The 571323-nt window shown below is 42.8% G+C and overlaps 8 protein-coding genes across 8 annotated transcripts; 3 read left to right on the top strand and 5 right to left on the bottom strand.

Annotated features, from left to right (window-relative positions):
- Window positions 1-182167: 182167 nt before the first annotated feature.
- Window positions 182168-186122, bottom strand: TEX36 (testis expressed 36). The gene is made up of 4 exons (XM_010222079.2): window positions 186072-186122; window positions 185276-185407; window positions 183673-183753; window positions 182168-182491 (listed from the first exon to the last, which is right to left on the bottom strand). The coding sequence occupies exons 1-4, from the start codon at window positions 186120-186122 to the stop codon at window positions 182243-182245; spliced, it is 513 nt and encodes a 170-aa protein (XP_010220381.1). The 3' UTR covers window positions 182168-182242.
- Window positions 186123-189738: 3616 nt separating this feature from the next.
- EDRF1 (erythroid differentiation regulatory factor 1) lies at window positions 189739-212469 on the top strand. The gene is made up of 25 exons (XM_088520014.1): window positions 189739-189808; window positions 190501-190709; window positions 192151-192217; window positions 192846-192971; window positions 193457-193581; window positions 194064-194223; window positions 195366-195467; window positions 195749-195870; window positions 196989-197100; window positions 197786-197933; window positions 198012-198120; window positions 198512-198623; window positions 200695-200955; window positions 201788-201859; window positions 201980-202130; window positions 203877-204065; window positions 205027-205227; window positions 205593-205815; window positions 206424-206643; window positions 208035-208193; window positions 208466-208615; window positions 209222-209375; window positions 209583-209698; window positions 210296-210459; window positions 212304-212469. Exons 1-25 carry the CDS (start codon window positions 189746-189748, stop codon window positions 212467-212469), a joined length of 3681 nt encoding a protein of 1226 aa, XP_088376140.1. The 5' UTR covers window positions 189739-189745.
- A 3436-nt stretch (window positions 212470-215905) lies between these two features.
- UROS (uroporphyrinogen III synthase) lies at window positions 215906-232181 on the bottom strand. The gene is made up of 10 exons (XM_088520013.1): window positions 232119-232181; window positions 226667-226736; window positions 225779-225862; window positions 224261-224357; window positions 223942-224016; window positions 222830-222904; window positions 219939-220022; window positions 219479-219564; window positions 217943-218041; window positions 215906-216043 (listed from the first exon to the last, which is right to left on the bottom strand). Exons 2-10 carry the CDS (start codon window positions 226727-226729, stop codon window positions 215906-215908), a joined length of 801 nt encoding a protein of 266 aa, XP_088376139.1. The 5' UTR covers window positions 226730-226736; window positions 232119-232181.
- On the top strand, window positions 232150-239258 carry BCCIP (BRCA2 and CDKN1A interacting protein). The gene is made up of 7 exons (XM_010222905.2): window positions 232150-232313; window positions 233077-233151; window positions 233650-233730; window positions 234223-234324; window positions 234857-235044; window positions 235431-235608; window positions 239033-239258. Exons 1-7 carry the CDS (start codon window positions 232182-232184, stop codon window positions 239201-239203), a joined length of 927 nt encoding a protein of 308 aa, XP_010221207.2. The 5' UTR covers window positions 232150-232181; the 3' UTR covers window positions 239204-239258.
- Window positions 239259-239591: 333 nt separating this feature from the next.
- DHX32 (DEAH-box helicase 32 (putative)) lies at window positions 239592-260156 on the bottom strand. The gene is made up of 11 exons (XM_088520062.1): window positions 259887-260156; window positions 255326-255519; window positions 253619-253991; window positions 252301-252546; window positions 250965-251064; window positions 250713-250871; window positions 245378-245569; window positions 243549-243698; window positions 241646-241836; window positions 241005-241186; window positions 239592-239848 (listed from the first exon to the last, which is right to left on the bottom strand). The coding sequence occupies exons 1-11, from the start codon at window positions 260154-260156 to the stop codon at window positions 239656-239658; spliced, it is 2250 nt and encodes a 749-aa protein (XP_088376188.1). The 3' UTR covers window positions 239592-239655.
- Window positions 255857-284161, top strand: LOC148595647 (uncharacterized). The gene is made up of 4 exons (XM_088520012.1): window positions 255857-255991; window positions 270865-270987; window positions 273861-273943; window positions 284032-284161. Exons 2-4 carry the CDS (start codon window positions 270868-270870, stop codon window positions 284159-284161), a joined length of 333 nt encoding a protein of 110 aa, XP_088376138.1. The 5' UTR covers window positions 255857-255991; window positions 270865-270867.
- Window positions 284162-286321: 2160 nt separating this feature from the next.
- Window positions 286322-450360, bottom strand: ADAM12 (ADAM metallopeptidase domain 12). Its single transcript, XM_088520011.1, has 24 exons — window positions 450255-450360; window positions 444228-444449; window positions 432551-432684; window positions 405238-405311; window positions 358921-358999; window positions 355878-355954; window positions 345193-345376; window positions 340635-340700; window positions 340244-340315; window positions 338139-338308; window positions 336966-337050; window positions 332131-332279; window positions 315293-315470; window positions 309791-309880; window positions 308112-308307; window positions 300575-300683; window positions 300279-300477; window positions 297511-297588; window positions 296531-296639; window positions 294847-294982; window positions 294106-294214; window positions 293510-293677; window positions 289054-289160; window positions 286322-286382 (listed from the first exon to the last, which is right to left on the bottom strand). Exons 1-24 carry the CDS (start codon window positions 450358-450360, stop codon window positions 286322-286324), a joined length of 2958 nt encoding a protein of 985 aa, XP_088376137.1.
- A 7657-nt stretch (window positions 450361-458017) lies between these two features.
- CUNH10orf90 (chromosome unknown C10orf90 homolog) lies at window positions 458018-506980 on the bottom strand. The gene is made up of 9 exons (XM_088520010.1): window positions 506845-506980; window positions 482128-482222; window positions 479086-480103; window positions 467810-468082; window positions 465566-465753; window positions 464590-464791; window positions 460236-460299; window positions 458989-459088; window positions 458018-458663 (listed from the first exon to the last, which is right to left on the bottom strand). The coding sequence occupies exons 1-9, from the start codon at window positions 506978-506980 to the stop codon at window positions 458625-458627; spliced, it is 2115 nt and encodes a 704-aa protein (XP_088376136.1). The 3' UTR covers window positions 458018-458624.
- Window positions 506981-571323: the final 64343 nt, after the last annotated feature.

The raw sequence follows: 571323 nt of genomic DNA, 5'->3' as shown, positions 1-571323 counted from the left end.
GCCATCTCCTAAGCATTTTGGTGATACGGAGGAACCTCAGGAAGAGAGGACCACAGAGGAGAACCTAAATGGATTCTATTATCTTCATGGCTTCTGTTTCTGAAGAGGGCAAATGATTTCTTCAGTCCCTGAATGTTCAGGCCTGAACACGGGCTGCACACCCAGCAAGCGTCTTGCTGGCCATTTCACCCAACCACTTCATTATAACACTCAGATACGAGCGGCTTCTCCAGGCACGTTCCACCTGAATCATGGCATGAAAGACGAGACCTCATGCCGACACCTGAATTCAAGTAATTCTCCGCAACAAGCATTAATTTTTTACCAACTTATGTGATACTACCCAAGAGTCAACATCAAGCTATGCCTTTTTTTATGTTTTAAGATGAAGACAGATGACCCTCACAAGCGCTACACATGCCCACAGGAGTTATGACACTGCTTTCTTGGCGAGCTTGTCCCAACTGGTGGGTTGCAGAATGGAGACATGAGCAGGGATAAGTTTCACACTGCAAACGTCATCCACCCACATCCATCTCAAAGGAGGGACCAGGCAGGGCAGGAAGCAGCTATTTGCCACCCTGAGCCACGCACTCAATGTGGAGGAAGCGGGAAGCTCTGATTCCTGCAGAGCAAAGTGAAATGCCGCAGCTTTCCGGGAGGTCCTGCGGGAGGGAAGGGGAGCGCGGCACTAGCAGAGCAGGTGTGCAGGGCCCGACCCAGCACCCTGCTGCACTGCCCGGGGCTGGCAGCGAGCGCGGGCTCTGCGCTATGCGCAGCCAAAAGCTTAGCCACAACCTTAAGAAACATGAGCTTCACATCGGGTAGGAAACCTGAGAACCAGAGAGCAGCAACCAGAGAAATCCAGGCCTCCAAGTTAACCTTGGCCAACACTTATGACCTCCCCTTCCGCTTCCCTTCCTGCAGGGCAGAGACAGCAACCCTTAACGCACCGTTCCAAAACCCTCCAAGTCCTTCATATTCACACAGTCCCTTCCTGCCTCCCCTCCAGCTACACTTGCAGCTCCACAAAACATGCCAGGGAAGCAACAGCCTCGGCCGTGCTCGCTTAACAAATGCGACAGGATGAGGACGCGACAGGGAAAGGCTCTAGCAAAGCCGCCGCGGACCAAGACGACAGTTTCATGCAGATTATTGTTATTATTATAAATGGTTATCAATTATGCATCGCATTGATAGTTAATTTATGAAAGGAAAAGGGTTGTGTTGGTACAACTGAATTCTGACTAAAGGAAGATAGGTGATTTCCTGGTAGTTAATGGCCAATTTCCCAGCAGCACAACTGCAGCATAATCTCGGAGATTTATAGCAATAATTAATTGATTTTTTTCTTAAATGTAGAGATGCTAAAGAGAAGAGCATGATTCCCACTCACGTTAATAATTAATGAAACATTTTAGAAGAAGCAGAAAACTTTCGACCCAGAAGCAGAAGCCTGCTACAGCCAAAATATTTCTCACCACAAAAACGAGCTGAAGTGAGATAGCATTTCCATTACCGACAGTCAAAAGCATAAATGGGTATTTTTAGTCCTATTAAATTCCACTCCGCTTTGAGGGAGAAGTATTGGGTTATGAAGCAGGGAAAACAGAGTTTCCTGGATGGGGATGCCCCAAGTCTGGAGGCAGTAGTGGATAAAGCTGGCTGCAGCGCCGGGAAGGACATCGTGCGGGATAGCTGAAACACTCTGTAACAACAAATCCGCATTTATGGCATCACAACAGTGCCTTTTAATACAAATTTTAAAGAACGTGGATTGCAATGTGAATGAAAACTCATTCCAAGAGAAAAAAAAAAGGTTAACAGTTTGTCCTGAAAATGCACAAATAGTTCATAACGTAACTACAACTCTGCTTCTCTTTCCGCCCCCTCCAAAACAAACCAATATGCAAAGTGTATTTAATTTTGACAGAGTGCATTTCCTGGTGGATAAATGCTTCCATTAAAGTTCTTTTCTCCTGCCATCTCAATTCCTTTTATTACTCCCTGGAGGAAAACTTTCCACAAAAGAAACTAATAACAATCCCAGAAATTATTGCTCGCACTATCGGAATCCAGCACCGCTTAATATAGTGCCCTGAACGAACTCCTCCTTACTGACTTTAACCACTCCATCCTCGTTTGACTGGTGCCCTGGATGAGCTCAACCAGCCAGGAAGGCACAATTTGGAAGACTTCTTAAACCTGTGGCTGGAGCTCCAGAGCAGGATTTGGCAGCCTTAACGGGAAGCTGCAATTAAGAAATCAGCTCTTCCATCTGGGGCATGGAGGACACAAGCAGTTGCTCACCCAACTTCAGTCCATCGTCCATGATCTCTACACCCACCCCAATCTCAAAGCAATCACCCAAAAGAAAATACAATCAGGCGAGGCAGAACACAAACCATGGCCAGCAATTAAGAGACAGGAAAACCTCATTGTATAAGGAAATTTTACAGAGGGACATACACACACAAACTGAACTTCATCTTCAGGCAAGATTAGGAACAAGTGAAGTGATTTCCATACAGTAATTGCATGTCCACTCTCGTCTCCAACAGCGTCTTTCAAAATGGAAATTTCCTCACAAGCCCTCGGATTTACTTCTTTATATATTTAAAGACGAAACATGCTTAAACTCAACATTTTAAGGAAAAAAAAAAAAGCTAATTCCGATGTAACACATTTAAATGGCTTCTTAATATTGCACGTTAAATACCACAACCCGTGAGCCAGAAAACAAGAGGTGTGAAAGCTGGAGTGGGGCTTATTTTCCCTGCTTTAGATGGGGTGGGAAAAAAGAAATGAAAAGGAAAGAGAGGGTGTTTTTCCAAAATGAACTGTGCTGTTAGACAAAAACATCAGAAAGGTGCCCTGATAACCTCGTGGGAGCACAGAGCTCCAAACCTCGGCATGCAGCAGCTTGACCTTCTCCTCTATCTTGTTTACACCAACTTTCCGTAGCTCCAACCAAACAAGATTATTTGTTGCCGCCCCGGTGACTTTCCCACGAAGTCCCTTGTAAGAAGGATCCCACCTCTCCGCTGCATTGCCAGGTACGAATGAATCCAAGGATACGGGTGTTGTGAGCGAGCCGAGATCCCTTTTAAACTTCCAGTATGACTGTGTTTCTAAGCACGGTTTCTAAGCAATCAAACAAAAGTTTCCGTGCACGTCTGCAGACCTGTAGTGCTGTCGGGAACCTGCTGCTCACAATTTCCATCCAGGTTTTTCGCCCTTGACGAGGCAGGGGATCAGAAAAACGGAGATTCCCTCATTCCGAGAACTGGTAATTCTGCAAACTGCAGGAATCTCGCATGTCAGAGGAACAAAGGGAAACCCCAACCCCTCCATACACCTTGGCTACACTTCCCAAATCCCTCACTTAAGCAAGGGGGATGGAAAGCCCAGTCCACATGTTTTGATGACACAGCAGCACATTTCCCACACTGCTGGAAAAGGAGAGGTTCCCGGAGAAGCTCTGCTCTTCCTGATGAGGAATTCCTGCTCCTGCAGGATATTAGTGCTCAGGGCTGGAAGCTGCCCAAGAATGCATGGAAGTGGATTGCTAACTAGCCCGTCAGCATCCGAGCATCCCCGGGCTGCTTCTCCTGAGCTGCTGTAGATAAAGGTACAGTTTGCTAAAAGCTCTGCTGCACTTGAACCAAGGTTTTAATGAAAGATCGGAGCTGTGGATTGGAGCCCTGCTTGGGTAGTATCCTGGGGCACTAATCATGGGATGTCCTGCTCAACCCCATCAAATCATCACCCTAGAGACGTGGCATGGAAGCAGGCACGAGCCAGGGAAGAGACGGACAGCACGGAAGCCGGATTCCTTACCAGGGCAAAGAATATGAAGACAGCACTTTTTTGCAATGTTGTCCCTAACTAACTGGGTCATCTGCAGAGCCCGTCCTAGGAGCTCGGGTCAAAGAACAGGAGCACTTAGCGCGCGAGCAGCAGGATCCCCCTCGGTGAGAGCTCCGGCAGCATCCCTGCTCCGGGGCTCAGCTCACAGGGAATGAGTGTTGTATCCTGCAGTGGAGCAGGAGATGCCCCGGGGCCACGCGAGACGCCCCGAGCACAGCCCAGGAAGCCCTGCTAAAAGCAACCGCCTTTTGGGGCTGTTTTCTGTTAAACAAGCAACAACAAAACAACATGTGGGGCTCGCAGTGTCAAGATGCCATTAAGCACAACAGCCCAGCGGGAAGCAAGAGCAGATTAAACGTATATGGGTAATGAGAGCAAACACGGATTTCTACTAGGCAAGATAAGAAATAGGTCATTTTTTTAAAGAAAATGCCTGCAGGATGCAAACCCTCATACTTCAGGGAGGAATGAGACAACTTCTGTGTGGCCAAGGTTAGGACTTTCCCCGGTGCATTAAGCACTCAGTCATGCTACGGGCAATAGGATAATAGGAAAAGAAAGAAAAGAGCATCAATCTCATCTGAAGTATAAATTCCTTTGTTTCACCAACTTTCGCATGCAACTGTTTTCACCTCCTCTGTTCTATAAACCCTCTTTTTCATCCTGGGCAGTGTGTAATAGCATCCATGCAAGCTGCTCAGGATGGACAACTGATGTCTGGGGACCTGCGAACGGCCACGACTTACCACCAAACACAGCGTGTGATGCTTGAAGGTTAGTGTAAGAGCAGGGGGCACACAGGATGGCAACAGAGCACGTTCTTCAACCTCCACTGACCACCTCGGAGCGCCGATCTCACCCAAGATAATCAAATTAAGCGTTGCCTATAGCACAGCTCATGGCTGCATCCGGAGTACTTGAATCGCCAGAAGGAGCCTGGCTCTACACGGAACCTCCGTCCAGGCCTCCCAGCAGCTACATCCCGCTGTGAACCCTCAGCACCCTCAAAACCGCGAGCGAGGCTCTTGCTACAAAAGCAGCGTTAATTGGGTTGAACGCTTTTATTGGTTATTAGTAAGATTTTGCTGCCGTGGAGCGTTCAGCGCTGTTCTGCATTACGGCTGCTCCGTGGTGGCTCCGTGCGTGGTGATGCATGGGTTTGACCAAGGCATCTGGCTTGTTTTGCGCCTAGATTCCTCCTGAGCCAGGTCTTCTCCTCCACCTGCACCACTTGGTGCCCTACCTGCAGTGGCTGGGACGATGGTCCAGGGACACCGACCGCCCGGGATGCGCGTCCGGCACCGCTGCAGCCCCCAGACTCCAACCCACTTCGCTCCGCGTGCCGAGCGGCGGATGGCGGCCGGGAAGCTGCTTCCTCACGGCCCGGGGATGCGACCGGGGGGAACGCGCTCGTCACGAGGAGCAGACACTCCCACGGCAACACCTGCCGGCGGAAAATAAAGAGCTCTTCTGCTCCGCGCCGCGCCGAGGAGGAGGAAAACAGGCTGTGGGAGTCTCGCGCTGAGGAGCTGGTAACAATTTTGAGCAACTTGCTATTATATGAGTGAACAAAATGTACCGTAACGGCATATGAGCCTGCACATCTGTTGCTAAATTAAACACGCTACATAACGATGCAGACCACATCTTAAAACATTATGCAACAAGATACAGACTGTGCTAAAATAATGAGGCTTCAAGGAGGATGTGAAAGGCCTGGTGCTGGAGCCCTCCTAGTCCTGAGTGGTTGGGGAGGGGGGTCCCTCCTCAAGGCTCCTCCATCAAAGCTCCTTGTCAGCTCAGCAAAGGAATCACCACAGTTACACATATCTGCCCTTCAAAGGAAAACGCATATTGGCTTGTAGCCTTTTTCTTGCCCTCCATCTGAATGATGCATAGAGTACAAGAGAGGTTTCGTTTGGCTCTGGACCTTCTTTTTTTAAGTTTCTTTAAAAATTTGGCTTTCGGTGCCCTTCTGGCCTGCTCCAGCCCTGACCGCCCAGGAGCCTGGCGGGGGCAAAGCAGCAACCCAAATTACCCACTCAGCTTGGAGAGCGTCTAACCCATCCGCTAATTAACCAGAGCCCTCCTTCAGCCTCTCCTATCTCGTTTTCCTAAGTATCTGACACCGATCGTGGTCTCCACATTTTACCGAGGATCCTTAAATCGCCTGTGTTGTTCCCGCTGTTCTCCAAGATGGGATGAGTCGGACACGGAGCTCTCGCGGCCCTGCAGCTCTCCCCTGCTCGAGGGGTTATTTGGGCACCCAAAGCAGCACACCCGGGCGAGCACGGCGAGCTATGCGTGGCTTTGGCCATTAGAGGGCATTTCACACTGCGCAGTGAGCGGCCTGCACGATGCTGCTCCGCGCACATCCCTAACCCCCATCTGGAGCGGCCCAACCACCGTCCCTGCCTCCTCTCGTTTAGTAATCGCCACTTTTCAACCTTTCCATATGCTCGACAGGGATGAGCAAGCAAGAGCAAGGACAGGAGGGGAATCGGATGAAACAGCTATGATAAAAAGCCCCGGTTAAATAAACACGTAGGTGCAGCGCTCTTGTTGCTTCCACCGTTTGGGGCTGTTGCCTTCTTCCCCCTCAGATGCAACAAATGCCAGCCCATCGAATCTCACAAACAGCAGATTAGAGTATTTTTTAAAAAATGATTAACTGAGAAGAACTGCAAGTCGTGCCACCACGAGGTGCGCGGGGACCGGAGGGGACAGCTTATCTGTCTCCCGCGGCGAACAAAGGCGCATTCAGCTCGCCGGGCGCGCGGCGAGCGCTGGGACGCGCCCGCTCACCTTCCCACGGCTCCTTCCCCTCATCACCCCGCTCCCGGCCGCGGACTTTGCACCGTTCCAGGCTCGGCCGCGCTAGGAAGCCGCTCAAAGCCACCCGCTTCCCCGCGCCTGGTTGCCATCGGGGTGGCCACGCTTCCTGGGGCGGCTCTGCAAACCACCGCGGCCACCAGCCACATCCTCCCGCTGCCGCCACCCACGTCGGTGCCGCCGACCCTCTCCCCAAACCAACCTCTCGTAAAAATTCACCTCCGAACTCTTCCTCAGCAGAAAGTTCCAAACATCCACAGCAACAGCAAAACTGCTGGAAGAAGCCGGCATTTTTTTTCCTTCACTTGGGTGGCTCTTGCGTCCTACCTGTCCAGTTTGGATGCTAAAGGCAGGTAAGGAAAACAACGACCCCTATCTCTGTGTCTGCACCGAGTCCCTGGCACTTTATTGGTCTTAAGTAGGAGAAATAATAACAGAGACAATTAAGTGAGCACCTCCTTACAGGCAAACGCCCATGCACAATGTCAGTTTTAACAGCATGCTCCGCATTTCTGGAAACACACACGTCCTAATGGATCCAGCGTATAAAATCCCCACCCCAGGTCCTGAAGTTTAGACCCAGATTTTTAGATGTTTAGATTCAGAATCAGTGTCACCCTTCATAAGCAATAAGGGGGTCTCCCTGGACAAAAGCCCAAACTGGATTCCACAAAACAGGTTTTAGCCCTGGTGAGGACGCGTGGTTTTGGCCTACGAGCTGCAGACCAAACCCAAGACTGGCCCCGGGCATGTGTCAGACAGCAAAGAACCACCCCAAGCCTGTCATGAGCTTCTCATTCTAAATCAAATTCAAAATCGAAGTAAATTTTAAGGCAAAGGAAGGAGTTTGCTAAAACTGGTCAATAAACCAGTAAAGCAGTCGATTTACTTGCTTTGAGAATTTTGGAACTACTACAAATCTGCACTTTTATATTATACATAATCTTCTTTTTTTTCAGACTGGGAACAGAGGATCTGTCCTTCGGCAGCAAAGAGGATCTCTGCTGCTCCTATCTCCAGGAAATCTTCTGAGTTATAATTTGCTCTTATCTTAGTGCTTATATTTACAAGGCACTCTTACATAAAAAGTCCTCATCTGCATCGACTTATTTAGCAACATGAAATAAAACAGCCTGCAGCTATTCATGTTGCTTAACGTACTTCTTGTTTTTTTTTCTCTCTCTCTTTTTATGTAGATGATGCTCTGAGTAAAGGAATATTCAAAAGGGAAAACTAGGCTTGGTTTGCAACACTTATCACCGCCGCGGAGGAAAACATGTTCCAACAAGGCTCTGACGGGAGGGGGAACCCGGGTAGTCCCGTTAGCAGTTTGATTCATTGATCTTTTGCTTGGACAAGGGATGGTGAGATAGAAAATGGAAAAAAACTGCAAAACGGGCACGTGGAAATGGGGCGTTTCTTGCAGCTGGAGCCCGTCTGTGCCGTTCCCACCGCAGACCTCACGGCCACGGGATGGATCCCGCGCGTTTTGGGGCACGGAGGGGTTTTCCTGCACAAAAAGCAGCACCGGGGAGTTCAAGAGTTCAAGGCGAAGCGGCCGCGGAGGCGTCCCCTTCCTGCGCTCAATGCCCCGCTCTCCCCGCCGCCGCCGCCGCACAAAAGGGCCTAATCTGCAGGAAATAATAAATGAAGGAAGGAGCGGGCGGCCGGGGAGGGGGCTCGCGGCGGGGCACTGATGCAACGAGCTGCGACGGCCACTCCAGCACGGGGGCCCTTCCTCAAGGCCCTGGCTACCAAAGTGAGGATTTAGAACCCGAGACCGGGGTGGAAACCATCTGAATAATCCCCATTTGCAGCAGGGAAAAGAACGGCAAATACTGGGTGCTCCACGAGGACAAGAAGAAAGCGGGTGCCAGGGGATGGTGCATGACTCTGTTTCTCCCTTCTTTTCCCCTTTAAGAACAGAACTAATTGCAGAAAAGCAAAACAGAAAGAAAAATCCCTCTGCTATTCCCAAACTTCTTCCATGGTGAACTCCAATCCCTCCTCAGGAAACAGGCCTGGGGACGGCTGCGATGCGCACGGAGCCTCAGGTGGATGGAAAAATCCAGCCCCTTCACCCAGCTCAGCAAATTTACCATGGGCGTTTATACAGGATAATTAAACAGAAAAGAGGTACGAATGCAGCAGGGTGTTTGCACGGTGCTGCACTTGCATTCTCCTTGGCATGAACCGAAAGGAGGGAAAACACCACGTTATCACCCAAAAAAGCGGTCCGGAGCACAGGGCCTCAGTGAGGCCAAGCCCACACAGGCTCCCTCGCGGAGATGGAGTCTCCGCTGCTCAGCGCTTGGCCAAACAGGTTAAAACGCAGGGAAACGGCAGCGTCCCCGCCAGGGAGCGAAGCGGCCCGCGGCGCTCGTAAGAGAAAACAGCTGCCGGGGAGAAGGGGTCAGCAGGAAATGAAGGCCCGCGCGGGCCGCGCGCTCCCACGAGCCACACATGGCTCGGCTTAGCGCTAATGAGGCCACCGCGCGCCGCCGTCACCCGCGAGCGACGGCTCCGCGCCGCCGCGGGGCCCGGCCGGCGAATAAATCCGTCAACACGAAAGCAAAAGGGAAAAAAAAAACACACACAAAAACCCAAGATGCTTTCTGTGGAAAAACAGGAAGCGCTAGGTACACGGCGGCTTAAAATAGTGCCTACTCCATCCGCCGCCGCGCCGGTCTCGGGGGGCCCGGCGCAGCCATCCCCCGGCTTGTCCTGCCCACCATGCTAGAAAGCAGCAGCCTGCCTTTTTTTTTTTTTTCCTTTTTAATTAAAAATATTCCACTGCACGGTTCCCACACGATCCAACGGCGCCCGAAACGCCGCCCTGGATGGGGTCCCCCGCGCCAGCCTGCTCGCCCGGAGTCCCAGCAGATTATGGCCCAAATGGGGATTTGTGGGTTTGCTCCCGGGCGAACAATGCGCCTTTGAGAGCGGCGCTCGCCCCGCGCGCAATTAGGCCGGCATGTGGATCTTATTGCTCCGAAGGGCCCTTGTTCCGCTTCCCGCACCACCAACTGGTGAGAAGTTTTCAAGTCTAAATAGAGCGGAATTAGCTCACTCTTTGGGGTGGTCGCATCTGGGGCTGCGGGAGCAGATGGAGCGAGTTTTCCGAGCCCTTTGTAATCGGAGCGGCGCGCGGGGCTGCAAGGGAGCCCTGCGCCGGGGCGGCCGCGGCGGAGCGGGGACCGCGTCTGCCAACGCTCAGAGACACCATTTACACGCGAGCCGGGGGGAACGGGTTCTGAAAACGCCTCCTGCAAGTTAGCAGGAGCTCGCCGGCCCCTCTGGCACCAACACATGAACCCGCTGTCCCCTCGCAATTCCCAAAGCGGTGCAACCGCGCGGGACTTTTAAAAGTGAAGCAACAAGTAGAGAAATGAATAGCCTGACACGCTCCACACTTTGCAGCTCTGGAGAACATGGAAATGACTTGTTTTTATGGGAGCAGCCTGCATGCAGATGCTCACCTCGGAAATAATCCTTAAAACAACAATATAATATTAATATTATTAGCATGATAATATTATAATAATATTAATAATTTATGCTATTAATAATATATAATATCAGTAATATTATAATAAATGCAATAAATAAGGCTTTGCTGGGCTCAATCTGCGGGGAAGGTGCCCACAGCTGAGCAGGCCCTGGAGGAAAATTCCCCTTGGAAAACAACCGCAGGCAGCCGAGGCCTGTTCTGTTTTCCAGGCAGCAGGTTCCGTGCATGGAAACACGGGGATTTTGCTGCCTGGTTTAAAACACCGTGCAACCCTCCCAGGGACACAGCGAACTGATTTCAAGGCAAGCTCCAAAGCAGCAGCTCCCAAACTTTGCTGCTGCTGACGACCTCATTTTACAGCCCAGCAATCCCGGGCAAGGCCAAGCTGCGGGACAGAATTACATCTCTGCCAGGCCCGTGACCTCGCTCAGGGCCACCACCCCGTCTGGGAACTGATGAAGCCGTCACACGAATGAGCCCAGCTGCGACGCTCCCTGCGTCATCCCCAGCCGCAGGGACCGGAGCCTCCGACACGGAGGGTTTGCGCAGAGGGAAGGATGCAAACCGGTACCCACGCAGATCAGGAAGGCGCAGCAGGGTGATGCTCCCAGGAACAGACACCCTCCAAGGGCAAAAACCAAGTCCTTCGGCTCCCCATTGCGGTTAAAATTAATTGCCACACAAAGTTGCTGATTCCCACCAAATGAAGCTATACAATTTATCAACTGAAGGACAGCGCAAACGCGACGTTGGTTTAAGCGTTACCCGAGTTATTACTAAATTTTGCACCAGCAGCTTTATGGATAACATAGGTTTGGCAAATTCGTAGTAGGGGACCAACTTCCAAAGTAAACAATAGCATTAAATAAACCTCGCAATAGCACCTATCCACACCGGATAGATGTGCCTTTCCACGCCACGCTGGCTTACTCCAACGACAAAACACCAAAGAAACTCCCTATATTGCCTTATATCAATTAATTAAAGGGAGGCTGGAAGCTACCCACTTTTGTCAGGACGGTGCCTTTCCCTTTCCATGCTGATTAAAGGGTTTTGCTGCCCACGGACATGGGAAATACCAGGAACTCGCTCGCCTACATGGACACAGGGGAGAACCAGAGAAACTGGTGGCTATGGCTTGCTGCCCCCCAAAAGAAGGCACTGAAAAAAGAGGGACAACATTTTTTGCTCTTTCCTACAGCTTCTGACAAGAGAAGGCAAAAAAACAATTTCAGAGGGCACTACAGTTTTAAACCGATAGCACTTCTTTTACAAGAAATCCTATTAGGACGGGAGCAGTTTTAGGCAATCCCTGATTGGAAGAAATGACTACCATTACTGTCACCAGCAAAGGGGAAAAAAGAGATGGTAGGAAAGAAGCTGTTTGTCTCCACTTTTCCATTCGGTTTGCTCGGCGCGTTTATCAGCAGCATGTGCAGAAACTGCTCCGCCACTTCCCCCGTACAGCCAGGGAGTTAGTCACAGCTTCCCCTGTTGTGCAGCTCCTTTAGTCAGCAGCAGGGAAGTGATAAAGATGAAAAAAGCCTAAACAAAAACAGGAAAGTGTAATTGCAGAAGGCCCAGAAATTAGCAGGAGGTCCTTGTAGGGAAAGGCAATATTCAAATCGATTTAGCTTGCTTTAATTTCGGAGGTGGCACAGCGGAAAGCAGAGCCCCGAGGACATGCTCGGTGTGGGACATCTAAGTGGAAAACCCCACTGCAATGATCTGCTTGACCAAACCCTGTGAAGAGAAACCTCCCGGTCCATCTTCCTTGGGCTGCGACGCTCCCAGCTCCCGGCCTAAGGAAGGACACGCACGTGTGTTCCCAAGGGCTGAACTCCAGCACTGCCATCGGGCACCGCTGCCTCCTTCTTGGGGGTCTTCTTATTTAAAATGCATTGAAGAAATAAATCACCGCTGATTGTCCCAGCCGCCTTTCTTTTTTAAGCGAGGCTACGGCAATAAATTTTGAGAGTGACGCCTATTTTAAATAAAAATAACAAAAGCAGGAACAATGGAAGACTCCGAAACTTATCTTTTTTTCCCTTAAGTCCCGGCCTGGCGTATTTTCACAGGACGTTTTCCATTAAATTATTTGCTCAAGTAAATACGTGAAGTGGCAAGGATACCCACTCGCCTGCGTGTACCTTTATAAAATTATCACTCCAAACCATCTGGAAGCGCAGCGTGCTGGCAGCAAACAGGCCTCCAGGCCTGGGACTTATCCTTTACGGCAGCCAAATGGGTTGGTTTGGGAATGGCCAGCTACTTTGGGCAAATATTTAAAGAAAAAGGGTCTAGCAATAGGCTGGATGAGCAGTTCCGGATGAGCATCCTGTGAGCACTCCTGGCGCGGGCACGGATCTGGGCTCTGTAAGGACAGTTGCAATGGGAAGCTCAATAAAGGGGCAGGTTTTTAATTTAATCTGCTTTCAAAATAATTCTGTTGATGTTCATCGTGTGGAGTTCCATCCAGAGGAAACAACTGGAAGAAAGAACAAATACATTCCTCTATGACCCGGACAAGTGTCTCTTATCACTGCTGTTAGCTGATGCTGATAATAATATCAGTAATAATAATAATAACAATAAAAGAGCAACCACCTCATTATTAATGCCAGGTAAAATCACCTGTTCCCAGGAATGCTCTCTCTTACATGATTTTAAAAATTAACCCAATATACTTAATACTACAGAAAATCCTCAGAAGTGGTCTGGACCTACAACTGACATTTGACTCTACCCCTATCCCCCCCTCCAAAAACAAGCCCTAAAATCTCATCTGTCTGCAAAGCCAGCTGCTTCCTGCGTTTTCTATTCAAATTGTTCTCTCTCAATTTTATTGTATGCAAGCATATTTCTTTTAAAGTGCACTCAAGGTTGAATTAGGGGCCCTGCTTCCATCAGAGGGAATTCTTGTAAAATCAGCTTCATTCTCCCAGCATCTGACGTGGAAATATTATCCCGCAATTCACAGGTTTCTTAGCAGGTCTGTATTAAAAATGCCCCCTCAAAATGCCCTGGAAAACAGCACGCCAAAGGACACAGAAAAATCGCTCGGATTTAAACCTGAAATGTGAGGAATTTGGGCTCTGCTACACCAAGTCTATAGTGCAGAACACACTTCTTGCTGCCCTGCTGCATTTCTGCAAATGGGGATTAACTAAACACTGATTACAAGCTTAAATGACAACATAGTTTAAAAGGAGGGAGCAAGGCTTTGCTAACATTTTCTTTTCATTTCCAATCAAAATCATGTGCTTATTTTTAAATTTGTTATTGGCACCTCCCTTCAGCATGACAAATTTTAAAATCGTTACTGGATGACAGCAGGAAAACCAGAAAGCAAAAGTGAGTGGGATAGCTCGTCTGAAATCTAGAAAATAATTACCAGAAAACGAGGAGAACTGTGCTGACATTTTTCACACATGTTCCTCCACCCTGGTTTCCTTTTGGCTTCCCAGTTTTCCTGCATAGCATTAAATGCAAAATGCAAAAAGTTGCCAAACATTTTCCCAAGTCTGGCATTCGAGCGCCTCCGCCGAGCGCGGTTCCCACGATACTGGCGGTGGAAAATCACTCCTTACTGACCTTTGCTCCCCAATTTTCTAGTTTGACTTTTGTTTTCCGCAGAAACGCACGGGCGCCGCACACCGAACATCTGCAATCCCTCCTGAAACCTGTAAACAAGCTGGATTCCTAACGGCGCCTCCAAGAAAAGAGCGTTTTTGAACCAGGGAGCGCGTCACGGCTCAGCCCACGCATGGGCATTCACCATCTCCCCCTTCCCTGGGACAGCTGAGGCCGCTGCGCTTCAAACCACGCATGACCCCACAGCATCGGCCACAGAATGGTCTAATTCACCTTTTTTTATCAAGCTCCAGCCCTAGGCCAAAGTATTTTTACGGTCGGATCAGGAATGCTGTTGGATTCCTAGCAGTGCCTGTGTCCACGTCACCATCACGTTCCCAACCCAAAGGCTTTGTTAGCAGCTTTTGGATATTTTGTGCACACACTTTGCAGCATCTTAAGCAAACAGCATCCCTGGAAGTGTTTTCTTCCCCCTATCCAACAAGCCATCGCCTGCTACGATTCCTTAATCCCGCCTCGCCCTGCGCTGCCGATACGGGAAGCAGTGAGGATGCTCATTTTGGAAATTCCAAAGGGTGGGATACGGGGGAGCTCGGCCACCCACCTGCCAGGGGCTCCGGGAACGGGAACAGCAGGAAATCAAACGTAAAACGGTGCATGGGGAGCAAGTGGCTGGGGGAAGCAGCAGAGCCTTTAACAAATTGGTTATTTGTCTGGTTAGCTGATGCAGAAGTGGAACAGGAAATTAGTTCAGTATGTCGCAGACTTACATTCCGCTATTATTTTCTATTTTTTTCTTTTCTTTTTCCTTTTTGTTGTTTTTTTTTAAGCCAAAAAGCAAAGTATTTCTGGGCAAGCTGGTAATCGAAGCTTATGAAACTCCAATTAAAAAGATCTAATCATTATTAAAGCTAGACTACAGACAGGCTTGGAAATGAAAGTATAAAATAAGAACAGTTGAGGATAAAAGACTCTCTTCAGAAACCATTTGGCTGCCAGCAGTTCTCGATTTGCTGCAAAATGCCCCAAACCAATAGGTAAAACCACTGCACTTACACAAACCTTTCTGCACAAGCTCCCACTCTCTGCGCCTTATAGGACATGGCAGCTTGCCAGTAATTTAGCTTTAAATATGAAAATGGATATCAAATCCAACTTTCCAGATACAATAACGGTGCAGGAGATTGATGGTATCACTATGCTGCACAATGACTATTTAAAACACTTTTGGCTGCACTTACAAAGCCCCAGTGACCTCCAGAACTATAGAAACCGTACACAGTGCTAAAGGAAATAAAATTAGCAATTCACAATAAAGAACTGCAGCAATTCAGCATTTTCCAAAGAGGTCCTGAATGCAGTTAGCACTTCTGCAACGGTACTGGCACACACTTTGTGTTTAGGGAAGGAAAAAAGAAACACTCCACATTTCCATAAATGAAATGTATGCTGCCAAGGCAGCACTAATGGTACTCTGGGTACTCGGGAATTTCTCTGCACAAGCAAAATGGAAAGAGATTTGCAGCTATCAGAAAAGTCAACTTTTCTCGCGGGTTGTGGGGAACCTCTCAGCCCCGTAAGTGGCCACAGCAAGGAGGAAACGGCCCAGGACAGAAGAGAAAAGAAGGGAATGAAGAAGAAAAGGAGAGGAATGAGAAGTTGCTGCTAAAACTGAAAATACAACGGACAGATTAAGAAAAGCCAGTGAAAGCCAAGGAGGAAGAACCAGCCCCTGGGGCAGGAATCACGGGGCTGATGCCCCACAGCTTGGCTTTGGACCGGATCGTGCCCTTCAGACTCCAACATTTCATTTACTCGTGGCTTATAATGCGTCAGGAGAGCGGAGTTCTTCCCACGTTGTAGGAGGGAGCTCTGCTGAACTAATTATTTGCAAACAGAGCTCTAAATCATTGACAAAAATGTTGATTATAGCATCTGCAATCATTATTTGGCCCATTACTTAAAACGCTGGATGCAATAAGTAGGATGGGGAATAGCTGATCCCACACGATCAGAGCTGAAGAACATGGGATGTCAGAAAATGAGCACTGCCCACAACTGTCACCTTTGGGCTCTATGAGCACTTCGTAATCAGCCCAAAACAGGGCGTCCTTCAACCCTAAGCACTTCGAAAACGCCACACAGCACTAAAAGAGTGCAAAAGCTGCAGCAGTTTCTCCCATATTTTTTTCTCTGCTTAGAACTCTTTGCAATATTCATAAGCAAAAATGTTAACGTTTCCCCCTTAGATTTGTTAGATAAATATTTTAATTATTTTTTTAATGCAACTTAACACTGGGAGGATTTTTCTCCGTTTGCTTTCTACTCCTCCTGTTCTTGCCCTCTGTCCTAGGAAGCCGCTCATCTCTCCGAGGGGCTTTGGCAGCTCCTCGGACATGAGGCCACCGATCCCTGCGAGCCGTGAGGAGCTGCCGCCCTTGCTGGCAAGCGATGACACGGGCTCTGTCCCTGGCCACGCGATAGCTCCTGCGGCACACGCAGATGTGCCCCGGCACGTCCAAAAGGATAATCCGAAATTCCGGCCAAAAAACACTGGGTTTATGGCAAAAAAAAGCAAAATGAAACAAAAAAGCGAAGGTCGCATATGGTGAAGCCCAATGCCAGCCAAGAAGCCAGGACTGCGCGACTGGAGGACACCTCCGAGCTCAGGTCCTTTGGGCAGCGAAGAGCAAGAACCGTCACTCCTCAGGCACATAGAAGCTTCCTTTAAATTTCCAATCTAAATATATTAAAGGCAAATTGCTTCTCACCCTCTTCACACGCCACTCGATACCAAACTGCAAGTGAATGACATCTCCTATTCACAAACCCTTTTGCATGGAGGGAAGGGAGGTCGCTCCCGGCCCGCCGCGCTTGGCCCCTGCTCCGGAGCCGCGCGGGCTCCCCGGATGCTGCTGCCGGGGTGGCCTTTAAACGGGCTCTTCCCGCAGGGAATTGATGGGTGGCAGCTCATTAGTATCTCAGCACACCAGAACCGGCGGCTAATTAGGCACGTCCAGCCGAGAGAACATATTCCCCATTCGCCTCCGCCAAGCGGGATGCTCCCAGCTGCAGCTCCTTGGGAATGAAAATCCTGCGGGAGCCTCGCGGGGAGCCCGGCACCAGCTGCCCGCCTCGCAGCGTGGAAGCGCTTGGAACAGCTCCGGCTCAGGAGCCGCGGGAATTGCCACCAGGGCTCCGGCTCGCCCAGTGTTTTCCAGGGGAACACGAGGGCTGCAGAATGAAGGGGCAAAGGAGTTGGGAGACTCAGAGGATTTCAATAAAAAGCTTTTCCCGGATGATGCTGGCAGGGGTTTCCTCGCCCTGCCGAGCTGGGCTGGAGCAGGCACGGTTTGGGACACGTTTAGGAAGACCCACGTGGTCCTCCTAGAAGAGGACATGTACAGACAACCTGGAAAGCAAGAGCCACCACCACAACAGGAGCACTGGAAGAAATTAGAAGCAGGGCCCTCTATCCCGAGGCTCTCCAGAAACCGGCCCAGCGCTGGGATGCCCATTGGATGCCTCCTGCTGCATCCTTCCACTTTGCAAACCGCCCCCATTTTTCCATTTTGCAACGGTCTCATTTGCAAAAGCTACTCCAGTCTTAGCAATGTTGGTCCAGAGATTGAAAGATGGAAATGTAAAAAAAAATCTGGACCAAGGTGAAGCCTCTGGCAAAACCCTAATGGGAGGGAAGCCTCAACTCGGCCTCATCCTTGCTGGACTCCCTGACATCAGAATGTTTATCCACTCTTCAGCCGGAAGCTTTTTTTGCAACACAAATATACAACCTCTGCCAAGTACAAAATTTAATGTGGGAAAAATGTGCCCAAAATTCTAGGAGGAAAAGCAAAACAAAACAAAGCGTTTACTTTGGGGCCGGTTCAGTCCCAGTTGGAATTTCCGCTTGATGCCCAGGCCTTGGCGCGAGGGAGCCGGTGCTGCCTGGCTCGTGTCGCATCCCTCCTGCGGAGCATCAGCTGAGAGCTCGAGGGAAGTCGGAGCCGGGAAGCGCTCCGGCCCCTTCCCAGGAACAGCCGCTGCTTTCAAAGGAGCAGAGCCCAAACGGGCAGCTGAAGACGTGCCAGGTCTTGCAAAGCCGCGAGCAAACCCGCGTCCTCCCGCCGGCCAAGCACCACGCTCAGGGCGCACCGGGTTCAGTGCCCGATAACAAAATATACACCTATGCGTAAGCTCCGAAACACAGCGCGGCCCAGGGAGCTCTGTGGGTTAACATTCCTCAGCCGTGCTACGGCCACGCTCTGCTCCGGCGCCCGAGCGAGGGATTAGCTGCTGGCAGAGCCGCGGCCGCAGGAAACGGCACCATCCGAGCTCCTTCCTGGCACGGCAGCGCCTTGGCCAGGGCTGCTCCTGATCCTTTGGAGGCCTCCGCTTATTCAACCGCTTCTAAGTGCGTGTGTTGGGTTTGGAGCTGGGGCACAGCTCAGAGCTCCTCGCCGGGCACCGAACCGGCAGTGCAGAGACCACGTCAGGCTCGGGGCTACCAGCTGCGTGCAGAGGCTACGACGCAGCGAGCGGCAATGGGACACAGATCCTTCCTTGGACCCTTCGGCCAAACATACATTTGCCAAAGGAGACAGCAGTAAAGATCCGAGCGTATCTGTCCAGCTGCAAGTTCCGGTTATTCCAAGTGGAATAACCCCTGGCAAAGCTGGGCTGTGTCTGAACCCAGCGAAGACCTTGTTCCATCCCCAGCATCCAGGCTGCTGGAGACTTCTTTTCCACAGGTTGGATATGGATTAGGTAAGTAGTATTTCACTGATTAAGGCTCAGAGGTAATTCTATAGCCCAAATATCAACCTCTGCCCTCTCTCCACATCTCCCCCACGAGCTCTGCTGATGCAAAGGGAGTCGCACTGGGCAAGGATCCAGCAGCTCCACTGAGCGCTCACGCTGTGATGCTCCTTGTCAAATCTTTGCATCCTATTTGAAAATACAAAATACAGACCAGTTTCTAAGACATATAGGCAAAATGCGGGTACCAAAGGCATTTCTCCAGAGAAGGCCCCTCTGGACCACGCATGATCCATGCAGAGCCACTTTCTGCACCAGTCACACCGACTTGGGGCAGCTCCACCAGAGCTTTAAATCGAGCAGGCGTTCCTCTCCAGCTTCGCTTTCAACAATATTATGCAGCTCCAATATTGCACTTGCAAACTTGCACTGACCCTGTCAAATAAATATTTTTCCCAAGGTTAACACTGTTTTAAATTTATCCATTTAATATCCTTCTCTGGAAAACAGTGGACAAATTAAATGACTGTAAAATCTGACTGTTTTTCCAATATCTTGCATCCAGATAAACTTCTGTAGCACCCTCTATCTTTCATGGCAGCCAACCCATATTTCAAAGCAACTAAAATTTAAAACGCTGACTACACGTTTCAGTATCTGTGCATTAATCACCTCTCTGGATTCAGGGGCTCTACCTACCTCCAGCAGACAGGCACAAAGGAGCAAGTGGGAGGAAGAAGACGTCTGCAACATATTCCCCTCCAAAAAAGCCATAGACACGGACCTGCACAGTCACACCAAAACCAGTGCATTAAGGCTGCTCCTCCCGACACGGGGTATTATGATGAATAATCTACGGCTTGCATTGAGATTGGACTCAAAGAAGCATTTCTAAATGCCAAACTGAAGCAATTAAGCTGGTGCAAACAAACACTGCAGAGCAAAGTCCAGTGATCCAGAAGAAGTCAGATTAATCGAATGTGACTTAAAAATATTTGAGATTCTCAGCAAGAATTTGGTAGCAGAGGAGGAACATGCTGCGACGGGTCATATTTCCGAAACGGTCGAGGAAAGCGCTGCAGTACATGCCGTCATAAAGTATCAAGTGGCCTGAAATCTGCTTGTCACTAGCAAGATGAGCAGGGGACACTTGCTGATGCCGTTGAGCACGATCAGCGAGGAGGTCGGGAAGGGCCAGCCCCGACGATGCTGCAGAAGGGCTGAGGCTTCTCAGCAAGCACCGTGCTAAAAACACGACCTTGCAGAGTGTTAAACACATGCTTTGGGGTTTATGGGATTTTCCTTTACTCTAGTATTTTGAGAAAGGTTAAATATGTCAAGCATTAGTTTATAAAACCTCTCCGATGAATCCTCTTATTCACATGATCTTTCTAAACAGTCCCAATCTTTTCAATTTCTCCTTGCACAGAAGTTGCTCTATTAACTTCCCCCCTTTCAGCCGCCTGCCTCTCCAAGCCCTGGGGATTTCTGCTCCCTGCGGAGAAGAGGGGCCAGGCTCAGCACAATATCCAGACCAGGACACTACGGACACTGGCGTAAGAGCATTACACACTTCCCGTGTTTTCTCATCCGCTCCTCCTCTGTCCTAACATCTCGTTTGATCTTTTGTGACCGCTGCCGCACACTGAGCAGATGTCTTCATCGAGCTGTCCAGAATGACCCCGGGTCTTTTTCCCAAGTGGTTACAGTTCATTTAAAACCCAGCAATGTGTGCGAGGAGCTCGAATCCCTCCTTGCCGAGTTCCTAACCTTGCTGCGTCAATGACGACTTTCATCTGCCCGTGCGGTCCTCATCCACTTACCTTCCATCCCAGCACGTTCTCCATAGGGCTGCTCCCACCCGCAAGGCTGTGCCAGCATCAACGGCCACCACGGCACTGTCCAGATTACTCATGAAATTACTCGTAACTTGAAGAGGTCTCCAAGTTCTCCTGCAGTTAAATTAGGGTGAGAAACAGCCTTAGACCAATCATTTTGTGTATCGCAGGAGTTATTCTTCAATATTTGGATTGCAGATGATCCAAGAGCAGCAAAAGATGTTTCTCAGGGTCCAAGCTCCCTGCAATAAGGCAGCCGCGAGCGAAGCAAGGCCGGCATGGGATCTACTTAATAAGTTGTCAGCCGGGTTCTGCCCATCCATTCTGCTGGGCATAAAGATCTTTGTCAGGAGTCAAAACATGGATTTACACTTCCAGCAGCATTTAAAGATTTCTAACTACCATCCTTTTGTCCCACGGCATTAAGCACCGATCCAATGTCACCATGTGACACATGAATGCCCAACACAAGGGAGGTTTGACAGGCAGCAACATTGTAATATGATAATTCCTCTTTGTCCCTTAATCGCCTCTGTTTTTTACAGACTCGATTCACTTACCAACATGTGATCAATCACTGCCTTTTTCAGGGAGATAATTTTTTGCCCTCTATCTAAACGGCTCCTGTCACAGGGAATCCAGGACTAAATTAAAGCTGATATGCTTGTCTCTGCCCTTTTGTTTGTTGACTTCTCCTCACATGCAATTGATTTTAAATAGATTTTTTATGGGTTCCATCACCATTTAAGTATATGTATTTTTAAAAATCCATCTCCTTAAAATTGACATCAGCTACGTACGCATTTAAAAATAGTTGCTCTCATATCACTAAACGGAGAGGAGGGGAATGCAAGAGGACGCGCTGCTAAGTGCCTGTTTGGGGCTTCTCCTCGGATGCAAAGCTGGGAGGTGACGCGAGCTGCACCGTGGTTTGTGAACGGGACCAACAAGGATGGGTGAAATAGCTGCGTGTTGCTCCGCCGGAGAAACGCAGTGAAGTCAGTGCTGTCGGGAGGAGGAGGCATTGCCAACGTCTGCAGAATCCTGGGAACGGAATGGGTTTGGAAAGGCGGATAATGGGCGGTGAGCAAGGGGCGACACAGGGAGGAAAAAACTCTATCTGTGTTAGAGCAGGCAAAATTTGTACTAACAAAAATACCAGGTACCCGACTCCTTCCAGCACCAGTGGAAGCAGCACTTTTCCTTCCTGCTCTGTGGGATCACGGGATTTAGATGGAGGCCAGCGTGGACCTATTCCGCACTCAGAGGCTCATCTCAATTCCCACAGCTCGGTGCCACCGCGGAGCTGAGGAGCTCGCAGGGTCCCCAGGTGCCACCGCGGTCACCTCCTCGCGATCCCCATGCGAGACGGGACAACGCCCAAGTCGATTCCTTGATTGAACAACAGCAGATTTTTGGCTGGACTCTATGCTGCAAATTATTCTAAATGGTTTCAGCACTCGCCCTGCTTGTGCACTTAAAACTTGGCCAGGATCGTCTTGTAGGCACATCACAGGCAGCCATAGAGAATAAAGAATCATCTCTTCTAATAACATTCTCTTTTGTTGTTGTCGTTGATGAAAACACCAACAAAATGCTGACCTGATGCCTCTTTCTAATGCAGGCAGTTTCCTTGAAGAAGAAAAATGCGTTTTCATCCTGTGGCTGTAGCCAGTTTCCACTAAGCAGAGAGAAAAGAGGAAGGGACCAATTCCATACTGGAGCCGCCGCTCCTTCTCCAAGGACAAACCCACTCACGGGAGCCAACATGACACAAATGTACTGGGGAATGGGAAAGGGGAAGGACCACTTAAAAAAAATTAAAAATATTTTTTCAAAACACATTCTGTAACACAAAACGGATTTCAGTGCATTTTCAGGAAGATGTCAGATATCCCCCGTGGCTGCTTTGTGTCTCCTGGCAGGTCGGGAATGCCAGCTCGCTCCGTCCGGAGGGTACCAGATCCAATCTGTTGCCAAGAGACACACAGCCGCTCTCGCGGATGGAGAGAGCAGCCTTCAGAAAGGCACGAAACGGGGACGACCTCGTGGCCAGGGTCTGACTGAGTCAGCAGGACGTCAAGGGAGAAAAATTAACCTTTTGTTGCAAGGCTCCGCGCGGAGCCCTCGCTCCCTTTGCAGGAGCAATGCGCTCCTCAAAGTGCCTTTCCCAGCCAGAATCCGCCTGGTTTTGAACATTTGCTTTTGCTAGGGAAAGGACACCTTTCTGGGGCTGAACCATGAGCAAACTCCGAGATGCTGCAGCATCAGTACCACCTGGCACATGTAATCCTTGGGGGTCCCTTGCAGCTCTCACCTGCAAACGGGATGCAAACCACCCCCCTGCATTTCCCAGACACATCCCCGGGTAGCTGTGGCCGGAGTTTGACGGGCTCCGGCACCATGGACATGGATGCTCCAGGTAAACAACAACAGGCAACACAAGGGTTGCTTTGCAAGAGGTTTTCTGCGCTTCCTCTTGGTTTATTTCCCTGCAGCTAAACACTCAGAAATTAAGACTGCAATTAAGAAATGCAATAATTAGCTACAATTAAGAATTACAGAAAGATTTCGGGATATTTTTTTTCCTAACCTGGAACACAAAACTTTTACACCAGGAGCGCAATAAAAGCATCTTGAAAGACAGCGAAGATATCACAAGTTCAGGTGAGAGGACATGAGGTCTCAGCTGGTGTCACAGGACACGGGTGACAAACCTTCCTCGGCCTCGCGGGGTGCCCGGGCAGGCGGACGTGGTGGGGGAAGGCAAGAGTTAATAAAACCAGCAGAAAGGAGGAAAATAAGAGGAGACATTTTGGCCACGAGGCTGGAGATGGCCTCAAAGCCACAGTGTCTCTTCTAATCCCGTTTTCTGTTTCCGGAGTGCATTTTAATAACCCCTCTGTGCACGGCACAGCGACTTGGACCAAATCTTCTTTTAAGCACATTTTCCACCCCGGGAAGCAAAACGGGTTAAAAGCAGCGCGGTGGCCACGTCGCGCGGGCGCCACGTCCCTGCCGGGACCGCTGATCTGATGGCACCGGGCAGAGGATTCCTCGGCCTTGGGGCGAATCTGTCCAATACTCTGGCACCTGCCACCTCCGATGAGCATCTGGCGGTCGGGCTAAGGGTTCCAAGCCAGCGGCTCCTTGGAAAACACGGGAAGTTTGACTTTGCGGTGGGTAATTCCCATTTTCGCAAGCACCAGGGTGCGGCCGACACTTTCTTAACCTTATCTCCCTAATATGAACATTGCAAATAAATACAACATAAATACAGAACAGCCGCTAGCAGCAGCTCCAGTGCCCCAGCCCCTCGGCTCAGCCACGCGGCCGCTTCACATCCCTCTGTGTCAATGGGGCTGTAAAAAAGGGCAACAAATTTCAGGCTGAAAATTAGATCCTTAAATCCAGGCAATAAAAATAGTCTAATTTTAATAGCTGCCAACCCCCTGCAGTTCCCACACGGGATTTGGCAGAGCAAGGAAAGGCTTTCCCAATGCTTTGGTCCAAAGAGCTGCCGCTTCCAACACCGCGGCTTCCTTGGAGTGGCAGCCGGCACGAACGCGGCAAGGCAATAAGTATCAAAATACCAACTGTAGGGACCAAAAGCCTGTAATCCCACAGAGAAGGAGAGATGGGGCTGGATTTTGCCAACTGAGTTGCAGAATATCATATCATATCACACCTACATATATACACATATATATTTTTAAGTATTATTACAATGGCTGCTTAAGTATGACAGAAGTTTTCTACATCTCAGGGGCATCCTGGAGTCACCCACATTCATAACTGCTGAAGTAAAATAAAGCAGGTGAGAAATACAGAAATCTGTGTAGCATGAAATATCTCTAAGAGACTTGTTTAGTGGAATTAACTAGTAGTTTAATAGAAAAAAAAGCTTGATGTATGAGAGTGCTCCAATTTCTTCATAGAAATTAACATTTCAATCCTGTTTTTATCTAGAAGTCATTAAACTGTGCAACATGAATTATTGGAACTGTAGCAGAGAATTAACTCTATTCATCAAGTAAGTCCAAACAGTTTAGAGTGCATCTGTAATGAAAAAATAGCTCCACATTTCTATCTCTTCTCATTAAAGTAAACCAGTTTTCCCTCTCTCAGTATATAAAACTGTCTTCTCCTCACGTAATTTATATTACCATAAGCCGGCTCACATTCTAAACTATTACACGCCTCCAATTAATTTTTGCAGCTTTTGCCTGAAAATTTAATGAGATAGTAGTGTATGAACCTGCTGACTCCAGATTACGTGTGTGCTTCCAATATTAATGTTGGCATAATAAAATAATCCGATACATACTTGATGAGGGCTGTTCACTATTGTGAGGGTAGTTAAGACGATACGGAAGCCAATGCCACCGGTCCCCCCTGTCCCCTAAGTGTTTGGCTCCCGACGGTGTCCCAGGATTGCTCAGTTTGAGCCATGCAGGACCCATGGGATCGCAGGAGAAGTGGTGGTGGAAGGAATTGGGACTAATTTCATCCAAAGTGGAAGAGCATCTTGAAGACATCTCCCCATGCCTCTTGGCTAGGTCAAGAAGGGACCGTGCAAGCCAGAGCATCCTCCATGGTGCATCAATGCACAAGGGTAGTGCTTGCACATTCACAACCACCTTGCAAAAATCCTACCACTCTTCTAATGCTCGCAAAGATTCAGAAATGGAGTGTTTACATTTGTGCATCTCGGAAGCGAAGACGGATTTCAAGTCCCAAGAGTTTTCGTGGCTTTCTTTCTCCTTGCAGCTCATCTTACAGGAATAATTCTTACCTACTTCTGCAAACTGCTCTCCCAACATATTAGACAAATAACCGGCGCTTTGAAAGGATACACTCTTTGAGACCAAAATTAAAGGAAAAAAATATAATATTGCTTTCCATTGTGACTTCAATTTTGCTACTGCATATTGTGCAGAACATGATTTTAATATCTACGTGCCCAAGAGAAAAATTGGTAAATGTGATGCTCTCAGAGATGATTAGACATAGACTTTAAAATACACATTTGGAACGATTTAATACAGGCCTGAGCTTGTATTTCCACAGAGTTTTAGGAAACTGTAAATTGTTCGCAGTGAATCACATATCCCCTGAAAAGGTTAATTTTGCATCAAATTCCAACTAGTGGAGTAGCAGTGTCCAAGTGCTCCAGATAGCTGTAAAAGCCAGTCCTACCGAACAGCCTGGCTACCCACAGGACCACAGAAATAACCATCCTTACCGATGCCAATTAAACTATGCCCTTAATCAAGAGAATAACCTCACTAGGCACATGCTACAGACATGGGAAAGGAACGCGGGTGGACACAAGGCGAGAGAAATTCAGGCTCTAGATTTGGATCTGCGACTTGTCCCTACCACATCTCTGATGAAATCAAAATTGCAAAGTTCTTCTGGGGAGAGGAGGCAGGATCCCTGGTGCAACACACATTACACCCCACTCTGATACGCGCAGAGCCCTGAAATTCAGGTTTCTTTCAGATAAAATGAGTAAACTGATCTGATAAAAGGATGGAAGAATGGACTGACAAAGGCAGCGGTGAGAGAAATAATATATTGCAAGTATGAAGGCCAAATATTGCACAGTGTAACAGCTCCCAGTGGTTTCAAATCAATTTAAATTTAAAATAAATGAATTAAATTTGATAATCTCTGATACCACTCAACCTACTTGCTCCAGGGCACTGAAATTCAAATATTCTTGAGTTCTGTCTTTAACTAGAACTACACACAAATGGAGAAAAAGAGTACCATAACTAAAAGCAACTTATCTGGCTTGGGGAACCTCAAATGGCAAAATCACATCCTCAGTGTTCAAAGCTTTTTGCTGCTTCAACTTTTGCCCTTTGAACTCCATCCTTTTCCCGAGTATTTATGGAACAAACTGTTTTGTTTTTCATTCGAGAAACCCACAGATAACAGCTAATCCACAAATAACACACAGGTGCATATGCACATGCGTACATGTCTGTGTATGCACACATACATTCATAAGACATAAATAGACTCTTTGGAATGCAAGATCATTTTTCTTTTAAAGTTCACTTTTAGAAAATCAATCTTATGCTTTTTTTAAACATGTATCCATGCATACCCTTCCACCTCACAACTCCTGCTTGCACTTTTACATGTCAAAAGAAACATATAATTAAATTAAGAGATACATATATATTTTCTTTTTCTCCTGTCTATTCTCCTTGAACGTTAGACCAAAAAGCAAATCAAAATCTGCATTTAAATAGAATATTTTTAATGTATGAAAGTGGGCAGCCTGAGGGTAAAGAGGTATTACATTCACTCACCATATGCACAAAAATGCATTTAAAATGTGATACTACATTTTAAAAATTTATTGAATATTTATGTCATTCTAGTACTTTTGCTTTATTATAACGAAATCTTTAGCTCTTTAGCTCCTCAGAGATTTCTGTATCAAAGCACGCTAATAAAAATAATGTGATATTACATCATTTTATCAGTTTCATCTTGAGAAAAAAAGATTATATTCAATCAGCTCTCGTAAGTCACTATCTTTAATAATTCCGGCCATTATTCAGTGCAAAATTCAAGCCGTCTGAATTCATTACCAGAGGCTGCTACAAATCTGCATTTTCTGACTTTGTCGGGAAAGGCAGCAGTCCAAACTCAGTGACCTGGATCTAACGGCCTTTCAGAGGAGCCGGCCCCGCTCGGCACTGCTCCCCAGCCCTCACTTCTTCCATGAGAGCGGATAAAGTCCCGTGGACGCTGCCCAGGTCACGACGAGACAACGCGAGCTGCTCAAGAGGGTTGGCCAACCTTGGGTTGGCTTTGGCCAACGCCAGCGAGGAGGCTGGTGGGCTCCGCACGCCAAGGGCCTGCTCTGGACGCGGCACCTGCAGATGGTCTCGGTGACAGCCCCGGCCCTGATGGCAGTCGGATGCTCACGCAACGCCGCTCTTCGCCGTGGGCCGGCGGAGGAGGCCTCCAGCGACCAGCCGAAGAGTGAGACAACGCGAGCGCGGAGTGACATATGTTACGGGAGAAGCGTCACATTGCATCGGACAGGCCGCATAGCGACATGCGCAAACCTGCTCTGACGCCCCGTTATCGGGTCAGCACCTTCGGGACATGAGAAAAAAGAGCTGCTGACTGCAAAATAATCAAAATGAGAAGGTTTTAAAACCTTACAAAACCTCTCTGGCTTAACAAGGGCTAACGTCACACAGGACGCCAGCCTGGGTGGAGGTGGGACCATTACGTGACTCACGAGCTGCTGAGTATATCACTCCGTTGGGGGCATCCTTATCCTGGGCACCCCACAGAGCTCTTCCTCCCCACACTGAGCTCCTTCCTCTTCAGCCTTCGTCACGGTGCATCCTTGGGCCGGCCACCCAACGAGCTTTCTTGCTCAGCGAGAAGTACGCTTGGTTCGAAAGCCTCTGAGTGCACGACCACGAGAGCTCCTGAGCAGGAACGTGCATCACAGAGCACGAAGCATCTCCCAGAGATCTTATCTGGGAAAGCTGGACCAAAATAGCACCTTATTTTAAATTAAAGCATATTTTGTTGCACGACGAACTGAACTTCTTCCTGAAAGGTTCCTTCCAGCGACACACACTCCATGGCCCCTGTGTGATCTGTTTTAAGCGCCCTGGCTACTAGTTCTGCAGAAATCACAGTGCCCTTGCCCAGTGGACAAACCTGGTCCAACCTTGAACAAGCTAGTTAATACATCTGTAATTAATCTGCAGTTATACTGGCATCTCTGATCCTATTCGCTCTGAAGCCTCTAGCAAGTACGTTGGTTGAGCAAATCCATGCTAGCTTCCCAACACCAATAACATGTTTTAGCATAACTGTATCTCCTCTGGAGTTTCTGCTAATGAAAAAAGGCCTAAGTGAAATACAGATTAATTGCACCCCAAGGAATACTGATGATGATGACATCATCCTCTCATTTTCTTGCTCTTTTAGCAGATACCAGTAGAACATCCACCAAACACCAGCCACGCGATGTCACCTGAGCCAGCAACCATAAAATTCCTCGGCTAGTCCAAGAAACAGGTCAACTAAAGAGCCTCCCATATCTGGGACCCGATGGCAACCATCCCTGCTCGTCTCGACCAGTAAATCCATGTCGACATCCACCACTAACAGACTCCAGGGTTTTTCTGGGGAAATATTATAGTCCATTCATATTGATATACTCATGAAAGTGCAAAAGCAAGCTCAGGCTAGCAAGGTGGAATCTAATATTTGAGCTAGCAGATGACGCTGTTGCAACGCCAAACCAAAATGGAAATGAGCTGTTGGCAGCAAGCAATACATTGTTTTAACGCGTTATGATATTTATAAATATATGAAGTTTAAGTAATCAGATGACAGAGAGTTGCTTTTCATCTACTGAATGTTTATTATTCTTTGCACATTAGCACTTTTTCCCTCAAATGTTGTCTCTTCTGCCATTTATAATTAATTTTAACAGCTTCTGCAACTTATCCCACAGGTTGTTGCTGTTTCTTTTAAACAGTGTGCTGCTGAGAAATTGATTTGTTTGCTCCGTATGCCTACAGAAATCACATTATGAAATATGCATAAATGTCACTGCTTGGGCTGCTTCGGCGCAGAACACCAGCTCGCTCGAGAGGGGAGGAGGAGGAGGCAAACGCTCCGAGATGGCCCGGCTGGCAAGAAAGGATTTAGGATTTGGAAAAAGGGGGTCACAACCTGCTACAGCGGATGATACACCATGGTCCATGGGGACCTTTGGGGAGAGGAGCCCTCCCGACCCCCGCGCATCCGTGTGAGCATCCCGCGCGCCCGCGTGATGGACGCGGGGGCAGCCGGCGACGGACGGCGTCTTCCCCATGCGATCTCCTACCGCACAACATGTTGAATGACAAGTTCTGAAATGCAAACCAGATATTTTTCTCGAAGACTTCGTTAGACGCATCGCTCTCCTGTATCTCCTGTATCATTACAGAGAGCTGTCACAACAGCCTGGTGGCAAAGCTCTTCCCTAGGCTTGCAGAAGTACAAATTGTCATAGGATAAAGTAAATTCCATTAACAGCTACACAGTCATTATTTTGCATAATAAAAGTAAAGGCTCTTTACTTGTGATCTATGTATTTACAACCGTCTAACCAACAAGCACTTTCTCTTTGCTGTTGCCTTTGTTAAAATTACAAGATAATTGGTTGCTGTTGCAGATATTAATGTCTGATAACAAAGTGCCGAAGGCAGGAAATTTGAAGTCGCAGTGAAGCAGCATCACTGACAAAGCAGTAACTCCCGTTCCTTGAGGATTAAGCAAAACCAAAGAAAATAGTAATTTGTCATTTGTATCAACACAGACATTATTTAAATGAATCATATTGGGAATTGTGTGCAACATATCATTTTCAAACATATTTCTCTTCACTCTGGACATCATAAAAAGTAGTGGAGAAATCAGGCTTTTCCTGTGCAAGGTCCCGAGGAAGAGCAAGGGATTGCAGTGACAACCCCTAGGACAGCCCCGGTACCTTCTCTGCTCCAGAATAAATGTATTCCTAGCCACAAGGCTTCAAACAAGAGAGGAGTGATCTTGAAATAACTTGAGCTCCTCAATAATGAGTGTCCATACATTCAAAAAAAAAAAAAAAAAAAAGGTCCACATTCACATTTAAAGAATATATCAATTTTAGTTGGAAGTACGGCCAATTATATACACAAATACTCTGCTCTCGCCTAGTTTGCACACAGTCCTGCTAATGAACAAAATTGCAGCTTAAAGTCTCAACCATGATGAGCAATTCGGAAACTTGCTATTCATAAATATCATGCCAATTGAAGCAGGCTGTTCTAAGGGTATTATATATTATTTATTATAATTCAGTCTGTCATGAAATTAAGTAAATTGAGCCAATTTCTGTATGAGCACTGAGGGAAGGCAAGATTACATTCAAATTAATAAAGCCGCTTTTCCCATAAAACAACGTCATATGCTACAGATTGTGTAAAAACTAGACTATTAATGGGAAAAAAACTCCATTTTCCATCCCTTCGTCTTCCCTTTCGTGCCATGCTGCCTTATCCAAGCAGGGAGAAGGTCCGAGCTGGGACCTCCAGGTAGTTCCATCAGTAGCAGAAGAAACCAGCCCCTTAAGCAACCAGAGTTGAAGGTTTCTCCCTCTTGGAAAGAAAAGAGAAGAACGGAAGATGGGAACCCTCTTTGGCGAATGCTCCCCAAAAGTGAACTTAAAAAAAGAAAAAGCCAGCAAATGTTGCTCTTAAATTTGATGCCAACCGCTCAAAGCCCCAAGAAGGGTACGGCCTCGATGCATGGACCAAAGACCCAAACACACACAAACATCTGTGCACCTGCCTTTATAAAAGAACCCTCTCCGCTCATTCACTTTTTAAGTTTTTTAATTATTATTCTGTGATGGACACGATACCATTAATTTAATTTCAACCTGCATTTCCTATTAGTATAATCTACTGAGTTATCTCTATAGCAGGAGTAAAATCACTTTACTGTGAGCTATATCACTTCAGAGTTAATTACATGTATTTTGGTTTTGATAAATGAAAATACGGGGCATGATTAATTGAAGGACAATCAATACGATCCAGCCATTAGACAGCTTGATGAGGTATCCAAAGTACACGTATAATCTATAGTAATCAGCTAATTGAAGACTGTGGACTAAAAAGATTTTAGGAAAACCCAGCCTCAGAGTGAAAAAATATTCTATTAAAACTGATGAGGAAAAAATAGTCACAAAAAGCATGAAGGTCTCGTAGTTTAAGGCTGACTTTTGTTTGGCTTATTTTGAGCAAAATGTTTGCTTTAGTGGTTTACAACCACTGCCTGTGATAAAGCATTGAAAGCAAAACGAGTATGGTCAGTCAATTCTGAAGCGTGTTTCTTATTTACATCCACCAAACTCCTTTAATTGTATTTTTCTAATGCTTTCCTATTTCTGGAGCTGTGGAGATTGTTAAATAGTTTCATTAAAAACACTCTATTTGTCTTGGTTTAGTCACATACCAGATCAAATTAAATAGTCAAATAGGAGAACAAATGAACCCTTTCCATCTCTTTTGACATGAAACCAAGGGTGCAAAAAGGCCACAGAGCAACGTTGTGTCGATGCTGTGAAAACGCCAGGTAGCTCTGGGTTCCCAAAGACACGTGCAGGGATGGAGAACACAGAAGGAGCCAAGCAAAAGTATTGCCCGTGTTTAGGAAAATATAAAACTGCAGAATGCAATTCATAAGCCCCTGGTATGTAAGTACTATTAGCATAAATGCTGACAACTGTTAATCTACTGTAACCCTGATTAATGGTTGCAGTTGTCCATTAATACTAGGCATTTTAACTTACTACTAAAATTGATTAGTCAGTTAAGAATTCAATCCTAATGTTCAATAAAACTGCACTTTCTCCGCAAATGCAATATGAAATGAGGTGATGCATTTAACAGCACTCACATATATTACACGGTGTGCAGTACAAAGAGGGAAAGTGCAGTGTAATCTGCATTATTTGGACTATTTTGAGCAAGCTCACAGCTGTAATGGGTGGTGGGCAGTGCTTCTGTGCCACTTCTTGTTGGAAGTCTCCTGAATTTATGTGACACGTGGAAATTCAAAGTAAAATTGTGATTCTGAAAGCAGAGCAGCAGGTAGCACCAACACTGAGGCCCAGGCAGGAGGGAACGTGCAAACACAAAGCTGCACCTGGACCAAAGGCTTCTTTCAGCAGGTTGGTCTCGTGTCACCTTAAAAAACTACCTGTCACCCCCCTGAACGCCAGCCTGCACTTATCCCCCTCTCCCAATCAATGACTCGGGTTATTATTGCTTTTCCCAAGCTGCTTCCTTTGGCAGTCCTAACTATAGTCCTTGCATCCACAGGCAGGAACAGGCAAGCAAGCAAGGCGGGAAGTGTCAGCTTGTTGCAACACCTTTCTTTCCTTAAAATGTAATCCAAAGGTACAATATTTCACACAACGTCATATTGGCACATAGCAGCCTACAAGCCACCGATGGCTCGTAGTGCCGCAGCCACGGATCTAGCCGGGTTTCTGCTGCAAGCCGTTCTTTCCAGGGGGAATTTTGCCATGGATCCTTCCAAGACTTGGAGCTGGCATTTTGCACCCAGGTATCAGCACGTGACCTGCGCTGGCCTGGAAGAGAGGATCATGCAGTGACCGAATGGGAGCTGAGCAGCTCCCGCCGGCTTGACTGGCACATGGAGCCAGGACAACCCAAGGATGCTCCTGCTCTGCAAAATTCTGGGGGAGGGGGTTAAATGAGACGTAGAAAACAGGATAAAATAAAAAGTGATTTGTCCTAAGAACTTTAAAACCCTCTTTAATTAATCTTAGATAAAGGAGCTGTTTTCTAAACAGGTGATGCCAGTGAAGTAATTTCTAGGCACTCTTTGCCAGGTTTTCTTGAGTTGTGGAGTTAATTCTAGGCAGGTAGTGATAGCACAAAGTTTGTATTGAAGTGGATTTGGGATTTCTGCCCATGGGGACTCTCAAGAATGCTGAAGTCCCTTAAGTGCCATACAGAGAGGATGACGGCCACCGTATTCTTGATGAAGAGCATCAAAACTCCAGCTTGAAGCTCGTGCCTTGTCATTGCACTATCCACAGACCTGTTGTAATTCCCCCAGGGCAACGCACAAGCTGCCATTGCAGGATCTACAGGAGACCCAAAACACCAGCTCAGGCCTGCATCCAAATTCCCATGGAGATTCATCACTCATTTTTTAAAGAACGGGCGATCTACACAAGGAATGCCAGAATTTATACATGTATGGCCTTATACACATGAGCCTATAAACTACTAGTATTTTCAGTCCCTGCTACACTCTCCATAAATCCCTTATGCTTATCTCCACGTAACAAGTGCGAGTAGTGGAAAAAAGTTTCATACTCAAAGGTCACCTTGGTGGGATGCTCACATCAGCCTCCCTTCTCTTTCTTTTCCATCTTTCATCACAGAACACAAAACTCCTCCTATAAACCTCTTCATATTTGAAATATCACGTATTTTGTGCTACAACAGGGACCAGGCAATAGTTGGAGACATGTGACTTTCCATGCACAGGTTAATGACACCCCAGCAGTAGAACCAATCAGCCCTTTCTTGCTGATGGACATTAGCTCATCCTTCATTATCTTGGCCTTGCTCCTGACATTCACGTCATGCCAACAAGGACAGCTAACCATGGCAGATCAACCATGCTGGAGCAATCACATTGGGCCAACCATGGTGGGTCAACCATGGTGAGTCAATCGTGGTGGGTCAACTGTGGTAGGTCAATCGTGGTGGGTCAACTGTGGTGGGTCAACTGTGGTAGGTCAACTGTGGCTACAAGAGCGCACAGAAAGCTGCCCCCATTCACAAGCTGCATATTCCACTCGTGTTGTAATTCCATCAATTCCCAGCAATATCGTGACGCCCTTCTCTGCTCTCTTTAAGAGCAGTCATGTCCATCAGGTTACCCTTTAAATACTAACACATGGGGGAAAAACGCCTAACAGCTTAATATTATTGCGTGTGCGTCTGAAATATCACTCCACAAGGCCTCTCCTATAAAACATTAAACCTGGTTAATAGAAGACATTTGAGCAGAATCAATTAGGTTGTAATAAGTCTTCATACTGAAAGGAGTATTTCAAAACTGAAAAGTCTATGTTGTCACAACATAACTATTTACATATTCAAGAGCACATTTTGTGTAAAAATACATTACAGAAACAATACGTATGAATGTAAAATTAGCATTTATTCAACAAAACACTTGAGAACTAATTCTTACCATGCCTGTAGATAGCCAGACTCACAGCATTAGACTAAAGGTCCTATCAAAACTTCATTATAAACGTCTCCCTTTATATTCAGGGAATTAGAAAAATCTTTGCCTAGAGGGGATTGTTTTCATAAACTCGATGCATTGGGGTCTCAGTGCAGCAGGAATGTTTATGGAAAATCTGAGATTAGAACATTTCCAAGCCGCCAGTTTCAAGTTGCACACATGGAAAGCCATAAATAGAGAGGCAAATATGTGCATAAAAACCTGAAGAAATAACGCATTGTGCAAAAAACAAAGCTGTCACTTACAATGGAAAACATTTTTTTTTTGATTTGACTTAAAATGCTCCTTTACTACGAAGCCACTCCGCTTTGCTGCTAGACTGCTGCGTGCTACAACCTTCCACAAGGCTCCACGACACAGGCTGCAGTGTGGACACCCATGCACACCTTGAAAAACGCTTGAAAACCAGAAAGACTCGGCTCCATCGGCACGATCCGACTGCATTTCTGCTCCAGCAACCACAGCCCGGGCAGAAATGGCCCATTTAGTGGCCTTGTAGCTGCTAAAATCAACGGAAAGAGAATGGGCTTTGCTGGGTGCTCCTGGAGCCGCAGGGAGCTGCCCAAGGAATGTCCTGGAGCTGTTGGATGCTCAGGGGCCACCTTGTGAACACAACGATGCAGGGACGGCCACCCCAGCCTGTGCAGCCGCTCCAGCAGCCAGTCCAGGTGAGACCATCACTATCAGCTAGGAAGGTCATTTTGCTTCAAAAATGAAGTTCTCAGGACATTAATATTCCAGGGCAAGCCCTGTTTTCGCAGCTCAGAGTGCAGGGAAACAGAGGCAGACGACTGCGTTTCTCCGAAAATCCTGCTGACACAGCTCCCTCTTCACCTCGTCTCACGCTGGGCTCGGAGTTGATGAGTTATTTCAATAGCATGACAACGACTGTGCAGAACGTCAAAGAGGTCCCTTTTACCGGGAGCTTTATTTCCGCAGTATATTCTGCGGGAAATATGCAACTTAACGCTGCAACATATTTCATACTGAAATGGGTAATAAAAAAAATGAAAAAACTATAGACTACGCATTTCCCCTAAAATGTAGAGGAGGAAAACACTGAAAATCTGCATTGTTTACTACTTTGTCTTTCACAGAGTCTCTATAAATCTGCTACTTTTGAAGCATAAATACTGCTGGATCAATAAAGAAAAATCTCATTTTTTTTCTTTAATATAAATATAACATATACTCCTATTCCAGGCTGTTCTCACCAGCCCAACTTACAGTTGGCTGTAGACCTACATGCAGCCACTGCTCCAACGTATCTTAATCCAGACACATTTCCTCTCTACGGAAACAGCAAACCAGGAAAAAAATATTCTCTGTTCAGTGCCCACTTCAGATGGTCAATCACATATGTTATTGCTTGATTATAGCTACTAGATCACTCACTAAACCTCTCTGCCTTTAGCAGAAAAATCATAAAGCTGAAACACCCAAACTCTTCCAGATCTCCAGGTTCACCCAAAAGTGTCTTCCTCTTGATGGGATCCTCTTACTACCTGCAAAAGTCTCTTGGACTATCACACAGCAACAAGGGTATCAGAACCATGCTTGAGTTGCTTTGGGCTTGGCCATTCCCAGCATGGATGCATACACATATACAGCAGAGGCAGAAGGAGTGGGAACATGAAAAGAAATGAGAAGGTCTAGAGGAGCATCAGAACCTGAACTAGCTTATGTGAAGGATTTGGGATCCTTCCTCCTGCCACAGGATGGATGTAGCTGAGCACTGTCCACCTTTCAGCTCTCCATCACTCCAGGCCCTCCTGTGTATTCATACCTAGGCAGAGATGACCTAATATTTTTGGCCTTTTTCCGGTGTTTGGTCAGCCCAAACTCATGGAGTTCGCAGACATCAAAACAGAAACAAGGTAAAATTGCTCAATCCCCTGGCTTTGCTTTTCAGAGGCTGATTCCTCCCCTTCCTCTCTAGACATTGACTGACCTCGAACCAAGTGACTCAAGAGCTCGCCCATGAGTACTGCAGACCCTTCTCTCTTGACAAGCAGCCCATCCTTGAAGCCAGTCCTCATAGACTGCTGGTCAACCCCACTCATGTTGCCCACGCCGCATCCCCGGGAATCCTACCAGGATGGACCATCCAAGGGTCCTCCACCACCTCGCACCCAGGAGGTGAGTCCTGGCCCCACCGCTCCGAGAGGCCTTCTTGCACAGGGCACGATGGGCTGAGGTGGCAGATGGCAGATGCAGCAGTGAAGCTGCTCCTACAAGAGACACGGGGAGCTGGGCGAGTCAACAAGAAACCAGCAACAACGTCTGCAAACAAAACCTGAGAAACGGCTGAGCAGCGGCTTAGCCAAGAGATTCGGCAGTTCCCCAACTTTGTTAAGCTTTGGAGACAGAAGAATGTAACAATTGAGCCTCTTCCATGAATAAAAAATTACATTTTACATAAATTAAATATATAATTTGATTAAACATGTTTATGCCTTTTCAGTGACATTTAGAATAGGAAGTATTCATTTTCTGTTTTGAAAGGAAAAAAACTCTTTCAAATGTAATTTGAAGCTGTCAAACCAATCTTCTTTACAGATCTTTTAAATGTCACATACCTTGGAAAGGGGATGGCAGATTCCTTTTAAACATGCAATTGCAAACAGTCCAAGCAAAATCAAGAATTTATTAAAATATGCTACTGACATTTATACTGATTAAGTATAGCCCTTTCCCTACTCCCTCTCGATAGAGTCCCTTACAAAAGATGTGTCACAACATCTCATATTAATGCTGTACTCGCTATAATTCCCTAACACACAACCACTCTTTACTGGGTGCCACGCGCATAACGAACTAGCAAAACCCAGCTGCACGAAAAGAAGCTGCCTCTTGTTTTGTGCGGAGGCTAATAGGAAACTGCGGTTGCTTTACATGAAGAATTGTGCTTTTTAATGATTTCTTACCAGCAGGCCTGAAATTTATAACCAAAAATATTAACTGCACTTACTTTAAATCAAGTCTAGCACTATACCTAATGGCTTTAAATGGAGGAGTGTATTAATCATAAGCATAAAGAAAACCTACTGCAACTCATTTCAGACAACTTTGCATTAGCAACTGGCATGTTTTTGTTTTATAATCACAATATCTACTCTTTGACTATTTATTATTATTCCCAATTAGAGCACATTTCTTCCCTTTTTGAAGGAACAGAGAAGAGGGATAAAGGAAAAATATTTCTACCAGTGAACATTCAAGAGCTCCTGATCTCAAGCATTTCCCCCTGGAACATTTTAGGGTCACTTTATTTTTCCAGAAGACAAAGAATTGAATTATTATTTACTCTCCCTCTGTCACCAGCCCAGTGACCTGCATGGCATAACTCTCATTAGCATTAATGGAAATCCCCACTGCAAATTCTCTCCCATGAAGCAACATTAAGAGCAAGGCCATGGGGAGCAAGCGCGCTCGAAATGGAAAATAAAATATACCTCCCACTTCTCGCTACCATTGAGGGGAAAACGTAGTGAAGTGCAGGGATTAAACCACATTTCCTGCATCGGCTCTTCTCTGCCCTCGATACTCAGTCGGAGGAGGTGTGCGACGAGTGTTGCTTGACGATGAGTTGTTGTTGCCCTTGGCCCATGCAGACTTCACCCTAACGCCCTCCGCTTTCTGCCGCCCGGCCCGGCAAACTGCAGCCGCCTCAGCATAAATCACCATCGCCGCCGAGCCGGGCTTACTCACAGCTTACGCTCGGTATTTAAAAGCAGAAGATTACTGCAGAAAACATGCCAGTGCCAGGCAACGGGGACACAAAACAGCCGGCTGGCAGCAGGCCCCGCTGGCCTCCGAACGAGGCCGGAACGACTTGCCCTAAAATAGCCCGCACTACAAATCAGTGTCTTCTGCCGGATTCGTGCCCGGCACTTGAGCTGCCACCATCGCGCCACGGACGATTTAATGCAGCTGACGCTGGACAACGGGAAGGAGCGATGCGGAAGCGCTGCCGCGAGCACCAGGAGCAACGCGGGCCTTTTCCTTCCAGCTAAGTCCATGGTTTGGCATTTTGGCAATCCATCAGATCAGGAAGGCTGGTCCTGCTCGCGTGGTCGAACAACTCTTGCAATAGAGATATCCAAGAGGCCTGAAGTCCAAACAGACGTTTTCTTTAAAATGGTTCTTCTAAAGAATCTAGGTGCTGTTGTTGGGACTAAATTTGCTAATCTGCAATTGCAGTATTGCTGCCATTTTCATTTTGAGAGCCTTTTGATAGCCCAGGATGTTCACGTGTAGGGGAGGTGACACCCAAATCAGCCTACAGCTGTGAAGAGAGTGTTTTTGTAGTCACATCATTTCTAAAGCATTTGTCTCACTCAAATTGTCTCAAATTCAGTCTCAAATTCAAAACTGCCAATACATCTGAGCCAAAATAAAGTAAATAAATAGGAAGAAAAAGACTTAGCTTTTCAAACACTTCAAAAAAATCCCAATGAGCAACTGAGATTTTGACAGATGGGATAAAGATGTGCTACTGTGAAATAAAACGTTGCTGGTGCAAATCAGCATCTCCCGCTGCCTGCAACGGAGCAGCCGCAGGCTGAAACGGCCGAGCGAGGCCCTGGCGGCAGAATTACAACATTTAATAGCGAAGAGGTAACGGGTATTTGGGGCGAAAAGGCCGCTCCTGCGAGGCAGTTGTGCGGGAACTCAACTTTGTGGGGTCAGTCTCAGTGACCCGAGGACATGAGTCAAGGACACTCGCGCTATCCTCGGATCTGCTTCTCGGTGAAGTTTCTGCAAACTTTCCGCACGCAGGTTTTCCAAGGAGCACCAAGGAGGTCCCCTTGGAAGAGCCAGATTCACTCACAAGCACCCCCTTAACCTCTCCAACATATTTTCTTCCCCATGCCCAGCTGTCCCACCTCCGTGCCCACCTCCATCTCCTACAGTGCCATCATCCCAAGCAATGCTGGCAACTCCCAGCCCTGCATTCCCAGCAGAGACCCTATTTTCCTTCCCTGATCATGGTACTTGCTCTATTTGTGGAAGAGTGGGAGGGAAAGCCAAGGAAAGAATAATATGTGGAGTCAGTTATTTAAAAAACGGGCATTATGTAAACACGACACACACAAAACTAGAGCGTCTGATTACGTAAGCAGTTCTCCTGCCATAACATAACACAATTAATGTTAAAAACACTGGGATCGTGTTCTTTTTCTAACGCAAAGCAAGCCGTGCTTTTATCTGTTTGCTTGGCTTTTGGATCGCCGCCGTTTCCTGCATTCCACTGCTGAAACTTAACACCAGCAAATCCTAGCACCGGTCCTTTTTATTCTTCCTATGTGTTTGCTCTATTTATTTATGTAGCTAACCTGCATGAAAGGCCATAAATCGCTCTGCTACTTAAGTCACAGGGGGAATTCCTTTAAGCATATAAATAAAAACCTGTAAATAACTTGCTGTGGTCTGTAACACGTTCACTTTCATCCCTGCTTTTAGATTGATCTTCCAGGTGACAAATCAAATCAAGTACCCCAAATGCAATTACTCTTTTGTGGTAATCAGCTTCTTACAATGCACCTTCATTTCTTCCTTCTCAAACCTAAACTCAAACCTAAGTCACGGAGGCTTAAGTGGATGGGGAGGGAGAGGAGGAAAGATGATAAAACACTGGTAAACTCAAGGAAATACATGGAAATGCTTCATATTTGAAAATGATTTTTCCAGTACACTTTCACCTGGTCCAGAGAAGCCAAAAGAGCCAAGAAGCAAATCTGGCCACATCCACGCAGTCCTGCATGACTTGGTCCCCCATCGCCACCTTCCACATGCAAGCACCCGTGGAGAGTCTCCAAAGCGTGCAAATCTACAACACCGCGATAACACACCATGCCATGACACCTAGACATCAACAGCTAAAAAGATCAACCATTTAGAGCATAATAAGAACAATTCAGACCATAGTGAGAAACCTCCAGTATAATAAAAAACCTGCGCAATTTCTGCCAGCATCTTAAACTGAATTTGTTCGAAAAAGAGAATGAATCTGGTGTCTAACTGGTACTTCTCCAGTGTATTAATCTCAGTTCTGTAACTGTTTGTGATTTTGGAGATCCCCTCCGCAATCCCCAGCTGGGCCGTGCCTGGGGAAGCCCGTGTTTCTGACACCCTTCAGCAACGTGAAGGTACCTGCCCACTGCCAGTCCTGAAAGAGCCATAGGACACAGCAGCATGAGGCCTTCTGCCAAAAAACCTCACCGAGATACAGCAGGAAATTTCAAAATTTCAGCTTCATGCACCAGGCGCTCTATTACATGCATATTTTGTTTGATTTACTGCTCTGCAATACTTTTCTTCAATCTCTCGAAAGTAATTTTTCTCCAAAGCATAACTGCCTAATTGGCAAGTGTACAAAATATAATTACACCGCACACAAGTGACAATATTGCTTATGGGAATATCACTGTTGATGCATTCTGCTTTATTTTGTGTTTAATCTCTATTAAGAGATCTGCATGAAAATAGCGAGGTACTCCTGATTTTATAAACACGACGTGTCATTCAGTCATTCCTCCTCCCAACCACAGACCAAGTGCAATAGCAAGGAAAGAGAAAATCCTTCTCCTAGCCCAGCACTTCAATGCTGGTGGCAAATCTCTGCTGCACCCGTGCCCTGTCCTCACCATAGCGAGCCCTAAGTGTGCCAGCGTTTGCACACGCAAGCTGATGTGCAGTCAGAAACGGGTCTCACTAACCACTGTTGACGTGTTTTAAGTGCCTTAACGGTTTATTTCGTTTGCTGGAGTAATGAGATTAATGTGATGTTTGTTTAAGCTCAACCATATACCACCAAACATTTAAATGTCCTTAATTCAGGGCATTAGCCCAAGCTTTGTTGCCATGTGAACTTGTTTCACCATGGTGTTTTTAATTCCACTAACTCCTTCATATTTTGCAAATGACCCACCAAACCACCTGCTATCCAACCCTTTCATGTAGTTACAGCTTTCTTTGCAGCAAGTCTTTTTTGCTATGTTCACTCATAGTACTGTTTCTTCTTTGCTCGTGGTGGTAGTTTTTCCAGATAAAACTGCACAGAAGATGCAATTGCTTCCAACAACAACACGAGCAACACACACAGTGAAGTTCACAACCTGGGTTTGACCTCTTCTTTCAGTTGTGTGCGTTCTGGTCTAGGATCTTCTTGGGAGTTCCCCGTCAAGGCTGAAGTTCTTCTGAAGTACAAGGGCAGCTAAGAGGGGATTTAGAGTCTGAGTAAACTCTGCACAACTGCTGAAGCTTGCAACTATCAAGAAAAAAGACATTCCTCCTTCGGCTTCCTCCTGCAGTCTAATTAAAACACATATTGCTATAACAAGGAACGTGGCTCTTGCTTATTTCTTAGTAAGTACCTGGAATTATCCCTAGAGGCAACTACTTGCTCGTGTGGATACAAGGCATTTTTTTAAGGTTTTCACTGACTGAGGGGGAATGATAAGAAATTAAAACCCTATCGTCTTTCTTAAGCACCATAATCTGCCAGTCACATTCTGCAAACTCCACCTGCAGATACAGGTGGCCTCTGTGCCAGCCACTGTCCCAAAGGGTATCTGCAGGGCAGGTGCTTGGGATCTGCAGATGTTGGGACACTTTGACTAAATGACAGACTTAGACCGACACAGCAGCTTACTAAATTAATCCTGCCATAAGCAACTGTTCTTCCTTCGAGTGACTTTCAGAGACGGAGAAGCCACCGGCACCCCCGGAGGCTGCTCCAGCATTAATTACCACCAGCGCCGAAGCCGCGCACCTTCATTCCAGCCTTTCTCCAGCTTCATCTTCCAGCTACTCGCTCTTGCTAAAGCTCTTTCTCCTAGACCCAAGAGCTCCTTATTATTCAATTTATTTTCCCCATGACAGCGCTAATTGCCTTAATCAATTTACCTTCTAACGCTCTCCTGGATAAGTTAAACAGATCTCCCATCAGAAAGCCGCTTTCCTGGCTCATTCCTTCTCCAACAGCTCTTTGGGGACCCCCTTGGAAACTCTTCTCCCCTGGCCAGCCCCAAGCCGCGGTGCCGATGCCGGACACATGGGCCAAGGCCAGCGAGGATGGCCCAGACCTTTGGCCACGGGGCGCTCCGGACGCGCGGCCGCGGCTCCCGGGCTCTCCGGCAGCACCGCCCCGCGCTATTTGCTCTTCAATAAGAGAAATTTATGGCAGCCGTATGACAAACACCACCCGCCCGCGTCCGCAGGACGAAGGGCCTTTATCAGCGCTCGCTCCGTCCCATTACTCACCGCCCTCCCGGCCGCGGTGACACCGCGGGCGCTCGCGCCGGCGCCTTATCGCAGCCCAACAACAAGCACGGTAAACAGCACGAGGACAGGAGCAAATACCCCAGGAGACGGGCAGCGACGGCGGCCTCCGGTTTCCTCCTGCTTTCCCGCTGTGTTTTGAGACCTGACAACCAGACGGGCTCAACTGGGCCGCGCTCTCGTGCATCCCGGGCCAAAACGGTTGAGCGGCACCAAGCTGAACTTGCACCAAGTGGCACCCAGCTGGACGTAGTGCATGATTTCAGGTGGATAAAACCCACACAACTACCTTGAGCAAGCACAAAGCGTTAAATGAAAACAGTTTTTAAAATCTGCCAGGGATCTGGTGTCCATAAACGCACGCTGGTGGAGATTAAGTGCATCGCCGTCCTTCACTTCTTCATTAAACGAGTCTCATAAGAACTAATCGAGTCGTTTACCCAGCACTTACATTAAGCTGGCAGATCCGCGCTGCTCAGTGCGTGCCGCTTGCTGCTTTTCTATACTAATTCAGCCTGAGCATTGCCACCGTCTTCAGGGAATCCTCCCACACTCCGAGACGCAGAAAGGAGCTTTAGTGGCTCACGGAGCTCCGCAATGAAGGACATGGATTCGAGGAGCTACAAGGGTCTGAGCGATGCATGTGTTATCTGAGCACACTGCCATTCTTATCGAAAAATAAAACAACACAACAGCAAAACCTCCGAAGTATTTAATATTTTTGCCTGTTCTGCCACTCTCGTCTAGTAACATAGTTTTACTTTTAATGCATTAGAGAAACTGCTTGTTGTTCTTACAACTGCTGGCCACAGTTCCTCTTTGCATTCCTCTGCTTCTTTTAGCAGGCTTTAATTTCTATTCATTACTGTTTCCACTCAGATTTGCAAGCTCTGACTATGCTGGGTGGGCCAGGCACTACATTTCCCTGCATTCCCAACATTTTAAAGGAGAGTCCAAAACGCAGACGGGATTGGTGATGCCTGCAGGCGAAGTGCACGAAGAGGAGCCTCGACGACAGCTTCGGATCGTGGTGCAACAAGTCCCCAGCGCTCTTCCACACACGCAGCCCAACACGAGGAACCACCCACCTTCTTATAGATAAGCAAGGGGCACAACATGCAAGCACGGCGCTCTGATTCAGCAGAGAAGCAGCTTTCAGCATTTCCCTGTGTTTCACTAAGATGCTCCAGGAACAACCTCGACAAATCTGCAATTGCACTGCTGAGGGCTCGACACCTAATACTGGAACAAGGCCGGAGCCAGGACCCAGCGCGCTTGGGTCATCTCCAAGATAGCATCAGCTCTCCAGAAATACGTTGTGCTGCCGGCCAGACAAAAACTCCATTCGCATTTTATCTCCCAAGGAAACTTTTCCCCTGCGTCTCCCGTTTCTGGCACTCGACCTTCAGTTATTTGGATGGATATAGACGCATGGGTTTTTTTGCTCTTCAAACAATGCAGAGGAGAAAAACACATCATGATAAAACACATGGACTTCCCGGAGAATGTAGGAGCTGCCACCCTCCTCCCCGAGCACGGCCAAGTCCTAACCGAGCAACGGGCACAGAAATGATTTATAACGCACAAAAGCACCCGCCTGAAAAGCGCAGAATGGGGCTTTCACACACCCCGACAATGAGCGACTCGGCCACAAAAGGGCCCGCGAGGGGGAAAGCTCAGGCTGGCCCGGGCGCTCCCGCACCGACCCCCTGCGAGCCCCGGCCCGGGCCCCGACGGCCACGACGCGCCGCGGCCGCGCACGGAGCGCCCGCGCGCTCCGGCTGCTGCTGCTGCTGCTGCGGGACCCACGGGAAGGGTTTTCCGTAATTTCCATGCTGAAATTAGCTTTATCCAAACTGATCGCGTGGAAGCTTAAGCCTCTTAAGTGCAATTTCTGGTATCTAGCGTAGTTATTTTGATCAAATTGCTGATTTCTTCCAAAATTCCCTCTCAGAACTACTTCTTCAGCATAAAAATAATGTAACGGGTAGATACTTCTTAATATTGTTATCTTTTATTATATCACTGCGTCATACCCCTCTCACTATACCATTGGCACCTCCTGTGTGCTTTTTTAAGGCAAAAATCACAGGGTTTTCCCTCCAACTAACCCAAATAAACGTAATTCCCCCCCAAAACACATACCATCGTGCACCCAAAGGGTCAGCTGCTAGAAGAGGAGGAGGAGGGTCTGCCAGCGGCTCCATCTCCTGCTCCCGCCAGGCAGGACATCTCCAAGGCTCCTATAATTTTGCACCAACCTCAGCAGAGAAACCACCTCCTCTTTCAAAAGTAAACCAATCTCCAAAAAATATAATAATAACAACAACAATAACAGCATCCATTACATATTTGTGATATTAGCGAGAGTGAATCCAGCTGCATTATTCCCAGTCTCATTAAGGACCCGGCTCCTTGTAAATATTATGTCTCCAAGGCGCACGGTCTCTCCACGCCTTGCTTCAGGGGTCTATTTAAGTAGTAATTGCTCGGCGCGGGCGCAAATAAGCGCTAAGCGAGTGTTTGACAACACTGCGCACGCGAAGGCGCGCGGGAGGCGCGGGGATGCCTGTGGCAAAACTGGGAGGCACCAAAAAGGAGGGGAAAAAGGGAAAAAAGAGCAAAATGAAGACAGAGACAACAAGTCAAGTGCATCTCTTCCCCTCAGTCCCTAATGTGTCTGTGTGACCTTCCCATCGCGTCAACCTCCCCACCAACCTCTGTGCGTGTCATCGCTCCCGGATTATCATCTTGGAGAAGAGAGGGAAAAATAATGAAAAAGTAGAAGTTTAATTAAATAGTGAGAGCTTCTCTCGTCTGCTAACACCGCAAACTTCTGCTGACTTCAGAGCAAATTTTATCTGGGGCCTTTCTGGCACTCAGTGAAGCATCCGGGGATCACCAGGATCTCCACACGGAGGTGGGGATGCACCGCGGCAGTGCAGAAATGTCTAATTTCTGCCTAAAATGTTTGTGCTGTGTCCGTCAGGAGCAAAAGCAGCCAGGATGTCACCTCTGAGGTGTCGGTATCGCCGTGAGAGGAAGAGGGGGTTAAACTCTGGCCTATGGACACTGCACATGGAGAGCACTCGGCCTCCCTGCAGCTCATGCAGCGCAGGGGAACCAGCCCTGGTGCATTTTCTCCCTTTGGGAGGGACTATTCCAAATGCAGGAATAATTTGGATTTTAAGAGCCACGCAGATCACGCCAAGGAAACCAAAATATCCCGGGGCTTTACCCTTGGTTTTGCAATGCTGCACAAAAACTGCTGAGCCCCGCATCACGTGCGCTTGCTCCGCACCGTACCGGGCGCCCGGATCCCGGCAGCACCGCTCGGAAGCGCCGGGCGGCCTCCCCGGTGAAAGTCACCGGTTTTTACACAGTCGTAGTCACCTCTGCTTAAAACAGCTTAACCCCCCCGGCCGTTTGCTCGTCCAGCCTCGCACCACTGGGACACGCGGCAACGCAGGAAGAGCTGCAGGGCTCTCTGCGAAGCGTAAACACGACACCTACCAGGATCTCCACGACATATCAGGCACCAGGTTTCAACAACACCGGCGAATTGTCACCAGGGCTGTGTTCCGAGGAGCTTTTCCCTCCCTCTGCTCGCTCTCGAAGCCACTTTCAATTTTCCCGGCACCCAAAAGCAGTCGCACACTCACACTCCACCTCCTGCAATACGCCGGGTGAGCCCAGATTTGATTTTTTTCTCACCAAAGCGTCGTGTCCGCACGCTGGCAAAGAGCCGCCCGCGAAGCCGAGGCAGCGTCACCCGTCCCGGGGCACGCGGGGGGTCCGCACGCCCGGGACCCCACGTTTGCAGGCCGGCGCGCTCAGCGCAACCCCGCGACAACGCTGAAACGAGAGCGCCGAGGCCGGCGGCGCCGGGCAGCGCTCCGGAGCATCTTCCCCTTCGGCAGAGCCGCAGCGCGATGCTGGATGCCTTCCCTATCCGCGATGCTCCGCGCGGAGCCGCTCGGGGCTGCCCCTCCGGCAGAAAGTTTTGCAAGAGGAGGAACACGGATCTTGGGCGCAGGTCGGAGCGCCGCCGGCAAACCCGCTCCCTCAGCCGGCCGCGGAGCCGAGCAGCTCTGCGCTACTGCCACCTTACACACCACAGCACCACAAATAATACACACATATATATATTTTTTTACATGATGGGCTGCATAATCGAGACACCCGGGGTCCAAGAGGCTCTCGGAGGTGCCAAGCGTCCCAGCACGCTCGCCCTAACCGTCAATCTACCATGGAAAAGGACCCGTAAGAGGGCGAGCGTGGCCGGGGGACAAAAGCGCCCTGCGCCCGAGCGGCGTCTCCTCCGCGGCGCCTCAACGCACTCAAAAGTACGTGGGTTTTTCCTCTGTTCCTCCCCGGCTGAGCGCGGGCAGCGCAGCCGCGCTGGGGAACCCACCATCTGCAGCACAACAACTGCTCATTGTGCCCGGCCATCGCTGCCCGCCGGCGGCCCCGCTTCTGGGGTGCGGGATGGGGATGTCACCGTGGGGGTCACTCGTGCGAGGGGGGGACCAAGGCGCTTCCATGGAGCCCGCTCGCTCGCAGGGGGATGCGGCGGCGGGAATCACTTCTGCACTCGGGGACCGGCCCCCACGGTGGCCCTGGGGGTCCCCGCAGGACAAAAGGCTCCTCGTCCCCTCCGAGGGCCGCGCAAGTTCGGGGGCGGAGGAGCCGCCACGCGCGGGTGCTTTGCAGAAAAATAAAACCAAAAAAAAAAAGGCAAAAAAAAAAGGCAAGAAAAGAAAAATAACCCCAAAGCCACGTTAAAGTGCGGGCGGATGGGGAGCCCCCGCGGGCGCTGTGCGGGGCGCGGCGCTGCCTCCCGGCACAGGCGTCCCGCGGAGTTGCCGAGTGACGGAGCCGCGCTCGCAAAAATTAAATAAAAATAGATAAAAATAAAATAAAATAAAAAATAAAGCGAATAAATTAAAAGAGCGGCCCCGGGGCGCGGGGGCTCCACCGCGCCGCCGTGTCCCCCCCCCAAGCCGCGCCGCCCCCGCGCGGCCGCGCTCCCCCGCGCGCAAACTTTCCGCCGGGGCCCGCGCAAGCCCCGCGGAGGCGCCGCGGCCGGCGCGGCGTAAACAATGCGCGGCCGCCACAACAAAAGGCTCCTCCGCGCCGCGCTCCGCTCCGCACCGCGCGGCCCCCCGCGCCCGCGCAGCGCCCCGCTTACCTGCCCGCGGCGCGGCCCGGCGCGGCCCGCAGCCGCGCAGCGCAGCCTCAGCGCCGCATCCCGCCCGAACTTAATCCTCCCCCCGCGCCGCTCCGCGCCGCTCCGCGCTCCTCCGCCGCGCCGGGAGCGGCCGGGGGCAGCGGCGGCCCCGCGCGGCGCCGCGCAGCAGCGGAGCGGGGATGCGCCCGGGGGGAGGGTCGCCGCGGGGCCGGGCTTCCTCCTGCCTCGCGTCTCTTTTTTTTTTTTTTGCTTTTTTTCCCCCCTTTTTTTTTTCCTTTTTTTTTTTTCCTTGCTTTTCGGCAGCGGAAAGTGGGGGCGGAGCGGCGCGCTCCTCCCGCGCTGCCCTCCCCTGCGCGCCGCGCCCAGGCCGAGCCGCGGGCTGCTCTCACTCCCCCCTTCTTTTTTTTTTTTTTCCCTTAATTATTATTATTTTTTTCCCTTTTTTTTTTTTTTTTTTTGGCTGGAGGCGGGGTCTGGCCGCGCAGGCCAATGGCGCGCACCCACATGGAGCCGCCTCGCCCCCGCCGGCCGCTCCCGTGCAAATGGGATCCGCCGGGATTAGCGCCCGCGGGCGGGCGCGCAGGGCCCGCGCTCGGCCCCGCCGCGGATCAAGCGCGAGCGGCCGCGGCCCGATGCGCACACGGGGCCGAACGCAGCGCCGCGGAGCCGCCGGTCCCGCATCCCGCGCGGGTGGTAAAGCCCGAAATGTTCGGCCGTGTTTGACACGAGCTAGTTCTAGGTGGAGACACCCACGCCCCTAGTTTGGGTTTAACAGTGTGTAAGTGCACGGGCAATAACGCAGGGCTGTGAGTGAACGAAGGAACTTTCCCTTAGGGAAAACCCTGCGCTTGTAAATTTGGAGCCTTGGGGAATGAGTTTATACAACTCCATGCGCCGCTTCCAATATTAACACTCTGCTTTTACTTTAAAATTTGCCTTCCTGGCAAACTTCTTCCCAAAGGAGGCAGATGCGGATGCTGCCATCCCTGGAGCTGAGTCTGCGACGGGGCTCGGCAGGTCGCGTCGCTGCAGCCGCTGCCATCGCCAGGCCGGTCCCTTTTGCAAACGCGAGCAAAAGGACGCAACGTTTTTTTTTATGTATGTGTAATAACGATGCAGAAACGTTTGCTTGGGATTTCTTTTTCATTGGATTTTTTTCCTCACGTTTTATTTGTTTTAAGCCCTTCAGCGAGGCCCTCTCCCCCTTCCCCGGGTCAATCTGCTGTGTTTGAAGTGTGAAGGGCGCTTGGACGCGCTGACCCAAGGCCGGGTGTTCCCAAGCCAGGCCGCAGCTCCCTCCGCTCTCCCACGCCCTTATCCCAGCTTTTCCTTGGATCCCATCGCCTCTGCTCACCGACCCCTCGTGTCCTCGGGCCCCCGGAGCCACCACGTGCTCCCGCACATCTTGCCCACCCGCCTGCAGCTCTCCCGCTGGCAGCAACACAGGGGTTTTGCAACCGAAGCCGCTACGCTCGCGACGTCCTGCCGAGATATAATTATACCGGTGTAAACAGGCCCCGTGCCATCTTGCTTAGTTTGCTTTCCAGATTGGAACAAGCTGCGCTGGTGTACGCTTGCTTTTTATTTCTTCTTCTTCTTTTACCGGCTGAGTTGTGTCCCCACAAGATGTTTCGCTGCTTTAACAGGAGCAGCGTTAAAGCAGGAGACGTCTGCAGCGAGGAAAAACATTCGCACGGAAAAACGTCTCCTCTTCCGTCCCTATATCCCAATTCAACGTCAGAAAAAGAGAGTCAGAGACCTATGACCAGATCCAAAACTCCGCGTGGTCCTTGTCCTGGTGGCCTCCAGAAAAGCCCCCTTGCAATGGTGCCACCATGGTAGGCAAAGAAAAACAAGAAGAGCAACCTCACCCCAACCCCAGGGAGCAGATCCCACCCCATGAAGGTGACCATGAAGAAGACCCAAATGAATATGGAGAGCAGATACGAGGGCCACCAGAAAGGAGGGAAGGTAGGAGACCGCATGCAGTGGTGCTGGCACGTGAGGCTCAAGGCCAAGGCCCCAGTCGTGCGTCACGTTAGTCGGGTGAAAAATCCTTCCGAGCATCCCAAGGCCGCCTGCAACCTGAGCCCATTAATATGCTGCTAGATTTGCTGGAATTGGTCTCCAGCACATTAGGCTCCTGCTCAAGCAGCACGAAAGCAGGACCTCTAAATGAGCAGAGCGCAGGGCAGGGTAGCTCCGTACGGGCAGCGGGGCCTTGGCGTCCGCTCCCGCTCGGGGAAATCGGGAGCGGACGCGCTTATTGTGCCAATAAGAAGCTCCACGCTTCTTTCCGGGCCCATCGGACCTACAAACTGCAAATTCCAACCCAATATCTGCTGTTTCCTTAATTGCACACACAGGGACGTGCCGAGCCGCGTGCGGCGCGCCCGGAGGAGCCGGGGCTTCGGCGCAACGGGGAAGGGGTCCTGGGATGGGGTTTGGGACAGAGCCTAGTTCCTGTTTAAGGAAATAAATAGAAAGGATGAAGAGAAAACAGCTTTGTTGAGTCAACTCCCCAAGTCACGTGTTACGCCATGCAGAGCATTTTTGTTCACTTTCAGGAGTTTTTTTTGGGTTCGATTTAGGTGAATTTCTAAATACACTTATTTCCCAAACCAAAAGAAGTATTTAATTTAGCAAGCCCAAAACTGTAAAACTTACTCCTTTTTTTTTTCCCCCTACATGAGACTATTTCCTGAAATCATGAAGGATTTGCAAATAGTTTCAGCTGTCCCCAAATTACGCTTTTCAGCTAGCAGCTACTTGTCTGATGAAAATCACTCAGCTGTTACCCAAGTCTTGGCTAGCTCCGGCTGCCGCATTTCCAAGGGGATTTTTCTGCAACTGTGGAGCAGGAGCGGCCTGCGAGACTTGAAATATGGGCAATTCCCTTCCCAACACGCAGAACAACGTATAGAAACGTATAGCAAGTGCTCTGCGTGGCTGCTGGATTGTTAAAGGAAGAGATAAACTGGAAGTGCATGGGATAAAGTAGGAATGAGATATAAAGATGGAAAGGAAGGGCTGGATGGAGGGTTGGTCGGGACCTGGAAGAGGAGATGGAGGCAGCAAGGGTGGCCTGATGTAAGAGCAGCATCAGGGCAGCTCCTTTCTGGGTGACACCAAAGCTGCCCACAGCCACGTAAACGTTACCTAGAGAAGAGGATTTGGGGGAAAAGAAAAGGTTTTCAAATCCGGTGGCACCCACATTGTGTTTTGAGTAAATATTATTTTAGCTCTCTATCTAAAGTATTCAAACTAATCGTGGTGCTTTCCTTTAATGCCTGCCATTCCAGACACAAGGTTTATTTACTGTAATGTAATACATCTTGAGGGAATGTTGTATGCAGATATTAGCAATTAACTCATTAATCTAAAAATCACAATTCTTGCAATTAATAGAGCACCGCACAGTCACTCTAATTACAAACTCTGCACAAAAGGCCAGTCTCACAGGGAACGTGTAGCCTCCTAATTAGCCAAGATTTCAAAGGCAGACAGAAAATTGAGATGTTGAGGGTCAGGCGGGGGAAGCGCCCGGCCCTGCGAGCGCCGCTGGCAGCGGGAGCGACGGGCGCTGCGTACGCGAGCGGCAGGGCCGGGGCTGCGCTGAGGCCACCGGCATGGGGGTGGCCGGGTTTTGGGGAGCCACCCGTGGCGCTCGGTTTGGTCCCCCCTGAGACCCGCGAGATGCCAGCGCGCCTGGCTCCCGGCCAGGGAAGCACTTAGGCCTGTGTTGAGTGAAGTGTGTGCGTAACGCGGCTGGTTTCGTTTTGGTTTGGGCGGCTCGCAGGGTCCCCCGTTTGTCCACCCGCGCGGTGGCACAAGAGCAGACACAAGCAGGAGGCGAGGTTGGCCTGTTTTGCCATCTCGGACGCGGTTAAGGAGGCGCAGCAGCCCTTTAGGTCACCAAAGCTTTAACTAGACATTCTGGAGACCTGTCGCGTGGCGCTTGCTGCGCTCAGCTCTTTTCCGAGCTCACATCTCTCCTATGTTTCTTTCTCTAGAGTTTCTTTCTCGAGCCGAAGAGCACGTGCCCCTCTGGAGGAAGCAAACAGTCCCTCCCTGCAGGTCAGAAGATGGTCAATGTCGGGCAAGTCCAAAAGGGATCTCCACTCCCTTCTCCTGGGACCTTCTGGAGGCTCTTGCAGAGTGCAGGAGGAGTTGGGGCTTTGCTCCTCCCAGCGTGATTTTTGCAGGGGGCCTCCCTGTCGTGTCCACAGCACTGAGCTGTCCCTCACGACGGTGTTGGCACAAACCGTCACCATAAGCTGACACAGGGTGGAGAAAGGCTGTGTGAGACGGTGCCTGCTTGACTCCTGAAGCAGAAATACACTCATAATGTTGAGCGCTCTTCCCTGCTTTGATGAGCCTCCCACGTGGGGTCAAGTCTTCTGGGTGATGGGGAAGATGGTCCTCTTTGTGCTGACCTTCTTGCAGCCAAACCTACTCAGAGGACAAAGGCTGGCGGTGTCTACCTGAGAATGGAGCAGATGTTTTGTTCCTCCATCCCTGTAGGGTCTTAATTAAAACTCATAGCAGCTATGTAAAATAAGTACCTCTTGTACCATTTACCATAGCAATAAATGAAGACAGATGGGTTAAGCAGCCTGCACAAATAACTAGACCACGTCGTGAATCCACGGCAGCACCAGCCACGGGGGTCTCCTTTCTGTTTATGTTGGTGCCCATTAGCCCCACAGCTTGGGCTCAACCCGGCCCGTGGGGGCTGCAAAGAGACGGTCGTTGGCTTTGACCCAGCAAGAGGGTGATAATATTCTTGAAGGACACTGGAAGACCCAAACCCCCAAAGTCTGAGGCCTTTCGAGACTATTTAATGGGTGTTTGGGATAAAACTGAGACAGGTGAAAATGCTAAAGGAAATGATCCTAAGGGAAAAAATATGTCTTCCTAGCAAGGATAGGAGGGGACTGCACAAAGTGGTGGGATTTTGGAGAAAGAGCGTTGGGTCCCCAGGCCCACGGAGAAGGAGGAGGCTGCAGGTTATGCTGGCTTCGTGCTGTGTCTCAGTGGGAATCGGATGAAATGCTTAAGGAGGAAAACACAACCCGTGCAAACCTCATTTACCGAGCGCGCGCAGCCCACGCAGGCGAGAAGACACCGCTTCGTGCGGGTGTTTAATTGCTGCTGCTCTCTCAGAAAGGTGCTTGCTTTGATTCACAGTTATTCCTCGCTCGGTAAGGTGGGGGATAACTTTAAACATAACATTGTCCAGGCAGAATTCTCAAAAGACTTGGTAGAAGATATTGAGAATTAATTAGGAAAAGAGTTGAGAGTAAGAGCTGAGAAATAACAGCTTCAGTAGCATCCCTGGAAGCGGCGCAGGTGAATCTCATGTATTTTTTAATAGCAAGGGTTGTCGGACATGGTAATAAGCAGGAGTTAGTGCTGCACAGCTCCTGTCCTGTCCTCGCCCCTAGCTGAGCGGTGCCCCCCGTCCTGGCAGGGCCCTGCAGAAACTTTGATTAATTAATGGTTGTAAACCCCTGGCAGCTCTTTGCAGGACTGATATATGCAGTGCTGGGAAAGAACCGAAGTGATGCTATGCTTATGCGGAGAGAAGCTAAAATCCACCTCTTCTTTCTTAAAAATATCCCTTTTGCCTCTCATGCATGAAATTGTCCCTGTTGCAACCTAGGGACACTCACTCAAAGGGCAGGGAAATCAGTGTAAATCTTAAACCATCTCCATTACTGTCACGTAATTAACTCCATGCACACGCTGGGTTTTACCAAGATTATCTCCACCAATGAATTATGAGAATAATAAGGTTTCAATATTGTTCATTCAGTAATTAATCTTTGCAAGCAAGAAACTTCATTTCAAGCACCAGTAAAGTATATGTAAAACATTAATCAGCATGTTGAACAACAGACCACTGGATGCCATTCAGTGCCGATGAAACACCAGCACTTCTTTGCATGCGTTTCTCAAAAACAGGATTTCTGTCCAATCATTTAAAAACTCCTAGAAAAGCCAGCAAGTTATAGATATGCTGAGGGAAATCATGCTCAGATTTAAGAATACGGCAGCGCGCTGCACATTAGAGGAAAGAAATGAAGAAGAATAAAAAGTAAAATATTGCTTAAAGTTCAAATGGAGCAGTCTGTCTTGGGAGACAGAAAAAGATGATAAAAAAAGAATTGATAAGTCCAAGCTGGCAGTTATTAGAATAGCAAAAACATAGTGTTTATGTACATAATGGCTTAAGTTAGATTAAAAACCATAACTTATCTGAAAACACTCCGCTTAGTACATCGGAGGTTAAATATGGTTCATAGCAGCGCTCTCAATTAAATTGTTTTTCCCTTGCTTCAATAAAGTATATTAAAAATCATTTCCTGAAAAGTAACAAAAGATCATTATTCTGGCTGCAAACTGATCCCGCATTCTTTCTTTAAAGGGGAAACACGTGCGGCGGCGCTCGCGGCGCGGTCAGCCCGGCAGCAGCGTGGGTGCAAGGAGGGATGCAGGAGCAAGGAGGGATGCAGGCGCAAGGAGGGATGCAGGAGCAAGGAGGGATGCAGGAGCAAGGAGGGATGCAGGAGCAGGGCACATCGGCCACATCCACCCGGAGCGGGTGGGGATGGAGGTAAAGCCTGAGCTGCGTGGGTTTCCTTAGAGCACCTTGTGTCTCTGAAAGCCAAGAGAGTCCCAGCTGTGTTCATGTCCTTTGCTGGTGCCCTCGCGAGCGGTCTCAGGGTGGTAAGTCCCCACCACAAGGACAGAGATGTCCTTCATACCGTGGGTGGCACTGAGGGGTGGTGAGGTGTCTTTTGGCCTCCCCAGAGGCCGTGTGGCAGGACTTAGAGCATCACACGCGATGCTGCCCTGGAGCACAAGCAGGGTGTCACGGTGAACCGAAGCCCAAAGGCAGTAAAGAAACACAGATCTTGAGAGCCCCGCTGCCAAACCTTGGAAGGTTTGGAAGAGGAATGCCAAAAACACCTGTATTTTACTGGCGCGAATGCTTGGGGATGCCTCCAGGTACCTGCACGGATCCCATAGTGAGGGGTGCTGTGGACCACTTGAGTTCTTTCTTTCCCAAAAGGAGCACAGCAATGCAGCAGCATCACAGGTCCAGCCCGCGGTGACAGATTCCTTCGGCTGGCATGAAACCCTCTGGGAAGCTTCTCTAGGAAGCCCTCTGGGAAGAACAGGCTCCTCCTGTATGGCAGGACTAGGTCATCCCACTCCTTAATTGAGCCTTTTCCATGGAGGGAGGCAGTGAGGAGGCTCCAGCTTCGTGTTTCATTCTCCCAGGCAGGGAGCTGGGCTCTATTATGGAACTGGTGAGGTTAAAAAAGATGGGGAGAAACAGGAAGATTCCTCCAGATTTCGTCATGGATGCAAAGGGCCCTCAAGGGATTAAAATATTAAGATGGAAACTGTCATCTATTTTTGGAAATGTTTTCCTCTCCGGGACTCACTCCAAGGCTATTAATCAGCGTAACAAGAAGAGGAAGAGACTCTCAGAGATCAATTGCTCGTCGCTGAAGAAGGAGCTCAAAATAATTGTGTATGTGTTGGGGACTCTTTTTGGTGTAATTGAATGGTACCAAAGGAGTCAAGTATATTTAAGGGATAATCTCTCCTGCGCTGTCATGAACAAAGCAATAAATGTCTATTGAGATTGATTAATCACTGAGGAGGTGCCGAGGGGTTTAATCCATCCCAGAAGTCTTTCACTACAAGTATCCTGCAAGGCAGGGGGGATTACTGTTCTCTAACGATGCAATGGGAAATACCAACCCGCGAAGCAGATGGATGGGTGGCCAGCAATCTCCTGGGAAAACTCCCTGCACACAGGGAAGGTTCATGCAGCGTGATGGCCTCCTGCCTTGTTTGTCCCAGCGACATGAGGAGGGGGAAACTATGGAAAAAGGTGGTTTTTGTAGGAGGGTGCAGCTGTGTCCTACCCAGTTCTACCCATTTTGGAGCTACAAACTCAAATGCAAGACAAACCTTATGGCCCCAGCTCAGGAAAGTGTCTGGCACCAGGAATGCCCTTTAGGATGTGTGTGAGGGGTTTCTTTCCTGGATCAGGGGCTGGAGTTGCAGCAGAGGGACCACTGGTTTGACACTTACATGCTGCCTGAAAGCAAAATCCTTCTCTTTACACCCTAGAGGATTCTAAGTAAACCGTTTTCCACAGTCTTTCTTCTCGCTATTTATGGTATTTTTACTATTTTATGTTATTTTCATAATCTGGACCTTGAAAAAAAAAAGAAATGCTATTGATTTTTCCTGTCTTATTTCCAGGTCCTTCTCACTCCAGTGCTGGAATGTGTCAGGCTGCAGCAAAACGGCCTCTTGCCTAAACTCAACTGTTTACCCTGACATTTTTCAAGCTATAGGAAGTTATGTAAAGCTGCTTTTGTTAAAGTTATATTTTTTGACAGTATTTTTAGATGAAAGTAAGAACTTGCATTATTTTTCTGCCTGTTCCCATGTGCCCGGGCATCCCTAGACCCCAGCCTGTGCCTGGCTTTGCATCCCGTCATTCTCCTGCACACGATGCTGGGAACGTTACCGCCTGCACAGTGCAGTACAAGCATCCTGGATGGGTCCACCTGGTCGATGGTGACCTCTTTCAAAGGAAAAACTCTGTGCTCTGTCACCAAGTGCGTTCCCGAGCAGTAAGTCCAGCAGCTGCAGAGCTCCGTGCTGGAGCACGGCGAGCACAAACTCCTGCAGCACCGGGAGAAGTTTCCCGGCTCTCCCTCCCTGCAACTCAATCACATACCACCCAGTGGCACAGCCAGGAACTGTATTTTCCCATTAGTTTGGGAGTACATTGTGGATGCAGCGATGTGTCCCTAGACTACATTTTGGGGGGATTTCTTTCTGATTTCCAGTTTCTGCTTGAAGTTCCATTAATGCCTGCTGTGCACGACACAACCAGAAACTCAAGGGAAGTCTGTAGGGCTTGCCATAAGTTGCCAAATATGGAAACATAATGTGCCATTTATTGCAGTATTATTTTTCCGTGCAAAACTACCCCAACAAGGCACAAAAAGGCACGGCCATGCACATGGGGATGTCCTTCACCAGGTTCACAGCCGTGAAGAGCTCCGTGCCACCAATGCATGTTCATTGCCATCATGCAAAATTAAGTGGAAGGCACCATTAGCATGGGAAGCACCTCAGGGCAGGACTCCCGGCCACTCGGTGCAGGGACACGTTTGCCACCAGCTTGGCAAAGAGAGAGCAAGAGCCCAAAGGAGCCCGCAGAGTATGAGCAATAAATATTAGTATGAGAAAAGGCTGAAAATGCCCTTTATTATTACTTGTACGTAACAGTTTAAAAATAAAATTCATATTCTCTTCACCTTCTGTTGAACAGCAGCTCGTATTCAGTATCAAGAGATTTCTCCTATTAAATTAATCAGGAGTCGTCAAGTTCTAGGTAACATCTGGGCGTTTTGGGGGGCTAACTTCAGAATGCATTCCGGTGAGTTTGAAAAGGGTATACATTTTTCATTATGTCAGATGAAAAGAACATCCATCCTATTTGTATGATAGTGCAATAAAAGACATCACCGGTGACTTCGGCTTCTGGGTAATTTTTACTTGTCTGTCTCGCTCACTTTTCTTTGATCAAACAAAGACTAAAAGTACTGTGGTATTTTACTATTTCGAAACTCAAACATACGCGGACTTTATCTTTCAGAGGGAGTATTGGAAACGAATGAATATTTGAGTGGCCTGAATGCTACGTTTTTTGGGTAAGGAGCCAATGTCGCCTTGCAGAAGATAAGTGTTCCCTGCAAAGCTACCCCAGGGTCAGCCGGCAGCAAAGTGGGGTTGAAGCAACAGTGCTGAGATGGGGGTAGTTACAACGCTCCGGTTTCGTTGCTCTGTTTGTGGAGATGCTTTTGTCCCTGCTGCCGCCGCGGATATGTGGGGCCGTGATCCTGATGGGAGCCGGCCGCGAGGGCCGTGGGTTCCGATGGGGCCCTGGGCTTGGTCCCCCTGCAAGGACTGTGTGGAAATAAGGTGACGTGGACACTAAGGAGAGACACAGTGACCCCAGCAGCAGCAGCCCGAGTTGGAGCTCAGCCTGCCTGTGTTTGGTATTGGGCAGCTGTCCCCAGGGCGCCTGCTCCGTCACCTTCCCCAGCCTCACCATTCGCAAGAGCGAAACTGCAGGAAGGATTTTTCCACCTCCCCGTTCCACCTGTCTGCCTTTCTCAACACAGGTTTTTGATTCTCACTTTTGTTGCTCGGTCTCTTCCTTCCATAAGAAAAAAAAAAAAAAACAAGATTCTTGCACCTCCTGTTGCTCAACCTGCTTAACTAATGCTTCCCAGTGCCCCGACCTCCTTTGCCACCTCTGTTTCACCTTCTCGCCTCGCTTATCTTGAAGCACTTCCTCTGCATCCCACTCACTTCTCCATCCTTATTTACTTTCCTCCTTTGTCTCCAAAATCAATGGCAAAGTTCTTAACTCTGCTGCCGTGGCTTCCTCTCCTTTGTGCCGCTTCCTCTCGTTCCTGCAGCTCTGCCGTTCCCTCAGCACCGCGGTCTCTGCCCCTTCCCCTTGGCTTGCCACTTCCCCGTTTCACATGGTGTTGGCTCTCCCAGGTCGGGACACGTCCCCAAGTGCTTTCATTTCACCGCATCCTCCTTTCCCTCTGCCCCTTGAGGACCTCTCGTCTGGGCCTCTTCTCCAGATCGAAGGGTCGCTCCCTCCTCTCTGAAGGCCTACGTGTTGGCTCACAGGTGGACCCTCATCACTACCTGCCTCTTCAAAACAGTGTCCGCCTCAATCTTCCCTTCCACTTTCCTCATGCGTCCCTCAGGACAACCTTTCCCATCCCACAAAACCTTCCTCGCGGCCCGTCTTCTATGCTTCACATCATGAGGAATCCCCCATCTCCACCACTCTCTGCCTCTTGCCTTTTTTAGGCTCTAAGTGCTTTGGAACAGGCAACATGCATCATCCATGTTTATAAAATCACTGGTAGATTTTACAGCGCTGTATAAATATTTCCTTTATTAATCGCAGTCTCCAGCACGAGGCTCTTCTTCGACAAGGTTCACGGGGAGGAAATGCATGTTTTGGCAGCATCCCTTTGGCCGTGGTGACCTTGCGTTGCGGCTGCCCGCCCGGCACAGGAAGGCGCACGCCGCGGCGATCGCTATCGCTGCAGCAAACGTCCGCGCTTCCCTCCGCATGCCGAGGAGAAAGACCTCTCCGTTAGCTCCCCGCTTGTCTCCACACCGTCGTGGGCCGATTACGTGGTAACGTTTTAAGCTGGGATGACATTTCCTGCGTTGCAGCTCCTACAATTAGATGCGCGTGTCAGAGAACATCATGTTGCTGCAGGGAGGGAGGAGGATGGCATTAATCTTCCGCAGCGGCGCCCGCGCCGGCTGTTTGTCAGCGCCTCAACCGATGGCAAACAAAGTGGTCGGGACGAAGCCCAGAGATCGTGTATGGGAGAAAAGAGGAAAATGAGGAAATGAGAGGAAATCGCTGCCTAGCCAGAACTCCTACAGCCTTCGTCTTGGTTTTTTTACACTTTCTGGCTCTTTTTTATGGCCTTGTCTAGAAATCCAGGTTCTGCCGCGATAGCCAAACTGATATGGTTCAAGCCACGGTGTGGAGGCAGATAAATGTGTATTAATGTGTTTATACTCACACGTATTATTCCTGTAGGGAAGCAAAGTGATTTTGTCAACCCAAGAGACCTTCCCATAATTGCAAGTGTTCCTACATTAGAAATTGTCTCAGTCTTAACTGTATCTGTGTATATTTGAAAAAATCAAGTGAGATGATACACACCTAGCATGTCCAGGCCTTACTATAGTGCTCTGGCTGTTCTCTCATAAATGAGTCTTGATGAAATATTGACTTAGCGCTGGCATCTTTTCAAGACATGGCTTGCACCTTACCCACACCAGTGTAATATCCAATGCCTAATCAAAGCCTAAATCATCGCAAACAAACAAACAAGCAAGCAAACATGTTTGACTGCTCTGCAAGGCAAGAGTGTAACACAGCCTTCCCAACTGGGATGCCACGGGCTTGGTTAGCCCAACTCGAGAGCTGCTCAGCTGGAAACGGCAACGATTAGGACTTGGAATGAAAGAAGTACGCACGAACTGCGCTCCGAAGAGCTGCCGATGCCGCAGTAAAAACCCTCGTGTTGGAGTGATTGTTCACTCTGAATGGCTATTGAACCCCTCAATACCTGTGTGTTAGTTCAGAAGAAATTCATATTCTAATTTGACCCTTGTATTTGATTCACCCTCTTTAACAAATTTCCCACAAAAACCAAATAATGAAACACCAAAAAAACAATGCAAGAGAGGCAAACACAAAGGTGTCAGAGGACAGCGGCAGAGGGTCTCACAAAGCCAAATGACTCGACGGAAAAGCAGCCGATCGAATTCCATTCTGATAAACTCAAAGCGGGGGAAAAAAGCAGCCTTCACTCTGTACACTCGTTGATGAGCTCCTCTTCAGCTATTACCACCTAGGAGAAAGATCTGAGAGCCATCGCTGATAGTGTGAAGAAACATCACTTAAAACTCATAGGCAGGCAAAAAGGCAAATATAGAATATTATAGGCATGTGCGCCTGAATACTCATCTAATTTTTCCAGCTTTATAAGTTGGTCTAATATAAGGTATTACATCTACCTATGAGCTGTGTACCATCTACATCCTTAGACCATCACAGCTCCAGCAAAGCACCACAGAACCAGACAACATCGTTACTACGCTCTATAAATTCATGCACATTCACCTCTAATATTGTGTGTAATTCCCCTATATCCCTCTCAGTTTAGAGAAAGATGTGGCTGAAGGGAGGATGTGCTAAAAATTTGTACTGGGCTGAGTGTCACAGAAGGGTGTCATGGGCGTCACCACACAATACTCAATTTAAGAATAAAAGAATACCAAATTTAACTTTTGAGCAGTAGGTAAAGCAAATCACAGGACCCACTTTTTTCACATAACGTTTGCTTAAGTTGTGGACTTCATTTTCTTTGGATGTGGCAATGCTAAAAATATTTAAATAGCTTTTAAAGGGATTAGGCACTTCGATGGAGAAAAGGTCCAATGGTGGCTATTAAACACAGTAGTCCAGATGCATCTTCCAGGTTATGTCTGTAAAGTATCGATTTCTGGAAGCTGGAAAGGCATTTTATGGAAAGTGAAACCCTACACTTACCCTGTTCCTCATACCCTCTCATATGCATTCTACTGCCTCATTCAATTTGAAGACCCAAATAATTAAATTTTCCATGCAGGGAGGGGAGAGGGAGACACAGACACTTAAAGGAAGAACCGTCTGCTAGCTCAACCCTTCATCCCATTAGTGCCTTTGGCCCCTTCCCAGCCTTTAAGATAATGGTTTAGCAACTGCGGATCCATATAATGATTGATTCATTGGCGACTCCATTTTGCCGCTTCCTTCAAAGACGTCACGTGGAATTCATCTGTCCCGGGAAAGCAGGTGTTTTCAGTGTGGTGATTTGCATGGCATTAAATGCAGTTGGACTCAAAAATTACTTGAAGAAGACATGGGAAGGTCTTGCAGACTTTCATTCTCCTACTCCCTGAAACAACCTGGCTTAAATTTGTTTTCTCTTGCTTTGTTCCTGTTTCCACCTCCTTCTTCCTCTTTTTACTCAACTCTTAGTGGCTTTTATCCAGTAATGATGCAATTTGAGTGACTCCTGTCTAGTTATACTACATTTAGCTGGAATTACTCATATCTCCTTTAATGGACTCATACCTTCTTTAATGTCCACATGGACAATTACTCTCTATAATTTAGTTAGTTTAAATAACTAGTGTTGCTTCTGGTTTGTGTAGTTTCCTGCTGGTCAGTGGAAGAACCTGATACAATTTGAAGTAGGTATCAAAATATGTCCTTCACGTGTCCCAAACTTCTCACAGAGACCAGGCATAATGAATGGAAAGTGTAGATGATGACCCATGTGGTGTCACAATGCTTTTCCAAATCATCTTCTCCTGCCAGGGAATCCTGGTGTCACAGATCACACTTTGGCCATCAGAATTAGGCTTCCCTGCTATCCTTGCCTTCTTTAAACCTATTTTTCCCACTTCCCTATCAGCAAAACAATATTTATCTATTTGTATCTGCTGACTACCCCCACAGCTTTGCCCTGTTTGTTAGTCTCATCCATCTGTTAGGTCGTGATTGACTGGAAGCAAGTTGTAGCTCGAAGTCCTGGAGACAGGGACATCACGGTGTAAATGCTCTCTGGTTAGCAACGCTGTGTGTTAGAGCAAATTCCCTGCTTGTGCAGCTGTTGTAATTTTAGCCCAGACAGAGCTACCCAGAACATGGGAAGCACAGCCCCTGCCTCCAGCCCCTCTACAGCTGCTGCCCTTATCAGCACAATTATATTTAAAGTTTTGCACGGTGTGGGATAAGCAGCTTTCAGCCATCTGCATGCAACCACAAACAGGGCGTGTTAAAATCAGGATTAGGCCTGGGGTCTTCTTGGCTTCGCTCCTGTGCTTACTTAGCCCATAGGTCATTAGCAGAGAGGAAAAGAAGTACCAGTTTTGACCTAAGATTTGGTCCAGTGTCCTGAAAATCAATTCCAAAACTATTTCTCATTAGCCATAAAAGTCATCTTGAATATTTTTATATCTACAAGTCTTTCTTGATATCCAATTTAATGGGCATACACATAACACACATTGGCTCTTCTTTCCTCTCTGTAAAAGATTTTCCTCATTTGGGGCTACTCTGCAAAATTCCTGTTCATGCTCGTGGGAGTGATGTATGCATCTAAGAAGAGAATTTGGCTGCAGAACAGTATTTTAACTACTATATTTAACATATTGTATTATGACATTTACAATATTTCCCCCAAAGCTCTTCTCAGATTGAAGAAAAGCTACTATCTGCAGTACGCTGGCCCTTTTTCCTTGTTGATTGACAGCAAAATTAAATCAGTTCATTGCTTGTATGTTGTATGCAACTAATTCTGCTCAGCATGGTTGAGCAATGACTTATTCTACTAGACACCCCATTGACTTCCCTAGAGCCTGTTACTGAGTAAGGGACAGTTCATCTTGACTGAGGCTAGGGAACACATCTCTGCATTCGAATGAGGATTTTTGTCATCAGAGAAGTTAGGGATTTGGGGGTTGAGGCAGGGGGGTGTTGTTTGGCTTTTTTTTTTTTCTGGGTGCATTCATTCATTTGAATATTTCTGTAATGCTTGAATGTAGTAACATTTACAGCAAAATCTGTTTCACTTGATGTTAATTATTTGATACAAATGCAGTTATTATACCGTGCCCCAGTAGCACACAAACTGTTCAGCCATAAACAGATGAAAGACTACTTCAGGGGCAAACCACTGGCGTCTGGAGACATGATTCAGATGCTGGAGTCTTGGGGAGGAGAAAGAGAAATCTCTATCCAGCGAGCATCTTTTAATCTAGAAATAGGACTATAAATTTCAGGAGATAAATGATCTTTCAGAAATGCTGGGTTCTGCGGGCCTCAGTAGAACAAAGCAGTGTGCGAAAATTTGTAGCAAAGAAATGGTTTGGTGATACAAAAAATGTTAAACTTCAAGAACAATGGCATAGTAGTGCATTAATTTCCCTTGAGTTCCTTGGAGCCGTTTGGATTGTTTTAATGTTATTCACCAGCCTTTTAGAGTAAACTGTTACAGCAGGAAGCTTCCCTAGACCCAAATACTCCAAAGCCCAGGCTGTGTCTTAAGTGTACAACCAGAGACAGATCAGAATTGTGCAAATGGCTCTCCACTGTCTTTAAAATGGGCACACAGTGGTCAAAAGCATTGCATTTGAATATCTGAAAGCCTTTTGTATTGAAAACTTGGATTCTAAATCAGTGTAATCCTCCCTAAACTCGTCAGGATTCTGCTGGATTTGAGGATCACATCTGCTTCACTGAGGCATGCTGCTTAGGACCTGGAGCACTGGCCATGCTATGGGTTGCATGACCTGAGAGAATCCATGCATTTTCCCATGCCTGTGCTGTAATTGCCCCAGATGCTGTGGAAAATTACTGTTCATTTCGGAAGAAAAGAGAGGTATGATCCCCTGATACAACATTTATAATGATATGGTCCCTTGAGATCATATCAAGTTACTCTGGGATCCACCTCTGAGGATCCTTGGGCCCAGCATCCCCAGACCAGGCACAAGTCTGCTCTTAAGTGCCTCTACACAAAGCTTTGACTGATACATCCACATAGTGCAGTGTGGATATATATTCAAAGCCAATCTTCCAAAAGTAGCTAGGTGATTTAGGAAACTGTCATTCTAAAATGTAATTTAGGCACTTCAGAGTGTAAACCTGATTGAAAGTCAGTGACATTTAAGGTGCAATTCATCTTGTCTACCTTAGCTGCCTGTAAGTTACACTAGGTTTTTTAGGATTCTTCTGCAGTCAGTGAAGAGCTACGATCTTAAGCCCAGTGTCTTACGTGGCATGATCTGCCCTTTGAAGATGTTGAGCTCTCTCCATCAGCATAGGCCGAAGTGAGGCATCTAGCTAAAAAAGGATATCTAAATCCTAGGTGACTGGAGTCACATAAATGGATTCTTCAATATTCTGCAATTTGCAATATAGAAAAACAAGTCAGACCATACGTAACTCCATGCTCAGGTGACCTCAAAGTTTTCAGGAAAGCTCATTCATAGGTTGCTCCTGTGCCTAAAGCTCAAATTCCAATGATATTTGATGGCAGGGCTATGCTAATAGCAGGAGGTTAAGCATAGACTGTTACGATCTTTTACAACATGAGAAATCCAAGTAAGTGCCAGAATTTAGCTCCCAAATCACATCTCAAAATGGGACAGAATGGACTTAGCATTGGATTTTTGAAGAGTTCCCCCTTTGTGTCTCTGTCCCACCTGCAGAATGTCCTGTTTGACAGAGCTTTTTTAATGATGGTGCAGGGTAGTCAGCAGCACCTGGAGGCTTCGTTGTGGTTATGGAGGCCAGAGAAGTGATCTCGATCTAGATCTAGATCTAGATCAGCCTCAACAAACTCAACTCATCCCCCAAAAGACAGCACGCAGGCACCCACAGAGCTTCAGGGACACATTTAATGCCTGTCCCTAGCACGTTAAAGTCTGTCACTACAGCATGCGAGACAACGAATCAATAGCAGTGGAACCAAATAGGCAAATAAAAATAAAATCTATTAAGATGGTAGAGGTATTTACTTGTTGTATTTACACCATGGAGAGCTGCACTGTCAGTCAGGGCTTCCTCTTCACAAGATAGAAGCAATTTGTGCAGACTGATCCCAGTTTTCTCATTAATATGTAAATGAGGCATGCCAGTTGTTAGGTTAGAAGAAAGCTGTCATGTTTATTGTGACAGATTTAATGGATGTGTTTGGATTGTGCATTCAATGTGTTTTCAAGAGCATGTCTTATCTTTGTTTAGGCAGTAAATCAAACATGTAAACAACAATTCATTAGCATCTGTCAGAAGCTCAAAGCTACATTGTTTTAGTTGAAAATCTCCCCAGAGGTGAAAAAAAAAGTATATCTGACTTATTCCAGATTAGTTTGAATATTTCCCTTCTGTTTGCCAACTTGTAACTAATAATTGAACCACAGAATAGGTACATTTGGGTAGCACTAGGGGTCAGGCATAAACCAACAAAATGCCAGGGAATTCTAAACTCATCCGGAAACCGCTGGCCACATGCGGGACTGCAGCTCCGTGCGTGCTCACCGTGGTCATGAACACGGCGCCCGGCCTGCTGCAATGCTCATTTTGTGACTGGCAGCTCTCAAATGCAGCTTAGCACCTAGCAATTAGAAGCCTCCACCTAGGCTGCTGCAGCTGCACCTCTTGGCTCCCCACCAGCGGTTCAAAGCCTGAGGTTGCAACGTGCCCAGAAGAGGAAATTCTGGTGTGAAATAGCATGTGTGCAGCAGGTTCATGGCGATAAACCCTTGCGTTTATAGAGATCTGGCTACAGGTGGTCTCCGAGAGGGTCAAGATCGGGTTTGCTAACGTAGAAGAACCTCGAGACACCCGGGTGGTCCATGTTCCTGTGCCACCTCTAGCTGCCAAGCTCAGGGCCCTGTTGTCCCTGCCCTGCTCCTCTTGACTGCTTCAGGATGAGCATGCTTCCCTATGATGTCTCCTGTCAGAGAGCCCAGTGTGCTTTACACTGAGCAAACCTTAGTGCAGACCGTGAAGTAGGAATTATTTGTCTTTGATGAACAGGTTAAATCATTTGCACAAAGACGACACAGTTGTTGGGAGGGCAAGAAGGGAGCACAAAGTCATAACAGGGCTTCCAGCTCGTATACTCATGGGTTACTTCTGAGTTACTTCTGGCTTTAACTTCTATTAGTTGATGACCAATGATATTCTTAAAAGCTCTTTGTGCTTTGATGAGCTTGGTGCTCTGGAGGCTGAAATATCAGCCAGAGCTGGGAATCATGCAAGCAGAAACTGTATAAATTATATCACACAGCCCATGACTTCTGTCCCACGAATTTTGGCATCACCTGAGCCCTGGCTCCAATTCTTGCAGTAGATTGTGATTCAGATAGGTGGAAAGAAACAAAAGCCAATTTCATTTATGACCTGCCACAGATCCAGGTCTCCAGTGATGAAATGTTAGTGCATTAACTCGCTGTTCCATCCCAAGTTTCTGTGCATTTAATAGAAATAATAATAATTTAGAAAATGATACTTAAGAACCAGTAATTATAGCACATCAAATATTTATGATTTGCAATCAACCTGAAAATGTTCCCTTAACTACACGCCAAAGCGTGATTTCTTCCAGGGAAGTCATAAAGCATCTTTCTAAATGAGCTGAGTCAGGTGCTCCTGCCACCTTCTAGCCAGACGACCTGCGAAAATCTTCTCATGTCGCAGCCATGGGAGGTTTTATTATTGCCCTGAACAGGGTCTGGATTTGCATCCAGGTGCTCTGAGCAGAAGGAAGATGGTTTCAGTTGGATGAAGGGATGGAAATTCCAAGGCAGCTGGGTGAGGTGTCTGTTGCCAGCATTTTCCTTTCTCCTGTACAGGACGAGGATGAGGCCGGCTGGATGGTGAGGAAAGGGGGAGCCTCTTGGCCTATGCACGGTGCAACACGGGCCCAACCACTGGTGCTGCTGCGATCTGCTCTCACTGGGCCACCACATCACCTTTCTAAACCCACTGCCAAGGAGCTAGTAAGCACAGAGGCCTTCCTGACCTTCTGCCCTCCTGCATCACATTCCTGATGGATCTGATCTTCTGAGGCCTCAGGTCAAGGAGGGGAGAGGGAATCGGGCAGTCGCAGTTGAACCCTGGCCTTCTGCGAGGCCATTGAGTCTCACTGGGCCCACTCCAGACCTTCATTTGTTTCACTTCCTTTCTTCAGAGGAACTTACAATTTAATCAGAACTTCTTAATAGTACATGAATTCTAAATTGCAGTAATTTGTTGCAACTAGCCGCAGGCTTTTCTGTCTGTTAGAAATATCTATGTTATTTCTTTCTTTTAGAGTTTACGTAAATAAAATAGAATAAACTTTTACAAGTAATGTTTGCCACTTAATGTTCTCAGCCAAATATCTATCTGAGAAAATAGAAATCCTTCCTTACAATTCATCTTAAAGATGCAGTTTCAGTTTCTTATAAAGTAATAATGAATGCACCACAGATAATGTTCCAATAGTGCAAATGAGAGGCGCATGTAATCAAAATGATAATGGTGAGCGTTGTACGGCTGGTATAATAAAATCCATCCCACGATGAAAAGCATATCTCAGGGCAACATTCTTTCTGATTTTTGTAATGACTGTACAAGTGAGAGCAGGGGAGCAGGTAGGGAGAGAAAGAGAAGGCCCATTTGGTTCAGCAGCCAGGTTCTGCCCCGACAGCACATTTTGTTGGATCCAGGATCTCTGGATTTTAGGAGAGGAACCAGGCCTTAAACACAGGAGGCTGGTCAAGGGCTGGAGCATCTTGGGGTGATGAAGCCTGACTATAAATGTGCTCATTTATGGAGGTCACCAGACTGTCTGGGTCAGAATGGGTCCAACTTGCCCAGTGCTGTGCAGTCATCACACTGCGTCCAGCCAAAGGGGGCAACTTGCTAGATGTACCTCATGGAGTCGCTGAACCTCCTGTTACATATAGTTCGCTTCACAAAGCACCATGATTTGACCCTTTTTTAAATCATTTTTTCCCTAATAAACCATGTAATGAATGGATTAAGCCAGTTTCCTAAGCCGGAGATCATCAGGGTAATGTTATTAATTATGTTCTTGGAAAACAAGCCTCCTTGGTGTCTCGCTGTGGTGTTGCATTTATTCTGTGCAAGCCCCTGCGCTCAGACGTTCAAAGCACCAGCTCCTGCTGGAGCCTGGGCTTTGCTCTTCTGCTGCAGCCCAACCTCTTGCAATGACCTTGCTCGCGGCTCGCCGTGCGACCACGGTTCTTCCCAGCTTCGTGGTTTCTCCTCCAGAGGCTTCTCAGCGCCCAGGTGGGCCTCACTTTCCTTGTTAGTTTATTTAATGTTAATATTTCCCACTTTTGCTACACGGCGCTTAGGTATGGTGGCCCGCGTTACTAACTGGGGCCCATTAGGAGCATTTGTGTACATACATAATTACTGAATTTTAAAACACAAATGACTGCCTTTGGGGCCAACAGACACAGCAGATACAATCTGTCATGTCAACTCTCATTCACTTCACAGCATTTTTTTTTCTTAAAGGAAATTACCATGCAAAAACTGTGCTTGGAGTAGTAACAGCACCGAGCTGTCTCTCCAGACAGCTAAAACAGTTCAACTGGGGAGGCAATGCTTGAGGTTAAATGTCTCCAGCCTGTTTTTTGTTTTTTTTGTGTGTTTTACTTTGTCTACTTTGTTTTTTGCTCCTAGCCATCCCTGCTGCTTGCATGCTTTCCGTGGGCCCCACGTCTTGCAGCGCCGAGCGCCGCGAGCGTCCCCGTGAGCTCCGCGCTCCGTGTCCGCATCCGCCGCGGGACGGGCAGGACACCCCGCGGGGCATCACGTGCGTGTAGGATGTCAGCAGCCTGGGGTTCTTTGCAAGATTAGGGGCTTAATCCGGAGAGTACATCCAGTCTCAACTGCTGTATTCCTCTCACTGGGGGCTGCCATGCCCTGTGTCACAGAGCAGCCAGGTGACATATCCATGTATGTGCCCCGAAGTGAAAAATCATTTTCATTCTGTTCTATGTGTGTTTTTATACCCTGGTGAATGCATATTCCTGTTGTCATTACACTCCAACGCCTGACACGTGAACTGCGCTAAGCACCATTGCAATATGTCCCCGGCTTTGACAGGGAGCATCATCCAGGCTAAATCTGTTGGAAATGAGAGTTTTGTCACAAAAAACAGTTTTTAAGTGAGGATCGCTCAAGTACGTTTCCCATGGTAGGAATAGTTTGGGTTAAAAGGAATAAAAAATGTTCTGAGGGTAAGAGGACATATACAACCACTACAGCAGTCTGACAAGTGTAAAACAGAAACTAAAGTTAGAAGTAAAACAACATAGATTTCTAAGAATGGTATTTACCTAAGGCAAACATTTACCTGTTTGAAGGTAAACTGTATTTCAGTGTATGCTATTCACAGTGCAGTTGTCAGTAACAATGCAGGGAGTAGGAAGCTTTGAATAAATGTTTTGTGCCCCTACTTAAGGGAATAAGCAGATGATGTGGTCATAAGGTGGCAGCTTGATGAAGCTTTTCTTTCCACAAGCACTTCAGAAAAATGCTAAACACTAAAGCTAGACAGTTTAACACCAGCAAATTCAGAGACACCCTAAGCTTTGCTGATTCTCCGACAGATCTTAGCACCAAGCCTGTCCTGCTGCAGAGCCCCAGGCACAATGTTGGAGTTCCTAAATGCTCTAGAGCTCCCTCCCAGCCCTCTCCTGCCGTGGCATTTATTTTGGAGATTGCACATGAGCCAGGCTCATGATTCCTGTGCTCAGATCCGCCTTGCTGACCCGGAGCCGGGAGCTCCTGCCTGGCTCTTCTCCATGGCACGTGCAGACCTCACGGTCCTCCAGGACCCTTCAGAAGGGCTGTTAGGAAAATCCCTTGGTTTCACTATGTCACTTAATGAAAAGCATAACATGGCTCCAAGTGTGGCAGTGCTACCTGCCTTTAAATCAACCCCGGCACAGCCCAGGGCGGTCTCCCTTCCTTTGCTCTCCCTCCGTTCATCGCGTTCCCGTACGGAGCCTGTCCGCACTCTCACACCTTGCAACCCTCCTGCCTCCCTAGCTGCTTCAGATGGGTTCAAAAACAAAAGCTACATTAGACCTGGTAAAGAGATGGCAAACAAATGCTTGCCATGAAAGCCACCAAATCAGAAATATAAAAGAAAAATTAAGTCGTTGATCAGGTTGAATCGTTTCAAAAAGAGGAGCAAGAATTTGCAATGAAAACGATGACTCCAGCATATAAATTAATCTTTTGTATAGGAAGAAATGAAACTCATTAAATATCATTGTCTTATTTTAAAAGCAGCAATATCCTGTCTGATTGCAAGTACTTAAAGTGGGATGATTAAACAGAAACCTTATCTTCACTGTTCCAAGGAGAAAATTGGAGAGAAGTTATCCAATTATGGATAATAAAGAACAGGGAGAAAGCTGAGAACAGAGGAACCCGGTTAGGTAAGTTGGACGGGAACGCTCTGCAATTAATCCCGTGCAACGCACCAAACAAAAGCCATCTCCCCTGCCTTGCACGACATTTCACAGCTCCGAGGAGCCTTTGAACTGCACTCTTGTTTGCGATTTTACATGTTTGTAAGCCCTCTTCAGACCTTTATAAAACAATAGCCCCGGGCGCTTGCACGTACTAATATTCTGCTCAACATCTGGTTACTGTAAAATGGGATTGTCTTTATTTTCAAACAGGAGTTTACAAGCGGATTATCAGCTGCTGGCTGGCGGGTTTGCTGCGCCGCCGGGCTCTCCGCCACACGCGGGGACACTGCTGTGCCCCAGCGGCGTTCCCCAAATCCCCAGGAAATCGGGATAGTTCAGCTCTGCACTACGGAACTATCCAAGCTCAGCTATGAGAATGACCCATAGCAGGAAAACACCACTTGGGAAGTTCTGAATCCTGGGTGTTTTTAAGTCAAGGGTTAGTGATGAAACATGAATTGTAGATGCTGTTCTACAAGGATGGGTAGAGTACCATAAACAGGGAAAATATAAAACAACCTTCTGCAATGTAGCGCAAACACTGTTCGGCCAAGAACAGAGTTTTGCATTCCTCTAGTAAGAAGAAACACGTTTTCATCGTTTTTACCAAGGGAAAGGGAGCTGTTGGCTATGGCCTCCTGCTGCTCGCGACAGAAGTGGAAAGGAAGAGAGAATTCTTGTGGCTATGGAAACAACTCTGACATATTTGCAAGCAGAGGATAGAAAACTGTCACAAGTTAAAATTCCAGTTACTGCATTATCAGGTGGGCTTGGGAACACGGCCAGGGCGGGTGGACTGGTGCCTACAGCATGTCTGGCATTGGAGCCTCTTCAGTGAGGGCTGGTTATGGAGAGCAAACACCAAACACATCTTCACACCTTTACACGGACAAACTTGCCATGATGCTCTTTCAGGTTCTGCTTTCTATCTGTGCGGCTGTTCCCCGGCGCAATGGCTGATGCGTTTGGCAAGTAAATAAGTAGATCTGCAAGTTAAACAATGTACCTGTCAGGGAGGTTGGCTCCTGCTGCAAACCTGGCTTTTCGTCTTAAAAGGGAAAATTACTCTTAATGAACTCAAAGATGCTCCAAAACAATTGCCTAAAAAAAGAAATGTGCCTTTAAAGCGCGCTTAGTTACGTGTAATCAGTATCATTAACAGGATCGTTTGCAGACTTATTATTTATGGTAATTACTAGGCCTAGGACCCTGTGTTTGAGGCAGAGCTCAGGTGAAAAGTGCCTTCAAAATGTAAATGCACATTCAGAGACAGCCTGAGGCTGAGCTCGGAAGGGTTGGCCTGGCCATATTCTGCCTGAATGGAGACAGTAACGGTTTAAATCTGCTGTGATGAAAAGCTCCTCTGTGCCAAGTAAGACAGTAAAAGGAGGAAATCAGATCAGGTTTCAGGGGGAGTTATCACACTCCTCTGTACAAATTTGTATCTAAAGCTGCAAGCTGAGGAGCACATTCAAACCCTCCCAAGCACACAGGATAACCAGAAAGGTACCTCTGCCATCCGTGCCTCATCACCAGCTCCATCTTGCTTCAGTTTTATCTTCAGAAACTCCTTAAAAACCAGCTCCCCCATAAAACTTTTTCATCTGGGTAAAAGACATCCATAAGGGATGTTCTTCAGGTCCCAGGGCAGCTGTTCTTCACCTCTTCTTTTAGGCTTAGGATGATGAAAATGTTTCCATGTTCATTTACTGGCTGTCATGCCGTGAAGGGGTGGAGGATTTTGCCAGGAGAACCACCTTGTGTTTTACGGTCAAGCAGAACTGTGCTACAGGAGCATGGGTGAGTTTCTTCCTAAATAGCCAAAGTGCAAACTTCCATCTTCAGCAGTCCTTTTCCTCCTCTCAACCCTCATCTGAGAGTCCCTGTTCAGCTCAAGAACAAGCAGATATTTTTCTTTATACCCAGTGTGATGTTTAATCCCACAACGGGCAACAATTTGAAAAATCCCCATGCAACTGTCACCTTGTGAAGGTATTTATTCCCCTGGATGTGTAAGGAAAGGCAGCTGATATTAACATTAAGTTTTACAGCAGTTCTAGCCTAGTGATCTTCAGGGCTGGATTCTCCAATGTAACATGGGAAAAGAAATGGGTGGAAATGGGTCCAAATTTTAGACACATAGCTCAAAAGATGAGTGTCTGCTATCAGATCATGGTTTCGGATGTGGAAGTCATCCAGTATTTTCCTTCAGTTATGTGTGCAGAGACCTGCTGTGCTTTGCACAGCTAATCATTCAGGATCAGCTCAGGAGCTTCAAGGCCCACATGACCTTAATGAAATCTGCAGACAACTGGCTTCTGGTTAAGACTGGGCTGAAAATGCAGCTCTCCTGATTTTGCCTGGTACACACTATTGAAAGCCATCGTGTGCATTCTTGCATTGCCTGAGGAAGAGATGCTGCCCATGGCTGTCTTAAGGCACGATCAACCTTGGAGACCATGGGGGCCCTTCTCATCGCAGGACTTTGCAATCCCATCCTGCTGCTGGGAACGACTTATGGTTGAACTTGATGATCTTGAAGGTGTTTTCTAACCATAATAATTCTGTGGCTGTCACTTGTTCCCACTCCCAGACCTGGAGGAGATGCAGCGTTGCAGGTTTGGCTAAACACCCTGTCGTCAAAATAGTTTGCTTTTCCATGGATTTGACACAGCAAATTGCCAAGAATAACAAACGCAGAGCATCCTCCTTCCTGCCAGCTCGCTACATGGTAGACCATGGCCAAGAATCGGCTCTCCTAGCAGCAGTGGCAACGTCACACAAGCTGTTACCAGTACCCCTCCACGCTGGGCCCACTAAAATCCATTTATTGCCTGAACTATTTGGCTCATAAAAGGACAGTTTCCTCTTTTTCTTTTACCTTCGTAACCAAGTTTATGAAGGCTCAAGAATGTACAAAGTAAATGAGGTTGTTTGGCTTATGGATACAAATAGATCTCGCTTTTTTGACTTGCAAAATGAATTCCACTGTGACTTCGATAAAACTTAAGTATGCTAATGTTCAGTCAACCAGTTGTCTATTTATTTCTGTTTATGCCAGCATACCCATTAGCAACTTTTTCTTGTTTTCTTTGAGAATATTAAACGGTTCAAACATATTCTAAAAATTAGTTGATTAGCTTGTTAGGGCACATTTCCACTGCTAGCTCCTTCTGTAGCAAAAGAGAAAATGAAGGTAATTTTGTTTGCAAGGAACGTATGATTGGAAGCTGACTGTTGAAAGATGTGCCATGTCAATGTAATGAGGGAGTGTAATATCTTAGTTTGCATCAATATGGAAATAACTGTGCAGTTTGACAGACCTGATGCTAAAGGCAGCACCAGAGCACTCATTATGCATTCAGCCTCTGATTATGAAAAATAGTGTGTTTTCTTTTAAAGAGGAATACACATTATCAATCAAAACTGCGCCAATTATTTCCAAAAGGGATCACAGCTAAACAGGCGTGGGGTCTCTTCAAATATAACTGCACCTGAGAAAACAGACACATATCAAAGTATATGATAGTTTAATTTCATGACAGTTGAATTAATTAGGGAATATAAAGCCTGGCTTCCTGATTGGCCTGGGGCCCCAGATGTTGTGCTAGGCGGGTGCCACAAGCTGGAACTTTTCTGTCCCGAGTCACGTCATGAGCAATGAGTCTGGGCTCACGAGGGCTCCTGCTCCTCCATGCTGTGTCAGGAGGTCCTGCTAAGCTGGACCACAGAGTCCTCCCATGGCCAAGTCACTGCTTCGAAAGGCCGGCGGCCACCACGGGTGCCCACAGCTCCAGATCACTGTTCCCACCCTGCCCACCTTCTGCAGGCCAAGCGGGAGCTGCACAAGAGCAGCGTTGCCCTCGCTGGTGGGGCAGCTCCACGGGCAAGGCCCGGTTCAGCCCGTGTTACCAGCGCGACTATCGCGACGCTGCTGCCAGACAAGACCAGGGGACCTTTGCTCGGTGTGGCAAGACCGACCCTCTCCCCAAGGGCAAGCGATGGGAGCCAGCGGGCTCCTCGCTGCGGCACCTCAACCCGTCGCCGGGGGAACGACGCTCCCCGGCCTGCGGCGGAGCCTCGTGCTGGCCCCATGGGCGTTCCTCGGTCAGCACCGAAACGGCCCTGAGCGCAGGGACCGGCCCTTTCCCTCGGTCCGCACCGAAACGACCCCGCGCGCAGGGACCGGCCCTTTCCCTCGGTCCGCACCGAAATGGCCCCGCGCGCAGGGACCGGCCCTTTCCCTCGGTCAGCACCGAAATGGCCCCGCACGCAGGGACCGGCCCTTTCCCTCAGTCAGCACCAAAACGGCCCCACGCAGGGACCGGCCCTTTCCCTCGGTCAGCACCGAAACGACCCCGCGCGCAGGGACCGGCCCTTTCCCTCGGTCAGCACCAAAATGGCCCCGCGCAGGGACCGGCTCCTTCCATTCCCACACACGCAGGGGATCTCCCCTTTGAAGGCAGCCAGCAGCTGTAATTGGGAGCAGGTTAAAAAAACACTAACTGGGAGACATCTCAGAATGGGCAGCGCGGCCATGAGCGTGTTTGCTGCCTTTTTTGTTTGGTCTTCATTTGTCAGCAGGAATTGAGGTCATGGAATCACAGTTTGGGGCAAGAGCACACTTTATCTGTCCTGGCATATTTCTTTCTTTATATATATATATATAAATGTTTTTTTCTCTTGTGCTGCTTACAGTAATGTTTGTGCGGTCTCTTGATCTTCCCAAGCTTCAGCTCGGAGCAGGTCACAATATCTCCACTTGACAGGCAGTTAAGGCCCTTGCTCCAGCCCTTTTACTATCCACCCAAGTCTCAGCAATACCTTGGCACAATGCACACAGCACAACACCCTGTTACTGCCGTCTCTAATTCTCCTATGGTGCCCAACACACTGTGTTTACCCTTGGCATGCAGTAGTTCTAGCAGGACTATGATAAAGAAGGCAATTCTCTTGTACTTTCGGTAAATACCTTCCTTAAAATGCAGGCTCAAGCTGCATTTAACCATGCTAACAGGAAGATCATCATGCTATTATTGCATGTAGAAAGCAAGATAAGAGGATAATGGCAAAGTCAATGGACAACATATATGAACGCAGGTATTTATCTGAAATAAACAGCAAGAGCAGGGGCTGGAAATACTGCTAATATCTTTCCTTTTTAAAATGGTGTGGCTCTCTGCTTTTTGCAAGTGGGAGTCAGAGAGTAAAGGCTGAACATTAGTGCTCTAAGGATGTGCCTGTAGCATTTACATGCAATATCTTGTGAAGGAAAATCAGAGCCGTTTTTCAGGGGTTTAAGCATGGAGCAGGCAGTAGCATTTGAATCAGAAACTTTGCTAGCTTTCTCTCCATTCCCTTTCCATTCCATCATTTTGTCCCCAAAGAGATGTATAAATGAAAGCTGTGTTTTTGTAAATAGGAAAAGTCAGTTGATCATGTAGGATTTCAGTCTGCTTTTGCATTCTGAGGTCTCTAATGTCAAGTTGTCTGTAATTTGTACTGAACCAGAAGCAAAATACTGCTGTGCTGTCACTGGAGTGTCAATGACTTCTCTGCAGAACTGAATCTCTGTGACATTTACACATCCTAAGGACCTGTCTGAGCTTTGCATTCCACTGAGATGATGCAGGAATAACAGTTTCTTGAGGCTTCAAATTGAAGCTCTTCTGGCATTTTGCAGCTACGGCAAGGAATAGAAACGATAACTTGTAACTGACCTTCTGTTCTGTTTCTTGGGAAAATACATGCTTCTGATATACGTATAGGGTTTAAAGGACTGCAGGCTTCCTAGAATTACATACGTTATTGTAGAATTAAAATAGATTCATTTTTGGTGAGTGCATTTTCGCTAGCTATTTGAAGAAAATAAGGGTGTATAATTTCTAAAGAGGCAACTCTGAGGTCCAGTTTTCTATGAGAAGAACCATGAGAAACCACCCGAACACATCACTTCTTTGTTAGCAATAAACACAATCTTTAAAAAAACAGAATGCAAAGCAAGTCAGCCACAACTTTCACCAAGAAATTCTCCTAAGAAATCCTGGTAAAATTCACTGAGAATGGAACTGCATGGATTTGTTGAATGAAAACAAAAGACCCTTCTAGGTTGCTTATCTCGTGGAAAAGAATGCCCCCAAATAAACAAAAGCTTCAATAAATACCTTTTTATTTTATTGTTAGCATAGAAATACATGCTGTCCACATGGCATTGCTGAGGTGGTGAAGACTTCTTCTCACCACCAATTCTTATAGTTATACCTGCTCAAAGTGCTCCCCCATCACAGTCCATCTTGATCCCTCGCCATTCAATGAAGTTGCAGTCATTTACAGTACTTATGTATTGCAATAGTTTCTATGACAACAGATGATGATGTTAAGAATTTTGAGTTGGGTCTGTGAATAGGGAGATAAAGGCACTGAATTGCAGGGGGAAAGCTTTTCTTCTGAGCATTTCACTTAAATATCTGAGCTATTAATATTTACCAGCAAATGATTACAATTGTATGAAAAGCAAATATTGTCAAACTTAGTTTTATAGAAGCAAACGTTGTCCCCCAAATCTTTTCTGCACCAAATTTGATTAGTTTCTGGGCTTCCCGTCTGAAGAGACAGGGTTCTGCTGTCACTTTGCTTTGACTTGTGCAGATTTGAGCTGATTTTTCTTTGCTTGACTTGAGCTGATTCCTACCAGGTGAATGACTGGCCCTTTCCAGCTCTTTTAGAGAAAGGTATGAATGCTAAAAGCCTCAGAAGCCTCACTTTATATGTGATTGAGATCAACTTAATATTGCTTCCAAAACCTCTCAGACACAAAAACACTAAGCAGCTTAGGGATGATAGCCTAAAAACCTTGGGATTAGAACTCCTTCATCTGCAGAAAAACTTCCTACAGAGAGCTGGGAAAACCACTCTTCTTTTCCAATTCCAGCCTGGTCTCCCCTCTGCAAGACATTCCTAACAGGAGACCCCCTCCAGTCTCCCCTTTCCTACCATTAGTTCACTTCCACTCCTGCCTGCTTTATCTCAACATAAAACTGCCTTGCAGCTTGTCAGGGTTGGGATTGTCCTGTTGCCTTCAGGCAGTGCCTAAAACAAAGGCACTGGACCTTCAGCAAGTGCCCAGTATCTGATACTATGATATAAATAACCCATACCAGAAAACGTCTTCCCGAGGGGTGCCTAAATGCAGGGATTGCAATCGGATATCTGCTGCTCAAGCCTAGGCTGTGTAATTAATTCACTGTTATTTGGACATGGAGAATGAAAGCTGCATACCTAGCGTGATCCAAAAAGGCCATTAGAAGCCCATACTTAAGAAAATTTAAGGTTCCTGCCAATACCAAAGGCAGCGGCACATAGGGAGTGAGGAGAGCACTGTGGTTGGATTTACGGTTTGGACTCGTTGATCTCAAAGATCTTTTCCAACCATAATGGTTCTATGATTCTATGGTTTCGTGGCCAGATTTTTGGCAGTCAGGAACCAATAACGCTATTGCCTGCCAGGGCTAGTGGCAACCTCCGAGGTGCTCCGCTCCTGCATTCCCCCTCGTAGTCAACCCCCTTGGAAGCAGATATGCAGAAAAAAATGCCCTGCTCTGGCCCGGAAAAGAGCAGAGCAACTCAGGTACAAGGGGATGGAGGTAGAAGAAAGCAGGGACAACGCTGGGGACTATATATAATTCTTGGGAGGGGACCACGTGATTCCTTGCATCAGACCCCCCTTTTCTGAAGGCAGAAATCCCAGGCCCTTATTTTCTTCAGCTCCGCAGTCACATTGCTTCTCTGGCCTTCTGCTCTGCTTAGGCGTAGGACAAAACTTACTGACAGCAGAATTTTTATGAAAGCAAATCTAGACAAGTCCAATTTTGTTATGGGCTAATCGAAGCTAAAGCATGTGCCAGTTTTGGTAACCTTCTCAAGCCTGCACTTTGTTTTCCACTAAATGTCAGCTCTGATGGACTAGCCTGCTCATCTGAAAGGGCAGGTTTTTGCTTCAATAAAAACAAACCTAGCTAAAAAGATAAACAGTACCTCAAGAAAAAAAAAAGAGTAAAAAAAAAAGTAAAAAAAAAAAAAAAAGCAAACCCTACCATGAGCATGTGAAATGTTCAGTCTTAATTGGTAGGGCTACACAGCACAGTTTTCTCGATGGCATATGCTTGCGGAGAATATTTGTTGTCAGGGGATTTTCAAGGTTATAAAGCATCTTAAAGGTGTTGGAGAGTGTGTAAATTAAGCTGCTACAGGTAGGTAATGTTCCCACGATGTGAGGACTAAATGTGCTGGTGCTTTCAGGTAAAATTTTACCACGGCATGAACGGCAAACAGTGTGGGGCAATCCTGCATTACTGTAAATCCAGTTGGCTCTGTTGGCTTCACTACTTTGATTTGCACTCTCTGAAGTGTGGGTGCAGAAGCCCAGCCTTGAAACGAAATGTTCAGAAAGGTCTAAAGAATAAGGGGGTAGCATGGTTTTCAGAAGAGAAGTCAGTATTTTAGCCTTCCAGCTGCATGTTTCCCCCTCCAAAGAATGTGGCATCTCACTGGGTACCAGCTTGCTTCCACGGGACACCAAACTGAGGACTTCTGGCAGGATGATGAACACACATTGGCCCAGCACGATCACACCTGGACACCAGGCAGCCAAATTCACAGTGCTTCTGCCACAATAAATTGTGATGGAGGAACATTTAAGTGGCACATTGCCTACTGGCCTGAGGCAACGGGGAAGCTGGAGGAAAGAACCTGATTCTCTTGTGTTGCTGGGATGAGGGAAATGGCAGGAGCCTACAGTATTTTTCACTGGAGACAGAGCATAAAGGACAGCAAGAAAATGCTGTGCTGTGACTCGTATCCTCCTTCTCCACGGTGGTGGCACACGCCCTGGCTCTTGGTCTCGATGCTGCAACCTGCAACATTCATCTGCTCGCCAAGACGCTCTCCACTGCGTGAGCCGACCTGTCACTGTCCCTTCGCATCAGCCCGTGGCACGGGATGCCAGCTCTTCTCTTAAGGCACCCGAGTGAGCCCGCAGTGAGGTGGGAAGTGCCATGGGGCTCGCTGAGCATGTGGGAGGTCCGGCCTGGCCCCGGTGGCACCAGTGTCATGGGCAAGGATGTGCGTGGAGGAAAGTGCGACGAGCTCCTGCTCGCTTATTCCCTCTGGACTCTCTTCATAGAAAAGCTGATGGAAAAAAAAAAGGTATTTAGGGAAATCTTGCAAGCATTAGCAGTGTGATGGAGCTCTGCAGTCTTCACGTAAATGTTATTCTGGGTTAAAAGCTCCTGATGAGTAGGTTATAAACATGAGTGTGTCTGGGGGGATTGTTAACGCTTCCTGTGCCGAAGTAGAGAGTCCCTCATTACAGAGAAGGGGACACTTGGCAAAATGCTATCTTGATATGTTGGTGCATGGTACCTGCTGCATTTTTGGGTACTGCAGTGTAATTTAAACAACAGCGGTAGGTTATAGGATTGGTGATGAGGCAAAATATGTCGGCCTGTCCTAATGAAGAGCTCTCTGAAGAGCAGCTCTAGTGACAACCCCAGCATCGGGTCCATTGCCTTTAGGTGGCATCAAATCACTCTAACGGGCACATTGTCACTGCAAGGCTTGAGGGGACTGCCTGCCTAGGTCCTTGCCTGAAGGAATCAGCTCAAGGAGTGCATCCCTCAGGAACGAAAACAGAGGGAGAAGTGGAAATGCCTCCAATCCCTCTGAGGGCCTGCGGGCTTGTACTGCCTCACTCGCTGTTCCCTGAGGTCTTGTGAGACACGGGGACGCACGGACATGAGGCTCTGTCCCCACTGGCCTTGCTCGGGCCAGGGCTGCTGGACCCATCCGTGGAGGAGGCGGCCAGGGAGGGCGCGATCCAGGCCGGAGCCGCTCCGTTGCTAGGATCCGCGCATTGCCTGGCAACTGGCCGCGCAGGGAGCCCGGCGGCCATCCCGGCCCGCATCCACCCTACCCTGGTCCTGCTGGGCCAACGCTGCGCCCTGCTGCTTCTCAGCCATCTCCATCGACGATTACCTCAGGAAAGCCCCACTCCACCTCTTCACCGCCTTTGTAGCGCCATGCAATGGAGGCTGGGGGAATGGTGAAGATTCGTGACCATCATGGTCATAACAAGAAGACAGGACTGTGTAGTTGGGGCATGTTGGAAAACACAAAATGGTTGTCGCTTCTCAAATGTCCTCGCAGCGTTCTCTCACCTGCCACTTCTTATTCTCCATCCAAGATGCTACTGCTCTGTCAGCCCGGGGACAATTGGTGAAATCCTCAACCTGCCACATCTTGTTGCCGCGTGCAACAGGTTTCCAGGGATGTATATTTTTAGTAATGCTGTAATATTGATTCCACACGTGTCTGTGAATCCGCTCAATCTTCTCTTAAAATCCCCAGTGACTAAAAAGCCTTGGAACTGCCCTTGTCCATGCTGATGAGGAGCAGGGAATTGTGAGGCTCTTGAAGCACCACTTGGACAGGACCCTGGAGTGCCATATGTGCATCAAAACACTTCACCAATATCTGGTTTTATGGCAACCGAATTAGAAATATTCAGCTGGAGTGAATGGTAGAAGAGGGAACGGTTCCCAAATTGCTACATACTTTTTTTTTTTTTTTTTTCCTCTTTTAAACCAGATCAGAATCCTTCCTTCTGCCATTTCTTTTTTGTGGGGATGGAGGAACACAAGGAAGGATTAGAATTATTTTTATGACAAGGAAGGATCAGACTCAACAACCATATATATATTTTTTAACTTAGGAAATTACATTAACACATTTATTCATAGACCAAAGAGAGACAAGACAGGGCTTGTCTCTCTTTTTCCCCACAAACCAATTCTATGGAGTTTACTTGTGTCGATACTAATGAGGCAACTTCAGTACTGATTTCAGATTGTTAGTGCTCTCTCTAGTGCAAGCTGACAATGTCTGGCCACTGTAAAACATTATTCCCAGGCCAGGTGTTGGGCTTTCGGCCAAAATGTTGTGTTTTTCCCAACACTGCACTACAAAGGGCCTCAATGATGATAGGAAAGATATACTTCCTTTAGGGATCAGAGATAATTAACTCTTTATAGTTGCTCTTTTATTATTACTGAATCTTTGCCAAACTTTTGCATTGCTTTACCTAAGAAAGGTACCTCATGCCCTACTGCTAATATACAAATTACTTTTTTCATTCATTAACTGTCAGGGCTTTTACTGGGTTTTGAACTACTTTGTTGCAAAAAAATGCTCAAAATTGGTAATTCCTGGGCATTTACTCTGCATGCCTCTCTTTAGTTTCCAAACTTTGTGACATAATTGCTCTACCAAAAGGGAGGAATTTAGAAAACAATATACCAAAAGTCAAAGCAAGTAAGGCATGTATTTCATATAATTGCCTAAGAAGCAGATTTTAAGTAGCGCATGCTATTATATTCCCACAGCAATTAAAAGATTTACAAGTTCATTAATAATAACGGTAACACCCCTGCTCATCTGTAAGTCTCCAAGAACACTATGAGGAGGGGAGCATCACTATCTCAGCATTGCAGAGGAGGACATCAGGTCACCAGGAGAGAAGATGACTTGCCCTGTCAACGCTGGGACAAGAGCAGTTGTTTAATTTTCCAAAGAATTAACCTGCTCCGTTATATTCACAAACAGAACTGACGGATCCAAAGTGCCTTAGAGAGAACGTGCCAGACCTACATGTTCACTGGCAGTCTAGCTTTCTGATGGGGTTTTACTGTATGGTCGTGTGCGTTAGCTGCTTGTCACCATTTCATATGCTCAACCATTGAATAAACTTACAGAGGCAAGTGGTGTTTTCTCAGAGGCCATTTTTAACATTTGCCTTTTGAAAGCTAGTGAAAAGCTACAGGAACTACTGTAGGGGAAAAAAAAACAACATAGGAACAAGCCCATGAAATGTTTATTTTCCTCAGCTCTGTGACCTTCTCTCTGAGAGGCACCAAGGGCCCTGCCTGGGTGTCATGCAGGAACATTAGTGTCCCCGTAGCACTGAATTTGCTCATCCCCAGGAACAGGATTGTGCCTTAAAGCCAACCCTGCTGCCAAGACCTGCCCAATCCACTTGCACAGCACTGCTGCGGACACTTACACAGCTGCCACCTCTTCTCTACGTGCCTTCCTAGGACGGGGACATCTCAGAAGTTATGTACAGGGGAGACGTGTGCATGAAATGGGAATTAGTGCATGAGGTTCCTGGGCCCCCTTGCACCCATGCACACTGTAATAGCACCCAGGCTTGAGAGCTGGGCTTGCTCCCAGCCCCACAAGGACAGAGTGTGTCCCCGGTCTTGCTCAATGTCCCTCCTGGAGCACCTCCCACAAGCAAATGATTCCTGCTCTCCCAAAGACTTCCTTCTCCAGAATAATGCAATGTATTCTGAGCAACAAGACGTGTTGCACCAATATCCATTTTTGTTCTTCAACTTGGTGTTTTCAGGGGTTCATTTATCTAAAGCTTCAGAGTTTTGAACTGAAGAGCAGATTGCTCAGTTCATACTATGCAACCAGGTGGAAAGATCTGCAGATTTGCCACTCAATCCAAACACACAAGGAAATGGGGAAAAAATAGAAAAGATAAGTAGCATGCACAGCATTGGGGATTTGCTTTTCTTTTGAAGCTACATCTGAACACAGACAAAACCCCATAATCTTCCCAGATCCAGGCTACAGGATTTTAATCGGGATTTCTGGCTGATAGCAATTAAAAGCTGACAGCACAGAAGTATTTTATTAAAGGAATGATTGCTTTAATGAAATTCAACTGAAGCATGGCCTCCAGATTGGAGCTGGTCACGTGTGTAAAGTGCAGGGACTAGCTTAGTTACACAAGATCACAAAGGAAGTTAATAGAACTGGGAAACACATTCAGTGTCTTTTTCATTCTCGGCTCTTTGTTCTACCCATTAGTATACACTGACTCCCTTTGGTAAGATCCTTTGTATTTCCAACTTATCAGGGTCTCATAAATGAAAGTCATGTGCTTTTATCTACTCATTCCCTTTAATAAGTGTCACAAACATTCAGTGTGATTGATTAACCGGTAACAAGAAAGAGACAAAGTAGGAATATGCGTATTAGCATATTTTTCCTTGCTCAAAGAAATGCTTTTTATACGTACGCAGCACTTATAATATATTACGCTGCCAAAAGTGTTAAACAAAGGAGAAAGTGAATTACAGTACAAAACACAGTGACAAGGCCAAATTTATCCTTGGTGTCACTCAGTGATGGCAGCAGAGTAAAACCAGAGATGAAATAGGCTCCCTACGTGTACATGCAACACACCAGTAAGCACGGAGGGAGAGTCATTGATTTCGCAGCCAGAAGGGACCGTTATGATCCTATCATCTGACTTCCTGCATAAACACAGGCTAGAAAATGTTTCCCATTCCCCCATCATGCACACAGACCCGAAACTGAAGGATTTTGTTCCTTTTGCAGTAGCAGGAGAGTTGCTTTGGTACCACTATGGAAGGATGTTGAGTGCCTTTAGATTGTGCTGAGCATCCTCTGCTCCCTCCCAACAGTGGTGAGGAATTTATTCTGCATCTATCACTGTAGGGTCTGCAGGTAGATCATGAAAGGTCTTGTCGAAAACAGTCTGTGAGAGTTTCCACTTCAAGGTTTTTGCCCATAACACAAGTATTCTGGTCTGCCAGATGTTGAGTCTTGAGGGTAACTTTGGTTGAGATATGATATATTCAGAGTCATGCTAGGTGGATCTGGAGGATGAGTTCCCTATATCTTACATGTCTTAGGCAGGAACGACTCTTTCAGGAAGAGGTAAGTAACGAAGCGAGCAGCAATTAGCATGGCCACAGGAAAAACTAGTTGAACCCAAGGAATATTGTGCATATGGCAGTCAAGGCAAAAGCACGTATTACTTAATATATCATTAACTGTATATAACAACAACAAAACCAAAACAGTCTTTCAGAGGGCCATGCACATTTGCAGGATTATCTGTTGGCTTCTGGTAGCAGAAATCAGGAACAGATTATTTGAAATGAGGAGTGTCTACCATTTCAGCTCCAGGCCAGGTGGACATGGATGACCTAAAAATATATATTTAGCAATGAACACTTCAGTTTGCAGTGCATTATGTGTATCCAGTTACTAGCTGTTAATCATGTCTCCTTCCCCCACACTGGCCAACCAAAAGGACACCTGGCAATTCTGGAACATTCCTATTAGATTACTAATATCAATATTAAGTGAAAGAGCTTGAAGAATGTCACATTAGTTTCTGATGGCTCCCTTCCGCCATACTTCTGGCCAGCAAGCTTTGGCAGATGTGACTCCATTCTGTCCAAATGTAATTCAGTGTTTAAGAATGTGCTCACTTTCCTGGGACCATCTGTTTACTTTTCTGCTGAAGGAACTCCAGCCTCTTTGGCAACCTCATTGTATTGTACTCAATAAATTCTGACATGTAGCAAATTTTTTTTTGGCAGATCTTGAATCTGAATGCCATCCAAATTGTTCATTATTGATATTAAAACCGATTTGTGCATCACCAACCATTAAAGGAATGTACTAAATATCTCCATGAATGAGAAACCGAGTAGTCCATCAGAACACATTTATCAACACTAACGTTACAGTGAAAAAACAGTTGTATGGCTTCTCCTGCTGTGGTAAAACCTCACCTTGGAGCAGTTATTCCTTTTCTTTTTGCAGGACCATGTCCCAGGGGCTGATGTACAAATTCAAAAGGCAAAAGAAAGGCTTCTGTTCCAGAGGGTGACTTGGGCCAAAGGGCTAGCTGGAGAGTTAGCACGGTCCAACGCAGGCAGCGTGGAGCAGGGCTGCAGGACCCCGGGCTCGGCCACAAACCCACTGTCTGACCAGGGCTTAGTCCCATTTTTTCTGCATGTGTTTGACTTCTTCCTAAAGTGTTTGTCTGGACAGTAGGATCTTCCAGGCATCCCTAAGCTTGTAAAATAGCTAACGTGTGTTTCCATTCCTTTAGCTACTGCACCTAATATCCTAAAGTATAGGAAGCTTTCAAATTATGCAGGAGTGTCTACGCAGAGCAGGTAGCACAGAGTGCTTTAGCTCACAGGGCCTAGGATCCAGCTGAGCTTTCTAGGCTTTACTATATTTAAAAATAACAATGTATACTTTCTATATTTGTGGAATGTATACACATGCCATCTTTAATTAAAATTGAATAACTTTCTAAATAAGAGAAATGGTGTAAAATTGAGTTCACTAAACTCATTTGTAAGGATCCATTTTCACTGGAGCTTTGCATACGCACCGTAGGCCTATTGGGCTTCCACTGCTGCTGGCACAGCAAAAGGCAGCATTCCAATGTCCATCATTGGTTTCACATGGCATTTCTCAGCAACGTGCAGAAGGTTTGGGGAAACCCAATCACTGGATCTTTCTTAAGGAACAGAGCTCATTTTTTATAAGAAAAAGAAGTCTATAATTAGCCCGGTACACCATGTTGACAGGAAGGATTCTGCTGAAATTTCTTCATCTTTCCTTATTCCTTTCAATTCCAGTAACTATCGAAAATTCAGACCTGTAGTATTTGCCCTATACGATACCTTAGACATTCACTGTACTTATATTGTAAGTCCTGCATAAATAGTTGTTTTCAAAACCAGTTGCCCTCAGGAAGAGCATCACCCCTGTGATCTCAGGTGACCCGCGGGGCTGGTGTTTCCATGCAAGGCCTCTCCTCCTCCTGGAAGGAGACGCTTGCTCAGCGGTTTGCTAAACTTTTGAACTTCTCCTCTATACTCTCCAGACACACTTGCAGCTTCCTCCCCGGCCAATTTAATGCTGGTGAAAGAGTGCAGACTGAGAGCTCTGGACGCTGCTGTCTGTTTTCATACACAGGTGATTTATCCAGTGGGATGGATGCTCCAGCTCCAAGCACGGCCAGGCTTGGTCGGGACGGGAGCTCTGCCTTGGCACCAGCTCTCCCTGGCCACAGCGGTGCCAGGTGGAACACGGCTGTGGATTGGAGCGTGTAGACACCTCCCCACTGGAAAATGGACCGTTGGTGCCAACATTTATAGATCTCTCTCCTAACACCCCGGCTGTGCTATGCTGCCGTTTCAGCGAGGAGCCTTCCCGTTGCAAGTCAATGCACAGAGGCATCAAGGAAATGTGGGCTACGACGTGTGACGAGGGAGCTGGTCTCTTAATCATCCCTCTTCTTTCAAAGGAGCCCTCTCCCTCCCGCAACAGGGCGGCGAGGCAGCGGTGTATGGGAAAGCACTTAGCTGGTTTGTGTTCCCTTCTGTTCCTTATCCACACCGGCACTTTCTATCGTTGCTGGTCTTCTGGTTTGTCTCAATTTCATCAGACTGCTGGGCTTGCTAAAGGAATACATGATCTCTATTTTAGCTGGGATTAATTTAAAAAATCTGATATCCTGCTCTTTTCCCTTGAAGTCTCTTCTGACCGTGTCATGCCTGTAGAGGTGGACAAGCCATTTATTCAACCTTTTCCCCTTCCCGTGGCACGGGAGCCCAAAAGCTCCTTCTGGTGCCTGCTTGTACTTTGGTTCAAGTGTGAATTCACACAAATCAGTGCAATATTTATCAGTTAATAACTAATGACATAAGCCTAGTAGCTAAGTGTACCTCATTAAGGTCAGATTCTGCTCCTGATCATTCCTTACAGCACGGAGCCTCACGGGCCCTCACAGGACAAGGTGTCACACAGGGTCTTTACATATGAGCTTGGTTCTGTTCTGCAAATTTATGGGAATCCTCTAACATAAACTGACGACTTTTATAACCAACTTCTGCTGTTGCTGTCTCCATTAATATGCTTATAATGTAGGATTGCGTAATTGGCCAAGAGGACAACCTTGTGGAAGTGAGGAAATCTGTATTTTATTTTCCACATGATGTTGGATGATGTTTGGATTTCCATGTGTAAATCTAGCAAATTCCTAACCTGTTCCTGGAATTTGTGAAGCTTAATGGATGGGAAGTTTCACCTAATTAAGCAGAAGTGATTTGGATGGAAGAAGATAAGAGGCTCCCTTTGATTTGCACTCTGGTATTTAAACACAATCTTTTCCCGAACTGTTTCTGCTAAAAAGCGTAAGATTCCAGCACGGTCGGGAACATCCACGGTCCCAGGTATAATATCTTTGCAAGTCACTACATAATGCTGCGGTAGATAATTCTGACAGCTCGCTCCCGCAGGAAATAACAGCAATCGCAGACCCGAACACCTTCCGCTAGCAGTACAAGATGTACTTCTGAACCTGCCTTCTCAGGCAGAAGGGCAGCGTGTGTATTAGAAACAGAAACAAAACCTTTCCAAATAAAACACCTCGCCGCTCACACAGGGGAGGACAGCAGAGGGAAAGCAGCTGAAAGATGTTAGTCATCTCTTTTAGCGCACTGCTATTGAGTACATAAATACCACGGCGGTGTGAACGGTGCAAGCAATGACACGGGCTCGGAAGGCCCTGCAGGGCTTGGGGCAGACGCCCGTGGCTCGCTGTGCCGCACGTCTTCGTACAAACGGAGCCAGGCAGCGCTTGCCCTGCTGCAGAGCGCGCGGAGATCTGCTCTTTGGAGCAAAGCTGCAGCTGCAACGCGCGCCAGATGGTACGGAAAGCACTGCAGTTCAATAGCACCTTCTATCTGCAAGATATCATTATTCAGTTGCTTCACTTTCTCTAGTGAAACATAACAACAAAATGGAACACAGATGATTTTTTTTTTTTTTGCTGCAGGACATGAAAATAATTGATTTAGGACTATCATCTCTAATGGCAGTGTTATGGAAGCCTCTAAACTCCTGATCCCAGGAAGCTGGGAGCATTTTCCAAGCAACAGATGGATGCTTGCTCTGCTACTTATTCTTTGTCTCTAAACATCCTCTGCTGGTCACTATTGGAGAGAAGATATTGGGCTACATGAATCTTTGGTCTGAAGTAATATGCCAAGTCTTAGAGCCTTTCAGGTGTGACTCACATTTCCTTTACGGGGAGACTTACGTGCTGCACAGCAGCCTTGCGCTCTAAATCTCTACCAACAAAGCAATCAAATATAAATGATAGTTGGCAGCATCTTCTGAAAGGCCTCTCTCTTCTATGAACACTATTTTTAATGTATCAGATGAAAGCACTTCTGAGGGTAAAAATATCATTGTCAGGACCTACTCCCTGTCTCCCTGTTCTTTTATTTCAAGGATTTGGAGTGTTTTTTCTTTTTTCTTTTTTTTTCTTTTTTTTTTTTCCTCCAAACGTATTTCATTTACAAATATTTACAGCAGCTCAGACGCTGAAGTGGAATATGAAATAATCCTTGCAAAATAATTGTCACTATACGTCAACAACACAGGAACTTTTGATGGCTGTGATAACTCCCTAGGCTATTTAAAGGGTATGTTTTGTGAATACTCATTGGGAATTCAGGCTGAAGGCACCTCTTAAAAAAAAAAATTCACCTATCCCAAAAGCAGTTTTAGGTGAGCAAGTCTCATACGGTCAAATTTTGACCCTAATAAACTGTTTAGCTATAGATCTCCTGCAACTAGAAGATTATTTGACCAACGAAACCTGAAATAGGTTTTAATTAATTCAGCAAATATTGAATCCTAGAACTCCTGTTGTTTAGAAAGTAAATTTCATGGGGCAGGGATTACCTTCATTCGTGTTAGACATCACCCAAAATACACTGACTGCTTCAGCAGCAAGGAGGGCTCCAGACTGCCAATTACTGAACGTAGGTGGAATTCAGCCATTTCTTATCTGAGGACCTGGTCCAATTACATATTGTGGATATACTGGTAAATATAATTAAGCTTGATTTTAGTGTCATACAACACGATTACGGATTGTGTTAAAGGGCCTGAAGCGGCCCCACGTTGCAGTTTTTATTATTGACCCCATCTTGTTCTGCTGGAGTGTGTGGAGCCATCGGGCCTTTAGCAGGGCACAGTTTGGTGCAGGCAGAGCAGCTTTCACCACCAGCAATGGAGCGATTGCCCTCTGCAGTGCAATGCTTTTCAATGCCCACGTAGAGCCCAATTCCAGGTGCCTCATTCCAGGTGGGACGTATAGGATGGTCTTGGGCACCATGTGGGAGCCTGTTTTGTGCTTCTGGAGCCACTCTTCTTCTTATCATTGTAATTGGTATTAGGTGGCATGCGAAGGTCCATCCATATGCCAAGAGGGTGGTCAGTGGGCAGGAAAGTAGATGCAGGTCAGACCCAGAGACACCACAGTGAAACCAAGAGACAGCCCCTCCTCTGCTGGGGCCACCTCTCAGCTTGAAATAGAACCATGAACTCAGCTCGCAGCATGCCAGACCACCAGCAGAACTACTCACTGACTGAAACTGCACGTTGGATCAGAGCGTCTGGAAATAAATTTGGAGAGAGCTGCCAGAGAGGTCTGGAAACTGCAAGACAACTGAGAGATACCACTCATGTGGTCCACATAGACTTGCATCACAAAAATTTAATAGTTTTCAAGGTGGTTCTGTAATGTGATTGCAAGACAGGAACAGGATTTGACTGTGGCATGAACTAGCAGTGATAGATTTTGATATCCAAAGTGTTGGGTAAATGCAAGGTACTAGTAAAATTCATGTGCGTTAATTTTATCCCATGAGTAGTGTCAAGGTGAACATAAAGTTGAAGGCACAGGGGAGGAACACCTTTTGAGGGTCAGAATAGGAACATCAGCTGATGTCCCATCGTTTCTTCCTTTTATATTTGTATTAATCCTGAAAACTGATTACTGAAAATTACTTAATTAGGCCAAAGAGCAGAATCAGATGATAAAGACATACATCATAGACTTTGTTTTACAAGTTATATGAAATCGTGATACAGAAGCCCACAGTAATATGTCTCCTATTAATACTCGAAGTAGAAATTACAGTCAGATTGCCTTAGTTATTTTTCATCTATCAAAAAATAATATAATTCTCAGACTTTGTCATACTGGAATGGTGAGCCATATGTATAATGCTATCAAAAAATAAAACATCACACAATATTGACATCTTGGGAGCAAAGATGGAACAGGGATTTCAACATTTCAATATGAATCACATCCTTCATTTCTGAGGAGGAAGTCCAATTCTTGCTAGCGGCACCGGGAAGCTGCTTCTCCACCTCCCGCAGGCCAAGCTCAGCTCGAGGGGTCTCGCTGCTTCTATCGGTACATGAAGCCGCCTCGGCCAGGGCCAGCACTTCTGCCCAGTCCCAAAGTGCAGGTGCATCCACATTTCTTCTCCCAGACAGGAAATTATATGACTTATCTTTCTTTAAAACAGTTAGCGGGGAATAAGGTGAGGTCAGGAAATACGGTCAAGGGAATTTCCATTATAGAGCCGGCCACTTTGTATGTTCCTGAGTGATTTTTGCAACAGCGTAGGAAAACTAAGGGTCTATTTGAAGATCAAATTGTCTGTTACTGCTTTAGGCACACAGTTTGGTGATGGACTGACACCAGGAGCGAGATCACAGAATCACAGAATGGCTGAGGTTGGAAGGGACCTCTAGAGATCATCCAGTCCAACCCCCTGCACACACAGGGACACCCAGAGCACATGGCACAGGGTGGCATCCAGGTCGGTTTGGAAGATCTCCAGAGAAGGAGACTCCACAACCTCTCTGGGCAGCCTGTTCCAGGGCTCTGTCACCCTCACAGCAAAGAAGTTCTTCCTCACATGGAGATGGAACTTCCTGTGTTTCAACCTGTACCCATTACCCCTTGTCCTGTCACTGGCCACCACCGAGAAGAGTTCAGCCCCATCCTCCCTACGTTCCCTCAGATGCTGTAAAGTCTGTTGGGTTGGTGGGAAAAGGAGCCTGCAAGATGGAGGTTTTCACACCGCTCTGTGCTGCAGGGTATCTCTGAGGTCGATGCCTGCACCCAGGGGCTCTCGCAGCGAATTTGGCAGCGTGCAGGGGGAACAACATCCTACGAGAGCACTGCCTTGTGCTGGCTGAGCACAGCGGCCTGGAGAGGGGCTTGAGAGGGCTCCAGCGCTGCCTCTGCGCAGGAAAGGCCTTAACGCCCTCACGCCCGCCCTGCAATTTTCTGTATTTTGATATATATTCTTCCAAGTATACAATTTTATTTGAAAAGGAGTTTAATTCAGGCTCAGATGTGTCAAATTTTATTTTGAGAGCTTTTATCGTAGAGAAAAGCCTCTTTTTTAGCGAGACAGAATTATAGTTCAAAACCAACTCTGGGTTTCCGCTCTATGAATTAAACTGTTTCTAAGGCAGACACAGATCAAGAATTGACATTTATTCCCCCACTATTACCTACATTAAATTTTCAAATGTTTGTTATTCACAATACCAGCCAACATCCAAATGTTACATTTGGAAAGATCATTCCTGGGGGGAATCTGCACGGCGGGAGCGCAGCTTTCGGGTCTGCCCGTGTGAGTGTTGAGTGGGGTCCCCGCACTGTCATTTTCAGATGAGAAAGTTGTGCTGGAAAAAAATCGAAGGCTTCTGTTAGTAGAACCAAAGTTAAGGGTGGCTGTGTGCCAAAAAAGATGAGGTTCATGAGTACAATACTCTAGTCCACACGAGACATTATATCAGTGGTGAGAAATTTATCGCAATCATCTCCCTATTTCCATTTCTGCCTTCTTTTTGGTGACATAATAGCGTAAAGAGGAAAGGTCACACCTTAATGCCAAGATGATTCATAACTTTAATACCAGAAGGAACAATTGACCTAAACAATCTTTGGCTAAACTTTATTTCCAGCAGTGCTTTCAGCCTGGATCTGAAGTCAAACAAATAGAGAAATATCCACCGCAGGCTTATGGGGATGCATTCGGTCTCCTCTACCTGAGCAGGGAGGTTGAGCTCTAGCTGAAGCATAGAATCATAGAATCATAGAATCACAGAATGCTGAAGGTTGGAAGGGACCTCTCGAGGTCATCTAGTCCAACCCCTGCACACGCAGGGTCACCTAGAGCACGTGGCACAGGGCTGCGTCCAAGCGGGTTTGAAGATCTCCAGAGAAGGAGACTCCACAACCTCTCTGGGCAGCCTGTTCCAGGCTCTGGCACCTTCACTGTCAAGACATTTTTCCTTAAGTTGCTGTGGAACTTTTGGTGCTTCAGTTTCCGGCCATTTCCTCTAGTTCTGTGAGTGGCCACCACTGAAAAGAGGCCAGCACCATCCTCCTCACTGCCTCCCTTGAGGTACTTCTAGACACTGCTCAGGTCCCCTCTCAGCCTTCTCTTCTCCAGGCTGAACAGGCCCAGCTCCCTCAGCCTCTCCTCATAGGGCAGATGTTCCAGGCCCCTGATCATCCTTGTAGCCCAGCGCTGGACTCTCTCCAGCAGCTCCACATCCCTCTTGTCTTGTGGGGCCCAGAACTGGACACAATACTCCAGATGTGGCCTCACCAGGGCTGAGTAGAGGGGCAGGATCCCCTCCCTGGACCTGCTGGAGACGCTCCTCTTAACGCAGCCCAGGATTGACTCTGGAGAGCCAAGACAGGGCTATCAAAAACCTGGACACGAGTTGCCCTTCAGCCGCAGGCCATGGAGATGGCTCCCGGCAGGCCGGGCTCCCCGCGGACAAGCCCGGTGCAGCCATCGCTGCATGCACAGGGATGAGTCTGGAAGTGAGGCGAAGATATCATGGTTTTCCTAAAGTGCAGCACTGACAAAGCCTTGGATGCACAGAAGGAATGAAAGGAAGATTGAGGACAACGCGACAGCACTTGCTGTTTTCAGGAAACCAGCTCTGCAGCCTTCTTGATGACTAAAGTGAATGCTCTTAAGCAATTCCTTTGCCTGCCCTTTTTTGTTGCCTCCAGAAGAAGACACAGAGGAAGCGAACAACAGAGCAGAAACAACGTGGGCCCTGATAGATCTGGGCCACCGTCAGTGTCCTAGAGCCAGAACGGGCTCAGAGAAGGGGCCTGGGTGTAGGCGTGCGCTAACACACAGACCTAGCAGCGATGGATGGATCAGGGCTGACTCGGCTGAGAAGCATTAGGCTCGGTACTAAGTCTCTCCACAGCATATTGGTGTCATCCAGAGGAGACCGAGCCAAGTTGTCACAGAAACTACTGCTTTAAAAAACCAGTTGCTGTGTCACAGCACGATAAACATATGCAGAGATTGATTTTGGCTCCGGACCAGTAAATATGCACAGCCAATGAGCACCGCTTTCGGTTGTAACGGTTACAATTACGGCAGGCTCCACTTCTCCAGAGCCCAGCGCAACGCGGGATGGCAGGGACAACCTAATGGCTCTTGAAATACTCCGCTTAAAGAAAGTTTCGGTACAACATATGAAAAGAGAAGTGAAAAGGGAGAGAAAAAACAAGCAAATGGGCAAGTGAGTTGTCCTGGTGCATATGCTGTAAGAGAGAAATGGGTGGAAATATCTCAGAGTGAGAAAGCCCAAAGAAAACCAGGAATCTTGAGACTGGAAAGGAGCTTGACAACAGGCTGGAACAAGGGTCAGAAGTTGTTATTGTGTCCAGCAGCTCACGTTTGAAGAGGCAGCTTGTCCCGTACTCCTGTACTCCTACCCCTTAATTCCAACTACAGCTGGCAGCAGCAAAAGCTGACGGATGCAGCAGGCGTGATCCAGCCATAGACCATCCCCGGCACCCAAACGGGCACCCTTGGCAAACACCAAAGCGCCCAGCCTGTCTGCACATTGGCTTTGAAGGCGCTTTTCTAGCACCAAACAGAGGGGTTTGCTGTGGCCGACGGGGTAGGCAGCCAGGTATTTCTTGCTGAGCCCCAGTGCTCCCAGAGCGAGTGGCTCTGGCACCCTGGAAAGCCACTTTGTGCTGTTTCCCCAGGAGCTCCTCCAGTTTGTCTGGCTCTTCCTGAGCCCTTCCTCTCCTTTCCTCCTCATGCAGAAGCTGAATAAAGTCCTGCGTGAGTTCTGAAAGGACAGAATGAGGGACAACATCTGTGTTTACCTTACAGTGAATAAAGGGATCGAAGGGATGGATATTCTTCCTTCAGGACATAAACAACCAAAACAGACTTGGACTCCAAAGTCCTAAATTTTCCTGGAAGAAAATTTAGCTTGGATAGAGCTGGCTGTAAATGACCTACGTGGATGTCCGTGTACGCTCGTTGGAGGATCCTTGGTGCTTAATAGCAACCTCTGCTCCAGTTTTGCACCGTGTCCATCCCTGCCCATGTGTCTGCACTGCTTGTGTGCCACAACCTTCCTCCGCTTTGCAGCGTGAATGAGAATATAGCAGATGGGGCAATAACACATGCAGAAATCAGCAGCTTAACCCAGGTCCCGGGGGAAGCCTGGGGCAGAGCAAGGAAGCAAAGTTTCGAAGGCCGAGTCCTAACTCTGGAACCGGCCTCTTTTCCTCTCCCGAAGTTATTAAGCCCAGGGAACATCCTGACCTCTCTCGCAATGGCGTTTGCAAAGGAGGATTTTAATGTTTAAACAGTACTTGAGTTAAAAATACATTGAACAGTCCATTTACATTTTGGACAAAGTATATTGAATTTTCCATGAAAATACTCCTATAGAGGCAAGATAAAATAAATGAAAAGACAGCTCTCCATGTATTTCATATTTTTTTCTGTAGAACTAATATAGGATTAAAGGGGAAGCTGGTAGCTGGTAGCTGCAGGAACAAGTTTGAGCAATCACTTGTCACTTGCAGTTAGCACAGAAATGTATTATAACAAGATATTACTTGTAGAATTTCCGCTATAAATCTTTTATTCATTCCAAGGAATCCCAGTCCAGGCATTTGCCATACTACATTGTCAAAAATAATGCCCAGCATAAATGGTGTTCGAGAGACCATGAACATCAGAGATAACAAGAGCACTAACACCTTATGGGCCCAAAAACCCAGTGGTGGTATTTCTGGTCTCTCATTAAAAGTGAAATAAAAATATTGTTTAAGAATGACTTTTATGTTTAACTATTAAATGCAAGCATTGATTCTTTGCTTATGGGTTTTCCCACTTCTTAAAAATTGCTGAGTGGATGTAAACAAGCAAGTAAATTTTTACGGCTCCATTCTGTGGCTGGGCAGGGGAATAAATGAAAGCCGAAACAACCTGGCATCCTAAATGATCAAGAAGGAACCCTTAAAACACCAAGCAGCATGAGGAGAAAGAGGAAAATGGTGGGTTGAAGGGACAGATGATGTTTCCATAGAGGTCAGGAGGCGGTGGCATCTCCAGAGGGGCCCACAGACAGTTTTGGGGAGCTTTGGGGTTTATTATTAACTGGGGAATTACGATGCTGGGGTTTGTGCCAAAGCAGCAACCACCTGTTGGGGAAGCAGCTTCTGCTGAAACGTCCTATTTCCCAAACGGGCCAGTCCTGAGGCCACCGTTTGGAGACGGTCTCCTCCTCCATCTCCACCTTGTCTTTAACCTTCCCAGCTCTTTCTTCCACGGTATCTCTCGGCTTTGGGGTTTTATTCATTTGCTCATTCTCTCTTTCCCTGCCTTCCAAAGACCCTGTGGGTAAAGAATGCATTTTTTTTCTATCTATCTCACCAGAATTTGATGAGAACAGAGAGTTTCCCAGGCTAGTTTCTCTTCCACATCCCTCAGCAGAAGCAGGGGACACATTTCCTTCAGTGGTAGGAAATGGAGAACAAACTGGAGGGGGGAAATGGAAGAGGACCTCAATGCTGGAGCTAGGAGAAGCAGAAGGAACCAGGCGCTCCTCCTGCAAACCACAGCTCTGCACAGAGCCGGGGGAGCTGAGGATACGACCGTGCGCTCGGTTTCATCGGATCTTTAAAGGAATCGGCATTTTATCCACACAAAATCTGCACTTGCTGCATGAGCTTGCGCACAGCGAATGAGTTACGCAGGTTCAAACCCTCGTGAGCCGCTTCACATGCCCCTATTTCCTATGTGCATCAAAAAAAATTATTTTGCAAATGTTTGAAATAATATTTTTAATTAGGGCTATATTTCACGTGCCCCACATAGAAAGCTTGCTGCCACGTTTCCAAGAGTTATTGCGTTCACTACAGAGCTCATTTGAAAGGGAAAATTATAACCGAAAAGGGAAAATTATAACTGATCAAATTTTAAAGAAACCTCTAAAAATAGCTTATCTAAAGCCATAATGTCACAATGAAAAAGTCCAAGCTCTCAGGTTCTCCAGAGCTAAGAGCAAGACTGTGCCCCATTAGGAAGTTTGGGCTTTTCCCATTAATTTTCCAGCGGGATAAAAGCCTCATTTCTGACTAGAGAGGCTTGCAGGGGAACCGAGGCGAAGCATTTCTCTGATCCAGAGCAAAACACGGTTAAACTCAATCAATATATTGGTGTTTGGGGAACAAGGTTTAGCACTAAGCAGCAGATGTTGATCAACAAGGAAGGATTCACCAACATTTTGGTAGGAATTTGGGCTGTGGGAAGGATGGAGAACCCTGGCACAGATGGATTTGCAGATACAACACAGGGGATTTGGTTAAAAGTGTGACAGAATTACACTTTATTATACTGCACTCCAGTTGTTTATTATATGGACACTATACTGCCTATTTAAGAGTCTGTTTTGGTGGAAGAAGGCCTCCACTATTAGGCAGACATTACGGATCCTCACTTTCTTTGCAGTCAGTGGAATAGAACACCCGTGCTAAAGAGTGACTTTGTGCCTTGGAATCGGGTTTACAGTGTTCACCAAAACAAGTAAATCTCCTGATAGCCAGTGGAAACTTTGCTTGAGCACTTTTTTTTTCCTAGATACAAGGTATTTATCAGCAGCAGAAACACAATTTGTATTATACAGTCTATGCACACTGCTAAAATTTGTATCAATCAGCAGAGTCATTAAATCCTACATTGTCCTTCCCCTAATCCACTGCTAGATTAAATGGCTCAATTAATAATAAATATTAGCAGTTTATTAGATTAATAGTTACCCCATTACATTAGTGTATGTGGTTGCACAGACAGAAATGAAGCGATAGTTTCCTGCTACATCATCTCCAGCCGTGCGGGTGCCATATGTTGTTGTTCATCTCTGCCTTGCAAAAAGCAAAGCCAAACCCTTCAGCTTCACCTGCCACTTCTAGTTATTCAGCACTGGCCCCAGGACCTCGAGTGAAACCGGGGACCAGTCAGTGCTCTGAGCAAAGCTGCTGAGCTCGGTGGGGATGCAGGAGAGGAGCCAGCACAGACTTTGACCCATTTATTTGAGAAAATTACCCCTGGACCATGAGCTAATCCTCTCCAATAAGCCTGGCAATGGGCAGGAGGAAGCACCGGATTAGTGAAGCGGGTCCTGCTGAAGGGATTGATACGTAGCAGCTGGAGGAGCTCTGTTATCCCACGCTCAAAACGCGGGTGTGATAACATGCCAAATCGTCGCATCTGTACATGATCTGTTTTCATCTATAAAAGGGATTGCAAAATGTTCTAATTTTAGAAGGCAGGGAAAGAATCAGCTAAGGGAAAAGGCAGTTACACTGTCCAGCAAACTACTGCTCATGTTAATCTGTTATTTGTCAAGCAGCCATCCGTGCTGTAAACGTGTACCATTTTGCAGGGACGTGGCCTCGCTGGTAGGCGAATGGGGACGTGGTGGCCAAAGGACTGGACTCTGCTCCCAGCTCCATCGGTAGCTGGACACTTTCTCACTCCCTCATCCTCTCCAGACCTGATCTTTCCTTACAATTCTCTACTTTTTCTGCCTCTCACCTAAGGAAATCTCATCCTGCTTTCTGCCTCAGTTTCCCTCTATAAAAGCATCCATACATTTTTCCATCTATAAAAGCAGGATAAGGATTCCCTTTGTAAAATGATTTTGGATGGAAAGCACTGCCCAAGAGTCAGGGATTGCTGAAGACATTATCAGGGAGTAACGAATGCATTGGCCAACACTCATCATTCAGGCTGAGTCTGTTCTCGCAGTCTTTGCAATCTGGATTCGTAGCCTCTGCTCTTAGCTGATAGCAGCAAAACTGCAAGGATGTCTGCAAAGCCACGTGCAGACCCTGCTGGAGCCCGGCTGGCTACTGAAGCTGCCCTTCCCCACGGGGCGAAGCCTTTGCCCTCTCCTGACATCTGAGACATTTGATTTCCAAGATGGGAGCGGGGCAGAAGGCCACAGCATGGCCTGGGCGCAACAGGGGGTGGGAAGAACAAGTTTTCCCATCTCTTTGGAATTCAGAGAGACACCATAAAAATGATTTTCCTTATGAAATATCCAGTGATGGGTATATTCTTACCTGCCCTGGATGAGAATAGCCGGGGGTGCACGACTCAAGTCCCACGCACTACGGTGAGATAATTACAGTTGTACAGTAGCGGAGGCATTGCCAATATCCCATAATTAATTTACAGACAGAGTATTTCCTCCTCCTTTCCTCCCCATTAAGTGTAGAGAAAATAAATGTTCTTAGGAGTTGGCAATTTCTCTTTAGTTTGCATATTCCTCCTAAATATGAACATTATGTTGTTTACTCATCTGTTAATGACAGCTGATTATCAAACCATAAATATACATGTATCTAATGGTTTGTGAACGTTAAACATCAGAATGCAATATATGTGGGTGTGCGCAGGAACCCAGCACGAAACAATTGCCATTCAGCACCCCCGTGCCCGCAGCGGGGCCTGAATCTGTCAACTTGCTGGGTGTAAGAAGGAGAGAAGGGATTTTCCCAGGTGCTGCTGTTCATTTGCTGCCATCAGTAAATAGATTATTTCTGAATTGGCTGGAGGTGGCTCTTCTGCACAAGCCAGTGGGGCTGCTGCCTTTCGCTGGCTTCTGGAGGGCTGAAAAGTTATTGGGAACAGAGCAGCTCTCCTTTTAGTTTTAACCTTATCTCTCTTCCTGTCTGTGCTCCTGGTCACCAGGTAAAATAGAAATAAAAGGAGGCAGTCACTAATTTGGAGTGATCTTCCCAAAGCCAGGCCTTTAACACTAACGTTTCCAAGGCCAATTTCTGTGCTGCCAATTTATTCCTTCTTTCCTCCACCCTCTCCAGCTCTCTTTTCCTCTTAAATGTCTTGCTGCTATCTCAGGTGGGTTTTCTCTGGCACAAAGCTGTTTTCCCTCCTCCTAACCCACTTTCTTTGTAGGAGCCGGTGACTTTCCTAACCTTAGCCCTGACTCCTAGGTCTTCTACTTCCCCTGCACTTAGGTTCTCCCAGCTGGCTCCTTTATTTCCTCTTTCTAGTGCTAAATCCTCCTTTTTCCCTTTACCTTTGAAGCCACAGCCTGTGAATCGCGTGCTTCTCCTCTCTGCTTTCCTTCCGCCCCTCCTCTCCAATCTTGCCTGAATTCTCATGTTCAAGCGCACTTCTGTTATTCTGACCCTGGGAACCTCCAGGGCGCTGAAATCCTCCCTGCTTTCTGTCTCTTCTTGCAGCAGTGACTTCTTTTCCATCCGGCAGCCATCCCATGAAGCCGACTCCTGCAAATGCTGCACAGCACCAGGGCTGAGGACCCGCAGCTTCCTCGGGCTTCTCTTGGAGGCAGGACAGGCCCGCAGCTTCCCACGTCCAACCCCATCCACAGCAGTGCTTAATACCCCGTGCACCTGAGGATAAACGGGTAGGAACTGATAAGCCTGTGCTGTGCCGTGTTAACGTGTTCTGATGGTCTCTTTACTCTGCACGAGGCTGTTTAGATTTGGAATCTCATCTAAGGAGGTTTCTTTTTTTTCTTTTAAAGGATGTATTGTCCTTACGTTCCATTTCATTACAGCGGCAAGGTCTCAGGTGCACTGCCAATTTTGTCTTTGCTTTTGAAGGAATGAGAATATTGGAATAGGTTAATCCCCTTTTTGGACGACTCATGAGGAACGCAGAGAGCAGGCCTTGTCTCATGGGCAGCCTTTGGGATTACCCGAGGTGGGATGAGCATTTTTCCTAAGTGTCATTTTTATGTCCGTCCAGGTTACAGGAAACATTTAACCACATTGATCAAACCAAGCATTGCTGTGATGTAATTCCCCCTCAAAATAAATAAAAAAATCACTTCTCTTTTTAGCGATTGCGGATGAAGGGGATATATAGGCAGGTGAAGACGCAGGGGTGGCTCTTGGCATTCCTGCACTTCCAGCATGCCGGCTGGGACAGCAAGCCCGGCGCTTTGGCAGCCGGCTCCTTCGGACACGGCGGATCGGGGTGTGCAGGGCTCGGGCTGGGCTAGCAAACAGCCTCCCGCTTGCACCGTGGTGCTTCCCGACCCAGAAGGAACCAGGAGAGCTTATCCGGGCGACACGGGCACCGAATCCCGGGAGAACGTCCGCCGTCCTCCCCAGCCTGGTTTTATCGCACAGGGCCTCAGAGCTGTAGCTGGATGGTTTAAAAGGGCCGTATAGTTTTACGAGCAGTTAATAACAGAGGTGTATATCGGTGTTAAGAACAGCCATAGCTCGTGATTAATGCTGCTGGCAGGGGCAGGAGGGAGTCGCTGCGCGGTGGCAACGCAGCGGAGCTGCCCGGCTCCTCCAAGCCTCCTGGCCCAGGTTTCCATGCCCTGCATTAGCCTCGTAGCAAAGTACAAACCTGGCTTTACTTTGGAGGAGTTCATGCTCTCAACTGCTTTCAAAAGCTTCCTCTGAACGCAGAATTATTGCATCTTTCCCTAGCTCAGGCCAGCAGAACTAACGCAGAGCTTTCACTGTTTTGCCTGGAAATGGCTTCATTTTGGCAGGCCTAGTTCTGCATTTAAAACATAAAGCAAATCCCAGAAAGTCTTGACAAACGCAAACCGTTTTGTTTTTGGAATTTTCTCTCTGAAAGAAGCCTGGAAGTTTTCTGACTTTGTCCAGAAAAAAGCAAAAAGACAAACACGGAAATCTTCCAGCAGAATTTCCACCGTCCACACAGGTCTAGGGGAGATTACATTTCATTTGGCTTCAGGTAGAGGCCAGGCTACTAATTAAACAGCAAATCTGCTTTAGTGGAGATAAAAATAAGCAAGCGCTAGTGAGGAAAGGGGAATGGGGACCAAACAAAAGGGAAGGATGGGAAAGGGAGGAAGTCAATAACAGATAAATCCCAGTCCCAACACAAGTGCTAGAAAGACAATACTCAGCTGTGCACAGAGAAGCTGGGGTTTATTAGCTGTTGATTAAGTCTTGCGAGCAGCAGAAAGATAGTTGAGGAGAATGAATCAAAATACAAACCATCTCTCCTGTTTTCTTGGCAATTTTGATCTTCTCCATTAGGATTATCGGAGAGCTGATTCCCTGGATGCGGGCAGCGAGGCAGCCTTCCAACGCCTTTCAATCGCCTTTCTGGCTGCCTCTTCTAACGCAACGTGACGGGGAGCCACAAACACAATCCTCAGCACCCAGTGGTCCTCGAGCAGGGCTGCTGCTCGCGGCGTCCAAGGAGAAGATGCTCCAGCTTTGCTCAAACTGGGATGCTCCCGGCGCTGGGTTAGACTTGGTGCCATGGCTAAAAGCTTCGTGTTGCTGCAGCCTGGACTTTGGCTACAGGTGGGATATTCACACATTTGAAAAACAATCTGTTTCCAAATTGGAAGAGATTACATATTCTTTTTCCTCAGCTGATTTTACTTTTCAGTGGAGGGATTTAGGAATGCCCATATTAGATCAGACCCTCGGATAATCTAATCTGATATACCTATTCCGGTGCGCTAATAGATGATGCTTCGGAGGAAGAAGGCAGAAAGAAAACAAAACCACCACAATATATCTAGTTAATTGAACAGTTCTGTACATGGGGAGAAAAATTCCTTCCTGACATCCACAGGTGATGAGCGTATGCCCTGAAGCATGAGATACGATTACCCTTATCATTATCTTAGCTTGCATAGCAACAAATGTAATTAGTGGTCATAAAATTATCCTGCTGTTTGGGATTATCTATTTTTTTAAAGCAACAGAGCCAAGCATGTCTCTGAGGTAACTTCATTTGAATAGGATGAATTTGGCCCATAAAGTCTACAATGTATCCTCAAGTATAAACAATAGAAAATAGAAAAGGCAAGAATTGAAAATACTTGGCTGTGGCCTCCTAAGGCTGCTATTTATCACATCCTTGGGCTGCTTCTTAAGAGGTTTTATTCAAACATCACAGTAGCACGATAAGCGGTGAAACAAACTGCTGGAAGTAATGAAAATAAGCAAAGGAAGAAGATTTCAGGACGAAGCTAAATACGTTCCACTAAGCAACGTGTCGCAGCAATTGAGAGGCAAGTTCCTTCTCAGCTCTCAGCACATCTCAGGAGACCCCGGTGGGTGCCCCGTCACAGCAAGGGCATTGGCAAGAGAGATGTGCAGCAAGAGAACCACTGTGTCAAGCCAAAATGTGGCCCATTAGACAAAAGCTGGGCTAACGAGGTGAGTCGCCTCCAAGTCCGCTCCGTAGGCTGGGCTTCCTCTGCGGGGCCAAGAGAGGACCTGGGAGAAGCTAAAGGGCTCGTTCGGCCTGGGAGGAACCGACCCGTGAAGCAGCTCAGATAGCTAAAACCTGTCCTACAAAGCTGGGCTACAGAGTGGGGCTCTCCCCTTGTCTATAAAGTCACACTACCCGTGTCCCCAGCGTGTTATGCCATGTCATAGCCACTTTGCCTGGCATTATTGCTTTTAGGTGTCCCCCGCATTGCTGCAGTATCTGGACGTGCCAGCTGCCACCCAGGACTCTGCACACCAGGCATTTTCCAAAGTCACACTGCACCCTTTTACTTCAAAAAAACCTGGAATAATTCCTACGGGCATTGTGACCACGCTAAAGTAGAGCTGCCACCAGAGAGGAGTCACTCCATTCCCTAATAACCCTGGGAAGCAGCCTGGCCTTGGAGGAACACGGTTCTCTGCCTCCTTCCGCAGACCGGTGGCAGCACCGACGGTCTCTCTGCTGGTTCACATGTCCCAGTGCCCCCGTTCCTGTCTGTGGTGCAATCGCAGCTGCTGCAATTGCCATTCCCGGGGGCATCTCCCGAGCCCCGCTCCGATGGGGTGCGTTGGCTGCCGTACGGGACGTTGACCGGGCTGTTGTGTGAAGGGTCTTTGAGAGCCCTCTCAGAGCTCTGCCACTTCCATTATGGATATTTATGCCTGTGTATTTTCCGTATTTCTAAAAGAAATGAATTGGAAAGGATCAAATTAGCGCTAAGGAAGGCCAGCTGCACGTCGGGTGGGTTATTCCAGGGGTGCTCATTTCTGTCACTGCCTGCAAGGCCTCTGTAGTCATAGTCATCTGTGCAGGTGGGATAAGGAGCTCAGCTTGTGAAACAACGTTATTGCAGCACCAAGGCAGCATGTAAAACTTTATAAGCCGCTTGGCCTCACCATGGGGAATACGGCAAGAGGTGACGGTGTGTGCGGCTGCTCTGAGCGGCAGAGCCATGGGCATAGCACAGGGAGCACTTTATGGCCCCTTGGAGGCTCCATGCTGCCCTGCCAGGGTTCACAGCCTCTTTGAGGGGAGTCATTCTGTGCTGTCCTTAGGTATCTTCCGCTGCGGTGTCCGGCTTCTTCACGAAGATGTGGTCTGGAGATGGGAGGTGAGGGGTGCCGCACGCTGCTCCCGCGTTCCCAGCCGAGAATGTGAGCGTGGAGCAGCTCCGCTTTCACCTTACCCCAAAGAAAGGAAGTGGTTGGTCATCGTGGTAAGGGTGAGAGCAGGAAGATGTGACCTCGGTGCACACTACGTGGCAGCAAGCCCCAGGAGCAGGTATTCACTCGCTTCTCCTTATTTTTAGGCCAGGTTTGGGAGAAGTGATTTAAGACATTGGAGCACGTAGGCTGTCCCGTCCTGGAGATAAAGCTGCCAAGTGCAGCGAATTCATGGGTGACAAGAGGACCTTTGCACCCAAGGGAGCCCTCCAACAAGTCATGCCCACCAGAACTATGGATCAGCTCTTCGGACCGATGTGGTCTGGAGCTGCTGGGTGGTCCTGCTGCTCCCCTCCATCCCCTCGCGATGGGTGAGACCTCCAGGCACTCGCTCTGGCACCTCAGGAACCTGCCCAAAGGTGACGCGTGTTGGGTTGGACTGGGGCTCTTCCACCTTCCTGCCCTTCCGTGCGAGCCGGTGGCACCGCTGCTGGATCTCACCAGGGAACACGTTTTAATGTCACCTGATCCCGCGCGACCCGGGCTGGAGAACGTCACGTTCCCGAGCGACAGCCCTCTCGTCGAGCAGCAAACGAGCGTGGCGCAAACTCTGCTGACAACTCTTGATGGATAGAAAATACAATATTTAGTCAGACTGCTGTAAGTTAAAACACAGCAGACAGTAAAAGGATGAAATTATACCCCAACAGACTTTTAAATGAGAAAATAGTCTGTGTTAGGGAACATTATTCATTTAAATAGCAGAAAGCTTATAATTTCAACGAGGCCACAATTTCCATAAAAAGCCTACATTTGGGATATTTTTCCCCCCTTTTCCCTCCTGCAGATCGCAGCGAAAATGAATGAACCTTCCTGCTTACAGAGAAATTCATTTTTATTTTACTTTGCCTTTTTCATGTCAATTATGGAACACTTTGTTAAAATGATTACATAATTTTCGCGGAAGCTTGGTATTGCAGGCTGGAGGAGATAAACCCACTTAAATGTGACTAATGTACTCTCAAATTCCTGCCCAGAGCAGTTTCTCATCTCGACATCACTCACACCATCTTCCAAAACCCCTGCACAGAATCAGCGCAAATGTCAGGGACAAAAAAGCATCTTTCTCTGCAGAGGGAGGTACCACGTGAACTCTGTTTTTAGGCAGGGAGTCAGAGGTCACTCGCTGCTAAAAAACCCTGTATCCTCAGCCCTCATCTCGTCACTCGGTTCCTGTCTCGTGATAAGGTTACACTGAATGGTGCTGGCATCCTTCAAGGTTACTGTTCCAGAAAATATTTGCAAATAATTTGACGTGCTGTCAGCTAGCAGGCAGCAGTGAACTCATATAATTCAACATACTAATGTGGGTTTTCACGCCTAAAGCTATAAATAAGCTTGATATTCAAAAGTTTCTGTAATGTTTATTTAATAGCAATATTTTATAAATAAATCTTGATTATTCCATTGCACTCCAGTGGAGATCTTCTTCCAATATAACAGTTATTTCTAACCTCAGGCCTCTTTCTCTGACCCCTCCCTGCCACCCACATCTCTGCTATAGAAATAAAAACACTCCCTTCTCCAGCCCTCTCTTGGGCACTGGGAATTGTGGCCATGGCAGCTCCTGCTTAGTGGCTCTCACTCTCTCTACCCCTTTATTTTGGCTGGATTGCTGGCGATTTTGCCTGAGTTATGGCTGCACAGGGGCACCCACAGAAGCTTTTAAAAATCCAGCTCCCCCAGTTAAGCATCCTGGTTAAAATCGCAGGTTGCAGGTGCAGGAATTTGTAAGGAAATGTCGCTTTGGCTCCGGCCTGGGCCGGGTTGGGACTGGGCCGGCTGCGGTTCCGGGTGCCCTCCCTTCCCTTTGGCCATCGGAGCAGCACGAGGGTGACGGTGCCGGGATTCAGGTGGTGCTCAGAGATTCCTGCCTCACTTTGCTCGGCGTTAGTTGCTGTCTTCCACCTTCTGGGCTATGGGAGCAATGCAAACCCACGGAAGCCAGTGGAAAGGAATCCAAGGCGCCGTGTTCGGCATTGGCCGAGCGTTTTAGGAAGCTGGAGATGACCTTTTCCTGCGGCAGAGCAGCTGCCGGCAACTTTTTTTGCTCATCTTTCCATCAGAAAACAATTCATGAGGAGCTTTCCAATTCAAATGAAGCCTTTAATTGAAGGAGTGCCTTCCTGGATCCGCGCGGGCTCCGTCGTGGCACTGCTGGGACATTCTGACTTCTGAAATGGCCACAGTTTTCAGCTCCTTGCTCCCAGTTCAGAATACTGCTCAACTGGTGAAAAGCAGCAGCGTTTGATGACAAATCAGCATCCTCAAGCAGGACCAGGCACACAGGTGCAATTTATGTCCTCTGCATATGTGAGTGGGCTTGCAAGGCTGCAACCTCGTGAATCCCTGGTCCTCTGCACAGGCATCGCAGCGGCGAGTGGGGCAGGAAGAATTTCCCTGCTCCGTGTCGCTAAATGGAAACTCCAAGAGTGCACAGTTGAAGACACAAGGATCTAAGGACATTCCCACATCTGGGCTCGGCTCTTGGAGAGAAGGCAGGAATAGGCACAGCTGGAGGTTGGTCTGTGCAGGATCATGGAGCTCCCCCCAGATCCGGCTCGCCGGTCAGGACAGAGGGAAGTTGGCTGTAATTGTGCCATGTTTTGTGCCAAAAAGTGCCATGGAAATCAGTGGCAGAAGGTCTGCAGAGGCGGGATACCAGCCCAGCACCCGGAGCCTCCTGCACCCCAAAGAACCACCCCCAAATGAGCAAACTCCGTTCTCGCCCAACAGGGCCAAAAGGAAGCGCGAAGCCTCGTCAATGAAGCAACTTCTCCGTGCTGCTCGCTGTGCAAATATTTGGATTACTGAAACGAATTTATGAAGCAATTACTTTTAACGCTATATGAGGAAATTAAGTGCTCGTTGATTCGTGATTTATAATCTAAAGCTAAAAGATCATGAAAAAGCAAATATAACTTAATTAAATGCCCTTGCTACTATTGCAGGCCTCACTCATAAAGTAAGTGAAACAAACCATTTTTAGAACATAAATGAGTGCTGGTCCTTCTAGTGCAGAACACTAATAATTTACTGGTTAAATATATACAGGAAAGTTTAGCCACGTGAAAGATTTTTTTAGGGGCCTCTGGGTCTTGAAGGAAGGATAAAAACTGAAACTGGTGCATTTTCAAGGAATACATTGTGCTGGGAATGATAGAAGCATTTGCTGTGAAAAGGGGAAAACAAAAGGCTATTTCTGTTCTTTTTTACACAGTAAAAAATATTAATATATTCATGGAGTAGAATATATTGTGAAAGGAGTGTGCCTTTATGGTCTCTCCATTGGCAACACACTTGTGATAATTCATTCCTGACACTGAGCCCATTAACCTGGGGAAATTTAATCTAATGCTATAGTAATGTTGCTATTTTTCCACTCTGAAGTGTAAATAATTTGAAAAAAAACAACAACAGTTTTTTTGAACGTAACATTGCAAGTGATGTATTTAGTCAGGTAAGTAGTCAGTTTGACTCTTCCTTTGTATTGCAGAAACAAGCAGGTTGAGGTAGGAAAAAAAAGGAGTGAAGAATAAAATCTTTTTAGATAAATCACAGATGACCGCCCTCTATAGCAAAGTATTTCAGGAAGGGAAACTGTGTGTGCACTCGTGAGGGCATCTCATCCTTTGGATCCGTGAAAGGCTGAAGAGAACTTCTAGGACAGCTCTGATGCCCCTTGGACATCCCGTGTTTCATAGCTACGGATGAAGACGAGGTGTTTGCAGAGCTCTCACTTGCCTGGGGAGCTGCTTTGTGTCCCCTTCAAAGCGCTCCCAGGCTCAGGGCCCTGCAGGACGCGGCGTTGCCGTTGCTGTCCCCAGTGCTGCCGTCACCCTCCATCCACCTCAGCAGCACGCGGGCGGCCTCCGACCCCCAAAGCCAACGGATCTGCCTCGTCCCAACCAGCGGCGTGGCCGATATCGGGATGGGGCTCCTAAGGGTCCAGAGACCCCATAAGGGTCCAAAGAGGCACCAGCAATCAGGCCTGTTGTGCAGAGAGGATGGCCAGCAGCCACCTAATGTCTGTGCAGGTTTTGTACCAGCTGAACGCGCGCGAGACGGCACCAACCCAACGCTCAGACTCATTCAAACACTCACATTGCTGAGAACTGGCTTTCTCCCCCCACATACATCAAAGTCCTTCACAGATAGAGGTGCGAATGGCACACGGAGGCCAAACACGGCCGAGTATATCTGAGACCTGGACAGCAGCTGCGATAACTTGTTGGAAAACACAGGCCCGGCTGCGAAAAGAGACATCAGAAACACACAGCGTTCCCCCGAGACCCTGGGGGCAGAGGAAGCATCCATCTTTTTAAAACCTCATTACTGTAGACTACAAGGGCTCGGGCACACGAACAACAAATTACATCAGGTGAGTAAGTTACCATAGATCAGCCGCTCCGCGCGCACGCTCCGAGTCCGCAGCAAATGCACCGTAAATCGAGTTAGCTCAGCCCTCTCCGGCTTCAAACTTACCCACAGCAACACGTTGCCTTGCAGAGGACATAGCTCCAGAGTGCCTAGGAGGACGGACGGATACCCCGGCCGAGTGGATGTGCAGGAACGTGGTGGCCAGAGTCACTTTGCTGCCATTCGGAGCCAGGCTCGGGCCCCACTGTGGGCACCTCAGGGATGGACCCAAGTGAGGAGCCCACAGCACCGCAGGTCCTCTCCGTTTTCCACGGAAAAAGACAGGACTTTCCAGGGAATTCTGAATTTAAGCATCTCCAGGGGAGATGCTAGACAGCGAGGGCATCCACTGCATTTTAAAATACAATATAAATTATAAAATACAGGACAATCACTCTATTCTCCAATTCAGAGGGAACATGAAAAGCTGGATATTTCAAGCAATTTCTTTTTTAAACGTGCATGGTTTTAAAACAGCAATTTGGTTTCCAACTTAAAAAGCAAAACTACAAGGTACTCCATAAAGTATTTTTTCAAATAAACCTTAATATATCAAGCCTCTAACACACATGAAAATGATCTAGCTGCAACAATAACTGTGAAGTCAATAGTAAATGGTTCTGCTCTCAGTGACTCCGCATGTAGGTGACATATAACACAAGTCAAATCCGAACAGCTTTTTTGTTGCCCTTCGATATCCATCGCAACAACTGAATTCACACCCAATTCTGAGGTGCAGACCTCTGATGTGGAAGGATATGAAGCCCTACAGGTTCAGAAAGACAAAACGAAAGGTGCTGGTGCTCGGGTTTAGGAAAGCACTTGTGCCTGAAGGCTGCACGTAGCAGGAAGGAGTCAGCCCTGCTGCTATGGGCTGGCTGTATATCAGCATGTAGCAACTCCCCAAGAGCCACATCAAAGGGAATGGGAGGTGCTCAGAGCCTTCTCGTAGACTTTAGTGTCAATAAGCACCCATGGTGGCAGCCCTAATGTGGATGGGCAAGCAGCAAATCCCCGTGTTGCTATCAGGAGGGAAACCTGGGCTGCCATGTAAGCCTGTGGCCCATATTCCACATTTTAATCTACCTTGCTTGGCCTCACTGAGTTCCTAACAGTCTTTAAAGCTCTGTTTCTACCTAGGCAGAAGAATGACACCGTGTCTGGTGCAGCAGGAGGTCTGTTAAACTTCACTTGCATTCAGTTTGGAAAATATATAATCTCTTCCATATTTCTTACCCAAAACATTTGGTTAATCTGAACTACTATTTTTTTTCTGTTTGTTCTCATTTTGATGGATACCTAATATTAACTTACTTGGTGATGAACTACAACAATTGAGTGCTTCCTGCACTTGGCCAGCGAGCCAGAAAACTCCCTTATTTACAGGCTCTGCCCAAGCTTGTTTTTCTCTCAGCTCAGGGCCGTCATCCATGAGCCTCGCACCTATCGAATCCGAGCAGCCTCTCCTCGCCTATTGTCTCTACCTCACACCTTCTTATTGCAATATTTCCATCACAACAACTACTTAACTTTGTGCGAGTGGCGCGGGGATGATGCAGTACAACATTCATTTGCATTATGTTCCATGAAAAGTGGTTGCTATGAAAATTATCATGTCATAAACAGGAAGAGCATGGCTCAAGGTGAACAATATGCAGCAGAAGTGGATGTGTTCTTGAAACCTCTCTCTTTATCACTGCTGAAAGGTCAGGCACAAAAGCGTGTAATGTGCAGAACATAAAGGTGAAGTGCATTGTATCTTAAAATGACCCTAAACAATGGGAAGATAATGCTATATGTATAATAAAACAATAATCGTATCTTGCAGGACTCTAGAGACAAATGTTACCTATTTTCCTTTATCTGACAGCTACACACACACACACACACAAAGTAATAACAAAGATGTATGATAAGGCAGATTGACAACCTATTGTTAGGGGTATTGAGAGAGAACCACAAATGGGACTGAACAAAGGTATCTAAGACAAAGAGAAACAAATTACACCAAATTAGTAGAGAGAGGGAGGGCAGAAAGATTCATGGTATGGATATTCCAGGATGCCACCAACTTCCTTAGACACACAAGGACTCATATGGGGCTCTCCAGAACTGGCTCATTCCTTGCTCCAAGCCATGGGCCAGCTGGCTATGACACTGCACGGATCCTACCAAGAGCCACAGGAGAAGTTCAGTTCCAGAACTTGCCTTCATTCTTAAGAATGAAGCACAACACAACTGCATCTGGCCCTCATCATTTAGCCCGTTCCAGGATATACGAAAGGCTTAAATGTGTCCTTTGAAAACAAAACTCTAGATGCTCTTCAAAGAAAGATAAATTCTCTGGAAGTGGATTGGTTGATCCACAGACATTCAAATGTTATGACAAAAGGAGCACAACACTGATGGATAGTGGTATCACTAGCAACTTGTAGGATGCAGGTGGAGCTGCGAGCACCAACCTGTCAATAGTCCAGATCCCCCAGCTACAAAATTCTCCCTGAAGGAGTGATAAGGTTCCAAAGTCTACATTAACTCTTGCAACTTAGGCAGAAGATGGATCGGTTCCTGTTTTAGAAGTGAAACGTGGTGCATTCGTAGGAAGGGCTGCACGCAGTGGCACATGCCGAATGCTTGGTCTGTTTGCCTGTTTCCAGAGGCTGAGTCAAGTGTCTGAATTCCGCAGTTCCTGAGTTCTGGACGTGCTCCCTGCAGGGATATCTCAGCGCTCCACAGGAACCTGCAGACGAGGCCTTTAATCAGCTGCTGCCTGTTCGCAGCAACATCCTCCACCAAAGCACCAGTGCCAAAGCTGAGCGGGCTTTAATTCCACGACAAGATCAGGTTGAAAGTGAGTGTGTGACAGAGCACGCAGCCATCCTAAGGAAGCTATTAGGACCTGCGACCTTGAGATCAATGTAGAGGTTCTTAGTGTGACCAGTTTGCCTGAGGGCAGCACGAGAACGTGCTCAGAAAGCTGGCGTGCAGAGGGGCCTGTGACACACCAATCAGTGCTGCAGAGATTGACTGCAAGTGAAACAGCAGCAAAGGACACTCGTGTGCTAATAAAGCAAGGCTGGAAGTGCAGGAAGACCTCACGTGCTGCACAGGATGGTCTCCCTCATTGTGAAAGTTTCAGGCAGTCTTTCATCTATGTCCAGAACACAAAATTGGCCATAGATCTGCACAGACATATATAGACGCCACTTTGGGACTCAAAGAGAGAGAGGAGAGTCTATGGAAAAGAGTCTACGGAAGTGGTGCTGCTTGGAATAACGGGGAAGTGCATTTCACTGTGAATGGGCTGTCCATGGGCAGGAAAACTGAGCATCGCTGGAGTAAACAGAGGTGGAAAATGCTCAAAGGTGTCATGTAATTTCACATCAGGAGAAGTGATGAAAAAGGTTTGCAGAATTAACTGCTGGGTGCAAAAGGCCATTGACCCACTTTTTTTTTGAGGCAACAGCTGCAAACCAACCAAATCACCAGTGCAGAACCCAGGCTACTGCTCAGCAGCACAAGTGCACGCTCAGCTGCGGCTCCACTGAGAAAAAATGATGAACTGCAAAGCATGGGAATTACTAAGGAGACCCTGAGAAGTGGGAAGGGACATTGCCGTAACCCTATTTGATACCACTTGCTTCACGTGGAGCTATAAAAGAACGTATGGTCCATAGCTAAGCTTTGTCCAACGTTGGCCATGGCACCTCAAGTAGCTCCACCACGTCCCATTTCTCTGCTGTGACAGGATTCATTTTAGGCTGTGGTTCTGCTGCCACTAATCCCTGCCTAGTCCTGGACTGTCCAGATCTGCCATAGGAGTGGGCACATGATGGCGTTTCTGTGGAAAGAGCCAAAGCAGATGATGTGAAGTTCATGCTGGTTTTATGCTTTTTATGCCAACTTTATTGCAGCAGTGGGAATACAGGCAATACCTTATTCAGCAGAAAACCTTATGCTACAATTTATCAAAAATTTTTCAGATAAATTTCAACCATGAGAGTCAGTTTGTATTGAATCAGCACTCTGCATCATTTGCCTGTGGCATTTTGGATCCAATACCAGGACTCTTAATGCCAGATTTACTGTATTGATGAACCACATCCTCAGCTGCTGTCAAACAGGACAAAAGCAAGAGGCGAAGCCTTTATTTCAAGCATTTACAGAATATATAGAGACCAAAAAAAAGAGCATTTGGATAGGAGAGAAGAAGCAAGGAAGCTGATGGCCTCTTCTGAAACAGAAGAGTATTACCAAAGAGGGGATCTCTGAATAATTCAGTGCTGCAGTGATTGGCAGCAGTGCTCTAGCTCTGAAGCCAAAACAACAAGATTTCATTACATCCCAATAACATACAGTCTTTAGGCTGCAATATTCATCAGATCAATACTTTTATTTCTATCAGGACACAGCACATTTGTTTTGTTACCCCTCGAGTATCTCCCGAGAGTCTGCTGTTTTACACAAATAGAGTCAGCCTGCTCACTCTGTTGTTATAATGAATTCTTCTCAAAGACACATAAAGCACTCGGGAAATTGCAAACTCCACTTTTCACCAGCCCATTTTCTAGCAGTTTTAATAAATGTTTTTTTTTAAAAAGCAAAAAACAAACCACCCTGACAGCAAACAATTGTGTTTATCCCCTGGACTGTAAGGATCTGCATGCTCTTCAGATAATCGTTGTCTTTGAATTACTAATAACGGTCTTAAGAGCAGCAAGGCTCCCAGTCATGGCAATTCAACAGTTGGGAATAAGTTGAAACTAAAGCCAGTCATTCCCTATAACTTGGGTGCTGCAAAGAAAGACACACTGAGTGCCTGCATGTATGGTGCAGGGCTCTTGGGGTACACAGCACCCTGGTTAAAGTGTGTAGGGACCTTCTCCATGAAGCTGGATTTTGGAGGGGTTTATAGCGACTCAACTTAACGTAGCAAAAACATTCCCAGCCCAGCAGCAAAGACACTATGTGCAAATCGCCCCTGCTGCGTAGGAGATACATGTGGAGGCCCTAAACTGCACCAGGGGAAACTCCTGCTATTTATGTCACCCTGTGTCACCGACGGGTCCTGCGGCAGGTCTTTGTGCTGAGGAGGAAGCCGGGGTCTCCACCACGGAAGCGCTGGTGCCGGTGGAGCTGATGCCGAACGTTGCACAAGGGCCTCGGCATCCTTCGGAAATGGCAAAGCAAACAAGGCTTCTCCTTAGGGAGGGCTGTGGTTCCTCTTGGCTCCGGCCCTGCGGTACCAGGCAGCAGAAGACTCCACCGGAGCAACTGGGTGAACTCTTCAGGCCTAGGCACAGCTCCTGTGGTCTTTGATTTATGGCATATATATCCATTTATGAGGCAGCTGAAGAAAAAATGGTCTCTTTACACTTTTTCATCAAATAGCTTAGAACACTTTGATATTTTAAAGTTTTTATTTTAAAACAAAACACACTTTAATAAGCTATTTAGGTCCAAAATGTATTCTTTAACTCTTTCCATTTGATGCAATGGACAGTGGCCTCTCAAGTGGTCATTCAATTCAGTGGTCATCCAAATATCTTTTTGTGTCTGATGAAATTTAACCAAAATCCAAACATTGCTTATTTATTCCAGGAGAAGACAGGATGGAAACCCCTCTCTTCTTTGCTCTCTTACAGCAGCAATTCAACCAACAAAACATTGGTGGCATCTCCTATGGGGCAAAAGCCCCACCAAGGCTGTTGAAATGAGCAGCCCCAGTAATCTGAGCTACATTTCAGCTGCTGATTAACAGCAAGATGGCAAGACCACGACAGCTGAGCACATAGCAGAGAGGTGTGATGCGCTCTCAGATCAGCGTGTGGGCAGCAGGATCCCATCTAGTATCCAACGGCAGAAGATAATTTTTAACGGGAACAGGAGAGCATTCCAGCATTTTTAGCAGCTTTTCCCACTTGAGGACCTGGAATGTAACCTTCAAGGCACTGCAAGTTACCACTGAAAATGCAGCAGCAACATCTGGTCCCTACACTGCCTAAATCTCTTCTCCCAAATTGTTATGTTATTCTAGAGGAATAACATCATTCTAAGCCTTTCTGCAACATTATTATTCATACTATGCAATAACTGCCATCCATGGATGTCCCTCAGAAAACTGGAAGTACCAAATTATTCATAAAGACACATTTAATAGGGTTATCATTGGACTATGGCAGAGTAGCTCATGGGAGAAAGTACTAGCTGTTATTTGCATGTAGGTGACCCATCCGATGCTCCTTAACAGTCTTACCATTTTAAGCTATTATGTCTGATAGCTGCCGTTTCTAATTTTCCCTCAAGCTTACCAAATCTTACTAAAAAAAGAGTCAATATGAGTCCCTGGCAGAGGAGGACCTGTCACTGGGCCTGTATCTGGCATCATTTGGCATGTGATGGGGCCAATGTTACCCCACCACTCACTTCCCCGGCCTTGCCTACGGGACCAGAAGGCCCAAAGACTCATGAGAAACGAGTTCTCTTACCAAGGACCTTGGGGGATGAACACGCACCTGCTTTCAGGTCATCATTAACATTACTCTGCCAATCACTTGCAATGATTAGTGCTGCCCCATGCAAACGCTTTGGACGGGAGGGCACTGATGTAAATCAAACAGGCTCATTCAGCGCCCTTATCGTCAACAGGAATCGTTCCCTGATATTGGTGCTCTTAGGACAGAATCCTCCTCTGTGTGTAGATGTACATATTTTATTATTTAAAACTAGGAACAGTTAAATGTTTATTTAAGGCACAAAGGAGATATTGTTAGCACTCTGTTTTACAACACAGCATCTATTATGTTTCCCTTTATGGCTCATTCCCTAGAATGAACTGGTTTCCAAATGAGAAACAGGCATTCAGGGTTTTGTGGCATAAATGATGATTCTGACTCATTTATTCTCAACAGTTCACAAGCACTTCTGTGTGCTTTATGTAGATGTGCAGAACTAGATTGAAACCTTATTTTTTTTAGAGAAAATGTGCTGTTTGCAATCACTTTGACGTTAGCTGCCAAAAGGTCACCATGCCATTTGGGTATGTGGGTATTTAGAAACATCCCTAGTCCCATTATGTACAAAACCAGGTACTTTTCATGGCTGCAGTACAGCAAAAATTAGGGTCCTTGCTATCCGGGTAGGGGATGCTGCTTCTGATATTCATTATTTCATTTTATAGCAAAAATAAAGCTTCTAGAACCTTTACCTTTTTGCAAAGCTATTGACACTACTAAATCTGACACCTTCATGCTACTAAAGCCTACTGTTTCCAGTTTAAGTGTAAAACCTCGTAAATTTTATATTTGCTAATTTATTTATACTAGATGTGTGTGCACTAAATCTGCAATGAGACTATTAGCAGCACCCTATCTTTATTTTGAATGCTTAAATATTCAACTCCCAATGATGCTCAAAGATTTAAAGCTGGAAACATATTACTTTCTTTTCATCATAAAACTCTTTTGCACTGATGATTTTACAGAGCTTTGCTTGTATGCAGGCACTTAGTGGAAGACCAATTGCATAACCTTTTTCCCCTTACAAGCATTCCTGAGGCTAAATAAGACTTTACCAGCAACAACAACACCCATCAGTTATCTGTGCTGTAGTGTAAACAATGAAATTCTTATTATGTACTCAGAATTCACAGAGCCATTTCCATGGTAACTCTGTTTTCATGTCATATCTTTAATGAATAGGTAATGAAAGAAATGCTGCATTTACAACTTCATTACTAGTAAAAAAAATACAGCAGTAAATTTGAATTATAGTAGCTGTCATTTTTCGAACATGCCGAAGATCATGCAGGAATTTCAAGGCTGTCATTTTGAAGTGACAAAGTAAATACAAGCAGAAAAACACACCAGACACTCTTGGTTTTAATCCCCCTCTTCAGTTTGTTATGCTTTTCATAATTTTCTGATATAGAGTAAAAGATAGGAAGTAATAGGAAAAGGTCACCTCGGCATGATAGGGCAGACACAGTTGGAGACAAGTTGTGTACTCATGAACACGTACACCAACGCTAGTGAATCCTAATGACTTGATCCATCATATTTTAATTACATAAATCACTGAAGTGCTGACTTCTATAGGTATTACTTTCTGGGGAGATATAAAATGCATCACGGATCGGGGATGATGTTTACCTGTGGGAAAGGACTAGAAAGAGATTCTGACTGGCACGAGACAGGCACGAGGAGATAATCGCAGGCAGCCAGGTGAGTCCGTTATGGGAAGATCGCAGTGCAAAACCCAAAGATATTGTAGCCACTCCACTGAATTACAACATGAAGTAAATCAATGAGCCGCTCCGAGCGGAGCTGCCGGCTGACAGGCTCGTGGAGCAGCGCGGGCTCGGGGGAGCCGGCAGCGATTTGCATGCACGTCAGGGCCAAGTTTCCTCGGTTAAATTCCTGCAGGTTCCCAGTCGAAATGTCCCCCTTGGCCCTGCTCCCCACCAGCGGAGTCGGGCCTCGCAGTCATGGCTCTTGTCATGGCCAGGGAGCACCACGCCATGCCATGAGCAACGTGCTGGTCTCTGCTCACGGACCGCCTGCTCCTCTCCCTCACCAGGATGAGGAGAGTGACCAAGAGTCGTGACTTTACCACAGATCCCCAGTGTACGGTTTACTGAATCCCCCATTTCTCCCTTCCTGTGCGAATCTGCTGCCATTAAAAGAATCGCTTTGTCTGGCAGTGTTGGTGTACGTGGCATCAGCAGAGGGGACACCGAGGTTCAAAGACCACAGAGCAAGCAAAAAGGACCCAGAAAGAGCTTCCTTATGAAGTATCGCAACTCCTTAGCACCACAGTGACTTTGAGTCACTTCACCAAGGACTGAAGTTGTCCAGGACACATCAGTGTTTCATTCCCAAGGAAAGGCCCAGGTCGGCCTGTCTGCCACCGCGTGGGGAGGCCCTTGGCTCCTCCCTGGTGAGGATGGAGCTTTGCAGTCATCTTAGGGAGCTTCGATGCCACCGCAGAGACCTTCCAGCAAGATTTGTTAGCTCTCAAAAGCAGTGGTTTGGGGAAAAATAACAGCAGTGCAAAGTCATTACAGATGGAGGCCAGAGATGCTGCGGAGATTGAACTTGTTACAGGAATATTTTATACCTGACCAAAACTGAACGACTGGACTGTGAAATGATTGAGCAAATAAAAAAAAGTAGTAAAAATGCTGGAGTGATAGTAATAGAAGATTTTTAACTACCAGAGCATAGGCTGGAGTCCATTAAGTGGGTGAAATAAGGCCTGAGGTATGTGGCTCACAGTGTGGTGGGTTTTTTTTTTTTTTTTGGTTAAAGAACTCATTAAAAAAACTACTGCCCCAGCAGTAGTTACCTGGGTATTAAATAACACAGAGAATAAATATAGCTGCCCAAACCAGTAGTAAACTGGGTATTATTATTAAGAAGGGCAGGAATTATATTGATGAATTTGCACAATGTTTTAAGCAAAACCACTCAAATATCCTAGGTCAAACACTGCAAGGATCTGAGGGCAACCTTAGAGACACTGTCAAGGACACTGAGCGATACTGGCTCCAGTGTCATCTCTCCCTCAAGTCCTACCACTTCACCTTGACTCTTGGATTTGCTTTCTCTAGAGGGACAGAAGTTGGATGTAGGGTAGTTGTCCTGGCACAAGGACAATTGATGGCTTCCCAAGTCCAGGTGGATACTGCCACTCAAATTTTGGGGTAACAGAATGGTAAAGAGGGACTTTAGAAGGACTTGGGACCTGTTCCAGCAAGACTGAAGCTGACAAACTTTTTTTGTTTTCTGGTTTTCAGTCTTTCCTCTCATCTCCTCTCCTCCTCAGGAAAATCTTTCTCAGCTTAATTTTCAGTTCTGTCTCAAGCATGAGTCTTCTAAAATGTCTCAATTCCCAGTGATTCACTGTCATACCTTTGGGAATTTGGGAAAATTGATGATGCTTCACTTTTAGAAAACTATTCTACTTTTTTTTTTGGTCCATTTGTAACTAAAATTTACTTGATGTAAAACGTCAATCTCATTCTATCCCCTAAGGCCTACTGAGATCTAAGGAATGGAGCTATTGAGCTATTTTCACCTAGAAGGTCGGGAAACAGTTTGAGTTATTAGAGGTGGAATTATTTTAAACATCTGTGAGATATACAAGGCTCTCAGCATGTGTTACCGCTTCCATACAATGTCTGGCAAATGTTATAGGCACCACTCCTCCTAACCTAAGCCTTCATTAAAAAAAAAAAAAAAGGAAGGAAAAAAAAAACAAACTGAGAACTCAACAGTTTCTCTGCTAGTTTTTGTAACGGTAAAAAATACATAACGCTTTATGTTTTTAATGGCAATGCCAGGGGCAATTCCAGATGATTTTCCCCTTTGTCAGAAGGGAGGGAGTATTGCAGTCAGTCCCCAGCTGTATAATTTGCTTTCCTCAGCCCGGAACGGCAGAGTTTCTGGTTCAAACTCTTTCTCTTGGCAGCTGGTATTTTCACAGCCCGCTTGACTCTGCGGGAAGTGTTTGTCCTTTTCCCTCTCAGCATCTTGCTTTTAGCTTCAGCACCTCAGGGACATGCTGGTCATTTCCCTGGACAACAGTAACTTGACTCTGTTTCTCCTGCTTTGAGAACCTCCCAAAAAGCCAGCAGGATCATGGGGCTCGTGTGGGATCCGCCCGATCCAGCCATCATACCTTGGTTGGTTTTGAGGGCAAACTCCACACCATGTTCGTGCCTTGCCTAGAGACATGTGGCTTCCCACCACTTCAGCAGTTACTGCACCTCCAGCTGGAAAGTCCCTGCAATGGTCTGGAAGCGCGAGACATGTTTGGGCATCCAGGGAAAGAGCTTGGGCTGCCTTCTCCATGCTTTTGGATTGAATGCCCAGTCCTGTAATCAGTTGCCTCTTGGTAGTCACCACGTCTAGATGTCCCCGAGACCCGGGGAAGACAAGTGTTTATTTTCCTATGCACTCTGTAGCACTGACACTAAGCGATGTACTTTGCTACCATAGGAAGGCTGTGAAAGAGGTTGAAACCTATCACTCAAAGACTAAAGGGATGTTTAGGTGAGAAGAGGCAAGTCCAATCCTCTACTTTTCAGGTACTGATCTAATACAGCACCATCTCACCACCGGTTACATTTCTCTCTCCAGTTTCTCCTGTTGAGAGACACACCAGGTCCCGGAGAGCCAGGAATGTGCCCCAAGCTCAGTTTATCGCAGAAATTGTTACCTTTGTGTAGCCAGCTTTCTTCCTATTACTCCAGTCCCAATTTTTTCATATGTAACAGCAAATTTTGTATTGATGTTGCTTTTCGTACTGTGCTTTCTGCAAGCTCCAGGTTCTCAGCCACCCTCCTCAAGGTCATGCTTGGAAATAGGAAGATCCAGCTTTGGGGAATTCTTCTGGCAACCTTTCTCTAACTTGATGTCTTCCTTTTTTAATGCTCTCTGTTTACATTGCTACCTGTTGCTCATTCCTTTTCCACCTTTCAGCTTTTTCTACTAATCTCTGCTGCCTCCATTCTAACTGATGATTTCCCATGTGGGGCTATATCAAATGCTTCACTGAAGTCTGAAAAGATGAGGCCCACTGCATTTTCTTTACCAAGAAAATCAGTTATTCTATCAGAGAAAGATATTGAGTTAGTGTGGCATGCGGTACTGTTGGAAAAAAATGTATTTTCTTCCATTTTTCATTTATTTCCTCTTGTACAAATAAATAAAAATAAAGATTATAATCACTATTTTCCCTCCAAATAACATCTAAATTCTGGCATACTGCTGAGATCAGATGATCAGTCCAGAACACTTTGCATCCCCTTGTCCCCACGTCCTTAAGTATAAGTGTTGTATTTGCTATTCTCCAGACAGCATCGTCTTCCATTAGGCCACTGCATTAATCCGACCCAATTTGCGCATACTGAGCATCTTGAACACTGCTTCTATTTTAGAAGAGGTAATTTTCATAGCTAGGTCTCTGTCGCCATTCAGTCTCTCTGCCCCTGTCACATATTATGACCCCTCTTGAAAACCAAGATAGAGACCGCATCGATTTTTGGGGTCATGCTTAGTTTGCCTCCACCCAGCCCGCTCTGCATAGACTTCCCTTCTCGTTCTTTTTAGCCCTAAAAAACCTCAAGGATCTCTCTTATTTATCGTTGCTTGCACACGACAGGAGCTTGTCAGATGGGGCAGGCAGTGGCAGAGGAACGGGCAGAGCCGCTGCATAGATGGGAGCAGATGCACAGGCACAGGCTGAATATATTTTTTCATGGATTATTAGGTCCTAAAGACACAGTTTGGTGCTTAAAGGAATTCAAGAAATGTAAGGATAAAGCGAGCTGACAAAACCTCATACAAAACAGACAGGAGAGCTCAGCAGCAACGGGCGCTGCGATGATACAACTTAACTGCAGAAACGACACCCTAAGAGGACCCAGCTCCTAGCACGGGAGTGAATATGTGCAGTTTTTGCAGCTTGCTCGACATACCATGGACTTTGCCTACCATTTCAAGAGCGTTTTAGCACTGTTTCTAGGGGGACCTGCAGGTCAACCAGCACTTTATTTCAGTTTTATTGAGTTCCCCCTGAAATCCATCATATTGATGAAACGCACAGTACTGGTTAGTGAAAAGCAGGGTTTGCACTCCGAGTTTCAGTAATGGGCTGAAGTAGCATTAGGAAAAGGAGAAAAAAATGAGACCGTCCACCCAGACGACTGAGTTATTGTAATAAATACTGATCTTTCATTGCTGAGAACAGAATAATGAGGGGGAGCCAGGACTGCACAACTACAAAAGCTTTCATTCTCTAATTGTCAAAAAGCATTAGACATCAACTATTTATTGTGTAGGAGAGGAAGAGGGAACAGACTTCAGTGCATCCCTTCACCAGAGGTTGTCCCTAATTGTCATGCATAGATTGCAACCAGAGGTTACTGAGCAAAATTTGTTTGCATTTATTAATCAAAAGGAGTCAAAGGCACACAAAGATATCATCAAGGCTCCCTTGTGCTTGGGGAGGCTGACAACTAAAATTCTTGATGAAGTGTTTGCAGAATGTTTGCAATCTGTTCACAGCCTTTTTACTTTGCAGGTGCAAACCTTTCTATCTGCTACATCAAAGAAACAATTGAAAATTAAACATAGTAAACATCACTGCACAGGTTTTAATCTCTCATTTCTCCAGCACAAAAGGAGTGGTATAATTAATTTCAAAGCAATGTTTGAGTTCTTTCAATATTCATTTGTGCACATTAGCATGTCATTAGCTATGTTTTAAACACTGATCCTTATTTCCTTCTCCCACTCACCTTTCTTTTAGCGGCTTTGTTTAAAATCAAAATAAATAAATAAACCAGAAAGTTTTACTTCCTAGGAGATGCCTTTCCTGCTAAAGCACCCGTGCATAGGTAATTATGGCACTCAATGAAATAGATTGGGGGAATAATGCCTGGCTTTGGAGGTAAAGCCATGCAGCAGAAAATAGATGAAGAGAGATAATTCTTTTCAGAGATGTTAGGAACTTACAGGGGCAGAGACACTCTCACTGAGTTTTGCTATCATGCCTTGTGAATAATGTATTTTATTATATCCATTGTGGTTATCTTTTAACATGTTAATAACACTTCTAACACTCCCCCCCCCCCCAGCCCTTGTTCTTTTATGTAGTTTTAAAATGCTTTCTTTTATTAAGATGTAACAAATGGAGATACGATCAATAGATACTTATTTTGTTGATGACTAACCAGTCAAAGGATTTTCTCGTAAGTTTAATTTTAAACACAGCTCTGTTTGAACCATGTCTACGGGGTAATTTCAGCCATCTATCTCCAGCATTTCCTGTAGCATTTCCGAGCTAACTCCTAATAACATCCTCCCCCTTAGGTATATTAATTTTATACATCCTGAACAGGAGATTGAACAGTTCTCAAGCAGCCACGCAAGGTCACCGACACCAGCAAAAATAGACCCTTTCACGGTGCTTTTATCGAGTCACTCTGGCGCTTGGAGCCGTCTGTGTGGGCCCGAACAGCGTGTGGACTTCCTGGAGTTTAATATACAATTGTTTTCAAGAACCATTCAGCTCAATTTGTATTGAAAATATTACTTGGGAAACAATGAGCCTTTCAGACGTTTTGGCTGTCTTTCAGCTAAGGGGTATAATTTCAGCGTTTGCAGCGAGGTAAGAAATGTGCCGCGAACGTAGGCTGGGTCTCGGTGGGGAGGGAAGGGCAGCAAGGCCAAGCGGCCTCATCTCTGCCCTGTCGTCACCCAGGGCCTTGCGTTTACATGAAAATATGGTGCTTACCCCAGCAGAGACCTTCTCGCAGGGCAAATTGTGGGATAACTGCCGTGGCCGTGCTTGGCATCGTGGCTGCCACGGCCCGCGGCCTGGTGACAGGGGCGGATCTTTCCAGGGCAGCCAAAGGAAGCGGTGGGTAGTTCATAATTACTTCGTTACCTGAATGTCTTCGCTCCCATCTTGGACTCTTCAGCGAGAGCAAGGAAAGGTGCACACAAACGCCAGTTAACGCTGGGTGGAAGGAAAGGGAGTATCCAGCTCTTACAGAACCCACAGGAATATCTAGCCCAGCATCTGCCTGGGCTGCTCTGAGGAGGCTGCTCACCCCAAAACGTGGCCTCTCCACGTGTGCATGCCTGTGTGTACACAAACCAAAATATACAAATACCTATGCTTGTACATATGCATATATAGAGAAGAACTGTTTTTTTTCGACTCAGGGTCACTGCACGTTTCACAGGCATATTTGTTTCTCCTGATGCTAGAGAACTTAATTACAAAAATTCAATTTTCATACATTCAATTCATTTTCATACAGAGCGGAAGCAAATGAAATTGCCTTTTTTCTTTTTTCTTTTTTTTTTTTTTTGCACTCAACGGGGTGTCGCCGTGATGAAATGAAATTAAATATGACATAGTTCTTATAGGAACGCTTAGTTCCTTTAAAACAAAAGGACTGGTTTAACTTAGAGCTTTTAATTATGCACAAGTATATTCAAAGACATCTTAACAAGTGTTTTACACATCTATACAATTCTATTATTCAAACTAAAAAAAAAGAAATCGCCCTTCAGCTGAACAGGACTCATTTCTCACTGTTGCTGCTCTCCCAGATCATTGCTATTTATTTCAGCTGCTCTTTCCGACCCCTTGCTACAATTCCCCACACTGATGAGGGAAAATGTATTAACCATTTGTCTACTCAGATACGTAGTCAGCTTTGGCACCGCTTGTGGTGCCCCATAACCCGGGGTACGACACTCCACCTGCCTGCACCTTCTTGCTCTTGCCCAGTCTTGCCTGTAATCCTATGTAGATGGTAATATGTAGAATATAAGATAATAAGGTATAGCTGGGACCACTTGCCAAAATAAGGCTGTTTTGCATCGGGGAGCTCCAGTCCCATTCGAGGCCTTTATGCACCACTAAAACCCTCTGCTATTAGTTGCTTTCTTGCTTTTTTTGCATTTTATGGCAGTGCTGAATACATGAGGTGTCCAAAACCCCTTTCTGAAATAATCGGTATAACCTGGACTGAAGGTTTCTGTCATCTGATTGTTAAACAGCAGCTAAGAACCTCTGCTTGAGTACAGGGAATTTTAGGAGTTTCATTTTCTTTTCCTTCAATTCATTGCAAAGAGCAGGTTTATGCCATGATTGCAGGGTCACGTTCCTTCCTTCCTTGGGTGTTTTCCTGGTTTCCCACTAAATGCACCATGCAACAGGCTGTCCATGTGCTAGCTGACCCCACCATCGTGGTTGCACACCGGGCACCTTGCTGAGCCCCACGTGCCTGGCAGCCACTCCAAGCAAACAGGCAAATTCAGATAATCCAACCAATTCCCGGCTGCTTTGTTCCTCCAAAGGGCTCCATCTCAGGGAGTTATTTCCTTCTGCTTCCCCAAGAGCTTCAGATGACTTTGATTACTCACCTGAAGAGTAATAAAAAAGCTTCTTATGAAGACTTTAAAAAATAATATGTCTTGACACAGTTATTTTAGATTGGAAAGTTGAAGGGAAAATAATTATTTCCAAAAGGAACAGAGTAGAGTCTCTTACTACACAGATGCCAGAGAAACACAAGCTACTGCAGAAAGAAAGCATCATTGAGCCCGAGTTTATAGAAGCCACAGGTTCACAACTAAAATTAAAATGCAAAAAACATTTGATAATAAATAAACTCAAAGACATTGCGCAGCAATTAAAACCAATCTACCGAGAGGAGAATCTATGGAAGTGCAATAAAACGTAACAAAAGCTTATAAGATGGGACATAAATCTAATTAACCTAAGCAGTGGTGATAACAGAGCCTGATTACAAAGCATTCTTACTTGCTAGCCCTCTGTCTTGGTTGTATTCCCAATGCCCAAGAAGGGTGGAAAAGAAACTCCTTGGGTGCTCTGGCACCTCTACAACAGCAGAAAGGGAAAACACCTCTACAACAGCAGAAAGGGAAAAGTCAGGGAGCTTGGAGGAAATTTGTTTCTCATATCGACATAAAGCAGCTCTGAAGGCCCTGGGACATAAATCCATTAGTGGGCACAGAGTTTGGTCACGGACATTTGTGTCCTCACTTCCAAGTTCCTGCGTGTTTTTATTCCAAAATTCTTCTGCATCTCCAAGGTACATTCAGAGCACACGGGGTCCACACACTAAAGTCACTCGTTTGAACTCTGTATCGAAAGTGCATCCTCATTTGTACACACTTGTACAAGGATATATGCTTATTAATGAGAGTTACTTCATTAATGAAGCAACTTCAGCTTCGTAGCAGCAAAACTAAGGTCACAGGGAAGCTCCTTCCAGTACCTCACTTGAAATAAAGTCAACTGAGAAGACAGTCTAGGAGAATCTTGGTGGAGGGGAAAAAACAAAACAGGCAAATGTTTGGAAATAATCCAGTTGCTTAATTGATTGAAAAACAAAGAAATGCCATAGTCCAGTTAAAGCAGTTAAATTTCTAGACGCCAGCACCAGAGGAAGCCTGTTACCTCTTACTCACTACTGAGTGTCGAGAGGACTGTTCTTCAGAGGAGCTGCTACACTAAGGGGCAGCTTACGAGGCTCTGTTATTTACAGCACTGTAGCTGCTGCATAAATCCCCCCTGGAAGCGCATTGTTTGTGGCTTTGTTAAGTGCTCTGACATGCAGCGTAAGGAAGGACATGAATAAATGACAATACGGTGCATATGGAAAGAGAGCACAACATAAGCACTTCATAGTTTATTTCTTGAAGTCGATAACTATTCTTTTAGCTGTAATTTTTAGTCTTTATTATTACCAGATAGAGTTATTTGTAAGTGGGCGAACGAGGAAGGCCTTCATGTACTGTAATATAATGATGCTGTCACACTCTCGGCCATTAATCAGTGGATCTAATTTTATGTGCAGTTCAAACATCAACAAATCTTTTTTAAAGGTATTGACTGCATTGATTTTTAAGACATATTGTAGCTCTTGGGACAAAGCAAGGAAAAGTTCTACAGAGCCACTGTGCAGCACACAAACAAATGCAATCACCACCACCCTGTGTTTCTAATAAACTTGGGCTGTTCCTGAGCTCCACATGAAGTCAGGAGTTTTGCCATGATCTCCCCACTGCAGTTAGAGCTGGTTATAGATAGCGTTGGATAAATATTTGTTCTATCTGTTAGAGAAAGAAATGAACAAGTTGGGAGCACAATGCACTATTTTAGCAAGAGTCAAAACTAAACTCAAGCTCAAGACTCAAAGTGATGGCTCTAGAACTTGAGCCCACCATGGGGTCTGGGTGTTATTCAACTTGGATCTAAATTCCCACTTGCAAACATGTGGGATATACAGCATTCTTCATTTTTGATCACTAACTTCAGGCAGGGACTTCCTCTTATTACTTGATTGCGTGTTGCCACACTCAGAGGCTTCAGCCTTATCTGGAGTGTCCAGGCATTACTGCTAACAACAGCAGAAAGCAAGTTATCAATCTTCACCCAAAGCCTGATTTAAGAAGCTCCTCCTAAATGCATACAAAAATTATTTACGTCTTTAAATGAGTAGGCTAGAACAAAGCTAGACACTACATTTTTCTACAGAATGTGGAGTGAATTCAAAGAGTTCTAGAATTATTTCATGAAGTTTGTAAGTTAGGGCACAGTAAAAAAGCTGAAACTCTGTTCTCTATCCCATAAATGTTAGGAAGACACTGTGGAAATACTAGTAAGGACAAGAATGCAGTGAACTTCAGAAGGAACATGGTATTACAGACAGAAATCTCCTTAACTTTATTAAAGGAAATCACTTGTAATACATTTTAAGTATAATCCTCCTTGGTGATTTCTAATACTGGTAGGAACCACTGAATGGATCTCTTAGGTTTCTGAGGAGGCTTTCGTGAGACTTCCTTTGTCTATAATGTCCTTAGATGTTTCTATAGCTCCGTGGTGTCTCCAAACACTGCTCCACCTCTGCCTGTTACTACAGGGCTCATGGCAAATCCCATGAGCGGCTCTTCTGTTACTTAAAAGTGCCTGAGGATTAAGAACCACACGGATCCAAGAGCGGTCAGAAGTCAAAGCAGCACACGACTTACTAGAAATCACCACGTATCTTGGGGTGTTTCCAGGAACTCCAAGTCACAGCTCTAGCTATGCGGGATGCTGGTAACTTTTGCATCTCCTTGTACATCTTATAGACTATTAAGGCTTTCAAGACTCATTCCACTCTTACCTCTACCTACACTGATCTCATTTCCTTAATACATCATGGTTTTCTCAGTGTTCCCTCTTATCTCCTCATGCCAAAGACAAAGAGGTGTGTGGAGGTGGAGGGGGAAGTTCACGAAGCCTTATCTTCCATGCTGACTTGCTTTACCCTTTCTCCTTATCAGCTAAGACACTCCATGGGCTTTTCTGAGCTCTACACCACCTTTGGTAGACGTGCCTGTGCTGCCTGGGACTGCCTTGCTGCAAAGGAGTTTCTGCAGCATCATCCGTGGTACGTTTGTGTAAATGGCTCACTCTGGGCTATGCACCAATAGGATGAAAAGCAGCTACAGAATCACAGAGGCAAACACTGTGTATAACCCGGCTGGCAGAGAAATAGAACAACTGGGGTATAATAAGATTATTACAGTGCAAACTTATTCTCTTGCCATAAGGATGCATTTTAATGGCTTTTGTAGAAGGTGTCGAGCAATCTGCCTGACTTTCTGAGACGGCTGATTTTGCATGTGTGGGATAGCTCTGCTTGGAGGATCCTGGACAGCTCCATGATACTATGCGACCGAAAGGGGAGATCACTCTCTCAGTCTCTCTTCTAATTTCCGTACAATTGCCTTATTGCAGTTTTATGCTGGGAATAGGCACGGCACTTCCCAAGGGTTTTGCTTTCCCCGGCAGCAAAGGTCTCACTCGCTGTTTGGGCAGAACGGATCTTTTTGGTAAATCGTTCACAGCACAGGCTATTACACATCACAGTACCCTGTGGGTATGATTGAAATTTATATGCAAGGAACAATCAAGAATGCCAAGTGCTCTGGATAAACGGTAGGTAAGTGGCAGAAGGCAGATAAGCAGCCTAGGAGGTTTAAGTTACAGGATCTTAAGCCGTAGAAAGATTCGTTCTGTCATTTACATCACAACCGGTTTCATTTGTAGGATGAATAATGGAAAGCTCGTTCAGATAAGGTTTTGGGTGCAGTCCTGGGGGTGCCGAGCTCTGCCAGCTCCCACCCCAGGCAGGGCTGCACTCAGGATCCTGCTGCAAACGGCTGCTGCCGACCGGGCCCAAGGAGCAGCCAAGAACTGACCCCTGGAGCTATAAATCACCTAAGAATTACAGAGCTGCTGATTTATTTATCCTAAAAGCACAAACACCTAAATGTCGCTGGAGGGAATTCTATCTGTTCTCCTTTTTAAGCTTGATAAAAGTCAGGCAAAGGTTTTGGCATGTTCTTATTTACACTGCAGCCTTCCCTCCCTGCATGGGGACAGTGACACCAACACAAAAAACTGGTGTTTGCAGGCAGCGTCGAGCTGTGTCCTCAAGCCAGGAACATGATATCAGGTCTTATCTCCAGTTATTGTGATTTGCAGCATCTTTTCACCACAGGAAACCAACAAACCCTTTTCTTGGTATCACTTTGATATTTTTCCAATGACTTGGTTTAATCATCCCCAAAGCATCGCAAAGGAAGCATCCAATGCGATGCAGCTGTTAAGGATGAAGGAAGAAGGTGAGCGCTGAGCTGCAGGAGCCCCTCAAGGAGGCAATCGTTTTATTCAGGGCTGAGTTCTCTTTCCTGCCAGCTGCCCGAGTTTGGAAGAAAAGCACATAAAAAGCTTGGGTTTGGCCCACACCTCCATATTATTTTAACAAAATGAGGAATATTTGTGAATAAGCTATGAAGAATTTACTGCGTTTTTAACAAATATACCATTAATTTAATTATAGCATTGGACTGAAACACTGCAATTTCCTTCAACTTTCTGCTAGCACAATAAAAACACCTGAAAGGTGCCAAAACTCCTTAAGCATAATGTAATTTTGCCTAGAATTTGGCGTTTAACTTGTACCTCCTTGGAAGAGCCGGCAGTATTTGGGAAGAAAGAAGACGTTTGGTTGTGCTGGAATCATTCCCTGCTGGCATCACCCTCGCCCACGGGGGAAGTGCAGCAGCTTCCCGGGAATGGGGCATCCCAGGCCTTGCAGGGAGCAGGATGCGGGAGGAAGGAGGGAAAAATCCTGTGGGAATCCCCGGCGCCATGGGAACAAAGGCAGCGCCATGGGTGGCGGGGAGGCTCGCGGCGACGGCGCGGTCCGTAAAGCCGCACTGAATGGTAACGACAGGCAATAAAATACCCTCAAAAACCCGGGGAAGGACAAACCTCCAGACGGCGGCCCGCGCTGGCAACGCGGTGGCTGCAAAACACGGGCATAAAGCACGGCCAGGAAGAGCAAATAAAGATCATCCAGTCGTACCAAATGCTTGCAGGGGATCTCGGCCAAGCGAGCAGTCACAATCAAACAGGGACAAGGTGTATGCAATCCCACTGCAAAAAATACGGAGAAACAGTACATTGCCAAGACATTTTAATACTCCTTTAGCCCACAGTTTTTTGAAAATCATTAATAGAGCTATAAAAAGTGAGGAAAGCCGCACAGCGCAGTTCCGACCAACACCGGGGTGTAATTCCACACCAGCTTAGCGCCAGCGCTGCTATTATTTCTCTCATGTTACACAAGAAGCCCAGCAAGAGCATCATAAAACAGAGTAAGTATTTTCCCTACTAGCTGAAGTGTCTTTTAGCATAATTATTCCTGATGCTTCGGCTATGGAAAGGAGAGCTAACAATCTAAGCAGCAAGGAGATATTTATTTGCCCGTGAGGTGCAATTACGCTCTGGAAAATGGCTCTTTTTTAATTCAGTGATCTACTTTTGCATCTACTTTTAAGGGCCATGCACTGCTAAGACCATAGTCCTTGGGATGATGCATTTTCTCCTTAAAATCTGAGGCCCTGGAATGCTACATTTTGGTTGTTTCCCTCTTCTGCTTTTTTCTTTTCCAGTCTTGTGCAACTCAGGCAGTTCAAGGAAAACAAGCAATATCTATTTTGGCACATATAAAACCCATCAAATCATCATTTAAATTTCCAAATGCAAAATCCACACGCTGAGGATGCTGAAGGCAAAGAGGCCACGGAGTGGTTTTCTTTGTTGAATGCACAAAGTTACCAGTTAGGGGGAAAAAAAAACAAATCCTGCCTTTTATTTAATTTTTAATTTCTGCAAATGTGAAGGCGAGCTAGCCCGTCGCAAGGAGCCTCTCAGAGGAGAAGCAAACGGGGGCTCCCTGGGACACACTGGCTCTCTGCCGCCTGCCCGGGGCTTCTCCTGCTCCTGCCAGGGGAAAAATCACCATTTTTGATGGCTGTCTTTGAAGATGCCATTGATTGTCGCCTTAGAAGAGAAACCCCAGCATTAACAGGCAGGAGAAGGGAAGGATCTTCTTCTTTACCCTTATTGAGACCCATCAGGGCTGACCTGCCTTGGAGGGGGCGTCCTGAGGAGCTCTTAAGGTTTCTCAAACCCCCATCTCTCAAGGGCACGAACCTCTACTACTACTGCAGGGTTGAGCTTAACAGAAACCAGCACTTTTAGGCTTCAGGAGAAAAAAAAATATCTGAGCAAATGACATTATTGCTTCGCAAATCTCAGTTCACAGAAACCACTAATCACCAAAATTGCCAAGTATGAAACCAGTTCCCGAAGCCACGCTCGAAGGGAAGAGCAGTTCACGTAGCAGAGTCAAAGCAGCCAAACGGCAGCGGTCAGGACTGGGAACCGAACTCTCTGTGCATGTGTCTCCGTGGGTGCGTGCGGGAAGCCAAGGCTGGAGTGTTTGCTACGGGAGGCAAATTTGAAGTTACTGGGCAAAGGAAGATACCTGCAGAAAAAGCACCACAGATGTTGTCTGGGGAGGAATAACCCCAGACACCAGTACAGGCTGGGGACCGACCTTATGGAGAGCAGCTCTGCAGAGAGGGACGTGGGCGTCGTGGTGGACGACAAGGTGACCATGAGGCAGCAGTTGCCCTCGTGGCCAAGAAGGCCAATGGGATCCTGGGGTGCATTAAGAAGAGCATCTCCAGCAGGTCGAGGGAGGGGATCCAGCCCCTCTGCTCAGCCCTGGTGAGGCCGCATCTGGAGTACTGTGTCCAGTTCTGGGCTCCACAGGACAAGAGGGATGTGGAGCTGCTGGAGAGAGGCCAGCGCAGGGCTACAAGGATGATCAGGGGCCTGGAACATTTGCCCTATGAGGAGAGGCTGAGGGAGCTGGGCCTGTTCAGCTGGAGAAGAGAAGGCTGAGAGGGATCTGATCAGTGTCTAGAAGTACCTCAAGGGAGGCAGTGAGGAGGATGGGGCGGCCTCTTTTCACTGGTGGCCACCGACAGAACTAGAGGAAATGGCCACAAACTGAAGCACCAAAAGTTCCACAGGAACTTAAGGAAGAATTTCTTACCAGTGAGGGTGCCAGAGCACTGGAACAGGCTGCCCAGAGAGGTTGTGGAGTCTCCTTCTCTGGAGATCTTCAAACCCGCTTGGACGCAGCCCTGTGCCACGTGCTCTAGGTGACCCTGCGTGTGCAGGGGTTGGACTAGATGACCTGGAGAGGTCCCTGCCAACCTTCAGCATTCTGTGATTCTATGATTCTATGCTGGGGTTGCTTGACTATGCAAGTCATTTCCATGACGGGATGGATGTGTGTGGAAGAACTTGCAGTACTGCCACTGGGTATCCAAACACGTGGATGTGACATCACACATTGCTCCTGGACATCCCATTTTCCAAATGTTGTTTCCATCAAAACACAAAAGGGGCACAGCAAGCCCGGCTCAGGCTCCTGCAAGTCGCTCAGCACTGTCTTCCAAGAGATGACAAAGCAGCTACTTTTTTTCCCAAACTGCGGGTAACAGGCAACTATATCCTAGCAAATTGAGGACTAAGCATGGCCAGAAGTCGATGGTGCCATGAGGAAGCCCCAGCACTTGTGCAGCACTTCAGCCAAGCATTTAGGCTCCCATTTTACCCAAAACAGCTGCATTTCAGCCGTAGAGGAAAGCTGTCCTTGCTTTCACGCTCCTGCTGGGTCGCTGGGCACAAGTGCAGTCTTTTAAATGGCAATCACTGCAAGTGAGAAATGTTATTTCTGTACGGAAAGCCTTTCTACAGAACAGGCCACTGGTGAGGGAAGAACAGAGAATCTTCTGGCTCTTACCCCTTGCAATATGGACACGTAACTGTGCCTAGAAATTAAATCTGGGAGAAGGGGGTTCAGCAGCAGGACGAAGTTTTGAGTAATATGAGCCCTAGGCACAAGTTAAAAACTCGTAACTTGGCTGTTTTTTGCATGCACATGGTGCCGTGGCCATGGTTATGAACACATTTACACAATATCCAAGAAAACAAAAGAGTTGGGCACTGAAAAAAGAGCCCACTTCTTTTTGCCATTCAAGGTCTATGAATGAAGTCGGGAATTGCGCTCTACCTTATTCATTAAAACAGAAACTGCCATCACTTTAATGAGGAGCCTGAGGGTGGACAAAGTGCCTTGAATAGCTATGTACCATAGAGAACTTGGCATCCTCCCTGAAACATAATGTGGATTGCAATTGTGGGATTTTTCCAGTGAATACGAAGTGATCAAAGATAACACTGCACCAAAAAGAATTAAAACAGTGCAACATTGCATCAAGTTACAGCCAATGTCAATCATTACATGCCCGAGTGCACCAGATCTTTTAAATAACGTTATAGACATGCTGTGGCATTCAAAATATTCACTGAATTTCAAATTAAAATGCAAAAGCATGTTCCCCACTCATCTGACCAGAATAGTGAACTCTCGGCACATCTTTCTGACTACAGCTCTAATGCCACATCGTTTGCTGTCAGCTGTAGGACATGCTAATTTTATGCAGAGCTGGATGATGAAAGGACAGATATATTAAATGGATGCCAAAAAAGCTACCGTTAGGTTTGGTCCTGAGAGAGGCGAAACTAGGAAAGAAGGAGTTAAAAGAGACATGGGAGGAAGGGAAGGAGAGGACTAATTGCAGACTGATCACCTTTCCTACAGTGAAAGGGGGAAAAAACCTTCACACAGCGCAGAACTTGAACTCATCATTGTGCAGAGGAGAGTTCCTGGTGTTTAATGCCAGGCTGAGCTGCTTGCTGGAGAAATGTTGCTTTATTTGCATGCTAAAGAGAGCCACCTCCTAGCCTTGGTGTGCTGATAAGCAGCTGCCGTGGGGAAGGGAAGGAAAAGGAGCAGAATGATGGTCGGGAAGAGGAAAGGATGGGAGGGAACCCGATAAGGACACCCAGGAAAGGAAACGCGTCCAATGCGTCGCTGCAGTGGAGCAGCACACAGAAACCTCTTGCAAACGTAACAGGCAGCTCCAAGTCACTTCTGTTTTTAAAAAGGTAAAGGAACAGCAGAGAAAAACTTTACTCCAGGCCCAGAAACAGCAAGGGGAGTATAGGAGCATTTAACCTTAGAAGCTTCCCAAAGTCTGCAGCAAGCAAACAAAAGCAGGATAATGCACTAGTGAACTGCACAGGGACTAAGTGAAGGGAGGAGCGAGCAGATTGTGATCCAGGGAAAGCATCGGCAGTGGAACTGAAGGAAAAAAGGGAGCTTCATTCCCTGCCACACTAATTCTGCATAAATTGATCCAATTCTGCACTGATTTCCAGTGAAACAAGCTGGTGGATTTGCACAAGGCACAGGTTAGCCCAGGATCTGGCTCAGGAGCTGATATAAACTATCTAAATCTTGAATAATCTCATGATTGTTAAACACAAATTTTGGGAGGCTTCTGTCAAACTTTGAAAGTCGGAGCCCTCCTGATGCTCTTGCCAGGGCCACTCTCCTCCAGACCCAGAAAACCTCCTGCCTTCTACCGAAAGGGGGGTCCTCATCCAACACTCATATCACTTTCAAATCCAAGACTAATATCTGCCTAATTTTCCCAAATGAACTGAAATTACAGTAATTCATGCCTATGCCTGGTACGTATTTATAGGAGGTCTCCTCTGTTAAATGCATTGTGTCATCTTCTCTGTAGTTCTTAAATAAAGATGAGGAATCAGAGGAGCAAAAAGGGTATAAAAGAGTATGTCACTATTGGAAGTGGACACAGAGCCAGAAACCCTTGAGATCTATTCCTGATTAGACCATGGCTCATGCTGTTGTCTCAAGCAAGCAACCAAAATCATCCCAGGATGTCTAGCTTCCTGCCTGAGGATGTTTCCCTAAACCTTAGAGAGGAAAAGTCAAATTGTGAGGGCACAAGAGAGCTTTTGGGTGCCCACAGCTCTTCCCTTCACAGTACAGGGAGAGAGCAAACACATACATGCAGACTCAGACTTATTTCTAAACTTTCTTCATCTGTTTTCAGAATTAAAAACCGAGCTCCCTTTGAGTTCTTATTCCCAATAAACAATGGTTTTATATTTAAGTGCTTAGTACATCTTTACTATACCTCTAGTCACAATTTAATCTTTTTTTAACCTTAATTTAATGCCCAATTTAATCTCAATATGACAGCTAACAATTAAGAGAATGCGTGTGGAGCTGCTTACTGTTTGATTGCGTCGGTCATATATACACGTCAGATGCTGTTTTGCTGGAGATCATAAACCTTAAGTGCAGAAGCTTGTGCACTTCACAGAAATGTCTGCCGTTTTCACCCGCTTCCAGCGTTTCGTCCTTAATGAGCCACGACATGTGGCACATGCACGTGTGTGGCGCCAAAACACGGCTGTTTTAACAACATCCTGCTGTAAAAACACATTATAATGTTTTATATTGAACGGTTGCTAAGTGCAATGACTTCAGGTATGACAGCCTTGGTGCTTCCTTCCCAGATGGAAATTCCTGCGCAAAGAGCAGAGTCTCCAGGAATACTTTTATACAAACTGAGCCACCACGGACTTGGACAGCCTCTAAACATGCGAACTGACCAAGGGCCACAGGCCCCCCCATCACTCCCACCTTGGATGGTCCCACCTGAGGTCCATCCTGCCAGGGTATCCCTGATGTTCCGGAGGAAGAGGTGGGAACTCCTGCAGCGTGTAATGGTGAGACCTGATTTATCCTGCTTCGTGCACCCAGCGAGTGCAGTCCAACATTTAGATCTCCTCATTTCCATGGGGATAAACGAGGAAGAATGGCACCCAGGTTACGCAGGGAGGATCTAGGAGGCCTGGGCACTGCTCTTTGCTGGCCACATGTGCAGATGTCCCTCGGTTTAGGCGTTGTGTGGAGCTAAACCCATGCATGTGCTCCATACAACCCAGCTGGGCAGCATTGCTTCTAATGCACAACTTTGCCCAGCGCTTATTAGCTTCCCGAATTACTCGGTACAAACCTTAAAACTAAAATGAAATTACATTGCATTTTAAAAATCACACCCTGACTGATTTCTATAGTAAACTATTTATTTTAAAACAAGATTAAATATTGCACCTCACTGAAAAATTTTCTCTTAGTAGAGAGCACTCAGATGGAAAATTTCATACATTTCAACTGATTTTTTGCCTGAATGGTTTTCACATATTTCTCTAAAACCTAGTTGTGTCAAATGATTTATTCTGGTCTAACAATACGGTACAAGTAGCTAGGAAGATGCAAGTGCTGAATTGGTTGACGGCAGTTGGCCAATTAAGTGCTCGACAGTATTCTGATTTTTTTGTGTGTGTGCTCGCACATACTAATCCTTTTTTTAATGCATTGAGCTTCTCTCCAGCAGAAAGAATGAGCGCCCTGCAAGGCGAGGAGGTTGGGAAGGCGCAGCGGCGCGCTCGTATCCAGGGGAGCTTTAGCCAAGTGTGAAGTGGAAAACGTATGTGAGGAGCAGCCGAGGAGGAGGAGGCCGGGCGGGAAGCGGAGCCCGGGGTGGGATGAGGAGCACCCGGCCCCGCCGCAGCGGCTCCGGTGGTTCGGGTGGCTGCAGGAGCAGGGAGCAGCCCCAGATCCGCACGGAGCCTCCGCGCTGCCCTCCGGGGCTCCCGCCTTGTCCGTGAGCGTCGCTGGCTCACGGGCTGCTGGCTGCGCAGCAGTCGCCTTCCAAACTGCAACGTTGATTTCGTTGAAAAAGGCTTAAAATTTGCAACGAAGCATTTGCAGCACACTGTGCTTTCCCTGAAACGATTTTTCAACATTGCTGCTTACCACGTAACCCCAAACTTACTCACTCAAGTAACTACCCCTTGGTAGCCTTCTGGGAAGTAAGAATAAAAACTGGAGTATCAGTTCTAAACCCCAAACCTGAATTTCAGGGCACCTCCCTGGTGCACTGCATAAATTGCCCCCTAAGGAAGAGAGGACCTTGGGTACCACGAGGGCAGCCAGACCTCTGCAGGCTGGTGAGGTAGAGAAAATCCTGTGCAAAACATTGAACCAAAGTCATCAACAACCCAGAGCACATCTATTTATTGCAGATTATTTTACCTAATTCCTCTCCTGGTGAAATTATCGCTGCCTTCACCACTGGGTGTCAAAGACAGTGGTATCAGCATGAGCTACATATCAAAACACTGCTATAATTTCTCACGCAGGTCTATATTAGTCACAACAGGTTGCTGTGATTTTTCCAGATGAAAACCTGCAAGAAAACTGCGTTCTTCTTGTTAGCCAGCTGGAGTAAAGACAAGTGACAGTCGGAATTAACAGACACTCTCAGCAATTTCAGTGAGAGGCTCTTAATTACGAGTCACCAGAGTCGGGGTTGTCTCCTTTGAGGCTAGTGCATTTAAATGCCTCCATTTGAGTAACATCAGCTCAAGAAAATGTGTTTGTTTATTTAGGACTTAGGAAGAAACACAATCAGCAGACAGTGTCCTCGAGACTTTTTAAGGTATAAATTTTTGCAAGTTTCATTTGGAGCTTTAATTCTACCCGTTTTAGCAAAAGTCTGGATTCTAGCTAGTACATGCAAAAAGGAATGGCTATTTGCTGGCATTTAGGGACTCACTGTGAAAAGCTCTGTATAAAATAATCTAATTTCATCACTCCATTGTGGACGTAAGCAATGACGCTCCTGAAAGGAAAGGGGTCCAAGTTCCTAATGCCGAATTCTCACGCCAAGTGGATTTGGCACAGGTTCACTAGCTGAAGTGCAGCAGATTCCCTTCGTCTCCAGGTGGGCCAAAGGAAATTCATGGTTTTCTCCCAAAAGAGCCACAAGATGATGACCTGACAATAACCTATTAGTTACTTGAAGGATCACTGGCTGCAGTAAGAGCATGGTTCTTCTGTTTAAACATTTATTAGGATTACAAGTTTGTCTGAATTACCTGATATACATTACTAAATAAAGCAGAAATTAGAAATAAAGGATCTACACATCAAATAACACACAAAAAATCCAGTTTCCCCCTGTTTTCTGAACATTATTCACCCAGAATTATGTATATGGAAAAAACGCAGTTGCTAAAGATGATTTATTAATTGTATGTAACATGCCTGAAGGCCGATTGGGAGCTGAATTCAGATGGATGGACACAGCGGAGGATTACACTGATAATAGCAATGTGCAATGTAACTTCTCATTAGTCACAAACACTCTCATCACATTAAATTATTTTTCACAGATGATATTCATCCAATACTAGGAACTGTCCTATAGTTTAGCCCTTAAGCATTACAGAAACTGAAGTGCTGGTGTGATAAAACTTTTACGCTTACCAGAGGCCTTCTGCAAAATTCTTTCATATCAAAATTTGACAACTGAGGGCTCTATTCCCAAGCATCTGGTAACACAGATTCTCAAGTAATTTAATTAGGAAAGTTGTTCTTTGCTTAAGATGTGCAAAACGCAAAATCAGGGCTAGACCAGACCTTTTTCCTAGTTAAAAAAAAAAAAAAAGAGATATCGGAGTTAAGGAAAACTTCACAAGAGATCGTTCTTCTGTTACCTTTTTTCTTTCTCTAGTTCTAAGTTTATGATAGATTTGCTTGCATCGCAGTGTATGAAGTTTATTCAGTCAGGGCTCATGCATGTGTCTCTACAGGTGCCTCTACTTTTGCTTCCAAAAATGACCAAGAATTGGCAGCAGAACAAGGAATGCCTTGCAAAATATTTGTTCTGTGTAAACAGCAGGAAACAGCTATTTTTATAAAGAGACGGTCCCGGCTACTGCTGAAGATGGTCAAAGCAGAATCCTCTTTCTCTTTGCTGTATCATTTAGGCAATGTTGCCAAACCCACATCAGCTTCGCAGTCAAACATTTCATTTCTCAGCAGCATGTGCAAAGTTTGAACGCAACAGTATGTTCTGCCAGCATCCTCCACAAAGCTGCTTTGCATTGTTTTGCTAGGAAAATGCTGTCAAGTAGACACTGTCAACTGCAGCTTTGGTGTTTTTCTTTTCTTTTTTTTTCACTTTTAAAATGAAAAAGAAAAAAAAAACTCTTGGAGCTGAACAAACTGATTTCTACTTGTTTTTATCAGTCCTTTTTTACAGTCTTTTGGCAGGCTTGGGACTTTGCCCTCTGCTTTTCAATATACTTGCATATTCAGCATTGAATAGACCTTGTTGACAGCTTTGAACCTGTTCCACAAGACTCTAAAAGCGTTGATTCACGGCGACTTGCAAAGTTCCTACAAAATAAAAAATGTTCTTCTTGCCTTGAGAACTCTTTAGCATCAAGATAATTTAAAAATTCTGGCCCTTCAACAGCACTTAGGTCCCAAGTAGTTTGTCTAGATTACTCACAGGGATGGATACAACAGTAAAACAGTCTATATTTAAAAGTTAATAAAATACAATTAATATGCAGTACTACACAGGTTCTTCTTCTGCCTTTGGATTGAAATTGGGGTAAAACTTTAGTCTCTGGAAAAATGAAGTTTCCCTAATTCTCATATTTTAAGGAATATCAGTAAGGATCCGGCATTAAACACACATTCAGACCTGAGCACAGCTTTGCAGTACTACAGTTGCAGATTTTTTTTAGTTACAAACTCTATCATATTCTGAGTTTCCCAGAAGCCTGAGGATGTTCCCAGAGTCCCCTAACTCTCCCCTAATGCTGCTTCGCTGGAAACCAACACTCCAGCAATAATACTACGAATGACCTAAAACTGCTCCTGTTTTCAGAGTTCAGAGGTTAACTCCAGTCAGGTCTTCACTTTGGGAAAGGCAGATGTGAACCTGTGTAAATAAACAGATGACAGTGGTGATGATCATAGTAATGTTAGAAGCCTAGATGTGGAGGCAGCTCTTCGTAGCCCCTTGCAAACCCAGCGAGCGCTGGTTACATTTTCTGTTCCACGGATGGTGAAAGAAGTAAAGGAAAAAAACAAAGCAGCAGCTCCCAAAGTGTTGTTTGCAGATCCACCAGAGTCTGCAGACTTCTAATTCATGTAAAAAGCAATTAAGTCTACGGTCAGTAGGCTTAAATTCAATACACAAGAGCCCACATGTTCTAATGGAAAATTTTTTAGGCAGTACACAAACAAAAAAGGATGAAAACTACTAAATACTAAAGCACATACAACTGGAACATTAGATCTCTCACATATACCCTCCCGGAAAAAATCCCACCGAAAGCACTGGGAATTGCATCTATAGAAATGTAATACAGCTCTATGGAATTGTCTCTAAAGGCCTATAGAATTGAGGGCAGCAGGGAGCCCTTTTCATAGAGGGTTTTTTCTTTTTTTTCCAGATGGCTTACAGAAGGATATAATTCTAATGAATGCATTTTTTAAAAAATCATAGAATGACAATAATCTTCTGTTCAATTATTTTCCACAGGAGTATTGACAATAGCTATTAGCATTATTTTATAAAACCAGAGACAGATATCGATAGTTGATCCTTCTGCCCTTCTGACACAGAAAACTGAGACGATTTATGTTGCCATTCATTTTCCAGAAGAGTGTTCTTTCTTTCTTTCTTTTTCTTGAAAAACATCTGGAGTCCCATGAATAATTACTTTAATTAAAATAAGAGACCCATTTTATATGCTCTCCTTGGCAAGAACTTTATCTTTATCTGGCAATTCCACTGTTGCTGCAGCATAAATACAGCAACCGTTATTAGTTATGTGATATTTTGCATCTCTGTTTTACCACTTTAGGTGTAATCTCCCTCGGGGATTCCCATCCCCTGGGATTTGTCTGAGGCTCCCCAGCGTGTAGCAGAAGGAGCATCCCTCCCATAGCAGGGCTGGGAGGATTCCTCTTGGTGTGATGAACGAGTGCATCACTCCAGGGATCGCCCTGCAGAGAATCGATGGCGTCGGCAACAAGTCTGCGAAGATAACAAGAGATCAGCCCATCTCGTCACCACCAAAATCAAACGGAAGCAAAGGGATTTCAAACTAAAAACCCCAACAAGGTCAGGTGAAGGTGTGGGAAGGTCTACGCGGGCCTGAGGTGAATTAAACCTGAGTGTCCCATTCTGGAAGCTGAGCAGAGCTCCAGGGCAGGCTGCCAGGACACGCTCACCGGAGGTGGACCCTGTGCTCCAGCAAGCTGAATGGCCTTCAGGCTTTCCTTCCAAGGCCTCGTTTTCTTATCTTAATAAAGTCTGTCTCCACCTTCTCGTCATTCCTTTTCAAGGATCCAATTTCTGTAATTCTTTCTACCTTTAATTTCTGGGATGTGATTCTGTCACTTTCCAAAGGACTGTACCGCTCAGGTGGCATGGGAGGATATCTGCACTAAGGAGCTGGTGATGAAGCATAAGGGTGGGCAGGGAGAGAGAACATGGGCTCCAAATTACAGTCAAAGTAAACTCAAGAACTCAAAAATAGATTCAGAAAATGCAGTGAGAAATAAGAGTTCTAAGTCGGACCTTTTGGGAAAAGTTACACAAACTCATGTGCTTATGAAATAAATCTATATATATATTAGTTCCATATTTACAGCCTTGAATACTTTATGTATTTATCCTAATTTTCTATCATATAAAAATAAAAGTGTTTTTAAAGAGCCAATGCATGTGTTCAAGGAATAACAAACCCATAGTCCATACATTCTGGTCCTCAGTTAAGCTAATGGAGAGACATGGAAAACTGAAAAAAGCTGTATTATTTTTCATGAATGCTGTGTGTAAATCCGTGCTTGTGTTTATGAGGACTTACTGACATAGAATTAGATCAAAAGGGATTGATAAAAGCTGCAGCAGGAAGGTAAGACAATATTGTAGAGGAGCCTCCTTCGAAGGGGGAAAGCCACGTCATAGAGGGACTAGGATCAGCTCCAAAGCAGCAGGTGCTGATGACAAGGGTGTTTGCCAAAACCTTGAGATCAAGAGGCCCTGATTTGTTAAAAGACTGATTTGACACCCAGGGAAGGAAGAACACGCGTGGCTGGCGCCGGCTTGCACAGCTCTTACTAACAGAGCAATAACAGGGTTTAACGTTGAAGAAGCAGTAATGGGGTTTAACGTTGCAGAACAGCCATTGTGCCCTTGACTCTCCTCGGGGACTTGCCCGTTCTGCTTGGAAGACACCTGGGCATGAGGTTGGGCCAGGTCCTCCAGCGCGCAGCCTTATCACGCCGCGAGCGCTCCCGGGACGGGAGGCGTCGCAAAGGGATCTTCTGCTTGAAATTCCGGCCCTCGTTCCATCATGATTTTCCCATGGAATCAAGATCAAAGAGACAGAGAACAGGGACCTACAATGAACAGGCTGTTGCTTCATCCCCGAGAGAGAGAAGGAAGGAAGGAGCTCAAGGCTACGTTAGGGCATGAAGAAGCTCCGGCACAAGTGAGGTCACCTCTGCCTGGTGAAGGTGGAGGAGATGAAGAGGTGGAGAGAGGTTTCCAGTCCCAGAGACTCCTCTGCTCCCCGTTCAGTTGAGAAGCACTGGGGAAAAAAAATGTAATGAAAAGTGTGTACCTTCTAGTGGGGATTTTCTGACTGAAAATCATATGGAAAATCTTAAGTCTGTTTGGCTTAGACTAATTTTTCTAGATCCTCATGAGTTTTATCCATATCATCATCTCTATGGTTTTTGCATAGTGAGGTGGAAGAATTGATTAGATAAAAAAGAAAAAAATGAGGAAGGAAAAGGTGTCTCTGCCCATGAAGATGTAAATATGGAAAGAGATTTTTTTTAATCTTTTATTTTATTTTATTTTTCTTCTCAAGTGTCCCACATCCTGTCTTCCCCTCCTATTGTTGTCTAACTATTGGCTTAGCGCAGTGAAGAAAACTGTTAAACGCCATAAAATCCGGGGAATCAAACAACCATTAGCAGACTGGAACTTGATTCAGATTTTTCAAAATATTTTCTTTCCATGCTCTACATGCGACACCCTTGCCCCGCTGAAGCCAGTGGCAACGTTCCCAAAGACTTCCCTCCCTGGGAGGAGGATTTGGCCTGATAGGAATGGACAGTAACTAAGCCTGCCACCTCCGATCCCTGGGGATCTTCCCAGGGCAGCAGTAATCAAAATAATTCATTTGCAGTTCTAAGCCTTTGATGCATGACTGCTGAGAAAGAAGATTTGCAAAAGCTGTGACAAACTTACACCTCAGCTTTCAGAGGAGAAGGAAAAAAAATCTGTTACTGGAAAATTTGCCAATTTTTTCCCTCTAGCCCTTAATGCACAGCAATCCATTTGACCATATAATTGTTACTTAGAGAAAAAGGATTGGTAAAAGAATAATTTATGGGGATGAACAAGGAAACAAATGAGAAACACAGCAGAAATATTAGAAGCAAAATACAAATAACACAACAACACTGCCATATTTGGCTGTCAAACCTAAATCAAAGTTATAAAGGAAAAATTAGATGTTCGTGTACACAGATTATGCCACCATCAGCTTCTGTGGGAGCAGAAAGAATCTTGGCAATCAAGATTATCTGATAATTACCTTTCCTAATGTATTAAATTCACTCAGCTTCACCTTCAGGCATTTTGCTGAGGAAAATAGCGACATACATCCTCATGTTTAATGGTTAAACTCGATTTCAAAGAAATCCATTACATGCGGTGTCAACTAGAAGCCCACACAATAAAGCATTTTTTTAAAAGATGCCCTGGTAGAAAAAAACGATATTTGGAAACATGAATAGCAGTTGTTTGCCTCAAAATGCTTTAACTCGCAGGCTTTATTAATACTAATGCAGGTTTGATTGTCTTGGCTAATTGCCTCCCTGCCCTCCATGGTCAGGATGGGCTGCACAGCAAAACTTCTCAGGGCAAACTCATGATGCGTGAGCCCTCCTTAGCCATCATCGTTAAATGAACCTGCCATTTAAAAGAGATTAATTTTTAAAACAGTGCTAATGCTTGAAAATGAATCTCTAAAACTCTACAGTTGCTGAAGAACACATTCACCTCCTGATTTCCTAGTATTTATATACATAGATAGCTCCAAGCAATGCTGCAAAGAGGTTTGGATGGACAGTCTTGGTTCACAAGGGTCTTTGCCAAGTGGCAAACTCCTTTCCCATAGGATGAGCAACTGGATAAGGATTAGCCTTAGGGCATAGAGAAATGAAGGTGAAACATCTTCCCCAAAACACAAGTTCTGCAAAGGGTAAATTTAACCCGAATCATCTTTAAAATCTTCTCTGCCACTGCATGTGCTACAGACAGGTGTGTGACACCCAACGGGCAGCACCTCCAAGACAAGATCTTGCAGCACGACCCGATCTCATGAGGGCAGGAGCTCAAATCAGCGCATTTGACCACCCTGAGACCTCCACAGCGCAGCCGCCTCCCAGTTGCCCATTTCAAAGGACTTAGGGAGTTTCACCTTAAATCCTGTTGTTGGAGCTGGAATATGTGAATTAGACCTCTCAGGAAGGAACCTGGTTTCTTAAGACCTGGCTTACCTGACCATAATTATCAGTGACAGATCATTGTTATTTTGTAAAAGCAGAATGAAAAGCTTTGTTCTACCAAAGTTTGGGTTGGCTTTGTGAAAAAAATAGACCTTTTTTTTTTTTAAGTGAATAATAATTTGACAAGAATATAATTTAGAAGAAAACGTCATCATTCCTACTGAAGAGCAAGTGAGGTTTCTGCCTTTAGCAAGCACAAACTCAAGCACATCAGGAAGAATTTGAGAAGCTGGTTCTTCTCACCTGGAAGCCCTTTATGCTATTTTAGGTTTCCGCTATAGAACAAATCAGACCTCTCTGAGACTAAAGGATCAAGAAATGCCAGGTAATTCTTTGCAAATGAATGGACTGTGGATGCTATCACATCTCCAGCTGATGCTGAAATACAGAGATTGAAATCTATCAGTCATATCAGGATGAATAGCTGGTTTAATAGCACTTAATGAAGTGGAATTTGTTATAGGAGTTAGGAAAAGAAATTAAAGGCTATGAGGACAGCTTGTTTTCTCCTGTGCCAATGTAACTCTGCTGAGTCCCACAGGACTGCAGTTTGTTATGAGCCCTAATTTAAACCAACATTTCAATGAAGTGCTGGAGCATGTACTGATATTTTGCAATTTTGCTGCACTCTCACGGATCTTGATGAGATTTTAGGCATTATCTTTGTGCACAACAGATGCAAAAGTGTTTGCTGAACTGGTACACCAGTACAAGAATAAGACAGGGGAATCAGACCAGTTATAAACTCACTTGTTATCCCTTTAAAGTGTTCTTCTGGTTTGTTTGTTGGTAATGTGGACTGCTTAATTAGAAACATAGGTGCATTCACTGTGCTACATTTTGCTTCTCAATTTAAAAAGCCAATTTAAAACTACTGATACAAAGTAAAACAATTACTTGTTTAATTGGTTTTACTAAGAGTCATTTTAAATTAATACATGCTTTTGGGGAACTCATTAATTCATTTTAATTACACAATACAAATATTTATATGTTAAGCAAGAACCCCAAAATGAATATAGGAAACAAATAATGAAATTATCAGTTATTAAACACCACTACAAGTTACTTGCAGAATGGGCAGTCTCCATCACTACTGTAATCATATCAGTTACTAAAGTTTGGCAATTATAAATAAGATTTCTCCTTTTTTAGGTGATGTTATTTCAGATATCTGTTGTAAAGGCTAACAGTGAAAATACTTTATTTGTGATTTGGAGCTTGATTCTGCCCTGCCAAAGTCAAGGCTCCTCTGTGTTTGTTTGTTTTGTCCCTAGTCTACACCTCCATGATTACAAATTACCTCCACGGGGGAGGCGAGCAGTCCTGACGAGCGTGTGTCAGAAACACTTTGTGTTCCACTTGGAAAAGCAAAATTCAGCCCCAGAGAGACTGTTTATCAGTAACGCTATGCAGCACGTTGGCTATTGAGGTGTCCAAATAGCTTTTCTTGTGCTCTTAAGGGTTGTGTTGGCAACTAAAAGTCGTTTTCATCACCCAGTTCCTTCCAGTTTACGATCACATATTATCTGCATACGCAGGGACATTATCTCTCTCCCGTGCAGGATTCACAGAGTGCCACTAAGCCAATCCTTTGGTGCTCTCAGGCAAAATGCTGCATTTAAAGCCAGATCCTGGGCATGTTAGTTACTTAAGCAGGTTCCCCTGAGTTTCCTACAGCAGAAAGGCAGCTCGGATTTGGTCATTAAATTTAGACTGCTCTTGCTCATTTTCTTCGCACAGTCAGGAAAGGTATTGGTATCATTTCTCTTTCCAATGGATGGAGTAAAATTAGCTGTGTAACATGTGCCCTCTATCGCAAACTATATAAAACTATGTGTTTATTTTGAATTCCAGATACACAGAAGAGGACGTGGATTAGAAAATTAATCTGTCAAATAAAAAGAGAGGTTCTGTTTTCTGGACATTCCTAACAGATCACATTCCTAAAAGGGCTGGAAAAGTCTGAAAATCCTATTCTAAAGGGGGAGATCCTGTCAACCCCACTGATCTACCTATGCTGGCATTGCCTGACTGAGATTTCAGGTACCTGCACTGATGGGCAATGAGCAGGGGTGGCCAGATTTATCTCACGAGTGCTTAATTTTTCATGCAGTTAATGGAAAACCTGAAGAATCACAGTGAGTAATCCAATCTGCTTAATGCATGCATCTCCTCCTTCCCAGCGGCTATATGCAGAATTTAAGAGCCTCTAGACAGCAATCCAATCCACTGAAGTTTAATGTAGGAATGGCCATAGCTGTGGTGAGACCTCAGGTCCACCTCGGCGCGGTCCTGTCTGGCAGAAGGTGAATGTCTACGTGTCTGCATCCCGCTCCTCTCTGCTCACTATTTGCAGGCGGAGGGTTTTTTGGCAAGAGGTGTTTTTAATCAGTCTGCTAACCCCTCGGTGGGTTTCTTTTCCACGAGAAGGTGAATGTCTGCCTCTCTGAGCTGGCAGGAAGCAATAGCAAGTGCTAGGTACCATTCTGCGCAGTGGATCGATGCCTTCAAGATCTCCTCATGCCCCAGTGTGCTCATAAAACAGAACAGCATCAGTGGGGCTCTGCTTTCCATCACAGCCTCAGGGTGAAAGAACACACTCAAGAAGTGGGAGACCCTAAGTCTTGGGCAGTGAGGGCCATGAATTGACCACCCAAGCCAAAATCCAGCTCCAGAAGCCATCAAAGAGCAGGGCAGGATGCCACTCGCTCACACCTAGCGCTGAGCACCCACTGGGCAGCAGAGCCCCTGCACTCTGGTCCATGTGTCCACCAGCACGTGCCCATTTTGTAGGACACCATCACTGCCTTCAAAAAACCCCACAAAGATAAAGCAAAGAAGCTCGTCCAGAACCAAGGACCAGAGCAGTTTCAGATGATGTAGGGAGTTATCACACCATGCAGGTGCCCACCAGGTGAGACAGCCCTGGGAAGCCAACGGGACCGGACTGCTGCCCGAGGCCTCGCACAGGACGGATGCCAGCCAATATTAATAATTGCTTTGCTAGCGGTTAATTGGGGTTCTTCATTTAATAGCTACAGATTATAATACAGGGTCTGAGACATCTGTCATTTCATTTCCTGGCAAAAACAAAGCACCTGGATGACAGTAGTGCTGCTTTTCAGCTCTCACTGAAACGTATCGGGTTTGAGATCTCCAGGTCTGTAACACGGTTATTACATGTATTTTAGGGGTTTCTTTGCTTTCTTTGGCCCTCCTGAAACTAGCAGAACCACAAATACATGCCAGGTGACTACCTTTCATGAGGGGAAACACCCGTCGGTGACACAACTGATGTTATTTATAACTGATGATATAAATAACTGAAGTTGTTTATATTTAGAAAGGAGAATGAGAACTATATGCCACATTTTTCCCACTTTTAATGCAACAATGCAAAAAAATCTTTTTTTTTGTGAAATACTAGGACATAAAGCATCCAATCACATCTTGACTTCACTGCTACGTAGCATTCTACATCAAAACAGGTGAACTATGGAGAACATGGAGTAATTGCAAGTGTTAGCACATAAAATGCGCTGTGCGTTATTTGTAATTGGTTTGGGGCTGAATCCATATATAGCTTAGACCCATGCTGGGAAGAAGGCGAGGTGGCTGTGTTTGCCATTCCTATGAGGCATGAGAAACCCCTCTGCCCAAAAGCAGCTACTGTTCAGGTGGTGCCACCTCCAACAGGACCTGGTAGAAGGCAAAAGATACCAGCGTGGGCTCTGCTTTGCTGAATTTTAATCACTCTCTATCAAGGCAAGCAAACTTTAATTACCTACCCCCTTGCAACGCTTTACAATATCTACTACATCCCTTAAGTCCTATCCATTTGCTTTTAAAATCAGCTGCTTAAATCAATTTTTTAAAAACACCTCCAGCTCAGCTGTACTCTTTTATCCTTTATTTAAGCTTTGTTTAAAATTTCCAGAGTTGGTAGGAGCGGCTGCGGTGGGTTTGCACCTTCCAGGCGATGTGTGCACATTAAACACATTGGCAATATTTACTTATGCCGCCATCTGTGCCACTATCCCCACGTTTTCAACAGTTTGGCCTAGAGAGGGCCCAAAATCACCTGAGCGTCATCCGCGGCGTCCCCGGCTGTCAGCGTAACACATTGAGACCACAGCTGCTGTCCTGCTGCCTGATTTAATGAGGTTCCTAAAGTACCGGCACCGGGATTCGGGCTCCGGGTAGCTATGGCAACCGGAGAGGGAGCTCCGAGCAGGTGTCGGCAGCATCGCAGCCAGCGCGAAGCAGCTCACAGGCCGCCGGCACCGGCGGCCACGCTCAGCTCCACGAGGGGGTTATCCGGAAAGGGGCTCCCTACGGCTCTCGGAGGGAGCGTGGAGACATCTCCGAGTTTCTCATCATGTCCCATGGTGTTGTTCCTGGATGGAGTAACGGGAGCGTTCACATTTCCAAGGCCCAATGCAGACGCGAGGCGCCTGCTTCCTCCAGGCAAGTTCTCCACATGAGCTCCGCTCCACGCAGGCCTTTCCGAGCCTACCTGAGAGTGGAAAAGCAGAGCAGCGACACGGGGACAGGCACAACAGGCCGCTCCAAATGATTCCAGCAGGATTCCCACACATTCCCACTAGAGTAGACAGGGAGAGCATTTTTTCCCATATTTGAAAACTCCAAACTTGAAGCGTATTTTTTATCCTAGGCAGAAATAACGACAAGGATAATTTAGGTGTTTAAGAATACCTACAACACTGCATGCTGAATGAAAAGCTGTCCGAGTCCCTCTTCTAAAAACTGTTAGGCCCATTTTTGTTCAAATCTTGGTTTCCCCTTCGCTGGCCTGGCGAGGCCAGCCCCCAGCTCCGAGGGGGACGCTTGCTGCCCCTTTCCCAGCCTGTTCCTGACAGGCACATCCACACATTATCTTGCAGCCCAGAATATTAAAGACAAAGCTGCGCCACATAACGAGGATTAGTCACACATGTTTACATTGCACTGCCTATTCAACCCCGCTTGTCCTCAGATGGGTCTTAACAATAAAGCAAACAGTTGCACCGTGTAGCACCCGGAGTGGGTAATCAAGACGGCTGCACAAAGACAGAGAGCAGATTTAAGTGTTTCGTGTTCAAGCAGCCCAAGGTTTTGTTGCATGTGGACACCAATCACATCTGAGAAAGGATCGGAGCAGGTCTCAAAAACTGAAGTATTTTGTCAGGGTAGGTAGAAAGAAACAATGAGCAGGAGTTGTCACCGCCTCAGAAAATAGGATCCACATCTCAAGTAAAAAAAATCCTCAAATAAGCCACTCCATGGGAAAAAATATCAATATTGGACGTGTTATTGACATGGTATTTTATCACTCATTAATCCTCTGCATCCTAAGAGGGGAAAAAATTCCAGAAGAATTCACATGGATGGCAGGAATTTCCTTCTGTATAAACTAATAACATCATTTTTGCCACAGTTCTGGGCAGATGTTATAGCTTAAGATGTTCACCAAAGCGAAGCTTTCAGCGCTAGCCCTTAGGAACTGTGTTGCACAGCATGGTACATGTCACTTCGTGACGCGTCACTCATGGAAGTTGTGTGACAGTGCAAACAAAGTGGGCAAAGCCTAAGCACTTTTATTTACAGCTAGTGATTTATTTTATGCAGTTTACCAAGGCATTGGGTATCTTTAAGGATTTCTTACAGGCTGGCTTTTTCTCGTCAAAATGTTAATGTCACTAATGATCAATCATTATTTCATACAATTTCAGGTCGGATTTTCCTGTGGCACTTAGGATGGCCAACAGGCATCTAAAACTTGAAGGTTTGCTTCAGTTAAAGGAATTCGTGACTTGGAGTCAATCCCAAACATGGTGGTCTACAGAGCTAAACCCCCTGCTCTGCTGCTGCTGACAGACCTCCTTATCACAGTCAGAGGTGATATGTCAATGACAGTCATGTATAAGAGGAGATAAAAGGCAAGGGCATAAAGGCACATTCCAGTTTTGAGGGAAGGTGTTCAGATATGCACTGCAATGATGCATCTTATATGGGCAATCGTCTTCTGTGGCAAAGCTACTTCTGGCACTGCAATTCATTTAGGACTTCTCCATCAAACAGGGCTTTATAACATCTTCAGCTTCACTAGAGTCCTTGGATTATGTTGGAAAAAGAGAATCTGCAATTTGCTTGGAAACTGCGCTGAGGGCTGGTCACATCTTCTTACATTACTGTCACACTGACTCCAATGGGAGGTCATGAAGTGCTGCACTCTATAGGGGACATCAGCTCCCTGTGCCCGTATATATTTGTAATCCAAGTGCAGAATGTGCCCCACTTCCAAAGCCGAAAACGGAAATCAGTTAACCCAGTTTGTCCAGTCCGCAAGACCCCTCAGACTGCCCAGCACATCAAAACTGCGTGTGCTCTCCTTGAGAACCTGTACAGCATTTTTATGGTGGCTGGTCCTCATTTAAACAAGAAATAACCTTGTTATTTCTTGTTGACCTTCTTGTCACCGCAAAGGAAAAAAATGTCTAGTTTATTGAACTCAGGGGAGCGTTGCTCGAGGTTCTGACTAGGCCTGAAGGAAAAGGCACCATATTCCTAACAAAAACTGCCTTTGTTGCCCAAGGGCAGCCCAGTGAATACAGCACTCTTGCACAAGGCAGTTGGCATGCCACAGGAGCAGACACATGGGTAGAAAAATGCTACCAATTGATGTGCTCACTGCATTCCATATTCCACCGAGATTCCTTGACACCACAGGATAGCCATCTTAGAACTTGATGGTATTATAATAATACTCAGTTATTCCTCCAGTAGTAATTTCTATACAAAGCATTTCTCTATAGCTGAATTGACTAGAAGACTCCTGGCTTGTTTTCATCTAATTCGTGGAATGCAGTATACAGTCATTTGTAAAAAAGTTTTTGAGGTTTTTCTTGCAATACCCAGATTCTAGCTTTGTTACACTAAATGAGAGCTCTGCTCCATCTTCTGCACCCAGACATAATACTGACTTAACTCCCAGTTAGGATATTAAAAGTTAACTTCAAATCCCTTCATGAAGAGGGTGTTTATTCTCGAGGCTTTTATTTGGAAATTTTGGCATAGTGTGACTTAGTTTGTATTTACTTTTCCCCACCATAGCTATAATCTCCTCTTTCAGGATAGTAAAGTGCTGTCTAATTTGCTTTTATTCTGGCTCATACACTTGTTATACCTCATAACAGAGCTTCGAAGAGCTCCCATTCTACCTAAAAAGCTCCTACGGAGGCCGTACTTGCCATAAAACATGATGAAATTACTTAAGCGATACGATTCCCCAAACACACATCATTGACATCAGTCTCCATGACTCTATATTAAAGGAAAGCATCAGTCCATAATAAGACCAGGTACAACAGGGAGTGATGTGATCAGAGCATGTCCTACTGAAATGCTTGTTCTTATAAAGTCCATGAATATTGCTTTTAAGGGTAAAAAAAGTAATCTATTCTAGAAAGGGACTTATGAAGAGAAAGTGGGAAAAGAATACTCTGCTCTCTTGAGCTGGGCTCTCAAGACATCAGTGCTAAGCACTCCTTTATAATCTCCACTAATTTACTGGCTGCCCTAGAGACACACTTTGATCTTTGAGAAGATCTCCTCTATCCATCCGCTTGCAACAGGCTGTAAAAGTGGATGCCTCTATACTAAAGTGGTCCAAAGAGTACAGCCATAATACACAGCCCCTAACTGATCAAGGAAGGCACCACCTTCCACTCTGTGTCCATGGCATAAGTATCCATGGCCAGCATGGAGGTTCTTGGTTGTCTTACAGAGAGGTTCTTGGCTATCTATCTCCAACAGCCTTAGAGCAGACAGCCTTTCTCCACGAGCACATGTGTTGGATGGGGCTCTGCTCACCTCCCAGGCAGAAGCACTGCCCCACGCTGAGCTTGTGGTGGGATATGGACAGCGCTGGCTTCACGGAGCTGCCGGGAGAGGCAGTTGGGCTGTAGCTGCACCTTCGTTCATGCTGTAGGTGCATCCTCTGCTTCACAGGAGGAAAAAACTCACAACTACAACACCATGGTTCAGGAAGGGAGTTTTGTTGAATGCTGTGTCCTACTGAATTTGCTGGGGAGTTGAGATAAATCGAATATAATTTATCAGGAAAGAATTTGGCGAGGGTAATTTAGCTAACTTGCATTATTTTATGTCTCTGAAGTGGAGCTCAGTGTCTCTTCCAGTAACAAGAGATCCTTTCATGTTTCCCATAAAAAAGACCTATCTTGCAGCTTGCCATAGTGCAGCACAGAGAGCTCCTCGGCTCTATCGGTTAGGAAAATGTCTCCGAAGTTTCTGCTAGGAGCAGAAGGATGATCTGCACTGCTAAGCAAAACGAGTCCAAAAAGCTCAGATGAAACTTGCAAAAAAGCAAGGCCCCAGAAGTAACAGGTTTTTTGTTTTTTGGGTTTTTTTTTTCTGTTTGTTTTTTTTTGTTTTGTTTTTTTTAGTATTTTGGCCTAAATAATCAGTTAGTCGCCCCCAAAACACTCTTAGGATTAGCCAAGATTATGAATGTTACAAGGCTGCAAAACAATAAGCGTCAAAGACAAACTTAGCAGCACTACTTGGCATATGGTACAGATAGAGGAAGGCTAAAAAAAGTAATTCAAAGAGCTAGAAGTCCCCATTATACTTCTGAATCTGTAGATCCTTCCTGGAATTTAAGCATACCATATAGAAAAGAAGCAAGAAAGAAATCTAGTTATCGGGGCAGTAGTAAATCCCACGGAGGGCATTGTTTTTTTCTTAAGGGTGCATCTAAATTTCAACTTACTGGAAGAAAATGGATCAAATGCAGTTTTCAGGATGAGGCGTAAAGCCCCACCAAGAACCACCAAGCACCCTCTGCATTCCCTTCCCTAACCCAAGGCCGTTTCTCCGGAAGAGCAGCCCAGCACGGATCAGGATTAAGGACAACCATTTCCGTAGGCTTGCGTTTGTCACGCCGGGATTGGCATTGGCTCCTGGCGTACCTGTCTGGGACTCCTGTGCTGTGCAAGGAGCACAGTGCGTGGACACAGGCTCTGGGCACGATGCTCTCAGCCATACCCATGACTGAAGCGGGTAGAAAATTCCCCCTTGCAAGCCAGCTGATCCCAAAGCAAAGGGCAGAATTGCCCTGGCTTTGGACAGGCCTTCTTTATAACGCTGCAGGTGTGGCTGCTGCCTTTCTTTTTCTCTAGAAAGCCCCTTTTTGGTGCCAGCAGTGAAACACCAGCACCCCAGGCCTCTGCACTTGTGCACACTTGCTGATGCACCGCAGGGGAAATGCACTCACCTGGAGGCCAAAAAAACATTTATGGCAGCAGCTGTCCTGGGAACTGTCCTTCTTACTGAACAGCCAGATGCCCAAACCAGGGAATATTACCACAGAGCAGGCAGTTCCAGGAGCAGATTAAAAACTCATATGCCGAGTCCATCCATGGTAGGGTAGGGAGAAACAGCCTGGCCACCACAGCCACGAGGAACTGGAAGAAGAAGCTTCTTTTCCGGTGTAAAAGGTAGATGCAAAAGCCTGGCGTGATTTCCATGCAGGCTTTCTGCTTTCTTGAAAGTTTTTGTGACCAAAATTAATGACCAAGCAGCCAAAGCTAATGATTCACACCTTTTTCAACAAGTAAGCTATTCATACTCATTATAGATTATATCTCGCTTTCATTCTGAACCTTTCATCCTAAGAATATAACAGTGTTCTTTATAAAACCGCCACACAGAAGTGAGACAGACGCCACAAGCATCACTAGAATTCATGATTAATATTACCTAGAAGTCAGCTGCAGACCAAACTCCAATGTATACAGCCATTTCCTTAGATAGAAACAGAGATACTCCATAATGTCTGTTCTCTGCAACAAAGGCAGCAGGGATATTTTGATTTTTCTAAGTTGTCACTGTCTTAGGGAAAAAAAAAAAAAAAAGAAAACCAGAGCGAAGGTAAACCCATGTGCATTCAAAAGTGCAGGAGCTTCCTGCTGCTTCTGTGGCTCCAGCGCCAGCCTGACCTTGTCTTTCTGCCCCAGGCTTGCTTTCTCCTAAGCAGCTATTTCCATGCTGGTAAAATCTCTTCTTCAACTTTGCAACTCCAACCTTTTTGGAATACAAAAAATAAGATTAGCCCTTGTCGCATCTATGCCATTTCTTCTTTCTAAGCCTCCCCTGCTACCAGATTAGAGCATTTAGATGTAAGAAAGAAAACTGCCATGGCCTCTGCATCAGACACTGAGCGCAAGCTCTTGTCTATGCAATGCTTAAAGGTAGCCTCAAATCTCACAGAGGAAATATTGGATGGAGAAACCCAAGACAGGAGCATTTTCAAAGTGTCTCAGCTTTTCCTTTTCATTGTATTAAATATGCATATTTTCCACGTTAAAAGTTTTCTATTTCTGTCCTGCTGCACTACACCCTTTTTTTTTTGAAATTTCAAACACCTCCGGTCTGAAAATTAAATCTCCCCTTTAAAGCTGGGAGAGAAGAATTATATGCCATTTGCTGAAACAGGTTTCACACCAAAATGGGAGTGCGGAACATGCTTTTTTCTCATAATTACTGTGGAATTTATACAGAACGAATCTGACAAAAGTCAACAAAAATATGACTGAAAAGAAATGTGTGTTAATGAAATACCATGTACTTGGAATGGATACAGAGACGAAGACAAGTGAAAGGGAAGAACTAACATTACTGGGAATAGGAAAATCCAGCTGTAGTGATGCTGTAAGTCAGCAGAAATGACACTATCACTGAGCAAAATGTCATGATATACAGTGATAATATATTGAATTAAGAAAACTTTTGGAAAATGATTCTAACAGCTCTTATCCTAAATGGATAGTCATGTTTAATTAGGTTTAAGAGAAAATATGGCAGGGGATCCTCACACAATAGAGCGGAGCGCTGTTAACTTTGGCTGCCTCCTGAATTTTCAATGAGATTTCTATCATAAAAACTGTTTTGCCATTGAAAACACAAAGGGAAAATTGCCTTACTGATCAAAGAATGCCCCCTTTTGGAGTGTCCTGATCAAATAGACCATAGATACCTTAGCACTGAACACCATATTCATGGATTAAGTTTTTTTTTAACTGATTGGAGCATGTGCATTAAAAATGGAGTTCAGTCATGCTCATAATTCATGAGCATATTATATATGCAGACTAATGCTAACTAGTACTATGGAGCATCTGTCACCCTAAAATCGGTGCACAAAGCCAGTTATTTGTGTCATTTGCTTTTCCGGACCGATTTTATAATTCATTTCTAACTATATTGACTTTTCACTATGGCATCGAGCTTCATTTCCAAAGCAGCAGCTAGTAAAAGTTAATGATCCAAAGACGTTACTATTTTAAGCTCCTGCCGGACTAACCAATCATTTCTAACCACGGCGCTAATGGTTTTGTTTTATAGCGCGGCAAGAACGCGGGGGCCGAGGCTGCCGCGGCGGCTGCGCGTTCCCGCTCCTTCCAGCCGCCGTCCTCGGCGCTGGCACCGCAACCTGTAGGTATTTCCACTCGACACGTCGCCACTTGCACACGAAACACGGGCTCTTTCACTCCTCGCTCAGTAGCGCCTGCCCTTCCGCAAGGTCCACGGCGAAGGATTTGCATGGAATCGGTGTGCACCGTTTCTTGCAGCCCTGTGTTTGAAGGCAAAAGCACACGGGTGCTTCGGAGAAGCCTCTGCAGAAGCTCTGCAACCTCCCAACTGTCTTTGGCTGCATCCTGCAACTGCTGCAGCAGGAGGAGGGCAGAGGAAGAAGCTCTTCCCTTTCCAGGATATTCTGAGCCAGGCGGCATTCCCGCTTTTGCTTCTCTCTCTCGTTCTCCTGTAGGGAAGAGATGGGAACGCATTTCTTCCACTCTAGGACAAGGTATTTCACAGAGCAGAATTGCGTGGTGGGGCAGCCAGGCAGCCCTGGCACTTGGCCCTGGCCAACGAGAGGGTGAGAATGACTGAGGGCCCAGGCCAGGGCTGCGGAGCCTCTGAGGAGACACCGGGGCTTTGACTTTAAACATTGTGAAACGCCCCAGAAAAGCGTAAATTCAGGTCTTGAGCTTATGAGGAGTTCCTCACACCATTTCACATCCTGGGGTCTAATTTTGTAGCATTCTTTTTTAATGCTATTTTACTTCTGCTGCCAAGGAAGGAAGGAAGGAAGGGAGAGAAAGAGAGAGAAAGAAAGAGAGAAAGAGAGAAAGGGAGAGAAAGAGAGAAGGGGAGAGAAAGGGAGAGAAAGGGAGAGAAAGGGAGAAAGAGAGAAAGAGAGAAAGAGAGAAAGAAAGAGAGAGAGAGAGCGAAAGAGCGAAAGAGCGAGAGAGAGAAAGAGAGAAAGAGAGAAAGAGAGAGAGAAAGAGAGAAAGAGAGAGAGAGAAAGAAAGAAAGAAAGAGAGAAAGAGAGAAAGAGAGAAAGAGAGAAAGAGAGAGAGAGAAAGAGAGAAAGAGAGAAAGAGAGAAAGAGAGAAAGAGAGAAAGAAAGAAAGAAAGAAAGAAAGAAAGAAAGAAAGAAAGAAAGAAAGAAAGAAAGAAAGAAAGAAAGAAAGAAAGAAAGAAAGAAAGAAAGAAAGAAAGAAAGAAAGAAAGAAAGAAAGAAAGAAAGAAAGAAAGAAAAGGAAAATCCAGGTTCCACTTTTAGGCATGGAGTAAAGAATAGAAAACAATATGAGCACATTTTAGCAGCTGGAAAAATTATGCTCAGAATTAAACAATAAAAGTGGACAACATAAAGCATGGGCTGTTCTTTTCAATTTGCCTCATTTTTTTTTAAATGCCACAGAGAGCGCCTTTATTCCAGAACCACATTCCACCTCCAGCAATGCATGTCCATTTGCATCTTTTAAGAAATATTACAGCAATACATTAACACTGGGATTAAGTAACTGGCACAATTTGTTGCCCTTAATTTTTGATTTCTCATTGGCTTTCATCGTTTTCTCTCCCTCCTCTCGACAGAACAAGATAATTAGACAGAAGCAAATAAGATGTACAGAGCTAGCAAACAGAAGAGCCTGACATGTGTAGTACATGCTGTCAGCCATATGGCATTCTATATATATTGTTACAGATGAAAATCGTACCACACACTGCGCTGTACATTAACACTGGAATGGTATACAGTAATTCATGTGCATAAACTCATACTATCCGCTGTGTTGGCTAATAGATTTTTGAAGTTTTCTACATAGCATTTTATTTTAAATGACAGTGTTTTCTATTAATGGGTGGGCACTGGCAGTTTCTTGACCCCATGCAGGAAGGATGTCTTTTTGTTCAAATGGCAGCCATCATTTCTGTGAAGTGATGCATGTAAAAAAGCCCGTAAATGCAATTCACCTCACACGCGGCTGTCACTCAAGCTGACATCTACATGTTGGAGTATTTTCTCAAAGTTTTCTCCGTGTGACCTGCAAGTTAAAGATCAGGGAGGTTACCTTCATCCAGCCCATCCACGTGTCAATCATCCCCACCTAAAACTGGAAGTTACAAATAAACTGCAGCTACTATTTATACTCGGCTGCCTGTCCCATCGTTTTCGTGTCAATCTTGCCGTTTCTCATTACAGCGGCGTCGCGCTTCCCCCCTGCCTCTTTGTGTGTCGCAGATTAAGTTTCTTTGTTTTCCCACTGCCTTCCTTTTGAGTGTGTAAAATCCCCGAAGCCCGGCTCGCTTTTCTGCCTTGCTGGTAGCTCTGAAAGGAAACTTGGAAAGATGTTAGCAGGAGGCTTTTAGGAAATGCATGGCCACAAGTCAAATCCAAACTCCCTGTTCCACTGGATGCACAAGGTGCCCGGGAAGGAAAGGCAGCTCTGCTCCTCGTGGGAGCCATCCTTCCAGGAGCTGCTCGTGGATGGCAGTACTGAGCTTTGCCACCTCCCGTGCCAGTTTTGCAAGGAGACCAGGAAAGGCCACGAGGCTCCTGGGTCTCCCGAGTTAGCAATCCAGCATCAGCACCTGAAGTTGGGTGGAGAGATGCATCTCCAGCTGGAACAGAGGGACATTTCTGAAGTGTGTGTGGACAGATCCAACTAAGGAACGGAATTTCTATCTCTGTAGTGCAAAAATAAAAAACATCCTTTCTCCAAATAAATTTTTAGTCACATGTCGAAACATCTGAAATACTTGGTTAGAAAAAGGGTAAGGCCATTGCTGCATAGGTTAATACCATAAAATCTACAGCAGAGAACAACTGAAAAAAACAGCAGTTTCTAATTCCACCATTGCCAGCAGGGCAGTGCTTGCCTCTCCCCCACCTCACAAAAGACCTTCCATCAACAGCATTTCAACCATTCCAAGTGTAGCCCGTTAAGAACAGTGAAAAGAATCCACCACAAATAGAGCTACATAAACACATATACTGGAAAATTACCAGTTTTCTTTTTTTAAAAATATGGGTTTGGTAATCCAGAACCTCCTCATGAATTCCTGAATCATTCCAGCTAGAATAAAAACTGACAGAAGGACAACGCTCCTCATCACCCGATGACTTGGGATCAAGTTCCTTATGATACCTGAGGAGACCAATTCATCCAAAACATCCCCAAAGCTGAAACTAGGAGCTAAGAAAGTATCTCCCAGCCAGTTACAGAGTAGGGCAACATATTTGTTTTGTCTGCCAGATGAAGGTCCTCCACTAAGGACCTTCATTCCCTATATCAGGATTTACCCTGGAGCTGTATATGAGCCAAGTGCCGCTTCAACTAATAATCCAGAGAAACTCCTCATCCTTTATGCACCTTACAGAGGTTCTTCCAGCTCGCAGAGCAGGACACGGAGCTCAGGCTTCCTCTACACCATCCAAGGGGTGGCAGTTTCCTCACAGATTTCCATGCCGTGCTCCAGCCCCACGGAATGCAGGAATGCATTCCAGAATGCAGCCCGGTTAGCCCACAGTAGTCCACATTCAACTAGTCCCATGAATCCACATCCACACAGCTGCTCTGCAGCAATAAACTGATATTTTTTCCCTTTGTTTGAGCAAGAGCACCCAGGGGACACCCACCTCTGCTCAGCTCCCCTCTTACCTGCCCCGTTACCACCACAATTTCTGTGGGGAGGTGAGAAGAGCTGCCCAGCTTCAGCTTGCCAATGTTAAAGGCAAATCTCATTCTCAGCTGGGCTACAAAATTTGAGGAATTTCTTGTGTTTTCTGACTGACACAGTTTATGAAGTTGTTTGTAGAAACTGTGACTACCTTAAATGACACAATATATTACAGGCCTTTTTAGTTCATTGCCGCTTACATTTAAGTCTTACAAACCTACAGGAAATGGGTTAAATTTATCAGCTAATTATTGATGGAGCTTGGAAACTTTCTACCCCAAAATCTGAGCTTCCATTTGCAGCCTACGCTCACTGACCGTTGGGTCTCTGGTGGCCTCCATCCACAGGAGGGTTTAAGCTCATAACTCACACTCGCTGCCTTCATCATTTTCTTGTGCCTCAGCCAGAGCACAGAGGAAGGGACAGAAAAACAAGAGGAGTAAAATACTGCAGTGAACTTTTAAACTAAAATAGCAATAGAGAGTTAGATAATTAAATGGGAAACCAGACCCAAATGCCAAATAAGGAGGGAGACATCAAAGAGAAACGGCAATCTCTGATAAAGATCAAGAGAGAAAACTAAAATTTTTATGGCATCTGCTGACAAATGGCTGAAGTAAAATATAACAAAGTAACTTGGTTTAGCAATTTTCCTACAGATTGTCTGAACTACACGGCTGCAGACATCAAAGCACAGAGTTAGAAACAAAATACCACAAGAAATGACACACTCCCCTTTTCCCTCCCCCTCTTTATAAAATTCATATTTCAAACCTAAGACTCAGGGGCTGCAAATTTGTAAAAGTTTCTAGAAAGGTCAGTTGAACAAGTAGGAACTTTTTATTGGAAATTATTCTTTCGTATCTTTTTTTCTCCCTGAGAAAGGTGCTCAGCAGGCAGGTCCAGCCCGTACCCAGCTCAGAGCTCCTCTCAGCTGAACACCAGATTCCTTTCCAGGATGCTCCGTTCTTTGGATTTTTGTGTGTGACTCATTCAAGTCGGCAGCAGATGGATTTTCTGTGTTTTCCCCAAGAATGTCCCCATTGTTGTTACTGAAACTTTTCTCCTGCATTGAACATAGTCCTCATTATCTGATAGTTTTGATGACTGTCTCCTCTATCAACAGTTGTGATTCATGTGGATCTTCTACAAAGAGAATAATCTCTTATTTATGGTCTCCCTTGCTTTGTAGACTCATCACTTTATCTATCCTCTAGATGAATATCTTTGTCAAGCAAGGCATTTCAATCATTTTATTAATAAAAATCCATTTATAATTTATTTTAAATTTATTTGCAATGGTTATAAATACATGACTCCCTCCAATTATTTTTGTTCACTTTTCCAATTATCTAAAAATTAAAAATGAGATTTCATAAAGAAAGAGACCTTACTTTGTTCCCTTTTAGTTGAAATGCAGCCCTCAAGATAGCTTTCTGAAAAGCAGCTAAGAGAGAAAGATTATCTGTGATCTTATTTTCCTCCTTCATGAGAACAAAGACTATTTTAATAAATGCAACTCGGGCTCTTCCTCCTAAATGAAAAAGGATAAAGATCGCACTCAAAAGAAAGAACATAGCCAGGTGAAGTCCAGGAATATGTGTTACATGGAGGACTAAACTGGATGTAATGACCGTTTCTGGCTTAAGCGAAGTGACAGATTTTCAGCAGGCAGCATATGGGCCATCTACTTTCTGCAAACGTATGACAGTTAAAAGGAAATTGCATACACATTGGAGGGCAAGGTTTAGCTATTTGAGAGGAGGCACAACTGTTGACAGATAGAGTGGTTTAGCCAGTTTAAAACGTCTACTTAGTTTAAATATAAAATTATTCTTCGGAGAGTTCTCCAAAGCTGGAATATAATAGAAGAACATTCTGCACCACGAATTCTGTGCAAAATCCTGCAAAGTCTCTGGTGCATTCTTTCTCATTTTCTGATGGACCGGTGGATCATTCCGAGTGTCGCGTATTAGTAAATATCACTTCCTAGCACAAACTACCCAAGAAGGAGACAAGTTGAAGGCAGATAATGAGGTCAAACTCTTGAGCGCAGGAAGATGATATTTATCCTTTCTTCACAAAGGGGCTGCATTGTATGCAACTCACTTAAAGATGAAAAAAAAAAGTCTATTCCCATAAGGGGGCTGGTCAAAGCCACGTATTTTAACTGCTGCAGTTTGGAGACGCAGGTGCCGTGGAAATGGAGGCAACAAATTGCACTGCTGCAGACTGGCCACAGTGGCTGCAATTCCCCTTTAGTATCAAAGGCTGACAATGAAGAAGTGCATCCCACCTCCTTCTCTTCTTTAGCTTCCATGAATACGGTTTAGCAAAATATACTGATGGTTTTAAAAGCTGTTTGTCTTCTACAGAGAATACATTCTCTTCCTTCTGATTTAGCATCTCTATAATAAGATCAGTGTTTTTAAATATCAGGCTGTTTCTGAGCCTAGTTATGTTGTTGAAGCATCCTGGTGTAAATCCCTCTTTTCCCACTTGACTAGTATGAACCTCAGTTTATACAAGATAAGATCACACTTTGGCAATGTACTACTTAATCACAAAATAATAGAAGTTAGAGGATCCTTTTGAGGTCATTTATTTCATTTCAAAACTACAAATGCAAAATCTACACCGCAACCTTTTTGTAAAACCTATGCCAATGCCCAGCACACCTCTCTTCTTGTACAGCCCCTCTGCATTTAGAAATGATAATAAAAATAAAAAAACTCCTCTATCCATTCATGGTTATCTACTGGCAGTCTAAGAGTTTACTAACAGTCTAAGTCTACTGTTGTCTACTTCAAAGTCTAAGAGTGTGAAAAAAATCTATCCATCGATTAAAAAATCACCATTCATCAACACTGTAGTCTCACCTCAGCTTTAGCCATTTTTTATTTCAGGCAGAAAAAAAAAGCTTTTAAAGTAGCTTTGTTTCACACACTGGCCACATTTTGTCTAGATGTGGGCTTGTGGTTTCATGTTAGCGTCCTTCAACAACCCAGAGTAGGCTTGCATGAATTGTACAAGTTTTAAAAAGAAAAATACCTAAAAATGAGAACTGTAAAGCATAGAAGGGAGAAAGGAAGAGAGGAGAGAAAATAAATAAACTGATTTTAGGAGACTTCAGGAGGTCTTATCGACGGTTTGAATGATTTCTAGATCTTTGCTCCATCTGTCCTTACCAGTTCCAAAGTTTACCTGGGAGCTTCCAACGCAACCTGTCTGGCTCCAGGGGTACAGCAGCTGTGAGAAGTCGCATTGAGGGTCCACTGCCTTCACCAAATGCAATATATTAGTCTCAAAGACTATCTGGAGGCAGCGATTCTGCCCCCTGCGCTGAGGTTCCTTTCTGGGGATCATGCCCCTGCCTGAAGATGAGGCACCAGGGCAGGAGCTTGGCGAGGAGCATCCGCGCTGCAACCTGTGGGTTGAGTTTATGGGCCAGCAAGGCCAGAGAGGCTGAGTCACAGCAAACACACACGTGCACAGAGGTAACCCTGGCTGTTGCCAGCCAGCAGTTGATTCTAGAGGTTGGTTTGCACCACTTTAGGGTAGGATATCCAGTACTAGTTGTGCCACCCCACCAGGGATGCGTGGGTGCCTCGGAGAGGAGTTTTCCCACACGCCAAGCACAGAACTGGTGAAGTTTATCAGCTCCAGCAACTCCCATCAGAAGCACCAGCCAACAAGCAGTTCTGAGCACTTATACTCACTTCCTAGACAGGACAAAGGAGGAAAAGCCTTTGCAAAGTGCATACGTGTGCATGTGCGCACACTCCGTGCCCCTTTTATCCACAATCCTTTGTAAGAAAATAAGCCTAAATCAGGTCCACAAAACCATATGACAGAATTTGAAGTCCTTTTATTTTCCCACAGTCCCGTGGAAGAAAATTCCCCCAAATATCAATACAAATTTTAGGCTGAGAACTTCACCTGAAAGTATAGAAAGCAGTTCACAATTAGCAACAAAATAAAAAATCAATAAAGCACGTGAGTAAGAGAGCAATGTATCCTACAGCAGGATTACAGGCTTTTGACTCTGATTCTTACCGTGGGTAAAGATTAACTTTGATTACACAATGGCTCCGTTACCATTAGCAACTTGCTCACTTGCCAGTCGCAATAAAAACAATGCAAAAAATATTAAGTTAATTTTGACACCCAAAACGCAGCCACGGGGCAGATATTTAACAACAACCATAGGAAAAGAGTCTCATTTTTTATTATCTTCCAGAGGTCGATGCAGAGCTCAGCTTGTGCTAAAATCAACATCATTATGCACATACCACCCTCTCTAACAGGTTTTAGGCTGCCGTTAGGTTCCCTCGCCTCTGTATGTCAAGCAAAACAGACATGGGATTAAAGACAACCCATTCAGCACTTTCCCTTTCCAACCGAGTGCCTCTATATCCAGCTACAGTCTCCCACTTCTACTACTGCTCACTGGATTAATGAAACTTCAGCAGGAAACATGACTAATGCTCCTGTCCCGTTCCTTCATAACTCAATCCATCTGGGAGATGATATTTATATTTCCATTTTCAAAGGAAGAAATACAACCTACATCTCTCTGTTTATGTAACACTTCACATTTATTGCATAAGCACCCTGACCATAGCTATTTGCAAGACATTTTTGCATTCAGATCTTTTCCCTTCTTTTGATGCCTTCCATCTACCCTTCCCTGACCACATCTCTGAATCCTCCAGAGAGATGAGGTGAGTTACACTACGTTTACGTAGCCATGTCCAAACGGCTACTCAAAGAGAAATTTCCTGCAGTTAGCAAACTAAAATAAGAAACAGAAGCATCTAAAGATTTGGGTATCTTCAGGTCTAGAGATCTAGAAAGTTCTTGGGAATGCCATTTTGGAGGCAGCCAATCAATTTCACTGACAGCAATTTTTAGGTGCCTAAGTGTGGAGTGTGACAGCCAAATGAAGCCAAACTAAAACTACATTCGCTCTGCAAGGGGTGGTCCCAACCTTCTTTCCATCCTGAGCACACATTCCTGGCACTTCTTTTGTTTCAGCTCTAGTGATCCATGCAAAAAACGAATCTTTCCTTTTTCTTTTTCAGAATGTGTTGTCAACAGAACAGCTTGCTGATCCGAGCGTCTGCGTAACCATCAGTGGAGCTGTCGCTGCTAGGAGCAGACAGGAGCACGAGGCTGAGGAACAGGAGAAGGGATGGACCACCCCACGGCACCACCATGGGCTTAGAGTGTTCTAATTCAATCATGAAACGCCGCCCAATTAATTCTAGAATAAAGTCCCAGTTTCATCAAAGATGTGCAGACAGACACGGTTTCCAAAGTCTTTATTTGGAAGACTGGCTGTGCAAGTTTAAAGGAGTAAAAGTGCTAGGGGTTATTCACCATGGGCAGCCTCTGCTCTGAGGATCCAAGTGCCATTGAGCCCCAGTGCGAACATCTGCCCAAGGCGGCGGGTATCACCTCAGACCTTAACCTCGCTCGTCATATGGGCCGTGCTCCTTTGCAGAACTTGGTATTTGTCATCAAAAGCAATGAAATCAATTTCTGAATAATAGCCCAGATTTCAGATTTAAGAGTCTTTTCCCAGCAGGACAGTTTTTCTGAAGGGCTTGGCCAGTGTAAATGGAAGGACTGATTCCAGAATGTCTTTGCAAGGCAGATCCTGCTGGGGTTTTGCTGGAATTAAAAGTATGGGAATACTTCCCTCAAAATGGCAGAAAATGGCAGAAATCTAATTGAGGAAAAAGGAGGTGAAAAATGTCATTGCGCTTTGTCTCCTCACTTGATTGGCCTCACTGGAAAGGGCACCACAAAAGAGATGAGAGTCCATCTCTGTTTCAGATAGGAACTTAGTTAAAACTGGGCTTAGCAGGATTTACTTAAAATCTGAGCATCATGCTACCTTTATGACAACCGTGAAAGTCTGAATCAGGAGACACTCCAGTCTCTCCTAACTCTCCATTGGCTAGCGGAGTAACTTTCTGCATTATTTTATTAATTAATGGCAATAGGTAGCTGTGATTATGGTGCCCATTGCACATTTTGCTATGCCAAGTAAAGGAAGATGATATTTTCTCTGGGAAGTCTCCAGGTTGAAATCTTGTTGGAAATTTTTGATGTACATCCATGTCCTAAGACGGTGTATCGTGCGTAGGCACCAACGGCCCTTGGTCCCTACCAAGGGATCAAGTTTACAGCAGCACCATCTACCGGGGAAGTCATTAAACCGGTTGAACTGGATTTCTTTGGCATACTAAAAAGGCAAAGAAAAGTTGGGATGAGAATGGTAAACACATGCTCCGTGGTTGTGAGTGACACTCGGAGTGCTCCTCGTGAAGCCAGGGACATGCGAGAACCTCCTCTCTTGATCTGCCACATGGCATTGGCCTCCCTTTGGTCTTTGTTACTAAAAATGAGAAAGTTGGGAATGGTGACACTGTCCTCCCAGCAAGCAGGGTATGAGGGAGAATCCTTGCTTTGACTACAGATAAGTGCAGGCTGAGGTAGAAATAGTCTCAGTCTATATATTAGCGGGAAGGAGAAAGTGGGGCTGCGGTACATGACGCGGGAACATCTAAGCCAGCTCCTGGTATCGGCACCTTGCAGATGTAGTTCACCAAGAGTCCTCATACTATGGACTACCTTCTGCTAAACTCATCCAATATCTGTTTTTTTCTGAAAGTTGTGCTTGTAAAATAGTATGAGACCTCAGATTTAAAGACTCTATGCAGACACCCTGAGAACAAGTGACAGACTTGGGTTCTATTCTGGTTTCACCAAACACTCTTACTTTGATTTCAGAACAATCATTGATGCTCCGTGCCTAAAAATTTAACTAGTGTAAGAGGGCAAAGACAGTAGGATGTACACCCTGAAACACTAAAATCTCATAGCTGACCTAGAGAAAACAGGCTATTAATAGTCTTTTCTTCCGAAGTATCAATCTAAGAATGAGAGGGACTAAGGAATTTGGGATGTAGCTGTATAGCTGAAAAATAAGTTGTATTCCTCTAGGACAAACTGTCTTCCTCTCTATCTAAAACTCTACTACCACTAAGTGCAAAGGCAGGAAGGCTGCTCTTTAGTCACAGATTAATCTATCCATTTCTCTGCTCTTAAATCAGTGTTGAAATCTTTTTTTTTTTCTGTGTTAATAAGAGCACTCTGTAGAATGTTTGTAACTTCGTGCAAGCAATAGCATGCCTCATTTTGTTACATGCTTTCTGAAAGCGTTGTCTTTTCTGGTGAGATTACTAGGATTAATTTAAGGACTATTAAAGGACAAAGTCCTCCTTAAAAATGCAGCCAGGCCAATTTATCTTTTAGCTGACAAGAAATACATTTAGGAAAAATCAGCTACTTTGCATTTAGAACATGAGATAATTTAGTAACGTCAACACACAGCAAAATGGGCTGAAGTGCTAAAGTGACTACTGCCATTGTATAATTAAGACTCTAGTCTTAAAGGTTATAAAACAGATATACCTGTATTCCACAGAGGTTGATTCCCCTACACTGTCTAATTATTTCTTAAGAACAACGGCAAACCATGTCAGACATCTTGCTGCTGATTTAATAACATTAAGCTTCCAGGAGATAACCTCTATCTTTCAGTTAAATCTGAAATGGCAAACAGGGCATTTAAAGAAAGTGAAGAAAAAATTGCAGCTATTTCCCTTTCCTCACACAAATATCTCAAAGCACATAATGCAATCTACAAAACGTCAAAGAATCAATTTGAAGGAGTTTAAATATATATACACTCACGCACAGAAATGTCATGAAAACTGCATGCTTCTTTTACTAAATTTACTCCTTTCTTGCTTGAATTAAAGGATTTTTGTTACTTGAATTTGTTATTTATTTTTACATGTTAGATCTTCTGTTTCTACTAAACCTGAAACTCTGAAGCCATTTCAAATTCAAGTAAAGCCATTCAGGTACTGCCATGCATGGAACCTACATATGGACAACTTAACAGGTCCGTCTTAATTTTACGGCTCTATGTTTAATTGATGCTGCATATTTCCAAAAAGGTTGTCCATTACTCTTCTTGCAGTGCCTTTTCTTGAGGGTCTGGAATTAATTTAGAAATTATCTATGTGTTTCATTAGTTCTAATGACCCTTTAAAATCATTTCAACAAAATTATGTCAACAATCACATTTTTTTTAAGATGTTGAAACACCAATATATTTCCTTCCGCCCCAAATTTCATCCACTTCTCTACTCTTCAGTAATTTGCAAATTGTTTTATCTGCAATTTTCAAAGAAGAGGACCTGCCAATTCTACTGGGGAGCCTAATAAAACCTGACTTGTTTCAGTGGACAGTGTACTGCTTCTGCATATGTGCATGCAGAATTTCCTTAAAAAAATGTTTTGGAGTTTTCATGAAAAGAAAAGTTTGCATCACTCCTACTTATCATTTCAACTGATATTCCTGTATCAAGGCTAGACAGAATTCTTACTGATCTCCTCTTTTTGGTACCTGCTGACTAGGAAAGGCTATTTTTTAGACAGCTCAAAAATTTAAGTCTTAAATTCCATCCAGTCCTGCATATCTGTTGCTTTTCAGTTTTTTGGTTTATTTCAGGACTGTCATTTTTTTTTTTAATGTCCAGCACCATTTTTGCCTTTTACACCCTGCTGCTCTTATCGCTGGTATATTTGAATTCATATGTTTATCTATCTCTAGTTATTCGCTCTTCAATTTCCCTCTTAGTCTAGCTTGACATTTTTCCCAGAATAGTCTGTTCTTTCTATGGGATCCATTTGGGCAGAATTTCCGTTTTCTCTATTTGGCTTGAATAACCTCTTACACTTTACTGGCTGAGGAAAAATCTACTATTCTGATTGAGCAATTAAGATTCTTTAGGCATGTTAATGAAAGGACACTGACAAGTGACTGAGCTATATATAATCATGGCCTTTTAGAGAGTGTCACCAGAAATCCAGTAAAATAAATTCACTAATTCTAGGTCTTTTAAACCCCATTAGAGAGTAAGCTCTGTGAGACAGTCTGAACATCTCACCAGGTCGTCCAGGTTCTTTTCTGGTTTTATCTTCATGATGAGCTTCTCATTGCCATATGTGAACTTTCCACATGAGATTCACTCATCCGATTACTTCCCCAAGGGATGGGAAGAGCAGAGTCCTAATTAGCACTCTACTTTGATTTGAAATAAATATTAATTGCCTTTTTTAATCTGAAGGTGTCTACAGCCCTTGCCTTATAATATTAACAAGAACTGCATTCCTCCTCTTTATTTTTGAAATCACTAGTTTGCTTTTACTATTAAATATGCCTTAAACTCGACCAGAGTTAGAGGTTTGCAGGGTGCTACTATTGAGAATGCCCTGTGGATTGTTATTTTTTTGTTCTTTTTAGTTCCTTTCTAGACAGTTTCAATGTGGCTGTGCAATACTCTGTGCCAGATTATGTCACCGGGCATTCTAATGTCATATCTTCCTTATCCATTGCGCTTGCTGCATTCCCACTGAAAAGATTATATGAGTTTATATAGTGATGATCCGTGGTTTGGTGAGAAACAGGTGCAAAGAGTAGGAAGTGTCTGGACTTGAGACATCCCTCAGTCTGCTCTTCTGATCACCTGCAATTTGAGAACCAAAAATTCATCGGCATGGAGCTTATTTGCCTGGTGACTACGAACCCAGTGAAGAAAACACCATGCAATGAGTGAAGTGCATGCACAAACCTCCAGAATAGACACAAGACTTATGACTTATGTCAGTCATTTCACCTAAAGTGTGACTCAGAAACACTCAGTGTGGTTATGAGGATACGAAGTCAGCAATAAATAGAAAATAAAATGGTATCTTCTACATTGTTCAACTAATTTTTAAACTATACTTGGTGGCAAGTATCTGTTGTTTATTATTAAACAGGAAAAAAAATCTAGAATCTGTCTAAAGATGAGATTCTCCCCCCTCTTTTTTGTGATTTGCTACAAGCTTAACACAAAATTATATTTACCTCATATTTTTCAATTTCTGATCTCCAGAATTATCTGTAGGATCTATTTCTAAAATAATAACCAAATATAAATATTCACTTTAATTATTTAGAGAGAGATGAACAATGGTAGATATTAGATAAATACGTATTTTTGACAGATACTTCTGAAAATGCTTAAGACCTTTGGCTTATCCCTGTAGAATACCTATCTGGCATTAATCTAACTGGTGGCTGTCGCTACTGCTCAACATTTCATTGGAAAGGCACCACTCAGCAGCATCAGAAAGTGGCTTTGTAAGGAGGCAGGTAAAGACATCAGTGCAGGGGAATGACTGATACTGAATTTAGGAAATGGGCTGTGGGACTTTGCCTTGGGGTGGGGATTATACAGAAAATGAAACTTCTCAAGTCCAGTCTAGTGCTGTTTCTTCTGAAGTGGCTCTGTTTTCTGTGCCAAGCTTTTCTTTCAAGAACAGTAAGGAAGCTTCCTTATACAACTTCCCTGGAAACCGTCTTCCTGTAAGAAACCGCAGGAATACAGCACTGGCCCCACTTGCCTTCTTCAATACAAGGGGTAACGGCAGCCCGCCTGAAATAAGAGGCAGGCACGAAGTTCAGGAGAGGATTTCTTTTGTTATTATCACACCTTCACATCTGAAATAATTCCAGGACTCAAGCCAAGATCTTTGACACAAGCAGTTTCAATACTGAGTCAGAATACCAAACCAAAATGCAGTCAAGCTCTGTTTGCTAAGCGAGAAACCCTCCTGCAGAGTCTCTAGATATATCTGTCTTTAGAAGAAGAGAGAAAAAAGAAACATGTGAGTGTTTCTGGACTGATTTTCTTTTAGGATTGAGTTTGATCTGTAGATAGACTGTTTTGCAGGGCTTTTATTTAGGATATCTTGGCTATTTCAGCCACGAAAACCATTTCGCTTGAACAGTCTATTTATATAACCACATGGGATTTTAAAGTTTGCTAAAACAACCAAACACATTCTTCAAAACAATACAATGGGTCTTTCTTGTGAAAGCAGAGCTAATCAAACCCAGCATCCTGCGCTAGTGCTGGGAGCCAGCAGCCAGTCGCCATCTCCGAGATACTCCCTCTGCTTTTGGGCCAACAGGAGTATCATGGGCTGCTTGCTCCATCTGCTCTCCAAACAAATGCCAAGATGGTCAAGGTGTCGGAACATCCCACTGAAAACAGGATCAAAAACTGGCCTGAGCTGCAGTGCCAGAAGTGGAGTCTTTGCAGACACCAAATTTGTAGGTATAAAACACAACAAATCCAGAAAACATTTGGAAGATATTTTGATAGGGAAATTTCTAAGTAGACTTAGTGGATTTGCAATGCAAATGCATCAATGAAAGCAAAAAAGAACTAGCCTTTTGCAAGCAAATTTAAAGCAGAAACAATATGTTTACCCGTGCTGATAAGAAAACTAGAGTTCTAAAAAACAGATCTTCTGGTTTTGTTGTTAGTTTTCTGCAGATGTTGGGAAAATGAGGACAAAAATTAAATGTTGCATTGAAAACAGCACAGGACAAACACCATTGACACTGCCCCATCCAAACACCCAAGGACTCCAAAGCCCCTGCCCCTCCACCAAAAAAGACACGTGGCTAAGGAAGTTTACACAGCCAAGACCACTAGTTATTTCTCCGATCAACTTGTTAACTTTCCACATGGCTACTGTTGGCTCTTCCTAATCTGCCATTAAAGATTTTCTCATTATGGAAAGGAATGAGAAAGCTGGAAGGGGAAATGCAGCCAGGATGGCGAATGAGGTGGCACAGGCCCTGGGAGGAGGCAAGAGCTGAGGAGGATGGGCTGGCTGGAGGAGGACGTGACTGGAGTATGGAAAGGAAGGAGGGGTTGGGCAAAGAGCATCCCCTCGTAGAACCAAACCCACCCTCGAGAAGATCAGCAAGGGACATTCGTTAAAACCTTTCTAGAGCAGCATGATTTCTCAAAGGCTGCAGCAAGTTATACCTGGAGTAAGAACAGGTACCTGGAGGTGAGAGCCAGGAAGGAATCTTCACTCCTCAGACACCTATGGGGATGCTGCACTCACACCTTCTCCTTGCATTTGCACATGTGGGGTAGAGGCTGTTTCTTAGCTGTGGGATGCTCTCTAGCATCTCATTAGAGGTGGTGAAATTAAATTTTAGTAATGCTGCAGCAGAAGGTGGATGAGGTCTGGACTACAGCACTCAAAAAAAAAGAGTTTAAACAGCTTGTGAGTCTAGATATTCCAGGTGAACATTTAAGTCTTCAGCAATTTTTCTTCTGCAGTGATAGTCAGTAAATGCCTGTGGATTCAAAGCTTCCATTTAAATGTAAAGCATCATATTTCCCTGACTGACCAGAACAGGCTATTATGATTTGTGTATTAAAGCCTTGTGTTTTCCACCTATCGAGTGCATAAACAACAGTTTAACCTTTATCCCAAGGCATGTACACCCTGCTCCTCCTAGAAAAATGAATTCCCGTTAAGCAGTCAAATCAGTATCAACCTGACCTTTAAACACATCAGTGTTTCTTGGAAAAATATTATGGCTGAGATGCCGACTGCGGTAAACAATATTCGCTGCTGCAGCCCGTCGGTGAGTCACGCTGCGCAGAGGCTGAGCAAAATAAGGGGCTGGAAACCAGCGGGGACCGCAGATCTTCTGACAAACTCCACAGGATATGAAGAACAATGTAAATGCAACAGTTCTGGCAGATATATTTCTATATTACTGTTCCAGAGATAACAGCTAAGGTGAATCATTTCCCACCACCTACAGTACTGAATTATTTCAAATTCTGAAGGGACCGTATTTATTTCATTGGTAGGTAGCAATTTACTTAGCTGAAGATCATTATATTTATGTGTCTGTGAAATCCTCACAATAATTATATATTTGAGCTGTCTCAGAAGTGCTATATATATTCTCATTAGTCATGTACTTTCAAGGATATTATCATTTTTTTTCCTTCAACAACCTTTACAATGTGAGTGCAAAGGACTGTACTGTATATGAACCCAGATTCTCATAGTTTTCTTAAACTCTAGTTTAATCAAACAGCAGGGTGGCCTATATTCAAATGCAAATGTTAAGCGTGCTATGAAATATCTTCATTTCCCTAAATGACTGCACTGTGGAGCTTATTTAAAACAAACCATACTGTGCACAAGAACAGAGGAGGGCATGGATAAAAAGGCCTCTGTTCTGCATGACTTTTGCAAAAGTTCTTCAGAAAAAGGTCACGAAAATGTTTAGGTAAGGAGACAAAGGCAAGGGAAGTCCTTGGTTCCAGCTTACCTTTGCCAGGCAGCTAATTGTATCTCTCCAGGGTATAGAGAGGTCGACTTACTCTTTTCAAAGGCACTTTGGAAATCTCACACGAAAAACATTTTAAAAGCACAAAATATTGTTGCACTAGTCTGAATGTAACTGGTAGTCCCTGTGACTAGAGATTAATAAACCCAATTAGCGCAATTCCTTGGAGCTGCAGCACAGATGAATGGTGGCATTTACAGTCCTCCTCCCTGGGTAGAAGACCATGCTTGCCTTTACCCCTCAGCTTGCAACCTCTGTAGTGCTCCTTGGTCTCCCAAGATCACCAGGTAATTTTCTTATTTTATCCTTTTTAATGTAGTGATGAGAAAAGGTGCTGGGCTGATGGCCGTGGAGACTAGAGACTCTTGCTTGTTATTTAAACTAATATGCCATACTTATTCAGAAAGATTTGTCCAACAAAGAGGTTTAAAAATATGTCACTTAAATCACTTTCTTCACTCTGTCTACTTTCTTATTTATTTGGATACCTTCCACAAGCAACAAGAAAATGACCTCAGTTGTATTTTCCTCTATCATCCTTGCCAAAAACAGACAGGCTTTGTAATCTGTTTCTCCTGGTTTGGCTCACAGATTTTTCTTTCCCTTTTTGAAGATACTTCAGTACAGAAAGATGTAGTACAGAAAGGGTGTGCAAAGCACATCAGGTCATGACAATTACTCATTAACCTTAGGTCAAGCGAAATGCTGAATTATAGCTAAAGTAAACGACAAACGTACACAGAAGACAAGCTTATATCTCACCTATATAATGTAGCAAGTGACCTGAGCAAAGCAGACACAGCCCATTGCAAGCCCAGCAGCAATGCCCTCCTACTACCGAAACCAGGGAGGAAAAGGTTACAGGTTAAATTTGACCTCAGAGTATAGAGGAAAAGGTTGAACCAAAGATAAGCTGTTCTCTCTCTTTTTGCTGCCTTGGGAAGAAGGAAATGCATTCCCATGCTCTGAGGAGTTTTCAGGGAGTTTTCCTTGAATCATCCTCGCATCTTTATCAAACCTAGCTCAAGAAGCATCTCACTTTCTGAGTAGCATCAGCCTCTATCCCTCGTGCTGCTGACTTTGGTGGGGCCACAGTCTCTAAGGAGGAAGCAGCTGGATGTATGATGTGTCATCTCCTTCGTGGTGGACATCTGTTCCCACCAAAGGCACGGGGCTTTCTTTGCACTGCCCTCCCTGGCTGCAGAACAAGCAGCGAGCGCACGCAGACAGGCACCGCTCGGCAAGTGGGGAGCTCCTCGGAGCAAGCCAGCAAATTAATAAGCCTAAAAAGCTCTCACAGTTGGAGACGCCGCTTCCTAATCTACGAGAGCTACCACATTTATTTTATTACGATATAAAATAAACATCACACCTTTAAACTTTTCGCACCGTTAATAAATCAGCTCCGAGGGGATGGCTCTCACGAGGGGACCGTGTCAGCGGCTACCGGAGTCACACGGATACACAAGAGATGCAATTATGCTGGAATAGCCAATTCCACTGCTCTGACAGGACTTTTTATTTGACTAGCAAACAAGGAGAGGTCTCATTGGCTACAGCAGGAGTTTATTCAACTTAATTGCAGCCTGGCTTTTCTGCCACTGATCTTTTTCTTCCTTTTCCTTCAACTTTGGCCTTCACAAATATTTTTTCTTATCTCCTTTGGTAGCTGATGTCGTCCTGTTTCTTGGTCTGGGTGTTACACTTGGTATGGACATGCACATTTTCAGAGCTAGATAAGCTCTACTTCCTGAAAAGACTTACCCCACCCCAGCTCACATGTTAAAGTTTGTGATTCAGATTAAAGGAATTTGCAGCCTTAAATTGAGCCACCTATTGAGACAGCTTCATAATCTGCTGAAATTACTGAATCTTTTGTTTAATGTTAGCTATATATTTAGACAGTGATTTTTCCCTGCATCACAGCATACATACATCTGATCAGTGATTTTAGATGATATCAGGCACCACTAGATACATTACAATAATCATTTGTGTGATCTGTGAAACAAACCGAACTTCAGTGTGTGTAGAAGTGATCCGTGGCTCACGTGAATACCGTCCCGTCCGGTAACACTGGGTGTTTCCACGATCAGGCTACGAACCCATCCTGTCTGCGGGTCACTCGTGCCCCGCTGCAGCCCAACACTTGAGTTGACACTTCTGCAAAGAGCCACCACTGCCCTGCACATGGCCCTGGCTGAGGATCCCGCTGCCCGCCCCGGCGCCAGGGAGATGGGCAGGGTCGAGCAATGGCTTTTGCCAAGGGCACGATTGAGCCTTTAAATCTCAAGGAGTTACTGGCCTTTCCGCAGCAAATGTCTTCCAAGCCACTAAAGTAAACAAAAACTGTTCGGAGATTCATCCAATGTTTATCTTTTTAAGTCGTTACCTGACATATGAACTCACACTGTTTTTATAGCAATGCATAAAATATTAAAACTAAAAAGCTCAGGGACTTTTGAGAGGAAAGAAAAAGAATGAAACTATTTCAGATTCAGAAACATTTCCTCAGTATATAGTGGATCTGCATACTGCAATCAGAGACTCCTGATGCTGCATGTTTACTGTTTTGGGCTTTTTAGTTAATGCTAAAACTATGACATACCTTGAGAGGTAGCAAAGCTTGGAAGGACTTTACAAAATAATAAAGACTTGTATTTTTAAAGTCTAAGTTACGCAAAAATGCATACTTTCACATGCCTTTCACCCAACCATGGTTGTAACAAAGCCCTGACAAAATTCTCTTTTATGCTCAGGATATTTTGGGGGGCATGCTTAACATCAAAATGCTGTGTAGCAATTACTTTTTTTTTCTTTTTTTTCATTTCCTTATACCACCCTGGACACAAGAACAAGTTTGAATTCCCACAGCTTCCCATTTGTTATTACTCCCGAAGATACTGCGCCGTGCCAGACTGCAGACAGTATTCCTAGAAATAGATTACAAAATACCTATTGGGGCTCCAGTGAGGAGTGGAAAGACGTAAGAAACAAACAGAAAAATAAATGTGGCTGTAAAAATTTTTCTCATCTTTGTAAAGAGGACTCTTAATCAGAAATGCCATTCAGAAAATCTGAGCGTTTTCATTATGCAAAATACTCCAGCTACTCTATATTATGATGCAAAGAAAATGTGAAGACAGGCTGCCTATATGTAACATACTACAGAAATCAACAGTTGTGACAGATTTTGTTCATCTCCTAGTTGCTAACATTTAGATCATACACAGAGTTGTCTGAGATTGCTGTGAATATATCCAGAGACACAGGCTCACCAACATAAATAAAATTATCAAAGAAATGATCATGGGTTCTGATGCAGACGTTTTTCTTGCAGATTTCAGTGGGATCTTTCCTCCCACGACAGCTGCCCTGTTGGTTTCTAGCCTCTGCATTGGCAGTAAGATCAGAATCTACGTATTTCAACTAGAGCAGCAACCAGAGGATAAGGGAGAGGATGCAGGTGAGGGGCATCTCTGTTATGGTTGAAAGCACGGCATATTTTTAGGAGAACTCGACAGCCTGAAGCTGCGCTGTGACACAAGGATGTAGAATAAAAGTGTCTGCTCCGCAGACAAGGGCTGACCATCTATAGCTTCAATTTACAACATTTTTTTGATTTTTTTACAAATTTTTTCATTTTTTAATATTTTTGTCACTCCTAAATTTACTGCTAAAAAAAATTTTCCCCAAAGTGGGAAGAGAGGGAAGTGCTCCGGTGCCTCCAGGACCAGGCCAATGGCACGGAGGGGTCAGGCCGCTGCACAGTCAGCCCTGGCTCTGAGTGATTGGATTTCTCTTAGAAAATGAGCCTCTTAATGTCTTTACTGCTTAACAAGCCCTCTTCTGCTTCAGGGACTTCATTATACAAGATAGATGAAACGTTCACCTGACTTTTCCAGCCCAGGCTGTGGGAAATTTTGCCCCTGTTTTAGCAGAAACGTTAATACCCATTGACAACTGTAGTCCTGCAGTCATTAAGTGGGAACACTAAGGGAAGCAGGACTTTGCATTTCAGGACAGTGGTGGTTAAGAAGCCAGTTGCATTCTGCCTTTTGGTTCTGTGGGGCTGGGAACAACAGAGCCAAATGGACTCAGAGAGAAATCATTCCATCTAGCCCATGAGTCTACACACGCTTTTTCCTCTAAATAAAACACATTTCATGCATTTTTTCACTCACTTGAGAAGCCAAATGTGGATTGAAAAGAGTTTCAAAATTCAGATTGCATTTAGTTAACCCAGAAGCTAAAGTTTTCTCTTGATATTTATGCCCGAATTTACCTTGAAGCATAAAGAAAGAGTTGCACAAACTACCACACACTGAAAACTTGAAGTCAGAAACATAATAACATGTTGAACTAAACCTTAAGTAACATTGATCTAAACCTTAAGTACAAAAGAACTAAATTTATTAATCTACTGGATATTGCAAATTCTGATTAAAGTACTTGTGCCCAGATTACAGACTCTCAAATGCAAAACAAAGTAACTGTACACTGAAAAGCCTTTGAACCTGTAGCATCAAAATGAGCAACCGCAAAAAGATGTTTATACCCGTAAAGATATGAGACTTACAGATCCCAGTTTATGTCTGAATTACGTCAGATTATTGCATTTCTCTCATGATTCTGATATATTGAAGTCCAGTATAAATCAGGTATAATTCTACTCACTACAAAAGCTTTTAGGCCTGCATAAATCTTAACATACCTAAATAAAGGCATTCCATACATCTGCCCTCCTACGGTTCCTGACTGTATTACAGTTGCAAATATTTTAAAGATGAAATGTTATTCCAAAAGATAGCAACCTTATTTTAGAACGAAAATTGACACCATGACAGAGAAAACCTTCATGGTAGTCCCTAATGGAAAGTGCAGTGTTTAAAGGCACTAAGACTAGACATTTTTGATTAAAAAAGTTTCCTATCAACAGTCTTTTTTCCTCTGCCTCCCTTTTAAAGTCTTTAAACCTGATACTTAACTCCATCCATGAAATATTATGCAATATGTTGATCATGCTGGTTTTTAATTTCAACTCAACTGACGAAGCATTGTTAAAAAGAACCACTATATCCCAGGGGAATCAGGAAATTAAACTTTATTTATTGGGTTTTGACTTTCCCCTAAGTAGATAGAGCCATATACCATCTGATTGCCATCTGAGGGGAGGCACAGCTTGAAAAGGAGCACTGCCAATGTGCCACTGGGCCACTGATTAATTAAGCAATAAGAAGAGAAGGTCTGTCATGTAGGGTCATTAATGCATGCCTAAAATGCCATTTTAGGCATGAATGTCTGGTTAGTACCATAGAGCCTGATCCCACAAGGATTTACTTCTGAGCACAGTATTTGCTACTTCTGTTGGTCTGCATGCATAGCAGGCACTGCCATTTGTAGGTATTAGAATACGCTGGGCCATATAAATTATATGTTTATTTTTGCAGAGATGGGAGAGAGAAAAGGAGCATTAATTTTAATTTGAAATAGTGGAAATAGGATGCTTCCAGTTCTAAAAGTTGTCTCTCATTCCACAGAGTTTTGAAAATGATCATATGAACAGCCATTAGTTTCTTAAAATAATACACTTACAGGCAATAAAATCCAAAATCTAGTTGTAGTAGATAGCAAATCTATCTAACAGGAACTAAGGAAGTGGTGGTTACAGCAAAAGTCCATTTTACAGCCATGGCTCTTGCCACTGACTCTGAGTCACTATCACTGCAGCAGGCCACAATTAAGTCATCTGTAACACGAGTAGTACTACTTAAGTACTTCGTGGGGCTAATGTAAAGATTAATTCGTTGCTATTACTTTATGATCATCATTTTACTATTTCTTGACATCCCACAGGAAAAAAATATTCCTAAGATTATTCTGATTTTCTGAGCTTTTTTTAAAGTAGTCTGGAGAAGAGACCGTTCTGTATGCATTTTGTCCAAGCTGCTGCATTTTGTATGAAATGGTTAAATATTGATTGGGCTTCAAAGAAAGCAGGGGCTTTCTCCAGCTCCGTGGTTTGGGCACTCATCTGCAAGGAGGCCGTGCTTCAGTTAAGGTTTATTTTAAATTTAAGTCAGCTGTACAAGGACCTAGGGCTAGAGGAGCATGCTCACCTATGTAGGTATGTGCACTTCCCCTTGCTGATCTAACAAACAGCTCAATATTCTGTGGAACAGCTTCAGTGTGAGGAAAGAGTAAATGAGGAAAGAAAAATTGTGCCATCATGTCATAATCTATAACTTCTCCCTGAAATAAGACTAGAAGAAAGAACAGCAGCTATTTTAAATGGGCAGCGTGTGAGGGCTTGAAGCACCATCATAAATAGGATGCAGCTAAACTCTTCTTGATACTGCCAGATGTTTTCTGTACTCAAGAGTTAAGGAGGATAATACGAAATATTTCACTTTTAGGTCAGTATTACTAAGTACAACAAACTGGCATCGGAGGAGAGGCTAAGCTAACAACATGTTTTTCATAAATACTACACAGCTGCCTGATCATAAACTGCGTACTTTTAATAGTCACTCACACCCACTACTGCTAGACTTCCAAATTAAGGTCAGTTAGGACTACTTCCCTGCAGAATATATTTCCCTTTAGTAAACATTCTAGAGATAATGTGTAACAGCTCATTATTTTAATACTTTGTGAGGGTGGAAGGCATAACACAGGAAATTTGGGGCAAGGCAGACTCGTATGGTCCCTTCTCATTCCAGAGCCAAACAGTTCTCTAGTTCATGTCAGCTCGTGCTCATTTGTGACCCAACTCAAACAGGGAGAAACTAAGAACCAGAAAGGAAGTCCACAAGAACCTCCATTTAAAGACAAGTCTAATCCAGGTTTCTACTTATATTAGAAATTCTATTTCTCTCAGCCAGCAAAGCCACTGTAACAGTATAAGCATTAATATTAAAGCCTATACTTACGGTTCAACATTAGCATCATTAGAGTTATACCAATATTTTGATTGATTAGGGAAAAGCTAAACCAATATAGGAACATTTATAGGAGTTTAATATTATCCACTCTAAAAAGACAGTACTTCTTGCACCGTGTCACTGTACAGAAATCAGCACAAGCTTGGGGTTTAGTCTGCTCTCCAACAGGAGTCCATTGCCTCACATTGTAGCAAAAACAAACTCATCTTCCATTATATTATATCAATAGTTTGTCCAAATGGGTCAAATGGCTGTTAAAAACATTTCCTAGGTTGCAATATTTTGAACTGTGAAACTGCTAGGAAAGGAGGACTGACATTTAGCTCACCAGGAAGGCATCTGGTCCAGGAGGGAGCAGCCTGAGATCTTCCCAGATGCAGCGCTCAGCAGCTAAGGCAGGGAAGAAGAAAGAAAAGTGGACACAACTTTACAGATCCAAGCACAGGGTTGGGTTCCAGTTTAAACAAAAGCTTTAAAGCAGGGCATGGAGTGGTGACAAAGATGCCACTCTTTAGCTCTGCCCTATTAATTGATCACTCTTAAATTACGACCATGCTCAGCGTTAGGTTACTAAACCAAAGGAACTTGTAGCCGTCTGTCCATAGCCTTGGTTTAAGTTTCTTTAATCAATTTTGCTTTAATTCTCTAAATTTAGCTAACCCTGCTGAAGCTGCCTTCAAATTAACATGAAATAAGTTAAGAATTGCACAGGGTAGCAAAGTTAAAGCTGTAAGGACAGTCCCTAAATCAACGAAGGCTCAAGACCAAAAATAGAGGGCTGAGACAGCTGCTTGTTTGGAAAAACAACAGTACGAAGCCTGCTGTTCCTGCAAAGAGGTTCTGCTTCTTCTAGGCTTTCCTCTACTGACTAAGAAACCTTTATAGCAGGTGCTAGCTCTCCTCCACTCTATCCCAACCCATAAAAAGAGAAAGAAATTGCAAAAAAAAATGCAAACAAGCCAACAAGAAAAGGTTTAATTCAATAGGGCTTTCTCCTAAGAAACATTATTATAAAATAATACTAATGGTTTCTATCCAAAGTATGCAAGGCTAGGAGTTTCTGCAACGTGTTTTTTTGTCATTCATTTCAAAAATCAGTACATTAACAGTGTTATTTACCAAAAAGGAAAAACAGCTGGAGTTTGTGATATGTGGGAATTGCTTTTCCTGTTCATCCTAGAATAGTGCATAGTATGTACATGCACTAAAAATAGTGTGTAAAGATATATAGTATATACAGTTTATATGTACACTCTAGTGCACAGTCAGTATAGACATTTCATATCTCTTCAGTTTCTTCTCTAGAATCTTCATTGCAATATTGTGGAGAACTACAACTAATTAATCCACAAATACTTTTAAAAAAAAATCCACATCTGAGTCAAAATGTGAGAAAAAGAAAGAAGCGGAGAAGGCACAAAAATATCTGGTATCTTTCTCTTGCTGTTTTAAAGCGTAACAAACCAGAGCAATTTATTTCACTACATCCAGTTGTAATGTTAAACCCCAGATAAACATTACCAATGTAGGAAGAATGTGCTTCTTCCTTCTGATGGAGGTCCAAGATAGCCCTCTTGAGTATGCCAAACAGCACGGGGTACTGCATTTGCCATGTGATTGGCACACGCTTTAGCTTTGATTCAGTGTGGAGATGAAATTGTTGGCGAAAGCTTTGGAAATTCTGATTCTAGAGCTCCCAAGGCAGGCTGCCTTTACTTTGAAAAAAGAATTTTTTTAATAACACTACGTTACTTGGCTCTGTCTGTTTTTAACATGGCTTAATGATGTTTTGCATTTCTGCATATTGTGCAACACGCCCAAGAATTTTAGTAGGGGGAACTTCATAAAAATTGTTTATTATTCCAGTATGTGCTAATAGAATTGCTACATGTTCGGTGAAGCATTTTAATACAGTCTTTTTTGATGGCATGCAAAAAGGTCACCTATGGCATGCTGATACAGAAAGATATATATGTTCATTGAAAGACAGAAGCCATTTTTAACACAGCTCATTTTCATGGCACCTCTGGTAATGCAGTGAATTCAGCAGGGTTAGCGATTTATGTTCAACTTATCTTGTAAACAAGGTAAACCATCCCTTAAACTTATGCTTTACATTCTGTAGTCAACATTATTTTGCACAGCAACAAGCTTATTTATAGTATACTTCAAGATACAGAGTTTGGTTTATTATTTATATGAATGGAAATGATGTAGAAGTGGAAAACATTATTTTAAGGCCTGACTTTAATACCTCCTAAACCCTAAGGACAGTAAATGTTCTGAGTAGAGGGCTGGGAGGACTGGTCCTGAATTCACTTTCCCAGTGACATGTAACTATAAATCATTACTTTTTTGCAAATCCAATCCACCTTAAACTCAGACTTCATAAAACCTTCTGTTTTCAACTTAAGCTTCTTCTTGCCTTATGCCTATGCATGAATGATGCATACAAAAATACACACACGCATGTACACAATTCAAAAATTCTTGTACAGGCACATAATGACTGCATGCATCAGCCTTTCTTTACTTACACAACTGCTATGTTATACCCCAACATTACAGCTATTTTGCACATCAATTTACTGCCAGCTGCTTTGTTATCTAGTTTCCCTAACTGCTAGTCGCCTGCCTGCATATCCATAAAACCTTTCGGGAAGGTTCATCCCATACCTGAATATGGAGTTTTGGCTCCTTGTGGTGAATCTTGGAGGATCCAGTTGAGGAAATACATCTGTCAAAACTGACACTGTCAGCTCCTTGAGAACACAGCCAGGCCCTCGATTCTGAAGTTGAAGCTTTCTTAGCAAGATGAAGATCAACTAGGATCAACACGAGTATAATCACTACCTCTATTCTTCTAATAAGGCTGTTTCTAAAAATATATAGAGGATACTTTTTCTCATAATTCTCATTAGTTTTCGTTATTGTAATGCGTGTCTTCAGAGAAATCAACATGATTGCTAGTTTCAAATGAACTCTCAACTGCACTACCAAAGTCACATTGCACAAATGTTTATTTCATCATGTGTTTGAATGATGGGTTCAGATTCACAGAAGAGGGATTTTGTAATTAACGTGGCTTGTTTGGCTGCAGGTTTCTTTCATCCTCAGGGATGGGTTTGTCAGCATAACACTTTTCTAAGTGGTGTTTTGGATATCGCCTACAGAATGGGTGCTCAGTATTTTGATTTTTCATGAATGATGTTTGATAAATGCTGAAGCCATCCTCACGGCTAGGAACAGATTCATGTGCCCACAGGCAGAAGTTTTGTGAGTTCTGTTGCCTTCTCTCAGGTTCAACCTTCTTCCGTCCAAAACCCTACAAAAAGAAAAAAGAAAAAGAAAGAAAAAATCCTGTAAGCATGAGACTTGAGATGACAGATTCACAGATGAAGCTTGCAACAGTCACTAATCCTTTGGGAAGTTAATGAAGCTGTTATCACAGTGATTTCAAGAAGTCATGGCATGTCTAAGCTAAAAATAATACTGCCTGCTTGCCTGTGCATTGCTGGCTCCATACGTACAGAGAAATACATTGATTTTCCATCTATTATTACTAATGAATCACTTACACTTTGCATTTCTGTAGCATACTTTACACTCAAACTAACAGCTAGATTGATCTTCAGTGTAACAAAGAATGAAGTTAATGTTATATTTGGACTGTAGAAGAGACTCAGATAATAAAACTGGAATGTGTAATACTCGTGTCTCCAATAACAGGAAGATGGAATCTGATTTGCTCACTATGTAGGTTTCAGAAAATTTAGTTGGAATTATAGTTTATCAGTACCTCTAAAGGTATGAAACACGGAGTGTCACACAAAGTGCACAGAAATTGAGGTATTTAATAGAAATGAAAATCAAATACCTAAAATCTTATGTCTAAGAGAATTCACAGACAGACAAACATTCATTATAACAATTTCCTTCCTCCTCCTCTTTTCATAATCTCCTAAACTGAGCTATTTCTTTTGCTGCCTAGAAAGATGTCAACCATCTAAGGAGAACTGAAAAACATTAAACTGTTGCATGTACAGAAAAGTCAAACACAATTTAAATTGTGGCTTCTAGAATATAGGTATGCAAAGATATGAATTGGAAAATAATACATTCAGAAAATATATCTGGGATGCCCTATGGCGTTTGGTTAGTTTTTTTAATAAAGGTTAGTGAACCACTATGTGCAACTGCCTCAAGAGTGGTTGACAAAAGCTCAAAACAAGGCAATTGCTTTTAGCAAAGAGGGCATGTGACTCAGTGCAAAATCTTAAGTCTTTCCAAAAAGGAGCTTCTAAAAGCTTTTCAAAAGCACTGAGAGATGTTTATTGGACACCCAAGTAACACCTAATAAACGTTATGTTTTCTGCTGTTTTTATTTTTCCCTTCTCACAGTTCTGAGCATTTTGATTTTTGCAAGGGAGAGAAAGGATGCTGTGTGCAATCTCTGGCAGACTAGGACACATGCACATTCTGATTTTCTCAATGCTGGGTACTTACAAAATCAAAATATTCTCCTACATTCTGTAAACAATGTCTGTTGTCATGAGAGGAAAATGGGAAGTTGTTGTTCACTGCTTTCTGAAAAAAAAAGATGGAAAAAAATTCATATACTTTATCTTGCACACATACACACTGCTTTTAGGTCTTATATTCTGACAGATACCAAAGTACAGTTGCGTATCTTCTAACATCGATGTCATTTTATTGCAGCAAAATAGGCTTTAAAGAAAACATCAGGAAGATGTGTGTTCCCTTGGATTACTGAACATATACATGATTAATACTAAAAAAGTGAAAGTGTGAATTTTCAAATAAGAAACGCTACATTCCGTCTACAACCGGCAAAATATTAGACATATGTCAGGATTGCATTGTTTGATTGACCAGTAAGCCCAAAGCTAATTAATATGAACTACAAAAGGGACCTCAAAACCAAATTAATCTATGCTTTATGTACTGTGTGTCATGTACACTGCTTGTTGCAGGGGAAGTGGAGGAGGTATTAATCACATAAGTAATTTATAATCTCATTTTTTAGCATAGTGTTCTTCCAGTCTTTAAAATGAAATTACAGTTTTAGGAGAAAAGGGCATCTGTAGCTGCAAAAAAACCCTAATTGTTCAAAAAGTAATTAACATTTCATTTTTTAAGCTGAAATGTGAAACACTGAAAACACTTCTGTGCGATTAGATTGCCTTGATTTTTTGTCATGTATTTTTTTTTTTTTTGCTTCATTTTGGAAACTTTTTTTTTTGTAACTGATCTAGTGCTTTTTACTTTCAATATTGTGGAATAAAGTTTTCATTTTCCAGCTATGATATTCACTTCTATACAGAGGGATGAGTTTTAATGTAAGCCAGTTTTTAAAATGGTTTCAAGATTAAGTAGCTTTTATGAGATATAGTCTGAATCAGTTCTAAAGATAGATATCACTAGAAGTCTGATCCAACCAAAATAATCAAAAAATTAAAATTTGCCTGCATGCAGTCAGCTGCAATTGCTTCATTTTTGGAAGGTGCTGCATGTTCACATGCATGTTCATGGGCACACTGTTGCCCACCAAGTGCAATGGACACTTTCTCATAGATGGGCTTAAATTAAGCACCTTCTATGTCACAAAAAGTATGACCTTTTTTTCACTACTCATGAGCTTCTTCTTTTAGCATTCTTTCCCAACCCATTTCTGCTCTTGATAAAACCAAAAATCATGAAATGAACTCAGTATAAAGTTATATGCCTATCAGTAATGAAAACAGAAAATATTTTGTGCACAAAGGGCTTGGGTAAAGCAAAGCTCAGCATGATCATTAAATTAGGACATAAAGACATGCCGATAAAATTGATACATTATAAATACTCATGACTTAGAAGTACCATGTTTCCAAAGTTGGCCCAATATTCTCATTTTTAAGAAAGTTTTAAAGACGTTTCCAACATGAAATTTCTAACTTTGCAGTCATAAGAAAATGGTCATTTTCCTAAAGGCACAGAGTGTTTGATGCTCAGTTCAAAAGAGCAGATCATCATTTCACTGAATGCTCTCCCTGGGCTGTTGTAGGCTGCAGCAGACCCCAGCGCACTGGGACACCCTCCAACTCACCCGCTCCCGCGCGCGGTAGCCCGGCGGCAACCTCTGCGCAAGGTACTGCACTTCTCCTGCATCTTGCCCCTGTTTGAGAGCAGAACCAGTGCTTGACTCGGGCTGGCTCTGGCATAGTCCCAAATGCACAAACTAGAAAACAAGCAAATAAACCCAATCAGAAACGTGGAGAAAACTGTAGTTTGTCAGTTATTCCCATTTTTGGTGCTACACCACCACCCAGTGACCTTGCGAAGAACGGCGCTCCCACTGTATAACACTCAAACCCTACCTTAAAAACACGATGTATGTGAGTAAAATAGGAAAAAAGAGCACAGAATATTATTTCCCCAGGAAGTTTCTGAAAGCTGTTCATATAATGGTAATTAATCTGTTAAAAGCACTTACGCTGTAATGTCTTTTTCCACATGAAATGAGTGCAATGCTACTGCGCTTTTTTGTGCAGCACTTGATGGGACCTTCACTGTGGTGGCCCTGTGGTGCTGGGGTGACACCACTGACAGCTGCAGCGGTTCCTGACTTGCTCCCCTTTGTCCCCTTATGTCTCCTTTTCCCTCAGATATGGGTCAAGAAGTTTTCCTTCAAAAATGCAGCCAATTCCATACTGCAGCCAGTCTCCTTGGCTAAAGCAGACTCTTCCCCCACCATCAGATCCCTTGAGGAAAGGGACCTCAGAAAAGGTGACAGCCGTTGGCCAAGCTTTGCGGGATTTTCCCTGGAGGGCTGACATTTAAAAACAGCCTATTTGGGGATGGCTCCCAGGTTCTTCAGCCTGGTGGTGGCCGCCGTCCCTTACCCAGGCGCCGTCACGCTCGGTGCAGGGGTTGGCCAGCCTGCCCTTGCCCATGGCTCCGTGCTCGCCGTGCTGAGGGCACCGCGGTTGCCATGGTGGCTGCCTTGTGCACCCACAGAGACCGCAGCGGGACCCCAACGCTAAGGGGTTTGCATGAAGGTGAAAAGGAGGTGCCGCCATTTCGTGCTGGGGCGAGCACCGTGGCTGGTGCCAGACCTCCCCGAGGAGAGAAAATGCCCATCTGTGCGGCGAGACCCTCACTTTAGGGATGAAAAACATCCCTCTGGAAGAGCAGAGCTTCTCCCTCCTCCAGGGCAGGGGAGGCCTCCTCACAGCCCACAGCAACTGTGTCTTTGCGAGGGAGGACAAAATGGAGGGGTGGCAGCATGCAGGGCGATGGGACCAGGCCCCACCAAGACCGTCCTGGAGTGCCACTCCTGACCTGGGACCAAACACTTTTCCCTTGGGAAGGATATTCTTAAATAGGGACGTCAATAGAAAAGGGCACTGGTGGGACTGCTTTGCCCCGTTCGAGTTTGACTGTGGCAAGTGCTCCCACGCGTAGCAGCGACACTCAAGTGGTTGTGTCCACCCAAAGGACCTTGCTGAAGCCCAGCAAAGTCCAAATCGGAGCCTTTCACCCCGTGCTTAGCAAGACGCAGTCAATAAATCGTCAATAAATCATTTCGGCCTACATGCTCCATTCAAGTGGTAGCGTCGTGTACGTTTTGGTTCACGGGAAAAAATACTTAGCATCTACCACTTTGTTTTTAAATAATTATTGTAAAAGCACTCAATTAAGACAATAATTACCCTTCGTGTTTATATGAACAAATATGGGGGTTTTGTTTGTTTGCTTTTCACATGTAGTTAAATCTAGGCAAACAAATATTTACATTTCTGTGCTATGAGAATGACATTAGCAAATTTAATGGTTGGTGATAGCTATTATCATGTATTGAGAGTGATTACAGCCTCTTTGATGTTAAAACACAGCAATTCTCTTAGTGTGAGTGTGGAATGTTTAATTCATGCTTTAACTGTTGAAAATATTACTTTAAACATTTCCCATTTCTTTCTAATTTAAGAATGTTGCCCCCTGTAAGTTGAATTTTCATTCACCTAATTCTTCATTTTTAGGAATGCAAATATATTTCCAGTATATGAATAACATAAACACAAATCTTAAGCTGTCCTTGTGATTTTGATAGAATTAATCTTTTATTTTTTTTTCTATGGATGGAGTGCAGAAGTACATTTTCTATTTCACAGAATGAAAATATGAGGCATGGAGAGACAAAGCCATTGCTTAAAACTTAACGAGCTGAAGGCAAGACTGAACTTGCCCCTAATTCAAACAGAAACAAAGACTTTGACTTTGCCTCCTGAGCCTTGATAGACGTCAGGAGAACGATGCTTCTGTGGTAAATGGCACAGGCCTGTTTTGCACTATAGAAATATTCAAGGCTAACTTAAGTGGGAATCAGACACCGCAGCTGGCAAATGAAACAAGCAAAAAAAAAAAACGGTGCTTGTATTAGTTAAATATCAATGATTCAGACAACTGCCCATTTGTTTTAAAGGAAATTTCAAAGCTCCAGTGTGAAAACAAACTCTAGTTCTCCATCTTACTAACTATCAGGCATAGGTAATGATATTTCAGAGTACAAGCTGCCATCGGGCAGTTTTTCAAGGCTCTCTTCTAAACAACCTACTTTGTTTCTATCTGTTAGGAATTTTGATATACATACAAGATAATACATATAAGAGCAATGGTTTGGGTGCTGTTGATTTTAATGATGCCATATGGTAAATTACCAAGTACAACAACAGGTAAATGACTTGGGTGAACTACTTTTATGATGATTTACAAAGGCTAATATAAAACCTGCATGTGAAAAATAAGCTGTTCAAGATAATGAGGTTTGATTAAGAGAAGAAAAAACTGTAAGCAAGCTGCATGTTTTGAAAGTTTTGGGACTGGATCGTCATTTTAGCCTTGAATTTGATGAACTGCACTGTGTAAATGTGCCAGGATTAGATCAGAAGGCTATGAAGACAGCTCATGTTATTTTTAAGTCAGGCGAAGACAGTGACAGAAAGAACTAGAGGAGAATAAAAACAACATGACAGGCAGGAGGAACTTTTGATTTGCTTTTATTCCATTCTACCTATTCTTGGATTCTAGAACCCAGGATCTATTCTTGCAAACTCAGATAACACCACTTTGGCTTTAAAAGTGTAACTTTTCTAAAATTTTCCTTTTTTTTTTTTTTTCGGAAGGTGTGCAAACTCTTTTGTATTTACTGTTGTCTTGCAGTGGGATAAAGCTGAAAAAGAAAAGTCTATGGATCACTTAGAAAGGTCCATTCCTAACACCATAAAAGAATTCCAAAGGAAGGCAAGCAATAAATAACTGCATTTATTTAAGAGTTCAGCCAAAGTCTGCAGTGGCAGTAGGCATAGGTCCAATATAACAGACATTGGACTAAAACTGCTTTGAGGTAGTATCCTAATGTTTTTTCTTAGATTGCATACATCCATCTTCATACCAATATGCATTTCTATATTTGCAATACTGTTATTGCTAAAATATATGCTTTATGTTAGTAAAAATAGGCAAGATTAGAATATTTTTGCTTCGTTTACAAGGGCAGCGAGGCTTGTGCAACTGCACTTTGTGTCTGTCTTTCTGTAAGGCCACCTAATGATTTTCAAACCTAGAAGCCACTTCCAGTTGTGAAAGAAGCAGGTGACTGAAGGCATTTATGATCATTTAGGCCCAACGGGTATCGGGATACGAAGCAGCCCCGCGAAGGAGGACAGACGGTGCTTGGTGGCTGTATATTGCGCTCGGGAGCACCATGCCAGCCAGCCAGGGTTTGTATAATTTTCTGCCTAGCCACAAATTGCACGGTGTCTCTTGGCATGGAGGCGTCACGAGGGAAACTTGTGGTTTGGAGCAAAGGACGCCACGTTAGCAGGGAAGAATGAAAGGGCAAACATTAAAATCCACTCAGTAGCTATGTGTGGCCCAATTTGTTTGCTGCAAACACCACAGCTAAGTTTTTCACCAAACTCTGTGTGCCACAGGAGGCAGAAGTCACTCATCATGCTGTACTTTTTTTATATTTTTATTTTCACTTTACTCTGAAATTACTGTTTTCACTTTGCGGTTTGCAGTCTGTCAGTACGCATCGCACTCGCGCTGGTAGTGCCTACTGCCTGCTCTGGTCGCTGATCTAAGGCCCCGGGAGGGGAAAGGGGCGCCCCTGGAGCTGCTGCGGGTCCCCACACCGCGCGCGCAGCCACGGAGCGGCGGGAGGCCCCACGCTCCCCTCAGCGCGTCCCGCCGCGCCGCCACAGCACCGCCCCCACCCCACGCCCCGCCCACCGCCTCTCCTATTGGCCAGTGCCCGCCGAGGCCCCGCCCCTCCCTCCAATTCCCACCCGCTTCCCCTCTCCTATTGGCCAGCGCCTCATGAAGTCCCGCCCCGTGCGCCTCCTGGGACTTCCCGGGAAAGCGCGCGAGAGGTGGCCGTGCTCCCCCCCCCCCCCCTTCCTGCCCCCCCACCCGCGGGCGCTGACAGCGGCTGCCGCCCCGCGCGGGCCCGGCCGCGCCACGGAGCCTCCTGCCCGCGCGGCTCCGGCCGCCGCTCGCGGCAGGCGGGCGGAAAATGGAGGATCCCTACGCGGCCGGCGCCGACGCGCCCAGAGGAGACGCAGAGGAGCCCAAGCAGGTAGCGGGAGGTGCGGGGGCGGCCGGGTAGACCAGGCCGCCCCTCAGCGCGGGGCGGCCGCGGAGGAAGCGCCGCCCGCAGCGATGTTCGCCCGGGGCTGCGAGCGAGGCGAGGCACGGCAGGGCACCTACTAATTACGGCGGAGCCCTAATTGCAAATCGTGCTTTTATTTTATTGTTGAGCGGCTTAAACGGCGAGCAGCGGCGTGGCTGCTAAGTGCTGTCCTGTGGAGCCGTTTCCTCTTAATCCACCTCAGTGCGGAGTGCGCAGGCAGCTCTGCAGCACGCGGGTGCCCGTGGGCTGAGGTTCTTCCCTCAGGAAGAAGTGCCATTATTCTTAGCATGGGTAAACACTTCCCCACATACTTGTTTTCAGGCCCGGGCGCTAATTCACAGTCTGTGAGGGGCTCTGTGGGCCTTAAACCACCTTTGTTCAGTGCTGTCGCCCCTCGCGTTGAGCCTGGGCGTGATGTAATGGGAGTTAATGGCACTCGGTATCTGCACGAACACGTCCAACTTCGGGAGGCTGAAAGCGGATGAGCAGAGTTGAAAGTAAATGCAGAACTCTGGGCATTTGCTTCCCTCTCAAAAACGGCACGTCTTTCTCGGACTGAATAGGCACAAAACAAAGTCTGGCGCCTTTAGCTTGTATTTTTATAAAGCAAATACTTCTTTCTTTCCCTTCAAAACCAGGGCTCGCTCTTGTTTCTCGGAGGCAACGAAGTAAAGAGCAGTGCTGTGGTGAAATACTCCTCTGCGCCCCCGCAGGCCGCCTTCGCCCGCCTGCAGGAGAAGACAGACTTGAAACTTCCACCCGCAAACTGGTTACGGGAAAGTGCCAAGCTGGGACCAGCCGGGACAACCATTCTTGGCAACAGCAAGAAAAGTAAACCCTTTTCAAGGTAAATGCATCATTTCCTTCTTTTCCCCCAGTCATTTAAGACTAAGTTTAACAGTGACCCCATGTATTTCAAAGTATTCTCCAGCAAGTACGCATTACATTTTCTTTACCATACTCCCTGCTTTTATTCTTCCTTGGTTCGTGCTTGTATACTATAGTCTTATCTCTCTCACAGATAATTAAGGTTGTTGGTGGTGTTTGTTTGTCAAATGCATGTTGGCATCTTGCCTGGGATGGTCAAGCTAATGCCACGTTGGTCTGTGATTGGCTCTTGTCGTTTGGTCAAAATCAAACCGGCTTTTGGTTTTTGATGCTATAGGAGATTGGAGCAAATATAGGTCTTCCCTGGCAGTTGAGCAGCCACCTTGGCTAATTTTAATTGTTAGGAATCAGAACTGTCTGATGGGAAAGTAAGCTTCATAGCCCTATCAAGAATATGCATGGCAGTTAAGTGACAAAAATAAAAAGCAATAATATCGTTCTGTGTGGATGTTTGTTAAATAGTTGTATGAAGTGAATACAGAGAGCTTCTAAATAGGGGATTTAGCTCCTGTGCTGAGCTGGCAAAAATCATGCTTTGCTGCTTAGTGAAATTTAGCAGGGTGCAGGAGGTCTCTGTTTATGTCCTCATAATTGGTATTAGGTGACATATGTTTATTTTTGAGTGGGCTGACATGTTTCTCCCCAGACTTTATTAATTTTTAAGTATTACTTTTGCTTGTCAAATAAAGGTTGTCAGATTGTACTCTCTGTCTCTACTTGCAGTATTAAAAATTAATAGTAGAACTATGAATTCAGACTTTATATGTCATATATTTGATTGTTATGTCAATATGTGGTTTAATTCAAAATAATTATCTACATTTTGAAATACTATAATTTAAATAGCTTGTAATTTAGAGAGGCCTTTGTAAGGGCTGATTAAGATATAAGGAGGTGCTTGTTAAAGGAATTGAGCCAGTTTTATGTTTTGAAAACAGAAGAAAAATCATTTTTATACAGAAGCAAAATAATGACAGCAGCTAAAATTAAAAAATAAAACATGGTTAATTCTTTAAAGAGAGAAACTTTTTGAAAAAAAATGTTCTTTTGTTTGTTTGTTTTTTTGTTTTGTTTTGTTTTTGTTTACTGGGGAGGAAGGTATTTCATAGAACCCAGCTCTTTTATTGTGTGTGTTATGACAGTTTTATTTATTTCTAAACTGTTCTTTTTTTCCAAAAGTCTTGAACTTGGATCTAAGTATTTCCCATGATATCAGTGGAAAACTGATGGAACTTCAAAATGATTTTAATTAGATCTTATGATGATTAAGAGTGTTTGGCTTGGTTCTGTTTTTTCAATGAGGGAAATGTTCTCCAAAGCATGCTGAGCTTCTGGAAGCAAGTAGCTGTGTCTTTCATGTCACACTGCATTTGTTTTAATTTGTAATATTTTCTAAACAGCTTTGGAATGGCATATGACTTCATTGACTCAGTTGGGAATGATGTGGATGTTGTGTCTGATTCAGAGGTATGTATGGCTTTGAGTTTCATGATTCAAACGTTTATGATGTATAAATCTTATCTTAAGACACTGTCGAAGAATGATCTTTGTGTCCTTTGACTAAAAGAAAATGTTCCCTAATGAATTGCAAACAAATTATCTAATTTCCGCTCTGTTGTGCAAGGGATTTGTGATCATGGAATAAAAAAAATAGATAAAAATCTTATTTCCAATGCAGTTTTACAAATAATGTTTTGCTAACATATGCAGGTAAGTCAATATGATGCATCAATATATAATGTAGATCAGCCTTATGTGTTCATAAAGTCCGTCATTTGGTGACAGCTGTGCTGGAAAATAGTGTCACTTCCAGTTTGACAGAAATGGCTTTTGTCACTGATTGACATGAAGAAATAGTATCTGAACCAACAGCTTTTTGCAGGTGTGCTTAGGGAGTTGATTGCATGTATGAACCCCCCATCCCAGAAGTTGGAATGGCCTTCTCAAAAGGTCTGGCTCTTTAAGGTTTTATTTGGTTGCCTGTGTCTCTTCAATGTTAGTGCCATGTTCTTGACTTGAAGTTTCTAAAGAACTGCATCTTACAATGCAGTGTGGTTAAATGGAATATAATCTCTGTTTTCTTTTCTCCTATAAGAATATTAAAAAACTGCTCAAGATACCCTATAGCAAGTCACATGTGAGCATGGCAGTACATCGCATTGGGCGGACCCTCCTGCTGGATGAGCTAGATATTCAAGAACTCTTCATGAGATCATCTCAGGTTAACCAATTGTTTTCGCTACTTATGCCCTACGGTCACAATGCAATATTTCAAGAATGATGTACAGATCTCGTTTGGATACATATACGCTTGTTTGCCACAAGTACAGGAGGTCTGTGTGAAGCAAATGTTGTCATTCTGCAGCAATCTGTTTATCCACGAGCTGCAATAGAGAATTTGATGTTCTTCTACTTAAAATAATGTAGGATTAAAATTCCATGTCTCACTTTCCTATAATTGCTTATATATTGTTGTACTATTTCATAAATTTTAGTATTAATAAAATCTGTGGTATTAATCTCTTACCATGTATCTGACTTTCTCACATAAAAGTTGATTTCATTCTAATATAACTTTGTCACTAAACTTCCTAAAACTTTTTTTCTGCCATTCTTTGGGAATGAGTATTCATAAGTTAAATTAGATACTTCGTTTACTTTGTCATTGTTTCTTCACATTAATTTCATGATCGTGCTATTGCCTAGACAGGAGACTGGACGTGGCTAAAAGAGTTTTATCAAAGGCTGATTGATCAGAAGTGGCAACGAAAAAAGAAGAGTAAAGAGCACTGGTACCAGAAGGCTATACTTTCCAAATTTTTGTATTACAGGTAACTTCATGTTTTTATCAGTCATGAATTCTGTGCTGCACTACTTCTTCCTCACTCTTTGTCTAGAGGTGAAATGTTAGAATTGTGTTGTGGTCTGTGTCTTACTGCTTTACCCTTTTACAGAGGAGATACAGGGTGTTGATTGGGAAATAACTAGTTTATCAATGTTTTAATAGAAATTAAAGTATTAAGTAAACAGCATGAGTTAAATATTTCAATATTCAGTATTGAGATTTCAATCTCAATATTTCTCTCCAGAACTGGATCTGAGGGAAGATTCCTCAGATATCTGAAAACATTCATGATTCAGTAATATGACAGATGCCATTATCTAAGACCTTGAACATTGGACAGCTTGTCAATATACCAGTCTTTTAAAGTGTTAGCCAAGCTGTTCTTTGTGAATAAAGTGCATTAAATAATTCTGAAGCATGTTGTGATTGTATATATTGTTGACTGAACTTACGATGTTGCTTTATCAGTATTAATGGTGATGGAGCTGCTCAGCCTGTTCCTTCCGCTTCAGAACAGCACCAAGATAGTCCTGTTTCAGGTGACAGTGATGAAGCAGGACAGGCCTCCTGGCCAGCTCCCTTTGAAATGCCTTCTTCAATATCTGAAGATCCAGGTGCCTCAAATCAGGTTAGTTCCTTTCATTTTTAAAGGAGACCTTACTTTTGTGTAGAGAACATAAGTAGTGAAAGATTTGCAGAGGTGCTATTGAAGGAGTCCTCCATGCTTGGGGTGGGAAAAAGTACAGCTTCGTGGTATGTTTATTTTAGCTCAGGCCAGTGTTTCAGAGACAAATCAATGATTTCACCTGAAAGAACAGGACAATTTAGTATTCATTCGAATGGTGTGAAAAGACGCTTAAGACTTTAAGCTTTGCTTTTTAAATATGTTATTGAAATTAGGTGAAAATAGAACTAAGGATCTATTAAAATGTTTGATGCAAAACAGTTGGGTAACATGTACAGATACTTGCCTTGAGATTACACAAGTGGAAACGAGAAATGTTACTGTAATTATGCAACAAATTATGATAGTATTAGACTATAACCCAGGATTTTAGTCTGTGGCTAAGATCATGTAATACAGGAATCATTTAAATCTTTGAGAGATTGAAAAACAGGTTATTTTCTTTCTATGTTAAGATGATAACGATAATCTTAGTTAGACGGTAGTACCAGATTTCTTGGGTAGTTGATTTATGAAGAGTCTAATTTGCATCAGCCATAACATTGCAGCTTTGTGGTATAGTAGTATTCTGAAGTGGAGAAATAGTTGTGCTCTAGTACTTGAAAGTTTTTAGGAAAAAGCCGGTTTCTGTGGCAATTGGTGAAGTATTGCGAAGTTAGGCAGACACTTTATCGTAATGTATCGTGCATTTATATAGGGTAACTTTTATAAATAAACAAGACTTCATAAGAGAGGATTTATGGGAGATGGATAATCTGGTGCTCTGTCTGGGCTAATAAATGGTGCTGATTTTCAGATAATAAATGGTTTCTCTAAAAAGCTTCATATTTCTTTCCAAAGCTTAAGAGGATATAAAGTACAAGATTTATATTCTAATCACAAAAAGACGCATCCTAATTGCTGACTAGAGGCTTTTAATCATTTTATAAATTCATTTAAGGATAGTAGAGATGAAGGTTTCAGCTTTATATGGTGTTTTTTGTTTTTGTTTTTTCAGAATAATATTTTCTGTACATATATATTTTTTTAATGGCCTAGCTTTACCTCAGCAGCAGAATCACTCCTTATCCATGTGCTTTTCACAGGGAAGTGTGCCTCTTGAACCCTCATATATAGTGGGGCATGTGGCCTCAGCCCCCAAAGAACAAAACCTGACTACTTTGTTCAATGACGGGGAAAACAGTCAGGTATGCTACACGTGAAGTCTGAGCTCAAACACATAACCCCCAATCCAATATGTTACAATTCAGTATTAATTGGAGTCAAGAGAAAAACTCAGTCCCTTGTAGAGGTAGCTTTTGGCATGTTATCTCAATCTTTTACGTTAATGTGATTGCATAGCATAGTTCATTATGTGCTGTCTTTAATTTGCTACTTTTGCATCTTGCTTTCTCATAACTATGGATTGTCACCAAAAACTTGTTTTTACAATAATGATTTATAGACCATTTTTTTTCTCTTGATGAAGGGACTTAAAAATGACTTTGTTCGTAACATCTTGTGGACCTTTGAAGATATCCACATGTTAGTAGGATCAAATATGCCTATATTTGGAGGTGGGAGATACCCTGCTGTGAGCCTGCGTCTCAGGTGAATTTTGAAGTTACTGGGTTATGTATGTCTGTGCTGCTCTTGCCTGACTTGTTGCCTTGCTTTTCTATTTAGCTAGCTCCATTTTTTTCTTGACTCTTACTTTTTATGTGCATTTTAAAGAGAAAAAAATAATAATTCTCTAAAATTAAATGGCAACAGCATTATAAAGTAGTGAAAATCAGAAACAATCCCAGGGCCTTGTGACTCCTCGGCAACTTGAGAAGCTTTGCTGCTGCTTCTGGCTCCGTGATTAGTTCCTGGTTTGAAGTACTAGTTAACAATCCTGGCTGACTTTAATGGAAGTTTTTAGGGTTAAGGATCGGATAAACAGGTTTTCTAATTACCCTGTACCTTACTACTATTTTTATAAAGAAAGGAAACAATATTTTTTACTGGCCTTCTGAATATCAGTAGCTGCTAGCTGGGCACTTCACAAATACTTACACTCTGTGACTCTTAATAGTTCTACCTTCTGCCTGTCTTACTGTTCTCTAATATTTTGTGTTGATTCCTTGGTTACTGGTCCGTCTGTCTCTGCCTGTGTGTAGGCAAAGAATGAACAGATAATTGGAGCTTGTGTAATTGGTGTAATTATGTCATCTTTTAAGACACATGTGGTAATTAATAGCACCCTGCTTTGTAAGGAGTTTTGGAGGGTGTACAAGCAGCCTTGTACTGCCCTTAGCTGCAGCTAAGTCTACCATTCCTTCACCTTCCTAAGTGCTTGTTATCTTGGTAGTACCATGAGAAGAAGCTTGTTAGAGTTTCTCTTAAATGAGGGCAAAAGTTCAGTTAAATGAGGGCAAAAATTCTAGTTTGCTGAGGGAATGGGAGTGTATTTCATTGTAGCCGGAGATATCAGTACATCTGTTTGATATAGCTCCTTGGTTTGCCTCTTTAAAGCATAACAAAAATTATTGTTTTGGAATCCATCTGAGTGTGTGTGTATGTATATGTATGTGTGTGTGTGTGTGTATATATATATATATATATATATATATATATATGTATAAAGGCACTCAGGTGCCTTAATCTAATCTCAGGAGTAAACATTTCTAATTTTTTATGAAGAGTAAATGAAGACTTTAAATAACACTAAAAACATTTGCTTTTAGGGATAACAACAAACCAATAAACGTGTTAACAGGAATTGACTATTGGCTAGATAACTTAATCTGCAATGTCCCAGAGCTTGTGATGTGCTTTCACGTTAATGGAATTGTTCAGGTGAGCCTGCCTCTTTGCATTACACCTACTTTACCCGTTCTTTAGTTTCTGAAATCTCTCCAGTTTTAACAGATCTCCTTCTAACCTTGCCTGTTCTGACTGAAAGATTACAAGAATTCTTTATTGTAGAATGTGAAGCAGATCCACAACTCGCACCAGTCTTCCAAAAATACTGGGATCTCTCTCTCTCCCTTTCCAATACCCGCTTCTACTGATGGGGATGTGTAGTTGAGACAACATTAAAAAAAATATATGTACCAGTAGAAATATTTCCTGAACTTTAAGATCTGTAGTATTTACTTGCCAAGACAGAGGTGGTGGTTTGCGTGCTGTTTTTTTTTTTTTGTTTATTTGTTTGTTTCTTTTGTTTTAGTTTTGGTGTGTGCGTGTGTCCTTGTTTGTTTGTTTTTTACCCCTCCTACCATTTACTTTATCTTAAGCTGCTATCCCAGTGAGTCCCTTTTAAAACTTTCCAGTGATGTAATTAAGACGCACCGCTTTCAAAATAATTAAACCATAGAAATTAACCTCATCTGTTCTGATGCAGTTGTGTTATAATAGTAGGCTCTTTCTCCTGTGTGACAGAAGCTGCTTGTCTGATGAAAGTGGGGAAGTTGGGAAGTGGGAAAGACAAAACAAAAAAGAAAAATTTCTAAACTTGGGTTTTAAAATATGTTCCCCACAGAAATATGAAATGATCAAGACTGAAGATATTCCCAATTTGGAAAACTCAAATTTCTCTACCAAAGTGATAAAGGATATTGCTCAAAATATCTTATCTTTTCTGAAATCCAATTGTACCAAAGAAGGACATACTTATTGGTTATTTAAGGGTAAGTAAAGCTAGATCAGATTTAAAAAAAAATTCTATGTTAATGTCATGCTGATTAATTAAAGATCTTACCTTTCAGCAAGTGGGAGTGATATAGTAAAACTATACGACCTAACCACTCTTTGTGAAGAAACAGAAGACAAATACCAAAACCCTTTTACAATGCCTGTGGCAATTCTTCTGTACAAGTGAGTTTTTATCACTTTTGTCATAACGCTTATTTCTTGGGTACAGTTGCAAATTTTGCAATTCCAGAATTGGCAGTTACAAATTTGCAAGTGCAAAATTAAAAGAATGTATTTTCATTTCATAATTATGCAGAAGGCTGGTGAACTTCAATCTCATGGAATCAGCGATTCACTTTTCACTGCTTTTCACTATTTTTCCATGTAAACTATGCTCTTATTTGTCAAGGCTTGTAGACCTTTTTAAAAGTTTAGGAAGGCTTTTTTGGTGGCAAACTTGCTTAAAGCTTCTTCTTTTTTTTTTTTTTTTCTTTTTTTTTTCTTTTTTCTTTTTTTCTTTTCCTCCTTCTAACCAGAAGAAATTATACAGGAATTTTGTTCAACTTTCTTTTAGAGTTGCTTGCAATATGATGCTGAAGAAAAACCAGAATAAGAAACACTATGGCACTATCAGAACTTTGCTCCTTAATTGTCTGAAGTTGCTGGACAATGGCAGACATCCTCAAGTAAGAATTGCATTTTCCTGTAGCTTAATGTAAATATAATGGGAATGTTCTCATCTCATGATCTCTGGTAAGGTTTTGTGCAGTACTTTCTCCCTTTGCACAGCTGGCACTAAATATCAAAATAACATGTTTTTAGGAATATTAGGTTGACTTTTGTGGTTTTTATCTGCAGTAACAGATGTGCTCCTTAGGTATTGAGAATTTATATTTTTTCTTTCTTTTAGCAGTAACCTTCACTGAGTCTGTGTTGCCCAAGTCATCTGCTCTAAGAAGAATTTTGTCATTAGATATGTGCCTAACTGCTGCTGCCACTAGCTTCCCTTTTAGTAACAGAAGATAACTAGGTCTGTCTTGCTGCCTTTTGGATTTTGACTGTTAGGCCTATTTGCAGTCTGTAAAGTCATCTTAAATTGAGAAATCTGTGTTCAGAATAATATAAGAAAATATCACCACACTTAACCCAAAAAGTTGACTGGCATAGTGCAGCAGATGTGGAAGCTGACTGGATGGTACCTGCTTTAGGCAGACTATGATAGAACAACATGGAAACTTAACATTTTAATTTTTTATAGCCACATATGCCCTCCCTATGAAAAGGGCTTCAACTTCCAGCTGTGATGCACACAGTGATATCTTTCTTGAGCCACCAAAACAAAGAGTGGAAAATGGAAAGAAAGGATTGTGAGCACAGGTGGTTGTTTTTGGTTTTTTGTTGACCGGCATCTTGCAGCTTACCCTCTTGCTGTGCTTTAGAAGTTAATTAAAATTTAGAAGTCTCTCCGTCTAAAATTATTTAGAAAGTTCAGGAAGTCAAATGCAGGAGTTAATATCCCCAAAATGAAATCATCTCCCTTGGGACTTGAGTCTTTTACTTGATACTCAGTATTAGTGAAAAGTACAGCCTCAAATCAAGAGATCTTTCTGTGAGAATAACTTATTCTAGAAATTATGCCCTGTTGTAATTGCTTTGTGTGTGTTGAGCAATAATGAAAGTCTTTTTGGCAGTCAGATCCCACTTTAAGTGCTGAAATCCCAAACTTCCAGCCTGAAAGCTATTGCTTAGTGTATGTCTAATCCTTGAGGGACAAAGGATTTAGTAATTTAAGGTGGAGTCAAATCACCTAAAGTTAAATGGTGCATTCCATTTGGAGACTGGGTGCCTAAGAGCAGGTCACTTCAAGAGTTCCTGTTGCCTTTTTTCTAGTCTGAATTTCCCTTGGCGAGTCTGATGGATCCCTTGGTGTCAAAAGTCCTCTTGGGATAGGAACGGAGAGCTTTCTGAGGAAGAGTTCAGAGAGAAAGAGAAAAAGTCATAATTTTTTTTTTCTAAATAGTCTGAACTGCCTTGCACTTCAAGTACAAACTGCATTGTGACAGCAGGCCTGCTGGTAGGGATCAATTCATATGAGGAAAAGAAATAACGCAAGCTATTTTTTATTCTTTTTTCCTTCAGTCTGAGCAGAGTGGAATCATACACAGACTCCAAAATGCTCAGCCCTAGCCAAACATAGCATTAGCATTGAGTACTTCCCAATTTTTCTCTGTGCAACAACAGTCCAGGGAAGATAGAGATATCTCCTTAGTTAGACTGAGAAGATGCTGCAGTTACTTTGTCTTTTCTTGGGACGTGCACCTTGGGGCAGATTCCCTAGTTTGCACCTATATGCCCTCATTTGCAAAACAAGAGGTTAAAGACCTGATGGGTCTTCTGCATATCCAGGTAACTCCAGAAGATCCAAAAGGCAGTCTGTGCTCTAGGTTTGGGGGTGTTTGGCCTTTCATTTCCATCTGTAAGATGGGAGGGTTAAAACGGATGTGAACGGGTCTAACTGTAGGGAATGTGTGTGCACAAATTGTTAACAATCTGCAGCATTTTTTTTTTAGTTATTTTTTTAAAGCTTTTGCTCAAGTCCAGAATTCTTAGCCCAAATCAATGTGTACCTGTAGGTATTTATAGACTATCAAATACCTGTACATGTGTACTGTTTGCTGCTTGTCCTAAGAAAATAAATGATATGTTGTTCCTCAAAAGAAAAGTTTAACTTGAAAAAAAATCTATTTTTTTTTCAAGATTATTGCTTCAGCCAACTACATGTTATCTGAGCTTTTTCAATTAGATGAACCTAAAAAAGAAGATGGTGCAGACTTCCCTATAAATGTTAATTCTGATGAGAGTTACAGTGAAGAAGAGGAGGAAATGCCGGACAGTGATGAAAATGGCTCTTACAGCAACAGCTCTGACCCCCCAGATGACAATAAAGCAGTGGCTATAATTAAATCTGTAGGGGAGTTATCAGTACCAGAGAAGTACAAGTCTGTTCATCGAATACGAGTAAGTGAAGCAGTGGATTTGGAGGGGGTGCGAGGGGTTGTTTTTCAAATGTTCAGTTAAGGGCTAAGGCTTATTATCAAAATTCAATTCTACGTTGTTCTGTTTAAGTGTTTTGTGTGTTTGTACCGGGTTAATTAAAGCATGAAGGTCAGGGAACTTGAGCAGTTAATACAATTTCAGCTCTTTGAATTTTACAGTATAGGAGATTTAAACTAATGTTGCTCTTCTCCCCTACTCTCTTGCCCTTGTGCTTTTTATGGCATGACTCTTTATAGCTATTTACATAAAAATAATTCCTGTAGCAGCAATGGAGAAAGGATTGATCATGGCCATGCTGAATGGCTGTAGATGATCAAAAGACTGTGGGATCACACAGGTTCTTTTAATTGTTTTTATTATTATTATTTTATTTGATATTGATTGATTTGATAATATTGCTTAAAGAAACAAGTACTTTGGTTTAGGACATCTTTCAAATTCATAGACTTGGTCTGTGGTTTCCCTGTATGTATCCCCTCCAAATAGCTGGTCTGCATTGCAGAGCACCTGTGGATTCTTTTGCAATTACTGTTATGGAGTAGGTGCTGCTATCGCTTTTGCTTTGTATTTTGATTCACCATAAACTACTAAGAATAATTGTTAAAATGTAGAACGTGGATGGAAAATAAATTAATCCGTTAGATAAGAGAAAGAAATACTATGGATTTTCTCAGTGTAGAGTTCAAATGTTTCATTAATGACTTGCTATAACAAACTCATGTTTGATTTTTCTAGGTGCTTGCGTTGAAATTCTGCATTTTGAATTCTTTATTTTTTCTTCTCTCCATTCCAGCCTAGTTGTGCCTTTCCTGTCTGCCATGGCACTGAGGAACGCTGTAGGTTAGTGCTGAGTTATGTCCTGGAGGTGAGTCTATCAGCTTTCTAATGGTAATTCCCCTTGCTTAAAGCACACAGTTTTTGGTGTGTTCTGTGATTTGCTGAATAACTTTTTCAAGGTGAATTCATGTCATTTATCTTCTTCTAGGGTTTGAAATCTGTTGACAGCAGCATTAAAAAAGAAGGTGACCTTCCTGCAGCTGACCCCAGCACCCCAATCCCTTTGAAATACGAAGATGAGTCCAGCAGTGGTGGTCCCGAATGTCTGGAAAAACAGATGGCCTTATTTTTAGACAAAAGTAAGTTGTATTGTTGTGCAAATAAGACCTTCTCCATTCTGCAGCAAACTGCTCTTGCTTTATTTTGATTGTCAACTCACTAATTACGCTGGCTATTGAAAAAGCAAAAATCATAGAGCAAACAAAATAGGAAAACAGTGTTTGCCTTTTGAAATATGAGAAGAATTGCACAGGATCTTTGATATGCAAAATACTCCAGCTTTTATTGGTAAATATTGAATGTTACTGCATCTTATTTAGATGTGGCTTGCAAATGACTTACATAATGATTTAATATTTGGGGTGTTGATAGACTTGTTCTATGATTCCATGAACTTGTCAGGCGGGTTTTTTTTGTTTTATTTTTAGCCAGTCTTCATTCTTGTCACCTGAAACTTTCAAAAGTTCTTCTTACAGTCTCTTCCTAAAAGAACAGAAACAGAGGTCCTGAAAGAAACAAAGTTCCCTGCAGAGTGATTAACCCTATAGGCATAATCAAGAGAAGAAAAAATAAGAAAAAATGTGTATTTCCAGGATTCCTTATTCTTCCTTGTCTTCCCCTTTGAAAAATCACTAGCTAATAAACAAATCTGACTTTGAGTTGGTCGTTGAAGTGTTGTTAGGTTCCTTTTCCAGTTTTATGGCTGTCACTTGAGGGCCAACGACCTGCAGATGTGCAGTGATCATAGGATGTCACAACATCCCTGTTGGAAAGCTGCAGTGGTTCCGGGTAGTTCTGCTCATACAGGCTGTGTGATTAATTTGTGCTGAGATGTGCTGAGACTCTCCACTGAGGCCAGCCCAGCGAGAGCAGAGTGCTGAGTTCAGCTTTCCTGGCGCCAGGCTCTGCCTTCTGCCCTCACAGCCTGGAAGAGATGACACATTTCAGCTGCTTGCCAGCTGGCACGTGCCATGTGCATTTACTAACTCTTCCTATTTAGAAACAAAAATTTTCTTAGGAGTGTGGGCGAGGAGTGTTTTTGTGACATCTGTGCAGTGTTTGCTTGATTTCTAGTTCTGTGCTTAGCTCTTTCCTTGAAGCAGCCATATACTACTGCTTTGGGTCATAAAGATTGAGTTCAGCACAGTGGGAAAAATAAATTAAAGATAATGGAGGAACTTCTGCTTTTCCAGAAGTTGTTTTATTTAAATTTTGTAGTTTCAGTAGGGGGGAGTGAAGGAAGTATAAAGAAACACTGCTATTTTTTGCTGAATTTCTAATATAAAGAGAATTTTTGACCTTTGGCATCAGGATTTCTAAGTGTAAAGCCAGAGGCCTTCTCTTTTTGCTTCCAAAACCACTCTAGCATCAAAGAAGCAACCTCCTTCATCTTCTGCTGAAGATATCTTATGACCAGTGTGAGAAAGCCAGACAGATGGACAGATATGGGCAGAGGACAGATTCTATGGATTTGGTTGAAGGCAAAACTGTGTTAATGGCTCTATCTTCCTTTTTCCAACTGCCACTTAACAGCAAAGTCTTGGCCATGGCCCCAGTGTTCCGGAGGTGCTTGGAACACGAGAGGTGGCTGCACTGATGTTGGCTGTGCTTGCTTTATTCGGGCACCCTGCTGTGAGGTGAAGCGTGTGGAGCAGTTGCAGGTGTTTACTGCAGGTGCAAAATGCAGCAGCGGGCAGGCAGGCACCGCTGCTGTGCAGGGCTGCGCTGGGGATTTGACCACGGCCTGCGATGCAGCGAGGAGGAGCCAGGCCCCTGCCCTGGCGTATGGAAAGGGGGTTACTGAGGGGCTCCTCTTTGCCTTCCAGTGGGCTCGTTTCCGAAGGGGCAGCACTGCAGTCTCTCAGGGATGATTCCGGGGTCCTGGCAGTATAAAATGAAGCTTCAGCTCATTCTGAAGTCGTGCAAGGCGTATTACGTCCTCTCTGATGCTGCCATGAGCCTGCAGAAATACGGGAGAGCTCTGCGATACATCAAGCTGGCGTTGCAGTGCCATGGTGAGTTACCAGAACCCATTTCTCCTCTGTGCAGTCACTTGTATATCCCTTTTGCGATGCCAAGTGCTTCTTCTATGTCTGATTTACCCTAGTGGCTTGCAGTGACAAGTCTGACAAGCCCACATTTAGTTAGGCTAAATGTCTAGCTGGTTTTCCACAAGAGAAGTCCCTAGGAAGAGTAAGTCTGTAGGGGTCTTTATCTCCTGGTGGTGCAAAGGGATTTGGGGTTTGATAGGCAGAACAAAAGATCTAGAGTGCAGTTTTGGCACTTCAGAGCACTAAAGCTCGGAGAGGTTTGTCTCAGTGTCAAGTCATCTGTATCTGGTAATCTCTGCTCTTGGCACCATCCCTGCAAACAGAGTGTTTTCTCCTTGGAAATGCCTTCTGGTTCCCATTTCATCTCAATCTGACTTTCAGAAACACTGAATTTGTTCACCAACTTAATTGGAAGATTGGGAACTGTTTGCTCTGTGAAATGAGAAGCATCTCCAAGTATTACTGGATACCATTTAAAGCACTGAAACCAGGCTGTTTCTCTTATAACAGTAAGAGACTAACAATAGAATTCCATTAATTTAGTGTTGTAGTACTGCAGTTTTGCTTTCACAAAGCATTTTTCAGCTTTCAGTCCTCTAAAGGCTTGAGAATTAAGTTTAAATTGTAACTTCTAGGATTTTTTTTTCAGGACATATCTGGCTTCAGTAGATCTGTACAAATCCAGTTGTTTTTAGAGTCAGCTCTAAGATCCAGATGTGACCTGTTTCATTTCTGATATATCAGATTTACTGCTTACAATAAACAAAAAAAACAGTTGCTCTAAACAACTAAGAGTTTCAGAAGAGGATTTTGTTTAAGTTTCTCTTAGAAAGCATGCCTCAGTCTTTATGCAGAGGATAAGTGTGGCAAGTTTTAAATCTCTTTCTCTTCTCTCTCTCATCTATGGGCTTTTTGTTTCTGATAGATACCTACTGCTGCCTCTGTGCCAGCATGCTCCCTGAAGCACTGGTGTTTCTTTGTCAGTGCTTAACCCTCTGTGGAGATACCCAGTTAATGCTTGCCCAAAATGCAAACAACAGAGCAGCATATCTGGAAGAATTTAACTACCAGACGAAAGAAGATCAGGAAATATTACACAGTCTCCACAGAGAGTCCAGCTGCCAAGGTATGACACTCATGTGAGAGCAGACAGTCCTCGTTCAGTTGTAATGGGCATAAATAATCTGACTGTTTCCTCAAAACAAGGCATTAGTATCATTTATGGAGGAGGGCTTGTCATGGTTCGTTTCTATTTCTCTTAGAAAAAACTTGGAGTACATATAAGGAGATCTTCAAAATACATTCTGTAATGTGCCTAAAGTCGTAAATAACTAAAAATAATCATTTAAATAATGGGTAAATGCTGTCTGCCAAGAAGGATTGGGGGGAATTTCTGATGTAGGGCATCTTGTTAGGCATTTTCCTCTAGATTACTGTAGACTGCTCTTTTGGAAATACTTTCCAATTTGAGGTCTGCATTTTATTTTCTAGTGTTTGCATGGGCTACAGACTTGTCTACAGACTTGGAGTGCCAACTTTCAGTCAGCTGTAAATGTTATGAGGCAGCCTATGAAATCTTACTGTTCAGTAATTTGAAAAATCAAAATCCAGAGCAGCACGTGCAGGTACTAAAGAGGATGGGCAATATCAGGAATGAAATTGGAGTGTTCTACATGAACCAAGCTGCTGCAGTGCAGACAGAGAGAATGGGCAAGTATTCTTTATGGACTTTTTTATTAAGAATGTGGGTATGCTATTTCACTGAGACAGAATAATGATTATAGTCACTAATAATGCATGGGACCCACTTGAGCCTTTCTGATTCAGGGGCACAGAGGGAACATTTAAGGAAGAAGTATCTGTGTTGATATTGGAAGAATTTGGGGTTTGAGTTTGTATAGTCTTTGAACGTTGTATTTTAAGAAAACTGCTGTTCAGCTGATGTCAAATTCTTAGTCTTGAACATAAACTGTCTATGAAAGTCACTTGTTTCATACCATATGCAGAACTGTAATATCTTAAATATTGCTGTGGAATGTGTTTGAATTCCCTTTTATCATATATTATCGCTCATGTCTTCTTTTGCATCACAATTCTTATGAAAGTGTGATGAACATCAATTTTCATTCTCTTTTTTTGTCAAGTCACAAACTAAGTGGCAATTTTTAAATTCATTTTCCATGAATCAGCTCTGCAAAATTCCTAAATATTCCAAAGGGTCTTCTGTACAAAGTTATGTGAAAAATAACATAATAGAAATGCTTGCTCAGTATCTTTTAAGAATTTGCGATGAGATAAAGCTTGTGTTTTGCTCCTAGTGAGTAAAAACGTATCGACAGCTGAACAGCAACTCTGGAAGAAGAGTTTCTCTTGTTTTGAAAAAGGAATTCAGAATTTTGAGTCAATTGACGATGCAACCAATGCAGCTCTCCTGCTGTGCAACACGGGAAGACTCATGCGGATTTGTGCTCAAGCCCACTGTGCAGCTGAAGGCGACTTCAAAAGAGAGTTCTCCCCAGAAGAGGCCCTTTATTACAATAAGGTAACTTTTTGAACTTGTTTTTTAACTAGGGTCTATGCCCTAGTGTGTCTTTTATTGCATAACTTCTGTTAATATCCTCAGGTGCTTTAAATAACGATGGTCTTGCAGTGGAGATGCTTGTAACTTACCTAAATAGCAACTACAAAATTATAGGAGGTTCAAAAAGTTTGTGTTGGTTGAAACATAAAGGAAAATTATCAGCCTACTGGAAATGTTACTTCTAAGAGTCAAGAGCAAATTAATACTATGGACTTCTGTCCAATAACAGATGGTCCCCAAAACATTGTTAGAATAAAAAGCAAATGCATCTCTAGAGGGTCACTTTGATTTTGCACAAGAAAACCAGGTGATCAAAAGTGCGGTTTTCAGAGTAATTTCACTTTTAAAGATAAGTCATAATAACTTGTGCTGTGTCTTTCCCGTTATCCTAATCCTAACTAAGTAGGCTGGAGGCTGAGCCGAAAAAGTAACTGTTTAGCTTTTAAAATATAGATACTTCCTTTTAAAGTGGCAATTTATTATCATGTAGGGTTCATCTCTGCACTTACACATATTGTTATTGTAATTATTCAAAAAGCACTACACAGGTGTTTTCCTTTCTTCTCCCACTCTGCCTCCCCCACATGACAGTGTGTCTGAGCTAAAACCATGTAAGTTAATAAAGAAGACTCGTTTTAAAGACCATTCTACCATTTGAATAATGGCTTTAAAGCTTTCAACAACTTTTAATAGTCCTTGATGGCTTAACATCTTAGAAGCAAAAATTTGTGTACCTGGAAAAGAGAATTAATAACAGCATTTAAAGTTGATTGGTTCTTAACAAAACATCAGTATTTCTGGTATTTTCTCCCCTTGTCCAGTAACTACCTACAATTACTTTATCTTTTAATTAGGCAAATTGAACTTTGCAAGTACATATACAAACCCTGAGGTAGGCAGTGGTAGAAACTTGGCCTCATTCTTTAAAATAATGAGAGCGAAGGAGTGCTTTAATAAAGCCCTGAAGCAAAAGGAGGAGAAAAATAAAAAGGAGCTTATGAGGACAGAGGGAAACTATCTGAAATATTCTTGTCAGTTGCTGCGTGTAGCTATTTCTGGTTTCACAAATGCAGCTTTTTTGTGGTTTCTAAGATTACAAAGATTCTGTTCGTGCTGTTTCAGCTTGATTCCCTTCCTCTGAGTGCTGTGATTTCTGGTCCTGCTGGTATTGCCAGATAGGTAAATGCAGGAGATAAAAGTGTGTGGCCATGATTAGCAGTATGAATGGATGTAAGGAAAAACTGAAGGAGGCTCACTTATGGTTTGAATTTACTCTTAAGAAAACGCAGAGAAGAGTGGATTTCTAGTGGGTATAAATATATGCAGTAACAATATTGTTATGTAATCTGTAGGCCATTGACTACTATCTGAAGGCACTAAGATCTCTAGCTAAGAGGGAGAGGCATCCAGCTGTTTGGGATTCTGTAAACTGGGAGCTCTCTACGACGTATTTCACGATGGCAACTCTTCAGCAGGATTATGCTCCGTTATCTAGAAAGGCTCAGGAACAGGTAAGGGAAGTTTTGTGACAGCAACTGATAAAATAAGCTATTGTCTTCATTAAAAATACTGAATAGTAAGCAAAAATGATGTTTTGGTTCATGATATTGGATATCTTGTAAAGATTTATTGGGTAAAAACTTCTTGGAGGTAGTTCTTGTCAACTTGTTGTGTGTGTGTGTTTAGCTGTTGCTTAATGAAAGGATGATGCCACTTAACCCTTTAACTTAGGGGTGTTCTTGTTTCAAAGTGATCACACTGTGTCATTTTCCCTCCCTTACAGATAGAAAAGGAAGTTAGTGAAGCCATGATGAAGTCCTTGAAGTACTGTGATGTTGACACAGTGTCTCCCAGGCAGCCTCTCTGCCAGTACCGGGCTGCAACCATCCACCACAGGCTGGCCTCCATGTATCACAGCTGCCTGAGGAACCAGGTATGGGGACAAACAGCTTCGTTCTGTCTCTGTAGCTAGCATATAAAAGGTTTATGATGTGGGACAGTTGATTTTCTCTCTAGAGCTGGGATTTAAATTAGTTAACTTTTTAAAAATTGTGGTTTATTTGCAAGCTATTGTACAGTATACACTAGGTTGAGAGAGCAGAGTATCTTTGTAAAGTATATTAAAGTTTATGGTTCCATGTCTTCTAGGTACTTCCATCTTCCCATAGTGGAAGTGGTTGATGACAAATATTTAAAATGTTGTTTGGCTTGCATGCTGTGCTTTTCAGACTTGCTCATTTTCTAGCAGGAGGCTGTTTGCATATGATTTAATAAATCTTAGAAAACAAAATACAACTGTATGCTGACTTTTTAATTGTTCTTTCTGATTAGCTTAACTGCACTTGTGAAATTGTTAGCAATAGCTGTGGAAAATACAATAACTTGGGCAATTTGGTGATATGTGCCAGCATTTAGATAAACCATTTTCACATGAGCTGGGGAGTGATTGCTGGCATCTGTAAACAGATTTTCTTTATTTTAATGGTTCTTATGTACCTATGAATTATCTGGAGACTTATGTGCCCTGTTTCAAATGCAGGTTGGTGATGAACATTTGAGGAAGCAACACCGTGTCCTTGCTGATCTTCATTACAGCAAAGCAGTAAGACTCTTCCAGCTCTTGAAGGATGCACCCTGCGAGTTCCTTCGTGTGCAGCTGGAACGAGTGGCCTTTGCAGAGTTCCAGATGGCGAGTGAGTCCAACTCAGGCCTCCTACAACAGTTGCCTAAAATATCTTTAAGCACATTATTCTGTTTATAGATAGTCCTGTTTATGAAGGCAGGAATTGCCTCTCAAAAACACCTTTCTCTGAAAGACAACTGTTTCATCTTACAGGTTTTCAATGTGCAACCTGGAATGTAAGCTTTTTTTAATTTTATTTTTACTTTTTTCCCTTTAGGTCAGAACAGCAATGCTGGGAAATTAAAGACTTTATTTGGAGCTCTAGATATAGTGGTGAAAACCAAGTGTGCATTTCAGCTCATCAGAAAAGAGCTTGCAGCAGAGTGTGAACAGGTAAACAGGAGATGAGGGAGGAAATAGTCAGATCATTTACCATGTGCCTTCGCATAGAACTGGCTCATTGGGAGGTTGCTCGGTTGTTTTTCAGTAAAACCAGTTGCTTCAACAGTATGAATGGGTTTTGAACCCATTACAGTAAATGAAACTGGATTGAATTTTTTTTTTTTATTGTGCTGGATATAAAGCTTTTTTTCTTTATTTAATGCAATCTTAGTAACAAAATGTAAGACACTTTTTACTAAAGCTGACGTTTTTAGTGTTTGAAGTTCTGAATTGCCCTGTACTACAGAGACTGACCGCAGCATGTTTATTTGTGGAGATGTATTGACTCTCTCTTTGAGCAATGTGGATTACATGGAACTGTATCCCTGAAAAGTCCTTTTAAAGAACTAAAGGGCGTGTCTACAACATAAATGGGGATTCTCTATGTGTAGTTCATCTAATACTAAGTATTACAGTGTGGAAGGCAGTCTGTAGTCAGTGTTAACATATGCTTGATGCATAAATAAAAAAAATTCCCCGTTCTACTTGCTGCTGCGTGTTCATCCTTTATCTACTCAAGTCCGGGTTTTCTTTCTTTTTTCCTTGTAGCTAAGGAAGGATGAAGGTAATGCTGAGAATGCGACATCTAATGATTCTTACCCTGGCCTTAACAAGGAAGAGGTGTTGAAACTGCTCGGTATCTTTGAGTCCAGGATGTCATTCCTTCTGCTACAGTCTGTCAAATTGTTAACTTCGACAAAAAAGAAAATGGGGTAGGTTGAATCTTGATAAGCATTGAAAAACAGCATTGCTTAGATGCAATTCCTGATTATCATAAGTCTGCAAGCATGTACTGGGGCATATTGCAAGAAAAAGTGATGTTCACATCTGCTCTTTTCTGGCATGAACCCTCCTGTACTCGGGAAGAGCAGAGTTCTGCCTTGACCACCCAAAGCCTGAGTGTTGCATGGATTTTGTGAGAAATGGAGGCAATGCCCCAAGAGGAATGTCTGTTGTGTGCAACTGGGCAGCTTTTTTTATCTGTTCTTTTCTGGCAGTTGCTGAGGAAAGAGATGAGACAAGAAATACCCTTTGCATAGTACTCATCTTTTGATAGATGTTGATAATAAAATATTCCAGTGACAGCGTATTTTAGCATGCAAAGTATTGCAGAATCAGTGCAGGAACATCCCTAGTGCTAAGGGCAGAGGAGGATGCACGTGGGGAAAAGACTCCTGGAATTTTCTGGTGTCTAAGGGAGTGTCATGAAGGAATCTGCTGCTGGCGGCTCGGAGCAGGCCCAGCTGAAGTGGAGGAACATGAGACCAGGCGAGAGCCTGGGTGCCTTTTGAGTGGTGGTTTGGGTGCCTTGTAGGCTTAAAGCAGCTTTAAAGAACAGCTTCCACAAGGTGGCAATGTGAATGTGTGAAATGCAGAGCACTGACAAAGGGTAATTCATTTCTAACCAAGTAGATGTCCCAGGTAATTGGATAGCATTAGCAACCGTTTCAGTTTTATTGTCTCATAACCTGGGTATGAGACACAACAAATATAACAAATCTTTGTGGCTTTGTGTGTATTTTTTACTAGACACACTTTCTCATCATAGTATCTCTCTTGAATATGGTTTTGTAATGAAAATTTCATATGCAGCGAATACATTTCAGTGTTAATACAGATATTGATAAGCAGGAATTACAGGGATAGGTGTTTTTGGCTAGGCTTAAACCTGTTTTTGTTTCCAGTGCCCTCCTGCACGTGTCTCATTGATGTTTCCTCAGTTCTGCTTTGTGGAAAATCATCCCTGCCCATGGTTTTATTAATGGCAGGCTGAAAAGAGAGGAAAAAAAGAACTTGCAAATCCTGTCCCAGGGTCTTGGATGCACTTGGGCAGAGAGCAGGAGAACATGTGAAGTGAATGTGCAGTGGTGAAACTTGCATATTAGCAACAAAACTGGGTGATATGCCATTAACTTTCAGATGGAAAAACTGTGATAAGTATAACTGAATTTGGCTACGTAAATTGGAGGAAAGCAGTAATTGGAAGTAATACTTAGTTATGGGAATTCTTGTAATTTATCCTGGAAATAACCTTACATTTCACTGGCTCTTTATTGACTGCCTGTTCTGTCTAATAAATAAACCTGTCTCTGATTTCTGCCAAGTGGTTTAGAGGGCAGAACTAACAGCAGGCAATTGCACATGAGCAAATAAAACCTTTTGAATTTCCCTCTGGCATCTCATGGATGTTCAGCTCTCTGTTTGCATTAGCCATGATCAAGATAGACACCAACTTGGACAAAAGTACAGAGATTTGTCATGGAGATACTGATTGGGGATGTGCTTTGGGGTTAGGAGTTAATGATTTGGCCCGTCTGGAGCTGAGGAGAGATTGGAACTTATCCCTCCTGCAGCATCAACGGAAACTCTGGCTGCAAGTGCTGTAAAATGGCAGGAAACAGGAATCAAGGAAGCAACAGGCTCAGAAATGCAAGCACCAACCACGTTGTTTCACGGAAATAGTGATTAATGTTATTGTTGCAGAGTCGCTTTGATAGTTTGCAAAATAAAACCCGCTGGCACAGTTTAATAGCTCTGCTATCTCTGTTGGTTTTAGGGTGGTTAACGAAGAAGAGGAAGTGCTGCAAACCAACAAGAGGGTTTACTCGCTGCTGCTGCGCGCGACGGCCAACCGCAGCGCGACGCCGCTGCAGCGCGTGGAGCTTGTGCTGGCGCTGCTGGAGCAGCTCGCGCAGGGCGGCGCCGGCGCCGGGGCGCGCTGAGTGGGGCGGCTGCAGCGCGTGGAGCTCGTCCTGGCGCGGCTGCAGCGCGTGGAGCTCTGAGCCGGGCTGCTGCAGCGCGTGGAGCTCGTCCTGGCGCCGCTGCAGCGCGTGGAGCTCTGAGCCGGGCCGCTGCAGCGCGTGGAGCTTGTCCTGGCGCTGCTGGAGCAGCTTGCGTAGGGCAGCGCCGGCGCCGGGGCGCACTGAGCGGGGCGGCTGCAGCGCGTGGAGCTCATCCTGGCGCCGCTGCAGCGCGTGTTGCTCGTCCTGGCGCCGCTGCAGCGTGTGGAGCTCTGAGCCGGGCTGCTGCAGCGCGTGGAGCTCGTGCTGGCGCCGCTGCAGCAGCTCGTGCAGGGCAGCACCGCGGCACACTGAGCCAGGCCGCTGCAGCGCAGCACCCACGGCGCCTCGCTCCGCACCAGGTCCCTGCGCTCTGCTCTGTCTTTGTTCCCCTCCACGTGATATTTAGACTTACTGAAGGTGAGAAGGTACCGCCTGCGTTGTCACCCTCTCCGTGTGGGGAACAACAGGAATTGCTTCTCTTTCTGGGGTCACTCTGCAATACTTTGGTTACTAGCATTTCTTTGTTTGAAATGCTGAACGGGGGTTCAGGATGTAAACTTTTTTTTTTTTTTTTTTTTTTTTTTTTTTGTTATGGTGGGAGAAATCACAATTTTCCTCTCAAAGGCAATGGCCTTTTTTTGCAGTGATAAAAGTGTAATCTCTCAGTTGCTCCGGTTTGATATTTAATGAAATATACTTTGTAAGCAAAGCTTCACTGGAACACTTTAACCAGTAGCGGGAACTGAAGTTGTACAAGAAGATTCCTCTCCAATATGTGGACAAGCTGCTTCTACCGTTACTACCCTGCACAGAAGGACGTGCCTTTCCAGCGAATAGTACCCATCCCTGGGCCTTTAATTTACACCAGAAAGTGATTGGTTATAGCTGTGTTTGGTTGTTTGAATTGATCAAGAATAGTATTTTTGAGACTTGAAACTGTGAATAAATGAGAGCATATTTTTAAATAAAAATTTATTTATTAAATATAAATCCATGAATCAGGTTGTGTTGTTTTTATTGGCTGTGACCCTTATGCCTTCATCAGAGAAGCAAACTGCTCTGGAGAGTGAAAACCTTTAAAGGGCAGTGAGGGCGCCCTGCAGGGGTTCTGCTCTTGGTTGTAATTACCCTAATTAACATTTCAAGCACCCCTGGGCCAGGCAAGCTGCCTCTGGCTCTCAGCCTTGAGAATGTTCAGAGAAGAGCCAGTGCTAGGGCCAGAGTTGGTGCCCAGGTACCATTTTCCTTTTGCCCATTTTATTTTACACTTTTTCGCTAAAGCTGTTGCATCCTCTCCTGCTAGTTCTTTTTTTTTTTTTTTTTTTTTTTTAGGATTTGCTCTTTACTCTCAACATGCAAAGGCACCTCCCTGCGGAACAGTTCAGCCTGGCTCTGATTTTAAGGGATAAGCTGTAGTAATTCTGCTGCTCCTAGTGCCCATTCCGAGGTCCTCAAATATAAAACTGTGTCTGGAGCCCACAGGAACTTTCCTTTTTGTTTTTCTTGAGTTTAGAGGAGGTACAGGTACATACATGTGTGTGGGGAGGATGTATGTACACACACACCTATATACACCTATGAAACCCCTGTGTTCTCTTTCTCTCAAGGAAGAGGCTGAAGTAGAAAACTTTCTTGCTTTAGTTTCTGCCTTGAGTTGCCAACACACGTGGAACCAGTTTGCGTTGTTGATAAACTGCTGTTCACTGCAGGGCCTCGAGCAGGACTCATGCAAAACCCCCGCCTGCTGTCATGAGGGTCATTGCCGAGTTAGTTAAATATATATATTTATATATATTTAAGCCTAAACAGGTTTCTGTGTCTTCCCTTCCCGGCGGTGGGGCTGCATAGGGGCTGTCCTAACCCCTGCTGAGGGCAGAGGTGCAGGACGTTGCCCAGGAGGGTTCTGAAGGGCGATGACTACAGGGCCCAGGCCTGCAATTGGTGCCATGAGGAAACCTAGCAAGGGTCGGGGGCAGAAAAACCGCGTTTGTGATAAAGCTGTGTCTCGAGAGCGAGGGAGGTGAGAGGGAACTGCGCGAGCCCGCTGCAGACGAGCAGATCTGCTGGGCAGCCATTCGAAAGGTGAGAGGACAAACCTTTAAGTCTATGCAGCCATTAAGAGTAGTAGGTAAGTGTTTTTTTTTTTTAAATTATGATGCCTGCTGTAGCATCTTAAAGCAGCGGGGCAGCGCAGCTCCCACCTCACCGGGAAGGGCTCAAGGCCCGTTCCAAAGCGCCGTGCGGGAGCAGCGCGTGCTCCGCCGCGGCCTGGGCCCCTCCCGCAGGCGAATCCCCCAGCACCGACACAAAACCTCTATGAAATGCCTAAAACCCCCCCGGCCTGTCCCGGGAGGCGCCCAGGCCCCGCGGGGCAGCCTGTGGCGGCCCCAGCCGCTCTCCTGCAGCTGCAGAGGCTGCTGCTCTGCCAGGCAGAGGGGCCCGTCCGGCCCGCGCAGCCACGTACCCAACTGCAAATTACGTTAACAGAATTCACTTCTGATTAACTAACTCTTGTTCTAGGTGCGAAGCTTCCTGATTAAGTGGAAATTCAAGTCATGTACTTGGAGTAGAGCAAATTTTTTTTTTTTAATTCTAGGAACCTCAGTACTTTACTAACAACATGAATGACTTTTGTGAGGATTATTAATGGAGTATATTACAATCCGAATCTTCTATGAACTTCTTAGCATCAGCTGAAGGTAGCACTAGTGCTAAATTGGATTACTTCATCTCCTTTCACAGACAACCAGTTAGAAAAGCTACATCTAAAATAAACAATTCCACCACTACTATTAACAAGGACAAGTCAGTTTATTTCTCTGTTAATAAATCCTCTTTTTACAGGAACAGAAACCAAATCTTATTTTTAGGACCCTGCACTCTAAACATACCTAGTGGCAATAACTGACCTGCAAGTTGAGTGCTCCAAGAATTGTCCTATTCCACCGAGAATCTACAATCATCACTACAATATAAATACCTGAAAAACGTAACAACCGAACAATCAGGTTTGCAACCAGGAATATTTTATTGTACATGTGCTATTCTTCCACACAAACCAGAAGAGCTTCACGTTTAAGGGGCTACAGAGAGAAAGGAGCAGCTGGCGGTGCGCTGGGTACGTGACTTGCGCGCACGGGACGGATTTCATCGTTGTGCCCGGACACACAGCAGCTTTCCACAGGAACACCCGCACACACGGGGTACTTACAGCAGCAGCAGGAGGCAGGACCCGGCTGCCTCGAGGCGCGCGGTCCCCAACGCTGCTCCCGGCGCTCACCCGCCGAGGCCGACGCGCGGAAACCCCTTCCCAGCGGGAGAGCCGCAGGCGCCGGGAGCTCCTGCCGTCCCGCGGCGTGTCCGGAGGCGCCGGGCGCTACGCGGAGGCGCCGAGGCCGAGCGCCCCGCGCAGCCCCGCGGCCAGGGCGCGCGGCGCCGGCGTCTCCGCCGTGCAGCTCACGCGCAGCCCGGCCGCCCGCAGCGCCGCCGCCGTCGTGGGGCCTAGGGCAGCAAACTGAGGGCGCCGCGGTCATGGGCGGCCGCAGAGCGACGGCACCGCGCGGCAGCAAACTGAGGGTGCCGCGGTCCCCACGAGGGCACCGCGGTACCGCGCGGCAGCAAACTGAGGGTGCCACGGTCCCCACGAGGGCACCGCGGTACCGGGCGGCAGCAAACTGAGGGTGCCACGGTCCCCACGAGGGGCTCCCTGCTGCCCTCGTGCCCTTGGGGGCACTGCCAGAGCGCCAGCTCTGCGCTGGGCTGCAGAACTTCCAGGGTGAGGGTTTGCAGCATTAAAACACCCTATTAACTTAGCTACATAGCAGCTACTAAGGAAAGGTTATTACTTATCCCACCATTGCAAACACTTGAAACTCGTATTTCCACAGAACAGGGAAAGGGAGAGGAATTTTAAGATGCCTCAGGTGGGTAATGGCCAACCCAAGCAAGACCATTTTTGACTTCACATCATCAAGAGGCAACGGATCTTGTACACAAAAGGCCAGAGCAGGATAGCTGGGGAAAAATGCAGCCCAAAACAGTTGCTTAAAAAAGAAGATTCCCGGGTAAAAGCTCCCGATCCCTTTAACCTGCCTAACCGCTGCACATCTGTCTCTCCGTGCCGGTTAACAGCACGCTAGTGCACGTGCAGACTTATTTTCATGGAAACAAAAGCCAAGTGAATGTTGGTATTTCAGTTTTCAATGCACTGCTTTCCCAGGCTCACCTAAAGCTTCTTAGAAATGAGCTGTTCTCGGCACAGGAGTTCTGTTCAGACTGTTCTGTGCCGTTGGAGAGGGTCGTGCCTCCTCCACTTCAGGGGTGGGGAACAGATTTGAAAATGACTCTCTGACCTCCCAAGGTTTTCAGATTATTTTATGTACTTATTTTACAGTATCTGTCTTTGCATGGTGAAGAAGGATGCAATAGAGCATGGTTCTCTTCACTCTGAACACAAAACAAGACCACTTTCAAACCATTTCCAAGTTTTGTGTTCTTCAGCCTTACCTAGGTTCCAGAAAACTGTTTCCTTAGGGATAAACTCCATTCCTACCAGACACCTCTTTGCACCTGATGAGATTTGCTAGACACTCTCTGATCTAGAGCCCTCGGACTTCATTCTGTCTGATTTTTCTGTCTAAGATAAAGGGCAGAGCATTCCACGACTAGGCAGATTTAAAAGAAGTAGATTCACTAAACAGTTAGGATTTTTGCCTTCTTTTTTAAAGCTATTTTTTTAAAGAGATCAAAATAGCCCCCTTCCTTCAAATCAGAATTCTGCACAGAATTCTTTTCAGAAAAAGTCCTATTTTGATCTGATCCTTTAAATCATGGCAGAGATGTTCTTGTTCTGCAAGTTCCCTTATGGATATTCCCACAGTGGAGAATACATCGGACCAAAAAGATCTCTTAAAAATACTGATCTCTCTAATATAAAGTGCAATTTATACTTGAAAAACTTTGGTAGTTTTTAGGTTAATTTTAGTTTATAAAGGGATCTTAAAGTGCATGGAATGCACGCTAATGCTTGGAGAATACCACTGTACTCATAACAAGTCCTGTAACAAGTAATTCTCACTTGAGTATGTAAAAATGTAGAACTTGATTATTAAATTAATCATTTTGATTGCCTCTAAATACTAATTTCATTATGGATGCAAACTACTGGAGTAGACAGTAAATAAGCAAAAAAAAAAAAAAAAAAAAAGTCTTTGAATAGCTACTGCTCCTCAAACCAAGATTTCAGCATTTTACAACAGTTGGAGTATGGGATAACCTGTTTTTTCTGAGAAATAAACACAAAGAGCTACCATTTCCTATATAAACTGAAAGTCTGTAAGGGGTATAATGGTCTTTTTATCCCTCTGCTGCCTAAGGTGAACTGTAAATTCACCATTTTTGAAAAACAACGTACCTTCACCTGGTTGATAAAATCCCCAGAAAGCTTCTGAATGTGCTCGAGGGAAAACTTGACCCCGGAAGGGCTGAAGAACACGATGCTTGCTGGAATTCCCTGCGTGGAAACAATCACAGGTCAAACGGGGACTCTCTCCATCCCTGCAGTGTATCAGCACCCTTTCACGTCCATCTTTGCAGCTGTGTCTCTATGGAAATGCAATGTTTTTCCCAGATAAGAAGCAGCTACAAAGCCAACCAAAAGGGTTTCCTGGGGTCTGCCAAACACTGTGAAATGCAGAAATTCAGATGCCTTTAATCAAATACTTCAGTACAGCAGCACATTTTGGTGATAAATGCATTGTGTTTTGGAGCTGTCCTCAGTTTTCTGTTTGGCAAGGAACGTGTACAAGTTATTTTCCTAAATCAATAACATCAGTTAAGAAATAAAAAGCTCAAGACAAACTTGGTATTTTATTAAGTGTTATGCTGAAATTAACAGCCCTAAATACTAAAAGCAGCAAATAAGAGGGGCTCACAAAGTCACACAATGCCTACGTGCTACTGACTACATGCTATAACTGCTGTAGACCAAATTCTGCAGTGACTGGAATTGTAAAATCCAGCCAGGAATACCAGGATACCATAATGTATAAGTTGACAGGCCTTGTCATAGCCTTTCGGGACCTCTTGAACAAGCAGAACTTTGAAATCAGAATGTAGCTCAAGGGGAAGTTAATGCACGTATTTTAGAGATAGAAGCAGTATGTTTAGGCAGGCCACGTGTCTAAGAAGTAAAAGCTGCATTTTGAATAAATCCTAGGTATAACACAGACACTTGCCAATAGGAAATTCATTAAGCTTTAAGAAATAAGATCAGTAGCTGCAAATCTTTACTATGAACTTTATCGAGCTGAATGCCATGTAATAGATGGTTTTAAAGAAGGAGAAACATTAATAACAATTCTAGTGAATACATCTGAGCTCATTTGTTACTAGGATCACTTAAAATGAGCTAATCACTATATTCATAAATGGGGATATCAGAGAGGAATACGTACAGCTGATTAGTGAATTCTGATTCATAAGATATGGAAATATGTCCAGTGATAATACAGTGACAGTAATAATTTTTAGTAATTAAGCTATTCAATGAATATTTCTCCTTAAATGTATTTTCTAATAAGGTATGATCTAAAAAGCAGTCTTTTCAAGACTCGTTGAGCTCAAAGGAATAAACCAATCACTCCGAAACACAGATGTACTGTGAACACTAGATAAAATGTGAAATGTTTTGTCCTCTTTGAACGGAGACGTCGTGTATTTTAGACTCTGTAAGTGCCACAACGAATAACTGAGGGACTCATTCTCTATGGCTAAAGCTTTTGCTACAGGATTTTCTTGGTAGTCATCAGAAGGAGAAAACAGGCAGCCTACACAACAAACTGTTGCAGCAGCACAACTATATCAAACAGACACCTGAAGAGGAGTGTCTTTTTTTACTAGCTTTTACCAGGCAGCTCAAAAAACGCCCCCTTCTATCAGTGCCCGATACCTGCTGTGAGAAGTGGCTGCTCAGCGATTCCTGGAGCCGAGGGTGCTGGGTGGTTTGATACACGGTGAGACTTTCCAGAGGGATACCTGGAACCAGGATGCACAGGCATGGCTGAATGGAATTTCAGTAAGACACTCAATGTAATAATGGTACCTGAGTTATTTCAGGTTAAAAAGATTAAGAAGACAGAAAATAACTTCTGTGAAGGATTCCTAGCTATTCCTAGAGCTTCAAGATAAGAGTAAAGCATCTGTAACCAGAGAACTTCAAAACTTCATGTTACGGCTCAGTACCTGAGCTGTGGACACTACATTATTACGCCAGTTTTTATTTCTATCCTCTTACTTCTGGCCAGTATAATAGCAAATATAATTTTTACTATTCACATTTGGTTTACAATCTTTAGATACAGCTGCTTTCACAACAGACAATTAAAATGAGGCTCTAAGGGAAGTTCAACCTTTTTCTTTTAGTGTTGTAGGAAGCACTTCTCTTTTGAGGGCTCCACAAGGGAAAAGAAGAGATGATGAATTAGGGTTCTCTCCTGTAAATACAAAAGCAAAAGCTTGTAATTAATTCATGTTTCTAATAAAGGACACACAAGATTTTAAAGGTTTCAAGTGTTGAACACAGCTGCAAATGCTGCCTCCTTCACCATAGACCCAGCCATAACATAACAGAAAACATTTGCAGTAAAGCTGCATCTGCAATTCAGAGGATAGAGGCTACTTAGCATGTAAATTAAAAAATATTCCATAACTGTAATACGAACACATTGGCTAAATAGATCTGAAAGAAGATAATCCACATTCCTATTCCCCATGCCATTGTACAAGGGAAAGCCCCAGGCGGGTGGTTCCTCCCTTTGCAGAAACGTGTTTTCCTCAGGTTGGTTTGTGGAAACCTGAATCTCCCTGGGAGCATCTGCAATAATGGCTAAAAGGATTTTAGTCAACTTAAAAAAAAAAAAAAAAGTGGTACTTTTTTCTCTACAGTATTGCAAACTAAGCTATTACACACATGTAAAGAACACACACAATACAACAAAATATCTTAAACATTAGTGATAACTGGTTTTATGCATTTTTGCAGTTGTTTCTATTAGTGGAATTAGCTGTCCATATAATATTTATTGGTTTTAATGTATTGTTTAAGGCTTATTAGAGTTTTTAAATTGTTTTTGTGAAGACAGTCCTGATGACAAACAGAACCAAAGAAATAGTTTTCCATATGAAAACTAAATTCATATTATCAGTAATCATTTATTTTTATATATGTATCTCCTTTTAAATATAGCTACAAACTGCTAAGGATAGGAACACAACATCAGACATCTTATTGCACACGGTTTGCCTTTTCTATAAACAAAAGAAATACAGAGAAAGCTCCAAAATAAAATACTGTACAGCCTTCCCTCCACTTTGCATTCATATTTCAAAATAAATGGAAGTTCCTCACCACCTACTACTTTACTGCTAATTCAGATATATTAATGAATATTTTGAAAATAAATGTCTTTTTAGGCACTTTTTAAACCAGGTAGATTTTGGTTTATAAGCATAAGCATCAGAGATGCCTCTGAGAAAAACTGAATTGCATAGTGAAAATCAAATGGAAAAATCTTATTAGAAGCCCACAGGGATATACCGGGATATCCAAACAGTACATTGCAGTTTTGTTAGGAATCGAAGCTAATATTTCTAATAAATTACAGGAAGGAAGAATGAACTCAGGACAGAATACAAGATATTTTTAAATCATAAGATAAAGGAAGAACATTTTAACATTAATCCTCTTTCAACTCGCGGCAGTTAATTGAAATGTCAGTGTGATATCCAAAAAGAAACACTAATCCCTTAGACTCGTGTTTACCAAGCACAGAACAGCTCGAGAGCTTGGAACAGTCCAACAGACCCTGGCCCCAGCTGCATCCCCTGCTTCTGTAACCAACGCACATGGTATGTCCTAACAGAACTAGAAAATATTTATCTGGAAAAGAAACTATTTAGTTAAGGAGTCAATACGTGCATGCTTCCAATCACTTAATTTGATGCCATGAAGATAAAGAAAATAAAGAGCAAAAGAAATATAATTGCTTCAGATTTTATGTTTATTCTGACAATAAATTGCAATGACGTAAAAATTCTTCTCTGCTCAGAACTAGTATTTTCATTTACTTCTTATCCTTTTATGAATAAACACAGATAAACACATACAGCAGGGAGAACACAAATTTAATTTAATCTGCATTTTAGAGATTGTTACTCCCAATTTGATAAATTGAGCATAAACATGCCCAATCCACTCAATCATGGAGTTTGATGGAGCAGTCTCCAGTGAGTGGAGCTCCCGGTTGTCCCGAAGGGTGTCCCAGGGCAGCCAGTTGTGCAGGGACAGGGGGATCCCTGGAGCTCCGTGTTTCCCTGAGGAGCCCCCTGCTCCGCACACTCTGTTAAAGATCCCGAGCTCCCTCCTTCCCCCTGGACTCTGGGAAGCTGCTGCCAGCCCGCACTGACCCGGGAAGTGCCCTTCCCCAATTCCCACCTCCATAGGAGCGGGCTGGGAAGCAGCGATGGAGCAGACGTGGTCGGAAGCACAAAGCAGGTGTGGGCACCGGAGAGAGGCAGAGGCCACGATGGCAGCAAGTCACACACTCCCCTCCAAGGGCCTGGAATGTTCTTAAAAACTCATTTTCTAAACTCACTCTGATGCCTGGTTTCCACTCAGCCCTCTCCATGCCTCTTTTAACTTCTGACCTTGGCAGTATTTTTCCCAGAGGTAGTACTCCAGTTAATGCAACAGCACACACCTCCCTCTCTGTTAACACCTCTCTCTCTGTAACGCACCCTTTTTAGGGACAATCAATACAGCTCTTAAAGGACATTTTTCTTTAGGCTAGGAAATGTGGTAATAAGAAGAGACTTCAAGGTATCCAGCTCATTTCTGGTCCAGCCCCTGGTACTACATGTGTCTTTATTCTTTAACTTTGACCCTCTTTCTTTTTACTTTAGCACAATAGATGAGATAGTATTTTTCTTCCCTTCATTTTCCCCCAGCAAAGTGACAAGGCGTAACCAGCAGCTTTTAAATCAGCAGATACAATAATTCATCCAACACCCTGAATAACTCCACTTTCATCTGGTTCTCTGGAAGCTGGACTGTTTTCCTCTGACGAGTCCAAAAGCACTCCAAAAAGCTCAATTCAGCAATTCTGCATATAAGATGTATATCATATATGCAGTATATATACTGCTTTAGTGTACACACTAACAAAAATTCTATTTATATGGAATTCTGAAAAAAACGTTAAGATATATGATCTTAATTCAAGTCAAAGATTTTGGTACTTACTTGAGCAAATAAATTCAGCTAATTTTTCAGCATTTCCAGATTCTTCTCCTTGTGGAATAAGGCCAATTTCTTCCACTATAATCAAAAGCAGCAAAGAAAAATTTCGTTTGAATTTAATAAAAGCAACTCAGGTTTACTGTCACAGAAACACATGATTTAAAAAAAGGAAATCCAACTTCTTCCTAGCATAAAATGTTTCTTTAAAGAGCAAAAAATCACAGCACTTAAAAGTAATAATCTGCTACACAAGATTTGATTTTGGTTCTACACAGAAAAACAAGAGAAAAGTATAAAGGAAGAATTCTGGGAATAGCTAGGCTTGTCTTGGATAATTTGAAATTCTCCTTTATACCTAATGGAGAGTGCATCAGTGCATCACACTTCTTGAAATCAGATAGCCATTGTTGGGGCCTTAGCACTTTTACAGGAATACGAGGAGCTGAAGTGATGAGAACTGAGGAGCTGAAGTGATGAGAACCGAGGAGCTGAGGCGGTGAGAACCGGGAACTGAAGCGATGGGAACCAAGGCCACCCGGAGAAGATAACGCTCGTTAGCAACTTTTTAATGAACTAGGCCGGCCATAGCCAGATAAGCATCCGGGAGGACCAGCAATAGAGCATCGGAAAGGAATGTCAGCCAGCTGCAAGCTAGTTATGCATGGACACTATAGCTTAACCAATGAGAATGCTGTTGCTTAGCGCGTGTGTACGCTTACAGGTGATAGAATTGTATAAAGCTACACCGTAGAGAATAGTAAACGAATTGAACCTGCTTCACATTGAAGTGTCGTTCATTCCGTCTCGCGGGGTGGGCCTCGGCAAGCCATATTATAATCTTTTTCATCCAATTTCATTTCCAAGGTAAGTTTTTTTTTTTTTTTAGCCAATTAAGAACTTTTTTTTTTTCGTTTTTGGCTTAAATTTTTAAATGAAAGCAGTTGCTATCACATTACAATAAAATTAATGAAAAGCAACAGCCAGATCCCCAGCTGAAGTAAACACATATAGTTCTAGTACTAATTTTTTTAGCATCCTTGAATAGCAACTGAGACTACAGAAATTATAACAAAAAGACAAACTCATCTAAGACTTTTTTTAAGAGCCCAGCTTACCTAGAGAAGCTGTAGCATTTCCTACCACATATGCTGGTTTGTTGCTCCATCTTTGTTTCAGAGATTCGGACCAGGCTGTAAAACATTTAAATTTAAGCATGTGATAATAAAATATGAATACTAAATGAGTATCTGAGCTTGTTTAAATCTGAAAATACAGATAAAAATAGTAAGGACTAATACTTCAGTATGTACATTAGCAAATCTAGATGTATAAATTCAATATTTATTGCATTGTGTAAACAGTGGTCTACAACATATTATCAAACTTCCTGAAATTCTGAAATAGAAAGACCAAGGAATGTAAATCTGCACTTACCTTCACTTTTACTCTTCTCTTTTAAACATATCTTGATGGCTTCTAATGCTCTTGGGCTGGTAAAAACTAGGCCTCCATAACGTTCAGGATGAGAGAGCTGCTCATTAATAGTAGATACAAGCAGAAAATTTACAAGTGAGTACAAAAATAAATTGGTTCAATTCTTTAAAATCAAAAAATTGTTCTTATAAGAACAAAGGTCTTTCAATAAATATCTAATAAAGAAACAGGCAAATATTTAAATTGATCAATATCGGTAGCAAGGCTGTTTATAAGATAAATGCATAACAAATACTGAATTCAGAACACAACCTGCACACATCATATTAATTCTGAAAATCTGTGGAATGGGGATGGATTTGTATCACTGAAGGGTGGGAGGAAAATATAGGAGATACTTCCAATTCATACTAGGGAAATCAACTGTTATTCCGAGCAGTAACTCACAAGCACAAGTGCACATGAGACAGGGCAGCTAACATTGTTAATTGAGCTGCCCATTCCCAGGAATACTCAGAATACACACTGTGTAAGCAACAGTGAGCACCTGGAAGCAGATTGCTTCAGCTTAATATCTTCTTTAAGGGACTAAAATCTCTTCCTTGAACTTGCAGGAGCCTCACATTGATGGGAATAAGAGTAAACTTCTTTGTTCTAAAAGTATTTTAATTTGAAAAAAAAAAATACCCTCTTGCTTGTGGCCTATGGCAGAAGGAACACTCTTGTCAAGATTGACAGATGAATAATGAAAATCTATCCTGAGTCTCCCTTCCACACTTTACTCTTAACACCAACATGTCTCAGTCCATTCATTAAGCTACAGTAACACAATGTGTATAGAAACAACAGGATTCTTCCACATGATTTTTTTCATCTTTTTCAAGCCTGCAAGTAGGCTGAAACTATCCACTCTACATATAACAGATCTGCACGTTATAGAGGTAAATGTACATATTCTGATAACACAGAAATCTAAATACAGCACCCAGGTTAAGAAATACAAAATAGCATAATGCTCCTAAATTATATAACCTGTATTTTAAGAGATTTCCCCTCTATGAAAGAATTACATGCAAAATGCACTTTTTGAATGCATGCCTAGGTTTTTGTTTCTTTTCCAACCATACTTTTATTCATTCTTAGTTGAGGACTTGCACTTTGAAAGCTTGGCTTCGCATTCAGACACATCCGATAGCATCTGGCCGATTTTTTTGTTCCAACTTCTGAAGCAATTTTGAGCTAAAGGGACCTTAAAAACGATTTTTTAAAAAAAGCCAAACAAAATCCCAACAAGGGCTCCACATGACTACTGTTTTAATTAAGAGGTTTGTATCTGTTTTAGGTTCATTGAGGACCTGATGACTGGCAACTGATCAACATAAAAGATTTGTAAAAAAATACAGAAAGAGGTACCATAAAGGGCAGCAGCAATGTTAAATCCATATACAACATTGTACCTTGGCAATCCTGGCCTAATCTCTGTTAGAAATATGACAACTGAAATAATATGAATCTTACCTTTTCAAATAAGCTGTCAAGTGAAACAAACTCAAATGACAGAACTGGAATCAAAGTTGCTTCTAATCCATGTAAACTTAATTCCTAGAGAAAAAGTTTAGAGATTTGCTGAATACCTTTCAAACAATACTTTTTTCTTTTTAAAGTAAGGATCTGTAAGAATATTTCTTTTCCCTAAATCAAAACTGAAAAGCATCTAATTTTAATAGTGAAACTAGGGTTTTTTGTATGTTAATTTAGCATTTCTGCATAATGCTGAACAACCACCAGTGGAACTGAGGTCTTTTGTGTGTAGCTACTGAGTAGTTACAGTAGAAACCAGCACAGAAATCTAAGTGACAAATGATCTTCTGGTCCTGCAAATATTTTTGTGCATCTTTTTAAGTCTTTAAATCCAATATAACCACCTCTACAAGTAAGAAATACCCACATGAATAAACTAAATAGCAGAAAGCACCTCAGCAACATGTAAACTGTTTTTCACATTGAATTCCTAACAAAACCATTACAAATTTTTGTAATCATAATTTTATCTACATGAACATAACCAATGTTAATTCAAATGAACTTCTGTCTCAGTATCAGTACTTTGCTGAGAACTTTAATGCTGAATCACTCTCATACAAATGTCCCAAAACTAAAAGAACTAAAATCATTCTAATATACAAAAGAATGTCCCATAACCAAAATAATTTTTTCAGTAACAGCCAATTTCCAGGATATTTTTTTCTTAGAAGATATAATTTCAGATACGCACTCCTACTTTATATAATTCTTTAATTTGAAACAGGTATAATGATCTATCTTCCTGAACTGTGTAACACTATTATTTAATATTGAAATGACACAAATATTTACTTTTTTTTTTTTAATGAAACATTTACTCACTGTAATATATGGATCTGGTCCTGAATCCTTGTCTTTGGGGTCCTTCAATAACAGAACTTTCATTGTTTACCTAAGAATTGCAAAAGAGCTCTGAAATACAATAAATGAATCTATCTAAATTACATCTAGAGGACTTTCTGCTGAACAGTGGCTTTAACAGCCCAGCTTCCAAAGCAGCTGGGTTCTGAGCAGAGGCCCCGCTCCCTATACCCTATGCAATGAGTAAGCAGTTAATGTACGTTCTCTGGGAACGAATGTCCAGCCTGATAAGGCCAACAAACATCATGCTGGGTCTGGATGATACTGCCTGGAAACAACACACAGTGAAAGTCATCCAGGAGAACACATTTTAAAGGAAAATGTTGTGTAAAAAAGTTAACAACCTCTGCAATATTCTCACACAAAGCAACAGACTAAGCCACTATTTATAACTCTTCTGTTCTGTTCCATTCTGTGCTAGTTTATACCCTAGTGTCATCATTACAGAAAGCAAGAGTTTATGTATGAAGTGGTACAATTTGATGCATTTTGGTCTCACCCTTTTTATAAGCATGTGCAAGGCAGTGTTCCAAAATTACTACTTTTTAAATACAGACATATGTATGTGCACATTTATGCATTTAGGTATAACACACATAATACTCACTTACCTTGACTGATATATTTACAGTATACAGGCAAGATTGAAATAATATCATCTGCCATTAAAATAGAAGACAATAAGAAAAACTAAGGTAGCACGCTGTTCTTCAAAAGTTGACTCTGGTACTGAATTTGAAGACATTTTACAACACTTAAGCAAATATAACAAATATAAAAGCAAATGGAATAAACAAAACTAAGTCTGCTACTTTTCTGCACATTTATTTTAGTTGTGTGTTGTTTCCCTTACACATTATATGCCAGTAAACTCAGTTAAAAGTAAGCAGCTGTGACTATTCAAATGTACAGAACATCTTAAATTTGATCCATCTGGATGAAATGCTTTACAATCTTCAAAACTTCATCCAAGATGGCACAAAGTTTGGGTAAAAATATTTTCTTAGAAAAAGTTGTCAACAACTTTCATATAGGAAAGGCCGCCTTAAATGTACTGGACAAAACAGGATTTGGTGCAAGTCAGTACAGGTGACAGGAGCTCTGTATCTTGTATTCTTCTATAGCCAGCACTGCCAAAAGCAGGGGGCGAAAAGGGCACCCCAAGGAAACCATCTCCAGGACCTTGCGCTCCAGCTGTAAATACCATTCTCGCATGATTTTAAACTTCATTTTCGTAACCTAGGCTTTAGAGTGGTGGTTTCACAGTTGAGGATAGGTTTCACAGTTGAGGATAGGTTTCACAGTTGAGGATAGGTGTAGGTGGTTTCATAGCTGAGGATAATTTTTTGAGCTCTTACCATTAGACTCTGAAGTACTGATTCTTGGTACACAAAACTCACACAAACGGGAGCTTGTAGGGCTTTGCAGTTCTGAAAAATCAAGGGACCTGTAAAAGTCAAAACAAACGTTTTGTCTCAGACCATACAGACCCCAAAAAAAGAAGAAAAAAATTTCACAGTACAGAATTCACCAAATCCTATTGCTTTCAAGAGCTACACTGCCAAACCTAATGTAAAGAATTGCATTATACAACTTACTTTGATATTACTTTGATTTTTTTGGATATTCTTATTATTTTAATATTTCAGGTTTTCACAGAGTAAAAATATTCCTAGAGACATTTTTGTGATTAATAGAAACAGAGAGCACACGTTTGTAACTTAGAGAAATACATTTTTCCTGATAAGAAACATCATTACGATTTCTCAGTCACTTTAACATTGTAACAGTCTTTACTTTAAAAATCCAATATTCTTGTAAAAATACTTTGGCACACACGCTTTCATAATCCATCACTCCTTCCTGCTTCCAAAACACATAAGTATATAGTTTATGTAGCTGATGGAACATTTATGACAGTAGGTAAATGGCAGGTTTTTAGATGGGACTATAATGGTTAGCAACATTATGCCAGAAAAACAAATCTTCTGCACTGTATAACACCAGATAATAATTCTTCTTAGCAAGAGCAATTTCCCAAAGCATTGTAATAAACCCTCCAAATAACATGACAGTGTTAATTCAAGTACACTGGGGGAAATGGGAATTATAATTAATTTATTTAGGTAGTTAGAACTGAACTAAGTTCCTATCTATCGCCTTATTACTGTGTCAAGCAATGAACAATAATAAGGAATGGGTAAACATCCATGCTTAACAAGGTGACTTATACCAAATTAATTCTTTTGTTTAGATCTTGCGTGAAAAATACATCCTGAAACCAGACATAATTACAGGTAGTCATAAAATATCATGAACTACTGCAAGATGCAATTATCTACACGTCTCTTTTAGAAGGAAATCACACAGGCTGTATTTTGGACTTAGCTATCTGGCTTCCTCGAGTAAGTCTGCACATCCCCGGCACTCTCAGAAGACACCAGTTTATTTTCAAGTTTACCAGAAGAAATCCCATTTATTGACTTCCAAAAGACACCACAAGTGTCCAAAAGAAAATGCAATTTGAGCTAGGGAATCCGTAAGCTTGTACATTCGTGAGTGCCATTTATTTTGTGCTGCAGGTATCCTTCAGCTTTTGGTATTACTGCTGTTCCAAAAACAGTGTCCTTTACAGCAGCTCTCAGTCTCTGACCGCTGAGTCCATTTTCTCCACAAAGTTCAGACAGGTTTATGTAGCAGAGCTGGCGACAAGCAGGACCGCACGGAAGCTGGAAGGATGCTGTCCTTTCCACAAGCCTGGTTGTCATGGAAAAACATCCACACCAGGTTTTATGATTTGCTGCAATGATGTTAGGATCCCACCACACTGGGCATGTTAAGAGAAACAACAGTATTTTTAACAGTTTGCTTGTGTCGCTGAGACTTTACTTAGAAATTCCTGCAAATGGCTAAAACGCATCTTCCAGAAAGCTGGATTACAACCAAGAACCCTGACAAACACTGCTCTTGAATCAAACAGCATTAAGAAGAAAGTGCATCAAACTACACATGCAGCATCTTCGATTATATCTGACATTCTCTCCTGTACATACTAAGATCTCTATATATTTTCTCAAGAGGGGTATTCACAAGCTTCTTAAAAGCCCATAAAAATAGTGTCTATGTAGAACAATCAATGGACTTAGCAGTCCAGCAGCACTGCCCAAGCTACACATGGAAACGGAGCTGTACATGAATAACCTCAGTGAGAAGCTTCTCGCTGCCAAGCTTTTATTCACAGGACAACGTGGCCTCCTGCTTTTGCCCCATTGAACAAGCCTCTTGTTTACCTGTGTTCTAAAATAACAATGCTACAATATTTGCTATCCCAACATTAGGAAAATACCATTTAAAATCAAATTTGCTTGGAAACAGCTACTATGAGAACGTCAGATTTTCTACCTTGAATAGACACACAGATTAAAAAATGCTTGAGAAAATACTTATACTAGTTGCTCTGTAGGGTTATGGAAAAATCCAGATAGTTCTGAACAACAAGCTGCGAGGAAGCTTCTGAGGCATCACATTGTGACCACCAAAGGATAAACTTAGTCTAGGACTATTTTTCGGAGACTGTATGACTTAATTTAGGAGATGGGTAAATGTGGGTCACATTATATGTTCAGAAGAATATTGCACATACAGATAAAATTTAACATCCTTACGTCTTCAATTAAAATATAAAGCCAGTTATTGTGTGATCTCTAGGTCCCTGATATTATAAATGAGCAATAATGTCTCATATTAAAAGCAGCTTAGTAAAATTCGTATATGTCATTGCACAGAAAGTAAATCTCTGCAGGTGACTTGGCTTTCAAGTGAAAGCCTGTTCCCAAATTCATTTTGAACTATCTTTAAACAGGATAGCTTCTAAAAAGAATTAAATGGGCCATTTCATTTCTTGCTCCTAAGTCATGCTGACAGCTGTTAAATATATTAACCATTTCTAATATTACTTTGATTATAAGCAATTGTATATGGGTCACAATAACATTTGATCACTAAGTCTAAAGAAACCTAAACGGAGATGAATTACTAGACAGTGTGGGTGAGTTTTTTTAAAAGAAAAACTCTTAAAAATCCTTGGGCTAGGGCTTGTGATACTAAGGATTTCTTATCAATATTCTCCTACTATGATTAGTTGAGTTTAATACCCAAAAAAGAAAGAAAAAAAACACTATATGCTGTTATAAGTTTCAAAAATCCACCAGATTCACGGGACATATAGTATATATGTCACCAAATAACAATGTTTTGTGAAAAATTCCTGCTAGTCAGTGCCTATGTCAGAAGAAGCAAAGGACTCATGTAAAATCAACTTGATGTATTTTTATCAGAAACCATGTTAGTAAGAAGAGTGATTCCTGACTGATATAGCTGCAACTAAAAAATGGAAAACTGTTCTACTGGTTCCGGTTTACATGCCCAAGGGAGCAGTTTTACTATAGCAGGAACAGACTTGGTCTTTCTGCATTGAGCATTTTCCTTGTGTATCGGCATTATTTAGACCTAAGCTCTTCCAGAGCAGACACCGTTCTCAAAAATAAAACAAAAAACGACAGCAGCAAACAAAACAAAAACAAAAACCATGGACACATTCAGTACTTTAAAGGGATATACAAATTCAAAGTACTAAACTCTTTGGATTGTATTTATAAAGCTCAAATTATATCTAAGACCCCACGCCCAGAATTTCTCCTGCTTGCTAACAGTGAAAGCTCAATTCTCCTCTCTTAATGCCTTCAGAAGTACCTTTTTTTCCACTTTTTTTTTTCCCTTTTCCCTCCACTAATTAGGCAAGGAGATTTACATGGCAAGCAGTCTGCACCAGTAAGGCTTTAGCATGAACGGTCACCCCTCCTGTTTTTACTGCTTACGACCTTTCAGCAAATTTTCCTGCATTACGAGTATTTTTGCTTAAAATAAATAACAATTCCCAGAGGAAAGGTGACGTTATTGGCTCGACGTGGGAATTATATTTTATCTTTTTTAATGAAAGATGCTTCGGCACAGGCAGGAGAGCCTCCACACGCTGCAGGACACGCACACACACTTCCCTATGTCCTTTAAAGCGCACTTTAAGCCACGGCAGACCCCTCTGGGGAAGCTCGATTTCTTTTAAGACAAACTGTGCCTGCAGCACGAGGAGGGATACACTTTTTTTTTTGTTTTTAACCCCTTTTGTGCCTTTTCCTCAAGGAAAGGGGGAAGGACGCGCAGCCCCCGCGGTGGAGGAAAATGGCGGCCGCGGCGCCTCCCCACACGCCGGCGGCAGCGCGGGCCGCCCGCGCTCGCCCGCGCGTTGCCGCTTAGGAGCGGCCCCGAGGCGCCGGGCACCCCCGGAGCCCCCGGCCCGGCCCCGCGGCCCCTCCGGGCCCTTCCCCGAGCCGCTGCGCTCGCCGCCGCCGCTCACCTGCGCGCAGGGCCCGTGCTGGGGCCGGCGCGGCCGCGGGGCGCCTGCGCGCCGCCACACAACATGGCCACGCGGCCCAAGCGGCGCCCGCCGCCGCCGCCCGCCGACGAGCCCGGCTCGGAGTCGGGCTCCGAATCGGGCTCCGGGTCGGAGCCGACCTCGAGCGACTCGGACTCGGACGAGAGGATCGATGAGGTGACCGGGGAGGGGACCACGCTCGCGGTGCGGCCCGGCCGGCTCCAATCCTCCCTCCCCGGGGCCTCCAATCTTTAATTCTTTTATATTTTGCTATAGCATAAAATGGTTTTAGTAACCTTGAAGGTGTTATTCCCTTGGGGCAGGGTTTATTCCCTTAAAAGGAGGCATGAGCAGGGGTGCTGCTGGTTGGAGGCCCACGGTGCAGGGCCTGCCCAGAGGCCAGAGGTCTCTGTTCTGTATTAAAGCTATGTGGTATATTAAAACATATTGATGATCTGTAAGGTGATACACGTTCAGCTAACTCTTGTCAAGAATCTTTTTAAAATTATTCTATTTCGTACTGGTATTTCTGGAAAGTGCCGTCATTTTTAGACTTGTATGTAAAGTGTAGGGTGCACACGTGGATTTCTCTATGGGGCTAGAGGCAATCGCTTAAATATTGCTGTCAACACCAAATAGTCTATTTAATTTTCCTTAATAATATGGAAAAGATCAAAAAGAAAAACCCTCTCAAGTCTCAGGAAAATGAAATACTAGCTTGTGCAGCTGCATGGAAATGAAGACAGGCAACACTATGAAACTTGCTGCTCCTCTAGGGTGTGAGGAGGGATCAATGATAAAAACTGTAACTGCTGGTGTAACTGAGGGATGGAGATGAGTCTCAGAGCATTATTTGTCGTTATTACATTTCATATAGTTCAATTTCATTTTGGTTTCTGCCAAGCATGTGTTTGATATTCTGTATTTTGCTTGTATGCAGGAAGTGAATGTTGAATTTGAAGCACATTCAATATCAGACAATGATCACAATGGGATAAAGAAGTTACTTCAACAGGTACTCTGACTTTTTGTGGACTTGGTTGAGGTTTGTTTTGAGCAATGCCATTCGGAAAGTTATGCAAAGTCATCAGTTCACACTATCTGTCTTATTGTTTATAGTTTTGTAGGGTGTAAGCTTGTAAAGAGCATTTGAGTAAATGTGCCATGGTTTTGGAAACTCTAACCCTAAACTGCAGGGTTGTTCTTCCATAGTATGTTGTCATTTTCTGTCTCCCTTGTGCTGGTTTCTGCCTAGAAATCTTTGTTTTGCCTCAAAATGCACAATGTCAGCTTGGGGAGGGTTATGTAGCAAGCCCTTCAACTGCTTATTTTAACTGTTTAGAGTATTATATTGAAGGATGTTAAGTAAATACTAAATTGAAATTAAAAATGATACAGGATATTAAATAGCAATTTAGAGAAATTGATGATATCTTAGTTCTCCTAAGTGGTCCACAATATAAAGAAGGTTTAGACCTATATTATTGTGTAATATTTATTGTTTATTTTCCAGTTGTTTCTAAAAGCTCCTGTTAACATTGCTGAATTAACTGATATATTGATACAACAGAATCATATTGGAAGTACTATCAAGGTAGGAAAACTAAATCTCCTTTGAACACTACAATATGTTTTATGTTGAAATAGCAGACTTGTGGCAGAAGTAGATCGTTGCTGGGCTTTCCTTGAGCTTTTCCTTTCTGCCAAAACTCTATTGCTGTCTGTATTTTAAGACTTCTCAGGTATACTTCCCTACATTAGAAACTGAAGAAAATGGATTTTTACTTAAGATATGGCCATTCCCTGTACTAAGTGGCTCCTTTCTAAATGTGAGCTATCCAGTTTTAGGGTGTTACTGTAGATTCTGATGTAGAAACTAATGACATGGCTCTAAATGCATGAAGACATTCAGTGATGTGGCACTTACGTAACCTTACCTAGAAGTTAAGGTTGTATTAAGGTTGTGAAGTTAAGGTTGTATGTACAGATTTAGATGCCTGTCATGTTCTGCAGAGAAATATCCTTTGCTTAGGGGAAGAGAAGCAGAATGTCAATGTGAGTTGTTGATTTTTCTTTTATTAAATAGCAAGCCGAAGTCCAAGAAGACAGTGGTGGCGATGACGATGATGATGACGATTTAGATGAAGTCTTTGGTTTTATCAGCCTCATCAACTTGACTGAAAGGAAGGTTGGTATTTCTCTAACTTGTAGCAGTAGCAAGTTGGTATTCCTCTAAGAGGAGCAAGTGAGACAGAGTTCTGCTCTTCTACCTTGTATAACCAGTCTTAGCATCAGAACCAGGAGCCTGAATTCCACCATTGAGGACTGTGATTTTAAAAGTTCACAATCACTTATACTTTACTTGGATCTAGTCCTGTGCAACTTAGGTCAAACAAAAAGCTAACAATGGAATAGAAAGTTAAAACTAGATAATTCTAGTATCTTGTATTTCTTTACTTCTTTCACAGCTTTTGAATTCTGCTGTTAAGCATATTGGAGTTGTAGTTCATAGCTGCATTCCTGACAGTTAATAACCTTTATTTGCCCTCAGTTGCAGGGTGGGTAAATAATAATTTCAGCGAAATTACACGGTGCTTTAGAGAAAACTTAAGGAAAGTACCCACAGAGTTGTTGAATATTCCCTTGAAGTTCACTTTTGAAGTTTTTCTTGTGTAAATAATTGCTCTGTGATGTAAAGAAAATATATCCTCTGGTTCCAGGGTACACAATGTGCTGAGCAAATCAAAGAGCTGATTATGAGTCGGTGTGAGAAGAACTGTGAACAACGTGTAGTTGAACAACTGGATAAAATCCTAAATGATAATGCCAAGCCTGTGGGTCTCCTACTGAGTGAGAGATTCATTAATGTACCGCCCCAGATAGCGCTGCCCATGCACCAGCAGCTTCAGTAAGTCGTTGTGACATGAACCGTGTTTTTTTTTTCTTCATATTTCTTCAGAAATTTTATTTCAGTAAAACTGCATGAAGAGAGTGTTACTGTAGATTGAAGACATGAATAGTTCGTCCTCATTCTGGAAGGAGCAATAGTAACAGTGCACTGGGGCATAAGGCAATATTTGTGCTTTTAATGTTGGTTTAAAGTATAATTATAATGTTTAAATACTAGAAATGTTTATTGCCAATTTTTTTTTCCTGAGATACTAGTAAAAGAATAGGATGCAGTACAATTATCCTTTTATATATCTCCTTTATGCGATGTTATGCATGATGAGGTTTACTTTTACATTTGAGGAAGGTTTGAAATTGTGTATGTAATCATTTATTTGCCTCTAGGAAGGAGCTGACTGATGCACAGAAAAAAAACAAACCTTGTGGAAAGTGCCACTACTATCTTCTTATCAGCAAGACCTTTACAGAAGCCACAAAGAGCAATTCTAAGAGGAGAGAAGGAGGAAATAAGCAGAAGGAGGAATTAATGTTTGCAAATGCAGAAGAAGAATTCTTCTATGAGGTAACACACCGAGAAGTCAAAATACTTTCTGATGATACTGTAAAGGAGGGAAAAATATCCCCTTAGCCTCAAGGGAAACTCTTAAAAGCTGGTTACATGTCATGACGCTTAAATCCCAATAGTAGTACGTATTGAGCAAGCAAACTATTTTTGTTTATTGAAGATAATGCTTTGTTTTTAGAGAACTGCTGAAAGGTGTTCTCAGTAAGCACAAATTATTAGATCAACCCTCTGTTTTGCCATTAATTACCAGTATGCTATTTTTATAAGGTCACAACTGGTGGAACTGTGAGAGTACTGTTGCCTAGGCCCTGCTGTGGCAGCATTTCTACCTGCACGATTCCCCAGTCCTATGAGAATAACAGGAAACTTCATGAGAGACTGGAAATAGGCAAAGACTGCAAAGGGAAGATCCAGTGCCATTTTCAATGTCTCAGCCTCAAAGAATTAACAGAATTCCATCTCTTTTGTTTGTTCATATGGCATCCATAGGAATGGAAAAGCTCTCAGTCTTACTGAAATTCTGTGAATGAAACTTTGACACTTTTACGATGAATAGATGAGGAAAAATGTGGTTATTTAGCAGCATGTCCAAGCACTTCTGAATGTTTCTATATAAAGCTTTCAGATTCTTATTTAGTTGGGAAATGGAGCAGTAGTCATCTTTAATCTGAATAATAAGATGTGAAAGACTTGTTAAATTGCTGTGTCAATTGCTGAAAAAGAAGACCGTCGGCATGTGAAATCCAGGTATCATATATTAGCTTAAATATCTTTCAGGAGCATTCAAGTTGAAATGATTCACACCACAAGCGGGGTTAAAGAATAGCAGCTCAGACGATAGATAGTAGCTTGTAAGGCTGCTCTCACTTAATCGAAAAATTATGTAAAAAATTGCAGATGAATCTTTGTTTTGGACGTCTCGATCACAATCTGCCATGCATGTCAATACTTAAATGAACATATCTCTGTCCCTTCCCCCTGCATAGTTGGATTGCTGTCATAAAAACAGATGTTGAGGCTTCATTCAGAATTTGGTGATGCAATGGAGTGTATTGCTCTGGGAATTCTTCCCAAGAAACTTACCAGATGCAAAGCTCTACATCTGTGCTGCTGTTAGTATTGGGTGGAAATCTGTCTAAACCATTTCATTTTTGTAAACCTGTTGTTTTTTTTAAAACTACTCAGACTGCATCTCAGATGCATTTATTTTTCAAGACCCAAACAAGCAGATATCACCACCTCACTTGTTTGTTTTTGAACAAGTATATCAATAAGAAGTGCTGAAATACTGAGATGAAAATACTGCTTCTAATTTCCTAAGGGAACTTATATGCACAACTAGACAGGTTCCAAGCCAAATTGAGAAGGAAGGATGCAGGAAATTAAATTTAAAATGTAATATGAAATGCACAGAATTTTAGCGTTCTTTATTTTTTTCAGAGCTTTAAAAATATTATTCCATAATATTATTGCTATGTCAAGAGCCCATTATTTTTCATTTCTGGAACTGCCTCCAAGATAAAGTATTTGCACATGTATCATATGGTTAATGGCAAGGGTTCCCCTGTGTAATCATTTGTGACAGTCTTTGTTAGAGGCTACAATAAGGCTGTGATTTTATTTCTTAAGAAGAAGAAAAATTTAAGTGGGCACGTTCATTTTTAGCTGTAGGGAATTCTGTATTAGCCTTTATTCACGAACGAGTTTAGGATTTTCTTGTTTCTGCCACAGCAGCCTAAGCACCTGAGTTTGAATTCTGTGTAAGCATGTTCTGGAAAAATGGGACGACAGGAGCTTTTGGTGACCATGTGTCTATGGAGATGACATACTAGAAGACCTATTTTTTATTTACCTCTGCTTGTTGTTTTGATTGGTGTTTTAAGGACTCTGTCATCTTTTATCTAAAATGTAATAACTTTCAACTCAAGTGGGTAGATTCAAACTGAATCTAATATCCTCCATAGTGTTTAAAATGCATTTGTTAAAAATACTAGAAAGATTGCTAAAAAGAAAACCATATTAAGTGGGTCTCTGCACTGAATGTATATGTGCAAAATGAATTAGAAGTAGAGTGTATATCCTTCCCTGCTCACGCATAATGTTGATTAGAATGCTATAAAATGCAGTGAGGCAGACACTTAGAGTCAAATAAAAGAGAAGAATGTCAGCTCACTGTGTTTTACTGTGCTCCTTAAAATATTAGAGTGAGCAGAAGAAAAGCCATGTTATAACCAGACTTGGAATTGATTAAAGGTTTAGGGGCACCATTCCTCAAATTGTTTGTTCTTGGGCAAAGCCACTCCATTAATTTGGTTCTTCCAAAATTCAATTTATGGCCTTGAGATACTGTCAGTAAGTAGCAAACCTATAGGGAGACTGGAACTTAACTTTCCTTGCAAAGAGGTTGGATTAATTTTTCCACTTAATTGTTCAGTTCATACTTCTTAAATCAACTGGTGGGAAAACTAGTAAAAAGACTATCTATATGCAATACATTTCACAGAAAAGATGAATAGTAAACATAGAAACCAACTTGAAGAATCGTCCTTTGTAAATATACCTTTCAGTGGCTCTGCAGTTCGGATGCTTTCAAGGACTTTTTGAAAATCTGCTCAAGATTCTCATTAGTGCACATCCCTTTGCTTTATCCCGACTGCTAATATTTAAAATTCCTAGTGGCAATTTGAGAGAAGAAATTACTACATATTCTTACAGATACGTTAATTTTTGGAACTCTGAGCTGTTTTAGAGCAGACCGTGACAGCAGCAGGACATACTCTGTCTTCTGCAGACCTCCCATACAGTGCCCACACCAAAACCACCAGGTTTATTGCAGGCCCTGTTCTAGCTGCAGACTCCTGCTGCTCCTCTTACCACGTTTAGGTTGACGTACTAAATCTCACATTTAGAGCTAGTGGTTTACTCTTGAGTAAGACTGATATTCCTGGTCCTGTCCAAGATTTCCTGCTGCTTGGCACAATAGCTTCTAAGGGCCTGGACTTAATTTCAGGAAATCAGGAAAAAAGACAAGGAACAAAAATCAATGGCCCCTTTACTTGTTTATCACACATGATTTTAGGTGTTTTGGAACAGACTCTCACTCCCTGCTACCACAGTAATAAGTCCAGGCCCTTAGAAGCTATTGTGCTAAGCAGCAGGAAACCTTGGACAGGACCAGGAAGATCATATGTCAGGATGATAATGCCATTTTAGAATAAATGTATATAAATTCTGCAAAAAAAAAAAAAAAAACTAGTGACTTCTGTTTTAGGTAGTTTTGGTGGACTTATTGAAAGGGGAGAAAAGAGGCTTTATTTCATAATATGCATGTGCATGACAGGATCGTCATTTTACTCTGCTGGAATGATATACTATCGTGCAGTTTCAATTAATATTAATTTTAATGCATTTCTTTTCTTAGAAAGCTCTTCTGAAGTTCAGCTATTCTGTGCAAGAGGAGAGTGACACGTGTTTGGGCGGCAGATGGTCCTTTGACGATGTTCCGATGAAACCTTTGCGGACGGTTATGATCATCCCAGCTGATGGGATTCATGCCATTATGGATAAACTCAAAGACTATCTCTCACTCTAGACTTTCCTGTGAATACTGTTTTTATAAAGCAGTGATGCAGAACTAGGACTTTCCAGTCGTTTCAGGAGACTGCTCTTGAGTTCGGTTTTGTGCTGCTCACATGTTTCTTCTATACACTTAGAAGAAAAGTAGCTGACACAACAACTATCAATACCAGTCAAATCAATATTTAAAAATATACCATTAAGTGTTCGATAAGAATCCGGTGTTACAAGGAAACTTCAAGAACTTCTGTTTTTAATAGGTCTTTTAATAAAATCTACATCAGATGTTGTCATTTTAGCAAACAAGTCTTATAACTCTTCTCCTTAAGAAAAGTACTTTTTAATGTGAATTCCTTCTGTTAAATGCCTTTATGCCAAAAGTTCAAAATAATAACATGGGTTGAAATTGGGATGTATATTGTATATCCTATTTTTATTCATTCAATATATGATACTTGATTTTGAAAGTCATTGAATAATACATCTTTGTTCAGTGGGACTTTGGGGATATTTTCCACCTTCTTCCTTGTTGTAGTTAGCCTTCTGTTCCTCCTTCATGGTTGAAACGGGTGACACATGATTGATCACTTCCTGCAGCATATCCTTGCTTTCGCTAGGAGGAAGATTGGTAAAATAGTACTGAGGTGCCAGCTCCACGAATCTGGTGAGGAAATAAAACATTATGACATTATGTTAATACAAAACATTATTTAATTGTATTTTAGAATGTGCAATAGCTGTTTCCAGGCTTGTGTGAAGGAGAGCCAGCAAAATGTTGATAAATAAATCTACAAGTTGGCACTTAAAAATGAAACACCCTGCAAGATGTACACTGGATTTGTGCTTTCAGTAGCCTTGCAGTTAATGTCCTCAGCCTGTATTTTAGGTGATTGTAATTCAGTTCTCAACACTGAACATTGTTTTGTTTTTTCTATATTGAATGTAGCATCTTGTTGTCTTAGTAAAGCATGTTATGAGAAGGGAGTTCGTACAGCTATTGGAAATAGAAATGACAGGACAGATTTGCCCGTGGAATGTCTATTCACAGAGCCAAGAGATGCAGGCAGAGGGAAGACTACAAGTTGTTTTCTTGAATCCTTAAACAGTTGTGTGGGGTGATTTATCTCATTGGACATGTAAAACATTGGGAAAAAGACAGCTGGAAGATGGCTTTTCAGGTCATTGAAGACTCTTCAACTATTCTAACTTTTTCTTGAGTTTTGCTTTATAATGCCTATTCCCCTTTAAAAATAATTTTTTACAATTTGGTAATGTGTTTTTTAAAATGGATGAATTGAATAAGCTACAGTGACAGACATTGACTATGGAAAAAGATAGGCACAGTTTGGGAAATATGAAAGGTTGACTTCAGTGACATTTCTGCTTTGCACTAAAAGAAACAGTAATGGACCAAAGATAGACGCAGTGACAGAACAATACGGTAACAAGAAAAAAATACATTTTGTATGTATTCACTGTATTTAAGTGTGCAAAAAAACTTTCTCCACCATTGCAGTGATGCCGGCTGTATCATCCCGTTTGATAAGATAGAAAGTTTCTTCTCTGCTGCTTTGAATATTTTACTGATTTCTGTCCAGCCCCCCTTACCCAGAGTGAATCAGTTAGGTTTGCAGCTATTTCTCAACAGAGCCAGAAGACAGCTACTTTTGTGACAAAGAAAAAGGAAGAGAAGGTAATAGGAGGTGACTTCTGCAAGCGTTGCTGTTGATGCACGTACACATCCTTACTCCATTTGTGACTTCAATTATGCTTCGGTTATAGAGGCCGCGCTGAAAGAAGCTTCAGTGTTCACTTACAGATCAGGTGATATCTCGGAGACGACTCTGATGGAATTGTCTTCTGATATACTAAACTCATGGAACAGAACCCACTCGGGAATCCTTCTGGTGTTATAATACGATGAGAAAGGATGAAGCTGAGCTACTTGTCTGTGTGTTAGCATTAAGTAGTTTCCTGAGCCATCTACATCACGAGCAATCTAAAAAAGGGAGAGAGTTACCCATTATTTATCTGAATATATTAGATGCATGGATCAGATTTTGCCCATTAAAACTAAATTTAAACTTAGACTTTCTGAGAGAAAGTATCTATCTCATAGATACTCAACTGATCACTTTCCTTCTTTCAGAATATTTTCACATAAGCATCTTCAAAGAGGTCATAAAATAATACCTGAGAGAATAGTGTAAGAGTTTTCTTAAGAGTTATTTGAGTGAGAGGCATCTTGACAAGAGCTATCCTCTTGCAGGTAGGTAGATTTCAGGTTGTGATAGGTGAACCCTGGAGAGAAGGCCAGAACTGGCATAAATGTTTTTCTGATTCATCGCAGAAGGTCTTTTATCTTTTGTGAGGATCAAAAGATTGCAGTGCTTAAGTTCTCTGAAAGTTTTCTATGTAAGCTAACAATGCATCAAGATAATACAACAACTTCACTTACATGCATAAAGTAACCAGATATGAGAGATTTCTTTATGCTGAGTATATTTTCTTCAGATCCAAAATCTGGTTCTGAAATGGGAAGTTCAATCCGCCTCATAATCTCTACTAGTTCAGCTTTAATAGTTTCTGCCATCCTCAGTGCAGAACAGCTTAGAAAATAATCACGACACCATTTCTCGTTACTGTAGTCTGTGGAGGGGAAAAAAACAATTTTGGCTTAAAGTACAATCATACAGATAGGTACCACTCAGTGATGCAGCTCTGTAAAATGTTGTTTGGCTGGTACAATAGATTCAAATCATTCTGGAGTGAGTGATTCTCAGAGCTATCCAAGTTTTGGTGACAGGTGCCATATGGACAGCTTAGGCTTGCTGATCTTGCTGGTAAAGTGAATAGTTGTGGGCTAAACTTTACATCCTTAATTAATTTTACTGATTCGTTCTTTATTCAGAAGGATACAGTTAAAATTCTAAATCCCTTTAAATATGGTTGCTAGCGGCTCTGTTTCCAGGCGATCTGGATCCAGGCCAGGATATGGAACTGCACTCACTTTCATCGTGCTGGTAATCATATGTTAGAGGGAAAGAACAGATTCTCTCAGACCCCTTTGCTGCGTTCTGCACTGCTGGACGTGGAGCTGTTCTGCTTTGGGCAGGGAGCTGGTGCTCAGGACTAGCTCCCGCAGGCAGCAATGCTGCACTTGGTTCATTTAAAATACCCTTAATAGATTGTTTTTTCTTTTTTAGCACTTTTAATACCCAAAGCTAATCATAATGTAAGCTGGTGTAACAGTTAAGGAGGTGCGGGAAGAGCTCCTGTGTGCTCTGTGGCCTTGTTTGGGTGAAGGCAAACGCGTTACTCGCCATACGAGCCGCTCTGGAATTCTTCACGGATGCAGATCAGTACCGAGGTGGGACCTTCTGTCCTCCATGCGTGGCTGGGACGTCCTGACGGGACAACCGTCCCGATGCTGATGTGCCTGCTGGGTGGTTCTGCACCAGAGAAGTCTGGCACAGATGCAGAGCCTTTGGTGCTTAGGAAACTCTGCCCAGCACCGGTACTGGGTGCCAGTCTATTAGTGCCAGGGCAGCAGTCTGTCTTGTGCCTCTGCATGAAACCTTAGATCAAGATTTAACAACTTACATCCAAAACGTTGCATGGTCTGAATCCTGAATGACTTAACTTCTCTTTAAATGGTAGGGTGAAGCAGCAGCTGACAAGTTTTAACCTACTGACATTATGGCATATGTTACAACAAAAGTAAAGCCTGTCTTCAGCTAATGAACTTCACTGAGAGCTGATCTTAAGTTGCTGAGCAATTATGAATGCTCTGCAAAGACCATTCTCCTATTCCATACTGTACTTCTGCAAATGCTCCCATATCCCTTTGTCCATTTGTTGATTTTTCAAATCTGTGCCTGTTGGCTTTCTCCTTTCATTTGGTTTTCTGTAAGTATTGTGAGAGTTGTTTCCTGTCTTCCAAACTTTTCCTTAAAACTTTCCGCTTACTCTGAAACCTATCAAACAAACCTGAATGACTATAGGTTTATAATATATATCCTAACAATTATATGCTGTGTAATCAAATGCCTCTGCAATTGTGGATCTTGTGTGGTCTATTACAGGAGGAATCATTTTTCTGTTTTTGTTCAGTGTCACTTCAAATGACAGCTGTAACAGTGCTTGCGTATCCTGCTTGGATGAGATGGTTTGGAAACTAAAATTGCCGTGTCGGTTTGCAGTGGCTGCTGTCTTAGGTTTTTCTTCCTAAAAAAGAATTAGTGATTCTAGAAAGAATCAGCCCCAGGCAATTCATGAAACAAATGTGAACAACTGATGTTCCTTTTGTAAAAAAGCTTGTAACCAGCGTGCTTTATTTTGTCTGTTCAGAGGGTACTTACACGGGTTTGTGGAACTTCCCCTGGCTTCCTTGAAAGCGTTGAAGACGTTGATGAGGGTGCAGTGATCTCCTGCAGGGTGTGAGAATTTTCGCCAGCAAGTGAGAGCAATCTCCTCTGTTCCAGGAGGTGCAGGTGAGAAGCAGCTGGGGGCTTAAGAAAGAATCAAGCCAGCAATTAATAAGATACTCGGTGCATGATCCAAACAAGGCACTGTGGTCAGTAACCACCAGGCTTTTTTTTCTTGGTTCCCTTTAATCTTCAGTGTTGGATAAATACTGAATAACTAAATTGGTTTTATTTACTAAGCTTTTTACTAATATGGGTGTTCCTTCTATATTTTATTTTACTTTATTTGTGCTATAATCACAAAAGAAGGTGCGTGGCCTTCTAGAGAGATGCCAAGATGCTTCTTAACAGCATTGTCCCATTTATCCAGAATCTAAGCATGTAGGGGTTTTTTTTTGTTTGTTTGTTTGTTTTTTGTTTTTTTTTTTTTAATGTAGAAAAAGACCCTGAATCTGGGAACCCTGGGATTAAATGCCCAAAGAGATAATTTATCTTTGTTAAAGTTTGGGCCCTTTCCAGTACACTTTCCTCTTGTGGTGGTACTGTGCTACGTAGTTGTGTCTTTTGAGACATTTGAGCTTTTTAAAAATTGAAATGCTCGATCCTTCATATTTATGGCCTTAATTTTTTTATCATAAATACAGGCCAAATGCTACACCTAAAAGCAAGTTGTCCTATAAGCAGGAGAGCTAATGAAGCTGGGTTTCCTGTGGCTTCATGGAGCCCAAGGCCCCTCCGCACTTTCTGGGCCGGGCTGTTCTGGGCCTGGGCAGCAGGCAGGGAGGCAGGATTGGATTTTCCACAGGGGAAGCGGGAGCTGTCGCTGGCTCTCGGCTTTGGATTGCCTTTGGAGATCAGGCCCATGCAGCACTGCATGGGATAGTACTGCTGGAGACGGCCAAATGTTATTGGAGCCGATATTACTATGCAGCACAGAGCCAAAATCTCAGTATAGGCCTGTCCTGTGGTACCTGGTGGCATCCTGAGAAGCCCTTGACACCATTTGCTGTTTGAACTTTTGCTGGAATCACTTTCCCCTGAATTATGCTTGATTTTGTGCCTCTCCGACGTACGAAGACTTCAACAGCAGCTTCGTGTTTTGGAAACTGCAGCCTACTGTCTTACAGAATTAATGGGCTTTAAATATCTGTTTTTTCATGTGTTGACTTGAAAGTTCTGTCAAATCAAAGCAATTCTGTGGTTAATAACCTTTAATATAAATGTTCTGTCTCCAGATGCCACATGTTCGAGGCTTGGAGCCAGCTAGTTCGTGTCACATTGCCATGCAGGAGCAGTGTAATCCATCAGAACAGGATGGTCTGAACAATTTATTTATTTATTTTAATTATTGTATTCAAAGTGGAGCGGTAAGATCATAAAGTAATTCTTTGTAGGTCAAGAGTTCAATACTGTTTATAAATTCCCACTAATTTCCTGCTCTACTCCAAATTAGCTCATTTTAATGAGATGTTCAATGTATGCTTTTTGACAAAAGTTGAGCTAATGGGGTCTCTGATGCGTGGAACTGGAGCCCAGGCACTGCTGTCTATGATCTTCACTGAAGTTGCACATTACTTGTGCTCATTGCATTTCCGAAGTCAAACAATTCAAAGTTAAACAGCCAAAGATACTCATTTACTTCAGGTAAAAAGAACTGGAATAACTAAAGTTTTGGTGTTGACTTGTCCACATGAGTAGACTTTGAAAGAGCCGCTGTGGATTTGGGTAGGTGGCACAAACACTACGACATTATTTAGGAGTACCTGTTACCATGGCTGCGATGGTGAGCATTTCATCAACACATTCAAATTCACATGAAGCCAATATCGACTTGGACAACTGGGGATCCAGAGGAAATTCTGACATGATAATTCCAAATTCTGAAAGGTTTCCATCATTATCCAGGGCTGCTAGATAATCAAGATCTTCCAAAGCCTGCATCAGGCTTTCAGGAGCTAATAAGAAAGAAAGATAATGCATAAGTCTTAGGAATGGTTCGATATAAATAAATGCCTGAATTCTCATTATAGTATTTCAGTTTTGTATTTCCTGTGTTCCTAGTAAAAGAAAATGAAGAAAATATCTCCCTAGCAAATGGCAGCACTTTCTTACTGTTTAGACTGTGAACACCTATTTCAGGCTAGAATTTTGTTTTACTATTTTTTATATATATATACTTTTTTTTTCCTGATTGATAGGTGATGCCAGCAGAATGTGAGGAGTTCCTCTAACAGGTTTCTAGAAAATCCACTGTTGATGAAAGCAGTTCCCTTAGGCTGAGCAGGAATGGAAGAGCCAGGCTGTAGCTCCAGGGCTAGGGAGTGAGCATGAAAGCTGAGCTGAAGCAGCCAGGCCTGCGGTCTGAAAACTTAGTTGCTGGAGCATCAAAGACACCGGTAGAAAGCATTATTTTTCTAAAGGTACCTGTGACTTAATCTTTGCAGTATTACTCCTAAATGACTGAAATGATAAACTTTGCTATTTGATAAAATAAACACCTAGGTGTTGTTCTTGTTCCATAAGAAAGCAGATGGTTTAGTGGTGTACCCAATAATACATAATAAATGAATATGAGAGAGAGAAATGAAATAGATTTTCCAGTTAGGCTTAGTAGTATGAAGAACTGCCAAGGTCTTTACTGCAAGGAGACTAGTTATAGAGTAAGATGTTTTCTGTTGTCATTATTTTTTAGCTTTACTGCTTGGATAAGGAACTGAAGATCATGGGAGAAATCTAGTGCCAAATTCTCTTCAAATTATGCAAAAAATCTTCCCCATAGCCTGTTTGTGTCGCAGTAATTAACTGTCTCCTAATGCTCCTTATTGTGCCTTTGTGCCCCCAGGCACTGGCAGCACAGAGTGCTTCCCCTGCAAACATGCAGCCATACAGAAAGGGAACTTCACTATTGCTGTGTGTCATGCTCAAAGCATGCACATGACTTTGCAGTATGCAGTATATCTAAAAGGAATGTATAATTTATTGAGTTTTACAGCTTTGGACTCCTTCATTACTCTCTAGTAATTAAGGTAAGAGTAGCCCATCTTTAGGAGGATGGGCTGCACCTTCTCATTTGCTGGATGTTTTTATGGGGCAGTTAGAGCATATGGCCAGAGCTTAAGAGCTGCAAAGTGTCAGGTGTGTGCATTTTCATTATGACATATATATAAAGCTATTTATTCGGATTCAAAAATTAAAACATTAACACAGGGAATCTACTTTGAAGATGTATCTGTCGAGCAGACCTTCTAAAGGAGTGTCTTTGGCAGAGGTTGCTTCTAATAACAAAGAAAAAATGGGAGGGGGAACAAACTTTGACTCTGTTTGAAATGATACTGTGGATATTCTAGAAATTCATTCCTAGTGTACAGGGAGTTATAGTACAGCTCTCAAATGTCATGGCATCCGTGACCACAAGGAGAGATTTTAATCTGAAAATTGTTTGTGATAGCTCTGCATGAATGCAGAATGTGCCATCTGCTTTCACCTTGACTGTTTTCTCATGGAAATTTTGTATGGCTTAGTTTTTATACTGATTTACATAGTTTAAATAAAGAGCTTTCCCAGTGATTTACAAACTGATACATAATGTGACTGCATTTTATGGGAAAGGAGTTCTTTTGTCTCATTATATAACACGATAAAGATGTAGTTGATTAACTGATAAAAATGTAAAGACCGCACTATTATAATGGCACAGGAATTCAAATAATGCACTTCAGAATTGCAGTGCCAAATCCATTTTCATATGGCTCATGAATTCTGAAAAGGGTAACAAGTCTGCTGCATGCGCTCATTTCGATTACGGCATGACTTAAACACAGCAGCTGGAAGCCTGACATGTTTGTTGCTTTCATAACGCTGTAATGAGTCAGAGTTAATCCACACTTTTATTTTTCCTCAAAGAACAGCAGGGAAAAAGCTTGTGCATATTGTTCCTGAGCAGAAATAAAATGCTTTAGTGATATAATTTCTGCTGCTTATCTGCTGTGTATTCTTTACTGTCATGTATAGGAAATGGACTGCAAAGTACCTCTCTGAATTCTTACTATATTATGCACCTTGCTCTCTCTTTTATGAATTTCAGTGTACCTCTGATTTTTCTGTTCCCTACACTGTTCATACACTGCTCTGACACTGCAGTGAAAATATTTTGTTTAGAAAAAAAATCACCTTTGATTAAAAAAAAAAAAACACTAAAAGCATACTTCCATCTGTGGTGATTGCAAGGACAACTTCACAATGGCACCTGAGCAGAATGATTCATAGCAAAGCCTGTAGCATTTTGCTTTGGTGTGAGTGGCATATAGGAGATGCTGCAATGTATGTGCTGCTTTTAGTTAAAAGGAAATCAGGTCCAAGGAGCAGAAGAGACATGGAATAATCAAGTACAGGACAAACTATGCTGGGGAGAAACATAGCTGCAAGGCTGGTTGTTTTAGTAGCTGTTCATTCTGAACAGAAACTTATTTGGGGCAAGTCAAATGAATAGAGCCTGTAGAGCTGAATTTATAGCGCTTCTGCTGGAGGATGGGCAGATTGGCCTTGCATACATTGGTAGTAAATAAGACCTTTTCTCCAGAGAAGTCTCCTTAGGGTCAGAGAAGCCTCATTAGCCTCATTACTCATTTCAGGAGCTTGTTGCTTGTCTTTTCCACTTAGGCCTATATATCATCTTGGATATTCCCTCTTCCTTAAGCTCCTTCCTCGCTTCAGGTTGCAGAAGGGTTATGTAACTAAAGCGAAGGTGACGCAGCCGCCTTGGGCAGCTCCCTCGGTGCGCCAGGCCTTGCGGCCTCTCTCTTTGCCTCCCTTGCAACCTCCTGCTAATCCAGGAGGGTTTTGGCCTTAGGGCTCGTGATGAATTAGCCAGGGCTTCCTGTCAGCTGGGTATCAGCAGTATTTGGAGCTGGGCAGCCAGGGGGATGTGACTTGAACGTCGCTTCAGGTGACCATGACTGAGCTGTGTGGAGCTGAGTGTGCAGCACGTCAGGGCTCAGTGCAGAGAGAGGAAACATGGACTTTCCAGGGCCAGATCATCGATCCCGTTGTCAGCAGGGAGATGATTCTGTTTGCTCCAACACTTGGCACGTGTTTGGAGTTCTGTCAGCTCGCCTGATACAGTATCTGTCTCCCTTTGCAAATGTGCTCACTGCAGTAGTTCTGCCTCTGTCAGCGGAAGTATTTTGCACCAGGTATTTCAAGCTGTCCATGGTCAGATAGTTCAAATGTTATAATTGGCTCCGGAGAATTGCGGAAGGGGTATTTTTAAAGGTTTAGATGGAATGTGGTTGGTTGCCCGCTCAGAACTGAGAATAAGAAAGCCCAAGCTGTGTGATCTGTCCTAAAGATGGAAAGAGCTGTAATAGAAAGTTAAAACAATGTCTAAAAAGTTTTATTATGTAGGGCCTTAGGACAGGAAGGTGGGCAGGGAATTCTACAGACCTCTTCACCTCCTCTCAGTTAACTCCATAGTGCTTGTTTTCTTTATTCCAATAATTTGTCCAACATTCCTCACACTCTTAAATAAAGCCTGAGACTCTTCAATTCCTTTCACTTGCACTTGCTCTCTAGTTACCAGCAACTTTTTCATATTTGATGCCAGTCCAGGTAAAAGTGATGCATTCATCAGATGCCTTTACTGTTTTGTACACATCAGCACTATCCCTTCTTCAGTTGCATTATCTCATAAATACAGACAAAACTTCCTACATCAGTGCAATCCTCAAATGCTTCTAATTTTTATGCTGAATACCGTGTCTTTATTGCCTTTAAATCCACAAATAATGTTTTTCCTAAAGTACATTTACTAATTCATTCTAGTGCAAAAGAATAACTTTTCTTAAAAATATTATTTATTTATGCATATATGGGTGTTTTTATATATATATGTATATATATGTTTATATACATAAACATATAAAAACAGATTTTAGTGCAACACTTTCTAGATTTGAATGGAAGCCAACTGTAATCCATAACCAGTTTCCATGAAAGTTTCCTGGAGTCAGGAGTGCAGTAACACCTGATCGTCATCTATCTTGCATTGGTTACCAGTCATATTGATTTTTTTTTCAAAAATTGATTTTTTCACACTTCTGCTAGACATGATTCCGCAGGTCACCTGCACAGGGGCAAATTGCACTTAAGAATTACACTTAGAATCTATCACAGCACCCAGCAGTGGGAACTAAGCTCTTCATTACTGATTGATTATGATGCCCAACATGATAAGGACTAGTGATCTAGTCATCACATGAGGAAAGGGAAGGACATTTAAGAATTTATCCTCTTTGCACTGGAAAACTATCACAAATAAAGCTAGCAAGAAATCCCCAAACCCATGATTCCCAAACCACTGAAGGCAGTGATATTGTTTCTCTGATTTTTATCTGGCTTCAAATCCACAGCAGAATTTGCAGCATTACATGGATTTTGTGGTAGGTTAGAACAAAAATGTATATTCTTTCAGTGAAATAAAACAAAATCTGAAGTCAGTAAAATAAAAAGCAATCACTTTCTTTGCACTCTACCTCAAAGTTAGAGTATTCGCAGACTAGCGTTGAAAGTTATTTCCATTTATTTTTACAAATCATATCCTTGGGCAATGGCTTATTTTAAATTTGAGAAATGAGATGCTGGGGGCTCAGAACAAAGCTGTGCTTCTCTAAATGAATCTCCTAGGTAACACTAGCAGTTTATTTGGAATGTACACTTTTGATTAAAGGAGCGTATTTTGTTAGATATCTGTACAATGCCTTGTACAATGGGACCCAAGTGTTCTTTGTAGCCTCCAGGAAAATAATATGAAAACTAGATGAGAAGATACTCTAAATATTATTTTTTTCTTCATTCAATTCTATTCAGATACCTTGTGAAGGATTTTTCAGAGCAACAGCTTTCAGAGCAACACTGCAATTTTTCCAAGTGCTACTACTGCACTCAGAAGCATCAGTTCTAACAGGTAAGTTGTAAAAGCAGGAGCAGTAATAGTGTGAGCACGTCCTATTTGTTAAAATCAGCACTGTGAATAACAGCAAAATTAATCTTTAAATAACAGCAAAGCATAAAACACATGGAGAATAGCTGCATTATCATTACCTGGTCTACTTAAGAAGTCACAGTGTCCTAAGCCTGCTATATCCATCCTCTTAAGGAAGAGAACCATGCTAGTTAAGTTTGATTCTTGTATTTTGGCTGGTAGATGTGGTTTCATTTCCTTGTATGTAAATTCTTCAGGGTACAAGCAGAAGAGTTTTCCTGGAAGACATTTTATGGAAAAAAAAAAAAGTATTTTTAAAATTGTTTTGTTGATTTTTGTTATTACTTTGAACAAATGAATTTGAATTCTACCTGATGAAGACATTCCCAGAATTTGATTGTGCATCTCTGCTCGACTTTTGCTGATAGGCTGCATTATAACAGAGTCTGCTCTGATTCTAGGATTGTATACCTTTAAATGAGAGAGTTATTAAGCATCAGACAACACAAATATAAATGGTCCATGCAGAATTTTTGTCTAAGTTATTCTACAGAATGTATAATAACAGTTCCATTTCTTTCTCTGGTAACGTATTTAGGTGGCTCTGAAATGAGAGCAGTCAGCACTTCACTAAATTGTCAGAAACTTAAGTTTTTCAATAGCTGCTAAGTGTATTCCAAGATGAATGTTTCTTTCTAAATAAATGCACCTTGCTGAAACATAGCACATATATCCATATATCAAGAAATGCATCCGGAAAGATCATTTGTTCCTTCCTGTGACAAAGTCCTGACACTGTCTGATAACATTCTGTTCCATAGTATCTTCAGATTTTTTCTGTTAATACCAAAATCTGTCAATCCAGCCTAAGAAACAGGGACTGTAACAAAGAGGTAAAGGGATACAGAACCATGTTGTAATTTTCCTTAATTCAGCCTTTATTTTGATTAAATTAAGAAGCCATTGGAGTTATTTTTATGGCCAGCAGAGGATGTCCATAAGCTTCTGTGGAGTGCGGGGAGACATACAAAATCTAGATAAGGCAACTTTTTAGTCATTGTATCTGAGTCAGCCTTGTAATTCTACTTTAAGCAGAATTTTGCTCAAAGAGATAAAATGTGCTGCAATGCAGGGGATAGATGAAACCTCTTCCCCGCTGTGTAAATTCAGCACATGTCCCAGCTACAGCACTTACCTGAGATTGCCTTCTGCATGTATTTCATCTGTTCCCTCTGCACTGAATTGACATTCAATCCATATGGCTGAAAGTCAATTTGAATCACTGAGGAATGAATATTATATAACTAATTTTCAATGGCTATGACAAAGTAATTGAATTAAAGGGTACAAATTGTGTTATTGACAGAGGCAATCTGAAGGCCATCAGGACTGTATTGAAACAAATTAATTTCCATCACTTCATGTTTTGATTCAGAGGTCTGTGAACACTAAATTTTGAGCTACAAGTAAACGTGGAAGTGAGATTCTATGATTTCTTACTTTGTTTTCACATAAAATGTCTCCAAAATAGTTATATTTTGGTAATATGAATGTGGAAAAATCCTGTGGAATCTCACTTAAGAATGGAAAAATACTTGATCTCTTAGAAACCATCCACAGCAATTTATTACCTGCCCCTGTCCCCTGCCCTGAAATAATCCGCACGTAGTTCTTTGTTGGCTTATTGATTGTGGTTATTTTACTAACCTTCCTTCTTTCAACTCCGACATCAATGACAAATGTTAAATTTTTTATCCAAACTAAAGATTCTCCAAAACTTGTAGTTAGTAGCACTTTTCTTCTGTACTTTCTGCAGCATTTCTGTTTGTCTTGCTTTGGTTTGGGAATGAAGTCTTTTCTTGTGGGGTATAAAGGAATTGGGATGAGTTCTCCAAGGTCAGGATTTAAGTTAGTCTCTTCTCGTTTGATAATTTGATAGGCTTTCTCAACTTCCTGTAATTGGGAGAAAAATTCTTATGAGTATTAAAAATATCAATCTGTAATTTCAAACCCATTTATTTATCCTAAAGTGAACTTTATGTATCAAATCATAGCAACAACTAAATCCGACATGAATCATCTAAATTAAAGGGAAAAATGAAATGGAATGGATTTATGTGCAAGAACCCAGCAACTCTATTATATATGTGTATATATAGACCAAGGAATGGCTGTACTGTTTTTTGAAATGTTGTCTTTTGTGCCATTTTCTAAACATTTTTCTCTAGTTTTAACCATGGCTAAGCCAAATTCTGGGGAAGACAAATGTCCATAAGGAGTGTACAGCAACAGCAAGGATCAAACTTTACATATGTAGGATTCACATTAGTGAATAAGTGCTAAAGGGGAGTTATTTTACTGCATGTCTGTCGTGTGAAGACCTGAGAGTGCTGCACGACACACAGTGGTGCCCTCAAAATGCTTTTTGGGGAGCTGAAGCAAGGGGAGCCCTGGGTGGCAGCAGTTAGCTCTGTGCATGCACGGTGCACACCTGGCACTGGCAACTGCTGTGAACTGTGTTAACAAGTTCTGTGAAGATGAAAAAAGTCAAGAAAATGTCCTTAAGCTGTGTTAACGAAACACTAGCTTTAAAAACTTTAGGTTTAAGCTTAAAAAAATGGGACTTTTATGCAGACTGGACATGTGTCTGTTACTGCAGAAGAGGGATAACATTGTGATATAGTCAATGCTAGAATAGTTTGCAGTGTCTTAACTCCCTGAATCAATGGCCCTCATCATGAATGCCACCTTTGCTACTTTTCGTATTCCATATCAGAGTGATGGCCTTTTTCTAAGCCTACAGAAAATGTGGTAATTCCTTGCATTAGGCTATGTCACATCTGTAGTAAAGCAGTATGCACGTCACAGAGTCTGTGAAGAGTAGTATGGAGAACCTGAAGTGATAAAAATTATTATGATGTCCAGCATCTTAGATATCGGCAACAAGATATTTACATTTGAATTTTCGTATGGTCGGTAAGCTATTTCTTGATTAAAATCAGAACTATTAGAATCAGAAACTTACTTGTTCACATGCGAGGAAGATCACAATATCACCCTTCTCTTTTGCATGGTGTATCTCAAAGAGCAGTCTTAGCGCGGACAGAAAATGGTCTTTCTGAATGCCACAGGTGTATACAACCTCTGTGCGGTGTTTGCTTTCCACTCTTATGACGGGGACACTACCATAATAACTCTGCAGTGTGCTGGACATATGAGGAGCAGTGAGTATCACCAGCCTCAGTTCTGGTCGTGATAGCAAGACCACTTTGAGAAGGGCAAGGAGTGCATCGGTTGGAACAGTTCTTTCATGCACATCATCCAAGATGATGACTCCATAGTAGTTCAGAAGAGGAACAGACATCATTTCCCTTTGTAGCATATCGTCTGTACAGTATCTGCAATATAAAAGCAGAAAACTGCCAAATGTGTCGCTGGAATATTCAGATTTGATTCCACAGTATTAATTCAGTGTATTGAGGACAGAAAAGACTTTGTTCCTTATGTTCTAACAATAAAGTTTTGATAAGAAAAATACAGCCTCTTTTATAGTTTTATTTCAAATACAATCTCAAAAGAACTATGCTTTTAAAGCTATTTTTAAATGGCTAAAAACAAAAGTCAGTGACAGTAAGTAGCAATATGCTTTAAAGGATGCTGTAGCCAAAAGAAGAAATACTTGTACTTTTAGAGAGTGACTTATATTGCTTTTCATCTTCTAAACTATCTATGCATGTTGCATGACTCATCCTTGAGCTAGGAGCTAGTACTTCTAGGTAGGTCAAAGAGTACACACGTACTGAGGAGTGCTGGAATCAGCATGAGAGATTAATTCATATTGTAATGTCCTCTCCTCTGTTATTTGTAACGTTCTTATTACACAAACTCTTTTAAAAGGGTATTATTTTTTATTGTGTTACTCAGCAGGACTTTGAACCATCTTGACGCCTGCTTTGACATCCAAGAGAGGGTAGGATTCGTCTCCCTCCTACCTCATGTGCAGCTGCAGGAAGGGTATTACCCAGTTCTCCATGAAAGAGAAGGGACAAGTGAAGTGCAGAGCTGTTGAACTGGATTTTGAGAAGCGGTGAGTGCCCTCAGCTTCCCTGCAGATCAATGCGAGCGCATGTGGTTGGGAACAAGGCTCGTGATATAATTTTTATTTTTTTTTGTTTCTGTCGTGCTAAGGAGCCGAAGAAAGTAATTTGATAGAACTCCACTAACTGTTGGAGTGGCTGAAAGTTAGAATCCCTGTGTTTTTGCTGTCAGCCCACATTCAACGTGTTACACGTGTTTTTCTTTTTTTTTAATCCCTTAAAAATCCTCCTAAATGATTTCTCTTTTGTTACTGAATATATCGTTTTCTAGCCATGACTTTTTCCATCTCAAGCAGACAATACTTTGATTGCATTTACATTCCAGCTTTTGTCTGTGATGGATTTTCTCACTTTCTCTTATGGTTATGAACACTCTGTACCAGAGGGAGAAAGAAAAACCAGAGCAATAGTGCAGATGCTAAGGTGCCTAATCAAGTCTTATACTGGCTGTAACATTATCCTTTTTAAGTCTTTACTGTGATTGGGCACATAATGTCTTTCATGCCTTGTTCAGTTTATTGCAGTCGTGTAATAAAGAGCTAAGGACTCGAGCACTGTCAGCTATCGACTTTTGCAGCTTGTAAAAAGTGGTAACATACTTATTAAGCTAGAGGGATTAAAAAACAAATGCACACCTCAGGATGGTTTCTGCTGTGCAGCAGCTTTCAAAGGGGACAAAATACCCGACTTCGTGGCCGACGTTGACATCCATTTCATCAGCCACACGTAACGCCAGCCACACCGCTGTCTGCTTGTGCACCTGGGTGCACACCACCACGCCGTGCCGGTACCGGGCCGAGAGGCAGTGCTCAGCACACCACTGAGGAACCTTGGAGGAAGCGAGAAAACAGATACGTTCAGTATTTAACACATTGAGCAGAGACTGCAGTGCAAAAGAAGTAGCCGGTTTGGAATTTACGGGGAGGAACTCCATCAAGCCGAGCACCTGGTGCCTACCATCTGCTGGCAGAGGAGCTGCACCTGACACACATTATCTGCCTGCATAAATGTCAGGACCCTGAGTCTCTTAAACAGTCAGGAGAGCTAAAAGGTTGATTTAGGAGTTTCTCAGCTGATCTTGGATGAGTTTGGATATACTGCAGAAGGGACAGAATTGGCCTCTGGGGAGCAGGTAATGCTGGCAGTGTCATCTTTAAGTATCTGCTGCTCCATCCAGCACTGTTAGTGCGGTTGCTGGCAAGGGCTTCTCAGCTGGCTCTGCAGTAAACCTGTCCTTGCTAAATCATAGTGAGGTACTTGACAAAAGGACCGTGTTCCAGGGAGAGGACAATTCCAAACTGGTAAATACCAGAATAAATACGTATAATTGCAGATTAATTAAGTCTGTAAGCAAAGCTAGCTGAAAAGGAGCTGCTGTGAAAAGTTAAGCAGTAGGGCTGTAATTCCTGTGTTTACAGTAGGAAATCAATTTTGGATAATATTAAATCAGTGTATGTATTGGAGAATGTAAAATACAATTGTCAATGTTACTTTAGTGAAAATATTAAGTTTCCAATCACCCTATTTTAATCATCATATGTAAGCTAATACTTTTACATTTCCTTGTTATTTATGTTTTAAAAATGTCTTAAAAGGAGCCAGCAAAGTGTTAAATCTTGTTTATTTTAGAACAACTAAAAGAGCTGGCTGTCCTTAGCCAGTAGTTTATTATCAGGCAACATTTACTTTGTGTAAGTTACAGTCAGCAAGAGTAAGGCAGTAAGGACCTGCCTCTTTAAAGATTCCCAGCCCTAGGCGGTGTGTATCCAGCGTGTGTATAACAATTCTTTTGTAGGAACCCGGGAATTGTCAATTACAAGAATGATTCCTTGTGTTCAATATGTGATCTCTGGCTGTGGCCAGCATCAGAGACTGGGAAAGATAATGAGAAGACCTCTGCAACCGTAAGTTGTCCTCCAGCTTTACCTACAGGGAAGTTTTCTCCTAATTCCCAGTCATGAACACTTATATTTCAGCTAATGATATATGTCAAAATTCTTCCCTGCTTACTGAGGTAATAGATTTTGGTTGTTGTATGTATTATACCAGCAGAGTTTGACAGTGCTATTGGGTCTTTGTGTTTTGAGTCAAAGTGAGATTTGGCTTCAGTGATATCCTTTTGACAGGAGTTCTAAAAATTAATCATGTGTTGTGCAGAAGAGGCATTTGTTCTTAGCTGAAATGAGAGAATAACTATTGCTCTTCTCTAAGAAACAACCATCCTTATTCCCTTAGAGGTTTTTTGCTTAATGTTGTCACTGGTTTGAAAATCCACTGTATTTCTTTCCTGATGCAGCAGTAATCAGAACCAGACCGCAGTTTCCCAAGAATATGCTTGGAGTTCCACATAGGCATTGTAGAATGTAACCATTTATTTCCTTATTATCCTAATGGTTTTCTTGCATTTTATATTGCCGCTAAACATTGCCTGTTATTGGCTTTAAATATAAGTTCTGTCTGTTTCTGTCAGACTCTTTCTAGCAGAATAGAGTATTAATTTGAGATGGGGAGGCCTAGGTGGAAATCATTGCTTGGCTCCACCACTAGGCTTTCTGTGTGATGATGGACAAAATATTCAGGGAAAGATTGAGAAAGAGAGGTGGGTGGGTGGTTTTTTTTTTTTTTTTTTTTTTTTTTTTTTTTTTTTTTTTTTTTTAAATAAAAAGGAGGGGGAGGGGGAGTTGGAGAAGCCGAAGCCTAAATCTGCAGTTGAAATCCTGAAACTGTCTCTGTTTTGTCTTGCTGTAACTAAATTGCATGTGTTTCTCTTTGTTTGGCATCAGAAATTGTGTCTTCATGCCTTGAACTTTCCACAGCCAAAAATATTGAGAATAGCAGTGCCTAGTGCATACCTAAGTCTGTTACAGATCAAAAAGTAGCTTTTCCAAGACCATGCCTAACGCATATTCTGAAGATCAAATTCCCATAAAAATGTCGTCTTAGACATTATTTTTGAAATACATTTGGAAGAGGAGAGCTATTACTCTCAACTTTGCATGCAAGTGGAGGTAGAACATCTGTACTGTTTCTCCTCTGCTTGAAGGAGTCGCTTCTCCCTCAGAGAGGAATACCAGATTTCCAAGACTAAATGTAGGCCACCTTCCTGCTCAAGTTCTGTAGCTTTGCAGAAAAAGATCAAGGATTGATTAAAGCAAATAGCAAGAACACAAGTGACAGCATTAGCTGGTGAAGAAAGAACACATGGGAAGTAGTAGTTTTGGCTTCTGCTTCCTGTACCAAAAATGTTGTATTCCATGAAACTGTGATAGCTGAGAGCTGTGTTTGGCAGAGTGAAGATGGTGGCTAGAAGACAAGCAGTTAGGCCAGAGGTCTAATCAAATACTGGAAGAAAGAACTGAGGGAAAGAGGAAATTAAGGAAAACTGGATAAATGCAAAGTGGGAGATACTGAGATACAGCAGACAAGGAGTCAGGTAAGAATGTGAGGAGCACCTGGGACTTGGAGATCATAGACTAAGACCACAAGAAAAAGCTAAAATTGTGGGAGTTGCATATGGACCAAAACAAGCTGAAGGAAATAGCAGGAAGGAATGAGCCTGGTTAGAAAAAGAAGCACTGCAAGATCGTGGGGAGCAAAAATGTCTGTTTTCTTTATTCCTCAAGCCTCCATGTAACTATATGGCAGGGATGGGCTATCCTGCAGGACTGTATCTGTGGGATGGGAGTACAGAGCCTGGTGGAGAGTGAGAGCCACTAATTTCCAGTAACTTTCTGCTGTGCTGCCTGGTGCATTTGTCATGAAAGTGGAAAAGGCTGCAGTGTGGTGCGGAAAAATGGGAAATTGGCAGTAATCAAAGGGGATCCAGAGAGAGCAACCAATTCAGTGCATGTCATTTTCAGTATATAACATTTCATGTGTGTTTTTGCTGAGAACCCTAAAGATAGAGGATGCAAGAATCAGGGTTCTTGTGCATCTTTGTTTCCTTGCTTCCTTTCTTAATATGTTGCCAGGTTAGAGTGAGGCTAAAATTCAAAATAAAACAGGAAAAAAGCACCAATAAATGTGTAGGCCCCTATATGGAAAAACATTATTGTTTGGGATATTAAAGTAATAATAAAAGAGTGCTTACAGCTTAGAATAAGGATGAACTGAGTGAGAACAATGTGTATGACACAAAGATGTAATGACAAGGTTGGCTATGACTGTAGAAGAGCCAATAAAACTGCAGTTGAACAAAAGAGTTGCCAAAAAAATATAAAGGGGATGATATGTTGATAAAGTAGTAAAGTCACTTATAATGCTTTATAATGTGCTTAGATTAAGCCCTGGTTTCTCTAAAGTCAGTGGAAGTGCACCCAGATCTTTGGTAGGCGAGGATTATAGCTGATATGTTCTGTAAGTTTGAAAAATATCTAGTTGACAGAAAAGTTTTTCAGTTGAGATATGATATTGTGACATACAAACAAAACAAAAATTTACAGCACACATGCGGCTAAGTACAAGAATATTTTGTAGTTTTTAAGTTTATGTGTATATTTGGTTCTGAATTTTAAAATATACTAATTATTCATGAATATGTTCTTCAGTCAGAGCTGAGAAGCTTGACACTTATGAGTTTAGTACATAAAATCTCAAAACTGCTTCGTGTTTGTTGCTTGTTGATAACCTGTATCAGACAATTGCAGGTTGAAATGTGACATTCTCAACTCGTCCAAAAGCCTGAAGGGATTTACCTAAGTAATAACAGCTTGTAATTAACACATGTGAAATGGGTCAACTGCTTATAAGTATTTGAGGGAAGTAATTTAAATGCGTAGGCATATATATATAAAGTATATATATTAAATCTATGATTGACTGAATATTCTGCCACATTTTGTACTTTGCCCTCCTTCTCTGGCCTTAATACATGGCTGCACATCTGTGCCTGCTCAGAGAACTGTTAAACATCAGTGAACAGATGTGATACCCTGTAGCTCAATCTTGAGAACTGGAAATTATTACGGTGCAGTACGGTACAGCATAAAAACTGCTGCTACTCACTGGAACCAGATACTAGATACTATCTGGATATTAATGTTCCTAATATAAATAAAGGGCAACAGTGGTGAACAGTAAATTTAAATGCAATTTTTCTGTTTTAAAAAGTCTGTGATAGTAGTGAAATGGAGACATTCTGAAAAGTATATGATAGTAAATGTTCTATTAAATTAAAAAGTTTTCCCTGATACTCACCTGGGAGCTCTTGCCAGTCTTAGCATCTCCTGCCACAATCACAACTTGATTATGAAGCAAACTCTCCATAAACGTGTATTTCACTTGCCACACTGGCAGCTCCTCCCTTTCCTTCGTGAGTTTATAGTACCGAGAAGAATAAGGCAGGCCATCAAAAGGATTAACCTCTAAATCCTCTTCGCATACGAGTGTTTCTTCTTCATCGCCATCACTGGAGTCGAGTAACTCTGTAAAGCAGCAAATATCCGGAGGAAGGGCTAAAACCTCCATGCTCTTTGGCACGTTATTCCCAGCGATAGCCCATGGATGAGGGAATGCTACGGAAGGTGTCCTTTGTACCCATGGGTTATTCAGGCCCCACAAATGCGAGGAGCGCTCTTGCTGCTTGCCTTGGGAGCAGGGATTCCAGGATTCCCTGGTTCAAAAGTTCAGCCGACCTTGAGGCGCAGGGCCCGGGCGCCGGCTTTGTTATCCGCCTGTCGCGCGCCGCGTTGCCCAACGATCCAAAGGAGCCTGGAGGAAAGTACTTGAAAAATAGCCCCCAAACCAAAAACTCTGCAGAAGAAGTGATTTAAGTCAAAAACTATTCAGCAGGATTGTTTTGGGCATCCTAATTGCCGCCTGCTTTTTGTGGTAGCGGCTTGCTCGCGCTCGGCTAGCGGGAGCGTGGCGGGGCGGGAGCTCCCGGCTGTCCCGGCGGCTCCGCGCGGTCATTGTGCTGCCGGGGGTGGTCACGGGGCCGGCTAATCCCCCTACAATGGGGCTGGCGGTGGGAAAAGCCGAGCGCTCGCTTCCCGCGCGCTCCCGGCTGCGTCCGTCGGGAACGGGGCTCTGGGCTGCCCGCTGGTCGTGTTGGTTTGTTTTACTGCAGGGTGCTAGTGAGCCGGAGCGGGAAAGGGCCGCTCTTGTGTATGCGCTGCCTTCGTGCAGCTTTGGCCTCCACGGGTTAATTTTTACTCTGGTTCTGGAGGCAGCTCAGCAATGAGCCCGATAAAGCCTTGGTGGAGAGGTTGCAAGCATATGTGCCCTTCCTGCACTATGCTTTTTCTGGATCATGTAGTCTGATAAAAATCGCCTCTTCCTACAGAGTTTGCTGGTTTCATTGCTTTGGACCATCCTGACTATGACAGCAGGGATGTGTCCTTTCTCCACAGCAGCACAGAAAGCCAAAACCCCCAAATAAATAGGAGCAAATCTTTTGTTCAGCAGCCTGAATGTCTCAATCCAAATGCGATAAGTTTAATTATATGCTGCTCACAAAGCAGGCTGATTATTGGCACTTAGGGTGGCTGGCAGCGAAGCTGGACAAACTGCCCAGCTGGAGGCCAGAACCAAGCGTGAGCTTCGCTAGGAGCTGCTCCGCAAGGCCGAAGGGTCTGCAAATACCTCTCTGAGCAGCAGAACCTGCGTTTCCTGGGGCCCTGCCTTAATGAAGGAAGTTCATTCTTGTTCGATGTCCTCTCCCTGCTCTCGGTCACAAAATCTTTGGGAACTCGTTGTTGTTGAGATCTCTGCTTCTGTGAAATGTGGCTGAAATTGGTCAATAAGCATAAATGTCATGAGGGGACTGAAAGAGCACAATCTCACAGATGTTTCTTTATGAAATGGAGGTAAAAGTGCCATGAAGTAAACAGATGAATTACAACTGCCTTGGATTTTGCTCATTTTTCATACCAGCAGCAGTATGTACTTTCTACTTTCCTCATTTTTTGTATAGATTTACTCTCTTCAGTGCATAAAAATTGGGGCAACAGTGTGGTCTGGTTCACTGAACCAACTTGAATTTCTGATTGTACCTCAAGAAACTTGCTGTTTTTACTTTTTTTTTTTTTTTTTTTTCTACCTTTAGAAGCAGGGAGCAAATTTAAATAAGTTACCAAATTAAGAACGTTTACTCTTTGAACACCAAATATTACGAGTCTAATATTCCTCTTGCGATGAAGACTGTTTCAACAGAGCAGGCTGCGAACCGGTTTGTGCTCTGTATCTCTGCTAAAACGGGGCGTATAAAAGCATATCATGGTCTGCAGCCAGGTATCTGATTGATTACTCTGAGCCTCTTCCTGCAGCATCCGTCCAAATGCTGCCGGCTGCAGTCAGCTCCTCTGGCAACCCCGGAGTCTCAGAAACGTAGCCAGAGAAGGGCTGGCTTAGGAGCAAGGGAAGGTTGTCTTTGCAAACGAGGACATCCAAGCAGCGCTCGCTGCTGCCCAGCACGCCTCATTTGCTCCAGCTCTGCTGTTTTTCTGCAGTGTATTGGTTTCTGATCTTGCATCTTTGATTTTTTTTTTCCTCCATCTCCATCTGTTCCGTTTGGAGACCCGTTGCTGCAGCCCTGGTCACTGCTCTTGGCCAGTCTCTTGATGCTACTGGCCACCCACCCTGGCGTGTTCTTGGCTTTGGCCTTGCCACTGAGCAGGAGCATCTTCCCCTTGCACTGCTGCACCTTCCTGATAAGGCTCCTTGATCGTCACATCCAATCTGCTCTCTTTAGAGCAGGCCCTTAAGGGTTTACACGATATACTTTTTAGCATTCTGCGATGCAATTTAATTAATTTTAATAAATGCCAGAAACACCCTGTGTAGTTGAGGGTTTCTAGTAAATTTGAGTATAAGCTACTTCCAAAGGATATTAATAAGAACTTTGCTATTGATTTAAATTTCATGTTATTGTGCAAGTGCTTATGATAATGTACTGTAGCAAAGCAGTAAATAGCGCATAATATATTCCTTATCTTAATATATAGGTACTCTTTGCAGCTTTGCTATTAAATCCTTGAGAGAGTGAGATTTTTTTGAGCATAAATTACAGAGAATGTGAATTTGTAATATCAAAATATTAGTTCCTTTTTTTCTTCCATTTTCTTCCATTTGGAGTGCAGTAGTTTGAAAAGCAATGGAAATTTAAGGGTGTCACTTCTTTTTACCCCAAGAATGTTTGTTGAACAAAGGCTTTTGGATTAAATTTGTTTAAAATGCAGTAAACAAAGCCTATGAAACATGGATGTTGAGAATATCACATTTCTTAAAAGGCAATATTGTAGTTTATTCCTGTTAGATGAGTACTAGAACATGGTATGAAGAACAGTTCCTCTTTCCATCGTGCTTTCCAGCACAAAATCTTTTTGATGCCAAAACCCTCCAGTGCTGCTGTGTGTCAGTACTGAGATGAGGAACTGCCTCTCTGCAGCCAGAGCCCCTGAGACTGGGGAGCCCTTCCTAATCTTGATTTACATTAGTCCTGAAGACCTTGCTAATTATGCATTTTAACATGAAAAGATTTATGCCTGGTAACATATTTCTGCCTGTGTGCCTGGTATAAAGCCCACTGGCTTGCCTGTGCTTTGGATGAGGGTCCAAATGAGCTGTCATCTGTCTGAACCCCAAACACTAGTATGTCCTGGAGATGGAGCTTCCCAGGCTCAGAAGAACAACAACGCTGTGATTTATGGAGTCCTGTTACTAAAAAATGGCAGTTTAATAGTCTCTGCAGGAATGGGTTTAGTTGCTTTTTCATACTTGTATGAATATGGAAGTTTGGGGTCTGGCCAAGAGACAGCAAGCAAACATTGAAAAAATCCTTTTCATTTGCAGACTGTGTTAGCTTCTACTGGCCCAGTGACAACAACATTTAACTTGGGTTATTCTGTAACTATATTACTCTTTATTGAGTAAACTATAATACTAAAACAGAATTTCCTTCATATAAATACCCTTCTGTGCTGTTGTAGAGAAGTGTTGCATTTTTGGGGTGTAATTTCCACTTAGGGTTTAGTTGGCTGATAAAATATTATTAGTGCTGTGTTACTGCTCTTAAAAGTACTGACAAATAGGGATAGATTGGTGTAGAACAAAGTGGTTTAACTTAAAAAAAAAAAAAAAAAAAAAAAAAAAAAAAATCTCGATTTAAGTCATTGGTTCCTCAGTACCACATGAGGATGTGAGGCTCAGCGCGGTGCCTACAGACATCAGTGCTGCTGGATTTGTCCCGATGGGCCTGCTGAGATGTCCATGGAACATCCTGCCACGTGTCGTAGCAATGACCATAGTGCAGAGACCCTGGCTGACACTGCATGAGCATTTGCACCCATCCCACGACGACGAGGAGTGCGCGCTCGTTCGGAGAGGTCATCGTTATCTTCCTAGCTGATGCTTGTGTGTTCCTTGCAGAGTTACTAAGAAAAGGAAGTTTGGCATTCTAGTAGTGACTTTAGAGGATGGTTTCAGGTTAGTACATCCTCCAGGATTTTAAGGGTATTGTGTTTTGGCTTCTACCAAACTATGAAAAACATAGAAAACTGTTTTCTTCATAGGATTCTTTTGGTAAGGCTTTCCCTGTTCTCCAGCAAGTGGCATTTGTTTTTTTGGTCATTCCTCCAACATTGAATGAGATATTTGTTATTCTGAGTTAGATTCCAATCAAGAAAGTATTCTCTTTGCAGGTTTAATGGTCAAAGCTTGTTTTACCATTTCAGCAGGCTCTGGGTATAACGCAGTGACTTTGCTCTGTTCAGTAGTGGCAACAAATACAAACTGCATTTTACCAATGAATTATAGTGAATTTAGGACTTTATAAAGACTACGATAAATTCACATGAATTTTAAGCACGTTTTGTTTTAAAAAGGAGAAAAAATATATTAACTATACAGATTTCATTTTAGTTCAGTTTTGATAATTTTTCTCCCAGTCAGTAGCCTGTAGCCCATCAAGGAAGATATGGTTCTGTGCCATTTAATCCTAAATGGTACTTCTGGCAATAATTGGCATTTTGTCCAAATGCAGTAATCGGCGTTTGGTTCCCAGAAGTGCCGAGGTTATCGCACCTGCTCGTGCTCAGGCTCTGAAACACGCTTGGTTCCTGGGCTGGGAGGTGGCCAAAGCAGAAAAGGGGAGAAAAAGGTTTGGGAGAAAAGAATTGTTTACCCTTTATTGAAATTATGATATGAGAAGCAAAATAGTAGCTCTACCTATCTTTCACAAATATTTTCTTTTTTTTCCCCCCCAAGCTGTTTTAGGGAACAGCTTAAAGTATTATTTAAACATAAAGGCATCTAAAGAAGAAAGATGACAGAAGATCTAAACAGAATTTTATTCTAATTTATTGGTGGTTTGTTACGTTTTATGCAGTGAGGTATCTTCATCTGCTTCCTATTCATCTTGAAAAAGCAAGACCAGCTTTTTCTTTTGAAGTCATTAATATAATACTCGTGCATACTGCAGCCTTAACACTTTCCAGCTCAAGAACAGCAGGAGGAGGAGGAAGAAATTAAGATAACTCTCAGGGAAGAGAGTGAAGGGTTTTTTGAACTTGGATTTGAAATGAGATGAAGAGTCAGCTAGACGGTATTAACACGGTTTGTTCCAAATGACAGGAACTAGAGACGAGGAGCTTGGGCAGGGGCCAGATTGTCTGATGGGGCTTGTGGTAGACGGTGCAAGGACTAGAGAAACATCCGTCCGCTTGGCAGAGTGGGGCTTTTCTGCTTTATAAACAGATCAAAACTTTTCTCTGGAAAATATCTTAGAACAAATTGGGAATTTGTTTGTCCAAATGTTAGTAACAGAGTGTATTTTACCTTGAATGAGAAAGTAAAAATACATTTAAGCCCCAAAATAGGGATTTCTAGATGTTGAGGAGCCCAATTAAAGGTGTGGAAGGGAAATAGAGCAAAGAAAGTGAAAAATCCACAGTGTAACAGCAATGAACAGGTGAATCACTTGCATCACAGGTAGTGGTCGATAGTGGTCAGGATAGATTTACAGGCAGAGGACAAGATCAAGTGGAAACCAGACCTTCAGTCACATGGAAGTCAGCAAGATTTTGCTGAAGAGAAGCCAGAATTTAACCCAAATTGTTTAAGAAACAAGAGAGGCTCTGCTTTTACTGGTACTGGTGGAATAGATTGGAAAAATAGTCAAGGCAAAGTGGTGCCGTAGTGGGAATTGTACAGGTTCTTCAAACTGCATAAGCCAAAACCAAAAATGTGTTAAAGCCTAGAGGAGGTTACTGAAGAGACAAGCAGACCTGCTGTTTCAGCAGAGGCTGAATCTGCCTGACTGGCCAGTTGTTTTGTTAATCCATCACTGCAGTTTTCTTTGCAATTTTTGGCTGCAAACGTGCAGCTTTTGGAGTGGTCATTGTTGCTGTGATGGATTATTGAAATAAATAGTATTTGTCTCTTTAGTCCAAAATTAATTTTCTGTATTGCAAGTTGAATATTCTAACATTCTCTTGAGAATTTAATTAAAGATGGTATTTTTTATCTTTTTTTCTGATTAAGAAAAATCAGGTTCCAAAAAAACCCTCTGATATCTTTCTCTACATAGAGATTTATTTGTGTTTTTTTCTTCTTTTTTTTTTTTAGATAAAGGTTTTCTCATGTCTTAGTTCATGCAGAATAGTAAAAACATATATAAAATTAATCTAGTTAGTCTAAATAAATCTAAAGTTAATATGAAAGGAAAAATTATTTCATAGTTATTTTTCAATAACCATAAATTTTATTGATCTATTATAGATCAATACTCTAAAAAAAGTGGCATTTATAGGTACTTATTTACCCTTGCAAATTTTTACGCAATTTGCAGCTTATTTTACATAATTTGTAACTTATTTAGTGAAGCATGAGATGTGAAAATGTGAGTGTGTTATACATATAGGGCACCTAGTGATAAACAAATATTGCCTTGCTGCAGAAGGCAATAGTGAGGGACTGCAAAGTGGAGGGCAGAGAGCTCTGCCATGAAGGAGGATGGACTTTTGCCTGCCGAGGTTGGATGCTTTTGTCCATGCAGCTGACCTGGAGCTGGCACGGCTGGGTTTGTATGCTCATGCTGAGGCTGGCAAGGGCTGGTTTGCTCTGGAAAGAAAAATCTGCTCTGTTTTCACAGGAAGAGACTGTTGTGATGTGCCACTGTTGTAGCTCGGTGCCTTCCAGCTCCATTTGGTTGCTGCTGCATTTCGTGACCGAGCTCTTGCAATGATGTCAATGTCTGTCTAGTCCCAGAAAATCCTATTTGATTAGTTTGGCCACCAGTTGGATTAATTTTGCCCAAGATGTTAAAAAGTGTTTGCCCTCATCAAGTCAATAGGAGTTTTGCTACGAACTTCAACCAGGTCAATTTTCACATGTTGGCTTTAACTCTGCAGGTCTTCTGCAAGCCAAGGTGCTGTGAGGTTCGTGTGAATTGGAATGGCTCTTATCAGCCGAATCAGGGCCTTCTTGTCCTTGTATAAACAGCTGAGATTTGGTCTGAACATCCGTTTGGTTACAGACGTGCAACTAAATCTTTAGCCTTTGAGCTTAGTGAGAGTTTCCCTATCGATACAAATCAAGCCATATTTTCTTTCAGAAAACATTATTAATGTATTGAGATATCTGAGATCTATCTGATATATAGCCATAGCACAGTATTTGCTATTGCTATGACCTTTCGGTCAACAGATTTAGCTAATTCAACTGTTAAACATTGCCAACAAATGCAATATTTTCTCTCCACTGAAAGATACCGAGAATAAAGTGAGAGCAAATTATGAAGTGGAAGATGATGAGGACTTAGCTGGAGGACCTCCTAATAAAAGAGTGTTCCTTTTCAGGTGTTCAGGATTTCTGAAAGCAGTAGTAGGTGTTGAAATGCTGTATTTGCTAACATGCTTTTCTCCACTGTATGCATCTGAAAACTATGCAAGTTGTAGTGCACAGTGCATAAAAGTATAATGGAATATAAAATTCCAAGTACTCTTCTTCAAATTAGATGCTGCTTTGTTGTTTTTCAACAAGAGATAATTTTCCTAGTGGGAAATGAAACTATTTTATTACAAAAGAGCAGGCACTTACCAGTGCCAAAAGAAGTCTTATGGCCGAAGTAGACTACTTATGTAGGATTGAAATATTTTGGTACAGACTCAATGTATTTTCCTCAGAGTTATGATAATGCAAAACTCTGAGTTTGTGTGCACAAAATGCATAAAAATACATGTATCTTAGGTCAGTAGGGAGAGGGGAAGTACTTCCTCATGCCCAAATGTATGTGCTGAAGACATACTTTCAGGAAAGGTGTGAAAGATAAGAAAGGTTTTTCGGTGAGCAAAGTGCAACATTTTGAAATCCCTCACAGTTAAAAAGCCCTTACTATCGGTGCTGATCCTAGCTCCTTTTTATCGAAGCCTACCTCTTTTGGTAATTACCATGTTGTACGAAAGTGATACAAGTTTTACAAGCAAGGGATATAATTAACTAATACCAGGTTTAGAATATCTGTGTAAGATATTTTTCTAATACAAGAAGTAATCTAGTTGACATTTAAGTTAAATAGGCTTATAGAGAAAGAATGCACAATAGTATGAATCATAGGCAGAATAGTTGGCGAGTGAGTATTGTTAAATGCAACAGGAGTCACACTGGCTCACTAGCTTAAAAATAAAAGGATTTGTTTCATTATGGTACGGGCAGGACGCTATAGCTCTCAGAAAAGTCTGTTGTTTTCTGGTGGTTAATCCAACCTTACAGCATGTTAAAACATAACTGAAAATCAGTTTTCATTTTAATACTTGTATATGACTGATAACGTGGATCAATCACACACATGCCTGTCTCTTGGAGTGTCATATTGACCAAGGAGGAAATGTTTCACTGTTCTGTAAAAGCAAACTTCAGAAGGAAACTGTTACAGGCACAAGTATTAAATCAAAGGATAATGTAATTTTGCTATTAAATGTCCCGAATCCATTTTATGACATGTGAAAATATTTATACATACTATATTAAAAAAACAATCTGTTCAAATGGTCATTTTTAGGAGAAAGGATCGACAATAAACCATGTCCTTCAGCTGCAGGAGAAATGACTCTGCAGTATTGAGATGCTTTGGAGCCCTGAGAGAAGAATAGGAATCCAATGGTTAAAATAACAGCAAAGGTTTAAAATATGCAGATGAAGCAAACTCCCAAAATAACATACTTAGTGTCATGTGTATGTAGGTGCATTGCTATCTTACAATTTGTTAAGCATTTTAAAATTGAGAGTGATTTAAATGCTCAGTATGTGCTGTAAAGACAGTTAAGTCTCTTTTGCAAGAGTAAAAAGTAAAAGTAGACTGTTTTGCAATATATTATTAAGATCTAAAGTAATTATTAATAAACATTTTGAATAACTACTAATTTTAACTGCAAGTATTATCAAGGAATATTTTCTACCTTGATGTTTAGTATTTTTTTATTAAGGGGGCATTCCAAGTTGTGAATAATTTCAGGATTTCCTGAAATGACTTGTTCAGAATCTGCCCCTGTTCCATTTCTTTTATACAGAGAGTCAGTATGTGGCCAGAAAATGAGCAAAATTCTGTCAGCCTCCCTGGAGCTGCTGTTTATTCCCTACCTGTGTGTTGGGCACCTCTGACTGACAGGTTAGAGAGCTCATGGAAAGCTCAGAGCTTTACAATTCAATTTACAAGTATTTCAGTCACTTGGAACAAACCAATACTTGCCGTGAGAATATACACTTGGATACCATATCCACTTTTTAGATATTATCACAAAATGAGTGGAGAGTCTCCCAGTTTCCTTTATTGAAATAAATATGGAGTGAATAGTATTCATGAAGTTGAGAGACTGCTTGTTTGTGTATTAAGAAACATAAAGAAAATGGAAAACCATTTAGGATGATGAGTATAGATATTAATGCTTTAACATTTCCTCTATTTCTTTCCCCCGTTTTACTGTCTTGTGATTTTGTATGTTGATCTGCAGCTGTGTTTGCAACCAAGCAGCTTGTTCAGGAAGCATTTCGTGGTGGATAGGGGTTTACTTCCACACTGCATAATTTGGCTTTCCTCAGGCTCCCGGGAGAGGAACCTTCTGGAGATCTCTGAAGCCTTTTGCATTGTATGGTTGCATGGCTATGCATTTTGATCCTTTTCTTCCACATGATTTTTTTCCTTTCCTTTTTTTTTTTTTTTTTTTTTTTCCCCCTTTTTTTGTGATACACAAAGTGATGTCTTTGGGAAATTTATATTAACTTTCACTAGGTGGCAGAATTGGACTGTATTAGTACTAACCTTTTTATGCTTTGTCAAGTTGGCTTCCTTTATAGTCCATAAATACGTCTTTAACTACATCCAGCTTTCAAAATTATCTAAGTATAAAAACAATTTGTAATAAACGGTTCTTCCAAGGAAGTGTTCTTGTTAAATAGCAGGTAGTATATGCTGGACTTCAGAGACTGTGTAAATATTTGATTAATATTTCACTTAAGAGTTATTCTATAAAATAAAACAATAAAATCTGCTCTTCTCCTGAAATATTTCCTCCTGCAAAAAGTATTTTATAGTTTAAATTTGTAGATACTCTGTAAATGAAAGCATATTTGTACCTCTTTGGTTTTTTTTTTTTTGAACGTACTGTAGTCAGCTATTGATTTAACTACATGTGGTGATGAGGTATTTAGAGGCAGAGATGCCTTTTCTTGTCTATAGTTGGCATTTTTCATGAGAGAATAGCTGATACACAGGCAATGTTAAGATTACTTGCAAGTGAGTTTTTTCCTGTATGGGACAGTTTTAAAAGTTGTGCTTAGCATAACTTCTAAAACAGTCACTGCTACTCCAAGGCAAGGAGGTTTTCCCTCGGGTTTAGCTGAAAATCCCCACGGACCGGAGCAGAACTTGAAAAAAGGCCCTACTCTAACTGCACTAGCAGTGTTTGTACCATTTGCATCCTGCCCTTGATTTATAACTTAGCTTACACTGAAAAAGTCATTATGTTCCAATATGGATTGTACCCTGCTGCCCTGATTTGGTGGATGGGTCAGTATGGGAGCAGTGATATAAAATGTAAGGACATTTTATTTTGAGGAATAGTGTTAATGTTTTGAAAACACTCTAGAAGTATTTGTGATCACTTAGTATATGTTGAAATGTTTGGAAAATGTTTGCAGTGTTTGAATATCATATGAGACTGTTTATTTCCTTTCTCTTTAGAGGATGTGCTGCACAGAATTTGTAGCTGCCCTTGAGCTAAGAATGTCCTACGGATTTCAGTTAAAGGTCCTCGTCCTAAAGGAATTTGTGCTCATGGACCAGTTATGTCTGTGTCCGCTACTAGTAAGTAGTACAGAATTGTAAAGTGGCTAATTTGAGAGATCTTTACACAGATTAAAAAAAAAATGATAAAAATGGCGATGTTCAAAAGCGTAATATGTTTTCTGAGCAAATACTAGGAGCATCACATAATTTTAAATTAATAGTCAGTGGAGGAATAATTTATTTTCGAGTTACAATTTCTCAAGTGTTCTCTCAAATATTTTTAAAACAAAATTATATGTATTCTTTGACATAGCTGTGTGCTTGTTTTCTTTATTTAGGATGAATATGATTATGATACCAAAAATATATCTGCCAGTGAAAGATGTTGGCATGCCCACTCTTTCTGTGGCTTCCCTAGAAACCATTCTTTGGAAAATATCAGTTGCGCTTCTCTTCAGGAGTCCCAGTTTCTAGTCAGTGAATTGCTTGCCTAGAAAAACTTGTATTTCTGAAGTTATTAAAAATTGCAGTTGAAGTGTGAAAGAACCGGCTATAGAAATGGAGTTCTTAAACTAGCAGAGGGAGGAGTAACTTCTGTGAATGGCAGATGTTCAAGTATCATGAGGAATATAAAAAATCATTACAGAAGAAAATAATAAATAGGTTTTTTTTTTCTGAAAAAAAATTGGTGACCTGAATAATATATGCTTGGAATCAAGGAACTGCATATTTTAAAATGATACCTGAAAGGACGTAGGGAATTAGAATTTTATCATGAACCTTTTTTTTTTTTTTTTTTTTTTTTTTTTAAATTAAAACTTCTAGTTGCATACTCCATACATACTTTTCACAGCAAAGGAAAGAGAGTTTTCCTAAAATATACAATTAAGTCATGATAGATGCTGTTGGTGTTTAAAAAACATCAGTAATTAAAGAACTGATGTATGGAATATTTCAAAGACTTAGTACATAAAATAATCTTGAGCAAGTTCATTTGACTGCAGGTAGATCTTCTGAAGTTGAGACTATTTTTTCATGCATTTATAATAAACCTTGAGCTTTTCAAGTAACCCAAGTTTGCTTAAAATAGTTCTATTCTTGCAAAATATTACTGTACAAGTTATATAATCTCCATGTCCAGATCATTATGGCTAGCACCCAACCTCTGGCATAGCATAAGACATAGGATTTTCTTCATAAATTTTTGTTCACGGCTAAATGAAAATAACTGTGGAGAATCCACTACAGCTGTAGGTAAGTTGTTCCAGAGAGTAATTACCCATGCAGTTTAAAAGCTACGCCTTTTTTCTTGTGTATACTTCATTAGTTTCAATTTCCAGTCAGTGTGTCTTATTGTGCCTTATCATCAATTTTTATTCCCTGTGTAGATATTTTTGAACTGTATTAAGCTTTTATATTTCATAATGGCACAAAGCAGAAATCTCTTTAAGTAGTTTTAGGTTGATTGCATTGCAGATTAGACCATGCTGGGTCATAGCAATCCTATGCTTGATCTAACATCTAGAAAATCTTCAGAGTAAAATAACATTTTCAATTCTCTAATATACATATATATGGCATGCATGCGTATATATAGTGTGTTTGAGTATATGTCTAGTCATACATGGACACACACAGAACCACTAAGTGGCAAAGGGTATATAGTTTAAGCCTGTATAACTTGTTGTAACAACTGTTTTTGTTGCAGTTTATTTTTTCTTAAAATACGAAATATTTTTTAAACTCTAATTTTTTAAACAGTGTTTGCTGGTTGTACACACTAAAGCAGAATAGGTTTCTAATTTGTATTCAGTTGGAAAGAGGTTTAATAAATCAGAAAAGCAACTACTCTATTTGGAAGAAGTTTGCTCTTCCTCTTTGGTAAAGTACAAGAAAATTCTGCTTAAATGAAGCATGCAATTTTAATCAATTGTACCCTAAAAAAGAAGAGAAACAGCTGCTGCTTGTTAATTGGTGACTGTCTTCACCAGTGATCTCATCATTTACTTACTGCTTTCACTGAAGCCTTAAATTCTGTAAATAAAGGTATTATCACCATGCAATATGACTGCCTGAACGTTTGCAACTAAACAGCTCTAATAAAACGTGAAGAATTTATTTCAAAAGATAAATATATGATCTTCACCCTCACAGATTTGTGTTTTTCATCTAATAACCACATTTGCTGTGAAAGGTCAGTTCTCCTGCTGGAAATCATAGGGAAGGCTGATTTAATCTGCCTAGGTGAAAAAATAATTTCTTATTAAAATTTATTGCAAATAGTGAAGATTTTTCACTCTAGGGAAACAAAGGTCTATTTTCTCTCTAAATAAAATATTTTAAAATAATTTAAAATTCATTAGCAACTCAAAGGATACAAGCCTAAGTTGGTCATATTTTTGGTTTTTTGTTGTTGTTGTTGTTTGTTTTCTTTTTTGGAAGGTATTTTTAAGGCGCATTTTGAAGCCAAGTCTCCAAGGAAGGAAGTTATCTGACATATTCTGTTCTATTAATGATATCCGTTCTTATAACAACTTTGAATAATATATCGCATGAAACATATCTAATGCAAAATCATGGTATAGTTTCTGTTTCTAAAGCAGAAGATACAAAATACATTGCTTTGTGAAATATGAAAACTGATCATTTGCCAGTAGTAGGTTAATACTATGCTACTAAAATTAATTTGTCCACTTTGTACTACAAATAACATCCAATTGTGCTCTTTCAAAATTCAATTATCAGTGTCTTCTGAGACACTCTGCATACTTTTATATCAGACTTAGCTGTTATATTTGCAAATTTTATCTAAAATGTAATCCGTAATCATTTTGTCTCACACCACTGACAAATTTAATGAATGATGAGAGCATTTTTAAATCATTATACAAGGAGTTGGTCCTCTGCCAATATTTGTTTGGTAAAATTTCTTTTCCTTTTTTTCCCTTTAGCTTGTAAGACCTGGGAAGGTAGATGTACCTGATAAATTGGACTTTACTGCTCTGATGATTGCTTCTCAGAAAGGACATGACAGGTATTACTGCCTTCCTTTATCTCATCCAACAGGATTTGATTCTTTTTTTTTTTTCTTTCCTCCCTGTGTTTGGATCAAATAATAGATCTAGGTACACTGGGGAAAAATATGTACTGTATAATTTTAATCTAAAAAATTCATTATTAAAGATTACAATCACAGTAATCTTTTTACTTCTGCATTCATTTTTAATGAAGAAAAATCCTTAAATAATATTGCTTTTAAACATTCTAAAAAGCTATCAAGAATATGATCCATACGCAGATGTAGTATAAACATTTTTTTCAATATCCATTTTAGTGAAAACGTATCAAAAGATTGTTTAAACGCTCTGTGTTTTGTGCAAATATTCATATGAAAGGGAACAGATGTACACCAGAAGAATGGAAGTGCAAAAATGTATAGTGTGAATATAATTGTGTAGAGGCTGTATAACATTAATATTGCAACATGTATCTATACTTACAGTGATATAGTATATTAAAACATATGTTATATTTTGGCATGTCATTATGCTTTCATAATCAGACTGTTTATAGTCTGACACAGTTTCAAAATATCTTAATTTTTGACTTAGGACATAGAATATTTTCCAGATTTGGTTACTACCATTCTTTTAGCCCTTGCAGGGGATTGTGCAAGTTCTCATCTGCTTTAGTGTAAGGAGAGCTCTTAGTTAAACCTTGGGTGACTGTAGTTTGAGCTGCTTGAACTTGCATCAACGTAGGATAGAGTTTGCTTGCAGACTGTCCTGAGGGGTGGCAAATTTCAGCAAAAAAAGTGGGTTCAAGCAGCTGAGGAATAATCATATAAAATCCTGCAGCAATTTATAGCAGAAATGTGTGTCTGGAGCTTCAAATCCATGCTACTGGAAAGAGGGAGTCTTTGTTAATCCACTTTTGTCTCAATTCTGAGCGCTGAACATTAGCTCAGTAGTGGTGCCCTCCTGAAGAGGGAATCCTTATCCCATTTCCTATGTCTTCTAAATGCCTGTATGTACTTGGTGTTTCCCCTCCTTCACTAATTTATGTATTAACAGGTGGATACAGGATGTTATAAAACAGGATAACTGCTCTTGCTAGCTAAAATAAAACTTTTAGACTAATTATCTGAGTTCTGAATCAGATTTACCCATCTTGTTTAAGCAGGGTGCGTGAGGCATCACTGTGAAACAGTTGCTTACCAGGCAGGTTTGATGCTTCTGCCTGTTGTCCACTCTCTTACTGTTCTTTGAAGTGGGGTGACGCTTTAAAGAGTTTCAGAAAGCTCTTAGGAGCTCATCAAACTTGAAAAATATAGTTGCAATCTTATTCCTTGTCAGTAAAAGGCCAACTATTTTCAGCTTGGACACCCGTTATAGGGTTAGATTTCTGATAGATTTTTACTCTTCCTTGTCAGACACTTAGATAGTAGTGAACATCCTTAAAACTTGGAACAATTATAGCCATGTCCCATCTTCACGGCGTTTCTTCTTAATTTTTTAATAATACAGTTTTGATGGTCACCTGGGTATGGTTACATATCTCGAATTCCAAGGCACTTGTTGAAAAGCCAGAGATCTGGGAGATCTCTGCATCTCTACAGCTTTGCATTGGGATGTGGATGGGAGGACGTGGTTATGTTATTGCAAGTGTGATTAATGATACTGTAAGGTCAGTATTTTATCTATACATTTCACTGAGAAGACCCCATAGTCCTAAATCTGTAGAGGCTGCTCTTCCAGACCCCTGCTAGTCTGGTGCTAGCCAGAACATTGCCATGAGAACACCAAAGTCTTTTTGTTGTTCAGCCTTTCCTTTTTAGCAATATTTCATTTATGGATAAATAATAGTTCCTCAGTAAGGCATGGGGAGTAAGGAAAATTCTCTTAGTAGGAGAGAGAGGATATGATAGGAAATCTCCCTGATCTGAAATGGAAGGTCTTTGCAGCTTTAGTAAAAATAAAGCATTTTGTTTTATTTACAGCTTCCATAAAACTGGAGATAGCCAGGTTTGCCCACGTTTTGTTTCACACCACAGGGGGACACAACTTTGCATTAGCAAATAAAATGGGGGGTATTTATGGATGGCTCAGTAAATACCAGCAAGTGGGTGATATTGCTTAATCAACGAGGTTGCAGTTGATAAGGTGCTCAGAAGCTCCGATTTAAGAAAGCTGGCAGGCAGAATGAAAAGTTGGAGATTCAAAAATAAGGACTGATGGATATAATGTTATTCTAATTGAGAATAGTAGGGAATGTAAAGCACTGAGAAATTAAATTGATGATCTGTAAAACAAGTCTAGATTGGGGGAAAAGTCAGATTGATAGAGGCTCCTTCAGGAGTGCAGACAGAGCAAGGGGCAGGAAAAAGAGGAGATAAGCTTAAACTTACCAAATGGTTGTCTTAAGTTAGTCAGGATAATATGGATTTAATTAATGTTACTAAAAACTGGTATACTATGTTATGGAGTTTATTCTGTTTTTAGAATAGAGATTTTTTTCATTAATTGCCAGATATTACTGCATTTGTTATGAGTTTATCAGGATTCCTGTCTTCACAGTTTTAATGTTGCTGGATATTTGTTCTCATGGTAAGTTTTATGACTGGACACACAAAACTACCTATTTTTTGCTACTTAATGAATTTAAAGTGCTGTGCAGTTTAACATGCTTTTCATTCTTATGGTCTGATACTTCCAGATGAACAGAAAAGGAAAGTTTCTTCCCAGGAATTGCATTTCTTTGAGGTGCATTGCCAATGGGTATATTCTGCTGTGAGTGAATATGTCTTGAGGGTTAGAGCTTGGAAAAATATCCATTTAGCAGTAGCTGCTATGAAGTATTTGTCTTTTTTCATGCTTTGTTTCCAGAGGATAAAAGACAGTAGTTATATATATAAATTTTCCCTAAAAGGACCAAATTTTGGAGAGATGAATGGCTAGTAGTTATCATTGGCTGAAGTGGTGAGAAAAGAACTGATTAAGGTTAAGTTAAAGTTCCCATAGCAATCAGATCTCTTGCTGGAAAAAGTATTTTAGATTTAGGGTTTTTTTTCAACTTTGGAAACTTCAGGACATTGTAGGTGGGGGAAATAAACACGGAAAGAGCTGAAAGTTTCAGTGCAGCTTGACAGAGAGAAGAAACAACATCCCAAGCCGTGTTAATAGTTCAGGAAAGGCAAGGCTGTCAGGGAAGATAAATCTGAAATGTGAGCTTCTTGAAAGTGCAATTCACCTACTTGGATCACTCTGTTTAATTATCTTTCCTGTTATTCATGCCAGTGTTTGTGGAGTTTGCTAGGATGCATTTAAGTTGCAAATTTTGTGACAGATGTTAAAAACAAAGAAAGAAGGAAGAAAAGAGACTCTGTAAAGATACTTGTATGGGGCTTTAACTACCTCTAGGTTTGGGATTTGCCAGAATTCCTGAGAAAAATGGTCTGGCCAGAGACCTGTGTGCTGGCAAAAGCTGAAGAATTTTCATAAAATCGGCTAAGTCTGTCAGATAGCAGAGCTCAAAGGGGATACAGGGAAAAGGAGGAGGGAATGACAGAAAAAGACCCAAGTGTGATAAAGAGGGAAGAAGTGAGGAAAGGATCCTGGATTTGGAAGGGCTGAGACGGTCCCTGCTGCCCCTGTGACGCTGGGAAGCAGGAGTCGTCATGGAAGCCCTTCCCATGATCTTTGCAAGGGTTTAGTTACTGCCCAAATAAAACTGGTGCTCCCTGCACTGATCTCATGGTTCTGCCCTGCGTGCTCGCGTGGGCTCCATGTGGCAGCAGGGATACCGGGATGGGAGCCTGGATATACCGGGATGGGAGCCTGGATATACCGGAATGGGAGCCTGGATGTACCGGGATGGGAGCCCGGGGGCTTTCTGCTTTGCTAAGGCCTCAGTGTGTGACTTCAGCTCCAGCCACCGTCCCCCTGTGCTAGATTAATATAAAACACTTCCCAGTCTGAGCCTCAAAACAGGGCTTTAGTTTCCATGTCTGCTCCACCGAGGGCTCTGGGAGGGAATTCCAGAACTGCAGCCCAACACGAAGCTTTTGGGATCGTGTTTCCAGGTGCCTCAGGAACCAGGGGATGGATCTTGCTTCTCACATCTGCAGTTCTGCAAAGTAGTGATTGTCCTGGTGCTCCTTCAGCAATGTGCAGAGATACGGGCTTCACGTATACAACCATGTAACTTATGGTGATATTTGATTCAGGGTATTAACAATATCATCGCTTAATCTGATTTGCGTCAGATCAACAAATGCAAACAGAGATTTAGCTCCAGATTTAATAAATATTTGTCTTTTGTAACAGGTAAAAATTAAAGCACTTGGGTGGACACCACTGAAGAGAATTTCTGCAGTGAAACTTGTTCAGTTGTTGCTGGAGAAGGAAGCACATGGTAATGTTAAATATCAGGTTGCTGAAGTAAGCACAGGTTCCTCCTTTAATTTTTTCAAATATTAAATTGGATGTGCTGTTGTTTTTGTCTGGAAATTTAGAGGTTTTCACAGGTAGGCATGAATAACTTCTATATCTTGATTTCCCAGCTTTAGGTTTATTTTTTAAACATATTTCTATCTCCATTTTTTCTGATGTTTGTTTGTTTAGAAGTTGGTTATCTTGTTAGAAAACAAGAAGAAAAAGCTGGGGAAAAAACTGCTGTTTCCCTACGTTACAACTCAGAGATGGGTAACAATAAAAGCAAGGGAGGATTTTTGCACCATGGAGTAGAAGAAGAAAATTGGACGTTCAAAGAGTGCTGTAACTTTTTTTTTTTTTTTTTTTCTTTCCAGTTGCATTTAGTTTTCCAGGTATTTGGCATTCATGTGGAGCTCGGCTTCTGTTTCAGAATGTTCTGTTTTTAAGCATATCTATAGTTTTAGAATCGTTTTGTCCTGGCATTGAAAACAAAAACCTTTTGCATCGAGAGTTAGATGTAAAGGAAATATTCACTTAAACATGCTTGCTGATATTCCCTTGAGAATATTGCAAGTCATCTGTAAATGAAATGCTGGAATTTCTTTTCTTCTTTAATGCTTTTCTTTCTTCTTTAAAACATTTCTGTCTTCATGAGTGTCCCTCTAGTAAACAAAATTAGCAATTCTTACTGAAGCTTGTTAATACTCATCTTTAAATTTTCCAAGGAGATGCTGCTTTGCCTTCAATCACGAGCCCAGTGCTGTGCAGACACTGAGCTTCTGCTCTAGGAATAAAGGATACAGGTAACGTGTTCAGATAGCCAACATGCCATCAGGAAAGCTTGTTAGGAAACTATTAAGCTGATCTGTCTTTGTAAATATAAATATACACTTGATCTTTTGGATTTCAGTTATTTGCAACCTTAATAGAAGAATAATTGGGTGTAATGAATCTGGGACTTTTCAGACAGATCTTCCCCATAGCCCTGTGTGGCAGTGACACTGGTTGGGAGGTACCAAGGAGTTGTCACCATCAAATTCAAACCACCAAAGTTACTCTTCCTTTTAAAGATGTAAAAATCCTTATTTTAAACTTTGATTTAGCCTGGCATTAAATAGCAGCTGAATTTACTTAAAAATACTGCATTCTTGTATATAGCATCCTACATACTGTGCTCCGAAATGGACAGTTGAACTAAGCTTTAATAGAAGAAGGTTATTTTTAAATCAATACAGCTTTAGTAGCAGGCTATATCTATCACATAGTAAGTGAAAAAGCTGATTTACTGTTACAGATAAATGAGGAATAGTTGTGTGTTAATTCAAATTGAAGAAGGTAACAGCTTGTTTGGGGGATCAAGTTATATAAAAGTTAAATAAAGTATAACTATATGTTTGATGGTCTTCTACATAGTATACTATGGGAATGTGTTGACTACCATTTATAAACATTTTTGTTTAATGCATTGCAATTCTTCCCTGTTAGTAAAATGAAATCTGTAGTGCTTTCAGGTGTGTTCTTGTGCTTTGAAATGATCATACCACCAGGTACCTAAGGAATAATTTGTAAAAGCTTCTGAGGTGATTATGTTAAAACACAAAGTTTCCTCCAACAATAAGTAGTTTTTATTTTCTGGTAAGTCTAATTAATGTTTATTGCCTTTCATGACAATGAAAAATCCAATGTGGCTTTCTTTTTACTTTTTGTTTATTATGTTTTTCCAAGAGATGTCTTTATCACCAATCTTTGATGCATCTTTGTTTTAAGCTGTGATGAAGGCAGGTTGCCAGAGCAACAGATACATTTGTAGAAACAATCTTCTGAGAGTTAAGAATTGAGTCAGAGTAAATAAATAAAAAAATAAAAATCCAGAAGTTACTTGAATATTTTGCAAGAAAAAAAAGTGCTCAGGTTATTTCAGGAACATTTTACTTTACTGAAGGATATAGTCAAATATCCCTGTGATATTACTTTGCTCTCTGCTTTTTATATATAGATAAGTTTAGAAAATTACCAGAGGAAAATGTACTGTAATTCTAAAATTTTTCTATCAGAAAATATTTCTGTTCCTTCCATTTCAAGGTAGTATCTGCAAAGAAATTAATATCCTGGTATTCTGTCAACTCAGTATTTCAAAATCAGGAGAAGCCACAACAAATTGTGGAACCGTTTTCTATTTATTCTCTTCTGCGTAATGCGGGCTTCGAAATCGGGAAGTTTTCATGGAATTTGAGACAGGGAGCAGGGGCTGCAATTTGACACGGGACAGTGATCCAAGAGCAGGAAAAGGAGATGAAATAGGTGAGGAGAATGAGAGCGAGGTCAGGAATGTGAGGCCTGGGAATAGGGATTTTTTAAGTCTTTTTAGGGCCTTCAAGACGTAGGTGTATTTACATGAGGTAACATCAAGTTTCAAGTTAAAAATTTAGAATTCAAGTAGTTTTTTTAATTTAGTGCTTTCTTCCAAATAAAACATTAGCCAGTTTATTACATTATCCTCTGCTTATTTTTCCCTGCAATTATCCATAAATAATTCAAAGTAGCAATAGGAATGCGTATCCATTGCTTACATTTTCTACAGCGAAAACGCTCTGCAGGTAACGATTCCTCTGCAAACACTAAGTGTCCAGAAGCTGCAGGGCAGAGTTGGGAGCTTTCTAAAACTGCTGGCATGGTCACACACAGCTGGAAAGCAGAACCTGCAGGGCCATTTAATTGTATAGACTTAAAATACTTGGAGTGACCTGTCTAGTCTGCCTGCCCAAAGCCAGTTCTGGTCCGTGGCAAACAGGTAAGCTGCTCCTGCAGGATTAAATTCCTGCTCTGTAATCAGCTGCACAAGGGCTACTCTATTAGACATTCTACTTAATGGCACTCACTTGTTATTCTGTCTCTCTACTACATGCTTTTCTCTGCCTGTGTTTTCAGTTTGCAGAACAGCCAATGCATCTACTTGATTTATTATTATTTTTTTTATAGGGTATTATTCCTGGCTTAACTTTTATTATTATTTTTATTTAGCAAATTATCTCCTTTTTTAACAGAAGGAAATTTCAAACGCGTCCTGGGAAAATCTGCATGCAGAAACTGCAGTGACGTGGCAATGAAGCATACATGCCAGAAAAAAGGTGTTTGTTCCGTATTATCCTTTTATTTCATATGTCTATTAAGAGCAATGAGAACTTGCACAAGGAAGAATACTCTTATCTCTTAGCATTTTATATTTTATGTTGAGGAAATGTGTGCATTTTATTAACAATCTGTGTAATTACAATGTAGGTAATTACATAGACAAAACCAAACACACCACATTTATTGAGTAATAGTACTTAGCAATAAGCAAGTTTTTCAGCTACTGAATTTCGAGATTGTCTTTGCTTGAAGCATCTTTGCATGGAGGATTCTATATGAAACTCATACATAAGTAAAAACCTGTTACATTGATAAAACCTGTTACATAGACTGAAAAGTTTAGCAAGTTGAAGCATTAAGTATTATAAATGAATGGTTCATAAAAACAGTATGCTGGTTTATATAACTCTGGTCTGTTTGTATTGAGCCAAGCAGTCAGTTCACACTAAAGAGTTAAAATTACCACAGCTACATGATTTTTTTTTTTTTTTAACAATAGCACTTTTTCAAAGGAAAATGTTTTGTATTTTTAGATATCCTGTTTTAACATGTTTCTAAAATACTTCTGTGTCTTCTTTTACTTTGACTGTTCACAGTCATGAGTCTCTTCTAAATATTTCATTTAAAAATATTCCATTTTTTCTTATGCTAATGCTTCTCTTGTGCACAGGTGACTTTTTATGTAGGAAAGTTGTGTCGTACTCAGAGGATTTAAATTCAGCAATGTAAAAGTAGGACATGTAGTAAAGAGAGGAGAATTCATTTGTCTTTTTGTCCAGACACATCTGCATATTGCTTTCCTTTCAAAGCCCCAAAAGCAACCAGTGTGCATGGGTAAACCAGAACACCACCTTATTTGCAAAAAGTAAAAAACAAGAGAGGGAAATGGCAGGGAAACATTTATCTTTGACATCATGATGCTGCTGCGGATCCCACCTCTGCATTAACTGAATTCCATGCTTTTAAAATGCTTATCTCGGTATCTAAATTTTAATGCTTCTCTTTAACATTGTTTTTTGAAAAGGGATGCTGGTGTCTGGGGGCAGCTTTATCTGCTGGCAGGATAGTTGTCTGGACGGATGGTCTGTGTAGAATCAGTTTTAGCATTACTGAGTTTATAGAGTTATAGTGCAGAGAGTGAATTTGTTTCCTGCTACATTGCAGTTTGAAGTACTATAATTAGAAGTTAGTAAAAGAAAATGTTACATGCTCAAATGATCAGAAAAAAAATCAGAACTTAAACCCGGAAAAAATATATACCTTTGAAAAGGGGCAGCATGGACTTAAAAGCCGCTCTCTGATAAATGACAGAAAAAAACAAGCAACAACAACAAAAATAAACCCAGGGAAATTAACATTGAGAGATTTGATGGAGGAAAAGGACGATAAATATGCCTTTTTTTTTTTTTTTTGGAATATTTATTCATTTCTCGTTATGAGGATTAGTAATTGTGGGTCTATTAGCATAATAGCGTTTTTATGCCCTGCTCTGTGCCCTTTCCTCCCCTCTGAAAGGGGCAGTTCTCCAGCCAAGGAGCTGCATTAGCTGCACGAGCAGGGAGGAGGGCAGCAGGAGCAGCCCTTGGCACGTGTAGGGATGGGCTCACAAAGAGACGATCCACAGACGATTATTTAAAGGATTAAGCGTCTTATTTGTTCAAGGTAATTTAAAAGTTGAAGTATTGAGCACAGAGGTAGCTGCATTTGTTATGGCAGCCCTTAAAGCCTCTGTTGAAGGCACTTTGTGGAAGCCAGATACCAGGTATGTGCAATGAGCAGCTACTGCCGAGGAGCAAACGTGGAAATTTGGCATCCTGATGTGTCCCGTGGCAATTCGCTTGCTAAGAGTGTCCTTAAGATTGCAAAATGATTCCTCTAGTCTTCACAATTAAATTGTGCATGAAATCTGCATGTCTAATCACTAAGTTTGCATATATATTAAAAAAAAAAAAATACAACAACAACAACCACCTCTGACACCACCATCTATTACTCTCATGCTGGGGGGAAAAAAAAAACAAACAAAAAAATGAACTGTGTGGGTGGTTTTTGTTCTTGGTCTCTAAAAGCTACAGATCTTTTCTGCCTGTAGAATTTTACATCTTAGTATGTATAAATGAATTAGCATATCTGCTAATTGCAAGGACGCCAGATTATGGCTCTGCCATACATCATACCTCCTCCTCCGTTTTGCTTTAAAAATAAAATTCAGCTTGTAGTGTGTCAGTAATCACCATCTGTTCATTTCAAGTAATAGTAGTCATTTCTCAGCATGTTTGAAGTTTGTGTTTTCTTTCAGGTAGAGAATTAGAATTTTTTTTTCCCCAAAAGGTTTAAAAAAAAAAAAAAAAAAGAAAAAAAAATCAGCTCCATTAGCTAATATAGACATGTAATCTCACACTTGTAACTATAAAACCACCTTCCAAGTCATTGCATAATATGCTGCAGCTGTTTAATTTAGAAAAGCGTTAATAGTTAATAAATTTGACATACACTTTCCTGCTTATTGAGCAGTTTTTTGTAGTTAGTTCACAGCTTGCTTGAATGTATTTTTCAGATCTTTCCCTGGGAAGAGAGATGACTTAAGACAGCAAAAGGGTATTTTGTTAATGATGCCGTGTTGCCTCAGGGCTTCTATGGGCCAGCTGGAGAAGCCACCATCAACTCCTCTTGCTGACACCATATAGGTGGTTTAATCCAAAAATGCCCCTTTTGCTGGGACTGGGGACACTTAGTAAAAGACTAAGTGCAGATCAAGGACATGACTGTCTTTCTCTATAGGAGAAGTTTTTTGGTGTTTCTTTGTTTCTTCTTTTGGCAGTGGAGAACAGGCACTGGTCTGTAGCACAACAGGGTCTTGGCAGCATCTGTGTGCTTGGTTCCCAGACTGCATGTTCTGTGCAATATTGGTTAGGGGCTCCTTGTAATTATAGGGATTTTAGTGCCATATTTGGATACTGCTATATCATAAAATATACATCCGAATAAAAGTCATGCTCCACTTTTCTGCTTCCTACCCTAAAACACTTGTGCTAAGTCTTACTCGGGGAATTTAACAGCACTAGCTTTAGATGCGTCTCATTTCACATTCTTCTTTTACTAACAATTTCATGTAAGAATCTTACAGGCCCTTTCAGAGATAGGGGGATGCAGTGTTAATTAGCTGTTATTCTCAAAGTGGCCTCTTCAAACACAAGAAATGAGATCATTTTTTTCTGCTGTTTATTGAGATGGCTCCCCTCCTTTTACATGTAAAGTTAACTGTTGACAGAAGCTAAAATCTTTTAAATGCAAATATCTCACATACTTAAAAAGCATCACATAAATGTTCTCATAGCACCTGGAAAGTTTGGTTTCAACTGCATTGCCAAGCCAAGGATGAATCAACATCCTACTATTGTAATAACTATCCATACAGTACAAAACACGCTGGTGTTTCTGTTATGGTTGCTTTGTGAAACAAGTTTCAATTTTGTTTTATTTTGCTATTAAGTAACAAACTAAAGTATGGTTTATTTTGGTTTATTCACTTTATCCATAAAAACATGACTGCTATATTCGTAGGAAAACTAAATACAATTACACTTACTGAAAAGAGATCCAAGTTTCTATCAATGCTTTTATTTTTGCTTAAAGAAAAAACTACAAACAATTAGGAAACTAACCTATGTAAGGCCATAGTTCCTGATCCTTCTATTTCAATGGATATTTGAAAATTGTTTTTATTACAGCATATATGAAATGACTTTATTCAGCAGTGCTACAGAGAAGGAACAGAAGAAACAGGATGTAGAATATATAGTAAAAAGTGATGGAGATTTTCCTCCTGCATCTTAAAATATCCATCTACTAAAGTATGTATTTTGATCGAAAATGTAAAAATCCCAGAACAATATTTGAGAAGTTAAATACACAACAGTAGTAACTATGCAGAATACAGTTGACAAGCAGAGCGATGAGGCAAAAGAAATAAGAGTTGATTTTTAAGGTGTAATTCTTTGTAACCCTTGGCTATACATGTTGTATAGCTGTCCAGCATAGTGAGATGGTACAACCTGATACAGTATAGACTGCTTGTAATTCCCAATGCATCCAAAATGGAATGGCACTTGCAGGCCCCATATCTGCATTAATACGTATTAACCGTGGTGTGTTTGAGGAAAATGAGGTTACAAAACACTTCTTATGATATACAGTACTTCTTCAGTAAGAGAACTTGCCAGAAATGAACAATAAAAAATGAATCTTTCAGCACATATTTCATGACCATTTCAAACAGTAACATGAAAATGGAAACTACAGTCTGAGTGCTGGTGCCACGTGTCACTGTGGTTAATACATGTGCAGATATTGGGCATTTCACTACGTTCCCAAAAATATGTTTTACCTGATGCACTTATCCAGAAGTTTTCTATAAACTACTGAGATGGTGTTTCTACATTTGATTTATCCATGAGTATCAGTACTTCATAAAGAATAGGTCAAAACTATACACTCTACATAGGACCAATAGAGTATAATTATTCAAGTTCACTAAAATATTAGAGAAAAAAAAAAAAAGGCTTCCTTCTTAGGAAAGCTCAGCTATGGTAAAAATATCTACTACAGTGCACTGCACTGTAATAAATATTCAACATAAATTAATAATTTACAAGTACCTGAGCAAGTATACAGAGCACCATAGCACAGCACAGCACCAAAGGCAGTAGCTCAGAATTCTTAAAAATTATGCTGTTTTAAACATTAAAAATTCTAAGTATTGTCATAAAAGTGAACTCCAGCTGGAGTTTAAAGATAGTGCAAACTTCTGTCTTCACTTTTTAAAATAAAGGTGTCAGGTTTTCGAGTCATTTCACATCAGCAGTGTTGCTGGGCCTGGGTACCTGGGGGGGATGTTTAGGAGCAGGTCTGTTGGAAAGAAAGAAAACAGCAAATTGTTATTTAAACGTTTCAAGCGGTAGCAAAGGCTGCCTTTGCTGCTCTCAGATGTGTCAGGTCCTCTGTTAATTGCTGTCTGGCCAGCAGAATGACACGCTCAGTGTTTCAGCTCTCTAAACTCTGCACTTTGACAGGTGCTCATCAGGTTTGCAGCCCTTCAAAAATGCTGCTTAATCTTTCAGAGCAGCAGTCAGTTTAAAGCAGTTTAAAGCCAGCTTGCTACCACATGGCATACGCAATTTGAGCTTATATAATTCATAGTAAGGCACTTGTTCAAAGGTTCACGCTTGTGGTTGTTTTTACTAAAAGCATTAAAAAAAATTAACTCACTTTTTTACTTTCAATTTTTTTCTGAAGTGCCTCAGTAGTGGAATTCCTGGAGCCTGAAATACTACTCCTGTCTTCCTTGGAGCTCATTTGGTTTTCAAGGGAAACTGAAGACCATTGGATAAGAAAATAAGAATGCCTTCCCAATCTTGGTGTTTTAAAACAATTGGAATCGCAGTGTAAACAACAGCTAACAGTACTGCAGTTGAGCCAACAGCAAAGTCCAAACTTCAGATACACCCAGAAATGCATGGAATCATACGAGGAACTCTTCAAAGATTAGATATTTGTTTGCAGTGTAATTGGAAATGAGGTAGTTCAATAAGAATGAGCTTCTTACTGGTAGTGTCCTGGAAAAATGAATTTTACCAAGTCTCAGCATATGAAATACCCAGTTAAAGGAAGTGGGGAATGATAATCAGCTACTAAAGAGAGTCAGCAGATAATCGTCTAACTTGGTATCAGCCGTTTCTCAATAAAGTGGCAGTTCTTCACGATTCAAGATTGTTGTACAACAACATGACTATATGTTATTGTTCAGTCAGCTGGGTATCCAAAGAGGTATCACAAAAGAAGTTGCAAAAGGAATATTAGACCATTTTGTGCTCCTGAGAACTGCAGTCTGCACCATGATCAATAGCTAACTAAATGTTTGTCTCGTGTGTGTATTTATTGAGGGACTGTACACAACTTCATATGACAAAAATTATATGACAAGTTGATTTTTAAAGCATCTGGATTACACTGATTGACAGCATTTCTCTTTAGTGGTCATATTTTGTATTAAAAAAGCCACAAATTCTTCAAAGATTCTTGCATATATTTTGGAACTACTTTAGTGAAAGTCTATGTTATTACTATTTAAATTTATTTACCTCGCTTCCTTAGTTCCCTATCCATTTTATTAACTATGCATTCTGCTATATATGTATCCATATATAGACACACATACATATGCACATACATTATTTTTAATATAATAAGATTTCTACATTCCTCATACTCTTTAGTATGCTACATTTGTGTGTGATGCTATTTTCTGTAATCCATTACCAAATGGATTGTTTTCTGATAACACTGAAACATAATGGAATGGCAAAAAATCTTTCTAAGCAATGCCTGTCATTAAAACATTTTTGATTTGGTGAAATAATCCATGTATAGACAGAGACTAGAGAGTCTTGCCTGCATTGTGGAGAGAACCTGAGCCTGTAGATCCATCTTGATTATGTTTTTATAGTCTTCTCCTCCAGTGGGGAATTGTTACTCCACTTCAAGATTGACTTTTTAATCATCTCTTTTTGAACGTGTCCAGCTTGTGCGTTCTGAATACTGTGGGTTATGTTTTCAGATGTTATAAATTGATGTTCTTCCATGGTGAAGTGTGTGGAAAGAAAACAGCTTTTATTGGTGGTTGATTTTCAGACACTCGAATTCTGTGGATCCCCTGAGTAACGGAGCCTTTTTCTCAAAGACTTTTGTTTCTCTTGAAAAATGGTGCTTATTAACTCCTTTCTTTTGCAAGGAATTGTATTTATTGAGCACTTTGTGTAAACATAAAGCCAGTTAGTTGCTTAGAGCCAAAGTTTTGTATCTAGCATAAATCCTCATAGTTTTGTGGAAGGTAGTGCAATTATGCTGATATACTCTCACTGAGAATCGATCCAATACTGCGTATTTTTTAGGAGTAAACAGAAAATGTTTGCTGTGTAGCTCTCAGCAGTAGTTACAGCCTAATCTCTTTATGTACATGGAATTAGAATAAAGCTCATTATTTTTAATCTGTTTTGCTAAAGAAATAAGGCTAATATAGCTCTACCTGCCTGCCCCTACCCATGTGTCAGTTTTGGTTCAGTGGTTTGTTGATTTTGATTTTTTTTTTTTTTTTTTAAAAAAAACTAAATTTGACAAAAGGATAGCTAGCTGCCTAATCAATATTATGCCCCCCTAAGCTTCAGGGAATATGTGGGCTGGAAAAAGCAGAGAAACTCTCCCTCCATTGTACCGTAAGCTCAGCCTTTGTAAGACATCAGAGAATTTGCACATAATCAAATTGATGACAGAAACCTGAAAACCAAGCTGTGGTTTCCCTGGCTGCAAAAGCATTTGGTACCTACTGGCTGACAACAGCATGGGAATATGGCTATGTAAGTGAAGGAGAGAACCTAAATTCTAGCTTGAATTCCTAAAATTTTCAAGTTTAAAGGATGCTGCTTTTTCCCCAAATATAGCTGATCTGCTGGCAGACATTTAAGGCCTCTCCTCGAAGAACCTGCTTCAAATCAAGGCGCAGGTTTTGCTTAGGAGAACTCACCTCACGGGAGCGAGCGGAGGCGCCCGGGGCCGCGCGCTGCTGCGACGGCCCCTGCTCAGGGGGTCTGCGGGTAGAGGCTTCCGCGGAGGGCTGGGCTTGTGGCTTTCCTGCCAGGGACATAAGGTCACATTTATAACTGAAATAACACATTTATCACATTTATTAACGGAAATAACACATTTATCATTTATCACACTGAGCTATGTCAAAGAAGTTCCCTGTAGTTGTGGCCGGACACCTTTAAAAAGAGTAAACCTTAATGTATTTTTTAATAAGGGCCTATTTTAGGGATGTTGATTCTTTTCTTTATTTCGGAAATATTGGGTGCATCTCTGTTACTGGTTATTTGGTGGTAAATGAAGAAAAGCACAAACTGAGTATATAAAATTGCTTTTGCAATTTTATAGAAACTTGGAAATCCAAACTTGGAAACCTGAAAATGCAAACACAGATGACCATTAAACCAAACTGCTTGAGCCTGGTTTGCACTGAGAGTATTTGTGAAATTTTTTTAGAGATGCAGCTGCGCTTTCATTCTGTGGAATGAAGTGATTCATTAATAAAGAACAGAAGTCATCTGCTGTCGGGCATGAGCTGATGTCTGATCTGTGTGGCCCTTGAAACATTGCAAACTGTTAACAAAGTTCTACTGATCTTAGAAAAGACAGCGACAAGTAGGAAGAAAGACGTGTCTATGCCAGCTAATACAAAAGAAGCTACTGTTTGGAAAAGGAGCAAGAATCCAATTTTCAAAAGATATTCTAGAAAGAGAAAGACTAAGTATATTTTCATTAAACCTGAGTTTTATCTAACTACATGGTTGATTCGAGTAGGATATTTTGCCCCAGAAAATCAGCTTCTGTATTAAAAATTTCTGTATGGAGATAATTAAGCTGCCTTCTAACTCCCTGCTGTAATATTTGATCACTATGCCAATACTGTGGAAAAAAATTCATTACGAAGAACTGGGAACAATTTGGTGACTTGCTCAAGTCTTGTAGACTACCTGATTTATCCAGAAACTTCCGATCTCTCTGCCGTTTGAACTCTAAAAATAGAAAAAGACTAACTTTCTTTTTCCTAATAATGTTATGGCAGGCTAATAGTCAAGTTGACTAAAGACAAACAAGAGGTGAATAATTTAGCTGAGGAAGCCCTGGATGCCCTAGTGAAGCCAGCAGCCCATTCTCTGGATTCCTCCTGAAGACAGCAGACCCTTTCGGAACACATTCCTCCTTTTGAGCGCTCCTGTTTCCTTCCTTCTCATGGCCAACAGCTGCTCTTGCAATAAGGAAATGCAGACTGACTATCAAGGTATTTTGATGAAGGCTTCCATACAAGAAGCTTCTAGATTTCAAACTACCTCTTCCCCCCCACCATCTCTCCAGATGTCATTGCCCAAATTTGTATCAGTAACTTTGCATTCAGTGCACCCAGACTCTGTATTCAGACAAGTAGCCTTTTCATTGTTGGCCTTTAGCTCTTCTTACAGCTGTGCTGGAGAAAAAAGCATAATTCTCTTAATATGGAGCTGCTGCAAAAACATCAGGTATATCATGATTTAGTTTGCTTCACAGGGATGTTTTGTGTAGGCACCTCAAAAAGGTTCTTGCCTGAAATGCACTGGGCAAGAAGGGGCATCTCCCTCACTACCAGGAGAGGGATTGAACAGGGTTCCTTGTGCCAGCCCTTTGTGAGGGATGCCAGTCTGAGGGGATGTAGCACCCCTCAAAGGACAGCAATTAACAGGAATTACTGTGGCAGAAGGAGCAGAAGGTGAACACAGCTCAACTGCACTAGGGAAAAGTGAAAAATATCAAGCGCTTTTTCCCCATGATGAAGAGAACCTGTAAAATACGAGATATATTTTAGTGATAAGATGACGGGAGGCTGCAGTTGAATATAAACAGTAAAAGTAAAGCAAGTAAAAGTGATTAAATCAGACTGCACAGGCAGAAACCCTGCTCAGTATAAACTTGCAGCGCTCCACTGATTTCAGTGGTGCTGATTTATATTGACTGTGAATCAGCCCTTACTATCCGTTTGCTTTGGAAGCACAGCTGAAAGAAGAAGCTGTTTGTCAGTCAAAAGATTGTTTAATATTAAACTTGACAACACTTTATTTGCTACCTCTAACTGTTTGACTTGCATCTGAAAGGGCAATATATAGTAAACCAATAATCCCTTCATCACTGTCTCAACAGCCACTAGAAGGGAAAAGAAAGATGAGTTTTTATGTCTGCAATGCCAGTGGTGTCTTAGTTACCTGGGGATGGAACGACATTCATTCTGCAAGGGATTTGCATGTGCTTAGCTATTATTTCAGAATATCAGTACAAGGATTGCAGCCTGCACTATGGAAGTGCCCATGGGTGAGTAGGTTGGGTTTAAACAGCCCTCTCTGACCGGGGAAGCTGCAAGAGGCAGACGTGGGACTCGCAGCAGTGCAGGGTTCAGACACTTGCTCAGCACTGTTCTGCAGTATCCAGCATCTGGATGACATTAAGAGTGTAGCAATGATTTTTAAAGTGCTTTCTGTAGATGACCTAGTGAATTTAGATCCAAGAGATTAGAGTTGAGGCAATACTTTAAGCAGTATCCGTATAAATTAGACCAAAACTATTCTAAAAGTAATTTACCAAGCTTTTTGAGAGGGGGGGTGAGGTTGAGGTGGTGGGGTAAAATAGCTAAGTTGTGAAGAAGAGTTTTTCTGCCAATACAGTATTTTTTTGTGTTCCTACAGTATAAAAAGTAGCTATTTCTCACCATCTTGAACTGACATTATGGGCATAATTTCAAAAGCAGCTACTGCTGCTTATTCACTAACAGCAGCTCACTAGAGTGGATCCCCTGTTTGCCCTGCTTCTGTTGAAACCTGGAAATACCAGACTTTTGCTTGACTATATAACAGCCACAATTAAGTTGACCTGTTAGGCTGGAAGGCTTTTTGGCAGTTTCAGCTCTGTCCCTCTCTGGCAGTGACAGTACTGGGGGTCTGGTACTCCAATTGCCACTTTATGTGGGCCTGGAAGGGGCAGGCACTTTGGGCTAGGACTTGCAGCAGAGCATCGGGCTGCTGTCGCATGCAGGGACAGGCCGGGCAGATACAGAGGCACCAGAGTGAAAAACAGAATCGTGTTCTTGAAAAACCTTTTCTTCATCTACCTTCTGCTAGCGGGAGGTGGTATCAGCTGGTACGTTCCTGGGGGGGAAGAATACTTTTCCCTTTTTTCTTCTTCTCTTTAAGAACCATTTAATAGTAGTATAATAGTAATTAAGCAACCATTAAAGTTGCTTGGAATATGCAGTGTGGAATACGCAAAATGTTTTAAGGAAAGCAAGAAAAAAAAATAATGAAACCAGTTAAAGGCAAAGGTAACAGATTTCCTATAAAACTCATTTTGGAAAGAATCAGTATTTCCAATTTCCCTAAAATGGAAAATTAATAACTGGCAAGATGGAAAAGGGAAAAAGGCAAAGTTTAAATAATTTGAATGCAGATAGTAAACTCTCCACACTTACAAAAGTTGATCTCACCTACGTGATGCAATGTTCAGACTTAGTTTTGACTAAAACTAGACATCCTTCCTCTGCTGTCATAATACGTACGCTCACTGTCAGGGCAGCTCAGCACCATCTCTGCCTTTTTTGTTTTTGTGTTTTGCTGTGTTTTCACAGGCACCTTTCAAAGCGCCGCATTTCAGCAACATTCCTCACAGTCATATCCTCCTATCAACCCCTGGGAGTGTGTCAGGCACAAGACTGCTGGGTGAAGGTGGCACTCTGCCCTGAGATGTCCTAGCCCTGTGGATGGCCACAGCCCCTTGGGGTGCAGCTCTTTGTGGCATGTGCAAGCAAACCAATATGCTGCTCATTTAAGACAGTAGTGATAATGACATGCCCTTATTTATAATCTTGCGTTATATCTAAAATAGTCCAATGTCTATAAAACAGAAATAGATGGATGCGTGACCCACTGCTGCTTTACTAAAACATGGTCAAGCTACAAATGCAAACAAAAACAAGAGAAGAGAAGATTTAGTAAAGACAACTGCCTCTACACAGAATATCTCATTATGAAAATGTCCCGTGCTCAATTTAAACTTTGCAACCAGAGGCATGTCTGCGTGGACTCGTGTGGGCACGTGCACGTTTGCTCTTCAGATCTATACTCTAAAATGAAGAAATAAATGTATACACTGAGCAGAACAGAGCCAGATCAAGGCAGTGAACCTCTTCATCTTGGGCAAAGCACCTGCAAAGGGGAACTTAGGTCATCTTTGTTAAATTACCTACATTACATTGCTGATATCATTCCAGGCTCACAGGAAATACTATGGAGAAAGGCCAGTACGACAGACAAGAACAAACTTAGTTCCTAGTCACCAAACGCACATGTTCAAACACCAAATGTTCAACAGAGGAGAAGAGGAGCTAGAAGGAAAGCAGTGGGTACCTGGGCAAACCGAGGAGACGGGTGGGCTGGCAAGGGCCTCTCGGGCACCGTGGGGGGCTGCGGAAGGGGCGGCAGGACTCGCTGCGGCGTCTGCGGCAGATCCTGCGTCTTCACGGGGCTGCTGATGTCCACGACCTGGTACGGGAGCAGCCGCCTGGGACCGTCTCTCTGGAAAAAGCACCCGGCCCCAAAGAAGAGTGAAAAATTTCAACATTATTGCTTTAATAGATGCTTTTTTCACTCCCTTTCTTTTCTGCTCTGCTTTAATCCACTTTCAACACCTCCTCTTTCAAGACGAAAGCAATTAACAGCTTGCAGAGTCCTACTGAAGCACAATCCACCCCTGTTTAGATGCAGTTGTCTAGTGTAAGCTGCCTGCTGTAGCTCAAGGTAAACTCTCTTTTCTGTGCATGACATCTCCACCTATCCCAAACTTGGAAATCATTAATGGATTTTAAATCCGACACCTTCTCCCATTTTACACATTTGCAATTCTATTTGATATTGAGATCATGTAATAATTGTATTACAATAAATTACTTTATTGATACTGAAAATATGTAATGGGCTCTTTTTATATGAATTTAGGGACTCACCTTCTGCATGTTTGTGTTTTGAGGCTTCCAGATCAGATTTTTACCGAGAGATGTGGAGTGAATGTGATTAGGCTCAGATGAATTGGAAGGTCTTGCTGGAGTCACAGACCTGCAGTACAGTATACATTTATTGAATGCAACATTCTGCTTTATAATATTGTTTTAAACAGTAGCCTCTCTTCAGAATGAGATTCTGCAAGGGCTTTCTGACTTTCTATAGTAAACAAGCAAAGTAAAAATTGTCTAGCACTCTGCCAGAAAAAAAATAAATATTGATTTTTTTGAAACCACTAGTCTGTAAAATTAGCTTTTGCAATCTGTGGAAATGCAGCTTCGTAACACCCAAGAGACTATTCTAATGAATCTAACATTTAAACAGTAATGACCTCAAATATGGAAGTTTCAGTTCACTCGACTGAGTTTAGATAAAAGGCCATACCATATAATGAAACTATTCCAAGCAAAGGGGATACAGGCAATACTTCCTTTACTTTTTAATTTCTTATCAGAAAAGGAAAGAGCTACATTGTCAAAAAGTGCATTATTTATTGACAATCAATGAAATTAATCTAAATCAGAAATCCATTGCTGCTAAAATTCAGTGACTGCTTTCATTAAGACTCCCTCTTTGTAACTCATCATATCTGCACAGCTCTGTGATGCATGACTGAGGTGAGAGCTGTCTTCTTTACAGCTTTCTAGTCATCTATGTTAGAATATAATTAAAGAAAATGATCGTACCTTAGTTTCTCTATTGTTGTCTTTTTACTTGTAAACAGCAATCTCATGAAAGTCTTCCTTTTCAGGTACATGATGGACCCAGCAAAAACAAGGCACAGGATCGTTATCAGCACCCCTATCGTTACACTCTTGTTATCTGAAAAAAAAAAAAATAATAATAATAAAAGTTAGAAGTTGCAGTTAGAAACCCAGGCAAGTGAGTAAACCACATATTAGAGACCAATAAACTAGTATTTCTTTACCACAAGTCTTCAATTCTTCAGCCACCTGGCACTCCTCGTCCAGCCTGATGCTGGCGCACAGCAGCAAATAGTAACTAGTAAATCCCCCACCATCCTAAATGATTAGCACAATTATTTAACTAAGATTATGCCACTGAGATTAATTTGTCTTTACCTAACAATTAAATATTTAGGCTTCTTATTAAGAAAGATGTAGAGTGTCAAACAGAGCTGCTGGAAATCAGCTGGGTGAAATCAGTCACTAAATACGAATGCAGCCATGTGCCATGTGTGACTGAGGCAAGTGTGTTTTATTGAGCTAATCCTTCTGCAGTTTCATGTGCAGAATAGGGATGTGCAAAATAGATCATAATCCAAACACCACAAGTAGTCATATTTAAATCCATAAGGCAGGGAAAATTAGCTACTGAAGCTGCTAATTTCTGTATTTATTTCCAGTATTATCGAATGTGGCACTGTCTGTTTAGATAGCTGGTAAAGCTACCACGCTGTTTTAAAAATAGCTTAGAAAAAGTGTTCTGTAATATTGAAGTGTGAGCTTGCAAAACACATTATTTATTATTACCTAGACAATTCCAGCTGGAGAAGACCAATGTGGCACATTTTAATGCTATGCTCTGCAGTTCCCTAGCACATGGGTACAAGGTAAACTGAGAAAGGGCTCTAGTGCTTTAGAGCAACTCCTAAAATAAAACATTTAACGTGCATGCACTCACCCTTGCTCAATTCCTGAGCAGCTTTTTGCTTTCCTACCAGCTGGTAAATAGCTATTTATAAAAGGTCTTTCACCAGTGCCACCTAAAGCAAGTGTCGCTGTGGACACGATGGTGATACAGGAGGTTCAGCATTGCAGTTCACTGCACTGCTACTCTCATACAGAGGGAAGCTTTGGGAAAGTGTGTAAAAACTATCTATGCAATACAGTTTTAATCTGGTATGGTCAGAAATCGGGTATGGTGATACAGGATGGAAGAAGACAGCACACTATCAAATATAGTCCTGGTTTTCAAAGTAACAGTAGGGCACGTGTATGCCAAGCTCTGGCATTTGTAGTCATTGCATGGTGTGATTTTCAGTGGGCACACAACTGTAGGAAACAGGCTGTGTGTACAGGAGATAATGCCATTAAGAGGTGCTCAGCGTAGAATACTTGGGATAACGCTCTAGATTTACCTAATGTTATGACACATACCTGCCAGGACAATAAAATATAACAACTATGGGTGTTAACTCCTCGTCCTCTATTTAGATCAAGACTATTTCCTACATAATTCAGGCCTACTAAACTCATATATCTAAGAGAGGAAAAAAAAAAGGTTTTCAAGTTGGTGTCAGTGCATTTGAAAGAAGCCACCAGATTTGCTGGCTTACTTCCACGCTCCTTACTGAGCCCCTTTGTGTTTTCCCTTTTTGTCACGGTGGAAGCACGGGTTGCCGCTCACCTGCCTGCCTGACGGGCCCGCTGTCCAGGCTGCCCCCAAACCCTGGCTTGTCGCAGTGCGGCGGGGCCCAGTCAGCCTCACAGTGACAGTTCTTCTTGTTGTTGCAGACCTTCGAGAACAAACACACGAGAAATATCTTCAACTGATGTATATTTTATTTAAAGGAAGGTTTAGGGCTCACAGCTGGTTGTGAATGCGGTCCCCTTTAGGCTGTGCTGCCACCGACCATCACTGCTCACTTTACCATGGCCATGGTAAAACTGCACAGGATGATTGCACAGGATTAATTAAAACACCTTTTGCTTAGCTTAGTCTTGGTCTAGTTGTGCAAGATGAAAAATGGATCAGTAAAAAGCCCTTCCCAGGAGAAGACCGAGTTTCATATGTACCTTTCATTATGGCTGGCACAGCCTTTGACCAAAGCAAATGGGTCATCAGAAAAACTAAGGTTAATAAGGCATAGTTTTAAATAATTAACACTTCCAAAATATAAGGTTTCAACCTATATATTTCAAAATATATAGGTTTCATCCCATTTTTCATCCCATGGGACTTTCATACCACAGAACTATGGAATATCCTTTTACTTTCATACTTTTGGAAATGCTTGTTTGAACTTTCTCAATTCATGTGCATATTTTAACTCTGCTGGGCCCATACAAAATGGTCCTGTATGAAATGTTAATGAAAGTTCTTCATGAAGGTTAGACTTTAAATAACAAAATTCTTTTTTATCACATATTGTTAATTAAAAAAAGATAATTACTACCTGATAAATATTCCTTTGTTAAATAACTTCGCTTCTTGCGATTCATACAAAGGGACACTGAAAATTAAAATATGCGAGGAAAGAAGTATTGCAATGACTGCCACTGATCTATGACAGAGAAGAACAGATCCCAAAGCCATCGCACGCGGTTTCTTGTCCTGACCAAGGGTTTCTGACCAGCTGGAAAGGCAAGGCGATGCTGCACACTTACCCCGCGCCCGTGGCACTTCGTCACACATTTATGCACACCAAAAACACTCGTGTTCTGGCATCGGCGATTAAGACAAATCTGCAAAACAGGGCACAGAGAAGAGTTTTAACGGGCGCTGGAGCTGCTGCTGCTCCCACGGAGCCCCAGCCCTTCCCAGCACGCTTTCCTATTTTATTTTATAGGCAATTAAAAATTCCCGGTGTTTTTTTTCTAGCTCTGGCTGCATTTGTGTCCTCACAAGGAGCAGGTGGCTCCTGGACAGGCTCGGGTCTGTAAGTCAGCACCGTTCTGGCTTTAGCAAGAGCCCAGCAGTGATTTACACTAGTACAGCCCCTGAACCCGGGACAACCTGAGTGTTTTCCAGAGGTCATCAGGACATACGGGCTCGTTTGTGTCCTTCGGGAAAGGCGAGACCACTCCAACAGGCAGCCTTCCCAGGCTAAATTATTTTTTGATGTCAAATATAAGCCAGCCTTACATAACGGTACAGTCTTACAGGAAATAAGCAAATACTATGTGCAAAGTAATCAAAAGCTAAGGATCTTTTTTCTGTTGTTTTCCAGTCATTACTTTACTCTGCCAATGTGACTGAAATCTGGGCTAACACAAGATAAGTGCCAGCTAGTAGAGCTATCAAACTGACTGATGACATCAAAATGACTGATGAGGCTATCAGTGATGAGAAGTTACCCTACTAAAATTTGACAAAAAAAAAAAATAGGTCTAAAATGACAATTACTAGCCTTTGCTGACCAAAAAAAAAAATCAGCTACCCCACACAAAGGTAAAAACAGTGCAAAATTTGCTCCCATTTAACTGCAGCTCAGTTCAGTAATACTAAGTGTCAGTCACAATAATTAGCATTAAGCTGGAAAAAGTGTTGAAGGAGAGGACAGGGATGCTTAATCAGGGCACTTATCCCCTGGGGAGAAGGAAAAATGGGAGGAAATTGGAGTGAATTGGCATCAACATGCATGCACGGAGAGAATACGGGCTGATTGCAGCCGCATTCACCATTCAGAGCGTCAGCACGCAGGATCCTGATCACATTGAAATGGCTGCATTGCAAATGGGGTATCTGCGGCTTAGAAAACTCAAGAATATTTAAATTCATATTCTTAATCCATAATACAAATGCACTAATGTCCTCCAAGTAAAACATACAATTTCCTAAGTATTAGCCTGCATATTCTATAGTGGGTATGTGTATGATTAGATAGATTAGAAAGATTAAATACTCATTAGTAAAACATAATGGGGTGCTTCTCCAGTGTTGAAGTTTCTTTGAAAAGACATTTCATAGACTCTTTTATAATAGATTGCTTTAGAAATGTTATAAGGGTTGTTTTCTTGTAACAGGATTGCCACTGCATTAGGAACATGTTTTCAACCTGTTCTCAATGCAGTGTACTAATCCAACATAATTCAAAAGCATTCAGGAAAATCAGAGGCTTAATGAATTTACCACAAATTATCACAGCACTATTTTTTCCTTGCTTTGCCAGCAAGACATGGAGGGTTTGGAAAGAAACCTTCTTCCCTGGGGCAGCTTGTGGCCTCCCATCCGTTCCTGCCTCCTGCAAACCCATCTCTCTGCTCCAAATAAAAATCCCAGGACACCCATACGCAATTTGGGTTATTCTCAAACCAGACATTTTACAATGCTTGCAAAAATAGGACAGCACTAAGATCAGTTTTGATGGCTGAACATCAATCCGCTGGACACTATATTTTCTCATAGTTCTTACCCTGATAGCTCTTCCTGCAATTGGAAGTGGTGGGGGCGGATCATAATCAGTTCCCAAATCTAGAGCAAAGCTGGGGAGAAGTTTGCAAATCTACCAAGAAACGCCATAAACACTTGCATGAAAATGCCCCCAAAATCTCAAATTTTGCATTTCCTATTATAACAAGAAGCCAGTTGAGACTAAGCCACCAGCCAGTCATGAGTGCAGAAGCAGCTGCATGAAAACATAAGAAGTGCAGGGCAAGCTGCAGCCCAAGGATCTGCTGAGCCTCAGCCCACAGCTCTTGCAGGGTTTCCCCTTGTGAAACTTTCCCCTTCCTTTTGAACACGCTCAAACTTTTGACATCAGCAACATTTTGTGGCAATAAGTTGCTCAGTTTTCACAGCATGAAAGAGTAATTGCTGAAAATTGCTATTTCCCTTCTGTTTGCTCCAATCTCCTCACCTGATTTCATCTCCAGCTACTCCAAATTTTAAGTACCTGGATTATCTTTTCAAACTGCAAGATCTCGTCGCTGATCTGAAACCCTGAGAGCAGCACTCACTACAAGTGGTGCAAAGGGCAGTTAGAGGGTTCAGGGGAAATCATATGGGGAAATTTAAATGTTGAACCCTGAAACCTCAGCATATGGGCCGATTCAGTGCTAATCCCTAGGTCTCACTTCCACCATGGAAAATGCTGAACTCGTTCCAGTTTCGTTAATTACCCTGCAATGTATTCTGCTGTACTCATTTGGCAGAAAGCCTCTATCCAACACGGATGGATGATGTGGGGCTGTCCCATCAAATCACATATAAACACAAGCGACTTGTCTTGCACCAGCAAGACCACTTCAAAACAGCAGCCAAAGGAAGGCAGTAAAGACCTGACTCCGCAAGCACAAGGAACAACAACCACCCTCTAATTCTCTAAAAAACCAGAAATCCCAAAGCAAAACTACGTTCCGTTTTGCCACTGCAAAGCACTTTGCAGCAGCAGGCTGGGGATGCTCGCACGGCTGGGCACATTTTGCAGCCTTACTTTTCCATCTGCGCACTTGGTTCCTGACAGCACGAGCCCGGGATCCGGCATATCATCCCCTAGGTACACGTGGGTACCGCGGCACAGGATCTTTCCACCTTCCTGAAGCGGGATATTAGTTTCTATGGAAACAGCATTGGTACCAATTACAGGTCGGTTTGCTCCCCCTTGACACTGAATTTTTCCACATTTAGCATCTCTGAAGGAAATAAGCAAAACCAGAAATTAGTTCAATAACCGCAGATGCTGCCAGCCCCCTCTCCCCGCTCTCCCGGGTCTGTGGAGAAGGGCCCTACCTGGGCTCGCACTTGGCAAAGGAGCCCTTGGAGTCCTTGCCGCAGTTGCCGTAGGGATCTCCCGCCGAGTTGACCCTCTCAAAGCAGATCCCGGGAGCCGGTTTCGCACCTGGAACAAGAACACATCAGAACTTTCACCTCCTACAAGGTGTTCTTAATAATTGCCGCTGTTTTAGGGGGAGGTGTGCCCTGCATGTTGATGAGGGACAGCAGAACAGATGTGCTTGATCAGCATGCTAATTGGAGGGCCCCGGCATGTGCGTTTTCCACAGATATTTGTCTTTCTTGGCATTGCTGAGTAATAAACAACAGACAACTCCTCCTTTTGGGGCAATTTCTAGATTATGTCCCTCTTGAGAAGCCTCCTAGGACACAGAAACTTGCAGAAAATGCCAGATCTATTAAGAAAGATGCAGGCCAGCTGGGGAGCTTTTCTTACAGGAGCCCACATGATTTTAGTGAAAGCCCAAGAGCTGGAGCCAAAGAAAACACTTTTGAAGAAAGCCCTTTTAAAGTCTAGTTCAGCACAATGCGAAACCAGAATAAATCCTGTTGCAAAAGGCAGTGCTATGTGGCCATAAAAACACATGACACAGCAAAGGGAAAATGCTGCAATTAGCTCAAGGAGAGGAGAGGAAACTATCCCCACCTTGAGCCTGATTAAACCCATGCCTGAGAGGAAGAGATAGCTTGAAAGGGGGTTATTCCTACCCTGGCAGCAGAACTAGGGGTCTGGGAGCACCTGGTTCCTGCCATTGCCTTTCCTAAAGCAGACACATTCTGATACCATGTAACTTCTGTGATGGGAGAAATCTTGGAAATCTTTGTGTGGTCAGATTGCTCATCCCTACACATTTTATATGTTAGAAGATAAGGTCCAGTCTAATCTCTTATCCAGAAAAACTCTTGTCCACTATTTTCCAGTTTATGACCCACTATAAAGTGCCTATCTCATAGAGAAGCCTCCAAGGTACTTAGATTTGAAATACCCAAGAGGAGGAGCATCTACCTCACTGATTTGACTGTTCCAAAAATTAATCAGTCCCCCTAGTAGAATTTAATCTCTTCTTTCTAATTTGAAGTCCCAGCTTTTATTTTCACTCAATAATTGTTGCAAAAATACTATTTTTAAAGGGTCTTTTGCTCGGGCTCCTTAGTCCCTATGTTTGTTTCCCAGGAGGATATTTCACAACACATTCGGGTCGCTGCCAACATTTCAAGCACTCCAACAGGCCATTTCAAGCACTCCAACAAAACAAGACTGGAGCTGGAGATGGGATGGGAAGGAGACCCACTGGCTACGGCTCCGAGCAGACACCTGCAGGGCTGTCTCCATTAGCCACGGATAAAGCTGTGCTGGGAGGCCGTTTTTCAGAACAAATCCTCTCACACTGAACGTGAAGCAGAAGTGTTCTGCTTTTGATAGATCAGCGCAAGTCAAACAGAATTGACAATAAATGATGTGATAGCCTAGAGGCTGAGAACATACCATTTTTCACAACATCCCCTGATTTTAGCAGAGACAGAATATGAGTTAACATTAGTTTTCAGATGTTGTGAGCTGCTTCCAAGTGTGTAAGCATATAGCTGTGAGCAAAACATGTATCATTTATTTAAACCATCCTGAAGATTTCTTCTAAAAGTCTTCAAAGAGGAAGAAGGTTAAAGAAGGGCTGAAATTCCTAGTGAACAAAACACAAATATGATCATAAAACCTGCAGTTAGTATGTCTCCTTTCCCTAATAACTCAGAGATTAAAGCCTCAATTAATTATCTGCATTTCACAGTCAGACGCTTGACTAATAGTATATACTGCTGAACAGCAGTCTAATGCTCTTAAGGACAAAATACTAAAACTTGGAGAGGTTTAGGAGGGCACCTTCTCTTCCTCCTAACACTTTTTACATGCAGACCGGAGAACTCGGAAAGCAGGGCACAGGAGGAGCAGAATATGAGCTGCTGCTTCCCCGGAGAGAAGGACAAGAGCCTGAAATTCTTTGGAAGATTACCATCAAGCTTGCTGAACTCAGGATATTTCTCAAGTCTGGGAGTATTAAAAGGGACTCACACAGGATCCTTTCACTTCTTTTCATTAAACCGCAAGCAATAATCATAAATCAACAAAAGCATCTAGACAAGGCACTGTGCAAAAAGCAAAAATATGAATTCCATTTTCAGCATGTAGTTTCCTCCTCATCTTTCCAGGGCAGCGACATTAACTATTCAGCATGATACAAACATTAAAATGTGCATATACTATGCCAGCTTTAGAACAGGGAGAGAAGGAAAAAAAGGCAATATAAGTAAAAGGCCAAGGAAAACTAACTGCTTCTTCGCCAACACCTGCAGAGAACGACTTGCTCAGACCTACTTTCCCAAAGCAATAAGGACCTGTATCCACCACAACCCTCTGCAAGGGCCTTCCCGGCTGGGAATCTTGTGCCAAGAGGTTCAAGCAAAGCAGTGTCACTGCAGTGACTGGTGGCTTCCTTGCAGGACACGGTGGCAGCAGACCAGAGCACAGACTGGCCTTGCCGGCATGGTGGGGAGCTCCAGGGACTGCCAAGAGCTAAAAAACCACCTGTAGGTGACCTGACAAAGGTCTTGGAAGGATATGGGATTCCTGAAAAACTTGAATTTTAGGGTATATATAATCTCTTTTAATCTGGGGATTTATTTTTGGTCTTTTTTTGCGTGTTTGTTTTGAATGTAGAAGTCGAGCACGCTACACACGATGAAAGCCAGCATTTGGGAAGGGCACCACATCTGTAGCATCGTTCCAGGGCTCAGGCAGTGAGTTTTACCTCCATCCAACTCTTGGCAAGAGCACAGATCTCCTGGACGACAACAAAATGCTCCCCACCATGCTCCGAGCACCCTGTGTATGAAAACACCTGGTACCAGGGATCTTCGCGAGCTTGGAGACCAAAATGTAGCTCCATTTTCTCCTTCCTAAAGGGAAGTATAGCATGCTGTGGCTCCGGATTCAAATGGTTGTTCCTTCTCCTGGCTAATTTCTGTCAAGATTAGGACTTCATTATGGCTGAAAACTTGTAAGACCATGCAAAACTGAACAGATGGAGCTACCGAGTTAAAAGGAAATTTTCAGAGGATGCTAAAGGAAGAGAATCGTAACAGCGTGTTTCTGGAGGAAGCCCATTTATCATGATTGCACCACAAAATCTGAAGCAGAAAGTGCCGCCTTTCTCTATTCTGCTACCTCAACGGGCAATGACAAAATGATTTGTGAAGGATACCCAGCGGTTATTAAGTGCTTTGAACTGGATGAGCAGAGTTTATTTCACTTTGCTATTGATAATTACGGTATCGCGACCCTGTAATTAAGGTCCTGTCAGCCGTACCGGGCCAAGGAATTAAATCAGACATTTAAAACTGCAGCAGGTCAGAGCTCAGCGTGGAGCTGTCAGCCTGGAGACACTTCCCCAGCGCCCGACACGTGTATTGATGAACTCGCTCCAAGGTCACCGCGCAGAGCAGCGCTGTGGATCCAGGAGCCATGCGGAGGTGCCGGGTCCTCCCGCATCGCCCCGGAGCTGCCTCCACGGGCAAACACCTCCACGCAGCCAGGAAGAGAGGAATTCCTGACCGTGGTGCTGATTGCATCAGAGCAGAACACCAGTTAGCGGATTGAGGGTGGAAACGAGGATAGTTAGCCTCAGTTCCCAATAGTATCTCAGACTTACGTTATAAAGTGTATACTGTACCTATACAGCTGTGGGAAAGGAAAAAAGGCACAAGCTGGTACTCAGAATACTAACAAGCACCATAAAAGACTGTATAAGTAAAGAAAAGCATAAAAATGCAGTGCTAGGTGACACATGGTTTGTATCTGCATTTCAGATCTCATTGGGTCTGTTTTACTGCACTGAGGATGCAGCCCACGATCTTCCCTTGGCCTCTCTCTTCATCTGGGTGATCCCTGCTGTTAAGTCTGAAAGAGTGGGATGGAGACGAGCTGCTCTTTCTGCATTTAAGGAGTGTGCATACATATAGCTTAACGTCTGTCGCATCCCCAACCCAAAATGGCCTGGCCATACATGTGCAATTATCAAGATAGTTTGGATTTCCTGGTTGTGCTAAATATTATTTTCAATTTTTACAGTGCTCAGATAAATCAGTATTCTCCCACGAGCAGTTTGATCAGCTGATCCAGATGGGGCAACCCTGTATTATTTCATCTTTACTTTGCCTATAGGGCCATATTTGGGAAACAAATCCAAAGCTCTTACATCAGTGTAACAAATATTGACATTAAAATTACGATTGCTCCTGTGTAAACAAATTTATCTATTGGATGAATTTAAGTGTGTTCTAATTACTAAGTCAATGTCTGCCACTAGCTCCCCAACTCATTGCATTTTCTCCTCTTGGGGAAAACATACTGACAAACATTTCCTTTCCAGCCCTAAAAGATCACTTTCTAGTCAATGTAGAAAATGGCAGCAGCCTAAAACTGAGATCTTCTCTTCCAAGGTAGTCAATAATCGCTCTTAAGTAGTTTTATCTGTGTATCTAGTTGCTCCCTGAAAATGCCAATGTAGTACTAGACATTATACCAGGTGCTGCTATTGCTGCATCTTTCAGTCACGCTGGTATCAATAGGTCAAATCAGTGCAATTTGACATTTTGGAATATGAAATAAAAAGGTTTCAAGTACTTCACACATGTTGCTCTTTAAAGATAAAAATGACAGGAATTAAGGAGAGGAGAGACAAATCTCTGTGTTCTGAGAGCAGAGCGGAATGACCTGGGTCTTCGACAGGAGTTTATGGCTCCTTGGAGACCGCCCAGGTGCTCCCTTCTCTTGGCATCCCGCCGTGGATGGCGAGGGCTGGCGGGAGCGCAGGGATGTGGTGTGGGAAGTCTCAACCTGGAGAGCAGCAAGGAAGACCAAGCACAAACGCAGCGTGACGCGGATTTGTCCAAACGGGCTTGCAGGGAAAGGAAAAGCCTGTTTTAGTGTGTGCCACCTTCTTGTTTTCACTGGAGTCTGCTGGAGGGAGGCACGGGGACGGCTGCTCTCCAGCCCCGGGCCGCATCCTCTGGGTAAAGAAAGGTGGGAGTCCTCCTCCCTAGACACACTGAACCTATGTGAGGGGTGAGATTGGCTCGAGGAAGGCAGATCTCACAGAAACGCAGGGAAAATAACAGTTTGGTATAATTACTATTCAGCTCCAAATCCCCATTTTTATTAGATAGATAGGAAATAATAGAAAGTATTTCTCCAATTGAACTGAACTTATCTGTTGAACATAACAAAGAAACCCAATGTAATGCAAGCATTTCTTTCTGGGAACAGACTCTTGTTGCTCAGCCTAATATAAACAAGCTCTGATAATGCTCATCACTTTTCTTTAACCAGATAGATATAAAAAAAATTAGGATCAACATTTATCATTGGGTTACTGGACATCTGCGACCTTGTGAATAAAGAAAGATATAGAAAAGAATACCCTGATAAGGAATTCAATATGCATCAAATACATTTTAAATAAAAGTTATTATATTTTGTTCTGTGTGGATTTATTCTGCTGGGAAAAAAAGAATTAATGTAAATGAACTATGACCTGTTTCCGCTCTGGTACAGTTTGGATAAAAATGAGCCAACAACCCACACAATTACCCTCCACCTACGTTTTAAAAAACATTTTTAAACAATGACAGTAATCTGGTAAAAGGTTCAAATGTATCTTTTTGATACAAAGCCCAGAGAAAATACCCTGGAATGTTCTAGTCTCCCTTTTCTTCTGCAAATCAAAGGTGGGGCTTTGTTTTGTTTTGCTGGTTTTCCATTGCTGTTGGCTTTCCGATTAAACACGAGTTTAAAACCTCTGGGCCACTGGCACCAACAGGCAACACCCTTCTCTGGGCATCCCTTTGCACGCTGTTAAACATGGGGAGAGCATCCAGGAACCCACCTTGCGCCCTCGACCCGGCTGCTCCCTCGCTCAGCAACTCCATTTTTCCATTTGGAGAAAGCATCTGTTGCTGTCACACCATTCTCATTAAAAACAGAGAGACAGTTCTGGTCCCCCCTGTGGAGTCTGGCTCCATTAGCTCCACTAGCAATATTTCTAGTTTATCCTTGCACCAGTGAGAGCAGAACTAAGCCTTGCCATTGAGGTTTGGAGGCAGCTCGTTCTTAGGAAACGGACCTGGCACTGGAGCTGCGGCAGTTCGGCTCCCTGACCTTCAGCCGAAATTTCTCAGCAACAGAAATTACTAACAGTCCAGCTGAGTAAGTTTCCATGGCATGGGAAACTCTTTCATAAGGAGATTTTGTTTTGTACAAGAGAAAATAGCTCTGTATCCAGGGGATGAAAAATCCCAGTATGACTAAGACTGGAGGCTATAACCGTACATGCCTCCATGAGCTCATGTTCAGTCTATGACACGAGTGGGATTCACAAGGGTGTTTCAGATGCATGATTTGCACCATTTGGGGACTTTAATTATGAACTGGAACTCCTCTCACACATTACACATCACCAAGAGAGCTTTTCCCATCTATCTCCATTAGCGGAGATCATTATTTCTTGAGCTGCTTTAATGCTCTTTAAAAAAGATTTGCAAATGGTCCAACCTCCTATGAAGAGAGCATATAAACACTTTAATAGACTTCTGATGAGGGCTCTGACCAAGAGAATGATATGCGTCATTATATTTATATATATGTTTTAAAATGGAGTCAAAAGCACAGAGATACTGAATTGAAAGGAACTAAGAGAGTGGAAGAAGTGAAAGAAAGAGTAAAATCTAGCTCTAATATAGTGCAGCAGCATTCAAAGTGTTTTTCCAATTTGAGAGAGAGGGAACTGAGATGCTGAAGGAGACGTGACTTGTCCAAGGTGACTCAGCAAGCAAAAGAATCCAAGTTTCCTGAGTTATCACTGGTATTTCAGTTGAAAAGCCAGAGGACATAACAGGGAGGCAAACTGCCTTCCTGGAAAATCATTTATTTAAGATAACCCAAGAGATCATGCTATTAGATTTTTGCAAAAAGTCAATGAATTCCCAAGGGGGAATAAAATCTCTTTGCGCTTCAGTGCATACGTGGCTGAGGGTGTTATTAGGAGCTGGGTTTATAGGGGAACACCAATTAATAGATGCACACACCAACACAGCAGCCTCATGCTAATACCAAATGCTGAACCCTGGTTTGGGATGCAGGCAGACATCTTTTATGCATTGTAGATGGGCAGTTTAGAGCATGGCCAGGGGTCTGCAAATCCCTCTGGAAAGGGAGGAGATTGTAACGTGACTCAGCAGCATCCAGCCCTCTGCACAAGGCCGTATCAAAGGTAACACCAAACGGTTTGCCCGGGTTCTTCCAGCCAGTCACTGCAGCGCTGCAGAACGAGCAACCCTCTCCCCAGCACTGCCAGCACCGAGCAGCACTTCAAATCAAGAAGAAAACAAACCCCAGAACGATCCCCTCCTCCTCCAGCTCTCCATTTCAGCAGGAAGAGGAGCAGATGGGCACCCAGTCCCCCCAGGCGCCCCAGCAAGCGCTCACCTGGGCCCCACAGCGTGATGCACTGCTGCTCGTGGGTCTGGCAGATGCCGTTGTAGCAGTAGCCGTCCACGCGCTGGCACGCGTGGCCGTCGTGCAGGTAGACGTTGGCCGGGCAATGGGGGCTGGCGCCCGTGCAGAACTCGGGCAGGTCGCAGGAATTGCTTGACTCTCTGCAAGAAATCCCCGCTGGTTTTAACTGAAAAACAAACAAACCCCTTGAACCGCTGCAATTCCACTCGCTAAGAGGCATGCAGTGGCAGAAGCCATGCAGCACACAAACAGCTTTTTTATTTTTTTATTTTTTTCGGTGGCTCTGCACCAAATGACCACAGCAAACAGCTTAAAGATTATGCACATTTATTCAAGATGTGTTGCAAAGAATCTGGCACATTTTTGGAACAAGGGCCAAACTGGGCTTGTGGTTGCAAACATGCCCCATGCAGCTCAGGTCAGAGGAGAATGCAGCCTGTTGTTAGTCTGCAAGTATGGGTCAATTTTTTAGATTCTTGTAATTCTGCCTTTTTTTTTTTTTAAGAATCTAAAAACACAGTCATAAAAACGTTCTGGGCTCAACAGCAAAGCACTCACTGTAGCTCTAGGCAAAGGTCAGATCAGAAACATTTTCCTATATCCAGCCTCAATCCTGGGTGCATGTTCTGCTCTCTGGGTGACTTTAATAATGCAGGATCAAGGCAGACAGCTGGTCACATAGCCTTAATATCCCACAGGGAAGCTCTATCCCTCAAAGCCACTGTCCCATCTGAATACGGACTCAACTTCCTGAGATGAAATCTCTCTTCTTTCCAAAAATCTCTTTTTGCCACAAGCTTCAAGACCTTCTTTGACTTAACTGACAGCCCAGCTAGTCCAATTATCCCTCTCCCCTCCTGATTTATGAGGGCAGCTACATAGTTGAGGGGTGAAGGCGACGTGCAGGTACCGTGGAGCGTGCCAGTCTGAACACCTACTCATCAACACGAAAAGAAAAATAGCAGTCCGGGAGCAGTACTAATTTTTTAACTGCGTCGCCACAATGTTTTTGGTAAAAAGCAAAATGACAGTGAGATTGATTCTGCTTAAAAGCCCTTGCTAGGAAGCACGGAAACAGCTTGCTGTTGTTTCCATAGCACTGCTGCTGCCGAGCAGTTAGGCAGATGGTGGCCACAGACACAGCGGAAACTCACTGAATGCTTTATCAGCCCATATGCAAAAGTTGGTCTGAGAATTCAAGAAGGTAAACGCCTGTGGCAAGCTGGCTTTTTATAGTACACTAGGAGTCCACCAGAGCTGATGATCTGCTATTAAAAATATATACGCTGTTGACAGAATTAATGTTTTAAGAGTCTTCCCTTAAAAAGACAGCTCAGTATTTAATGACTGCACAAAAACCAGATCAGCATAAAAAAGAGCAGAGTATACAAGTCCATAAAAAAGAAGAGGTTTAGTATGCACAAAAGTGGCTAGAAACAGTGCAGACACCACTAAAGAAGTCTATTGATCTGGCCCTTCGATAGCTGTTACAGTTTGATTTTTTTTTAATTGCTTACACCAAACCCAAGTGTCTTAGTGTTTAACGATACCTTTTTATTTGCTCTGCACCCTTGCTCACTGGCCTGCAGTTGAGCAGAGGCTGCAATTCTGCCCACCCCACGCAAACAAGAGACGTTTTGAAGGTTCACCTGGCAATCTTCACAGCAAAGGCCATGGGCACACACTGCTCCGGGCTTCAGCGCGCACGTAGTTGCATTACAGCACTGGTTGGTGCATTCCTAGATGGGGGACAGGTTTAAAACAGGCAACTTTCAGTCATACTGAGCTGTAAATCAGGTAAAGCTCTCTTTCTCAAAGATGTGCTACAGCTCTGCCAAGAAAAGCTATGCAGGAATTGCTGAATTATGCATGAAATTCTACAGCTTGATCCAGCAATGTTGTCTGTCCTTAGAAACTACAACTAGAATAATTGTACTGAAACCAGAGAAGCCATGGAGGAATGTTATAGATCTTGTCCCAGTAGATTGATCCCGATCCTGATTGTCATAAATTATCATGCTCTTCTAGTTCTACAAGAATCAATGAAATGACATCGATTAAAATTTTAGAAATCTGGTTCAAATTCTCCGCATCAAATTCTGCCCACAGTTGCTATTGGGAATCCCAGAGAAATCCAGGGGAAAATTATTGTATGATAAAAAAACCCACAAGTCTAAATTTTGAATATGTTTGATATTATAAAAAGTATAAACCTAAAGAGTATCTTATTTCTAGATTAAATACCAAGAAAGTATTTTAATCAAAACACAAAGCAGAACACAGAAAGCACTGAGAGGACAAACTCCATCACCTTCAGTTGAATTAACCCAGCTGAGGATCTAGACTTCAGATCCTCTAGACAGGGTTGCTCAACATCACTGCTACGGCTCTCTATTTTGTGATAGCTGCTCACTAGAATTCTGGATTGCCTGGAGACAGGTGGCTGCTGCAAAGAAAAAAGAGGCTGACACCATTCAACGTGGCTGACAATCCACAGGCTGTAATCTTTTATCAGGGTATTCCAATAACCGAGCTTTAAGAAAAGTATGAATCGCATTATCACTAACTGATACATCCCAATTTCACACTTGTGGATTAGATGGTGGCACATGTGTGGTTTTAAAACCCTTTTTTCTCACTAAGAGAGTCAGAAGGTTCAGAAAATAATGGATTTGATTTTCCAAGATTTTACTCATAAGCTGCAAGTTCAATGAGCTGCACTGGAAACTCAGTTCTCTAACAAAAATAGCAGCAAATGAATTTGCTTTTCAGCCATGTTAAGTCAGTTTGGCTTAATAAGGGATCACTAACACTATACTGAACACGGGAAAAATAAGTGGGCTAGAAGGATGTTCACAGCCTCTTGTTACTTTATTGGCTTTGTAAAGCTTTCCAACTGGAAGATTAGGCTACCTGACTGTGCCATGGCAATCACAAGCAATGAGCAAAATGATTCCCAGCATTTCACTGTTTTCTTAAATAATATCTGCCTGTATACACAAAGCTACATCTTTGCTTGCTCCGACGTAGCACAATGACTTCCCTGTACCTATTTTTGGGCACGCTGGAAGGCAGCAGGCTACTCAAATACTTCTGTGCAGCTGCTGTATTTATAAAATAACATTCCTCTGCACAAAAGCACATTTTATACGTTTGCCTCAACAGCAATCTGGGAAAAGCAGAGTCAGGGAGGGCAAAGTCAGTCCAATTAGGGTTCTTCTGGAACAGTCATCTCCTATATGCCATCATCTGGCCATGCACAAAGCAGCCCATGGAACCTCCCCAGACAAGTGGACATAGATACACATCCCCCAGCGCCATCACTGCTGCCCTGCAGATTTCCAGTGCTCCTCACCCCCTTGTACTCACTGCATGGAACCAGCTTAGTAATTAGGTCCTGTGCCTGGGCTAGTAGTGTCTCAGTTTAAACATAAACAAGCAGGAAAGGAAACCAAAAAGGCTCCCATGGGTTCTGGAGGCTGGAGGCAAGGTGGGAGGTCATCACTCGAAGCTGCTGCTCCGTTGTTCATGAGGACAAGCCTCCAGGACTCTTTAGAGCATCTCGAACAAACTAACCTAACCCAACGAACATCTCAAACAGCAAGCACCATCCCCTGCTACCATGTGCCTGGTGTCAGTTGCTGTAGGACACGTTTTCGCCACCACTCTCCTAAGAGCAAAGAAAGACTGTGCTGGGTGAGTCTACAACCCATGCAGGCTTGTGCCCTCTCAACAGAAAACGCTTAAGGACAAGAGCATGAATACATCTATTGTGATACTTGGCATTTCTAACTCCAGTAGGATGCAGCACCAAGGAACTCAAAACTCATCTGCGCGGGCTGCACTCCCTCCTCCTTTCAGAAAAGCTGCCGTTTGCTTCATTTGCACAGTTCTTGCAGGGGACAATCGTTCTGAATCACTCACGGTTCTACCAGCTCCTGTCAGGTATTCCTTCATTTTCTTCTTTTCCAGGGAGAGCTCTTACAAAATGTTGATCGTTCTTGTTGCCTTTCTTTCAAGCTTTTTCATTCTACTTTATCCTTCTTGAGACCAGGGAGGGTTAGGAAGAAAACTGCACACAGTTTCAGATGCTGCTCACTGCTGATTTATAGTGGCCTACTGGTGCTCTGTTTAGTTTTCCTATTTCTTCCCTGGTAATTTCTAACAGCCTATTTACCTTTTAGACAACTCTTGAGCACTGAGCTGACATTTTCATGAGACTATTTATTACAATATGAAGTCTTGTTCCTCTATAGTAAGAGTCAGCTCAGAGTCCATCATGTTATATGTGATGTTCAGGTTGTGCATTACTCTATGCACTGAATTTCATTTGTCATCTTAATGCGCAGTCAAGCTTTCTCATAAGGTTCATCTGCAGTTCTTCACAGTCAGCTTTCATCTCTACAGTCCTAAGTAGTATCACCAGCAAATTCAAGACTATTCCTCTTCCCAGGTTGCCTATGAGTATGTTGAATGGTGTAACGTCCAGGATACATCTCCCAGAAACATCACTGCTGATCTCCTTCCTCTGGGAAAATTCATCACTTATGCCTGTATTGCCTATCTTTTAACCCCACTTTCGTCCATGCAAGAATATTCTCTCATCCTATGACTGCTCAGTTTTATAAAAAGATCTTGGTGAAGGGTGCTGGTCTAAAGCTCCTTTGGACTCCAAGTATGCTCTAATAACTTGATCTTCCCTTTCCATCTGCCTGTAAGTCCTTCAGAGAGCTAGGGCAGGTTTATAAGACAGGTGTTCCTGTCACAAAAGTTATGCTGACTCTTCCCTGGCATGTCACAGCTATTCAGACAACTAGCTCCTTAGTATATTAGCTAGTAATTTGTTTGATCTCTGACTGACTAGTTTCTAGTTCTCTGATGTGCTCGTAACCACTTATAAAATCAGTCACATTTGTCACCTTCCAGTCCTCGGGACCATGGGGAGGTTGCAGACCATGATTAGTAGGTCAGCTACTCCAGCCCTGAGTTCTCTACAGGCCTTGGGTGAATTCCGCTGGCTGTTGCCAATTTATCCATGTTCATCTTGTCCATCCTCCATCACTTTAATTTAAACGGATCCTCTCATGAATCCTCCAAAGAAAGAATTCTGTTGTACAAACCTCCCCTAGTTCTGCCATTGTAATTTTGAAGCACAAACTATACTTTTTTTCCTACTGTAACCTTGTCTTTTTCTCTGAATGCTCCCACATAACCCTCATAACTTGTAGGTCCTGCAGAATCCCTCATAGAGTTGTTGCTCCTAGCTGTGTTCCAAAGGCTACAGTTAGTAATCTCAGACCCCTTTTGCCTTCTGTTCTTTTTGTGTGTGTAATCTGCACCCACTCCCATTCCAGGGACACTGGAGTACTTTAAACATTTTTGGTAATCTCTTGCAAAATTAGTTTGGAGCTTGGCTGGTAACCCTTGACCTGGTGGTGGGCGTGCAGGCATCCGTTATGCTCAAAAAGGAGACCTGAGCATATGACATATGACCCCGTGGCGTGGATGGAGATGGCTGTCCCTACCGTGTCAGTGTGAACGGGGGTGTCGGAGGTGACACGCTACAGTCACAGTCTCTACTCTTAGGAATCCATGGCTGCCTTACTGTCAAGGAATGCTGCCGAGCCCACGTTGCAACAAGAGACTAATGTTTTAGTCAAAAGACACACTCAAATCTGTGGTTTGCTTAGCAAGTAGTGCAAATATTTCTGAAATCCCTCATCACATTCCTGAGGGTAAACAGTTTCTCGAGTAAAGGAGAAATATCCCTAGTAACCATCTACATCTGCATATTCAAATTGATATTTAGTTCTGATCAGCAATAAAAACAACCCGCAGACATAGTATTCTCTAGCCTTATTGTAATGTTCCCATGTCACAAAATACTGCACCAGAACCGACATAACTCAACTTGTCTAAGTGACTGGGCAATGAATTATTAACCAACCTAATGGGTTTTCTGGTACCACTTAGACTACAGCAGTAAATTCCAAATTAATTTAATTGGGCTCAAGGTGTAGTTTTCCAACATAATTAAAAAAGAAAAAAAAATAGAGGTAAATATAGTTACTGCTTATGGATGTTAAGTCGCTTTGACTTGAAAAGATATAGCTAGCATTCAAAAGTGAAAATGAGAAAGATAACTGGGTTAGAAAGACATTTTCTAGCTGCTTGCATTCTATTGACTTTAAAGAAGAACATAAGCCTGCTTTCTCCAACCTTGTTACCCTGAAGAGTGAGTGAACTGTCAGGAAATCCTTATGGCTTGTATAAATCCAATAGACCGTATAGACAAAATCCAGCAATTTCTGTTTTAACTGCCCCAGTCCATTTTGTCTGCAGAACCATATTTATCATAGGAAGCAAATCCCTCATCTGCTAATATATTTAATTCAGATAATCTGGGAGAAGTTCAATATAGCCAATGAACATGGAAAGCCAAAGGGATAAGAATATCTGTTCAGATATTATTTGATTCCTAGGCTTTGCCTATCTCCTCCTGATCTCAGCAGTCCTCTAACACATTCACTAAACTGAACAGAATGATCTTTGAAGCAATAGTAATCTTTTGGGGAGGCAGCAAAAGCCATTTCAGCTGTAAGGTAACTGGCTAGCAGCAAAGAAAAAATCTCCTAGTAAAAGAGGCAAAGGTACTGGACCTGAAACCTGCAGCAGGCTCCAAGTGAAAAACACCTAACCAATTTTAAATTTTAATTCAGTGTCTTCTCAAATTTGGAAATAAATCTTCAGTTAATGCACAGTATCTTGATAAATCTGAGTAATGTTAAAATTTTGTTTTGGGTTTGGACTACTAGCTAGTACTCAAAGGAATTTCTGTGTTGTGAATCTTGTTAGGACCATGACAGAAGCTCTGTTAGTTCAAAAGAGAGTTTGTCCTCTAAAGGCAAACGGAGCATATTCTTAACTAAAGCCCAACTTTAGTAACTTCAGCAATGCAAGTTAAGCAGAGATTCCCCCATTTGAGGGGTCTTTAACTGAGCCGTAGGACCAAAAGATAGAAACAGAGAAGAGAATCTTTTTTTAAACACCAAACAGCTTTAAACCAATTCTGCCAAACCAGTTCTGATTCTTTTTCTACTAAAACTTTGTAGAGAGGAGTTAGGTAGCAATTCTCAAGAAGAGCATCTTACGTCAGGCTCTCCACAGTCACATTCCTCTCCATCTTCCACATAGCCATTCCCACACTTCTGTCCACCAAATGACTCCTTGACTTCGGGCAAGTTGAACAGACACATTCCCACTCCTTTTTCCAGGCTGTTTTCCAGGTCCTTTCTACTGCAGCTACTGAATACCATGGGAAATGGATAACTAGAAGAGAAATACATATAAAAAAAGAGATGAAGTACCATCAGATGACAACTTCCATCTCCTGTCAGGCTGGTGACCTTTTACCCTACCTGTGCACAAAAAAAAAGTGAGTTCATGCTTTTGATTCTTTAACATATGATTGAGATTTCGCTGTGAACTGTGAAAGAACAGTGCCAGAAACCTTTATAATAATTCCTGACTATGAGTAAGGGAATTTCCATGATTTGCATTTAAATTTATGGCTGCTGTTCAGGATGGGAACTGTTTGCACTTGGAAGTACACATGTAAAAATGGGAGAAGCAGTTAGAAAGCAAATCTGATCATGATCCTAAAGAAATACTGGGATTGTGTAGAGGTTTCTGGCATTTACAGGACTGAAAACCACTCAAAGCCACCCTGGCAAACTTAGCCTGAAATGGCAAATTCACTCATCTTGCTCTGCAGTATGGCAAACATTCTGCTCTCCATAGGGGAGAAAAAAGACAAAAACACCAAGTTACTTGATAAAAGTTTGCTTCTGCAGTTTAGCAAAGTTGAGCTTGGGAAGTGCATGATTAAAGCAAATACGGTTCTTATCTTAAACCATGGTGAAAGGACCAATATTCTGAATTCACATTCCTGAGAGCAGAATCTGGCCCTCTCTGAAGGTTCATCTCTGATTTCTCCTGGGAAACACACAGAGAACATTAGCAAAATAATACAATATAGTACCAATGTTTCCAGATAATCTGTGTTTTTCTTCTGGAGGATTTAATTCCAGCCTCAGTAATGAACCTTTGCCATTTGATTCAAAGACACGACATAAAGTGGCACTTGGATATTGCCATCAGTATCATTCCAGAGATGGCTGTGCCCTCTCTGCACTGAGATGTGCACATGATTACATCCGATCTGGATCACAACCAAGTGGTAAAATAACATTCCAGCTGCCTTATTTCCCCTAAGACCTAGGTCCTTACTCATTGCTGATCCACAGGCAAGCTGTAATTCAACATAATGGCAGCACAGGGAGCCATCCTGATAGTATCTGGATTTTATTCACTATATGCCTTGCATCAGTCACGTATTATTAAGAACAGGGCATAATGTTTATAGACAAACAACATGTTTTCTTTGTAGATGATGCCTACAGATATCAGAAATTAATGTTTTCTATTAACAAAGAAGTGTTTGACAATTATTAATGTAACAGAGGTTTACATTCCTATCCTGATATAGGAGAGTTAATTAGAATCATGCAGAAAGGCTAGGGGTATCTTACAGAACAGAATTAATTTTGTGCCTACTTAAAATCACCTCTTTATGGATTCATTGCATTGCAACAACTAGCTCATTGGTAAAGGACATAAACATGGCTCTGAAGAATAAAAATTTCATTTATCACTATAGGACTTACCTAGTTAAACTAAACAGCTCTGTGGTTCATTGACATATGACTTCAGAAAGTTAGCAGGCATCTTCACTTAAGAAACTTGTTTCTGAGAAGTGTCAATGCTTGGGCATAATGAGACTCCAAGAAAAATAACCAAATTGCAGAAGAGCATGAGGCAGGAGTCAGGCTGCTAGGAAGAGCTCTGGGCTCCAAGAGAAAACAGGGAAGGTATTGAGGATAACAGCACAGAAAGTAAAGGCACTTGAGAAACCTTCTATTGACCTTTTAAAATTGAGTAACTGGAGGTGGTCTTCACCCAGTATCATAAACTGGGGACTGCTGTCCACTCTGATTGAAAAAAGCACACAAAGCTTTGTGTATGTGACGAGGAAAAGAAGATGGACTATTACTGCTGCTATCACATACTGGCAAACCTCAAGAATCGCAGGTATGTCTGCCTGATAAATCCTGCACAAAGTATGTGACTGCTTGATCAGATATGATCACTTGGTGATCAAAGTGTGAACAAATGAATATGGCCTCATCCAAGTAAGATCCCTCACATCAGCAAGACAGACTTACTTTGATGTCCACTAAGATGGACACAGGGAGACACTCATACCTCACAGCATCTGAAACGGCCTCAGGAATACAAATAATGCATTTTCCCTGTGCCGGATGTCTCTGCCACGTACAGGTCATCCAAACAGCTCGCTAGTCAAAACAAGGCATGATTCAGCCCTGTTCCTTTGTACCCATGAACGCTCACCATCGTGTGCATGAATGTGAGATGGGTATGTCCATCGGGGGGGAACAGACTCCTTGCTCTGTATGAGGGCTGAAATAATGTCATTGCTAATGAATGAGGCTTCTGTTTCCCCCCAAAGGAACTTCAAGCTGTTTCCTATTTTTGAAGTAAGACATCCATTCATCTTCTGGCTTTTCCTGCTCTTGACACTGATTTCCTCAACTGACATCAGTGCAGCACATGTTATTTGATGGAACTTTCTGAAAACATCTTTTCCTTCACCAAATAATGCCCAAATAAAGTAATACAAGCACTGGGATGAACCCAACAACTGGATACTGAAGAGTGATTACACTCATGCCAGAGAAAATCCCACATCAATTGATATGGCTTGGTATTCCCATTGGAAACTTAATTGATCTTTAATACAACCATTCTTCATTTCTTTGATATAAACAAACAAAAAATCCCACGGAACAGCTACAGCATTTGATCACTGTGACCGTAAACTACATTTTGGCTGCCTTTGTAACTTTTAAGCAGTTTCATCAGAAGTGCAAAATCCCTGGCAGATGGGAAGGGAGGCTGTCGCGATGAGATGTCAGCAGCATTCGGCATGTTGCTTAAGTGACTCTGGAGCTTGTGACAAATGCTGGAGTAGCAGCCACGGGAGAACCCCGAACAACCGCTACAAGGTCCCTGTGCTGTCCTGCCGTGAGGCTCAAACACCACCCGTAGGCCTCCTTTTGGTGTGAAAAGGTAGCCCAGCCTCAGCCTTTCTGGGTTGCCCCGGGCACTTATCCTCTTACAATGACCTTCTGCTACTCTCTTCCACAGGACAGTCACGAATCTTCCAGAGGTAACAACTTCTTTAGCAGTCAGTATATACCACTGCTCCTCACTACAGTCATCTCCTTTTACACATTTTTATTCTGATTGCAGAAGGGACAGAATGGAAACTTTAGCACCAGTTTAGACTAACTCCTATTCTAAAATGCTGAGCAATACACTCATTTTCTGTATCCCTGGAATCTTTTAATGCACAATGGATTGCTTTACTGAACCATCTAGGGTGTGGGTACAACTCTACAGGACCTAAACCATGTTTAGTACTCCTGTCTCCAGTGGGTGTGCAACAAGGAAAGCCATTGTAGGTCCTTCTGCAGCACTTCCCAGTGTATCCTTGGTGCCTAAAGGATGTGTATAATCTGGAGCAAGGCAAATAATAGTCTGCTTCCCCCAGCAGCAAACTGCCTTTGTCTGCTGCTACAAATGAGAGATTCACAGCAGTAAGATGATGCCTGCTAATTAGCGCCTTTAGAAACAGAATCTGGTTTTGTCCCATTCATTTACATTTCAAGCACTGAAGCCATTCAAATGCCAGTTTCCGATATCTACTTTTCCATTTAGCCCGTATTAGATGGCTCCTTTCATTAACTAAGTGAAGTGGTGTCCTCAAGGGAAGTGTCAAGCCCTTTTAAAGAGAGAGAATCCTTTGTCTGTGCTAACATGGCACTGCCCAGCATCGCCTCATTTCTGCCTGAACTGTGCGAGTTGTTCTCCATCATCTCCATTTTAGAGGTATTTTCTCTCCTAATGGGCTGAAGAGCAGGGCGTACAAACACGGAAAAAGAACTGCCTCCTCAGAAAATTATGGTCTAACGAGGTAAGATGGAGAAACCATCGGATGTAGGGAAAACACAGCAGGGCAGCGACCGCTCCCGGAGCAGATCCTGCCTCCGAGACAGGAGTGTGATGGGTCCGTCGGGCAAGGTACCTCAGAAGAACTTGGGAGTTCTTCAACCTACCAAGTATCCAGCTATATCCTTAGATGCCCAAGCATTTAGGACCTCCATCTCTCTCTGCCACGTGCCTCAGATCCCTTCCCCACACGGCACAAGGCTCCCTTTGTAAAATACTTGGCGCTTTCTCAGGAAGCACCACTGAATCCTCGCCAAGGCTCCGGGCACTTCACCCAATACTGCGCAGAAGACGAATCCCAACTTCCCAGCATCTTGAAAACAAATATTTGATTGTTAGAATTATCGCTATCAAATCTCAGATTTTTTTCTTTCAAGAACTATAGAATACATATAAAATATATGCTTTGTTCTATCTAAAAGATTGGTATATACACAGACACACATTATATGTGTATATATACATTGCATGTCTACTTATAGGGTTCATTTATTCCGGTTCATATAGCAACCAGATTATTCAGTGTTATAGCAATGTTTATACAGAGCCTTTTACCCAAGGCCCTGAAGTGTTTTACAATTATTCACTCAATTAAAATGCATGACAGCCCCTAAGAGCTCTTTTAAGTACCACCAGGCCTTTTTCCCTGAGGTAATAAGATAATTGGAGATTATATTAATTTTAAAAAGGCATTTTGATTTTCTGGAGCATTATTGAAACAACTGCTGACTCTCTAATTTCCAAAGGAGTGGAAAACTGGGACCTGTTTTTGTCCAGAATGTTTGAAAAATTGAAGCCTGAGAGGCCATATCTGGAAGTGGTTCAGGTGTCAGCACTGCATTTGAAGAGAATGAAGGTGCTCCAAAAGGCCAATTTCATTTTAGCCAATTAAATTTCAATGAGAAAATTTGCCAGTTGTATCTGAAGAAGAGAAAAAAACTGGGAATCTCCTTACTTAAGCATGCTATAGCCATACTTGCTTTTACTTGTTCTCATTATCCCCATAAAGCCCCTATTTTTGGCTGCACAGTGATCAACAGGAGAGCAAGAGAGTGAACCAGCTCCCTTTATGGAGATGGGAGATGGAGCTCCAGGTCTCCCTTGTTCAGACCCTACAGAATGGCTGGAGCATGAATGGGTGGGTTCCCTATAAAAACGGAGATATGGCTGTTTTTGTTAATTCTGGTATAAGCAATTGTCCTATGGACAAAACATCACTTAGCAGTAGCAATAACAACATAACTTACTCCAGAAGGTAGATGTTCAGGTGAAATGAATGTTTTTAGCCCCACTGAGGTGCGGATATCAAGGAGCTAGGATAATTTATCTGCCCCATTGACATCATTCCTTCCCATTAAAAAACAATTTCTTTGCTTTTAACCTTCCAAATATTATTACTGCTTTCCATCTCTTCAAAACAACTCTGTATGGTCTCACAGGAGATAGACAGGAGCTTTGTAGAATTAAACTGAATTTGCTAGTAGCTATCAGCTGCTCTATACAATATCTTATGTTAATGAATTCATTAAGCATAGAGAACCTCACATATATTAGATATTAAACAGGAGATAAAACACAGCTTTCTTTGATATTTAAATAGGTGTTTGAATACTACAGACCTCTTAGCATATAAAGTTATGTCATTATACATTATTTTATATGTGTCATGTTTTAATAGCAGCTATTTAAAATTAGACAAGCAGCATAATATGGAGGGTTTTTTGATCTATTATTTAAATGATGGCTTCATTTGTAAGTACTTTTGAGACAGAGAAAGGCACATGCACACACACAGTTTTAAGGCAGATTCCACAAACATGATAAGGTAAGGGCAGATCCTAAAGACAGAAGAGGTCTCCGTCCAACTGCAGCTCCTCTCCCATCCCAAAATTCTCACCATGGCAAATGCCCAGGAGAGTCGGGAAGATGGGACAAACTGGAGGACTCCTTGGTCTCCATGCTTGCACGATGTGCAGACCCTTGCAGGCCAAACACAGGCAGCACATAAAAGGACATTATATAGGTGATCAGTCCCAGGATTGGAGGGCACGGCCTTTTTTAGCAGTATTGAAAGGATTTAGCTAAAAAGGTAGAGGCTACTTCCACTACACAGTATGGAAATGGGAAGTTTGCTTCGAAAGGAACTAGATGTCTGACAACTCATACTTATTTTTTTTTAGCCTATTTTTCACTCTCTCGCTCCTCTTTTATAGTTTTAATCCCTAGAGCATCAGTAAAGTAGAGCACGGAACTGGGCCACGTAGCTATACATGACATCAAAGCTCTTGCTGTCTGAGTTCATGGTCAGTGATTTAAAAACAAGCCCAGATTTTGCCTATAGTTTTTGGCACGTTCTTTACAAGGTAGCTTTTACACTACCAATAAATAACTCTGAATGTCACAGTAGTGATTAATTTAATTGATGTGCAGCAGCAATGGTTTGTTGTGCTACAACAGAATTTCCAGGATTATTGAAAAGAAAGTCTTACTAACTAAATGCTTAAGCCTCACACACAAATGCCATAGGTTTATTTTAATTTGGCCCTGGGGATAATGCAAATTCGCAGAATGCAGTCAGGTAACATTACTTCAGGTGCCTACACTGGATTGCCATAGCCCCAGCTGAGACTTGACCTCTCCTATTAAACTCAAGGTGAGAATTTAACTACTAGATATATTCAAAAAGGCAGATTTATAATACTGAACGTGGGACTTCAGGGCAGAACGCAGTGATGAAACGAATGGTTGGATGGTTCTGAAAAATACTTTCTGCAAAGGAACAACATGTAATGGCTTGATACAGTATATGCTGTCATGGCTTGATATTTTTGCAGTCACAAAACTGCCAAATAAAACATTATTAGCAGTTACTTCTACTTTGACAAATGTACAGTCGGAGAAGTTTTCTCTTAGTGAGAGGTCTATTGTGACTTTCATTTCCATGTTCAGGGGGTGAAGCAATACTAAACCAATTTATCAGTCTTGACAGTATTCTAACTAAACGCTGGAGTTATCTGCATTGCAAAAAGTTCTATGGGAATTGTGCTCAGATGATTGTTTTTCCTGTTGGAAACCAGGCAGCCAAGGAAAGTAGCTGTAATCACTTTCAATTTGCCTCTGGCTCATCTTTTGCTCTGTTTCCTTTTAGACCACTACCTCATTAATAAAAATTTGCTGGACTGCTGAGAGTTTAGGTTTTGCAAGCAACTACTTAGAATTTGAGGTTAATCCAATGCTGACTATGGGAAAAGTGAAAAAGAAGCAAAGAGCAGCAAGAGGGATGCAAAGACCAGGTCAGGTCTGGTCCCAGGCTAACGACAACCAGAGCAGCAGCCATCAGCCCTGAGCTCAAGAAAGCTGGAGATAAGAAGCCCAACCAGAATGATCTGTGCTTAAAACTGTCACACAAAACATAACATCCTCAGCAAGCGATAAGCAAATACAGATAAATGGCCCTGCTGCCCAGAATACCTTGCTCAAGGTCAGGTTCCTACCAGTTTCTGGTTAAGTAAAAGGCACCGTCCGACCTTGCTCGAGACGCCAGGATGGTCCTGCATCATGGTGAGGCTTCTCGTAGTTCCCAATGTGATTTTACAACCCACTTTCAAGCCGTTACATTCTGATTTTCTCTTCTAAAAATCCTTTGGATTATTTTTAGGCAGATCAGGAGCAGTTTGGGCTTTTGAGCAGGCTGCTTTACAGAGAGCAGGATTACTTTGTGGACAGCATATTTTGGGTGAGGCAGCAAAAGATTTTTCAAAAAATAAAACAAAACAAACAACAGGGAATTTCAAACCCCCGATGGCTCAGAGGAGGACAGAATCCCCACAGGGAAGAAGTTTGGTGACCAGGATTTGGGAAGCCGTTTTCCGAACAAGGTGGATGAAGAAGCTGCCCACTGTGAGGAGCAATTGCAGAAGCATTAAGAAGTGGCAGCTTATGGAAATATCAGGCTGCAGGACCTGGGATCTACAGGAAAACCACCAGCCCTGCAAAAACTGCAAAGGATATACAGCCAGGGGAAGGTTCTGATTGATTTAACTTAACGTCTGTACTACCTGGCCTCTTAATAAATCAGGACGCCAAGACAGGAGTATCTGATTTGCAAGCAGCATAGCTCCTTTTTTTTTTTTTTTTTCCCCCTCCTACAAGATCCAGAGGAAAAAACAACTAAGGCATTAACAGTGCTAGAAATCAGACCACATTCCCACGGCATTCCTGCCTTCCTGGGGTGTGTTGATACAGTGTATGCTAGTATGCTAGAAGATAAGCACTAAGGAATAAAAAGAGCTTTTTCCCCATGTCATCTAAATCATTTCAGACAAATGGAAGTGGAATTCTGTCAAAAATTTTCCTAAATAACAAATGTATCATTTATTGAAGCTTCTTCTTCCTTCTTTGCAGCTTGGACAAAGAAAATAAGCTTATTAGCTTCAACACTGCATGTAATCATTATTTCAAGCTATGAGAAAGGAAAGGATCCGGCCAAGATCCATCTCTTATAGGGCAAAGGAAAGCTTTTGCTCACAGGAATGAAAGGTTCCTAACAAATCTGAAGAAATCCATAGGTATTCTCACGAAATCCCAGCCTTATTGAAATCAATGGGAGCTTTCCTATTGACTTTAGTGGAGGCTGGGTTTCACATCTAATGTTGTTCTGTTGCCAAGAGAACGTCGATGCTGAGCACAACTTCCATGCTATGTTAAAGAAACCAGAAAGGCTCCGTAGGACACCAAAGTTATTTCACCTCTTTATTTTCAGTGATTTTACACTAAAATACGTGGTCGCTTATCTTCATCTCAGCAATGCTGTGCCATACAGTTTCCAAAAGCTGAAATAGAACCTAGTTATGATGCTGCCAGGAGGATGCTGCAGAAAATGCACGCGGGCTTCTATAATACCCTATGGCATCAGGAGGCAAAAACACTCACTCTGCAAGAATCAGTTGCTGGGGTAAAAGGGACATGTCTCCTCGCAGAATTTTAAGCATTTTGCACATCTACCCCAGACACAAAAGACTCTGTGATTCCCAGGACAACTGTGGCAAATGCAGCTGTAGGCATCATTTAATTACAATGATTCAGGCTTCCGAGTCAACATCAGTTCCTTAAGGGCTTCAGGGCATACAACACATGTCCAAAAAGAAGCATTCATGTGACTGTAAGAATATGCCCTTTAAGGTATGTTTCCATTTATACCCTAGGATTTTGGAATTTATTAGCACCAATTAAAAATGGACATTATGTGCTTAAGTCTCCATGCACTGCATTACAGGTTTGTCCCTGCAGGTTGAAATGTTTTTCTGATGAAACAGAAAGCTAAGACAAAGGGAAATGTCCTTATATGAGTGGTTCTCATGGGTCACAGCAGTGGCAGCACTGTAGGAGAAAAATGTCCCTTACAGAGCTGTATTTTGTGTGGATATTACACCGAGAAGACAAAATGCAGCTGGACTTGCACATACCAGCATCCAAGCCAGTAAAACTGTACTCATTCTGGATACATCATATAGTAGAAAACATGACTTGTCCTTAAGTATCTGCTGTAAATAATCAGAAGTAAAATGTGTTTTCATTTGAGAAGTAACCTCTCTCCTTGTCAGCTTCACTTACAGAGAATGCAGGCTATAAATCTGCATGAGTTCTGCTGTGGAATATACCAAAAAGAGCAAAATAATTTCATTTCTAGCAGCACATCTATTGAAATGTGAAATATGAAACTAAAATAGAAAAAAAGAAAATATTTTTAAATGTCTGCCCCATTGCCGTGGGTGTTGTTAGCAGTGATCCACTCCCGCAAAGGGCTGAGAAATGTGCAGCTTACTTTAACCAATGCTACTACCTCTTGAATGCTGATCTTGCTTGCTACAATAATTAAATATATCTATAATGTATAGAGAATATTAATAAAAAGGGATGCCAGACACCCTAGAGATATGGGGCTACTTGGAGTTAACTGAGAGCCTGACATAATTCTATATTCTCGTGGCTGTTTCCTACTAAAGGAAGGACCAGAACGCTGTGTGCTAAATTACTAGGGCGTAGGGAAATGCTGCTCAAGTGTTTTTTTATAAAAGCAGTTGCACTGCTGGCACAACAGACCTAGCTCTGTCACAGGCAATTTATTACATCAGTATATCAAGTTTATTAAAAAAAAAAAAAAAAAAGACAACAAAGAAATCTGTCTGTGCAGAGCTCGACTCAGACTGGTTTGGAAACATAAACAGCTTCAGAGTTTAATTACAAACTGTTTACATCTTAAAGATAATTTCATTTTCTTCAAATTGTAACAGAGGTAATTCCAGATAGTTCTGCTGACTCCGCAGTTTAATGTCTCTAAGCTGCCAGACTGACAAAAGCACCAGAAGGTCTGAAGAAAACAAGCGGAGAGGGGTCAGGAAATGCAGCGCTAACTAATAACGCTTTGATTATCTCATGTTTAGCAGCTCTGGAGCTACAGGGACTGAGAGATGTCTGCTAAGGAGAAAGGAGAACCAGTCAGAGTAAATTAAAAAGTCTTTTCCCACGTTGTTCCTCCTCTCTAGGCCACTCCGAGCACGACCTTTTGACTTTTGGGGTTCTTTTTTAACCTTGTGCTGTGTTGAATAAGTGTTTTTCACTTCAAGCTGAGCTCGGTGCCAAAGCCAAGACGCTGCTTTCCCAGCACATCTGGCGGCTCCCGAACGCGGCCTGCGGCAAATCCCGGAGGGATGCCGAGTTCAGAAGGGATCCTTGGGATCCCTTTGCAAAAACAGGGGATTCTCACTGACACTAATATTTAATAAGGCGATTTATACAAATGACTTGTAATTTCCTAACTTGCCTTTCATAAGCTTTCATTTTTTAATTGTTTAGCTGCATGCTTATCATGTAGTTAAATATATTTGTGTGTTTAAAGACAAAAGTCAAACGAGAACAGACAAAATAACAAGGTTTCCCATGAAAGCCATTGAGGGTTGACCCTACTGAGCAGGATGCTTCTCCAAAAGACATAGCTGCCCATCTATCCTGCAAATATCTACTAATGCATTATAAAATCAGCATTTCTATTACTAGCCTTCTTTTGATGTGCAGGGAGATCTCATTAATGGTAATGGGTGATACATGAGGGAAGAGCAGATCCTCAGCACTATCAAAGGACAAAAATTGCATAACTGTATAACACATGAATGTCAGGGTGCAGCTCCTCCAACGCCAGCCTTGTTGGATGGAGAAGGTGCTGAGTGTCTCCTCATTCTGCCCCAATCCTGCCCTTCTCCCACTTCCCCGCTGCATCAGGATAACCATTTGTGAGCCCAAATTGCAAAACAGGTCACTAAATCCTCGTTAAAAATAATCTTCTGCCTCTACAAGTCTTATTCTTAACTCGAACGTGATCTGGGTTGTCACGTAGTCACACAAGATGCTGTTCCGACTCACCGGGGGAGGACGTAAACTGCAACATGGCTAAGGACAGTTTGGGATTCACATCTCAGGCCAATTTCTCAACCAAAACCAGTATTTCACAGAGTAGGTCGTGGGTGTAATTTGCTAATTAAAATATTTGATGGCTTTTACATAGAGAGCAGGTGCACCGGCACCTAATTCAATGACTGTGACCTACCATTTAGCTTTACTTTAGCAGAGAGAACAAACAGCTGGTCCAAACAGTGACACTTGCAGTAGCTCTGGGCAGAATTTTCAGGTTCAACCCTGGGCCTCAGCAGCTTGGGGCATTTAAAGGAGAAAAATTAGAACACAAAAGTACAGCTTTCAACAACATGAAACAGCATGAGGAACTGGGTAACCACGAGGAGAAGGCCAATATAGCTGATTTATATGGCTCTGATAATATACTTGCTACCACAGAGGGCTGTCAATAGAGGGTAGTCAATGCAACCAATTTGTCTTTACCAGCAGAAACAGATGCTATAAATGACATGAACTGAAGAGTAATGCACTTCCCAGCGCCTACTGAAGCTAAAACAGGGGAAGACAGCATCACTGCTACTGTTTCTTAGGCACTGGAAAGTTGCCCTTCAAACACGGCTGCTTCTCCCAAATCACAGAGCTACGTTTTTGGAACACCAGAACTTTCTGTTGAGACCTGGTTTATGGCATAGACCTGGTTTATTGCATGCAACAAGGAACGAATGGTTCCTTGCACAACCTTGGGTGCTTGGGCAGCTAATGGAAGGAAAGCAAGGGCAAATGTATCACCAGTGGGACAAATCGGAATGTTCACATTTCAAACACCTTTCCTGTGATTGACAGTCTTGCTTGATGTCACATTTTAGCCACTCACGAAGAAAAGTTATAAACATCTGGCATTACTACTAGGGAAAAGACTTCACATTCCCATCTAAATATTTCATTTAGCCTTAATTGTAACTAATGTCCAGTGCAAGATATCTAAGTCTTTCTAAAGAGAATGAAAATATAGTATATACTAATGCCTTCTTTTTCAGTTCAACTAACAGAAGCCCTCCTGGTGCCTCTTCCCATATTTGCTTTTCCTCCCTTTTCCCCAAGAGTGCTTAGATTGAGTCAGTTAGTTAAATTTTTGACTGAATCCGTTAAATTTGTGGCTGCCATTAAACTGATTCTTTACAGATTTATTTTCTTTTTGCTCTCTCACCACAAATCTGCTCTTTTTGTTTCTTTTTTAATTCTAATCATAAGAGTTCCATTTTTATATAAAAACATACTGATAACAGCAGATACTTTTCAGATTTGTTTATAAAAATCTCCAAATTTCAATAGTAAATAAACAAGTATTTTGCTGTGTAAGTTATACAATTATGTGTGTAAACTCTCTGTGTTCTTAATTGTCCTCCTTCTCCAACTCCTGCCTCCAAAAATTTAGTAATTAAAGTGAGATTGTGTATTGAAGGGCAATTACTCAAAATTAGCCATTATTTTATTTTGAGGGGCATAAAATCCTCTCAAATCATGATCAATAAGTGAGAGGTTAAAGAATTTATTCCATTTCTCCGTTTTTTCCCCTTGCTTATGATCACTGCACTGGCAGGTCTCCAGATATGCCAGAGCCCCAAGCTCTCCTGCAGCACAAATGACACACGGGTATTTCCATCAGGGTGAAGCCAGAGTCTGAACCTCCTGGTCACATATGCAGTCATACTCTTTTGGGAAACAGAACTTAAAACCTGACCCGATCAAAAAGACTCCAAATTCTAGCTGTGAAAATGGAAATGATAGCACCAGATTCATGGAACAAAAAGAAAATACTGCCAGGTGAATTCAAAAGACTCAGGCAAATAGCTGCAACCCAGCCCTCTCTCAACAAGGCATTTTGCTGTTCACAAAGGGCACAGATTTATACCAGCTACATCCAAGTCTTGAAACAATAGTTCTTAGAGTACTTTTCATGAGGATTTATTATTTTCAATACTTTTGCATTTATTTCATCTCTTCTTTATTTCATGGTCTTTGAAGAGAACAAACCAATGTAGAAGTAAGAGGGCAAGTGGACTCGTCATGTAAGAACATGACCTGCCTGGGTTACAGGAGAGGAGAAAGGAAACTGAAGAAGTTTTGCTCCCCTTAAGGCTAGCTAGAAGTTTCAAGAACATATGAAGCTTAGAAGCTTCCACTGACTTTGACAAAGTCACCTGATTTCAAACACCATGGAGATAGGGGTGCACAGTTTTGATGAAGGACCACGATAAAAGTACATTTCCAAAATTATTTAATAGACAAGCACTGTCAATCAGCAAAATTTTGCTCTGTAGGTTGTCCTAAACTTTTAGTTACAGTAAATGTAAATTTAGAGTAATGCCTCGGGTTTCACTAGAATTATTTGGGATTTATCTAGCTGTTGGGAAGCTCCTAGTAGTAGGACTTTAGGGAGGTACTTAGAAGAATACTGAAATGGCCTTGCTGACTCTCGACTTCATCTCTTTGTTTTCAGATACTGCAATCTCAGCAGAAGATCTATACATTTCTCTAAAGACTCCTTATACTCTTCTTCACTTGAAAGAGTTTGTGGTCAAAACAACTAAAGTGAAATAATATCATTAAAACATATGCATAAGAAGGTAAATGATGCTTTAGTAGCAAATACTTCCTTGTTGATGATATTTTTATAACAAAAACCTAAACTTCTACAGCGGTTTTTGTGTGATTTCCCTAGCAGATATTTGAATCTCACAAAAGTGAAGTGCCACCAATTCTCTTTTGGGTTTCATATGGATAACTCTGTGTTAAACAGAATATATTTTGCTAAAGCATTGGATCTTTTAAGCCCTCATTGCTCAAATAAAAGTGGTACACATCTTGCTGGTATCTTTTTAGAGAAAAAGCTATAGGAAGCTCATTAAAGGAGAGATCCAAGAGAGTTTAAATCCCACTGATCCCAGGAGATTGTTTCCACCGAGAAGTAATTTCCAAGACAAGTTTTTAATGCTAACCCCTTCAAAGATGAAACGTAAGAAGGAGGAAAGATGGCAATAATTAATGAAATCACTTCTAAGCAAAAAAAAAAAAAAAAAAAAAAAAAAAAAACAAACCCGTTCAAACATTCTCCTTTGCTGCAGAATCACACAAGCGACTCCAAAGTTAAAGGCAAAGGCCTTTCTGTTATAATTTAGGCATTTCTCAGTCTTCTCAAACTCATACATTTTACACCAGCTTCAACATAAAAATGTTTTTTCTGATTCTTGCACTTGTTAAATATTGCTTAAACCAACAGAAATTTGAAGGGCACAGTGTGGATGCCAATGAGCACACTGAGAGAAGAGGCTGCCTCTCCACACCAACTGCACTTAACTTCCCCAAGATATTGTTTTTTTCTGATTTTAAGAATGTTTCCCAGGTATAGAATATTCCTTTATCCAGACACTTCCAGAGCTGAAATCATTTTGGTGTTCTTTGAATTGTTACTTAAAGAAATGTGCATTTGTCAGATGCTGAGTAAATACTCAAACCATTAATTTTCAATTGGTAAAATGCAGTCTGGCTTAAGGCATAAAGTATTCTCCTGGAATACTTATTACAGATTGACAACACAGTATGAAGGTAAAGCCTAAGGCTACAAGCCTGATGTTAAGATTTCCATCTACAAATCAATAGTCACTGCAAACCAGACTCCTCTGTTCCGTGAATGCCACAACACTTCCTCGGGCATAAGTCGCATATGAACTTTGCTGAGGTCTGAAGAGCATTATGAAGCTCAAGTACACCTGATAGGCACTTCTCAAACCATCACCCCCATGGAGTGCTGGTGCTGGGCACAGCATTGCTAAGAAAGCCACCCTTGAATCCATAACATGCTGCAGAAACCCTGGAATCCAGTGAGCTGAGGAATACATGAGGCAGGTGTAGCCGTTCCCAGCCCATGCTCAGAGCCAAACAACAGGCAAGATGATGGCTCAAGATAAACCCAAAGGACTACGGTGCAGAAGGTAGAACCACGGAAGAGCCACCTACCCCCACACTAGAGATATCCTCACAGGATGAACTCATAAAGCGTCTCCAAAAGGGGAGTACCTGAACAGCCCAACAGTAATTCAGCTGAGGTGCCCGAGGGCTGCCTGCATCCTTCAGGAGCTCAGATCTGACCACTGCACTGAAGACACCACATCGCCTCTCAGAGCTGTTTCCAATTTCAGTTTGTTTTCACAGGGTACATAATAACCCCGATGTGCTGCAGCACGCAGTTCCATAGGGATATTTATTACCTATTGTTTTAGAAAAGCTAAGCTATTTTTCTTCTCCAAAGTATAGAAATCACTCTCTCTCTCTCTCTCCTCTTTTCACCGTTTGTCCCTTCCCTTGCTGTGCTTGGCCTTTGGCCAGCATCCCTTTTTTCTGCCTGGAAGGAGGGTGACAGGAGGCCTTTGAAGAGCAGCCAGGGCTGCTGTTGGGTGACCAGCAGGGAGCTCTCCAGCACAACGCTCCGTGGCCTTTCCCAGTCTGCTCTCCTTTCCCAGGAACGTGCAGTCCTGGAGCTAGCAGAGACAGAGCTGAGCACGAATCCCCGAAGAAGAGATTCCTAAGCAATGGATAAAGTTGAAGCACACACAGAGAATGCTAGACCTGGAAGGGATATCAGAAGATCATCTAAGCCCATCTGTTTTCTCCAAGGAGAACCAGCTGTACCTACAAGATATTTGTTCTGCTGACAGATATTTGTCAATCCATTCCAAAACACCACTTACCATCAGAAAGCTTTGCTAAACCTAATTTCTCCTCCTCTAATTTAACCCATTGCTCCTTGTCTGAATCCTGCCCGTAACTAGTTATCCTGGGCATGACACATGCTAAAAAAGTGACTGTGCTTTTCATGTCTACGAACACCAAGCCTCTCCATTGACATAGGGCCTTTATTTTCAAAAAACTAACCACTCACCATTGACACACAGTCAATGAACAGTCCTCAGGCCTGGTGGTTTGCAGACTTGATTTGATCACATGCCAGTATCACCCTTGTAATGAGCAGTGCAATGCAGAAATTGGTGCAAACCTGAAAACACTCCCCGCACAAGACAAGGGCTTTACAGAGAATCTAATAATGGATTTCCTCCATCACTTTATTTCCTACATATTCATTTTAGACTTGGCCTTAGGACCTCACTCATTCGTATTATGCCTATGATATTCAGTTGGCAAGATGAGAAAAGATGAAATTCTCATTCAACACCGGATTAAAAAAAATTAACAACCAGTTGCTTGCAGCATTTTTGTCTCTCTCACTAATAACATAAAAAAGTGCAGTGGTACATGTTTTGCTCTGGCAGGTCTTGGAAAGGTTTTTCTCCTTTAAATCTTCCTGAGATGCAATGCAAAATCAAAGAATTCTCCACCATCTACAACCTGCCAGCCTTTACCTTGCACTTACCCAGTAGAGGGGTTCATGATGCAGCCCCCTTTCTCCGTAGACGCTTTGCAGTTACAGCCCCTCTCCAACGTATCGTGATTCATTCCAAAATTGTGACCCAGTTCGTGAGCCAGGGTAACTGCTGCACCTAGAGGGTTTTCTGAATGATCCTTAAAAAAACAAAAACAAAAGAAATCAGTCAAATATATACACTGCTCCCCTGAGGTGCCACTGCCTATCCTTCAAAGTGCTTTATAAACTGACCAGCTGTGCTTTAATTGTTGTTAAATGAAGAAAGTTTAAAACTCGTTAAGTTATATTATTTTAAAATTCATGTATACCAAGTACAGACTGGGAATTTTAAAGCAGCCTATAGCTCCTTGCTGCCTTATTCCCTGTGACATTTGACACCATTGGGCACCTGTGACGTGGTCATCCTATTTAGAGATGGCCTATCCTGGTCATCTCTATTTAGAGCCTGAATCTGTTCCAGCTACTACTTTTCCCCTGCCCAGGGACACCCCAAAATTCAGGGGCAGAAAATGGTACCCCAAGTGTGGAGTGCTGGGAGGGGGATACTCTGTGGAAGGGCACGAGGGAGATGCAGAATAAATGTGTGAGGAGACCCTTCGTGGTAGGAGCAGAAAATGAAGCATAAAACTTCTCTTGAGAAGAGTAACCAAAGCAAGACGAAATCCTAGATGGTCTCTCATTAACTCCTGTGTTTACATTAATCCTTCTTGAAATGCTGGGTTTTGGACAAATATTTCTGAGAAACTCACTGCACGGTCTGATTACTGACTACTGATGGGACCAATAGTTTGGACTGACCACAAATAAGAGGCCTTTCCACATCACTCACTTTCCTTAAGGGAAAAAAAACCCACTGCATTCATATAAGAGCTTCCCCATAAGGCAGCATCATGAAATATAAATGCATGATCCTCTATTTATCAGTCAGTAGATGGAATTACTGTGTACAGCTGCCTACTCTAAAAGCATATATGAATATATTCAGCTTCAATAACTCCTCTAGTATCATCTACACCAATCTTCACAGTGAATATACGAGAAAGGTAAAAATGTCTAAAGCATTAGCCACATATAAATTAAACCCTTCATACATGCTTTGGCTTAGATTTAAGAGTTTTTTCTCTCAGCCAGAGGTGCTAAATTTTTTAGTAAATCAATTCCCAGGTAGAAAACAAAAATCAGAAAGGAAACAGTCAAATTCTTAAAACAAGAAACTATTCTTTCTGTATCTGGAATGAACCCAAAAGAATTTTATCTTTTAACAAAGGGTTTTGCATTTACATGAATTTAAAAAAGGTGTGACTAATACAACAGCTATTTTGTTTCTGTGCAGTTATATCTTAAGATGCTTGTTTGATAAAAGGAGCAGTACAACTTGTAAGTTTTTTTGTAAAAAAGCCTAACAGAGAAACACATGCAGCAAAATAATCTGTAATAATCAAGAAAATATATATTCCTGCATGACACCTACATATTGAGATGTCTCATCTAGATATTAGACTAGTACAGGTTGATTTATCCTTCTGCTTATGGTAATTTACTAAATACTTAGAGAATTCAGTGCGATTGAACCCGATATCATCAAAAGACGACCTCTTGTTGAACAGACCATATAACCTCGTGTTAAACTGGAAAACAAACCAGGAATGAGTACTAGGAAAACAATGATATAATGTCCATCTAATTTATCTGAGAATCACAGCGATGCCTTTAAATTATGGCTCTGTGGTAAAGAAATTCCTCTACAACTTGAACCATCTAAACAGACAATAGATTTCTGTTTTTCTTGATCTAGCCAGTCACTTCCTTCCTTACTGCATAGCAATTCGACTTGAACATCTCCAAAGCTGGCATTTAAAAATGGGAAAGAGACTTCACCCAGTCCACTCTAGAATTAGAGCAGTAAATGCTCTGAAATGTAATTTGTAATAATTGTTTGCCTATTCAAGATACAACACACACGGTCTCATTACTTGCTCAGATCTGCTTGGAATGCTATTTTATCAGTTTCCAGAGTGGGTTCTTAAAACAAGGAATGTGATGTCTCAGCAAAAGGGGTTATTTGAAGGCAGTATAAATGAAGACTATCAAAACAAACAGTAACATGTCCCATTTGATATTGAAACCACTTAAGTACGGCAAGTACTAAAGAAATGAATAGCAATGCGACTTTGATTTCACCAAGGTCTCTCAAAGTTAACTTGAGTAGTAAAAGTCATTAACAAACAGTTTCACAACAGTTTCAACAGTTGAACAGGCAGCCAGCGACTATTAGGACATCCTAAACTCTTGCACATAACATGCAGATGCCTTGATTCAGCTCCTACCTTAGAAATAAAATACTATCACGTGCAGCTAGAAGGGTCTCATGTCCCATGCTGCAATTCCCAAGCAGGTTCACTCAGTTGTAGAGACCCAATGTTTCTCAAAGCCACCTCTATGCAACTTAAACAATTCCCTGCAACGTTCATCAGTCCCAGTCCTTGTCATTTAACCCAGCATCTCACTAACCTCAATGGAGATTTGCATGGCTGAGAACACTGCGCTACCTCGCAGCAAATCAGCAACATTTTACATCTAAATCTGTGAATCTTTAGAAAGAGGAGATTGAAGGCTGAAGCCTATTTCAAAGGCTTGTTTCAACACTGTCATTTGGTTGCGTCCCTACAACAACAGAACTATCCCTGGAAGTGAGGGAGTTCTTGTGGAATGAGTGCTCAGCATGGGACAGGTAAAATGTAGGCCAAATTATAACAAAGGCTAAATGTTAGATTGCCCATTGCTGAGATGTCTGAGCACCACAACCTCCCAGATTAAAACACATTCACTATTTCATTCACATATATTCCAGCTTTAGAGCTTTATCCTTCTGCACGTACAGATGTGGACCAAGACTCTTTTCCATACACATCAATTAGCCTTGAGTTAAAAGGTTGAAGTTAAATTGCACCTCTAAAGTTTCAGTGCACTGAGGCGGCAGTGTGAGAAACAACACGCTTCCCTGCAAGGCTGCAGTCTGGCCCACATATCTTACACACTCACTGGATTTCTCATGGACATATAAATCAATTTCTCCTCCATCAGAGCCCTGAAAACAAGTTAAAGAAATGCTGATCCTTGTTTTCTTGTTATTGAGATGAAATAGCTCTTGTTTATTCAAAGCAACAGCTTCCAGAGTGAAGAGGACTAACTTTGCCGTAAAATAGTGTGACACATTTTAAAGGTTATAGTCTAAATTAAAAGGACAAAAAAAATCATAATTAAGAGCATCCCTGACTGCCAAAGCAGAGACTGATGATCTGATGGAGAAATGAATAAAATAGGGGCTGTCTGCCTGATACACGCCTTGGTCAACTTTCAGAACTGCTGCAGGAGACTCCCAAAACTGTTTCCTTCCTTCCTTTCTTTTCACACCTATCCCCCAGGAACCTAGCAACAAAAAAAGAAAAAAAACCTAAGGGTAAGAAATTCAGCTTGCCTAAAGCTACTAAGAGGTGAGCTCCTGTCTTTTCCATTTTGGTGTGATTTTCTCCATCGTACGCACTTTGGTTGTTTGTTCTAACTCTTTCCCACATTTCCCCAGCTCACCTGGTACGCTCTGCTAGTCTGGACTACTTTCCACACATGTACCCCCCGATCCCAGCTTGGCTTCTTGCCACCTTCACTGAGAGCCCCTGGGGCAGCCCGGTCCTGTGGAACAACCTCAGCACTGCGAGCTGGGAAGGGAAGGAACAGCAGGGCCGCAAGCGGCTGCAGCTCTGGAATGAGCCTGTTACGAGGGTTGTCTTGGGGCAAAACTCTTATTGACCTGGGCTCCATGTTAGCACCATGAAGCTTTGAAACCAGAGAGCGTGCGACCTCCAAGAGCATTGTGCATTCCTGACACTGAACCTTGCCTGTCACGGGATCTGCTGCAGAAGTGTCCTGCAGAGCTGGAGAAAGTCTAGACAGAACTGTGGGAAACACAGAAGTGCTGGAAGCCAGATGCCATCCCATGAATTCAGAGAGAGAAAATCTGAGGGGTTCTGAGGGCTTCCTAGCTTTGAGCTCTGAAGCTGAGCCATGGCTAGCAAGCCCTGAGGTCAGCAGCTTAGCAGCCTAACAGCTCTGAGAGTCCACACTTAATTTCATGTAAAATATCTGAACTGAAAAGCCTAGCTAATTCAAACCTTCTCCTCCACCCTTTACTGCCCAAAACACTGCTCAAAATTCAGAAATTCTATACATTTTTGCAGAAATAAGGTATTTCAGAACTACTAAAAAACACTGGCTGAGATGTTTACTTGTATGTTCATTGTGTCTAGAATCTAACGGTAATACTCTCCAAGAGAGAGATGTAGTTAGAACAAATGCTTCCCCTGTTTGTGCTTGCTTTTTGGAAACAGAATGAAACAACTCTGCTGCAAAGACAGCAAATAAGGCCTTATGCAGGAAACCATATATGCAGAACGAAATGCATGGAATAAGAGATTCAGAACAGACTGATGTTGCTTGTTACACTAGGATACTCAGGTGCATAACAAATACACGGTTCTCACCTTTCACAGTACATCTGCACCTGATTTATTGATAACCAGGAGTAGTGCCTATTCACTTTCAGGATTCTTGCAAACGGGTCGTATATTTTAATACAAGACTTTGCTTTCTTCACTATGGAAACTATGATTTAAAACATGTACAAGAAAGCATGTAGACACAGCTAAAACGGAGATTGGAAGCGGGATGGAAGAAGTGGATGTTCTGGTATGGAATTCAGTATCACAGCCCTTGAGAACACGGTGCATCCGTTGGGCAGGTTCTGCTGTTGTGCTCCTGTCACTTACCATGACCACCCCGCCGGACTGCTCTGCAGTGCACATGCTCATGATGGGCGCCATGCCAATGGTTGTCCCTTGGAAGTAGACCCCGCTGCAGGAGGGCAGGAAAGGAAAAGAACCACAGAATCACCATTTAATGTCAAGAAAGAGCCCTGCGATTTTCAGTCTTGTACTTCTGCCAATCTCGAAGAAAGATCCCATTTCAAATGTGTCAGCTTTGGACATTTGCAGGTTGAAAACAATGAAAAGCATGGATTAGTCATGCAGACTTGCCAAAGTGACAATGACAACACCCCTGCTACTTGAAAGATGCATTTGATCATCATCTTTGAGATTTACTGCAGCAATAGGGTTCTTTTTTTTCCCCTCTTTCTTTTTTCCTTGACTGAAGTTGGGAATACAAATATAAACATAAAAAATGTCTCTAGCTCGAGGAAGAGTTATTTTTATGCAGGGGCAAGTCTATACGTTATTTATAATAATACTTGGTGGCAATAAAATTACTCTAAACAAAACATTATTAGACATACATAATAATCAAATATCTTATGATAGATGATGTGAAAGGACTCACTAGTTTCACACAGATAATGTAGTATCTGCGCAGTAGGAAAGACAGCACCTTTCACTTACTGATACACAAAGTATGCTTATTGGTATGGTATAAAGATTGGTTCACTGACATAATGATAGTTGGTTCAAGAAAGAAGTTCTCTTATTCGGGTTTTTTTTTTTTTAAACTCTTGAGCACATTTACTCAACCATTTTAATCCAAAAAAGGCAAAAGGATGAAAGACATGTAAAGCTTAAACCTGAAATTACAAATACAAATGAATTGTCCAATTTAGACCCCATTTCCTCTTTCAGTAAAAGTTTAAATTTAGACTAGCTTAAACTGGTTGAAAATTCCTACCCAAAGTATTTATCACGTTATAACCCATCCACAATTCTGTGTGACTTGTATACAGGAAAGACCTGCAAGTAACAGAGCTATTGCAGAGCTATTGCTATTCATCTCTACCATCCACCCACACTGCCGAAGGGCCCTACCAAGTATCCTTAAGGCCCTCAACCCTCATGACACAGATGTTCACAACAGCTGAACAACTGACCAAGAATTCAGTACAACTACTGAATCACCGAAATCCGTGCCAATATTAAATATACGGTCAACTCTACCTTATTAGCTGTGCATTGTCGTGGGGTTTACGAGGTAGTAGTTTTAGCTTTCTCCAGTCCAGAAACTCATGGAGACTGGTGAAAGGGTCTTGAGAGATAGAGCACTTATCCATGTCGTTCCACACTTCCACGCCAACCAAGGCTACTCGAATATTTAGTGGCCTGTAGAACTAGGGAGGGGAAACAAACAAACAAACCAAAAAAACCCACATGCTAAGACCTGTTTTAGAACTGATTAGATAAGAAAATGTCAACGGGGCCTAACGTGCATATAAGCCCCTTTTGCAGAGATTTAACAATCCCTTTCAAGGGTCTTCTAGGGCAAAAATGAGCACCTTATAGGACTGGACTCAGATAATCTATGATGTGGAGAAAACATTGGTCCAGTTCTGACCTAACTAAATATTATAAGGCACTCAAAGATATCCATAGACGTGTGGATATCTATGTCTATTTTAGGTTTGATATCTTTCTTCAAGACGAAGTGTTGCAACTACCTTAGCACACCCCCTGCTTTCTGAATAAGCTTTTTTCTACCTCAGATGACTCACTCCACAATTTCCCTCTATTACCACCACCAATGTAAGTCAAAAGGGAGAAACAACAGTATTACTGGGGTGTGCTACAGTTGTGGTTCCGAATACTTTATGAAAATTGAATCAGAGTCACTAGGATTTGCTCAAAGCAGATTTAAAACAAGTAATCATAGGACTGTTGTCCACACCACTCCATCATCACCTCAGTAAATGCCATAGCTGCTACAAGATGGGACCTGGGGCAGTGTTAACAATTTTAAGCTAAGACTAATGTGAAGAAGGACTCAAGTACTCAATCAAGTACCAATTTGGTTGATAGTCCGAGAAAAGTATATATTAGATCTTTGTCTTGCCTATACACATCACAGTCATTTGGATAGTACTGCCATTTACTGAGCATAAATTGAGCGTAAAACATAAATATATTATAACATGCAAAATTAATTTTGAATAGGTAACATATAAACACCCTTCCTGCAGTAATAAGTCAGCAAGACAATTACAGAAGAAGTGGAGGTCTATTCAGCATCCTGTTTTTAATCAAGAATGCTTCTCCTTGAGCTACTGTCCTTGAAGCATCAATGGGTAAGTTCCCCATTAAATTAGACTCTCTCAGTTATAATTTCATTACTGGAGTCCTCGTTTTCCTGGCCATATAGCACGACAAAAGTAAATCTGTTCAAAAAACACTGCAGTGCCTTTTACCCAGAGGACTCAAGAGTTTACTGTATATTACCAAGAAATTACTTCACATACAAAAATCCAGGGCATGTCTCTTCTTGTCTCCACAGGCAAAACACTGCTGCTCTTACCTAGCCATAAACCCTTGCTTCCTAAGTACAGCATGGTTTTCATTCTGCCGTGTTCCTTGTACTATATAGCTTATTGACCATGTCTTTATACCCTTCTCCTTTGCTGGCTTAATGGATACTGCAAGAGGCTTTATTTCCCACATCACCTGTGCTGCCTTCAACCCCATACGATGAGGCACTGAGCAAGTAATCGCAGGAAACCACATATATCTCAATTTTTTTGCAAGCAGCTTTGTGTCCATGGGGTGCTACAAAAATGATGGGCCTGCAGTGGTGCTGGGTAGCCTAAAAATACTGTCGTAAAGTCAAAGCTGCCTAAGAAAGCAAACTGTCTTAGCAGGCACAATAACAGGATGCTTGGCTCAATCTTCAGTAAGTTCCTTTGCCTAAATTAATTCTTTGGCAGTTCTTTTGTCTTTTTTTCAGGATTTTTTTTCAGGACTAAGCTAAAGTATGTTTTCAGCTATAGAACTATTGCTTCTCCTTGGTATTGCTCTCTTTAGGTTGGGCTCTGCCACAGAGCATCTGAGCTGATTCATAGCTGATCTGGTAAACAAAAAAATTACTGGAAATGTAGGACTTATTTTTACCAGCAAATCTCAGTGATGAGCTCTTTTTCTCTCCATGAAAACGTAATTTTTACATTTTAGAATCTGTTTTGAGTTACTAGTGATAGTGACTCAGATGACAGAGGAATATCCACTGGGAAGTACAGTAAGGCTTGAAAAAGTGAAATAATTTTAATGTTCTTTCTTACCTTATCAACATAGTTTGCAATTTCTATCAGCCTCTGCTTGATTTTTTCTACATCCTTGCCTTGTCTCTGAAACTTAGAACGTAAAAGATCAATATGCTAGCAGCACCGAGGCAGCAATATTTCTCCCCAGCACCTACTTTGCCAGCAGTCACTGCTGTTTGAGGACCACAATGGGCAACCAAAGGCCAACAGCAAACTCCTGTTGCCTATCATGGGACTATTCACGGCTTTATGCTTGTCTAATTAGTGCTCCCCACTGCTTGACCCTCATCAGGCAAGAAGCATCACTACTAGGATGTTATATATGAAATACATTATTTGCAACACCACAAAACCTAAACGGAGCTACTCATTTCCCACCTGTACTTCCCATACCTTTTAAGTTTCTTACCTCCCGATTATCTGCCACAATAACAAGCTCCACATACTTTGTCGTCTTCAGAGTCTCCCTCTTGTACTGACCAAAAAAAAAAAAAAAAAAAAAAAAAAGATGAAAACAGTATTTTGTTTCTGCAGTAAGTCCTCTTTAGGATCAGCTTGGTCTCACTCCAAGACAGTGTTTTCAAAAGGAGATACACATCATTTCAGATTTCCAAAGGTTTCACTACATACATACATTTTATTGTTTTCCTTTTCCTCATGGAAGTCATTCTTTTATCTTCCAGAAGATAAATAGAGAACGCGCTGCTCGCACAACAACATGGGTTTGATCAGAGCAGGGAAGTGATGCAGAGTCCCCCACAACCCGCTCCCTGCAGTTGAAGTCTTTTCCTTGTAGGAGGAGATCGTCTGTGGTAGAAGGGCCCTTGCTCTTCTCTGGCTACATTTAGACAAACAACAATGCCACTTTTAGGAAACTTCCCGCAAAATAGACCAAGTGGCTGCCCAGAAAAATGAAGGATAAAGGTATACTGAGGGAAGTAGGAGGAGAGCAATTGGGCATCGGATAAATTATACACAATTAAAAAGCGGAGGGGAAAAAAAAAAAGAACAACTGCAAGGAAGAAAAAACCCCAACAACAACAAAAAAACACCCAAAGAACTGTGAGTGTCTGGGGAAGGAAACCACAAAACTTTCAAAACAAAAGGTACATATTTAATCCTGCAACTGCATCTTCATATACAGTAGCACATCATGATATTTTCACTCCTAAATGCAGATATAATCCTAATGCTTATCTGCAAAAAGATCACTAAAGATAATTAAATGATTTTGTCACGGTACTAACAACACGGCTGCTCCTGTGCTGTTCTGAATTGCAGTGATCTATTGCTGTTTGCAAAGTTTCTCTGATTGATGCCAGCTGAGCATCTCTGCCATCGCTTCTCCCCGGTTCCTGGAATGAGGCAGTTGGAGGATGGAGCTCCCAGCGCCTTGTCTGACCTTCTGGCCAGAACTTAAGGGTTTTAAGTAGAATGACTTAAGGGGAGTGACTTACAAAGTATCTGTGATGCCTTGAACTAACGCTCTATAACCTCAACCATGACCAGAGCTTTCCAGTGCAAACTCTGTGTTCCAAGGCAAATTGCACAATCCCCGAGGCATTTTCCTAAGGACCTAAGTCAGTCCAGGACACCACGGCCAGACCTTCCAGACAGACTGCAGCAGGTTTCGCTCCCATCATCGCTGCCTTCCTCCGTCACCGCGATTCGCGGCTCAGAGCATTTCGCATAGAGGGGAGTGACAAACCCACTTTCTGCACCTTAAACGTCCAAACACTACAAATCTCCCATTTAGGAGTGCTAATCTGCTTTGAAACTGAAAAATAAACTCGGTTTGGACAGTATTTCTGTGCTGAGAAAGCAATAGAGGATATCATCAGGAAACTAAACATTGATGGCATAACCTGTTGTTGGATTACACTCATTCTGAGGCCTGGCAAAGGAGCTGGGGTGGAGAGTCTCACAGTTTCTTCCAGCATTAGGATACTGTTCTTCCAGTATGTGGATTTTGCTTGTGGCAGAACTGGTTTTTCAGGCACCGCAGCTCTAAAATATACTGGAATTTTCGTGTGTGGTCCAGATCGGGGAAGCACCTCAGAGTCTTCTTCCAGCTGAAGAGTAGAAAATCAGGCATAGCAACCCAGCTGTGCAGATGTGAGAAGAGCTCCACTGCAGCACTCCGTTTACACCCTCCACTTCCCAGCCAAAGCAAATCTGTCCAGGCTGCAGAGATTTAGCCCGAGAGAAACTGGCTGGTGTGGTAAAATCATCTGATATGGTGATACCTCTGGTGGCTGATCAGCCTAACAAATCCCTTCCTGCCACTGGCCCAAAGCCACGTGTGCTCCTTGAATACAGTTTTTTATTTATAAAATGTACCTAATTATCACTTCTTTCAGATTGCTTTCTGCAGACAGTTGCATCACTGCACAATCCATTTCCTCGATTAATCACTCAGAATTAAAACGGAGAGTTAAGATAACAGACACAAGCCAGAATGGAAGACAACACACTTGGCTCCAATCACTGCTGATGCCACCACCACCAAAATGGCTATTTTATGTGACTCCAGAATGACACAGTGGAAGAGACAGCCCATGTGCAACTTGAGAACCCTCCAAGTCACAAAACCATCCAGGGTTTATGGACATGCTTCTAACAGCACAAAAAGTTCCTGCACGCATCTGCCTTGGCCAATTATACCTTGTGTTTGGCTCTGGGAAGATGAGAGAGTATCTGCTGTTGTTCCATTGTCTATCCACCCTTAAATCTAAACCTAAGTCTAGCCTAACTTTGTGATATACTGATCTAATGCTTTAGCTCAGCTCAATAAGCATTTGGTGCAGCTGAGCAAAGAGTCAGAGAAAAATGAAAAGGCCCCCCAAAACTCTCCATGAAACCCAAAATATTCCTAGTGCACTAGAGCTGAGCCTGGATTTCTGCTTACTTCTGTGACCCACTGTAATTTGGGACAGGCTTGTCCTTCCATGTTTGCAGGTCATCTATATACTCAATGCCTCCTGACAGTCTATTTAGCTGATGAAAACATTGACATGTGAAAATGCACTCCCCAGATTACATTTGACAAGTTGCGAAATTCATATATTAGAAATCTATCCAACATACTCATTATATATATTTTACCTATCTGTATGATAATTATAAAACCTGTCAAAATAAATATGTCCACTGAGCCACAGTAAAAAGTGTTAGACAGATATTTAAGGTGAATTCTGACATGGAGTTGAAGTCATGGAGGGGAAAAAAAAAAAAAAAAAAAAAAAACACACACACACACACACACAAGAAACTTGAGGGCAATAGTAAAATTACTTTGATTGTATCAGTTAGTTATATGTATATTCTTTATTTCCATTGCTTACTCTTAAACCAATTATGTCAGCAAACTTTAGTTAAAAGTTGCTAAATATTTTGAGACAGCCTTAATAAATTTGCAGAAAGTATTTTAATATTAACATTAATAGGCCCCCCTCTCTCTGAAAATAGAATTTTCTAAGCTTTGGCGTGGTCTGCAGAAACACTGCAGCATAGTGGAGAAACCTCCACAGGTATCTGAAGTTTCATTGTAAGGAAGCACATTCTGGCGAGTTGTGGTTGGTTATTGTTGTGTTTATAGAAGGACAGGCTGAAAGGCTATGGCTTTATTCTGGTATTCCATATATTTCTCAAAGAATAGAAAGTTCATGTCATTTATATAAAATATGAGGACAAGTTAATAAGGAATTTTTAATCAGAACACATAAATAAATTTCTTTTCAGATATGCCAGCACTTTCAACCTATAGACTTCAGGCACTTTCAGAAATAAGCTTACCCCATAAAACAGTATATATAACAACGAATGAAAAAATTTATGGGGCAAAAAGAAATTTGGAGATGTATTGTTTAATAGTCCCCCATTGTACAATAATTTATCCCACTACATAAATAATACCTAGGGATGCCATTTAGTTTGTTTTCCTTAACAATTAACTTGATGCAAAGGCTTAGTAGAATATGTGACTATAAATACTAACATGCCACATTTATTAAATTCAGAGGGCAAATTTGTGCCATTGTATAATTTTTGAATGCCTAAACTAGTCTTTTCTACACTCTCCATCCAATATGCACATGAATTTGTGCATATTTGTGTATTTCTTCTTCCTGCTTTGGAACTCTTTTTCACTTTCTCCAGTTTCCATTAGCTAGATGCATTCTAAATTAGGAGTATTTCTTCCTACATAAAAACAATTACAATATACATCTGGAGAATAAAATGGTGAGAATGTTTTGTCTGCATAAAATACTTTCCTATTGGAATTAAAGGATCATTTAAGTTTGAAAACATATTATTAGCAAAGCATCACAGCTATCATGTTCTTTCCATCTTGGGTGGGCAAGAGCTATTCTAGAACTATTCTACTCACTATCCTTATGGAGTCTTAAATGATTGCTATAATTATAAGTGGAACATGAATCAAAATATATTACCATAATATGAGACCACACACTCTTCGGTGCCATCTCACTACCAGAAAGAGAATTTTAAAAACGCTATGTAAGCAAGACCAGGAAAAAGCATTTTAGTAAATCATGTTTGCCTAACTCTAAGCATGCACTCAAGTAGCTGACTTCAACAGAAGTGGCTAAATGGTTTAATGGTTTGCTCCATAGGGATATAAGAAGCTCAAGGATTAATTCATAGAGAAAGCCAATGCGGCAGGACTGAAACACGCAGGGAGCAGCCGATCCGACCTCTGGGCAGATCATGACTGGCCTCTACATGCAGGACAGCAGCACAAGCCTCTGCCCTTCTCCGAGGCGGAACTCTTCCTTGGAAACCTGTAATCCAGACTCATGTAGTAGAGAAGGAATGATGACTAAAGATTTACGGACACAAACAGTTTTTAAAGTGTGGCTCTTGAGGTTGGGTCAAAGTCACAGTGGACAGTAATACAGACATGCTACCAGGCAGATATTCAGCAAACTGCATCAACCACCTACCCTGCCAGCAAATGCTTGAGAACCATGTAGGGAGTCATCAGTCCTCGTGGCAGAAAGGTCCAGAGTGTGGCCACAAGATCCTGGGGCAATTTTCAAGTTTGCTGATCGGTAGATCTTGTGTTCACTTGCAGCACCTTCTAATGGCTCCAGAATGTAGCTTTTGTTTTCAAATACAATAATTCCCCTGTTAAGAGAGCAGAGTAAGACGCATAGATTTCAGGTGCTAATATATGTTTGCTTTCAACAAAGTTACAACAGGTTTTAATAATGACAGAGCGTGAAAAAAGCAAAACGTGGATTTACAGTGTCACAGCTGGGTGGAACAGGAGATATCAGAGCTGTATATTCGTCAGAGCAGCACACTGTGCTTTACAGCAGCAATGGCTCAAAGAAAATTCTCCTCTTCTGAAGTGCTGTGCTGTAGAGTAAAATTACATTTGTGTTTTATGTGTTTTCTGTTCTCCTGGTGATGCATTGCCACTGCGGAGTGGAGTCACAGAGCATGTGTTTCTGAGGACCCGTGGAAAACACTACAGAACAGAAAGGTGGTAAAATGCTTTTACAAGAGAAGGTACAGAGGAAAGTATGTATTAGGATCTGCAGTGTGCATTACACCTTTTAAACCTAATGCTGATGCAAGCAACAAATCTGCCAGGTGAGAGATGCAGAGTATCTAAATGGATTATTAACTAAAATGAAGCTCAGATGCATTAACCAAGGGATTCCTGTTTAACCCATTTTGCTCCCAAGAGCAATTGCTTTTATGCAAGGCCATGTGAGGACCTCGGGATGCTCCTGCAGCCCAGCACAAGGCAGGTGAGCAGCCACGCGCCGCTGTGCGTTACACCAGGACTAACGCCTTTAGAAGCCAGGAGTTAGACTCAATGCCAGGCCTTAGGTAGGCGTTATAGTAAGAGGAAGAGATTTAATATTCGGTGTCTAACTTCAAGGGTCTAATGTGCATCCTGAGCACACGGAGATGACCAAGCAGGAGGCTGCCAGACGGCTGCTCCATGGCACAGGAGATCAGCATTTGCTGGCTAACGGCATAATCAAAGCTAAACAGCCTTTACAACCCATCTCTCTTCTGTAAACTAGGGATGAAAAATTACTTACAGTGGTGCTGCAAGTATTGGTCAATTCAAACTGCACCACATTACTGATTTCTTACATATCTTTAAATTATGTGGGCATGAATCCCTAAGGACCGGCAAAGGTTCAGCAGTAATAGTGGGATCCTGCCTAAAATCCCTATGGATCTTGCTACTGGCCAAGACAGACATACTACCCCAATTCCTCCTTTAATCTCCTCTACGCTGTCTGTATATGCTATTAACAGCTATCATTTTTGGGCAAAAAAGTTACATTTCATTAGTGGGTCTTTTTAGCATATAGGAAGTGTTTGTTGTTTATATTTCTAGTCTGAACTACAGTAAAAATGAGATACTATAACCCCAGTGAGACCAGTATGTATCTCATGTGTTTCTACACATTCTTGTAGCTTGAAAAAAAAAAAAAACAAAAAAAAACAAAAAAAAACAAAAAAAAACCAGAAAACAAAAACAACAACAGCAGAGACCCAGCAGCAGGTTAATGAGACCATAAATGCTGATTCAAAAATATATATACATATATTATGGAAAAACTGGCTGAGAGAGAACAGAAAGTTATGAAGATATGAACAAGACACTTAGGTCTTTGGCCCCCAAACCAATTAAGAGAAGTTTTGAATTCGAGCCAATCGACAGCACAGCCTTGCTACAAAACATCAGTAGCTTCAATTCAGCCAAGCCAATAAACAACCATTTTTTCTGTTAACTGTCTCTAGAACATACTAAAAAGGCCCTGCAATAGCATCCACAGGCCCACACAAGCACAAGGAGCATAATTCACCGATCTGAACAAAGACTTGGAGTCTGACAAGCCTCCCCTGCACCCCAGCTAGTCAGATGAGATTTACTATTTACCCACTACACAGGAATGTTTGTAAATTAAGTGTTTCAAAAAACTCTTTACACATTAAATATTTCATAGATGCAAAAGCAGAACTAACCTTTCAGCTGGAGCTACGAGGCCACAGCCTGAAGGACACAGCAGGGCCCTCCAAGCTGCCCCACAACCTGAGCTTTATGCAGCTCCAAGAAATTAGGTTACATCTACTTCATTCCTTTAAGAATTTAGGAAACTAGGACAACATATTCCCTTTACTCCAATAACCAGCAACTCCCTAATCAGCATAATTAAATAAAGGTTGTTGTCTTTCCCATGTGCAATTAATCATTTAATATTGGAGGCTGCTGGAGCCAGCAGTGGAGGCAGAGCCCTGTTAGTCACTGTTTGAAATGGGCTAGCCCTGACCCTCTCCCTGTTAGTGACAACAGCATAAAACTGTTTAAAAAGCTATATAGCTTTTAAAAAATATATTTAATTTTAACTTTAGACTGCTTAGAATGCTGCTCATTTTAAGTATCTATACTTGTTTCATTTACTGTAATTATTTGCACTAAGAAGGGAAGGGCTTAACAGTATCCTATTGCTGGGTGAAGCTTCCTTTTTTTTTTAATCCAGCATTTTGGAGCCAAGAATTCCCAGCAGAAACACGCACCAGCAGTGCCAGGTTTCCAGGTGCCCCCCTTGTGCCCCCATCCACTGCCTCAGATCCCTAACCAGTTCTCATCCCTTCATTTGGGGGGTAAGAACAAATGAGCAGGTACCAAGGGGATTCATTTCATTTTCCACTGAGTATCTGAGAACCAGTTGATTCAACTCGTCACCGAAATTCCCATCTCCCTAGGGACAGCACGAGCCTCTAAGTGCAGTTCCACCTCTGCGCAGGAAACAATCTCAAGGTCAAAAATTCTGCACGTTCGACATAAGGAAAATATACATTTCATTTAATGCACCCTTATCCTTTGCATCCAGCTGACAGGATATCAGCACCTGCCTTGTGACCCTCTGTAATAAGATAATGAATATTATCAAATATGAATTATCTTGGCCCACCTTCTGTTTTTGATCAGTTTTCTTTTCCTACTATTGCATTTTCCCCCATTGAATAAGAGCCAAACATGTGACCATAAAAATAGAGCTAGTCAAAAATGATGGTTTCTTTTTTTCTTTTGGTGTGGCAGGATAAAATTAACCATACCTACCAGTCTTTCAGTACTCTGAATTTGATGCAAATAAAATAAATCCATAATGACTATTTTTTTTTTCCTTCTGCATTTCTGACAGGCTTTTCCAAGCAGGCTCTGTTATTCCGACACTGCTCCTGGTCTCTCACGTGCTCCAGAAGATGGTCCGTATTTTCCAGCAGTTCCTGGCTCCTGCAGGGCCCTGCTGCCCAGACCCTGCCCTTAATGCAGGTAGTGGGAGCTGACTGTCACCCTGTTCCCAGAGCAGCTCCATATATATAATTTCACTTCCACCCTCTTCAGGAACAAGACGAGACAATTCAAACCCTATCTAAAACAGGCAGTTTTAGTAGCAGAGAGGGAGAAAATAAAATGACACCATCTGGGATGTCCAGACATCATCTCACAGGCTCGGTGCCAGCTGGAAGCTCTCTTAGACTGCTCTTGAGCTAGTATTTTACTGGGTCTCACAAGGTTTGAACCCTGCTCCTGCCTGGTGCTCAGTACCACATAAACCACATTGCTCCTAATGAGCCCTAAGCACAAGCCGTGGCTCCCTGATCTTTGCCTACTGCAGGACATATGGACACACAGGGAAGCTGCCCATGGGATGGGTTGTGGTGGGGGCTCTGCCTCCATCTCAAAGAAAATGCACTTAAAATTTAACTTAAAATAATTAATTTGTTGCTAAGTGCTGCTTAACTTGCCAGGAATCTCTCAACTGGGGAAACACAATTACATGGAATAACTCTACTGCTTAAGCAGTTGATAAAGTCAAATAGGGTATTTTTTGCTTTCAAAAGAAAAGAAGGGGAAGAAACAAAATAAAGCACAACCTAATGCAAGGCCAGTTGAATTTCATAAATCAACAGGCTTTAGGAAATCTCAAAATATAAATGGGATTTTTCTTTTCCAACTTGTCAGCAGAAGCAAAGGCCCTGCCAACATAAACCGTCAATGCATACTTGTCTGAGAAACTGTGACGCTGAAGCAAAACTTGGCTAGGACAGCAGTATATGAAACCGTGATATATTATTCTGCTGTACCGTACAGGGGAAGCTAAGTAAATCAATAAAACTGATATCCATGAATGCAATTAAACATTTGGTTTTAATGAAGCTCAAAGTTATACTTATTTCTAAATAATAATAATAAAAAGCCCTATTGCCGTGGGAAGACGAATGTAGATGTCTTTGGTTTGTATTAGGTTAATTAGAGCATGCTGCATGCTCACGTTGAGCCTGTCTCTGTCCAGAGCCACAGCCGGGTCCACGCAGCGCTCGAGTGGCGGTAAAACCCAACGGGGTCCTCAATACCCGGCCCTTGTGCCACGATGCAAAGTGTGGACATGTATTTGTCAAGGCTCACATGAGTGGGCCAGTGTGGAAGAGGACTCAAACGATGAGCACGCAGTGCAGGCTGTCTGCAATGGCAAAGACAAGCAGCACTGGCGAAATGCTTTAATCTACGGTGCTGGGATCAGTTCTCCAAAGACAAGGTCTGATCTCACAGCTCTACCACCCATTTCCACGAGGGTTCCAGCTGAACAGGTAACAGCACTTGAGCAATGTGGCCTCGGAGCACCGGTCTCATGATGTCTTTAACGGAGCTACAGCAGCTTCTCAGTGTTTCTAAACATTTCTGATATTAGAAGGTGACCTGTAAAATGGTAAGCATTTTTATTTATTTATTTTTCTTAGAAAACCTGCATTCCCAGGACTCTATACAACAGATTCTCAGATTTGTAAGCAGGCAAATGAGCAAATAGGAGGAAAACTGAAAAAAGGAATGAGAGCCCAGTTTTGGACTGTTTGTAGTTAGCTGCAAGCAAATACTTACTATTGGGATAACCGAACTAGATGATCTCTCTACTCTTTTCCTAATCTATTTATCTGACTTTAGCTATTTCCAGAAGGCTTCAACTTGAAAAGACTGAGAAACACAGACAACGGGACCTGGATTCCAGAGACAGAGGTTCTCCTGTCTCCACCACTGCCCAGACAGCCCTGAATTGGCAATTCCTCTCTCGTGCATCAGCTTCCCATCTGCTAAACAGGGTAAATTCTACTGACTGCATATAATGATGATTTATTGGTGAAGAGCATCACAGAAGACCAAGTATCGCTATTATCCTTCTATACTACCCACCAGAATTCTATTAAAATAACAAAACCGATCCAAATCATCGCAGGCCAAAATCACAAAAGGAAGCTAAAGCAGCAGCATTATTGGTTTTACATATTGCAATAGTGGCAGAGGTATTCTCACTCAGACACATCATTAATCAAATAAACATGTTATTCTAGCGAATGCCTTACACTAATCTGAAAAATCTATTCCACAGTACAGCGTGCAAAATGCAGTCATACCTAGAGACTACTGCAACACACAGGTAGGTGTGTTAATCCTTCCTCTGTGCAAGACAGGTTTGTCCAGAGTGCATAAAGGTCTGCAATTTTGATGCCTGGAATTTAAGCAGGGAGTTGCTTGAATTGAAAGTGATAATGCAATCCCATGTCCAGCATTTGGGAGGCGAGAAACACTAATTGTGTTATCAGCAGAGGTGTTGTATGTGAACCCAGTCTGCAGGGTGGCAAGGCAGAATAGAGGAAAATGAAGGAGGAAAGAGATTCTGGCATCAATGCCAATTTAGTGAGTATATTTTATAGCAGTAAATGGCATAACGGTGAAAGAAACCTTGATTCTAAATTGCATATCATATTATGGCTTGTAAAAAGCTTTTTCAAGCTGCAAAATGTACGGAAAAAAAATGTCACTTTTCATTGTTAGTAAGTGCTGACAGGACCCTGACCTGTCGGGAAAGGGGCAGGCTCAAAGAGCCGCGTAAGGACCGGTTCTGACCTCGGGTTGCACCAAACAAAGCCCGGCCACAGATCAAAGTGATGCAGGAGCTGCTGACGGGGGGAACGAGGAGCACAGAGGAGCCGGGCAACCCCAGGGGCCAAATCTCACTGCCATGAAACCCAAGAACCCCGGGCAGTTCACAAACCGTGCGAGCTATTTGCATGAACTAAAAGCTCTTCGGAAAGTATGGAGAAAAAGCACATATCCAAACCCTTGCTATTCTCAGCTGGGATTTTCACATAACCTCTTTTTGGATAGAATCAGCCCTTCTGTGAGGAAGCCACGCTTGAGGAGTTATGAGGAATTTCATTTTATTCTCACTGGTTTCCTACTTCCATTTCTTTTTTTAAACAGTTGATGTCTGAACTGTCATAATTAAATCCCTGCTTCAGCAGTCGAGGACGCGGCGAGTTCAGCCAAGCCATTTGACAAATGGGTGGTTCAAACGTTGTCAGCCTTGTGCAGCACAGCCACGTAATGCCTTAAAAATCACAGTTCTCAGTTCTGTGGCCTTCCAGCCTTCACTCTCTTCTTGGACTCAGCTCCTTTCAGTTGCAGATGCAGTTGGGCAGGACTGGGTAGTTTTTGCACGTGTGACTGTGCTGATTAGCTGGCAATTAGGTAACTCACAGAGATCTTATGATTTTCTGGAGCATTTAGGAATTTTGGTAAGAAATGGCTTCCTGGCAGGCCTCTGTCCTTAATCCACCATGGATCTTCTGAGAACCTCTCACCACCTGGGAGGTCCCTGCTACCTGCCAACCCTGGAGCTACAGCAACAGAGTTTGTGCTCTTCCTTAGGCTGTAATTGGTATGTATATGTTACCCTGTGTGTGTGCAGAGAAAGAAACAGGGCAAAAAGCACTCAGGTGAATACAAATTTATGACCGAAGAAGCGTATGGGATGGCCAGAGGCCAAAATTATATATGGAAGATGCACCTATGCACTAATAAACCTGAAGAGCCTCTGAGCTAGATAAACAGAAGGGTATTTGCACAGAACAGGAAGGAAATGACTTTGTTGTATTTTCACCTTCCTATGCATTTTGACATCCTAATTGGCTTCCTTACCCAGATGGAAGTGCTGGAAATCCTGATTATCCATTGTTCCCATCTTGTGCATTCGGCATATATTGTGTCCTCCCCGGTGCGCAGCTCTGCCTCCTCCAGGGCAGCAGATTACAGCATGATTACCCTCTCTAACCTGCATTTTAGGCAGCTATCAGTGGCAATCCAACTATTTATGCCATCGTAATCCTGTATGAAGTGAGACATTCTGCTGTTATGTCTGAGAGGATGTGTCACAGCTGGAGTACGTGAGCCTCTGTGTAGAAGAGAAGGGAGTCTGCTTCTCAGTTATCTTTGCATCTCGCCATCTCTATCTGCCTAAAAACCATAAACTAGTCAAACCTGTCTGGGTTTGCATACTTCACACTTTATTCTTCCCTGTAGCTTATGGCAGGCAGACTAATCATGTCATATGCACAAGCTAATAATGCATCTCTAATGCTCAGCCACGTGGCTGGCCTGTCTGTGATCACAGAATCATAGGATCATTACGGTTGGGAAAGACCTTCAGGATCATCAAGGCCATCCCTACCACCACACTGAGGCTCATTCTGGCCAGCAGCGGGTACCTAGGGCAACAGTGCAGGGCCAGAGCAAGCACATGCCTGTCTGGATCCCAGCTCCAACACTGGAGAGTCGGGGGTTTCCCTGCGTTTGAGAGTCTGGGAGAGGCCTCTTCCTACTGCAAACTGCCCTGAATCTACTGATACTTTTGACACTGGCAGCCACCTCTGACAGTGACTTCTACCACTTCAAAAAGTATCCTATGATGCCTCCTCATTCTGGGATTATGGAAAGTACTCAGCAATTGTCCCCCACTTTGCATGACATTAAGTCTAGCTTCGTCATAAGCCCCTATTCCATCGTCTCTTCAAAACTAACAAATCCTAGTCCATTTCCTTTGCTTGGATAAAAGCTGCTCCTATCTTTGATCACCATTTTTGCCTTTCTCTATACCTTTTCTACACACAGTGTTTCCTTTTTGGAGATGGGGATGAGAAAGCAAGAACAGAGTGCAAGATGTGAGTGCAGTATGTATTTATTAAGTGCTAATGGTGTTTTTGTTCTATTCTCTGCTTCTGGCTCAGTAATTCTATGATCCTTTTTGCTTTCTGACCACTGCTGAGCACTCAGGCTTCAGAGCGCTCTGAAACGCGCAGCCCACCTATTCTTTATGAGCAGCTTCATGTGTTTTAATGCTCTCTCCTACCCGGGGGAAGGCTTCCTACCCTCCACACATGGAGCGGTGCCCGAGACGCCCGTCTGCAGGGAGTGGGAGGACACGAGTGCTCCGAGGTTTCAGGGCTTCTTTTCATCAGACGTTTTCAAGGCACTTGAACTCCAGCCTCCCTCAAGCGCCACCCGAGGTAGGTAAGATTCACTGAACGAATTCACAGATGGAGAAACTGAGCCTGAACAAGGCGGAGGGATTCGTCCAGTCAGCTTGGAAGTTGTCCCAAAGCCAGGAACAGAGCGAGACCTAGACGGGTGTCTCCTTCCACAGGCAGCTCCCCTGGGGCTGCCCTCCCTGCGGCTCCTGCCCTCACTCCTTTTGATTTCCCCCTGCATATCAGGTGCCTACAGTTACTCTCCAGACACAGAACGTCGCAGTGTGACTGTTCTATTTTCAAGTCTGTTTTGCACCCTCACAAAGTTTTCTTACACGTAACTACTCTTTCAAGCTCTATGACCAGAAAGTTGCCAGAAAAGCGAGCTGTGAACTAGTCTGCACTGTCCTATTTCTTCTCATATTATTTCAGCCTCAATCACGTGCAGTGATTGCAGATCTTTCCACCAAATTCTCACAGGACATACGGCTACAATAGCATATTGTCAGAAATGTTTTGATGGACGAGCTACACTGTCACCTCTGGGCCTGACTCCGAAAGGTGCTTAGAGCTCTCAGGACTTTATTGTGGGTGCTCAGGGTTTCACTCCACCTGCCCTTTCATTCCTAATCACTTTAATGAGAGGGTCTGGACAGCTAGAGGAGCTGACAGGACATTATGTAGCCTTTGAACCGGACATCCCTGGCTCAAATCAAGCACAGATGATGATTGGAAGTTATTACTATTGGCTACCAGGCTGTGAAATGAGTTTTGCAGAGTTAGTCAACAGGCACCTTTATCACAAAACTATTATCACTCGTGGGCACTCGGTGGGGCAGCCTGAGCTGTGTGTGCTGCAGCTAAATGGGCAAGGATACTGAGATGTATCCCCATCCTCCAGGGCTTTCCTCGTGCAAGGAAAACCTGCGCTGGTAGGGAAGCTTGTGAAAGCTTGTACTGACAAAGATGCTGCTGCACTTATTCTGCAGGGAAAGAGACTAGTTGTCAGCTTGTACTTTGGGAATTTATTTGCAATAGTGCCACATGAGAGAAAAATGTCACTGCCAACGTATGTTGCCTTCCATATTCGACTAGCTAATACAGAGAAACAACTCCATGAGCGTAACTCCGGGAGCATAAGGGAACAAGCAAATTCAAAAAGAAAATGCATTAAATGCTGACAAGAGTCTTTTTTGTTGAGAGTTCTTCGTTTTCTATATTGTTCTGGAACAAAACATTGGTTTTGAAACATCAGATGCTGTTTCAGGCAGGGAAAATTCTCCCTGCCTCTGTGGACCTTGCAGCGATGCAATCGCTTTAGTGGTGGTTCAGATACAGACAGCACTGCATAATTTTGGGTTTTTTTGCACACTGTGAGAACGACTGGCTAATGCTGACCATGACAGACCATGTGATGGATTAGTTAGTGGAAGCCTGTGGAAGATGCCAGAGCCATTCCCAAGCACCCACAAAAGCCTCCTCCTTGCTGGACAGCACTACAGCGAGCAGGTCCTGCTGGCTGGTAAAACTGTTCTCTCCCTGCTGCTCTTCGTCCCAGAGCACCCGTTTGAAGGCCTCCATAATGCTCCTAGGCACAAAATGCAAAATCGAGGAAAAAAGGCTCCAGCTACTCATGCTGTTGGCAGATAAATGAAACAAACTCAGAAAAGGTTGAGACAGCTGGAAATCTGACAGGAAAACTGGGTTTTTGAGACAGAACACCCGAGCCAATTTACAGTTAATTACTATGATTTGGAAGAGCTCTGCGAGTAAATACCAGCCTCGGATTGTCCCAGTAAGGAAGATAATTGTTTCCTGAACGGTGTTAGAACGCCACCAGCCCGTTCCTTCCTCAAATGCAGAAGAGATTTTGTCTTCAGCAACGCGAATCTGTTACTGTTCTGCTAGCAAGTAGCTACGATACTAATGTGAAGCATCTTCCCTGTCATGAACACAATTTATTGAGCTCCAAGGGTGCCTTTTGGAAGTAATTTTTCTAATGACAGGTGGAGCAGCAACGAGGACAGGAGAGCCCCGACACACAGCAAGCACCACACTGCCCCAAAGGCATATAGGAACACACGGAGAATCACGGACAGCTCCCACATTGCATCCTCTTTTATGTTATCCTCTTTGAGCTACTACAGGGAGGAATTTTTTTTACACAGATTGCAGCAACACGTGAAAAAATAAACCCATGTTGGTAGACTTTTAAAAGGGCAACCAAAAATGCAACCAGCGCTAGGATGGTTTCTTGAGAAGCTCAAGTATTACTGAAGGACGCACTCACCTGAGTCCAGAGCAGGTGCTGAGACTGACAGAAGAATCAGGGTACCCCTGCACACTGCCGTGGTAATAGCAGTGACCCTAATTAAAAAAGAGAGAAGACATTTCAGCAGGTGAAACCACTCTTAATACCTCATCTTACCATGATTTTCCATAGTTTTTAAAAATATTTTAAAGCAGATTTTTATCTAGGCTACAGTATTCAGAATTAAACCGACAGCATCTTTCCCACCTCCACTAATATTAACCATCCTTAACTGCCCAAAGGATCCTCAGGTGCAAAACCTCAGGGGGATTTTTTTTAAGAGGGTCCATAGTATTTAAAAAGCATGACTGTGATAGCTTTAAATAAAATAATACAGCAAAATGGGTTAAGCTATGGGATATTTTAAAGTCAATAATCAGTACAAATCAAGGGACATGCTTTACTGCTTCCCATAGACTTGTATATTTTTATTAAAGGTAGTTTACATGTGTGCATATCTATAAGAGGTAGCTATGTAAAAAAGGAAGTATAATAAAGCGAGTCCCAATCCTACAGTTTGAATAGACCTCCCAGAGCAAATGAAGGGGAAGAGAAGCACGTTGGAAAGGAAACCTTTTATTGAATTACCCAACTGAATGGCTGCACATTATTAAGAACCAAGAATAAGAGGGTCTTCTATTTTAAGAGGCAACAATCCAATTTCATTTTGTGGCTAGGTTATTGTATTTCCTTAATAATCCACAACGTGCAAAAGGCAGCCACAACAGAGATACTTGCGCAGCACATACACATATCTGTCTGGAATCAAGGTTAATTTTATTGTTGACTAAAGGTTATATTACATTCCCAATTATGGGACTGGCTGGAAAGTAATGACTGTGTCACGTCCAGCGTTTCTTCTCTCGTGGCTCCTCTGAATGCCACCTGGAAACTGAAAACACTGTTGTAAAAGGTTGCTATCTTATTAGTGCAAAGGCAAGTTATCACTCAGGCTTCAGCCTGACAGCCATCTCACCATGCCTTTTTACCACTCGGTTCATTCACACCCATCTAGCTGCATTAATTAACCTTTTCAGTCTTGGGCCATGGTTTTCAGTTACAAAGCCTCACCTGGTGGACTTTGAAAGACCACCTCGGTTTTGTTAAAGAAAGCAATAATCGTGAGAGCGCTGGGGCAAGGGGGAATAATGCAGATACGAATTTTCTGAAAATTAGATTGTACCATGAAAAATACTTCTTTGAAGCATTTCCTATTTTCCAGCATGAGCAACTAAACACAGAACAGCAGCGAGTGATATTCTAAATACAGGTGTCAATGGCTTTTCTCAGTGAATGGACAGTCAGAAACAGGGTAACAGTGGTTACTTTGGGGGATGTTTATGAGCTGTGCTCATAAAGACCCAGTAATACATTATCAAGGACAAAGCTCCCAAAAAAGGGAGGAAATCGTAGCCTGAGCTTTCTTGGGATGAGTGCTTCGGTCACAATTGCTATGGACATCCAAGTTTCCAGCATGAGTACTCTACTTCATTTTATTATCAGTTACAGTCATGCAGTTGGTAACAGAGGAAAAACACCCCCCTGCCCTGAAGTGAACACACACTGATTCTCCTACAGTGACACTGATGCAGCCTGAAAGCATAAATAAAGTAACTTTATTTCTGCCTCTTGAAGTAGGAGTATGGCAGAAAGGCAGTTCAGAGGTTTCCAGAAACCAGTCTGTGCAGTTTCCTACTTAGGCTGTTAAGAACAGCACTGTTTTCTACCATTCCTATTCTGAACAAGACAGGAGCATCCAGCAATGAGAAAACACTGAAAACTCACAAATGCAGAGATATAACAGAGCTTCCTCTTCTGAGTTAAGATGTTATGCATAGAAATACTGCCTTTCACTGACATCAGCACAGCCCATTTTGGATGGGAATGTGGAGCACGATGCTGCTACTGATACAGTCAGTAAATAAATAACATAACAAATACTCCATAGGAGCTGGAACTTCTTAGACAGATAAAAAATAAACTTTGTAATTGAAATCACTTGCTGCATTGTTTTTAATTAAGGCATTCATACTGTCAGAGGACAAAGACTTTACTGCCTTAAAGTGCTTTTATTGTTAAAAAGCAGCTTAAATTATTTATGATAAAAAACATTTTGTGCTGATTTTAACAAGGAGCAGACTACCAAGGGAGATATATCTCTATATAAATACGTATATACTCATATGTGTGGGTTTACATATATGTATGCATGTGTATGAAACAGTCTTTAGATCTATTTAAAAACAATAAACCCAAACACCCTCCTCCTCTAAACCTCAACCATGGCTTCTGCACCTGGAACATCTGCCCTATGAGGAGAGGCTGAGGGAGCTGGGCCTGTTCAGCCTGGAGAAGAGAAGGCTGAGAGGGGACCTGAGCAGTGTCTAGAAGTACCTCAAGGGAGGCAGTGAGGAGGATGGGGCTGGCCTCTTTTCACTGGTGGCCACCGACACAACTAGAGGTAATGGCCACAAACTGAAGCACCAAAAGTTCCACAGGGAATTTTTTAACAGTGAGGGTGCCAGAGCCCTGGAACAGGCTGCCCAGGGAGGTTGTGGAGTCTCCTTCTCTGGAGATCTTCAAACCCGCTTGGACGCAGTCCTGTGCCACGTGCTCTAGGTGACCCTGCGTGTGCAGGGGTTGGACTAGATGACCTCGAGAGGTCCCTTCCAACCTTAAGCATTCTATGATTCTGTGATTCTATGATCTCCACTACAAAAAGCAGATATTCCTTTCTATGGGAACCACGACTTTCGTCCTTAACTGCTCACCAACGGCTGCTTGCAACGTCTTATGAAAATTTAACGGGCATGTTTCTGAGAAGCTGAATAAATCCTACACTTTTTATCAGTCACCTTGTTAAAAGCACCGCAGCTTCCCTTTAAAGTCTCTCCCTAAAAATTCCTGCATGGGATCGCAGCAGCCAGGAAGGCCCCAAAGGCAGCAGAGGCCACGCGGGAGCCGTCCGTCCCGCGGCCCCGGGCCCGGTTGGACGAGGCGGCGCCAGCGCCACAGGCCTTACCGTGCGATTGCGCGCGACGACCACGTCGGTGCCGTCCCCCAGGTAGTGCGTTTCTGTGAAGGTGCTGGCTAACAGGCCCCTAGAAGGCAAACACAGCACCACAGGAGTGTTAGTTCCTTTGCTTTGTCCCTTGGTGCTCCCATGCGAGGTGACAATGGCAGTTTGGCGTTAACGAGGCGGTGACCGCCAGAACTGAGCGTGACATAATGACAAATACAACTTCAAATACTGAAGTGCTAGCACACAAGCTCTACCTGTGTTAATTATAAAAAGACTACACGCTTTCAGACAGTTTTCTCTTCCAAATGAGCGCTGAATGTCAGCACATCTCAGCACTGAAGCTTCCAGGTAATTTTCAACACGTTTCATATTAAATCTGAAGCCTAGACATCAGTAAGGAATGATGGTTTTGGAAAAGGGAAATGCTTTCCCTGTGTTACTCATTTTGCTCTATAAAATGCTGGACTCATCAGCAAGTGACCACCCAAAGACGCGTTTACCTCAAGTGAGTGTAAAGAAGCCCCTTCCACTGACATTCAAGGGAAAACAGGGAGCAAAACCAGGGAGATATTTTCTTCCCATTCACTCCACACTTCCCCTCCCGGCTTGGCAACGACACCAAGAATTTTGACTTGCTATTCCAGGTTTCCGGAAACATCCGGGGAAGGTTTATGTGTGGTAATTACCTGAAGTTTCCCCACGTAGTAAACTCATGGAATGGGGAAAGCAGCCCCTGCTCAGCCCTGTTGAAGCCCTGTTATGCATTTCTTTCTCAGTTACTTCTCTAAAGGGCATTTCTAACAAGGTCAGAAGGAAGAATAAATCCCTACACTGACTCTTAACATGGGAGTTCAGTGACAGCCCTCAGCACAAACATGCTTGATTTTGACAAACACCTTAGTGAAATGGAAAAGCACTGTTTGAAGAAATCAAATCCTAATGTCACTTATTGGAGAGAGAACCTGTCTCTGAAAGCCCGTATTTTAAGGTAGAAGAGAAACAAGGTTAGTGAAACAAGGCAATAAATTAATAAATAAAATGATAAAGACAGACAACCCAACACCATGGATATTCCAGCATAGACTCTCATTTGCCATTTTTCAGACTGTAGGAACTATTAGCTTATTAACAGATACCAGATATCAAAACACAGTGATGTTTGGTGAGTTGTACAACTGGTTCTGGATCTTGGCCATCCACCAAATTGAGAGCAGGGTTTGGTTGCCTAAATCAACCAAACCAAAACAACCCCACAGGCATCTGCTGTCAATGTAATGCCCTAGATATTTCACCAGCCCGCTCTATAGCGATGCCCTGAGCACCTGAGGGTATCTTGGGCAGCACTTGACACCTGTGTTCATCTCACCCCTGGAAAGCCGCCCTGAGATCCATCACGCTCTGTCCACATTCCCAGCCTGCCATTCCCATGCTCAGAAAGAGCAGCTGCTGCCTTAGCTATAACCATTATTTATAGAGCAGCGCGGCTAAGTTCAGTGCTTAGCAGGGGTTCCTTGGCTTTGTAAAGGCAGAAGGCAGGATCCCATTGCTGCTAAAGTTGGTAGAAATTTGCTGTGCACTTATCTGGAGATGGGATTTCACTTCGGATACCAGAGCAATTCTTATTTAATGGGACAAAAGACAGGCGAAGGGAGAGGGTAACAGATGTAGCATAAGGGCAAAGCGATTGAGCAATAAATTTGGTTTGTGCTCTGCTATTTGCCGAGTGTTTGACAGCAGTGATGATAAAGGTGACCTTTCTGCTTCTCTTGGCTCTACCCTCGGGCACAAGTCTAGAAAATATTCCATAGATTCATGGATTTTAACACCAGAAGGGAGCGCTGTGACCAGCAATTTGATATCCCATGTCACATAGGTCATTTGCCTTGATTAATCTCTGCTTCTAGTACAATAACTGTGATGGAATGAGACTGTGTTTTCTTAGTTTATACAGTTCTTGTCTTGATTTCCCATGATGAAGAAACTACCGCAATCTTGCTGAGTTTTTACCAGCCAACTACGCCCACTGCACTTATCCAGCTTGAATTTGTCAATGCCCAGTTTCCAGCTGCTGGTTCTCGGTCCCTGCCATTGAGGCTTCACTTTCTTTTGTGTATTTTCAAGGATATTTCTAGATACTAAATAGGAAATACAGCAGCGAAACAAAGCCCTGGTGTTGCTATCATCAGTTCCTCTCTCCAGGACGAAGGGTTGCTCTCTAGTGTGATGGAAATACCAGTTAAATGAAAGAATCCTAGTGAGGCAAAGCGGGGGCTGGCAAGACTGCCAAGATGATGGAGTGCCACTCTTGGACCACTAAATGAAGCAAAAATGCCTTCATGTGGCAGCCAGAGCTGGTTTGGAATCATGGAAACTTCACATACAGCTGAAGGGCTTCTAGGTCACGAGAAGGTTTTTCAGGAATATATATTAACGCTATTGAGCTTTAATAACTAAGACGTTCTTGCAATGGCTTCTGTCTGCTTTTGTGCCACTGGGTGCTAGTGCTAGTTTGGGAGCAAGCCAGAAGAAAGGTTTTCTCTGCATTGTAGGGGTTGGGGACCTATACGAGACAGGCCACCAGGGACTCAACAAACAATTTCTGGCAGGAAAAGAAGCTGTTATCCCACTTTCAAAATGTCTAATATCTTAAAAGCTATGTAGCAGAATAAGCATGTAGCACTAGTGCCTGGGGACGGCAAGTCATGTAAAGACATTGCTTGAAAGGTTACCAAAGTAAGTGCAGCAAGCACTCAGATTCCACCACTAAGAGGGATGCTCTTCAGCTCCAAATTACGGTAATAATGTTTAACATTTTGAACAACAAATTCACCATATGTATCTGTTAGGTAATTTAATTTCCTCCCTCAAAAAGATGTGTAACATATTAAATTGATTTACATTTCTGTTTCTGACTCACAGTAAAGGAGATTAATAGATGAAAGTAAATTAATTTAGATGGCAAGCTACTTAACCTAATTGGATCAATGTAATTTTTAAAGAGCAGGGATCAAAATAACATTAATATATCATACTGCAATTCATCACCACGTCTGGAGTTGTCAGCTAGAGCTCAGCAGTGTCAGACCATTATCCTCTTTTTGCACTGCTTGAAGCAGTGGAAACAAATGCCCCCAGGAACTGCACCAACTGCTGGATAAGAGTTTAAAAAATCAGTTAAAGGAATACCACAATTTTCTATTTAATTCTTTCAAGACGCAAAAGTGGGATTCTTGAGTTCAACTAACTTAGGTATTTAGACACTACGTTGGCCAGTATCATAGATCAGTCTGTGTTTCCAAGAGTGGAATAACAGGGAGAAGCTTCTAAGGCCCCGGATACAAGTTTTACCGGCACTGATCTCTGACAGGTAGAGCACAGGCTTCCTCCTCTGCCATAAATCAGCCCCGGGCTTTCCTGTCAAACTGCCTCCACTCGCCCAAGCCCCAGGGAACACGATGAGCAGTGTTTAAACTTCCAACCCTTCCCGGCCTCTCCATGCTGTGGAGTCTTGGGTGGTTTGCTCAGGAGGAGGGAAATATCCTGCTTTAATACATCAGGCTCTTTACTCAATCCACTTAATACCAGGAATGGTAATTTAACACACTGCCTCTTACTTACAAATGAGAAAATCACTCTGCGTTCTCCAAGTGCCAATATATTATTTCAAAAGGTTATAATGATACTTCATCACCCAGGGAGTGTCAGAAAGATGGAGTCACAGGAGCTGGAGATGGGAAAAATCCAGTGGATCATGCAGGCTGCCTCCCTGAAAGCCAAGTGTGCTGGAGATCAAATTAGTTTTCGTCTCGTCTACTTTCAAACATCAAAGGCGGCGCTGAGTCCACCACTTTCCAAGGGAGATTACTTTGCATTCTAACAGATGTTGCTGTCACGACGCATTTCCCGAAACTCAGCCTTTCTTTAATTTCTCCTAGTTGCACTTCTTTTACTAGCTGAAACACTTACTTTTTCCCCTTGGTACATGGATCATTCAAATGGGTGCAGATTATTATCAAATTCTCCCTTCACCGACCATTGCCAAGTACAGCATATCAGGCCGTAAAAATGACAAGATCCCGGTTCATGCTGGTGCTACTCGGGAAAAGCAGGGCCGTTATCGCAGCAGGACGTGGGAGCAGTCACTCGGTGAAGGCTGCGGAGGGCACATCTCTTCCTGGGAGCACCAGAGCCCATGGGGCTGCTTCTTGCTCTGTGAGGGTGAAGCTGGTTTTGGCTGCCCACCTTGCAATAGAGGGATAAGGAAAACGGCTGTTTTTTGTGGAGCCAAAAGGAAATACACGCAGTGGGATCTGCCTCGTGTGATGGAGTCACGCACAGCCATGGGCATCCAAACGTGTTGCCTTACAGCTGGACACGATGATGTCTGCACGGGGTCCGCGCTGCAGCGTGTCCCACCGCGATACAGCGCCCAAGGAGCATGCAGCAACAGCCTGGCCTCTGCCTCGGCGAGGATGGAGAAACCCAGTCTCTCAATGCTCTGAGGGCACCGTCCAGCTGCCCGCGAGTGGCCTAGGGCCTGGGCTGCTCCCGTGCAGGGCCCCGAGCCCTGATGCACCCACTGGAGGCAGCCCCGGCGCCGCCGCCACGGAGCGTCAGCCGGGAGGGCTCTGACACACGGTGAAGCCAAGCGGGAACTGCACAGCTAGCCAGAGCCCGTGTCCCGAAATGGAAACACTCTGAGCCATCTCTGGAAAAAGCTCTACGTTTTCTTTGAAGCCTGGGGTAAGGAGAAAGCAGCGCCGACTCTGAGATGAAGCTTTACAGACATGTGGCATTTTGCTTTTGACATCTGACGTGCCCAGGGACGCTGGGTGCTCTGCATCGGCGCTGAAGGACTGGCAGCGCTGAGATGTGCGCTCAGGTCTGGCTTCTTCAACCCCAAATCCTCATCCTAAAGTTCGGAGATGCAGCCCCCAGCGTTCACTTTAATTCTAGTTTCAAACGCGGTCACATATGCACATCTCTGTTCTAGGGTCCAACATCACAGCGATGCACGCTTTGGTTATAGTATTTCAGAGTAGCTTTTAATGATAGAGAGAAGGTGCTGCAAACCATCTACTGAACTATGGAGAGAAACATTTGCTTTTACACCTCTGGGGTTCGTGCTCTTTATCTGTTCTTTTTGGCTAACCTTTTAGTTTTGACTGAAATTTTCCTGTAGTGACATTACTCCAAGAGCTGCTGCTTTAAGAAGAATATTAAATCTTATGACACAGTGACTATCAACTGCTCTACATACTCTATTAGAGTGTTAATTTCACTAAGAAATGGGTAGAGCAAGGCCTGCCTAGGGGGCTTCCTTTCTCTTCCATGCGTGCCCTGAAGTTCAGGCAGACAACTGACCTTTATTCCTATTTGTTTCTCCTCCTGAATGATCAAGTGTCTGTTTTCTTCCTGCCCGAGTGCTGTCTCTCTCTGTTAAACAAATTCTTATTAAAAGCCCTTTTGCAACCCATTTTAAACCTTGCCTAGGAGTGAGGGAAGAGAGTGGAACGGGATGGCAAACAGGAAAGTCATAAGAAATGTCACTGAAATCTCTGCCTACTGACACCACCACAACCCATTAATTCTCCAGCATCTCCACTCAGGTCATCTTGACCTTTATGCTGGAATTAGTTGCTAGTTCTTCAATTGCTGTATTTCTGCAAAAAATGTATTCAGAGAAATAAACAAGTCTATTAAGCTTGCTGCCTCCGCGGGGCTGGGTTCGGTGCCAGGATCACCCGGAAAAGCTACCCGGCCGGTGGCATTTTCCAGTTTCTCATTACAATGTAAGGAATGAGAGAAGCACGGGTAATGAGTTTTCCATGCACAGGCGCCTGACATCATCTCCCTCACCAAACCACCCCATCTCCTTCAAACGCGCCACATCCTTTCCCCTTGTTTAATTATCTTAAGTGATTTGAAATGCTTTTGGACATGTTCCCGTTGAATGTCTCCACTTCATAAATATCCTAGCTGCTACACTCCAGCGTGTGCCACGGAGGGACGGCAGCGCCATAACTGGAAAACCTGCAAGACTGGAATTTGCAGAGCTTAATTAGCGCCACAGTTTGGAGAAAAAGAGGGGAGCAAAATACAACTATAATAGCTGGGAAATCAGCCAAGCATCCCAAGCATCAATATTAAGGAGATGAAAGTAGCCTGCGGCCTATTTCACATGGACAATTTGAGTTCATCATTCGCTACCTTGCAGCATCCTCCCCAATCGTTTGGACGTGGGAACTCACAAACCCTGTGGCTACGGGAGCCCGGCCTCCCCGCCACGGCCCGGGGATTCTGCCTGGCACAAGCAGAGTGAATGTGCATAAATGCAAACTACGACTGTGTGAGGTATCTGAATATAGAAAATCCCAAGTAACAGCGTGTGCAAATGATTCTGAACAGGGAAAAAGCCACCTCCCTACCCTTGGGTGGGGAGCAAGGGTGGTTACTTGCCAAAACTCTAGCATTTGTTTTTCCTTCTAATACCAAAACATTAATGAAGAGACTACTTGTTAACCAGCATTGCCGTGCAAACACATTCTTCCTTCGAAGAAGATACACCACACGTTTCCTAAGAAAACAGATGGGGAACAAGAAGTTCCCTATCTGAAATGGCGTAGGCTTGGCCAAAATCTTCAGTGTAGCTTTCATGGCATAGTGTTACTTCGCTTGCACTCAGATGGCCATTGAGAGAAGAAGCAAGGAAACCCGTAAGGCACATGTGAAGGAATGAGAGGAAGACACTTCTCTCCGTCTTATACACAATTGGAGAATGCCTAATGAATTATAATCAGGTTGTTTCTGCACCCTGAAAAGGCTACTATCAGCTAAAAAAAGCAATTAATTTGTTAAGTACATGATAATGGTAGGTTAGGTACATGATAAGGTTAGGTTAATCCAGGGTAATGCCTGGAGATGTGTCCACTTTACATGATTGGGACAGCAGGAAATGTTTGAAGACACCGAAGTCTTCATGATGGAGCATGAGCTATTGCTCAGTGTGAACTTTTAAAAAAAACTTATTTGAATCTATAAAAGCATAAGTAGCACAGCTAGAAAGAGTTGGAAACCCTAGGAAAGAAGATTTTTATATGAAAAAGGAGTCCCTGAATGAATTTCTAAAAGGGTTTAATCGAACTGTTTGATTGCCAATAGGCATTTGAACTGAAGAAATGTTTCACCTGGATGTACCTAATTCCTGTCTGGAAAACTCCTGTACAAAAATCTCCAGTGTCTTCAAAAGAAATCTCGGTTACAGTGAGCTCCTCCAGCAGGAGCAGGGACGGCCGCGCTCCCGTCTCCCATCTGGCCCGGACCCACTCGTCTCACACGAGCAGGAAGCGGAGGCGGGAGCGGATTCCCACCGGCGAGCTCGTGTCAACGGCACCAGCTCAGCTACTCCGGAGTTGAGAACAGGATTATCAATTTTCAGCATATCTCAGAATTACCCATGAGAATCCCTCCCTGGGAGTATTTTATACTACCCCTTAGAGCTTCCTAGTAGAGCAGCATAGAAGTTAGCACTGTCCAACAGCAGAAATGATGTTATCAGTTGAGCCCGGCAGTATGCCAAGAAAAGCAGACACCTCCAAATCTGTCGTGTCAGCTAAAGAGGCATCGCAGGGGTTATTGGCTACTCGATATTTGATGGAAACCACAATCTGGTCCATTTGGGCAACACAGGCAGTCTGAGTACTTCAAAATTATTTTTCTGTGTTAGCCACATTAAGTAGTTTTAACTTAGAATAATGGCAGGGGCTGTAAAGCTCTGAATCCACGTGCCAAAAATTAAACATTATGCTGGAAACCACCACTCGACTATTACATCTCCGAAGTATCCATGGCAAAGATCAAAAGTAAAGAGCACTGCTACTCTGCAGGCTGAACCCAGACAAATTTATACAACCCGAGTGCTCGGAATTGGCTTTGGCTAGACTAAAGACTAACACAGCTCCCAAACTTCTGGCTCCCCTTGCATGGATCTGTTCCTCAGCTGACAATACTGTGGTTTCTTATGAAATGCATACTTCCCTTTATAAAACTTCCACTAAAACTTGCACAAGATAATTTACGGGCTTTGTTTAACAAACTTATCTTGCACGCAGAATGCAGATCAGAACTAAATATGCATGCAACACATGTAAAATCCGTAAAATCATGCCTTAAAAGATTCACTAGAAAGCACTGAGATGTTTCAGAAGCTGAGAGGCACGTATCGCAGGCGGCAGACATAATATTTTAATGCATTCTTTCCTAACATCATAGTGCTGTCTTTCACAAAACAAATTCTTTATATTCCCTGTGACACTTCTAGGATGGCATATTTTCATTAAATAGCAAGCTTGGAGATACTGGGCTGGAAAGCTGTCAGAGCCTATTTGAAATGTTTCATTCAATTAAATATGTCATTTGTAGCCAAGTAAAACTATGCTGCTGAACAGATGTCATTGGGCAAATTGTCTGACTATAGTTTCATCTGAACATTTCCAGAGCAGCACAAACCTCCATTCAAAGTGTCCAGGAAAACCAGTGTAACACAGAAAATTTATAAACACAAAAAGTTAAGCCAGTCCAATGAAAAAATCAGAAATTATTAAAAAATAACTAACAAAATATAACTAGTACTGTGGGGTTACAAAAGGCTACATGCAAGCATAAGGTTTTTAGAAAGGTAGATTCTAATATGAATGAAAAATCATTGCGAACCCGGCATTTTTAGACACTTATTGAAAGTTACTTTCTCCCTGTGACCGTTCCTTGCTTTTGCACATGTACCTGCATGTACATTTGCATTTGTACATTTAATTTAAGTGGAGATGTCGGGTGGGATGAGGAGCGCAGAGGTGTGGAGGGAAAGCTCTGCATAGAACACAGGTTTATGTCTCGAGCCTACAAATCCCCCGATTCCCATGCCCGTTTAACACCAAGTAGATAGGAAAGCCATAGGATTGGCCACACAGAGCCAGAGCAGAGGTCCACCTAGTCCTATAGACTGTGTCCAAAAGCAACCAATGGTGGATGCTAGGGAAATAATACAAAAACAGAGCACAAGGCTACACAAGAGGCTACATTTCACCCAAATACTGTCCTTCTCCGGGGTGAGGGACAAGGGAGTTCGCAGGGTGAAGGGATGTGTGGAAGGGATGGGGGTGAAACTTGCCTCTTTATCCCCTTTCTCCTCCTTAGCCCCTTGGCCAGCTCCCTGCTCGCATTCTCCAGGAAGGAAAGGAAGGACGGCCAGGGAAAGCAGGACCCTGAACCAGAAGAGGAAGGGACCAAGGCCAGGGAAGACACGTAGCGATCCCCCTTGGTCTGCACACAGAACCCCGGGGGGAAACCTCACAGCATCAGTGCGCTGAGTTTCCACTTGTTTAGGAAACAGATTTAATGTCAGAAACTCAAGTTTTGCTTTCTTGAACTGCCTCTGCAGGCCCTGGGGTCCACGCTTTCTTCTCACCCACTTCGAGCAAATCCCATTGCACTGAAGTTGCTTAAAATGCACTGCCAGAAAGCGTGGGTGAGATGAGGAGTAGACACCAGACACCATCTTTTAGCAGTTAAAATACAAAACTATAATTTTCTTTACAATTCAAGGAAGTAATTAGCTTATAACAACATTTAACATTTAGTTGCTGACAGAGATATGACACTTATCTTACATAAGTCATTTTAATTATTCCTGCTAACCAAGACCTCAGAAATATTGTGTCGTCGAAGCTAACAATGCCTTTCCAGACATTTTCGCATCTACTGCCATTTGAAAAATTGATGCCTACAGCATCAGCATTTATCAAGCTCATTACAGATTTCATCCAAATGACTACAGATAATTAAAAGTATGCCTCATTTTTATTGTAATGTTTTTCCCCCTAACACTGCAAAGTAATTTTGTTGTTGCTCTGGGTTTTAGGAATTAATGTAAACTCATCTGCTGGAAAATGAAGTTTCAGAATTGTATACACACTATTTATATATACACACACACACACACACACACATATATATAGAAAAGACACAAATGGTATATGCATGCATAACACAAACATATACATTCATACCTACTTGGGGCACTTTCTATGCATTTGAATAGACATTTGAGGTTTTGACTGAGTTTACAATAACTAATGCAATGCCGAGTTTGGCTTGTGTAAGTCATATATTACACATGGAAATCTGCTTCATTCTGGGATCCTTAACAGTACTTCAATTAAGAAATATCCTGTGTGATGAATTTCCCTTGGCACAGCTTTATCTTCAACAGTTTTATATTTTGAAATCACTTTCCAGGTTACTTTGAAACTAAAATTACCCATAAATAGCAATGACATTAAAAACCAATTATAGACACATGCCTTTTTAATGTCTCTATTATAATCCTCATTCTGGTAAATCAGAGAGAGATTATTTAATGACGGAGGGCACACAGAAAATTCTCAGGATTTAATGCTAATATCCACATGAAATACTGCTAGCAAGGGTTCAATGAGGTGCTTCCAGAATGAGGTAGCAAAGTCAAAAACAAAATTATAATGAGTGGAATCTGATACAAATATTAGGAAAAAGACCCATATTTTATAAAAGCCATTTTGCCTGAGCCATTTGGGAGGAAGCAAAGGCTTCCTCCTATTTGCAGAATGAATTCACAGTGAATTCACACTTGAACTCATGTGAATCTTTCACACGTGGATTTGGATTTTACGTGGATTATTTAAGTAATAAATACATTTTAGAGAGTTCCCGCAGCAATGAAAAATGCTCCTCTGGCTGTGTGCATCCGTCAAAGCAGCAGCACCAGCACTAAGGAAGTCAAGCAGGAGAAAAGTTCAGTCTCTCAACAGAGTTAAGACCAGGCTGTGGCACTTGCAGCTCAGTCAGAGAAGATGAGACTATATTTCACTGTCCTTCACATTTTCCTTCTCCCAGCAACGGGATGAGGAGGTGGTGCCTTAGCAGAGGCTTTGTCAGGAGCACAAAGCCACCAGCCAGAACAAGGTTGTGCAGAGCGGAGGAGACCAGCCGGGAGCACGTGAAGACGTAACATTCATGAGGCAGGTTCAACAGCCACAAGAAACATCTTGCAGCCTTAACATGAGGGATATCAAAAGAACGATTAATTAATCATACAAAAGGATGTTCTCTTCATTCTTCTCGTTGCTTCCAAGCCCTTCAGAATGATGCTTCTTTTATCTGAGTTACAGTCAAGTCAGCACATGTTACTCCAAGTGTTGGAGTACTAGCACTATCGGCTAAGGCAAGAAATAGCTTCTAACAACAAATAAGTAAAAGAGCAAAACCCAAAGATTGGCACCTTTCAAAAAAGAGACACCTTTGTGCCACTTTTGAGAACAACCGAGACACAAGATATTGGAGGTGCTTAGTCAATCCATCAATCCAGTGCTCCATCAATCGCACTGGAAACATGAAAATTCTGTGTTTGCTTCCTTGCATACTGCTGAAGGCCTTAAACTTGTTTCTCACTCTTCACCCTTATTTATGCAGTGGATAATACAGAGGATATTTTATTCTTAATCGTCCTACTCAGAATAAAGGGCATTTTTTTCTGTGTAATCGAGGCTCTGCTCTGAGGCCTGCTCTGACACAGGAATCATGAATCTTTTTGCTCAGAGAGGTTGGACCGCGCTGCACGATAGGAACGAGCCACTCCGTGGCAGAAAGCAGCAGACAGCATTACCAGCGTTATCATCAATGTTATCATCGTTATCATCATCGTTATCATCGTTATCATCGACGTTACCATCAGAGACTCAAGGTGTGTGGGAGCCGCTTGGCCGCGACCCGCGGCCTGGCGCGTCCACGGCACCACGTTGCCAAGGAGATCGGGAGAGCGGGACGTATGGAGCAACCGCCGCCACACGGAACACTTTAAGGCAGTGCACGTGGGGAAAGGAACTGAAGACACAATCAGAGCGACAAAAAAAATGAAAGAAAAAAGCCAGGAATTCAACAATTTGGGAAGCATGTAATGGGATACAGAGCCCTCTACACTTCTGGTTTTAATTAGGCCCTTGCCTGAAATAATGGAAAGCCTTTTAGCAACTCATGGCTCATGTATAGAAAAAATGATCTGGTCTCAGATTAGAGAGTGATATCATGGCGCAACACACCTCGAACCAGCCACATTCCCCTTTCTCTCCTCAGTTCTGCCAACTGGTTTGTTATCCGCTGGAGCAGGAGGGATATATCAAATAAATTCCCAACTATTCTCTCCCTATGAGGAGGCAGAGTGGGACTGTAGAGGTAGAGGGGGACAGGGATGCACCAGCTGACTTAGGCATTCCTGCTTTTGCAGCAGGAAAAGCTCTTCAGTTTCCAGGGCTGTTAGCCCAGCATTTCAGACAGCAAATAAATGCAACAAAATGGAACAAAGAAAACACGAAATAGAAATAAAAGCCAAAGCGACGAACACCAAATAAGTACATAAGGTTTTTTCCCTTAATATTTCTAGGCATTTTTCAGATCTCTGTCATGCTTTAAGGTATCCTTCTACTACCTTAAATGTTTTTCTTCCCCACCTCTCAATTTATTTTTAATGCGAAGTATTTTTTTTTTCTTAAGATACTTCTCACTGCAGGCAAATGAACCCGCTCACCTCCATTTTATTCCCATTTTGGCTTGATTTTGCATGTGGGAGTCAGGTCCTTCGGTTCACTAATAAACCAAATGTACTCTGCCACAGCTTTTAAGTAAGGTAGAAGTATCTATGACAACCACTGTTATTATAGCTTTACCATTTCTAGATGCCATTAGTGAAATTCTCCCTACTTCAGCCTACCCTTAAAGGCAACTCTGCTTGGTCCTGAATTTCCCCTTAGTCTACTCCAATTTGTCATGCTCCGGGGAGGATGGATATTGCAGCTGAGCAGTCTTCCGAAGAGCAATGGCTTTGCCATTCACATGACATTCTAAGACAAGCTCTTTCCCCAGACTGTGTCTTGCCCAGAGAGATCAGCTTTGGTCGGCAGCCTCAAAGTACTTGTTTTGCAGCATCTACAACTATGAGGAAGCTTTCCTTGGAAAATGGTCCTCAGTCCAACCTTGATCCAGAAGAGTCTTTTGCTCTTAAAACAGACAGCAAAGCTCAGCTTTCCATCAGACTTTCCTTGTGGTAATACTAACAGACACACTGAGCTGGAGAGTAAGTGTATGTGTGTTTCTAGACGTAAGGGTTAAAATGACACAGTGAAAATACAAAATTGGTTTCATGAGCACAGTTTTGACACACCTAGAAAGTGCATTGGAGGCAATATTTCAAAAATACTGGTGCAAATCAGCAGAACTTCATTATCTCCTACTGAACTATGGTGATTCATATCAGCTGAAAAAGATATGAAAGAATAAAAAATTAGAATGCAAAAGAGATCTGCTCTGTGGATTAAATACAGGCAGCAAAGACAGGAAGCTGAGTTTTGAACTCAATGCAAGTCGTAGCATATGAGAAAAAAAAATCAGAGCACTGTGGAAGTTCAGAAATCTGCTCTACTCAGAGGAAGTTTTTCTTATCCCCTCTGATGGAGGAGAGGTACAGTATCTCTGAAACAGGAAAGTAAGTGCATCTACAGAGACCCCAAACTGCAAAAGATACAAAGAATGCTGCCAGAAAGGCATTTCCAACTTTAACAAGACCTGACCAGAGGCTACTGGGCTTGTTTCAGCTTCCTGATTGTTACAAGCTGGAAAGGTATCAGCGGAATCTGAGCAAAAGTACTTGAGAGCCTAGATAGCAGAAAAATAGCCAGGAGTATGTCTGGAAGGGGCAGGACTCAACTAAGCTTATTTTTGCTTATGTATCTTCATATATTTTTGGTTTTGAAGGTCTAAGAAGCAAGGAAGTCTAAAAGCAAGAAGTCTTAAGAGTCGGCACGTGGTTCCAGAATGACCAAACACTCTCTGAAAGGGTCAGCAAGAAAATGCTGAAGTTTTGTATGTTTGTCTGCATCTGAAGAATCCACGTTGCCAATTACCGTTGGCTGCTGTCAGGGAGCATTACCTCCAACAAGATGTCTAGAAGCACCCAACGAACATGATCTCGGAGTTCCTAATACTCCAGAAGATCAATGGAATGCATGAGCACCGTGATATCACGCTGCCAACAGCTGTCACAAGTGGTATGGTTTCATCTTGTTGTTGGCCTAACAACTGTCTTTTCCTTTTCTATTTCTTGCCTCAGCATATCTTCAGCTGTCATAACAGATATGTCAAGCAATATTCCCCTCCCAACAATATCAGTTCAAATTACTTCCCCGAATGTTCCTCTTCTGGCCTCTCAAAGGCAGGAGTCTATTTCCTCAAATGCAGTCAGTGCAACAGTAGAACCAATTCACTCTCTATCAGTGTATCTTTTCCACATAGTGCCAAATTTGAGATGTCAAGGATTAATATGAAAGGCAAATTAATGTAAAATTGCAAAATCACAGTGCTTATTGCTGAGTTGCTATGGAAAACTCACCTGCTAAAGGAAGAAAATCTTCTGCTTACAGCCTCAAAGGCAAGGTAAGAGCAGACACGCTCTGCAGTGCACCCCACAGATGACCTGCATGCTCGTGCGCTCCAGCAAGATCAAGAATGTGCAGTGCTTGTTAAAGCTTTACTACTTCCTAATAATAGTCTGATCACAAATGTGAAGAACATTGTCTTGTACACAGGAATCTTCAAGAAAGCAACATCTCTCCAGAGATACAGCTGTAAAAATATCCGCAGAAAAAGCACCTTAAAGTGGGTGCGGAAGGGAAGGTGGTGTTCTAGGGACTGCAAAATCAGAAGGTGCCTCATGTAACAAATACGTTAGAGGTCAGCCTGCATTTACTCCCAATGGGATTTTGGGGATTTTTCCCCCATTCCCCTAAATATCAGCGTTTAGGATTGCAGTTCTGTGCAGACCAAAAGGGTCTCCCTGTAGCAGAGCCTGCACCCACCCCACGGTTACCGCAGTGTCCCAGGTGTGAGCAGCGGCAGGAGAAAGGCCGACAGAGCCGCTTTCTCCCTGTACATCTACACTAAAATGCAGGCGTGCCAGGGCAGGAATATCTTCTTTCCACTGCGAAACGCCTTCCCTTGATCCCAAGCTGCTCCGGCACAGCTGCTTTGACGGCTGCTCATGCTGCAGGTCACACAGTCGCTTTCTGACACACGAGATGCCATCCTGGCAGCTGGAGTCAACAGCAAAACGTTAACTGTCTTCACGGCTGTCAGGATTTCACCCAAAGCTTTACAGAAATACAGTTCATCTACAGGTAGAAGAGAAGGTGTAAGCCAGAAGGTAGCAGTCAATTTATGACAGACGTCCCAACGCGCATCCCATCGGATAAGGCAGATAAGGCAGAGCTGAGCGTCTGCGTGGGGGTAGGATGCCTCGGGTCTCCCAGGAGTGAACCGAGGCCAAGCAGACCAAGTGCGGCCAGTTTCAACTGCAGTGAGGAGCATTTTCAAGCTTTCTCTTTTTCCTTTTTTCTCCTGCCAATTGTGTGCATGGGGGGAAGGGGTACAATTTCATTTTCCTGTTTTGAAAAACATCCCTCCCCTTCCCAATGGGTAAAGCCTACCAAAACTAAGTAGGAAACTGCAGAATTATGGCTTGGGTCCAGCTGAGATTTCAGCACCCATTTAAGTAGAAACACATGCATTTCCAGCTCTCTTCACAGCAGGCTGAAAGCACATGGCTGGAGCTTTTTAAGTGCTTTTTTCTCTTTTTGAAATGGGTTGTGAGAGTGTATGTTTAAGTAACCTCTAGAAGGGGCAGCGCTCAACCGTGTGTCTTACTGGGACATATACAGCATATAAGCCTAGGTATAAGGGATGTATAAGCCTAGGATTGCTCAGGACACTTTCTGACAAAAAAAAAAAAAAAAAAAAGGAAAAAAAAAAATTGTACTACATCTCCTTCACACATAGTAACCGCTGAAAACACTCAGACAAAAGTTCGGCTCTGACCCATGGCCCGTTTAACAAGCAAAGAAATCCTGCCCAAAACGAGAAGTGCAGCTGTGGAGCACCGATGTTCAGCTGCATACAAGGAGGGAGAGCATGGTCTGGATGTAGAGGCTGTTGCCTCTGTGCAGAGCAAATGACAGACGTTGGCTCCTCTGACGACCTTGGAGAGAAGGGTATGAAGGAAGAACGTCAAGAGAACAGACTACGCTGAGACCCAGCCTATCCTGGCACGGGGGGAACATGGGTGATAGAACAAAGCCAGTCCAGGGGCATAGGCAAGGGAAAAGCTTCCTCATTGAAAGAACAAAGAAAAATAACCTGGTTTTTCCATTACACCATTTACACTAGTAAAGTCTGCATTAAAATATAAGAAGTGATAACCATAGAGAAGAGTTTGAAACCTCCATCATGCTCTTTATACTTCCAACACCAGCAACTTCTAAACACCGGACAGAAATAAACCCAGTGAAATTCACTGGAAAAAGTATGATGAATGTAGGGGAAGTAGAAGATACAGGAAATATGGCTCTTAACAATCAGCATATACAACTTTTGCAGGTTATTTATATCAGTTAAGTGTGCAGAGATTGCAAAGTGTCTGGAGCCTGCAGGCAGGACCTGGGGGTGTTTCTGCAGGTTTCCCTCATCCATCTCCTCCCCGGCACGGGCAGAGATGTCCAAGCCGGCCGTGTCCCACAGGAACCAGCAGCTCAAGCCGAGCAGGGCAGAGCAGCAGGAGGTTGTGGCCTGGTGCACTGCAAGAGGGGAGCTTTATCCTCCAGCGGCAGTTTGATTTTCGCTAATATTGCACCAGTGGACACTCAGTGCTGTTTGTTGGGCAGCCAAAAGGCACTCTGAGGAGCGAGCACGCTACACAGCTTCCAGCCCCAAAGGATCTTTTACGTGTGGCCCCTTAAATGTTCATAGCCAGTTGGAGCCAACCATCATGACTTATTAAACACGCAGCTGCAGCTAGTTCTTGATTTCTTATTGCTGTGCCATATAACTGAAACCTTCAGCTACCAAAATACCACGATGCTGTGCTTAGACTTGTGCGTGGGTTTCTAAAATGCTGCATAGCTATAAATTGATTTAAAACGTCACCGGGTAACAGCACAGAGCTTTCAACATACGCATGGGGGAGAGAAAGAAGAAGAGTGGCAAGACAGGCTGTTTGTCTCGCTATGAGAGAGTGCGGGAGCATTCCTGCTCCGCAAAGGCTTTGGTAAAGGTATCACGCCATTTTATGGAACACAACTAGCGGAAGGAGATGGAAAATCCCTGTGCTCGATATTCCTGGAAGTGCAAGGATGGGCTTAGCCCTTGCGAGGGCAACACACCAGCCCCGAAACGGGCACTGAAGCTCCCTCAATATGATCAACAGCAAGGAAGAAAACAGCAATACCCCTGATACTTGAAGGCCCACTAAAGGAGAAACACCTGGAGTAACACTTGAGAATATGCAGTAATGAGGGAGATAAAAAGAGAAAAATGAGCCCAACACCTTGGGTCTGTTGCAAACTGCCCTGCACCTTCAGACACTCAGTTCACTGGCCCAGTTCCCCACTTTCTTTGCCTGCGAAATGCTGTTATGCTCCTGTGCCCCAGTTCTGCACCTTAGACAGTGACGCCTGCCAATCTTTGCCATTTATAGCTATAATCCTATGGAGTCCTGTGCTATAAAATATACATGTTTTCCTGGTTAGACAACGTTAACAGTTTCATAGCTAGAGTTTTATCAAGCTTTTAAGGCAAGATCCAAAAGAGATCTAAAAATTCCTAATCAAAACAAGCATAGCTTGAACATGTGACTTCAAGAGAGGAATAAAAATAATAATAATAATGAGCAAAACATCTTGCCTGTTCTGCACAGCCACTTGGGGCTGGGGCAGGGATCTCCTCCCCACCACGTTCACCTGCCTGCACACACAGGGGCTGCAGGGGCTGAGTCAGCACCAGGTGATGCTCTACAGCTGCACCCACATCCCTCCATCTACCCCTAATATACAATGCACACACTAACGTATGCATTTACCAAGTAATTAATTAGCATACTGAAAATACACCTGCTGATATCTATAGCAAAACATACCTCTTGTGCTGCTGGTTGATTTTAGGATTGCATCGATACCTCCGTATTTCACTTTTCAGCAAAACTCTATTATAACCCTGTTAGGCTTCTGTCTTCAAGCAATACGTGTTGGGATGTCCTGCTGCCAGGTGTTCGTGCTGAAGTCGCTTTAGACAACCTCTAACAGCTACGACATCCTGTTATAATACTTAGCCATCATTACCTTTTTAAAATGTTATTTAGCCAGTGAGAAGCAACGTGAGCACAGATGGGAGAGCTGGCAGCGAACGACCTCTGTTTTGTTCTCAGACACAGAATGTTTCTAAGCCCTCATCTAAAAAGGTTATTGTTACATGCACATTCCTGCCCATGAAAAGACAAAGATCTGATTCATAGCATGAGTTACAAGTAAGTAGAACTACAATTTCTCTTAAATATAAAAATAATTCTTAAAGAATTCAAAGAAAGAAGATCTTTCAAAGACACTGTATTTTTCAAAGACATGACCCACAAATTACTTGTAAGTTTTAACATGAGTTAGTTGAAGGAGAACCTGGAGAGGAATTCAGCATTACCAGCTAAAATATATTAAAGTTATAACTCACTTTGCCTATTTTAGGATTTGAGTGCACATTTTTAATACATGTAAAAAATCATACCCTGTCCTGCAGGAAGACAAGGCTTTAAAGAGGTGTGCAAGGCGTAGACATGTGCAAAAAACTGTAATTCAAAGCAGTTCGACTTGGATTCTGCCATCTTTTAACAGCTAATTCTCCAGCTCTGAATGTTGCAGTGATTCTACAGAAAGTGACTTTGCCTGTTCTTGCATTCATAGCCCTTCTGGTCGTATCGTCTTGGCTGCATCTTACTCAGGAGATCTCTCCAGCTCCCCGTGGTGCTGGCTGTCTCGTGACTGCAGCCTTTCATTCTCTGCAGCTCTATTCCAGCCTTTCTTCCTCACACAGACTCACTATTTCATCTACCTAAATGGCACCTACTCACTTCATATATTCTGAATTTTAAGAGGGAAGATGTGATGGAATCCCAACACTGACACCAGTGGGCTCCAAGCGCTGAGAGCATCTGAAAACCCCAAACTTGGCCGGTGTGACACTGGGCAGCAGGCTGAAAGCTATGGGTAAATAATAGTGGTAATAAAACAGCTGCACTTCAGATCAAAACCAGAATGTGCATGTTAATGGTTTAAACCAAGAGAAAAAAAAATTAAAAAAGGAATTTAGATGGGGAAATATTAAAGCCAAGCTGTTTAATGTCTTTCATATCATCAGCTTAACAAATTTTGCTTCCTAAAGCAGCACCACAGGGGCTTGCATGTGTTTTATTTTTGTAACAGGCCATCCTTCCCATCTCTAGTGCAGCTCTGGAGCTGCCCTTCCCTTTCCCCCTTCACCAGGTGGCTGCGGAAGGCCCCGAATCCTGAGGGACTTCCAGCTCCCGCAGCCCCTCACCTGGGGACACTGTCATTCTGCCAGCGGGGTTTTCCCGACGAGCTCCTCTCCCTGTTCCAAATGGAGGAGCTTACCCTGGATGCAGGAGGCAAGCCACGGATCGGGCTTTTTAAAAGGCCTGATAACTCCATTATAAGCAAAAGAGAGTTTTGTAGCTGAATCTTTGTCAGTCAGTTTTGTTTGAGGAAAATAGGTCGTGTCAAACAAGCCAGATTTTACTCTTTGATAAGGTTACACGTTTGTTTTTATAAAGATGATTACAAGCCTTAAACTGTTGGAAAGTGACCTTGTATTGTGCAGTGTGCTGACTAAAAATCCCCACAGAAGGTGAATTAAATGGAATAGGACTTAGTGGAGCAAGAGGATTCAACAAACTGGTGAAGCGTGGGCTTTTTTGGCTCCAGGAGAGTTTCCACAGGCTCTGCAGCAGGTACCTTGTTACTCTTCACTGTCATAAACAACCCTCAAGATAAAACGTGCAGCTTATTCAAACTTGGGAGAAATTCATCCAACGAGAAGGAAATGACTGCTCTGTTAATTGGGCCTGTTCTAGGAAGATGAATATGAGAATGTGCATTCCTCCTGTCGTGGGGGTTCCTAATGGATCGGCGTCTTTGTGCTTTGCTGTGCTGAAAATACAAGTGCTGAGAGTGGCTACAGAGAGGGAGGAGAGGGAGCCCAGCCTGGCCAAGTGGTGCCTGCACAAGGATCATAGAATCATGGAATGGTTGAGGTTGGAAGGGACCTCTCCAGGTCATCCAGTCCAGCCCCCTGCACACGCAGGGTCACCTAGAGCACGTGGCACAGGGCTGCGTCCAAGCGGGTTTGAAGATCTCCAGAGAAGGAGACTCCACAACCTCTCTGGGCAGCCTGTTCCAGGGCTCTGGCACCCTCATTGTAAAGAAATTTCTCCTTAAGTTCCTACAAGGGGGTAGGTGCCGCCATGTGTCGTGGGCTCTCTGGGTGTGAGAAAAAGTGGCCAAGTGAGAGGAGAACCCAAAACTGTGCAAGGGCTCTGGCCAGGAGCCTGGAGGTGAGCTGGGGAGACCCTGCAAGGAGGAAAAGGCTGCTGGGAACCACGTCCCACTGCAACGCGGCAGGAACAGGGCACGTAGGACACTTTGGACCTTGTTTCCATTCCCTTGGAGCAGCCAGGAAGCAGCCCAGGAAGTGGCTGGGAGAATACCATAAATTCTTGAATCATTTAAGCTTTGTCATAAGAATTTCACGTGCTCTTTAAAACACACCCACCCCTCCTCCAAAGACTGCTAGAAAGCATGATTTATTACCTCACTCCTCATTTTATCAGCTGGTAATCAATATGATTCATTTTAATACGATAATATTAACATCCAGGAGATTTCACAGGAAGAAATATGAAAACAATTTCCATACGCTCCATCCTTCCGCTTCCTTGACTTTTCCCAGCTAACAGACAGCAGAAGAAACCAAAGCACCTGAGGGCGACGCGCACTGCTCGGTTCACCGGCCTGCGATCGTGATGCAAACACCACCAAAAAAGTAATCCCCCTGATACTGCAATTATGCATTAACTATGAACCCTGAAGTGCTGCCCCCCAGAATGCCCCCTCAAGCTGAGATCCCAGATATAAGGGTTTTGGGGCTGTGTTTTAACCCCCTGCTCACAAGAGAAGTCACTTTCTTGAAACGCTTCTGAGCAAGTAACCCACAGTGGTTGGAGACACAGTTGCTCGCTGCTGGCAGATGCCACATGAGATGTGGGGCCAATAAATGCAGTCCATTCCCTGCTACAAATCCGAATAAATCAAATTTACCTGTAGTTTGGTTCAAGCAAGTATCAGAATGCAAAATTGGGAAAACTAAAAATGTAGCTGGCAGTGTGTAAACGAAGACCCCAACTTATATATTTTCCCCTTTTCTGGCAAGAAAAATATTAGGGTGGGCAGAGGTAGCCACTGTTTTCACTGGCTTTCAGTGAAATATTTGCCATCTGGTTTGCTGAGGTAAAGAGAATTAATAGAGAAATCCAAGGCCCGCTTTGAATGTTAAAAGAGTAGTTTCTGTTGGAGAGCAGGTCTTAAACCAGACTTACCTTGGTAGAGGGTTTTCCTGCTCCTTTTACAGCTGTTCAATTGTTAGCACACTGTTTGGTTATAAGAAATGTAGTATACATAAGAAAATCTAATGCTGCTATAACATTTATAAGTTAAATGCCAAGGCTTCATGTGCTGACAATGAATCACAAGTTTTATCTCAAAGTATCTATGTTTACCGTTTCCAATGCTCACGTTCAATTCGGTAAAGTGTTTTTTTTCACATTTCATGTATATTTATGAATATTCTATTACTGCCAAATTCCTAGCTTAGCTATCTTTGCAGTGCTTAATACATATTCAAAAGTCACAGCTGTGACTAGGAGGAGATGAGTATTTTCATGGAAACCAATTTTTCTCACATATCAAAATGTGTTTCCGTAATTTATTGTCACATGCTTGTTAAATCATATTTTAGATTTCTTTTCTAATGTATACTTATGCGGAAAATATATTTGCAGTTTAGAGGACTCCTACAATTGCAGTCCATACTTATTTAAAGAAAGATTTCCTTCAATTATGGAATACTGTGGGCAAAACAGTGGCAACAGCATTTGACGCTTAACAGGAGTGCCTGCAAACTACCAAAACTCTTAAAATGTTATTAACATGCAGAGTGTTGATGACTCTCCTATAATATCAGTGATGGTTACTACCATTACGGGCTGTTCTCAGAAATTACTAATGAAGTAACTCAGTAATAAAGGATGAGAACTGAAAGAGATGGAATTCGTGATAAAAAATCCTGTGTACTGCAGAGTTTGCTTGTGTTTTACAAATTTGAGGAAAAGCTGACCCCGAAAGAGGAAACCAAGAAGGTTACTGCTTGGCATATAGTCTGAACTGAACAGATGACTTCTTAAATCTTGATTTCACTAAAAATGTCACTGTTGGGATAGCTGTAAATGCCTGAGCTATGTGATGCTGCCCAAGGAAGGGGATCCCCTGCAATGATCCCCCGGAGAGGAGAGGAATGAGGAGTCTAGAAGACCGAGCAGCACTATGGACTCAGCACATCCTAATGTTCTCTGGAAGTTCATCTACATGCTATATATATATATATGTGTTATTTAGTCATGCTGAATGAGCAGGAGAGCGCTGGTGGATAGCCCAAGCAGCTGTGACTTACTGAAACCTCCTCTGGCTGCACTAGAGCAGCATTTAGCTAGTGCATTGGAAATACATGTTGCTTGCTTTAGTCTGGACAAACTCAAAGTGCAGTAATTGTTAGGCTCTAACAAGAGATGCAAGGAAGCGGACATCTGGCATTAAAATACATCAAGTTCTGGAAAACAATATAGATGCAATGTTTCTGCATAGTTTGTACATTTATAATGGAATGGCACTATCTCTAGAGCATGGATTTCCCTGTATCATTTTCATCTGCTTAGTGAGCCAGAGTTTGTTAACCATCTGCATATGTGCAGTATAGAATTTAAAAGTAATTATTTTTATAGCATTCCAAATTGCTGTTGCATAAAATTGCATATATTTTTCAGATAAACAGCCTGAGGTTATCCAAGTCATAAAATACGTTAGACCATTTTGCATTCATTTTAGTTTAGCTGTTGTGCAACTACAAGATTGTGTATATATATGTTGTCTCAAAGAAATGTAAATATTTCCAATGAACTTTTAAGGTTCCTTCCTAGCAAAAACAGATGAAGGAAAAGCTTTGGGTGTTTTATTTTCATGCTTTTGGGGATATAGGTGGGGCTGTGGCTATTGCAACTATAGTTCACATAGTTTGCAAACTCAGATGGAAATTATTCAGGTGAGGCTTTGCAGGAGGTGAGGCTTCATTCAGATACACAGCCCTTTTTTTCCTCTCTGATTGCTCCTCCTGAATAATTTACAGTGGAAAAATATATCTACAACACACATCTGAGGCTGAGATTGTTCGACCAATGCTGAGTTGTTTTCTTCACTGTTCAAGTCTGCTTGGAGGATCTGTGGAGGAAGCAGGAAGGTCTGGAGCCATCTGCCCTATAATCTGTAAATTAACTCTATCGGAAATACCCTCAGTTTCTGAAACCCTGACAAACCATCACAACTGAGTCAAAATGACTGACTTTAAAATGACAGCTTTCCATAGCCACATTTGTGAAGACACACAATGCAAAGCTGTAGTTAAAATCTCCATAGCACAACCTCAATTGAAAACTAAGCTAAGTTTCACATGCATTTATTTTTTTCATGTAGCCAAAGCCCAAACAATTTCCCTACAAGGTGGCCATTATACCAGAAATAACTGCTCCATATTCAAGTGGTTTCGAAGCAGTGCATAGCCCCAGACTGGCAAAGTTTTGCATTCGCTAGCGCATACCTCTCTGAAAACATCTCTGTAATTATTTGGAAGGTCAAAATAAGACAGAATACCTCAAAACCACTGAAAAGAAGACATATTTTACCACAGGCTCTCGTTTTATTTTTATTTTGTTTTCTCTCAGAGAAAAGCATCGTTGGCAGGTAAATCCACAGAAAAAAATCGGGCAAGGTTAGCATAAGCTTTTGATAAGCGAGTCTTGCCAAATGCTACATTTCTTTTGCCTAAGGCAAACAGTTTTTTCCTGGTGGATAAACAACAATATCATCCTACTGACATATGTAAATTCAATTCCTTCATGCACAAATTCCGTAATTATTTTTCAGGCTTTGATAAATAGCATGAACTCTGTATTATGCATGGTCCTCCCCTGTAATGAATATATTTCCTTTTTAGAGTCTGCAGGTCTAAAAACATAAATAAGAAGCAAACAAGAAAAATAAAAAGAGAAGCTATTTCAACATGTTGATTGTAAATAAGGTCAAAAGGAAGCAAAACCCCCAGCATGTACTCAAGGTTTGCTAATGCTTTCACAATGAAAGTCTCTAAATGTAACACCTTCAGACAGCTGTAAATTTGATCTACAACAGTAATAATTGCAGCAGTGATTTCTAATCAGGAATTACTGGCCCTATCATGTCTGGTACATTTTTTATTCATAGTTTTATGCTTTTCCGTAGCATCCGTTTAAACAGAATTGCATAGTTTGGGAAATTAAATGAGAAAACTGTACGGCAGCTCAATCATTGCTAATTTAAAGCAAATACTCAAATTAACATTTTGACTCAGGAAATGCCACTGCAATGTAATTCCTCCACAGAATGTATTCATTGGTGCCATGGAAGTTTTTGGATTCTTTTTGTTGCAGGTGCATGTAAAGGCACCCGCTTCCATGCCCTCTGCCCTCCCAGCGCAGTGCGACAGCAGCGCGTGCAGAGGCACCTCTGCAATTCAGGATCCCGAAATTAGGAGTCTGGTTTAACAATTCTCTCGGCCACGAGGGCCACCGGGGGCAAGTCTGGCAGCATCAGGACAACCTGCTCAACACATCCTGGGGTTTATTCCAAATGGCTCTTTTTGTGGAAGAGGAGACGGGTTATGTCTCTGTAAGCTATGGTCCCTTTCTAAGCTTTGCCCTTAAAACAGTAACACATGAAAGAAGTCATAGAATCATAGAACCGTTAAGGCTGGAAGGCACCTCTTGAGATCATCTAATCCAACACCCTGCACACACAGGGTCACCTAGAGCACGTGGCACAGGGCTGCGTCCAAGCGGGTTGGAAGATCTCCAGAGAAGGAGACTCCACAACCTCTCTGGGCAGCCTGTTCCAGGCTCTGGCACCTTCACTGTCAACACATTTTTCCTTAAGTTCCTGTGGAGCTTTTGGTGTTTCAGTTTGTGGCCGTTTCCTCTAGTCCTGTCGGTGGCCACCAGTGAAAAGAGGCCGGCCCCATCCTCCTCACTGCCTCCCTTGAGGTACTTCTAGACACTGCTCAGGTCCCCTCTCAGCCTTCTCTTCTCCAGGCTGAACAGGCCCAGCTCCCTCAGCCTCTCCTCATAGGGCAGATGTTCCAGGCTCAGGAAATAACACTTAGAAGGCAGCCGATCCCCACCTGGCAGCTCCTCTGAGTGACACTCCGAAATGGCAAGTGCTCGAGTTAAAGCAGGATCCGCTTAAATCTCAGCTGTTCTCCGCGTGATCCCTTCCCTTCGCCAGAGAGAGGGTTTCCCTGCCGGCATCATGACCCAGAGGGGCGTCCAGCAGGACCCCGGCTCGCAGTGCGGAGCGGCAACGCGGCGCTCCAGGGCCCCAGCGGCACCGGCCTCTCCCGGCGCCTCTCCTCAGCGCTTCCCGCTCGCACAGCCATGGAGGCTCCATCCTTGGCCACTGGAGTTTGTGCTGCGAGCCACAAGCGGTCTGGCGGGGCCTGGCGGTGCGGCGCTCATGGCGAACGCGCCTCACGTGTGAGCGGGAGCGCCTGGGCAGGCAGCGCGCGGGCCGGCGGCGCGGCCGCCTCTCCGGCATTCCCGTGGCCTCCTGGAATACTGCGCGGGATCCGCCTGGGCTCCCCGACACGGACACGGACACGGCCCAGCGCGGCGGCGGCTGCGGCGGCGGCTCCCGTCACTGGAGGGCACAAGACTGCTGCTTTCCCCGGCTCTCGCCGGCCGCCTCTTCCACCAAAGTTTGGGAAAACCACCCTTTTGGGGATATGTCTTTACCTCTCAAAAAATTACATTTTCTCCCTCAAATTACCTGGATGCTCATGAGCTCCTTTGTCAGTCCTCATTGACTGCTATTGTGAAAAACATATACATGCATACATATACGCATACATACATACATATATATGTTTCCTGTGAAGCTTTCCAGACAGGGTTACTACTCTTTAACTCTAAAGCATACATTTTGCAATCCTGTTTTTTTTTTGCTCTCAGCTTTACATCCTGGAGTTCATTAGCACCAAAACCAAATCCCTGGCTCTGCCCTCTGCTTAATTTAGGCAAATTGGGCTTCCATCCCTTCAGGCTGTTGTGCTTATTCAGCATTTCCGCTAGAAACCTGAGGAAAAAGCTGTTCCAAGGAAAGCTGTGGCTTTTCTAAGGCCAGGCACTTGACCCTGAACATGTTTTCCTGGCTTCTGTGTCCCTCTGGCAGAGCTTTCACCACCGGGTCCGTACAGGGGGAATACTGAGCTATGGCGCAGATTACAAAGGAGTTAACAGGAAATACGGTGCAGATTACAAAGGAGTTAACAGCAAATGTTCTTCAGCGCTCGCAGGTTGCGTGGCAGGAGGTTTATTTGTCTGCTCGAGCCCCGGGGCAATGGCCGGAGCTGCCCCTCCGCAGGGCCCTGCCTGGCTCCTCCTGCAGCTCCGTGCACAGAGACGGGAGAGGCGAATGCACGAGCAGGTTCTGAAATCCGATTTTGACACATAGGTTGGAATGGTTGGACACGACTACTGGAGAAGCTTTTTGGAACGCAGTTTCATTAGCACACAACATTTGGCCCGGCTCTGCTCGAAAAGTCAGGGCTAAAACTCAAAATGATTTTAATGAGAGAAGAAGTAGGTCAGTACTGGAAAATCTCACGCAGAGCCTTTACAGCCTCTCACCGATTCCTTGAGATCCCCGCAGGAAGAGGAGCAATGCGGAACGAGCAAACCGGGAGGTCGCTCTTACCGCCCCAGCCAGGAGGAGGCTCGTGTCCCCCCGCAGCAAAGCGCTTTTCTACTTGTGCCGCGTCCTCGGAGGTGCCCGGACGCCGGGCGCGTGGCCCCTCCGCCTGGCACCGCGTCCCGTGCCGGCCAAACTCCTTCACACGGGACCGGCAGAGCAGCCCCAGCCGCCCAAAGCCTCCGGGGACGCTTCTCCTCCCGGCCCGGCGCGTCACCGCACGGCTCCGCGTGACGCTCCCGTCCGCACGGCCTTTCAGGACGTTTGAAACAACAACATGTAAAAACTAAAGCGGTTTAAAGCACCTCTTATAGGCAATTTATACTTGATTTTAAACTTTAAAATAGTAACATTTTCTAATCAATAGATGCTGTCTACTCCTTACTGAAAAAGCTATAACTGTACTTACCAACGATCACAAAAGGTTATTTGGTAACCTGGTCCCGGAACAAATCATAAATTTTCATCTTCAAGTGACAAAACTATGTTTTTGTTTGGTAAACAATGTATGACATAATGGCTTGCAGAAGAATCACAGGAATGCAGGACTGGAAGGAATCACCTGGTAATAAACACTCACTTCACAAGGGTGTATAAAGCCATCAGCTCCGTTCCTTTCAAGTTGAGAAATTCCCAGAATATTATAGTAAAAAAAAAGGAAAGCCTTCCGAATCAAAGCCCCAAAGCCATAAAACTGCTGTGCCACAGGAGCACAGCAGGAGACATCAAAGGAATTGCCCCTATCTAGATCCTCCCAACAGCAACAGATCTGCTAACTAAAAACACCCAGATAATTCAGATTATCTGGATATTTATGCTTGCTCACCTACCTCCATACTACAGAGGAAAGCCTGTGTTATCAATATGAAATTCAACATAAAAATATATATATATACATGCAAACAATCTCTCTACAGATTACCATTGTCCAAAGAAAATACAAACATTCCCCATAAATGAAGCACTGTTGCATGCAGATAAGTCCCACTTGTATTTCATTATCCATATGCATCCAGATGTTTTGGAAATCCCTCCACAAGGTTGTCGTTACATTCAGCAAACATTGTACGAGTTACATGTCTTTATTTGCTTTAAAAGTGATATTTGATGCCTAGAACCCACTTTACTAACATTATCATGATGCAAGATCGTCAAGTTTGATCAGATTAGTAACTGTATGCAGCATTTTAAATATATATATATTTATTTATATATAAAAAGCAGTTACAGCCTGATGGCTCCATCAGGAGGAGACTGCTCCTCATGGCTATGGACCACAATATTATGGACATCCTTGGCGATCATGATTATGCATCTATTTTCCAAAGGTGACCATCAGATCAATTAATCATTAATCTGAGGATGAATGCTATGTCATTACAGCTATTTGCTCTAAAATGCTTGTTTTAATGTATGTGGTATGAGATGACTAGTTAGTGAAAATCAGCATCGCTCAGGTGTAGGGCCATTGATTTTACATCAACCCAGGATCTACTCAGCTGCCTTCTTTGCTCCTGTTTTTCAGCATTTGCCTAACTTGTGCTACTAAATTTGCATGCTACCGCCACGCTATCCAACACTCAGTGTCATTCTGGCACACTGAAGTACACATTAAACGGAGGAGGAGCGAGAAGCTGGAATTTGTTAGAAAGGTGTTGGCAGCCGCACAGATGTCAGCTGTTTTTGTAACAATAAAGTGTTCTTTTGGGGACAGCACAAAAACACCATTTTCAATAATTAACACAAAAAAAACAAGCTAAGTCAGTAATGCCAGCCAAGAGTGATAACACAAACCTTTTTTTTTTAGGAGAGCATCATCCATTTATTTTTTTCTGGCTTTCTTTCACGGCCTCTGAATTCGGTATTATGGTCCGAGATGCTACTCCGCCCTGGGAGCAAAGAGCATCTCTGAACATCATTACATGATGCCTGTTCTGTGGCCACAGCAAGCGCAGGCCCTGCGGAGAGGAACCCTTTTTTCCGACACCGAGTTCACTTTGGGGAATGCTCACCTGCAAAGTGCCCTTTGGAGAAGCCCTTCAGTGACACAAGCAGTGACAGATGCTAAAACAGCACGTTCCCCTCCCTGCCATAATCCTGCCCAGCTCCTGATTGCTCCAGACTGCTCCAGGAAAAAAAAATATCTTGTAAAAGATAAAGCAAACTGAGATTTCATATTAATATCAGCAGACTTTGATCTAGTAATAGATCTGCCAAATGCTATTCCAGTATCACGTTCTAAATCTTTGTCTCTGAAATGATGTGGATTGTCAGAACTTCATACATAAATTTATAAGAGAACATCTTTAATTTCATGCAAATGTCAGTCCTAAATGGCTCTAGTAAAATACTCATTGTCTTCTACTATCATAAATTTCAAACTTCTTCCAGTTTTCCATGAAATCTGAAGATGAATTATGTTCTAAGTGTTCTCATTACACATTCCCATGGCCTTGGTCTTGCAATGTGTTGCTGTGTTGAAACATTAAGTTCCAGCTAAGAGCTAGTATCGAAGTCAAGCTTCAGCAGTTCTGGAAGAAAATTCTCTAAAAAAATCATGAAATAAAACACACTAATGTGTTCAAAATGGCCCTCTTTTTTTCTAGATAAAAATGCCTGTTTCATTGAATCCAAACTCATTATTTTGGAGTGTCATAAACTGTTCTTTGAATTATTAGGTCATTCGAAGTTTTGGCCCAGCTATCCTACTTTTGTCACACTAATGACAAAATCTACTTTTCCTTCTCCATGGCAAAACCTTCTGTTTCAGAGTGTTTTATCAGGAGAAAAAGAAGTTCGCCACAAAAGGTCTTTTTTTCCAGAAATGCCTGGCTGGTCCAGCAGACGCTTCCAAGCAGAGGGAGGAAGGTGACAGGTGGCACAACCGCCACTTCCTCAAAGCAGGGGACAAAATGCTCTACCAGCCAAGAAGAAAATGAAGAATTTCATCGTCCACTGCAGGAAGATTAATAGACAACACTGAGATGTGAAGAGAAAAGAGAGAAAAAGGACTACCAGCAGCAGACAAACGAAGTGCAACTAGAATATGGATAATGTGTTTGTTTTTTTCCCTGCTGTTTTACATTATTGAGAACTAATGCGATAGTTCAATTAATGGTACAGTGTTCATTTACTATAGCTATGGAAAACAGTCCTTCCTCCAAGCCCCTGCAGAGCTTCTGTGCACTTCTGGGACATGAATCAAATATGCCAAGGATATTACAAATCTTATTCTACGTTGTTATAGAGATTTTACTAAAATCTTCCAGGGATAAGAGAATTGGAAATGTGTTCAGTGTAACTGATACAGGCATTGACTCTTTTACGCCACTGAAAACCAAAACCTCAAATCTTCCCAGAATAACTTTGCGTAAGTTTGCCTTGGAAGCCACCCTTATATAATTAGTACATAGGATAATACATAATATGATTAATACATGTATAATTCGGAGCCTGTATAAGCACATACACACACAGTGAATTCCCTTATGTCACGATCATGCCAGGAAGAGAAATTCCAAAGGCATCCTGCGAGGGAATGCATAAACAACGGAGTTTGAGGCTGTTCTTAAAAATAAATCATTGCTTTTCAAAAGGAGAAAATAAATCAGGGGCAGAAATGAATGGTACTCAGATACCGTTCATACAAATATAAAAGTAATAAATTCACTAGAGAATATGAGAATGTAGAATATGATAAGCAAAGCATGACTAAGGAATCAGAGGAAGTGAGAACAAGGTTAGAATATGCTCCTCTCTCCTATTTACCCATGGTAAGACTCAAAAAGTAGCCCTTCAAAACAAGGGTGACTCAGGCCCTCTGCATTTTGGATACTCCCACTCAAAATATTTATGTGAGCGCAAATATAAGAATCAATCCTCAAAACCTGACTTTTGCATTGATGATAAATTACCAAACGAAGCAGCTGTGTCCTAGCAACAACATACTCTCGCTAAACTCGGGCAATTGAAAAATCAATCAAATCCAGACGAAATTAAGATTAAATGTCACAAATGCTAAGATATGAAAAATACCAGGCCTTTTCAATTTAACCCTTTTTAAATTCTCATCTCCATATCTTTTGCAAATTTTCATGTGATGCCATTAGTAATACAGAGAAATAAAATATCTGAATAGTCCAGTAGTTCTTCTCTAAGTATATCAGAATGGAGTTCCTATTTTCCTCAAATGAAAATGTGCACTGTTGATATACAGTACAAACACACCCAAGCTCCAAATTTGGCCACTTTAGTGCTTGATTTTGTCATCATAAGTTTCTTTCTAAGCCAGAAGTGTCCTAATATTTCTTTGATGAACCTCAACTCAAAACCATCTCCAATCTTCCTTCATTTGCTAATGCACACGAAGAGAACAAAAACTGCTCCATCTGAGAAAAATCCTGCATCTGCATCCTGTCTAGGTGTTGGGCATTTTCCACATAGGAAACAGAATTGCTTCCTCTTTCACACAAGCTTCAACAGCCAAAATCCATCAGCCAATTTTAGTATCAATAAAATTGTTTCTTCAAGATTCCAGGGACAATCAAAAATGACCCATTATAACAGAATCAGCCTATTTGAAAGTCTCTTAAGTTGCTAGGTTCTGTTTTACTTTTCTGTTAGGACATACTTCCCAGCAGTTTACTCTGGAAATAAAACAGGCTTTGTAAAACAAACGAGTCTATCCTGTTACGATTCTGCACCATTATCTGAGCTATTCCCCTCTATCTCTTCTCTTCTTTAAAGGCATCTTTTTATTTAGGCGACTGAAAACAATGGCAAGTAGAACACGAAGGGGTTGGACTGGCTGACATTACTCCTGCTTTACAGACTGAGATGACCTTAAATGAGTAATGCCTCCCTTTAAGCTAACCTACTCTTCCTGTACAAGTTCTAATTGGGATTTATCATGTCATATTGGTTTAACTGTATCTCATCTTTGACATAATTTCCTAAGGGGACAAGACAGTTTCCTGATGTCCTTTTTGAGTGCCAGCTGGGCACTCTATCTCAATGTTAAAGTCGTTTGCATATTTTAGTCCTATCAAAAGTTCCACTTTCAATCACATATTTGACAGTCTTCGTTTGCTTAGACTGAGATATTATCCTAATTTTTATGTTGCCTGATCCTCCTTAGTCCAGCTGGCTGGGACTTAACATGGGCCTTGTTCTTCACTGTCTATGGCTGAAAAGCTAGAAGTAGCTTCCAGAATTAAGTGAAATATAAGTAAAATATAACATATATTCTGTGCTGTATAACACGAGCTCCAGCCATAGGGTTCTCCCCTTTCTTGGAGGGCTATCCAGCCACCTCATTAAATCACTTCATGACCACGTGAAAGCTGAATGCGCTCACACCATCACTTGCAGCGTTGACAAACCCGTCCATACCCTCCTAGTGCCAGCACTGCCTCTTGGAGCTGGCATGCTAACTACAACTTCTCAGCCAGCTACAGCTCTCACGCACACACTTTTCCTTAAGTCAATTATGTCAATAGTATCAAGATTTTTTCCTTAGGATCCGTTTAATTTTCAGTGCTAAATCTTTACCAAATGGGCAAATATCTCCCCTTCATATCAGTGATGGCAAAAACCCTCCACCTTCTCTAGCCTTCTTCCACAATGGACTTTTCCCTATGAATTTCCTAATTACATAGAGTTTCTACCTCAGATTCTTTTGTACTATTCCACCAAGTTCCTTTGCCTCATTCCTTCAAGGGAAAACGTTGAAGAGCCTAACAGTCTTTTTCAATGAGTTTCTGCCCAGCATCTTCTGTTCACACTTGCTTAGTTTTTGACAAATACTCTTCTGCTAATAATGCTCTAGAAAAAATTAATTGGATTCTGACCCAGCCCATCTCTAATGGGAATTATTGACTTCCATCCAAACGGAAAATCATTTCTGTTCAGTTATTTCCTGGGTGCTTTACATTCCCCAAAGTGAAAGTGGAGATATCCCAAAATTCCAGTAACTGAAACCCAAATGTTAACATGTCTCTCTCATCATGAGGACAGTTTATCCATGGGTATAACCACCATAAAGACAACTTTTTGGCATTATGTTGCACCTCTGGCAACACGTGCACGTGAGCCGGAGATCATTCCCAGTAAGTGACTGTAAGTGAAGAGCCTCAGCCCCGGTGGTGGTGATTTCATTGCAGTGAGGACACGAAGTCACAACCCCAGCAGTGGCAGCCAAGAGGCTTCCAGTGTCCCCCATTCCCCTCTTACGTTTGCGTAAGGTCTCAGGCTCCCGTGACGTGCACCTGCACACAAGTCCTTTCTCACATTCCTCCTCCAACATTCCTAAAAATTGCCAAGTGCCATTACAACGTTTTCTGCAGTCCTACAGCAGTGTTCAAGCACAGCTCAGGGCTTCTGGCATAAGCAGTAACAGGCTTTTAGATGATGCCTTTAGATAAAGGGAGGAGAAGGGACTTAATCTGGCTGAAGTCTCAGTTCTGTTGCATTTTTAGGGTAAAAAAGAGTTCAGGTTGTAGATCACAATCACCAAAAATCTGTTATATTACAGAAGACTGCATTAGGCTAAAACTCTTGAAAAAATGTGGACTCTGCAGTTCTTAGAGGCTTCAACTGCCATGTGCTGAGTTCTCACAGACATATCTGCCCCGACTTCCATGGAAATGTGCCTCCAACAAGGCCAAATCGATAGATTTTCACTCTCATCTCAGAATCTGTGAGTCTCACAAACTATGATGTAGTGCTGCAGCTTGAATGCTCTGCCTACGGTTTACAGCCTACCTGTACAGAAAATCCATGGATTTTTTAAAAAGAGGATTATGGGAAGTCCAACAAAAGAGAGATTTTCTTCTTTCAGTTCTACTACCAAAAATGAGACCACTTCCCTGTTGAAATGAAAATAGGCAAAGCCACAACATGCCCTGTTTGAGCTCTCAAAACCATTTAAAAGCTTCCTGGTAAGACTACTCAAGCCCACAAGGATATTATAGTTTCATTTAAATGTGTGTATGAATACTAAGCATGGCAAAACTAGCTTAATAAAACTGCTGACTTCTAACTGTCAGGCCCAAAGCTCAGTAATCATTAGGAGAATGTGCACAGCTCACCCCAGCACAGAAGGCCCGTGCAGAAACTGTGCTGCAAACCCCCTGGAGAGGCGGTTTCAGGTCCCCACATGTTCTTCCACGGTCCCTCCGCTCTCGAGGTGAGTTTCACCTCGCTTAAACTTTGGAAAAGGTGGGTATAAGCAAGTACACAGGAATCTGAGATGGGTAAAGTAACCACGTCATGATTAAATATTAAAGGACAAAACAGCCACCTGCCTGCAGACTTCCAATATTGTGAGTCCCGTTTCCAAGGAGGAAGCTAATATCACCATAGTGCTTAGTTTTTCCAGTAACATATATATGCTGTGCAGAAGGATTTACTTCTGAGGCTGCACCAACAAGTAAATTATTCAATTATTCATAAGAGATGAGATAAAAGATGGAGTGAAATATTGAGACTCCCTAGCTCTGTGAGCGTGATCACAGACATGCTAGCAGGGCATATTGGGAATCACAATGTACTTAATTTAAGTTGTACAAATTATGCATATAAAATCCCGAACGTTGATCAAAAAAGAGCCCTCCTGTACCTACATTTTATCTTTCATGTAAACATAGTTCAAATAGAATTAAGCAAATATGCAATTAATGAACACTCTTAAATTGTTCTGCTTATCAACACCATAAAACAGGATGCTTAGAGGACTGCTCTATCAATATTCAATTAAACAATTTTAATAAAGCCATTTAACGAGAATTAACAAAGGTTTGAATATGAAGTATCCCTGCCACACATTAGGTGGCTCTTTAAACATTTTCTAAAGAAATACAGTAAAGAGTATTAAAATATTGATGCAATGTTTGCATTAGTTCTATTTAACGGGCACAGCAGCAATATCGGCGGTATAAAACGCTTTGTTTCTCAGAGCTGCACGCTTATCCACCAGTTCTATGAGATAAATGTGGGCCCTGCTTTGGAATTAAGACCCTTAATGCCTTGTGTGATAAAGAGAAGATGGTTAAATCCGTCATTTAGGCTCCGGCTTTGCCAGGAGCGGGCCCTGCACTTATTCACTGCAGGAGATTGTGCTGGGGCAGCAGTTCTGGGCCGCGAGGCTCCTCCTCTGCTCCTGCATAACAAAAAGCCTCCCAGGACTTGTTAAATTAACCAGTGCAATGAAGTCCAATTCTGTGTTATTTGCACAGGGACTGGAAAAGATTTCACGTTTCCATGTGCATAAACAAAACCTGGCTCAGCACACCAGGGACTTTGGAGGTTTAGAGAAGACATTCGCATTAATCTGCTAAACAATTCATTCTACCCTGCCCTTTCCTCCTAAGCGAATTCATTACTTATTAAAAATGCACATTTTGCTGCTGGCCCGCTTGCTCCCGGTGAGTCATTTCTGGACCTCAACATGCACACGTTGAGCTCGCGCCCGGGGCAGCGGTGCCCTCCGTGGCTCCTGGCCGGCTGCAGGGAAAGGACAACGCGGGGCCACCTCGGCACGGCCGGCACACGGAGACAGGGACAAGTTCCATGGGAACCTAGGGAAAAAGTTCTTGGCAGAGGGTGACAGAGCACTGGAACGGGCTGCCCAGAGGGGTCGTGGAGGCTCCTTCTCTGGAGACCTTCCGAACGCGCTTGGATCCCACCCTGCGCCACGTGCTCTGGGTGTCCCTGTGTGTGGACTACGTGATCTCTAGAGGCCCCTTCCAATCTTAACAATTCGATGATTCTATGATTGTAAGTGTCTCTCCTGCTCTTTCTCCAAGGATTTGGATCCACAAGAGCATCAGTCTTTGCAGCAAGGAGTTACAAGCTCTGCTTGCCTTTGGGACGGCACCATGGAGCAGAACGACGTTATTGGGAGCTGTGGAAATGCAACAAATCAGCTCACCCCATGGAAGGGAGCAGATGAAGCAGCCCCGACCATGCTGCATTTTGCCTCCAGTAACTGCCAAGTGAAGAGAAAAACTTTGCTTCTTGCCAGACTGTTTGGGTGAAGATTGCTAAATATGAGCCCGTTTTTACATTCAGGTTTTATGGAGCTCTCTTGTCTCAAGGAACTGTTGCTTGCAGCATAGGGGAGATTGCTCCAAATGTGTATAAAGGCCCACATTTCTTGTCTGAAATTAACAGCACTTATTCTTTAAAAAGGTCAAAGAGGAGCGACCAGATAAAAATTTCTTAATGAGAATTGTCATGGATTAAAAAATTATACCAAACCACTACACCTGTGAGTTTGAAGAAACTGAACTGCATGTTCAGCTTGAGCATTGTTTTTTATAAAAGTTGAGAGAGACGCTTTTTTGCCACAATTCCCGCACAGGAAATAAAACGATGAAGACTTTTAAAGATGATGTGACTGCTTTATGAGCAAGGGTTGCACTAGCGTCCAAACCAAAGCAGAAGGGAAAAGAGCAGCTGCTCGCTTTTGGTTATTTTCCTGAGACACTAAGAGCCACCTATTTGTTAAACAACCAAAACTAAACGCTACTAAGCTCCCCCCAAATCCTCCTGTAACCTTCCCTCCTTGCCTTAGTTTCAGAAACATTCATGTTCCAATCAATGACAGCTTTTATGTTGCCCCAACAATATTAAATTTTGGGGGTTTTGTAATTTATGTAGGGATAAAAGACAAATTCTATTTTTCATTTCTTTCTTAGCACTCAAAATCCCTGCTGTTTCATAAATTAAATTTTTATTTGTCCAACTCAAATTGCGTAAGTTCTCCATTGGGTGTGTGGAGCTAGTTAAACTGTTGCAGCTTCCACTAATCCAGTCCAATATCCAACTAGATTAGCTTCAAATCTAATCAAACTACGATACACCTTACCGGCACTGCCCTGTTAAGATAATGGGAGATTTGCCCGTTTTCCAGCCAAATGCACTGGGTCTGAACACTCTTATTTTCATTCTGAAGCCCCTGCCAAGTTATCTGCCAGTAATCTTTCATCCAGTGATTTTAAGTGTCTTTTTGAAAGCCTGGATGCAGCCAGGGGACACATCTCCTGCAGGAAATGGTGTTGCACCGGACCTGACACGTACTGCGAAGAAACAAATGTGTACGTTGAATTTATGAGTCACCCCAATACATTTATTAAGCATTAAGTTGTGCTTTTACAACTGGTCTTCATCAAAGATATTTCATCTGTTAGCCAAAGCGTCATCTTTTCTAATGACTCATAATGAAGACTCATTCCATTTAGCTTGATTTTACTGGCTCATCAGCCTCTTGTTCTCGAGGGGCTAAGCTGTTCTTTTCAGCATGTTCAACCCACATATAAGTGGCCATTAACTATACTTTTTCATTATGTAAGAATCAGCTAATCAAGACTGACCAAGAAATAACTGATGCTGTGATTAAAGATGGAGAGACATCTGCTTAGAATTATCCAGACCGCTGTTTCAAAACTGATAAGGCATTTACTGCCTCAGTATTAAAATATAACAAGAATAAATTATGCTCAGGGAGAGGGGGAGATTGTAGAGTTTGCATTACCTAACTCTTGAGAGGGAAACATCATATAGAACATCATATAAACTAGGTTCAACATCGAGAAGAAGGAGGGGATCTGTCTGTACAAGATACCTGACTGTATCAATGCAGGCTACAGAGGGAAGCAGGCAAAAAATATGCAGCATGCAGGACAGGCTGCATGCAATGGGAAGAAAATTATTATTTCTGTGGTTTTCAGAGACGTGGTAAAGGCTAGGATGCAGAAATATCTCCACCTCCATTGCCTAATTCTTCTTCACAAACATGTTATTCATTTGATAATATCCAGAATAAAAACAACATTGATGTCTATTAAATTCTTCTCGCATGTAAATCCACAGCCACTCTCCTGCAGTCAGGGAGCTGCAATTATGTATTTCAGACTAAGCTGGACTTAGGAGCTTGCTTTAACATACCCATAAGTGTCACATACTACTTTTGGGAAGACAAGACTACTCTTATTTTTAATGAGTCAGAAGAGAGGAAATTTCCCCCTATTTCTTCTTTTTACAGAACAACTTTGGTAACATACGAACATTTTATAGGCAAACTTAAGTAAAACACATGGATTTCAAATACTAGTCAGATAAAGTATGTAACGTGACAGATATTACCTCCAAACTGGACCATAATTGGAGATGTAACCTACCCTAACTCTTCTCATCCTTAGGGAAAGGAGCATTGGCTGGGAAGAGCACCCTGGGCATCTGCTGGACTGTGCAGCACTGGGCAATTGCAAATACATGGGGCAGATGAAGAAAGGGGTCAGCTGGGCTCGAATCCGTAGGGCCTCGGAGAGCAGGAATCCCTTAGCACGGTCCCATCAGGGCACTCAAATTACCTTCTTCACACAAAAACCATACTTCTCCATACCGCTAAGTACTCACATTTTTTTATAGTTACTTCAAATGAACAAGTAGCAGGTAGTAAGATAAAAGCACAGAAATAAATTGGAGCAATTTCTTGAAGAAATCTGTCTGGATTACCGAGGCCAGACATCAAAGAGGGGGAAAAAAGCGCGTCCTCCTGCCAAGCTTATGTTTCCATATATGTATTTCCTCCGCGCTCAGCTCTTCGTATAGACTCTGCTTTTTGAATCATCCACCTTGGCTGATACCGCAATACTTAGCACTCGTGTGCTGCTTTCATCTTCAAAACGCCAACAAATTAATCCTCAAGGCCCTGCTAGGAGGAAATGAAATAAAGAAACCTTCTGTTGCAGGTGGAGAGGAGGAGCAGCCGGGGCTGCGCGGGGCTCCCGCTCCTCCGCCGCGCGCTGCCGTCACCGGGACACGTGCTGGAAACAGCCTCCACTTCAGCGTCCAGGAAAGGATCTCGTTCGCCCCTGCACAGAAGAGTCTTGTCCTCAAGTGCCTTGTGCCTGGCTGCTTCTTTCTTCCTCCTTTTTTTTTTTTCTCCTATTTTTCTATACATATATATGTATTTAAGAGGCAATCCTTCCCTAGGCAGCTGCGGAGGGGCAGTGGCTGCAGCAGCAGCGCAGCGCGCCGGGAGATCCCCAGACACGAACGTGCAGAATACTAAAAGTGACCTCGAATCGCTAAATTTCATCGACTGGTCAGGTATTTTTCCAGTGTGTGCTGACATTTCTGCCAGGCCGCCCCTGGCCTTCGTCCTGCTGTTACCTCAACCTGCTTCCCCCTCCAGGCAGCTAAAAACACTGAAGGAGACTCACAGGCAACTCGTTTACCCGAGTGGGCAGCAATACAAACTGGTGCTACACAACAACAGCGAGTTGACATATATATCAATATATTTATATATCAAGCTGACATATTTATCTTAATCGAATATAGGCCCTTTGGGGAAGCCGTAGGGTTCCCTCCCTCCTCACAGCTGTGCTGCCGGGGCCAGGCAGGAGCTGCGTGGATGCTCCTCCACGCACAAAAGAATAAATCGGGTTTTACATAACGTCAGGCATCCATAAGCACTGCTGAACTGCAGAATGCGACTGCATTACTCCATGCACATGAGGAAGCATCAGTGAAAGCTGGGAAGAACAACGCGGCTTGGAAGGACAAGCGTGGTCAGTCGTTCCTCTTTGAGCCGTATATCCCAAAGAAATCCCTTTGAGCCGTATATCCCAAAGAAATACCCCACCGGACAGCGTGGGGAGCCCTGCGCCTCGGCGGGCAGATCAGAAACATTAAATGTTCCCCGAATTACCCCGAGCAGGTCTGCAGCGAGGACAGGGACAGCGTGTGCGGGAAGCCAGGCTGGTCCCACGCGTCCCCTGCCCTGAGAGAGGCTGTGAGCCCGACCTGTTCCCTTGGATTCCTTCACTTCCAAGGGTAACATAAAATTACAGGGAATTAATTACTGTACTTCAGTGTATTCTGTCTTTTCTCACCGTAAATAAAAAAAAAAAAAAGAAAAAGAAACAGAACTGCAAAAACTAAAGCAAAGTAAATAGCTGGCATCCTTCCCTGTAAAATTTGCAAGGCGACACCATTCAGTTCGTTCTGCAAAGCCTTCTGAAGAGGCTGAAGTCCCTAGGAACTGAGCGTGTGCCAGGGAAATGCCACTAGATGCAGAAAGATGAGAAATTCTAGAGATGCTGGACGTACTGTAATGTATGTGCTCCTACTCCAAGATATAGGGCCCCTGGGACTGAGCATCAAAATGAAAATATCTAATAGAAAATTCATTAAAAGCAAGTTCGGCCTCAATTTTGAATTGAAAACTCATTTACAGTCCTCTCTGCCTGTCTGAAGCCAGAAAGCAATATCCACAAATGGATGAAAGCAGGATGGAAAAGCAGGAGAAGCCTCCTGGTTTTGGCCTGGCATCTTTACACGTGTTTTGAAAAGGAGAGCAAACATCGTGGGCAGTTACAGAGCACGGGACGCTGCAGAGAACAACATGAGTGTTTCACCTTGGTTGTGGCTGAACTCGCCCTGGTTGCAAACAAACAAAAAACCCCAGCAAGAAAAGCGAAAAACCTGCCTGAGCAAGTGGTCCACAGCAAGGGACGGGGCACATGGCAATCATGGCAGATGACAAGGTTTACAAAAAGAGGCTTTTCTCTCTGCTCTCTTTCCTAATTATTTATTTTACAGTCATAGATGGTTGCATTTTGCTTGCTTTTATTATCCTCACAATCAACACTGACTCCAGACAGCCCACAGGAGAGAGGGAGTATATACATATATACATATATACATTCCTGTTGTCTTCTCATAGCCAGCTTTCCTCCCCGACCTCTCTGCTGAGCACAGTTACAGTGAAATGCTGAAAACCTCACGTTCTGCAGTGCAAAGTGAGGTTAAAATATAGTTCTGAAAATATAATATTCCACTCCTGCAATATAAGTAGGGATCAAAAGCTGGAGCAGACAATTCTTTATTAAATTTATTGCACCAACAAACATATTTTAAAAAATATTTTTATGTATTTAATGGGATGGACTATCAGAGATGGACTCCTAGGGTAGTATTTTCCCTCGGACGGCACTGAGAACTCACAGAGCTCCACACCACCATGATAAATGCTGCCACGTGCAACCAGAAAGGCAGCCCTGGGCACCTGGCCCGGCCTCGCGCTGCCGCTGTCGACCCGAGCTGCTCCTCACTCCGGTGCACAGCAAGGAGCTGTGCAGCCTCCTCCACTGCCAGGAGCCCCACGCCGCTCCGTGCACCTCAATAGCCACCCACAGGCTGGCTACAGGTGTCTGGAGACTAGAGGCCACGGGAGGAGGATGTGGCAACTTCTTTCTTACGGAAATCCTGCCGCATGGAAAAGCATCATTTTGTAAAATCTAGCCGCTGCTGAATTACAGGTATTGGAAAGTCTTAAAACTGCAAGCAGGGATATCATTTTGATTCCCCATTAAAAAAAAAAAAAAAAAACTCTTTGAAATATCTTTTCAAACTTTCCTAAAATACAATGTTTAGATTAAGTGCAAGCATGCACTTAATTTCAGCCAAACCCCAAAATGCTTAAAAAAGAAAAGCTAAATAATGAATAGTAACAATTTAGTCAAAGTTAAGTTTTTGAACCATCTACTGGAGAGAGTTGCTTATCACCTAATGCAATATATTCATGTGCTTTACTGAAAAAGTTGGTGATGGGTTGAATTTGCAGTAGCGTCTCCAACCAGCGAGACCTCCCCCGTGTTATTCCCCTTGTCCAGTAGCTGAATCTTCCCACATCCAGTGTGGTACCAAATGGCAGTTGCCAGGATGGAAGGGAAGAGACTCCTACTGCCATGAAAATGAGGCTTTTACTGCAATAAAACCACCAGGGTCAGCGATTTTTGGCTGTGTTACTGCTCAGAATTATAGCAGCAAGTACATTCGGAGAGGTCCTTTTTCTCTACTTAGTATTTGTTTGTTTAGACTTGTTTCCTTTATCTTTATTTCAAGCCACTGATTGTATATAATGTTGATTCATAACAAATTGTACCAGCTACTTTCTTTGGCAGGGGAAATGGGCTGTTTCCCTGCTAAATTAAGGCAGCCAGGATGTCACTGGCAGGCCAGGCGGCCCTCCACGAAGCAAAGGTCACGCTGAGAAGAGGAGAGAACTTTTCTTGTTCTTTTTTTACCAAAAGAGAACACCAAAGGTTCCTGAACGCTAATAGAAACAGGTCACATCAGCCCTCCAAACGAAGATGGACCAAGTTAGGAGAGCTTGTTCCTAGGTCAGTTTGTCCCCTGACTCGAGTGAAAGCTGCATCACACCCCAAAATTCATATGTAGATAGAAATGCTTTGGGTTTCAGAGGGCCAGGTCTCCAAAGCTCCCACACTGTATGGGACCCTTTGACCAATACATCTTGACATGAGGCCTCCTACATCTGCAGAAAACGGCCTCGCACGTACGTGTTCTCCTTGGTGAAGTATCAGCCCCTACATCCCTGTGGGATTGAACAGTCCTTGTGCTGGTTCCAGTTCTGGAAGGGTAGGAAGTCTGGGATGGGTACCATGGCCTGGGATGGATTTTCTCTCCTGATAAAGCAGAATAGACTAGACTAGAATCGAACCGAACCGAAATTCAAATATTCCCTTTTTCATCATGTTTTGTTACATGCTGTGTTATAAACATATCTAGAAAGAGCACAGAGCTACAGGGGAATGAACAGTGCCCTGGGCTGCTCTTAAATAATCCTGCTTTCTTTCCATTCACGCCTGTATCCTGAGTCACCGTGGCCAGCCCGTCGGTCAGAAACGCGCAGGCTGCACCCTGAAAATGAGCAATTCCCCCTGAAAGGAGCAATTGCTCCCATCAGAAGGAAGCAGCCAACTGGTGTCCTCAGGACGAGGCCACCCTGCCTCCTTAGTGTCCCTTGCGTGCCCTCTATTGAGCTCCAGCCTTGGTCTTTATGAGCCGTGCGCTCAGACGCAGAGGAATCGGGAACCGGGACGGATCTCTAACATCTGCTCCAAGTGAGATTTCTTTGTCATTCATAACCATGACCTTTGTCAACAAATCACCTAAGCGTGAAATTTACTTCGAAAATAAGTAATTCCGCTGCCTTTACCTGGATTACTCACATGCTTAAAGTTAAAAGAATACTTAAGAGCTGTGCTGGGTACGGACCTCTTTCTGACAGAATGTGAAATGTTTCCAGTTGCAGAAAAGCAGCCGGTAGTCACGGGCCATTCTGCTCTCAAATGCAGATTTCATCCTAGCAGGGTTCTGTTTTGGTCACGCTGTCTTACACCCGTTTCTTCTAGACCCACATGCTACAGTCAGCTTTAAAGGGGGTTACACAACAGAAACCTCGTCAGAGTTATTAATGTCATGCAGAATAGTAAAATCAGCTGCTCTGAAGGGTGGTTTATTTTGCAGTTGATAGATGATTTGCTGATTCTGGAAAAACTCTCCAAATGACAAGTGTTTCTAAAACATATAAGGTACGACAGAATTTAAGGTTCTCAAGAGGGCAATCACATAAGGAAAATAAATCACACTAAGAAATATGCTTGAAGAAGTGCCCGCTAGTAGGTTTGCTGGGACTGACAAATTGAATTCACTGCAAATAATTCCTTTTTTTACAGTTACGAATGTGCAATGCCTGAAAACTAATCACTGAAATATTTAATGAACATGTTCACAGATAAACTAAAAGTTTTTTTTTAAAAAAAGTTAAGATATGAACTTAGGCACCAATAAACCTTTCAGAACAAACTACAGCATGTTGTCCTACAAACAAACACGTCTTGCTGATTCTAAGAATCAGAACACACCAAGCTGACATTAAATATTTCCATAGATAACAGATGGTTTAACACAACGGTCCCCACTTGGGGTTGCCTAATGCATCTGAATCATGTTTTGAAATATAACTCCAGTTTGGGAAAATCTCTAAGGTTTTCAGTAAATGGATTTGAATGTCGAGGCTAGTCAAAGCAGCTGTTTCTACTAAGCATAGAAAATTATATCCATTTTTTTTGCATGACCCAATGCAGAAGTTATGTAATATGGGGGTCCGCTTTACCTCCATCCCCACCATTTCATTCTCCAAAGAATAAAATGCTTTATGTGAAAGTACAGTTGACTAACAGCACACACGTATCAGAGCTTCCTATCTGTTGTCACTGATTACTCAAGAAAAAACTGTGTGTTCAGCATAGTTATTTCTACCTCGAGCAGGCTGATCTACCGGCTACTCCCACACTCAGGCTTTCAAGGGGGTTTTCGTTGTCTTTTTTGTTTTGTCCTAAACTTTTGGATTCACCAATTTCGTGGCAATACCTGTGTGACGCATTAGCAATCTTGATTTTACCAATGGAAGAAATAAAAAATATCATAAAGGAAGCGAAACTGTGTTAGGCCAGAGAATGAGCTGTAATTAGAAGAGTAGGCTGAGCATCAGGGAGGGGATGAAAGATGTTCAGCCACCACTTCCCAAGAAATCATATAATTCCTTCCGTTAAGGCAGAGACGCCTTCGACGCCCACTGTGTTAGTACTGGAGAAAAGGGAGAAATGATTTGACGGAATTTCACCAGCTTTCTGTTTGCTTTGAGATCTCTGAACTGCCCTGTGTGTTTCAACTCACGACATAGTCAAAGCCAATTTTAGAGCTGCACAATAATACCTAGAAACTCCTGTAAAAATTAGAAGTGTCATGTCCTGAACACTACGCATAGTTGTTCTAGAACAAAATCCTTCTTGTAGATACCCCATCAGAGAGATAAGTAAACTGGAAGAGAAAAATTGGTAAATATTATATTATTTAAGAAGCAAAGCTCAACCTTTCAAAATGTTATCAAACAGGTCCAGATTGTCATCTCTTTAATTTACGATCCTTTCATAACGTACTTATCTTTTTAAAAGAGATCGAGATTGCATCTTAGAGTTCTATAAATCCAACAGTTTATTGCAGGTACAAGCGAGTTTAATATGTTCAGCAGTGCCTGTATAGCAGTTTTATGTTCTTTTAATCTCTGACATGGAATGCAAATAGTTTCCTCCATTGCCGCATACTGCGCATTCCTGCGGGAAGGCACACCCTTTGACAGAGATTAAGGGTCCATAAAGTCAAATCCATGCTTACTAAATGAATTAAATCCTCCTCTGGTTGTGCTGAATACCTGAAACAGAGCAGCCCATGCATGTGACATCGGCGTTTTGCTTCGAGGACCAGCAATGACCAATGAAGAATCCCTGGAAATACCATCAAGAAGGGTCACGATTTGAGGCTGATGCTGAAGGACCAAGCGAGCTGCATCCTGTGTCACCGCTGGGTCTTGCTAGAGGTCCCCCAGACGGCTGGTGATAAGAAGCCAGCTCTGTTCTTGGTCTGTATTCCCAAATCATGCCCTGAGACACTCACAGGCAGAAGCTGAACAACAGCTGAGATGGTAAATTAAGACTTCACTGAGATCCCGTGCTCAGGATTGCATTTCCGCACGGTCTGCACCCCTGCTGCCTGCCCAAGCATTGAGCTCAGCAGGGCCCCTCTGAATTCCAGGGCTTACAGGTGAATTTCTCCCAAAGATACTGCTCCTGTGTCACTAAACTGTCACATTTGCTATCTGTAGCTGAAGGATGTGGGGAAGAGAGGAAACGCCTCAGTACAACCCAGTGTTTCTACAAATAACGCAACAGGCTAAAACAGAAATCCCATCTGACGTCAGGAAACGTCAGGAGACGTCAGAGCATGGAAGAGACGCCCGTTGCATGGAAGAAGATGCAATATTTATAGTCCAGGAATGAGGGCTCAGGCTCCGCTTTGATCCCTGATCTCGTTAACGTGTCATATCCCGCCGGGAGCTCCGTGCCCACGCGCGCACGGAGGAGCCCAGCAGGGTCAAGCCCAAGAACGTGACTCCTGCTCCCCGCGCGGATACCGACCGCTGCGGTGGGCCGGGGAGGGACGAGTCCTCCAAAAACACCCCAAAGCTTGGGGGATATTCCCCATCACGGTAGATAAAAGGGATTACTGCAGGAAAGAAGGACAAACCCAAACTAACTAGAAGTAAAGATGACAAGAAAACACTGAGAGGCGATATTTCCGCTTTCAATACTACGTAAATACAGATGTATATAAGGATTCTTGCTCTATAAGCAGAATTCAAATATAAGCAATTAAAACTGGAATAAAACACTCTTGTTAGGAGCCTGTTCTATAAGCATTGGGTAGCAAATTTGGCACAGGTTACTTCTAAATTATTGATTGCAGAAATTTTAACCCCTCTCCAAAAGTCTCCGGTATAAACCGAACATGCAACGAATGCACTTACTCGTTTCGCTCCAGGTTGATGACTAGATGCTCACGTTCAGCTCGTATCGCAACCTGCAGCAGTGCCGGGTGGTTCTGAAACGGGAAACAGAGTCGGCTGAGCCCAAATCGCGCAGCCCCCGGCGGCGACGCGCTCGGACCCCCCTGCCCCTGCTCCTGCTCCTGCTCCTGCCCCTGCCCCTGTCCCTGTCCCTGCTCCTGTCCCTGCCCCTGCTCCTGCCCCTGTCCCTGTCCCTGTCCCTGTCCCTGCCCGCCGGGAGCCCCGGCAGCTCCCGCTGCTGCGGAATCAGGGCCCGGCGGCACCTGGAAGCAATTGCATCAAATTCAACATGCAACACAGACCTACAACCATCAGGGAAACCAAACAGGAGCACAGCGGTGCTGGATTAGTTCTTCTCTGTAAATACAAAATATCTTAATATGCTTTTTGGACTTCTCATAGGGAATATTTAGGTTTTAGCTAATAAATAAATAAATGGCATTGGAGCATTTAGAAATATAGTCAATACCATTCTTTGTTATCCTCTGTGTCTTTGTGAGGACAATGCAGTAAGTTTGCAGGTATTTGGGAGGATTTTCTAAACAAGACATGAGCAGCTGAGCACAGGGAAATCCCAGTCCCTTGGAGCATCCCAGTTCCATTTTCAACACCAACGTGACTGTGCACGTTCTTCACAGAGCCATTCCCCCTCATTATGAAAATGCTCCCTTTTTGTTGCAGGGATCTGAGCTGAATTTGCTGGTTTGGGATGGTCGGGCAGCTCTGAGGCAGGAGGGGGTGGATTCTCCAGGCCTCGCTGGCTGGGAGAGCTGGGAGAGCACCCGGATGAGCTGTGCAGAGCTGCACGTCCAACGAGGAAGCACCGAGTTTATGACACTCGTTCCTCTGAATCCAAAGGTCTGAACTCAATATGTCCTAAGACTGTCCGCACTCAACTTAGTTTCATTAAACAAACTTACTGGGTAGCTAGACAGCAACTCCTTGCTTTGAAATCCTGACAAAAGCTCAACAATTCAGTTGCTTCTCCATGCATTTGGTGCACTTTTTGCAAGATTTAGGCCAGGCAATTGCAGAACTGCAGCAGTCTAATCTTAGGGTTTTAGTATTTAACTGATTTATTCAGAAATATGTCTAAATTAGTGACTGCTACAGCAGGGCCCTGATGGAAACTCGGTCCTTGCGACTGTCAGAGCATCCTATCCATGAAGTGAAATGATTTTAAAATGATTAGGAAAATGGTAAATGTTTATTAAAAAGGGAAATTATGGGTAGACTGCTGTAGACTAAACAAAATGGTAATTTTGTTAAAATAAAAAATATCTGACAACTTCCCAGTGCTCTCAGGCAATATTAGGCACAGCCTGGGACTCGGGTTTGCTTTCTTTGAGCACCCTGCCCCACTGCTCGTGCAAATTCAAACACGTTCCCTCCTTCCCAAAGAGCAACAGTGAGATTCGGCATCTCTGTGAACTTTGCAGAAACTGAATCCCACTAGAATGCTAAATAAATGCCTCAGACTATCCTTGGTATTCAGCAAACACATGGGAGTCGTTCACTGGATGAATATTTAGAGGCAATTTTGATTACCACTTTAATATTATTGCACTGGCTCCAAAACCCACGATGATATGCATATTATACAGTTTTGAGAGAATAAAACACAATTAACTACACTATAATGCAGTAAATAATTAAGATATTCCAGTAGCACAAATGGATTCTTTTTCACTGAAGGCCCCCTCTAAAAATGCAGAGGAAAAATATGTTTATTCATGAGATTACTGTGCTACTTATTTGACAGTCAGTTGATGTTAGCAAAGTTAAAATAAAGAAGGTACAAAATAAAACAGGCTGTTACAAAGCCAAAATCCTCACTGGGAATTCCTAACGCTGAAGCGTTCCCGTTACAGAGAGCAGCGATGCGCCCGCCGAGGAGGCCGCGCTGCTTTGCACGCGACCTGGGTGCACGTTCTTGCTTTAGCAGAGATTTTTCTTTCAAGCAAGTGGCTCATTTCCCTGTTTGCTGTCTGGGAGAAGGAAGAGATGAAACTATCTTCCTATTTTTTTCGTAGTTTTTCTTATTCGGTCTGACAGTCATAAGGATGAATACAGCAAATATTATAAACTGCCCAGGGTGGATGGCTTGTAACTACCTAAAGGAGATGGATATGTTTCTAATGTGATAAAAGAACCAAAGACCATTTGAGAACGGAGCTGTTGGTCTGCTTTCCTTTTGTAGGTGTACACTCGTGAAATGAGCTCCAATATTTCTTATTTTGCTTTTCTGCGGTGCGGGAGAACATTCCCTGTTTGCTCAGCTCCACTGGAAAACCTTAAAAACCCATCGTGACCCTCCTAAAGCAAAGCGATACTCTCCCCTCAACAGCAGTATTTTCAAAACTGAGTTGCAAAACCAAATGGGGTTACTCTAACTGCAGACATTACATTGCTGCTTTACGTCTTCTGGTTAGAATAATCACAAAGCATTTGTGATGGCAGGTACTCTCCTGTTCCAAACCATTTGTTGAAAGCCTTTCTTAGGAACTATGGGAGAAGAAAGCAAAATCTCCGTGTTGGTGGGACCATTTATTCCACATACAATATCTTTAAAATTATAAAACATGAATTTGAAATTAACCTTATTGAAATAGCATTATTCACACCATAGAAAATGCTCCAGGACTTCCAGGATGTTGTCACCTTCTCTTCCTCTACAGAATTATGCTCTTTAGTCCTTTCTAGTTGGAAACCTCAATTTTCAGCTTTTTCTGGCAGAAAGTTTTCTGCAGTATAAGACAATTTTTCATCAACGCACACAAGTTATTCCTTGATATCTTAAGAGATGGAGCTGACTTCAAAATGATTGAAGCAACAACCTCCTTAATTTCCCCCTTTTATTTAGAGCATTTTTACATTCAAACCTACATGGAAGTATATCAGGGGAGAAAGAAGGGTATTTGTCCCCATTAGTTTGCCCCTTACTTGCTAAGGGATGTCAGTTGGGTTGAGCTGGCACTAGCAAAACCTGCTCAATAATTTGAAAAAAAATAGTGAAACATGGTAAGCAATGAACCTTTTATTAAGGTCAAGTGAAAATTATGTCTGATAAGTCGCATTAAAACAAATAAAGTGTTTCTTGAACAACAGGAATCTGGTGAGACCGTAGCATATTTTTGATAGTAACATATCAAAGGAGGAGGAGGGAGGCTCTGCACAACCAGCTCTATGAGCCAACTGGCCGAGAAGTCGCTTGTTTTCTTACAACGGAATTAAAATCAATATGTTCGGTTTTAACCTGCTGAACGAGATTTATGGCTACTAGATTTATTGCAGTCCCCTAACACAAATGACTCAGAAACACAAGGATAATATTGTACCAGACTGAAACACAAACTAATGAGAAAACAACATCTATTCCATTAGAGAAAAAAAAGAAAAATACAAAACAAAACCTGAGCTTCAAAAATTACCTAAGCCCAACTGAATAAAAACAGTTGCAAGTTGTGATGGTATCCATCATGGCTGGATATTTTTTGTAAGCAGCAGCTTACTGGAAATTACTCTCTCAGACTAGAAGCTGAGAAATCGTTCCCTTGGCCATACCACACATTGAATTATTTTTTTCCCGGTTTCATTTGAAAACTCCACTGAAGGTCTGAGGCCGGCAGGGACCTGCCGAGATCACCTCGTGCGACCCCCTGCTGCAGCAGGGCCACCAGCACAGGTTGCTTAGGGCCATGTCCAGTCGGGTTGTGAATGTCTCCACAGAGGGAGACTCAACCTCTCAGTCAACCTGTTCCAGTGCTTGACCATCCTTAGAGTGGGAACATGTTTTCCTGTGTTTAAATGGGCTTTCATGTACTTGTGTGTGCACCCATCACAGCTTCCCCTGGGTGCACTCTGCCCCATTGCTCAGGTTAGTGATGAAGATGTTAAACAGCCCTGGTCCCACCACCAACCCCTTGGGATGCACTACTACAACCCTCTGTGCCCAGAAGTTCTGCCAGTTTTCAGGAAAAGAACGTCAAGTTTAATTAAAAGGTGTTTTACGTACTACTAAGTTGTTTTGTCCCCCTTAACCACACCAATTTCTAGGTTTTTATTCAGAAAGCAAAAATAAAGGAATGTTTTTGAGATTAAGGTCTTCCACTGTGACTCTGGAGATGGTGTTGAGAGCCCAGCTCTCCCATGGACTTCATGCTGGCTGGGACACGTAGGATCCACCACAGAAGACTGACCTTGGCTAAGCCAAGCGGTTGCGCTCAACCTTTCTGTGCTCCATTTACCTTTTCTACCTCTACCTCTTCTGCCATCAAAACATTACAAGAGCACGGCCTCAAAAGCAGCAGTAAGTAAAGCTTTTCTCCTTAGCTCACACACACATGTCATGTTAGCACAGGTACGGTCTCAGCTGTAGACCTTGAACTTTTCTATGTTTTCACTGGGCCAATTTCTGTTATATTGACATAATAGGCACACACACATAAAAAGAAACATAGCTTTTATGCATGAAGTTCTAATAGCTGTTTCTCTGGAGCAGATTTCTTCACGCGGGTGGAATGCCCATTCTGGAATTTCAATACAAAGCGGATGCCACAGAGCATAGTTTTCTGCACAGGAATCTCTGAACAAGCATTAATCACTGCTGGATCATCTCTTCCTTTAGGCTGTGGATTTGGCACTTCCTGTGGTCACACCGTGCTTTTAGCTTTCCCCATGATTCTAACTCTTGAGACTGGGATAGGATACTTTGAATCATTTCTCAGCACATCAGAATAGAGAGAAAACTCATTAAATGGTTGGTCCTGATGTTTTTGACTACAGCTTCCTCACTACAAAGAAAAAATAAAGGATTTTATCCGTTTAAGATAAACGAGTTAGGCTAGTATATCCAATCCTAAATAAAAATTATTCTAGCATTTATATTACAAAAATAAAATACAAGAAAGTCTAAGGAAGGAATGTAAACAAAGTAAAAGCAGAAACATAAATTCATTTGGAAAGACAAATGCATTTTCACCTGTTCTAAGCCAGTATTTGAGAATAGAGATCAGTACCAAAAGAGACAATTTTGCTTCTCTGATTTCAGGAGTTATGGATCACAATTAGTTGCATGCAGAAAGCCTGTTGACATTCAGCATGGACTAAAAATGGAAAACACAGCAAAAACTCAGATTGTCATATTTAATAAATAATTGTCTGGGCTTTAAATCAAAGCAAGAGAAATCCTATAGTCAGTAACAGGCACAGGAGAATAGGTTTCAGAGGGCAGCCTTGCACCAAGCTCGTCAGACATGCGCATTATTCTATCAGACCATGGCTACCCAAGGACAATTTACCCAATTTTCCCAAAAAAGTATATGCAAGACATGTCATTTATACTGATCGCCTACAGAAAACCCTGCCTGGCTTTGCCATGTACGTATGTAGTCATGCATAGTAGCTTGACACAGTGTTATACACGGTGTTAAAATGCAGAAGCAAATTACTATTCGTTTACAGAAGCAGCAGAATAGGGAAGCAGACATATTCAGAGTACAGAGAAACCAGAATGTGTTTCCAAAACTTCAGTGTCTATTTAGATTTAAAGTAAATACACATCTCATTTATCACTCCAGCAATAGATTTATTACGGGAACATTTGCTCCTTGTAGAATCAGAGCAAAAACTGTCAGGGACATAAAGGCATTTAATCCATCCCCCAGTAAAGGGCAAGAATGGCAGAAACTTGTCTAGCCCATTTTAAGAAATCTCCAATAAACAAAACCTATTCTTAAAAACTACTACAGTCTTCACTGGCAATTGGTTTCAGTGATTAACTATCCTTACCAGTAGAAAGGTTTTCCTAAGGTCTAACATGAATCTCCCGTATTGAAGTTTATGTCAGTTATTTCTTTCAGTATTCCTAGTGGATAAAAACAGTAATAAATTACCTCCCTAGTAGGAGCAACTCTTTACAAGCTAGATTTCCGTAGTCAAGGAAATCAAGTCAAACTCTTGGTCATCTGGTTGTATCCAAGACTTTCCCACTCTGTTGATTTGGGCTAAAACGCACCACATCGTAGGGTAGCAGGAGAATCCCACCATACACTTACTCACTTCCGAAAATTCTTGCCTAGGGCTTTATGGAATTGATTTACAAAACTGGACAGACCGTCTGTGCCAACTTCCAAGCACTGGCATGCCAGAAGAGGTTTTGTGAGTGTCGCAAGGGAGCTCGTCATGGCCCGGATGGAGATCTAATGGCAAGAAAGCAGCGCCGTATTTTTCACTACTCTCTTTTCTCCTTTCTACTAAATCTGCCTACAGAAGTGCAGGTGTAGCTGCTCTGATACGGAATCACCCACTCTGAAATGGACAAGACCAACTCAGATTGTTGCCGTTTGGTGACACAGCACTGATGCAGTGTCCGTGTGTCTCCTAAAGATGTGGCAGTCAAAGGGTTCTGCCAGGCTGCATGACCTCTGCGGTCCCTCAAGCCACATTTTCTAATACATAGACCACTAAAACGCTAACTGTAATGCTGTCTCGACTGTGTGAAGGAAAGATTCCTTTGCTTTCATTTGTTCTTTTAAATTTTATTATTAACTCAAGGCCACACACTGAGATGTCACAAGCAGATCAGGATGCCCCGAAGGTTGAGACATCTACATCCTGCAGAGATTGGGTTTAGGGAGGAAGTAGGCAGGACTCTGGCAGGACTTGCTAAATCTTGTGCTGTGCTGCACAGTTCCAATGCGACCATGTAACAGATCAGTAAGTTTCTCCATGCTGCAGCTTCTCAGTAAAGGTTGGACAGTGGCTCATCCCTCTCCTGCAGTTTGTTGTCAAGTTAAGTGCAGTGAGATGCTCAGTTGCAGCAGTGCGACAGGTCACTATAAAATGCTGTATGGATTTAGAAAACGGTAGCAGACAGCTTGAGAAATCCTGCCTTCAAAGAGTTCGGGAGATATCTAAGCCATTCTGCGACTTAAAACTGTAGAGGCCGGCTGCGAAAAAATATGTTGTCCATGTGAACTGTGGACAGTGTATTATAGTAGCACTTTCCTTCTTGCCTCTTTCCAAAGAATATGCTATGTAATGTCGCAAACATCTCGTGTGTGGAGATTAATTTTCTGAGAGCTGGGCAAAGTCTATCTTGATTTTATAGAAAACTTGTTACATAGAATCCTCAGGCTATCACCAGAAGCAATATAACACCATGAGCAGTGGTGGGGAGCAGCAGCAGGCCAGGATCCACGGCCTCCACGGCTCCAAGACCCATCCAAGCTTCCAGAGCTTTTCAGGAAGGGGAAGGGACGGGAGGATTTAACTGCAGTGCATCCTGAGCTAACCATTGCGGCCATTACAACAAGCACGAGGTAATTCAAAACACGTCCTGGGATGTCAGGGTGGTGGGGCCCTTTGGGTGGATCATATGTGCTGCGCTGCAGAGGGTTTTTACGTTAAATTTAGAGTGAACAGACACCTGGTGTTAGGGTTGACTGGCTTCTTTTAGGACGGGGGGAAGGTTGTTGAGTTTGTTGTTAACATATTTTTTCTTAGCATCGTTTCTGCAGGTCAGTGTTTGTAGCTCCAATAACAGTAGCTCTCCGCTTACTGTGTGGCTGTGTTTGGGGCAGATAATGCAGAGATGGCCCTGGAAACTTTCAGGTGTTCCGCAGATTTTCACTTAATGCTCCTCAGCACTCTCTCTTTCGTGGTTAGTCTTTCCTTTTCCATCACAAAAGGTAGCTGGTTTGTATTTTAGGTCTAAAAGGAGGACTCCTCTGTATCCAAAAGTGAGAATTTTCCTTCAGAAGACAACAAACCCCCAAAGCTGATGGGACAGTAGTATAATCTACTAAGAATACCTAAATACCCTGTGTAACATCATCTGTCCTTGGGGAAACTGTTGCATTAAAATTTCCATTGCGATTTAATCCTGAAAAAATTATCTGAAGTCAAAATACAAAACAGATAATTTGAGATGATCAGCAATGCTTAAATGACTGTCAGAGCTTTACTGCATTTGTTCAAGGAAACCTGTACGCAGTAGCCTATCTGTCTCAGATAATCTTTATTTTCTGTTACTTGTGGTAGTTCACTGGCGTTGTGGCAGGCAGATAAAAGCAAAGCAGGAGTCCTGTACGATAATGGAGTTATCAAAAGGGAGGAAATGTGACAATGTACTTGAGTCATACACGAACATGAAAACAACTGAGTGTTGTCCCAAGATGATAACTAGAAATCCTGCTCTCCTAATGGAATGATCTGGTAGCTTAGGTCTTGCACAGACAGATCTTGGAAAGAGGTTGTCTTACATAAAGAACAATTAAAATGAAGTTTGTGTCATGCAATTTTATTCACTGCTCATCTTCTAGCTGCAGGAATGACTGCAGCTTCCTTCCAGAATTTCAAAGCTATTTTCAGGTCTCTTTTCCCATACTTCGTATGGGAATTAGACTCATGCATCCACAGACTGTCCTGAAAACTATATATTTTTTTCTGTTTTGCTGTATTGGTCCATGAGATTGAGGTCATGTAATTGAAACATTTTGAGTCTTCTGCAGAATTATTATTTTTCTGTTCTTTAACGCTACGGTCAGCTCAGCAAACAAGCAGTAATATTTTTATTCATTTGCACCGTGCGGTAGAGCAGCTGAAGGTGACAGTGAACTTTTCTTCATTCTTTGATAACATGTTGCAGGCGCCTTTCAGATGGTTCTTTCTCTGTCATCTCAAAATGCTGTGCCATATTGATTTTTGCTTTTCCTCTGAGGGGCTGAAAATTTCAACAGTAACCCTGAAGCCAACTGAAATAATTGATTATCTGTTTTTACCTCCTCTTCAGTTATTTACCTCAGCCCCTTCAATGGCAAAAGGGCATGCTATTTCTAGATGATTTAGTGTGAAGGAGAGCATTGCTGAGCTTTAATATGAATTTGTATAACCTTGATATTGGGGGCTAGTTTTTATACCCTCCAACTTATTTCACATGTCATGTGAGAGCTTAGTTCAGAAATACCATTTTATAGCTTTTTTATTGAACTTATGAGTAGTAATAAGTGAAATAGATTTCTTATAACCTCATTCAGCAATTGGAAATAGCTCAGCAACTTATCTACAGGAAGAATTAGCTGCATACTGGCCAGCCATAATCGCCTGTTTAGATATCTTTCTTAATGTCTTTTATGAGGAATAGAAAGATTTTGTTTACAGTTTTTATGTGTGTATATTAACGATAATGGCATTTTCATCTGTGTTTTGTCTTTGCCTCTGCGACAAGAGATAGGCTGGTCATTAATACCTTAAATCTCTGAGTATCATTCAGGATAAACCATATGTTTTTGTTCCAGGAAGAGCTTTTCTAAATAAGCCTCCTGAGCTTTTCATACTGCTTTGACACTTATTTTCTACAAGAAGGTAAATGTGTCGATGTGTTACCTGTAAGTAAAGACCTTTTCTAATTAAGTAGAAAAATGTGGGTATAGATGAGCTGGTATAATCATTTGCTTTACTAGAAAGTCTTCAAATCCTTCTTTCTTCTAGGATTAACATTCCAGGATATAAAAATGATTCATGTGCTCTGGAAGCACAGCTTTGGAAAGTTTCTCGAGTTATCCTGAGTAGGCTAAATTGGGGTGAAATATTCCATTCTATTAATTTAAAAAAATAGTAATATTTGATCTGTTTTCATATACCTCCTTTATCAACTTCAATAATTATCAGAGACAGATTGCAGTTTGAAACAGTGGAAATGAGGTACTGACTCTTCACTTTTGCTTTGCATTCCACTATTCGCGATGCAAAAGGGAACTTGACTCCAGAAGCACATCTGTGATTGCAATAGCAAATTAGCAAAGAAGATTTAATCTGAGCCACATAATACAGCAAGATGTTTAGAGAGAATAAATCTGAGCTAAGAGATCTTGGCACAGAACTGCAGCAGTGCAACAGTGTGATTGGTGAGGAGTGTGAGGGATCCAAAAGTGAAGAACAGCATGTGAATAAGCCAAATAATTAAATGATTTAAGCATTAATCTGGCCAACCCTGTGAGTTCATTCAGGGAAGCAACATACATATCATTGCTTCTCTGGAGATTGCTGCCTTGTCAAGGATTCAGGTTAGCCAGGATATTTAGACCTACCCTTTACTCTCATTAAAAAAGAAGTCTTCAATTTCCTCGGTGTTGGAAACTGACTGTATCTTTTTGCCTTTAAATAAATTTCATTTAGTTGCAATTACTCTGGCTTCAAGATTCTGAAATCAAATGAATTAATGAAAATGGAAAATCAGAACTCTTTCCTAATTAAGAACTGAGTTTTTCAAGGAATATGAAAGGAACTAATTTAGAGAAAGATTTTTGGAGAGCATGAAATGTGGCTTGAAGGAGATACATGTGCATTTAATATAATTTACTGAACCCAGCCAGATTTGTATTGACGGGAGACAAAAAGCATGTGAAACCCGGCTTCAGTGGTAGAATAACTTAGGGGCTTTCTCGGAGCATTCTGGATCAACTTTCAGCACTCTTATAGCTCACTGAAATGGGTGGTCATCTCAGCATCCTTCTGGATGGACACAGTTCCAAATTACTACTTTAATGTGCATTCTTTTTTCTATATTAGTTAGCAGAACCACAGAAATATTGGGAGGGTGTAGACTGTTTTTTTGGGTTTGCTCTTGAGATGCTTTGTAATCTTTCCCTATAAAAATGGAGAAACAGCCATCCCGAGGCCGCAGAAGCTGCAGGAGTGGGTGAGGATGCAAGTGGCACTGAAGAGCATCACATAACGAGTTGGCAGAGGACTTGGGTAATGCCACCCTGGGCACAACTGGAATGGGCTTCGTTTTCTACTGATCCTGAAACACGACACAATTATACTGTACATACAGACATGTGTGTAGTGCATACAGGTCACCTGCACGCACCCTGCTAAGGATGCCAGGCAGCTCCTGCTATGCAAAACATAACCTGGAGGATTCATAACCTGGAAACATAACCTGGAGGGTTGGTGGTTCCTCACCAATATACACTGTAATAGCTATAGAGAGGGAGAGAGAAGGTGTTTCTAAAGAGGGGTAGGTTTGCACACACGGTAGATGTGTGGGTGGTAAAATATAAAGACAGGAGTTTGCTATTGGATGGGGGCCATTGTATTGCATGACAGAAGGATAAGATGGATAAAACACCCATCCACTGATACACAGTCCTCGACACGGTCTATGCCTACCTTGATTTTTTTGAATAAACATTGACAATATGATGAGCTCTATTCTAACCAAGCACCTAAGAATAGGAAATGAGAGCCCACGTAGATCTTGCAGAGAGGGGGAATTTTACTTTTAACACTATGCATGGCAAAACAGTCTACTAAACTAAATGAGACGTCCTGTATCTACATGGCATAGCCCTCAAAGGAGGACACATTTAATGCATACACTTTTAAATTGGTGAATATCAGCAGCTGTTCATTCACATTATAATTACCCAAATTGCAAAGGACCGTCTGCAACAAGTTCTGTTTAATAACTAAGACTACAAAGATACAATGCAACTGCTTCCTAGCTGCCAGCTCTATTAAGTTTTGTTTTGTAGCACTCTACTACCAAACAGATATGTTTGTTTTCTCTGCACTGCCTTCCACAAAGCATTGTTTAAGCAGCACATAATGTATTCTAACAATGATGTACTTTTTGCTTCCATCTGTTTGATAGCAAAATGAACAGTTGTGATTCATACACACAGTGTAAATACTATATAATGACTATGGGTTTACTTTGAGCAAATTCCAAGTTATTTCATTTCTACGCCAGGTTTTAGTCCATTTTCAAGTTAGGAAAAGATTTCTGACACTAGTCTTGATCTTTACAGGTACTAAGTTTACCTCTAACAAAGGGACTTTTTAAAAATGATTTTTAATCAATATATTTCAGCAGATAATTGGACAGTTGCTTTAGAAACAAGGCTGGCCTATCTGCTCTGTTTAGATGTTAATAAAGAATGAATATATTCGACTTTTAATATATAACTTTTTGAAGTTTTGGTCGAAAGTACCTAAATGTGCTTTAGTGCAGCTTCTGTGCCTGTTACTTAAAACACAATATAAATATCGGATAAAAACTACAGGCCTGGCTTTCTAATGACACCAAACAAGCAGTGTAACAACAGTGCTTATCAAGCTTATCATATTATATTTTTATCATATTATATGAATCCTGTGGCAGGCTCAGCAGGTGCAGATTTCTTTAAAATATAAACTAGTTATTTTGTATTTGCTCCTGGAATGTTTAATCCAGACTGTTTTACCACCTTCAGCATTTATTGCTTAATAAAAAGGAGCTGTAAACCAGGCCCCTCCTGAGAGGGATGCAGCTGAACTCAAGCTGTCCTTGCCCAGGGCCTTCGTTACCTCTGTATTTCTGCATGGCCACAGGACACAGTGGGCTGGAGCTCGTGGATTTTGGCCTGGCACAATCACCTTCTCGGTGTCCTGCTTCCCCAGTGTCATTTGCTTGAGGTTCAGCTCTGGGCAGGGATCTCGGGAGCAAGGCAGCGAGCAGGAAGCCGTTAATTTAAGGAATGCTCTGTGGAATCCCCAGCAGCCTCGTCAAGGGCTCGCACATAACCTGGTGCCCGGGGGGCTGCACGAGGAAGGGGCTCCGGGTGCCTCCTGTTGGGCTGGGGTTGGCTGGTTTTTCTGCTTTTAATCTTTTGAGCTTGTAGAGGGCCTCATATGTGAGGGACGTGGTGCGTTTTGTGACGAGCAGCAGTCTACGTGTGGCTGGCTGACAGGGTAGGAAGCAGGAGAGGTGGAAAACACCGACCACAAATTGTTTTTCCTTCCTCAAAGGAAAAAAAAGAGGTTTAGATTAGAAATTATGCCTTCCAGATAGAAGGCTCTAGAAGCTAGGTAATCCTCTTATCATGCTTCTATTTGTGAGTCCCTGTAGCCAGCAAGAAAGAATATAGTAAGCTCACTCCCTTGTCAAAGAATCACTTTTTGTTGGTTTTTGGGGTTGGTTTTTTTTTTCCAAAATTGGGAACAAACTGCAACTTCTTTGAGTTCTCTGCGTTCTTGCATTTTTAGAGTTGCCCAAACAATTTGTTAAGGGACTGTGATCCTTTGCTACTCCATAGACAAAAAAAATCTGCGGCAAAACACTGTGTTCTCTTTGTTGCTCCTCATTCTGTCCTGCCCCAGGGGTGCACGCTTGTCATCTGACAGCAAGGAGAGCACAGCCGAGTTCGCTGCCCTCAGGAACTTGCAAAACAATATGAATTAAATGTTTATACTTTTCATGTCTGCATGAAGTATCACTTGGTTTTGGAGGTGTTTGGAAGAAACATAGTCTCTTGTGTTTTGTTGCTTTGTAAACTAAAGCCAAAAAAAAAGGAAGTATTTATTGATTTAAAAGCAATGCATGTGGTTTATGGTATTCTTTGCCAATTGTAATTATTCTAAATGTATATGCTTTGTGGACAGCTTGCATTTGTTGGCTTGAACTCCTGTTATCGTGGTAAGGTTCCCCAGGTGGTTTTATTTCTTACAGACTTTCTAGCATGTCTCTTTTTGAGTATTTCGGACTGTGGAGGGATGTGCTGGAGAGATGCAATATGAGCTCAGAGAAGCAATACCTGTATGGAAACCTTTCACGAACACAGAATGTCAGTGCGTGACAAACAAGTGATAAAAACATTATTTCATAGAGATAGCATAAATTACATTGGAGTTGTCCTTACTGGAAATCATGTACTCTTCTCTCAATTACATAATCTTGAATTCCCAAGAATTGTATTAAAATACAAGAAAAGGCATTTAGATTTGTGTGGAATACATCTATGATTTGGAGTATGTCAGACATTCTTCACTTCTAGAGCTTTGCTGAAGAAATAATGTCAATTTATCCTAGCTTTTTTCTGTACATTGGAATACCTATTTTCAGAAACACGGAGGAGACAGGAAATAGTCTCATCCTGATAGTGAACATTGGTGCTCTTTACACAGTGAAGGGCCCTCTGGATTACAAAGCAGCTCTCTGCCCCACGTTAGGATCAGCAGCACCCACCTCATGAGCAGCTGTTTGTCTATCCAACGTCCCACTCTTCTGCAAAACAGGGACCAGGGACTCCAGAGCTTCCCCTCCTCACTGTATCCATGCAGATCGGCTCTTTTCTCCGTGTATTCACTATGAAAAAGCTCTTAGTGAGGTCTAGCTTGCTGCCTCGTAAGACCATTTTTCTTCTCCCTGCTAGATGGGGAGCTTATCTAACATGACATGGAAACTAATTACTCCCCTTTACTTTCCTGTAGCCTCTTACACGCTTGAAGATTTATCGCATCCCCTCCCAGCCTTTCCTTCTCAAGAATGACAGCTTCGGTTCCTACAATCTTCACCGGGGGTCATGGTTTTTAGAGCACTCCATGTTTTCCTCTCTGTATTCTCTCCAGGTGAGAGAGTTTTTTGTGAGGGAAATTGCCCCAGACTAGATATAGTTGAGCAGCTGAAGCCCAAAGGATGCTAACTATATAGGAGATTACTTCACGTGTCCAGCAGACTCTCCCTCTCTTCATACAGGAATTCATACATTCACTTACTGATTCATACATTCATTCATAAATTTACTTACTTGATGACTGTTCTTGTTAGTCATTGATTTTAATGGCTGTTCTATTTCCCCATATTTTACTCAATGACCATCTGGTATAAAAGGCCCTCTCCAGGGCTGGAATCTCAAGGCTGTCATTTCTAGGACAAATATCCCGACCCTGGACTGAAGCCAGGCTCAGGCTTGACCTGCTGTTCTCCAGGCTCCATGGTCATTATTGGCCATCGGACAAGTGGAAAGTTCTCTCACCCAGGACAGCCCACTCTAACTAAGTCATCTCCTTGACCTTCCGTGGATCCGGTGCTTCAAAGGCTTGCACCCCACCAACCACTCGAGCCACTCAAAGCCGTTTTCAGAACAGTTCTAGAAGGCCTACATATATTCAGATATATGCCTAAGTACTGAAGGTATTAAGTTATCACTCCTTTACAATCCCATAAAATAGAAGTCTTAGGACTGCACTTTTTTGTACGATTCAAAGAAATGCAACACCACAATGGTGCAAAACCTTGCTTGTTAAAATGGGACCTATTGCACCAGACTTCTGGTCTAGTGCGCACTAGAGACTTCTGGTCCTCCTAAGTCATAGACATAAGCAGAATTCAAAAAAAAAAAAAAAAAAAAAGCTTTGGGAATGTTCAGTAGTGTCTCTAAACATATCAAATGCTTACCACATCTGGACACTACTTCACTGCATTGCAAGGTATCAGTGAGCACACTGTGTTAAGAGCATGACTTTGAAGCACAGGAACGAGCCAGAGTCTCCTGGCAGGATTCAGATGATTAAGACCATGTGCTGTCTCCTGCGAAATTTTCATCCAGGCTTAACAATGTATAAATGTATAAGATAAGGTATAAAAGAAATAACCATGTATGAATCTATTGGATTTCACTGCATCCTGAGATGAGTCGGGAAGGATGGTTTATCAGCCATATTATGAGCTTAAATGAGAAGATGCAGCAGCCAAAGCACTTAGCAGCTTCAGAGAGGAACTCAGCCAGACAGAGGAACTCATTGAGGTCCCACTAGAAAATAACAGTTGAAGACTGCAGAACTTGGCTAGTTAGAAAAAGAATTAGGAAGAGCAAAGATGCCATGTGTGTACTCATTCCCTGAGGGACTTCTGAGTAAGCGAGCTGAAGGCTTCTGTATTATTCCCTCAGACAACAGTTATTTGCTTCTACATTAAAATTCTGTTTTTAAAAGAAATCTAAACTTCACTAGAGATTTAATGAAGAACTCCAAAATTAACTCTAATCAGAAAGCTGCAAATAAGAATGCCCTTTACTGAAGTCTAAATGTGCAAGTTGTTTCCTCTCCCCGTACCATTACGGTGACAGTGACTTTCCATCCACAGCCAAGATGCAACTCCTAAAGCTGCAGCAGCAGATTTGCACTTTCCAAGAGATGCAGAGAAATGATCTTGTGGGATAGGTAAAGACAGCTATAACAGAACAACAATAGGATTTAATTTTATACTTAATGAATTTCTCACTTGCTCCTGGTAGACTGTCAGGGACCAGAGAAAAAACAGAATGTGGTAACAATTTTACTACTGCTCTTGAGAAACTTTTAAAATCTCATTGCTATGATAAGGAACTATATATAAAATGTAAGAATATAGAATGTAAAAACATAAAATGCCAGGGCGATTACTGAAGAATCAACAAAAGCATATTACAATATTTTCAAATCATTTGTCTTGATTGTGAAGGCTAATTTAATGTTTTTTTTCCATGATTCATATTCAGTTTTAGCAATACACCTTGATAAGATAAAGGTGCACATTTTACCAGTGTTATATTGATTCCTCTTTCGCAGAAGAAGGTTTTGCTGGGAAAAAAAAAATGCCATTAAAAACTTCAAGCGGAGCCCGCAGTTTTCTTCTAAATTATTTATAATGAAAAGCGTTAGGATATTTTCCGTGGTTTTAGTCATTAATGGAAGAGCTTCATTGTATATCTGATTACTTGCAAGAGGGAATACAATTGTATTATGAATTTCTTAAAAAAAAAAAAAAAAAAAAAAAAGTCCTAAAACTCAGAAGCATTAACTTGAAGAACGTGCAATCAAAGGGCCAAAGGGGGCTTGCTCTGATTTACGTTGCTCACCTGAAACTATAACATTTTCAGCTAATGCTCTTCATATACTTACAACTGCTCTTAAATTGCTTCCCAGATTACCGGTGAAAATCCTTGTACTCAACTTTCGACCACTCCTCCTACTAATTTCTTTGGGAACCAAAATCTTGGAAATATTTGTCCCCTTGTTCTGACAACACATGCATCATTAATGCCCACATGGAAGACATCTCTCTTTACCCCCAGAACAGCAAAAAGCTGTGTAGCACGAAAGTATGAAAACAAATAATAATTTTAATCTCAAAAGCCTGTTGGAAAAATTATACTGATGTTACCTACTTTGAATTATCCTTCATTCTCATTTTATGGACAGAAAGTCTACAGCAGCAGAACAGCAAGAGGGGAGATTTTTGGCTGCACAAAGCAAGGAATTTTGGTTGCTATCTGAAACAAGCAAACAAACAAAAGTCCCTACCAGGTTTTTGAAGACTCCCCCTCTGCCACTTGCCCTGCTCCTACTCTCTTGATACTTCATTTCCGCAGAGCAGCATTTTCCTTTCCCGTCACCCTCCTACCAGGATCCTGGGAAACAACCCCTTTTGTATGGAGAGTTTATCCCAATCACCATCCAAACCATTCCAGAACTCAGCCTTCTCCCTTACAATCAACATCCCGGGGCTGCAGCCAGCTCAGTCAGACTCCTGAGCAGAAATGGAAGTCAACATTTTGAAATAACTTTTTATTGCAACTAGAGGCTTCATACTCAAAAGAGTTAACAAATAGACATTCAGGAAGCACAAAACACAGTGCTTTATATTCAATTATAGGTATTTAACTTGGTTTTAATTGATCTCTAAGGGGCATTGGTTTTGTCTGTATATTTTTACATATGCCATTTGCTTAAGCCCTGCAGTTCTCATGCCTTCATATGTCTCAATAGCTACTTCCCTAACAAACATGACATTTCCTGGCAATAAAAGGTTAAAATTCTCTTTATGCTCTCACTATAGCAGAAATACCTTTGCAAGCTAACGGCTGTAATAGGCTGGTCTGTTCCCAAATAAACAGTCGAGGGATTTCTTGAGGTGTTGTTTTGTTTTGCCTTTTTTTTCTTTTTTCTTAATTGAGGGAATAGAATTTGCAGGGCACAGGCAGCTCAGATATTATTTCAGTCAGAAATATGTATGTGTTGTCTTTCCATGTACTTTTTTAAACTAAAGAAAATACATTTACACAGCTTCTGGATATTCATTTTATAGAAAAAAAAATCTTTAAAGCATATCCAACTCATCTCTTTCTGCCAGCTTTCCTTGCCAACTCCTTCTTAGTAATGCCAGTAAATGCCAAAAAAAGTCTGCTTTAAACAATGTTTCTGTCTGTTGCAACCCAGAGAAAGGCCCTTTCTGCGGGAGATACGTGATTTAGAAATCCCACTTTTTCTGCCGTTGCTGGAAATGCACCCTGGGCAGCGCAGGCCGAAGGGAGTGGGCAATATTAACTGCAATATTCTAGAAGCAGCTTGGAGGATGAAATTACACAGCTCCTCTTATTGGCTTTTCCTGCAGCAGATTCATTTCCAGAGCCCCTTCTTTCCTTTGCAAAAGGCAGGTTCAGGGCTGCCGAGGCACGGCCCGTGGCAGGGGCACGGATACTATGGCTGGGTATATCAGCACCTCTGGGAGCCTTTGCTTCCCTGGCACTTGCCAAAATTCAAAGCAGAGCTTCTTCAGCGCTGGTTCTGTTTCGGTACAAGATGTACTCAATGCAAAAACATCTCGGGAAAGATGATGGAATGGCTGAAGCTAAAGTAAATAATGTCATCTGAGAGACACCAGTATAGGATTTCAGCCGAGATCGCTGCCATCTTCAACACTCGCACAAATGAGATGCAGCAGAAAGTACCATCCACCAGCAAGAGAAAAAATCAGGTCTCCAAGGGAAGATCTGCCCGTCCCCTTCCCAGGCAGCAGCTCTGACCTAGCAGGTTTATCCCTGTGCTCGTGCCTTGGCTGCTGGCAATGAGTGTGCACGTGTGTGAATGTCGACGGGCTTCGCTTTCAACGCGCGACGCAAAATGCTGCGGCCCCGGGGGAGGCAAAGCACTCCTGGGGCTGCCGTCAGGCTCAGAAGGGTTTGGTGGGTTCCCCTGGAAAGACCATCGTGACTTAGCAGCTGCCCAGCAGGATAAATAACCTGCAAATACTGCGGTGCTGGGACGGCAGGGCAACCCCAGCGTCACAGCCGGGCATCCCCGCGGGGCTCCGTGCCATTTGGACTGCGGGGAGGCCTCTCAAACCACACTGTGATCCCCGCAGTACTGGGATCACAATACTGGGCATTTGGGATCACACTCACCACAAAATCACAAGCACCTTTGGTTTTCCAGAGGAGAAGGACCTGCAGAAAATACCTGCAGACCCTGGCACACACGCACCCTCTAAAAACCTCCAAAACGCATCATGCAACATCCCCAAACTCATTTGGTCCTTAGCCTCACTAACCTTCATTGCTCCATGGTGTCTACAATACCATAATTTGCAATAGTTTTGTTAAATTAAACCTCAGAAGTTCAACGGTATTTTAAGACCATGTCCTTGAGGGGAAAAAAAAGTCTCTTGCACTAAAGGACACACAATTTTCTCAAGATAGAAATTGCATACAAATTTTCTTCTATCATATCAAAATGATACTGATCATTTCTGCCTCATCTATATGAACTTGTCTAAATTAATTAACAAATTTATTTGGAAGTCATCTCATTTCTAGAAAAATATCAACACTTTGAAATCCTTTTATTCTCAAGATATTACAACTGCATTTAAAAAAGGCTTATTATCAACCCTAATTATACTTTTCTTATCAAGTTTTCAACTGCATATAACCTCTACGATTTTTGCTATGCTTCTTAGAAACGAGGATTATTACAATAGAAGAAGTAAATCTCCCAGGGTTTGAGTTAATCATTTCCAAATAGAATTATAATTCAACAACAAAAGCATCAGCCCTATAGCAACACGACTCAGTGGATCTACCAGTTAAATTTACCTCTTCATGCCTAAAATATACATACCTTGAGCATGAATCTATTTACTAGAGCCTCCCAAGACAGGCGTCTTCATCACAGAAGACACCGAATACTATTAATTCCTACAGACTCCCCTTTCTCAAACAATTTTAAGATGCAACAGGCCTCATGTCCAACTTTCTGCCATGAACAACCATTCCTGCAACGTCTTCCAGGAGCAGAACCTGCTCCGTGGGGCATAAACACATGGGAGGAGAGAGCGCGCTACAGGAGCCGTAACGTATGCAGCTCTACCCAAGGCAACTGCAGCAAGAATGAGAACCAGGGAGATTCTCCTTTCGCCTGTAAAGGATTGATCACGTGTTCGCAGCTGGAAAGGGAAGCATTATTTTATTCCAACACTGAAATTCATACCTTACGCTCGCAAGATCTGTTGCAAGAGACATGAAACAGCCAAGTATAAGCTAAATTAATTCAATATGAAAATGCCTCAGCACAAGTATTTTACCAACCTAGTAAAGTGAAGCATAATTGCAATAACTTAGCTTTATTTAATATGATGTTAAAGGGTTACTAGCACTAACAGCACCACCAAGATCAAGATATTTTTCCATTTATCATGGAAAGCATGATTTATTTGTGTGTGTGTTTTTTTCAAACACCCGTCTGAAAGCCCACGTTGAGGAACGCCGCTTCACCTACGAGGGGAACATATGAACAGATTCGTGCAGCCAGCGGCCGAGACGCTACCTCATAGCTGGTGGGCCCGGGAGCAGCCGGAGCGCAGCCCGCGCGCGGAGGAGCCGCTGGCAGCGCCGCGGGGCGCCCGGCACCGCGATGTCCCCGGCCGTCCTCGCTGGCCAAGTATGACAAAATTCCTCCCGGCAGCGCAGCGCGGTCCGAGCTTCGCGAAGGGAATTTCAGCCTCCCGAGGGCTCCGGAACGCGAAGGGGGGCCGGGGGTGATGGATGGTTAATGTAGAGCCCTGCGTTTTCCGTTCGTTGAAGCAGCAGCCTCCCCCGGCAATATCTGCTATTGATATTGTGCTTGAACTAGCCCGCAAGACTTTACAAACTTAACACGCTGCATCGCTTAAACTAAAAATGAAACGTCCCACTTCTGGGATGCATCCCAATTGCTTAACACTTCCCAGTGTGCCCGAGCACTTCAGGCAGGAAATGAATCCTACTATATCTAGTTGAAACTAGGGCACTGATTCAGTACAGACAGAGAAAAGAATTTCCCCTGCTCAATTACCAGCACAAACGTTTTATTGGTGGTCTCAGGCTCCAGGAACTTACCCAGCCTGTGTGTCAAGCTCCTGTGTACGATCCAGCAAGTTCCTAGAACCGGGATACAACTGAACAGCAGGGCTTTTTTATGGATTTCACAGATGAGTCCAGTTATCAGAGAGATTGTCTGGTTAAACAGGGACAGCATGGGGGGGACACCCGCCCTGTCCCATGCCCAATGCACACACAAGCAGACTGCACACTCAAGGCAGAAGAGGCTCCATTGCTCCAAGGCCAAAGACTGGCTAAATTGGGCTGACCCTCCTGTTGCTGGCTGCTCTATGAAAATAGCTGCAGAGTTGGGGAGAATCTCAGCATTTCCATCACGTAAAAGTCCTGAATTAAATAACTTCCAAACGAATTATTGTGGATTAAAGGATATTTGAACAAATTAGTCCTCACAGTGGCCCTACCAGGCCGGGGTAGAGCTATGCTTGAGCAGGGGGTTGGACTAGGTGATCTCTAGAAGTCCCTTCCAACCCCAACCATTTTGTGAGTCTGCTATTCTATAATAAAAAACAAAAGAAATAACAGCTTGTTTCCTAGGTTATTAAATTAACGACCGCCAGGTTAATAACCAGCAGCTTGAGGAATGGATCTCCCATGGAATTTTATCAAGGATTAACTGAGTTTGTCTCCCACCCCACGGAGGCTACCTGTGCCAAGCTGCATTCCCAGCTGATGACACGGGCTTAGCAGCATGCACAGCTCCGCATCTTATATTGGATGCTCATGAGTCATAAAAATAAGGAGACGACTATAAATTCTGTTTATGCCTCTCTCTCCTAAGATATGTAAAACAACTTTGTAAAAAAAGCTATGAAAACTGTCCCCTCCGTCTTCAAAGACTTAAGCAGCACTGTATGACTCCCCTTAATATAATACAATTGTCTAGAAGTCTAAACTTTGGCAATTATTTCAAATGAAAAGGAACAGCAGGAGGCTCTGTTGAAGTGAATATAAACAATTATCACTCGCATGAAGGCTGTGCCAGCTAAAAAATAAACTCAACCGGCTTTGCTCTTGAAAAGGCTGAGCACATATAAATTAATTATCTGATCTGGCAGGCCTCTCGCTTTGCAGCCCATGCCGCAGCGCCGCGGGGACGGCGCAAACGCACCGCGGCCCTTCTGGGGGAAGCACCACCAGCTCTGCAGGAATGTTGAAGGAATACTGAAGGAATGTTGAAGGCTGTGCACGTGCCGTTGCTCTGGAAGGCTGTAACCAGCCCGTAGGATCGGGCAGGGTGCAGGACAAAGCGCTGTGTTACCCTTGCTGGTTTGCAAGGGAAGGGCAGCAATGCAAGAGAGTGAAGGTGGGATCAGATGAGTGAGGCTTGTCCACAACTCGGCAGCCTTGGCAGCTTCTGACAGGTTTAAGTTCTTGAAGCTGTAGCGAAACTCCCGTGACTTTGTAAGTAATCCAGAGTTATTTCTTATTCCCTTCGCCCACTTTGATTCAATAGCAAAAATCCCTTCAGATGAGGCTCTTTACTAAAAGCAAACCCAAGAAGACAAAAATAAGCCGTGTAACTTGGAGTACATGTCATAAATCTGGAGAATCATAAAGATAACTGACAACTGTCAGACATGATTCTTTTACAGATGGTAGAGAATTTCGCAGTGAGATTTGATTAATCAGTGTCCAAAATGACATGAGGATAATCAAAACTGTGATGGTTGTTTATGAACATGATCCAAAATATGACTCTTTATGAATAAGGCAGGCAGAAATGCAAAACCTAGTTCCTTGCCAGCTCGGTGAGATGCAATGCATGCTAAGCAGCAGAAAATGGAAATATTCGGCCACTTTACATGCAGAGTCTTCTGACTTGTGACAACCGTACACTTAAAAAATAGAAGAAATATGGCCTAACTATATATTTATAGCTGGCCTTCATCTTTATCTTTGCTTTTCACAGCTGAAGTTTATATTCAAGTATAATATAACAGCAAGGGGGAAAAAAAAGTGTTTCTGTGAGAAAAGGCATTCTATCTTTGCATTTTTCTTTTCTCCATTTTAAAACACTTTAAGACTTTGATTTGCAAATCTGATTTATAATAGCCCAGGCAGAGGAATGAAACTGATTTACACTGGTGCAGAATTTGGCCTTCAAAGTTTGCATTTGGTAAGGCAGTTCTCATGCTGCTCGATTCCATGTTTTCCCCCAAGGCAAAATGAATTTCTGATATATTTGGGTTTAAGAGTCATCAGAACCAGAGTCACAGTTGTTTTTTAGCATACAACTCTCTGCAATTCTCCCCATCTTCTGCCTCCTTCTCCCTTCCTTCTCTCGTGTGCTACTCCAGTAACAACAGATCACAAAGCCCAGGTGCTTGGAAAGCCACAGAGCATCCTCCACCTAATGTGAGGTTTAACTCTTCGCAATCTGAGGTCAAGTTGCTTCTCCAGTATACTTTTATTTATTTATTTATTCGTTTATTTTTAAAGAGAGTGCCAGTGATCTCAATCAATGGACTCACTGTGAAGCGAGTGCAGTAGGCGTCTAATCTGTTAACAGGTATTTTGTACCCATGTACCTGCTCATAGTCAACTATCTTGAGGGAGTTATGCAGTAAAACATGCTCCCTAATCTCCATACGTGACTTAAATTTCGTATTAATAATTTTTTTTTCTTTGCATCATTGAATGCCACTTGGACTTGCAAATTCAAAGCAGCCTAAAGCATTCAAGTGCTTTCAGGCCCTACAGGCAGCTCTTCTGGAGCCGTGTCTGACACTGCCTGGCTACACCTCCTTCAGCACCCACCTCAGCTGTGGCTTCATAAATGACATTCGGAGCGCTCCGGGAACACACACATCCCTATGGAGCAGTCTAATATTCCACTCGGAAGGATTTGAGGATCATAATTACAGAAGTATATGCATAAGGACTAAAACATGCAAAGAGTGACTCAGTAGTAAGAACTGAAGGCACTTGCACATAAACCTTTATAAACGTCAGAAGACTGAATTTTGTGAATCAACCCTTTGAACCTATTTCAGGACTTGCAGGTGCTGTCTTTGGCATTTTAAATGCTTCATAACCAACAATAGAGAAATAGCCTGCACTTGAGTGATAGATGTCACAAAACTAAGAAGATCTACCCTCATTTTGGATGACCCTATGGAGGACTCTATGTTTATCTGCATAATTGAATGGAATACATCCCACGCACAAAAAAAAGGTCTCAATTTCCTAGAACCTTACTGCATTATAAGATCTGGACTATTAATAGAGCTGGTTTATCAATAAGTGCTCGGCCTAAGGCAACCAGTGTTGTGCAGCTCCTGTGAGGCAGGGACCTGGCACCCGCTATCTGCAGCGCATTCCCAGCACGGAGCAACGGGAAAAGCTGGAGCCAAACAGATGGTCCTCTAAAAACCTTCCTTAAAGTGTTGTGTGTACCAAAACATCACTTACCCAGCTCGCATCAAACTTGGCTGGACTTTGAAGTCTCAGTTTGAAGAAAAATATTCAACTGGAAACAAGTAGGGAAGAGTCTTTTTCTTGCACTTGTATAATATAAAAATGAAACGATTTGGTTCAAACCTTAGAAAAATTAAGAAAAATAGAACCCAACCCTTTTGGGGTTAGGCCAGGCACTGAGAAAAAGTTGACACAGAATGCAAAGTTATGAACAAATGAAAGAGAGAATTGGAAAGGGAACTGGAATTAAACATGAACTGTAACGACCTATCAACGCATTGTATAATGCACAGACGATTTCAGCGAAGATACAAGTCACATCTGCACAGAATATGGACAGCTATTGTGTGAAAGCACATAGCAGCATTGCACAATAGGTTGGGTCCTGATTTGGTGGTCACATACCCACAAATACAGTTACTCATGTTTAGTCCTGACTAACAACTGCATACTCAAAATAGTAGACACTAATTTTAGCAGCCTACGCAGGATTGGCAACAGAATAATATGCCCAGCTAGCGAAGAAATGCAACTGGACACCACTAAAAATATTCCAACTGGAAATTATCTACACTTTCTGAATTTAACATCCATTAAATAGACAAACCGCATTGTACAGTTGCAAAAAAACTGGTATTTCCATAGCAACTTGTATCAAGTATACCTACCCTGTATTTTAAACATACACCAATTTAGAAAAAGTGTTTGAATGAGCATAGGCACCTTTTCAAACGAGGAAGAAGCAGTAGCAATTCTAACACTACCATGATGAAATCCTGGTCTCAACTTCAGCTTGAAGAAAAAAAAGTAAAAACCAAGCAACCAAAACACCAAACCAGTACAAATGCTATCTGCACAGTAAATGATGGGCTTTCTCAGCAACCAAACACATACTCGGAAGACCAAGACTCTTCAGATGTAACTTGATTATACGTCTGAACTTAAAACTGGGTTTTTATTTGAGCCCATCATGCTCAACAATGCTTGCACGTATCTATGTGATTGAATGTTCTTGGAAAAGTGAGCGCATGCTGATTGTCTTTCAAACAAAACGAGGTGATAGCTGAGCAACGTTGCATTATTTCCTGTGGTGGAGGTGCTTGTAACCCCGCTGGGGAGCAGCGTGTGCCCACGGGCCTCAATTCCACAGAAACAAGCCCGGGCGTTTCTGCTTCCCTTCTGCAAGACTCACCGCGGGGATGGCCCTCACCAGGAGGGTCAGCAGCGTAACCACCATTCCTGACGGATTCCCAACGAGAGATTCCAATGGATTATGGCAGTGGCTCCTGGGGTAAACAAGGGAGCGGTTTTGTCCTCCAGATGAGAAGAAAGGGTACGCTGTGCTAAATGATTAGCATGGCTCCTCAGGGGCTAATTGTTAAGCAAGACTATTTACGATCACAGGATTGCGAATGAGGGCTTTCATTACAAGGCAATTATCTGTACAAAAAATAACTTCAATACTTTGGCATTTTTATACCCACTGCACTATTTATTTTTCTCTATATTGCAAGAGTAACCCCTGGTTACAATACAGAGTAGTTCACACTCTTCTATTTCATTAAAAAAATGGAATAAAATGGAGAAACACTTAGAAATGAGTTGAAGCACTATAGGTCCTATTTAACTGTTGAATGCAACAGTATTTAACTTTCCTGCTTTTGATCAATATTTATGTGACAAGTTATTCATTACCCTTCTCCTCTAACAGTTTAACGCTGTTGTTCTTCCCACAGCCTGATCTGCACTTTTATGTATTTAATTTATAACAGTTTCCATGGAAAAGAAGTATTCAAAGAAAAAAAGTGCTGATACAGCATGTGGATCTTTCTACCAAACCACAAATCTTCTCTAATGTTCATCTTAAACAGAAAGCAATTCTGGGAAACAAATTAATGATATAAATCATATTATCATTACTCACATAAAGATACTCTGTTGTAACTCTTTCAGAAAGCTACAGTGAGTAGCTAAAAGAATCCTATGAGCAGAACGGCTGTTTCTAATTAAATGATCTAAAAATAGAATTGCACATACATCTTGGACCGAGCCATCTGTGTTATCTCCCTAAGATATGTTATTCTATATCCACAATGATAGCCCTTTCATCGCTGCACATAGTCAAAACTGTGAGTGGCCTTCTCGTTTAGGGGAGGAAAAAGGAAGCAACATTTTAGTACAGACAATATCTTTTAGAAGTGAAAAGAGATTTCAAAACAACGCGTCTGACATCTACCTCTGTCAATCATGAGCATGACTCAAAAGGGGAAGGGAAAGGGAAAAACAGAAAGGAAAATTTGTGCAGGAGGGAAGGTGATTTATGGTTAGTCAGAGCCAGTAGTAAATTATGTGTTGGGGAAGGGAAGGCAGAGTGTGAACTGGGACTCACTAGCGATTCCCTCGGCGAGCGCTGCCAGCACTGGGGAAGGTCCCCTGGGTGCCCTCTCCCTGTCACCTGCTCCACGTAACGCAAGACTTTGTGCCCAACAAAAACCTTCCTGAAAGTCCTTGCTGTCAGAATTGGTACCAGCCCATGGCAAAACAGCCCCAAAACGGGCAGAGAGGCAAATAGAACAAGCATATTTGTTTGAGAAGTTACCATCTTGAGCAATGTATGTTAACCCCACTAAAAACATTATTTTACTTTAAGCTTCTATTAACAGAATGAGTGCCACTTTATAATAAGATGCAGTATTAATTTTAACCACATAATTTTAACCTCTTCCATTTATTTAGATTAACTAAGTAATAATTTTAGACAATAGATCCCTACTAATATATAAAGAATGCACTTACAGCTGGTCTGGTGAAGTGCAATCATTTACTTCCCCCCACGGCCTTACAATTATTACACACATTAGAACAAAATGATAGGCAAAACAAAGACTAACCTTTGAATAAATGTCATTTATAGGCGTCCACTGTTCTCCATTCAAAAAGCGGGGAATTATTATTTCATAATCTTCCGTCTGGTCCTTTGGCATCTCTTGTCTTGAGGGTTGTAATTTACCATCCACATTCTCTCCTAGGTGCAGTGAGAAGAAGCATTGCATGTCAGTAGGGAACAACAACATCTGACAACATGAACCTTGTTATTTAAGGGACCTGGTGGTATTTTTCAAAAGGAAATAAGTTCAGGAAAGGAATTAAATGTTAAAACACAGCGGGTTCACACTGTCAGTGTCAAAACCTACACACATTTCTAGGAGAACTGAGGAAATAACTGTGGTTATTTCCACCTGTGATGAGAGGGCATGTTCCTCTCTCAGCGATGTAGACAAAGAGCGCGCGACAGAACCTGCATTTGGCTTGAGGGAACGGAGCAAGCAATCCCATAGAGCATTTGAAATCCATTTCTACAGGGACGTGGATAATTCTTGTGCCTTTTGCCTCCAGATATACAAAAGTTGCTGTTATTTATGAAGGTCCCTTTCACATACTACTCTGATTGCTGCCTTTGTACTAAATAACTCCTCTGTTCTTAGCTGTTTTGTCAGGATTCAGAATTAGGGTGATGGGCCTTGTACAAACACGCGGTGACATAAGGTGTAAGAGATGCAGGATGCAAAGAGTATGGCATTAGGATGCAACACTTCACCAGCTGAAGAAATATTGGCACCAGCTAGAAGAAACCACAAGAAATATTGGCACCAGTTATTTAAAGTTACCTCAAAATCATACTAGAATTTGGAATTTTTTTTCCATCGATGATGCTGGCAGATGGAAAGCAGGGGCGATTGCACTAGATGGCTGTCTTTTCAGCAGCATTAAGAGACTAAGTTGGCTCCAGGGATTCAAAGGAGATAACATTTTTCAGGAATGTTTTTCAGTAATTAAGGTAAGAAATTAGCAAAAGCGTTGATCACTCTGCTCATCCTAATAGTGCTTCTTGCAAGAGACAGTCTTTCTGGATGGTGTTCCAAGCACTCGGGGAAAGGCACTGCTCCCAGGGGGTGTAAGCAGAGCCCTGGCTCCCTCCAGGCGAGTTAACCGTGATTTTGCACAGTGCTGGCTCTCCCTAAGGACTTCCAGGTTTCCCCTTATGCCTCTCCATTTCCGTGGCTGAGGCAGCTGGTCTTCACATTTTTTGAATTTGACTCATGGCATAAATATGATACAGTTTTACTTTCCTTAAACCTCCGAGTTTATTGCACACAGTAGATCTACCAGTTTTAATCCTAAGTATTTGATTGTCCCCCAAGCACTTCTTAATGTGCCATTTTACTCCACTAAATAAAGGAATGCACAGTGTGCTTCATTTTAACAAGTCTGGACTGTGTACGACAAAAGACGGAATATCTAATTGGCCTCAGCATCTCTATATGGACATTCAAGGAGGTCATGAAGTACTGAGAATCCTTAAACATCAAGGATATTCACTCATATTAGCAAAAGAAATGTCTGGAGGAGAATATAAACTCTCACTGAAATAGTGCTCTACTCCTACACAGCAAGATGACTTCAATGCATATTACAACGTCAAAAAGCTATTTGCATGCAACATTTATCAAGTATTTTTCCTTTCACCAAACATAGTAATGCTCCTGTGCCTATCAAAGGAACAGTTCTAAAAAGAACCCTCTATACGAGACCTGGAAATGGAGCTGAGGATAAATCTGAAACAGAGGCCGGGATAGTGTTTAGATACTATGGGAAGTGCCAATCTCCTGCTGTGTGCACTACACCCTTGACCTGCCTCCATGCTGAGCCCTCCTCCATGAGGACAAGGTCTCAATACGCTTTAGAAATCCATCCATCCTCCACTGAAATAAAGGAAGGAGCAGTTGACGACGGTCTAGCAGGACAGAGGGTCATCATTTAAAGGGGATGCTCCAAACCCTGCAGATGATTTTGTTCACCAAGGTGTCAGATCTCATTTCATCCATTTAGGAGAAGGCGCACTGGTCTAATTAATATCCAGAGTAGATGGAACCTCACAGCAGCTCATTCAGATTATCAAGCCTGAAGCTCCTCTCACGGAAATTTATGAAGCAAAACTCACAGAATGAGAAAATTTTGGCTCCAGTCCTGATTTTTTTCTTGGCTCACTACAGCAGTCTCAAGTGTTTGAATTAAATGACTCAGGCCATTCTATTATTTTATAGGATTTGCACTCTGAAATTTTCATGATCTAACCTTTAAGAAACCCTGTGAGAACACTAACCCCCTGCAGTCAGTCATCTACATCGCTTCCATGCAGTCTCACTTTATTGGGTCTTACCTAAATACCAGAAAGTGTCCAAGTCTTTCTGGCATTCCTACATGGGGAAGTTGTCTTTGTTATTAATTTGGCAAAATGTTAAAATCACAGCATTACTGAGAAACAAAACAAAAACAAACAAAAACCAAGAGGAAGGAAAAAAGAAATCTGCATTTGTGTACATATGAGTTATTCCCTTATTACACAGTATGGTCAGAAAGCCCAACTGTTATAAAAACATAACATGAAAATGAACAGTGGTTCAATTTTGTCACCCTTCACTCTTTGGGATCATTTTACATGATAAAGTGGAACTTGTTGTGCAGGGAGGTTACAGTGAGCAAATTTTAATTTTGCACACATTTTTACTCACTTACACAGCAACATTGCATATATAGAAGTGTTGATAGCCTGGAGACAGAAGTCAAGCCAGCTTTATCGGGAGCAATAATATCTTCATTAGAACAGATAGTTTATTTGCAGAAAAGAAAACAGTGAAGCTTTTGGGTACACAAACCCATCTGAAACAACAGCATTTATAAAACACAAAATCAAATGCTGTGTAGGTTCTTTCCTTCAGCCAAATATTGTGCTGCATATCCAAATGTTTTCATTTAAATTACTGCATGTGATAGGAATCGCTGCTTCCTGAAAGGCAGAGGGAGCACTAGGGCCGAGTCACGTGGAATCATTCAGGAAAGCTCTTAAGCACATGCTTAATGCTATGCATCTGCTTAACTCCCCACTGCCCTCCGTGCACTATACGCACATTACAATTTCTTTTGCAAATCAGACGGATGCGTCTCCAGTTTAAGGCCATCACATTAATGTACTATGCATATTTCTAGAAGGCTACGAAATAAAACAACCCATATAGCTGTGAGCTAAACTTGAAACCACTGCCTAAATGTAGAAGGAAGATAAAAAAGGTAAATCTTGTAAAAAGGATTCTGCAGACTGATTGCAAAACTTCAAAGCACAGCTTGTCAGAAAACAAGATATTGCTGCTGATGAAGAGGAACCCCACATATTTATCAGAGATAGGGAAAAATGGCAGTCTAGAGCTCAAATGAACCACAACAAAACAACCATAAGTAGACAGTAATAAGGAGGAGGATAGACATAACTGAAGTGGAAAAGTGCAGGAAACCTTCAAAAAAATGGGGCAAAAAGCCACACAATCCCACACCAGCATCTCATCCAAGCAGTGTTGGCCTCAGAGCAGATAGAAAGGTGGATGCTGGTGGGGATGGCAGAGAGCTGAGGCAATGCCTTGTCACCTGCAGCCCCAACCTCAGAGCACTGCTGCGAACACCAAAGAACACCCTGAGGAAACGCATCTCCTGCAACAAAGGCACTGCTACCCCACAGCTGCCTTCCTTCCTGGCAGCTGGGGTGAGCACACACTTTACCAAGGGTGAGGGTGCCAGACCCCTGGCACAGGCTGCCCAGAGAGGTTGTGGAGTCTCCTTCTCTGGAGATCTTCAAACCCGCTTGGACGCAGTCCTGTGCCACGTACTCTGGGTGACCCTGCGTGTGCAGGGGGTTGGACTAGATGACCTCGAGAGGTCCCTTCCAACCTTAAGCGTTCTATGATGCTATGATAACATATTTATAGTATTGCAGCCAAGTCAGAACCACCCACATGGATGAGTGATAATGGAAAGTTCTCCGTGTCCTGGTAAGATACGAGGTAGCTTCTTACACACGGACTGCACAAAACAGTCCCGTGGATGAGCGTTCTCCACAGGCTCCCTTTTCATCTATATATTTATTTTCCTTAAGGCTTTGCTTCCTGAGGTCTTCTGATGATGATGGACCACCCACCTCCAAGAGGGTGTCTCAGAGGAGCACCAGAAGAAAAGGGGCATGACCAGAGATTGGTGCTCCTACAGGGTTTTTATGGCCTCCGTCAGGTCCCTCGAGGTCAGGGTGCTGCAGCTCTTCACAGGCACGCGGGTATCTCCTCTCCACTACCCATCACCCATGTTACCAGCTTTGATTACAAATTCTTTGGCGCATTACAGCTCCTGACATGGCATTAATAACAAGGCCTCCTCTCTACTGGGGCACTCCGTATCATGGCAATACAAATAGTGTGATAATTGGAATCAGAGAAAGTAAATTTTGATCAAGCGTGATGAGAGGCCACCTGTACTACTAGAAACCTTTATAGTACCCATGTTTCCTATCTTTATCACATTCACCTACTTATTTTCCATTTCACTGAAATGCTGCCTGGTTCGTTCTGACACAAACTCATCTCCCCCTTTTTTTCAGATGAAAACCGTCACAGCCAGGCCTAGCTGTTTTCTATTTTCAGCCAGCACTGAAGGTAGCTCTTTTGATCCACGGGCTCACACCGTGCTCCTTTATCCCGTTTTCAGTTGTATAAAAAGTGCCTCATACAAAAAGCGAGATGAGTAGATGTTACCTATCAGCGACTTTTGTGCTGCTTAAACACAGCGCGTCCGTGGTGCATTTCTACAACCGTTCTCATTCCCGCGGGAACACGCAGGGCCTGCCTGCAAGTAGCTATGATGGTTTTCATCTTTTCACACCATATTTCAGCCCCTACAAGCCGGGAGCAGGACGGAGGCTCCAGCACGCGGGGCTGACATCTCTGTTTAACGGCCGCTGCCTCCTGAGGAAGCCCAGAGCTACTTTGGATGCACGTCGGGTTAAAATTAATATGCTTTTAGTCAGGCGGCGCAGTTTATTTGCCTTTACGATAAACAGAGAAGAGAAGGCTCTCAGAGCTGAATGGACTATGATAAAATGGAATGAAGGGAGGGAGAAAGAGGGAAGAAAAGAAAAGGGTGGGGCAAAAAATAGGAAAAAGAAACCCACACGATTTATTTGCCATAAAGCTGCCGGGTTTGTGGCTTGGAGGAGGGACTCTGTGCTGGGATGCTGGGAATTAGGCCCACCCTCACACCACCATCTTGGGGAGCAGGTTCCCTCATGGCATCACCACCATCTTGGGGAGCAGGTTCCCCCACACACACTCAGTGCCACCATCTTGGGCAGCAGCTTCCTGCCCACACCCTGTGTCACCATCTTGGGTAGCGAGTTCCCCCACACGCACCCAGTGCCACCATCTTGGGCAGCAGGTTCCTGCCCACACCCTGTGCCACCATCTTGGGTAGCGAGTTCCCCCACACGCACCCAGTGCCACCATCTTGGGCAGCAGCTTCCTGCCCACACCCTGTGTCACCATCTTGGGTAGCGAGTTCCCCTACACGCACCCAGTGCCACCATCTTGGGCAGCAGGTTCCCCCTCGATACAATGCCGCCATCTCGGAGCGCAGGGTCCTGACAGGACCCAGCTCTTGGTGCTGCCTGGCCCAGATCTGCCCTGCCAAGTTATGTTTATTAATACAATGACAGTGCCAGGTATAATGATACCTCATAATAAAAATCAAAAGACACTACATGCTATTTCTGTCAATTCTCATTAGTTCAAAATCAAACGTGACTTTTCATGCACACCTTTATCCAGCTAAGCAGGAGGTTGACTTTCTGCACTGAAATCTAGTGAAATTTATCCCTTCACGGCCTGTCTTGAAAATGATACTGTTCTTTAGAAGTGCCACCTAACTGGACATCAATTTTGCTTCTTTTCCACACGCTTGGCCTTTCACACCGCACAACTTTGCAGGAGCCAACTGCCCAGATGGGAAACGCAAGTTTACGACATGCTGATCTCCTTTAACTAAACGGCATTAAAAACAGGCTTTTGAATATTTCACTTTTACAATTCGGAGAACTATCTCCTGTCATCACTTGCTCGTGCATGAGTTATTCCCTTCCTAAATCTAATTCCGCTGATGAAATAATCTGCGAGGGGAAGCAGCCCTCCTGGCCCTCCCCAACAAAATCCTACAAACTCACTGGAAAACGTCACGGTCTCATTGTTTTAATGCAAACGTGGGAGTCGGACCTTAAATCTAAAGGTATTGCTGCTATTCCTCCCAGATGAAGACTGCTGAGTTCAGTGTCACTGAGTGGCCAGCTGAACAAACTAATGACACATCTTACAGAACAAAAAAAAAATAAATAAAAATAAAGCAGAGAGGAAAAAAAAAGAAAAATAGAAATGTTCATTGCAGAACATACCCCCTAAGCAGTTGAATCATCTTAATCTTCAAGCTTCTGTAATACAACTGTTGGAAGGCTCCAAGTCTGCGCACAATAAAGTGCTTTATTCAGGGAACCATATGACTCCATCAGTCATTCAAGCATATGTTTGGCACAGATTGAAAGTGAAAAGCATAGCTAAGTCAAATATTTCAAAACTGAACTTGTCTTTCTAACACACATGGTTTATATATTGGTGTAATATCTATATAACTTTTCAGTTCTCATATACGGTAATGTCATGGCTAAACTACAAAACGATGTCGTCTGCGCTAGGCAGCATCGCGCTTCACGGGAGTTCACACATGCCAGAAAGCAGTCTACTAAAAAATTAAAAGGCAAACATCCTCCTCGACAGGTCCTCAGGAAAACCTTAAAAGTAGCTTTTGCTCATTTTGGTTCCTGAAAAATCGATTTCTCAACTCAGGATGCTACAAGCCCTTTGCTAGATAGCAGCACTGTAACAAATCCAGGACAGCAAGGTTCATTTTAGATATGTGCCTGATACTGGCCTTCTCTTCTCTTTGCAGATGAAATATTGCTCATCATACAGAGTTCCTCCTGCTGATGCAAATGCGATTAAAGCAATCTTGCAAGAGCACAGTGTGATTAAAGCATAAGTAATGTGAGAAGGATTTGGGCTCTCATTATACAAAATGCATATTGAAATGCACTCAAGGAAAGAAGCTAGTAAAACTCAATATCCTCCCTGATCTCAAGAACAAAATATGACAAGTGGAGTTCTGAGAACAACATTTGCTATTGAATGGAGAGGGGGCAGGGAGACTACGGAACATTTCAAATAGTGAAAACTAAGCTTTATTATCTCGTAGAGCATATATGCATATGCTATATTTGGGAAACAGCTGTCCAGTCTCATTTATGATTTTGTTTGACTGAGGAATTACTATTCAGGACAAGTCCAAGGACAAAGTTCTATTTCTTTTTCTAGATAGGACATTTCACATTTTGAGAGAAATAAACAGCAAAGTTTTACAGCAACGGTGCCTTTCAGCACACTGGGATGCTATACGTATGTATAGAGCAGTTCCCTTCCACAGGAGGGCTCAACACTTGGAGTTCACAGGGAAAGGGGTGAATTCTAGATGCAAGATGAAGCCTAAGGCAGGCTTGGAAAGGAAGCAGCAAACTGCTTAGGAGACCCTCTGTTCTCCTACCACAAATCATGTGTTATGTTTGCTTTATTCTCAAGGGTGGTGCTGCTTTATAAATTGGCCCAGGTGAGGAATGTCAACAGAAGTTGGGTTTTCCCCCAGCACAACAATCCCCTTCTCCCTTTTTCCATCTCCGACACTCCAGACATGAGTTGTCTGGAGCTTGTCAAAGAGGTTGTTAGGTGAGTAGGGAGGATGAAACCCAAATTAACCCAGCGTCACATAACAGGCCAGGATGTCATACCCAACTCATGCCGTTAGGACACCACAGCAGACAGTGATTTGTGGGCTCCTGCCAGCAGGCTGTTCTCAGAGTAGCCCACTCCCTTCACAAAGGTGTCTCCAGGCTGCCATAGCAAATGATGCCCTGTCCTAACTCAGCATCGTCATTCCACTGCGTTCAGCTGTGCAAGGATGGAGTGTCCTGGCAGCTGACAGCAGTGACATCCCTGCACCACTTCCCCCATGCTGCCCCCATGGTGTTTCAGGAATACCAGAGCCTTCCTCCCCACCTCCTGCACTCCAAACCCTCCAGAAAGGCTTCTCTCCTATCAAAAATACTCCCCAGAAAACCATTTCCACTCATTCTTATAAAAGGCACTGTTCAATACTTTTTAACAGCCTCCTCGCTCTGAGCTGAAGGAATCCTTAACGACATGAAGGGATGATCCTTCCCATACACAATATATCATCATCAAGGAGGAGAAAAAAAAAAAAAAAAAAAAAAAGGCAAGTGAGAGTTTAAATTGTGCTTTTTGCATGCACGCAGATCATACATCACATGTACTCTGGGAAATGGCACTTAGAGCAAAACCAGCTGAAGTAAAGTTCAGTATTAACTTAGGTAAATAAATGTGCATGGGGGTCTCCCTTTTGCAGCTCTTTCCCAACCCCAGCAAGCGAGCTCTTGAGCTGGATAGCTAATATCCACCCCGTGGTCTTCCCTCTATGGAGAAGACCTGCTACTGGCATTACACAACAGCAGAGAAAGAGAGATTAACTGCACCTGTACTGACAAAAGCTTGTGTGTCTTCCTACTTCTTGAAAGGCAAATGAATCATGAAAAAATTACGTTATTTAATCTCTTGCAGCCTCCTGTCCTAGTCAGCTTTATGTGTGCAACCTTCCAACAAATGTCACCATAAGCACGGGATATGTCCATAACTCTTGCCTTTCACAGGCTTTTTCAGGAAATCTACCACAGAAATACTGAACATTTCTTTTTATTGTATCCTCAAGGCAGGGAAAATATCCAGGACACCTTCCCATGCCATTAAAGCAGCTTTGCTCACCTACCTGACACAGGCTTTGCTCCTTTCAAGAAGGTTTTAAATGGATAATGCAGAACCTTAAGTTAACTTTGAGTTTTACAAATGAGTCAAATCCCCAACATTGAGACAGTTTATCCCAGCTGAGCATGAGACCCATAAAGAAGGAATATACACAATGCAAATTAAATAGGCAAACTCCTTCTTTCTTAAGTGTAAAGATTTTTTTCTTCTGTAAAGATACTGCACTTCCCTCTCAAAAGCAAACTCTCACCCAGAGTCTCCCTCCAGTGGGATATATTTGCCTCACTTAAGAGGCAATAGATGAACAAGTAAATATTATTTCACTTGAAACGTTCAGATGGTGCTTTAAAAGCTGTGACAAAATGCAAGAACTGTGGTTAATGTGAATACAGTTTTATGACCTCCAGTGCAACGGAACATGAGTCGGATGCAGGATACTGTAGCCTTGCCTGTACATGACAGAGACCAAAGTTTATTCCCAGCTTTAGCTCTCACACTTCAGCGCCTGCCTCAGAAGAATACAGACCTAAATAATGTAGAATAACTCTCTTCCTCATATATTTTAATCATTTTGCTAACTAAGGATCTTCTGCACACTGTGAAATTACTGGCTGCACACAGACTGCACTGCTGAATAAAGGTTATTTGTGACGTTCAGCCCGTATGTTTAATGGGGAGTTAAGACAAAGTCAGGGAATCCTTTTTCTACATGACTGTATCAAAACAAATGTCCATAGCATTTGGATTTGGTAACATCTGTATTCTGAAAATATTCTTTCAAAGGTGGGCAATCACAGGTCACATTTCTGCTTCATCAGCGGTTTTCAGATTTGAGACAAGTTTAAACAGAAGCAGAGGAAACAGCAAACTTTCTCCATTGTCAAGAAAAGGTTTTTCACTTAGTGTGCCTGATGTATGCTATTAGAGCATATTTCTAATACTGACATTGTTCCTCTTAACAAATATCTCATAGAATAAACTAGTGGAAGATCCTTTTGTGCCAAGTGCTGCATCCAGCTTTTTATGCCTCGCTGTATATTATCCAGCATGGTTAACAGCCCATGAAATGTTCCACTTCTTGCCATATTAGATCATATATTTTGGACCAGAAAGGATGTGTTTATCCAATCTATCGTTTCGTCATGTTGACCTTTGGGATGGACCAAAAAGTTTCTCATTTTAATTCCAAATCTGGGAGAACAGCAACACCATTTATATGCAGCATAAAAAAATGTTAATGAAACAACAAGTAATTTAACAGAGGAGGCAGAATTTCTGATTTGATAATGCAGTTCATCAATTCATTTTCTGCGACATTGATGCTAACTGAGTATCAACATTTTCAAACTCTTATGTGACACTAAATAACCAGTAGCAACAACATTCCCTCATTTCACCAAATACTATTAGTGCTACCCCGCTGTTTGTGAAATGGGCAAAATAAATTGGCCACCAACAAAAAAGAGGTAATGTCAAGCAAGAACAAGACCTCACGGGGGCCAAATGCTTGGTACCATGAACTAATGCCCTGAACTACATGATGCTCTCTGCGGATAAGACTGCTTGGTTAAATTACATCACTACTGATAGTCATGTAAATTGTGTGGCAAGAGTATAAGGAAGTCTATCTAAAGAACACATTTTCACCTCCTTTCCTCAAGGAAAGTGTCCCATGTGTCATTTTTCACTCCATATTCCTAACTTGAGCCTACATGGACCTACCGCACCAGTTCTAGGACTGTTGCACTCCTGCCTACAGACTTGGTCTCAACTAGTAGATCTTGACCTAACTCTGCAATTCAATATCATGTATTAGACAAGATTTTACTTGATAATTTCAAAACAGGGATATCCTAATCACGACAATTTCACCAGCCAGACTACCCCAAAAGACACTCACATGCTTAAGAGTCTGGCTGAGAAAAGAAGGGGAAAAAAAAAAGAGGGCATGAATGCATTATTTGGAGATTTCTTTTTCTGGTGTGCATGTGCTAGAGAAGTTAAGATAGTTGTGGATGATAGAGTAACCAAAGTCACAAACTTCACCAGGTTCTCAGGCTTTTTTCAGCTAAGTGTACAAATTGCACTGAAGAAAAGTCACGAACCTGGAGCAGGGGTCTCAGAGGTGACAAAACCTTTTCTCCATTACCATGTGGCCCTTTAATGAAAAGGATAAAAACTTAGCACAATGGAAGCCTTTGCTCTGAGCTAGCCAGGCCCAAAAGGGATCATCCTTTTGCACTGCACTATCCTACCAAGAATCTTCCGCAATCCTCTAAGATGTTATTAGAGTTGTGCAGTTTTCATTCAGCTCTGAGATTTGCCCGGGAGGCTCCGCAGCAGCTAACAGAAGCCTCTGATTGTGCAGGTGTGACTCAAGCCTTTAATATTACCAAGCCTTGGCCATGAAGTTTGGCAAGGAATCAGTAATCTGCAAAGGCTCCGTGTGTTACAATAGGCACACAGCAGGAAGAATGAAATCTGAGGTGGCGGAGAACAAAACACACGAACTGTAGAGGGAAAGAAGCCATCAGGAAAATGTTGAAGGGGAGACCAAAAAATCCCTCCACCAAGTCTAGCATGAAGGGCCTGTGCAGGATGGGCTGTGAGACGTAGAGCCGAAGAAGCCTGCGGGCATGATGGAGCTCAGCCACATTATCACTTCAGTCCTAGACTGCAAACACCACCCCTTGCACTGTCATTTCTCCATTTACAACGACCCTTAGAGGCGGGGGAAAAGAAAAGACAAGACAAAAATCACCCAAGCAGCCCTCAAACACGAGGTTCGTAACAGTCAGATTGCCAGGTGTGGGGCTGGGCAGCAACAGCGCCGTGTCCAAGCGCCCCGGGTGCTCCCGCGCGGGCAGGGGACTGTCCTGCGGGGCAGACAGGCTCTTTGCTGGCCACTCGAGATACACCAGAGCCCAGGGAGCGCTGGGGATAAACCTGTCAGGATTGGGGTGCCGAGAGCGGAACCAGCCCGCTGAAGAACCAAATACGCCATGATGTGAATTCGGTCTTTTGAAAGCAGAGTTTTGTGGTCAATAGGATCAGCCTCAGCCAGCAGCGTGAGCGAGAGCCGCGTGTGAACCCAGTTCCGTGGTCCTCACTCACGTGTCCTCGTGGATGTGCTCATTGCGGAGCGGGCTGAAGCTTGGCCCAGCCACCCTTAATTCCCGGGTGCCCTGGGGCTGCACGGCTGCCTTTCCAAGGAGGAAAAGGAGCTGAGGAGCTTGACAAAACCCCACCAAGCAACCCAGCTTCTCGCCAGCGAGCGGGGCAGTTAGTGCCGTGAACATGGTGTGACGATGGGCACAACACTGGAGCAGCCATCAACCAAGAAGGTGATCGGACACAGGCCGTAAATATCCACCACAACCTCTGGAAAGGAGACAGTGCTTTAAAGTGGACTCTAAAGGAGGGATTATGCTGGCGAGATCAGTATTAAAGCAAGAGAAAAGGAAAGATATCCCTTTTTTTCTGCAATTTGTTTTCATTACAGCCAACGCAGCTGCAATCTGTAACAAAACGTCTGGCAGAAAAGTTATTTTAATTTAAGGTAAAGAATTTTGGATGGAGATTTTAGGATTTTTCCTCCCCTCCACTGCTCTTCCAGCTAACACCTAATACCTAAAAGAGGTTTAAAAGGTTTCTGCCAAACACACTGTTTTGAAGCGTGTCTTTATACGCTCCTACTTTTATTTTCCCCCTCTAAACACAGGAAGGCCCCAGCCCTGCAAAAAAACCCTGACCTACATGTTGAATTTGGGACGTTCTACTAAACTGGTAGCATTGCATCCTCTCCTGTTATAGCAATTACTCTCCATCAAGAAAACAAAGAAAACTGGCCTTGCTGCCGTGTGGACACCAGCATCTCAGCGAGGTTTCCATCTTGGTCACGATGGTGCTTCTAGTTGGCAGCCAGGAGAACCACAGCGTGGCAGCTTTGGAAACCCAATTCCGAATGGAGCCACGGAGGAATCCCGTGCTGCCGGAGGGGCACGGCCGAGCCTCCTGCTCCAGCAAAGCCCGTCTCAGCCAGGAACAAGGTGCAGCAGCAGAGGTGGAAGCCGTGAAGCTTCCCAATTGTGGAGGTTTGTTCAAAGACAATAGTACCTTGTTAGCAGATAGTTAACCACAAGGGTGTCAGTCTTTGCAGCAGATGGGGGACAGAGCCGAGAAAGACGAGGACTGAGGAACACCTCCCCCTGCCCCGTGTGCGACGTGTCTTGCCAGAAGAAAAGAAACAAAGCCAGACAACCGCGCAGGTGGCCAGATGCTGATTGGTTGTGCGCTTTGCAACACTTGTGTTAAGAAAGTATAAAAAGAAGTCGGTTTGGAAATAAAGTTGTCTCACTCTGCACCCCAGACTGAGTCCGTTTCTTCACAAGGTGCAACAAATGGCGCCCAACGTGGGGCACGAAGACTAGCTGTCTCTCCGGTTGCACCGCCCAGCTGAACTCCCGGGAATCACGCTGAAAGGAAGCGTAAGGATCAAGCTGAAAGGAAGCTTACTTTGTGTGCACACTAAAAGCCTCTTGAAAGGAAAGAGGTAAGCGGCTGGGAACTATGGGTTCATACCTAATGAAGGAACAAAAGGACGATTTAGAAGCTTCTCCTAAAAACTTGAAACCGCAAAGAAAAAAATTAGGTGAAGAAGAGCTGCAAAAGGTTCTTGCATGGGCTTCTAAAGACGATCCTTCGGTGAATAGTAAGAATGTTTTTAATCTGGAAAGATGGGACCAAATTGGGGTCCGACTGTGGGATAGTGCCACGCGCGGTGATAAGGCTGCTGCTAACCTGTTGCCACAATGGCGAGTTGTACTCGAAATATTGAAATCTCATAGTGGGTTGCAGTCGAACATAAATGACGGGATCGGGGCCCCTGCCATCCCCTCCGCGCCTCCTTTACCTCAATCGTGTCCTGATGAGAATCAGAAAAGAAAACGTGCTGCAAAAGCCTTTGCGGTACTGCCACCTGATGAACAGGACGATGATCCTTTTGGTCCGGGTCCTATTGACCCTGGAAAGGAGCCAGACCTATACCCCCCGGATCCTCACGATAAATGGGCCTCAGTAAAACGAGGAGCAAAACAGGCGGGGGATGTGGGCATGCTGAAAGCCTTTCCCGTTATCTGTGCACCAGACCAGAATCCGCGTTGGGAAGGTTTGTCGTATAATCTTATTAAGGACGTGCGACGTACGGTGACAGATCATGGCCTTGGCGCACCATATACCACCCACCTTATACAATCTCTTTGTGATTCTTCGGTTTTTACTCCCCATGATTTTAAAACTTTGTTTCGCCTCATTATGACTGATATGCAATACACGATGTGGGAATCGAAAATGAGAGAGCTTGCTCGAGCTCAGGGGGAGGAAAACCAGCGGCTGTCGAAAAAAGGTCCTTTACGGGCTGTTACTGTGGACGTGCTAATGGGGGAGGGCGATCACAGTGCTACAACAGCACAAGCAGAAATCCCCCCTGAGGGCTTGCAACAAGTTAAGGCACTTGCTCTCCGCGCCCTTAAGGCCGTTCCGGAGAGTGGTAAACAAAGACAACCTTTTGTTAGCATAAGACAAGATGCGAATGAGCCATATATGAAGTTTTTGGATCGGCTTAATGAGGCTCTGGAGAAACAAATTGATAATGAACAAGCACGAAGCTACATTTTTAAGCAACTAGCAGTTGAGAATGCTAACCCTGATTGCCAGAGAGTTTTGCGGCCACTAAAGGACCCTACTATTGATGACATGCTAAAAGCATGTATTAATGTCGGTACCAAACAGTATGAATATTCACTGATGGTCGAAACATTTGCAACAATGTCTATGAAAAAGCCATGTTTTGCTTGTGGCCAATTTGGGCATATTCGTAAATACTGTCCAAAAACGCAAGCAAACAAAGGAGGAGCGCCTGGACTATGTCCGCGCTGTCACAAAGGACAACACTATGCTAATCAGTGTCGATCAAAATTTGATAAGGAAGGTCGACCGCTAGCCCCTTCGGGAAACTTCAAGCGGAGCGCGGCAAGGGGTCGCGCCATGACGGCAAATCACCCCTCGGAGTGGCTCCCACCGGGAAGCAGCCGCCGCTTGTGCGTCAGCACAAGCGGCAGCGCCGGGGTGGACCTGGCCACCACAATAGAAGTGCTAATTACTGATACATCAGTTGTGCTAATTCCAACTGGTGTCCACGGCCCCCTGGGGCGAGGAATGGCAGCACTATTGATTGGGCGATTTTCAACAACGAGACAAGGGCTGTTTGTGTTACCTGCAGTTATCAACGCAGATTTCATAGGAGAAATTAAGATAATGGTATGGACTCCGATACCACCCTGTACTGTGCCAATGGGAAGATATGGACGATATATTGATTGCTGCAGAGCAAAAGGAAACAGCAGAAGAGGCTCTGCATCAGATTACGCGAGCAGCATCAGCTGCAGGATTAAAAATTGCAGAAGATAAAGTACAGGAAAGTCCGCCTTGGCGATATTTAGGATGGAGAATTTCTGATCATCAAATTCGACCACAATCATTGACCCTAAAGACAGACATAACGACTTTGAATGATCTTCAAAAACTTTTGGGAACTATTAATTGGATCCGTCCCTCCTTAGGGATTTCCACAGAAGATTATCTAGTCCAGTAAATCCGTTTGTAACCTGTCTAGTAGGACAGCCTGTTGATGTTTGGCATATTTCGTTTATTGTTAGCATGCCTGCTTTGTTTCTTGTTATGTGTTTAAGGATAGATTGGCCATTTAATTAAGTCATGGCTGTTCAAACAAAAACAAATAAAGAAGGGTGAGATGTGGAGGTTTGTTCAAAGACAATAGTACCTTGTTAGCAGATAGTTAACCACAAGGGTGTCAGTCTTTGCAGCAGATGGGGGACAGAGCCGAGAAAGACGAGGACTGAGGAACACCTCCCCCTGCCCCGTGTGCGACGTGTCTTGCCAGAAGAAAAGAAACAAAGCCAGACAACCGCGCAGGTGGCCAGATGCTGATTGGTTGTGCGCTTTGCAACACTTGTGTTAAGAAAGTATAAAAAGAAGTCGGTTTGGAAATAAAGTTGTCTCACTCTGCACCCCAGACTGAGTCCGTTTCTTCACAAGGTGCAACACCCAATAGCAGCAGATCCGTGCCCAGGCGGCCGCGGGGATGTCGCGGCCCGGGCTGCGTCGCTGGGTGCTGAACTCGTGGTGGGGCTTTCAGCACCTCTGTGACCAAGAGAGCACAGACACTGCTGCAGCGGGGAAGGTGAGATTAAAGTGAGACCCACCAAGGACTCTGCCCGAGGAACCGAAAGAGCAAACCACACTGCACCAGGGAAGGAAGAAAAGGAGGTGGATGGAAGCAGAGCGGGCTGCAAAGCAAACCCCCTTGTGCTGCAAAGGTCAGGAAGGGCCACCGTCACTCAGGCTTAGTCACTCTGTAACGAGGCTCAGCTGATGTCAACTCCATAGCAAGCCTGAGTGATCCCTGCAAGCAAAACCTCCGAGCCTGAGCTCAGCTCTTTGAACTAGAACATTGGCATCAGCTGCTCCGAGAAATGCTGCTCAGATGGGCTGAGCACCCTCACCTGGAGTGCTCCGCTCAGCGGTTTTCGCTCTGCCCAGGATGACAAGTCCAAGCACGAGCAGCCCTCGTGCCCCGCTGCAGCTTTCAGCGTGAGCAGGGTCACGGATGCCTCAGATGGCATCTGCCAAGGGGGGCAAAGGACCCCGCTTCTCTTCATCTACCCCAAAACTTCTGCAGCCTTTTACCCCTCAAATGCTGATTTGGCATAAGGGAAGAAATACAGCTGTGGAGCAGAAGCTAAAACCCCTCACAAAGGCAAAGCGGGTTTAACTCCCACTCCTCTTATTCCACTAACATAAATCCTAGGGGCTCCCTTGAGCTCTGCAAGTGCCCGCTCTACCCTAGGACTTTATGTGTGAGCTAATATGTGACAAACTTGCACCTTTTCCTTTCTCCTAGCAAACATTGCACCAAGGTCCCAGTAAAAGTCACTGTGCATAAATTCAGTGGCAAGAAACATTTCCAGGGTTTTAAGTTACAGCGAGAAAGGACACAGGCCAAAGGTCCGCCGTGACACACGCGCGCTCTTATCAGTGCTCTTAAATGCACTTAAGGGATAGAAGCTCCCTCCTCTCCCAGCTGCAACGGGCCCTGGCAGCTGCTGCCTGAGGCAGGGACAGGCCCGGGGGCCTCCCGGGATTCCCGAGGGAGCCCCGGCCGCGCTGAGCGCAGCAGGACGAGTCCCCGGCGCTGCCACGCTCGCTTCCCGCCCGTCCCACGGAGCCAGCGAGCGCTGCCAAACACCAGGCTGGAGCCGCTGCTCCTGACCTCGCTTTGCATGAGCGCCGCAGCGCCCCGAGCTCAGTGTGGTAGGGGAGCCTTGGCCATCACGGTTGCCTTTTGTGCCTTTTTCTCCCGGTTTCTCCCCTTCCAGGAGGATCCCCCCGCGCCGCGCGCTGCTCCCGCGGCGGCTCCGCGGGGCCCGTTTCCCGCAGGGATCGCGGGGCAGGATCCCCCCGCGGCGCCGGGCGCGGAGCCCCGCGGAGGAGGCGCCCGCAGCAGCGGAGGCCGCGGCGGGGAGCGCGGCCCGGAGAGGCTCCCGCGGCCGCGGGAAGCGGCGCTTTTCCCTCTAAAATCCCTCTGGGTTTTCCGCTTGTCCCGTTAAAATGGAGCGCGGCGTGAGGAAGTATCTTAAAACACCCATACAAACACACACACACGTATATAGAGGGAGTTAACACATATATAGAGAGAGAGTTAACTTACCTTGAGCCCTGGGTGATGCTAGAAGGAGCCAGCTGAGGCTGAGCAGCAGCATGAAAATGTGGGCCGGGGGGAAGCGCTGCTGCCCGCCGCGGAGACGCTGGGACATCCTCGCCCCGACTGCGGGAGACAAACTTTCATCAGCTGGGGCTGCAGAGCAGCACCATAATATACAGTTACAGAGAGGAGCGAGCTGGGACTCAGGATGTGAGAGATTTCCTGCATGCAGTTAACTCCAAAACCCCTCCTGCTCCTGCATGAGCGCCTGATGAGTTGGGCTCTGCTTGCTTAGGGGAGAGAGAGGGAGAGAGAGAGAGAAAAGTTGTTTGGGATTTTTTTTTTTTTTCGCAGAGGGGTGTTTCTTTTTTTTCTCTCTCTTTTTTTTTGGTTTTTGGCAAGAAGGAAACCCGCTGACCGCTGCAGCGGGCGAGCAGCCCGTGCACGCGGCATCGCCCCTCGCATGACGAGGCAACAAATCCTGCTCTGCTGCCCCCCGCGAAGCCTCGAGCTGGGGGGAGCACTTATTGATCTCCTAATTATTGCAGAGCTATTTCTGCCGTATTTTATATTGTGCATAGTTTTTCTTTCTTTCTTTTTTTTTTTAACTACACCCGCAGTGTTGCCAGATGCATTTTTTAAAAGTCGTCCTCATTCGAGTCAGCGTTGCCGACTGTCTGGGAGAACAACCAAGCGCAGACTGTATCGGACCCATCCCGCAGCGCCGGAGCGCGAGTGACACCGCGGTGATGATCCGCAGAGCGCCCTAGAGCAGTGAAAGAAAAATCCCGGTCCTGTAACGCTCACAGACCGATATTGGGCCGTTTCCTTTTTAATTCAGTAGGAGTCTTCCCAAATCTAGAAACTTGGGTATCAATCCTTAATTCTGCCTCTTGAGCATCTGTTCCTCACCAGGGAAAGTTTGCAAAATTGGCAAAATCAGTGTCTGTTCACCACCAGGCACAAGAGTGAGGCGTTTAAAAATTGCATTTGGGAATCTCCGTTTCTCATCCGTTTGGGAGCAGAGGTTGTGAGCGTTCACAGTGCTGCCCTGTGAGCTGGTCATCTCATCACAAGGAGGCTTGGAAACCTCACGGGGACCGGGATGCTCCAGTCTGCTGCTCCTCTGCTTTTCTGCTCGATTCCACCTTTTCTTCCCTGTCCTCCAGGGCCCCTCCAGGTGCTCCGTGTTTCCAGCCGTGCCTGCACTTACCTCCCAGGGTGGCCCTCACGGTGCTTTTGCCCATGATGGGGACATGGGGACGAGCAGCGCAGGCGCCTGCCCCAAGCACCACTCGATGCATTTTCACATTTGCGTTTTGCACCCAGGCATCCCCGTCCTGCGCATTTCTCAGAGGCATCCAAACTACATAACTGCAATTGAACCCCATCAGAACTGTTTTGCAGGAGAAAACATTTCTGGGTAATCAGCCTATTCTTATTACCACTCTGTCTTTTAATGTATTTGTGTGAGCAACAGCTTTCACTCTTCTGATTATCCCACATGTTTATATTTTCTCTGGATTTAATATAACTATCCAAAATTCTGTTTTGTTTTACAAAAGGATGATTTAAGTGTGATTATTTAGATGAGGAAAAGATTGGAATATGCTGGGACAGCAGAGAAAACCCACGGGCACAAAGTCGCCACGTCCCCTTCCCGGGAAAACTCTGTCCGTGTGAGCGTCGCTGTTGTCCTGCGCACGGCCTTGCCCAGCGTACAGCTTTAAATGCACAAATGCTAAATTATCCTCCTCCCCCGTTATCAGTTACATTTAACAGCAAAAGTTGGCCACATTTTGCCCCATAAAAAATAAGAAACTAATGAACTATCTCGTCAGTGCTTGCGATGGAGATATTTACTGCAGACAGCGCCCGGGTTACAAGGTAGGGATGGGAACAGGAGGCTCTGTCGGGGCAGGCCCCCATAGCTGGCATTTTTGTTCTTCACAGGGCTCTTCCCATCCAAAAAAAATCCCTCAAAAGGGAACTAAAGATTTCTACATAGAAATTTTGTGATGTCAGATAACTTTTAACCTAAATGGCAGTGTTTTGAGAAGAAATATTCTCTAACAGGGAGTATGGAGACAATTAGGTCTTCATCATTCACTAGCATCAGTGAACTAGATATTATCAGAGTTCCTCCTCCTCCCCCCAAACTTACAAATAAGAAAACCTGAAAGCCTTTGTGTTGTACCGTGTTTGTTTTATGGGCTTCAAGTTGATAAACTGATAGTTTATCACTAAAGAACCCCAACTACTTCGTTAATGACATCTGTCAGGGAATGCCACTGAATTACAGTTACTGCTAGCCATGGAGAGAAACAGTAAATTTTCACAGCAGTTTTGTAACTGTTTTTTTGAGGGAAAAAAATAGCAGGAAAAAGCAAAATTGTCCTGAAGGAGCCTCGCTTCACTGCCCGAGAGAGGCCAGCCCTTTCCTTCTAATTTCTCATGTCAAACCACCTCCCGCAATTAGTTTTATGAGACGTGGTTGCTCCGCTTCAGAAGCCCGAGGCCGAGGTGCCCCTGCAGGAAATGAAAATTGCATCCAGGTTGTGGGGCTACTTCAAAGGCCTCCACAATCCTCGTCCGCCAGGTTATTCCCTGCGGGCCAGCTTTCCATTCCCCATTTTCCAGCTTTCTTCTCCTGCTCTGACAGAGAAGGGCTGTGTGGAGGGATCTCTCACTGCATCTGTGTTTTCCTTACGTGCTTATCTTTTGTTACTGATTCTTTGTGCTTTTTCTTTCAGTTTTTGATCTCCATATCTTCCCTAGCATCTCCAAGTGTTTACTTATTCCCTGCTTCATCCCGCTAGTAGCTTTTCCAAGACACGCGCTCCCTTTGGCGCTGGTGTAGGGTACCCTGCATAGCACGGTGTGCTGAGCAGCTCATGGCTGGACCAGCCATGGTCACCTTTGTATACCCAGAACCACCTCCTCTAATCACCACGTCAAGTTATGTCCATAAATCCAAGCCCTTCTATTCCCATATGTGCCAGCATGCACGAGGACTTGCTGGGGTTTAGCTACAGGGATCTACAGTTTTGGGGCCTCCAGGCTGGAGTCTTTGCTCCTTAGAGTAAACCAAACGAAAAAAAATCTGTTTTTCCTTGCAAAAGGCCCTGTGCCCCCTCGCCAGCTGCCGAGACGTCGCGTCGCCGCCTCATGGCGTTCCCGCTCTTAGCTCTCTGCATTATCAGGATCCCAATGGTCCCCGGCTGCAGTGGTGGGTCCCACGGCTCTTGGGTGGCCTGTGAGGGCTCCCGGGCCTTGCCTGAGGCCTGCCATTAAATATCTCCCTGCCTCCCTCCATGTTCAGGCTCTTCCTTGTTGCTCACGGCATCAGGAACGTGCCCATGACGCTGGGCCTTGCTGAGCGGCGCCTCTTCCTCCCTGAGGCTCTTCTGAGAGGATCCGGAGGGAACACGGGCCTTGGTGCCTCCAGGAATGACCACGTGGGATCCACAGGGTGTAACGTGGAGTTCACCTTACTGAAATGGCTCTAGGAATATATGTTAAAAACATTATTCTTTACTCTCAATGCATCAGCCTGCTGCGGAATCAGAAATAAAAAAAGGAAATGCCCAAACAAGAGTATTTACACTTGTCTTCTGGCCATCGTTGATCCTCCACCTCCAAAGAAGCAGCATCCTGTGCCCACCTGAGCAGCGGCGTGTTCTTCCAGCCTCACGTTTACGTTTTCCTGCCCACCTCTGTGGTCATTCGGAAAAGCGATAATTCCCCAGCAGGACCCTCGTATCAGACGAGGCAGTTGTAAATGCACAGCAGCAAAGTTTCCCTTACTAAAAGCCCTTTAAATATGACTGATACCCAGTTAAAGATGTTTTTCTGTCTTCAAACCAGACTCTGAGAATAGGCACTTTGACCTGTTATTACAAATTTCCCTGTCTCCTTGAAAACAAAGGAAAAAGACGACCATTTTTTTATGTCTCACAAGAGGCCAGTATTCAGTGCAGACCAAGTATTATGAAGCCATATATTTTTGTGGTGCCTGTCTGGCCCTCTGCAACCGCCAAACAACGCTGCATGCATCGTCAGGAGCATGGGGCATGCAATTAGGCAGACAGCATATTTCTGGCCATTTTTAGAGAAAAAATATTCTCAGTGGGAAGCTCAGAAGAAATCACTCATCCTGTGGTACGTACCAAGGGAGAATTAAATCAATTAGGCCTCAGGCTCACGTCAGCTATGAAAAGAAGCGTGAATGGGAGTTGCTTTTCTTCAGGCCTTTTTCTGATAGCTGGATTCTGGTGCAAACCTTTGATCTGCTCTGGGTCGCAGACACAGCAAGGGGAATCTCGCAAGACTAAAGCAAATGGAAGCAAAATGTTGGCTTTGCAACATCAGCTGATAGTATTAGATAGAGCAGCCAACCCATAATTATGTGTCTTTCATGCAGTTTAACTTATGCCATTATATAATTAGATTTAGACCAGCCAGCCCTCAGAGTTATATTTTTACATAATAACAAACACAAAAATTATATATGTGCTCTCAGTAGCATTACAAGTTAAGTATATATTTGGTGACACTTTACAATAAGTGGGTAATCATTACTAATTCCTCTGGTATTCATTGTAATAACATTAGTCACAAAGAACTAATGTGGATATAATATTTAAGTGCGGGTTTATTTCCCTGTAAATCGGCAGCATGGGATGCACTGGTAGTTCCCTTTCACTGCCATCCCGGAAACTCTGTTGAAGGCCCTGCTGCCATCGGGGAGGCGGGTGTTTAAAACATCTTGTTTTATTGCCATTAACAGTCTCCAGGCTTCTTGGAGGTGACAATGTTTAAGAGTACCTATCAATAGCAAAGCCAGACCTCTTCTTGGTTTTCCATCTTGAACACTTTTTTCTAGCGCACTTTTTTCTAGCTCCCTGGCCATATTTATGTATGACAATTCAGCAGAACAGCTGCTGGGAGACCTTTCTTGCAGACACTGTTGCCATCAGGTCATCTGCAAACCCAGCCTGGGCACCACGCAATGACCACCCTTCTGTCACCAGCTTTACTTACATTCCCCTCATCAGCCTGCAAGGGGGCACAAAGCATCTCTTATTCCAGGGAACACAAAGTCCTTGTAAGTTCCTGGTGAAGATAAAAGCATGTAAAGCATGAAAAGTCTAAGAATACTTCACTGTGACCAGTTTCTAAAAAAATCTCTGCAATTAGAGCTTCTTTTTTATATTCCTGTCGATATGCAAGGACCCTTAAGCAGTTTATTCCACTCTTCCTCTTTACTAATTTTATCTAATTGTGTGTACCATGAGCACATTTATATATTTCCCTCTTTTTTTATCATTCTGCAGCTGCTAGACAGATGATACACCTCATTATCTCATTCTGTGGGTCATCTAAAATGGATATTAAGTAATTCTACCTCCTACAGCTTTGGTAAAGAGCCAAGGAGAACGAGGAAAAGTAGGATGCCTGATGTAAAGATAGGATATGTTTTATTCTCAACAGAGAACAAGTGTGTGTTCACGTGTCAAACTCATTTCAATGGTTTTGGCATAGTTAAGCAGACACTGCTAGAGAGAAAATCACAGCCTCCAAAAACATTTCCAGTTCATTAGGCTGGTGAGCACAGAATGACACTCGATGATTAAAGGTGTTTCTGCGGGCATTCTGTCACTGAGAAAAGGGACAACAGATCTTCGAAGCTGAGGGATAAATATTAATCCTTGCATAATTATATCAGAGTAAAATCTATCCCTGCTGAAGAGCTGGGGCATGGGCCTGCTGGTAGCAAAACACTGTCTGAACAGGATCCAGAGGAGAACAGTTCCAGTGTTAAACAACTAAGAGTGATTTCAAGATTAAGCCAGAGAATTTTCTGTGAAAAATACTATTTAATGGCAAAGGTACCCTTTACTTTCAAATGTGTGCACATTCAAAGTGCAGTTATGCCAATTTTGTTCCTAAGCTTTGCTAAGTTGATAGCAATCCAGAGAGGACTAAACCTGTGCTTTTCTACAGCAACATTTTCCTGTACCATCTATTTGCTATTACAATGACTTTTATTTGCTATTACAATGACTTGATTGTAGTGCTGAAATGAATGTTCAAATTGTTTGCTGGATGCATTACCAGAGATCCTCTTTTCAGAGGCCCAGAAAGACAAATGAGGTTTGAAACAGAGAACATTTTTGTTTTCTTAAAGCAAAGGTCTCATATCATGTAAAACATTCCCAGACAGTGATTTGCGTTAGGCTCACAGGCTCCCAAGCTTCTTTTCACGAGACGATTTTCGCTTCAAGTTGTGTTTGTCCTTCAGGTTTAGAAAACCACGTTTAGAGAAAATAAAAGCACTTGAAAATATGACTTCCACTGAGCCAAATGATTTGGTGAGTAGTTCACCTGTTGGGAGTGTGTCCAAAGGTGGAGTTGTCCATGGGCCAGGCAAAGCCAGGATGTGTCAAGGCAGTCTGGTACCCAGTGCTGGTGATCACCAGCAGCAGAAGCTGGAGAAAACCAACATCTGGTGGAGAAGGAGCCTGCCCAGATGGCAGAAAATAAGCCAAGCGGTGTCACACCAAGGCTGTGCCCTCCATCCCGTTGCTCTCGTTCCCCATTCTGGATCCCTTTAGTTGTTGCGGTGAGCTGTAGTTGGGAGAAAGTTAATCCTTCAGGTCCTCTCTAGGATATCATGTGTGTGGGTGTATTTTCTGCTAAAATCTATTGCTCCGTGGTGGGACAGAGAAGCCTACCAGAGAGAGCAAGACCTCCCGTTTGAAGCAGGCCAGATGCCAAATGTGGAGAGCAGCAAGAGGGATCAATGAACCTGAAAAAGAGCAGACTGAGCGAGCAGCTGCTCGGGGAAGCTGGGAGATGCTGCCGTCCCTTCCAGAAGCTCCTCTGCCTGGAGCCACCTGTGGTCCAGCCCTCACCCGTGTCCCCTGTGCAGCGTTACCTGCTTGGCTAAAAAGAGTATTTTGGGGGAAAGACCCCTGGCACCTTACCTTGCACGTCGTCCTCTTGAAACCTATTGAACCAATTGCCGAGTGCTTAAAAATCTTTACCTAGCGTGCAATGTGTTGGTTCAATGAATCCCCATCTCCTCTGTAAGAAAATAGTCGTTAATCTGATTTTACAAACTGGGAAGCTGAAAGACAAAGAAATTACATAATCTAAGAGAGCCAATAATGGCACTGGATGGAGCCAGGCTCCTTGTGTCCAGTGTGGATCACAGACATGGCTCTTCCCAAAAACCCAGCCTTACACCTCAGATTAGGAAAATAAAGCATGGGTTTCAAAGGCCAAACTCCAAACCAGGCTCGTTCAAACAGGCTCAAACCAAGGGTTCCTGCCCCAGAGGTTAGCAACAGCAGTGATTTCGTGGGCGGTGTTTTCTACCGTAGTATTTGTGGCAAAGCGAGGACTTCTATTTATACAACAAAGGCATGAGACTTCTCCCATGATTGAAATAATTGTGTTGCATTTAACAGTATCAAATAAAAATGTAGCAGCTGGATCAATATTCTATTCATATTTAATTCCATAAATAAATTCTGTTGGTTTGTAAGCTGGTTGTTTTTACTTCCAAAATGTACAAATAAAGATTTAAATATTTTTGGAGGAAACATTACAGATGGTTTTAGTTGTGCAATTTTGATACAAACATACTTCTTGGCACCACTTCTTAATATGCCATTCCTGCAAATACTTAATGATCACAGAAGTTGAGTAAAAGACATATTGCAGTGAAAAACATGTGAAAAAAATTATAGCCATATTTTAAATATTGCTGTTTAACAGGTAAACTTACTATATAGATTCACTGTATAAACATGAATAGAGTTCTTCAGAGAGCTAAAATACTGGTCCCTTTTGGTATGTTAAGTATTAATGTAAAACTGCTGCTGCCATGATTATGTGGTAATGCTATTTCAGCTAGTTTCTAAACATAACAAATAATGATGTTCATTTTTCTTTAGTTCAAGGATTTAACTCACAGGAAATCAATTAATAGAATGCTTTGGAGAAATACGTTTCCCAGGTTTTATAAAGCCAGTTCTCTTGCTACAGAGATGTATACTTGAAATAAAATAAAATAAATAATACCACTGTTAAACAGTATTTGCATTAAAAATTCTTAAAATTATTTCCTCTGGGTAAACTGACCATGAGTTGATGCTCTTAAACAGCTGTGTTGCCTTTCAGACTGTTTTTGATTGCTTGAAAGTTACTTTTAAATTTCAGTTGAAATACAAATGATCTTCTTTGCATGAAGAGCCAAAGATAAGAGAAATACCTCCGAGAAATTAAGATAACAGCGAATTTTATGGCTTATCTAAGAGTCAAAGGCATTCGAGATCCAATTAGTATCGTCAGCAAGAGAATCCTTTCTCACTCTGTGTTTCTTTGAAGGAGCTGGTCCAGTAATTGCTAGGAAAAGAAAAAAACAACATGAAAACCCTTAAGGCATTTCAAATACAGCGGGTGGATAACCATGTAGAAAGGCTCAGTGACAGCAGAGGACGTATTGTCTTAGCAGTCTTGAAGCTCCATTCACTCGACCTTTACCGAGTTCCTTCTTCCAGGAGGAAGATCTGCCGCAGATCTGGAGAACATCCCTTGTCCCCAGGATGTCCCTTTGCCTGAGCTCCGTGGTCCCTTCCCTGTCTCACAGACACTGAGGGTGGGACGGTCATGTTTAATGCAGTAAAGAAGGATTGCAAACCTATTACTTGCATTCACAAGCAACCATTACCTTTTTAAAGAGCTCAACACGCAGTCTATTGCTCTGGATGATCACCCGTTTCTGCTTCTCTTCTTGCTTCTTTTTTACTTCAGGTAAATTATCATAAATCCTGGAAGGAATTTAGAAAGTTAACTTCACACATCATCGCTGGGATGCACAAATAACCTATTTTTTTATAAAAAAATATTATGGACATTTATGGGCATTAGTGGGCATCTGTAAATATTTGAATAAGATTTATGGAATGAGAGTTAAGGATTATTAACAATAATGTTATTACAAAAAAGTCTAATTTGTAGATAATTTTGGATTAAAAGGTAAAAAAAGAGAGGGGATCAGGTTGCATAACTCTGGAGGAGCTTTGATGGGTTTGTGGAGTCAGCTTCAATCTATAGCAACGTCATATAAACCAGAATCTGGCCTACATCCCTTTTGGCAATTACAAAATTAATACCCAGCTATCATTTTCTGGTGTTTTTATGAAATATAACAAAACCAAATTTATAAGAATGTACAGCAGTCAGTCATTAGGATTTTTCTTCCCATCTAAAATCTCTCCATTCTAAAAATCACGTCCTTTGCCTTCACAAAAGTGACACTCGATCTGATCTTTTTCCATTGAAATAGTTGACAAAATTCCCAATGCTTCAAAGAGAAAGTGGCACCTTCCCTCTTCAGCAGGCCTATTCTCTGGATACAAGTTGTACAAGTTGTACAACTCCCACTGACCCATGTTTGCCTGTTCTGATTTTTCCCTTGAAAACTCGAGAAACTCAAGTTCTCAAAGCAGCCTATTTTGGCTTGCAATCAGGCTGGAAATGGTATTTGGGGGGATAAAAATGAGGTAGATCATCTGTAGATGATCTGTTTAAAACAGACACAATAGTGTCAGAAAATTAGGAGTTGGCACCTGAAAGCTCTTGAATGATATCTGACAACATAAGGAGTGTGGCCTTTCTAGTTATTCCATACAGGATAGGTTGCAATCTGTGAATTTGTGCATCACAAATCTGTATTAATCTGTAATTAAAAATTAGGGGGCAGCAGTACTTGACAGTGCTGAGCACATGTGTGTTAAATGAGGTTATACTTATAAGTAGATTTGAAAATAGAGAATTCAGCAAAATGTTTTGCAGGCTTGTTGACAAGCACAGGGATCAGGCTACCTGACCCAAGCCTGGGAAAACAGCCGAAAGGGATGGGAAGCACAAGGGAATGGTGGGAACCATGGGGAGCCCAACCGCGGTGGCCTGTACCTTTTAGATCTCATGTGCATCTCTTTTTCTGGAATGAATCTTTCCTTTGGTTTGAAGAGGTTATCTAGCAAAGGGAAAACACAGTTAATATCTCAGGAATCTGCATTTACGGAAATTCTCTTTGCCACGTTCCCTTTGGTTACGATGTGATATTTCCGCCTAAATTTTTGATGGTTTAAAGAAGGATCCAAGTGCCTGCAAGTCAATGGAGAAGGCATCTGATGACCTCACCTGGCACTGGATTGGTACCAAAGCTGTCCTTTGGAGTTGGAAGGATAGAGAGACCAGCCCCATCCCATAGTTTATTTATTTTAAATGCATAAAACTTGCGTCACTGTCACGGGCTGCCCTTTATTCAAGCCAAGCTCTGTCTCTCCCCACTTAGGAGGTTTAAGAGATGTAGCTCCTCACAGCAGGCACCACAGCCTCCTCACAGAGGAGAAAAAATACAATATTGAAGGCAGGGGACTAAGTGCAGATAATAATTCATCCCAGGGCTGTCCTTCCAGGCGTTAACCCGAAATGGATCTGGCAACCTCTAATCCAAAAGAGATCTTCCCCTGCGGGTTTGCTTCCCCGCGGCTCAGGACACGACTGTTTCGGGGATATTTATGAGAGTTGTCCTAGCAACCAACAGCCTCCCGGCTTCACCGAGACGGAGCTGGGCTCCGACACCGCGCTCCTATGGAAGAGCCGTGGCAACTCGGCAGATCCCTGCTGGATCCCTGCTCGGGAAGCCAAGGGAGCAGAGCTGCATTCTGGCGCCTTTTGCGAAATAAAAACCGAGAAGCCGGTGGGGAGAGGGGAACCCTTCTCTGCCTGCGGAGCAACTTTTCTCCACTGAGTGTTTATCCGCACTTAATCATCCCTATGAAATCTCCAGTGCACACAAGCAGCATGCTCAATTTGCTAGGAAAATATAATTTGCCTTCTATTTATTAGTGTTTTTACATTCATTTGCATGTTCGTTAACTTAAAAGGATGTCCTTGGATGTTACCGCTGTCCAGACAACTGCAGGACCTCCAGGAGCAGAACCCCCATGTCCCGGGGTGGTCCAGAACGGGGTTTGCGGCAGGGAGCAGTGTAGAGCCCAGCACGTTTCCGAGCTTTGGAAACACCTTTGACTCCTGCTAGAACTCATCCCGCTTCCCTGGCCTCTCAGTGGCCACCAAAGCATGGGAAAAGCCCTCCGGGAAAAGCCCTCCAAGAAAAAGGAAAGCGAGCTGGGTTGTGGAAACATCCACAGGGAAACAGCATGGAGCCAAAAGACCAACAGCCAGAGGCAAACGCTGGCACGGGAACTCTCAGCTCACTCTCAACTGCCTGTGAAAGAGAGGAAAAAGGCAGCACACACAAATAAAACCCTCGAGGGGTTTTCAGAGGAGAGTTCTGAAATTATTTTTGCAAATAAATAAAAATTGGTGCAAATGAGAAAACAAAATCGTATGAAATAAATAATAATAAAAGTTACATTCATTCGTTACCAAGTCCTAAATTTGACATGATTTGAATAAAACACTGATGGGCTGCTCCATGCTTTTCTGGCTATAGTTCTTTTAACCAGGACATCTCTGGAAATGCTCAGAACCTGTTCTCAAAGTCTTTCTTTCCTTTTCCTCAGAACAGTTTTCTCTGAAAGTAACACACAGTTATAAAGTAATGACCATGCTAAGACTGAAAATGATAATGAATTTTCACCAATTCTCACCCTGGGCAGCTTGGTAGGAATTTTGAACTTGGGTCCCCAAGGAGAACATCAGTTACGGTCTAAAATCTGTAAAATTTCCAAGTCTAAAAAAACTTTTCCATGTCAAATTCAGCCATGGCACTGCATGGGTGACTTCAGTCTCCACCGGCCAAACGAGACCTTGCCATTCATGGACTTCAAATGCAGAAGAAAAACAAAACACTATCTCATGTGGCCACTCTGAATCATTATTGTTTGATTATAGCATATAGTCCTGAAATGAAACCACCCCTTCATTTTCCTCTCCATAAAGAAATTTCTGGAGCTTCTTGAGCCACCCTTTACATAGCAGGTGGCCTCGACACTGTCGTCAGCATCCCGGGAGAAGTTTTCATTCCCAGTTTTCCCATTTGCAGACACATTCCTTGTGCAGTGGGCACCACCTCTGCTCCCACCCGAGCTAGTTCGGCCGTGGGCTGCGGAGAGGGCGTCGTGTGCGGCCGTGCTCAGCCGAGCCCGGCGCCGCCTGCGTCAACGTGATTAATAATAATAGCATAAAAATAGGTCACGCCACTTCCTAATTCAATTACCTGCCTGCGACTTCATCTGTATTCATAACTGTCAGCCCGAAGCACATGGCCGAGCGCCAGCGGGATCCGTGGCACTATCACTAGCAACGAATATTGGCCGGGAAAGGAGGTCTGGGAAGCGGCGCCACTGCTGTTGGCACAAGCGGAGATGGGCAGGGGCTGCAAGGACCCAACAGCCACTGACAGCCCGAGACCCAGAATATGCACAAAAACGGCCCCAGTATCATTTTGCTCAGAAATGGCTCCAGCATCACTGGTGGGATGTAAACTTCTGCAAATATCCCGGCTGCTGATGTTAAATCTTTAATTAAATCTACAATCGGAATAATCTGAATAACAACCCAGCTAGTGCAGAGAGGCTCCAGGAACCACCTCCTCACACACACAAGTAATCAAGCAGCACCCGTTGCCCTTCAGGCTTGGGCAGCTCTTGGGAAAGGGTTAGGAGCATGATGGAGGAGACATGCACTTCTTTCCAATATATTAAGGACACGGGATTTGGGATGCTGCCGGCCAAACCCAGAGAAACTTAGTAGTCAGCTGCTTAGAAGTCGGCTGGTACCCCTGATTCCTTATGTAGCCATTGGTAGGGAAGCCCCTCTGCCCCCAAAGGAGAGAGAAACAGAGGGCATAAAAAAAAAGAGAAATTTTTTTACACCTCGGGAAGTGCCTGTGTACACTAAGATCACAAGGCTGTTCATTATGAGGATTTAAAGGCCTATAAACAGCTGGTAGTCCTGTCACTGAAGTAATTACATTACGGTTTTCGAGATTTAAATCCAGTTATTTGAACATTGTTTCTATTCAGTTCGTCACAGTGGGATCTCTAATTTGCTCGACACAGTCAACAGCAGAGTAGTCTATCTTGGACTAATTAGCGCTCCAGAAAGGGAGCAGCACACGCTGCACGCACCGAGGCCAGCGCCAGGCTTGGAGCTGGTTTGCCTTCACATGCTCTTGTGAAGATAAAATCTGCTGCCGGATAAACATTCTCATTTTTCGACGATTACTTTCTGCTTTTTCTGAAATCCTGTTCATGAATTACGATTAAAAATGGTAAACAAACAACTTTTTTTTCTGGAAGATGGAAAGGTAAACGAAAGCCACGCAGATGTTGGTATTTATAGGGAGATGCTGGAGATGCCAATTATTTCCTCTTTGTATGAGTAACTGTGAAGTTGCAACAACTCTGATGAAACATTTTGAAATGGTGTGATCTAATAACTTCATAGTATCAGTAAACACTCTTCAGTGCAATGGTATGATCTTAGGCAGAGAAAATCTCTAGGGTCCTTTTTTTCAGACTGACATTGAAAGAAAAGCTCCAAGTCCAGAGCAAGGCATGCAACATGTTGATTTAAGTGAGAGCAAGCGAGAAGGCACCGCGCTGAACAAAACGATGAACGATATCACAGGTCCCGTGACAAAAATGTTAAGATCTTACAAATAGAAAATGACACAGGGCCACATTTAGGGATGTTTAGATGAATTATGGGAACCAAAGGTCCTTGGCTACTGCCTATTGCCCAGGGCAGCCTGGCCCCAGCAGTCTGGCCCCAACTAAATTAACCTGCTTAGCTGAGCGGCTGCTTTTATTTTATTACCTCTTTAAAATTACGTCATGTTTTGTGCATTCGTTTACTTGTGCTTGTTTAGCTCTCACTGTAAGACTCATTCCATATCTGGGATGAGGGAAACAGCACAAAACCACCAGAAATTGCATATATTTGGCAGCTGAGGTTGGTATTCTCCAACATAACAACGCAAAATGTGTCAACAACGCTAATATAATTTTGGAGGGGCTGAGAGCTGATGAAGCTGATACAGTCTTTAAAATTACTGAATATTCTCGGATTTTACTTTAAAATAAAAACCTTTTACCTTTTAAGAGTCTCCAAGCCTCCATGAGTGCCACCTCTTTGCTTTGGTGACCACGTAGAGCACCAGGACAGATGCTGGCATGCTGGTAGAAGGGAGACAGGGCCGCAGGCACATGTTTTCCCCCCAAAATTAATATGGGAATAGGACATACAGGGCAAGCTTTCAAGGACAGCCACTTGTCCCAGCTCCACTTACCGCTGAGCGGGTGAGGAACGGTGCATTGCCTTTTCTTGCCTGCAAAGGGCGCTGAGGAAAGCCTGCGAAGAAGCCGCGCCGCCCGCGTCCTCGCCGGCGCGTCGCCCTGCCGGGCCTTGCGCTGCTGCACCTTGTGCTCCAGCTCCTGCAGCCTTTCCCGCGAGCGAGAGATGAACTGAGGCTTGTGGATTTCCAGGGCTTCCTACGTGAAGGGGAGGAAAAAGCTTTATTTTATATATGCCACCCCCTCACACCTTGAGGTATTCCAGCAAGAGATTATCGATGGAAATCGGTGCTTCTCCGTAAGAAAGGCAACAAGCTGCCTTCCTATCTGGCCTTGCTTCCTTTTAATTTTAGAAAGCTGGCTGGGCATAAGCATTTCCAGATCAGGCAAAGGAGACTTATTTCTAAAAAAAAAAACGTAAGAAAACATATCCAAAGGTTTTGAGTTACACATTTTTTTGCGTTATCCAAATTCAAGTTCTTGACATCTTGCCTATTTCTTTGTCTCACCCCATCACCAAAGCAGCTTGTCACTAACAGTTCACAAACTCTCTTGTTTATGCAGATTATCGGGCAAATCTAGTCAGGGATGATCCGTGAGGAAAACGCGCTCCAGTCAAAGGCTGGTTCCACATGTGGGAATGTTGGGTGGCAGGAGATGGGATCTGTCTCCTGCCAGTGTTTGGTATGGACCTGGTTGCACTCCTGCCTGTGGTGTGTGTGGGACATCCTTGCAGACCCCAGGCTTCCACCATGCTCCTCCATAGACGTGACAGCTGGGACACCCATTGCACGTCCCCAACACTCAAGGAAGCCGCAGCAACGAGAGCAAGCGGACAAAACTCCCCCGAGAAGGAGGAAAAATCACGGAAACGTGAACTTCTGCCCCCAGCCCGTTCCCAGGAAGCCATGGCCATCCATGAAAAATCAGTCCCCGAATTAACAACAACAATAAAAGCGAATGGAGATTTACCCTCAGAGTCAGGGGGCTCGCTGGAATTTTCTCAGGCTCCAAGCAGCTCTCTGGCCGGAGGAGAGCCGCGTTTTTCTCACGAGCAACATCTGGCAAGAGAGCGGCAGACAGAGCTGCCCCGCGGGCCCGCGCCGGCTCGGCCCCGGGCTCCCGCGCGCTGCCGCGGGGGCCGCAGGATCTGCAATCACCTGAGAGAGATTTAAAAGTTCATTAGGAGTGCATGGCTAATTCTTTATTGGGTTCTCCACCTCATTAGGCGGTGAGGGCAGTTTCTGAAATAAGAATGCCAAGGTGTTATTAATCGGCCTCATTAAGCAGGAGAGATCAAGTCTAATCCTTGGTGCTCGGCGCTGCCCTGTGACACAAGGAGCGTCTCTCCCATTAAGCAAGACATTGCGATGGAGCGCAATTAAGACGCTGAGGTGCTGAGCTCCTTTTGGAGGTATTTACTCCCAAAAAACAAGGCTCCTCGGCAATGCATTTACATTATGTACGGCAGAGGATACCACGCTGCAACTCGCAGTTTGAGACCATTTCAATTTATCGCTCTTATTATAGAAAATAACATATTTTCATGGAATGTAATTGCATATCATTTCTCTCTGACCACACAGAAGGTTTAATAAACCCTGCTTGTGTTTTCCCTCTGCTAATGATCCAGTTTGCTTTGTATCATTTCTATATATTCATTAGCCTTTCAGTGGAATGACTCAATGAAAAAGCTGATAAACAAAAGGTTAATATGTATCATAGCATATTGCTGTGCAAACTGTCAGTTCAGCGAGTCTGCGCTAAGGAGAAAAAAACAAATCCTACATTTATAATAAGGCTTTCACGCCCTGAGCCTGATATTTCCTGTACAAATTATGACCAAAAGTGGGTATGTGCTCAAAATGAGAGAGCTGTCAAGATTCTTATTTAAAGTACAGAATTAGTCCAAAATAACAAATTAATTTCAGAAAAGACTCATATGCATTACTCCGAAAAAGTTACACTGAAGTACTTCTTTCTTGCCAAATAATTTGATTTCTAGAACTAAATAACTGGGAATAAAGCCCATTACTGTTTTATTTCAATTTTCGGTTACAATAAACCAAAAATATTTTCCTCTTTATGACATATTGTACGTATTATGCTGTACTTAAAAAATGTTGAAGTGATCTGCTTTGGGTACATCTGCCTTATGAAAGCTTGAACTGTATTTCCTCCCTAGCAGTGCTCTTGTTAACATCATTTATTTTGGATACAGCATGAAACCGGTGAACATGAAATTAAACTCCTCAATAAGCTTGATTCTTGGAGGTGTCAATTAACTTTATCTTCAAGAGATCTCAATGGATGCTTCGCTTTTGTAAAACGAAGTCACCATTACTTCGAGGAACAACATGTATTTAGCTTCAGGCACAGAGAGTAGAAAGCAGCTTCTCATCTCCATGGGCGTCATATTCAGTATCTGTATATTCACGTTTTTCCCTACCTGTCTACAGAAAATCTACCTGTCTAAAGAAAGAAAAAGGCTACGGCACTCTTATAACACCCATAAAGCACTATCGGAGTAAATTTTTCACAAAGCTATGGATATTAAAAATTAATTAATCTACAGTAGATATACTACGTGTCATAGATACGTAATTATCTTCATCAAAATAATCTGTAAAGACCCCTTATGAGTGAATTCAGCCAGCTGAATAAGGGGCTGATATGGGGGTGAATTCAGTCCCCCCTATACCAACCACTTGAAAAAAATGTGCGAGTAAGATGTTAGTGTAGGTGCTGAACTATAAAACAGTGTGTTTTATGCATTGAAACACTAATAATCACTTGTTAAAAGTTTTAATTTGTTAAAGCTCAGGGTGCTGTGGGAAGATAAGCAATCAAACAAAAGCACATGATTGCAGAAATAAAAGAAAGGTATCGAAACAAGGTTGCGAAAATAACTTCTCGTGTTGCTTGGCCCAGGAATGCTCGACTCTGCAATTTCAACTTTTTTCAAGATTTTTTTTTTGAATTTACATACAAAGTAAGCCTATCGTTTTCATTTTCTTTTGTATTAACCACAGTATTGTATATGGTTTGATTAGCTGATGTGATCTCTCCCCAGATGACTCATGCTCAGCATTTAACACTGGACAAAAACAGCAGACTTTCCATTATTTCACGTTTTTTTTTTTTTTTCTCTGGGACTGATCTCATCCTATTATTGAAACCATATTCCTGACAACCACAGTTGGGTTTGCACCTCACCTTGCAGAAACTGGTTTTGCCCAGGAATGTTTGCTTCCAAGATGATTCTTGACAGAGTTTTTATATTACACACGCTCTCGGAGAGGGATATTTTTGGCCTCGGGAAGCACGGTGGTCGGCTCTCTTTGGATCTGGAGGTGCCTCTGGAGGGATCACTCCTTGGGGATGAGCCAATGGAGGCAGCAGCGGGTTCCTGGTGGGACACAGGGGCAATGGTGCAGCTCATGCCCGTGGCACGCTGCTTCCTGCTGCTTCCACGGAACATCCCCTTTCCTAGGGAAAAACAAAATAAACCCAAATTCTGTAAATGCACAAACAGTCCATTTCACAAGGCAGGTTACTAAAATAGCATTCCATTTTTTAAGTAATTAGTAGTTTGTTTCTTTCCAGTAAGGTGTTTGTGGACTAATTAATATTCACTAATTAATACACTTGAGCCTTTTTCATCCCAGGAGAGAATGCTATGATACTGCCAAAAAGTAATGTGACAATATTATCTTCCGCAGACTTCTGTTCTTCATTTTTGCTTCCACCAAAACTGCTTACAGTTACACAATTTAAAACTTATAATGGACACAAATTTGATCATGATTGTTACACGGCTGTACTACCACATAATGTTATTGAGAGAAACAATCAGAGATGATAGTCCTCAAAAAAATAAATTACTGGTCTAAATAACCTGTATACACTCTGATGGGTAATTTGGATGGAGTCAAGATATCTCAAATACGCCATGGCCAGGTGGCTTTCTCCTCTTTCTTATTCATTTCAGTGGAACATTTTAGATTGGCTAAACCTGGTCCAAATTAGAGTTGTGGATATGATAGGGGCTGTGATGAGATCCAAGACCCACAGGAACTGGTGAAGGAAGTTAGCGGGGTTTCAAGAGGTGGTTTTGGAGACCAACAGTCTTGAACACTTTAAGGGCCACCTTCTACATCTCTACCAACATGAACGAGCAGAAAAAGGGTCCGCTTCGTTCATCCAACATCCAAGGTCCACCCAACGCTTCCCCTGAACCTGGTTTTATGGGGAGGCTGTTACACAGCTGCAGCTACAGCTGCAGGGTCCTGCCACAGCCAAAGCAACGGAGCTTTCTGCCATGGAGATAGAAAGAGCAGACGGGAACTATTTTAAGTCTCTTGAAACTTCTTCGTGGGGGTCCCCCATGCCAGCAAGGTCACATACATAGCATATGACTCTCATCTTCTTTTTCGGTAATGCGTATAAATTACTCATCAACAGTCCTAGCAAAAGGCGAACACAAGACCCAAAGGCTTACATGGATGCAAATGGCCAATAACAATCCACAATTTGGGGACAGAAAGCAACCCAGAGAGTTGGCAGGGAGGAAAAAACAAAAACCCAATGCCCCCAAAATAGTTGCAGATCTATCGATAAAAGCAAACACACCAAGGAGGCATTGCCTTGTTCTCTGTGGTGGACATGAGGCATTTGAAAAACTACTTCTGTTTCATGACAAGCACTTCTTAACAAACAGCCACATGAGCGTTTTGCCTCCTGACCCATGCTCAGCGGCTGCTCCTCTCTGATTGTTCTTGGCCAGTGTCTTGGTTGGGGAAGGACAACAAGCCGTGACCTGCTACTCCAGTCCATGACCCGTCCCGTGCCTGTATTTACAACCCAAGCTCCTACAAGTGTTTAATAACGTAGAAAGGAAAAAAACGTTGGGAGAGACTAATGGGATCACGGGCAGCAAAGGGTGTTAGGGGAGAGGTAGAAACAGGCAGCACAGTAGGAGAAGATGGAGAAAGCAGCAGGTAACATGAAGTAATTGCAGAGCAGCAGAGAAGGAAGTGATTGCAGAACGGCAGCCAAGACCCTAGGTGGACAGGGAAAAAAAAGAGAGGGCAGCTGAGCCACAGAAAGAATCTGAATGGAAAATAGATCATCTCTTTAAATTATCTTTTGAATTAAAATGGTTTACTGGCCAGCAGAAAGCCGAGAGGAAAAGAAAAGCAAATAGGGAGCTTTTCTGCTCATCCAAGGCAGCCTCTCAGCAAGACAGCATTTACCTTCATCTCTCCAAATGCTCTGTGCAGTAAATGTGCATTGTGAAGCCAAACTGGTTTCTTCGCTGACGGCGCTGAACTAGGGAAACCACCGTTGTGTCCTTGATAGAGGCGATTTGCTACCGCTGTGCCGTCGTGTCTGAAAGCGCCGTGGGGATTCCAGGGTTGGTGGGAACAGCGGAGAGCAGAACTAGCGCAGGAGCTTCCAAAGTGCCCCTTTCCTCCCGAAAATCCCAGCCCATGGATGGGAGCTGAGGAAAGAGCTGCCTGCAATATTCATACTCCATTTGCTCCTAACTACCACACGAGCTATTTGTGGATATTGGCTTCCAAGTGTAATTACAGTAACCTTGAGGAGCAGAGAATTAAGCCCCAGGAATCTTCTTTGAAATAGTGCAAACGGAGGCAGCGCTCCTTTCTGTGCTGCACTGTGTCCCTGCCCAAGGAAAGGTCACCAGGGCCTTTTGCCCATAAAACCTGGGGATTCGCTACAAACACAGCAGAGAGCAGGAGAGGAAAAATGAAAGTTCTGAAGAAAAGTAGAAATGGAGTCTCATGCTAACAGAAGGATGCCTAATAAATAAATAAAGAATTATGAAGATTTCTTAAGAAATTCAGGTATAAAAACATTGCCTCTTTTCTGCAAAACAAAAGGTTTCTTAGATCTTGCATGAATATAAAAACTAAATGTTAATCCTTATTAGACTCTCAGAGGATTTTTTTTTTGTAATTAATTAAGGCAATAAGAAAGGTGCACCTTGTTCTTGTCTAACACCAAAAGCAATCAGAATAATAATGGAGCCTATTTGGTAAATTCTTCCCTGCATCTCCCTCTAAAATTAACCTCCTAATTCACAAAGTTTACCCAGGCCCAGCCATTCCCTTAGAAAACAAAGCAAAGCGAGACAGACACGGTCACAGACTCCCTCTTCCTCCCAGCAGCTGCCAATTACCTTAATTAACAAATGCAAATGATTTATATTAAAAAAAAAAAAAAGGCACAGATATGTAAAGGTAAGATCACAGAGTTTCACCCTGGACATCTGAACATTCTGGATCCATTTTTAATATAGTGTGTGTGGGGAATTAGGACTGTTACTCTCATTAAGGCTATCTGGAATTGTATATCTAAATCCCCATGCACCAAACTGGAAATATATATATCCCCCTCTGAGAACAGCTAGAATTGCAACTGGATGACTAGCAATATATGGTTTTTCTATTATCCCAGCTGAAGAAAGACTTTAAGGCTAATGAACAGAGACATGTAAGTGTAATGCTTTGGGAGATATAGGAGAAGAGAGCTCAAAGAAAGGAAAAGCAGAATGACTCCATTAATAAAATTTAGAAAATATAATATACCCCTGTTGTAAAAGTTCAAGTGCTTACAGGAGGAAAAGTTATGGAAGAAAACTGTAACTGCATTTGGACAAAAGTCATTTTTGCCTCTCTGGAACAAGAAAAGATGACAGATCAATTCTTAAATAATCACTTGCATGAAACCATATGACATTGGAGGAGTTAATAATGTAAAACCAAGGATTGGTTTTCAAAAGCTTTTTAAAAAAAAAAAATAAAAGAGAAACCTTGATCTCTGAGTAAAATGAGTATATTGTTTTACTGCAAAGTATCTTTTTACATTTTTCTCCCTCTCCCTTTAGGGGGTTTCACTAACAGGAAGCGACCTTGTGTTACAACAGGTTAAACTTGCCTTTTCTTGAAGCAGCATCAATTCAGGCAAATGTAGGCTTTTCCATAGCTGCTACGTATTTTTTTTTCTTTTCACTTTACAGTAGCATAAAGCAGCTTTTCCTATTTGTATATAAAGCTCTTCCTAGCATTTGATTGCAGATTTTTGATGATTTACGACAAAGCAAGTCTCTGCAACGGGGCAAAGAACATTGCAACAGATGACTACTGCCACAGCCACCGAGCTCCTTGGATGCGAGATGATGGGAGAAGGAAACATCTCCCATAGGCACCAGTGAGAGGAGCAACAAGTAATGTTCTTTAAACATCAGGGACTGCTACCAGCTCCGCACATGCCATCAGCAGGCACGTGGTTTTCCACCATGCAAAGAGAACCAGGCTGGAGCTTCATGGGGATGACTCATATCCTGTTGGGAATCAAGCATGATCTAGCCGAGTAAACAGCGTGCATTATCTCAACAGCCTGTTAATGATGTTAATGAATAAGGAAAACATAAAGAACTGCAACAATAACATTAGTTGTTTCAGTGTTTGTAGCGGCACGGAAGGTAGGAAGGGCCATTCGTTGTTCCAATCACTGCCAAGGAAAGGATACGGCATGTAATGGGTCGATAAGCAGCAGAAGCATCACAAAATCTAGACATTTATTCCAGAATTTCCACCATCCAGCTCTGAGACCTATGTCTCAAACTGCCTTTAGATGTTCATTGGGAGACTTGTTGGCCCAGAGTGATACGGGCACTGCATAGCACCATCATTCATGGAATGCTTTAACTTTGCCTCCCTAATCACAACATAGTGTTTGCCAAGGATTTGGATTTACCATTCAAAAGAAGGTCAGGGCTGGGTCCCATCTCCAGCTCCAGCCACAGAATTGACACCATTCAAATTTGGGGCAAGTTTGTGAGTGTAAGTCGGGGGAGAATCAGCCCTGTCTGCTCCTGCTGAACGTGTCATTGCAGCGCTGCGCGTGCTTCCTCAAACAGCCCCGTCTGGCAAGGATAAGGTTTAATTTTCTCAGCTATATCAATATTACCTTGAACTGAAAACCTATATTAAAAAGCATTATCACTAGCGAAAAAAAAAAAAAAAAAACACGGTTTTCTAGGCTTTCTCTCTAGCTAGCTGTTTTTAGGATGGCATTGACAGCTGTGGACACATTTCTCAGAAGGAAATGCTTTCTTTTTGCAAAAGCTAAAACTGGACTGCAGAAACTTGTAATCATTTAAGAGAGAAAGCTTATCGAGCGCACCTAAGGACGATCAGGTTTCAAACCTATAATCAGTCCAAAGGAGGAAGAGCTCTTAATGTCAAGAAACAGCTCACTCACATAATGACTTTTGCAAGAGGCTAGTGCAGTCCAGCACTTGGTTTCACAGCAAACAATTCCATAATGCAGCTAATCAACAGCATGTAATAAGAAGCATCTCTGTGGTGACTTTCGATTTATTTTCTCCAAATGCTTTCCAAATAATTAATCAATTTTCTCTTTTGGCATTAAGCAAGGGAACATCACTTTAAATATGTAGCTAACACATAGCAACACGCTGTTTGGGGCAGGATGTGACGCATCGATTCCTACAGCGCGCTGAGAGCTTTGGTGGAACAAGAGTGTAATCCAAAATGACTACACCAGCAGAAAGGAAACGTTTCTGCTTGGCACCTGCAGGAGATCGTCTTACACTTTGAATCATAAGAGTGTATTATTGCTGCAGAATATTTTAGTGGTCAGGAAATAATCCACCCACGGTGTTTGATTTGCCTGCTTGCACCAGTGAGCTCCCTATGCCCAGCTGGGGTGCAATAGCTCTTGTGCATTTTGCTGCCACTCTTCCGCTTTGCTTCCTATCTGCTGGGGCAGGATACAGGAGAGAATAGTCCCTTTTCATTTAAACTTTCCTAATTTGGAGTTTGAGCAAGCACCTGATGATTATCTTCTCATTCAAGATGATGAATCCAAGATTTTAGCCTCACACCTCAAATCATCATTTTTCTTTTCTTGGCATGCCTTTCTGGCCACGCTGTACCAAAGTGTTATACCAACTAAACACCCCCAGACAATGGTCCTTGGACTGACAGGATCTCTGTTAACATTGTTAAGAAAATTCATAGAAATGGTAATGGAAAATATCTTGAAATTTGCTACTGTACTTATGAGAATTCTTTGTAACATCTCAGAGTTAGACCCCTGTGTCTGCATTTCGGGGACGTTATGCGAGAAGCTGCCATGCGCTATGGTACTGGGTCAAGATGTAACGTGATGCAGTGTGACTCTTACAAAAATATTCAGGCTGATTCAGAACATTTAAGTGGCACCTGGGATTTACAGGGTAAGAAATTCAGTGACCACTTGGTATTTGGAACATGTCAGAAATTGTGAATTATTCAGCTATTCTCATAATTTATCACAGCCATACTGACTGTGGATAGTTGCCCCCAGTTTATAACAAGTGTACCCAAGAATTGGGCTGAATTGGGCCTTTTACTCTAACAGTGCTGTGCAGCCACTCAGCCTACATTGCCTCTTTCTTTTATTCATTCTCTTCATGATTTTATTATTCAGTCTTTTACTATTTGCCCAAAAAATAGTGAGGAGTGACCATGGTGATTCCTCTAAAACCTCACTCTGAGTTGTCTCACATTTTTACAAAATGTGGCAGATCAAGATAGAAGTGATTTTTATTTTGTCTCACCTAGAATAGGATGGAGATCCCTGGTGAATGAAGCCCTTAACTTTCACGTGCCAAAACAGGGAAACTCCATTTAGTTTAGGTCCTCAACAGACAATGGTTGATGTGGGGTGGGGGGGGAAAAAAGCTAATTTATCAGCTTAATCTCTGGAGAAATCGCACGCTTTCTTTGGAAATTATGGGAAGGAAGTGGAAACAAAAATCTTGCATTGTACCCATGTTCTTAACTGTATTAAGAGCCAATTTCTAGCCAGGGTCGCCCAAACATCTAAAGAGCTTCTGTTGAAGCACCCAACGCCCGACTTACAGCAGGCTCAGCTGCTCTGGTTTTTGCAGTCTTTAATATAAAACTCATTGCCCACCATAAAGAAGAAGCTCAGAGATGAGGCTGGGGCAGCTGCTGTTCGTCGTGCAGGTGGGCCCATCTCGTGAGCAGGGAGCCGTGTTGGGATGCACTGGTACTCCCAGCTCATCACCCAATTTGGGGTGTTTTGGAGGACCCCGTGCTCAGTTTCATCGCATCTCATGCAGTGCATAAAAGCCACGCTGCAATGTGACATAGACCCTATGACACAAAATGTTTAGACTAAAGAAAACTGTCAAGCCTCCGTTTTAAATTTATACCAGATGAATGGAAACATCAAAGGAGCTCCATTTAATAGGCTTTTTAGCATGTGGTCCTTTGTTCTTAACAAGTCAGCACCAGCTGCTATTTCCATAATACCAAGTTATTACCATCCCTGGCCAGCCTTGGTGATGTAAATCAGGGTAGCTTCTCTGAAGGCAGGTATTTTTGCTGCTTTACATCCGCAGAAGGTCTGGCTCCTCATGTCTAGCAGGTGCATACTAAAGTGAAATCTTCTGTGCCATATTTCACATTTTTCCTGTCTTCACCATCACTACTGCTATGCACATTCTCGGGCTAGAGACTTAATTAGCATCAGCTGGAGCTACTCAAGTTTCTGTACTAAAATTCCATATTGTAACAAACAGCTTTCATCTAATTATATCTTGCTGGAGAATATATATATTTTTCAACTAATCTTGTATGCTGGGTTATTGTGTGTTGACTTTCCCATAAACAGGAGATGAAGTGAGAACACCAGATATGCCTATATTCATTCATCACAAGTTTAAAATGATATTTAATAACATAAACACAATATTATTCAGATTTCAGTTTGCAGACTGTCAACATTGACTCATCCTGATTAAAGTATATTAAAGTATATTAGTTTAGAGGTATATTAGTTTAAAGGTAACCTAAAAGTATTTTCTTGATATATTCTCTCAAATATGAAGGTATTCAATGTATATTTAAAATTAAAACATTATTTGTTATTGCAGATCACAGCATATCAAAATCCCATAACACTAAGCATTCTGGTGAATGGTGAATTTAAAAATACTTAATACCATTACAAATATCAAATATTTTGATTATAAGTTAATATATAGACCTGCACACATCCCTTCAAAAATATTTTAAAATACTGTCTCAAAATAAATCAGAAGCTAGTTATTTCCCCTTTAGCAAAAAATAATAAAATGCTGATGGCTTCAGGACTTGTTAACGAGGCTCTTTTTTAAGTAGGAAACCAATATAATCCTCTGATATAATCAAGGATCAATCCTCAAGTCTGTAATTCAACACCCCAAAAGACCAGGCCCAATTTCAGCTTTCCCTATACCCTCTCTTACATTGCTTTAATTAAATAAAAGCGTGGTGGCTTTCATGCCACCAGCCATTCTCTTTGGGAAAACATGTTACCAACTACACCACCACCTTGTTTCCTCTCTCATTGTTTTCCCTATTTCGAGAGTATTTGATGTAGTAGCTTAATTCCCAGACTTGCCCTGTTCTGATTTCCTCCAGCTTCCCTCAGGATCCTCCAGGTTTTCCCGCATACATCCACCGGAGCCAGCCATCCCAGCAGCATTTACAGTTCTCTCCACCCCAACTGCCCTTCCCTAATAACTCCGTGCCCTGGTTTTAGGCACTAGAACAACAGGAAGATTAAAGTGTGGATTTTATAATACCCGACATGCTGGCTGAGGTTGTTTCAGCTTGCAACATAGCTGCAGTTTAAGATGATCAAACATTGAGAATATGTTCTAGTAGATAAATGGAATACTAGGTATTTGTGTGGAATGTATTCTCTGTGAAAGGTAGGTGAGAAACAGAGATTAAAAGATGCTCCTGTCTTCACTACAACCAAGACTAATCATTTCATTTTTCACTTACCTTTTATTTATAAACAGCAAAAGGGAAGGGGCATTGCAGCATTCACTTAAAAGCAACACTAGCAAGCCCTGAAAACTTATCAAGAGTTAGGGGCGAAGTCTGGATGCTGCACATTTATCCCATCTCTGTTGCAAGGATCTCACCATGAAGCTGCTGCAGCTGGGGAGCACGGCAGAATCATCCAAAGCAACACAGCCCGGGCAAAGTGCAGTCCTCAGAGATGAAATCGCAAAGTTACAGCTCCACTTTGTCACGATGGAGCGTGAAATGTGGTTTCAAACACAAATTGGGACTTACACTTCGAGATTTCTAAGTATAAGTAACACTCATGAGCATTGTCCGAGGTTTACATTTCCTAAAAATGCCTAAAAATATGCCTCTAAGTGGCACTCCAAGGAAATTATACCTCTGGGGATCATCTGGTCCAACCTGGCAAAAGCCTGGCCTTTGATTAGGTTATCCAGGGCCATGAAAAGCCAAACTTTGAATATCTGGATTTGCACATGAAAAAAATGTTAGTAATACTATATCTGTAGTATTACTAATACTGTATCTGTAGCCATCATTACATTAGTAAGGACCCACAAAACCTCGATAAAGAACATCCCAAGAAGCTCATGACTCAGCTGGCCCCTGGATCCCAAAAGGCAGCCAACTATTTGGGTGCTCGTTCCCCTCTGGGTCCTAATAAGACAGATGGCACAGCCCAGAAGGCATTTTTAGAGATTTCGTAGAGCAAAGTCTAGCCTTAAATGGCCTTAAATGGCCAATTTACTACTGTTTTGGCCAGGATCCTGTTGCAGCGTAATTTTTGCAGATATTTAAGGTGAGTTCAGACGAAAGCCATATAAGAGGTTCTAGGACTTTAGGAGCTGGACCTGCTGACTCCTAACTGGGATCCTTGACACCAGATCACTTCCATCTCTCAATTCAACACTTCAGGCAACTAAAGAGAACTCAAGGGCTCATCTTCTCCAAGGTTTAAAATCATCCCCATGGCCTCTCATGTCAGGGAGCACTGCAGATGCCTCCTTCCCTTGACCAGGTTCCTTATCGCTTGTCCCATTTGATGGCAACTCTTGGAGAGCTCCTTGTCTTGCTCACGCTAGGGAGGAAGGCCACTGCCTCGCAGCATTGGGCATGCGGGTCTCACACCGATAAACACCTGCTCCTACACTGCAAAGGGGATCCAATGACCAAGAAAAGTATATGTGTTGCCCTCCGTATTCTTGTATGCACAAATGGTGGAAGCTGCTGCAAAGGTAGCACTTCCCCCATGTATTTACACCTTCATTCTTGGGTGTACAAATGGTGGAAGTAATCTTTGAAAAAAAGGAATTTATCAGCTGGTTACGTCACCTATTTCCTCTTTTTAGCAAAGCTGGGGAGCTATGAACAACCTCCTATTTCTCTTTCTAGTTACTACTAGTAAAAATGTTTTTTTCATGGCTATCATGGTATTTTGCAGCCCAGGAAAATCACAATATTATTTTAATCCTACTTTTGGTAGTATGTCACAGAGAGACTTTAAATTGCCTTGAACAAACCCTCAAATGGCACTAAAGCTTCAGAAGGATGTTACTATTGCAAATTAGGCATCTCTACAGCAAAGGCCAAAGGTTTAATTTGCTGGGGTCAGGGAAAACCCCCTCTCCAGCCCTCATCACCCCTCACCACTTTCCATCTCTTTAACCTTCTTCACCGCTGGTCCTGGTCTCCTGCTCACCACTGCCTGGCCTTTCCCTTTCAGTTGCATTAGCAAATCCCACGAATGAAGCTTATGGTTTGTATACTAGATCATTAACCCCCCTCAAAAAGCTCTATAAGCACCATGCAATTGCAATTAATTGTAACCCCGACCCCAGGATACACAGGGAGCGAGCTCCAACCTCAGTGCCTTGGGCCAGGCTCCCTCATTGACATTCCCACCATACCCGTTGCCTTCCCGTGGAGTCAATAAACGGAGCCGCCGGTATTGGAGCGCAGTGTAGAACTGCGGTGGCAGCGACAGTCCCTGCCGTGCCTTGCCCTTTCCCTACAGCAATGCTGTAAAGACAATTTTATGTTTGCAAAATGCTTGGAGATATTTGGAATAAATGTGCTAAAGAGCTGTGAAACATTTACCTGCAGCCATTGGATATAAAGGTCTGGGCTTATTACTTTGGCCTCCTAAATTAAAGCTGGAAACAAAGTCATATTTAATCATAAAAACAAGCACAAAACTGAGTTCAGTCCAGCCATTTCCTTCCTAATCTCAGACTTTGAAATTCAGCCCTTTGGAAGAAGAAAGGCCCAGTTTTCAGATGCTGCTTATTTCTGGGAACAAATATTTAACTTAGAGTTTTAAATGCTTAAAAATAGAAGATTTCAGCTGAAAAGTCAAGCAGAATTTTCCTCCATCCTCTCTTGATGCATGCATCACCAGCCTGCCAAACATATTCATAGGAGTCCTGGAACTTAAGATGTCTGGTTTGTGCTGTGACTCATCGTGTATTTGCAGAAGTGCCGATTATTATTATTATCTGCTCACGTAAAACCACCCTGGTGAGTCTGTTCCAGTGCAAACCCCTGCCTTGCCGCACGTTAATCACTTACCTGCCTCGTAACTTGGGCGAGGGAGCCGGATAGAAAGCGTCGTGCGGTTGCTGCCAGGCTGTTTATTATCTTCTTTCTTTATTACCATTACGTTATTAGGTCCTTTGGGCATATCCACAACTGCTGGGAGTTGAGGGGGACAGGCACTTTTTGAAGGGTGTTTAGTACCCAAATAGCCCTCGTCTGTTGTCTGTTTTTTAATTACATTATTTTGTATTAGGTCTGCGCTCCAGCTTGCTCTAAGTGGAGTCTTGTTTTCTCCTAGGAGCTTTGACTTCAGTGTCTCCTCTAATGGCTCTCCATTAGCTATGCCATCTACTCCATCTGCTGTTAATCTGGACGAACTGCAATTTATACGGAAGGATAGCTCTGATCTATGAACTTTTTGGTGTTTAATTTGAGGTTGGTGAATGCACACATGGAGAGACTTGTCTAGGTAATAGATAGTATTTGGACACTGCTGGGAAAGCTGGAGGTGAACGCACGAGGTGAACGACAGCACTGCTGCCTCTCTCCGACCGCTGCCTCGAAGGACCACGCTGGTCTCCTCGTTGGCAGCATCTAAGAGCCGGTCTTGAGATTCATCGCGTAACCCTGAGCACAGTTCAGAAACCTTCAAGCTGGTGGTGCTGAGGTTTGCAGGAGACCCTTGGCTTGGAAGAGGAGTTCTGCGGGGAACAGGTCCGGCCTTGCTGGCCACAGGGCCACCAACTCGCCGAGCAGTAACGGTTATAGAGGCGAACCCTCTTGGTTGCTTTGGGCACTGGTCTTCCTCCGTGACACGAGAATCCGGATGAGAATCTGGATGAGCATCCAAAGATGCTCGAGTTCCCGACAGGCTGGGAAGCCACATGGACGTGCTGTGAACGTTGACTGGAGCGGGATCAGCCGCAGGCTGCTGGGTCGGATCAGCACCCATGCCCGCTGGCAAAGCAGACCCATTTCCTTTGGACTTATCAGTCATCTGTGAGATGACCCTGGATGAAGCCAGGTTTGCATTTTGTGATGCCAGAGATTCCTGTAAATGAAAAGATGGAAATTATCAACATACTTTCTCATGATATATGTAACTATTTCTCATTTGCCATCTATCACACTGGACAGTTTTGTTGATGGCTTCTTGTTAGCTTTCTACTCATGCTAGCTCTTTTGTCATCTGGAAACATACATTATTAATAATCAGCTTTGAACTGCCTGGGCAAGCGCTGCAAAAATTTGGTCACTCCAAAGCTAAAATGTTAAAAAACCTTATAAATTTGCATGTTATAATTGTCAGCATTTAAGCCATTGCTGCAGTGGAGATTTGTGGCTGTTGCCTTTGCTTAAAAGCGGACATGTCAAAGGCAGGCAGCACTTTCAGGCTCCAAACTGCCAGCATTTTAAATGCATGGAAATGTATCACAGATCAGTAGCTGGTGAGTACAGATATGCCATCATGTGCTGCAGAGGGCATGGAGGTCACTGCTTCTGCACATGATCATCGGTGACAAGCATGGAAGAACCTTCTCCACGGTCCCTCCCATAGCAGTGATCCTGGTTCCCAGCGGGGCTCTGGGCACAGTTTTAATTCCTGATTTCCCTCTTGCTGGACGTCACCTGTCCAGATGATGGTTACATCAGTCGAATGTAATAAAGCATCCGACCTAATCTCTTTGCTGCTGAAAATTAGTGGATTAGGTTGCTGCAGCCCATGTCCTTGGGTCTTCTGGTACTCATAGGGAAAAAGCCCTCTAAATTGTCACCTTGCTGGTGAGGATAGCACCATGGAGAAGGTCTGTTGGAGCTCCTCCTTCACGTTGATATGGTGGACACGGGCTTCATCTGCCCTCCTGATTTATGCTCAGCACAATAGTTCTACAGAGCTGTAAAAATTAATATTCCACGGTGTGTTATCCAAGCCAGACAACAGAGCAAGACCCAGTGACAAGTGACAGGAGCATTTTTTTCCTGTTAATGACCACTATTTTTGTTAGTTACTGGGCTGCCACCGTTGCTAGAAGCAGGTTGGTTGCTCTTCTCTTTGGTGCTGGTCTGGGTCTTCCCTTTCTGCTTGCACATCTCAGTCCTGGGGCTCTCCCTGCACCTCTCCCTAGGAGCCCCTCAGCAGGGACCCCCCAAACACGAGGAGGGAGATGGAGGGTTTATTAGCGGGGTGAAATGCCAGGTAAATTTTATCAGTTCTTTAAACCAGCTGCCTGCGGTTTTGACAATTCAATAATTTCACAGCCCCAGGGAAAGCATTTTCTCCTTCTCTGTTTCTTCCATGGTCTGTAACAACATTTGCCTCATATTTTTTGCACGGTATTTACTTCCACCCACAGATTTAAGACCTTTGCACAGCTTCCAAAACTCGCTCTTTCCCTGAGATTTTTTACAAGGCATGGAAGAAGGTGGTCCTTGGAAATACTTTTTGTGCATGCATCTCATGTCCTCCAGTAGTTCATATGACATTTATTTTTTAAGTGCTACACAGATGGAAAGCGCCTGCAAGAGTCCAAAGGCATGCAGAAATTGCTTCTGATTAGCTTCAAAAAACACTAATATTTTGAAGAATAATTTGTTTTTGATTTTTATCTAAGTTGCTCCCTCCTCCCGACCCTTGATGAAGACGTAGAGCTTTAAGGTTTGACCAGCTGATGCTGTGCTTTTGGGTGTTTTTCAAGCTTCACTGCCCATTGTGAGAAAATATGTACTTACACAAAGGAATTTTGGTGAACTGAAAACCTCAGACTTTACCTTGAGAACATCTGAGATAGCATACCAATATCTGGGAAACCACTCTATTTAGTCTCCTGGGATATTTTTAAAAACCCTTTTTCTCCTCCATCAAGAAAACATCCCTTTTTTTCCTCACCAACAGAGCTAAAGGATGGCAATATTTTAGCCATCCTTTTACTTGGCATTTCTGCTGCCTAAGCAGCAGAACCTAGAATCTAACTAACCAAAACCAAGCACAAAGGCAGAGCTCAGCACACGGCGCTGCTTTGTCCGACCTGCCTGCGCTCTGCTGACCGCTCTGCAAATGTTTTTTGTTTCTTTTACCTTTGCGGAGCTGGAGTCTCTCCCCACAGCATCCTCCCTCTGCGGGCCCGAGAGCATCCGTCGGCTGCCAGCGCCCCATTGCTTTCGCTTCAGCGCTGGGGAGAAACCCAGAGAGAACACGGTATTTCCAGCGTCCCAGAGGAGGTGAGTTGTAAAAGGGGGGTTTAAAGGGAGTGCAAGCGCTGGGGAAGGAGCTGCTGTGAATGATCTGATTGCCATGAGACCCACGGGATTGTGTTTCCCCCCTTGCAGAGTGCTGGTTTTAGACAGGCTCACAGGGCACCTGGCTCTGATCCTGGGTGCTCGAGTGTCCCTGCTATTGATCCCCATGGCTTTAGGGGCAGACGGGGGACACGAGCTCCAGCTAATCCACTTTCCTGCACCCTCAGAGCCCGAGGGTGCATGGGAGAACGTAGCAGGGTCGGGTGCCACGAGGCTGATTTCATTAGGAGCCAGTGCCCTTCAAAGCCAAAGAACTAAATGAATTTGAAATCATGTTTGCAAACACCGTGATATCATAACATTTCTGTTTCAGTAACAACCATGACATCATCATATCGATCTCTGACTAGATGTTGTTTTCTTCGAGTGTTGGTTTTGCTGCTGCTTTTTACAAAGAATTAATTTCCATACAACATGGAGTCTGGCATTGTGCAACAGTTCATCGATACATGGGCTGCCAGTAGCTCTGCCAGAAATTACATTACTTCCTATTCTGTAACAAGCATCTGAAATTAATTTCAAAAAATTCTCTGTGTGCAGTGCAATCTCCTGGCACTGCTGGCTGTTGCTTTAGAGCAACAAGTCACGCCACTGGTAAGAACTTGTCTCGGTTGGCCACAGAAGTTGATAATATTTTATTAACTAACGTTTCAGCTTACATATAACATTTTATTAATACAGGAATACAAACCAACTCCCAACATGGGATCCTCCCATGTTTCTTTTTTACTGCCATGGACTTTGCTGCTGCAACTTTAAAAGGTGCCAGTACCATGTTACATACTCATAACTAGCTCTTATCATTGAGCCACAGAGAGTCCCAAGTGACAGAGAAAACAGCTGGACACATAAACTTCAGGAAAAAAAGGGGCAAAAAGGAACCAGAATGTAGGGAAAGTGGAGGGTCATAGTAGTTGCTAGCACAAAACATACTCAAGAAGTCCTTGGCCCTGCGGTCTGCTCCTTGACTTGCTCTGCTCAATAGTGAAAAGAAGGTGCTGATCCTTCAAGGAGGGTCAAAATGCACCTGTGTCCACACACTGTTGGATAGGGGCAACAACTGAGTGATTTTCATGGAAAGGCTATTTTCAGAGTGTCAGGACACTGGGGGATTACCTGTGAATACCTTCATGATGGAAAGCCGCTCCACACCCTGACTCACTTCTCAAAATGAATAAATAGGTGACAGCTTATGGAAGACCATAAAGAATTTGTTGGGAGTGAAGAAAAGACCTCAGAAAACCCAGAGGTTTGACGAACTAAGCGCACGTCATTAAAGAATTAAGTTATCAGTGTTTTCCCCCAAGAGCAGGAAAGCCCCAGTTATCTCGTACACATCCATGTGGCAAGAAGAGGCCACCACTCACTTGGGATAGCCAAGGCACGTGTGCAGGGAACCCCGGGAGGCTGGTTGCACATCAAGTGAAACCAGAAAGGCAGGTTGGGCCAGATGGTCTTTCATGAATTTCATTCAAATGTATTTTAAGCACAAGAGAAAGACTGAATGCTACAGGGTCAAGCAAGTACATGTTGTTGAAGTCCACACGGTAAATTATATATAGCATGTAAGCTATTGTTATCAAAGTGCCCGCCTGCGACTACCCGCGGAGAGGCTTCCCATTTCTCACGGAGCTCTTTGGAACAGAGAGCAGCTCATTCTTACTTATTTAACTTTAAGAAAGTAGCTGTTTCTGCAGCAGCAGAGATAGGAAAAATGAGGTGGGAAGAAGAAGAACAAGAAATATTTATGTCCTTTGCTAAATCATTCAATGTGGAGGTTTGCACCACAGTTTGTGCCATATCCGGGGAAATGACACACTCGTATTGCTACAGGAATCCTATTGTTAGAAAATACTAAAGCTTGGCAAGTCATTTAAGCTAGTTTGATGAGGTAGATTAAGTGACAGTGGAAGCAAAACCTCCGGTAATTTTCCTGATATTAAATATATTTTTGGAAGCTTCACATTTATTAACTCACGTCAGTAGAACAAACAAAAATAGCTTACGGAAAGTGCTTAAATCTCTGCGGCTGAAAGGAAGAGGCTTTGGGGAGTGCAGTGGTCTAGATGAGACACACGAATCCGACAGTATCCGCGTGTATCCTCCGTGCTGACGAATCACCGTGTGCTGCAACCCTCGTTCCACGAGAAAATACTGAGTGCAGTATTTCCCTGGTGTGCAAGCATGGAAGAAATGGCATTTCGGGGGCTTTCCATGCCCATTAGAAACTTATCACCACCTGAGCCAAAACGCCGAGGACCGTCTGAGCCACTGCAGAGCTTCCCTTCCCACTGCAGCCCACCTTGGAGGAGGGGAGCGGGCATGGGAACTTCATCCCATTGCATCTCCACCCTTTTTACTTGTTTCTCCCCAAATACTGTTTGCTGAGCCAAATGATATGCTCCTTGGCACGGCAGCTGGACATCCGGCTACAGAGCAGGGTTTTCCTAATTACAGAGTGCAGCTGGAATTGATTCTCCTGGTCTCAAGTGTCTCAGAGTTTGCCTTGGGCCAACTGGCAGCCAGCTCAGATGATGATTCAGAAAAGATGTGCTCAGAAATCAGCTCACTAAAACACAGAGGAATGGCAGAGGTGCGGGCATGGGTGCAAAGCAGCGCCCTGCAAGGCTCTGGTATGCACAGGGCAGCCCAGCTTGCAGCTGGTCAGGGTTTCTTACACCTTTTGGATGAAACTCGTGTAAACTATCCTCTTGCAGCACTGCTTCACTGGGATGTGGGGTGTTTGCTGGATGCACAGCAAACATTGGTGAGATGGAGGAGGACAATGAGGGGGGCTCTGATGGCAGCTGGAGGGATGGATAAGTGGGGCAGAGCTGGAACAGTGGCACCAGGTATCCATCTCATCCCAATGATGGGTCTCGAAAGCTAATTTTCCCTCACTGCTCATATGCTAAGAAATTTAAAATGCCTGGCATCACATCTGATCTCTGCTCTGTGCTCCTACCAGAGCAGACTACCACCAATAGCGTGGGATGGGCTGCCATGCCATATCCCTCTGCAAGGGCCTCTTCAAACAAGCTTCTCCAGAGGCTCCAGGAATCTCTCCTGCATGGAAATACCTGGAAAACTCCTAAAAATACTAGAAATTGTCACGACCATCACTGAGCTCCCTTGTCACATCAACTGTGGGCGTCCAGCCCAAATCATCCACAGAAGGCAGACTGTGATTTACCATCCCCAGGACCTGTGGGGACAGCCTGGTTCCCTTCCTGGCTTCCCTTCCATTAAAAAAAATCTCTTGTTTTAAGCCTTTTTCTCCTTTTTTGCATTATTCCTACTGTAACTTATGTGCAGATCAACCACATTGATCCAAAACACTGAAGAAAACCATTTATACATCATGCAGTTTAAAACACTGGATTTGTTCAAATTTTCTTGTGACTGACTTACGTCAAACACCTTAGGAACCGTCAAGGAAAGAGGTTGTCATTAGAGATTCACCGCTCTCCCGCTCAGCAGGGGCTGGGCAGGTTTGTAACGCTCCTCTCAGATCTGAAATGAGTCACCCGGAACCCCATCCCGACATTACGGATACAGCTAAGATGAAAGTCGAGAAGCACCAGAACTAAATTCACTTCTGCTGGTCGTCTTCATATGTCACAAAGAAACAGTAACGGCAGCAAAAAAAAGAATTGTAGAGACCATCTTTTTTTTTTTTTTTTTTGGTCAATTTTAAGCTAAAATTAAGTAACTAACCTAAAGTCCATGTATCAAGTAGTGAAATAAAGAGATTCGCTGGAACTAGGGGTGGGCAAAGGCTGACATCCCACCTTGGGGCTGAGTTCCTGCTGGTATTGCACTGATTGATACCTGCTGCTGAGCTTTGGGCTTGCTTGGTGGAGGAAAAACCCTGGCACCATCCTTAGATCCTTGGGTTGTCCGGAGCCATGGGACTCATATTGTGCTTGCAGTGAGCTAGGAGCTCCACCACACTGTCCTCACCATCAAGAGAGGACAGCAGAGGCAGGGTCCTCTTCATGGTACCCCTGCTGCTCCTCTAATAGGAGAACCAAGCCCTGCCTTGCTATGGGGTCAAAATGCAACATGGATTTAAAGGGGGAGAAAGAAGCTGCCAGCATTTTTCTGGAAATATTTATTGCAATTGAGGCAACAAAACCAGCACAGCAAGAACAAGTGCCTTGCTGCAAAGGAGGGCACCCAAACACACTTGCACACAGCAGCTTTTTAAAGCAGCTACACCAGAAGGCTTTAGAATCAGAGTAAGCAAACCAGCCAGAAATCTTCCTGTCTGAGCAGGATTCATTATGCAAACAAAACAGAAAAATATTTTCTTAAGGTGTCAGGATGGATTTCCTCCCATTACAAGGAGCATCATGAGATTTGTTAACGGAATTATCTTTCCCTGCTTGCACACCTTGCCGTGGCGGGCGCTGCCTGCAGAGATGATTGCAGGATGTGCCACAGAGCAGACAGACGAGCGCGGGGCCGCTACCGAAGAGCCAGCAGTCGTGCATCAACCTGCACGGGCTGTTAGGAGCGGGGAGCTCGTCGGGTTGGCAATAATTACACCCTGGGACCTGTGCAGGAGGGAAAAAATACCGTGTTTCATTGAGCATCGCCCTTGTTCTTTGTCTGTACCTAATGCCATCAAAAGTGTTCTCCCTGGGAAATCGCCCCCAGCGTGTCCACCACTGGGGCGATTCTTGGAGTTCACGTTTTCCCCATTTCCCCATTCCATTTTGCTTTTTTATTCCGTTTCCAGTGGCATGGGCAGGAGCAGTTTCTCTGGGCAGCCCGGGCTTCTGCCAACAAATCTCAGGTCCTGGAAACAGCAACTATCTCCCCAAACCCATTGGAACCGCGCTGTGCTGGCGTAATTCCGGCCAAGGATTCCAATGGGAGTAAATGGAGAGATTTAACAACAGGGACCCTCACTGGAACTCCTGGATGTGGCACTTCTGAGGTCTCCAATTTATAAACGTGGCAGGAGGGAGCAGGGGATTAAAGGCAGGCAGTGCTGGATACCTGTCAGGCACACTGCAGGCAGGTCATGGTGTGCAACAGCCAAAGCACCATCCTTATCAACTTCTCTTCAGCATTTTCTTCTGCTCTGACCCTGGGAGAGGAATGCTTTTGTATAATTTAGGTGCATTTCCCCATGAGGATTTTGTGAAGCAGCAAGAGCACGAGCAGCAAGGAAAAAAAATCCTCTTCAAGAAAAGGGAAGGTTCTAGGTCAGACAGTGATGAATAAAATGCTTAAAGAGTCTAGAAGTTGGTACAAAAAAGCTCAAAAAACAGTTAAAGAGTACCAGAGTAGAGTCCAAATTACCTCAAAATTTATGTTTCTGTGGTTTTGCTTATCTTTATAACTTTCATGTATTCTGAGAGCTACTGCTGGTTCTTACCTTTGCACTAAGATTAATTAGAAGCTATTGGAATATTATTTGGCTTAAAGACCATTGAGCACCTAATGGGCTCTCAAAACAAAGGCATAATGAGCAGCAACTTTTCACTCAGAAAGAGCTGTTGGAACGGACCCTTCACCCCTCTCGATGCCTTTCACGACATTTTAGTGAGGCCGTTTCTGAAATCACATCCCTTTGTGAAAATGCAGCATTTGAGATAGTCATGAAATTCTTAAGAGACTGTAAACATGGCAAATATTATGCATAAGCAAACAAAGGGAAAGCAGGACTCAAGCCAAAGAGAGTATATTTATAAAGAGTTATTTTAGCATTATGTATGTTCATGCAAAGGCCATAACATTCACAGAAATTGTTTGCACAAATGGATTTTGTACAAAAAAAAATCCACTATGCTTCTGAGACTGGTAGCATTTACAAAATGTTCACGTTTGCATAAAGCTGCTTATGCATGATGGGAACTAGGATTTTTGGCCTCAAGAACTCAGCATTTGTTACATTTCACCTGCCTTTGCATGAGCCTAACTTTAAGACAAGAAACTATAAGGAAGAAAAGAGAAAACCTGTGCACAGTCTGCTATGCATGTGTCTCATTACTTAATATATATCCTACTGCAGGGATTTTTCACCATGCTTTTCTTTAACGAGACTATTTACTTTATTGATTTTTTTTTAATACATTTAATCGTGACTCCAGGAGATGACAGATGCTATGGGTGCAGATGCTCTTGTCAGGACATTGAAGTAGTGATTCCAGCATGTATCTGTATTAGTCCAATTTGGTTTCCAAAACAAAGAAACAAAACGTTCACACGAGCCAAGTTTGACCCTGAATAATTTGTACAACTGGAATAAACTCAGTGGAGAAAGACGAATAGGGGCTTTTCCTGGGACTTCTGTATAATGGAAGCATTCGTTTTGTAAAGCAGTCGGGCTAGTTCCTGCTATGTGGAAAGTTTTTCATGTTAAATTGTGGTATACTTGACTCCAGTCTAAATATAACCCCCTTTAGGCACCTGAGCTTATGCAATTCCTCTGCCACCCAAAACTGTTCCGATGGTGAGATAAAGGCTGCATGTGATATCTGAAGGGAAGGTGAAGCAGGTCTCTGCATTTATAGATCGTTTCATTTTGCCATGTAGCCAGGGGTTGTTTGACCTTGGAATCAGCTCTTTGCAATTCCATTGCAACAGGTTGAGAAACACAAGTGATTTTAGAGATTAAAGCAAAAACATAGTAATATGAAAATAGAGCATGATGGATTTTGCTTTTATCACTAGGCTCAATAAAAGATAACTGGTAATTGCTTTTTCTTTTCTTTTGCCTTTTTTTTTAAACCATCACCCAGGCTTTCAATCCAGAAGTGGAGTGTGTAGAAAAGCTTGACCATCAAAGTCCCAACTGCTAAGACCCTCAGATCCTTAGCTTGTAGCACAGCGGAATTATTTTGAGTAAAGCTTAGCGAGGAGGGGAATTTGCAGTTCGGGGACTCTCGTTTTGGTCATGGACGTTACCTGCACAAGCAGGAGCAGCAAAGGAAGCGTTTGGGACCCAGCGCCGTTGCTCTTGCACCGAGCAGTGGCCTTGCTGCCTTGTTGTGAGCCCAAACACCCAAGCGAATACTCCATTCCTTGTGCAAAACTAAGAGCTCAGGTCCCACATTATTGCATTAGAGAACATCAGAACTGCAGCTGCTGGGTAAGGAAACGCGTCCTCCTTTCCTCGCTGCAACGCTTTCCGCTCTGCAGTATCTCGAGATTCACCCTCCCACGCACAATGCACATTTGGATGCAAGACCAATCTGAAAAAATTCTTAAAATGTGAATAATAATATTCACATTTGTAGCCCCTTGAGAGCTGCTTCTGTGAATAAAGGCATTCACATGAATATGTGTTTTAATGATGCAGCCACTAAGACCAACTTTAAGGTCACAGTCTCTCAGGGCATAAAGATGCTGAAAGAGCATGACTATGCTCAGAAAGGAAAATTGTGACTGTATTAAAATGATCTCAAAAAAGTCAGATTTCCCTTTTTCACCATGCATTACCTACTCTGTTTGTTTGTTGTTTTTTTGTAGAACTTTCTATTTGCATTCGGTTCTTCGCCTGATTTTCTAAAAGAACTAGATCTACCTGCCATGGCTTGATCTTTCTATCCCACCGTGGGTTTTTGAGCTCACTGCCTGCTTCATCCAGCGTGCCCTAGCAGCCAACACAACATCAGTGCTTGGGTCCTCTTTAAAACCTTCACAAATTTCCCTACTACGACAGCCACTGCAGCGGTTGCTGGAGCTGCCCAGGGCTGTAGTTAACAGTGAATATAAGTGCCCGGAGAGGAGCTCTGGGCCCTCCTGTAACACGGGGAGAGTTGATGGAAAGTCTCTTTTTCATGAGGCCTCACTGAAGTATTTAGAAAGATTTAAAAAAAAAAAAAAAAAGAGAGAGAGATAAAAAAAAAAGGGAATAGAGAAATTCTTTCTGCCTACAGTTTATTTGATCCATTTGAAGCCAAGAGCAATGAGTTTTGCACAGTTGGAGAGACGAGTCCATGTACAAGGAGCCAGGGCAAGCCTATAGGCTTTGGAAAGGGATGAATCCTTATGGATGTTTCTGTCAGGATAGTTTGGACCATTTGGATTACAAATAAACCCCCCAAAATTCTTGTACAAACCCTTTTCCAATGTCTCTCTTTTGGACTTACTTCCAGCTAAAGTCTCTTGTGCTGCATCATGGCTCTTCCCTGTTTTCCTCTGTACCCCTTGTGCCGCTGCCAAAAGATAAAATCCTTGGAAATAACCTGCATTTTATGGAATAAGTTGCCGTGATTAGCTCAGCTGCTCACAATGATCTTGCACATCCACTGTGTCACTCTCTACCTGGGACCAAATAAACCCACGTCAGTCAATGCCAGTCTAATTAACTGCCTTGGTTTAATATGAGCAGTATTTGTTTGCTTAATATTTGCAAAACCCAATTGGCTGGGTTTTGAATCCTCATGAAAGTGCAGCTCCCCTTGTCCTTCTTTCCAGCTCAACTTAATAACAGCAATAATAATAATAGAGGTATTGAATGCAGTGACGACCACGCGAGCTGACGTTGCAGGAGGGAAGAGGCCGGTGCTGGAGAACAGAGAATGTCAATCAGCCCCTATACACAAATACGGTTTCTATACAGCACTGCATTGCTTAAGGACGTTGAGACTACAAGGCTGACTTTTACAGCTACAGTATTTACTCTAAATTAAAATCCTCCCCAATTACAGCTGACATCAGAGGATTAATGCAGGATTCATGTGCTGCTTTAACCACTCAAAAGCCTAAGTTTGAGTAATAAGAAAATAAAAAAAAAAAAAAGCAAATTCTAGACCTGCTGGGTTGTGCCTTGCCCAGTGGATATCCATCTACAACAGCACACGGCCCGGGATCGGGATGAGCAGGATGCATTAAGCAGCCATGCCCCGAGCAGCAGACACGACGGGGTGAACGGCGCGCTGAGCCCCAGCCACAGCAGCTCTCACCTGGAGAGCTCCAGGGGTTTGGGCCTGCGTAACCAGATCGAACCATAGCATTGCCATTCCTTTTTAAAAAGGAAAAAAATAAACAAACTCATAAATAAGCAAAAAGCGTTCAGTTTTTTGATGATTAATTGGATAAGAGTTATCTATCATGCAAACAAGCAGAAAAAAAAAATCACTTGTGTGATTTCAAGTACAAGTGCAAAAATGTTGTTCATGCCCTAGACTGACAATACAATATTTTGGGAGATCAGTGCAGTTTATGTCATATTAATTTAGCACTGTCTTGTTCCTCCGAATGCATTACTGCATTAGCTGCAGTCTTTATTTGCACTGCCTTTCCCAAACTGGTGGAGGGGAAGTTACCAGGACCATCTCCAGGATTTGGTCTTCCAGAGACCAGGCATTTCCAGCAGAAGTCCATTGGCAGAGCCGGATTTACATCTGGAATAAACTGGGCCCAAGTTACCAGGGCTGTGCGATGGATTTCTTGCTTTAGTTGGGTCCAAATGAGCATAGAAAGAGGTTGAGGAGAAAACCTCTCTGATGGGCACCAAGGCTCTACTAAAGCAGCTTTTCTTGAAAGAGCAATTTAATGATGGTTATGGTGCAAACGGCAAGAGGCTGGCAGCGAGACACTGCCAGCGGCGGAGCCGGTCCCCTGGATGCAGAAATAACCTGCCTATTGCAGCAGAGGAAAATTTGGCCGTTAACATTCCAGAGATGTAAAACTCGGTCTCATCAATGGAGAGATTAGAAGTAATTAGCTCCTATATGGTAAAGTCAGCAGTTAGGAGCGAGGCTCCATCTGGGGACCTTTTGCAACGATGCTTCGGAGACCAGTAAGATGGGACCTCTGGCTTACCCCGTTTGGGAGGACCTAATTAAATCTGAAAAGATGCTCAAATGCAGTACATGGGATTTTAAAATATGGAACATATTCCCCTTCTCTAAACAAACTAGGTATATGATGCTCTGAAACAACAAGGGAATTAATCAAGGCAGGGAACAAACGGCTGCCATGTGCTGCTAAGTACAAGATGCTACAGAATTGCAGGCATTTAGTACTCTTTTTTAAGAACAGGGAATTATTTTGGTTAAAAGCAAGAAAACCCTCCACAAATTCAAGATAGCGTTTTTTTAATTTTCCATTTCTACAAAGATAAATGTTATAATAAATACTGATTACCTCACAAATAAATATATGCTAATTCTCTTATAGAAATAATTTACAATTTACTTTTCTTTAAAATCACCTGTTATGAAAAACAAATTTGCAGCTTTCCAAGTAAGATATACAGAATTAATGAATTTTCTTGCCACTGAGTTCTCTGAAGTTCTTACCTTTTTTTTTTTTTAAGGTAAAGTATTTTGTACCGACCAAAAATATGAAAACATTCATTTCCCAGCAATGACTGTCTTATTTACCTGACCTGCCTTCTCTGAGAAAAAAACTCATCATACAATATTGTTTTTCCACCGTAACTCAATACTTTGCATTTTATCAATGCATAGCCCGATTATTAAAGCCTGCAGGCTAAACAGAAAAATATTTTAAGGCACAGAGTGGAGTCACAAAGGAGTGCAGATCTCAAAGGGAAAACAGTACCAAGGTGTGTAAATTTACACACTTCATCATACTGCTTAGAATAAATTAATTAAAACAGAACAAAACTTGTATTTCGGTAGGTCAACATTGAAAGGAATTGGTATCTAGGTAAGAATTTCATGTTTTTTTCCTACACACCTAAAAAAGTCTCAGAAGCAATCAGAACCACACAAGTATGTTGGCGGTGCTATTTAGGGTTTTTCTTTTAATCTTTAAAAAATGAATATTTTCAGCCATTCCTGTGTCAATTCAGTGCTTTAATCCACATAAATGCCTGTGAAATCACACAGTGCTTGTGATCACTTGTAGAACTGTGAGCCCAACAGTCCTTATTGCAGCCTGACTTGGTGAGACTACATCAAACTGAGCCTCCAGCTAACGATAAATGACCCCATCCAGCACATCCTCAAGCAGCCACAAACATGTTGTTAATATGATGACCAGCCTCACTTAGGTGACTCATTTACCAAAAGAAACTCCCCCAAAATGCCAGGCAGTATCAACACTAAAGAAAACATCATAGCCACCATCACTTGGAATGTGGATAGCTATCATCATCCAAGTCAGTCGATCTGCTTATGTGGTAAAAATGCACCAATCACCACAAATATTTGGAAATGGGTTATTGCTTTTATTTATACACATATGAAGGGATTTCTTCTATGCATATTTGTGTGGTCTAATCCACATGTTATTTTTGCAGATACAGACCTGTGCATACTGCAGTCACATGGGCAGCTACATTGCAGAAACACAGCGGAGGGGTGTGGTGTGCAGGGATGGACCTGAAAGCCATTTATTCTGGTTTTAGTAGAGTTTAAATGAGCTTGATGGCTACTCAATCACCACTAGATAAAAAAAAAAACAACAACAAACTATATGCTCGAGTACTTCAAGCCTTCAGGTGACCTTTCAAGAGGTACTTAGTTTGAAAACACATTATGAGAAAAGCTATGGATTTGGGAATTCAACTTGTATCTTGCTAAAGCCCTTGCTAAATGTCTCCGAGAGATTGCTAGTGATGTAAACCAAACATCTGTGGGGACTGAAGCAAAGAAAAAATGAGTGAAAGAGAAGGCAGGCTGATGTCCAACTGGGAATTTGGGTCCAGCAACAAACAGAACTATTTGTCTTTGGTTACGTGTGCTGAAAATAAAAACTACTCGCGGCCTTCAGAAAGAGTCAGACACACTGGGAAGGACAAGAGAAGAATGCAGAGAAAAAAAAAAGTAAAGAAAAAAATACCCCAGTCCAATCTGGCAGCCCAGGTGCCACTGCTGAGGGACATCAGCTCCAGTGCCACAAGCCAGTGGGCAGGGAAATGGGCCTTACTGAGGACCAGGAAATCTCAGGGAGGGAAGGAGGCCTGCAGAGAGACTGGCTCCACCTGAACCAGGATAGAACTGGGCTGCTAATGGTCTTAAAGGCAGGAGAGATTTCTTTCTTTCTTTCTTTCTTTGAGATAGTTTTCTTCTTTTCTTTTTCTCCTCTTTTTTTTTTTTTTTCTCCAGCTAAAAGCTGAAGGAAAGTCAATGGGTTTAAAAGCCTCTACATCCCTGGATGGAGTGAGAGAAAGAGTCTCAGGTCAAAAAAAAAAAAAAAAAAAGGCAAAGAACAGTCCAGACAAGTAAGACTGCATTTGTATAGGGAGCACAAAAACAGCAACCAGAGCAGGACTAAATGTGTGAGTTTTAACAAGCATATACAGAAGTGCTGCGCAGTCCAGAATGCCTGTTTATTTTTGAAAAGGGATATTGGTATCATAGGTATCTCAAAAATGTGATGGGATTAAGATAAATCACAGAAGATACTATTTTTTTAAGTATGAATTACACAGAAATGAATGACAGAAGACCGGGCTGACAAAGAGGCAGAGCCAAGCACCAAGAAAAATATAGAGTAAAACAGATAAATGAGCAACACGCATTAAGTTGCATCTCAAAAACTCCTTAGACTAAACTACCATTCTGAAATAGCAAAAGCATACTAAGAACAAAACTACCATTCCAGAACTAAATAAGTTTGCACTTGTCAGTTCAGGGCAAAGGAAAGTCAGGAAGGGAGTGAGGTGATAGAGCTCTGTAAAAAAAATGCAAACAACTTTCTGAGGATGAGTAGGGAGAGGTGGGAGTGTCAGAGGGGGCGACACTGAAACTAGGGTAGAGATGATTTAACACACACTTTAGGAAGTATTTTCTCTGCACAACATGTAATTAAACTGTGAACCTAAGTGCCACAAACTGTTGCTGAGCACAGGAATGTCCCCAAAGCAGTTAGATGAATTTACAGCCCGAGTCCAGCCCCAGCACTAGTCACGGTGCTCCTCGGAGCTCGGGATGAGCAGGACGCTGGCCGAGGAAGCCGGGACACGGACCTTGCAAACCTTGCCCTGGGGTATTTTTTTGGCCAGAATCAGACCAAAATGATTGTAATGATGTAACTGGATCTTTGCTCTGACTCAGTGTTGCTCTTCTGTTCCCATCCTGGGACCTATATAAAAGGCAGTGTGGGCATCGTTTGGAGATATTCATGGGGCCGAGGGGACCGAGGCCAAGTTACGTATTCTAAAGCAAGAGAAAAAACAGACATGAAGAGGCAATGCCAAAGGTTTTAATGAGCCAGACATCTTCGCTGCCCTTACTTCAAACTCCTACGTGCAGCCAAACGGGGTATTGCAGAAATCCATGAATGTGAGAGAATGCAGGGTTTTACTGCAGCAGGATTTATCTCCGATGGCAAGCGGATTACCTCACTTTTCACACAGACACAACTGGTAAGAAAATGCTAATCTTTCCAAGGAGTAAATTGTTCAAATTAACTTCATAATTCTCATAATTTTACTCTCCATAACTCATAATTTTACTCCTCATAAACTGCAAAGGACACTGTGATGGCAATTCATAATTGCTGTTCTCATTGATATATGCTTGCTATAATGCAAGGGTTCAATAAATTGACAAAACAGAAAGCAGCTTAGAGGCTCCACTTAAACTTTGTTGTGCCAAAACAGGATACACTGACCTACAGAACAGTTCTCTGCTATAGAATAAAAATTTTGCTGCTTATTGAAAAAGCAAGGAGTGCATTCAAGGATTTTGCCCACCCCATATTATGGGAAAATATCCTAGAGAAGGAGGTTATAAGTTTCATTATCTGCATTGATGCTAAGGAGCAACAATAGATTTATTGTAAAGATTTGCCAGGACTATCAGGGAGGTTATTGTGCCCCAATACACCAACAATGTTAATGTACTTTTAACCACCTATTACGGTCTGCAGGCTAAACATTTCCTTACCCATCCCTTTGGCTGGAGGAAACATGTATTTACCTTATAAAGCTGTAATTCTGCGTCAACATTCAGCTAATTGGAGGTTTACTGCCATTAATTTAGATAATATACATTCCTTTTGCAGAAATAGCTTCTAGCAGCTTCTTTAATTTAACCTTTCCCTGAGTGTTTTTCTGCTGTCACACAACTAGTAATTCCGAGCTCACAAGTGACCTCCCGCGTCCCCAGCACGCCGCAACAATCAATGGGGGAAAATTCATAAAACAGATTAAATGGCGCAGCAGCCTCTTTGATGATGAATTCGTAGAATTTGTTCCCTCTAGCTGCTTGGAGTTAATCTTGGATTTTTAGCTGGATGCACTGCCTTAGAAGAAGTAAACCAGGGCCACACTGGAATTTTGTTACTTACACAGGTGCATTGGAAACAGAACTCCAGCTTCTGCAGCAGTAAAGTTGACTTGTTGAGATTATTGCAGTTCACCTCTGTTATAGTATTTCTGAATAATATCATATAATACTGTTATAGTATTTCTGAATAAAATCTGGTTTTACGTATATATGCATATATAAAAAGATATACAATTTGCATTACTCCAAAATGTATTTTCCTGATCTGGTGGTAAGGTTAAGAGTGGCAGATACCATTTTCTGGATGCAATAGCTTAAAACATCCCAGAGTTAAAAAGCTAGTCCTGTAAAGCACATAACATGTTTGGTTCAACATAAAGTATTATTCACTCTTTCTTTGCAAAGGAAATTCATTTCGCATTTTTTTCCCATTTCCCTCATACGCACAATTTGGCTAATGAACCAAGAAGCCAATTAGTGAAACAGCTCAAATTACAGCAGGTTGAGGTAATCTTTAGCTAGGGCACAGTTAAAACAATAGTACTGTGAAAAGAACAGTTTTTATCTTCGAAGACAGGGCTATGAAGTTAATGAGCCCTCATGCTGCACAGCACCGGCGATGGCACCGCTTGCCCAATGAGAGACTTAACTTCAAGGCTGCAAGGAAGGGATGTCTGAGATCCTGTCTTCTTCCCAGAACTGGGGATCCACTCCCCAAACTCGTTTCCTACTGCTGCTCTGCTCAGCTGGTTTGTCTGATTGTGAGCAAACAGCTTAAGTGGAATAAGAAGTGGAATCTGGACTTGGGCTCAATGTGGGTTTCCCCAGTTGCCACAATAAACCAATGGTTAAGGTGGAGTTTGGGCCACCTAAAATGTTACAGAGTTTATGGTGTAAAAGGAAACACATGAAGGAGCCAGAGAGGTGGAAGGGGAGTCTTTACTCCAGGGACAGCTCATGGATTTTCCATTACAAAAAATATTCCAATAAAATAAATAAGAAAATAAGAATCAAGAATGGCAGCCCAGATATCCCCTTTGGCTGCTGTAAAACAAACATAGGTGGCAGGAAGCTATGTAAAATATGTATTTGCTTGCACAGTTCTTCCATGGGTTTCCGTCCTACAACCACCTACATCCACACTTTTGGTTATCGTCACTGGTTAAACCGCAGATAACATCTACAAAGACATTTGGCAGGAGCCCTCCAGGCTTTGAGGAGTTTCAGGTCACCAAGTCGACCTTCCAGGATAACTGTCTGTCACCACCTTTTTTCTTTTGGAGTCAGCCTTTGAAATCCCATTTGGAAAAAAAAAAATGAGAAATTAGAGAAAGAAGAAGCTTAGACTCGGAACAGAGGCAGCCTGACTCAGGCACATTTAATGAGTCTTGGCATGAGACTTAAGTCTTACAAGTCTTAAGTTGTATAGGGACACACTCCCAATCACTGCAAACTTGAAGCACAAGAAATAATTTGGAGCACTCGAACATTACTGAGCTGCAATCAGCTAATCACTTAGGAAGAAGACCAAGAGTCACAAAGAGCTTCAAGCAAACATCTTTTCAGCACACAGTGGCACTCAAAAAGCAAAACGAGTATTAAATAGAAGGAAGAGACTGCATTATTGAAACTACCATAATGCTGAGCATAATCTAATGGCTAAAATTGCTAAAATACCGTGTGAAATACAGATTCTCTTAGGTAAAATTTTAAGAATACTTGAATTGCTTGTGTATACAAGATGTGTGAGACTTGGTAACTGAGCGAGGAACAGAAGTGGAAGCCTCCTGCGACAGCCTGTAATTGTCAGAACCCTGACTAAACTCGGGAGACAGATTCGAGTAATATTTGGATGTCTGGATAGTACCTATATCAAACCTGGCCTCTGAAACCCTGGCGGGTTCCTTCTCACTGCATTTTGGGCCTTCCATTTTTATTCCAGCAAATATTAACCAGAATATTGCACGGGTAATTCTCTGCCGCACGCTAAAACTATTTCATGCGTAAATGCATAAAACGCACCATCCCCTAGCAACTGTGAGCTCCCTGCTGGAAACGCTGCTGGGAGAGATGAGGTTGCAGGAATGTCAAAGTCAGGCAAGGATCCTGTGGGTGTGAAATTGTTGGCAATTAGGTTTGATCACTGGCTGCACATATCCTTGTGAATGCATTCAGATTTACTGCAGAAACCATCCAAAGCAGCGCAGCATTCCAGGAGTCCTCATTAAATAACCCATGTTCAGGACAGTGCAGGGAGCATCGCGAGCCTGGGGAAAGCTCTGCCTGCACAGGGGCACAGCAGCAAATTAAAGGGATGTCTCAGGAAAGAGCCTTGTCCCTGAGCTGGTTCCCCTCACCAGCCATCCCCACGGAGGCTCTAAAGAGACGGCCAGACCTTATTTAATAACCTCACGGTGGGCACGGGATGCAGGAGGCAACCTGTGGGTGATGGCACCAGATGCAGTCCCGTGGGCCATGGGATTTTGCACTTGCAGCCCCTTGGATGGGTAACGTAACGTGAGGCCTTTTCTCCCCAATGTACAAGTGCTTGTCCTTTGTGCTAACACTTTGTGCTAATTTACTTAGAAGTTTTAGATTAATTTGAATTTGCTGTTCTAAAGTGTTCACAGGTGATATAATTACATTTCCCTTTTAAAGAAATTTATCTTGCTGTTAAATTGCTGTTTTGTGTTCTCAAATCTCAACTACAAGGCCCAGCAGCTTTTTCTGGGGTCCTGGGTATTAAAGTACTAAATTTCTATGTCTCTCAGCTTGTACAATCCTTTTTTTTTTTTTTTTTTTTTTTTTTAAAATTCATCCCTCTACCAGGCACTTCTCCAAGAAGGTGATTTGTTCTCCTTTGGCAAGAGATGCATTTCAGTTAGCTAATTAAATACGGTTGTGTTATACATCAAATACCACTAATAATATAAGACAGTGATGTTATGTTTGCCATGAGAACAAGCTGCGTTATACAGCATATCTACCATACCTATGTGTACAACTAAAACTGCTTTTTTTTTTTTTTTTTTAATTTTGTGATTAATTAAATTCTTACAGTGATTGAGTACTAGTGCACCCCACTATTTCAGGATTTAAACTAACCTGCACCAGATTATGTTCTTATCTGTGCAGTTTTTTTCCACCTTCCTGCATCTTTCAAAATCTACAGCCATGGATGATTAAAACTAAGCACGGAGTGGTTTTGAGGCGGCGTATGGATAACTTGCCTTCACTAACCAATTGAATAGGGAAGAAGAGGGAAATCTTAGCTAAAAACAGCACCTAAGCGTGAGTCCATAGGGGAAATCTGTGGGATGTATGGAATACTCTAAGCATAGCCAGCATAAAGCAGAGAGAGTTAAATAAAGGCTAAGGCATGCACAGCTATTGTCCATAAGACATCAAAATGGCCATGAAAAACGTAATAAATGTTAATTAGCTATAACCAGAGAAAGGCTCTTGGCCATGTCAGTGCCCATGGGCAGGTTCACATGGGCATGGGAGGGTTCAACTCTAAGGAGCACATTCATCTCATCTTCATTAGTGTTTTTAGCTGAAGCTTAGGAAACTAAAATAAACCAAGCTGTAAAGGAAAAATACATATTAGCATTTAGATTAACAGTTATGCTCTCTGTTTCCCATCAGCAGACAACGGTGAAATACGTGATAATGGTTTAAGAGTTTCTCTAAAGGGGTTAGGGCTCCTTGAGTTCAAAGGGTGGAGAAGCACTGGCCTATGAGATAGATGGCAGTGGCCTCGACACGGGCTGCACAGCCTCACTGCATCTGGACCCTAGCAGGAATTAACATTCATATTGCAGTAGCAATTAAAAGACAGAACTAGGTCAGGAGCTGTTGTTCTAGGCATCAGGCAGGCAAAGAGGGGAAAAAAATAAAGGAAGAAAGCAGTATTTGTCCTAAAAATTTCAGTTGAGAAATGCAGAGAGATGGGGAAACAGAAAGAGGAGGATACTATGGAAAAAAATAACAGTTTGAGTGTTTTAGCAACAACATAGCGTGTGCCAAACTTTGCACCAAACAAGAGCAGTTTTCAATTGCATTATACCAATTTAAGCTTAAGGAGAGGCTCAGCAGAGCCTGCCTGAGGCGATGGGAACCCATCGGTGTTGAGGGATCCCAAGTAGGGAGCACCCAGCTGATGCCGTGCCGGGATACATTTCTCTACACCCACACGCAGCATTGTTTGCTAGAGTCATTTCTGGAACATTTCTATAAAAGAAACCATAGCAACCCTCCTAAATCTCCCGGAGCAGCAGTCAGCGTTCTGCTATGTCCGTTCTGGCATTCAGGTTTTTAATTTCTTCTGTTCGGTTTTGCATCTCCCTCCTCTTCCACCTGGAAAGCTTTGCAGAGAGGTATGTCCACAGAGCAGTCTGTGAGACATCACCCTCCGAGTCACGATGCCCATTGCACTGTGCAAACTCATCTCTAAATGCAGATAGTGAGAATAAAACCACATTGCTGGAGCTGGATTTTCAAAATTGTGCTCACAAGCTTGGTGCTATTTTCAGTTCGTTAGCCCTGAACCTCCCTGCAGACGGCTTGGCAAGGGCTTCTGAAGCACTGCACAGTGTTGCTAATGAAGGTGACCCCCTCCTTCGTTTCAAAGGGTGTCCCATTTGCTCAGTCACACAAGCAAAAGGACAGATGAACCAAATTCCAGCAAAGTGAGAGCTGGTAACATAGCCATTGATTGGACCTCACTCTCAGAGTATGAGTGGGGCTGAAAAGTAAACTGTTGACAAAAACTGATCACACAGGGAGAAGAAAAAAAAATTCTCCTGCTGTGAGACTTGGTGTTGATTTAAAGCCTGCCAAATCCTAGTAAATATTACCAAAAATCAAAAATATGAATATTTACTACACTTGCGAGATAGTGCTAGCTCCCCACAGCGCCATGGCTAGTACCAAGTTACAGGCTCATCCACAGATGTTTGCTCTACACACATGGCCAAAATGCTGGAGCACGGGAGAACCAGACAGCACCGTGCTGCTCCATGCATCTCTCCTTATCTTTGAGCCTTGGCCTTGTATGATGCCTGATACTGCTCTGGTATTCCATGTGATGTTATGTTGCAGTTGATGTTGTTTCTGCCAGGGTAAACCAGGCAGGATTGGTTGGATTGCTCTTCCTTCAAAAAGGTTCATTTCATGGCTACATAAATGAGGAACACTTGCCCCTGCACTCCCCCTTGAGTGCACGCGTCCATCCTTCCGAACAAGATCTGAAAGACACCAGCAAGTCTGGCACGTCCCGCTAGTTCAAACGAAAGCCTTGAGGCTTCCTGGAGGTTTTCCTGGTGCTCGAGCACCTGCAAGCTGCCGTCTGGCTGCAAGCTCCAAAGCCACTGAGAGGCCAGACCACTAGACCATCTTCAGTGAAACTGAGCTCTGAAGCACAACTGCAGGTGGGTTGCAAGCTGCCAGAAGAGCCGCAGCTAGCGTTGCCTTCTGCTCACTCTTCCGAGCTTTTTTCCCCCCAATATATTTGTCATTGGCTTCATTTAAGAGATATAAGGAAAACTATCCATGCCTTATTGGTTTCCTCATCTTCCAAAAGACTTTCAAAATACCTAGCAATGGTTAATTTTGCCACTATTTAATTTTTTTTTTTTTTTTTGCACCCTTACCTTCACTCTCCCTTACAAAGATGATGGTCTTTATTCACACCCAAAGGCTGCCTATAGGTAGCAATGTCATACTGGTAGCTGTTTTCATACCTCCCTATCTGGAGCAGGACCCTCGTTATTGCTGGTAAATCGGCATCAACAAGTCAAGGGACAGTCAAGAGAGAGACTTGGAGAGCAGTCGTGCATCCCATGCAGGGACATCAGGGAAGATTATTCACGTTCAAAACACGCAGCAGTAATTGCTGTTAAGACTGGCAGTGTTCAGGCACTTTTCTCAGTTGTTCCTGGTGGACTGTCAGATGTCAGCCACTGTGCCAAAGGAGTGGGTCATAAAAATAATTCCGCTGTAGCTCCTAGAACAAAGCTCTGGAAACTCTGTTGCCAAGAAATGTGAAAACACCAAGGGATGACAAAGCAGTTGCTACAGAAAAATGCCGCGTTATTCAGAATAATTCACACAGATCACTTGATTCTGACAGCAACTAAAAAGGTGCTTTAAGATTCACCCACAAGTGAAGTGACTATCTTGCCAGTAATAGATTAACTCCTTTTTCAACTCAGGAAATAATTAAAGACTTGATTGAAAAATAATGTCTTTCTCTCCAAGGCCATTGATGCCTCTAACCACGGAAATATCAAATAGTTTCTAGTAGTAGAGGTTTGAGGGAGATGCCTGTGTCTACTAATACTTTGAATGTAAGGAAATTATACTTACATAATTATGCTAAATTTGTGTTAAAAATCAAATGACTTAACTTCTGAAAGCATCTTTTATGGCTTTTGCCACCATCATTTATGACTTTTTATGCTAGAGGTCATTTTGAAAGGCATCACTTTGTCAACTAACAAAAGAATTCCAAGTAGTTGCCCTCACAGCACAAAAAAGCCTGCTAGAGACAAGTCAGTATGTGTCCTTGAAGGCCGAGCAACAAAAAGTCTCCAGGCAATTTTTCTTTCCTCGTCAGGTAGAGGATGCAGGACCAGGAGAGATGCTCCACCTGTCTGATGTCCTTCAGCATTCAAATAACTTCAGGCTGATTTTCAGATCTAGGGTTTTCCCCTGTGTAGCTCCGAGTGATTTTACTATCTGCAGCTCAGGTAGGACAGAGTTTAGGGACCTCTTGTCTTGCCCCTGCCCGCTCTGCTGCTCGAAACATCCCATCTTCCCCGGGCATCACTGGGTGTCACGAGTGGGTGCACATGGAATAAAAACTGCCAGATGATCCCTGAAGCCGCCTGCAAGGCAGAACTTTCCCAAAGACCCGGACGAGTTCAAAATCTGAGGAGGAATCTGGCACTTCATGAGCTTTACAAGCTGCCTGAAGTGTGACTAAGGTGTCACACAACCACACGACTGTGATTAATGCATGTTGCGTTTCACTGAGTCCAATTTGAGACAGGTTTGGGCCCAGGGCCAACCCCATAGGCTTGAGTGTGACTTTTCCCTGCCCACCTCCCGCTCCCTGCAGAGATACAGGGACAGAAATATGACGTGAAACCAGATCAATGTCGTATGAAAGAAGAAAGCCTTGCAACCTAGCCTGGAGAGAGCAATGGGGGGTTGAGACCGACCATCTAAACAAGGCAGGACTGACTCCTCCGAGCCTGGCCACTCTCAGTTACAGACGTGGATTTACTACAAAGGAACTGGCAGAGGAAAAATAAAATCTTTGTTTCAAAATGTTCACGTGTATCCTAGCGTTACCTGTACGATTGTACTATGTAGGACAACAGTATCAGCTAAAACTCAAAAAGAGAAGCCCAATATACTGCTAAAGCAAAATCACCTGACCTTGCACATCTGCAAAGAAATGTCACAGCAGAACGGATGGATCAAAGATGGAAAATAAGCCTCTCATGCTCAAGCAGGAATAATTTTCTCTGCCCAAGTATAACCTTATGATAAAGAGAAACTAAGGTCCTAAAGATGCAGGAAAGGGAGAAGGCTGCTTAAGAAAATATTTATGGTTTTATCCCATACAAGCAGATGATTTTTTTTTTAAACTAAATGTCACAACAAGCTACTTCATAAGTGCTCTCTGTGAGAGAGAGCAAATTGAGTTAGCTGGAAACTAAAATATCTTCCACTCAGCAAGAGATAGAGGAGAAAAATCCATCCGTGGCCACACGAAAGGCTGTGGCATCATCCCAGCTTGTCTTGCCTCCTACAGCGTGCCTGGTAGGAGAACAGGTTTCGGGGATTCCCATGTTTTTCCTGTGAGGGGAAGCCTTTTCTTGCTTAGTTACTATTTACTTGGAAGCCTGTGGAAGCATTTTTTTTTTTCCTCCTCTTCTCATCCAGACTCTTTTGGCAAGATATTGATTTTTTATAATGAAATAAACAAAGGAGAAGGGAAAAGAAAAAGAAAAAATATCCATAAAATTCAAGCTAATGTGTAATTCCAGTGCCCGTGGGATCCTCAAATAATTGAAGATTAAGTTGTCCTTGCCGCAGGGTAGATAGGTGATAGAAAGGACCTACCTGAAGAGACTTAATGCTACATGGAGTCAGGGAAAGCAAATGCTGCTCCTAAGGTCGCTCCAGGTCCTCCTGTAGCCAGGCTGCCCCTCCAGGCCTTGGACACAGATCATTTTATTGCTTCCAGCACTCTCTGCCCTCAACAGCTTTGCAACCCAAGCCTGATCTCTTTCAGTGAAACATCCCTGTGCACATCAGCATCACCAATATAGTTTACCAGTGTGCAAATACACAAGCTCAGAGTCCTTGCCACAAAGTTAACTAAAGAACCAAGAAAAAGCCAACAAATACTAAATACCAATTTCAATTGATAAGTTTGTATACTATCATCTGCACTGCTTTTTCCTCTCATTTCTTTTTTGGTGTCTTCAGAGAACAGGTCCATCTGACAAGCATTTCATCCTGGCTGCTGCTGTTGTGGTTATAGGATAACATTTATATTGGTGCTGGTACAGCTGGGATCCAGCAGCAGTTGACAGCTCACAGAGCACCAGAAACAGTCTGATACAGTATATTCTTCTCAGTCCTATTGTACTAGAAGCTTTTAAGTAATTAGTTTTCCCTCATTAACAGTAGCACTATCAGGGGAGAGCAGAGCAACGCGGTCTTGCAAAGGAAGCACAGAGCTGCGAAGTGGAGCACGGGAGGAGCGTAGCACGATTGCAGCATTCAGCAAAATACATCAGCAAAGCAAATCTTGAGGTGCCATTTGGACAAGCTTTGACACCATAATAGCAATAAAAACATTCATACTCATGTATTTTAAATCAGAGAGGGGGACTAAATGTATCCACTTCACTTCCATGGTGATCTATATGTACTCCGTGAGACATACAGGTCATGGTCATTTTATGTCAAAGTTGGAACCTAACCACTTTGAGAGAAGCAAAGCCTATATACTCCCCATATCAAAAAAGACTCTTTATTCTATGAATACTGTTACCAAGGTGAGTAGTACTATTCCACGGCGAGCACATTTCTGCAATAAATTGCGTGCGGTTTGTACCTTCTTCCTGACACATGTAATGCATTATTCCGTTTTTCTCTTTTATCCTTGTAGAAGCAAAATAGACATTTCGTAAAGTCTAATTTAATATTATCACTTTAATGCATTCAAACACATCACTAAGAACTGTGTTGCTAAAAGTACATTACAGAACAGCTAGGTAAGACAGATACAGTTATCTCCTTGGAAAACATAGGCCCTGCACTCCAGTGCCTGCTGGTGTAGGGTTCCTCCCATGAATGAGAGTCATTCCTCTGATTATGGAGAGCAGGATTGTACCTGTAGTTTGCATAGCTCCTTTCATGTACATATCCCTATTTTCACTTTTTTTTTTTTTTTTTAATACATAAGACACTTAACACCATGCTATACTTTTATCCCTTCAAGATGTTAGTGTCTTTTGGATGACATATAAAAGGTTTTTCTGAGGAAAACAAAGAAAAAGTACAAGAAGCAGTACCTGTACTACCTAGCTAAAAACAAGCAGGTATAAAGAGGAGGAACTTACAGTCTTACTTTTTAAATCAAAACTTTTTCATGTTTTTCACCGCCCAGTAAGTCTAGTCTGACTTCCTGCTGTACACACAAAATTTATCTCTTTTCTAGCCTTAGAAAAACAGATTAAGTTACTAATGATTTTCAACTATTTTGCAATGCAACAGCATAGTTAATGCATCATAAGAATGTCATATGAGTTTCAGTTTCTGTTCCCAAACTAATCAGAAATGTACTTAGCTGAATAAAGAGCATCATTATACTTACAGGAAAGAACCAAAATTTCTCATGAAAAGCAATATAATGTTATTCAGCTTCTCCAGTTTGACACTGAATTATATTAGCCTCAGTTTTCGTTGCAATAAATCAAACTCAGATCATAAATATATTCAGTTTTAATAGTGTGCTAAAGCCATTTGAATTCCAGGAAATATATATTAAACCATACAAGGTAATATAAAAAAAGCTTGATTTTAATTTCAATGTCGGTTCTGTAGATAACATTTATACATATTCTGGGGTTAGAAGTAAAGGTGTTGAATGCCTTTTCAGGATCCTTTAGGTCATTTTAAAAGCAGAAAGACTGCAGACTGTTTTTTAGAAAAAGTGCTAAAAAGCTTCATGCTCTGTGTTCTGTGACCTGCATACGGCTGACAAGAGCACCCCAAAACATCAAGAGTTGCACCAACTTACCAAAGCAGCAAGTCTTCCTCCACGAGCAGTAGTTCAGGGTGAAGTAAATCTGAGTTACGAAGGACTCCGTGCCCGGGGTGCCCTTGGTCCCCGTCGTCCCGCCGAGCTCCGCGAGTCGCCGCTCTCCGGAGGGCATCGCCGTGCGGGAGGGCTCCGGCGCGGCCGGGCCCGCGGCCACTTGTTGCAATGGTGACAGGCGAAGCCAGGCTGTGCCCGCGCGGCCGCGGCGCTCTGAATAATTCATGCATCGCCCGGGCGGCGCCAACGGGGCCCTTCGTTGCAGCCTTTGTCTCCAGCAAGAGCTCGCCCCAATTAACGAGGGTTATCTGCCATGCTAAAGCCCAGGCCCTTTTGGTTTATTTAGCCTGACTGCTTGGAATTTGTGCCTCTAAACGCATTGCTGGAATATAAATTCTGACGGGCATTTCCACCCTTGCTCAGGCAGGCACGAGTCCACCCGGCTACAGCAACAAGATCTAGCTGCAGCCCATGAATGTTTCATTTGCTTGACTTAAATATTGAAGGCAGGCTCTTTGTTCGAGTGCTTCTTGAGCAGAGTGACAGGAAAGCTAGAAACATGTGCTTGCATGTGCTTTTGCACATATTTCTGTAATGACCTCTTGCACTGCTAAATAACTAACACCTGCCTCGCAAAATGTAGATGTCCTGCACCTGACTGCCTGCTAGAACGAGCTGCTGAGTACAGCTGTGAGCTCCGCATTTCCTAGGCCCTTCTCCAGAAGCTGTGCTTTAGCCAAACACAAAAAGACTCAGGACAGACATAAAGAGGGAAAATGTGCAGTCAATAAAAAAAAAAAATCCTTAAAACCACTTGCTATTACAAATGGTGCAGCCTGTAGTGCACATCTAATATTGCCTGGTTATAGTGATTTCTGTAATCTTTAAATCACAGAGCCTTACATTGATTTCAAGATTTATTCAGAACAGCATTACATTTTCATGGAAATTAGGCTGGTGGAGGTTTCCTGGAAATCTTCATAATATTTCCTGCTATGGATTTCTAGAGTAACCCAATTGGACTCATCTCTTCTTCCACCATTTTCTCATGGCTCTTGTTCCTGCAGGGAAGGTTTCTTAAAGAAAAAACCCTTGCAGCATAAGAATAGGAAATCATTTGATTTTGCCTGAGTTCTTGCACATAAAACTTATTTGTAGCTCTGACATTTTTATTATAGACTATTTTAGACATGCCACAACTTTATTCAGCTTTTGGTGTGTGTGGTATTGAATGACTAAGGACTTAGATTGCCAGCTTAAAACTGCAGCAGAAATAGAAAAGTCTGTGAAAATTTGCTAGATTTTGGCATGGACTAGAACTTGCTGTTGCTTCCATATTGCAAACGTGATAAGGTTTTGAGGAGTTGAACATAGCGATCCCTTCTGCGTTTACATCCTCTTATGGTGGACTTCTAACAACAGGTGAAGAGTCTGCTTTCACCCAAAATAATGCTACTTCTTCACCTACACTTAGCGTTAAAATTGTCCCTTAGGCTATGTGCAGCTTTAAAGGAAAGGTTAGGAAGAAAGAGAGAAGATAACCACACAGATACTGGCCAACTCAATCCTTTGAAATGCTTCCCCTCAGGCTGTACCCAGACAGAAATTGAGCCAGGGCTGATCTTCATTCAGTTTATATAATGCTATCTCTGGCTGCAGCTGTGGAGAGGGATTACACTGGTCGATATCAGCAGAGCAGGTTCAGCAGCGAGGCTGGCATGTCCTGCAACCTCTCTGAAGGTCTCCAGGTAGATGGCGCAAAGCAAAGAGCATGGAGAACGTCTACGGAGAAGGAAAGCATATAAAGCATATAGCTGTGTACTGATGTACATTAATTTTCCCTGAAAAATTGATTGGCACAGCTGTTGCTCAGACTATCTGTGCAGCCTATGCCATGAATGCGAGCCAGAGACAAATTGGGGTTGACTGTGCTTGAAAGCTACAGAAATGTTGACTAGCATGAGCAGGAAGATGGGGTTCCTATCCATTGCCATCAAAATATCATCTGTTAGTGCTGTTGACAGTTTAATAGCTACTCCTGTACAGTGGAGGGCATTGTGAAGTACTGCCACTATATTATTAATCCAGACTGGAAATTTCCCTGCAAATGCAGAGCAAAAACCATGTATATGGAGCTTCTGAAATATATTGAGATTAAAGATCTATGCCATTCACATCATGAATGTTATCCTTCTAATTAGTTTTCATGGTGGGCAAAATAATAATTTAACTGCCAATTACCCTGTACTATATATTTTCTTTTCTTTTTTTTTTTTTTAGATCAGATTGATTGCATTGCATTTTAAAGATCCAGAATATGCTGCTCAGTTCAAGTGTAAACCAAACATTTTTGATTCCACATGTTTCTTCTGGACAGCGGAGCTGGGATGTGGGTATGAAGGAGCTGTGCATCCTGTGGGATGAAGCACATAGCGCTTCAAGTGGAGGTCATCAGAGTTACATCCACTTGGCAGATTTTCACTGCTCATCAAAAATGTCATGGGAAAAGTTGCATCCATGTATGTAATTATTTCAAATAATCCCTGGAATACCCTGAGTTGTGTCATGAGTTGGAAATGGTTGGCATGGCCCAATCTGTCATAGTTCAAAGCAGATATGGATAGTACTGGACGGAGAACACCACTGTGTATCTGTGGAGCAATGGGATGATTGTGTGGCTCCACAGCAGGTTTGGGATTCAGGAGGATGAAGTGTGACTGTCTATTATTACCTTTAAATTAGGTATCACGGTAGTATCTGTTTTCTGCCAAGGCATTGCAGAAAATCAGTGAGATGTGTCTGGGAGGTGAGCGGATCAATTCCGCACACTGTCCATGAGCCGACCCCTCCTTGTTGACTGTCTTTCCATGTGTCACTGAAGCTTTTCGCCTTTTCTTTCTGTTTGTTGGCCCCATGGAGAAGCCTGGGAGATGCCCTGACTCCAGGCATCATGCACCAGCGTTGGCCTGAGGGATCTGGTGGGCGAGCAGCTGAGGACCAGGCCATTGGGGTACATCTGGGGACAAGCTCTGGGGAGCAGGAGTCACCACCATCCTGGCGCAGGCTGGATGCCTTCTGCCCTGACATTACCCCCCATCTGTCTTTCTAGAGTACCAGGAAAAACAAAACATTAGGAAAATGTCAAGCTGTGAAAAGAAAAGTCAAAAGCCAGAAAATCCCGAGTTAATGCCGATGCTTTAACTCAAGTCATTAACTCAGAGGCATGCCCGAGCCTGAGCCGACTTTCCGCTGGTTTCTCTAAGCAGGCACCTATAAAGATCTGCACATTGCAGGGGACACGGGCTGCTGTGGTGTTGGAGCACGGGAAGGGAATAGGGATCGCCGGGATAAGAGGCTGGGGTCACTCGTATGGGGAAGAAGAGGGGCAACCACGGGACAGACCTGAAAATTCATGTATGGGAAGGCTGGTGTGGCCAGAGAGAAGCTCAGGCAGGATGGACGGACAAGAGATTTGGTGGAAGAGTGAGGCTATGTTGGATCTAGTCCTCTTTGTCACCAGAGGACCAGGATTCAAATCCCAGCGCCCCTCTCTGCCCAGTGTGTTTCACATATTGTTCCTGGTACTGAGTCCTAGCCTTAACGTTTGCCCACAGCACCTAATGATCTAGCCTGGGTGGAAGAGTTTTGTAAGGGGGATCTAAACGTTGTTTTTAGCTTGGCACGCATTTGGCTAATATGGCAATCTAGGCTGAGATTCCTGAATTCCTGTTTATTATTTCCAAAATTCCAATTGCACATAAGAGACTAAAGCAGTTGCTAAGGCTGAAAGAGAAGCACTCAAAAGTAAGGAGCTTCTAAGAAAACTGAGGAGGGAAGGCTTTGCTTTAAGGTTTTTGCAAATGCAATAGCATATATAAGCAAGTGTATGTGTGTGTGCATTGCTCTCTTCTTGAAAATCTTAGAAACGAAACATCTTCATGATTCCTTTTTCAGATTCAAAGTATCTGGTTCTTGAAAATACTTTAAAAATCTTTGAAAAGTTGAAAGCTTGCATTCAGTTAAATAGTTTTTAAGATTAATGACTACAGTATCTTCAACATAATGCACAATTAAAAGCAATCAAACCTAAAATTGTTCTTATTTGAATATTTCTCCCTCGCATCAGTAAGAGCCCATATAGTTTTCAGTGAAATGGGAGTCATAAAAATACATTCTAGAGTTTACAGTTGTTGTAAATACAGATTTATGGGCAATAAGGAACTATCTCTGTGAACCTTCTTGTGCATCTCATTTATTAGGACAAAGCTGAGACATCCTAAGAATGTCTTTAATTAGTCTAAGCCCTTAATTTAACAAAACAAGCATTTTAAACAAATACAAACTACTATTCTCCAAACACCATGTACAGGAAACAACAATTATTTTTGCAAGATAAATGAAGTCACAGGTGAGTTTATAACAACCTAATTAAAGTATAATTTAACCCTACGGGAAAGGATATTTTGCATCACCATTTAACCAAGGGAAAGAAAATATTATCGTTTAATAAACACCACAGCACACTTTTTGTTTAATTCCCCTTTTCCTAATAGGTATGAAGATACTTTAGAAACTGCATCCTATTGAGCAAGTTGCTTTGCCTATAAAGACATACAATAAAAATACCTGTGTAATTTTTCCCTTGAATAAACAAGAACATATTTTACTTCTTTCTATTCCATCAGGTAATCTATGCATTAAAAAAGACTGGTGCAATGATGAGAAAATAAAGTTACATAATCAGAGAAAAGTACAGATAAGTTGGCTGAAGGGACAGTTTGCTCGCTCAGAATTGATGTGCATTAGGTAGAGGACTAAATATTTGCATACAGTGTAACTATTATTTTTTAAATTATATTAGTACATGACATTGCAAGATACTGAGCACTTTCAGCTATGATAAACTGAGCTGGAAATGAGGAGACCCAGCACTTTCCTGGATCCAATCCGTAGCTAATTTGGCTGCAATGCAGACCTGGCTCAATAGCAAACCCCCTTCCTCCCAGTCCCCCTTTGAGTGGCTTTCAAGGTCTGAACTTGGGTGCAGAATACACATTAGTGCACCTGGTGGGAGTACTGGGGCCTAAATTCTTGTGGCCTTTTGCAGTCATCTCCAGAGATGATGAATTTTCTTAATGCATCCATAAATAACCCCTAAGTGGCTTGATGGTAAAGTGAGAAGTAGGTAGCATTGCAATATTGCAAAATCACTGACAAAATGTGGGTAGGAAGCATCTCTCCCATACGCACTCATGCTGCAACAGTGAGCTGAACTGTGTGTTATTTACCTTCAGCAATGCTCTGGTAACTTGTCCCACACTGTTTCTTCTCATCATTATTCATCAAGCTGTTTTTCTAAACTTCATTTAGATACCTTTCTGGAAATATTATTTTCCCTTTATTTTCAGAACAGAAATAGTAATTTTCAACTTCAAATATGTTTTCACATGGATTTTAGGATCTAAAAAATTGGCATAGTATTTTACCGCAGTTAGCAGTTACTCTCCCAAAGATCTGGTGTTACGTGGGTGAGATCTTGGCTCTTTTGGAAGAAATAGCAGATCTGTCAGTGCTTTATTGGTGCCCAGATTATACCCAAAGCCTTGTGTGTCTCCTCCTTTTGTTGCAAACCTCTCATTGCTTAGATATGAGAGACCTCTACAGTGTCCAGCCCTACGAGTCCTCATGCTTTATTTAATCCCTAGTAAATAAATCATTAATCACCGTCTCAGCTGGAGAACAAGCCTTGAGAGCCAGCTCATGGCAGCTGCTCATCTGACATCCTCTAGCTGAAAACATTCTAGTTGCAAAGACATTTATGAAGAATTGTCTACATCACCCAGCCTGAAACGCAGCGGTGAGGCTAAGTTGAACAAATGCTCTGCACAACTGAGACAGCCTTCCTCTGTGTGGTCACCTTCTAGGCAATTTGCACGAAGCAGCAGCATTTGCTTTTTGACTCATTTTGGTTTTACAATAAGGAGAAAAATAAATTGATGTGGTGCTTATCAAAACCAATAAAGTACATGTAATATCCTTTGGTTCCTTTAATTCAAAAAATAGGCTGCTTAATTGCTAATGAACACTTTGATATTAATTGGTTTTAAGGTAGTAAAATAGAAATACACTCAGTAACTGGCTATGCTGTGCAATGGGTCTGACTAACACTGCTGCTGATCTTGGATTACAGCTTCATCATTATATCACATTCATGTTCATTAACAATCTTATGACTTCAACTTAAATGTGCCAGTCTGCATTAGGGCAGAAATACACACCAACAAAAGGCTATAACAGTTTTAAAGTACCCTAACCACCTTGATGAGAATAAAGAGAGGGAGCTAAAGCTGCAATCTCTTACAGAGATAAAACCATTTGCCTTTGCTTCCCACAAGCAGTATTAACTGCATTTATGAAGAGACAAGTCCAATCACTAGCTCACATAATTTAATATAGGCATAGCCAGAGCCAAACTTTTGCTTTTTCCTGCACAATCACTCTAAGCTCCTTCTTAGACAACCCATCTGAAAGCTTTGCTTTTCAACTGTCCATTGCAACATGCTCGTATCGATCTTGATGGACCACTGCCTCGTACTATTAGAAACCACCCTCTACCTCTGACAAATCCCAGACCACATCACTTAGAGCCACCTTTCTTCCCAGATAATTTTTCTGGCTCACTGCTCCAGCCAAATGACTCCTCTAGTCACAGGCCACCACTGGCTGCTCTTGCCTATTTCTTCCAACCCAAACAGTTAAAGGAATGTCAATTCCTGCCCCTGCTCTGATGAAAACAGACTTGGCTGCTCTGGTGTCATACTTTTTTGGTTTTGAATTGCATTTCATGCCACTCCTAATGGACTGAAAAATTCCATCCCCAAAATCTAAAGAGAAATGCTATTTTCCTCTTTCAAAATCTCCCTTAAAGGCTGCCTCTGCCATGCGTCCTGCAGAGAAAACCCAAATAACTTGATAATGCTTAAGAAACTAATGTCCCAGGGCAGAGCTTGGAATCCTCACCATAACCTTGTGTTTCTCTGAGTTTTTGTGAGAGCCACCTGTATTTTCCTAGCTTTTACTTAGACATTAAATTCTTTGGCACCATTCCCACCTTTTCAGTTTTTGTTAAAGCCCATCCCAACGAGCAGAGGCTCCTGGCAGATACAGCAGCACAGATGGGGCTGCGATTCCAGATTTGGCAGCCACACCAAAATAAATAGATCATTTCCGACTAGATCAATTTAACATTTCTCTTTTGTGTTTTCATGGCTCCATCCCAGTCTCACAATGTAAGTCAGGTGTGATTGATGTCAGTAGAATTGAGGCGATATGTGTAAGTCAGAAACGAGTCTCTAAAGTCTGTAAAATCTCTTAAATGATGTTCAAAAAGTTCTCTTCTCCGCAAAGGTCATCAGATGCCAGGATAACCCAGGTGGGAATGGGGCTCCAGTTCAACCACCAGCTGAAGCACGGCCTGCTCAGGAGGCAGGATTTTCTGCAGTGGGACCTTGGAAACCCCACGGATGGAGCAGGCAAAGCTTTTCCAGGCATCTGTCCCACTGTGCAGCTGCCCGCATGGTAAATCAATAGGTCTAGATCATTCGTTTCAAAAAATGCTGCTTTTCTGTCCTGGAAAGTCTGCACTGACTTCTAAAAAGCCAGTGTGAAATCTGCATGACAAAACAGAATCAAAAGGAAAAAAAAAAGTATGTTTTGCCTATTATAGATTTGCAATTGCCTGGATAATTACAGAAAATAGACCATGATTTTAGTATTACCTGTGCTGTTCAGTTTTTTCGTTGAAGCTTAACAATATATATTTTTTTCAAGTTAGGTTTTGAAAATGTGCCTGCTATCAGGATGCAAACAGCAGAAAAATCCATGGCTGTATTCTGCTCTCTCATCCACTGTTACCATTTCCTGGTCTTCCATTCTTCAGAGACATTGAAATTTCGGAGCAGGTGGAGAATCCCCCATCAACAGCCATAAGATACAAAACCTCAATCCTTTGTCGCCTTTCCTTGGCCATGCAAAATTGCTAAGGCTCCCTATAGTGCATCGTTTTTGATTGCTTCATCATCTGCACAACGGTGTCTCGCCAAGGAGCCTGCTTGACCTGGAGCAACAAGCAAAGAGAAGTGATTTCATTGTGTTGTAAACGGAGCTTCACGTTTTCCCTTCATCCATGGTGCCATTTCCCAACTCAAGTGACTCGATTGATTCCCCAATACGAGCTTACAAAAGGCTCTCCTCACTTCTCACTGCTTCGTTGTCTGGTTTTCTAAGGAATTCCTGATCTATTTAAATAATTCAGAGGGGAACAGAAACCAGGAGATGACAAAACTTTCCCTGATTGCAACTGTTGCTAGGAAGGATAGGGTTTCTGAAGACCTCCAATTAATGGCAGACCTCTAGTGAATTAAATCTTAAACGGGTCAATTTGATTGACTGCTGGGATCGTATGCTTCAGTTCAGGGAAACACAACAATGATTAGCAGGATAATGCAGATACTATTCCCATGTCCAAGTTTTAGGTGGCTGATTTTTTTTTCTTCACAATAAAAAGAAAACAAGGCAAAATAATTCCCGTGGAAATTAAAGGCAAGCAAACTGGTTCAATTAAGAAACTATGCTGTTATTCCATCTTAAAATTTTACTGGACTTAAACCAGAAGGAAACTAAACAGCAGGCAAGGAACCTACACTTCACAGGGGCTAACCTGTGGACTGTGTCCACTCAAACTAATAAAGATAGGAGATATTTGGTCCAGCAGGTGAAATATATATTAAGGAATTGAGGGGTAAAATAGATATTTAATATACATGGTCTGAAAACTTCAGGATAATTAAATTAAAATAGTCCTCCATCCAAATACTTTATGGCCAAGACCACTGTCCCAGTCTTGGAGAGATGCAAGCTTCTGCCTACCCAGGGGCACTGGCCCATCTTCAAAAGCTGGTGTGTGTCATACCTGTTACAGAGTAGAAGCTATATTACATCTTCCATTGAGTCACTAAGGCAACTGTGAAAGTGTGCAGATGTAAATAAAATTCCTTATAGCTCTTTAAGTCTTCCTATCAATTTTCTTTTAGAAAATGCTCACATTTTACCATTGTCTGCTCTTACAACAGTTATTTAATTAAGTGGTTCCCCTTAATGCACTGTTTCAGTTGTTGCTGGCATGTGAGCCAGTCCCCTCCAAAAGAAGCAATCATAAACTCCTAGATGGGTTTATTCATCTGTGGCATTTCTAAGCTGGTTTAAGCAGTCTGTCAAAATTGAATGAAATTAATTAATTCACCGGAGAGCTTTGCCTTCTCCAAATTTTGGGAAGAAGTGATGCAAGCTAGAAGCAATGAGATCCATTTTTCTTTTTTTTTTTCAGTCAAAGTGATCTAAACTCACGATAATAGCAAGGGAGGGATCATAGAAGACCAGGGCCCTGCACCAGGCCCAAGACTTGCCCAGGTGGGTTCTACACATTCGACTATACCCCAAGGACCAGCCCCAAGGTTCACCCTTGTACACCCGGGCCGTCGGGTTACCAAATTGCTGTGAAGAACATCACTCAAGGAGAGACAGCAGCAGCTGGATGGTGTCCACATCCAATCACCCGAGATGCTGAAGCGAGCAATTGCCTCCCAGTTCTTACTCTGGCTTCTTAGAGCTTTAAGTGCTCCATTGATAGCTTGGTACACAATTATAGGTGGATTAGAGAAAGCAGTAATAGGGTATTTTTCCTCTAATCTTCTCTCAATTGTTATTATTAATTAAAGTACTTTTTCCTCTTCATTATGCAATAAACAAGAACCACTACTTAAAATGAGCACTTCAGCTTGCTGGCTCCTCTTAGCGCTCCTTTTCTTTGGTATCTTGTTTCTTGAAGAACCAGGCAAAGGGAGGGAGGCTCCGGAGAACCGAGAAACCCAGGAAAAATCAGAGAGCTGAGGGTGACCTCATCGCTGACCTCATCACTCTCAGAGCTGAAGGCACTGCCTGTCTCCTCGAGTCGGTTTTCCCTTAATACATCTGTCAAAGGCTCACACAGAACGACAGCACGGGGCAGCAGGACATCTACAAAGTAATGAAGCTGTTTCAGATCAAGACTGGGTAGAAGTGAGAAATACTATTATCGTTCCTTCTACTTTTAAACACCTGAGAAGTTTTCTAATATCTTGGATAAAGCACACATTTCTATAACGAGTGCTCTCATAGCCGTGTCAGAGTGGATTTGGGTGAGCTGATACAAGTGGTTGGCCCTCCTTTCTGCAACTTTTCAACATCTTAAAGCAACGACAAATCTGCAGCTTTTTGTGTTATTTTAACCATATCCTTGACATGAGTTACGACTGCTTGCTGCAGAGTGGATTGCTCTGGTAAATGGTTTCACAGATGAGGTTGCCTCTTTACTGCAAAGCAAACCCAGAGCTGACATGTATTACGTGCTCAGCCATCATTAGGCATCAGGATTTTCCAGCTCACGGAGGAGAGAGCCCACCATAAAATGAGCTGTCTTTCAGAATATAACGTCCTTTCGGCTGATGACATAGTAATAAGAAATGAGCAAGGAGGAATATTTTAGATGGTAGTTTTTAAAAAGAAATCTTATTGCATTTACAAGGACAACATTTTTGTACCAAACCTGTAAACACTAACGAGATGGTTGCTTATTATTTTGCAAGCTTCCCTGCAACCAATGAATAGCTGTAGAAATCACAAAACTTGTAATTTTTTGCAACTATCTGTATGACAGGGTCCTGCAGTCCGTGATTCTTAATTAAATAACCATATTTTGAAATTTCTACAGGGAAATGTATGCATCAGGACCCAGAGCCTGTCCCTTCAGTGCCCGCAGAGAGGGGAGTCTTGGTGTGGCAGCTCCATTTCTGCTCATCCCACCTGGTCAACCCTCTTGGACACCCATGGGCATGTGTTTACAATCAATTCTTCTCTCCTCTTTTGTTCACAGTTTGTATTTCACTTCTTAAGCACTATAAGGTCCTAAATATCTGAGTATTAGAACAAACTTACAATAATATATTGTAAACACAATCTAATAATATATAATAACTCATAATAATGATAAGCAAATGTGCAACAAGCTTCACTGACAACCAGGTTGCAAGTCAAAGATGTTATTCTTGTAGGCTAGATTAACCCCCATTTAATTAAATAGCTGAAAGAACAGCCCTTTATGATTTATATTTTAGAAAAATATTTTAAACAATAAGCTCTCATTAACCCAGGTAGCTGGATAAATGCATGAATTATCTCAGCCTTTGTGAAACCACTGATACATGCGAAGTACTCACAGCAGTGGGAAATGAATCATAAAAGAGAATAAAAAATAAGCAGGGACACCATATACATAAGAAAAGTAAAATGAAGAGAAGTGATAAATACGAATGAGAAAAAAAGGGTGGGGCAGAAATGGCAAAGGTGAGAGAAAGATTGAGAAAAATATGATTTCTACGAAAAATTGGGATGACCTAAGCACTTCCACATCAGAGAGAAGAAAGCAGGACATTCAGTACTCTCCGAATGAGGAGATAAAGAACTATTCAAGAAATAGTTTTCCCATCCTGCAGAAAGTTCTCAGAATTTCAGAAAAGAATGTGCTGCATGTCAGAAGAAAAAACTTTCCATCTTAGCAAGGACATGAAAGCCAAGTGTCGTGTATCCTAGGAGGACACCAAGAGATAGAGATCTGGAGCGTTCTTCTATCCATTTCCCTGTCTCTCTTCTCCTTACTCACCTTTTCTACAGATTCAGACTTTCATCTTGGACCAAAGAGCTGCTTCTCATCAATGCTAAACCAAAAAAACTTTCAGTAAAATAAAATGGTTTGGTAAAATAATGTTTTCCAGGGAAGCAATGTTTAGCCAGAAAGAGGTGGATCTGATGTCTTCCACTGCCAAAAAAGAGGGAGAGATGTTGAAATGGGTGAAAACAAGACTCTGGTCCAGAAACAGTATATACCTAAGAACATTTGTACGCAGGCATATACATATATGTAGTCAAGTAAATATATATATATACACATATACATGTATGTGAACTAAGAAGAAACAGTCTGGCGAACTGTTAGATTCTGGTTCTTAAATGGAAAAAAAAACCATAAATATTTAATGGCAGATTGTTAACAAATACACGCACCCGATCCAGTTCCAATTTACCCACCCAAACACCCGGTAAGTACCAAAATTCCCACATTACTCGAAGTTACTGCTTTTCTTAATCCAAAATGTTGCCCTGCTCTAGACATGAGTCAAATCATTCACTGAGGATCAAACTGTGTTGACTTCTGGAGTCACGGATCACACCCAACACCATACAACAGCAGGTCAAAAGCTGAAATTTCTCAGAGTAGACCTTACTAAAGGTCTACTAAAAAGGTGGGATGCTAATACAGAGGTTTTGTCAGTTATGCTCTTCTCTGATTTCCTTATATCTGGTGAGTATTTCAGTCTTCCCCAGGCACCAGTGTTTCAAAGGTCGTGATGATGATGTTACCTAAAAAAATTATAATAGTTTTCTTTACAGGGAATATATGACATATTTGGCTTCGTTTCCTTCTCTGCTCTGTGACCATTTTCTTCTCTGTTGATACATCTCCATCCATCTCTGCAGCTTTATGCCAGCTCCACCTCCACTGACCTCTTTTCTGTACATCTTAATTTTTAAAGGCACCTTTCTTTGTCCGCTAGATTGCTGCTGTCTGCAGCATGACCTCATTTCACTGTAGGGTTGCCACAAAATCCTCTACTATTGCCTGTTTACAGTCCAAGCACCTGCTGTGTGTTCCAGTCTCAGTGAACCTGCATTTTGCTTTGCCTCTCTTATTCTCTCCCTCCCTTGCTTTGTATTCTGGTACTTCTTTCCTTACTAATTTTATTTCCTCATATACCTTTTCCATTCTGTGCTCCCACACTAACAATATCTCTGTCCCTGACCCACAACTTCAAACTTCACTTTAAATGTATGTGAGAAGAATTCGAATTTTTGCCCAATTATGGATATAAATGAGGTGACATGGCCTGTTTTATGTGTACAAAGGCCTTTTTAAGGTAATTAATGTTATTACTAATATGAAAGAGTCAACTGATACTACTTCAGTTAAATGCGAACATAAATGAAGGGCAAATTAAAAGGCATTTTGCTGAGGCATTTTGAGAAATGAAATTAACCCACATACCCTGTGCTAGTGCTTCATCACGTGAGAGCATTGTAGGGATCAGTTGAGAAGTTTCCACTCCCTATCCCTGCACCTCGACAACAAAGTCTTGCCTTGAATTAGCATCTATTTGGAGTCAAAAGAAGGAGCCCCAGAAACACCCAGGAAGGACTGTCACATCAACCCTGCGATTGTGTGGGATAGTAGTACCCGAAAACACTAGTGACCTCTCCAGCCATCCCATCTGGCTATATCCAGCCTCCCGCATTTAGCCCAAAGCGAACAAGAGGGGTTTCAGTTTCCTCAGTCTTTCCCGTGGAAGGTTGAGGGGCAGCAAGTAACTTTCCTGCCAAAACTCCCATCTTGATCCCCCAGATCCTTTTCCAGGATTCCTCTGCTTTGGTATAGGAGGAGGATGGCTGTCTGCTAGGCTAGTCTGGAGAGGAGACATCTTTCCTGGAGCCAAGACAGCCTATAGCTGAAGAGCTTGTAGACGTCTCAACTCTACCTGACCTGGAAGAGTGCTAAAGAGGACTACAGGGTGGAGAGCAAACCCAGGAGATTACCAGGGAACTTGTAAGTCCAAAAGACCTTGAGCACATCATCTTGGCAGTGTTGCCAGTGCAGAACACCTAAGAAATCTCATTTTCCTCTCCATGTCCCTGGCCAGCTCCCATGCTGGCTTTTTCCATGGAATAGCTGCCAGTGAAGCCTCAGGAGTTACCATCTTCCACAGGGAGAAGCAGGGAAAGACTTGATGCCCTGCATAGCTAGTGCAGGAGGGGACAAACCTCTAACACAAAGGACAAAAGTCCTCAAACGCCACCATAGTCCTGCATTTTAACAGGCTGATATCACGTGTCTTAGCTGGCTCTGATTACACTTCTGCATTAAGCGCAGCAACCATCCGGTTTTTGGTGAGGATATTTCACTTTTTTTTTTTAACTTAAATGCTCTGGAGGGATGGAAGGAAATGGAGACTTAAAAAAAAAAAAAAAGCAAATAAAAAGAAAAGAAGAAGCATCAGAAGTTCAAATGAGCTCAGCAATCACATGTCTGCTAACATGTCTGCACTCCGGGTTGTTCTTGAATGTCAAAATAAAGACTCTGAGCCCGAGCTTAATAATTTCCCTGGAGCGCCATGGTCCTGCAGAGCCAGTTTGCTTTTGGTTCTCAGCTGCTGCCAAGGGAGAGGTGAGGGAAGGGAACCACTTTATTTATGGAATCGCTTGCTGTAACAATCCAAACTCGGCATCACCGGCTGCTTCTTTCAGGAGCTCAGAGTTTGCCTTCAGATCTGCGTATCAGGGTCTCTCAGCTTTCACAGTGCAATTTTGCCCTGGCTTCGACTGCGTCTCCTAACCTGAGAGAGGATTACTCCGGCTTTGATATCACAATTAAAACGGATCGGGAGAGGGAGGCAGCAATTGATCCTTCCCCAGCGGTGCTGATGGGTTGGAAGCGCTGACGGATGCCCACGAGCAAGAGCCCTGAATCACGGGGATCGATAAATCGATTCGTGGCGGGGCCGCTGCTCTCACGCTCCTACCAGCAATTACAGAAACGGGGCCGACTTTACAGCTGCTCCAACAAAGGCCCTCTAACCCCAAAGCTTCCTATGCAAAAACTTGGCCGCCCTTCAGATTATGAGACTGCACGCGTGCCTGCTGCTTTCTGAGGGAAAAAGTACCTCTCCTGCTTAGGAAATGCTAATACCTGATATTGGATGTCCTGCCGAGAGAGGGTTTCTAAAGGAGTAAATGAGTCAACTGTTTGGTTTATAATGCTGTGGGCAGGCGACTAAATGTAATTTAGCTTTGCAGTTTAGCAGCTTGGAAGCTGAAATATAGATGATAACAACTACAAAAGACTTGGTGAGTTATGAAAGAGGCCACAGGACAGATCGCTGTAGATTTTATGTCTCTAATTCCACTTAAAAGAAACGTGTGCAACAGAGATATTGGGGTCTTCTTATCTTTGACCTAAGTGAAACATTTCTTAGGCCAGGAGGATAAAGCCAGATGCAGGAGGCTTAGGGTTCTGCTTTGGACATATCATAATTTGGAGAGCGAATGTGTCCTCCAGCTCCTGTGTCCTATAGTGTTCTCAACCGCAAAACCAAAACAAAACCCTAAGTTATTGATATATATATACATATATGTATTTTTTTTTACTGAAGCTGGTCACTTGATTTACTCCAGCCTTGCAAACTGTTTCAGCTTTTTCAAAACTGAAATTTTTTAAAAAGTTGATACTTACTCAGTAAACTATCTCAGTCTTCCTTTGTGCAGGAATTTTCTCTGTTGGACTTAGAATTCAAGGAAAACTCACAATGAGATGAGGCTCCACCTAAATAAAGAACTGAATCCTCTGTTATTTCTCTTTTTCATCTTGCTTATAACATTCATTTTTTCACCCAAACATAGGGCTTTTGGGGAAATCTAAATCCTTTTGGCCCGACCAGCATTCCTGGTGCAATCCGGTGATTATTCTTTTCCATTACCCCCGAACAGAAACTTCAGGTGTCCAGTGCTTGGCAAATAAATCTCATAATTTGCAATTACAGAGAAAATTTCTTAGCAAAGTATAAGTAATGGGCTTGGGCTCAGGTAGTTTTCAGACCCAGTTCTAGATTCCAAAGAGGTGACTAAGTTTATAAGTCCCACACGTGTCTCTTGTGATTTACGGGACCAAACCTGCAGCTGTGATTTGGAGAATGCAGGAAAGATTTCCAATATGCCCAGATCTCATTTGAAATTCCTCGTCTGTTCTATTAATCAGCTTTTAAATTGCATACTCTAAGAAATGAATTTTGTCCTCCTCTTTAATTAGAAAGCAGTATTTTAGACAATTTAGTTTGCATAATATAAGCACGACATGACTCTCTATTTGGAAAGAAGCATTCATTGTCCCTGAGCTGCAGTCTCAAAGTGGCTTCTAAAGCAAGACAATATTTTGCTGAAACAGACCTTATTTTGGACTTGCATATTTCTTGCTAAGTGGCTGTCTGGCATTTCTAACTTCTGTACATACTAATCTCTTTCACACACACATGAGTCCAGTGTTCCAAAAAATATTGTTATAAAAGACTTTGCCCCTAACATTTGAGGCTACTCTTGGACATTTCTCCCTATTAACTTCTCCTGCACGGAGCTCTTGTAGATAGGTTCTGTTGATTTTTCCCATGACAGAAGATTATGTGGTATTAAAGTGGTATTAGTAATATGGCTACATTAATTGCTGTGTAAAGCCTCTTTCAAATTGGTATCGACCGTGTCAAAACGAGACTATGTAGACATCCTTGTGACAGGAAATATGTATGAATATAGTGTTTTTATCAGGAGTAGAATTTTCAAAGTAATACAGAAGCCTCTCAAAATCATTATCATATTTTTCTAAGTGGATTTTCTTTTTTACACAAAGAAACTAAATATAGAACAGTTACTGCATTAACAAAAATAATGGTTTCTAAGTAATTATCAGCCATCAGCACATGTTGAAATACCACTTTGTCCTATAGTTGTTTCAATCAATACACTATTTATTTTCAAATAACCATGCACTAAGGATCATTTGGACATCCAGCCCATAAATACGCATTACCTTATTATTGACTCTTTCTCTCTACTGCTGCCTTATTAACATTTCACTAATACAAGCAATCAAGCAGTAAACATTTACAGAAGAAAGCAACTGGAATGACTATCATATGGTAATTCCTTCCCAAAAGTGTATTTGAGCACAGATGACCAATTATTTGGGGGATTTGATCACCAGAAATTATGTTTCTCTGGTCAGTCCTTACAGACAAGTAGTATTTTGCTACGGAGTGAAGCAGGAAGAAATGCAGTGTTTACAATGAGTTCTATCAGCAGTACAACTCAATTGTACTTTTTATCCAAGGATCTCAAAATCTATAAGAGAATGGTGGATTCCAGTTCCAAAAAAAAATGATTGTTTTAATGCTATAAATCCATTTTTTCATCCTCCCAAAGGATGAGGTACTCCGGGCCGTGCTGCGGGCTGGGCGGCACATTGCCAAGGGCTTGAGGGCTGCACCTCATCTGCATGCAAACTTACAGCCCTTTTAGAGCTATAAAGAAGTGCAGCAGCAGTGGGGTGGGTTTCAGGGAGCGCTCTGTGTTTGCCAGAAATAAAGAGGTGGATGTGGCCGATTTATTAGCTCCGACACCGAGTTCGTGGCAGAGCCCTCGACCCCTGATCCTGGCAGCACGTGCTCAGCCACAACCACCGCAGCCCGGGTTTTCCAGCTCCGGCTCCCCCGCTCTGATGCTCCTCTTTATGCTCACGCTGTTATTTAACATTATTTCCCCTGCCAGTCATTAAAGCTAGAGGCTGCTTTCACCCTCCTGTCGACATCCTCCGCAATGAGACCTCTGTGATAGGATAAGAATAAAATTAGGTGGGTAGCGAGATCCTTTGGGGATGCTGAGTTTGCAAAGTATACTCAGTAAAGCATATACGTATCCACGTGTATTTATATATATGCACTACTTCTCCTTCATGACAGCTATGCGGTTCTGTGCAGATTAAGTCCATTTTGCCTAATACCAACATAAATAACCTGCAACAAGTTCAATGAGCAGGTGGAGCAAGGTGCCAAGCAGAAAATTACTGTGGGAGCGAGAAGACGAGCGAGGGGAGGAAGGCAGGTACGTGTGCAGGCTGGGGCGCAGGAATAGGAGGAAGCACGAGTTCAGTCCTGGGGTTCAGCTTTGGGCTGGGGAACAGGGGAACACGGAGGCTCCCTGGCAGTGCCCACTTATCCCAGGCTGGGGTGAATCTGGCCAAGGCGGCTGCAGTCAGGATGGTGCTCTGGGAGCTGTTCTCCTTGCGGGGCTGCCAAGGCTTCACCCTCGCACTCCTTCTGTCCATTAAAGTCCCTGCTCAAACAGACAAGCTGAAGTCCAGGGTCTCATTAAGCCTGAGCATTCAACCTTGTGCTTCAAGCTTGGCCCTCCCACGCCACTTTATATCATTAAAAAATGTTGCCAAGCCGATCCAATAAATCCTCGTAGCAGTCAGTGCAATTAAGTCTAATACAGAGAAAGAAATGGGAGCCAGTGGGAATTTTCTCTGTGTGAGTTCCGTCTCCAGAGATGAGTGGGACTGAAGTGGATCTAAAATGGCCAGTTCTCCTTCCTTCTCTGTGTCAAAAACTTTGAAAAATGATGGATGAGGTAGCTTAGAAATGCACATGACACCACTGTGCAATATAATGCTGTATAAGTAATGCTCTTGTTATATTTAAATAAAACGAATGAGGAAGTACGCTGCAATGTTGGCCAAACCAGCAATGTGATAATTATAAAACCCCTCTGTACCTAAGCAAGAAATGCACAGGCAGCAAACTGGTGGTGGATGTGGACTTCTGGACCCTAAGTGACTCTATTTTTAATTTCTTAAGAAAACACTCAGAATTTCTCAAGATGAATTGTGAGTTATCTTGACACAAGAGCATAAATCTCAATGCTCAGTCATTCTTTTTCTCTAGAAAATTATTAAATGAATAATACAAAACAAAAGGCACTCTGCCGTGCTCGCAGGATTTTCCTTTTCTGGCAAAAGTGAAATTTGTAACTCCTGAATTTCAAACCAATACTCTCAAAAAGTCAGGCAGTAGTGACAACAATTAATAGGGTTTTAGAAGACCTCTGAACAGAATATCTAGTAAGGCTATTATTTTATAGATGCCAAATAATGACCAGAATTAGTGTTGTATAAAGCTTCTCCACTGGAGCCTGAGACCTTCACACAGCAATCATTTGTAAAGCAATAATAATCTCCATTTATCCATTTAGAAAGGTATTTACAAACGCAATAATGTCTGTTCTGGTTTGTTTCCTTAGAAGTTTCTTCTGAATAGCACTTTTTGCCAAGCCTTTATCTTGGTAAGCTAAATATGAGATCTTCCAAAAGAGTATCCATTTCTGCAGTGCCACAAATGAGTCACTTATCAAGGGCATTGCAATGCTGGCTCTGAAGAGCTCTTCCAGCCAAAGCTTCAGGGTGAATTTTACTTATGTGGCATTACTGAGATTGGTCTATGGCCAAGGTATTAGCATTAGCACTCCACTTTCACACGTGCATGCACACATAGACACGCAGAGGAACCACAGAAACTGCAATGAGCCCAGTTCCCACAACTGTGTCAGTCTGCATTAACCTGGGATTTAAGCTCGAATCTTGCCTCCATTGGAGCAAATTGCTAAACTTGCTCTAACTTTAAAAGGTGCAAGATGAGATCCTTACATCTGAAATAAATCAAAGAGGAAAGCTCTGCCAAGGGAAGCACTGGCAGCTTTCTCTTTTTCTGGAAGAACTTATTCCCTGCCGCATGGAGCTGCTTGGCCAAGGAGGTGACACTGCAGGATTGTGTAAGACACACAGTCCCCCTGCTTCCCCCAACCCAAACAATTAATGACTAATTGAAATTACTTCTCCTGAACTGACCTAGAGCCATATGGATTAAAACAGATTTCTGAATGCTAATTATACTACCTCATTTTCCCAATTATTTTTAAAATTGGATTATGTATCAAGAGATGGGATGTTTGAAGCAGCTACTAATGAGCAAATCATGCATAAAAAGTTGTTTGTTACGTTGATGATTGAGCAAAATAAGGTTGTGGGCACAGTGACAGGTCCAAATAAACAAGAGAAACCAAAGACACTCTGAGAGTAGCACCAATTTGCAAGTTAAATATAGGTAGCTTCAAAAGCCAGGTTAAAACCAGAAGGTTTCAGAGTATTTTAAGTGGCATTCTCCTCATTGCAGTGGCTTTGGTGGGGCAATCAGCAGCTCCACCAACCAGACAGGGAGCTGAAGCAAAGATGGGCAAGGAGAAAGATGAACTTGAAATTCAGGCAAAGGATGGCAGGAGCAAGGCAGGGCAAGGAGAACAAGAGGGTGCAGAATCTCTTCTGCATTACAGACTCCATTCTGCGGAGGAAAATCTAGTCTTGGTTCCTTTGTACGTCTGGAGAAACAGTTTTGCTCTATTCAAATGCTGTTCAGGACAATATCCCAAACTGGTCTCCATTCCCTGCATAGATCTATGTATTGATCGATCCATCTACTTACCTCACTGCCCACCTACTTACCTATCTTCAAACCACTGGCATATTGCACCCAAAGATTTATAGGCACTTGCTCCTGAAGATTCTTATGATACATATTTCACAGATAATACGTGCAGTGCAGTATTGTTTTCCTCAGGGAATTAAGATATTTATTGGTTGCGAAAAGAAATCAGAAAACCCCAGCAAACCATATATGCACTGGATGAAGAATGAGATTTCTAGAGTAGTTGCTTCAAAACTACAAGTTTAAGCTATACAGAAGTCCACAAATAGGCAATAATACACATTTCTCAATGACATAGACCATGTAGGTCAAGATGTGATCAGCTTTACCCTATTTTTCTTTGGAACCTCATTCCAGAAGGTACAATTTCAGTAGGCAGAAGGATATTTTTACAACCTAGACTGGTAATAAAGATAAGTAGTACATTATCTGTTCTCTGTTCATGGTTCTTTTTACTATTTTTACTGTCCATATTGCCGGTAGTGTTTTTTCTTTCCATTTAAAACTGAAAACATTACAACAATTCTTTTATAAATTTGAAAATATGTGAACTTTTTACTTTGATACCAAAAAGGTGTATAGTTAAAAGAGACCCTGTTTATAATGCACTGAAGTAGCAACAATCAATGGCTTTGAATCAATTTCCCCATTAACATTTTTTAAACTCTCTTCTCTGCTGAGCCTTTAGACAAGACCTCCATGGTAACAGAAGCAAGAACTGGTTGTACATTATAATGAATGCAAACAAAATGGAGAAACAAATAACCACGGTAGATTATTTACTTCTAAGTTATTTGAATGTGGCAAAGTGACCCTCAGTGAAGAAAAAATCCAGTGCTTTTCTTAAGTCCATCCATAAATCAAAAACTGCATAGAAATGCCAACATCTCCGAGGCAAGAGATGCACCAGCACTTGCAGAGTTCAGGCGACCCATATGGTTTTTTGTAGGATTTTGTCCCACATGTTCTGGGGTCTCTCCTACAGCTGATTCCTGAGGAACCCTTTGAAAAAGATGAGATGAAGATGAGGAGCAGCATATTATTGGCTTCAGTGGACTCATACCACATCTGCTCAAAAGGACTGTCTCTATTCCTATTCTTATTTCCCTTCCTTCACTCTATTATTCCCTGATCTTTGTTTCTTGGAATTATGTTCTAAATACTCTTACATGAAAACACTACACATTAATTTCTTTTCAAGCCTTTTACTTTGTAGCTAATGCCATAACATTGCTTTTCTTGCCCTGTGGTCTTGGGATTCTCAGAAAAACCCACAGCACTTAGAAATAAACATTGCTTCTTGCAGGTCTTTCTCTGCATCAACCCTTCTGCAGCAAATCTGCTCCTTCTTGTGCTCATGGAATCAAAATGAGACCAAGTGGACTCAAAAGCATGGGAAGCTCTGACCCTACAAAAGCACGCATCTGCCAGCCAGCAGCAAGGTAGAGATTTTGTTGCCACGAGAAGTTGCATAACTTTTCTCTTTTGCATGTGTTTTTCCACGTTCCTTGGAGGTTTTGTGGAAGCGAAGTCAGGCAGAGAGAAGCACAGATGAGTTTCAGGAGGCGACGAGAGCTGCTCACAACACGACGCTCCCTGTCACGTCGGTGAAATCAAGATCTGTCTCTTGGACCTGTTGGGAAGCCCTCAGATCTCCAAACCAGCAGCCCGTCGGCTTGATGTGACTAGCTCAATGAGAAGCATGCAGCTTCCTGAACATGATTTTGAGTTATATGCCATCTGCCTTACTGGGTTAATAGCTACCCTCGCTCTGCAGTCAGGCTACCCTAGTAATCAAATGTCAAATTATCCACTGCTAAATTAAATGAATTTTCTCTTTCTTTTTAAACTGGATTGGATGAAGGAGGTTTCTCAGTTTGTGGCGATGGTGTAGATGGCAAAGCAATACTTTAAAAACACTATCTTTGATCCCTCACACCCAGATGATCATAGGCATCATCTTTACATATCAAAGAAAAAATTGCGCTCCCGACTGAGGCCAATGATCTGCCACTTAGAAGATGTGGAAATGGAGCTAGGAGTGCTCTCTTAAATAAATCCAACCACGTCGTGCTGTAGCTTTCGTCCCTTCTTTATTCCTGCTGCACTCTCTGAACTCAAACATTGCATTAGCCTAATGGCAATGCGTGGAGACATGCTGGACAGCTTGGCCCACGCAGCCAGCGCGATCGCCTTGCAGAAATGCAGTCTGATTTGCAAACCAGCACTGACACTCAGGACGTATAGGGGCAGTTTTATCCCTCTCATTCGTGCTGCTGTAATTCGGTGATGCTGGAGAGCTGCTACCACCAGCTTTTAAAGGAGCTTATTAAAAAATATGGCTATCCATACTTAAAGTTCATTCTTTGCGGAAATTGTGTGCTACGGTGATTTCAATCTCATCTAGTTAGTGATCTTCTGATAATCCCAAAAGTCAAGAGCAGTACCCCAAGTGACTGAAATTTTTATTGCGCTGTTTTGCTTGTAAGTGCTTTATCATTCAGAAAAGTTTTGTTTAGAAATCCAGACTTCCCTTATTCCCTGGCATTGTCGTTATGTTACACTCTTTGTGCCCAAACAGAGTGTGCTGCAAAGAGCACATATGGTTATTAATAATAACACCCCCACAGCACAGTCTTGTAGCTGGGATGCGGTTCCCTGCCCCTCTGCAGGAAAGGCTTTCGTTTTGGGTCCACAGGCAGTTTATCTTTCCGAGAGGAGATGACTCTGTTACAGGAACATAAAAACACTCCCCTGCATTTTTGCACTTACTGCATAGGCTGTCTTCAAATAATGAGCAGCAGGGTAAAAACAAGTAAAAGCCTGGGGCGTTTCAGCTCTCCCTCGCTAAGGACAGCAGTTCTGCTGGATGAAGGGTTACAAGAGCAGCCTCCCAATAAGCACGAGCTTAGTCCACCCCAAAACAACCCCGATATTCACCCAGGCATATAGATGACTTCAGAGGAGTGGGGGCAACTAAATACCAAACCATGAGCAACCAATATACTTAAATGTTGCAGCATGGGGGAGGCACACGAGTATTTATTGCCATTTCTGTTAGCACAGTTGTTAGCTCGGGGGGAGACACTGTTTAATTTATCCTCTAGTTCACTGTGGGTAGTGGCTATGGGCAAATATCAGCGGGAACTCGGGACGTTGGCAGCCCTCACAAGGCGCAGAGCCGCTGCAGCTAAACCACAGCAGCTCCTTGAGCCTGGCCACCGGGCAAATGTTTTCATACCTCGCATTTCAGAGCCTGCATTTTCCGGCATACACACTCATTACTATTCAATGAACCCACTGAATAAGGACACTGCCTGTTATCTGGTCGGGACTCGAGCAGAAGTCCTTGATCAAAAGACAAATACCTTTATATTTAGTGATTCCATAATCACTCTCTTGAAAAAGGTTTAACGCCAGCAGGTGCCAGCAGTGATGGGATATTTGTTTCGCTGTCTAGGTTGCTCTCCTCACATTAATGATATGCCATTTTGCTTTCTACTTAATTAAGACTATCATCAAAGAGGCTCTTTTATAAACAAATTAGGGTTATCCAGCTCAGAATTTAAAATGAAGCACTGTTTGATCAATACAATTGATTGGAGAGATCTAAAGCCATCTCTGGGACCCTTCCTTTCTGCCTCAGAAGTGCTTGGTTGTCACGATTAAGCAGAAGTTGACGTGCTTGACAGCCGCAGGGCCTTCCACCCCGTCAGCTGGCCCTGGCTGGAACGGGGGCAAAGAGCAATAAAATAATCCTCAGGCAGCACTGTTGTTTTTAAATAAAGCTTTTAAAGAGGGAGTGGGAATCTGTAATGCTTTCATGGAGGAAGGATGAGGGATGACGAAGATGATGCTGATGACAACGGTACCCTCATATCTTCGTGGAGAAATGTCCTGTGGACCTCCAGCTCTCCTAGCAAGGCCACAGCTTGGCTCATTCACCACCTGCAGCAATGACAGCAGTGCTTACACTATGCTCAATGCCTCATTTTTAGCTCTTGCAGAATTTAACTTAGCAGGTAAGAAAAAGAGAACACAGAAACATGCCTCTCTCCCTCCCACCCCCTGTCCATCTGTCCGTCCATCCCTCCCTCCCTCCATTCCCTGACTGAACAGAGAAGAGCTTAACTCTGTTTTTATTGTAATGGTGGCAGGCAATCCAGATCTAGCACATTGGCACATGAGAGCCTTTGTAGATTCACATACAGTGGATATGACTGACTTCAGTTGATATTTCCTGTATAGAAGGTAGTCTTGGGGTCATGACTCTCGCTGGGAATGTTTTGAGATAGGAGTTTTCAGGCTCGTTCTCATTGTGAATAATGTGGAAACTGCAGTAAGTCACTGACTTCTGAATAATTTTAATTACTTAATATAAAACAAATATTTCACTCTGTGATACACCTGAATGTTTAAATGTATGTGTGGGCTTCGTGATTGGAGAACTTGCACTGCTGTCTTCATTTCTCATGCCCACTTCACAATGCAGATGATATTAATCTGTACAACTCCAAAAATAATTTAGCCTAATTACTCTGTAGATTTACAAACAGATGAAAGCTACTTTTCAAAAAGTAGCTGAAAGAAGTAGCAGAAAGTACTTGGAGAGTTACCAGAAGTAAAGAAATTACATATTTGTCTTGCCAATTTTATACTTCCATAAATTCCTCAGGGTACCGAACAATTTCATGATCGTTGTCTACCAGGTCAAGAGTGGAGTCTCTTATTCTGGAAAAATATTGGTCATGCCTGCTGGTGAATGGGCTTAAGAAAATATTTATCTTGCCTGTGCCTGAATAGTCTTCTGCTTCTCATTTATTTCAGTAGCACATGCACATTCTGCAGAGGCAAAATTAGAGTTTACAGCTCTACTTCCTGCGTTTCCAACATCTGTGGGTAATGGAGGATGCTGCCTTCAGTCTGCACTGGGACTCATTTCTATCCCATGACAATAATCCTTTCAGTGTGATATCGATAACATATAGTTTTGATGGTTAATTTAGTTCAAATTTATCTGTACCAAGATATCATGCTGATAATTGATCTCCGGCTTTGTTCTGCAGCATTAATTAAGTTTTAGAAAAGCTTACAGATCAATTTATTTTAGTTAATGCAAATCTGCACCTATAACAACGCGACTCTGATTTTTATCACTCTACAGTGATTCCCTTTTCATGCTTCATCAATTCATGTTTACGTCTGGTTTAACTTTTTCTAATCTAAAATAAATCAGCATGAGAAAGTATTTGATTTCTCATTTAGATTCTCAATTGCCTTTTATTACAAAGATAATATTCCTTGCCTCATTCTAAATGGTAGAATATTTAAGTTAGATATAATGAATAAAAATATCCGCATTTTTTGCAATGAACCCAAATTTTTATTTGCCTTTAAAATTAAAGGCAAATCAGGGATTTTTTAATGAACTAGATAGTATAATATTATCCAAATGAAGGATACTACTTACATATAATTTCACCTTTACAGATTTTCTTCATGCACTTCTTGCTCTGGTAATTGCTCTCTAATGTTACAGAGCCCAAACTACAAAATGTTACTCTAGGCACCCAGAGCCCACTTGCAAAGTCACTGTTTTCAGGCAGATCTCCCCTTTCCTCTGCTTTATTGCACAGCTGCATGAAATATATCTAAATTGAACATGTTCACACTGACTTTGGGCAGCTCAGAATCAGCTCTTTTCTGTATAACCTGAATTTTGCCTAATGTTGCATATTTCACAAGAACTCAAGAACATTGAGGCAGGTCAGTAGTTTGAGTAAGAAAGTGCTTGCCTGTCTCAACATTTTCGTAGTAGGCAAATTAGATTATCCTCAATCTTAAATTATCCTCAGTCCATTATAATTTTAAGTCTACCAATATTTGAGCAAGGAGAAAAAAAACAAGTTCATTCAGTAGATAATTTATATTATGTTACTGCCAAAAGGTACAGCATATTGCTAATTAACGGGATCAGACACAAGCCAGTAGACTCGTCTTTATCAGAAACAGAGCAGATTTTTTTTTTGCATTAGATTCTGTATTTTGCATAATGTGTTATGCCTCTGTCAAGCATTTACTGCACAGCTCTTGTCCCAGCCATTACTGCAGTCACAAAAGCAGTGCAAGGAGTTAAAGGATGTTTTCCTGAGGTTTTTTTTACATTTTACCTGACCTTTTCTGAACATTTCTGTGTTTTTTTTATAGGCTGCTCATCCAAGCCCCCACGCACATGCTGCGCTGTATTGATTTTGCTCATTGTAAAAAATGCTGACTGAAGAAATGAAATAAAACTCTGCTCCTCTTAGTTTTTTTACAGCTTCTCGTGGTTCCTGAAGGTCAGAAGAAAATGCCATACCCCACCCTCCAAATGAGGGGTTGCTGGGGAGCTGGATTGTTGCAGACATCATGAGCTTCACTTTAAATAGCTCCACTTTTCTAAAGAAAGACTGGCAAGAGCAGCAAATTCAGGTTTCAGGCATTGATTTTTTTATCCTCTACTCCCTGTGATAATTTTAGTCTTGATGTCAGTAGCATATATTTAAGTATGCCTCTTCACTACTACTGTCTGCTTGTCTATGCCGATCAATTATCAACAGGAAAGCTTAATTCAACAATTTACTACTGCCTGCAAATATCCATGGCTAATTAGTATTTTTTAACATTGGACTTGTGAAGTGGGTGAGGAAATAGGCACATTATCAAGTACTTGGTTTAATCTTCCTCGGTCAAGTGGCAATTTTTATATCATGTTTGGAACTTGTGTGGAATATTTTTGCCCTTAAATTAGCTTAGACATGATGATAGTACAGATTGCCGTGTCTATATTTGATATATTCCAGTATGCAGTTTCAAAACGGCTAAAGTGAAAGATAGGTAAAAGTGAAAATTTAACTCTAGCTTTCTTTGGCTATAATATAGGAGGCCAGTTTATTTCTTGTATGTTTCCAATGGCAAAACTTGTCTTTTTATGCTTATCAGAGACCTTTCCTCCTCCTAAATTACACTTCTGCCTGTTTTTTAATCCTGCAAAATATTCTGGTGTGCATTTTGTATGGAAGGCTATCAAAGCTTGTTCTGATCTTCCATAAATAGGCTCTTCTTGACAATTCTATCCATCTGGAACAGTTAAAGGGCACATTTTTGCAATGTGTGCACAATGGAACCATAACGTCATTTTTAGGTCTGTTTACTCAATTACTGCTGTGCAAAAAAAAAAAAAAACTATGACAGAAATCTCTTCCAAAGTAGGTCGTAACAGAAGCATGCGAGCAAATACTCTGTGAATACTTTTTTAAAATAAGTGCTATCACCTGATTTGGCGGAGGTCCTGGGTTTCTACAGACCTCACCATCTTCTTGGTTTACCTCTTCTAGGGATTATGCAGGTTCTAACATTTGGGGCAGTCCATCTTCTTTCTTGTTTGCGAGGAGCGTGATGGCCCTTGATGAATTACCAAGGAGAGTGCTGGAAATTTTAATGGACTATTGAGTATATTTTTTTAAAAAAATCCTTTGATTCCTCTATCAATGCCATCAGACATCCGAACATTTTTGCACTGGAGCTGCAGTTCCTCTGTGCTTTCCTTCACTGCCTACAGAATGATTTTATCACATGCATTCATCTCATAGAAATGATGCGAAAATGCATACATAAAAAAATTGTCAGATGTTCATTTATTGTTTAGCAGAGAAATATTGGTACCTAGAATGAATACTCTTAAATCTTCGTGTCCAGGAGAGAGAAATTTAAAAGAAAAAGAAAGACAAACCTTTCCAGTAGCCAGCAGGTAATTTTGAGAGTGAATAATTTTTCCCTTCAGACACCAGCTCCAGACACATCTGCTGAGCACAGATTTAACTGAAGATGTGTAGTTATCAAATGTTCTACCAAGGCTGGGGTCTTGTAGGTGGATCTTGTTCATTAATCCAGAATTTGGCATACAAGAAATGAGAAAATAACAGGTTTGTTTAATTGTTTTTCACTCGGATTCTTTCCAAGTCCATCCTTTCCCATTAATGGCATTCTTTAAAGCATTTCTAACCAGGCAGACACTGGGAATTAATCCCCTTGGTAATGCAGTCTACTGGCATGATTACAGCAGTGCAAAGTCTCACCGTTTCAGGAAATTCCTTGTGCTGTGTGGTTTGTTTTTCTGTTTTCGCTTTTTGGTGCTGTGCTTGTACTTTGTTTCAGTTATGAAAATAGACTCCAAGCCCCCATGATTGCGCGGGTACGACCTATAAGAGCATCCTATGCACTCAAACCCAGAAGATAATTGAAGTAATATCATTTAGCATATATTTGTGCAGATATGAATATAATTATCTTAATCCTAGGATTTTTAAGCCAATAACTTTACTTTTCTTGATGAAATGATCATGATTTTTAGATGGCTGTGACTAAAATTACTGCTACTAGCCTACAGACTGGCTATGGCTTTTTACCGACCTGAAGAATGAACAGGAACTTGCTTCCACCCTTAAAATAGCATTGCAGAGCTAAACATATCTCTGTCTATCTATGTTTCTGTGAGCTTAAAATGAGAATATGTTGTGGTTGCTAACTTCTAAAATACTTCTGGGGAGTGAGTTAGAGGCATATATCTTTGGATAGAGAGGTGGGCAGCTATCTAAGCTACGTTTTGTCTTGATGATGGTGCAGTGCAAAGAGCTCCAAGGTCCTGGCTGCTCGAGTGAGGCTTAATTAGGCTGAATTAATTGTTCTGAAAAGATCTTTGGAGTAACTCCTACGATATATGGAGGAGGTCTAAGCCAAAAAAAAACCCTGCTGGTACTTGCAGATTTTAAGGGGCTTCTGTGCTGTGTAGAAAAATTATCCAATTTGGAGGATTTTCATCTAAACTAAGATACAGCTTAGTTTGAACGTTTCTGGAGAGTCAGCAATATCTCTACTTCTCAATATTCTCACGATTTAGATTTAAAAAAAAAAAAAAAATCCCTCATTTACTCTCTTGCTTCAACTTCTTAATTACTTTCCAGTTCCTCCTAGCCAGAATCAAAGCGGGAATCCCAGGTTTGATGGCTTGGAGATGTTTCATAGCCGAGTCCTTGCCTGTCTTGCCGAACAAGGCAAGTTATTCCCTGTCCAGGTGAGGATCTGTGCTGTTTTGGTCCTCCAGCTGCTTCATTTAGCAGGAGACTCGTGTAATTCAGCAAACTCCCGTGTTCCTTGCATGCACCAGCCCGCGCATGCTGTGCTCATCACACAGGTCTAAATGAGAGGAAATGGCTCAGAGGTCAGTTTGCCACTGATAGTTGTTTTATTTCTGACATTATCCCATTGAGGCTTCTGCTGTTACTCAAATGAAACCAATGAGCAAAGCAAAGGGCTGTGGTGAGAACACTGCCCTTTAGGAGGGCAGGTGAGGGGCTGATACAAGTGCCCTGACCTGCTGACTAACCCAGCAGACATGTGCTGCCAATGTTGCTTTTCTTCCCGCACCCCAGGAGCTGTCTTGATGATTTTTTCCTGAAATGAAAACAGAAATGTAGTCTTTCACCCTTCCTTTGTATCTGCTTCTTTCAGAAAAAAAATCTGAAATTTCTCACCTTCAGTGTCTGCTATTCTCTTGTGCTGAGCAAGGCAAGCAACATCTCTGACTCGAGAGCATAAATGGATCTCAATGCCCATAATTGCGTTGCCTTGTATCAACAAACTATCTGCAGCTGGGCATGCCTATATCACTTTGTAGCACTCTCAGACAAGGTACTAACAAAACCCCTTTGCTACATATATATTTCTAATCAGCTTCCAGCAGTCCTGGACTGTCATGTCACATCTGGGTGCCAAAGTCAGACTCTTGAAGGGAATTCATCTTTGCTTCCTGAGAAATGGGTCTCTTCTGGTGTCTGACATTGACATAAGCACCCCAACTCCTCTTCCAACATTTTGGCCATTTGACTCAATAGGAATGCTCTCATCTAGCAAAAGAAAAATAACTATTAAGTAATTCATGCAGCTAGCGAATGAGGCCCATCATCCTTTTGAATATTTCTTGGATTGTGCAATAATAGCACATCTTCTATCGTAGACGTGGTTGTTAATTGATACCTTTAATTATTTGACATTGAGAAGCCTATATGACAAGGCTGAAGTCTGGAGGAAGATCATTGGTGCATTACTGGGCAAATCCTTTCCTGATGAGAGGACTCCCTTTCTTGGAAGGAGTCAAGGAAAAGTCTTTGAAGGGCTGTCATCTCCCAGAATAACAGCATCAATATGCAGGAAGGTTAATGTCTCACAAAGGACTAGGAATCTGCATATTACATTTATCAAAAGATGTGTAAATGAGCTATATAGCAGTCAATTACAGTGCCTTGCATAATTTATTCCATGTACAATAAAAAGCTGATCAGATTTCGTGCATGTTTACTTTTTGAAAGATAACTGCCTGAGTATTTGAACCAGTCAAGGAATACAAATATGGCTCAAAGTAATGTGTTTATCTCCCTGACATTTTAATCTTGAAAACTTTTCTAGTCTTATTGTTTTGACAAAATGGTCCTCCTTTATATGAATAATCTCTCCCAAACATGAGAGGACTTGTATTGTTTGGGACATACAATTTATAAAAATCACTTGGAATTTTACTAGGTATGCAGAAACAAAGCAAAGGACACAGAAAAAGCCTCTACATTCCTGATACTGTTTCTTTTCTTTCTAGAACTTTTAAGGATAAGAAAATTAATATTATCTGATAGATTTCTACAGTGACATGTTGCAATTGTAGAAAAGGAGAAATCATTGACTCGTAAGGAAAGTTAAATGGTGAAGAGCCTCATGCAATTGGTGGCTCTTGAGCGAGTCCTTCACAAGCGATGGGCTATAGGATCCCCATTTGCACAAGAGCTACCAATCTGCACAGTCTCAGCACAATAAGCAAGTTTTGTACATCTAATAATCACCTAAGTGATCTAATAATCACCTAAGTGATCACACCTAAGTGATTATTAGAAATGTAATTTAATATTCCCTCATTAAAGAATTTTAAGTTTGTAGCTCTGTGGCATCTACCACAGTGTGTCCAAAGCTTTTATTAATATCTAGACACTTCTAATTCAGCAGATGGGCATTTCCCCACGCTTACAAATTATCCTTACCTTCACCTTCCCACTGCATTTGCTCTCCCCTGCATGGCAGATGCAGATGAAACTATTTTTTTTAGCCTCCCTTTTTCAGTTGCTTTCCTCAAAATGCAAATTCTCCTTGTAGGGGCCTTCTCAGATTCTGTACAAGACCAGAGGGTCACACCTGGCATTTCTTGACCATTTGCTCAGCACCGCCTGAAGACTGCTCCTGGCAAGGGCTGCTGAAGCTGCTGCTCAGCTCGCTCATTTAACTCAATTAAATTTTCAATTATTTGCCCAATTATATTCAATATGAAGTTTTCAAGCCTGTTGTATCTAAAGCTCCAGACAGATATTTTGTCACCTAGAAGCCTCACCCATGACATTACGCTGCCCTGCCAGTTCCTGGATGAATCAGCTGGTCCCTATTTCACCTGCTTGTTTGTGCTGCTGCTCCGTCTTCCCATGGTTATCAGATAACTCCCAGTTCTCCCGTTTCAGAGGAGCTACCTTATTTCACCCAGTAAATTTTTTGAAAAGAAAGTATCTAATTGCAAAGCAATGTGTTGTGTTTTTGCCAACCTCAAAACTCTGATTTTTTTTTTTAATGCTTATTAAAAGTCTTCCAGAGTCTCTGGAGCTCCGGAGTTTTGCAGAACTCTGCAGAAGCTTTTTTCCTTAGCATGATAAGTGAGCATGCAGATGATAGACACAGTGTTCCTTAGAGTTAGAAAAGATAAGATATATGCTTGAGTAAGAAAATCTTCCTACACAGTAAATTTTGCAAAATCATTCTTTAACAAAAGAGCTTCATCCATAACAGGGCTGCAATAACAAATTTCTCATACTTTTCTTTCTGTTTTTCTTTTTTCTTTTTCAGACAGCTATTTTCTTACAAATCAACAGAGCTGTATTGGTAGATATTTTCATAAATAATTACCATTTACAATAACAAAGCCTCTTTTCTTGGTTTATATTACCATTGATGCCTCACTTATGAGGCCACCTTCCAGGGAGATGGTCCAAGGCTCTCATCAGTCTGGTCTACAGGATCAGTGCCAGATCCAGGTGGACTCACTCAACCAGGAGAAAGGAAAATAAACAGACACTGCTTAAAATGCTTGGCAAAAGGTTTAAAAACAACCAGAAAGGCAGAGCTTTCATTGCAGCTGCTGGTGAAAGGCAGGATTCTCCCATCTCATGGGAAGGTTCTGGATTTCCATCCAGCTTCCTACCATGGAAAAGGTGTAGCATCTCCTCCATGGCTTCCACCTCATTCCCATGCTGCAAAGGAAAACACTTATTGACGACCTGTGCTCGTGGGGATGCCCGTTGTGCCTATTTATTAGTTCAAACGCTCACAGCTCCAATATGTCCTGCTGATATAGTGCTGTGGCCTGGAAAAAACCCATCACTTATGGCAGGTACTTTTATTTTGAATAAGAACACGTCAATGCAGCTTTTTTTGTTGTTTTAATTTAGATTTCTTTTCACAGAGACAGACTTCATGAGGAGGAGTAGACTGACCCGAACTAGCAACCATAGAAACTGTATAAAGATAATGCTGTCTCAGGAGACAAATTTACTTCTCATCCAAATTTAGATGACCTATTAGGCTTTGTGGCTTTGTGTTCCAGGTCGCTTCTGTGGGAGATGATCCTTGCTAGTTTATACGTACAGTCAGATCTCCTGGATAATGCCTTAAAGGCTGCAATAAAAATGTATTATTTGCATTTAAAAAAAAAAAAAAAAAGATCCTATCCATGCAGGATGCTGAAACACTCGTCTTTTATGTGAAAAAAATTGCTACAACAGTGTTTTATTCTGGGAGACCATTGCCTCTTTGTGAGTCATCCGAGGAGTTGAAGTCAGCTAAAACATTTGTGATAGTAGCACGAAGCAGCCCAACGAGTTTGCCCACAAAGGCTGCATTCAGGAAGGCCCCAGGGCCTTGGCATGGGCTCCTGGGAGCAGAGGTGCGTTTGACACAGCATTAGCACAGGACAGACAGCACAGCACAGCCCCGCTCCTGCAAGATCCATGCGCACGACCCAGACGTGCTCATGCTGCGGATGCAGAAACCTGCGCAGCACAGGGCTGGCTCTGGGTGCCCACACGGGGTCTATGTACGCTGAATATTGGGCTCAGAAAGCTTGTCGTGGTGCTGAAAGCTGCCCGTGCCCTCGTGCACCGCGTTCACAAAGCCGGGGCGGCTTCCCCGCCGGAGCGGCTTGCCCGGCTCCCCGCGAGCCGCTGCGTTTTGTTCTGCTCTAATTATGTCCTGGCTCTTGGACGCGGTTTCCGGGGTATGTCCTTATGTTCCCGCTGGCTGAGGAAAGCAGCCAAGTGCTAATACTGGGGAAAAAAGCCAGGTAAATACATCAACCCTGCGATTTGTTTTACTTCCTAAATGAAGGGACACAGTGTCCCGTGAAAGCCTGGCCCCGTGCAAGGGTGCGGTGACATTGCAACAGCAGCTTTGGGGAAAGCAGAAAAACGCTGTTTTCCTTACTGATCAGCACGTACCTCTCACAAAATTAAACAAGCGCTGAGTACAGAGGGGACAGGAGCAGTTTTTCCTCCATCCTTCTCCCTTGGGAAGCCTCCTGCCAACTGCGTCAGCAGCCTGGTGTCCTCAGATGCGCATGGCGGGAACGCTGCGTCCGGTGGGATGTTGCACCATTTTCCAGCACTCCTGCACCTGCATGGCACTTCTCAACTGCACCCGAGTTCTAGCTGCGGAACAAGGACAGCTGAACAATTTTATTGTTCATGCAGAATCAACGTATATAACCCCTGTTAACTAGAAGATACCAGAGTCTTCATTGTGCAATACAAAAGAACTTGCAATATCTAGCATAAATTTAAGTATTTAAAGAATGAATTATATATATAAAAAATACTACATGTGCTCTACGCCAGACATTTTTGCCTGTAAAATTCTCATTTCTTTATAGCAAGATGAGAATGTACAGCTCTGAAAGGTGGCCCATGCAGGTTGTGCAGCATTTCTGTGCCTTTCTGCAGCGGGCTGCAGGGATCCAATAAAGCACTGTGCACCCGGAAAACAAGTTATTCTGAATTCGTCAGCTGATAATTTGGGCTTTTTTGAAGCATTCGCTGTATGCATTTCTTATTCCCAGGTGCTTCATGGGCATAGACACCTTAGGTGGCTTCATATCATCTGCCACTTTTGTGGAAGCCAGAGTCCCTGAGGCCAAAGGTGCAACCAGTGCTGCTCTGTATCAAGGTCCTCTCTAACTGTTTTTAATTGTTGCATCAGTCCAAACCCCACCAAGTCTCCCAAAACCTAGGAAACGATAGGTCCATGATTTTTTTTTCTTTTTTTTAATAACTATAATGTGAATAGACGCATCCAGATGCTGCAATGCTCAAGGCGGGTTGCAGAAGACCACCGAGAAGGAGCAGGGATGGGTAATGATTTCAGTGCAGGGCCATGAACAATGTCGTCCTCTGCTTGTTGAATTCTGCTCATGATTGAAATCCTGATGCATCATGTCAGGAAAAGTGATGGCTTCTTGTCAGCCGTAGGAAGTGTCAACGGTTTCAGTGCATACGACTCTCGTAAAAGGAGTCACTTCCATGTTTACTAGCTTATATTTGCCTTTTAAAGAACAGGAATCTTAAAACTTCTAATGGTTTTGGCATTTTGAATAAAATATGCAGGGATTTTATTCTCTAGAGAAGATCAGCTGTAAACATTAAAACTACTTAATGCTCTAAAACCAGGAGGAAGGAACAGCATCGCTATTATTGCTCTCCCATTAAGCTTCTAGTAAATTCAATGACAATCATTATCGCATTTAGGAGCTTTTCCGTCCAGCTTTTTTTCCCTGAGAATGCCTTCTATTTATCCCCCTGACAAGCCTTTTCTTTGAAAGATTCTGCAAAACTGTTTTTCTTGTTTAGCATCTATGAAAAAGTTTACCCTATCTCGAACAACTTGGGGCATATTGCTAATCCCCATGTGAAGAAATGCCTGTTTTCCATGCCGCAAACAAAGGCAGCTCTGTCGCACGCAGGGAGCAAGTTGTGCAGATGGGATTAGCAGAGGACTACTGTGTCTTTGCAAAAAGGGGTGTTGATGTCACGGTTCGTGTTTTTTCGCTTCTGCTCCTTGGAAAACAGCGCGTGTGGAAATCCCAACGTGTCTGCTCTCATGTGCTTCTGTTTGCTCTCAATTAACATTGTGTTTTAGAGCCTTGAGAGTTGGATCTGGGGATGGAGAGATGCAACAGGAGGAACAAAGTTGGAAACTCAAGTCACCCTTTCACAAATCAACCCTACTTAGTCATATGAGTTGTCCTGTCAAAACACCTCAGCTTGAGTCTCCTAATGTTTCAAAGAGTGACTTAGAGTTCAGCCTAGTCTGTTTGGGAAAACATATTAATGATAGCTTATAATGGAATAGACATTTTTCCACTACATACTGTCTTCTTTGATGTAAATGGGGTAAGTGGTAGATGGGCACAAATACAAACAAACATTTTCAAATATGTCCTGGATAATATATGAGCAATGTAACAATAAGTTCAAAATTACATTTTTACAGAATATTGTCAGACAGCAGAGAACGCACCTGATTTAAAGAAAATGCAAGCAAAAATGACCAAGTAAAAACATGCACATGTCTTATCCAGGCAATGTACGGTTCCTCCCAGTGCTCATCTACATCCCGTGTCAGCCCTGGGTCTGCACGAGTGGAGACGTGCAACCGAAGTGCTGCCTGTCACTTGCAATGACCTCGCCAGGATTTATGTGGCTTGCTTTAGTCATAAGCACATCCTGTGTTTATTTTATTAAAAAAAAAAAAAGCCTTGCAACAAACTGACTCATTTCTTAAAGCCCACAAGGAGAGAGCAAAATCCTTTATTAAAGTAGGGCACAGCAAAAGGAGCGCAGAAGAGACGGGAGCGGGGCCGAGCAGAGCAGTGCTCCCACCTGCAATGGATGTTAAACACAGGGGAACCAGCTGGGTGTGATGTGGGCAACCTTTCAGTTGGTGCATTGGTTTAGAAGAGAGTTGCCAGGTTTGCCTGTAGACATTTAGCTTACTGGATCTTGCAAGAGTGATTTAATTGGAAATTAATTGGGTATTGTGGGCATTAATCACAATGACTCTATTTGTTATAAAACAGCCGAGGGTGATTACATTCACTTTAAATTCCTTGTAATTTAAAAATGAAATGAAGTACCAATGTTTAGATCTGTTTCCTGTTTATGGGATTGTATGTTGCACCATGTAGTAAGATTATCCATGGCATATTTAGATTAGAGGACAGAAGGAATCCTAAAATATATGGCCATTAGGAAACAAGCTTTGCCATTTCCCTGCCGGTTTCGGAGTATTTTATTTATCTACTGTATGTTTCAGTCATTGTCATCACAGAATTTTATGCCTGCCTTTCTCAAGTCTATAGGTTTGCTAGATATAAACACTTTAGCAAAATCCCTTTGCATTTTTCATAAACAAAATATAAATTGTCTGCCACATTTTCACATATACATCCACAGAGGTCTTGTAGGCAAGTTACTGGCGTGTGGATGTTTCCACTGGCAGGAAGGAAGGGAGAACCATCTCTCTGCTGCTGCTGTTGATGCCTATATAAAATATTACACAGCTGGCATCTTGTTTAAGTAGTTCTTAAAACATTAGTTCTTAAAACAGACTATCCTCCTAAGCCTTAAAGGAAAATAAGGTGTAAAGAGCAGCAAGCATGAAAAATGATAAAAGGAAATAATGCTGAGAAGGATAAGCTACTTGGTGTTAGACTACCTTATTTTAAGTGACTTGACTGATAGGACAAAAGCAAGTGTTAGACAAGGTAATATAAATGTAGAGCTTGAACCTATTAATCAGATTAAAAAACAACATGGAGAGTAGCACAGATCTATAGACTGAAAGAATAAGATATAAAATGCAGCTCCAGTAGGTCATCCTAACAGGAAATTGGACAATAAGAATGGGCAGTTCATGGAAGACTCGATTATTAAAGAACATATAGTAAAAGATCAATGCTGGCTATATCAGGCGGCAGTAACGGCAGCACTAGGGACTTGGCTGGTGCATATCTTTTGTAGTTAGGGAAAATGCTGTCCCTCAGGGTAAATAACTTATTTTCCCCATTCAAAATATGTTTCAGGGTTTCACATTTTGTTATTTTTCCGAGCTTTGCTGTGAAACTTCATCTCTCACAGTTGTAATGTCCACAGTTGTAGGTAGTATCATATGGCATTTTGAAGCCAGTATGTCCAACAACAGAAACTGTAGCAAGACGCAACATTTGGACTGCTCTGCTTGGGGTCTTCTATCCATGCCTTGGCCAAGCTATCCTTTCTGGGACGTGGAGAGAGCAGAGGAGCTCTTGCATCTTTGTTTTCTCCCATGAGAGAATCCAGACTTGGCCAAATGACCCATATGCTCCGGATCAGAAAATCTCGTTCAGAAGAAAAACTAACCCCTGAACTACATCCACAACATTAAAAGTAAAATACTTGTCTCCCTGTTTGTTAAGCTCTCAAGCCAGTATATCTTTAAGTATTTGACTAAGTCCCAATGCAATCAATGAAAATCATTTAGTGCTTAAAATTTACCCCATTTTAAACTAGAAAATAAAACAGTGAAAACCCAACGTTTTAGTATCATGTAGGAACCATTTTAGGCTTACTGTTTTCATTATTCCTGAAGCAAGCAAAATGCAAGAATGGGAATAATATTTGACCATAATTATAAAATTATGAGTAGAGGCAGATTAAATGGCCTCTCATGAGTATCACTGTTATTTATACAGAAATAAGATCATAAACTTATGCATCACATCGACCTCAGATTTCTTTTCGATAACATCATAAAAATATGGCATATGGATTTATCAATATATGATAAAATATACTTCACTGAAGTATATTATGGATTTAGAAATTAGGATCAATGGGCAATTAAAAGGAAGATCAGTGTTTAAAGAGCATTATAATTGTCCATATAATATTAGCAACAAGGCAAAAGACAAACAAAGGCACAGGAAACTGGTGGATCTTTTTTTCCCCATTAAAACCTCAGCTTTAACATTTCTATAAAAAGAATGGGATACCTTAAAGCATGAATATTAAACCATTAATCTGGATGGGTAAGCTATAGGATAAGAAATCAGAAGTTCTTTTTCATCTGTAACAAAGTAGGAGTTTTTATTCTGCTATATTATCAGAGGAGAACTTTCACATTGCTTTCAAAGCATATTGCAGCTAACACACACGGGACTGAGCACGTGGGCTTAGGGTTACATTAAATATGTGCTCAGGATGAGCTGAGGTACAGCAAGCAGTAGGGAGAGATGCTCCAAAAGGAATGACTCTGCCGGGCCAATGTCCCTTGGGTGCATTTCCAAAATGGACTATCCCTGGCATGGGTTGTGGGATACTCCTCAACTTAAACCAGCCCTGAACATAGTCCAGTAGTATCAAATATTAAACAACCCGCCAGATAATTACTTTTATGGACGCCATTTAATGCTGCGTGGAACAGAACTTACATTTTTTCCACTAAGAACATCTTTAATTAACTTAAAGTACTTCCTCACGCAGCACCTTTATTTTAAATGGACTATAACTCAATCAAAGATTTGAATCTGCTCTGTATTTAAGACCTGAGTCAGGTGATAATAATAACTGAAGCAGTAAACACACAGAGGGTCCTGCTAACCTATTGACCTGCTGGAAATGAACAAAGCACGTAGCATCCAAAAGGAGGAAAATATGCAATGAAATCTCTATCCCATTTTATTCCAGTTTCTTTAAGTGTAGTGTAATTTTCACTACGTAATTTTTGAAGTGGCTATGCTCATACCTAACTTTTCTATGACAAGCGTATCCTATTCCCTTAACTTTCTTTGAAAATATTCCTCATATCAAAACAAGTATTTAAAAAGTACTTCAATAATATGAAGGCTCCCAGTAGTGACTTTGGCATATGCTCATATTTTGGCAAAGCACTTCACAGATTTCAACGGGGCTTTGTGTGGGCAGAGTGGTATTTGAATGTGAAGCAAAAAAATAATAGGAATTGTAATTATGTGCTAATCACTGCAGCCTGTGGATCTGAAATGCCACTTCTTGTCACCCAACCTGGGGCTCGGGTCTGCTTTATTACACACTTTTCAGAGTGACATCGGCAGCGCAGTGGGACCCTGGCACTGAAAGGACCATCCAAAACTTGTGCAGCAAATGTTTCTTCTGCATTCTCACTGCTTTTGAAAAGTGCAGTGAAAAAGCTAGGCACCTGATTGAATAGATGCAGCAGAAGCAATATAAGTGCAGTGATTTCTTGAAACGGTGTATGAAGAGCTGGAAAATGCACACATTTTTTGACTTCTAGTGAAAACGTGTTTCAGCTGTAAGGGCCATCTGACTAAACATTCAGGTTTTTTTCTGAATGCTGGCCTATATGCTTAATTTGCCCAGAGCAATTTCTTCATAACCTATAATAATTAATTGCACTTGACCTCTTTTTTTTTTTTTTTTTTTTTTTCTGAGTACCAGAAATGCACTTAGTTGCAGCCAGGTTATTCTACTTCTTTTAACATTTTGGGAAATTATTTCTCTGTCATGTCCCACAAAAGTATATTTTACTTAAAACAAGCATATGTTCCATCCCTAAAATTTTTAAGAAGAAGAAAAAGAAGAAGAAATCAAAGTCACCCATATAAACTAAGGATAGAAATTCAGTTTATCAGAGTAATGCATAAAAGCCAGCCATGCATTCAAAACTTTCATGGGTCGTTTAATAATTAACCAGGTTCTAAAAAGCTGCTTCAAGAGCTTGTGCTTATAATAGGCACAGTGCAGGGTATTTGTTTGTTTAGACATGTTTCACCAGAGAATGATGCTAGAACACAGCTTATTTTCCTTTTTTTACAATATTATGTTATACGTAATCATCTATTTAGTATTTCTCAGGAAATGGACTGTAAACTGTATGGCCAGTGCCTCTTGTTCAGTCTACGGCACGTATGTATATTCCATAAAAAATAAGTTTCTGTTGCCTATTCCCCAGGTTTCTTGATCTGGCACTATTCAGCTTGAAAGAATCACCTCACTCCTTCCCAGCTTCCTACTCCAAGAATGTTCTTATTATTTCACTAAATATTTGAGGGCAGCAGTGGAAAGCAGTATGCAAAACGGTGCTGTTACCAGCCCTTCAGGGATGCAGCTGCAGATCCTGGAGGCATCTCCCACCTTCAGAGGCAGCGACACAGCAGCAGAAGGCAGCTCTAAATTATTCCTGACATACCAGCTCAGGTCCTTGTCCTGGCTGCTGCCATCAAAGGACGTTATTAGCCTGGCAGCCCTTTTCTGGCCCCGCCACATGTGTGTGCATGTATTTATATGAAGTTGAGCTTTGTAGGTCAAGCGATTTGCATTCTCAAGCACATCCTTGGGGGTTTGCACCGTGGCCCTTTCTACCCCGGTGATGCTTCGTCAGCTGTTTCTGTGAGAAGGGATGCACAGCACGAAGCAGAAGTTGGGTGAGTGCAGTTGGCAATGAGGAGGCAGTGCCTCCAGGAGCCCTAGTTGTATCTTGGACACGTAGGACACGTAGCTGCATCCACACTGAGCCTCGTGCCCACCCGCCACTGCCTCGTGGGAGGGACGAGTGTCCACGCCATAGGGATGCTACCAACTATAGGGATGCTGTCGGCTATAGGGATGCTATCGGCTATAGGGACTCGCTGTGTAGCACGTAGGATCACTCGGTTACAAATCCATCATTCAAACAGCTCAGTTATGAAAGCACACGGCTAGCTGAAACTTCAGATTTGGGACTTTGCTCCACTTTTGTGAGTAATAAAGCAACAAGAAGTTTTTTAAGGTTATATGGTTCTGCACTAGGGGAATAGAATCAATACAGAGTAAGTTATGATCTTTTTTCTTTAGTGTCCCATATACCGTGCTTTCATTTTGCTACAAGGTTTTTCTTCCTTGTTTCTTGGGAATGGGCAAAGGAACATCACATGCTGAGGAAGGAGTCCAGTTTCTTACCCTCCTTCCAGCTCAATTTTGTTGAATGTTCTCGTCGTAAAACATTACTACTGCAAAACCAGGGTGGCTCAGCTAAGGCTTTGGGCTGCCTCTCCCTGATAGACCTCCTGGGAAACGCTAATAGAGCCTTATATTTCTCATTTTATGAGAAATACTGACAAGTTTTCTTTGCTATTTTGATAATAATTTTATTTTTGTGAGCATCAAGTAAAGGTGATAAGGCAAGTGAAGCTGTGAAATGCTATTCAGATTGACGTTTTTCCCTCTGTGCAACCAATCCCACAATGTCTGTTTTGGGATGAAACCTTTCCCTTAGGTCTGGGAAATGTACACTTCACCACTCAGTACAGTACTTCAGGGTACTTTGGGTGAAATATATAAGACACGATTTTAGCTTCTGGTCCTTAAAATGAAAAGACTCCTGATGGCCAAAGCCAGAACTAGTCAGGCTCCTGGTTCATACTGTGGAGCAACTGCAAGTTCGTGGCTTGAGTAGGTCCCACAAAGATTCTGCTTGACTGTTTCCCTTCAAGGAGGAAAAATAAGATAATCAGAGTAACCTCTAATATCTTTAGGAATCCATCTTCACATTTGCCAAGAAGTAAATTACTTCCTACATTGTAAGCAAAAACAAACATTTGGGGGAGGATGCTAGGACTTTTAAAACCTTTTCGGTGCTCCTCTCCATTATATTTATATCTTCTTCTGCCTTATGGTACGGACTGTCCTGCTGGATCCCAACACCGTGAGTATCTGCAGGAGAGTGAGCTCGGGCTGCCACCGCTGCCCTCACCATGGGCCAAGATTTGAAACTACCTCATGTTGTGAGGTTGTTTTTGCACTTTTACACTGTCATTTTTACAGTTTTTCAGAAAAAAAAATGTCAGCATTCCCTCTCCGCCCTTATATCTGTATGCAGGAGGGAAGAAAATTATTTCAATTTTAATAGAAAGCAAGCAAGAAACAGAAAGGAACTGAAGGGAAAATTATGGATGAGTTCAGTGGATGTGCCTGCCATGCTGATAGATTCATGCTAGAGCAAGGAAAAAGAGATTTCATGTCCCAACACTTTTCTTCTGAGATTTTGGGCATGGTTGCAGTGTTTTATTGCTAATGTTGGATGCAGCCAGGGGAAATGCAATGCAGCTTTTGCATCAGTTTTATTTACAAACCTTTCCTTAGTTACAAACCACAAGATTAGACCTTATTTTCTTTCAAATATTATGTGCTGATTTGATTTAAAAGGATATTTTTTTCTGAATTTGGTTTAGAATTGACAAAAATGTGCATGGAAGAAATGTACTCCCTGGAGGAGGCCAGGCATGCTGCACTTTCCCTGATCCTGCATTTTATTGCATATGAGCTACATCCCTGAAGGAGATAAGGGATCCAAGCACTGCATAGCAAGCTTTAATGAACAAGTTTATACCTTTGAAAGGGCAAACGCTCTATAAGGCAGCACTCCTGCAAACTTTTCAGAAATTGCATTCGGTGGAGGTGATGGGAGTTAGGCATCTGACAAAAAAAGAAAAAGATTTTCCTCTTCTAATCCTTTCAAGTGAGGAGGAATCTTCACAATAAAAAAAAAAAGAAAGAAAAAAGACACATTGCTCTCCATGCGATACTTGAAAACATCTGCCATCTCCTGGGGGCTCAAAGAGAAAAGGAAAGAAGCTCATGAAATATAAAATTACCCTGGAATCCATATGAATGTTGAGAGTCTTTCTTCCAGGGGCTCCGCTGTTCTCCTCACCCCGCGCGGCTGCGGAGCGGCTCCGGCTTCCCGGCATTCGGAAGGAGCCAAGGAGCTGCCCAAAGCCCCATGGCAGCCCAGCGGCCTCTGCTTTGAGGGAAAAACTCTGCAGCGAGGCCACGTCTGGGGAAAGAGCCTGGTTTGCTCCAGCCGGGCTCAGGAGGGAGCAGCCTCCGTGTTTCCGGATCCTTGGGCGGCTCTGGCCCTTGGCGACTCCTGGTTTCCCATTAAGGAGGTTGTAGATGTGCACGAACCACCTCGTGTCTCAGCCAGGAGCCTGAGCTGCTCAAATCCTCCAATACCTCCAGGGGAGGTTCAGTCTCCAGAGGCTTCACCCAACCCAAGGGAAATTAAAAAGAATCTAGTTTCTTCTTATTTAATCTTATTTCACCAAAGTATCCGTAGATGTGAATCTATGTGTCCTAGATAGCACATCCATCATTCTGCTCTTGCTTGGATGAAGTTTGTCCCTAGAGATTCCCTAAAATCCGCCTTAAAATTACAAAATTGCACACGAAGGTAGTTTGGGTGCTTTGTGAGTTACAAATCAAAAAGGAACTTCTGCTTTCCTCCAGCTTCACTAAGTTTAAGGAACCTGCAGGCATGCACCGGTTCCGAGGACCCATAACGCACTTGCACCCTGGCAACTGGACCTGGGCTCCTTCCCAGTTCGTGGTATTGGGAAATACCACGGGAGAACGAAACCCTCCTGTTTCAGGAAGGGGACGACTGAAGCACCAAACCTAACGGCTCCCTTTTCAGAGTGTATTCCTCATTGGGTACTTAGCGAATGATTAGTTCATCAGTCAAAATGTATTTCTCATTTATTCAAAATAGGAGAGACCATAGAAAAATCCTTCCAATGACCTAGATTTATTCTTTCTCAAAACTTAAATTACCCTTTCCCTGATAAAAGATAAAAAGCAATTTGCTGTTTCTTGAATTTAGCCATATATAATAGATGATTAATTATTTTAAAATGCATTAAGTTTAAGCACCTCTTCATTTCCCCTCTAAGGTCAGGAAGGATGTCTCTTATGTTAGAGATAGTAAACAGAATAAGATACATAAAAACCTCTGGTAAAATTGCCCTGGGTCACTTCCCATTCATTCAGTCTTGCTATTTTGGGATTTTTTTTTTCAAGATTTAAAATGCAGTGAAGCAAGATCATGTGGATCTCCTGGCTGAAATATCAACCAAAGCAAACAACAAAAAGAAACCTTTTCGGAAAGATAAGAAGCCAATTTGTATGGAATAATTGCATTATGGAATTTGCTATATTGCTGAACTGGAAGTGTAACCTGGCTCAAGGGGACAGATAAAACTGGTCTCGAGGGCTCTGCAGAGACCCGTGGTCATCGCCTGGGACAAGGACAGGCTTTAGGGCCAGTGCCTGGTGCCCCTGGAGCCGCACAGTGCAGAGGGCACCAGGGAAGGGCTCCTGGCTGTGCCTGGCCCAGGTTGGAGGATTTTCCCTTCCAACGGAGCACTCCCATAGAAGCAATCACTTCCATTTCTCTCAGCCCTTCCACTACCTTGGCAGGACACTTCCTACAGCGCCCAGGCTGCCGAGGGAGCTCCTTAACTGATTCCCTAATGATTCCCTAATGATTTCCCCCAGCTCCACGAGCTGAGCTTCCCAGGGGACCTATTGAAACTCATGCACGGTGGAGAGCTGCAGGTCAAGATCTTTTGTGGGTTTCTTCACAGGCGAGAGCAGCAGCACATGGCTACAGCAGCTCGAAACTCCATTAAAAACTGACAGGGAACAAAGCCAGGCAAGCATTCAAATGGAGCATTTGTGCATCTGATATGGTTGTAAAAACAGCTACTGTCAATCTTTTCCAGTTGAGTCTGAAGTAGTTAATACATATATATATCATATTACAGTAAAAGAGCAAATAAGAGTAAGATTGTGTTGTCATCCAGCAAAAGGAAATGTCAGGCCTTAAACAGAAGAACTGATATTAGACACTGCTCAATCTCAGGAGAGTAAAAAATCACCAAAGCAGTAGATGGTATTAAGATTTTAGTTTAACTTGCATTATGGCTCTTTTTGGACATAGTTTACACCAAATAAAGTAATTCTTGCATGCTAATGAGTTCATATATTTATATTTGTATCTATTCCTACACTTCAGGGATGTACCTTGCTAATTATTAGCTTTGATTATGTTTACTAGGTTAGATGACCATGTGACAAGTGTCCAGTGTCATCAGTGTAATGAAAAGATCATGAGAGTGTCTCTGTTATCCTGCCTAGGAACTTCAACTATATATAAAACAGAAGCGGGAATGAGATGAAAATCTGGAGGAGACTGAGTGAATTTCTTTTGTACTGCTTAGGGTCTGGAAAACCAAAAATTAAGCTAGGTCTTATGGATCTTTCTATAGCATTGTAGCCACGCTCTTGAACATTAATTGATGCATCTATAATTATACCTAATTACTGACACTGAATTATTTAGTCTAGCAAGAGAGAGCATAAGCAGAAGTAATGGGATTAAATTAAGATGGGAAAAAAATAGGTTGAATATGTGGGAAAGTTCTCTGGCAATGAGCTTCGTTAGGATGTGTCCCAAGAGAAATATCGGGCACTGCTTTGCTTCAGACATGGAAAATTAAGTTAAACTTGCAGTCAGCAAATTAAGTAGATAATTTAGTACTTCTTTACTGTTTCTAAATTCTCCAGCTCTTCAGTAACTCCAACTCTTCAGTAACCAGTTCAGATACCAGTTGACCCTACCAAACCTTATCAGCAAACATCTGTGATGAGATGATCGTCCTCAGAGCCCTTCCTCATGGGCAGAGCCTGCAACTGCTGTCCTTAAGCTTTGCTGTAATGCCAGCAAAACTTAACCACATGGATAAGCAGTGCCCGAATATTCCCTATGGATAGAGTTAGGAAATATGTAGTTGTTTTCCCATTCTGGTATTATAACTATCCCCTGATCTCCCTGGCAGAAGTAGATGATGGCAGGACATTAAGAGAAGGCAGAGAGTTTATTCCTGCTCTTTTATCTCTTTTTCATGTCTTAGGCGACTTATGAGAAGCTAACGGCAAGGAGATAACAGAGGTAACTGTGAGCATAGTAAGACACATGCACAGCCAACTTTTATCATGACGTGATTTAGGATGTTTGAAAATGTTGCCAGTATCGGGAAAAGTGAAGGATCCCGAACCAGGGAATGAAGACATCCTGTTTATTCCATTCAGTGATGCGACCTGAAGGCAGACATGGAGGCATAAAGCATTGACAACATTATTTGCCATAAATCCTAAATGTGATTCCTATCAGAATTGCCTTAAAACTTCAGTGCAATAACATGCTCTCCAAAGACAGATAAAATAATACATGTGGCCATTGATTCTTGGATACTTCTACTTATCTTGATCTGATTATGTTTAACAGCTTCTCTGCTTTATTTTAGGCTTTCCAACGCTCAAGTTGCACATAACCAGCCTCCATAGGAATTGCATGGGGTTTTGGAGGAGGCTCCCTGAGCTCCCACACTGCTGGCGAGCGTCACCTCCCTTCTGAGACGGTCCCAGATTGCAGAAGAGACCCTGGGAACCATCCACATTCCTCCTCCTCGCTGGGGTCACTGCTTTTAGATGCCTGCACACGGTGCAATACTCATTACACCACAATATTTCAAGAGCTATCAGCAATGTGTTGCACACCTCAAAGCAAATGAAAATAGTCTGTACTTTGGAGTGAGCTCAGCTAAGTAGGAAGGAAGACAAACTCAAAACCAAACCAATCTCCTTGGCTTTGTGTTCGGCAATATTGTTAGGAGCTCAGAAATGTTACTAACACCCTGTAAACAGGGAAACTACTGCCAGGTGGTAAACAGTCATATAGCTATTTCCTCATAGGAAAACCCCCGTATTCTTAGTTCTGCTTCTAAATTTATGTGTATGTCAGTGAGCAAAAGTGATGCTAAAATGTTTGCATTATTTATATTTCATAACATTTGCAAAAAAAAAAAAAAAGGAAAACATTTTAATTGCCAGTGTCAGCTGAATGAGTTAACACTTCCTTTTCTTGAGGGACTCTTGCAAGCCAAACCCTGCAAGATGAGTCACATTTCAGAGATTTTCTGTGCACTTCTTTGGCTACAAAGAAACTCCAGATTTCTAAAGGTCCAGAAGGTTCTTACAAGCTACTGCTGCTCAAATTATTCCATGTATTTTCCGGCACTATTCCTGATCAATTAGAAAGCGAATTTGCCTAAGCCTTGTTTAAACTTTATTGATGATCTTCAGCATGTGTCTCCTTAATTTATAACAGCACACAATGCTGATTAATCCCTACTAACTCATTTTTCAGCTGCGAACACTAATATGTTATAAAGTTGGGAGATCTATGGCTATTTTCAGAACTTATTATTCAGCCTATCTTGTAGAGCACCGAACACTGCATTGCCCATTAACCAATAATGTCAAATACTATAATTTAGTTGTAGTTCTGTGGGGCTAGATGCCTTTCTCAGCAACCAGCTCATACTGCTGGATGGCTTTGCCTTTCTTCTTTCATGAAAACAAAGATCTAAACCATCCTGTGCAGATCCCAGTGGGCTACACGAGTAAACGTGCGTGGGAACATAAAAACCTTCAAAGGTAGTCAGCCCTAGCAAACTTGCATTTCTTTTTCCTTTTTCCTCATTTTCTTTCAATTCTTTTGTGTATTTCTTTTTTTTAGTGATTCTTAATATTTAAATTTCCCAGTTCAATCATTTTTTTTTCCTTTATGCAGTGGAAATTTGGCATCCAGCAGAGGTTTTCTGGACTACATCACAATCTCCCATGGATGATGTGGGAACAAGTTAAACAAAAGCTAAATGGGATGCTATAAAGCAACCTACGTTGCATGCCAGCTCCAGGCAGGCAGCTTTCCAAATCTTTAATCCATGGCCTCAGCATTATCCAAATCACTCATGTGGGTGTGATGGAGCGCAAGCAAACTCAGGTTCATGGGGCTTCCCACTGACACCAGTGAACCCGAGACTCCCCTTTTATTTCTCAGCTCTACTGCAGTCTACTTAAATAGAGTCAGGAACGTTCGTGCTTCCTCCTAACCTCCACAGGATTTATTCCCCAGGAGAAGCTACAAGTTCAGATGTGAAATGAATTATAGAGCTAGAGGAACAATGGCGAAAGGTTTTTGCTACTGATTTATTTGCCTACCTATCTGATAGCAAATCTGTACTCAAATACTGAGAGTTAGCAGTACCTCTGTAATTGTATCTACTTTTGTTTGTACAACATTCTCACTAAGGAAAGAGGAAATATTGTGAAGCATGGGGCCATTTTGTATTATAACAGAAATGCAGTAGTGTTTAGGGTAACCACATTATAGTGAGCAGTGAGGAGTGTTAGAGTGCGCCTGTCACACTATAACGCATTCCGTATTTCGTGATCAAAATTAAATTAGCTGTCATTAGGATATAATAATTTTGTAAGCATAAAAGATGAGAGGGAAGATTAAAAAAACCTACGTGCAGTGCTGCAATTTTCAAAATAAAAGTGCGCATAATGCCAGCTTCCATCACACCAGTTGGTCTCTGCTTTGAAGGATCCATTTAATTATCTCCTTTGCTTAAACCCTGGAGGGCATAAATTCAAGCATATTTTAGGGAGGAACGCTCACAGAAAATAAAAATCTTTTGGCAGAAAATCAATGCTACTTTTGTTCTTAATATACAGGGGTGTGATTTTCAGCACTAGAGTTAAAGGCTTGTGCTTAAGTTCCCATCAAAATATTCATCTTGAGGGTGAATGGCAGCTCCATAGTGAACCCTGCGCAGTGCCGAGCACCCCCTCAGCACCATCATTAACAAATAATGAAATTAACAGAATAATGAATATTGATTAGCAACATTCATTTCTAATAAAAGACCTAGCAAAAGGTAGAGAAAAAAATGCATTATTTTCACAGCATTTTGTGCCATATAAACCTGAAGCTAAATACTATGAATGCAATCAAATCATGTGCTGAAGTAAACATGTGCTGCTACAATATTTTAATCCTGTTTCTGAAGTCTAATGTGGTTCCCTAATAGAGTGATCACAATATGAATAGCAAAATATGAAACGTGGAGGTCCTTGAGGAGGGAAAGGCAGGCAGGTCTATGCTGCACGATTCCTTTCAAGTGGCAGCCCGGGTAATTTTCCCCTATAATAACCTCCAAATCGTTCTTTGTATTGGAGCCTCCTGTCTCGAGGAGAGAGATGTGTGGCAGGAGGCATTGCTGTCTTATTTTCTATGAAATCTCGCAGGAGAACCGGTTTAAGTAATTTTGGTAAAGACAACCTCGGAGAATGTGTCCGTGATAGTACAGCTTTACAGCTGTCAATAGAAGTTTTTCATTTTAAAATTGCAACAGCTAGGCAACATTCTTTTTTTAACAGGCTTTGAAATAAGAAACCCTGGTGCTTGCTAGTACCTATAAGCCAGTCCTTGTAATATTTTCATAGCCATAGGAAAGAAATGTACAGGAAAAGCAACTTTCATTCCCAAAAAGTCCCCTTTGTATTCAGCTAGTAGAAATCTCCCACTGCAAAATTAATACTCTTGCTATCTTGGAAATAACAGATAATTTTCTACAGATTCTTTACTAGGCATTTTTGGACATACTTGCTACTGGTAAGAGTCCTCATGGGATGAAGAGATATTATGGGAAATATTAAAAAAAAAAAAAAACACTTTTAAGATGAAACAGGTTGAACAACAAAAGCATGGGTTTGTGTTATCTTTGGAAAGAATCAAGATGGTTTCCTAAACGTCTAATCCCCTTTGCTTCCTTGAAAAAGATATCAAGGCCAAAACCGAGTATTCTGATTTTTACACAAAGAGTAAAAAAACATATTTTGCTAGTAGGCAGCTTGTGGCTTTTTGAGATTAACAAAGACTCTGAAACAATTTAAATGCTTTCCATTTATGCATATTCATAGAGATATGCTGAACAGATAGCACAGCAAATGATTTAATTGAAAAATCAGCTAGTGTGAACATTTCTTCCTGTGAATAATGGAAATGCGACAAGATCTGTTCATTAATATAATCTCATTTATTTGACATTATTTGTGTCACTTAAAATAATCTTCAAACAAAGAATAAAAGAGGGAAATTACAGAAAAGTAAAGAGAAAAAACAAATAGAGAAAAAGAGAAAAGGAAAGAATGCCCTTGAAAAAGCAGAAACAATATAGGTTACGTTAGCAGGTAATATAAAAAAAGAACTGCAATGAATGAGAAAAAAGCAAAGCTAATGTAGAGGAAAGGAAAAACGGAGAGGAGAAAAATGAGAACGTACAGAAAATGCTTCACACCTACACAACTACAACACGATGTGATGTTTTAGTTTTATGCTGCCCTTTGTATCATTTCCTTTTAAACAGAAGCCCACGACATCCCCGGCGAGTGCAGGGCGGCACTGGACGCTGGAGCCTGGCAGAAGAGCTGGTCCTAGCTGGGAGCAGTGCTGCAAAGCAGATTAGCTTGTGCTATGGAAGATTAATGCCGTGCTGGCTTAAACGAGGAGAACGGGGGCTCCGTGTGGCCTTGCAGAATGAGCTGGGCCCAGGAGCGAGCTTCTGTGAAGAACCAGTATACCAGGTTTTATTGTATTTGCTGCATATCTGTGCAAAGTGTTGATGGATGCTGGAGAAGAAGGCTATCTGCTTGCCTTATTCTGCTTGCTGGATCCAACGGGTACCTTGGAGAGATGGGAGAAGGCTTCTCTCCTGGCTGGGAGCAGCTGGTCGCTCAAGAGTTGATGGGCTTTGGTGGCACCACAGGCACCCAACGCTTGTGCAGGGGCCCAAATGAAGCAGGAATGAAGGAAAGAAGCCAAGCTCCCGGGCAGGGCCGGCGGGGCGCCACGCGGGATGCCTCAGGAGACACACAACATGCAGCTAGGCCATAGGGAGGACACCACAGCATGGACCTTATCGGTCCCCGTCGCTCAGATCTGCTACAACCTCACAGAAATTGGCCAAGTGAGAAGCTCCACTCCTGTTTTCTCAGAAAAGGGGCTCAATGAAGAGGAGAGCCGTGATTTCTGCACAAGGCTCCTCTGAAGTGGCTTCCTCATGGCTCTCTTCCATCTGTCAACCACCCAGCAATGCCGCCCATTCAAATCCTCTAGCATTTCCCTATATGCTGTTTCTAGGCCTCATAAATACTCATAAAATACTTCTGTGTTATGTGTACTTTAAACTGTGAGCTCCTGCTAGAGTACCATGCACACCTATGATGTTGTAAAAACAGTAGAAAGGAAATAATGATGTGGTCTATCAAACGCTCAAGGCTGAAAACTCATTTATTCCTAAATTATTTCTGTTATTATGACCACAGATATTTAAATGTGAGATAAATTCTTATAAAGTCAGTTGTTAATAGACACTATTAACTAAAATTTATATTGGTAATTTTAGATATTATTAACTGTATGAACTGATAAAAAGAAAAGCCTAATTGGAAAATGGAGATTAACTTCATTAAAGAGAACATAGCGATGTAACATATCTTGTTTGACTTCTCTGAATAACTAGAGTTTTCAGCCAAGTTGCCTGGAATAAAAGTGTTCTCCACAGAGTTTGTGTCCTTGTCACACTGCTGAATAACTCCTGTGTATCTTCTATCAGCATAAGTGGAAAGAAAAATCTTCATAGAATTCAGGGGAGAGACACGTTCAGGAATCCACCATGAGCAGCATGAGAAGGAAGGAAGGATGGATGGATGGATGGGTGGGTGGGTGGGTGGATGGATGGATGGTTGGGGGTGTGGATGGTCGGAAAATCTACTTTTGGACTGTAAGTCTGTAAAGAAACAAAACAGAACAAAAAATCATTAAACAAATAAATGATATAGGGCAATCCCTATGCTACAGTTTTGCAAACAAAAGTTCAAACTGAAAATACAGAACTTGAATTTTAAGTTTAACTTTACTAAAACTTGTTAGTACGAAAGCTCTCTATCTGTAAACATTTTCATGAACACTTAATGTTCTTTTAAAAATGTATGTAAACAATGTATAACAAATGAATTATGAGAACTTTATTTCTGCTCCTTGCAAAGTCCCATTTATCAGCAAGACTAATGAGGAATCACTTGAGGAGAGATCCAGAGCTGTAATCACAACAAGGAGGGAGAGGAGAAATAAAAAATTATGTTTATGTTTTTATGTTTTGTTACTTTCCCAAGGAGAAAAACGAAACAAAAAACAAAGAACAGATAATGACAATACTCCGATAAAAACAAACAGGAATTCATTAGAAGCATGGCAAAACTTTTTATTTTGCAGTACCTTCCATCTATTTAAAGAGAATATTCTAAATGTATTGTCTGTTCTTCCCATCATCCCAATGCTAAACCCTTTTGCTTTCTTAGTTTTAGGTCTGTGACTCCACTGCTCGTGTTTTATGTTCTTCCAGGGAGGCCACCATATGTGCAATCGGATTAAGGGCTGACGTGGGGCCGCTCAGCTGCTCCGCTGCCGCAGACCCTGCCAGGCTCTACATCAACGCGCCATCGATCGCAGCGCCGCGTTCCGTCATCCAGAGCAAAGACAGAGCGCTCTCACAGAGATGTAAAATCTTATTTTTAGCCAATTTGGAAAGACTCTACTTTTCAGGGTCATTACTCATAACTGCGACAACACATGGCTTTGCGCTGGCGCCTCTTTGATCTAGAAATAAAAATGAAGAATTCTAGAGCATCGCAGGTCCCTGTGCTGCTGGATGACCAAACGCCGAGATGCTAAACTTGTAAAGAGGGCTCTGATCACCAATATCCACCGTGAGCATTGCGCCGCCAAGGTTCCCCAGCCCTGGGGCAGGTAGAGCTGCTGCCCACTTTTGGGAGACAGCAAAACCTTAAAGCAGCTCCCTGTAACACCATTTCATCAACCTATGGTTACTATAGTGAAATACAGGCTGGCCAAATGCTCTCGCTTTGTATCTAAAACTGCCATCTGGAAGACCTCATTCATTCTGCTGGAAAGATAGATATATTTATTTATATACGTGTTTGCATAAGAAGAATATCTTTTTATTACACCAAAAAGGAAGCCAGTGGGTTCTACAGCCCCTGCTCCGAAGGAGGGTATATGTTGATGGATGTAATTGGTACTGTGTGGCCTCAAGGACCTCTGCTCTGTGCAACGGGTGAAGGACAGAGCGAGCATCTGCAGGCAGGAAAGAAAGAAGTAGAGAAAATATAAAATAATGTTACCATTGCCTATAACCTTATTAGTAAGTAAATCAGAACCAAGATGTCTAGGAATAGTGTCAGATTTAAAGCATTTCACCCAGCTCCATCTGTCTCAATAGTAGCTCTCTGCTACGCTCGTTCAGGCTGACTTTCTCAGCAGGGGAAGATAGCTGACTTATACAGCTGATGTGACCTATTTTGCACGTATTTTAAGATGAGATGAATTATATTCCCTTCATTGAGCACAGAGGGAGCCCAGATGAAAGCTTAGCCCAAATTGCTATTATTTGACTTGTTTTAGGTAGCCAAAGTGTTCTGACACAGTGGAAGCGGTGCTCACCCTCCCTCTGAAATCAGAGTTACTGCGAGGTTATATATCCTGCCATAAACGCCAGTAAAGTCTTCTTATGGAGAACATTTAGCCTTTGTAGCAGAACACAGGAGTCTGCTTTGCATTCTGTGCTAGACACTGTATTTTTTTTTTTACCCATCATAACCAAGGCAGCACTTGGATAAATATTCACAGCCGCCTTTGCTGCTCCATAGACTGCTCTGATGCTGTAGGCTGAGCAATAAGGTAGAGCTCATGCTTCATTTTCACCCATTTATATATTCCAGAGAGCTGACCTGCTTTTCTCATGCCCTGTCTTACTCATCAAATTGTGCTGTATTTGCTGAGCCAAACTCCCCACCTCTGCACCCGTGTAATCAGGCACGGAGGAGCTCACAAGCATGAAGTGAAAACCGGGAGCATAACCCCCAATTGGACTATTTTGCTGTCTCTTTGCAGGGCTATAACCGAACACAGCAGGTGCAATTGTAGAACAGGTCAATGAGGATTGCCACCCCTGCCTGTTGCTTCCTTGATCTGCAATCCAAACTCATATTTGACTCAGGTTTGCCATTGCCTGTAAAGGCAATCAGGAGGCTGGCACGCAGTGACTTATGTTTATTTTTCATGTAGCCTTGCAGCTCGCATAGCAATGAGTGCTGCTTCTCCATCGTGAGTCCTACGATGCAGCCGGAGGTGAGATGCTGGCCCAGGAACCAAGCATGGCCACAGACTGCAAGTTACTGCTGGTTGGTCATGGGCAGATACGATGTTTTCAGTAGCATTTTCATGGGGAAACAAGACGAAAAACTACTTTAGAAATGAAAACTTGACATAGAAGACGAGGTCAGGGATTTAAATCTACTCTGTGTACATCACTGTGTACAAGAGCAATCATTGTGCTGAATCACTGATGCTTAACTGATGTAAAATGAGTATATCTAAAAATCAGGATGAAGTTCTAGAGCTCTGCTGCCTACAAAAGATTTGAGCTAGAGGACATGGCCGTGATCACAGGCATTGAGGAAAGAAGATTTGTGTATTTTCATAACTCCTCATTGCTGCCAGGTACGCAGCCCCGTGAGAAAGGTGAAGTTGTTTCTACAGGGTGTCACCAGAAACCTTCAGCCCTTTGAGCTAAATTCCTGCCAAGATGCTGTGTGGGACCAGGACTTCACCCCTGTGTTTATCATTACTCCTTAGTTCATTCCTCAGCCAATTAGTTGTCCTTGTAATTGCATTTCTATGCAATCCATTTTGATTCATTTGTCAAACACAGTTTTGTGACATGCTGTGTCAAATGCTTTGGTAGATTCTAGATGCTTTAAATATGCTCCCTTCCTGTCTTCCACTAATTTAGAATTTAATTAAAAAAGTAATTATTTTTGCTTGGCATGATTTATTCTTTACATACCCATGTAAGTGACATTATTTTTTTAATTAAATCCAAATTCAAGCCTTACATAACCCCACACGTTTTCTCTGCCAAAGCATTTTAGTTTCTGTTGTGAGAATAAAAATATTTCGTATCGTAAAAGATGCCTGATAATGTTTTTATTCTTGTGCTTTCCTGGTGCACCTCTATCACACAGCACATTTCTGAAGCCAAGGCGCTACATGGCACATTATTATTGTATAGTTTTAGACTTTTACTAAGTATACCCCAAATATAGAGGTACAGTCTTTTTTCTTCACAAGTGAATATCTGTTTGACTAAGTTATATATTATTTCTGTGGCTTCATAAATCTCTCCTCAAAAGAAAATCTTTTATTTTTCATCCCTATATATTTAGCCCACAGATTTGCCAGTTAATGGCATGTATATGTTTAAGTGTCAGGATCTGAAGAGTTGTCTAGTCTACAATTTACACAGTCTATATGGGCTGCAGTCAAGGAGAAGGATGGGCCCCATTAGGAGACGGCTCATCCTGACACAGGGATCTGAGATAAATGGGATAAATGTTATCTACAGACTCCTCCTTCCTCCATCGGTCATGAGGTATCTTGGATTATCAGTGTCAGCTAGACTCTAACTCGTTACTGTTAGATGGGGTTCTGCCTGAAATTGAAAAAAAATAGAAAAATAAAACCCATAATGTTAATAATCTGAAAGCAATACTAAAAATATATCATTCCATTCAAAATGCTCGCAATAAATGTGATAGGCCTCAATTTATTTTAAGTAAAATTACCACTATGAAAAAGCTGTACATTAGAATATGGAATCTATACCCTGGATATAAATTCTTTTATGACTACTTCCAAAATCACAGTATTTTAAAAATGTGATGTAATGTATAATCGACATACTAATATTTTGTATATGGGCTTCTGTGGGTAAATAGACATGAGAGTAAACTATGAGGTTCTAGTGAATGCTAAGAATTTAGAATGATTACATTCAGCTAAAAAAGGTGGATATTAAAATAATGCAGTTTCCATTGTTCTTAGACTCTACCAGAAATATTTAAAAACACAAAATGATTATTAAAATGGTAAGTTTTTGAATTATTAAAATATGATGATTTTATTTTGATGAAAAAGGATTCCTTCAGCATAGAAGGGCTTCAATTTATCATGTTTTAGAAAATGTCTTGACAGACACGTTGTTTCACGGATTACCTCCCGGAGAGGAGGCACACGGAGAGCGGCACCCTCCTGCACATGGGACACGGTGGCATGGACAGGGACCACGACCCGGGCAGCGTGAGCAGGGGCCACAGAGCAAACGTGAAGACCACACTCAGTGCCATCGACGTGTTCGTGTTGTTTGTCTGAGGGTGTTTGCTGAAAATGTAGTAATTAAGAAGGTGAATGAGGCTGAGCTTGTTATGTCTGCACAACACGGCAATTTTTTCAGGGCTGAATTTCAACACCTTCTGTTTGCCCTGAAATTAAAACACTAGCAGCCTTTTGCTGCTAAAGAAATTATTTATGCAAAGTATCTCCAACTTCTGTAAAAATAATTCACAATAAATACCAACAGCAATCTTAAAAATCATAAGAATAGAAAGAGCCATTTCAGTCTTTTAGAACTCTTATATCTTCTTAATGCAGAAGAAAGGGATCAGCATCATGTAGCAATGGAAGGTCTGGTAAATTATTTCATACATAACAGTTCATATTTGCTTATAATTATAATTCACAGGAGCACATTCCTGCAATCAAGAGACTGGGATGCTCAGCATGAGAAAACATTTAGCACAGAGCATACTGCATGAGTAATTGCCTGTCAGGGCGGCTTATTAAAGAGAAACCACAATTTTACAAGACAATTCTTGTATCTGCCTGTCTAATCGAAAGACAGATAGCTATAAAAATAAAAAGAGCTCAAGAAAAAAAAATATTTCTTGCTCTGAGGTTAAATAAAAAGTTAAATTTTTGTAGCACTAAAAGAACTATCAAGCTGTGAGACGAGTGCTCTTACAAGAGCAAGCACGGACATTTTTCAATTAGAAGGTTAACCCTTGGTATTTTAGGGGTATTTATTTGTATCTGCTGACAGATGTCGTGTTTTCCTGGGGGAATGTAATGGGAGATGCAGGAGCGCGCCCGGGAAGCTGCCTAGGGCGGCTCTTGCTCTGAGCTGGGATTGCTTGGAGACATTCAAAGACAAACACGACTCTCAAGTCTCACAAAAAACCCAGTAATTTACCCTGTAAAAACGTTCCCCCGATTTCTTTGGTCTTGGGAAGGAATCGCGCGTCTCAGCGAGCCCCTTCGCAGCCCCGGCTGAGGCGGCTCCACAGGAGCCGGGCCGCGCTCCGCGCTGCCGGGAAAAGGGGAAGCGGAGCTTCCTGGAAGGACGCGCTCGCGCTCGCTCGTCTCCATTAGCTGCCTGCACTTCCTCCTCGGTGGCTCACACGGAGTTCCTGGAAAGCAAGGACTCTGAATGGAGAGAATGGTCCTTTTGCAAACTAATGGTATTTCGTAAAAATTGCCATAATGCTTGTGATGGAGAGACCTAAGGCCTGAAACCTGTGGACTCAAGCCCAGCCCGCCAAAGCCAACGTTAGTCCTTCCAGTGAGCTTGGACCAAGGCCAGGGCAAAGAGGCAGCAGTATCAGGCCCCCAGATTTCATGTTCTTCCTACCAAAGTTTGCCCCTAAGGTTAAAATTCCCAAGACTTTCTGCTCCTGGATGCTGAGACCGTCACAGCAGATTGGAGCTGGTTATCCTGGGGATTTTCCACTGTGAAATGCACTGACTTATTTCACAGATACCTCACCACAAGGATCCATCAGATGGAAACATCTTGCAGTTGTTGAAGGCAGGCGCTGCTCCTCTCCAAACAGTACACTTGATAATGTTTCACTTGACAAAAACTCATAAATATTTTTAATAATAATCCTAGAGAATTTAGAGCTAACAGTTCTCTCCAAAAATGTTGAAACTCCAGAAATATATCGTTTGGTTTGGAGAATTTATTAGCAGTTCAGAATACTATAAATCTGAGAGTTTCCAGAAAAAGGTTGCAAACAAATTATTGAGACTTTCAGGAAATACATTAAGAACAACAAAAGTAAAAAATTAAGCTGGCCAGTGAGCAAACTGTCTAGACAAAGCTTCCATTATATGATTTAACAATCCCCTGCAAATGCTGCTTAAAAGTAAAATTGGATTCCTGCAGAGAATATTAATACTTTTACTGCAGTTTATGGCACTATATATATATTGTGGAGATAGACGTACTTATTCATATACAGACAGTCAGATGAAGAACATTCAAGATGGACTGGATAACACTGTATTTGACTCATCTAAGTGCAGTATCCTTACGAACATTAAAAAAAAAAACATTTTTATTAGCATAACAACAGAGAATTCTGAGGTGTTTTTCTAAGCTGGACAAAAGGGAGGAATTCTTCCGGAGAATGATGAAGACATGGAGAAAGAGATTCATCCTTTTATTTCTTTCCAGGAGCAGCAATGCACCATTTAGTGTTTGGTGGCCAACTGCAGTGTAATCGGAAAATAACTCATGGCACGGAAAGCTGAAACCTGAGACCTGGGCAAAATGCAGGAAGTTTCTTTCCTCATTTTTCCAGGATCCCAGATTTGATCCGATCGGAAGAATAACACAGCTATTTGGAAGAACTGGATTGGATGAAAATGGCAGGAAGGAATATTTATGCCTAATTAAATTTTAAAATTGTCCCCATGAGCCTGATCACAACCAATTTTCTAGTTTTTCAGATAATATTTAATGCTAATAGTCAAAAGGAGACCATAGCAAAATCACTACGAATTCTGGGTGGTAGGCAGACAAGAAATAATCAAAGTTAAAATAGCGCCGCTAGGAATTGTTTGGGGTTTATTTTGACAGAAAAGCTGAGAAAGGAAAGCTGTATTTCTAAGCTTTCAGGGCTGATCTAAAAAAAAAAGAGAAAAACTTGGCAGGAAAGGCTAACATTTATGTAAGATCAAATGCACGTGGCTGACTTCTTTGCTTGCAGGTGAATAAATAACGCTCCATTTTGGAGAAGCTGCTGTAATCAACGGGGAGGCACAAGGCTCGATGGAAACCCGTCTTTCACACGCACCTGGACCTGCCCCAGCACCCAGCTGGGAAGCGGGGGCTCCCATCCTGCCGCCTGCTTTGAACACGGCAGAACTGCAGGACTCTACCAACGACAGGAGAAGCAGCAAAATCTGTCGTGCTATGGTACATCTGCGAAGGCTTTTAACAGGGCTCTTCAAAAAATCAGTGCTGCCACCCCCGCGGTATGATAGGAGAGCCCAGCAGGCCCGTTTGGATTTGAGAGCTTTGTTTTTGGCACAAGGCCAGCGAGGGGCAGAAGGAGATAACAGCTCCTGCCCGTGCCTGATCCGTGGCCATCAGCGCTCGTCAGGCGGCTGCTGCTGCGGAGCTGCCTGCCTGCCTTACTTCAACGCTTGTCTCCTGCGATGCTGGGTTCTTGCACTACATGCAGTCTCCTGGGCATCCTCTGATCCCTTCCCGACTTGTCGTCCCTGCACCGATTCAAATGGATGTAAGATTTAGATAAAAAGTTCCCGGGATGCTTTTTTTCTGCCAAAAATAGCACTTTATGCTTGCAGGCCAATTGCGGGAATCCTGTCCAGAAAGAAAACTTTGTTCCTGCAAAATCATTTTCATCACGAAGCTTCAAAGGCTTCGTACTGCAATACGGTGACGGGTGAGACTGTGTCACGTCCGCCCCATGTCGCTACCTCCTGTCACCTCGTGCCGTTCAGCACAAGACTAAAGGGACCCCCGTCTGCCGAGCCACAAAGCCCTGCCCGGCTCCCGCGTCACGTTTAGCCTTAGGAAAATCCCATAGTCCAGAGCTGACAGAAGCCCTCTGGAATTTTTGCCTTCTCATTTTTTTAGTCCCTGTCACATTTTAAAAGTTGGCCTCCGCTTAGCTCTTTCTCAGTCGTAAAAGGGGGTGAGGACACATTTCTGTCTCACAAGAGAGTTAATATTTGCTCAGTACTTTCAAAATGTTAAGTGCTAAGCTGAGCGTTATTAACAGGACTAATGTGTGTTTTCTTCTTGAGCTAATGCTCCTCCACCTGATCATTATCCAGCTTATATTAAACAACAAATTCACCAGTATATACTACAGTCCCAGAAAATACCTTAAAAAATCACAATTTTTACTATGAGACTTGAACAAGGCAATCTGTCAGATTCTAAATCACAGGTCATTTGGACTATATGAAGTTAAACAACTGGTCTCTGAGAATGATTCCCTGTCAGCTCTTTTTAAAGAACATTTCATTCTGCCTGTTACCTTTGAGTTGCTGGAGATTATGAAAATCGCATTCAGCATTTCATCTAGAGAATAAAAAGTAAATATATGACAAATGTGCCAATAAAGTTTTAATAGTTTGGTTCCACTGCTGCTAAGTAAGGGTTAAAGTCCAGCTCTCCTTAGTAACTCATGAAAAATTTTGAGTGATCTGAAATTTGCACTGTTTCACTCCCGGGGTTGCTAGGCATTTCAGTTGCAAATGCAAAATAAACCTTGGATGGGAGAAATTTGGGGCTGCAGTAAGCTGAAAAACTCTACAATTGGTGCTGCAGTTTCCTCTCCAGGACCTGCCAGGGCTTCCATCCCGCAGGAAGGAGCCTTTCTCCTGCCCCTGACGTGGCAAAGGCTGTCCCGGCTCCTCTCCTTCCAACGTGGTCCCAAGGGATGGCAATAAAAGGGCTCAGGCTCTTCTCTGCATTAGAAACACTCGTGTTCATTGTAGCACTTTAAAGCTCATCTCAAATTTCTTTATTCTAGAGAACAAGATGAAATAGTAGGGTATAAGCTAAGATACAGTCATGATTTTCATGCTCTTCCTAAAATGCATCACTTTGGAAACGCTCGTGTATTTGTAAAGAATAACTTCTTGTGCATTTGTGCATTTACACATTTGTATTTAAGTGATATACTGAAAACTGCCTGAAGACCTTCAGAAAGAACATAACTTATAAAGCAATTATTTTCATTCCATACAAATGAACTCTATTTTTGAGTCTAAAACCAGGTAGTTTAATCAAAAATACTACCTAATAAATGTATTCCCTTATTTCTCTCCAGAGTTAAAAAAAAGCATCCATTATATTCCTAAGATGTCTCATCCATAATTGGTAAACAGAAAAATCCAAATGCAAGAAGGAAATAAATGCCACTTAAAACACATCAGAATGGAATGAAGAGTATTCTTTAATCCTGGAATAATTGGAGGAATCTTTAATAAGGGGGAGACAGAAAATCAGTAAGATATAATATATGTCACCTGAGTTATACAGCACTCCAGAAATTCAAATACTTCAGCTGGCAATTGCAAGGGGGGCCGTTCTGCATCTGCCATGTTCGTTATCTTAAACGTCATCCTACTAGAGGAAAAGCTTAAAAGACCTCACTAGATAGTCAGTAGGTAGCTGAAAGAGAATTCACTCCCGGATTCTTAATTCTCCCTGAAAACTGTCCACATTCATCGGGATGAGATCCCCAAGGAAATCGTACTTAGCAGGTATATTAGGACTAAGGCTGAAAGACTGGGGTAATTTTTTTTTTCATGAAATTAATTATATCTATGATCAAGAACAATATATTCCAAAGCACTTTTTAAAGTGTCTTTTGGTCAAGCAGGAAGCACCCCTTCCTTTGTGCACACTCCAGGAGGGCGGACAGGCAACTATTCATCAGAGAAATGATGCAGAACAGAGAGGTCGCTCACCCCAAATGAAAACCAGGTAGCAAAAGTAGCTGATAAGCATCTGGAATGGAGGCAATAACATTTCCAGTAGAACACTGCTTGGTAGAAACAGAAAAGCAAAACAGTTATTTATTACGTGATTTTATGTATTCCACATCAACTCCTGGGAGGAATATTACTGAGAGGAATTTGCACTGTACATGTACAATAACTAGTTATATATTTTGACTGGAACTGTTGAATTTACTTACAAGGCTTGAAAATGAAAAAAAAATTACAAAAATGGTGATATTTATCTACAATGGAACAAACATTCTTCTTGTGTAGTCATATGCAATAAGTATGAAATATAACTTACTGCATCTGTACATTTACAGAGTATCTTTTATTTATTGTAAATATATTTCATGCAGGGTAATAGTTCTGTTCTCATTTATCCTTCTCAAAAGATACTTCCAATCTCCCTGAAAAGAATTTCAAGTATCATTTGTGACAAATATTGCATTTGTATTTCTTGAAGCTAATTTTATGAAAAAGAATGTTTCTTTGTTCCACAAGTGCCTCCTAAGTCAACATGCTACATTAAAAAATAAGGTGAAAATCCAAAGAAATGACATACTGATATAATAAAACTTTCAGATTTTATGAAAAGAAGCATTTTTCAGTTCCCTTCTCATAAATGAAAAAATATATTCACAGTGTGATGAAACATATTATGTCTAAGTATGTAAAATATGTCAGCTAGAACATTTTACAGTTTAACAAAAAATATTTTTCACAAGGATACTTAATCTTATTTGTTTGCTGGAGAAAAACAGAAATCCTTTACTTTCTCAGTCTTACATCCTGTCTCATTACCAACTTTTTTTTTCCTGGTTGTAAAAGCTAGCTGTAAAATATTTACACATTGTGAATTAGGAGTGATAGTTTTTACTGGCTATCAAAATTTTAATGGCGTTAGTTCTGCTCGTTACATATTTTCATTAAAATGAAATCTTGACAGCAATATAAGGAGGCCTTCACTGAGAGCATTGGGGCTTTATGTTGGTCATGGGATTAGTTGTGTTGATTCCCTTACAGGATGACGGTCAGATATGGTCCTTTCCCTTACTGCTATCAAAATATGCTATTTTGCATATTTTGTAGTACAGAACAGGGGTTTAATGGGTAAGACAGAGCTGTAAATAAATCTTTGGTGCTCATTCTAGTGAATGCGACACTTCCTAGCTTTGGGCTGTGTTTAATCTTAGGCATTCCCAGTCAGTGTGGCTATCCATACCCAAACACTCCAACTGAGTAGCCTACATCTGTATGAAGATTTAATTTAACCCTTAGTTAACACTTGAAGAAACAACCACACTTCTCTCACGAAGGGAAAAATGCACTTTTAGTGTCCTTCAAAACAGAAGAAAACAACAGTCTGTATTTCAGGTTTGAACCTCTTAACCCAGAAAGGAGAGCATCTAGCATCAGCTCAATTCATTAGCTAATTACAGTCATTCCTATGTTTAAATTAGCATCAAAGTGTGTTGCTTTGTATCACCTCTTCACACCTCATATCTGCAGGACTACTAGAGTGTTCAAGGAAGCAAATCCTGCTTTTCAACAGCCTAAGAGAAATCAGGATCTCAGTAATGGTTCATTACAGTAATAGCCTTAAAGACATTTAGACCATCTAATGTCTGAGCTACTCCAGTCTCTTCTCCAGCTTTTGCAGCACCACAAAAATATCGCATGGGTTGTACGGTCCTCCAAAGAGGATCCACTTCATTCTTCAGTTTGTGGCATGAGGCTTCTCCTTTCGTGGAGCAGTAATCCTAAAAAACAATGGACACTCAGACATCTTGTGTGCCTTTTTTCTCCACAAGTTTCATCCTTTCCCTTTTCCACCGAGTTTTACACAGATTTTTCTCTGTTAAAGTCAAAACTGTAATTTCCATTTTATTTCTACGTCATGGACCCAGGTCGCAGGGTCCGCAGGAGGACTGGGATTGAGGTGGTCATTTCCCCTGTTCATCGCCTCGCTATCAAATTAACCCATCTCCCTCATCAGCTGCAGAGGTGACCTGGGTTTAAGTCTGGGAGTTTTTAATTCTTGTAGAATGATTTACTTGGAAGTGGAGATATCCAAACAGAGCCTGCTACTCTTAGATATTAACGGGAAAGTTGTTTAGGTGGGTGGTGGCATCTCTGGAAAGGAAAACAGGTGAAACCCATTAAAGGCTAGAGAGGCTCCCAAATTAGTATCCCCACTCGTTTGTGGGGCAGAAAAGGTTTAAGATGAGGACAATAAGGGAAGTTGGCCACCTAACTTGGAATAAATGGAGAAGAAGAGACAAAAGGACTCAACAAATTGATTATTTTAAGGAAGGGGAGCCCTGAGGCAACTAGGGGCGGTTTTGCTGGGTTCCTCTGGAGACCCAAAGGAGAAGGCGAGGTGCATGGAGACCCTCATCACAACAGGCAGCTCTTAGGTGACAAACTGAGCACAGCTGGGCAGGCTTCCCTAGCAGCCCCCGCCCCGGGCCTGGCGCGGTTATTGGGGCGAAAA

Source organism: Tinamus guttatus, unplaced genomic scaffold (assembly GCF_059628265.1).
Source record: "Tinamus guttatus ecotype Peru unplaced genomic scaffold, ASM5962826v1 Tinamus_guttatus_pri_ptg000079l, whole genome shotgun sequence".
Taxonomy (NCBI): Eukaryota; Metazoa; Chordata; class Aves; order Tinamiformes; family Tinamidae; genus Tinamus; species Tinamus guttatus.
The sequence above is the reverse complement of the archived record's forward strand: the minus strand, read 5'-3'. Positions and strand labels throughout refer to the sequence as shown.

Excerpts from the sequence above, each read along its gene's own strand:
- UROS (XM_088520013.1), bottom strand. The coding sequence starts at position 226,729 with ATGAAAGTTCTGTTATTGAAGGACCCCAAAGACAAGGATTCAGGACCA. Across the intron at positions 224,017-224,260 it reads AGAGAAGAGTAAAAGTGAAG|CCTGGTCCGAATCTCTGAAA; the intron begins GTAAGTGCAGAT and ends AATGTTTTACAG. Across the intron at positions 216,044-217,942 it reads ATTTTATCAACCAGGTGAAG|TTTGCTGCCCTAGGCCCCAC; the intron begins GTACGTTGTTTT and ends CGGCGCCCTCAG.
- EDRF1 (XM_088520014.1), top strand. The coding sequence starts at position 189,746 with ATGGAGGATCCCTACGCGGCCGGCGCCGACGCGCCCAGAGGAGACGCA. Across the intron at positions 192,972-193,456 it reads TCTTCATGAGATCATCTCAG|ACAGGAGACTGGACGTGGCT; the intron begins GTTAACCAATTG and ends GCTATTGCCTAG. Across the intron at positions 193,582-194,063 it reads TCCAAATTTTTGTATTACAG|TATTAATGGTGATGGAGCTG; the intron begins GTAACTTCATGT and ends TTGCTTTATCAG.
- DHX32 (XM_088520062.1), bottom strand. The coding sequence starts at position 260,156 with ATGGAGGTTTTAGCCCTTCCTCCGGATATTTGCTGCTTTACAGAGTTA. Across the intron at positions 252,547-253,618 it reads TCTTCCTCGCATGTGAACAA|GAAGTTGAGAAAGCCTATCA; the intron begins GTAAGTTTCTGA and ends TCCCAATTACAG. Across the intron at positions 245,570-250,712 it reads TGACTTCTTAAGTAGACCAG|CTCCTGAAAGCCTGATGCAG; the intron begins GTAATGATAATG and ends CTTTCTTATTAG.
- BCCIP (XM_010222905.2), top strand. The coding sequence starts at position 232,182 with ATGGCCACGCGGCCCAAGCGGCGCCCGCCGCCGCCGCCCGCCGACGAG. Across the intron at positions 233,731-234,222 it reads ATATTGGAAGTACTATCAAG|CAAGCCGAAGTCCAAGAAGA; the intron begins GTAGGAAAACTA and ends TTTATTAAATAG. Across the intron at positions 234,325-234,856 it reads TCAACTTGACTGAAAGGAAG|GGTACACAATGTGCTGAGCA; the intron begins GTTGGTATTTCT and ends CTCTGGTTCCAG.
- CUNH10orf90 (XM_088520010.1), bottom strand. The coding sequence starts at position 506,980 with ATGCCCTCCGGAGAGCGGCGACTCGCGGAGCTCGGCGGGACGACGGGG. Across the intron at positions 464,792-465,565 it reads CGAGCCCCCTGACTCTGAGG|GAAGCCCTGGAAATCCACAA; the intron begins GTAAATCTCCAT and ends CCCTTCACGTAG. Across the intron at positions 460,300-464,589 it reads CGTTCCTCACCCGCTCAGCG|ATAACCTCTTCAAACCAAAG; the intron begins GTAAGTGGAGCT and ends TCCCTTTGCTAG.
- LOC148595647 (XM_088520012.1), top strand. The coding sequence starts at position 270,868 with ATGTGCTGCACAGAATTTGTAGCTGCCCTTGAGCTAAGAATGTCCTAC. Across the intron at positions 270,988-273,860 it reads TATGTCTGTGTCCGCTACTA|CTTGTAAGACCTGGGAAGGT; the intron begins GTAAGTAGTACA and ends TTTTCCCTTTAG. Across the intron at positions 273,944-284,031 it reads TCTCAGAAAGGACATGACAG|ATCTTTCCCTGGGAAGAGAG; the intron begins GTATTACTGCCT and ends TGTATTTTTCAG.
- ADAM12 (XM_088520011.1), bottom strand. The coding sequence starts at position 450,360 with ATGTCCCAGCGTCTCCGCGGCGGGCAGCAGCGCTTCCCCCCGGCCCAC. Across the intron at positions 444,450-450,254 it reads AGCATCACCCAGGGCTCAAG|CGGGCTGGTTCCGCTCTCGG; the intron begins GTAAGTTAACTC and ends TTGGTTCTTCAG. Across the intron at positions 308,308-309,790 it reads TTTGCTGTGAAGATTGCCAG|TTAAAACCAGCGGGGATTTC; the intron begins GTGAACCTTCAA and ends TTTGTTTTTCAG.
- TEX36 (XM_010222079.2), bottom strand. The coding sequence starts at position 186,122 with ATGGGCAAGGGCAGGCTGGCCAACCCCTGCACCGAGCGTGACGGCGCC. Across the intron at positions 185,408-186,071 it reads CCGAGCGTGACGGCGCCTGG|TTTGTGCATTTGGGACTATG; the intron begins GTAAGGGACGGC and ends CTTGTTTTCTAG. Across the intron at positions 183,754-185,275 it reads GCTACCGCGCGCGGGAGCGG|AAAGCAGTGAACAACAACTT; the intron begins GTGAGTTGGAGG and ends TTTTTTTTTCAG.